Below are 570341 nucleotides of genomic sequence, written 5' to 3'. Positions count from 1 at the left end.
CACTGAAACCAAGTGTTTTTTATATAGCCCATTGTGCAGCTCTAGTGCGACGTAAAGTAACAACAACAACAACAACAACAACGTAAGGGTGATTTATTTACTTTATTTATTTACTTACTTACCCATAAAAATGCAGGCTTGTGTGCTCATTACGAAGTATTACTTATAAGTCCTTTACTAATTGTAGAATAGATAGCGCAAATTCGAGAAGGATACACCCACGGTTGCAGTCTGATTCGAACCCGTTACCTCCACGCTTTCAATTTGCTTGCCTATGAATATATTTTAGGTTTTGGGTATTAAAATCAACTAGGTTTTCCGAGATCCGCATTTGGTATATGACTTAAATCCTTATCATCTACGTTTCGACGAGAATGCGTTTAAGTATTTATCTATAAGTTTTTGACCGACAGCGATGGCCAAGTGACGAAAGTGTTAGTCTGCAAATAGAAAATATCACAGGTTTTTGAGCCAGAATACTTGTTTGTTTCATTTAAACTTGCGCAATGTTATTAAACAAGTTCTTGTGAAACTTAGTCAAACAAAAAGACAACCTGGAATGAAATAAAGAGATCATAATAAGATTATCAAACATACCATGGTCTAGCACCTAGCTGCCTTTTTTTTTTGTCAGGGTTCTGACTTTTGACCATCCATCTAGGATAACCTGGCTCGTAGGTTTATTGCTTTATTGAAATTACATGCATTTGCAGGCTTGTATGCTCAATTTGGGCTTATAAATCTTTGCCAAGTAGAAAGACGGACAGGAACAATTCAGAAAAGGACATCACGAAGAATACATCCAGGGTTGCGGTGGGACTCGAACCCGCTGCCTCCACACTTTGCACAGCGTTTGGCGGGTGATACCGATCGGTCAGGGAAGCCTCCTGGCTCGTAGAGCGTTGAGTACCTGTCCAAGAGGTCGTGAGTTCGATCCACGTTGTTTCCCCGTGTACAAAATGTGACTGGTTCGCACTAAATCTATCGGGATTACAAAACCCTAAATGTTTTCATAACAAATCAATACCTCTAGGGGAACTGGATCGGAAATCGATAGTGTTCTGGACCTTGTTAGAATTACGATCTGTGGATGGGTGAATGCTGTGTCCATCCTGAAAAATGGGTTGTGATAAATGTATGTTGTCTCCGGATTATTCTCAAGGATGCGTCCTAGATCATCGCCAATAGTCTGTCGTGCAGCTCTAAAATGACGTAAATGAAAGTACCGTACCTTTTGACCACCACACAATTTTGATCCCGGTCAGATGACGTGGGCAGTGTCAGAGCTGGTACCCCTCTCTCCAAACTTCCACACCACAACCAACGAGAGGATTTTCAGGCACGGCAGATATAACGTGCTCCTTTGAGATTATAATGGAAATCAAATAAGTTTATTTCGCACACTAGCCCGAAATTAACACGGAGACGGCCTCTTTTTCAAAAAATCTTCAGCGTGTCTTTGTTGTTGTTGTTGTCGTGTCTAAGCATACAGTGCTAGTGCGAAGATTAGAGTCTACCAAAAGTCTTGATAACAAGATTTGCAAGTTCTGAAGCCCGATGGCCATGGAGAATTTCGATGGAGGGGGGGGGGCTCCAAGTTGAAAGAGGGAGCCGATAATGGCCTGGCAGTCAAAAACATGGTCTGGAGTTAGTTGCAAATGAGGACAGTACTTGCAGAGGGGATAGGATTTTATATTATCAGCGTGACTTTGACTGAATATATTTCTAACCTCATTTCAATCTTATATTTTTGTTTATACATAATTGTATATAAATCTTAATGCTTGTGGTTTCAATCACAAATCTTTGTCGAATTGAAAAGCAGATAGTGACATAAAATATACAGAGTTATCGCGGGAATAAAACTCGGTGATACCCTCTCACTTAACCATTTGAAGCAGAAAGGTATCGAGTTCATAACCCCAGATTTATATTTTATTCACTCTTTTAGATGTGTCCGTCTGTAATTTCTGTGGGGCCAGGATAGCCTGGGTGGTTGGACGGTGGTCCCATGTCTGAAAGATCGTGAATTCGATACACCCTATCCGAAGACTCCACTTGTACAAAATGGTGACTGGTGCACGGTAAATCCATTGGAATCATAAAGTCTCCCAAGTTCCTATAACAAATCAGTAACTCTGAGGGTACAGAATCGGAGCTTGATTGCGCTGTGGTTCAAGTCAAAATTACGATCTGAGGATGGATTGATGGTGCGTGAATGTGTTCTCCTGCATAACGGGATGTGACGTATGTATGCCGTCCCCAGATCATCCTCAAGGCTATATCCCAAACCATCACGTATAGCCCATTGTGCAGCTCAAGTGTGACGTAAATAAAAGTATCATACCCTAATTTCTGCTATTTGACCTTCCATTTAATGGCTGTTTGTATTGAACAAATAGCACTGTAAATTTATTCATGGATGAATCTTGTATAAATTAGTTGTTGTTGCTGTTGTTGTTACTTTACGTCGCACTGGAGCTGCACAATGGGCTATTGGCGACGGTCTGGGAAACATCCCGGAGGATGATCCGAAGACATGCCATCACAATTTTGATCCTCTGCGGAAGGGATGGCACTCGCGCTTCAGTAGCCCGACGACCTGCGCGCGAAGTCGAGCACTTTACGGTAGCACAGTTTAACGAGGACCAATACCGCACACCCTTGGTCCCTACGCAGACTGATCCAAGTGGTCACCCACCCGCACACTGACCGTAGCCAGTGATGCTTGACTTCGGTGATCTGCTGGGAACCGTGTCTTAACGATCAGTCCACTGCGGGACGTATAAATTAGTACACAACTGATTTTAAACTGAAGTATTTCGTTGCGAAAGCTCAGAGATTCTTCATTAGGATTGAACTAGCAAACTGACAAAATTAATTTTTAAAAAAAAAATATTTGAAGGTTACTATAGTCTAAAATTTTTTTAACTGTACTTGTACTCTCACTTCGATTAATTTTGAAGCAGTGGAGGTATAAAAGTAACAACTTGTGTGGTAGCAGTTAGTCAAGGGGGATAAAAGCGAGTAGCAGAGATCCCCCCCACATCATCATCAACAGTCAACAGTAGCAGTTAGTCTTCCTCTTGCTAGAAAGTTCAGAGATTAGCTTTTTTTTTAGACAGGTTTTAAAGGCAATTTTCTTGCACGCTTTTTTAAAATGGAATTATTGTTGATTTTATCCCTTGCCTTATCTGTTTTCCAGTTTGGATTATGCCACAGGTCTCCAACTGCTTATAAACGTCGTTCTAACAAATCGGCAATATTGACTTCAACGTCTTTGGCACAGGAGCTCGGTCACATTCAACACCACTTGGAAGATGTTGTTGGCCAACTAGACGTCAACCAGATGGCTGAAGATGAACTGAGGTTCCTATATTTCAAGATGCATGACAGTGATGACAACAATAAGTTGGATGGATGTGAACTTGTGAATTCTCTGCTACACTGGCATGTGGAAGAACACAAACATTTGTCTCCAGATTCTTCCCTTGACGGAAAGACAAAAATCTTCAGCAACGACGAACTTGCAATGTTTATCGATCCGATTCTTCTAACGGATGATAGAAATTTTGATGGCTTCATAGACTATCCAGAGTTTGTTGCTGCTCAGGATTCTAGAGTGTTTTGATTCTATATGACTATGCTTATTAGGAAGACGAACCCGAATCTTTCGGTGGGAGCTTATTGAATTGTATTTTGTGTGAATGACCACAAACTGGATGTTTAGGTGAGATGAATTGATTTTAATCCTTCAGTTTTACCATTAACTTGGTTTGTCTACAAAGTGGACTCTAAATTTTACCTATTGTAAACAAATGTGAATCTGAGTTTTATCGGATTTTATAATCGGAGATGTAACGAATTTTTAATAAAATTTTTGTTTCTTGAAATAGTGTTTTGTTAATTAATAGTTCTTGTATTTAAATTTAAATACGAAAATGAGAAAGTTTGACAAATGAATGTTCATTGCAAATGTTTTTAATGTATTTTTCTCCAGCAACATACGTTTTAGAAATAAGAAAAATTAAAGGTTTTTCAAATTTAAAATTCAGTTTTTTTTTTCTAAATGGTATTAACAAAAACCTTGACTATAGTTCAATGGTTGTTAGTTTGCATAGTTTTTAAACTCTTCTGGTAATTAAATTTTATATTAAAGATCACATATGTTAGATTTTGCTATTCAGATCACTTACAAATTTTATTTTTAAGGACAAAAGATTATTATGCTTAGGCCTTAGTTTGATTCTGTATATACATTTAAGTTTTTTGTTATGGAAGAATACGTTCTATTTTTCTTTAAGTATTGATACGTGAGATTTTTCTTAATTATTCTTATACGAATGTCTACTTTATTGTATGGTTTGCTCAAATATCTAAATATTTGAGCAAATCAGATTGCAATTAATACTTTTTCTACCTCAACCGAAGTGGTAATGCATCACTTGAGAATATTAACTTTAGTCTTATTGTTTTCATTACATTTGACCCATAAATGATAAGTTAAACATTTCACCAAACATTTTAGTTTTGAACTCTATTTACTTGTAACATAAAAAAAACCCTAAAGGAATCTGACAAAAAATAAAGCCTAATCTTTGAATAACATAGATTACATATTATCATATCTTAAGTGCATTATTTCACTGATATTTTGTGTTAGAAAATCCAATCCAAATTTAACTTTTGTACACTGAATATACTTAAAAGTTTTAATTCTAGTTTAAATTTTTCAACGAGTTGAATTCACTTAGAAAATCAGCATATTTTATTCTAAATATGAGTTTTTAGTTTGGATATTTAGGTTTATCGATAGAGGTTTAGCAAGCTCTCTTTTCCCACATTTCTCAATGTTTGTTAAATGAGAATAGATCTGTAGGAAATATCCAGACTGTCCAATCATTTTCGTTGTTAAACTAATTTTTTCTAAAAAATTTTGATTGTATATATACAGAAGCTATAGGAGTTGTTCATCTTTCTGCAGCAATATTTAGTTTCAAATTAAAATTTTTAAATCTAAATTTTAATTGGACTTCATTTTGAATAAAGGAATGATCACTGGAGTTTTATGAAACATTATGCTTTTTTTTAAACTTTTCGTTAATTTCAGTAAAAAGAGAATAGTATCATGAAATTTTACACGAGTTTTTTGCATTAGAATCTTCCTTAATGCTTAGAATGCTTTAGTAGTTTCCAAACGCTTATGTATTTTTGCATATTGCTAAATTTTTGTAAAACGTTATTACTTACATCAAACTCGACGCATAAGTAATTATAAAAAAGTTAAAGCAATAAAATTTGCCTTGTTTAAGTATCGTAGAATTTGATCGGGATTTAGAAAGAATAGTAGTTCAGGCGTTGACCATACCTTCTCGGGTTTCAAAAATAGTAAATTTATAAGAATACTCAACTGCAAAACAAAAGTTTAGTGTCATTTTTAAAACTTAGTTTGTGGAAATTTTACGTTTAATAGAAATGAACTCATTTTTGTAATTTTTTTTCTTTTTGTAGTAAACTGAGTTTAAAATATTTATTCTAAGACTTTAAATAAAGCAATCTTCAATGAAAGTTTTGTAACTTTCACGATGTTCTAATGAATTTGAAAATTACCTTTTCGATCATAATATGAAATGTAACATCTACGCTCTTCATTCAAATGGTAATTTAAAATAGCTTTGAGAACGGAATAATGTTTGACATTACAAAAATTATCTATTCCCCGCATTCCAAATAATTTTAAACATTAATTTAAAAAAAAAACTATCAAACGTTTGAGTTTGTCGAACAATCTATGGAGCAAGAGTCTCTAAAGTGTGTGCTGTAGCACACACTTTTGAAAATTTCACGCTAAATCCCCATGGGCTTTAAATCTAATATTTTTATGATAAGTTGTGTTCCAACTTACATGAGGGAGACATATTGTGTTTACATAATTGCACTGCAGATAAATTTTAAATTTATTTGGCTAGGTTCAGCCATAGAAGCCCAGAGAAAATTTTAATGTCTTAAGGATGCAAAAAAGTTGGTAACTCTTGCTTTAAAAGTAAATTCGATCGAACTTAGAGTTATAATATATAAAACATAGTTTAAAATATTTAAGTCAATTGTTTCTTTTAATGATTTTTTGGTGTTGAGTAGCTGAAAAGATTTTTTTTTGTCTTAATTAAAATTGTATAAAACGCAAATTGACTCGCATCAATTATTTTGGAAGGAAAAGTTTGTTTTAGAAACTTACCGTCAATTCAAAAATAAAGGAAAATTAAATTGTCCGTTGTTTATATCAGTTCTGATCATTTAAATTATTTTGTTATTCTATAGTAAAATCTTAAAGACAGAACAAAATTTTTGATAACCTCAATTTTGAAATGTAGTTTAAACTGCAGGAAATATAATGCTCATTTAGCTATGAAGTATTAGTTTCAAAACTTAGAATGTTCGTGTGCAGGTAGTGTAAAATTCTTAAATTCTTGGTGAAATGAAAAAAAAAAAAAATACAAGCTTTGATGTTAAGTTACTTGAAACAAGTAAGATTTTGCTTAATAGAAATGTTTACGAAAGCAATAACTTAAAATCTTGTAAATTTGTAAACAAAATGTTCTTACATGACGTATCTATAATTTTTGTTTTCTCTTTATATACTTTTTTTTAATGTCTAAAGCAGTTCGAATAAAACTAACGTAATTATGAAGAACTTCATGAATGAAATACCTTAGTTCGCCTTTACTTCCCTAGATGGCGGTAGTGCTGTTGCAAAATATAAATAAGTACTAATTCAAAATCTCACAATAGTGAACATTTTTTACCCCAATTCTCTCCTTCATAATTTTACTTATCGCTATTTCTGTTGTAGTTTAATGTTGAAATACTTATAAAATTATTTAGTTACATTTATTTGTTCATTTTATTAGATTTTTCAGAAATAGGAAAAAAGGGGAAAAGAAAGCTTTTTGAGCTTAAAATGTTAAAATTCAAATCATTTCGGATTCTTAAGTAAAACATTTTAGGTATTCAGGTAAAAAAAACGATGGAAAATAAAAATTTTCTCTGTAAAAATTATTTTTTAAGTTTTGTGAGAAAACAATTAGCATATTTTTTTTAGATAACTGCAGAAGATTTAAAATATATTTGTTACGTGATTTTCTGCAGGCAACCGGGTGAATTAAAATGCATTGGATAAATTTTGTTAGAAGCAAAATTTAGTATATATGTCTAGTTTGTTCCTTCTTTTTTTTCTAAGTTACGAAATTTTAAGAATTCTTTCTATTTACTTTCTAGACATGCGGTTAATAATTTGAAATATACTATAAAGATAAGTTGGAACACGTAAGTTTTTTTTAACTTTTGAAGTGTGTAAAATTTTATTTAAAATGCTCTATTCTCAAAACTAGAATTTTTATAGCTTTATTAAGAGTTAGTTTTTGAAAGAATAGCAAGACGTGTGTGTATGTGATATTGTAAATCAAAGCTTTTATGAATTTAATCAGTCATTGGAATCCGTAAAACATCACACAGATTCACGGAGACTATTACAGAAAAGAAATCTAAAGTTCTATTGATTAAAAGATTCTAATAAAAATAGTGATTTTATTTTCAAAAAAATATTTATTAGTATTTATATTGTATATTTCAATAAGCTGTTAAAAATTTTAAAATTGTAAGGGAAATCTATCTTTATCCAGTTGTATATAATATAAAAAGGAAATTTCACTACCGTTAGAACACAATTTTCTGAAATAATTAAGACGCAATTCACATTCTGAAATATTTGACAGAAATTCTCTTTACTATAAAGAACATCTTACTGTGCCTTTTTTTAAATATCTTTTTAAAATGTGATTTAATACTACGAGGAAATATTTTAATATAAAAATGCAAAGAAAAAAATTTAAAAGCATTTGAATTGCTCACAAAAATAAATTGAAACTTATTTTTAATGGGAAATTAACTGATAAGGAATAAAAAAAGTTTTCAATCCCCATAACGGTGCATTTAACTCTGAGTAGAAATTCCATATTTTTTTTCATTTATTCTATTTTTGTAATCCTTGTCCAAAATTGATTAATAATAATAGTCAGCAAGTATATCGAGAGCAAAACTAGTTACTAGCTTAATTTGCTTACGGAATCCTCTAAGTGCTTTTGGAGAATAAAAACTTAAACCTCAAGCATACCTCTCCATTGACAAAAAAACCTATCTTGGAAAAAAAAAAACCTTGCTTCTCTAAACTAGATAATACAAAAAGCTTAAATTTATCCAAAATCATGTGTTGAAATGTCAAGGTCTCCCTCTTGCTCTTTTTTCCGTCAGAACCCTATGTAAGAGTAACAAATGTTAACTGGATTTATCATGCTTTACTGAATTACTGAAGCTTACTGACTTGTTAATGCTCCCAGAAACTAATTTTTAATGCAGTTTGACTATATTAATGACAAGACTCCTGTCAAGATTTTAATGTTATGGAAAATTTAAATATCTCTGGAATACCTTAGAAATAGCATGACTCAGTTTATTTCTTCATTATTAGCTATCTCAATGAACAAAATTTTGAGAGATATTTTTTGACGTTTTATATATTGCGCGATAGGTTTCGAATATTAATAAATACTTGTCTGCGAAAATATATTAGTCTTCGTCAAAATGTATACATTTTACAATTTTTTAATTTTTTTTATTTTTTAAGTCTTTGGAAAAAGCTAATAAGAAATGCATGCAGAACATAGGATTCTAAAATTACCTCACTTATAATATATTTGTAATATATAATGTAATTTGTATTGTATCAAAATTTAAAACCCTTAATTCTGCTAGTCTGGTGAAATCTAAAGATTAGTAATTTTGTAAATTTCTTTTTGTTGAAATAAGATTGTTGGGGCAACGAGTATTGAGTATTGGCATGGGTATTTTATTCTTTCAACTCAAATTGACGTTTCATAATTCTACAAATTTCAAATTATCTTTTAAAAATTTAGTTATGTTCTTCTGCTATTGCGATACAGAATTTGAGATAAGAAAAATGTTGCAAATATAGTATGTTGAATTTGCCCCAGTTTTTTTATTTTATAAAATGCTAAGTATTTCAAGTCTTGTATTTCATTTCATATAAGTTTTCATGTATCACACTTGCTTTCACATATTTACGATATAGTTATAAAAACGCGTTGATGATATATATTTAGGTTATAGGCTAAAAGTTTAATTTTTAATGCCAGTGAAAATATATATTTTTAAATGAATTGTAAGAAAATTTTTCCGCTTTCATTAGTTTCCTAAGTTTTTAACGATTTTTTTAAAATTTCTTAAGCGAATGTATTAAGTTTAGAAATAAAATGCATAAGTAAAATAATTGCATAGAAATAAAATTCAGATAAAATAATTTTTTAACGCAAATAAATAAATAATGGTTACATAAAAATAATACTTCAAACCTATATTTCATAAAGAAATGGAAAAATTTCTCCATTAGATTTAAAGGAAAATTCATTCCGTTTTTAGCTGATTTTATCATTAAAGAAACTGAAATGCTATGAAGGAAAAAAAATTGTAGCTAAATTTTGAGAAAATTGAAAAGAAAACTTTATTGAAGAAATTAGAAATTCTGGCACCTTAGCTGTGCGAATTCTCGTTTTTACACTGTCAATTATTATAATTATTCTTACACTTCGTGTTGAAAATAGTTTGATACACCATAATATTCTATAAGAACTTTTAAATTTAAAACCCTTGGCTCCTATTCAAAGCTGTGTTGTAGGTATCCTTTCTCCATAGTTTCATTTTCTGGAATTCTCAGCAGGTATCTAACGTTCGAAACTGTGCTCTTTTTCAAATATATTCTCTAGGGTTCATAACTCAAACATTGGACGTAGAAGCCCACCACGACAATGATCGACCCCCCTTTTTTGCAACCCTTATTTCCATAGCCTTTTACAGAATATGATCGTTCTGAAATTTAATTTTTTCTACCCTTTAAATGAAGGGAAGAGGAGTTGAGAGAATATCTAACTTTTTGAATATATAATAAATATCCTGGTGCAAGGTTCTGGAAAAGTGGTGACTGGCCAGATAAGATTCATGTAAAATATGGCGGCACCGACAATGGCATAAATCATGTCTTTTATTGGCCACAAAATCAATGACATGCGCATTTATCACCTTACGCAGCGTGCAGGAAACTCACCGATAGGCCTAACCCATATAAATGAAGCCCATAAACCATTTTGTATTGTATAGGGGTTCTTGGGACTCAGTAGAATACTGCTTCGGGTTACTTTTGATTTTTATTTTATATTCTCCGTTTTTAAATTTCTCTCTTCGTTTTATTTATTCAAAAAATGTTCTTAAAATAGATGGCGTGCTTTTCAACCCCCTCCCAATACCCTTTCCTTTTATTATGAGAAATATACCGCTTTCAACACCTAAAGTTACAATTTAACGTTATGTCATAGCAGTAAATATTTCTCATTACCCTATGCATTATGAGAAAAAAAATTTGAATCCCCCAATTTTTTTTCTGGGGGGGGATGGTATTTAATAAAATGTTTTAAAGGGAAAAGAAGTCTGCCATTCTTCAAAGGAATAACTTTGAAACTGAGAAGAGATAAAAGAAAATTTTAAAATCTCCGAATTTTGAGCCAGTTATTGCTTTTTCGAAAAATTGTCCGCGTTTTGTCTAGTTCTTGAAATTAGAAATAATCCTTAACTTCATTGCAAAAATAAATAAATTATGAGGTTTGTCAAACTATTAAATTGCTGATTTTTGATGACTTTAAATTTTATTCTATTAATATTTTTTTATAACCGTTGTTGAACAGCCGACCCAATTTTGGGTTTACCAATGTTCAACTCCGTATCCTTGATCCCAATCCAGAAGACGAGAGCTTCTGGATCAGTACCCCCAGAGGTATTGATTTGTTATGGGAACTTGGAAGACTTTGTGACCCCGACAGATTTAACGTGCATCAGTCACTATATACTTCACGGGGAGTCTTCGGCCGGCGGGGATTGAACCCAGCTACCTCTTGGACATGGGCCCAGTGACATATCAAACAGGCTATCCCGGCCCTCTCTATTAATGTTTAAACAATATGTACTCTCCAGGCCGGGATAGAGTGGTTGGTAGGGTACTGGACCCATGTCTAAGAGTTCGTGGGTTCGATCCCCGCCGGCCGAAGACTCCCCGTGTAGTAAATGGTGACTGGTGCACGTTAAATCGGTTGAATCACGAAGTCCTCCATGTTCCCATAACAAATCAATACCTCTGGGGGCACAGATCCAGGAGTTTCCTTGTCTTCTGAACTGGTTCAAAATTACAAGCCAACGGAGTTGAACATTAGTAGTCGTAAACCCGAAATCGGGTCGGCTGTTCAACGACGGAAATAAAACATGTACTCTCTGATTCTCTGAGTTCAGGTTATTTTCGAACCATTTGTTCTGTTTAGGCTGCTCAAAAATTTTTTTAAGCAATCTGTTTAATTCTTTTTAAGTTTTAGTGAATTTTAAATTTTTTAATGTCTATAATAATGTTTCAAAGCTTTTATCAAGCTTTTCCATTTTTGTTGAAATTATCGTACCAAAATATGATGCTTTTGTAACTCGTAATATTAGCGAGTTTTGCAAACTATGGAAAAGTGTTCAAAACCTCTTTCCCACATTTTTATGAAATTTCAAACTGATGTAGTCCGCGACAAAACAGTACTGCTTTCTGTCTAACATAAATAAATTGCACAATATTTAGGAGGCAGAAAGTTATAAGTTTAGACTAAAGCATCATTAATTTAACAGATTTTTTAACTTAAAAAAAATATTCATATTAAGTCAGAAAAAGTTGAATTCTTCTGCATTGCATTTCTGATGAAACGTTTTCCCTCCTAACTAATTAGACAAAACTTATAAAATCAGGTAATGCAAGTTTTACAAGAAAATAGTGCAAAAATTTTTTTAAAAATATTTTGAAATGTCACGAGGAAAGTTGTTAGAAATTTGAATGCAAAACTTGCACCGAATGTATTTTGCGAAGACAATAGCGTTCCTGATTCCTATTTGAGAGACAGAAAAGTTTAAAAATGTCGAACCTTTGTAATACACATGTATTTGATAGTGCATAAACTCTTTTTTTTGTCTCGTGTAAAAAAAAATCATATTTAAATGACCTATTAAAAAGAGAATATTTTTTCTAAATGCATTCCTTCAAAAATTGTAACTATTTCGCCAAGTTGTAGCCTCTACAAATTTTATATTAATACGTTGGAAAGATTTCTGAAAGTTTTGATCAAAACAACTTAACAATTTAAAGAAAAATTTTTTTGTGTGTAATTATAGTTTTTTTTAAGACGCACCATAACGATGCAAACTAACTTTAGCGAGTGCATATCATGCAAATTAAATAAATAATGCGTTTAAATACCTTCAAATAATAAGTTAAATACCTTCTTAAAATAATAAGTTAAATACCTTCTTAAAATAATAAGTTAAATACCTTTTTAAAATAATGGGTTAAATACCTTTTTAAAATAATAAGTCAAATACCTTCTAAAAATAATAAGTATATTATTATCTTATTATTTTAAGAAGGTATTTAACTTATTATTTTAAGAAGGTATTTAACTTATTATTTTAAGAAGGTATTTAACTTATTATTTTAAGAAGGTATTTAACTTATTATTTTAAGAAGGTATTTAACTTATTANAGTTGAGTACCTTAAAATAATGAGTTGAGTACCTTAAAATAATGAGTTGAGTACCTTAAAATAATGAGTTTTAAAATTATACGGTTGCTGAAAGCTTTGATCGTGGCCTTTCAAAACTGCCGACTATAGAAAGTGAAAATGCCATGTGTTTTTTAATACAATGTGGGTGCAGTGTGACTTAAGCGAATCAATGTAAATTATGCAACGAAACAAAGCTTTTTGAAAGAAAAGCTCGATTTTTTGTTTTCATTTCGCTTTGGAAAAAGGGGAGTAATTGCCGATCGCAAACATCCATTGGTAAACACCGCAAAATGGATTACATGGAGAGAAAAAAAAAAGTATCTAAGTACATAAATGCCGGTTTTAAGAGAGTGCTAAACAGACAAATAATTGTTTTGTTTCTGTGTTTCCCCGAAGGTAGGTCTTATGGTGGGGAAAAATGTTATTTGAGGTTGGAAGAAAGGTGATTGGAATTGACCGAAGGTTAAACGTGTTGACCTTTATCAGGTAAGAACCATAATTGAAGATAAGAGGAATTATTCTTTTTTACAAATCGTACAGAAAATTATAGGTGAGTTCTTATTTGTCCGTAAATCGCAAAGAAGATATGTCTGTTCTGTTTATTGGTCTGAAAAGCTAGTTTCCAAACGATCTTTGTTTTCAAGATTTAGTTTTAACCAGGAATTAAACTAAAGAACAGTTTTTAGTCGTAGTTTTTAATTGTTTCAGATACAGCTTTTTTCTATTAAGAATTTTATATATTGTCTTTTATTTGTAGACTTATTTCTTTCTTTTAATGTTCAAATTTAGAATAGTTTTAATTACAGAATGCAAAATTTTTTCCATTTTTAGAATGTTGGTAGAAGTTTTTTTCTTTCTTTCTAAATACTATGAAATTAATATTCACACTATTCGTTGGGAAGACGTTGGACTAAGGAGACAACATGAAGTAAATAAAAAAATATGATAAGTGCAATACTTTTTCAATAAATATTGCAGCTCAGAATTCAATATAAGTTAATAAAAAAATATATTAAGTGGAATACTTTTTAAATAAATATTGCAGCTCAGAATTCAATATAATAAGTTAAGAAAAAAATATGATAAGTGGAATACTTTTTAAATAAATATTGCAGCTCAGAATTCAATATAATAAGTTAATAAAAAAATATGATAGTTGGAATACTTTTTAAATAAATATTGCAGCTCAGAATTCAATATAATAAGTTAAGAAAAAAATATGATAAGTGGAATACTTTTTAAATAAATATTGCAGCTCAGAATTCAATATAATAAGTTAATAAAAAATATGATAAGTGGAATACTTTTTAAATAAATATTGCAGCTCAGAATTCAAACACATCATTTTAAGACTTCTTGAATGAATTCTATGTAACATCTCAAACCAAGTTAATATAAACAAGTAAATATAAAATATGCAAAGCGGAATATTTTTTTAATTAAATAATGGAGCTCTAAATTCAAATATATCATTTTAAAGCCTCTTGAATAAATTCTACGTAATATCTCAAACTAAATTAATATAAAACAAGTTATTATAAAATATACAACCAAGTTACACAAAGTTAATATAAAATATGTAAAGCGGAATATTTTTTAAATATTGGAACTCTGAATACAAATATATCATTTTAAGACTTCTTGAATAAATTCTACGTAATATCTCAAACTAAATTATTGTAAAACAAGTTAATATAAAATATACAACCAAGTTACACAAAGTTAATTTAAAATATGTAAAACAGAATATTTTTTAAATATTGGAACTCTGAATTCAAATATATCATTTTAAGACTTCTTGAATGAATTCTATGTAATATCTTTTTTTTTTAAATTGATTTTCTTTCCTTGCATTTATTAAAAGCTGATATAGTATGCAATATAATACGAGTTAAAAAAAAAGATTTTCGAAAATTCAAATTTTGGAGTTATTTTGGCGATTATCATAAGAGTTTCGTAGCATGCAGCAAGTTGAATATAATCTTCGAATCAATTCTTTATATTACCAGCAGAAATTGAAGGAAGCATCATGTTGAAAATATCACTTGCCAATAAGGATTAATCAACCCAATCAGTTGCATTGGCCACTTCAGCGAAATCAGGCATTTTTCCTTAAGCAAAAGCGTCCTTATATTTCAATATATAAATTATGTTTTTGATTAAACTTAATTTACACGTCGTGAAAAATTTCTTACTGCCAACTGTCACGAAGTTCGTTGTGAAATTTCTCTGGAAACATTTAAGACTAAACAATTCTTGATTATTCTTTTATTTTTTGAAATTTCAAATTTAAAGCACCATGAATCAAAAAAAGATAGCTATACTTTTCATTTTTAAAATTGTTCCTGATAGTGTAATTTACGTTCATGTAAAATAGTATACGCAGCATGTAATACTCTTGGTGGTATACTGTGAATGAAATTTTCTCTACTGATTCCTAGTTTTCCGATTTGATATCTCTTTTTAAATCGATCATGTTTTTCTATTTTGTCAATAATTAAGATTCAATTTTGTCAATAATTTTGATAAAATTTCTCCAGGTAAATGAAAAACATTTAAGACTAAACAATTCCGGATTATTATTTTATTTTTTCAAAATTTCAAATTTTAAGAACCATAAATCAAAAAACAAGATAGCTATACTTTTCGTTTTTAAAATTGTTCTTGATACTGTAATTTACGTTCATGTAAAATAGTATACGCTGCATGTAATATTCTTGGTGGTATACTGTGAGGAAAATTTTCTTTAAAGATTCCTAGTTTTACGATTCGATATCTCTTTTCAAATAGATCGTATTTTTCAATTTTGTCTATAATTAGGAAACTTATTATTTATAATGCTATGAATATTATTAAGGATTATTTTTTATTGTTTATATTTCTGATTAATTTATAATGCATATTACTCAACGTAATTCCATAATAAGGTTTTTAAACAATTTAATTTTGAAAACGTATTTTAAAGTTCCTAAATTCCGTATCTTTTAATCCTAGAAAGTGTACAAAATAGGTGGAAAATGTTTTTATGATATAGAATTTTTAAATTTTTTTTAAAAAACCGTGATTTTTCTTGCATTATTCTAACGTATATTTCATTCATCACTGATGAATGGAAAATAAATGTATCATAATTAAAAAGCCGTATTATTCTAAAGGCTTGAAGAATTAAAGAATATTTTCAACTATTTTTCTTTCTTAGCTATCTGTACAGACAACTAAAAGAAAAACAAAAGCATAAATTGATAATAAATTTTTGAAGATAATTACAAAAACTAAGGGGATAAAATTTGAATATCATAATTTATATCTGAAATCTCCTCAGATTTCAGATATAAATTATGATATTCAAAATTTTTCCCTGTTTTATGATCGGTCCCCAAAATTATGATCTGTTTTTATTTTTAAATATGTAAATGCTGTAAATTGGAATTTGAAATAAATTAAAAATTATTTAGAATACTATAGGATCAATTTCTAAGGTTATTTTATAAACACGCTATAATTGTGAATTATAACGAAGGAAAAAATAATTATCTTTTTTTTTTCAAAATTCTGAGTATATACCCAATTTAACAGTTAAAATGGGAAAAAGCACTTAATTATCATTAAAAATAATAAATTAAAATTGACACTTATTAAAATGAATGATTTACTTTCTTAATCAAATGTTTTTTGTGTCATATCATGTGAAGCACACTTTTTTTAAAGGCTTTTAGAAAATTAATATACTTTTTTATAGCACATTTGATGTTTTAGATTACAATAGATATTAGTTTAAAAATGTGCTTGTTTACTATTCATATTTACTTATTTAAAGAGTAAATTTTTGTTTCGTTTTAGTTGTTGAATTATATTTCTCTGCAGTTAGTTGTTGGTAAGATTAAATGAGATAAACGGCTCTGAAAATTTCAAAATTTTCAATCTCTTAATTATTAATCAGTTTAATAACTGAAGATTTTGCCCAAGCCACTTTACAAAACTAAAAGAAATGCAACGGAAGGAATGATAAGGCAAAGATGTAAAACCGCAATTAGCTCACTATTCTAAAGCTGCAAACAAAGGCGAAATCTTTAAATAAGCAACCAATGCAAAACACGCAGTTTCGGAAAATCATTACAAACAAAGTAATCTACGTTCGAAAGAAAAGTAAAGAAATTTGATACGCGGCTACACAGAAGAGTTTAGAGAACTACACAGCTGCTGTGTCTATATTAATGAAACATTTCCATTCCATAAGTACCAACATACCACCCCTGTTTTCCCACACCTAATTCACGATCTCGTTTCATTTCCCTTTTTCCCTCACCCACCGCCTTTTCCTGAATTTACGAAACCAAAAGCTAAGATTATTTTTCAGTTCGAACGCAATAAAGTTGCGGAAAAATTGAAAACTTCGATTACGTTAAATGAAATGCAAAACGTTTTCTTCTAGTTAAAAGAGCTTCGTCGGTTTCCGGATGTAATGGAAAATTTTCCGTCTCACCAGCTGCTTGGTCGACTTATTCATTTCGTTTTCAGCCGTGCGTCGCGACTGTTTGTTTATTATTAGAAATTGAAAACCTTCTTTTTAAGAAGATCAGTGACGTAGTGTTTTTAAATTTGAAATCGTTTTCATTCGCTTAATTTACATTGAAAAAAATCGTTTGGAAATAATGGTTTGAAAAATGTGCATTTATGATTATTAATTCGCAATTATTATGTTATCGTCTGAAATTTTAAAATGAATTCTAGCAATTTTTTTTAAGAAAGATCTTTGTTTTAAATGCTAATTTATTTTGATATAATTAAATTGTTTGATCATAAATATTCGAAAGTAACAAATTAAATTAATACTTGGCATTTTTAATTTGCATTCTTCTTAGAGAGTATTATTAAACGTGTAAAAGAATGAATTCAAAAGATTTTTTTAAAAAATATGGTTGCTCTAATTTGAATAGTTCTATTAAATATTAGAATAACTAGCATTGTTTCTCAAACGTTATTCTACTTCTTTCTGTATGTAATGGAAGTTTTCCAGCTGCTTGATTGATTTATTCTTTTCGTTTTCAGCCGAACATGGTCATATTCTGCTTTTCATTAAAAATTTAAATTCTCTTTCTTTGGCTAACTGCAACATAGTTTTCTTTATTTTTAATTTTGGATAATTTTCAATTGATTGATTTCAGAAAATTATTTGGTAACAATTGTCTTAAATGTGCGCTAAGACAGAATTAACTCGCAATTATTAAATTATCGTCATAAAGAGAAAGAGTTTTTAAGGAAATATCTTTATTTTAAGTTCTAAATCAATTAATTCATCGAAACTTTATTGTTTCCTTTCAAATATTTTAATATTTAACCTTAATTGCTCTGAATTTGGAATTTCAAATGCATTGTTTATTGATTTTTAAAGACATCTTTGTTCCAGATACAATAGTTTTAGAAACTTTATTTTTCGATTTGAAAATGTCTTAAAATATCCTTTTTTATTTTCCGGCTATCGATTATAAGAATCAACAATTTATAATACAAAAATAATGAAACGAAAATATTCATTAAGAGGGGTGATCCTGTTTAGTTATCTACAGAAGAATGACGTAAATTACCAAACTGAAATTCATATTAAAAAGTTGTAATAATAAATTTATCAAAAACTAAATTTCTATGAAATTACAATTCATTAGAAGTGCATGAAAAAAATTTAATTATAAATAATTTTTTATTATATATTTTTAGAAAAGATATATAATGCCAATCCATAATCCTTTTACTAAAATCCCTTAATTTTCATGTTTATAAGCTGACATAAGTCGTTATTCTCCAAAGAAGAAATCAAAAGTTTTGATTCTGCAAATTTAGTTTATTGAATCTGAATCTCTAATCGCAGTTTGGAATTCGAAAACCACATTTTCCGCGCAATTAAACTTCCCCCTCCCCCAATTCATTCGCTTTTCAATATTCTGCATCATTCGCATTCTCGACATTTAAAATTAATTCTTCGAATGTATTCTCGATATTTCACATTATCCGGAAAAAATTGGGTCGAAAATGTTCGTATTTGAAATAAGCAATTCCAGAACATTTAATGAAAGGGAATTTATTTTTCAAATTACATTCTTTAATTTCGAATATTTTAATATTTATGGCATTTAAGGTCGAAATATAAGGATTTCCAATATTTAACAAATGTCTTAGCTGTCTTATTTAGTTTATATTTATGTTATACATTGCATGGTGTTGATTTTTTTAATATTGGTTTTCCGTAATTACCACTCTTAAAACGTATTTCTAGAATGAAAGTGTACTTCGTAAGTGTATAATATTGAAGCAAAGAACAACAAAAATACCATGCATAAACTATATCGTTAAAGGGAAAAGAATGATTAAAACTGTCTAAAGAATGCTAGAGAAAACTGAGAGGAAGTTTAATGTAACTATTAAAAACACCTTTAAGTTTTATTTGGAAAACTTTGATGTTCTAAATCCTGCATTCAGCATTTATCATATTTTGACGATGCTTATAATACTGGTACTGTTCAAATACTGATTTCCATGTCTCTCTTTTTTCAATATTTTTGTAAGGATTCTAAAATTTAAATGCGGTGATTATGGAACACCCTGTATTTATTAATTAGACCTAAAAAGGACATCTTTTTTGAACTGTAAAATACAATCAGATTTCTCTTCGCCTTATACAAATTGTACATACCTAAAAACTTTTTAAAATATCCGAAAATATATAGTCAACTTATATAGTAAATTATAAAAAAAAAAAAAAAAAAAATTTATGTATTGGATATTTTTATTATGATGAAATAAGCGATCAGACACGTTTTGACTAAACTACTGTTTGATTCGCTTTACTCATTTTTAACATCTTTGGCAATTCCAACGAAAAGAAAAAAGAAAAATTCACACAAGCAACAGTTCCGGTGTTGGCGGAACAGATCCTGCCAGAAGAAATAAAATTAAGAATGAATTTAATGACTGAATTTAATTAATGGACTTAAAAAATGGATTTAATAAATGGACTTAAATAATGAATTTAAAGAATGGACTTAAATAATGGATTTAAAGAATGGACTTAAATAATGGATTTGAGGAATGGATTTGAGGAGTGGATTTGTGGAAAGGATTTGAGGAATGGATTTATTGAATGGATTTGAATAATGTATTTAATCATTTAACAGATTTTTTATTATTGTTCATACTTTCAAATTATTCGTAATTATATATTTCATTCTTTTTTCTGTTGGCTTAGATCCAATTTAAATAGATCTAGCCTTCAGATTTAGATTTAATTATTTAGTTTACAATGTAAACAAGTTGTGAAGCGTTATTACTATTAAGAAAATAACTTAGACTTTAATTACATAAAAGGTCTGAACTACTTTATGGTATTTTTATTTATCAGAAATAAGATATTATTTAAGTGAGCACTGTTCAAAAATACACCAGGAATTTATCTTTTCAAGGAGCTGCTTTTTTTTGTTGTTGAAAAATCATTAACCTTGTGAACTTCGGAGTAAGTTTTATAAAGTTGAAATGGTAGTTACAGTTAGTTTCGAAGCTCGATCAAAATATATGTCATAAATCAACATTAATTGCTACTAGCTTTAAAGATCTTTTTCATCTAAATCGAAAATCGTGCTTGTCATCACATTTTAAGGGAGAAGTAAAAAAGGAGTTATTCATGGCTTTAAAAGAAAGCGAAAATGCATTTAAAACATCAAAAGGAAGCAAAAATATAAAAAAACAACTGCAATGCAATAAATGACAGAACGAGAAAACTCATTAAAAGAAAGTTCGTCAGGTCCGGGTTCGATTCAAGAATCGTGACCAGGCGTGGTAATACAGTGACAAACGAAAAACGAAGATGGCGAGAAACAAAAATTTATTTCTTAGTAGGCGTTACTTACATCAACTTTTTCCTTTTTTTGTCCCCTTCTTCCTCGCTTATTTATTTACTATTCATACATCATCTTTTAATTTTTACATCTGTCAAAGCCTTTTCACTGCCAAATAGAGTCGGAAATGTAGAATTGAAGCGCATTAGTTTGATTGAATCCTTTGAAGATTTGGCGACGAAATGAGAACATGTTTTATTTTTTATTCGCCAGATGCTTTTAATGCAGGAAAAAATTATTAGTGCCTGTTTATTTAGTTTACAATTAATTTTAAAGGTCAATAAATGTTTACTTTTATAATTTATTAATGTTTAATATGTTGGATAAAGTATTTGTGGGTTTACTATTTAATAAGTTATTTTTCAGACTAAAAAAAGAAAAAAAACTGTTCAGTTTTTTCAGCTTGAAGCTTTATTTTTAAAAACATAATTTCTTTTTTTTTTAACGCTAAGTAAGTTAATTGATTAAAAACTTAATAATTAGCTTCAAAAATATACAAATTGGAAATAACAGTCGACTTGTTTCAATGTTAAAAAAACAGGTGCCCATTTTCAAGACTTGACGTAAATGAAAAGAAACAAAAGTGATTTGAAATATAAAACGTAAAGTTGCTATCGAAAAATGGATTAATAAAGGCGGGAAACAAAATTAGAAAAACCGCAGTAGCCGAGAAAAAAAAAACAGATCAAGAAAAACCACAGTGGCTGGGAGAGGCAAATCGAGGTAAAATGCATTTCCACGCGTTTTGGAAAAGTGGCAAGGATGACCTTAAAATGCACTAACGCTCTCTAATTTGTTTTTCACTAATAAATGCAGCATTAAGAAATACTGTGCGTACAAATATGTAAGTTAATTCTTTGTGTAGAAATTATTCGAAATAAGTATCAAATATAATTTTTTTTTTTTGGATTGAAATGTATTTTTCTTTTTTTTTGTAAAAAATATAGATGTTTTTTCATGAAAATAGGAATTTTTAAAAGCTTTTTTTGGAATTAAATCTAATTATCTTTTTGATACAAACAACTATGTGGTAAAAGAAAATAGAAGTCAAGGTTTCAGTAAGTTCTGAAAGGAACAAATTTAACTTTTTTTAAAAATCAAGTAATTATAATCGACAAACATATATTATAATTTTGATTATTTAGTACACTTATTTTCTCTCGCATTTTCTATAAAATATTAAATTCCTGCTCATGCATTTCAGTATTTAATGAAACTTATGACAGTTACAAAGTAATGGAAACAAATATATAATAACAGTTACGTTAATCAATGAAACAATTGCAAAAACTGATGGTAGTGACCAATCCAAATTATACTTAAGTACAAGATATTTAATCAATCAAACGTATTGAATGGGTACTTTATATAAATTTTAATGCATGTTCTTTAAATATTTGCTCCAATTTTATTACAGTGTAAATATATTTCCTCAATATATACTTTCTGAAAATCTCTATCTAAAGATCTTTCAAAAATTAATTGCTAGCTCAATTTTTGATTCAAATATATTTTACATTTTTTAAAGGTATTTTTAAAATTAAATTTTTAGTTGAATTATCTTAATATTACAAATTTTTTTCATATATTTATTAAGAGTAGCCTGAAATAATCTGTTGAGATTTTGTAAATTACATTCAAGTGACGGTAAATTTTTTTCTCCAAATACTTTTATTTCATTAGACATAACATTTCACCTTACTAATTTATGCATCAATATTAAGAGAAGCTAATATCAGTAATGAAGAAAATTCCCAAAATTACTCGATGATTAATAGCAAAATTTTTCTTTCTAATACCATTTTTTTAACCTCCTCTTCCAAACAAAACAAATTTTTGCGGTTGATTCAGCTCAATATTATTTCTCAAAACAAAGAAAAGAAATTATACTCGAAACTTCCTCCCGAAATTTCTTTCTTTTTTTCCCCACTTTCTTTTATTTTCTTTCACTTCCACAACAACGCAAACGCAGTCTTAATTTAAGGCGCGTCTAAACAACGCTCCGAACTCATCACTGGATTAAAATGTCATATAAGAAATTTTTCGGAAAAATCGTCTGAAGAAAACGGGGGAGGGTAGGAAGCGACGTTAGTGGATAACACGTACTATACCGTCATTTCGTAATTTGCATAAATTATCGCCCTATAGCTTAATTACACCACCCCAGTATTCAAAGAAGACTGCATAGGAATAAAAATAATTGCCTGATGATAATATAACACCAAAACGAGTGGGAAAAGAGAAAGTTAAAAAAACATTTTTCCAATGAACTTTACAGAAAAGTTCGCCAAAAGACGCCAGATTTTTTTTTTCTGGGCCCCTTTTTTTTTCTTTATTTCTAGTACGCTCCGCATGAAAATTATTCCTTGAAGCCGAAGTAAGTGAAACCAGTATATTCTTTTAATATCTGTGCGGTCATTAGACGGCCTGGTTTTAATGCTTTTCTTGGCTTCTTCAATAATTTGTTCATTAATGTGAGTTTTAATTAATATGCATACCAAACCCTCCACCGTATTTAATATCTTAAATTATTTTTTCCGCGAATACATCTATATGTATGTATATCATAGAACTATGTATATTTTTTTTTCTCCCTTCGTTGAAAAGATATTTTTTTTCGAGGGGGGTCTAAATTTTATTATATCTTAATTCATTAAGTTAACCTAGCAAAATGACTAATTTTCTACCTTCATTGAAGCTATTATGCGAAAAGGGGGGTGGGGGTATTACCCCCTTTTAAAAATAAGAGGGGGATTCACAACGAGAATTAAGAGCATGCAACGTTATCATTCATAAGCTCATCTTCCGTGGAAAGTTATTGTGTTTTTCTCAAACGCCTCACGAAAGAAACGAAAGAATCTTTGTTCGTAAACTTAAACGGAATAAACGAAATCTCTTTGTTTCGAAGCGAAAGCAATCAACTGAAGAAAAGGGAAGATATTCGCATTAACACACATTGCAAGAAAACTCCTTCTTAACCACTAACTTGAGATTCCGCGTGATTGATAATTAAGGTGTTACAACACATAACACACCGTGTTAATTTCTTAATTACTCGTTTGTAATGTTTTAAAGAATAACCTGAGGCATTGTTAAAAGAAGAAAGAATTAAACATAAATCATTTTCTTCGTTGGTAAATTGCCTAGTCGGGAAGGTTTTGTATAAGGTAAAAGATTTTAAATGCGTATTTAAATTGTTCTTCCACAAATAGCGAGACAAAGAGAGCAATAATTACTCATAAAATTAAACTCATTAAGAAGCATGAATTGTTAGGGAAACAACTAACAACTTTTTGAAACTAAAGAAAAGCATTTCTTTTCGAAGATTTCTAAGGAAAGTAACTTATAATGACTGCCTTTTACTAATTATTGCGTAGAATTTTAAATGTTACGACCAACACAAATTTATTGCCTTTCATTAGAAGTTTATTATATGAAGTAAAATTTTCCGACATATTTCTCCGGTTTTGGCGTAAATATGAGTTAATTTAAAGATTATTAGTTATTTTATTATAACAATAATTTGTTATTATTTTTTTGTTTGAAACAAATTTTATTCAATTAGCTTTTTTTTTAAAAAATGACTTTAAATGGTTAGATGCGAGTAAATAATAAGCATTTTTACATAGATGGGTCAATCTTCAAATTACCCACAGTTAATAAACTAATACTGTAGAGTAATTTGTAACTTAGAAAGTGACTTTGTATGCCTTATTTGATTCAGTTATACGAGTAATTTAGCAACGTAAATGGATTACCAACCTTCCGCTTTCATATATACACGAAGATTAGATAAGTATGGAATCAGTAAAGGCGAAAGAACACAGTGCTATCTTCACTTAAGGTTTTATTCAACTGAACTGAATGTTGCACGAGTTCATATACAATTACATTTCATAATCCGAGCATTCAAGAATCCAAACAGAGCATTCCAGAATCCTAAAATTCTTAAATTGGATGAAGTTTCTAGCGTCATACTATACCATTAAAAGTCAAAAAAGTTTCATTATGATTTTTTTTTTAAAATCTGATGTTTAAAATTAAAGGAATTTCTTGTAGGAATACTTTAAAACTAGTTTTTATACCAATAAACAAATACTGTAAAATAGTTAGTTTTTTTTAGTAGTATTTTTATATACCTTGTTGTGCTATGGAATTCGTAGATGAATATTGGAAAGCTTAGACAACAACATAACACTTATTTTAAATACGTTAAGGAATAAGCATAGAAAACGTATTACAAAATGGAGTAAGTGTAGTATCTCAAAAAATCAAACTGGTAACTTTCTTAGTTAAAGTATAGGTCAGTCTCATGTTCGCCTGTAAAAAACGTTATCCGATGCCAATCCGTGCTTATGCGATCCTTAATTTCTGGTTTCTCAACATACCTTATTTGATTCAGAAATCGCTGGACGTCTAGAACGATTACATCCGAAAATTACAATTCAGTTTTTCAGCACTATATCAACCACCATATAAGCCAATGAAAAATTTCTTCCCTTATAGTTTTATTTGGGGAATTATGAGGAAAATTAGTATTCATATTTTTTGGTAGAAATATGTAAAAATTAGTTTTCAAATTTTACTCAACTTTGCTAACTAATACGGGTTTTTAGTGATATCCATTATCTTTACTTCTGACTTTTTGTATCAACTCAACCAGTTATAAACCAAATGACTCCAGTTATAAACCAATGACTATGTCCGAAGTTTTATTTCTTTAAGCAAATTAGGTTTCCTAAATAGAGCAATTTTTGTTTACTATACTTCGTCAATATTACTGACTGAGCACCAGAAAAAATTTATGAAAATTAAAGCTGCAAAATTTTAAATGACGCATCGCTGGAAAATTTTTAATTATAAATTTTTGTGTGAAAAATAACTAAACCATATTAAGGCGTTTCTTGTGTTAAAAATTGAAAAATTTTATATCATTATATATATATTTTAAATTAAAATAATTGATTAAAAAAAGCTTCTTAATTTTTTAAATCAGTTATAAATTATTATAATTAAAAAAAGCGTTATGCTTTTATCGAACCAGAATATTTTAGCATCTTTTCGAAGTAAAATATTGAGACTATAATCCCTTCATTTTTGATTTTCCTAAAATTTTCTGGATTAAAAATCTGAATCCATCAAGATATTATATATAATTTCTTGATATATATTATATATTATTGATAGATATATATTATTACCTTATATCTGGTATGTTTTAAAAATATTAAGATTGCTTTTTGATACACTGACATCCAATCATTAGTTTAAAAGTAATTTAGGGGAATACCTGTTTCTTGTATTACCATACCACAAATTTCTTTAACGTCTTATTTTTCCCCTTCCTTATAATGGCGTCCCCCTAAACAGTACAAAAAAATTGTATGAAATTGAAAAACTCAATAATTCTTAGTAGAAAAACTAAAACTCTAAATTTTATTATGTTTCACTCTGGCAGATGAAAGAGTTTACGAACAACACCCGCTCATTTCGTTCTGAAAATAGATAATAAGCGTCTGTAATATTCATGCCATAATAGGAGCCCTGCATAATAAGCATTACAGGCAATTGTGCAAAATAATGATCATCAGATATTTCTCTTCTCGAGATAACAAAGCAACTCGTAAAAATCCTCTTTTAATATTCCTTCTCCAAATCAGATGGTGGATGGAGCTCACATTACGCGAAGGGCGTTCTTTTTACAGTATTTTGTCCTAAAAGTGGTTACCGGTGCGTGCAAAACGAAAATAATTCATGGCCAAGTATGGAGAATAGACCCACCCACATTTTTGGCATCATTAAAATGCAGAATGGCGCTCTAATGGGCGAAACTTCCAACGATATCGTGACGCCGAGTCCGAGTCATTTGAAATCTATTAAGCAAAGAGTGGACCAGCAGGCCCAATGGGCCTTACAACTCCAGATAGGAAAGGAACCCTGTGATGTGGTGCATGATTCAGATTCGTTCGGCGGCAGTTGTTAGATCAAGTAACGATTGAGAATGATGATTAAAATTAATGTGTGAAAGAAAAGATTGTTCTTTTTTTTTTCTTCCTACACCCGGAATTGAAGCAGATTAAAATACACAATAAGTCGTTTTTCAATGTAAGTCTTCTAAAAAGAATGAATATTTCTGTGTAATCGTTTGATTTAAAGTAATTTACATTAATATATCTTAGAAGAGATGATTTATTGTAGTTGTAAAAATATTAATCGTTTGAAAATACAATGTCTTGGAATTATATTAATCGTTTGCTAGTTTATATATTTGGAATAAGAGTTTATTTGCATGTCTTTCTTATAATTCCAGAACAGTTAGAGCTAGCGCTATGAAATCTGGACAGTGGGTAAAAGGGATAATTTTAGCCCGCAATCATAAAAATTGTTCACAAATTTCAGTTTGTTCTAGAGAGACCTTTGAAAAAGGAAATTTTTTTTTTCATTGGTTTAGAAGTCGCCATTGGTAAAAATCAAACTGCTGCAGACGATTCTGTAAATTTATTTCTTCCAAAAAGTTTTTTAAAATAACATCAGCGATGTTTATTAGCTTATAGCTCTCATGCTCTTATTTCATGTTCTTTAATATTTAATTATTTTATATTCTTCGGTACAGATAAACTCAATGATCAGCATGGACGGGGTAACATAAATGGACTACTTTTACAAGTTAGTATTTGTAAAGCTATCCACAGGTTCTATTAAAATGTGTTTCTATGAAAAGAAATAATATTATATCAAGCGTAATTGAAATTAAAACAATCATGTATAGAAAAGCAAAAATGGAGAAATAGCTACTAATTCGCTTAGAAGAAGCGTAAAAAATCATTATATTATTATTGGCGCTTATTATCCCTAATTAATTTTATTAATAGATACTAATTGAAATATAAAACAAACTACTGTACCAGTAGCCAAATTAATGATAAAAGGCACTAATTCACTGAGAAAAGACATTCTCACCACTAACTCTTTTGCTTTTGGTCTCCACGCTCTCCGGTTATATGTATATGTCGGTATTAGCGAATTCTTTCATTCCTGTTACCACATTAGTCTTAGATCAGTGGGAAAATTAAAGATATCATCCTATGATGGATTTTCACATGCTAAAAACCAAAATAAATGTTTCGATTTGTTTAAAATATTCTAGTTAATTAGTTCCAACTTTAAGTTACGAAACTAGACACAAAAACTAACTTTCTCTGAACAACACTCCTTTTTTCTGACTGATTTGAATTTTTGACCATCGAAATAGGGAGATAGCTTCAATCTGTAAAATATGGTCTCAATAGCTTCGGCAGAAGAGCTGTCAAACGTTTAGGCCCCTTAATGTTAATTTTACATTCTGTACATTTAGACATACCTAAAAAAAAATTCAGTGAATTTAATAAACTTTTACTCTCTCCAACAAAAATTTTACTCACTCCAACAAAAATTGTTTATCCCAAGATTAGTTCTGCAGATTTTGCCTCGAATTAAACTGATGCAAAAATGACAGGAAGGAAATGTTACAAGTGACAAAATGAAAGAACGACAAAACATATGAACGAATTTTAATTTTAAAAACAACTTAATTATAAAAACACTCGTTTTCTTAAATACGTATTTCACATAAACTATTCGACTGATTACATTCAAACTTTGCATTTTTTAACTTAAAATTACATAATGCCATAACTTTTGAATAGCTTAGATTATGCAATAAGGGAAAAGAGAAATAGTTATTAAAAATAGCTTTTTGCAAGCAATTGACTTTGGTTAAACGAGTTATATAACTGAGTGCAAAAATTTTTGCGATTCTTTTAAAAACTTTCCGTAATATTATGAAATACGCAGAATGTAAAAGGAATCTTTCTTAGGATTTCTTAACTACATTATCAACATTATAGTTTCCTGATAGAGTTTACGCAAAATATTTTAATAATTAATAAAATATTTTAATAATAACAAAATATTTTAATAATTTTTCGTCAATAAAATGAATCCAACTAAAATATTATGTTTATTTTCAGAAAGTGCGTTGTTGTGTCTAATTAATTGCTGGCACTACTGTTAATTTATTGAGGACATTTTTTTTAATCATAAAAGTTGGCACTTTGTAAATACACATATGTTTCTTAGAAGAAGAAAGATATTCAAGCTTTGTTATTTTATTTTTGTATGGTATATTTTGAAATTGTTTAGAATAATTAGGAAAGAATTATGTCTTCTTTATACGTTTTAAATTCATTTTTGGCAATATATACATATATATGTTGTTGATTGATCTAGATATTTGTAAAAGTTTTGCAAAAGCAACAAGGTAAAGTGAAGTTTAGTAATTTTCTCAATTACTGCAGTCTTTGTATATTTTTAATATACCTTATGAAAATATTTTCCAATTAACAATCTTTCAACAAATGCATAATTGGGTGTCAATTTCTTAAAAGCCACGCTATTACCAATCAATCAGATTGTTCATTCAAATTTAAACATGGGTGGTCTATTAAATGACGGTGTAGCATTTGTTGACTGATTTATAATTATCCTCGAATTTTAATAAGGATGCACTTGTTAATTCGATTAATTCCTGAACTGGAAACTTCGATTCACTTCATTCTCATTTCGAACATTTTGACGCACTTATTATAACACATCAAGTTTTTTTAAAAAAATATTCGCCAAAGAAAAAAACAAGGAGACAAAAAAGTAGCCAAATAGAGACGAGAAGCACAACTAAAGAATCGGGTCAGTTAGTCCGAAACGTCAGTTTCGAACAATAATCGAGCTCTCAGACATCAAACAGATCATGAAACGTTGCCCAGAAGATCAGTCATCCGGAGCACCCTGTATCTATGTTGCCAAATCGCAGAATAATAATCATAATAGTTATGGGTGAAAAAAAAATTCGAAAAAAAAAAATTCTTTCTACAGATGAATTTAAGGAGGTCTCCAAGATCGTTTTAGAAAAGCAATTGACACCTGATGTAAGGATATCATCCAGACCCCCAAGGTCGGAAATATTGGGGTGGTTTAGTGATAGGGATCATAAGGGAGTGGAGGGATCTTTCAGGGATTGTCCTTCAACTGCCAATGTTTGTGACAGGTATAGAAGTACGATTTTGAAATCTGACAATCATCGTTTTTACAACTGAGGAGTTTGTAGCTTTAGATTATTGGTCACATTGATAGCGTGGAAAATGTGGAAGGAAAAAAAACATATCTGAAATAGAAAAAATGCAAAAAAATATGCAGATTTTTTTTAAACGTTATTCATAACGAAGCTTTAGATTTTTGAATACAATATATTGTCGATTTATTCTATGATTCAAATTTTATGTGTATTATGCTTTTAAAATGGTCTAGGCAACAATAAAATAAGGTTGTTTGAAATAAAGTTTAGCAAAGGGCCAAAATTCTTTTTAAATTGAAGCTCGTCTCAGGTTTACTTAGTTCTACCAGCTGCATTTAAACATTATTCCCAAATATGTTTAGAAGTTTTTCTTAAAATTTAAATCAGTGCTTAAGTTTATTAGAAGACTTAGCAAAAAGACTAAAATATTAATTTTTCGTTTTATTGATTCAAGTTTAATGTTTGCACAGTTTTTCCAACTATCGTTAGTAATTTTTCCATATTTAGAGGTTTTTAATTTTTGTAAAAAAATCAGGTTTGTTAGAATGCTTAGTAAAAGGATAAAATAAAATTTTAAATTATAGTTAGATTAAAATTTACCTGCTTTTCCCACTACCCTTCATTAATTTCTTCCAAATATCTTTAGAAGTTTCGAATGCTTTTTTTAAATCTATAATTATAATTAAAAATACAAAAAGACTTAGCAAAGAGTCGGAATAATTTTTTTTGAAAGTAGGGCTAATTTAATGTTTACATAGTTCTTCCAGCTAACTTTAGTCATCTTTTATTAATATATTTAAAAAATTAAATTTTTCAAAAAAAAAATATATTTAAACTTAGCAAAAGGTTAAATTATGCTTTTAAATTGTAGCCAGATTAAAATTTATCAAGTTTAATCAACTGTACTTTAGACACTATATTCAAAGATCTTTAGCAGTTTCTTTATCGATAAAAGTTTCAAAATTTTACAATAATAGTTGAGTTTATCTTTAAAATACTATTTAATTTGCACTCAAAATTGATTGAATTATTTTTAAGGATACTAACAAATATTTATAAAAAGTATTCAGAAAATGAATATTTAGTTGAATATATACAAATGAATTTCTAAATGTATAGAGCGACAAATGAATACGTAGAAAATGGATGTGCAGTTGAATTATATTTAGGACATCTATGAATATAAGTTTTATGTGCCTAAATATGAATTAATGAAACATGTAAATATGAAAGAAAGAAATATTCGAAAGCTTATGAATATAATTTAAATATATTTAGAAATTTTTTTTCTCAAGATTACAAAAAAGAAGTCATTTTCAAAATGTTTACGTTTTATGTAAAGTCAGTTTTAGTAACATGCTCACTAAGAACGTGTTACTAAAACTGAATCGTAACTATATAGCAGAAAAAAATTATAAATGCTTCGTTTTAAGTTACTCTTACTAAGTAGTTTTCAAATTATAAACCTGATTATAAAAAGATATGTAGATCGAGTGCATGATTTTTACTTGATTCACGATTTTAATTTCGATCGATTCTGATAACATCAGCAATCTAGAATATTAGTTCTCATAATATGTCAGTAACATTAATCGTGAGAAAAATAAATGCACGCAAAGAATTATTATTAGAATTCTTTCTCTCTCAGGTTATAGTATTATTATAGGTGTTATTATTTTATCAGGTTATATTACAATAATTTTTATTATTATACTATTATTCAATATGTTTAGTCTTTATAAGTATGTGAGATTATAAATAGTACTGTTTTCTCCCTTTTTTTAACACTAGAAATACTGAAATACCCATATTGCTCAAAAGCAGTCAAAATGACTGCATTGTGAAAGAATAACTAATGTCTAAAGAAATTTGTTTAAAATTAATTTTAAATGTTTTTGATATTATTTTCAGTTATGTAATAAGTTATTAGTAAATATCAACAATTAAAATAGCTATGAAAGTCATGAAATTCTAAGAAATTGTGTCATTATATACATCATTGTTTTTCTAACTGAAATTAAAAAGCAGTCAAAATGACTTCCTTGTACAATCTAGTGTTAATGAAACTAATTTAATATTGCAAACAAATATTATTGACAATTCGCATTAGGAATCTTTAAAAATCTATTATTATCACCAGTATTTACTATTTATTTTTTTTACTAATTTTTTCTTACTTTTTATGCACAAGGAGTATTTTGTAATATTTAATGTGTGAAATATATATCATTAGCATTCGTATTCTAATGAGGATTTTCATTTGTACACAGTCTTAATTATGCATATTCTTTATATAAAGGAATATAAGTTTTTTCAAGTATGTCCTTAATCATACACGATTTTTATTTTAAATATACATGTTATTTTATTGACATCCTTGTTAAGTTTATTAAACTTTCAAACCTAATGTGGGTCGTTTATTTCCAAATATATGTCACTGTTTCAAAGATTACGTACAACTTATAATTAAATAAATTGGGAAGTAAGTAAAATGAGCCTGTCTTATTTGGTACTGTAATTCGTACTATCATCAAACACTTCTGTACTTGAAGTATTCAAGACACTAAATTGGCTTGAAGAGATTGAGAAAACTGAAGAATACTTCAGTCATATTTGTTTTGTTTTTGATAATGATGTTGTCTAAGTAAGTTTTAACGGAATGAAAGAAGTAACCAATAATTTATGAAAAATCCGTATTTAGTTCGAACTTGAAAAGACTTTCAGAGAAGACAACTAATGTTTAATGCTTAGTCCAAGAAAAAGGAAATCGAAACCAATGGAGTAAGAAGAGAAGTGCAGAATCAAGTTTACTTCTTACAAGAATTTAACAATGGATATCAGCATCACGCATAAAGAATAACAGATAATAAAAAACACGTATGAGAATAAAAATATTTGGATTTCTTCAGTATCATATATTAAAGAGCAATACGGTACTCTGTTTAAAAAAGAATGCGTTCAATCTTGTGTCACCCTTACTTTTGAATTTTGATATTCTAACATGATTTCTTCTAACTGAATTATTCTTCTTTTACACAAAAACTTAAATGTAACGATCTATTAAAAGATGCTTATCCGACATTAAAAGACAGAACCTAAAGTTTGACATTGATAAGATAGATAAAAGTTCTAGATAGCTATAACAATATATTCGATAGATTTATAGAATAGAAAAGTTTTCGATGCTATGTGTTGTTGACGTATGCCTGTTTAGGCAGAGTGCGATTGTTCTTGTTTTCCAGTGGCGCCATCTATGACCAAGAATTTGACTTCTGTCACACCATACGTCACACCCGTTTATAGGGCGAACCCATTCATACATCCAATCATTCATCCACAGATCGTAATTTTGACCGGAATCAGAGAACGATCCTTCTCCAGTACCCCCAGATGTATTGATTTGTTATGGGAACATTGAGGACTTTTGCGACTCAACAGATTTAACCTGCATCAGTCACTTTACTACTCTTCGGCCGGCGGGGTTCGAACCCACGAACTCTCAGGCATGGGCCCAGTGCCCTACCGGCCAGGTTATCCCGGCCTTTCGATGCTATGAACTGGTCAAATGACTCCGAAGAAATATATTTGAAAATTTTGAGGAAAAGAAGATTGGTCTTGATTCATCAAGCAATGTATTGATCAAGGTTGAAGTACAAAAGTTCTAGGCAGCAGAACCAATTGCAAAACTTTGCGTGGAAGTACCCGTATAATTTATAGATATTCTTATTTCTGTTCGTAAGTAAAAGATCGAAACGAGCACAGGTCGAAAAAATGAATCTAGTGAATGCGAGGACTTCATTTGAGTCTATAAGAAAATCAGATTTAATGATTTTACTTGCTGAATTTTATTGATTTGCTGCCCTTCTTTAATCTTATTAGGAGCCATCTACTATTGCTTAGGTGCCACACCTGCTGGATAACCTTAACTTTAAAAGATTTGGCTTAAGTTCCAGTGATCTGTGTGATTGCAATATTAGAAGAACACAAGACGTTGAGCATTTTATTGTAAAATGCTCACATTTTGAGAAAAGTAGGAAAAACTGAATAATTGCTTTGAATTCGCTCAATATTAACTTTTCTCCCCCTCTTCGCACTTTTTTGGGAAACAAAACCATCGTCAAACTTTTCTGCAAATTCATTGATTCAGTTTTTAAAGCAAATTTGTATATCACAATATATATAAATCACAATATATCATATACAATATATATAAATCACAATTTATAAATCACAATATTTCATAATTTGTTTTGTGTACTATTTTAATTTTTCTTTTTTTTCATCCTTTTTGTATATGTTTTTTTATTTTTATTATTTTTTCTATTCTTATTATTTTTCTTTTCTAAATTTTACATGCCCTCTTAGTATGTACTTCTGTTTAAATATCCTACATTGTCTGCAACCATACTTACGCCTGTAAGCCTCGTGTTGTACTTTTTCAGTGGTGCACGAGGAATCATTTTGTTCATGAATAAAAAAAATAATAAAATACTAGCTCTATCGAAACTATTTTAATTTACGCACAAAAAAAATATATTTTATGATAATAACCAACCAATGATCTTTTTTTCGCCCTAAAAACATCAATTCAAATTCGATTCTTTGAAAAATGATGACAAGGCTTAAACATATGTGTAGTAGCTATGTTTTGTCAAAAAGAAAAAAAAAAAAAGAAGAAGAANTTGCTGATCTGATATTACAAGAAAGAACCGAAAGTGTGACATGGATAAGATAGATAAAAGTTTCAGATAGCTGTAACTATATATTCGATAGATATATAGGAGAGAAAAGTTTTCGATACTACTGTTGTTGATGTATGCCTGTTTAGGCAGAGGGGGTGCTATTGTTCGTGTTTTCCTGTGGCGCCATATATGGCCAAGAATTCGACTTCTGCCACACCATACGTCACACCCGTTTATAGGGTGGACCCATTCATACATACATTCATTCATCCACAAATCGTAATTTTGACCTGAATCAGAGAACGATCGTTCTCCAATCCAGTACCCCCAGAGGTATTGATTTGTTATGGGAACATTGAGGACTTTTGCGACTCAACAGATTTAACCTGCATCAGTCACTTCACTACACGGGGAGTCTTCGGCCGGCGGGGTTCGAACCCACGAACTCTCAGGCATGGGCCCAGCGCCATACCGGCCAGGTTATCCCGGCCTTTCCATGCTATGAACTGGTCAAATGACTCCGAAGAAATATACTTGAAAATTTTGAAGAAGATTGTTCTTGATTCATCAAGCAATGTATTGATCAAGGTTGAAGTACAAAAGTTCTAGGCAACAGAACCAATTGCAAAACTTTGCTGCCCTACCCGTATAATTTATAGAATTGCAAAACTACCCGTATAATTTATAGAAATTCTTATTTCTGATTGTAAATAAAAGATCGAAACGAGCACAGGTCGAAAAAATGAATCTAGTGAATGCGAGGACCTCATTTGAGTCTATAAGAAAATCAGATTTAATGATTGTACTTGCTGAATTTTATAGATTTGCTGCCCTTCTTTAATCTTATTAGGAGCCATCTACTATTGCTTAGGTGCCACATCTGCTGGATAACCTTAACTTTAAAAGATTTGGCTTCCGTTCCAGTGATCTGCATGATTGCAATATTGGAGGAACACAAGACGTTGAGCAATTTATTGCAAAATGCTCACATTTTGAGAAAAATAGAAAAAAACTTAATAATTGCTTTAAATTCGCTCAATATTAACTTTCCTCCCCCTCTTCGCACTTTTGTGAGAAACAAAACCATCTTCTAACTTTTCTGCAAATTCATTGATTCAGTTTTTAATGCAAATTTATAAATCGCTTTGTTTTGAGTACTATTTAATTTTTCTGTTTTCTCATCCTTTTTGTATATGTTTTTTATTTTTGTATTTTTATTATTTTTTCTATTCTTATTATTTTTCTTTTCTAAATTTTACATGCCCTTTTAGTATGTATTTTTGTTTATAAATCCTGCATTGTTTGCAACCATACTTACGTCTGCAAGCCTCGTGTAGTACGTTTTCAGTGGTGTACGAGGAAACATTTTGTTCTTGAAATAATAAAAACACAAAAACTGTATGTTTATACGCGCTTTCCGCTATTACGACAAAAATATTATTCGAGGTGTACATTTTCCCATTGTTTAAAATAAGCAATATTAAACGAAAAAGGTTTAAATTACGACATTTTTATTTATTTCTTGTATTAAAGCAGGAAAGCAAATTTTGTTTCCATCTTAAAGCAATGTGCTTTATATATATATATATATATACATAAATTATTGTGTTCTTACTAATTATATCCTTATTTCAATAACTGCAGCATAATATAGAAGAACATCGGGCCTCAAATCATCTCATTTCATACTGAGCTACTTTTTTCAGAACTGCAAGTCTGAGAGAACATGAATTTGAGTGACACAAGAAGGCCTTCTGCTTCTACAACGTGCTCTTTAAGATGAGGTCAGAAGGTCTTCCTACTTCACACTAGATGCCTGTCGTCGGCTCATTTATATATTCCAACCTGTCAACCTCTCTACTATGGATCTCTTGTTTGTACATCTTTTCAGCAGTACGCGTGCTCGGATTAGCCCTCCAGCTAATCATAATTCATACAATTTTACTTCATGGAAGAGTATAAATATCAGGAAACGAGAGATGTCATTATAAAATGTATTGTTTATGTCCTTTTGTCCAAATGATATCATTTATATTGGTTATGAGAAAATTGATGTCTGTATATTTTTGGATAACATGACAATTTAATGGAAGGAAGTGAATAAATGGGGAATTCAATTGAAAACTTGGACGTAAATTTTTACCTAATTTATTAAACTAGAAAATTTTTCGGAAGAACTTATTATTTTTCTGTTTTGTTATATATTATAGAAATTCTTCGGACTCAACTATTTTTTTTATGCAATGTGTAAAATATTAATCGATATACTCTAAAAGTATTTTTTTTTCAAACACGGAATACATTTTCGATATATTTTGGTTCGTCACTGTCGATGATATAAGTTGCGCTACATTATTCATATAAAATTCATGTTATTTTAGAGCCAAGGAACACTTACAGTTTTACGAGATTAAAGTTTATTCACGTTTGTTTTTATGTTGCACAATAAATAAAAATTAACACTTTGCGTTGAAAGTCCACAGAATGCATACGGTTTTTAGAAATCGCAGCTAGACATCGATGCAAAATTAAAATGTGTATGTTTTTTACAATGCATAATCAATTAGAACTCGTGCTCCTTAATTACAGTTTATGTACTCCTTAATTCGAAAGTTGGTAATAATAATTAAGTGGAATTTTTTAGAATTAAATAATTCCATATTGGTGACATATTTTTCTAGGTTTATATTTTAAGTTGTTTCTCAGAATAAATTTTTAAAACGATTAACTTCCAAAATCTCATATAATTATTTCTATTTTCAAATGCTTCTTTCAAATACATTATATATTTAAATATCTAACTATTTATAAAAAAGTGAATAAAAGAAACTCTGATATACTAAACGTAAGTACATTTTAATGACTTGTTTTTCTAGATACCTTTTACATTTAAATACCTAACAATATACAAAAGAAGTGAACAAAAACAATTCTGATATTTTAAACGAAATTACATTTTAATGACTTTTTTTTCTAATACATCATTAGAATATCCTTTATATTTAAATAAGTAACTATATAAAAAATTGAATAAAAAAATTCTGATATTATAAACGAAATTACATTTTAATGACTCCTTTTCTATGGTTAAATTTTTAACGTTTTATATTAGTGTAAATTTGTAGAACTTCGAATTAAGCGTATCAAATATATTTATTTTTTGTTTTAAAATGCCTCTTTCGTATGCCCTGTATATTTAAATAACTATATATAAAATAGAGAACAAACGAAATTCTATAATGACTTGTTTTCCTATGTAAGTGTTTAAGGTTGTTTCTCAAAGTAAATTTTTAGAACGAAAAATAAACAGAATCACATATATTTACTTTTATTTTTAAATGCCTCTTTTAAATACCTTTTACATTTAATTACTTAACTAGAATTAAAATAGCGAGTAAAAGGAATTCTGATATCCAAAACATTATCACATTTTAATGACTTGTTTTTCTAGGTAAATTTTTAGAACGAATAATTAACAGAAGCGCATTTTTATTTTCAAATACGTTATATACTTAAATATCTAACTATATATAAAATAGTGAATAAAAAAACTTTATTTTAATGACTGGTTTTTCCAGATGAATTTTTAAAATGATTTATTAACAGAATCATATATATTTGGTTTAATTTTCAATTGTCCCTTTCAAATATTTTGAATATTTAAATACCTAACTTTACATTAAGTAGTGAATAAAAGAAACTATATTTCAAACTTAATCACATTTTAATTACACGTTTTTCTATTTAAACTTTTAAGGTTATTTCTCAAAGTGAATTTTTAGAACGAATAATTAACAGAATCATACAGAAATTGAACAAAACAGTGGAAATATTTCTGTACTAACTTATTTATTCCTATTTCTCAGAAAATACTTAGACAATTGTTTTAAAATTATAAACTCTGTTTAAGTGTTTAATGCATGTGATTTCTCATACATGTTAATAAGGAGTCAAACTTTAAGAAGTTTGAGGGACCATCAATAAATTACGAAGGACACATAATATATTTGAACACCCTATTCCAAAAAACGCAGCGATAAGCTTGTCAATTACATTGAATATCAAATGAAATAACAGCACAAAATTTCGCAAACCTAGGTTAAATATTCACGCATATATGGACATTTTTATAAAAAAAAAATTATTTTTTTTACTTACATTTTCGCACTATGATAGCAGAAATATTGAATAAAATTAAAAACAAAAATTTGAGTAGTTTTTAATTAATAACAAAAATGCAATTTTTAGATTTGAAAACAATTTGTTAAAATTTGCCTAATGTATGAGTATTTTAGGTAATCTTTTTCTACTGCACATGCGCGGAAAAAATTCTGTTTTTTTTTTCATTTCAATCAACCTAATTTGCATGAGTTACAAGTTTATCATTGTATTTCTTTGAATTGGGAGTTCGAAAACATTATCATTCGTTATTTATTGCCAGTCCCTCAAACCCCTAAAAGCTTTAAACTTTATTGATATTTTCTAAAATTGCATGTCTTAAACATTTCGAAAGTTTTAAAATAATTCTCTAAGTATTTCTTGAGAAATATGAAAATTAAATTACTCTGTTATAAAAATTTTTATTTTCATTTTCCCTCTTTCAAATATATTTCATATTTTAAATATCTTATCATATGTAAAATAGTGAATAAAAGATACTTTGATATCCTTAACGTATGTACAGTTAAAGAAATAAGATTTTTGTTTGAATTGAAAATTTGTACAAAATCCCTTAATGTGTATTTTAAAGAAAACATTTTAAACTCTTTCATATTCGATCGAATCAGGTGTGAAATTCTCAGATGGTGTCTTTTCGTATGATAATAAATGATTTTACGAACGCGAAACATTTGAATTACGTGGAATGTCAGATATTATATAAGATGATCAAATATAACGCAAAAATGTTTATTCCCCCTTGCATTACAGCAAGTCACGCAACGTAAGACAGCTTTAAGGCAATAATTTATTTATACATTTCCTCAAATTTTTCTTTTGATGTCCGATGCGTTTAAAACACTTTAAAAAAAAAACAAGAGTGAATAATTATATCTGTTTTCACTCACAGTTTTTAGGAAATATAGTTCCTTTGTTACTTAGAATAATTAGCGAAAGCATATTAGAAACTATTTGAAGTGTAAATTTGTTCAGCCGAGTATTTGATTTATATGTGAGAAAAATGTTTTTTGTTGTAGCAATTGTTACAAAAAAGTGAAGACTGAAGTTAATTTCAAAATTTGCTTGTATATTTTTGAGACTTACCCATTTTTCCTTTTTTTCAAAAAAAAAAGTTTAATGTAGCTTCTATTTACGTATTTATTCATTATTGTTTATCACGCACTTAATATTTGTTTTCTTTAAATAATTTTAGATAGAAACATGTTGTGCGTTTGTGTAAAAAACGAAATTAATTATCAGTAGAAATTATTAAATACTTGTAAAATAATGTGATGATGTGAACACTTATGAAATATGATGATGCATGAATTGCGTAAATTAATATTTAGAATGGAGCTATCAAACGGTAAGAGGAAACAATCTAATATATATAATTCTCTTACGTGGCTCCCAAATTTTGGCTTTATTTCTTTTCCGCCGGTGGCAACGTTTGCTTTGTTTTGTTTACGTTACTATTTCTCTTAAACGGCGAATCGACCATTGATTGCCGCTAAAAATGCCACATGCCAAATCTAGTTGAGGTGGCTCAACATATAGCGCTTTTAAAAACGGAAACTGAAATAACCAGAGAGCATCAGCTGCGGCAATCTCATACTATTAAGCTNATATGAAAGTGTTTACAACTTTTAAACTTACCGTTTAATTAACTTGTATATAGTCTCATTTGATTCAAAGTAAAAAATATATAGGAAACAATGTCGCACTTGTTTTTGTTGTAATTTTTTGATTTATATCACGAATTATACTATAGCACATTTCTAATAGGTTTAACGAATTGCATGTCATTTATTTGAATTCAAATTATTTTAACGACTTAGTATTTACTGAAAAGATGTAATTTTTTTAAAAAAAATTTTTTTATATGGATTTGAATGATTGTTTTGACTTCTTAGAATTTTGTGCATTTTGCACCTAAGTTAGTAGCGAGCGAAGCGAGCTTGGTTTGCGAAGCAAACCATATAAGATTGCGTAGCAATTTTCGGGGGTTGGGAGCAATTTTCGGGCGTTAGGTTAGCGAGCAGGGGGCGCAGTCCACTAGTTTAAATGAATTCGCTAGGAATTCGACATTATATTTCTTAAATGAAAAGTATTTTTCAAAGTAAGAATGATATTTCGCGGTATTTATAAATAAAATTAATTAAAATTAATATGTTAGTAAATAAAGGAAAAAATCTATATTTTTGATTTCATTTTTATCATTTTTCATTTTTAAAAACATCTTGCAGGCGGTCTAAATAGAATAGTTAGCAAAACAAAACATAAATTTTTCTTAGCCTTACAGTATTTCCATAGCAAAGCCAAAAGATATTTTAAAGCGTAATTTCCAAAGATTACTCTATTTAAAGAGAGGAACAACTTAGGAAATAATCAATCCTACAGCTAAGTTTTGTAACTTCAAGAGTGTTTCGCTTTATTTTTCTTATTTTGTTCGAACAACGGAATAATTTCTAAAAACGATTGGAATTTCCATATTAAAGAGTAATTTTAATGGTTCATTCATGGAGAAGAAATTTTTTTAAAAATAACCGTACTGTATAGACATTTCTGGTTAAAAAAACAAGCATAATTCTAGTCGATAAAACAAATACGGTATTTAAATTCTTCATTTGATAATTTTTCTTTCATATGGTAAAGGTTATCATGAAAATTCTAGTTTTCAAAATTATTGTTCCTTTTTTTTATTTATTTACTTTTTTTTTATAATGCCAGGCACTTGGGGTTTGTCCCATTGGCCACAGAAATGCCAGAACTGCTACTCAATTCTCGTTACCCAGTGGGCACCTGTGGCGAAACCAAGACGGTGGAGCAGCGTCGCCCACGTCACACAACCACAAACCCGTTTATAGGGCGGGTCACATTTACACAAAGAGGAAAGGGCAAAGAACACAGAGAGAGAAAGAAACATCCATGCCCTGAGCAGGATTCGAACCCGCGGCCAATGGCTCCGCAATCAGACACGCTAACCACTCGGCCACCAGGTCAGCAAATTATTGTTCTTATTACCACGCGTTTAGCAAAAACACAAAACTAAAAAGTAAATTTTACCGAATAAACAGTTTTTATGCCATATTCTAAAGTATCATGAGAAAATTACCAAATTTTACCATATTTACCAAATTTCAGTAAATATTATGAAATAATATGTTATTGTTAATTTATCAAAATCTGTGCCAATGCGTTTTGGTAAAAATTAAGCTTTTTGATGTTCCTATAGAGCCAGAAATAGGGGGAAGTTTTACTATATTCTGGTAGTTTTGGAAATGCTTTTTTTCTCAATATGGGGAAAACCGTAAATATACTTATTCTTTAAAGAAAAAAATTTTTTTTTATTCTCTAAATATACATACCCTTTTTTGAAAGATTCGGATATTTAACTCTGCAGTCATGGATCGGAAACGAGTCGCAATCCACAAATTTTGGTTTAAACTGTTTAATTCGGTGATATTGAAAGCTGACTCCTCCTAATATTAATTTCACATTTTCGTATTTGGTGGTTTTTCTGGAATTAAGAAAGCGAATAAAAATGTTTTACAATTAATTTAAAACATCACGTCAATAATGATATTATAAATTTCTGAACTAATAAATAAATTAAAATTCATCAATTAATTATAAAGTTTAAAAACACTAACAAATATTAAATTTTTATTATAATGACAGTCAGTAAAATCAAATGCTAATAGAAATGTAAATTTCCTAATTATGGTTAAATTTCCATTAATAAATTATTAAAAAATATCAACAAATTAATATCAAATTTTATTATGTTAATTAATAAAGAAATTCGAATGCATTATTGCAGAAATTTGAAAACCTCAAAATAATGCAATTTTAATGAAACAAATTACAATGTAAATAAAAAATTTGCAACGAAATTTTCATGCATCAGTTAATAAAAATTTTGAATTCATCAGTTAACATGGACATGAAATTAACAATGAAATTTTAATTCATCAAAATAATGTTTTTTGAACGCCTGCATTTAATTTGACTTTAAGAAATTTTATGTATCAATTTATGAAGAATTTTAAATAAAGAATTTTGAATAAATAAACCAATTATGAAGTTTGAGAGCATCAACAAGTACATAATATCTTTTAGAAGCGTTAAGGAAACTGGATTGTTCAAAGTTGTTGCCTGTTAGTAATAATGACAATACTTGAGAAAAAAAAATTATGAATGAAATTGTAATGCAATAAATTTAGAAAACATAAATATGTAAAACTATTTAATTAACAATAAAATTCAAAGCATCAATATAACAATGAATTCGAATACATCACACTGTTAAAATTTTCTTTCTAAAACTATGGTAAAAAAACCTGAAGCAGTCTGTGCATTTAATTGGCTGAAGAGTTTACAGTAAAGAACACTTTTTTTAAGAACACCTAAACGCACCGTAAAGAACACCTTTACGGTTTTAAAACCGCTTAAAACTAGTATGGTTATAAAATCATAAATGCAAAACTACACGTTTTTTTTTTTTTTTTTTTTTTTTTTTTTTTTTTTTTTTTTTTTTTTTTACAGCTAGCGTGATTTCAAAACCGTAAAAAAGAAAGGTAACTGGACATTCATTAGATAATGTGCATTGAAGAGCCTAGGTCACTGGAAATTCTACGTGAGTTGTAAAGAATTTGGGAATATTGTGATGTCAACGTTGGGATTTGAACCCCGTTCTATCACTTGTGAGACTGATTAGCCCTCGCGGAAACAATATGCATTCAGCCGAAAGAACTAAGTTGCTTTATTAGGTGGGCCGTAAAATGTTGGTTATTTAACCGTATTAGGCGGAAGCCGTTAGTAAACGGTTTTTCTCACAGTTAACTGTTTAAATACCATCTTATTTACGGTTATTTGACTGTTTTGTTCGAATATGGTAAAACAACAATTAAATAAATTGTTATTAAACCAATTTTTCCCAGAAATTTCTAACGTGCAAATGCAAAGGAACTTTTATGCATAAAATATTTTGAATAAATAAATTAGTAAGGAAATTTAAGTGTATCAACTGTTACATAGTATCTTCTTGAAGTGTGAAAGGTGCTGAAATATGCAGAGTCGTTGCTGGTAATTATAACAACACTTGAGAAGAACATCTGTCACATTTTTACGACCAAGGGCTGAAATAGGGTAAAAATGATTGGTAATGACTGAATCGAAATGGATTCTTGAATGCTTAATGGTGGTGAAACGTATTGGATCTTCACACCTCATTACTTTGAGAGGTAATGGAGTCGTCAATGGTAATGAGGTAGTCCATCTCGCTGGATTCTCGTTCAAACTGTATTTAGCACAGTTTTTTTTTTTTTAAAGTATCNGTGCTGAGATAAGGGGATGTTTATTCACTGGATCACCAAACGATGAAAAACCAGTAAAGGAACAAGTGCTCCTTTACTGGTTTTTTTTTCTAAGTTAATGAAAATAAAAGATAAACTTTCATTTTCTTGTACCTTCAGTGATGTTCCGCATCAAAAGTATGTTAAAAATGCTAAAAACAACTTCTAACCAGTGAGGGAACAGGCATGTTCCTTTACTGGGCATAAATTTCCCTGTGAATGAACAGTTTGTGTTAATATGTTGACACTTTAATTTTAAATTCATGATTACAAAAAAAAAAAAAATAACGTTTTCCGAGTATTTATATGTTATAATTTCAAGAATAGGCTTGTTTCTTTTGTTTACATTTTTAAACTTATTTGTCTTAAAATAGTTTTTTTGGCCCTTGAAAAATAACATTTGACTATTTGCATACCTTTTATAACCATAGTTGAATAACCGACCCAATTTTTTGGATTTACGACTACTAATGTCAAATTCTGTAGCCTTGTAATTCTGAACCCATTCCAGAAGACAAGGGAACTCCTGGATCAAGTATTGGGAGAAATTTGTTTCGTGGAGGACTTTTTCATGGACTCAACCCGCATTTGCGTTACATGGAGGGGAACGCCACGAGAAACTCCCACTGTTTGCCTAACGGCAAAGGGAGCTTTGTAGAAGAGTCTTAAAATGTCATAGAAAAAGTCAATATTGATTCAACTTTTTCTTCTACATTACTTCTGACTACAGTGTTAAAACTATTTATAGCTGAGTCAACTTAGAATTGTAAGTTTTTGAAAAATCTCTCTGTATAATTAAACCATTGCAAAATTTAACTAAAAATCAATACCCTTATATGATATTAAATGATTAAAATATATCATTCAAAATTTCCCCATAAATTTCAGTTTTTTTTCTCAGTTTATAAATTGAGTCATAGAAAATAATCTATAGTCAACCCGTTTTTCAATTATTAACTTATAATTTTTGAAAGAGAAGCATTTAAATTATTTTTTTCCTCACCCAATTGTGTAGTAACTCGCCTCATTCCTTTATCTCCTTAATTTGTGAGAAATTTCCGCAGTGATTACGATTGGAAAAAATTTATTAATTTTTGTCTTAAACTAGCAAATAAAATGAATCTTTTGTTGCGAGTAAGATGCTGTTTTTGTTTCTAATGACACTTAGACAGGCCAAGCTCGCCAGTTCTTCAATTAAGACATAGATCGGAGGAAATTTTTTTCCACATCCCTGTACTTATGGTACTGCTTACAGACCGACTACAGGACTTTTGATTCCTCAGATTTTACGAGCACGTATATCTCATATACTCTGTCGGTCTTCAAGGAGTTGAGGAGCGAACCCGGGCATTCTGGATCGAAGACCGATAAGCCATTGGGCTTACAAGGCGGTGAACGAGTTATAACAATTTCGAGTAATTCAGTTTTCTTAAGGAAGTCTTGGCCTTTTTTTACTACAGAGTAAAGAAATACTACAATAAATGACCGGGGATAGAGCGTTCGCCTTTCAATGAGGTGAACCGGGTTCGATGCGAATCCGCATACGAATTCGAACCTGGTCGATACGAATCCGCATTCGTCTTGCACCGACCACAGTGATGACGTGAAATATCCTCAGTGGTAGACGGATCATGGGTTAGAGTCCCTTTGCCGTCTGGCTACCCTTGGGAGTTTCTCGTGTTCTTCCTCTCCATGCAACGCAAATGCGGTTTAGTTCCATCAAAAAGTCCTCCACGAAGGCAAAGTTTCTCCCAATACTTGATCCAGGAGTTTCCTTATGCTCTGGATTGGGTTCAAAATTACAAGGTTACGGAGTTAAGCATCAGTAGTCGTAAACCCAAAAATTGGGTCGGCTGTTCAACGACGGTTATGAAATAAAATAAGATAAATGTCAGGCTATAAGGCTAAGCTTGGAGATTGGTAATTTTACAGCTATTTAATGAATTTATCTTTAGTTAAAAATAAAAGAAAAATACTCTTCTTAATCTTAGATATATTAAACAAATAAAGCATCTGCAAAAACCTTGAAGTAAAAGAAACAGACATTTCATGGAATCCTCCACGAAAAACCCACAATTCGCGGAAAATGCTCAAATTAAGACAAGTACAGAAACAAGACACATTAATCATTGCCAAGAAGTAAAAACAAAATATACAGGTTATTTTTCTAGCTTTCATCAGTTCTGGTTTATAATGAGTACCAAATAAAGGAACCGACTGTTTCCGTTAATTCAGAATTCCAAGACTATTGATAATTCTTCTGTTTTTTAGTGAGAATTCTAGCGTTTTACTTTACAAGTGAGGCAGAGAGAAAAGGGCGTTAGGAAGAGATTCTCTGTATCTTATGTGACAAGGTGAAGAGGTTAGCAACCACTATATCAGGTTTAAGCGAGTAGTGAGAACAGGAGACTTTTATGTCTAATTTGTAACTGTGTCTTTATTTGTAGAATGACTTCTTATTATCTCTTAAAAAGTTGCCTGGAATTTCTAAAAAGATGTAGTTAAATGTTTGGTTTCCCAATTATGACTGGATTTGCTGTAATCTTCCTCATCTTGTTAAAGACCGAATGTTTGAAATTAAATGGGAGCATTTTTCAGCATTATTATCTTATTATTGTTTTCTGTTTGTTGAAATATAGCGTTAAATAGGAGAATGAACTTTTTTTTTTAAATATTTACTTTTTCTATTTTTTCATGTAATACAACTTCCAAGTTGGAATTATTTCAAAGCTTATAATGTTGTCTTATTATATGATACATGCTCATTTTTATTACAATTATAAACTATTCTTCTATTAATGAATTTTAAGGAATATTTAAAGCGAAGTCCAACTTCAAGTTTATTGCGCCCTCTATGAGACAAATTTCATGAACGGGGATTAAGTTCAAGATAAAACCAAGTTCAAAAATTGTTAAATGTCTAAAGAAATGTTACAGGTATTAATTTGGTCTAAGTAAAGACTATTATAATACTCGTGTTTTCGTATCTTGGTCATCTTCGTACGAATTTGTGATGCTTTATTTATTTATTTAGTTATTTTTTTAGCTTATTCATGTTGTGCCTCTTGCCGATTTTAGCGAGAATTTCTATAAAAAAAATCCTCTTTCTTTCTCGAAATCTTTTGATAAGTTAAAAATATCAACAAAAATTATAGTTTTCTATATTTAACATATGTTTTCAACAAAAAAAACTAATTGAAGGAATATTATTTGTATATTATTTATCATATACAATACAATTTTCTATATTTAACATATATTTTCAAACAAAAACTAGTTGAAAGAATATTATTTGTATATTATTTATCATATACAATAAGTATAATTATTGAGTTTGAAATTGTTTTAGAGCAGCTTAAAAGTCCTAATAATTTTGTTCCTTGTCATAAATTGTAAATTAATTCTTTAAAATGTATCTAACTTATTCGAATAAAGATTTAATTACATTAAATTCGGCATTTAAACTCATATAATTATTAACGAGGTGCTTTTTTCGATGCTTTTTTTGGCTGTACTTTTTTCAGACCTTTTTTGTGCTATGTTCTTTCCGGTTCATCTTATTATTTTTTTTCGTGATTCGATAGTAATATGTAATTTTTTTAAATATATTTTGTTCATGTTCGTTTCCATTCAAACATTGCGATTATTTTTATCATGCCACATTTGAATGTTAGAATAAACTATTGATTAAAAAAGCATGCTTTGGAAATATTTTCATGGGAACAGTGGAAAATATTAAAACTCTGGAAAATTATTTTTACTTTGCAATTGGTGAACAGTAAAATTTTATTTTTTTAAAAGTGATTCGAAAAATGTCAGTTGAACTGCTTTATTCGGTGAAGCATTTTGAATTTTTAGAACTGAGTAAACTTTTTGAAGTGAGTGGTCAAATCAGCAGCATACTTAAATTTTAGGTTAGGGAAAAAAACAATTTACTTTTTAATTCTTTAATAGCCACAGTAGAACGAATTTTTTTATTTTTATGTGTTTTGCAAAAAAGAAAAGTACGTTGAAAATTTAAAATAAAAAAATGGTCACAATAAGTTTTTATAGCAAAAAAAAGGAGAAAGAAAACTATGCAATACGATGAGAAAATCTTACCCCGAGAAACAAAAGTATGGTTAAAACTACCAGAATATAGTTAAATTTGCATAGTTGCCAGCTTTCCACAAAAAAAAAACCACGTGGCTTTGGTATTGATTTTAGAAAATTTACAATAAAATTTGGATGTGTAATATTTGATGAAATTTGGCAATTTTGTCATGATACCTTAGATCACGGCAAAAAACCCCTTTGTCCAAAAAAATTTACTTTTCAGGTTTCAATTTTTACTAAATGTGTGGAAATAAGGACTATAATTTTGAAAAACAAAATTTCCGTAAACCATACCATGTGAACGAAAAAATTACTAAATGTGTGATTTAAATTCCTCATATTTTAGTTTTATTGAAAAGAATTAGGTTTTTACTGTTGCCAAAAATGTCATCACTGTACAGTACGATAATTTTAACAGAATTTTTTTGCTGTGTATGTTAAATATACTTTTTGAATTTTTCTAAATATACACTGTGTAGTGACAATTTAGACGCACTCATTTAAAATTCCAGTATTTAAATATTTTTCCAACTTTTAAATTGTTGAGTATATAGTTTTAAAAGACCTTCAAAAAAATTTTTTCTGAACACTCAGATCTCTAAATACACGAGTTTTAAATTTGCATTATATATTGCAATAAACTTCTCTGAAGTACGGTATACTTGTACTAAATCAGGTCTAAAATATATTACTAAATTAGCAAAAAAAACTTGAAAATCTCAATTAAATTTGAATTAATATTTTAATTAATTGAATTAAATTTAATTCATCTTTAATTTTAATTTTTAGAACAATTAATAAAAATTTCAGTTCTGGAATGAAACAGTATTTTTCTCCTTTTTGAACATTTTAAGTTAAAAATTCTGAATGTAAAATCTATCCTAATTTGAAAGGGAAACTTTAAGAACAAAAAAAAAGTTTTAATTAATCTGAAAAGATTTTCTGTTTATATAAATAGCAATTTTTGTTTAAATTTGACCATGCCTTTTCTATATTTTTTGATAAACCTGATATTTTAAACCTCTAAAAATGGAAAATTTTATCCCTCTTCTGAGTAGACTCAGAATGATCTCAATTTTTACAGGTTAATGAATTTGCAAAAAAATAAAAAATTTTTAAAATTCAGTACTATTTTAGAAACTGCAAAGAAAAAGCTCTCCTTAACGTAATTAAAGTAGGAAAAAATATCTAAATTTTAATACATCCTAGAAAATTATTGTTCGGAAAAAAACTTTGCTTAGTTACACTTATTTTCTGGCACGCTAGAAGCTAAGTGGCTAAGCTAAGAAGTTTTGGTAGCTAGAAGCTAAGAAGACTTAAGAAAAATGCGTTTTAAACTAAATTACACAAATTTCGTAACTGATCCATAAGAAGAAAAAAAATTAAAGGTTCATTATGAAAGTTTTCGAATTATTTATTCTTCAAATACTATTGCTTCCCGTGCAGTAAAATTTTTTCTTTATTTATAGAAAATAAACAAAACAAAATTTAATATTTTTTATTTTATTTTATAATTGGCGTTGAACAGCCGACCCAATTCTGAGTTTACCATTAGGGATAAATTTTGAAGCCTTGTAATTTTGACCCAATCCAGAAGACAACGTTACTCCTGGATCAAGCGTTGGGTCGAACTAGCCATAGTGTAGGACTTTTTGATGGTACTAATCCGCATTTGCGTTACATGGATGGAAAAAAGGCGAGGGAAAATACGAAAACCTCCCATGGTTGGCCCGATGGAAATTAGATTCTAACTATGATCCGACTACCACTGAGCATGTTCTCCGCCATCACTATGGTCGATGCGAGCCGGGTGGATTCTCATTTTCTTAAATAAAACTAAAACATGATTCTCGATTTTTTTTTTCTTTTTAGTTCAGTTAACAAATTTTAGAAGAAATAAAAAGCTTTCATTATTATTGGGACCAGCTACAGTCAAGAAGAAAATTTCAAAAAAAAAAAAAAAAAAGAACGTTTTAGTCGTTAAATGCCGCTGGTTTGCAAATTAGCAGCCTTGAGTAGAATTCGTAAAGCTTTAATATCATTCAAAAATGCATTTTCAATTATTGAGTTGCGCAGTTTCTTCTTTTAAAAAATATTTTTTGAAATTAAAGTTTTACTATCCACGCCTTACACATGCTCGGCACGTACTTCCATCAAAAAGCATCAACCATAAAAAAAAACTCTCAAAATTTAGTGTTTACATTTATGGATGTAATATCAAAAAAGCATTGGACTGTAACACCTCTATCACTGGTGTCCATTACAAAAGAAATGATTCTAAATCTTATCGGTGTAAACGAGACAGAATGTTGAAGCTGGGGGGGTGTTCTAATGACGTTTTGTCTTCAATTCTTTTTGCACGCCCACGTGAGCACCTTTTTCGAGATGTTATATCTCAGTTAAGGTTATCTAAAAACGTTATTTCTTCTGCTACGTAATCCGCCTGCTCCCGGTACTTCTTACAGGTTAAGAGTTCTTTTTATGACTGTATAAGATGTCGGATCGATATTTATTTCGAATATTTTTTTTCCACCTCTGACTAGTGATATGAACTTGTTAGGAGTGCTTTTTATTTAAGTGTAATGATACTGAATAGTAGGATTTTTTTCTTCTTTAAATGTAATTTTATGCTTTTTTGGCAGCCAGAATAATCTACTCGTAAATGTTTATCAGGGAAGTTGTATATCTTATTTTTGCTCTTATCTCTATTTCACATTTATTTTTATTTTCTATTTTCTAAGCAAAATTTTCTTTTATCTAATTAAAGTTTTAATTAACAAAATATTAAAGCATCTAAGGCACATACTAAGTTGTAGTGAGGAATATAATGTTTGTATTTAATATGCGTTTTTAAAACATTTTTTTAACTCTAAGTAACATATTTAAATTTGACTCCCTAAGTAACTTATTTATATTTAGCTCTCTAAATGACTAATTTTACAATTGACAATCAAGATATCTTATTTACATTTGACAATCTAAGTACTATATTTAAATTTGACTCCCTAAGTAACTTATTTACATTTAGCTCTCTAAATGACTAATTTTACAATTGACAATCAAGATATCTTATTTATATTTGACATTCTAAGTAACTTATTTAAGTTTGACTCCCAAAATAACTTATTTATATTTGATACTCCATAAGGAATTTATTTATATTTGACGCTCTAATTAACATGTTTATAAAACAAAGAAAAAGCACCTAGAAAAAAAAACACCGAGAAAAAACGCAAAAAAAAAACCCGGAAAAAGTAAATTTAATACCACAAAAATAACAAACATTAAGTTTTGATGTGAAAAGTTTAAAACATTTACAACTGTTTAATGACTGATTAATGATCATGACAATATCTTACGATAGATATAAGTGTATTTTTAGATTTTTGATCTAAAGTAAGTAATGGGGTAAGTGTAAACAAGTAATAAAATTGGTTATTTAAAATATGGTTGTTGTATATAAAAAGAGCAAGTATAATTAAAATGGATACGATTTTAACCTAAAAATATTAACAGTTTAAAGTAAATAATCTCAATATTTTTATTTTAATTAATATTAAGGTCTGATAAGTATTAATTTATAATTAACAAGTGAACTTAATTCGGACGAAGTAAAAAAACAGTGTTTCAATTAAAAGTGTATTTTAGATACTTTTTTGAAAATAATTATTTTTCTATTATTTAATTCAAATTTGACTTTGTTTTATGAACTACACTTTGGGAATTAATTTTAAACGTCAGCTGAGAATCAATAACATCCCGGAAATATCCTTTTTATTAATACAATGAAAGAAATAAAATAATTTTGAATTATTGATATTAAAATGTGTTAAAAGATTAGTTTCTTATACATTTTCCATGTAAATTACTTATGAAAGTATGGAAAAAAATTATACAAAGAAGGACTAAACTTAAACAAAATTAATACAATTAATCTAATTTAGTAATTATATATCATAAGAAATGATTTTCTGCTACTCTTCTTTCTGGTGCTTTTTTCTGGGTGCTATGTTTCATGGTGCTTTTTTCGGTGCTCTTTTTTCCCGGAGTTTTTTTTCCGCCTTTCGATTTGTCAACTGTGTTAAGGAAGAACCAGAAACAATGAAACGAGAGTATCTTACCCCATTTTTTTTGTTAAAAGTAGTTTGCCTACTATTCAAATAAAGCCTTCATATAATGAAAAAGAAACATTCATTGATTTAAAATGTTGAGAAATCGCCAGTAACAACAAAACAAGAATCTTTCAATTCATTTTTTTAATGACTAGACTTATCCCACTTTTCAACTGAAAACAATATACAATAAATCGTAAACAATCGCTAATTTCTTAACATGAAAGCACAATAAGCTAGAACAACTAAATGAGAATCTCTAACTCCATTTTTTTTAATAAGCTACAACATTATTCAAACAAGGCCTTCATATAATGAATTGAAAACAAGCATTGATTAAGCACCAGAGGAAACGAAACGAGAATCTCAGATTAAGGGATGAGAAATGTAATCCAATTTTTCATGTCCTGACATGTTCGCTGATTAGTCGAGTCGTAACAGAAAGAATGTACCACAACGCTTAAATCTATTAATACCATAAATTCAGTACCATCTAAAAGGTAGTGATGTCTTTGATTACCGTTTCTTTTTCTTCCAAAATCTTAAGAGACATGCTTACCAGGAATTTATGGCTGTTCGGCAATGACCGGATGAAGACGCTCCTTGCATTGACAAGATCGAACAAATTTACTATGGAATATTTCCTTCATAAATCGCGGTATGGAACAAATGTATTAAGGATGGGCGTTGACAAGGTCAAAGTGGGGATTTTTCGGGTTCCTATTTAGTTGGATGGAGAGGTTTTATGTTTCCGCGATCCCTAAATTTCCTTCGAACTTCTTTTTGGCACTGTTCTCTCTTACATTTCCTTTTTTTATATTTAGGGGTGCAGTACTACTTTTATGGTTAAAATCAATGTTAATGAGGCTGATAAATGGTTGGAATTGGGTTGTTACGATTCAAGATATATACTTTATTTTTGATTTTTAAGGATTTTATAGATCTCGTGAAATTATATATTTCTGTCTATAAAATGTTAAACCTGAAAAGAACGCGGGACATAACAGCTTTGAAAAGGTACCTTTACGTTGGAATAAATAAAAAAGAATCCAAGAAAAAGTAATGGGAAAAAAGTACTCGAAACGATGAAAAAGGTACTTTTAGAATTAAACATTATAATATGAAGTAACCATTCAGAACATTCTAGTGCTAGTAATCAATAATCAATAATTGAGTAAATAAGTCGTGGTGGCCCAGGGGACAGAGAGCTTGCCTCCTGATGAGGTGACCCAGGTTTGAATCTCAGAGATGGTCGATATGAACTGACTATAGATGAGCTATGAGAGGCTGGTCAATGTGAATTTTGAACACGGCACTCAACAATCACAGTACTGACGTAGAATACCCCCCCGGGTTAGGTTCTTTTGCTGTTGTGCTAATCATGAGTGTTTTTCGTGGTTTTCATCTCTAAAGCAAAATAGTTCCATCAAAAAGTCCTCCATGAAAGGCTAGTTTCTCCCAATGCTTGATAAAGGAATTCCCTTGTCGTCTGGGTTTGCTTCAAAATTACAAGGATACAGAGTTGAACATTGATAGTTGTAAACTCAAAAATCAGGTCAACTGCTCAACGCTGGCTATATAATAAAGTAAAATTAAGTAGATAAGAAATAAATCAACCTTTTTTAAATTCAAAATTTAGGTGCACTTTTTTAACAATTAGGTTACTATCTAGTGAGAGGTTTATTTTTAATGATTATAATGGTAAATAAAAAAGATATTCAAAATCATTTGAATAATATTTTAAATTATAAACTAATAAATAATTTTGGTAATGCTTCATTTAATAAAAATACTTAGTCTTACCGTTCGACAAATTTGTAAAGATGATCTAGACCAGCTGCTCCCAAAAGGTATTCCTCGGAACCCTAAGGTTCCGTGGAAGAGTTCCAAGAGTTCCGAGAATTCGGTATTTTTTATAACCAGATATGAATTACGAAATTTGTAATTAAAGTTACATCTAATGAATCATCCATTATTTATTAAATAATATGGTTGTTTTTGTAATTCGTATTAATTATATTTGGTATTAAATTATTTCAGTAAAATGCTAGTGATTAAAAAATATCAAATTTTTAAATACAGGCAAAATCTGATAATTTATGGAATGAAATATGTAAGAAAAATAAATGCATTTATTAAAAATTTCGTTAGTACTTCGCATCGAACCTTTCATTTAGAATTAAGCAACCAAATTCATCAATTAAGTAGTATATATGTTTTGCTGATAGCAATTTTCAATGTTTATTTTCGTCTTTTTCCGGTTTTTATTTTATCAGGTTATTCAGCTATTCTTTTTCGGCTCTTGCAAGCACCAAAATTAAATTCAGGATTAGAAAAAATGCTATTTTAGACTTGTGAATTGAACTACATGATACAAAACCGAATTTTAAGACTACTTTTGATAAAATGATGATTTTCTTTTATTTTTCACATTATTTTTCTAATAATTGTAGTCTTTTGTTGATTAATATATCGATAATTGCTAATGAAGTCTCAACAAATCTTTAATTTGGGGTTTCATATCAAAACAAAAACTGGGAAATGCTGATCTAGACTATAATAGAACAAGGTGTTAAAAACCAAATTTTGTCTGTTACATGGGGCTCTTTGTTAATACGTAACAACATCAAAAGGTGTCGTTTAAAGCGAGTAACGAGTCAAATAAAATTTAGTAATATTTTTACATTATATTTTTTCTAATAACTTTTGTTCCAAAATTAAAATTTGAAACAGATTAATTTAATACTCAAAATACAGCAATTTTGAAAATAAGACATTTTGTTATTACAAACTCATTCTATTTAAGTAATATTTAAATTATTATTTATTGAAAACAATTCAACGTATATATTTTTCAAGTCATTGATAACATGAAACTTTTTTTTAACAAAAGCAGTTTCCAGTTTTAGCTACTGTAGAACAAAGGTTATTACGCATTTTGAATAACTGTGGTTGCATCACGGCCAATGGCTTGAATCTCACTCAGTTTCAGTTCTATTGGTATTTTGGGAAGTAAAGACAGTCGGTGCGTAATGCTGATCACATTATCATGACATTTGTAACGTACAACATATTATAGAGTTAAAATATATGAATTATAAAAAATATATTTCTTCAAATTTAATCTTAATTAAATAATTAAAAATATCTCGAATAATTTTTTAATTTCACTATTTTCAGATGCAGGAATGGAATCGTGTGTTAAATTTATGTTATAGTAAATGATGTTAATGTGCATTGCTCTATTTAAAAATGGAAAATAAATTTTAATAAATTGAAAATTAATTGGGAAAATTTAAATAGACAGGTTCACGGTCTCCTGGCATTCTGGAGTATTTCTATATCATTTCATAGGTCTCCTTACATTTCGTAAAAATAAATCATAGTAACTGCTTTAAGATAACGTGTTAGGAATGATACAGTACGAATATTTTATCTGTTACAGCTGGTATGATGCGAAACCTTATCTGTTACAAACATCTGTTATAAAGTAACAGTGATTGGTATATTTTATCAGTCGTTTGCCATAGTTTTGTTTGATTTCGTGTAACAGGAAATATATTTGGAACAGCTGCAACAAATATGTTTTTGGGCCAAACTGTAACAAAGAAATAGATTCTCCATTAGCTCTGATTGACTGGAATGTTAAAAAGAACCCACCATTAGTGCTGATTGTTTGAAAGTAAATATATATAAAAAAAATTAAGTTTAACAGGCTCTAAAAGTCATCAACATCTGAAATAAGAAGTCCTGAATACTAATTGGATAATTGGATTAATCATGGGCGTCATTGGTGGGGAAGGGTGACTGTGGTAATATGTAGGCTTAATTAGAAGTCTCCAAAAGTCCCCTACAATATCTTAGAAAAATAAAAAAAGTTTTATGAAACATTATAGATTTGAATTCATTAAAGTTAAAAGCAAGAAAGACATAAAAATAAATTAATCTTTTTGCAAATAAAATAGTTTTTTTTTTCATGTGATAAGGAACTTTAATGATAGTAGAATTCCATTTTGTCCCCCTCAAAGTTTGGACCCCTGCGAGCAACACCCATGGCACTAATTGGCACTGACCTTCCATGCTTTCGTTAAATCTTCCTTTATCCTGTTTTTTTATTGATTTAAGATTGGTCAAAATTAATTAAAGACAAAAAAAAATGAAGAACTATGCCTTTAAAAACTCAATTTAAATTTTCAACCATTATTCCAAATGAGACATTATGAAATTACGTGTTACATCTAGATTAGGTACGTTTCGTTAATATATCCAAAATACCCGTTTCTTACCTCTTTGCCTGCAATTATTAAAAACGCTTTGTCCATGATTGTAGATTCTTCTTTGTAATTTTACTTTTATCTTTGACTGCTCAATTTCTAAAATCAGCCCCTGCCTGCTCAAATTTTTACAGTCAGTGGATTAGAGTAAAACGTGAGTCACATTATGGCTATTATTGCCTCCTATTATTTCCTCATCGCTCTTCTCTTGTGACATTTACTAACCTGCTGTTCCATATCAACTCCAAAGCATCCCCCATATTCGCCAAAAAAGATAGGACAATGGCTCGCCAAGACACAATCCAGAATCCTCTTGGCTGCATCTTCTCTATTCTGTATCTGGAAAAAGGACAGAAGGGCAAAAAAAGAAGACCTAATTAGGAATTGAGTTTTCATCTCCAAGAAGAGAAGTAAGAGAAGGTTTGGGATAAATAAAAAATAAATAATAATAATATTAAGCCAGCTTGTACGAGGAAGATGCCTTTCTGATGTTTAGAAAAACTAAGTTTGCTGGAATAAAATATTCTGCTTGACATTTTATGAGCTTTCAGAATAAAAGTGAGGATTGCCAGTAGGCTGAATTTCATCAGGAGAAAAAGAAAATGGTTTTTAGAATATTAGAGAATTTATTCCGTGAAAGGGATGGTTAGAATAACAATTAGAGAAAGGGATTCTGATAGTTATCGTGGGGAGGGGGAGGAATTAAATTTTCGCACTTATTGTTTTAAATTTTTATTTTTACTTAATATTTTGAGTCATTAATAAGCTGAATATCATCGAATTAAAATAGATTTCAGAATATCAGCGGATTAATTCCGAGAAAGAGGTTAGAATAGAGTTTAGAGAAAAGGATTCTGATAGTTATTGTGGGAGGGGAAATTAAATTTTCGAACACATTGTTTTTAATTTTAATTTTTACTTTATATTTTTTCATTCCTAAGCTGAATATTATCGAATTAAAATATATTTCAGAATATCAGCGGATTTATTCGGAGAAAGGGGTTAGAATAACAATTAGAGAAAGGGATTCTGATGGTTATCGTGGGGAGAAATTAAATTTTCTTACTCATTGTTTTTAATTCTTATTTTTACTTAAAATTTTGAGTCATTCCTAACCTAAATATCATTGAATTAAAACGGATTTAGAATATCAGAGGATTGATTCTTGAAAAGAGATTAGAATAGAGTTTATCGAAAGCAATTCGGATAGTTATTGTGGAAAAATATAAAATTTTCGAAGTCATTGTTTTTATTTTATTTATTTTTTATTTAATATCTTGAGTCATTTCTAAAATGAAATATCATCGAATTAAAATTGGAGTACTTTTCGCTGAAAAAAATCTAAATTCATTACTTGTTGCTTAATAAATTTTCCACTATTTTTGTTACTTATTCATGATGAATATTTTATTAAAATAATTTAAACATTAGATATCAATAGATGATATCATTAGATGAAAACAATGGAAATAATGTATTCTCTGGTTAAAAAACTGTCAATTTTTAATTAGAGTTTAAGTTAATGTTCAAAATGTAAAAATTAAAATTTTATTAAATTCATTAAATAACTTTATTTCTGAGATAAAAAGATTGAAAACAAAAAACAACGATAATAAAGTATTTTTTTTTTAAATTCAACAATAAATTTTATTTTTTTAAGTGTATATATTTTCCTAATTGTTAGTTTCAATTTATGTTTTATAGTGCTTTTACTTGTTTATTGAAATTGTAAATTTTATTTAAATGCTTTCACATACCCACACATTTTCAGATTCCGATATTTGTATATCTGTTTTCATTTTCTCCTTGTCTTATTTTCTACTTAGTTGTATTAAAAAAAAAAAAAAAAAAAAAAAAAAAAAAAAAAAAAAAAAAAAAAAAAGAATTGAAAGAAATAGCACATTTTCTCTTTGTCTGAATCATATGTATTTTAACCCTTAGGAAAATTTGCCATAGGTTTGCCATAAAAAAATGCCATATGATATTCCTATGGCATTTTTTATATGGGAAATTTTTGCCATACCTGTATGGCAAAATTTTGCCATACGTATATGGCAAAAGTGTATGGCAAAATTTTACCATAGGCAAAATCCCATAGGAATATCCTATGGCATTTTTTTATATGGCAAATTTTTGCCATAAAACTAAGATGTGCTACAGCTCATGAAGAAATATCTTTCCATAGTCTATGGTACACCTTTGCCATACAGCTATGGCAACATTTCTCGTTGATATTTTACCATACTTAAAAAAATAATTACTTACAAGAATCTTTCACAATGGTTATTAAAAATCCAAAACTTAATAATTAAGTTTGCTTTAACTGTATTCACTAGTTCACAGCAAAAGTCAAAATTCCCTTTTTTTAAAGTTTTTTTTAAAGTTTTTTAAATTGGCATCTATTCGATAATGATTTCATTTGACCTCTGTTTTTTTTCCATGCATTTTCTTTAGTAGAATTTAAATTTTTTAAAAAGTGTTTATAATTCTAAGTTCTCTCTCATAAGAGAGTACTTCATAGGGAAAACATTACTTTTAAGTCTTTATTTTTGTGTTAAAATAATATTAAAAAAAATTGCTGACACAAACATCTCAGAAAATTTTGAATGTAGTTTTTTTTTTTACCTTTTGATGTTTTTATTTCTTATTTAATAATGACTTGAAAAGTCTTCTAATAATTAAATTTTTAAAGAGATTAAGTATAAGGAACCATTCTGATAATTTTAGAGCAAATTTTTACAATAATTCTACTCTTCACAATGACGTTTTAATGAATTTTTTGCCATTGCTAGGGAATATTAATAAACCTCTTTTATTTTTATTGTCTGTGGCAGATTTGCCTTTTACACCATACTAAGTTTAACCATATTAGAATCAAATATTAAAAGCTAGTGCACTAAAATATTGTATTCCCGTTCTTCTATGATATTAAATATTCGTTAAAGAATATCGTGCATTTTTCACAAACCCATAACATTAATATATAAATAGAAGAATCTGTATACTTCTGGGTATAGAACTATTCCATTAGAATATATGTAGAAAGATTCATGCGTGGATCGTGGTTATAATCCTGATCCCAGATCCATGTGTGAAAGCCTGGTTTATCATTATATAGCTCCCGGATTATACCCACCACAGTTTTGACTTAAAATAACTCATATGGTAGAAAGATTCTGAATTGATTCAAAATTGCCAAAACGTTAACCACAATTCTCAATGCGATGTTAAAGTTCATGGTAGAAAATTCTAGTCTGAGGGTACGTTTCTCCCAAAACTAGACTCAGAAGCTTCTTTGTCTTCTGAGTTTGGTTTTATTAAGATATGCATGGGAATTCGTATGAGCTAACTTACTTGGAAATGTATTTAAATTGATAAAGATTGATAAAACGAAGCTCGGAAGCATGGATTCTTTTTAAAGCCGTGATGGCTCAGGGGATAGAGCTTTTTCCAATGAGATGAATCGGGTTCGAATACCAGCGATGGCTGGTCGATGCTAATTCCACTTTCGGCTTGCACCGACCCCAGTGTTGACGTAAAATATCGTCAGTGGTTGACGGATTATGGGTTAGAGACCTATTGCCGTCTGGCTAACCGTGGAAGGTTTTCGTGGTTTCTCTCTCCATTGAAGGCAAATACTGGTTAGTTCCATGAAAAAGTCCTTCACAAAGGCGAATTTCTCCTAATACATGATCCAGGAGCTTCCTTATCTTCTGGATTGGGCTTAAAATTACAAGGCTACAGTGTTGAACATTAGAGGTCGTAAACACAAAACATTGGGTCGGCTGTTCACCGACGGTAATAAGAAAACAAAAACAAAAAACTCGTTAATTTATTAATCAGTGAAGTTGGTTACTCTTGTGTAAATTTATCTCAGAAATCTAATTTTACGCATAAATCATTCACAAAAGATTTCTTAGGTTGTTTTTCATTGCTGTCATATTATTTTTTTTTTTTTCATATTGTAATTGAAAAATATTTCCCCCCTCCCTTCAATTGACGCTGTAAAATAGTTCTTAGAAAAAAATAAATAAAATAATAAGTGAAAAATAAAACTAAGAAAGCTTTTAGGAAAAGGAATTTATTCTATGAATGAATTAATATAAATTTCTAAAATCTCTTTATTATTAAAAAAAAATATCAAGCAACATTGAACCCAGTAAACATTAAATACTTCATGGTAACACAACTCTAGCGTTCAAATATTTTCTCTAACGGTACAAAAAAAAGAAGATCGATAAACAACAATTTTTTTTCATCTTCTTTTTCTTCCTAATTGTTTAGTGCAACAGCAGCAAAGCAGTGAAATCCGAATCCGCAATTTATTGTGTCGTAGCAACAACAAATGCAATAATTGAAGTTGTCTCTCACCACACCAAAAAATACAGAGATTCTAGCAAAAGATAACGGAAAAAGAAGAAAAAAAACAAGAAAAGAAAACCAAAAAAGAAAAAAAAAGGAGAGAAAGAGAGAGACCGGGTTTCTATTACCTAGAGACAAGACTTTCCTCAAAACAAAACATAGATACCAATAATTTAACGAAGCAGAAACGGAGTAATTTGACTCTAATTCTTCCTTAAAAATTCGTTGTTGACTTGGAAACGTTGACGGAGTCTTTTCATTGTAAGGAAATGGATTTTGTCATTTGTGTTTTGTTAGGATGCGATGTCGATGTCTTTGTAATTTTTGTTCTTTTTGTGCCCAAAATTAAAGGTAAAATGGAAAAGAAAACAATAGATTTCAGATAAATTAGCCGCGTGGAATTGGTTTTATTTAATGAAAACGATAAAAAAGAAAAATTCTAAGGGTTAATTAAGGTACAAATTACACGTATGATGTTCGACTTTACTTCCTGATTTTATTCACTAAGTCATTAAAAATGTTTGTTTTTTTTCAAACGCAAGAATATTTTTTAAATAAATAAATAAGTTCTATTATTCGTTTTATTCACTTTCTTTTATTCATACTATACAACAAAAATAAATTTGCCTCTGAAGGAAGATTTTTAAAAGATTTCCAACTCGATTATCTGTACCCATTTAACCGAAAATCTTCTTTAAATTTTCTTTTGTTTCTCGTAACGCAATGGCCAGTTTCTCTCAATATGTCTTCTGAAGGCACGAATGAAGAGTTTGTCTTCTATGTTTAAAAAAAAAGAAGTTCAGAATTGTAAAAAAAAAAGTGATTTTACTTAAATTACAAAGCATCCAAGCAGTTAAATTTTACAGTAAAATGTAATACCTACTGTTTCATTGAACAAAAATAAATGTTGACATTTTGTATTTACCTACTACCAAGTCTCAGCTCTTGGGAATGATTTTCTGATTACAGAACAGGAAAAAAAACTCACAGTCAAAAAGTTTGAAAGCATTTAAGATACAGTGTTTTCAACAGTACATCATTGCACTTTGTAAGTGTAAAACGGTAAAGATCCAGAAAATAAAATTGAAGACAACAAAAATTGAAGCCACTATATTCCGGATGTAGAATGAAGTTTGTTTGATAAAGAATAGTGTTGACAAGAACTTAACATATTTATAATAAGACAACAAGAATCAAATATACAAACCAATTAGAATGTTTTTAAACTTTGAAGACATAAAAAAATAGTATTTTAAAAATTATTTAGCTTGAAATAAAAAATAGAAACCTTGACTGAATATGAATTAACATTATCAGCAAGTCAAACTTCAAAGGATTTAAAAATTCAACCGAAAAATCATTTTCTCAGGCATGGCAATTTGAAATACAATACTAAAGTAATAATAATAAAATATGCATATGAGTTTTTCTGTTTTTGCGCTCTGAAAATTGAAAACATGCATGAAAGAAACTGGCACTTATAATAAAAACTTTAAATTTATTCATGTAACTTGCTATTTTGATCAAAAGGCCAACCACTTTTTCAATTGAAAGCAGAATGGGTATTGATGTGAATGGATATTTAATAAGATAAATCGGGGGGTATTTCTTCACTTGGAACAAAACGCAGAGGCGAACGAATGAGCGGACAAAAGAAAAGATCATATGTCAAAGTAATTGTTCGTTTTGTGGTAAATTATTCCTGCTGCATTATGGAATAAAATAGCTCTGAAATTCTAACTCAGCAAGAGTGGGCATGTATCATGAATCAAATTCATCCTATCAAAATAAGTGGTGAGAAAAACAAAAAGAATCGAGAACCCAATGAGAAATGTGGCTTTATAAAAGAACGTAACTAGTAATTTCTGTGATGATGAATGTTTTCCACGAGACATACCCCGAAGGTAAAGATCGCTAACCTTGTCATTAGATCGCGCAAATGACCCGCCTCACTATTGGCCCATTTCCATCGTGACGTCACGAATTGCCTGCCTTCGAGAATGGAAATGGTGATGCCACCGCTAGAGGAGAAATGGTGTAAGGTAAATCTCTTTGCATCGGACACAGAACTGACAGAAAACGAGTTTAAAATATTCGGTTGTAAAAGTAATGCCGACTATTGGTGATAAATTTATGTAATTGCGCTGTAAATCATAGTAATTAATAGTAATACCTCAGCTGCTGTCTGATTCGCAGCAAATAGCTTTTCTTTTAATGAGCACATCGTATATTTTGACTTTAATTGTTACTTATGTTTTAAATTCCGTGCCAGATGTAATAATTCTCTACGAGTATGAGATGAAAATATTAAATTAGAATTAGATGCTATCTTTCTTTTCGATCTGATACAAAATGATATTTTTTATAATATTTGTATATAAAAAGTACCGATATTTAAGCATTACTTATTAATGACATAAATGGTTCGAACATAAGATATATTTTTTTTAATAATTTGAAGTCGCAGACATTTAAATTATGCAAATTACATTACTTAACACGTTATTAATATGATAAGAATAATCTGAACATGCTAGACTCATGTATTTGGAGTTGCATTAACTCAAGTATCTGAGCAATTTTACGCGACTTCGGATTAGCATTTCCCATTATAGAAGAATCTGAGCAATTTTATCCGGTTTTAGAATTACAGACGTTTAAATTGTATTAGTAACTGCGTATAACTTAATTTTGGATTTGCATATGTTTGCATAATATAAGTATTTTAGCAGTTTTATCTCTTTGAAATTACAAATGGTTAAATTGTACAAGAATCAGCAATTTTATCTGATTTTGGATAAAATTGCTAAAAAATAAGATGAAAATATTAAATTAGATTCTAGATGCTATCTTTCTTTTTAATTAGATACAAAATGATGTTTTTTAAAATATTTGTATAAAAACGTGGATATTTAAGCATTACTTATTAATGCCATAAATGGTTCTAACATTAGATGCAGCAGATTAATTTGATGCAGCAGACATTTAAATTATGCAAATTACATTACATAACATGTTGGTTGGTTGGTGTATCCTCTATTGAATGATATCTCATGGTGTGCTTGATTTTTTTGTTATAATATGTTAACATAACATGTTTTTAATATGATAAGAATAATCTGAGCATTCTAGACTCATGTATTTGGAGTTACGTAAGTTTACATTAACACATGAATCTGAGCAATTTTACCTGATTTTGGATTTGCATACGCTACCATTGTACAAGAATTTGAGCAATTTTACCTGATTATGAAATTAAACTGTATTAGCAACTGCGAATAACTTGATTTTGGATTTGCATAAGTGTGCATAATGTAAGAATTTGAGCAATTTTAATCTTTGAAATTACAAATGATTATATTTTACAAGAATCTGAGCAATTTTATCTGATTTTAAGATTTTAGCAAAGTTTTTTTATATTATCTGAAAATTTTCACATGGTTATTTAGTTACATATGCTTAACTGTTTCAAATATCAAAGCATTTTTGTGTGATTTTGAAGTTAAAGACATTCAAATTAATAAAATTGATTCATATAAAGCAATATTTATGTTATAATAGTATTTGAAATAGAACGATTCTATCTGATTTAACTTATGTATTTTATGACAAAGAGATAAAATTATGTCAGTGATAAGTAGAATTTAAATAACGTAATATTTATACAGAACTTTAGCTGTGTGACGTCACTAACATGCAAAATATCACTGAAAATATTTATCACTAAACAGGAGAATAGAGTTTTGAAAGTTAAAAACGCTTAAGGGTGAGCAATTAATGACATGAAGGAAATGATAACCGGGAATTTGTACATGGGCTCTGAAAATAATGATATTTAAATCACACGTATTGATGACATAAACATAAATGATAATTACATTACTGAGGTGCTTTACATGATTTTAAAGTCAGTGGCATTTAAATTTATACTTTCATGATGTGGATCATTGTTATAGCGTCATATATGACATCATTAAATGGTTTTGAATTTACGAACATTTGAGTTATAAACGTTATTAAAGTCGATATATGAGCTCCTTTAAATGATTTCGAATTTACGGATTTCAAATAAACCGGTATAGTCGTGTGAGCATTTTTAAATGATTTTAAATTTACTGATTCTTAAATAATATAAATTAATGACATGGATATTTGGGCACATTTCAATCGTTTTTGAATTTACTTTTACGAACTTTGAATGATATGCATTTATGATTGGGGAAATGAGGGCATCTTTAAATTATTTTGAAATAATATGTATTTAAATGTTGGATTAAAGTTCAAATGATATTTGATCTCTAAATGATGTGTGTGTGTGTGCATTTCTTTTTACTGTTTTAAAGTTTTATTATTCAATTAAGCGATACAAATAAATTAAAGCTTCCTGATAATTAAGTTATAAGAGTAATTGGGTATTTTTACGTTAACTACAGCGTGATTCTGAAGCTTTACGTTTTCAATTTTATCAAGTAATGACCAAGTTGCCAATATTAAGAATAGCTTAAAGGTAACGATAACAGCAACAATTAAAGATACAGTTAAATATTATTTTACATGCATTATCTTAAATATATAGAGGCATGTAATTCTGAAACACTTTATTTTTATCATAAATTAGTTAATTAAAAATATTAGCAATTTCCATAACTAGTATTTTTTATTAATTAAAAAATAATTAATATGCTTGATGCAAATGACATTCATATGGGATCAAATGACATTCACACATTGCCTAAAATGTCAATAACGAGGATAATGTATTTGGAAAAAAAAACAATAGAATTTATAAATGGAGTTTTAAAATGATTTTCATTTGACCATTTGATTTCCATCATAAACTAATTAAAGTCAAAGTAATATTTTATTATTTCAACTATATTAATTTAAAGAATAATTATATATATATANTATTAAAGAAAAAAAAGGAATTAAGTGACGTAATTTATGAAAAAAGAGAAAAAAAATTGACACCATTAAAAAAAATATTTGTAAATGAAAAATTACTAAATTAGATAGTTTCTAAAATAAATAAAGCATTTAATGTCATTAAAAATCAAAACTTTTCGAGGTAATAATTTTTTAAATGACTTAAGCCATTTTTTATATTAGTACATAAGTACTTAAATTGGTGGGGATATGAAGCTATAGAAAGTTTATTTAAATAGGACGAAGTTGATATTTTAGATTTAATTAATGTTTCCAATGAAAAATGATATAATTCATAAAAATATATTAAAAAAAATAAAAAAAATAACAAATTGATAATGATGATTACCCGAATTGCATTGATACATGGTGATATAATCCAAAAGAAATCGGTGACATCAAAAAATAATGACATTCGATAAATAATTAGTAACTGAAAAATGTAGAATGCCAACTAATTATACATTTAATAAAATCTATTCCCAAAAAATAGATAACTTTTCTCCAATCTTACGTTTTTGGAAATCTCAATATTTAATGAATTTAGAGGTGATAGCTTATTCAATGACTTAAACCATTTCCCATGAGAGTAAATTTGTGAATCGGTGAGGATATGACGGAAATTTCTTATTTTTTTTAATCTATATGCTGATCCCAATGTTAAATATTTCTATGCTAATTCAGAAATCAAACAACAAAAAAATATATTACAATTTTCGAATAAATGAATCATCGCAAATAAATGGTGATGTAATTTAAAAGTAAGAATCAATTTGGAAAGGTGATGTAATTTAAAAGAAAAAATAAATTTAAAAAGGTGATGTATATTTAAAAGAAAAAATAAATTTAAAAAGGTGATCTGATTTAAAAGAAAAAATAAATTTAAAGAGGTGATGTAATTTAAAAGAAAAAATAAATTTAAAATGCTGATGTAATTTAAAAGAAAAAGATACATTTAAAATGGTGGTGTAATTTAAAAGAAAAAAAAGAAAAATCGGTAACATCAGAAATTGACAGTTAACAGATAAATAATTAATAACTTAAAAATTATTAAGAATGGCAATTAAATATATTTAAAAATATAAATATATCCCTCAAAAATAGAAAATGTTTTTCGTATTTAAATAACCAAAGAGTTTCGGGTGATAATTTATTCCATGACTTAAACCATTTTGCTTGAGAATAAATACCGTGAATCGATGAGGACATAAAGGAAAAAAATTTATATGTTGATCCCGATGTTAAATATCTCTATATTAATTCAAAATTCAATAAAAAAAAGATATGTTAAATTTTTTAAAGGAATAAATCGTCAAAGATAATAATTTAAAATGGGGATATAATTAATTCAAAAGAAAAAAAAAACAGAAAAATCGGTAACATCAAAAAGTAATGACAATTAACTGATATAAATTAAGAACTGAAAAATAATTAACAATGTCAAATGTATTTAATCAAATCTATCCCTAAAAAATAGATAACTTTTTTCCAGCTAAAGTTTTTCCAATCTAAATAATCAAAGAATTTCGAGGCGATAATTTATTCCATGACTTAAACCATTTTGCTGGATGATAAATACGTGAATCGGTGAGGATATGAAGGAGAAAAAAAAAGTTTGTTCCAAAAAGGAATAAAAAGGCTCGTGTGGGAGTGAAGGTGGCTATAGGAATGTATGGGAAATATAATAGGAATGGCTTTGCCCATAATGGTCCATTCCGATTATGATTATGAAGATGGTTTGGTGAGCTATTATGGAAACGCGTTTAACCACAACGTATGATTAGTGTCTATGATGGACGGATGAACCAACTGACTCGACCAGGGGAATGATTTCTTTTCCAGTTTATAATACTCGGGCGTTGCTGGTGTAAATTCACCTTTTCTTTTTTCATTCGCAATCAAATAAAGCGGCTATTAAAAGACGAATAAGAAATAAGGCTTGGTGGTTGATGGTATCTTTTATTTTATGTACTTATCTTCAGTTGGATATAATTAGAAAAGAATGTCGAATATGAATAATTAGGTGAAATATCTCTATTGTAATTCAAAAATGAAAAATAAAAATACGTTTTAATATTTTCAAATGAATAAATCACCACAAATAACATAATTCGCAATAAATAACGGAGCTATTGTAAGACGAATAATAAATAAAGTTTGGTGGTTGATGGAATTTTTTGTTTTATATCTTTGTTTAGATAATCTTTGTTTAGATATTATTAGAAAGTAATGTCGAATAGGAATAATTAGATGAAATATCTCGATTTTGATTCAAACAAAAAATATATTTTAAAATTTTCGAATGAATAAATCACCACAAATAATATAATTCGCAATAAATAAAGAAGCTGTTATAAAACTAATAATACATAAGATTTGGTGGTTAATGGTATCTTTTATTTTATATATTTGTCTTTGTTTAGATATAATTAGAAAAGAATGTCGAATATGAATAATTAGATGAATTATCTCTATTGTAATTCAAAAATGAAGAAAAAAAATTACGTCTTAATATTTTCGAATGAATAAATCACCACAAATAACATAATCACCACAAATAATATAATTCGAGATAAATAAAGGAGCTGTAATGAGACTAATAATAAATAAGGTTTGGTGGTTGATGGCATCTTTTATTTTATATATTTGTCTTTGTTTAGATATAATTAGAAAAGAATGTCGAATATGAATAATTAGAAGAAATATTTCTATTGTAATTCAAAATTGAAGAAAAACAAATTGCGTTTTAATATTTTCGAATGAATAAATCACCACAAATAACATAATTCGCAATAAATAAAGGAGTTATTTTAAGACGAATTATAAATAAGGCTTGGTGGTTAATGGTATCTTTTATTTTATATATTTATCTTTGTTTAGATACAATTAGAAAATAATGTCGAATAGGAATAATTAGATGAAATATTTATAAATGAAATTATGTATGATACATTATTAGATTAAAGGAAACCACTGGTTTTGAATTGACACAAATACTTTAAAATAAGTGCAAATGAATGAAAATGATAAATGTTTTGTAATTAATGATTAAAAACCAAATGAAAACGATCAATCTCTAATTCAGTACACCCCCCCTCCCCAGTGGTGAATTTCAAATTCGAAGGTTTTATAAGCAATATAAAATTAAGCCCATTTAAGTAGAATATCTTAGAATAATTTTATTGGCTCCAAACATTTGAAATAAAATGTAAGTATATGGGGCTTGTGCGAGCAGTAGGAATAAATCATATTTTTACCCCTTAAATAGGACATTTTTACCTTAAATTAATCCTTAGTATTCTTCGAATATTTTCACTTAAATTGCATGATAAAATTCCCTTAAATTGCATTATCTATAATAACATTAAAGCTAAATTTTTCCCCTTTTTTTAAGTGCTTTTTCTCTTTCTGCAGAATAAATGCATAAAATCAAAATTGGTGATTCTCTGACGAGATATAAATCTTCACAATAGGTAGTTTAAATTTATAAACCTTATTAAAATAAATGGAAAAACTCATAAGCATTTATCTGATAGCAAATCGCATAAAAATAATTGGAATACAAATTTTTATTTGTTTTCAAAACAAAAAATATCAAGCTATAATACGTAATTTGTTTCTTTAATATACTTGACTCCCATTGGTTGAAAAGAATCCTTATTAGAAAACAGATTGCATGTTATTGTAGGTTTGGCATTATTATAACCACACGAATCACGATTCAAAACGGATAGTATTATTTGTAATTTGAGAGTCATTAAATAAAAATAAACAGGGGGAGACAGTGGTGGTGCATAATTGTCTGAGAAATAGTGGTTTCAACTGAGGATTCAGAACCCGGATGAGAAATTTGTGCATTGTTGTTTTTCTTTTATCTTTTTGAAAGAAGTATTTTGTTTATGTCACCATCGTGTTGAATATTTTTATTTTATCTGGCACATTTGGCAAGATACTTTTTTAATGAATATGCCAATAATAATAACAATAATAATAATAAAAATTTAGTTGCGTACAGTGAAATTAAAGTTAAAGATAATAAGTAAATGATTTTTTCTTTCTATTGATCGTATTTTCACGTATGCAAATTGAAAAATGTAGGGATAACAATGGTCAACAGTTTCCCTTAATTTAATGCAAATTATATCTTTTTCATTCTTATTGCTTATTATAATTGATTAAAACAAATTTCAGAATAATTGCATTTTTAATTCTTAAAAATATAAATGCATATTTACTTCTTTAAAAAAACGTAATTTCAATCTGCAAACTCCGAAATTAGGACTGAATTGATTTAATATTCACGTAAAATAAGTACCGAAATCATGCGTGATGATTTAATTTATTCAAAAAGCCTTTTACATACTTTTTTTTAGCTGATAACAGGATTACATACAATACCTCGTAAAGTGCCCTAATTCAAAAAATCAATTAAAAAGAAAACGGAATAAGATAAAAAAATTTATGTTTCAATGCAATTTGCCTACGAAACCATTTAATTCATTCTCACCATGCTTACAAATTTGTTAATAAGTTTATCAATGGATGGCGCTGCTGACAGGAAAGTTCATTACTATGTGACAGACGCAATTCCAATAGAAAAATTTGCACGAGTATCGGTTATTTTTACGCATTGTTGATGCAAATAGTTATTTTGAAAACTTCGTTTTATAGTTTTTATCGATGAGAAGCGCCATCTTTTGAACTTTCGAACTAATTCTGAGACTTGGTAGAAACAATATTTAGTTTCCTAAGTAGAGAGCAGCAAATTTTGCATATCTATCTCTATCTGATTTTCCTTAATTGATTTTTCATATCGTCTGCCATTTGTGCCGTAACCGGTATCTACACGTTAGCAACGTATGGAACACTCTTTATCTTATCGTAAGCAAAATTTTTACTCAGGAGAACTAAAAAATTATTAACGTTATCTAATGAAATAAAGTTCTTTTAAGAACTTCATTAGGAACATGCATTCCAAAAAATTCCCTATACTGTTTTTTATTCTCAGTAACAAGATTAAACAAATAATTATTTTCTATGGCCTTCTCAAAAAGAAATTTTAATTCTGTCATTGGCAAAGAATAATCAAATTTTTTTTTTTAAATTACAAAAGAATGGTTTTATTCGATTTTACATCTCCCTTATAATTCTTCTTTCCGGCAAAGTTAGTGGTCCAATGGAAACAAAGAGAGTAATTTGAACGCTACAAAACAGCGTTATTTCCGAAAACCTAGCGTCTAAAACGTGCTTAACAAACGCCCTCTAATTGCGGTCCTTTTTTTAAAAGGTGCATTCCGAATTTACATCCCAATTTCATTTCTTTATCTTTATTTTTTCTCCCTTCTTACCGCATATGTTTCTCTTCATGATCTTATGGTTTTCTCTTCCTTTGTGTTCTCAGTGATGATAAAAGAAAAGGATATGCGGAATAGTGTAGGGTTTAATGCACGTTCTGCCTTTTACTGCTCAATGTTTTATTTGTTCGGTTACTACATTTGGCTCTTTTTTCGCTTGATTTGGCGAAAATAATGCTTAAATAAAAATCGGTGATTTTTTTCAATGCAAATATTTTTTTGGTTAAAATCTTTATTTACTTAATTTATACGAATTATATTTTAAATAAAATTTTTAATAAGAAAAATACTGTGGATTTTTTTTTGTTGATAATTTTATTACCGTCGTTGAACAGCCGACCCAATTTTTCGGGTTTAGGATTACTAATGCTCAACTCCGTAGCCTTAAAATTTTGAACCCAATCCAGAAGAGAAGGGATCAAGAATTGGGAGGAATTTGTCTTCGTGGAGGACTTTTTGATGAAACGAACCTGCATTTGCGTTACATGTTGAGGAAAACCACGAGAACCTCCCACGATTAGTCTGACGGCAAGGGGACTCTAACCCATGATCCATCGACCACTGAGGATATTTCACGTCAGCACTGTGATCGGTGCAAGCCGGATGCGGAATTCAAATGAACCAGCCATCGCTGGGATTCGAACCCGGTTCACCTCTTTGGAAGGCGAACACTCTATCCCCTGTGATACCGCCGCAGTGGAATATTTTGTTGTTTTTAAAATCTTTTATTGGAAAAATCAGTGAACGCTACTAGTAGCGAAACTACTGTAGAAGCTACTTCTTTTGTAGTTGGTAGTGCACTGAGCTACTTTTAAAAAACAAGTATTAGTAATGTAAATCTATAGCTAGTAGATATTCCTATCAACTACTTTTTATGTTAGTTTAGTGAAGAAATAAGGTTAAAACGCAACTAATTTTTCGAATCCTTTAAAAAAATTTTCGAGGGTCCGCCTATGAACGAAATGCGAATGCCACTGTGGCCAAGCGTTAATAAGAATTACTTATTACTAATATTTAAACTAGCCATTCTAAATGATAGATAATTCATAATTTTGCCCACACCTTCAAATGCGAATGTACACTCATAAAACATGTTATTCCAATGGAAGGGAATGCAATTCCTTCGTAATAAATTCATCAAACTTATTTTATCGGTTGTTCTTGCAGAGAGTTGTAAATTTATTTAAGCGTACACCATAAAAGTAATTTTAGACTATTCAGGTTAAATTAACTAGGATAAAGTTGATGCTGTTCTGTTACAAGATATTTCAGTTTCACAAGATATTCAGTTTAATAAGAACAAAAGTTAACGTTAGCAATAAGTTGAGGCTTTGAAAAATTTGTGAAGTTTCGTCTTTTTTACACATACTTGCTATTTGAGGTGAACTTCTCGATTTCCTGAAAGAGGAGCGTAACAATGCAATCAGTGTAGGCAGAAAAGAAACAATATTTTAAAAAAAATAGATAATAAGAACCGAATAAAACTGCATCGAAGAATATATTCAAAGCAACCGAATAATGGATTAACCGAATAAGATCGGAATGGTATATATTCAATAAGAACCGAACCAAATATAACGAAAATAATACATGTTCAAGAATATATTGATTCAAATTTTAAATTTCTTTTTATGTAAATGTACACATAAATTATTATAAGAAAAAAATTTTTTCCCATAAAATACAACACGTAAAAAGTACTCCAACTTTAATAACCTAAAAATTCATTATTCTTTATTCCTGGAAAAATATTTTATTCTTCACGGAATACTTCGTTTTAAACATTCATTTACATATTAAAAAATTAATTCAATACTAAAATTAAAGCTATTAGATTTAAAATTTTAGTGTCTGAAATCGTCGACATTGTGTCCCGATCGATGATGAATCGATCCCATATCAAAAAAAAAAAAAGAGGCAAATTTATTACGTAATAAATAAGAATTAAACTTAATGATCTAAAAATCCTTTATTTATTATGTTTGGAAAACATATTTTATTTTTCACGGAATACTTTAAGACATTTCATAGTTTAAGACAGATATTTACTTCATAAAACAATTAATTTTACCGTAAAATTAATGTTATTAGATTTCAAATTTTAGTGTTTTTAGTCGTCAAAAGAATGCCCCATTTGGCTAGATTCTATGGGCTGTCCTCTCTGCACGCTATTGCAAACACATAACGCATTATTGTACAATATTTCTTGACCACGAAAGTAGAACTAAAAATGTAAACGTCATCTACAATAATCTGATTAATTCGGATAAACATGATTCAACTTACAAATTTTAACGAAGGTGGATGACTCATGTTTCAGCTTATATTATCAGCAAGAAACCCAACTTATTATCGTGTAAGTGTCGTTTTTTTTAAACATATTTGTATTATTACTTGGTTCAGCTTGATAAAACATGGTTCAACTCAAAGTAAAATTTTATGGGAGATTGAGGAAACATGGTTCAGTGTAATTCAATATTGCACAACACTACTTAAACCACGGAAGAAGATAACATATTTTCATGTTGGTTTCGTCCCTTTGCAACATAATTGCATTAAAATATGGTACAACTTGAAGTAAACATGGTTCCGTCTGAAACTTTTAACTGTTTCAAATTTGAAAGATGATACGAAAAAGTATTTTTTTCAGTACTTTGCTTTTAAAACAATTACGAATGGTAATTAATTGAAATCAAAATATCATTCTAAAATATCTAATCGAGTGTTTCATATTTTTTTCGAGAAAATCTATAATATATTGTTGGTGCAATTAGTCAAAATAGTATAAGCAACTATAATTTAATTTGAATTCCTTTTATCGGAAAAAATTTCCCATTTTTTTTATAACTCTCTTTTTGGCGATGAGTATTTGTTTGGCTGCAGTTTCAAATAAAAACACATGCAGCAACCCTGTTTAGGTGGTATTTTCCATTCTTAAAGCACTCATATAAAAAAGTTATTTTTGTTTCTTCGCGGTTTCAATGGTCGGCCATAAAGAATTGTATGGGCCGCTAAACAAAGAGGAGATCTTTTCTACTTAGAACGTTTTACCAATTCATTTTTCAAAACAGCGCTACGTTTATATATGTATATACACACACATCTCCACGGTATTAACATTTACAAAGTTAAACAGAACCTTTTTCCAAAATAGGATTCAGGTTTGTATGTACTTTTTATGAATACAGGCTCCCAGATGAATAGTACTTCTGCTTCTTCATCTTCTTTTGGAATGTGGCGCTTTTTAGTGGCATCAGCAAACTTTATTGTTTAGCTTTTTTACAGCTAACAAAAAATGTAATCGAATGCATTTTCTCCTTTTAGCCTTCTTTTTTTACATGTTTGGATCCATCAACCCTATTCGTTGTTCGATTAAGTTTTATTGGTGGTTAGCGTTTGTGGATATAGTCTTGAACCCGGTTTTGATGACTGTGTTCTGTCATAATTCGATAAGGAGGAAAAGGAAAGGAAAAAACGGTTGTTCAGCATTCATTGTTAGAACGTATTTGGAGTAATTTTATGATATCTAAACGGATATAAAATGCAAAAGAATTTTAAATTCCGTTTCTGTTCTGGAGAAATGAAATTGTTATGTGAAATTGAGGAACGTTCCATGATCTATATAAAGAAACAGCACCACACAAATCATAAAAAATTTTCTTGTATAAAGTAATAAGATTAGTTTTTTTTATTAAAACTATGAGATTTTATGTTTTATCAAACTTGTTTTAATAATTTATTTTTAAAATTGGCCAGGCAGGTATGATAACAATAATGAAAAACAATGTAAAACTAACATAATTTTCGGTTGAACACAATTTTGCAAGTTATACAGTTTTGAGTTATTTATTTTGTTCACATATAATTGTAAATATGTGCACACATTTGTAACTTTTTTTTACGTGTAAATAGCTATTAAACTGATGAACTATATGGGTTTCATAATTAAGTGTTTAAGGTTGTTATAAGAGTCCTAATATCGTTGAATCGTGTGTAAATGAGTGTTATCCTGCACTGGGTATCTGCTGAATCTTTTACAGAGATGCCAACTTCTCCGGACAAGCCAAAATTAAAAAGAAAACAGTAACTATCTACAACTGAAATTTACAATATCTGACTAATTTTGTTTACTTTTTAAAGGGCAACGCATGACTAACTTAAAACAAAGTAGCGAATTATATAAGCCTTTAAATTGTTTGGAAATAGTGGTGGCCAAAAACCTAATAAATTGAATTTATTAAACCAAGAATCACAATTAATGACCTACCAATCGAAAATATTTATTCGCTGTCCGGAGCAAGTTGGCATCTATGCTTTTACTCGATTCCGGGTAATGAGAATTGGTAATCTGATCCGGCACTGAATTTTGTTAGTGAATTCCGGGTATAAATCGGGGTATGAAAATCAAACCAGGACGACCGATGTATCCCTTAAAATGACATGAAATTAATTTTCATGCATTTAAAATGAAGAAAAAATAATGTTTTTTGAATTTAGTGATATTTTGATAAATTGTATAGTACAAGATTAAAAAAAAGCAAAAGTATTAACGAAGATTGTGTTAGATATTACGCTGATAAAATGGCTAAATAACTATTTAATTGTAACTTTACCATATTCTAGCAAACCAGTCAAATAACCATAAATAAGATTATAATCAAACTGCTAGGTTTGAGAAAAAAATGTTCATTAACTGTTTTCACCTAATACCTTAAAACAACCTGAATTTTATCGCACCAACTAAGCCCATCCAATGAAGCCATTTAGTTACGTGCAACTGAGTACATGTTGTAGCCGTGAGGGCTAAGCTGTCAGTCATATGACCGTCAAGACTGGGGTTCGAGTCTCAGCGTCGACACCACACTATTCAAACCATTCCCTTCAACACATGAAGACTTTCCAGTGTCCCGCACTCTTCAATTTGTGTTCTGAACTCTTCAATTTGTGTTCTGAACTCTTCAAAGGCCATTACTTAACAAAAACTTAGCTCCTACGTCCAGTTAAATTTTTTTTAACAAAGTTTCTTCATTCCGTTAAAAATTATTCATGAAAGGTGTTCGCAGTTGACCAAACTCTTCACCATTGGTCCAGAAATCCTTGCAGACTCACTGTAAGACCGTCCTGGTAATTCATAATATACTTTAGTGATAACTTATTTGAGCGAAACTCTCTCACCAACAGCAGATCTTTTTCGAACTCTTTTTAAGAGAACAAATAACACCGAATATTTTAACACATTTAGCATAGTTCCGTCGAAACCATCTACAATAAGTTGAGAAGCATCACTTGCATCAGTATTCAGAAAATTCAAAATAAATTCCTTTATACCTCCCACTGAAGGAGTTGATGGAACGATGTGCAATTTACATAGTTTCTAGTTCGTGAATAATCGATATATATATTGTTCTATTTTAGATCTGCTATGGGAACGACCGTCTTTTGCCTCCTATATTACCAACTCTATGACCAACATTTTGTTTTTTCTTACATCAAAAAGTAAATATCTTCAAGTTTGATTTCCTATTCTGTTACTTAATTCTGAAGATTTTGTTTCAATTTTCTTCGTTTTCATTTGTACGCTACATCTGTCTACAATGATCGAAGTACCTTAGTATTTCGTAACTTCTTCTTTCATTTTTCTTCTTCATATTTTCTTCATTTTTTCTCGCTGCAAATCATACAGTAATGCTACCACGAAAGCAGAACCATGGCCATCATGAATTTCACAGTTGGCACATGTTCTAGCAAATATTCCATAGTTTAATTCTGGTTTAGAAAGTAACTGAATTTAAAGACGGTGGAGATCCCGAGACTTCTGGCACTTCTTCAACATCGAATTCGAAGTTTTCAGAAGGCGCTCGTTTGCCTTCTTTTGTAACAAAATTGTTTTGATTTGTGGGGATTCAATTTATCGACTATGTCAACCTCCATCTATCAAAAGGTTCCTCGAGATTGAATCAAGTTAGCATGTCTTATATACCAGTGAATTGATGTTGAATAATGGTAGCCCAATGTCGAATACCAATTCACTAGTATATAAGAGATGTTAACTCGATTCTATCTAGAGGTACCTTTTGATAGATGAAGGTTGACATAGTCGATAGTTCTATCTCCACAGATTTAACTTCCTTTCTCAAAATTTGGAAACCTGTGCTTCGCCTAAATCTAGATTCGTTTTACATCTATCCATCATTTTAATTAACTGTTCACGGGCTTACAAATCAATAGAACCTATTCCCATTCATATTACTGTTTGCAAGGCATGAAAAATTTTTAGAGGAACTTTCCTTACTTTTTTACAGCTACGATACTCGTGGTAAACGCTCTTACAAGCAGCGATTTTAAAAAGTTGACTCGATTCTTTTGTGAAAACGTCAACTTTAGTCATAAGTTTGGATATTCCTTTTTGATGATTGTATAATTTTAAAAGTATCTGCATCTTTTAATGTTCTCATTTTATCAGAGCAGTGATTCTTTTTCAATGCAGAAATGAAAAGGAAGTTTTACATAGAATTTCCTTGATTTCGACAACAACTTCTACTCTAACTTCACTTTCTTTTCCTTTTTGCTGTCCGTTGTTATTCTCCGCTATGGTGCCGTTGATATTCAGCCGAATCCAATTGTAAAATCGTAACACATCGTATCTTTTGGCAGTAAACTACTGATAAATTTACACTGACAACCATTAAAAGGCGACTTTATCTCGAGTTAAAGATATTGTTAACCTATTCACGCGTCAGGAAGTAAACTGCGCAACAGTGAATGGCGTAATGGTGGTCACTTACATAAAGAGAAGACCATTGGTGTCTTAAAAATCCATGTTTACAATACTTTCCAAAATGCTTTGCTGATTTTGATCTGACGCTAAAAAAAATTTGTGTGAGAAAAATCCGTAACGTATCGCTATAACGCTGAAAACTAGTGCAAAAATTGCAAAATTCAAGAACATTGCAAGAATCATAGAAAAATTTTGAAGAAAAAAATTTCTAGCAATCTGAAATTTAATACAGATTTTTTTTTAAAAAAAATGTCAAAATTTTAAGGTTTTTGCGGAAAATGCAGATGATGTAAAAAAAATCTGAAAAAATCACCTGTAATATTCTAGTTCATATACAATTTTTGGAAGGTAGTGTTTTTCAATTATGGAAAACTTTATTTTTGTTCACCGCACCAATACATATTACTTACATTTTCTTCAGTATTAAATCTATTTTAACAGAAAATCAAACTAATAATCTAATTATTAATATTATTTTATCTTTCCAAACATGCATATTACCTCTCCTTCCTATACGATGAAATGAATTAGGCAAAAAATCCACAATTGAACTAATAATTTAACTAATAATATAATTTTATCTTCCATACATGCATATTACTTCCATTTTTCTTTAATATTAAATCTTTCTTACAAGAAAATCAAGTGTGATTTTTACTTCCTCATGCTAAAGTATTAAAATTATTTAAGAAAAAACTCCGACTATTAATTTAATGTTATTTACAGCGTCTTTAATTATACTTTTTTACTATAAAAAGTTGTTTTACATATTTAAGTAATTATAAAATTAAAAAAATGGAATTCTGTGGTGTCATTTTGTATTTTATTAACTCTAAAACTTGAAATACTAAACTGCAAAATTTTTGCTTTTAATCTTATTGTTTTTGACAGTTAAAATTACAGCTTATCACACATAAAAAGTTTAGCTAAAAAAATTAAATAGTTAAATACAAGTGAGGCTTAAATTTTATGATTACACAAAAATTAGTTTTTCTTTCATCGATAATAATGAATTAGGTAAAATAAACTGTTTAATCTGCTTATAGTTTTTAATACTATTAAGTTTCCCTTTAAAAAAACTTATTGTTTACAAAAAAAAACTTAAAATTTTAATCTCTTCATATAATTTTTAAATCACTTCTTAAAAGGCTTTGATTTTATAAGATGATAATTACTTTAATTACTAAAAGGCTCCAAAATCAGAAGAAAAAAAAATTCCTAAAAACAATTGCTATTGAAACTTCTGTTTTTTTGTGGATATTTTTCGCAAAGATTAGCTGCATTATTTTTAAGACAGAAAAACAAAAAAAAGTATATTTTCGAAAGCATAAAAGCATAAATTATTTTGTTATGTTGTGAAGAAAGGAAGGATTAGAAAAACTCAATACAAACAGGAACTTCGAACTTCTTGCTGTTCGGTGGGAATTTACATCTGGTACTACTTCGACAGAAACTGATTTTTATCCCTTTCCTAACATCTGAATGAGTTTTTTTTGCCCTGTTGCCATTTTCAACAACTAAATCTGAAGAATAAATTGGAAAGGAGAATCTGAAGAAGGTATTAAATTGAAATATCAGTAGCAAATTCTCTTTCGGGTTTTATCTTCTTCAATTCGTTTTCTAGCGAAAAGCTTGTTTAAATATTTAAACATATCAGGAAGTTTTTATTACCATTTCGACTAAATAAGCAAAGTTACATGCCAGTTATGTTAAAAAAAATTTCAGACTCTCGAATCCGAATTTGTTTTCTAAAGTTGATTAATCTTGAAACATGTTATGTCAACAGGAATGTTCATTTTGTGCTTAGTTTATTATTTTTGCAATAAACTTGCAAGAAATGTAATGGAAATACAAAAAAATTGTTAGTTCTTATGAGGGATACGTATAAAATGTATGTTTTTAAAAATAGGTTATTAGTGAAAAATACACATTTTTTATAATGTTAACAAGAGTGTTTATTATTTTATGACTGTATAGAAGATTTTTCACCTTTATTGATAATTTTTTTCGGTACATTAAAGATAAAAAATTTTTTATACGATTTCTGGTTTTACTTTTTGTATTTTATGCCTATACATGGCTATTTATTATTTTTTCTTTTATTTATATTTAAGCACTCTTGGAGGTTTTTATTATTATTTCTGAAAAATATGTAAATTTAGATGCAGTCGTCGTTAAAAAATATTCATATTTTTGTATGTGGAATTGTTTCCTAAAGTTGATTAATGTTGAAACATTTTATGTCTATTGATGCTTTTACTTTGTGCAAATATGTAAGAATTGCATTGAAAAATTAGCTCTTGTAAGTAACATTGGTTTAATTTGCTAAACACAAAAAAAAATTATATACAAGATTTCTCCAGTTTAAAATTCAAATCAAAACATTTCAGTTCATTAATAAGTAATTAATTATACTTAAACATTTGTTACGAATGGTGCTGCTATTACTCATTATAAAAGTACTAATTATTCCAAGAAAAAGACAATTTTCGGTTTTAAATTTTTTACAACATATTAAAAAACAGATTGTTTTTTTTAAAATCTCATATGTCAAATTTTGCAACATGTTTTTTAAAAGGTGTCTTTCTTCTTGAATTTCAATGTTTTAATCCATCACATTTTAGATGAGAAATAGCACTTTAAAATACTTATTTTCAAATACTTATATACAAATACTTCATAATTTGTTTCGCTTTTAACTGAGTTAACTAATGCTTTTTCTAAATTTTTGACAACGTGCTTAAAAAAAAAATAGTTTTTTCAAGATCGAATGCCAAATTTTTGCAACATATTTCTAAAACGCATTTATCTGTTTAAATGTCAATGTCTTGAATTCATCATGTATTTTTAGAAGAAACCTTTGTAATTTTGTTTCACTTGTAATTGAAGAATTAATATTTTATTCTAATGCTCTTAAAACATGCTAAAAATGGTATTTTTTCAATCCGCAAATGTTTTATCATTACATATATATATATATATANAAATGCGGAAAAAACATGAAAAAAATTACAGATCAATGAAAGTAATAAAAATCCGGAATATAAACGATATAATATTTTCATCAGCTCACACTGCTATATCCGTAAAAAGGAGTGTTTTCTAATATTGTATCAATATTGCCTAAGCAAAATATATCAATACAATACTGTGAGGAGCACTCAAAAAAATTTACAAAAATTTACAGCAAATAAAATAGAACACATCAAGTAAAAATATCAAGTAAAAACAGAAAATAAAATGTAAAGATAAACCAGAAAAAACATAAAACAAAATCTATAAGGCGAGTAGCAAATTCAAATAAACTTACACGAACGGGAAATTTTTCAAGAGGGATTTAAAATATTTTTGTAACAAGATTGCCAGATTGCAAAATATAAAAACAGAAGCGCAAATTGAGGTAAAAGCGTAAATAGAGGAGTTTTGTTTTATAGTGCGTTCTTACTGCAGTACTGAAGTGCGTTTGATTTGTTAGTTACCTAGGATGGGCCTGAAAATGGATGTGAGCAAGGTTATATTATACTGGATAATTTAAAGAAGTGGACTGCATACTCCATTTATTCTAAACTTTACACAACTTAAGTAGACACCTTGTTAATAGTGCCAACTAACCCTCTAAGCATTATTCATCTGGGTAAAATCATATATAAGGCCGGGATAGCCTGGTTGGTAGAGCACTGGGCCCATGTTCAAGAGTTCGTGGGTTCGATCCCTACCAACCGAAGACTCCCCATGTAGTAAATGGTGACTGATGCACGTAAAATTTGTCGAGTCGCAGAGTCCTCCATGGTCCCATAACAAATCAATACCTCTGGGGGTACTGATCCAGGAGTTTCCTTGTCTTCCGGATTGGTTCAAAATTACAAGGCGACGGAGTTGAATATTAGTAGTCGTAAACCCAAAATTGGGTCGGCTGTCAACGACGGATAAAAGAAAATAAAATGAATAATTTTGGAAAATTAACTTTGCTTACGAAAAAAAAAATAGAAAAGGGACAGAAACACGAATTATCTGTTTTGCACATAATTTTAGCCATGAATTTGCCCGAAATGGATTTGCACCAACCGAATGAAACGAAATGGATTGTTAAAAATTATATAAATTAACAAAGAAGTTTTTTAGTAAATTTATTTACAATAACATGCAATTAACTCAATGATTTCGCATAGAATTTAATTACTTTAGTAGGGTATCCATTGTTTTTTTTATCAAATTTTGAAAGAGTTTGTCTATTTTTTCATTGGATAAATATACATTACTACATACTCTTTTAATTCTATTCATTTGTTTAAAAAGAGTATTTAAATAGATGTTCTTAGAAAGATTGGAATTCTAAGTAATTAGTTTATTTATATTAAAATTAAAATAATTTCTTTTATCGTATAAATCAACAAAGCAGATATTTTCTTTTATGATTCCCTAATCCAGAAAATAGAAATTAATGCTATCATCATGATTATGAAGCAAGATTAATTCCTCGGTTTAAATACTATTTAACAAATTAGTATCATCCAGAAAATTAAAGATAATTAAATCATCAATAAATCTAGAAACAAATTTAATATTAAGAGTATAAATTTTTTCATAATAGTGCAAAAATAAGTTAGCTAAGAGAGATGAATGTTTTCAAAAAAAACATTTAAATTTTTTTTTACTGCTTCTCACACTATTGTATCGATATATTTTGCCTTGGCTATATTTATACAATATTAGAAAGCACTCTTTTCTGTAGATATAATCGTGTGAGCTGATGAAGAGGTTATATCTTTTTTTCTTTATTTTGTTTTCTGGAATTTGAATGTTTTTTTTCCTTCTTTACGATGCAGTTGATAAAACTTATTAATTTTCTTCTTTTTTCTCTTTTTTTTTAATTATGCTTTCTCTCTCTATATATATATACTTTTAATTCACTTCTAAATTCAAGAGGGACACCGGTGTCGCATCAAAGCCAAAGGGTTAATAATGTTTTACAGTAATTAATTTCCGGCAACTATAACTATACAATATATTTTAACTTAATGTTAAATATTTATAACTGAACTTTTGAAAATATAAATAAATTTAGAGAAAACAGGTTTCAGTTATAATAAAAAAAACAATTTTTAATTTTAGGATTACCCCTTAAAAAATATAGTAGCAATTTCAAATTTTTTTTATCTTCTTTTGTTAATAAGAACACAGTTGCAGTTATAATATATATTTCAGAAAGGAAAGAAAGCTTTCGTTTAATATTTTTCGATTTTTTTTTTTTATAAGAAGAGTCAAAAGATGATAAAAAGATTAACTTCGAAATGGATGGAAGTTTATTTGAAGAACAAATTGAAATTCAAATGCATCGTCAACATGGGTTTAGTAGTTTAATTTTCTGTATCAAATGAAAAAGATAATATTTTAAATAAAGGCAACGGAATTATCTTTTTGTATTTTATTAGATTTGAAATAAAATTCGAAGGAATTCGTGAAAAGTCTTACGAGTTTTTTTTTCTGTTATTATATCAATGATTGATATTTGCTTAACTGATGTGACGAATAAGAATTATTTTACTTTGTTTGCTTATCACTTATTTCTGACTTAAGTTGATTTCAATTTTTCATCAGATTATATTGCAAAAAATATTATTTTTCTTTGTTTTATTTAAGTTGCGAATGGTGACAATTTTAATTTCGGAATGATACATTAAATAAAAAAATTAATTGAATTATTTTAATTTGAAAAATAATTAAAAGAAAATATTATATTAAATCTAATTAAAAATTTCATGTTTTTGATGGTTGAAATGAAATTTTTTCTTCAAAAATATTTTCTTTCAAATTGTTTCAAATTATTATTAAAAATAGATAATTATTTTAGGTTTTGTGAACTTGTAACAAATTATTATTTTATTTGGTTTAGAAGCTATAATTATTAATTTAGAAAGTAAATAATATTGTATTCTAGTAATAATGTTCTAAATAATTTACTAAATTCGTAATAATTGATTCTATACCATTTTGTTACTATTTTAATAGTCTAATTTTGAAAGTTCATTTCCACGTTGAGTTTTTGAAATATTATTAAAATTTTTATAGAAAGAAATAAATAAAAATTTCAAAAGTAATATTTCTTTCTATAACTTTCATTGTGATATGTTAATTTAGAATGCTAACAAGATGTACTACTAAGAAATATAAAGTATAATGCACAAAAAATGTGGACTACTATGAATAGTTTTGATTTAATGATTGGATCTTCACGTTCTATTGGACAATCAATGGTTCAAGGAAGTGATCTCAAATATGCCAATTAATTAGTGCAGACAATATTTTAAGTTGCGAACTCAGAACTAAAAACGTACTTTCTCTGAATAAACGTACCTTCTTTTTTTATTTTATTGATTCAGGCTATATTTTGCATATTTCGCCATATCTCGGGAACTTTTCCAGCGAATTGAAAAACTTTTGCACACAATTATAAAATTCGTTTATCCTAAAAAACAATGGATAAGCAGATAATTCCAATCAAAAACTAGTTTTTAGGAAATATTTCTTATTTCTTATAATTTTATTTGAGAATATTCGAAAAATATTGAATTGTAAGGTGTAAAAATTTTTTTTAAACATTATTTTAAAGAATTCAATTTAATTTACTAGGTAAAATGAGTGAAATCGGTTGAGCTGTACCTGATCAATCGGAATTTAAATATACGACTTTTTTATAATTCGATTTCTCAGGAAATATTCAAATAATTTCGCTCAAATTTTGCCTAAAATTACATTATTTTAAATGATGAAAAAAGTTATATACCATAAAAGTTATATTAAAAGTTATATAAAATAATAAATGAAATAAATTATATGAATAATAAATGTTATATAAAATAATAAATAAAATAAATTATATAAATAATAAATGTTATATAAAATAATAAAAAATAATTAATAAAAAATAATAAAAAATGATAGTAAATATTTATTATTTATTATTTTTTAAGTTTTTACTTTAGTTATTTTTTTGCATGGGATTATTCTTAAATAAACGAATTTTTCAATTGAGTGTAAAAAGTTTTCGATTCGCTTAAAATGTTTTCGAAATGCAACGACCATTAAGGGGTCTAGACTTTGGAACTCTCACTTGATCAAACTATGGGGACCATATTTATCAGATTGCGGCTAGCCCCCAGCATTTTGAGGGGGGGGGGGCGGAAATTTGAGCCCGTCAAAAAAAANAAAAAAATTGTCTATTCAGAGAATGTACGCTTTTGTGTCTGATTTCGTAACTTAAAATATCGTTTGCCCTAATTAATTATCATATTTGAGATCACGACCTTTAACCTTTTAAGATTGAGTCCTAAAACGTAAAATCCGATCTTTAGATCAAAAGTTATTTAAGGTGGTCTATTTATTTTTTTGCGAACTGTGCATCATTTACTGGTTGTTTTTTCGCATTTTTTTAAAATAATTTATTTCATAAAATCTTGTGTTTTAATGCCTAATGAAGGGATTTTAACTTTTTCTCCATTTCCAATGATTTTATTCGTAATCAATTACAATATTTTTTACAAAATGTTTCGAATCTATATCTCGAAAACTTATTTGAATTTCTAACTAACTCCTGTTCTGTTTCTAATCCTTCAAAACATAACATTATATAAATTTCTTAACAGCTTGAGATGTTTGTTTTTTAAGTTACATGCACTTTATTTTTATCTACTTCTAATGTTTATATAGGAAATGAATTTATTTATAAATACGCATTTCATATTAACAAATATGCGTTACGAATTTTTAAACCCATAATTATTTTCTGTGCCTTTATTTAAGGACGCTATGTATTTATAAAAAACATGACGATGTATAAAATAGGAAAGTTTTATGAAATTCAACCAACTGTAATAATTGCGTCGCTTTCATCATTGTTTTTTTAAATGATATTTTAATTACAAAATAAAAATTGATATTCTGATGTTGTTTCTATTGCCACTTGCCAATATCAGCAAGCCTGCTTGGTGAAACAAAGCGAATTTTAAGGCAGAGGGTGCGTTTCTTGTTTTTCAGTGGCGCTATCTATGGCTAAGAATGTGACTTAAGTCACACACACGTCACAGCCTCATTCATCCACAGATCGTAATTCTGATTTGAACTTCCAATTCAGTACCCCCAGAGGTATTTATATGTTATGGGAATATGGAGGACTTTGTGACCAGAGTGTTTTAACGTGCACCAAACTCCACTTATTACACGGGGAGTTTTCGGTCCAGGGGGATCGGACTCACTATCACTTGGAAATGAGCCGAACACCTTACTGACCAGGCTATCCCAACCAGATAATATTCTTAATATTTTAATCGTAACGAAGTGACTAATAACCTCAATTTGAAAAATAATCAACTATATTGGAATCAAAAAATTATCAACTGTAAAAATTTAAACGCAGGAACCCAGAAAGTGTGACTTCATAAGAAAAAGAAGCAGAAAAAATTTTAATCGTTGATGAGAGATATATATTATTACGGTATTTCAAAAAGGAGATCATTTTCATCTCTCTTGAATTTATTTTTTATTTATAATTTTAAATTTTCAATATAAATGTTAAGATTTATATCTGATTACATCCAATCCCTCTCTTTTAATACAAGCAAGAGCTAATAAATTAGAGATCTCGAGAGAGATAAATGACACTAATAGCCATTATTTAAAGCAGAAGAAGTGAGAAAGAGTCCCAAAAATGCACAGTACTTAGAACTGCATTTACTTTCGAGCAAATTGGAATTTTGAAAATAACTCGTGCTAAGTTCATTAATAAAAATAGCCTACCAGCACATGAAATTTCAAATCTGTAGTTAAATTTCTGTCGTTTACAAAACATCCAGCATGCATGTAAGTTAAACAATTAATAATTTTTAAACTAATCATCGATTGTCAAATTTTTCTTAATTTCATCATACTCTCGAAAAATTTTTCATGCAACTTCGTATTATTGTCGTTAACTATTACAGTTTTGGTGCACTAAAACAAAATGTAACATTAACTTCAACACCAAATTACGATATTTTAATACAGATAAATATTAGTTTCGGTTTTGGAAAATTTCAAACTTTTTATTCAATATGAAACTCTTTATTCAATATATTTTGAACATAGAATAGCACAATTTATACAAAATTATGCAATCGTTATTAATTTATATAAATCTTTAGCAGAGCATAATGCTAATGAAGTGAGTTAAGCAGCTTGATGACTCACTGGTTCTTGACTTAATTCCCGAACTCATTGATATTTTATGGGATTGTTCATTTATATGTGGAAAAAATGTAAAAACAAAATAATATTTTAGTATAAATATTTTGAAATTTGAAATTTTCTAAACGGAAATTCTAAAGAAAAAATAATAAATTTCCTTGAAATTTATTATCCTTGCTTTTCAAATATGTTCCAGATTTTGCGGAATAAGTTTAACAGAAAAACTATTTAGACTCATTTGTGTTTAATTACTACACGCCATCAAATGTAAAAACTTTTGATTCCGTTCTGAATAACACTGAAATTCATTCATTTTTTTTTAAGAAAAAAGCTCACATGTCAAAAAAAAATCTTTAAAAAAAAATAATATTTCAGTATAAATATTTTCAAATTTGAAATTTTCTAAAAAGATATTCCAAAGAAAAAAAATTTACTTGAAATTCATTATCCTTTCTTTTCAAATATGTTCTAGATTTTGCGGAATAAGTTTAACAGAAAAATTACGAAATATTTAGACTCATTTGTGTTTAATTACTACATGTCATCAAGCGTAAAAACTATTGATTCCTTTCTGAATAGCACTGAAATTTGTTCATAATTTAAAAAAAGCTCATTTGCCAAAAATATTATTTCAGTATAAATGTTTTCAAATTTGAAATTTTCTAACCGGAAATTCTAGAGAAAAAAATTATAAATTTCCTTGAAATTCATCATCCTTGCTTTTCAAATATGTACCAGATTTTGCGGAATAAGTTTAACAGAAAAAACTACGAAACATTTCTACTTATTTGTCATTAACAACTACATGCCATCAAATGTAAAAACTTTTGATTCCGTTCTGAATAACACCAAAATTTATTCATTTAAAAAAAAAAGCTCATTTGCATATATATTTCCACTTGATACGAAAGCAATGCATAAAACAGAGTAAATACGGAACGGAAAATCTGAATATAAGGAGAGAGAAAAAAGTGTATTTCCGTTAGATAAACAAATAAAGCCAAAAAAGAACACTATCAAAAGGACTAAATTAAAAGTCAGTAGTCTGTTTTCTAGATTCATTTTTCGTCTTATCTTTATAATATGCTAGTTAAAAACAAGGGAGAAAAAACTCTCTCAACTATAGAAACATTCTCTTTAGCGTAGAAAGAAAAACTTCATTTATATGAAAATTGTCAATTCATGGTCGGTTTTGTTTCGTTTGTGTCGCCTCGTTCGACGGGAAACATTGAAAACAAATTTGAAATTTAGAACAAGTATTTATAGGTCAGATTCTTTTGAGCGGGAAAAATGTCTCTTTTTTTTTATATTGTTGGGTTTTTATTAACTTTACAGTATAATGGAATGGTTTCCAATTATTTAAACGATGGAAAACATCCCTACATATTAAAATTCTAATTAAAAGCTAAACTTAATTAATAACCAAAAAAGGAGATTGAAATGTAAAGTTTGATAAGTTCTTCATAGGAGACTAAATATCTAATCTAATCAAGTTTTAAAATTAGTTTCAAAATTTGTCGACAGATAGCGCTGCTATATATATGTGATAAAAAACTACTAAGCAATGTTTTCGCAATAACAATAGTCCCGCAGTGGACTGATCGTTAAGACACGGTTCCTAGCAGATCACCGAAGTCAAGCATCACTGGCTGATGTCAGTATGCGGGTGGGTGACCACTTGGATCAGCCTGCGTAGGGACCGAGGGTGTGCCGTATTGGTCCTCGTTAAACTGTTCTATCGTAAAGTGCTCGACTTCGCGTGCAGGTCGTCGGGCTACCAAAGAAGGAGAGCAATCCCCTCTGCAGAGGATCAAAATTGTGATGGCATGTCTTCGGATCATCCTCAGGGATGTTTCCCAGACAGTTGCCAATAGCCCATTGTGCAGCTCTAATGCGACGTAAATTAACAACAACAACACAATAACAATAGTTGGTGTCAAAAGTTAGGTGCAACCTGAGAACAAATTAACACGCCCTTTCAAATTATTGGACTTTACAGTAAAACAGTCAGGAGAGTTGGTCATGAGTTGACAAACTTATATTTTGGCTGATTTGGAAATTTTGAGAGAAATGCTATTTCTCTATGCAGAAAGAACATAGCAAACTGCATATTTCATTTTCCTTCCTTTTTTCTATAATTTATTTTTCAAACTGTCACATTTTGGGGAAATCTGGTTGTAAACAATTGAGGTTTTTTCTTGAGTTCAACTAACAGGGCAACACTGCTTATCTGTAAACAATATTTTTAGTGGGTTCTTTTTTCTAGTTCTTTTTTCCTAAACAAAACATAAATCTTTTATTTATTTTACGGTCATCCAGGTTGTAATATTTAAAAAAAAATATCAAACATAATTTTAAAGTATACTTTTATTTCATTTGAAAAAAAGTTCGAAAATAGCCTTTTTAAAACTTTAATAAATTTAAAAACATTCTTTTTTTTCTTCTTTGTCTCCATTAATCCCAAAATACACTTTTTTAAAAGTTAATATTCTCAAAAAACTATTTTATTTCGATTGTAATGATAGATTTTACTAAAGGCTTCAATAATCCTAAATATCATTTTTCTTGGATTTCAAAATCTCAAGTACATGTTTTTAAATTTCAATGACATTAAAACATCTTTTTTCTTAGATTTCTGAACCCTTTGAAACACCTTTGTTTTATTGAAATTTAATAGCTTCAAACTTTTTTTTTTAAATGAGACTTCAGCATTTTTAAAATATCCTTTAATTTATAGTATAGACAAAAATAATATTTTTACTCTTATTTCATTTATAATTTATTACTTAAAATTTTAAATTAATAAATAACTTCAAGAAAGATTTAGTGTAAGACATATCTTAATTTTTAAAAAAATCTTATTGGCTTCAAGAATATGCGGATGGAAATTAAAGACAACATGTTTCAAGCTATCAAAAATAAGCTCCCATTCTCAAGACTTGCCAAACGTGAATGAGAAGAAGGGAAAGTGATTTAAAATCTAAAATCTTAAGACGCCAAATATGCCGAGAGTGAAACAAAAATAAAAATGAAAAAGCAAAACGAGAAAACCACTGCTGCCAAAAGAATCGAATCAGGGTAAAATGCATTTCCATGCGCTATGAAGAGTTAGGGAGGAACTACTTTTATTCCACTTTTCTCTCGAGTATAATCTTCTCTTTTCAATAGTTTGTTTTTTAGACATCGCAATCTAATTTTTTTTTTAAATAGAAATTTTACACAATCAATGTTAATGTTTACAAAAAATACTTGTTTCTAAGCTTCAAAAAAAGTCATAAAAGCATGTTCTCGAATTGATAACAGGCCTCACGGAACTTCTATAAAAACATTTCTGTACTTTAAAAATCATCAATAGTTTTGATAAGCACATAAAAAAGTGAAAAGTATATTTTTAATTTGTATTCGGCCCCCTCGTTCTTTCATTGTCGCAAAGGGCATGAAAACGATCGAGTAGGAAAAACTCAATCTGCATTTGTTCGCCCCCCTCCTCACCCCTTTCCTCCATATGCAAATGGATGTAAACAAAACTGCTTGTTTTCAATGAGATTTGATGAAAGGGAATGTGGAATTTTTAATTTGAAACACTCGTAACGGCCTTCAACTGTGGTTTCGTTTTTCTCTGTGTGATATGCAAATGAAGAGCCTCGCCAAGCGTTGAAAAAAAATAATAATAAATATTTAAAAATTTTCTGTTGACACAAAAACAGTATATTGGTCTCATTGCACATATGTATTGAGACTTGTATATATGTACACATGTGTTTCCATGCATATTTTAACAATGGTGATGAGCATCGAAATCATAAATTTCGAAATTGAAAAGATAAGTAAACAGTGAAGGATATTATTTTAAAATCTGTATTTTTATGCAAGAACGATCCAACACGTTGAAAAGAAAATTTTATTGATTCGTTTTTTCAAACTTTTTGAATATTGCTATGTGCTTTTTTTATAAAAGATTTCGTAAAATAAATCGAAACTTTTTCAAAAGGGGAAAATTTTAAGTCTAAGACTCTCTTTTTAAAAATTAAGTATTATAATAATTTTTATGATCATAATTATTATTTTGATGTTCATAATAATTATTATGATCATAATTAGTATTTTGATGTTCATAATAATTATTATGATGTTCATAAATATTATATGTAATGTGCATGTGATTGGTGTAAACTTTAAGGGTCCAGTGAATTCAAAAGTGCTTCAGTGTTATTTTAATGAATAAATAAATGTTAGCAAAACTACAAAATCTAGAAAAAATGTACTAATATAGGATTATATAAGATTTAAAAAACATATTAAGCACGTAAGCCATAACAAACAAAACTGTAACAAAACATTTTAAATACGTAAGCTCTATTAGGTTATAATCTCTGACTATTCTTCTTTATAAAAAAATTTTAGGAAAAAAAAAAGGTAAAAGATTATATACACTGTAGAAAGTTCCGGATCAATCTACGGTGTAAAGTACCTTGCACTTTGGATGCATCATCCATAACATCAATTTCACTGTAAAATATTGTACCGTAATTTTTTCAGTAATAATTATGTGATTAGAGTGATTCATTCATTTTACGGCAATTATTACCGTAAAAATTACGTTAAATCATAATTTTGTTCCGTACTATATTCCTTTAAAAACGGATTTAACGGAAAAAAGTACAGGCACCATATGTGCTGGTACTTTTTACAATAATTTTTGATCCTGAATTTTTTACACGGCCTAGTGTTTTTTTTTTTTTTTCACTACAAGTATTTACTCAATATACAGATGAGTTCGGGTTTCCCTTTCTCTGAGGTCCAAGAACTTTAATCCCATCATTCCCGACGCCAAGATACATAGAATTATTTAGAACTTGAATCCATCAAAATTCAAAATATTTTTAGAATAAATGCCTAATTTCGCTGTTTGTCCATTCGGCCATTGATGTCTAAGCAAAGAAATTGGAAAATAAAACCTTTTTATCACTAACACGTTAAACAAAAAGCAAGGAAAAAAATTTAAACTGAACGTGAAATATAAAAAACTTTCAACAACAGAAAACATTCTTTTTTTTTTAATCGTCAGTGAGATTACCTATTAGAAACCCTCTTTATAAACCGTTGAAATAAATCATTTTATTTCGCCCTGGTTCCTTTACTTCATTATGATGGAATATCTTAGAGAAGTTGTTGTTGCTGTTTCTAATGGCACTTGCAAATAACAGCAAGCCTGCTTGGTGAAACCAAGCGATTTAAAACAAAGGATGCGTTGTTTATTTTTCAGTGGCTCCATCTGTGGCCAAGAATACGACTTCTGCTACACACACGTCACTTCCCGTTTATAGGGTGGACCCATTCATTCTTCCTCAGATCGTTATTTTGACCAGAACCAGAGAACGATCAATCTCCAATTCATAACCCCCCCCCGAGGTATTCATTTGTTATGGGAACTAGGAGGGCTTTGTGATCCAACAGATTTAATGTGCACCAGTCACCATTTATGACACGGGAAGTCTTCCCCCGGCGGGGATCGAACTCACGACCTCTTGGACATGGACCCAATGCCCTAAGTAAAGTAGTAAATAGTAGTAGTTGTAGTGCTTTATTTAGGTCACACTAGAGCTGCAAAATGTTCTATTGGTGACGGTTAGGGAAAATTAAGTAGTAAGGAAAAGTAGTGTGAAAGTTCAGAAAAGAAAAGTATGTAAAAGTTTTACCCTGAGTTCAAACGCGCCTGAACTCGATATCTTTTTACAGTAAACGAGCCGGAGATGCATCGGACTCCAGGCTTAGGCTGGGCCTGTTTCAACTTGAATAAAGACAGCAGATTTTTGCAATTTTGTTCTGTATGTAGATCAGGAAAGCAACTTGGACAAGGTTGAGTAACTTTAGGATGTTCGATACAACGTTTTTATATAATTCCCAAAGCCAAAATATCCATTTTTTTATGCAAATGTTTCATGCAAAGAAAGATACATTAATTTTTCTAAAAAATCTGAATAGTTCATAACACACTAACTTAACTGTAACTTATTAGTCAAATGCTTGTAATGTAAAGTTGCTTAGTATTTATCTTTCATAACAGAAAAAATAATCTACTAGAATAAAGAAAAATTTTAATTTTTTACATTTTAAGAACTCGCTTATTTATCTCTTTGTTTTCTTTATTAAAAAAAGCACTTTAACTGAATTTATAAATTGCATAATAAATGAAAACATCTACATTTATTTTTTAATTATTCTACATGTTTTGGATTAAATTTAAAATGTTTCCTACGATTTTAATGAAAATATCAAAGAAACTTATTTTGCTAATTTGTTTAACTTCATTTTTATTTTAACTTCATTAAAACAAAATGAAAAAAACAAGCGTTTTTATTAAAAATAATTACGCTTTAAAAATGTTAAAAGTAAAAAGAATTGAAACAAAAAACGTAGCAAAACAGTCTCAGTTGGCGACCCATATTAAAAATATTATTTTATTTAACAAACTTAAAATAAAAATTGCTAGTAATGAAAGAAAGAAATATTTGTTAAGCGTCGGACTTCATTATTTGAAACAATTTCGAAATGAAAAACAAATCTGAGAGAATGAAACGCAGGAAATCAAACTTTAAACAAAGAGGAAATTACTGAACAAAACACTAAGCATTAAAAAAAAATCGGAAGTGTTGGAAGATATGTTTAGAAGGGGGGAGAAAAAGCAATCGAATAATCCTTCCTTGTAAAGTTTCTGGTCAAATCAAATAAAACAGAATTTGCGATGAAGTCAATGATTATTCTGAGTAAGATTATTCTATTCTATGTCTTTTGGCGAAAGTTTATGGAGGGAGGGAGATTTTCTCTTTTTAAGGGGTCGAATCTAAAGGAAAAAATTCATTTACGTATTCTTTCTTATTACTTTTTTATATATTATTTCCAAATTATTTGGAAAATATTATACCCTAACTCCAAAATGTAATAAAATCCCAATCTAGCTTTATTTTGCAAATTTTACGGAGAACTCAAAAACGATACCCAAGTCAAAATTCTTGATGGCCCAATCAAAACATTTTGATGGTTCATGTTGATTTCAATGCAATTCATGATGGTCCAACATCAATTGATGGTCACCATCATCCAACATTTTTCATTATGCGTTCATGGTGTTTGATATGCCAACAAACTTCCATCATTCCATGATGGAAAATGCTGCTTTAATACTATGATGGTTAACCATCAAGAAAAGTTTGTTTTTCATGAACCAACAATACATGGTGATCCGTGATGGTTTATGATGGTTCCAACTATACATTTCCATGATGATTTAATTGGGATGGTTCTCATTGGGATGGTTAATTGATGGTTCTCATGAATATACCATCAAAACAATTTGATTTTTTTATGCTTGAATATCTTAAATCAGTCCGAATTCCTGCATTGGGATGATGGTTGTTCACCATCGTTCCAATATTTAATTTCTAAGATACTAGGATGGAAATTCGTGAGGGTTCATAATGGTACAACAATGCATTTCTTTGATGTGTTGGTTCAGCAGGAATAACCATCAAAAAAAAATTTTTTTTTGCTTTTTTACGTTGGACCATCAAAAATCAGTGAGATCAGACTGTCAAATCAGTCAGATCAAAAATCAGAATTCCTACATTAGGTTGATGGTGGTTCAGGATCGTTCCAATAACTGATTTCTAAGAAAATATGATGGAAATTTCTGATCGTTCAACATGAACAAGCCATCACAACAAGTTGCTATTCTTATGTTAGGCCATCATAAATCAATCCAAATTATTACTTTGGGTTGATGGTTACTTCTGTTGGTTACCATCAATGATCATTATGTTGGCAACTAACATGTTCATGATGGAATTATTGATGGTTACCATCAATGGGAAACCATCAAAAATTTTGACTTGGGGAATAACACATCATCCGGTTTGTAGACAACCATGAATGGAATAAAAATATCTCATATTGGTATTAGCTTTATCAATTATTGGTGTTAAGATTTAAGTACACTCTTTGTGAGTATGAATGCTCTATTTGGTATTAACTTGAAATACAACACAATTGTTAGAGTTTTTTTTAACACCAAATTAGGAATGTATGAAAGTTATAGATAAATAGGCATAACGATTAAACTTTTGCATTAAAAAAGAAAAACGAGATTTAAAAATATACGTAAACAATATACAAGAATTTCTGAATAATTTCTTTAAGGAAAAATTAAAAGTTTGAGATTTTAAATAAACTGAAAATTTTTTTTCTTAACACGTAAAGCACTTTTCTTTAAACTAGTAAAGAAAAAACAAACAAAAGATTAAACTTTCAAAAGTAACTAAGTCAACTTACAAATGTGAAGAAACAAAAGTAATAATTTTCAAAAGAAGAAACAGCAATTGATTTCAAATGTAATTTCAAAAACTAACAGAGTAAAAATTCCGACTTTCAAAAGTATCGAAGTAAAAATGTTAACTTTCAAACAAAAAAAAAAAATAAATAAGTAAATAAAAAGGTTAAAATTTCGAAAATTTGAAATGCAAGTATACTTACATAATTTTTACCTTTGACCGTGAGAATAATTCTACGTGTTTGGAATTATATTTAAAAGGGATAAAAACGTTTAACGTTTTCTAACCATTAACGCAAGGCCTGTCATTGAAAACGTTTGATAGATAAATTCGATCTGTCATATTTTCTCATTAAATCCTCTCAATCAAACCCTAGAAACTTTTTCGAACAAACTTGTTATAAATGTTAGAAATTGGCTGTAATTAACGTCCTAAGGCAATACAGATAATTGTGGTTGTATTATAGTTTTGATATCAAGGTAAATTAACATTTTGAAATACGGAACATATCTTTACTCATCTTTCAAACAATAATTAATTACTTTTAGAAAGTTTTAAGGTCAATTTGATATTTTTTGTTGTTGATAGTTTCTTCTTTTCAGAATTTAAGGTTATGAAATAAAAAAAAGGAGTATTTTTTTCAGGTTGATTTAGTATAGGAACAGTATAAGAGGTGTTAGATATTTATTTCAGTTCAATCTAAAATAAACATTTTTCGTGTATCTTTTACTAGGAAAAAAAAATTACATCTTCCGCTACTATTTTTTGTTCCTCTTGTTACGGTAAAAGTTTTAAAACAGAAATATTTTTAAAATTTTCTTTGGTTGATTTTTATTTACTTTCAAAATTTCTAATTTTAAATTCGCAAGTAAATTTTTTTTCAAACCTTTCCGTAAAATATTGTAGAAAAATTATGAGTTCAAAAAAAGTAAACATTTTTTGAAAAATCAATCCGTGTTTACCAATAAAACTACATCAATAATTTAAATCTGATACAAACGTGAGGGAATTTTTTTGTTGCTATATTCGTTTTAAAAAAAACTCTTAAAGAACATAAGACAACAACAACAAAATAGACGCTTGAAGATCAATTTTTGTCTTTAGATTTCGTCAAACCAATTGAATGATTCTAACCAATTAAGCCTAATTTTTCACTTGTATTTCACATCAGTTATCCTTTTAAAACTTCGTTTCTTCCCCTTTTGTTGACTTTTTTTCTCTCTTAAACAACATAAGCTCTTAAATAGCATAAAACAACAATAGAATAGACAAAATGGACTCTTCATGATACTGTCTATGTTTGTGCGTCAATTTTTATCTTTAGATTTCGTCAAACCAATTGAATGATTCGAACGAATAAAGCCTAATTTTTCTTTTGTATTTGATATGAGTTATCTTTTTAAATCTTCGTCTTTTCCCTTTTTGTTGACCTTTTTTCCCTCTTAAACAACATAAACTCTTAAATAACATAAAACAACAATAGAACAGACAAAATAGACACTTCAAGAAACTGTTTATCTTTGTGCTTCAATTTTTTCTTTAGATTCCTTAAAACAATTGAATGATTCTGACGAATAAAGTCTAATTTTTCATTTGTATTTCCTGTCAGTTATCTTTTTAAAACTTCCTTTCTTTCCTTTTTGTTGACTTTTTCTCTCTCTTAAACAACAACAACAGAACAGACAAAATAAACACTTCAAGGAAATGTCTGTCTGTGTGGGTCAATTTTTGTCTTTAGATTTCGTCAAACCAATTGAATGATTCTAACCAATTAAGCCTAATTTTTCATTTGTATTTCCCATCAGTTATCTTTTTAAAACTTCGTTTCTTCCCTTTTTGTTGACTTTTTTTCTCTTTTGAACAACATAAACTCTTAAATAAAATAAAACAACAATAGAACAGACAAAATAGACGCTTCAAGAAACTGTTTATCTTTGTGGTTCAATTTTTGCTTTTAGATTTCGTCAAACCAATTGAATTATTCTGACCAATTAAGCCTAATTTTTCAATTGTATTTCCTATCAGTTATCTTTTTAAAACTTCGTTTCTTCTCTTTTCATTCACTTTTTTTAAAATTTATTCTACATTATAACATGAATTAGAATGTCCTATTGTTGCACAGTATATGTTTTTGCAATATCTATACTTTCCCTTTATCTAAGTTTGACCCGAACATCCTTCGTTGAATAAGATCCTCCAAACGACGTAATACATATCCGAATCCAAGGAATACTAACTTTGAATCGGGAGTGATTATTCGCACCCTAAAGGAAGTGATCGGCGCTAGACAAATTAATTCGCTTTGTATCTTGATGAGTCGTTTAGTGCTACGGGATCGCTATCTTCACAGAACAACTAGTTCCATCGTAAAACACAACGGATTCGGATTCCGTGGTGCAGAACTCTCAATTTCCCCCTACTGTCTCACTTCCCCCACTAAGGATTGTTATTCGGTTTAATTTTACGAGTAGCAGTGGTAGGGAGCAGTAAAACCGAGAAATTTTATCGTCTATACAATTTCCATTCCAGGTAGAGGCGAAAACGTAATGACCTTGTTTGGTGAGGGTGATAAGAAGAGTTGTTACTCTTTTCGGTGTGTATACGGCGTTATACGGCGTGGGATGGAATTATTATGAATTTTAAAAGTTGGTTGTTTCTGCAGAAAGGAGTGTTTCGAATACTGCAGATGAGTCTTATGCGATGAAATAAAACCAGGAAGGATCTTTTGTATTGGTGAATTATGGTCTCTCATAAGCCGTGAAGTCACGTGATTAAAATGTATAGGCTGAGTCATTCGTTCAAATATATGATTCTCTTTGTTCAGAGAGAGTGATAATCAAAAACTATTGGCATTTTTCACTGCTGGAAAGTTATCGCGGTTGAGCAAGTTTACAGCTATGTTAATTAGTTCTGGTTTGGATTTTATAGTCTCTAACTATATTATCTCTTTCATTGGCAATTTCCAATATAAATATCTGGAATATTCACCATTTATGTTGAATGTTGAATATCTTAAATACTATTCTAGATTGCTGAATATCTTAAATATTCAACATTTTGAAGAGTTTTTGGGTTTATTGTGCTTGAAATATTTAAAACAAACTTTATTAATTGTGTTCAGCGAGAAAAAACTTAAGGATAATTATGACTGAAAGGTAGATTTTAAACGTAGAGGGATGTAGTAGAAACTTTGCACCAAAATTATCTGATCAACTTTATTCCATATTTATTAAAAATGCTGGTATATCAGCTGAATGCTCTCAATTCACAACGCTGTCAGAAAATTTGGAACTCGTTGAAAACTCATGTAGTTCCAATTTAGTACAATCTCAATGCATGAGAATTTAACAATCATTGTGGTAATTAATGCTTATTGAACACGATTACACACTAACGGAATTGTAGCTTGTTGAAATATTATATCGTTCCAATTTAGTGCAATCTTAATGAATGAAAATTTTACAATTATTGTGGTAATTAATGCTTATTGAACGCGATTACACACTAATGCAATGGCAGCTGGTTGAAAAATTATATCATTCCAATTTAGTGCAATCTTAATGCATGAAAATTTAACAACTATTGGGCAAATTAATGCTTATTGAGCATAATTACAGTCTAATATAATTTAGTTTGAACTAAAACATGTTTCAAATTTACACCTTAAAGTTGTTGCAACTTGTCTATAGCATTATTGTTTAACTTAAAGCTAATTTTTGTGAGAGTGAAATTTTTTTTAAGCGTTGATTAAAAATGCGGTATCAGCTAAATTCTTTCAATTCAATACATTGACAAAAATTTTGGAATTCGTTGAATAATAATATCATTTAACTGCAACCTTATTGTGGTAAAACGTCATATCTTATTATCCTACAAATTTATGCTTGTTTAGAATGGTTACTGTGGGGAGAGTAGTTACAGACCATGTCAACCTTCATCTATGAAAAGGTACCCCAACATAGAGTCGAGTTAACATGTCTTATATACTAGTGAATTGTAGTTGTAATTTTGTAGTGGTAGATACGCTACAGTTACACTTTAATATTTTAATTTGAATGGAAACATTGTTGTAGTGTAAAGTACTGCATAACATTAGTTTATTAAAAACTTCATTCGCTTGTAAAATATACAAATTGGAAATAATCGCTTACATGTTTCAAGCGCTGGAAAACAGGCGCCTATTTTCAAGATATTCGCCAGACGTAAATGAGAAGAAACAAAAGGAATTTGAAGAAGAAAACGTCAAGTTGCCAACGAAAAAGCTAAAAAGAAGGAAAGGAGGTAAGAAACAAAACTATAAAAAAAGAACCCATAGTATCCGAGAAACGCAAATTAGGGCAGAAAACATTTCTACGCTCTACGGAGAGGTGGTGAGGAACTTAATGCCGTTAGCCAAAGAATTACCTTTCATATGAACAAAATAAGATTCCAGGTCATCAATATGAGCTGATGTGTTTGTGATGGAAATAAATTCTATATTGTCGAAATTGAATTTATGCCTAAGACAGCAGCAATCTGCAGCAATTGATGATTTCTCATATTCTTGATAACATATCTTTCCTGTTCCGTAAGTCTTAATTTTAAAGCACGTCTGACTTGTTCAATCCTTTGGTCGCTTTGGCAGTCGATCAAAGGTCACTTGGACTAGAAAATTTCGTTACAACTTTTCTATTTTTCATTGGCTACATTTTATACTTCAATACTTCAAATCACTTCTATTTCTTCTCATTCATGTCTAACAAGTCTTGAAAATAGGCACCTATTTTTTATCGCTTGAAACCTGCATACTGTTATTTTCAATTTCTGCATTTTTGAAGTTATTGAAATTTTTAATGAAGTAATATCTTACTGCTTCAAGTTATTTGGGATTATCTATTTAATGCATAGCATATTTCCTATCATTTAAAAACTAAATTTCAAAATACTTAAGCTATTAAAAGTAACGTCCATTAAAACTGTTTACGAGCTTGAATCTATATATATGTAATTATAGCGAGAAGGATATAGACAATTATATATAGCGAGGAAGATAATGAACAATTTGGATAGCAATTTTCTTCATTGATTATTTAACTTCATCAGCATAGTTTTTTAAATACTGTTTCGACGAACAACCAATTCTTCAACAGTAGATAATTATCATCTTCAATAAAAATAATCTTATTCTGCCTTTCTCCATCAGCAAAATTTTTTTCTCTCCTTTACCATGGTTTCATTTAACACCTTATTGAAGTTGCTGCAACTTTGCTCGATGTTAGGGTTCAACTTTAAGCTGATTTTTATGAGATAGTAGCTATATTTACCCGCTTTGTTTTCACATGGCTATACGACATCATTTAAGCTATAATCTAAACTGACTGCTCCAGTAAAAAGTCCCAATATCTGAAATCATCACTTTATGTGTATCATTTAAGTCCTAATTAAAATGAGACTGCTAAGATGTTAATTTTATTATTAATATTTAATTGATTTCCTTATTGACATCGATCGATATAATCACTCAAATCTAAAAGTTTGAACTAAAGTGCTCTTACCATCAAGCTCATACCAAGCGCAATCAATGCTCATACCAAGTTTCATAAAAGTCATTTGTTAAGTTATTTAATGTTTTTTTTTAGTTGACTATTTTCCCTTTCATCATTTTTATCGCCCACCAGACCTCACAAATCAAAACTCACAAAACTTCAATTATTCGCAGTTCNTTAACACTTTATTGAAGTTACTGCAACTTTGCTCGATATTTTGGTTCAACTTTAAGCTGATTTTTATGAGATAGTAGCTATATTTACCAGCTTTGTTTTCACATGGCTATATTCCATCATTTAAGCTGTGATCTAAACTGACTGCTCCAGTAAAAAGTCCCAATATCTGAAATAATCACTTTATGTGTATCATTTTAGTCCTAATTAAAATGAGGCTGATTAGATGTTAATTTTATTATTAATATTTAATTGATTTCCTTATTGACATCGATCGATATAATCACTCAAATCTAAAAGTTTGAACTAAAGTGCTCTTACCATCAAGCTCATACCAAGCGCAATCAATGCTCATACCAAGTTTCATAAAAGTCATTTGTTAAGTTATTTAATGTTTTTTTTTAGTTGACTATTTTCCCTTTCATCATTTTTATCGCCCACCAGACCTCACAAATCAAAACTCACAAAACTTCAATTATTCGCAGTTCAAATGAAGCATTATTTTCAGCATTTTAGCATTAATAAAGCAATATTATTTTTAACATGCAATGGATTAAAAACTTGCATTAGAATTACTGATTTGTAATAAAAGACAACAAAAACTACTTTTTTTTGTTAACTTTTTGAGGAGCATTGTGAGTAATTGTGCTAAAAAATATTCTAATGTAGTCAATACCTGGTCACATTGTGAAGGAGCTTGTGTTCTTGGGCTTAATAAATGCTTTTTTTATAACAAACTTCGACACTGTTGCTTTTAATTTTAAGGATTAAAATCGATGAAATAAAAGTTGATGTATAGTACTGTGTTTAACTGCACAAGTACTTTTCAAAGTTACAAAATTAATACATAGTTTCACAGATTAAATGTTTAGGTATACAAAAATTAATTATTGTTTATCTCAAGATCTGTTGTCATATAAAATAACGAAATGTGAATGATATGAAATTTTTGTAACTGGGGTTAAATTGTAGGTTATTCACGACTGTTGGGTTAAGTTTAACACAGCTTTAGGCAGAGCTCTTAATGGTAATTTTAAAAATTGTGAAAAACAAGAAATAAAAAGAAACGCCATACTTCAGAGAAATGAAAAGCGATTTTTGATTTAATTTTTTTTTCGTATTTAAAAAAATGCTACAATGCTGGGCTCATATAAATTTGCAAAAATTAAAATTCTTTTTTCTATATTTTGTAAATGAATGACGCAAATAATAATTCAAAAGTCTAAATTTATCTAAAATCAAAAATTAAAAAAAAAACATAAAAAAAATCAAAAATATCCTTTAGATCACTTATTTTTAAAAATATATAAAGACTGAACCAAAATGTTTACTCATTTTAAGAAAACAAGAAACGCGTAAGAATACCACGATGCATAACAATAAACATTGAAAAAAAATATTTTCTTTCTCGAATCCACTCTTATTCTTCATGTATATATTTCATCCTAAGCAATGAGAAATTCTTATTCCTAATTTTCAATTAAATGACACATATATTCATCTAAAATTCTACTGTATTTTAAAATCGAAAATTGATAAATAAATTTAAAAAAAAGGTAAAGAAATCTTTTGATTACTTATTTTAAAAAAATATATGAAAACTGAATCAAAATATTTAAGCTTTTAAAGAAAACAAGAAACGCATAAAAATGCCTCGATGCATAACAATAAACAATGAAAAAGAAAACAATGTTTTCTTTCTCGAATTCATTCTTATTCTTCGTGTATATATTTCACCCTAAGCAGCGAGAAATTCTTGTTCAGAATTTTCTATTAAATGACACATATATTCATCTAAAAGTCTACAGTATTCTGAAATCAAAAATTGATAAATAAATAAATTTTAAAAAAAAGGTAAAGAAATTTTTTGTTTACTTATTTTAAAAAGTATATGAAAAATGAACCAAAATGTTTAAGCTTTTAAGGAAAACAAGAAACGCATAAGAATATCACAATGCATAACAATAAACAATGAAAAAAAAACAATGTTTTCCTTCTCGCATTCATTCTTTTTCTTTGTGTAAATATTTCACCCAAAGCGGCGAGAAATTCTTATTCGGAATTTTCAATTTACTGACACATATTCATCTAAATGTCTACAGTATTCTAAAATCAAAAAATCAAAAATAAATTTAAAAAAGATAAAGAAATCTTTTGATTACTTATTTTAAAAAATACATAAAAACTGAACCGAAATGTTTAAGCTTTTAAAGAAAACAAGAAACGCATAAAAATACCACGATGCATAACAATAAACAATGAAAAAAACAAAACAAAAAAAAACAATGTTTTCTTTCTCGAATTCATTCTTATTCTTCGTGTAAATATTTCACCCAAAGCGGCGAGAAATTAGTGGGAGTGCCCGGGACTTGAAGATCTCCGCGAAAAAAGGGAAACACCTGCATTCTCTTAATACCTTTCACCAAAATTACAGTTCAAGGTTTTCTCTAATGGTGGGCTTTTAAACAAAAGTTTATCTCAAAAGAGATGATGATGATTAATTGAAAGAATATTGATGCTGTATTTAGATGCTCCCAGCATATTTGTATATTGTTGAAATATTTTAAAGACTCTTCTCTTTTGAATTAGTTATGCTTTTGGTTTGGAAAAAGTTTCATTTCAGTTATTGATAATCATGGGATTGAAACTGTTATGCTTCTTTAAAGAATGGTTTAGAAAAAGAATGTCTTTTTTTTTTAGATTTTAATATATATATTTTTTTATTCAACTCACGCTTTGATGAAAGCATATATGATGAATTACTTTCCATAAAAGTGAAATTTTTACTGTCGAAAAAAATATATTTTACATATGCTTCTTTTTTTATGTATATAATATTACGTATTTAAGCAAAGTGATTATAAGTACAATGAAAATGACTTTTTTTGTCTGAAAAAGAAATACCTATCTCTAAGTATAGGCATATTTTTTTCTTCATCATTCAATAAGATGCACCTTTGTTAGATTAAATTGGTAGCATCATTTGGTACATAAGGCATCGAGTCTCTTTTTTAAGGAACCCCTGTTTTGAGCCAGCTCTTTTGTCGCCTTCCATCTATTTTGTACAGATCTTGGTGCATGTATCTTTGCCAAGTAAGTCTCGACCTCCCTCTTTTACATTTTCCATCGGGTGACCAAGTAAGTACGATGATAGCAGGGCTATCACATTTTAGACGAAGGATATGTCCAGTCCACTTCAATCTTCTCTTCAAAATTTCCTCATGAATGGGTTATAATTTTGCCTTTATTATTAGATCTTTATTTGAAGTAGTGTTAGGCTAGAAAATATAATATGTAATTTTTCCCGTTCTGAGAAGGACCGGCCCCTGACAGTTTCCAAAGATCCACACAAAGGTGGAGTTTTTGTTAAATTATGTCATGTTAATATTTTAAAAATTTAAAGAAAAACGTGTTATTAAAATATAACTTAAACTTTTTGGTACTCAAAGATGCTGGGATTTTTTTGTGAACTAAAAAATGGATGAAATTCATTCTCTTTCAAAATGTGAAAAGTTATATTCATTTTTTCTTCATTTAGAAAGCTAGATTAAGAATTGGTTTATAAAATTAAAAACTGAAATTCGAATTTGAAATTCTTAAAAAAATTTTTTTTAGATAATATTTTTTTTCAACTTTAAGGTGATATATCTCAAAACTTAACAAAATAAGTGAATGAAATTTGGGACATATTTATGGTATCTAATTTTCTTTAAACTATTTTCAAGGAATTTCTTAAGACATTTCAAGTAAAAAGTAAAAAGAAGTGATAGTTTAGTTTTGAATGTTTTTTAAGCTATAGTAGCAAATAAATAAAAATAACAGGTCAACTTAACCAAAGCGACTTTTTTTCAAATTAGAATGAAAAGGAAAATTTTTAATATAAAAGCATAATACTTTTAATTAAACCAAAATTTAGAAACATTTTTTAAAAAAAAATACAGGAAGCTTAAAAATGATTTAAAATGTTTCACGAAAAATTCGAAAATCTTTTTTCCTAAGCATGTATTAAGCAGCCTCTCGAAATAATGAAATTAACCTTAAAAAAGCTTCCGAAACATGCCATATCCTCGTAATTACGCACTTTTGTTAATAAAAGCATAAAATTTAAACATTATTATTTTAAATGCATTTAAATAATGTATTATAAATCAAATAATGTTAAATAGAAAATTTAAAAAAAAATAATAAATACTTTGTAAAATTATATACTTGCTGAAAAAAGGTTAATTTTATGTAGGACCTCCCAATTTTTTTTATCTATATTAAAGGTTCAATATGTAATAAGGAATGTTATTAAAATGAATTAAAATATAATAATTGCACTGCTCTAAAATCAAAGAATGGGTTTAGCAATTTCAGTTATACAATTGATAGTATAATACAATTTATAGAATACTATTTTCAATTTTACTCATTCGAGTTTGTGAATCTTGCTGTATTGAATCTCATGTTGATAATTTCATATTTAATTTGTAATTTTTTTCGGACAAATTATACGCTACCTGAAAACGCGTTCTTCGTTCGGGGTGAATAAAAAAAGAAAATAATCAATAAATCTATACTGATAAACAACATGAAATCATGCACATAACTCAGAGGCGTACACCAACTCAATTAATAAAGTTAAAGTAATTCCATTTATTATTATTTGTTGCCCTTTTCCGTGGATTTATCTAATAAAATTAAGCAAAACATGTGTGTTTTAGTTCATCCTATCAAGATAGAGATTTACTGTATTCCGCATTATTTGGCATGATGATATTGCTCGAGGCCAACTCATGATGGTCAAAATTTTCACCATCAAGTAATTTTATTAGGTACATATCCCTTTCGAGGGGTCGTTAAAACACATTTCCTCAGTATCTGTATTTCCTCAGTAAAATTGGTCAACATTGATGCAGTTTTAATAATTACCAACTATATTACAATATTACTTTGTAACTATATTAGCATATTTGGTACATATTACATACTCTGCACCATTTGAATTTCATGCGAAATATATTTATCAGTGGTACAAAACTAAAGCTGACATTTTAAAAACAAAGATACTTTTTTCAGACCTTAATAAGCAATTTATATCGTGACCATTTCTCTATGTGATCTTTAATATACTTCTTAAGATACATATACACCGAAGAGCCATTATATTATGGCCACCCTGCTAATAACATGTGGGACCACCTTTAGCCCTCAAAACTGCTAGCACCCGCCGTGGCATTGATTCCGGAAGGTGCTGATAGGTATTCTGAGGTATGTGATACCAAGCGTTCACCAACTGGTCCTGCAATTCCCTCACATTGCGAGGGGGTAGTGTGGCAGCACGAATTTCGTTTTCCAAGTAGGACCACAAATGCTCTATTGAATTATGGTCAGGTGAATTTGGGGGCCAAGACATGACTTGAAAGTCACTGGAATGTTCTTCAAACCAATCCATGACGATTCGACCCTTATGACATGGTGCATTATCCTGTTGGTAAACACCATCCCCTGCAGGAAAAACTGTTGCCATNCTCAAAGATGCTGGGATTTTTTTGTGAACTAAAAAAGGGATGAAATTCATTCTCTCTCAAAATGTGAAAAGTTACATTCATTTTTTTTCTCATTTAGAAAGCTAGATTAAGAATTTAAATTTGAAATTTTTAAAGTTTTTTTTTAGATAATATTTTTTTTCAACTTTAAGGTGATATATCTCAAAACTTAACAAAATAAGTGAATGAAATTTGGGACTTATTTATGGTATCTAATTTTCTTTAAACTATTTTCAAGGAATTTCTTAAAACATTTTAAGTAAAAAGTAAAAAAAGTGGTAGTTTAGTTTTGAGCGTTTTATAAGCTATAATAGCAAATAAATAAAAATAACAAGTAAACATAACCAAAGCAACTTTTTTTCAAATTAGAATGAAAAGGAAAATTTTTAATATAAAAGCATAATACTTTTAATTAAACCAAATTTTAGAAACATTTTTTTCAAAAAATATGCAGGAAGCTTAAAAATGATTTAAAATGCTTCATTAAAAATTCGAAAATCTTTTTTCCTAAACATGTATTAAACATCCTCTCAAAATAATGAAATGAACTTTAAAAAAGCTTCCAAAACGTGCCATATCCTCATTATTGCGCACTTTTGTTCATAAAAGCATAAAATTCAAACATTATTATTTTAATTGCATTTAAATAATTTATTATAAATCAAATAATGTTAAATAAAAAATTAAAAAAAAGAATAAATACTTTGTGAAATTAAATGCTTGTTGAAAAACGGTTAGTTTTATGTAGTAACTGCCAAATTTTTTATCTATATTAAAGCTTTCATATAAAATAAAGAATCTTATTAAAATGAATTAAAATATAATAAATGTACTGTTCTAAAATCAAGGAATGGGTTTAGTAATTTCAGTTAAAAAAATTGATAGTACAATACAATTTATAGAATACCATTTTCAGTTTTACTCGTTCGAGTTTGTGATTCTTGCTGCATTGAATCTCGTGATGATAATTTAATTTGTAATTTCTTTCGAACAAATTATTGTACACTACCTGACTAACCATTTTTAGTTAGGGATGGTAAAAAAAAGAAAATAATCAAATCTTTACTGATAAATAACACCGCGAAATCATGCACATAACTCAGAGGCATACACCAACTCAATAAATAACGTTAAAGTAATTCTTTTTATTTATTTATTATTATTTGTTGCCCTTTTCGGTGGGTTTATCTAGTAAAATTAAGCAAAACATGTGTTTTTTAGTTCATCCCATCAAGATAGAGATTAACTGTATTCAGCATCATTTGACATGATGCTATTGCTCGAGGCCAACTCATGATGGACAAAATTTATCACTATCAAGTAATTTTATTCGATACATATCCCTTTCGAGGTGTTGTAAAAACATATTTCCTCAGTATCTGTATTAAAATTACTCAGTATTGGTGCAGTTTTAATAATTACCAACTATATCACATTAATACTATGCAACTATATTAGCATATTTGATACTTATTACATACTCTGCAACATTTGAATTTCGCGGGAATATATATTTATCAGTGGTGGAAAACCAAAGCTGAAATTTTAAAAGCAAATAGAATTCTTTTCAATAAACACAGTAGTTGTGAACTTTAATTCACAACTACTTATAAGTAGTTGTGAAATAAAGTCCTTTTAATTCTAATTTTTTTGTTTGTCAATTAATACTTCTTACAAAAATTAATTAAGCGTTGGCGTCAATAGTACTATGGAAATTTTTTACGATTCCACAAAATGAATAAGTATCTTTTCTCCATGAATTTTGCTTTTTAGCACATAGCTAATTTTCTTATTTCAATTAATACATATTACCAACATTAATTATGAATTATTGGCGTCAATTATAGTATGGCGAGTTTTTACGACGAATGAGTGAGTACAATTTCTCCTATAATTTCGCTATTTTGTACGCTATTTTGCGAGTTTATTTTTCGTTCCAATTACTACCTATTACCAAATTTAATTAATCGTCAATGACGTCAATGATATTTTGGTTATTCGTTACTTTTCTTTTAAACAAATAAGTACCACTTTTTCATTAATTATGCTATTCTGTACATAACTTTTTTTCGCTTCAATTACCATTAATTTTAAATTCTTATGTTTAATTGAAACACATTTTAAAATCATAACCATAAACAAAATAACCGCATGGTTTCAGATAACGTATTATCATGAACTATAATACTTATAAAAACGATCTACTCTGACGTCACCACGACGATTTCTTGACGTTTCGCCAAGCCCAATTGCATATAGCGCCCTCTAGCAAGATTTAACGGAACCAATAGTTGATTCAGTAGATGTAAAGAGTATCTAATGAGGCTTAGCGATTAAGGGTTAAAAACAAAAAAATAATCTTTTTTCTAAACTTTATTCTTAGTTTTTTTTTTTTTTCTAAATTAAAAAAAAAATAGTTCACTTGGATTCATTGAAGAAAAGCTGAGATTTGATTGTTTAAGTTTGCAAGATGCGTTTTAGTGTTAAATAACACACCAAATGAGAAAAATGAAATTAATATTTGCTGTTTTAGAATCAATAATGATATTTACTCTCGAAACAGCTATTGTCGTTTAATTCCTTAATATACACTCAGATAGTACCGTTACCAGATTGTAACCAAAGTACGACAGCCATGGGTACTCTTTTGTGAAGTCAATCTTGATACGTCGATGGTTAGTTCTCAAAAGGTTATTATATCCGCCTTTGGTGACGTCACATTTTGACGTCACCCAGACATGAACATGAGACCACAATAAGATATTTAGTTGTTGCGGTGATGTCAACGCGGTGACGAAGATGTGACCTATTCAAGTCTGTCTGTTATTTGAAATTCCAGGTGACTTATATGTGATATCATAAGATGATTATGATATCACACGATTATTGATTACGAATCTTACTTCTTGACTTTTTCAAAATTCAAAGAATTCAGAATAATTTCATTATCTAATTTGGTTACATATTTTATTTTTACTTTAAGATAATGTCTTGTGATTTAAGAATACAGTGAGTAAATTTAAAAAGCAGTGACAACAAAGAGATGATATTTGGGTAAAACCCAGCTATCGCTTATTGCCACAACTTCTATTATTTAGGCACTCTAGTTGTATACGGAACCACGAAACAACGTAAGAAGGACAAATTAAAAATTCAGTTGCATGCAACTTTTTTACTACTTTCGATACCCGCAATAATTAGTGTCAAAACTAAGGGGAATAAGTTCTCGACAGTGTCAACCTACATCTATCAAAAGGTACCACGTGATAGAATCAAGTTAACATGTCTTATATACTTGTGAATTGGTATTTAATATTTATAGTGGTAGTTACANGTTGCGGTGATGTCAACGCGGTGACGAAGATGTGACCTATTCAAGTCTGTCTGTTATTTGAAATTCCAGGAGACTTATATGTGATATCATAAGATGATTATGATATCACGTGATTATTGATTACGAATCTTACTTTTTGACTTTTTCAAAATTCAAAGAATTCAGAATAATTTCATTATCTAATTTGGTTTCATATTTTATTTTTAATTTAAGATAATGTCTTGTGATTTAAGAATACAGTGAGTAAATTTAAAAAGCAGTGACAGCAAAGCGATGATATTTGTTTAAAACCCAGCCATCGCTTATTGCCACAACTTCTATTATTTAGGCACTCTAGTTGTATATGGAAAAACGAAACAACGTACGAAGGACAAATTAAAAATTCAGTTGCACACAACTTTTTTACTACTTTCTATACCCACAATAATTAGTATCAAAACTAAGGGGTATTAGTTTTCGACAATGCCAACATTCATCTCTCAAAAGGTACCACGTGACACAACTTAACATGTCTTACAGTAAGGTACAACTTAACATGTCTTATATACTAGCGATTTGGTATTTAATATTTGTAGTGGTAGTTAGTTATGCCACATTACTCTCCTTCCAGAATTTTATCTGTGATAGAATTCGATGAACGGATACCACTAGTTGATTCATGCTTTTTTTTCTTTTTTGTGTGTCATATTTTTACTTCATAGCATTTCGCTCATTATTTTTTCCTTCATTTTTGTGATAACATCATTTCTGTTGTTGTTATTATTCTTAATTTTTGTTTGTTTATTTACTTCACCGTTTTTGTGAGCAGTTTATTTTTAAGCAAATCAACTGTTTAATGTGGATCATCCATCAATGTTGGCAAGTTCATATCACGTCCGGGTCACCAATGAGGAAGATTTAATTATCGACTATGTAATATTCATAGTGGTAGTTACGCCCCAAAACTAATTTTAAAAAAACACATCTTTTATGATGCTTATTGAAGATTGTATCAGCACTTAACTTTTTAACTTGTTCGTCGAAAATTCCCTCTTGGCTACATGAATCACAAGGATAAAAAAATTATCATACTCGTAGACAAAATACACAACACAAAAATCACAGCTGCAAATAACTTTAATGAGATACATTGTTGATATGGGGTGGTAAGCATAACAATACTGTTATTTTTAACACTACAGGATAAAAGAAGTGACAAAAACATTTGAGCATTAACTACAAATATGAACATAAAATGATAACATAAAAACACACGAGGCAGTTGGGTTCTGTGCGGAGCTGTTCACTTTTTCTTGATTTTTTTTTCATTATTTAATTTATGGTTCAAACATATTTTATTCATCTAACAAGTTTAGTGATCCCTTTGTAAAGAGTTAGTGAGATAGTTATTTACAATAATATAATTGCTGCATAATCTTGATACTTATTTACAATAATATAGTAAATGATTATTGTATTCATGTAATGAAATATTGCTGATGAAACAAGAGTAAATGTAGTCTGCTTCAATTTTAGACATAGGTTCTCAATTTAGTTTTAAAGTCATTAGAAATATTACCAACCTATCAGGCTGAACTAGATCATTTAAACTTTGGCAATTCATCAATTGATTGAATCTTCGGTTGCTAATAGTAATAATGTATTATCGACTTTTACTCGGCAACAAATTGATTAATATTGATCAATTGATGAATGATGATTATGTACATTCAAGTGATGCCATCTCAGATATTTATAGATAATTTTTCAGTTGTTATCTTTCATAAGATAAAAATAATTAGATGTATTTTGACAATTTTGGCAATTTAGTGAGTCGTTTACTATCTAATCCAGATTTTACACAAAAATATCTCAGCCAGGTACTTTAACTATCGTAAAAGTTTTTAATATTTAGTAAAAGATTGAAAGGAGCTGGGTTTTTTTTATCAGTATCGTTCAAAAAAATTTAAAAACATTTATTTTCGGAATTTAGGTTTCGAATCAAACTGGGTTTCAAGTTCAAAGCGTAGCTCGAAGTTTTGAAAGAAGTGTACAGAAATATTATCTATAATCTCATCAACGATCTGCTTTTATACATACATAATTTGATAATTGAGTACTAAAGGGGGTAGTAAATAATATTAAATTTTCTCATCGAGATTTTGGAACAGTGATTCTAGGAATCTTGATTCCTATTAATAGTTAGCTTATCATGTGATTGAGTAAGGCTTTTGCATGGCTACTCATAGCAACCATTAAATTAGTTAAGACAAAGAGCAATAATAATTCATTTTTTAACGAACTGATTTTTAATCTGTTTTGTATGAAGAATTCTACAATGAGAATTTTTATTCTGATTTTAATTAAACCATTACAATTTTTAAAAAAAAATATATAGCAAACTAAAAAGTAGATTTTAAAATTATTTTTCTATTTCACACTTTTTAATGGTATTAAATTAGTGCAATTTAAAATATGTATCAAACTGTTTGTCGTCAACAAAATTCTCCATACCATCTCTTCCATCTGGGATCACTAATGCATTGCTACAACAACGGTTGAAATGTGATTACGTCAAACTGGATAGTGATCAAGCAATAATAATAATAATAATAATGATAATAATAATAATAATAACAGTTTCTTTTCACACTAATAATGAGAGGGTAGTCCGGTGAGCAGAATGTTTAACTCCCTAAAAGTGATCTGTCTATCATTGAGAAGCACAACGCAATTAACTTTCCAACAAACGGTAAGTGACCAATCATGGAGTCGTATGTTACAGAATTATTGTGACTCAGTAGATGTCATATTCAGTCAGTGAAGAATAATCATCAATATTATGAAAGCACAAACAGTTTTTTTCGTTACTTTAGTTTATTTTGATTTGGTTCACTACCGTTCTTAATATTTAATCTTTCTCATCCAGAAAGAGTGCTAAGCAGTCCATGTTTTGCACTCATTTCTGTTAACGATATGCACATAATTTTGTTTTTTTATTTTGGAGATGAAAATACAGTTGTTGCGTAGATCATGTTGAGACATTTTTCTACGAACTTAAAGTTTTCTGACATTCTCCATTTTTTTCCTTCTTTAACTTAGTCTGTGGTAACAGATTCCACTGAATGGCACAGTACCGGCACCGGCCACAAGATGATTATGATGATGCTTGCACACGTTTTTTTTTTGTATCTACACAGACATCGGGCAATCTAAAAAGAAAAAGAAAACATTTTTACTTTTTTGGAGCAAATACACGAATATAATTCACTGAAACAATACATTATAGGACAGAAACATTAAAAAAAATTTTAACTTAAGAACGTTTGACGTTTTTTTTTTTTTTTTTTTNAGAACGTTTGACGTTGTTTTTTTTTTTTTAAGTTTCAAACTTTGCCAACTTTTTAATTTAAGTTTTGAATGTAACTGAAATAGAAGTCAATAGTAAATATGGCAAGTGAAGAAAGATTCGAACTCAGTTTTGATGGATTGAGCCAGCATACGATCATACTGATTGCAATGTCGTATTTGCAATTAGAGATATCCCGAACTCAAGATTTGTCACGTTTAATGTGGAATTTTTTTAATGTATTTAATGGGGAGCTGTGGTGGCTCAGGGGATAGAGCATTCACCTTCCATTGAGGTGACCCGGGTTCGAATCCCAGCGATAGCAGGTAGATACGAATTCCGCATACGGCTTACACCGACAACAGTGCTGACGTAGAAATATCCTCAGTGGTAGAAGGATCATGGGTTAGAGTCCCCTTGTCGTCAGACAAAGTGTGGAAGTTTTTCATGGTTTCCCTTTCCATGTAATGCAAATGCGGGTTTGTTCCATCAAAAAGTCCTACACGAAGGCAAATTTCTCCCAATAGTTAACCTAGTACTTCCCTTGTGTTCTGGATCGGTTTAAAAATTACAAGGCTACGAAGTAAAACACCAGTAGTTGTAAGCCCAAAATTTGGTCTATTGTTCAATGACTGTTATAAAATAAAATAAAATATATATTTGTAAGATAGTCAAAATACCTTTGGTAGCTAAATAAAAAAAAATCAAAGTTTAAAATAAAAATAAATAAATACATTGCTAAATTAAGTTTGATAGTACTTCGGAAACTTAATAAGGAGTTTAAACTGGAAATACACTATGAAACAATCGAGACTGTCTCATCTTAATTTGTAAAATAGCTAGTCATGAGAGTTGGAAGAAACTTCATCGTAGTTTGCTTTTGAAACATGGTTCAACAATAAGTCTTACGTTTGTTTCAATATAATTTATAATAAAAGGGATAAAACGTTTGTCGTCAGCTTGATAATATTTCGAAAGCTGAAAGTACAATACTTAAAAGTATATGTTGTGGTCATCTACGTGAAATACTTACCAAAGCATAGTTATTAAAATATCATACTTAAAAGTCAGTGATAGGTTATCTGCTTGGTATTTACCCCAAATATTAGTTGGTAAAGTAAACAATTATCTGCTAATAATCTGAATCCAGTATAGTATCCAGTATAATCTGAAAACAATTATCTGCTGCTGTACTTAGAAAATTTAAATTATTCATCAAAAAATTGCGTGCAGCTAAATATTATTAATTTAAAATAATTATAAAAAAAAGAAGTTTTTTTTCTTTGAGAGAGACAGAGAGTGAGAGCTCGTTTATTTGATGGTATTTTTTTTATCGTAGAAAATTCCAAACCCGCTTATTGCTGTATCAAAAAAAAAAAAATCCTTATACCCATGTTTGGAGAGAATAGCTTATGAGCATGCTTATAAAGAGATCTCTTATGAGCATGCAGCGATGCCAACTTGCTCTGGACAGCGAAAAAATATTTTCGAGTGGTAGTTTATTAATTGTGATTCTTGGTTTAATAAGTTCAATTTATCAGATTTTTATCCACCACTATTTCTAAATAATTTGTAGACTTATATATTCACTACTTTATTATAGCAATGTCATTTTAAACCTTTTAAAAAGTAAGCAAAATTAGTCAAATACTTGCAAATTTTAGTTTATAGTTATTTACCGTTTTCTAAATTATTTTGGCGTGTCCGGAGCAGTTGGCATCTCTGAGCATGCGTAGAAAGAAATCGCTTATGAGTAGTATGTTTCGAAAAAAAAATCGCTTTTTAGCATGCTTTAGAAAGAAGTCACTAATGAGCATGTTAAGAAAGAAATTGCTCATGAGGTTCAAAAAGAAATCTTTTATGAGCATATTTAGAAAGAAATATCTTATGAGCATGTTTAGAAAGAAATCAACGTTGGATGATCTACAGAAAATAATACCTATTATATTTAATCACTATAAATTAAAAAGAAATAGTCATTTTAAAAATATACAGAAAACTATCCAATATATTATAATATCTTTATATTTAATTTATTCTAATACATATCTCATGAATAATCTATCTGAATTAATTTCATAAATATCTTGTAATATTTTTTTATGCTATTGAAATTTTAAAAATTAATGTACCAAAAAGAAACTCCAAATAAATATATTGTGTCCCCACTTTTTTATTCCTCTTCAACCCCCCTTTTCCAGCCTAATTTTAGTACAACACAAACAGAATAATTTGCATTTCATTTTCATCCAATAAAAGCCAAGTCAAGTAGAAATATAATTAAATTATTTTTAAAAGGTCCACTGCTTCGTTAAGAAATAAACTTTCGAGCTTCCCTTAACGATGCTTTTAAACATATGCATCCAATTACAAGTCTGCAAAATTCGATTAAATTAGATGACTTATCCGAAGATACGATTCCATTAAATTATAATCATATATCAGAAATTGTCAATCAACATAGGGTTCTTCAAGAAGATATATTTTTACCTCATTCCTTTTCTTGAAATATGTGAGTTGAAGGGGAGAAGGAACTTTTTAGTTTTCCGGATTCCTTTGGGAAAATTGTTTTCCCGGAAAGGCAAGGATGTTATTAGGAAAATGCCTGAACTAGTCATCTAGTTTCTGTTAATATTATTTAATTTTGAAGAGAAGGCTGCGGTATGGCGCTATGAAAGGATATTTTCGTCAAGAGAGGGAAAATTTTTAAGACTTAAGAGTTTTAGAAAGAGTAAGTCATAAGACTTATGAATTTGATTGCCGATGAATAATGTATGAAAATTTAAAGCTTAACTGGATTCTAGAAAAATTCAAGTCATTAATTCGGCGGAGTTTAAAGAATTTCGGTAAAGCCCAGTTCTATATTTGTAAGTTAATATATTTTTGGAGGAATAATTTTAAAGCAAAATTTTATTTTTATAGAAATTTTTGTTTTAACTATTACTTAATCATTTTCGCTTGTTGAATATTAGAAATATAATTTTCTAAAAGAGGAAAATCATTTTTTTTAAAGAAAATAAAACGAAGTTTAGAACGTAAAGTAATAATTAGAAATATTCAGCTGCTCTGAATCAATCAACAATCCTTATTATCAGTTGAGAGACGACTAGTAATTTCGAAAAGAGAAATTCTAGGTTAAAAACATCGTTACGAGTTTATTTTTGCGGAGAATGACAGAAAAGTAGAGTAATTTTTTTAACATTTAAAAAAAATTAGATTATAAAAGATTTTCATTTTCAAAAAACGGTGACTTTTCTTAATTTTGTCATTTTGACATTCATAATCAGCAAAAGAGAGCTGATTAAAAATGAAAAATAAACTAATAGTTATGAATAACAGTTAAAAACATTCAACTGCTACAAACTTATTTCGTATGACAATGGAACATTTTCGCGAGAAATATTTTCAACGCAAGAAATATTTTCGAACTTGATTATTTATTTTAAATTCCTACTAGTACCAGTACTAAAAGTGCCGGTACTATTTACCGTAAATTCCATTTTTTTCCGAAAATTGAATTTTTTCCATGTTACGGAAAAAATCTGATATACCGTAATTTAAACAGTAATAATTATCATAAAATCACTGAAACACTCTAATTAAATAATTATTGCGATAAAAATTACAGTATAATATTTTACGGTAAAAATGGATTTTACAGATGATGCACCCAAATCGCCTGTACTTTATACCGTAATTTGATCCAAAATTTGTTATTGTGTCAAAACTATTTACAGTGTAAAAACTATCCGAAAATTTTACAGTGTATTAAGTTAGAATGGTTTATACTAATCAAAGTTGTCATATTTAATATTGCCATCATAAATTAAATTACTCTGATGAATCATAATGCATTGTTGTTTAAAGATCAGTAAAGACATAATTATTAAATCAATGATTTTTTCTTTATTGGATCACGAAAAGTGTGATCATTAATAAAAGTGTTTACATCAAGTTTTATTACTTATTAAGCGTCAGGACATAGCGTTGGAACAAGATTACATTTTTAACAGCTACAATTCTATTTCAATCAATTTTCAAATATAGCCATGTCTTTAAAATATATGTCAGGATATGATATGAGCTATAAAAGAGCTATTTCAAAAACGTTAGCTTTTAAACATAGAAAAGTATCCATAGAAAAAGCCTGTAAATCAAGTAAATGCGATGCACATAGAATAGCCCGTGAATCGCTTTCAACAAGAAGGCATGCATGAATAATAGCCTTTTCCGAAAGAGGCGGTATACCTCATTCCCCTAGTGTGTTTTTTTATACATTTTTTTTTCAAAAAAAAGGGGCATACATAAATCGAACGAAACAGGCAAAAACCTTATGTAAACATGAAACATCAAACTTTTCCTGTGTGCCCAAAACTGACATCAACTTCTTTGACATCTCTTTTTTCTGTTGCCATTCACGAAAAGGAAGAACATATATTTTTTATTTAGTCCTTAGATAGGGAAGCACCTCGTACATGTTTGCGCCTATAGCAAGAAAGAATAATAAAAACTGAAAAAACTCACACCGTTTTTGACTCTGATCGCGGCATATATTTATATTGCGTAAAATTGTATGGTGTGATACTGGCTATGGATGTCCATGGTTTTATGTATCCGATAGGAACGGAGAAAAATAGCTTTACATGTATTAAAAAAAGGGGGGGATGAATCAAAACGCTACCTTGCATGTCTTAAAGAGATTTCCTTAAACTTTTTTTTTAGATTCCCTTTGCTCCTTACTGCCCAAAGCAAAGTTTTGAAGAAAAAAAACTAAATAAAAGGTAAAGGTTCGCCTTTTTCAAACGGTGTACCATTGTGGTCCGCCGGAAGTACCCAAAGGGTTCACAGGAAGTAAGAACTTATTACATTCATCACTTGGTGGGGTAATTTGAATATAGGATCTTTTGACTCAAAGCTTGTCACTGGTGAAAAAGTGGACTCCCTCCCTTTTGTATGGGTTCTTTTTTTGTGATAGATTAAAAGCCCCGAGCGACAAGTGATGTAAGGGAGGAATATGCAGTTTCGAATCTTTTCTTTCATTTTATTTTTAAAGTTATTCAATAAAACGCGCTAAATTCTTGGCTAAGTATTTTTTTATTAGAAGATCTAACTTTTCAACGGAAATAAACGAATATTCTTCCATTTTTCATGTACAATAGAAACGCAAACTCAGTTTTTGAAGTATATCAAGATATCAGTTAATTGTAAATTACTTACTATATTAAGTCAAAATTTTGAGTGTGTATATGAAGTTTTAGATATATTTTACAGTATCAAAACATATAGGCAGTGGTTTGTGCAGGTTAATTATGTGAATTTCAATATAACTGACAAAAAATATACCTATTTAAATACAAAAATTCTTTCGAACTTTTAGTTCAAAAATATCACTGAATACTTGGTAAATAATTTAACTTTGAAAAGTTAAAATTCATAATAATATTAGTCAAGTTATTTTAAATCCATTATATTTTAGAGTTATTATTGTAACTATAGATTGTAGTTTGGAATTTTCTTTATGTTATTTCAATAAAAATGAAATATGTTCTTGATCCAGTATTTTCTTATTGGAGAAGTAACTTTGCAGTAAACTATTTTAGAAAAACTTCCGTAAATGACTTAGTACACTTTGTCAGCACTTAGTACGCTATCTTAACAATGTGCATGCTTTGGAATACTTATAGTACAGCAATTGCACAATGGTTAAGTATGTTCAACTCCTCTAAAACTCTAATGTTTAGAAATATTAAGAAATTTTATAGTTCTTAAAATGTATTTACTTTTTAAGCTTTTTTTTTTGTAAATGATAAAAATATCTTGATAAAAGCTAAATATTTGGCTTCTGATATTTTTAGTTCGGGCAAATATTATATATTTATAAATAATATATAAAAAATAATGTATCAAAATTATTTTAAAGAGTAATAATATGTAACAAAGAATTATAATTATTTAAATGTATTATAGGTAACAAATAAAACCTAAAAAGCTTTTGTCAATAAGTGCTTAATAAAGAAAATTAATACAATTTTATTTTTTTAATAAAATATTATAAGAGTTCGATAAAAAACTTTTTTACCAACGAATACATTACTTTTCAAAGATAGAAAGAAATGCATTATTTTTCATTTAAATAAATGAAAAATAAAGCACAGGAACTTAAAAATTTTTGTAGATTTTGTTATCTTATAAATCAATATTTTTATTTTTCTCTTCAGATTATTTTATGAAATTGAAAAAATTATTATTTGTATTCGAAATTAAACATAAGTAGGGTAAGTGTGAAAATCAATCATAAAGTTAAAAAAAAAATGTAGTCTCGCAGTGGACTGATTATAAGGACACCAAGCCAACAACAGTGTGTCTGAGAGCGGGTAGGTAAATACTTTGATCAGACTGCGTAGAAACTGAGAGTGTGCTGTATCGGTTCTCTCTAAACTAATTTCGACCTGTGTGTTCGACTTTGCACTCAGGTCGACTGGCTAGTAAAGCTGGGGAGTCACCCCCTTCATTGAGGATCAAAATTGTGACGACATGTCTTCGAATCCTCCTCTGCGCACTGACTACAGGGCTGACGTAAACTATCCTCAATGGTAGACAGATCATGTGTTAGAGTTCCTTAGCCATCAGGCTAACCATGTGAGATTTTTGTAGTTTAGCTTGCCATTTAACGCAAAAGCCGGTCAGTTTCATCAAAAAAAATTTCTACAAAGGGAAATTTCTCCGAATACTTGATCCAGGAGTTCCCTTGTCTTCTGGATTGGGTTCAAAATTACAAGGTAACGGACTTTAACATTGGTAATCGTAAACTCAAAATTGGGTCGGCTGTTCAACGATGATCATAGATTATAAAATTGAAGCAGTCAATGTTAAAATAGGGTATGTAACATTTTTACGAAAAAAAGTTTTTTTGTTGTTTTGGAAAGTCAATCACCGATTATCTAATACCGAGTAATTTTCTAAACTGCCTAAAGAAGAGATCCCAACAATTTGGAAGCAATTAAAACAATCTTTCTACCTTTTGCACAGTTTTTTTTCTGGTTTTTCTCGAAAGTGCAAAAGTGTAACATTCCCCCTTTTAACATTGACTGCTCCAATTATGAAATAGCTCATTGTGCAGCTCTAGTGCGACGTAAATAAAGTACTACTTCGATAATAAAAAATGTGTATTTTTTTAATAATTTCTAAAATTTCTCAAAATCATCACAGTAATTGAAACGTTTAAAAATTTTAATTCAAAACAAGGATTTCATTTATTTAATTTGTATTAATTTCCACAATCTGAAATAGTCGTGTTTTTATGTAACTTATAGGAGGAGCCCTAATTTTCACGAATTGTATTCATCATCAATCACTTTATATTAGAAAAAAAAAACGAATGTTCAATTTAAAAAACCGACACACCTTTCTCTCCATTCTATTTAACACCTTTTTCATCTTCTAATCCGGCGTCCATCCTTCACAACTAGGGACGCGAATTTCCTTTCCCTCAAACTCGACCACCCCGCACCTATCTCCGCACCCTCACAAAGTCAATAGACTGGGTCATTAAACTTTTTTTTTTATCTCATCTATACCAAACCTTAAAATATGGAAGGTGCCCCGCCCTTTGCAGCATGAAAAGACCCGGAGTCCGGTAAAAAGGAAAAGTATAATTCTTAGGCCCCGGAAAAGATTCGACAATTAGCAATTATTCCTGTCCCTCAGCACTTCAGATCGGGGCAATCCTTCATTTACTTCCCTTTCCCTCAACCTTTTCCGGATCAAAAGGGCTTTTTCCCGAATAACCCGCCCTTTCAAACTGAAAATAGATGTCTAGAAACAATGGGCTGCGACGGAGAATTTGGGCAACAGGAGTTGAAAATGATTCTTTGCTTACTTTTGAGGGGTCAGAACCCAACTGAGAATAGGTTTAATTTGAATGTGGGATTTGAACATTACGCCCTCATTTTATGAAATTTGGATATTTTCTTGCGTAATTTCAGCAGAACAAAATTGAACATTGCTTTATCATCTAATGAAATTTACAATTTTTTTCAAAATTTAAACAGAAGAAAATTAAAGACTGGTTAATCTTATGAAATTTAATTATTTCACTAAATAAGCTACTTAGTTCGTTTTATAATTCACACAGAAAAAGTTTGAAAATTGCTATTGCTTGTTAATCTTATGAAATGTAGTTATTTTGTTTTATAACTCAAGATAATTTTGTTTTATAATGGCAAGAATGAGAATTGCTAACATAACTGATTTTCCACACAAAATGTAGTTATTTCGTTTTATAATTTAAACAGAACATGAAAGAGAATTGCTAATTGCTGGTTAATCTTACGAAATGTAGTTATTTTGTTTTATAATTTAAACAGAACATGAATGAGAATAGCTGAAATTACTGGTAAATCATACAAAATGAAGTTATTTTGTTTTATGATTTAAACGGAGCATGAATGAGAGTTGCGAACATTAATGGTTGATCTTACAAAATGAAATTACTTGGTTTTATAATTAAAAAAAAAAAAACAAGAATGAAAATAGCTAATATTGCTGGTTTCTCTTCCAAAGTGTTTTTTTATTTACTTATTTATTTTATTATAATTTAAACGGAATAAAATTGAAAATTGTTAATATTTCTCGTTTATCTAATGAAGCTTAATTATTTTATAATTGAAACTTACTATAATTAGAAAATTGCGAAAATTATTTCTTTATTTCATGAAATTCAGCTATTTTATTTCATTACGTAAACATTAAACAAAATTAAATATTCTTAATATTGATCATTTATTTTATGATATTTAGTCACGCTGCTTTAATTTAAACGCATCACAAATTGTGAAGTGCTAAATTTTACTTGTTTATCTTAGGCAGTTTAAACATTTTATGGTTTAAACAGAACAAAATTGAAATTTGCTAAAATTACTATTCTGGAATATTTCAAATGTTGACGGGTATCTCAGATTCAGCAATTTAATAAATACTAATACTTATTAGAACCTCAAATAACAAAATAAAAACGTGTAACACATTTTTTTTGCTATTTTAATTATAATTTAATTTTAGGTTAATTGCGATCCAAGAAAATGTTACGTAATTCAATTACTTTTTAAACCTCATATTTTTTTAGGATTTAATTTTAGAAAATTATGTCAGGAGATATCGCAAAACCTAGTGCACAAACTTGTGCATAATCAAGCCGTGCGCTTTTAATTACAACCTAGTTTGAATGGTAGAGAACTATTATAATAAAAATAGGTCTAAAATTATTCAATTTTATCAAAAATACATTCCCTAAAAATATTTCTCCAAAGGACGTTTAATTAAGCGTCGATATTAATATTCCAAAGGGTCGACTTTGCTTTTCCATAGTATTTTAACGCAGAACGGTGTGTGATAGATTACATTGACAAGTAACATACTGAATTAGCAGCCGGCATCATTCGCCGCACATTTGGAAGATAAAACGAGCACCTAGATTACTAAAAGCAACTTTAACGTCCCCCTATATATCAGATAGAGAACAGCGAAAAATAGTTCCCATTTCTCAGCTCGTTTTATAGCCTTTTTCCTTCTCCATAAATTTCCGCTTTGTTTCCGGACAAGCGCTTGTCTTTTCTAAAATATAAAGCGGAATTAAAAATAGTCATTTTCTTTTGTTCCCTAGGTTAAGGTTGTTTTTGACTTTCGGACTTTCAATTAAATGGAAATAGTGTGTAATAAAATGATTTTTTTAAATAATGCTATTTAAATTATTGATTTTTTTTAATTGTTTAAAATAAAAAATAACGATTAAAACAAAAATATTAGTGGAGACTACTTCATTTTTCTATGTTTAATCAAGATCTTTGTTCCCGGACAAGCGCTTGTCTTTTCTAAAATATAAAGTTGAATTAAAAATAGTCATTTTCTTTTGTTCCCTAGGTTGAGGTTGTTTTTGACATTCGGACTTTCAATTAAATGAAAATAGTATGTAATTAAATGATTTTTTTTTAAAAAAAGTTATGTTTTTATATGGTTAATTGTTTTTCTAAAGAATAAGCAATTAAACGAGCGTGCTATCACGAACTAGTTCATTTTTCAATGCTTAATCAACCTTTTGAAATGTAATAAAAGAATTTCCTTTCTTATGTAAAATTTATTTTAAAAGAAAAAATATCAGCAATTTAAGCAATAAACAGGCTTCTACCAATACTTTATTACAAAAAAAAACAAACAAAAAGAAAACAGATTTAATTTTATTAAAATTAGAAGTTTTAACAGAATCCAAATAGTTGTCCTCTAAGCAATTAAGGTATTGAACTCGATGACTTAATAACTTAAACTTTTAAAATATAAGCTACATTTAGCTTTCGAAAATATGTCTTCTTAAAAAAAAGTCCAACAACGTAGCTCAGTTTACCACTAAATCAATCCCTCCTTTCGAAATCTTAAATTTTTCCTTAAAAAATATATTTTTTTTAAAAAAAAGGAATAAACTTTTCCTAGCAATATAGCAGCTTTTGAACTAAAGCATTTAACATGTTCAAACCAGTTTTTTAATTAGCAATCACCAATAATTTAGCATAATAAGTTAATAAGTGAAAATCATTTCATAAAAAATGCGCATTCTACAATGAGAAACTCCCAGCAATCATTTTATATAGATATCTAACGCGTCAATATTTTGGCCTTTTACAATTTTTATTTATTTAACAATCAACAATGCAACCAGATTTACTATATACCATTCCTTATAAAATTATTTAAAATATTTATTTATTCTTCAATAAATACATCATACTCTCAAGCTTCAAACAAATATTTTAAATTGATATCCAGCACCGCAATTTTTTGACATTTTATGCCTGTCTATTTTTAATTTAACATTCAACAATGCAACCAGGTTTACCAAATCCCAATCTTCATAAAACCAAACGAAATGTTTAATTATTCTTCAATAAATACATCACATTCTGAAACTTTCCAACGAATACTTTAAACTGATATCTAACACGACAAGGTTTTGGCATTTTAGGCTTGTTCTTTTAAAAACTACAATGCAACCAGGTTTACCACCGATTTTAATATCACCGAAAGAATCACAATAGCAAACGATTCGAATTTTTTTCTTCTTCCAGGAATAAGACGAGATGGTGGAAAAGGAATAAATGGGATAAGGGGGAAGAAAAAATTAAAGCGTAATTCTGGAAAAGGGAGGGTTGAACGTATCAGGAATAGAACAGCCGCTGCGTCTGAATTGTCGACCTACCTCGTTATAAAGAAGAAACTGTCATTAGTATTAGTAAGTCGGAGCTTGCGTTTTCCTAACGGAACATTAAGCAATTTTTCTTTTGATGAAATTTCGCAAACTCATTGACGATTCTTAATGCGAATCGATGCAGATAGAACTTCACGCAGAATTTCCAGCTGGAGGCGCATTTTGCAAATGCGAAGTTCTTTTTATCATTGAAGAACTGACATTTGGCGGGGAAGGGAAAACTTGGCGTTAAATTAAAAGAGATTGCTATTGATATTAGCTTTTTGATGGCTTTGAATGAAGAAAATGTTTGATTTCGTTTCACTGATGTAAAGTTGATGAGCCTTATTTCAATATTCATTACCGCCTTTTTTGAGAAAATAAATGTTTGTTGTAGTTATGGAATGATAGCAAACTCAACATTAATGATATTTCATATTTCCGTTAAAAATAAATAGATAAAAGAAAATTAAATTTGACTTATACTCAGTCGTTCTTTTATAAAGCAATTTTTTTAAAACAAAACGATGTAGCTTAACGTGATATATATTCAGACACTTCAGTACTATATAGTATTTACTATATTATGGACCATCTTTAATTAACTGTAACCCTTTAAAAGTTTTATTTGAGTAAACATTTTTATTATCTGTTTTTATATATGCTTTGAATATAATTATTCTCAAAGATAAATTTAATTTTAATTTTGTTGTTATGGCTGTAGTGTTGAATTCCTTGGTAACCAATTCCTTCTTCTCCAATTCCCAATTCTTCAATCTCCAATTCCTATTGGGTATCTTAATATACGACCGCAAAGGGTTAAAAAATGCAAACCATGGCTTTATGCATAAAAAAAGATAATCATTTTACAACTAGATCAGCAGTAAAGTTAGTTGAGTTAAAATGCAATAAGAGCATTTTTTTATTATTATTAATAGTATTGATTTAACACTATCCTATTTTTAAGTTCCATTTAGACAAAATGACGTAGTATTTCTTAATTTCATTTAATAAAAAGTCGAAGATCGAAAAGTCTTAAATATATTGTAAGCATTCTTAATACAGTGAGCTTAGAAAGTAATACCTAAACATCGCCATGAGCTATACGTTTTTACTTTTTACATCCAAAACAAATGAGCTATATATTTTCTTAAATGCAATTTTTGGTATAATATAAAAGTGAAACGTTTTACTTAAAAAACAATCTTAAATATATATATTAAGTATTCTTAATCAATCAGCTTCTAAAGCAATATCCAAAAATCATCACAAGTTTCAAGTTTTTACAACTTAAAACATAAAATAGCTTCTTTAAAACGCAATTTTAAGCCATCGCGGCATCTATGAAGGAGAGGTTTAAAATCAGCTATTGTTTTATTCATTTTCAAGAATCAACTGATCTGTCACCTACCCCCCAAAACAAAAGCCCATCGTTCCCCTTCCAGTTGTTCACTAATCCACCCACACAACAATCACCTGACATGAAGGGGGGGGAGAGGACGAAAAGCAGATCGGTCGTATGATTAATGAGCTTTTGTACTGAGTTTTCGGGTGTCGTCAGAATTATGGGGAACACTCAGTGATCCTTGCCATAACTGTTTGGTTGCGCAACTGTCATGTCAATGAGAGCTGCAAGCATCCGTCGATGTCAAGACATCTTTTGTCGAAACCGGATGGACCTTTCATCGAATTTACTGCTCTGTAGCTTTCCTGATTAGTATGGACATTGTCGCCAAACTTTGGCATAAAATATTATTTGTTTTGGAAGATACAATGTTTTAGAAGTATTAAAATGGCAACCTAAATCATTCTTCAAAATAATCAAGGCAAGCTTTAAAATGTAAAATAAAATCCTTGTAAAAATATTTCGAATTTAATACGAATTTTTAAATTGAGATTTATATCAGTATAAAACAAATTCATAGAAATTCTTCCTGAAAATCGTCGCCAAACTTTGGCATAAAATTTTATTTGTTTTGGAAGATACAATGTTTCAGAAATATTAAAATGGCAACCTAAATCATTCTTTAAAATAATCAAAGCAAGCTTTAAAATGCTAAATAAAATCCTTGCAAAAATATTTTGAATTTGGTACGAATTTGTAAATTGAGATTTATAGTAATATAAAGCAAACTTATATAAAAATTATCCTTGAAAATCAAGTGAACTATGTATTGTTTGACTTGTTTTTTTAAAGAAAAAATGTGTTTAAATAAGATATTTATTACGATTTTTCTAAGTGGAAACATTATTTTAAAACCCCCATTATATTTTTCTTATCATATTTAATAATAAATTAAATGCATTTGATAATATTTTGGATTTGTTTTATATTTAGAAATTGGGATTTCATTCAATTAATATTTCAGATTCATTTATAGTTTTAATTACTTTTTCTTAATTTTCTGTTGGACTTTAGCAGGGTTGCCAAAAAATGCCAAAAGTGGTGACTACTGAAATTTAAAATCCTATTAAAAGATATCACATCTAGCAACGTCTTATAGCATTTTTTCCCCCAGTTTAATATTACTAGTGAATGCAACGAATGTTTTTGCCTTAAATGTACATAATAGTAAATGTAGGTCCTAGTGGTAATTACGATTGACTAATTAAAGATAAACAAATAAAATAGAACTGAGTTTCCACCACTGTTTATAGTTTTAGCAGTCTGTGGCATTCCTGCTTTAGGACCGTTTAAATCAAACTAGCTACGAATTATTTAGATATTTTCCTTTAATTGAAGGAAAACATTCCGAAAATTGAAACTTATATTATTTTCGTTAATTTAAGTTTTTTCTTTTTTTGCCTTGATATCCCCTCTTAAAATACATGTTAAAAATCAAATAAATAACAATAGTGCAGAAAAAGAAATACGAATTAATTTAAAAGGAATTAATCATTTTTATTTAGGAATATAAGTAACAAAACGAATATACTCCCATATTTATTTTAGTCAAAATTATATAGCTATTAATTCTAAATTAATAAAATTGAACAAAAGATCGAAGTCTTAGTAGCATTAAGGCAAAGCAATAATAAATTAAACTCCAGTCGTAATTTTGTTTTTGTTTTAACAATCGAACCTTTCACGTACTCATAATTTCCCCCTTCATTAAATAAAATACCAACTCATAAGTACCTCCAATATTTCCCCAAAAATCATTCTCCATTTCCAGAAGCCATCATTTCCACCCATCAACTCAAATAGTCACTTACAAACAAAGAAGTTTTTGAAAAATCAAACATTACTTCACTTCAATTCGGAATCCAGTTTTCTGCTAATCGTTTCGCGTAAGGCCATCTCTCTAGCAGCAAGGCAACTCAATTCTTCTGGCAAACACATCAAGAAAATATTTCTCTCTCTCGTTTTCCCTAATTAATGCTTGGTAAAGAGCGTTCCTACTGGAATCTTTGATAAATAGCGGGGGTGTTATTAGAAAAGGAAGCCCGAGAAATTCCAGAAATGGAGCAACAGACTGGATGATAACTTAAGACCAGAGCGAATTCTCTTAATAGTCGGACGTGGTGATTAGTCAGTGCTTAAATGGGAGGGAGGGGGCACAAGGGGGGGCTCACAGTTGAAATGAGCAATGCGACAAGTGCCTAGTACACATGGCTAACCCCATTTGTCATCTAAGTGTGAGACTCGAAATCTTTATTAATAATGAGAGAAAGTGCTTTTCAAATTAGATAAAGAGTGGTACTTGAAATAAAATGGACATTGACAATTTAACGAAGGTGGAAATGGTTTGTTAAACTGCTTGGGAAGTTTAGCTGTCAGTTTGCTTGTTTTACTTTATTGGTTTGACAGCTTCGAGATTTCCTTTTTACGTTTCTATTTGCATTCTAAATGCGCATCTCAAATTATTATTTTCACTTTTTATTTCAAAGATTTTTATTTAAGTAGGAAATTGTCTTATGGTATTTTGTATTATTGTTTGACGTTTTATGTTCTTATAACGTTGTGTGCTTCTTGTAACGATCTATAGCTGTGTTTGATGGTCTATAATGTTGCGTTGACGAATCATCGTATGATGTTCTAATATTGTGTGATGAATTTAGTATTGTATTGTTCTAGTATTGTGTGATCATGAGGCTCTATAACATTGTGTGATGTATCATACCATGATCCTTTATAATATTACGTGATGAATCATCTCATTCTCTATTACAGTGTAAGATGAATTATCTCATGTTCTAGTATTGTGTGATGAATCTAGTATTGCATTGTTCTAGTATTGTGTGATCATGAGGCTCTATAACATTGCGTGATGTATCATACCACGATATATCATACCATGATGCTTTATAATATTACGTGAAGAATCATCTCATCATTTTCTATTACATTGTACGAGGAATTGTTTCATGATTTTCTAGTATTGTGTGATGAATCATCTCATAATGTTCTAAAATATTGCCAGTATGAGTGAGTTTGATATTGCGCAGAGTAAAGTACGATAGTTGCGATAGAATTTTTAATTTAGTTAGTTACAAGCACAGAAGTTCAAATTCACGAAGGTAAAATTTTGAAAATCCTTCTAATCTTCCTACCAAAACAAATTTTCTTGAAAATCAAATTAATTTCGGGTAATAAGATAAATAAATCTCTTTTTCATGAATCAATCTCAAAACCAAAAATATTTCAATGTAGCATTACTGGAAAAACATGACCTATAAAGTGTTAACTTATATGCCTTCAAAGCAAGTCAGGAAGTAAAGTTAAAGACAAAATGCTTTTAGTTACTTTGTATCTAGTAAAATCTTAATTATATATTAAGCGAGTTTATTTTCAATATTTTGAATCTGCGTCATTTAAATAAAAACGCAAATTCTTATAACATTGAGATGTTAAAAAATTATAATTGCGCTCTCAAACTCTATAAAATAATATATTATTCTATGAAATACAATATTTTTGAATAAATAGAAAATATTTCTCCAGCATCAAATCATGTGATAACTACATGTAAGAGTCTTGTTGCGAGCTGGATGTCCTAATGCGCACCAACATTACGAACGTCCAATAACAAGCCAATCACGCCACTGCATCAGAATAAAGAATCATTTTTCACTGAATTTGATCGAAGATTCTCTCTTTTTTTATTTTAAATGAAAAAAAGTCCAAAGAGTATGTTTGCGCAAAGAAGACAGGCCGAATGATGGATGCTTCTTTTTGTTAGGGGGGAGTTCGGGGGGTTCCAAAGAGATAGAAAAGGATGGATAAAAAGAAAGGTATATACAAACCTTGCATTTTGTGTTCTGCTTCCGCTCTGGCGTTCCGTTCCAGCTCCTGAGCAAGGGATTCTAAAACAGATGAAGATGACGGTCAGTTCTCGCACGCTCTTGCAAACAAGCAGTGCATCAAGTTTCAAACAGTGCTGCCATTGTTAAAAGCAGGCAAAAAAATGGAAAACTTAATTAAGAAATCAATGGGATACTTTTAGATGAAACACGCAAAAGATCCCAATGTCAGCATTTAGAGCTTACAAGACTCAAATTTAGAAGGGAAAAAAAATGTGATGTATGTTAATATAGCTTCCATATCAAGATTTTAGACCGCTTTTGTTCCATAACAATAATTCTTAAATTGTTCCTCTAAAAATTAAGTTTTAATTTACCTGCTTAGATGTGTGTGCAAAGGTTTTGATTCTATGGGAAAATACGATGGTAATATTTGAGAATGTTTGATGGTTAAAAAATCATAAACAATATAATAAAAATAGAGAAATATTGTGCTTATGCAAATTTGAAAACACTTGGCTTGCTGGATACCAAGATTGCATTAGACTTTTACTATGGAGACTTGTTACGAACATAATTTTATCTTGTCTTAAAAATTTCTGGAGACTTTATCTGTCGAAATATTTAAGAAGTTCTTGAAAAATCGCAAATAAGGCTTTTGGAATTTAAGTTTTTATCGTCCAAGGAAACTTCCAATAATAATAATAATAAAATTAGGCATGTTACCATATAACAAGAATGATTTTAAAATTTAGTTTTTTTAAGAATCCATCAGTATAAACGAAGCATTTTCATATTAATAGTGAAATTACTGAGATAATATCAATGTATATAATCAATTTTAAAAGAATTTCCTTTAAAAATTTATCATTTTGTAAAAATTAACCAGGGTTTTCAATTTCAATACATGTTAGGACAAAACTTGTATTAATAATAAAAATAAAAAAATCTTTAATTCTAAAATCTGTCATAATAATCTTTCAAACTTATATAAAAGCTTTGTTCCTTAACTTTAAGAACTAATAACCACTTTTATAAATTCAAATTTTTGAAATCCTTTAAAAATCCAATTGAAACATTAATTTCCAAAAATTAAAGATACTAATAAAAATATTTAAATAGCTATAATATTTAAATTTGTAAAATAATATTTATTATAATATTTAAATTAGTTTAATTAGTAAAATATCGGGTTTTATAAATGTTAAAACACGCCTTGGAAAAGGCTGTATTTGTAAGCAAAAATGCTTCAAACATTTTTAAAATTATTTAAAAATTAAAATTATTATTCGTATTGTTACTAATTTAAATAAGCAAGTTACATATGACTTTAAAAACAACATCTCAGGATTTTAAAATCTCAAATTCTCTCAAAAAGAAATCCCTACCAGCGATAGTTTACAAGTCACATAAATCAAACAATAATTCCTAAAAAAGGAAGAAGAAAAAAAAACAGCAAATAAAACATCTTCAAGAGTTATATTCCCAAATTAAATTTCCCTTTGAATGCAGCCAAATGATAATTGATGCTTTTCTAATACTCGCCAAGCTCACAAAATATTTCTCCCACATTTATTTACCCAGAGTTGTGCATTCGAGTGTAAAAATTAAATAAAAGAGATTTTCATACACTTACGCACTACACACACAAAAAAACAAATAAATAAAACAACATTCTTGCAGAAATAAAAGATTAATGTTGCAAATTTCTAGCCCCATTATTTAACGATTTCGAAGTTAAAAGGGTGAGGATTTTTCCATTTTTTTATGTCTTTGTAGTTTTATTTCTGCTTCTTTTTATTTATTTTTTTGCCTTCATAGTTGCCAAAAGAGGAAAGCCATTAGCAGAGGCCTTATAAGAAAATTAAATTTTCCAATTAGGTATGAAGAATTGATTTGGTATGCAGATCTTAACTTTAAGGTCCCTGTTCCCCACATAAACCACTTCTTCATGGTTATGCGGAATGCCATCGTCCTTTTAAGACATCCAGCAAACGGCGACTAAATTAAAGAGTCCGTGGCGACCACTTTGGCTTTGGGGCGCAATAATCAAATGCGATTTGGCAAATACTTGATCTCTTTAGGAATATTTATTGTCAATAAACTTTTTTTATGCATTTGGCTCGAATGTATTTTTTATGCATTTGGCTCGAATGCATTTTTTATGCATATAGTCTATATTGGAAGGAAATTATAAAGTATATTTTTTGTAGTCTATTTTAAGTATCATTAAGTAGTTTATTTAATTAAAAGATATTTTTCTAAATTGCAACATAATCATTATATTCATCTATTAATAGTTCTGATTATTTTTATAACTTGCATATTACATACCTTCACTTATCTTGATTATTTCATTTCTTATCCATTTTAATAAATTAATGTTATCATATTGAAAATGTTTATGGACTTTAACTAATAGTTTTTACATGAGATAAAATCCATTTTGCATTTTTCTTTACACTTTATATTATTTATTTCCAGTAAAATGAAATGCAATATATGAAAAATGCTCGATGAGTAAATAGTTTTTGGATTGTTAAATTACATATTAAATTACATTCAACACTAAGTTTTCGGCATATTTTCTCTTAAAAGAGGCTATCAAAATTCGCATTTAGTTGTTTCGAAATATTTCATTTAATATCTTTTGTTTCATTTACCAATTGGATTTATTTCAATTTTATATTGCTATTATTTTTATTTAATTTCACATTAGATTTGTTTTAATTTTATCCATATTTTAAATTTAGTTTTCCTTTTCTTATATTTATTCTAAGTCATAATTGGATCTTATTAGTTTCATTAATAAGTTAATTTTTTTAGTTAATGAAACAGTGAAAAGTATTATTAGTTAAAGTATTAATTGTTTTCTGGTCAAAATATTTGATATTTTTTATTGGCATACTGTTTTAAAATGTATATTTATTGTGAATGTTTGTCTATATATAATTAATGTATGTAATATTTAATTAATGATTACTAATTGCTTTATTTATAAACTTAATGAATTGTAATTTATTACTTTTTTTTATCAACTTCATAATTTCAGTAGCCTTAGCAAGTATACTCTGTCCTTTTAAATTTATACCCTGATAATAAGTGTATCATTGTTCTTTATTTAAATGTAATAGCTTCATTTTATGTTTAACTATCATTGTTTTAGATTTAAAAATACATTTTTTTATATTTTTTCTAATTGTTTTATTATTTTTATATTTATTTAGTTTTCTCGGTACTTTTCGGTTAGCCGGGCAAAAGGAAATGCAACAATTTTTTTAAAATTATTTTATTATTTTTTTATTCAATTTTTTTTTAATTTTTCGTTGTTTAAAAACAAATAAAATAAAACTAAATTTACAAAAAAGATTCCAGAGGACTACATTTTTGGCGACTTTTCGCTTGTTGCCCAGCTACCCGAAAATCACAGAATTCTTTTATTATTTTGATCCTTTTTTAGAATTCTTTTATTATTTTTATATTAATTCAGAATTCTTTAGCTACTTTTATATTTATTTAGAATTCTCACATTATTTTTAGATTTATTTAGAATTTTTTTATATTTTTTTGATATGTATTTAGAATCGTTTTATTGTTTGCAAATTTATTTAGAAATGTTTCACTGTTTACATATCATTCGCAATTGATATAGTATTTATTTTTTTACATTAAGACTTGTTTTATTGTTTACATATTTTTTAAACTAAATTATATAATCGTTTCTAAATTCTGTATGAATCGATTAATTTATAAACGCAAACTATTTTAATTTATTTATAAATTTTCATCATTTGTAGCCAGCAAATCAGTAGCAAAATATTCAGCACTTTAACAACAATCCCTTTCTCTTAGTATCGGGGGCCATTTCAAGTGAGTGGGGAATTCTCAGACGAAATCTAGAAGCATTAATAAACACGAATTCGTAAACGAGAGCGACTCTCAATATAGGGGGGAGAACGAGATTTGTGGAGGGTGGAAAAGTCTTATGGAATAATGAGATCAACTTCACAGAATGCAGAAACAATGGCTTCCAAATCTCCCAATTCGCTCCGAAAACTGAAATAACTCCCTGGAGACAAGTGGTGGAGGACAGGTTGCTGACGATTAATATCATTTATTTGGAACTTCATCGTCAATTCGTAAAAGCAGTGAATCTTCCGCATTTGAATTAAGATTGTAACTCAATATTCTTTCTTTGAGTGGATTATTTATGAACTTGGTTATTAAATTGCCATTCTAATGCGTTCGTAAAGCCGTTAAGACGTTGAGAAAATTTTTTTCGTTATGTTTTATGCATTTTTATTTGTTTCGATTAATGCAGTGTTCCTCAACTGATTTGCTCTTCTTTTGCATAAGTGTGTATTCCTGGGAGTCATAATTCATTTTTTATGTAAAAGACAGCATTGAGAATGTGAAAATGTGTAATAAATCATGGGTCGGAAAAACTTTATTTTGCTTGCTTTCTATTAAATTACTCTTTTAGCTGAGTTTCTTTCTGTAATGCCTCGTGCTGTATTAAGATTTTACTAAATATTTTTAAATTCCGGTTTTAAGCTTTTGGCACTTTAACGTTATTAATTTTAGTCTTTGTTTCAAAAATGACTTACAGCTATTTAATACTTGCATACTTGCAGAGTTTATTGAAAATGTCAAAACTTAAAATGAAAAACTTAAAATTGTCACTATCTAGTTTAGTACAAGAAGATCACTTTTGAAGAAGATAACTTTTTTTTTTTTAATAATAGTTCATAATGTTTGAAAAAGTGCATTGAAGGAAGATAATTTCTAATTGTACAATTAAAATTTTTACAATAATAACTTAGTTATTAAAGTTTGTAACAAAAAATATTTTTTACAGAATTCTGTAATATTGGCAACGCTTATTGGCAACGTAGCCTAAATTTTTAATAAAGTTTTAATTATTCTAGTGCAAGAGTTAATATTATTCTTATACGATCATTTTTTATGACAATGACGTTTAAATATTTCTTAAGCTTGCATTTTACCTTATGACTAATGTTATAATATATTCTGAATTTAATTTTTTTATAAAAAATTATGATATTGGCAAAGCTTATTGACAATGTAGCCTAAAATTCAAATGCTGTTTTAACTAATTTATTGTAAGACGTTAATTTTCTTTTTATACAATAAATTTCTTATGATAATAACAAATGAGTTATTTTTAAGACTGAATTTTAATTTATGGCTAATATTAATTCATTTTGATATAACCTATTCAATTAATGTTATTATTATACGATATATATTTAATTTTACTTGTATTGAGTTGGTTAATAAAATAAGAAATTTTAGAATACGCTATATTCAAATAACATATTTGTTTGAAGTTAATTTATAATTATAACAACAAATTTTTATATACTTAACACAAATTATTGTGATAATTATTTATTTAAATAGTATAGATTAGAATAATATTTTAAAGTATTTCATTGTTTCATCAAAAATAAACTTATTGGTATATTATACTATAACTATCTAAAGAATTAAATTTTTAACTTATATATTCTTTCACAAAATTACAAAATGATTTTAAAGTCTTATTCAAAAATTAATTTTAAACTTCTGAAATGATGATGTTGTTATAAGTGATAAATAATAGAGGCTTTTACTCAATCGAAGCAATTAAATATTTATTAGACAAGATTAAATATTTAATTTTGTTTAATATTCCATTTTTAAATATTTCGGAGAGAAAAAAAGTGAAAGATTATTTTGCAAAAAAATTTTGCAAAAAAATTTGTAAGAAATAACATTTTATCGACAATAACTCTACAATAATTTAGCAGAAATTCGACTGAATAAAATTTCTTTTTAAAACGCAGACAGTTGCCAAAAAAATTAAAGCTAATCAAAATCAAGAAAGTATCCCATATGAAAAAATTTTCCCCAGAATATCATATGATCAATTTTCGCAAAATATATTTGCAAATATTATTTTGCAATAATATATATGTATAAAAATGCAGTAAAAAAAATATTTTTTGAATGTCAGAACCGTTAAAGCTTTTAGTAAAATAAAAATTGGAATAAAGTAAAACCATAAAAAAACCAAACGATGCAATAAATTTTTATGAATAATAAAAGCAACTTTAACCATATTCAGAAGTATGAAAGACTAAAATTTTATATGCGTTTGTCTTGTATAGTGACTTAACATTAGTTATACAAACGAAATTCGATTTGTTTGAGTGGTTGCTATTAGCTATTCAACTTTCGAGACAACGCATCAAGCAAACAAAAAATGGCTAAGATCTGCATCTGAGGGAATAAATCTAATTTCAAAGTTGCTATCAATCTTCATTTAGAAAGACGAAATAGTTATCGCAAGAGACGGCAGAAAAGAAACTTTAAAAACCGTTTTCAGATGCATATGCATTATCTATAGGTTCGTAAATGAAAAATATAAAACGCTTGTTAAAGGTTCACGATTTTTTTCGATCCACCTGAAAATGGAGAGAATGTATTTTTTTGTTCGAAATCGGAGTTCTAATGGCTAAAACGAAGACAACGAGATATTATGGAAATCGTTTTCCTGGAAATTCATGCATTTGTAAAATGTTTCGAACAAAATAGGGTGGGTGGGATGAAGATCAGGTGGGGCTTTGAGTAAAGCACTCGCAAATTTTTTCAAAAAGTGGTCCATTTGTAAACGAAGAATAGCTTGGCTCATAACGTTGAAATTGAATTGGTCTACTTTGGCGACTTATCGCCAGGAAAAACTAAAACAGAAGATTTATTTCATGAATTACAAAATAGGATTATAAATTAAATAAAATTGTATTAGGAAAAGGATAAAATTAAAAATTAATTCGTATTATTTTATTCTAAATAAATTAAACTCAGGTAAATAAAAAAAAAGAATTTCTTTTTGTTGCTAAATGTAATTTATTTAAAATTTATTTTTTTAATTAAGATATATTTTAATTTACACATTAATTAATAATTGTTCCTCATTTATTTGTTTATTGAATCTTTAATACTTGAAAAAATATTGTTTTTAAAAATATTGTTAAAGTAAAATAAATTTAAATATATTTTATTCAAATATATTTTATTTAAATATATTTTATTCAAATATATATTTTTTTAAATACATTTAACTTAAATATTTTTGTCGGCATAATTCGGTCAAATATTTTAATTTTTTTTAATATATAACAGAAAAACAATTATGTATTGTGTAGAATACATTGTATTCTGTTGAAGTTTTCAGAATTTGCTTTTCTTGAAGAATTCTCTTCTTAAATATTGAAACCAAATTAATTGAACAAAATGCAAAATTTTTAGATGGGATAATTTTAAAATTTGATAAATAAGGTCTGTTTTAAATATGAATTTAGAGTTGGAAAATATTATTTATTTTTTGCTTCTGATAATATTTATTTTTTAAATCTAAAGCCATCTGAATAAAAACTCCTGAAAAGTTTCAAGAATACGTTTTTTTTAATAGATTATTAATTATTTCATTTTATCTATTCAATTATTATTTTTCTATTCAATATATTTAAACTAAATTTTTATTTTTAAATTAAAAAAAAAAGGAACGTTATATTTTTACCCATGAGAAAATTTTTTAAACATTCTAAAGGAAATTGAATTTTATCTTTCTTTTGGTCATTGGTAATCAAATATATTTGGCGCTTTGGCGACATCGAATTTTTCGCTCTATAGCAACCCAACACTTCATCTGCATCTTTTTCAGTTTGTACTGACGTATTTTGAGCCTTGTTTTCCGTAGCAATAACTATGCTATCATTACTTTATATCTCTCCGTTGTGCCACTTTCTAAAAGCTTCTATGGGAGGAAAGACTGCTTACCTTCGAATTTTTTTTTCGAACGTTACTCAGCAGCACTTCCCCTCTTTCCATGTCCACATTAACAATTTAATGCCTGTAAGACTCGCGCCAACTGCGGTGTAACTCTTTAATGCAAAAAGCAGACGAGGAAAAAAAGATACTCTATAACCCCTTCCTACTGATCTATAATACGAAGTGTATATTTCATCTTGCTCTCAATTTCGATTGGATACGTAACAGGTTTTGAGAACATTTTTACGGCATCCATGAAATTTTAAATACGTGCATTGGCGCCCATTCGATTACTCGCCAATGTGCATGTCAGTTGGTGAAATATCACATGTATATTTTGCAAGACTTGCAAATTGACTGTGCATTGCTATTTTCCCCCAGCGGTATTAAGGAAGTATAATTCATGCTTTCTGTGTTTAGTAGGGACAATAAATCTGAATTGATGCCAATGCATCAAATACTGAATACTTCGGCAAATAAATGTTTTAGAATTTTATTATCTATTTTTGCACATAAAAGCATACTGGAATGATATGTGTGTAGAAAAATATTTCTTAACTTGGTCATTTTTGCTGTCTGAATTTGGTAAGGTTTTGAAAAAAAATCAAATGATTTTTTCCCCCTCATTTGTAAAAACAATTACTATTCGAGAAGAAGTGAAGTCAATATGTTCAATCACGTGATTTAATTCGGATTTAATTAGATACTTATAAACGACGTCATGCGTGCTTGTCAAACCTGATTGGCATCTGAATTGACAAATTCTATGATTTAACATGTAGATATCAAACTGTATCTAACTTTTCTATATTTTTATAAAAGCATTTGAGAAATGAGATTAAAAATATTATGGGCATAGATTTTTTTCCTCTTCAGACAAGGTCATTTTTCAAACTTGCAGCTTTAACTTTTCACCTGTTTTGATTTTAAAAACATTTACCAGTGCTCAAAACTTTCTCTCTACTTACTCAAATATTTACCTTGTTGTCGTAGGCCATTAAGGCAAGGATTGCGATTGTTCTTGTTTTCCAGTGGCTCCATCTACGGCTCCAAGAGCTCGACTTCTGCCACACCCATGCGTCACACCCTTTCATAGGGAAGACCCATTCATACATCCACTCATTAATCCACAGATCGTAATTTTGACCTGAACCAGAGAACGAACAATCTCCAATTGAGTAGCCCCATAGATATGATTTGTTATAGGAACATGGATGAGTTTGTGACGCGACAGATTTAACATGCACTAGTCACCTTTTATTACACGGAGAATCTTCGGTCGGCTGGATTCGAACCCCCGTTCTCACGAACTTGAGTCCAGCACCCTGCCAACCAGGCTATCCTGCCTCTAATATTTACAATAACGTGTTGGAGAAGAGCCAACCGGCCTGTGTATAGGGGCAGGGAACTGTCCTTGCAACAGAAAGGTCCTGGGTTCTAATCCCGGGCAAGGCATGGATGTTTCTTTCTCTCTGTGTGTGTTCTATGTCCTTTCTTATTTGTGTGTGAATGTGACCCGCCCTATAAACGGGTTGTGGTTGTGTGAATGGCGTGACAGAGGTCAAATTCCTGGCCATAGATGGCGCCACCACTGCCTAAACAGGCATACAACAAACAAAACAAAACAAACAAAAAAACTTTTGGAGTAAAAATATCAGTAGAATTTAAAATTTAATAAAATTTTATTATTTATTAAAATTTATAATTTAATAAATCTGTAAAATTTAATAAAATGTTATTATAGTAACATTTTGACAGTTGAAAAGTAATGTTTCAATGTGTCTGGTAACCGAGCACATAATGTAGGTGCAGATGTTATTTTATAATAGTACATAAATAAAACTAAATAGTACCGTTCAGTAGACGAAGCGTTTCCGCAGAGTTACTTCTTAGTGCTTCTTCGTATTGTGCTCGCTTTTTGACTTCTGCTTCAAGTTGCTCTTGAACCCTCCTTCGAGTTCGTTTTTCCTTTTTCAATCGTTTTTGATATAAAACTGGAAAGAAAAAAAGAAAAAGAAATGGTTAGTAAAATAACTCCACACTGGACTTATAATCTGTAAAAAATGCTACCAAATGAAAACGTAATAAAATGTATGAACTATTTAAAAACAAGTAGACAGCGTGTAACCACTTGAAAAATATTAATAATACTTATGATTTTAATGCTGATATTATTGTGATTTGAAATAGTCAAATATTTCTTACAAAAAGAGTGTATATAATAAATATCCATATTTATTTATTGCAAAGAATAAATAGGACAATATATGAGCAAATCAAAGAATACGAATAATAGTTTGGAAAAATTAAAAAGCTTATATATCTTCAATTCGCATCATGGTAGATGACGTCATACACAAATTCCACAAATTATTTGAAATTGTTGCTAACATAGAATGCGCACTGGTCAGTAATCAAAAACTGGTACGTATATATTTCATACGTACCGTACAGATGACGACCACATCTGTCTATATTTTTCAACACAAATGATATCTATATACAAGTTGTAAATGTTATGAACCTGAAGATAGCATTAGCCTTCAATTAATTACTAGTGAGGTGTTGATATTATAAAGTCGTGAAATCATGTAAGACTTAAGAAACGTATCAGGCTTTTTTCAAAGATTTTTATAGACTGCGATGAGCAATTAAGTCAACCCTATATTATCAGTTTTACGAAGATCTCCAAAATGAAGAAAAATGTCTCCAAAAAATCACGAAGCTAGGTTAGATATTTTCGGATTGATACTTCAGAATTTTACTGTGGATCAAACAGCACTCTTTATTCGACTGTCTTACAACTATACATCTTCTCAAAATTTAATGAAATAATTGGTTAAAATTAATTATCTCTTCACAAAAAGGAAAATTTTTAAACTTAAATATTTTGTTGAAATACCCCAAAAACATTGTTCCATTTGAGAATCTGTTAAACTTTGAAGAAAAACGAACAATTTTAGCTAAAAATTATGCAACATTGATTATTCAAAATTCTGATTTCGCTTTCTACCTGATTTCAACCAAAACAGACGATTCTCCAAAAATTTTCTCGTTAATAATATAAATAAAAATTAATCTTAAAATCAGACGATAATAAAAAAAGATGTCTTCAAATCGAAATCTTTCAAACGACTTAAAAACGAACAATTTTAACTTAAAAAGTATGCTATACCAAGCATTGATTATTCAAAATTCTGATTTCGCTTTCTACCTAATTTCAACCAAAACTGACGATTCTCCAAAAATTTTCCCATTAATAACATAAATAAAAATTAATCTTAAAATCAGACGATAAAAAAAAAATGTCTTCAAATCGAAATCTTTCAAACGACTTCTTCTATTTTACATTTTTATTCATATCTTAGAATACAATGCTCGCTTTTGACTGCTATATCACTTTTATTTCCGCATTGTCCCATTCCTGTTTCATGCACCATCAGAAAACTCAGCCTATTTTACTTCACTTCAATAATATTGCATTCAATTTTTTTATTCGTTGGCAGGTCCGATGATATAACGGGCTTCTCTCTTGCTTTTCTATGAAACTAGTAGAAGAAAACCAAACACACCAAGAGAGCGACCCCCCATTCATCAATGTCACATTGAGTCAGGGGGCCACCTACACCCCCCACGATGACATCTGCCAGCTCCCCCCCCCCGCCTCTCCTGTCCAATGCGCTTTTTTTTTTCCAACACTCCTACGCCATGTGCCAGTTTCTCATAAGCTTTACATGGTATGAATTCTGCTGCTTTACCTTTATCTGGTCTAAAGGAAAAAATATAAGATATAACTTCCAAAAAATAAAAGTTTTAGCAGATAGAACTTTGGGGTAGGAGGTATGTGGTCCATATCAGGTAGTTCCAGAAGCTTCTATTCGAATTTTTCTTTTATCGTTCCCTTTTTTTCAGGTTTATCCGTTTGTGTAAGCATTGAGATTTTTTTTTCTTCCGTTTACTAAATGAATGATTCAAATATGGATCAAAGAAGAAATATAAAGCCTTTTTTTTATCTTTAAAAATTTTTTTTCTGCGTCCTTTCCTTTAAGGGAAAAACAGGTGCTTTTGAAATATTTTTTTTAAGAGTGAACTTTAAAAAATACTGTAATATTAAATCATATTTGAATGTTGTTGTACTTAAATAGATTATTGCATTTTTCATTTTTTTTTTTTCAGTTTTGCTGTATTATTTATGAAGTGTGTATTAAAAGTCTTCTTGATGCAGTTCGAAATATTTTTTAAAACTATAAAAATAGGTGCTTCTAATTTTTAGTGCTTCTAATTTTTAACGTAGCGAAAAATATTGTGTTTTTAATTTCAATTTTTATTTATTTTGAATGAAAATATTATTCAAAAAAAATTCTACCATATTTTTCTTCATTGGCATTTAGAAAATTCATAAAAATTTCGAAAATGAAAACTGTATGTCCTTTTTGCTTATTTTTTTAGGCAGATAAGTTCCCAAAATCTATATTTTTTAAAATGTTTTGAAAGGAAATTGAAGAAAAATATCTTATATATATATACTACAAATATCATATAACTTTCTTTTATACTAATTAAGCTACAAAATTTTATAAACTTGATTAAAAAAATATGGTAAAACTGATGCCGGAGGGAAAAATAATCGTTTAATGCACAAATTAAAATTTAAAAAGATCATTTTTTTAAGTAATAAACTTTTCAGGATATTATGTTTCTAAACCTTATTAATCAATTTATGGGACATGGAAAATTTCAAAAATCAGCGAAAAAAATGGTGAAAAAACTCGAAAAATAGTATTAAAATATAATAGAATACTGAAATGGATTGCTATTTTAATTAAAATTCTACAAACTGAAACTCCAAATTAATCAAATATTGAATATTAAAATACAATAAAAGGCAAAATGATATAAATTCATTTCATAAACTATACAACATTTATGCACGTATAGTATTGAAAGAATATATTCTGCTAATAATTTGAATGTTAAAGCATTCAATTTCCTTTAATTAGTTAGTAAATAGTAAGAGAAATCGTTTGAACGACTTCGATTTGAAGATATCTTTCTTTATTATCGTCTGATTATAACATTAATTTTTTTAATTATTTTTATTAATGGGAACATTTTAGAGAACCTTCATTTCTGGTAGAAATATAAAAACGTTTTTGAAACTTATTAGTAACATTACGACGAAAATAGAAGAAAATAATAATTTTAGATCTCACATATTAAAGAGAATTATTGTTAACAATATAAAGAAGCTGAGGGTAATATATGGCTTTATCGATTTCCACATTTCAGAATAGCATTTTTATTATTATTAAAATAATAATAATAATAATAAATGGTATTTTTTAAAGAAAATAAGATGTTTCTGACTATTCTACAGTAATCGGGCCAAATCTTTCGCAACATATAAAGTACCTATCTAGAAATTACTAAGCTACAGTTTGATACAAAACGTAACCTTTGGAAAAGTGTGGCTTACCACTATATCTCCCTAAGCTCTTTTTATAAATATGCATATAAATCCTTGTCTTAATGTAGCCAAACATAATAAAATTCAAACTGGAAAGANAGTAAATTTTATAAATATTTGACTATTTTTGCTTGTTTTTTAAACGATATAGCATGACATAACTGCTATAAAGTGGTAAATTATATAACCCTACGAATTATTTAGAAATAGTGGTGGAAAAAATCTACTAAATTGAATTTATTAAGCCAAGAATCATAATTGATAAACTACCACTTTAAAATATTTATTTGCTGTCAGGAGCAAGTTGGCATCTCTGTAATAAATGGTATTTTTAAAGAAAATAAGATGTTTCTGACTATTCTACAGTTATCGAGCCAAATCTTTCGCAACATATAAAGTACCTATCCAGAAATTAATAACGTACAGTTTGATATAAAACGTAAACTTTGAAAAAGTGTGGCTTACCACTATATCGTCCTAAGCGCTTTTTATAAATATGGATAGAAATATTTCTCTTAATGTAGCCAAACATAATAAAATTCACTCACAAATCATATGTCACTAATTGTGTTTAAAAAAATTAATAATTGCATTATATGCGTAAACAAATCTACTATAATAATTTTTAGCTATGACAAGAACATGGCACGAATGTGACTGTCACTTGAACAGGAGGCACAAGGGTTGATTGATTAATTTTTAGACAAATTTAAAAATTCATTTTTAACTCTTTTTCACGTGGAAAAGGCACCTCTAATGATTCTTTTGTGGTTGTAAATTTTTCCACCCAACGCCAAAACAACCCGACCTAGAATAGAATTATAACTCCATTCTTCATGTCTGACGATTTTTTCTTCAATTTTTTTCTAAACGCAATACGTGCATGGAACATTTTTTTCTACATATTCTATCCTTTCTCTTGCGGGTGAAAATGATGAATTAAATAAATAAAAACGTTCCACGTACACCCCTTTGCAGCCCTTGCACACCCCTTTGGTGCCTCTCTACATTCATTCGAAAGGGGTGGGTAATTTTGTTAAATTTCTTCTACAATAGATTTTACTTTTTTTTTTTCCAGGACTAAATCTTTTTGCCAAGTGAATTTTGGGGCTGACTGGGTCAACCCTGACTAAGCAAATAACTCAATACCCCGAGGAATGGGAGGAGATTTCTTTCAGTTTGGAGAACTGATGCACACGGTGCTTCATTTGGACATCTGTGGGATTTTAACATCTATAATCTTTCATATTCGTGGTACAAATTCAACATAAAGGGGGAAAAAAAGACATTCTCGTTTGCATTTGACAAGTTTTGAAAAATGAGATTTTTAAATGAAATAAACTCTGATTAGCAAATATCAATTTGCACGATTCGAATTTTCTTGTTCGTATCTTGGACATAAAATTTTGAAGTACAGTTAATAAGATTTGCAGTTAGTAAATGCATATTCACGATATAAATTCAAGATAGGAAGAAAAAAAAGATATTCGCGAATTAAAATGCTGTTCGTAAATACTTATTCGTAGTATAAGAACGTAGGATTCAAAATGAATTTTCATGAAACAACGTTCGTTTCGTTTTTAAAATATTCTACATAGGAAAAAAGATCGCTCGCATCTGACATAAAAATAAGTTTTTTTAAGGAATATACAAATCCAACATAGGAACAAAGAATTTTTTCGTAAAACAACGTTTGTTTTATTTTGAACATAGTAATAGAGATCGTTTGCATTCGACAAGTTTTGAAAAATGAGTTTTTCAAATGAAATAAACTCTGCTTAGTAAATTTCAATTTGCACGATTCGAATTTTCCTGTTTGGACATAAAATTGTAAAGCGCAGTTAATAAGATTTGCAGTTAGTAAATGCATATTCGTGGTATAAATTCAAGGTAGGAAGAAAAAAAAGAAATTCTCGTGTAAAAATGCTGTTTGTAAATACTTATTCGTAGTACAAAAACATAGGAACAAAAATAAATTTTCGTAAAACAACGAGTTTTTTTAAGGAATATACAAATCCAACACGGGAATAAAGACGATTTTTCGTAAAACAACGTTCGTTTCATTTTCAACATAGTAACAGAGATCGTTTGAATTCGACAAGTTTTGAAAAATAAGTTCTTTTAAATGAAATAAACTCTGCTTAGCAGAGATCAATTTACGCGATTTGAATTTTTCTGCTAGTACTTCAGACATCAAATGTTGAAATGCTAAACAGTAAGAAAGAAAATCGCTAGTTTGAAGTTATTGGCGTAATGTATTTAACTTATTGTAAGGAGGTTTTCAATTTAGGTCCACTTTTGAATGTGCGCTGGTCAAAAGAATGTTTCTTACATACTCATGTAAAGATTTTAGTTGTAAAAATAATTTTAAAGAATGTATAAATCAAACATCAATTGTTTTAGCTGTGAGTTTACCCTCACGTAACAAATCAAACCAAAATCTATGGCTAAGTGAATTGTTTTATCGAATTATTAGTAAAAAGGGAACCTATTTCTACTGAACCGCTTTGGGGATTCGGTAATTGATGATAGTAATTAAACTAAGTACTAGCATAGAATTCATCATCATATTTCGCTAGACAGGCAGAGTAAGCCAGTGCCGGTTTTTAAATTCTGCTCCACTGTATTCTATTTTTGACACTTAAGCGCCAGTTTCTTTTTCTGATTAGCAAGGAAGTCAGTTTCCACTAGCTTTATCCATCTCAAACCAGGGTCTACTCCTTTTTCTGCTTGTTAGCCGTTTATGGAAACGATTTTTTTTCCTTTTTTTTTAATGTGGAATCATCATCTATTCTAAATATATGAGCTGCCCAGTTCATCCGGTTTATTTTTATAAACTTCGATTTTTATTTTTTTTAAATTTTTATTTTATAACCGTTGTTGAAAAGCCGACCCAATTCTCAGCTTACGACTACTAATGTTCAACTTGTAATTTTGAACCAATCCAGAAGACAAGAAAACTCCTGGATCCCAGAAGTATGATTTCTAATGGAAACATGGGGGACTTTGCGATTCGACAGATTTAACGCGCATCAGTCACCATTTACTGATCGGAGAGTCTTCGACCAGCGGGGATCAAACCCACGGTCTCTTAAACATGGGCCCAGTGCCATACCAACCAGGCTATCCCGGCCCTTTTTTGTGAAATTTACACTATCTGGCTCCTTATAGATTTCAAACTGCACTTTTTTCTCCCTTCTAATATGGTCGATTTCTATCCCACTAACTATGGCTCACAAAACTCCATAAAAAATTAGCTAAGAAATTAACATAACTGTAGTATAGAATTAATTAACTGTTTGATGCAATTGATGCTATTTACCATTCGAAGAAGTAATTATTAAAAACATTCTAAAATGCCTTCAGTGATTTTCAACAGATCAAGAAATAAATCGTCTGCATCTTTTTTTCCACTTCACTTCTCCGTACATTATCCATTGCCATCCTGTTTTGTTTCAAGTAATTGTATCTGCAGTTCCAGATAAAGCTTCTTCTCTGGGTAGAGTACCAACACCAACTTTATATTTAAAAAAAAAATCTGGTGTTAGGTAAGATATCTTACCTACACCATCCAGCCAACAATGCCTTATTGGATGGCAGAGGCATAACATAGAAGCTCAGTTGTCAGGGCAGTTACTCTCTCCTGTTTCCTAAATGATTGAAAGGGAGCCAAAGACGCCAAAGCCTTATCTTATTCCGGGACGTAGTAGAAGCCTCTATGGGTGAAAAAAAAAAGGATATCGCATATATGGGAGTGTTTTGGGATGTAGGGGGATATATATGGTTATCCATCATGTTTCACCACTAAACAGCTAAAGAGTTCTGTCTTTTTCATGCATGAGGAAAGAGGGTGGTTTTCTAATCTCACGCCTTCTCTCTTTTTATTGCGAATCTAAAAGTCATGGAATGATTCTTCTGTTTATTAGATTCATTGTTTATTCTCACGTCATGAAAAGCAAGAATGGGTCTTAGCTCTTAACTGAATGTATTAAATTCCGTAAAATTGCTTTTTATTTTTTACTGACTTCACATTATTTTAGTGGAAGGGAAAATTATTGATTTTAGATTTAATTTTGACAAAAATAAATAAATAAATTCATACATAAACAAATAAAAATAATCTCGTAACAAATAAAATAAGGCATGAGGTTTTCTAATCTCACGCTTTCTCTCTTTTCATTGTGAATCTAAAAGTCATGGAATGATTCTTCTGTTTATTAGATTCATTGTTTATTCTCACGTCATGAAAAACAAGAATGGGTCTTAACTTTTAACTGAATACATTAAATTCCGTAAAATTGCATTTTATTTTTTACTGACTTCACAATATTTTAGTAGTAGGGGAAAATATTGATTTTAGATTTAATAAAAACAAAAAGAAATAAATAAATGCATAAATAAAAATAAAATTGTTTTAGTTACATTTTGTATGTCTTTTGTCTTCTAACAATTTGAATAGAATTAGCTGCAAATAATTATTTTTTTTACTAAGATTCTAAAAGTCGTGGAATGATTCTCCTGTTTATTGGATTCATTTTATAATCTCCCGTCAGGAAAAACAAGGATGGTTTTTAACTCTTAAATGAGAACATTAAATTCAGTAAAATTGCATCTGATACAATTTGATTTTATACTGACTTCAGCTTAGTAGTAGAGGAAAATATTGATTTTAGGTTTATTATTACAAAAAAAAAAAGAAAAAAAATCGATAAAATAAAATGCCTTTAAATATATTTTGTGTAGTATGTCCTTTGTCTTCTAATAATTTGAACATAATTTGCTGACAAAAATTCTTTTTTTACAGAGAATCTGAAAGTCATGGAATGAATCTCCTGTTTATTAGATTCATTTAATATTCTCTCGTCAATGAAAAATGTCTCGTCATAAAAAAACAAGAATATATTTAAACTGAATACATTTAATTTAGTAGAATTGCCTTGATTTACAGCCTTAATTGCCTTCACAACACTAAGTTGAGATGAATTGGGTTCTTTGTCTTCTAATAGTTAGAATAGAATTCGATACATAAACCTTTTTTTTTTAGTTGTAATTTAAAAGGCATAAAATGATCCTTCTGTTTATTAACTTCGTTTTTTATTTCTCGCCAAGAAAAGAAATTTAAAAAAAAATTAAAACTAAAACATACTTATTTAGAATAAGTTTTCCTTCATTAAACTTTTTTCAAAAAATAGCATATTTCATTTTATTTTAAAAAGTATATCACATGTTAGTGAAACAATCATTATTTTTTTTTTAATCAAAAACAAATTTTCTTTTATTATTGAAAAAATTCTTTCATTATTGCCAATATAAAATTTCCTTTTGTCTAAAAACAATTTGAATAGAATCTATAAATCATAACTCATTTTACTGTAAAAACAATCGAATTTCCATCAATCATAAGTTAAAGATATTTTTTTAATATCTAAGAGCTAAAATAATAACTTTTAACAAGTTATTCTTTTCTTCATATTTTTATCAATGTTTTTAAATGAGTAATTCTCAAGAATTTTTCTGAAGTATGGAACAGTTCTCTTTAATTCTATTCTAAATTCCCCACATCAAAATCAACGCCCAAGTGAGTTGATAAGGTTGACTTATACCAGACAAACGACACAGTTTTCGTACGCACTAGAATAAAAAGTTATCATGGGACAGTTCGAGATGTTACTATAAATAAGTAAAATTTATCTAAAACACGTAGGTTCGCCAAACGGTTTCTTTGAAGCAGCATTAACTTCTTCAAACCTCTTATGACAACTCAACATTTTTGTAATCATTCCAACAATCTATAAATACATACAACTGCACCCTCCCAAAGATATTTATCCTGTTTAATCTTAGCACTTTAATCAGTTTGGAGGGTTAGTTAATGTTTTAATTTGATGAAAATAATGTTCAGGGCCCAACACACGGAACCCATACATGCCAACGTACAGAACTATTTTTAAATTGATAGAAATTTAGGAGTGTGTTAAACTAGATTTGTTTCATGGTGCTAAGTCAAACCACATTATGATGATTCTTATACTAGATTACACTACATTATGATTCAAATTGAACAGGAATATGGTTTAATTAAATAGCTTATTAAGATTGCACCAAATTTGCACCGTATTCTTGGTTCAAGATACCATTATTATGGTTCTTCAACATATCATGGTTTTCTGATAATAAGTAGTATAAATAAATTAAAAAATAAAGAAAAGCACAAAAATCATAAAAACTATTTTAATCTTTTATCTAACATTAAAACGGCAGTAGCTAACAGTGAAACCCTAAATTAAAATTTTTAAAAAAATATTACATATTTTTTTTTAACAAGTTTTTTTCTAAGCGTGAAATAATGCAATTTATTAACAATATGTAACCTTTTTAATACGTAATAAGAATTTTATAAATTCAACAAACATTTACCGAAATTCGCAACTAAAAAAAAGAAGCCACAAATCAACTTTTAAGATTATGTTTTTTATTTTTAATCTAAACCGCCTAAAACTCAATTTAATTTGCAGGTTTTAGAGCCTTCGACATCTTTGATTTTGGTAAAGGTGGCTTAACAGTAAAATGAAAGAAAAAAAAAATAGAAGGGGAAAAAAAATGTTGGAATTTTTAATCTTCTAACCCGAGTGGCGCGCCGCGTTCCCCCCTGTTTTAAGTTGTTTGCGTTAATCGTAAGACAGACATCCAGTACTTTAGATCTTCTCGGAAATTTTCGCTCATTTTAAGAAGAAAATCAAATTATGAAGAACGTTGGAACACATTTAAAACTCTTTCCTTCGTGCAATTCGTCTTTATGATTATAAAATACCGAAATTTTTTTTCTTCTTAACTTCCCGCCAATATTTTACGCCAAGAAAACTCATTTCTTCAACAAACTTAACATTATTTACTCAATTTCTCAAAACATGCTAAGCGAAACAAAATGGGATTTGTTTGAGGTAGAATTTTATTTTGATTGAATTTGTCATTGAAATAATGTTAGAAATGATTATGCTTTAGAAAATAATGCATAATTGGAGGGTGTTTAACAATTAATTAGCAAAAAATCTGAAATTATTAGCAATTTTTGAAGTGAAAACATACGAAATATCCTATTGCAAAATTTATGTATTTTAAAAATATTTCATTTAGCATAGGACGATAATGTTTTAAATTATATACTTCAAAATGACTTTTAGAATTGAGTGAAATTAAAGTATAAGTTATTATCTCTTTCATCTAATCTATTTCATTTATATAATCAGAACAAAAAGTGTTTTAACGAGGTAAAATTTCGTTTGAATAATTCGGTTGGTAACTTTCAAATATAAGTTATATCTTGCTTTCTAGTCATTTGAAAGATTTCTTATTAAAACAAATATTAACAAAATAAACAAAATGAAATTAATCTTATTGTTATTATTTCCCAATACACAGTAAATAGTAACCAATTATTTAAAAAATTAGCCTATATTACAACTATTAGTATTAAAATGTTCTATTCTGATACGAGCTTTATTGAAAAAATATAAACAACAGTATCAACTTAACACAAGTTTATTATGTTTTTCGAAAAAACATTGATACTTGGTTATAATAAATTAAGAATGTATATTTTATAATACTTTATCATTGATAGACAATCTAAATGTATGGAAATGACGATTAAATAATATAGAACTAAGAAAAAGTAAATATTCAGATGTATATTTTCTGATAGTTATTATTTATGGGCATAAAAAATGTTCATTAACTCATGTAAGTTAAAAATAAAAAGTTCCAATTGTTTGTGCATCCTGTAACGATAAACTATGCATCCTGTAACGATAAACTTCGATTTGGATTTATAAAAAAAACCAAGCTGAAGTTTCATGTTTTTAAAATAAAGAAAGGATATGCAGAGAGATATAAAAATGTTATGTTCAAACAACAAAAAAAAAGTGCAAATGCTAAGTGAGGAAAAAAAAAAAAAAACTAAATCCTACTTTTCAATCCCATTTTCAGTTTTAGCTGGTTTTCAAGATTATCTGAAATAAAAAAAAGGCCAAATTTAACTATTTTAAAAAACAATTTAACAATTTATTATAATATAAAACAATATTCAAACTATTTAAAAAAGCTTAATTAAAAAAAAAAATTTTGGAATAATAAAAAAACAAGTATTAAGTTAATGGATTTTAGAAAATTTTATTTTAAATAAGGCTACATATTTTTTTGTGTATGAACATACATTTAAAGTTAATAAAAATCGTAAACATTGAGCTCTTTTTCATTTTTTTTTTTTCAGAACGTTGGGATATATCAAAACAGTAACCTTAGGGAAAAGAAAGGGAAATAATTCCCTAACCAAATCGGATTTAAGACAGCAAATAGTTCCCGCCAAAAGTTTCCAAGGTTGCTCCAAGGAACAAAAACAAATGAAAAAGCGGATGATGTCACAATTGATAAAAGCATCATCTTTCTAACTTTACACCAATTGAAAATATATTTGGTTTTAAATGTAATCAATTTTTTGTTTTAAACAGGTGTTTATATGAAATGACGAAATTGCATTACGATATATCTCGAAAATTCCTCCAAAATTTATTTGAGTAAAAATATGCGCCAATTTATTTCATCGTTTATTTGCGAACTATTTTTGCGAGTGAAACTAATAAACGAACGTTTTTTTTTCATTAGAAGGTTCAAGACTATTATACAAAATAACAATAATAATAATGAAAGTATCTTTTCATTAATAAATGATGTATTTATATAATTTTTGATATTGTTCAAAAGTTTTGTTTATAATCTGTTTATTATTGTTTGAAAAATCATTTTTAATATAAAAGAAAAGAGAATGAAAAAATATTCTAAAGCAGGTCTTGTCTTGCAAAGGGCTGCCTTGTCATTAAATAAAAAAGTTACATTTAATGTGAATATTCATTTTAAAAAAATAACTAATTTTTATGAAATTGTATAATTTTAGTAATTATTATTGCAATAATAAATATTAATGTATTATATAATTTTATATTAAATGTGAAACATTATTCATCATAAATATCGGTCTTGTAAGTTTATTTATTATATTCATATATATTTATTATATAAGTTTATATATTATTGTAAATTATTCACAGTTCCTTATTTTATATTTTAAACTTAAAAAACTCAAAAAATCAATTCAAAAACTGAATTCAAAATTCAAAAAAGAGAAATAAAAAAGGTAACGACAAAAGTGCCAAAAAATAGAAAAAATTTCAAGTAATATAAAATACATTTACTTTTGATAAAACTTATCAGATTCAGCCATGCGAAATATTTCGCTATAAAATCGAATGCTTTTAAATTTAAATGCAGTAAACAATACTCTTTATTGAAGAAAAAAAAAGTTGAAAAAACGTTTAGTTTGTCGAAACAAAACTCTTATGTATGATGCATAGCGTAAAAATACGCTAGCAAAACGACAACACAACCCTGAATAAGTAAAAGTCTACAGAGTGAGTCAAATAAAAACAGATATTCTATTTCAAAGAAACAGAAAAAAATAGATGCAAAAAGAAATAAAGAAAAAGAAAGGGCTTTAAAATGCATAAAGTGGAATTTACTTTTTCGTGTATCGCACTTCAACAAGTCGTTTCGAACACGGAATTTAAATAAATACTTGACAAGCGGAAAAAAATATCGTCTGCAAAGCGGTTTTTTATTTTGGTATCTGGCAATGCAATTGCACTCGAATAAACTGAAGTGAGTTACTAAGCTACAATTTTAGCCACCTGCCGAAGAATACATTTTCTTTTTTATCAGAAACGAGCTTAAATTTAAAGAAAGGAAAATCTATTGGCATAAAATAATGTTTATGGAATATTTCTTTTCTTTTTTTTCTATTTGAGTTTTTCTTTTTATGCAAGTCTACAATCGTCAAATCATTTTTACTTTTCTCCAATACAAGCTGTATGACGTGGAAATATGAAAAAAGATAAATGGATTTTTCGAACATTTTTTTAAAGAAAATGTTGTTTTCAAAGGGGAAAAATATATGACAAATGATCGACAATGAAAATATTAATAAAATGGGAGGAGTTGAGGGGGAAAAGAAAAAATATGATCACAGTCAAAAAATAGTCATTTTGACGTAAGAAAGCCGCCGAAAAGCTACATAAATATCTTTGACATCTTCATATTTCCTCTTTTATTTCCGTTGGTCAGTGAAATTTAAACTTTTTCATTTATCTTCTCCAACATTTGCTGAGTTTTCAATTTTTGACTCGAATCATATATCATCTTGTTGATAATGTGTAAGAAGCGGAAAAAACGGTGTGTCAAAATAAACTGATTTAAAAATTTCAAAATATCGTTTTTGAAATGTCAAAATAAAGAACATTATTTATTTTCGAAGATATTTGCTTCTGAACAATATAAGAAAAAATTTCTCCTTATAACAAAAGAAAAAAATGTATCATATAATTTTATTTCTAAAGCTTATCTGCTTTAAAAATGCTTATAGACCTGGCAGTAACGGCTATTGGTTTGCTTTTTTATAAATTAAAGAATAATATAAATTATGTTTGGAATAAAATGGCGTCTCTATGTTTTTCATGTCTACGATTTTTTATATTTTGTTTAAAGCAACTGTAGATTTGTTTTAAAATATGCATTATAAAAATACATTATATCGTAATCCAAATTTGATAACATATAACTCAAATTTTAAAGAGATTAGACATTTGAGATCGTTAAATTTTTTGATATTTAATTTTTTACATCTTAATGTCACAAAAAAGGAAGTTTCTCTTAATGAAAAAGAAAGGAAGTTCATTCTTCTTACAGTTTTAATCGGAAATTGTGTATTGTTCTTTCTTATAAACTTTAAAGAAACTGAAGATATGTTTTAAAGGATTATGTAAGTACCTTATCTCATACAACTTCGATTGTGAAATTGAAATTTTATTTTAATTTATATACTTTCATTAGGAATTGTCTCAGAAATTATGCCAGACATATCAATAAAATTTTTATTCACTTTTATTAATTTTTATAAACAAAATTTTATCAATGAAAGTTTTACACGTGTTTATCAAATAAACACACGTTTAACACTGCTAATTTTATCAATAAAATCTTATCACGTGTTTTTTTATCAAATAAACACAGGTTTAAAGCTGCAATTTCAAAAACTATTATTCATAATAAATTTTATTTATTTCATTTTTTAAAAAATAATAGAAAGCAGTAAAAATTAAGTGTAACTTAAGCTTATATTGAAAGTATTTCATAGTAATCGATGTTAATGAAATAGTATACGAGCATTAAAACTTTGGTTCAATTTTCACAGGATTGTTGAATCGTTAAATTTGATGACGTCAAAACATCAAATTTTACAGAGAAAGTGTTCGTGAATGTTTTGTGTGTGAACGAATTTGTTTAAATAATGCTGAAAGAAGGATCTTTAAAGCACACTTTCTCTTATATTTTTCTTTCTCTAATATTTTCCTTTTCTTATATTTTCTTTCTTCTCTTTTATTTAAAATGAACGAGAAATTTGAAGTAAAAGCTTTACTTTTTAATATTTTACAGCTAATTACATTTTGCTCAAACCAAAGCCTGAAATACTTTAGATTGAAAAAAACCTAATTTTTTCGTTTTATATGCTCTAAAAACTTTTTTTCCTGAAAAATACGTTAGTAATTTGTTAAAAAGAAAAATTATATAGAGAATCAAAAAATTCAATATCATTATTATCAAAAAATATTAAAATATTTCAGTGTAAAATATTATTAAAATATTTCAGTGAAAAATATTATTAAAATTTCACAGTGAAAAATATTATTAAAATATTTCAGTGGAAAATATTTTTAAAATATTTCAGTGAAAAAATTTAACCAAAGTTTTAATCTAATGCTTGTCAGATTTGTTAGATTTAGAACCAAGAAGAAACAAATATCAATCACTCAAAACTTAATTGAGCTACGTGTATTAATAATTTTGAATGTTCGTTTTTTAAAATTAAAAACGATATTTCCTCATCCGATATTTATTTTAAATTAAAAAAAATCACGATTCTGAAATTTCAACACTAATAAAATAATACCTAAAGTTATTTTTCATTCACAAAATGTTTTTTAATGTTTATAAATATTTAATGTTAAATAGTGAATTTTCAGTCAAAATCAGTTATAAATGAGGACCATAAAAGCATAGGAAAATCAAGTTAGAATATTTTCTTTCTTCAAATAACTCTGATTTTCACTAATGAAAATCATACTCATACTACAAAAGAAAATGAAAGCAAAAGATTTTAATTTTTCTCACTGATTAATTTCAGAGCTAACGAATACAGTACCCAAACAATGCTTAAAAATGGGAAGTTCAACTTGAAAAATAATAATTCTGATCTTTAAAAAATTCAGAATAAAAATTTTAATGTTGATAAAACACTGTTATAATAGTTTTATTAAATTGAGGAACATAAAAGCACTAGCAAATCGGCCTAAAAAAATTTTTCTTCTTCAAAAACCATTCATTTTTTCTCCTGAAAAAATACTCTCCTCTCCTCCAGTAGATGAAAACTCCAGCTCAATCAATTAAAAAAAATTTAACATTATATAGCTATAAACTTTAAAGCTTTTTTTTTTCATTAACTTGTATCAAATTTTAATCGCTATAGTAATTAAACTTGCTGAAATAAATGGGAAATATGATCAATAAAAAATAATTCCGATTCAATTGAAAAAAAATATAATTTTGATCTCAAACTGATTTTAATTCGATAATCAAAAATTTCAATAACAATAAAATATTGTTATACTAGTTTTTTTTAAAATTAAAAATTGTGCTATCATTAAGTTTTCATAAATTATTTGAAAAAATAATTTGAGTAATAATTTGAATAAATAACATAAGAACACTAAAAAAATCCAGTTAAAATAATTCCTTTTCTTTAAACACTCATTTTTATAAGGAAAGTTATCCTCAAACGATTATCACAAAAAGAAACAGCAAAAGATAGATACTGCCCCTCCCCCCACCGATATCAAATTTAACAGGTACAGTACACAAGTATTGCTTAAAAAATGCAGGACGATCCTGATGAAGAAAAAAAATTAAGTCAGATTTTAAAAAAGACTAATTCGTAGATCAAAAATTTCAGTACTTATAAAATACTATAAAAATAGTTATTTGAATTGAGAATTTTAAATAAATAATTTCAAATTACACATCAGTTATAAATGAGAAACATTAAAACACTAGTAAATCTACCTAAAATATTTTTTTTTCTCCTTAAAAACCATTCATTTTCTCTAACGAAACTCATCCTCAAATGATTACCACAGAAAGAAAGAAACAGCAAAAGATTGATGATATATTTTTTTTTTCTTCCACCGGCCGATATCAGAACTAACGGGTACGTTACCCAAACACTGTGTAAAAAAAATGGAGGATTCTATTTAAAAAAAATAATCCCGATCCGCAAAAAGCACGGAGAAAAAGTATTCGAAAAGGGAAAAAGATTTTGCCAAAAAAAGATCCCCCCCCCTCTTTCCTACTTCTTCCAAACGCCTTCTTCTCTTTTCTAATATGGGCTGCGTACCTTTATAAAAGATAGATCGGCGTTTAAGCGATTTGCAAATATCTATGGCGCAAATGCGACCGTCAGTGCAGAAAAGTGTCGACCTAGCTTTTTCTGATAAATTGACGGAGAGTACTAGCTCATCGGGTCGATGTCGAAGAATCTGGGAGAAGGTATTTTTTATATATATTTTTTCTTTCATTTGGGATATATCTCTGCCTTCAGTTCGCTCCGGTACAGAGCGCCACCTAGCCACGGAAGATGAAAGTCGAAGACGTTGTTATTCTCTCTACATTTTTTACGGCTTTTCGAACTCTACTTGAATAATAATACAGTCAATGCTGATGAGTAATTTCATTAAATCTCATATTACTTTTCAGAAGTATATGGATTAAGCCTGATTAAATGCCTTATTTTAGCAAAAATGACTTCCAAATTTCTAAAATTTATTTCGTCACTTCTAGAATGAATAGAAAATTAGGAATCTAGAATGGGTAGAATTAGATTTAATTAGAAAGGAAATTATGAAATCTAGAATGAGTAGAATTAATTACAAAGGCTTTTTTCGAAACGTTTTGGAAAATCGTTGCGTATTCATAAAAAAATTTCCGATAAATTTCGAATATTTTTGCACTATTTTCAACTTCAAAAAAATTAAAAACCAATTTATTCAAAACTAATTTATTAAAATTCAAAACCAACTAATTTTAGCAAAATAAAAAATAAAAACACATTTTTTTAGTTGCAATCATCTTTATTGTAATCCATTTACTTTTTGCTTAATTTTATTGCTTAAATTTATTAGCGATATCTGTTAAATTTTACGCATTTGAATTAATAACATAGGCACATTGAAATTATAATCATTTACGCTGTAAATTTCAATTGGATTAAAAAAAAACTATTTAATTAAAACCTCATATTAGTGAAACTATCTTTTTGTTGTTTTTGTTTTAAAAACTCCTGTTAAGTGCTTGTTTGCTTTTAAAACCTATTTAAATTGCTTTATTACAATAAACACTCCCATTAGATGCTTTTTCCCTCTGAATGTTCATGTAAATAGCATGTCTGCTTTAAAAAGTTCTCTTAGTAGCTTGTTAACTTTAAAAATCTGCTATTGGTTTCTGATTTGCTTTAAAAACTTATATTAGTTGCTTGCGTGATTTAAAAATTCATATTACTTGCTTTTTGGCTTTGAAAACTCGAATTTGCTGCTTAGTCGCTCAAAAAACTCACATTAGTTGCTGGATTACATTTAAAACACCTATTAGCTTAAAACACCCATATAAGTTGCGTGTTTGTTTTCTTAGCTTGCTTTTTAATTTTAAAAAACACGTTTGTTTGTGCTTATGAACAGGAATAAAATTTTGAATATGAAAGAAGCTGTGTGCAAACTTAACATAAGTTGAAATTTAAAATCATTTTAAAAACAGAAATCGAGTGTAAAGTATTTTCAAACAGACATAAAAACACGGTTTCATAGTGAAAATATTCCGTAATTCTGCGTTATTTCCGAATTATTGCGATAAGTTCTTTAAAACTAAAACTAGGTTTCGGTTCTTGCGATTGTTTCATTCTAAAGTGGGTGGTGCAGAAACAGAAACTGTTCTAGATTCTCTGACTGGTTTGATTCCAATTCCATTCCTCCAATTCCAATTGCATTCCGAAATGGAGCCTGCGCTCAAAAGATTTTTCTCCACTTCTCCAATAGCAGATGCGGAGAAAACTAAACGAAATCCGCCCCTGCGATTTGGCTGTCTTATTCCATGTCCAATCGCTATTCCTACATTCGAAATGGAAACGTCATTTATTCGAATGCGCACGCGCCCCGCAATTTACCAGGGCGTCGGCTGCCTCTGAAGCTTGCGGCTGCGTGCTTTTTTGTACCACTCAAATTTCAGGGAGGGGCCTTTAACTTTTCGGTTTCATTCGTCTCAGTTTAGTGTGTTATTAGAATTGTAGTAGATCATAGAATTTCGCTTACATCCCCCCGACCACAATTTATCGTGGGCGCACGATTAGATTGGTCAAGAGATAAACGGTGCAATTTTTTTTCTCTTGATTTAGAAAGTAAGTCACGTAGAAAACATCTGTAATATTGGGGATTCTTTCCATATTAACTAATGTGTGATTCTCAATAATTTGAAGACCCGTTATTTTAACACTTGCGTTTTTAGATTATTCATCACTAATGAAAAAGAAAAGAAAAACTGAAATTTTTTTGTAATATACAATGATAAACCACATTTTGAAAATTTTTAAGGGGAACATTTGAGTAAACTACAATTTCCATAAAAACAATAAGACGTTTTTGAAAATTGTGCTGTTATATAACTTATTTTATAGCCGTTGTTAAACAGCTGACCCAATTTTGAGTTTATTATTAGATGTTCAACTCCGTAGCCTTGTAATTTAGAACCCGATCCAGAAGATATGGGAACTCTTCTTTGTGGTGGACTTTTTGATGGAACTAACCTACATTTGCGTTACATTGAGAGGAAAACCACGAAAATATCACACTGTTAGCCTTTTACGAACTATGCTACAATTATAGATTGAAAGTTTTGCTTTATGTTTTGATTTAAAATTTTGTTTTTGAATGACATGTGACTAAGATGATTATTGGGTTACAAATTGTTGTAAAATAATATATTTTAATTGCGCGCAGTTTGAAAACCATTTTTAATCTATTTCTCATAAAACGTATGATTTTCATTGTTATTTTCGCATTAAAGCTACACTAATGGACTATGTGAAACATGACTAATAATAGTTTTGACAAGTATTATTAAAAACAAACAATTTAACTATATATTTTAAGAGGGGTATATTCAAGTAAAGTATAAGGATATAAATTAGATGGATTTTAAAGGAAGATTTTTTATCATATACATTATAATAACTAGAAACTGTGCATTTCATTTGCTTAAGTTTAAATAAAATGAAATAAAAGTTAAAATCAATTTCTTTTATGGTAGTAAAAAAACTGGCTTAAGTTTTTCTTTAAAAAAAATTTTTTATAGTATTTTATAACACTAAATCCCATCAATTTTCAATCCATACAAAAATATAATTATTTGAAAATTTGATACTGTAATAATGGCAAGTTGAAAAGATATAATAATTTTGTAACTCATTCCTTAAAAAAAAATATTAATAAATGTTAATCCTCTTATTGCATGAAACATACGTTATTATATTTTGTTAAATTAAGATTCTATTTCCTAATTTTCGAGAGCTATTCATTTCCCTTTTCCAAAATAATACAAAAAATCTATATTTTATTTTAGTTTATAATGTTTAAGGTGTTCTGGTCGCTTGCATTTTCTCTTAAATTATCTCTTAAGATTAAGCGAAAAACAAAACAGTTTCATTAAGTTCTATCAATTGTTAAAAATATATATACATCTCCCAATTTATAATCTTCCCCATATAAGAAGTAGAAATAGAAAAATAAACAGATCATTACAATCTACATTATAAAACAGACATGAATAAAAAAAAATCCACTTCGTCATAGCCGAACCCAAAAATCACCAACGATTCGTCAAAAAATACCAATTCAAACCAGGATTCGAATTATTACATGATAAGCGACAACACAGGTGCGGCCGCTATAACCAATTATCCGAAAAAGCTTCGTTATTTCAGTTAAAATGGCGGTAAACTGTCAAGAATATAAAGCATTGTTGCCAAACAGTAAAAAAGAAAATATTACTTACTTCTCGTCCTCTGTTCGTCCATCAGTTGCTTTTCTATACCTTCTCGAACTTCTCTCTCCCTTAAAAGTTCCATCTTCAGTTCAGCTAAAAAAAAGAACAAAATAATAAGAAAGAATGAAAATTAAGAATAAAAAAGGGAGTGGGTATCTAAATACTTTTTTCTGAGTAATTTCTCCGATTGTAATTTGGTTAGAGGGAGTCATTATACGAGTGTATGGGTATAAGTAATGAATATGGGTTTTATGGGTACGCCTAGTTATTATGATGTAAGGATTTGAGTATCTCAAAGTGTGTTTTTGCAAGGGATTGGCTCTTTAGTTCGTAAACGTTTGCTTTGATATTGTTACAGTTTCTGGAGGAAAAAATACATTACCCAGTTATACTTTTGGAACTTTTTGAGTTTATTTTGTTCTTTTATTTATTTCAGACAAGCGACAACAAGCTTTATATATCTTATTCTGTACAGTTAGGACATTTAGGCTCGTTAAACCATAATATGGTTTAAACCTGTTACAACCTTATTATATCGTTTAGTTGAATCATATTTTCATAGCTCTTAAGCTTGATTGTACGATTTCATAGTTCAAGTCAAGTGAAAACATGATTCAAATTAACATCTTATTGAGTCTGGCTACTCTGAATAGAAACCAACAAATCTCTAATTTCTATGCAAAAAGGCATTCAAAAACCTATAAATCATTCAGAGATAATTGTAAAACATTATTGCTGTTTTTTTTTTTTTTAACTTGATATGTAATTTCCTAAAAACAAAAAAAATTATAGTTGTTAATATTTGAAACAATCATTATTGCTTTAAATTCTACGTTAAAAAAAGTTACTTCAATTAAATTTTCAAATATAGACCAAGTACAGCCATAACTTAAGTTACTGGTTAAAAATTCCTTTATATCTATAATTATTCTTTATCTTATAATTATATTTTTATCTTCTATTATTATTCGTTATATAATTATGTCTTTATCTTATCTTAATAATAATTTTATTTTTAATATGAAATCCATCGCCTTAGATAAATTAATAATCTTGAATTAAAAAAATTCTGAAAATTGTTCACAAATTGTTATGAACAATTTTTCCTCTTTTGTTATCAGGTTTTGCAAATATTGCAAATTTTGATCATATCGAAGTTTTTTTTGATTATATCGCAAAAAATCTAATTATATTATCATAAAATGTTTGTTTTAAACATTCTTAATGTTATGAATTAATTTGCTTTTTGATAAAATTTAACAATAAAATTTTCCATTGCACAAGATTTATATCAATAGTTTTATAATAATAATAAAAGTGATGAATTTCATTGATTTATATTTTGTTTAAGTAGGAAATAAATCATCATTCCATTCTCTACATAAGAAAGTTCCCTTTCTTTAATTTTGTTTTCAAAGCCTAAAAAAACTAAAGAAAAAAGCATAAAAAAATTTACTATCAAAGTCATGGAATAAGCAAATCAGAAGCTGTTATAATCAAGCACTTTTAAGAAAGAACATAAGATATTTGAATAATATGTAATTTTTACTCGTTCCCCTATGAGATAGGTAAAATATAATACCAGATGACTCGTATCAATTTTATTTTGTTTTGATAACAATAATAACATAACGATACCGATTATGGGTATTGAAATCTATCAAGTTCTGTGTGCAGCATCTTATCTTTTCAAACGTTTCAAAATCATTTACTTAACTGTGTTTTTGTTCTTTTTCGCCAAAGGAAGAGCACTCCTTCAGATTCTTGTTGTAGAACAACCATCACTTAACGAGATAGTGCGAGAGTGTGTTTTCTTTATACTTCAAATAAATGCCTAACATGGTTAACAACTTCTTTCATGTGATTCGCTTTTAACCATCAATCTTTTAGATTCATTTTACTAGGTCTTTTTTATAAATTCAATTTTAGAGATTTTTGTTATCGATTGACGACTAGACCCATTATACCTGTATTTTTTATTTCATATATTTTACTTATCCTATTTTTTTTAGAAAAACTATAAATAGAACGATACAGTTTTTGAGAGTATAACGTACGTATATTAGCTGCTACTATATATGAAAATTTGTTGATTTTTGTAGTAGTTTTCCTTAAAAATTCTATTGCTAAAAAGCTACAAATACTCTACATTTTAAGTGTTAGAAAACTAGCTACTCCCTCTTTTACTTATTTGAGTACTAACTACTCCCGTTTTACGCGTTTGACAATTAATTACTCGCCTTTTTAAGTGTTTGAGTTTATCACTTGACTTATTACGCTTTTGACTACTAAATGCACCCTTTTTTATTTATTTGACAGCTAGATACTTCCTTTTTTTTTACGTATTTGAATACTAACTACTCCTATTTTATGTGTTTGGCAACTAATTTATTCCTTTTTTCCATGTTTGAGTATTAACAACCTTGATTTTTTTACGCGTTTAACGACTAACTACTTTTTTTTTACCCACTTGGCAACTAGTTACTCCTTCTTTTTACACATTCGAGTACTAACTACTTCCGTTTTACGCGTTTGACATCTAATTACTCCTTTTTCTACGTTTTTAAGTGTTTACCACTTGACTTATCACGTGTTTGATAACTAACTACTCCCTTTTTACTCACTTGACAACTAGCTACTCTCTTTTTTTTTTTACACATTTAAGTACAACTACTCCCGTTTTACATGTTTGACAAGGAATTACTAGGTTTTTGCATGTTTGACTACTAACCATTCCCTTCTTTAGGCATTGACTAGTAACTAATTATTCTCATTTTATTTATTTAACTACTAACTATACTACATAATAAAAATATTTGACTACTACATCATAGCTTTTATAACCTCATTATAGCTTTTTATAACCTGAAAAATTGTTTTTAGATAAAAACAGAATCAAGTTTGAAAACTCAAGACTATTGCGTATTACATCAACTTTATTTCATAAAGAGTTCAACTATTGTTTTTACTACATTTATTATATAATAATAAGTTAAAAATAAAAGAATATCAACGATATTTGTAAAGAGATTACTGAATAAATTCTAAATTTTTTTTTCAGACTACAATGATGCTCACGCGATCTTCACTTAGATTAAAAATAAGATTAAATCTGGTATAAATAATGATGAATATTTAAAACCATTATATCAAAGTAATTTATCAGATTTGTCTATTTATTAAGTACATAATTTCATTGTGTGGTTTTGTCATATTAGGCAAATTTAAATTAAACGCTATCATTGGTTATCATACCGTCTTATCTCATTTGCATATAATATGTGATATTTTCTTTAAAATGATGTCTCATGTCTTATTAATTTGATCTAGATAATATTAAAATATAGTCAAAACAGGGACTTTTAACTTTAAATTCATGCTGGAATATTATTTTCAATTATTATAACTTAAATTAAATTAATGTAAGTTAAAAATGGACATTAAGGAAACTTAATTTTTAAGGTTTTTCAGCTTATTATTATTTTTGGAATGAATTTATCATGAACAATTATATCAATTAGCAATTATTACAATTTAAATTAAAAGTTAAGATTATTTTACGTCTAATTGTCTCTTAAGCACAAAAAAAAACACAAAAAAGAAACATTAAAAAAAATTTCTTATTAGATAATACGCATATGAAATTTAAATACAAACACTTTTAAAATTGAATACAAACCAAAATTGTTCTGCTTTTAAATAAGCTGGCAAAATTCACCCTATTAATACTTAAAACTCCAATTATTAAATTTGAATTTAAAGCTTGTTTTAAAATTACACATTTTGTCTTGAAATGTTTGCCTTTTAAGGGTAAAAAAAGTTGCTATATGATAAATTCATTCCAAAAAATAAGATACTGAAAAACCTTAAGAATTAAGTTTCATTAATGCTCTTTTTTTAACTCGAAATAAAAGATAGCGAAAGTTATTACAGATCTACCAAATCTAAAATGTTGAAGATAAGGTAAATATGACATAATTCATGGTCATTAAACTTATTTTAAATAAAAAAAGAATATATTAGCTACTTACATCGATTTATTTAAAAAAAAATAATAACGTATCCCTTCTGGTTAAAATGATACCATGTATAAAATTTTAGCGTGAAATATCTTTTTGCTTTCATCTATTTTATCCCACTCAAACGTTCCAAAGAAAATAGAAAAAAATTATTGAAACTTTATCAAAATTGCTTCCCCAATTTAACATTAAAATAAAGTTTATGCTCTATCAGTTTTAAAACATTTTTTTCTTTTCAATTCCTTTACTCGGTTTTCCAAATTCATTTCCTTTAAAAGGAACAAGTTTCAAAAGACCCGAACTAGGAAAAAAAAAAAAGTAAACTGAAATAATAAAATCGTTCATAAATACCCTATTTCCTATTGAAAAATGAAAACACTATCAACTTCTGGAGCGTGTTCCCTAAGGCCAAGGTACTTAACGAGTCAGCGTAGAACTTACGAAACAGAGTTTTAAAATATTGTGAGGAAAGGGGTGAGCGAAGTGAAGTGAAGAAGAGAATTAGCAGAAATGACGCCCGGCGTTTCTTTGGAGGCAAGAAAATATGCGAAACCAGCTGGTAGTTACGACTGAAAAAGCATGGATATAAAAAGGAACACAACAAAAGGCAGAAAAGATTCTAAGATGCTCTTCAATTTCTTCGCACCTTTACCTTTTCTGACTTAAGTACGGGAATTTTGGCGATGGAAACTAATAAAAACGTCACTGTTGAAATATGTCTCCCACTATATAGATAAAAGGGTAGAGTACAAAGCACGCGACTACTTAATTAAGAATGGACGTTTTGTAGCTAGAATGTCGCCAACCGCAAATCAGTGCTCAAGTGAAACTAGTCGAAATCAGTACTGGTAAAATAAAGGTTTCTTTCAGAACAGCGCATTGAGATGTTTTTAATAACGCTCTTACATTTTTTCGTACTAAATTTGAGGTTTATTTATTTTTAAAAAGTATTTTACTTCAAACGTAATATTGTTTTTGTAATATAATGTAAAGCAGCAGCCAGTTGCTGTATTGTGAATGTAAAGCAGCAGCCAGTTGTTGTATTGTGATTATAAAGCAGCAGCCAGTTGTTGTATTGTGATTATAAAGCAACAGTTAGTTGTTGTATCGTGAATGTAAAGCAGCAGCCAGTTGTTGTATTGTGAATGTAAAGCAGCAGCTAGTTATGGTATTGTATCTAAAGCAGCAGCCAATTATCGGCTAAAGTTGAAGTTAACAGCATCATGTTTGTAATGACGTCAGCAAGGCGCACCAGCCAGCTTTACTTATCATGCAAATTTTTACCAAACGATTTGAAACCGTGTAGGATTTAAGCCACCACGGTGCTGAACACCAGTCTTTTCAACAGTGGCAGTTCAGTGGCTTAACCGCTATGCCATCTCGCCTTGTTCTAAGTATTGAAATAAAAATATTAGTACTCTTTTTTTATGAAGCCAGTGAAACGGTTTTTTAACGTATATGTAATAATGAAAAAATGCTAACATTTTAACATTTTTTTTTAAAATTCTGCACACAAGATTTAAATGGTAGAACAACGCAACTGTCGTTCGTATACGGATTTGATTGCAGCGTGTTCCGGTGCTAAAACTTAATTTTATTAAACTCATTTCAACTAGTGTATGTCAAACCTACTTAATTTTATTTATTCAAATTATTTGTGAATCTTCTCTGAAGGAGAGAGGAAGTCGTTGATTTCAAATCTGCCATAGGTTCCTCTTTCCAATTTTTTTAATGATATTTTTTTTGTCCAAATGTACAAGTTTAAAAACGGTTATAACAGGGGATCATATATAAATGTTGCGACCAACTTTTTTTTGGAGTTAGGATACATTATCAGGATTACAATAGCATAGGAACAGATATCCCATTTTCCAATCCAGTGGCGTTTAACAAAACCCTCCTCTGTTCAACATTTTTTTTAAATTGATTCTTGACATTGTCTTAGTTCAGTTAACAAATTTTAAAAGAAACAAAAGCTTGTACTATAACTTGGACTAATTACAGTCAAGATTAAAATCTTCAAAAGAGAGAGCGAATCGTCAAAAGTCGCTGGATTGTAAATTAGTTGCCTGGAAATGTCATCTGGCACACGGAAATGTAACTTCCCTATTACGACCTGTTTAAAAGCACACGAAGAAATCGCAGCATCCCAAATGGCGTATGACGACATTTCGACACATGGTTCCTTCGCAATTTTAATCCTGCTTTAACTCTCCTACAAGCTTATTGCAACATTTATGCGACCCCTTGTTATAAATACCGATTTTAAGCTTGGGCATTTCGATTAAAAAAATAGAATAAAAATTAATAGAAAAAAATAGAGCAAAACTCATTTCAGTTTCGAACTCCCCATACCCGAAATGAGCAAGATCAAGAATTTGTACAAATACAACAAAAACTTAGTTCCCGAGTGTAATTCATAAGATTCGAAACTTCCAACAGTTCATGAATTAAACAGAAAATACTTTTCTCTATGTAGATAAATAATAAGTAACTCTTTAACAATGGGTAACCTATCCTTAAAGATTAAGTCCTTGGTGCTATTTTCGGCACTCAGGTAAGGACTTACTTCACTTTGTCACAAAATAATACCTCCAGGGAGAGGAACCACTCTCCCAAGATACCCCTTTCCTCACCATCAGAAAAGGAGGTTTTCAGATGATTAAATTACGAGATCTTTTGGGTTTTACGAGGAGACACGAAACTCATAAGTTCCCCACACCCCTATTTCATGCGAACACCCCCTGTTAAGAAAACCTTCCAGCCACGCAATGTTATCTGACCATTATAGAAAGGGGGTTCCCGTTCCGAAGATATAATAGTCTATGGTGAACAAAGGAGAGAAAGCAGGAATCTCTCTTTCGCTCTCCATCCTCCCAATCTCTCTCCTCTTCCTCATCCCTGAGTTCTTGCAGAATCATGCTCGGTAAATCATTAACAAGCGAATCCTGAAAGAAACAGATAAGACGTCTAATCACCATGTCGCGTGGATTCGTAAACACCGGAGTAGCAAGATGACTTCGGGATGGGGGGGATGGGGTGTCACCCACATACCTATGCACCTCCCCAAGGGTTAAAGAAACCAAGAAGCTGTTTCTTTTTCCCTTTGGGTATTTATCGTCACCCCCTCCCTTTGTCGGCAAAAGGATGCGAGCACTCATGCGAAACAGATCGCCTCTTCTTCGCCTTTTCTACATCCCAGTTGCTCTTGAGCTTCTTCTACCTCCTGCATAGCACTGTACGTGTAGTGTTTTTTCCTGCTTTATTTTTAAACTGTTAGGGCAAAAATCTGAAGTTTTTTTTTACTCACTTTATTTTGAAGGTACTTAGCGGTTTTATTTTTAACACATGAGAATGTGTCTGTTTTTGATCCAATGGGAAAAGTTATAGTATTTATATTTTCATCAGGGATTAGGAGTTTTGAAAATATTTAGAAATTTATATATTTTTTTTCTCAACGTTTGAAAATATGTTTCTTTAAGCATTATGATTCTGAGCAAAACCACACTAGATTTTCTGATATGCCCTACTTTGTTATAAACAAATCAGAGAAACTTTTAAGAAAGGAGTAAAATAGAGTGAGAGTTAAATTGAATTAGTAGTTTTACAATTCTAATCAATTTAAAATTAGTCTTCTTGCACGTTTTTATGGCTTATTTATCTTTTATTAAACAAGTTACAACACGTTATAACAAGTAAAGTTATAGTTGTAACATTTTATAACAAGTAAAGTAATAGTTGTAACATTGTTACAACAAGTAAAGTTATAGTTGCAACATGTTATAACAAGTAAAGTTATAGTTGTAACATGTTGTAACAAGTAAAGTTATAGTTGTAACGTGTTCCAACAAGTAAAATAAACGCTAATAATTTCGTCATGCATAATAATGACATCACTGAATTCATATTTTAAAAGTTATATGAAAACACGTGAATCTTAAATTAATATTTATGCGTTAATTAAAACTAGTTTTTATAGCAATAAATAATAAAAACTCAACAAGAACTATTAAAATAAATTTGTAAATATATATATTAAGCCATGGAAAAATTATGCCAATTTCTAAATATAACATTTTAAATGATACTATATAGTCAATCTTTCCTTTGGTGAGTAAACTTCTAAATTATATTATGGTAAATCTAATTGTATGAAGTAGTACAGAAAAATACAAAAAATAATATAAGCATAAAGGTTGTGTATTAGCATGTGTGTGAATGTGTAGTATAGTTATCCGTTTCGGAGCTTGGTAAAAACCTAATTACCACAGTATATTCAGCTATATTGGTATAATAGGTTTTCAGTCTAGTACTTATGAAGACTATACCAGTAGTATTTGATACTACGTTTAATTAAGCATCACTGTCGTCAATAATAGTTCGACCATTTTTTACCGCCTTAAGAATAAGTACCGCTATTAGTTCTTTCACCAAAAATGATCAGAAAAGTATTAGTGGAGTTAATAATTAGTTTTGAGAATTACAACTAATATATTTTGCTAATCGATACAAACGGAAATAAAAATAAACTTTTTATTAAAAAACTAAAATAATAGAAAAAGGTTACTTATTCGTATATGAGAACCGTAAAAAATTGTCATATTGTTTTTGATATAAAGGATGAATGATTAATTTGGCATTAAATACAAATTGATGTAAAAAAATAAGTTTTACACTCCGAAGTTAAATTAATAGGCATTATTTATCTAAGAAAACCATAAGAAATCACTTTTTTATGATTGGCACTAATGAAGCTAAATTAATTTTATGATTTTTACTAATGATATCATGTTAATTGGTGTTTTTAATAGCTACTAAATATACTAATATTGGTACATAGGTACCTACTACAGGTGTTGTGGGCATAGGTTTTGAAGGCCCACCGAAAGGGATAACTACCGGAGACAATTGTTGATTATGATAATTTTTGATTATCATGAGTTGACCTTGTACCTGTATTATGCCAAATGATATAGAATACAATTGATTTTATTTGGATGGGATCAACTTATAAGAGCATGTTTTGCCTAATTTGATAACATAAAGCTGCCGGAAAGGGCAATAGATAGCAATTAATAATAAAATAAAAAATAACTTGAAATTGTTTTAGGTTGAATAATTTTGTTGGTTTATATCTCTCAGTTTTGTGCATGGTTTCGCAGTATTGATTAATAGTGATTAATTGATTATTTACTTTTTTTTTTACTCTGTACGAAGAACGAGTATTCAGCTAATAAAAACAATAAAAAGGAACAATATATGTAGAGTTCTTATGTTTCTCAATTAGTAAAACGATAATAGGTATAGGTGATATAGGTATATTATGGGTATAGGCCTATTGGTATTGGTAAATTTAAAATTTAGACAAAATGCAAAAATTAATTGAATCATTTTAAAATTTTCAGAATTTGTTCAATTTATAGTTATAGTAGTTTTAACTGTAAAGTTTAATGATAAATCATGCTTTTAATTATCTCGATTTAGAGCCTTTTCTCTAATAACTAAAAGAATTTTTAGTGGGTGTTTATTTTAACGTATTCAGATCAAAATCATAAATTAAATTTTTTATCCCTTAAAACGTAGCATTTACAAAAAATATTTAAAAAAAAAAAATACTCGAAGAAAAATTTTACTCCTCCTCCTTCAATTACCAAGTATCAGTAATATTTATTGACGTCGCATTCTTTATTCTGACAATTTTGAATGCGTTAAGCGAGTTGAAAGAGTTAAACTCAATATTGCATTTCTCGTAGGGATCATCCTTTCTCTAATGAGTATTCGAACGAGTCAGCCCAATCAAAAGTGAATTTGTAATACTGAAAAATGATGAACGGAGAAGAAGGCAGGGCCAAATTTTCTTTTCGAATATTCCTTTTCCCGAATTCCATTGGGAAAGGGTGAAATGGAAAAAGAAAAAAAAAAAGTCTTATAGGATGGAAGCTTTTCCGATAAGACATATTGAAACGAAGAAGATTTAGTGGAAAAACCATTTCGAGAATATTCAAGAAGAGAGAAAAGTTATCGAGTTAGAGCCACTTGGGTGGGGGGTTGGCGGACAGGGCGGCGATCTGCTTTTAAGTACCATTAAAACAGCTTCTGGAAGGGAAAAATAAAAACATAAAAAGCGATTGGTGAGTAAAGTTTTGTTTGGAAAAAGACTGGAGCTGAGCGCTTATCAGTTGAGACTGGCTTCTTCTTCCTCTCTCAGCACAGTGTGCTAAAGGCCCTGTTTATCACGATTGTGTAAGCACTAAAAGAATATTTATGCTGTTCTGGAAAGATGTCGGCTCCATGTTCCGCTCATAAGCACCGACTTAAGAATAATCCCAAAAGGATGAGTTGTTTTTTCGGCCTGATGAATCTAATGCCGATTTTTATTCTACAACGGGGAATAAGAATAAATTGCTTTTCTGTAATCAGAATATTGACGTGTTGTCAATTCAATTTTTTTTTCTCACGTCTCCCAGTCAACGATATTAAGGTTATTTTTCGAAGGCTTCGTCGTCTTATGAAAATATGCTTTTTTGCGAATAATATGCTATTTCCATAACTGCTGTGAGTTTGCAACAGTTACTCGTGGCTAGGACTGAGCGATGTTAAGATTTTGGCATCGCGATGTATCGTCACGTTGCATTTTTTTACAATTATTTCTCAGTATTTAAAGACGTGGATGTCAGCATCGCGATATTTTGATGCATCACGATGTTTTGGTACATTAATGTTTTAAAATTAGCACAGCGTTAATTCGCAATTAGCCAGCTGCCTTTTTCAAAAAAAAATTTTAAAAAAAAATAAACGTTTCATTAAAAAAGACATTGCATCTTTTAAAAGAAAATAAATGCTGCATTTTTTTATAATTATTTCTCAATATATAAAGACGTGAATGTCTGCAAAATAGTGGTTAAAAAACGTTTAACGGAGAGATTGATTGTTAAAAAAAAATCAACAATATTTGCGCACACGCAATTTAACGAAAACCCTTCCATAATAAAGAGATTCAACAACACTTCGGTTCTCAATCACATTCGTATTCATCATGTCAGCAAAACGATGAATCACGATGTAAAAAAGACGGGGAAAGATAACGATCAACGCCACAGCTATCACTGCAGACGAAAATGTTCTTCGCTCGAGCTTGTAGACATCGATGTACTATCGGGAACAATGCTCAACATCGCATATATAGACATCGCTATCAATGATACATCGAGAAATATCGTACACATCTCAGTAAATCGCAATTTCCGATGTTTCGAAAAATTGCCAATTGGCGGTGATTGCATAGAATCGATATTTTCCGATGCATCAATTTACCGCCCTGTCCTACACATGGCTATTAGAACAAGATATATGAGAATGAGACATTAGGAAGAAATACCAACTCATATATCAATAAAACAATCTTAACAGTTTAAGATTTACAACGAGCTACGATCTTCAAATCTAGATTTCTACCATATAGACTATGTTTTTAAGCCAGGCTGACCATAGCAAAAAATTATCTTATGGTCTTTAATTGGATTTCAGATTACTAAATGATAGCTGAAACGGTACGATCAAACAGCGTGTAAACTAGCTTAATTCTCACCAAACTTAAGAAAATCGATTAATGATTAATTCTTTTTACTTTGTAAAATGCAGTCAGCGCAAACTAATCTAATTATATCATTTATATTTCAACAACAATTGAAATAATTATATAAATTCATCCTTTTTAAAAAATGGGTCGCTGCGAAGCAATATTAAATATGTAAATAAATTCAGAAAGAGCAAGGCAGATATGCATGAATAAAACAAAACGTATCAAAGGCACTTTTAAAATGCTATCAAAAACTCAACATTTTTATTAATGTTTACTGATAACTGTGGTGATCCAACATATGTTTCCAGCATATCTGACCGATCACTTTCTTCAACGATCATTTGGGGGGAGTTAAGGGGAGTAAATTGATCTTCCAATAATCCATTATTCTTCAATAATTTTCCAAACCCGACTCCTCCTCTCCCCTCAGGGAATGGAGTTCATTTCAAAGCTTTTGTTGAACTCCTCTTGGACAACTCATAAGTCCACGGTGAGGACATAATCCCGATCATACAGATGACCAAAAGCTGTTTCTTTGTCCAACGTGTCGATGAAGACACTTTGACGAGCTTCATAGATGTCGAGTTGTCGAATCTAAGGATCCCCGCAGGCCGTTTTAACGTACGACGCCAGGGTCTAGGTGCCTACTTAAGCTCAATTCATCATTTAGAGCCGGTATTTAATCGATAACTCTGTGACAGATTGTTAGATAGAGAAGTAGTGGACTCTATCGAGTCAAAAGGTAGTGTTTTCTGTTAATTTTTATGGGACAGTTTTCTCATTGAGTGTCATTGATCATCCTTGTTCTTATCGCATCGATCTACGGATGACTGAGAGGCATTATATAGCAGAGAAAAGTCCTATTTAAATTTTACTCAGCAGCTTTGAGTGATCTGTTTTGAGAAAATTTGCATGTTTTATTTGTGGTTGGAATATACAAAAAGTACTGGAGAATAAAATCAGGAAATAAATATCTACAAACTTTTGGTTTGTCAGCTTGACTGTTTTAATTGAATAATGTCAAAACCTCGAGTGGAGATAATTCTGTATCGAACAGTATTTAATTTATAGAATTACTGCAGAAATAAAATTCAGTCAGGGTCAAAGATGAACAAATACTTTTCACACTAGTAATAGCTGCATCAGAAACAGACAATAATGTAAAATAGGCGAGATGGAAAAAAGTAAAAAGAGTACCTTTTTCTAAACTGATCTGTCTTTCTTGTTGCTTTGCATTGTCTGCGGCAACTTTTAGAAGGCCTTGTATGTACCTGAGGAGAGTTTCCATTGAGGAGGCAGCCTGGGCTTGTAGGAGGCTTAGGTCTCCACCCATGGCAGGGTAACCTAGTTGCTGTTGACTCGATGTAAGTCTGTCTGTATTTGCTGTACTACTTACATCAGGATTGTCACTAACATCTGCAAAAATAAATCTCTTACATATCGTAACATACGTGAACTATCAGGTTAATCCCATAAAAAAATACGGTACTTTTTCTTTATAAAATTAATACCAGAATGGACATTTGAAATTATCTTAAAAGTTCTAAATATGTATAGCTCTTGGCTGAGAATCATGTCAAAAAGGTGTGTTCAAATGAACCTATGCTTTTCTAGAGAATGGTCTTTTAACTTTGGATTGAATCAGAGCACAAACAGCATGAAAAAGTAAAATGAAGGATGGCTGAGAACCTATTAGGTTGCAGATATAACAATGGTAAGATAATTGTATTTTGAAGATCAAATGCTGTTATCTTAAGTCTCATAATACTTTTTAAATATAACGCGATTTTCAGAGTATGGTACTTTTGTATTGTAGTAACCTCGATGTTTAAAATCACGACGTAAACACACATTTTAAAGTTTTTATGTGAATGTTTATTTAATTGCGGGGCTTAATCTATTCTTTTTTTAACTTTGTTTGACCATTGTTTTTTATAGGCTGTTGGGAACTGCAGTCGTATAAATAGGGTAGGAATTTACATTTCTAAATGTATGCAAACAAGTGTGGTAATATCTCACTGTATAATTTATAATGAAATAGTACCAGGTGCAGTACAAAATTAGTAAATTTTTGTACAGTTTCTGTCTTAGAATAAATCATCTCGTACCTCTCTCACTGTCATCGTCGTCACAGTCAACGCTGTCATTGTCATCATCTGGTCCATCGTTTTCACTTCCACTATGTTCGCCACCAGTGCCACCACCTCCACTGCCTGGACCATTTGTGATGGGGTTATTGTTGCTACTATTAGATGGTCTGCTCGAATGTTGACTCAGGTTGAGGACGGGACTGTGGCCATTAGCCTGTGCCCCTGCAAGAAGCCAGAAGTAGCCTAAATGCACAAAAGGGGAAGAAGAAAATAAAATCGAAAGGTTAGATTACGTCTCTGCTCACCTAACGACTGCTGATTGGCAGAGAGGCTTGACAGAACCAGAAGACTGGTATATTTTTCGAAAATGTGGACAGTAATTCGACTCGATTTATTGCTTATTTATTTCAATCATATTTGAAGCAGACTCATCCGATTTGTTTATTAAACTTTGCAGTTTGATTTAATGCAAAAAAATCTTTAAAATAATAATTTTAGTAAATAAACAAATGCTTTTATTCAACTTAATTTATTAACCCTTTGTGGTCAAGTGTCAAGTCTTAGCGACTGAAGATTTTTGAAGGATTCAGTCATACATTTGTCCTCAGCTAACTGTGCTTTTTTACTGTTTCATTCGTACATCTGTCCTCAGCCACCTAAGTTTTTTTACTGTTACAATCGCTCATCTGTCCTCAGCTAAATAAGCTTTTTTACTGTTCCAGTCGCTCATCTGTCCTCAGCAAAATAGGCTTTTTTCTGTTCCAGTCGCCCATCTGTCCTCAGCTAAATAAGCTTTTTTTCTGTTCCAGTCGCCCATCTGTCCTCAGCTAAATAAGCTTTTTTACTGCTCCAGTCGCTCATCTGTCCTCAGCTAAATAAGCTTTTTTACTGTTCCGGTAGAATATCTACTTTAAATCACCACATCAAATAGTCCTACTGATTATCTTTTAATGAACAATTTTATGCAATTAAGTCGATAGGTTTTTGCCCTTATAAAATTTAATATAATAATTTACAAGTTGGATGTAAGTGTAATAGGTAGTGTCCTTAAAAACATTTTTTCCTCGTCATTATAAAGCATATAATGTTCGCCCCACAAAAATTAATGCCTATAAGTATGACGACTATGTATGAATTTAATAGGACCATAAAGGGTTAAAATTCGGTACTCTGAAATAAAAATATTTCATTTTTTGGAAATGTATTTTGAAATCTGTAATTTACAATAATCAGCAAAATTTCACAAACGTTAAGTCGAAATTTTTTAAGCAGTAATTCAAAAATCTTAAACAATACTGCTATTTCGCTCAATATTTATAAATGAAAAAGTACATTAATAATTTTGATGATAAGCGATTGAAAAAGTTTTAGCATAAAAGCAAAGGTAGAGATTCGAGTTTTCATCATAAAAAAAAAGGAGTTTTAGTGTAATTTATTTGATTTAAGTAATTATTTTGAATAAAATAAATTTAAAATCTACTCCTTCTTTGAGAATAATCATGCCTTCTATCTGTTAAGCCTCTCGTTTCATGCTTTTTTACAAAAATGTTTGCCACATGTTGAAATGTTGTAAATAAATATCGCTTCATAGAGTACGCATTAGACTTGTGATAAAAGCGTAAAATAATTTATTCACAGCCTTTATTATTTGACTCTCATCTTGAATATAATTTTTGCCTAAGTAGTAAATTAATTTTGCATTTTCAGATTGATAGTTTTTTTTGTACCAAATACTTTCATGCTTAAAAGTCATTTCGGTTTTAAAGACTAAAAAAGAAAAAAAAAGCAGTAGTTATGAAGAAGTTTTTTGTTGCTGAAATTAAGGAAAGCTCAGCAAGGAAGAAAGCTCAGCAGTCGAAGGTGCACAGAGAAGCAAAATAAAAAAGAACTAATGAAAACTGCGTGTTTTTAAGATAAAACTGGCTCTTTATGTAATTCTTCTTTATAACCACAGTTTTGTATGCATTTAGGAAAAAGCTAAAAGCATTTTAGGCAAATAAAAAGCAATAATAATAGTCTTAACTATTTAATTTGTCTTATGAAAGGAAGAAAAGAAACAATAATTTCTTTCGCCGAGTGACGTCTACAGTGAAAAGTGACCTTAAAATGACGAAACTTTCCGTCAAACGATATTTTATTCGCTTGATCATAAGCTTCATTAGTAACCTGAAAATGTAAGAGCACTAACAACAGATTTGATACAAGGTAATTTTTTTCCTTCAGCATCTCTAGCAACAATTTTACCTTGGTCCCAGTTGGGTTCAAAATTGACTCGATATGGGCCCGCAAAGAGGGACCAATATTGGGACATCTAGATTTTTTAATATTGATCTTAGAATGGTCTATATGGGGCCTACATTGGCAAATATAGAACCTATATTGGCTAAATAATGGATATAAAATATCGGGTGAATCTAACATTTCTATATAGGACAGGTATTGGTTGTAAAGTGGGTGTTAAGTATCAAGGTAATCGGAAAATTCTATACAGGGCCAATATCGAAAAAATAAAGGCCTTTTAAACTCTTACTGAGCCTAGATTTATGAATATTAGCCCAATGAGGGCCCAAGTTATTTTACTGCTAGGGATACAATGCCATTTTAACATAATTTTCATGGGTTAAACTTATTGCATGCCTCGAATACGTCACTTGTTCTTCTGGAATTTTCTCACTTGCCCATTGAATTTGACTCATATAGAGTTGGCTGTAAAAATGTCCAATTTTTTTCTTTTTTTTTTTTTAATTTTTTTTTTAACAAAAACCGCTGCTCAGTATTCCGCATCAACAACATTAAATTTACAATTTTAAAATTACAACTTAAGTCCCGTGGTATTTGAGCAAATTTTACTATGAAAATTGCACACAGATTTAAAATTGAGTTTTAATTAGATATCCGATATTATGTTTGTGCAACTGAAAACGATTTATGTGATATTATGAACAGTGGTTGAAAGTATTTCTCTCTATATGGAAAGTGAATGATTTATTTGATTTGATGAAATTGATAATTTCACTAAATCAAATTATATGGTTTAAAATTTTGTTTACCGTTTAGAAATGCTTGATCTTTCATTCTATGGTTGTCATAACCATAGAGTCTATCTTTGGAATCAACAATATCTCCCCTGTCGTCTCGTAACCTGAAATGTAGAAGAAATCTATGTAAACAAATAAAATATATTCATCACACTAAAAATGAATTTTATCACCTAATTTTTAGTATTCTTTAGTTATTGTTTATTTACTCAGTAATAAACTACTAAAAAAAAATGCTTCTGGTGCTTGGAATTTTTGAATTTTTGTTTATCATTGCTTATAAAAATTTTCATAGACAACACCATGAATTAAAAAGTGTTGTTTTTAAGGCTATAACATAGCAAAACTTTTTTTAAAGATTCTGTAGCTTTACATCGAATACTTTAAAAACGTAAACTTGTTTTTATAAAACTTCAATGGTTTTACAAAAAGTTGAGAACTTTTTTTTTAATGAAAATAGCTGTTTAAGAATTAAATGAAACGCAAGAACTTTTTTTCTAATAGTAAAACACATTTGTTTAGGAAAAATATAATAATTCATTGATGTATTAATATTATAATACGTCATGAATTGTTACAAAATAGTACCATTTTTATATCAACAAAAAAAAATAATAATGCATCTGGAATTGTTAAAGAAAAATATTAATATTTTAAAATGGTAAGTAAAACATTTGGAATACATTTGGAATTGTTGTAAAGAATTATCAATATTTTCAAATGGTAAGGAAGAACAACACATTACATCAGGTATCGCTATAAAGAAATAATAACATTTTCTTCAAAAGATTTAATAATACAAATGGGAAGGAAAAACTAAAACAATGCATCTTGCATTGTTGCAAAGAAGCATTAATATTTTCAAATAGTAAGGAAAAATAATACAGTACATCGGAAACTGTTGTTAAATACTCTCAGTTAAATAAATTGTAAGAAAAGAAAAAGGGAGCAGTCAAATACAGAAAACAAATTATTAGGGTTTCGAATTCCCTACAATTGGAAGACAAGTGTTTTAATTCCCTATTCTCCCCTCCCGATTCTTCCAAGACAATTACAAGAAAAAGCGAATCGGATATTTGAAATCCGACTTTTAATGTGAGTTTACCCTCACCCCTTTTACTTCTGCGGCTGACACGGGGGTTGAGACAAATGAGGGCAAATTAACGGCAAAGTAATGGCTACAGACGGAGGGTCCATTTATTTATGCTGTTTCCATGCAGTAATTTGCATGCGAAACTAATGAAATGGCATTAGCCTCGCCAAGCCGATCTTGGTTTTCTTAAACGATTTTGAATTTTGTTGCGCATAAGATGGTTTGGCGAAGAAATTTGGCGAATAGAAGAAAAAAAAGTAGTCTGAGTTGGGATGTAAAAAAAATTTGGGTGGTTATATATATTTTAATAAAAGTAAATTAGATAAGAATACAATCAAAGAAAAGAGAATTTAATCATGTGTGATGATAATTTTAGGTTTGTTTAGTTTAAAAATCACTCCTTGGTCTTCTCAGAAAAGAATGCGAATGGTAATTTTCTCATTTTAGCTTTCACTTTATAATTATGAAAAATGTAACTTTCTCTTTATTTAGCTTATTTTTCTTCTTATTTTTCTTTAACATCAAAAATATTTTACAACTATAAATATTTTTTTTTTTAAATTAAAAAAAAATTGTCGTGGTTCGAATTTGTGAAAACATTTTTATGGCCCATATTTTATCACGGAAATTTTCAAGATAACAAATGTTATTTCACACACAGTGTGTAACTGGTTTAATACCAGTTTCTAGATTAGGGTTGAGATTTGTTCAGTGTATATTTCTACTAAACCAGTATATATCTAGATCAGAAATGTATTGGACATGATAAAAATATAATGTACAATTATTCAAAAATTTTGAGGAAAGAAAAATCCGAAAAGAACTTATTAGCTTCAAATACTAAACTATAAAGAAACAAAAAACATAGCTTTGATTTAATTACAAACGTAAGCTAAAAGAATGATTTTATTAATCTTGCTCTTTTTTAGATCACACAAAAAAATATTATGAAAAAAGCAGAAAATACAACGAAAAGAAACTTTTCATCAACACATGCCTTGACTATTGTATACGAAATCATTTCAATGGTGGAAATTCTGCTTAAAGAAAACAAAGCAGTACATGTAGTACGTACACAAAATAATGATAAAATATTAAACTATATTTAGTCCAAATTATCTATTTATTCCTAATTTAGCCTACAAATCACGTAAAGCACTGTATTTTGTTTGTATAATATTACAATACCAATTTTACATGTAATCAGAATAAAAAATAATTTTGCTTAAATTCAAGAATTGCATTATTTATTGTAATAAATATTTTTTCTAACTTCATTTAATCATTTGAGTCAGATTTATTGAAATTGATAAATTAACTTTTTAATTAAACTACCACTGTTAATTTTATTAGGAAAAGTCATTAATTATGCATGCTAACTCCATCAATATATTAGAATAGACAGCTATTAACCATAACAATCAAGTTCCTAATATAAATAAAACACGAAATATCTCAATTTCTTTTTTCTGCTAAGCCAATCAAAACTCAATTCATTTTTAAAATGTAAGTATTTTGAAACTTTCAAATTTGAAAGTGAATCCATAAATAGCTATTACATTTACTTGCTATAATTGATATAATGTGATATTACCAATAATGTTCAGTTGTTTCGATGTGTTAAAATCTCGCAAAATTACAATTACAGTAGGGAACCGATTATCCGGAATGGTCGGGACCATCGCTATTCCGGATAACATCGCTACAAAAAGCCGTTTTTTTTTATTGCTAAACCCAACTAAAAACAAAAAAAAATTTGGAAATAATCTTAAAAATAAGAAAAAACGATGAAGTAATACACTAATGATTATTTCCAAAATGATGGTAAGGTAAACATCTTTAAAAAAAGAAAGAAAAATCGTAAAATCTTACGAGGAAAAAATTTTTTTTCTTTTAAAAATGGCGAGAAAATTTATCGAATTTTGTTCCGGTTTTTTGGTTTTCCGGTTTTCTGATTTCCGGATAACGGGTTCTGTACTGTACTTTCAAATTTTAATAAAGATTTAGTGATACACGACAAGGTTTGAGGAACTAGTAAGTTCCCAATAATTATAAGATTAGATCAAATAAATGAACCTTAAACCTCCAAAAAAGAAAAAGTTCTGGATAAAGGTCGTTCAGGGTCAAATTTTTAAACTAAGAAGTTAGTTTTATCAAAAATTGAAACAATGAAAATTAATTTCTGAAAGCGATGTGCATCGCCAAATGGCAACCCTATTTTTGAATAGAAGTCAGTGGCATGCGGGCCTTCTTCTTTCAGTCGCGATGATTAATGAAATTGGGAGAAATGTAATTTTAAGCATTCTTTAAACTGGTTTTCGCTTTTAATTTATACCGTTGCAGCTGATTCTTTTCGAAGTTACTGCGATTTGCAGCTTGATGAGTTTCTACGTAGAGAAAGAGACGGATTTTCCTAATTCATTTAAGGAGGGTTGTTGCTGCTTCTTTTCATTCTTGCTTTTCATTCCATGGATTAACCCTCCATTAAAATACTTTTTCCGGTTAAAAGTTACAGTTAGAAATACGGGAAACTTTTCAATCTTAGGTGTGGGAGGCGAGGTCTTTCGAAGTTAATAAATCAAATGGCCCGAACCTGCCTCTCCAGCCCCCAAATCTCTTTTAGACAGATCGATTAAGGAAATAGGAATTGATAGTTCTTTTTTAGAATAATCGAAATTTCACTTTGTATTGCGAATAACGGTGTTAGACGGTATAGTTCATACGCTACTGCTTTCTGTTGAATTGTTTAGTAATTTTAATTAGCTGGTTTATCCAGTTCTTCGTTAGTTATTTTAAAAGATTTATTTGTATAAGAATTTGAAAGTGGCGGGTATTCTTATAAATGAGAATATTACATTTCCATAGAATGTTTGTTTTTTACTTCAGTTTTTGAATACATAATTTCACAAAAACAATTACGGTGTTAGAAGGTATCACAAACGCCAGATTGTCTGATATGATGTTCGTAATAATGTACAGATTATATAATATTCGTAACGTAATGACAGATTGTCTTATGTAATGCTCGTATTTTCTTCTTTTTAAGTTTTTAGATTACATTTTTATAGAGCGTTCCTACAGATTCAGATCTAGAATTTTTTTTTTGTAACACAAGTCTTTTAATTTATTTCTACTCCTAAAAATTAAAAAAAAAAATTAATTAAAAATTAATAATAAAAATTTAATTAATTAAAAAAATAAAATACTTAATTAAATAATAATTTATAAAAAGCAATTTCGCAGTTGCTAAAATACTAATTTAAGTTTTATGTACCATGCAAAAATTTCCTTTTCTATTTGTACCAAAACAGGAAATTTTTTATTTTGTTATAAACAGTATAGGAGCTGTAAAACACTAAAATGTATTTAAGATGCTTTCTGTTAGCATTCAGGATGGTGAACCCTACTTAGAAGACAAGGAGTGTTACGATGGATTAAACAATGTTCGGATCAAATTTACTTACAATGAGTACTGCCTATCGCTGTGAACATTTGTAAATCAGGGCTTATTGTTGTTTGAAACAATCGAAAGCAGAAAAAGAATCAAAGATAGAATTTGATCTGGATTTAATCGGAAAATAGCATTTTGTTTTAAAATACTACAGTTTCAATAATAATAAGGTGCGATAGTATTACGATTCAAATTACAAAATAATTTTTAAACGTTTTATATTTTTGATTTAAGTGTTTATTTATAAATTTATTTTCAGCTTAAGTAAATTCCAAAATAGACTATGCAGTTTGAAAATTTTTTACATTAAAAATTTTACATGAGAATTTAAGAAATAGGTAAAAATTAATTGCACCACCAAGTTATATACTATAGCTTATTTTTCTAAAAGGAAGAAACATTTGAAGTTAATGGGTTTAACTTAATAATTTTCCATTTAAAAAAAAATGTAAAAAAAAAAAAAATTCAATTTTAAAAAATATTTTTTTCTTCCAAATCGAAATTCACAATACACGCAATCAAATTGACAAATAAAATTAAAATAGAGCATAAATCGCCAAATAGCATTCTGAAGCAGCATTCAAATAACAACAATGTTTACTTGGCGAGCACCAAATCTTTTGAAAAGGCGAAAAACTTCTAAAAATCCAGCGAAAAGAAAAAAAAAGAAGAAAAAAAAAATATGAAGGGGCATCCTGAAAAGAAAATTTCAAGGATGTTCTTGGGAGAGAGAAGAGTATAGGCTGGCTCTCAAACCGAAAAGAAGGGGGTGAGACGATGGGGATGGGCAAGAGCGGGGTGAGGAAGCTCAAGTGATAGTCGAAACGGGAAAGCGAGAGGAAAAGGGAGAAAAAGAGACACCTCTACTAGTCCGTCTGTAAATGAGAAATGCAAACCCCGGGATAAGACCAGCGCCAAGGTGTTTTTACCCGGGCATCTTTCGAAAAATTTTATCTTTCTGCAAGTTAATTTAAGCCGACAGGATGATGGATTGCGGAGGTGTTCGAAAACGAGTCCCGGATTTTTTTTTTCTTCCTCCACACCATCCTTATTCCATCTCCTACGATTCTCTCTCTTGTGTGTATATGTGTGTGTACATATATGTATATATATTCTCTTTTTTTATTTATTTTTTTTCCTCCTTTCCCAGCGCGATCCGGCTCTTCTTCTACCGAGAGGAGGTGGGGAGCGGGTAGGACAACGAAGACCGGAACGAACATCAATCATTTGGCTGCCAAGTAGTCCGGGCAAACTCGCGGTGCGCGCGTCTAGGAGCGAGCTTAATCTTTGGAAAACGAACTAGACAGTTCGGGGCATATTGCTCGATGACCAGCCCACGAAAAACATGATAAATTATTTCGAAGAATTTATTTCATAGAGCTTTAATTTCCTTGCGATGCGACAGAATTCTATCTCATCCCCCCTTTTTTCATACACCCCCGATTTCAATGATTCCCCCTTCTTTTATTTCATACCCCCTCACTAAAGCGAGTCGGTTTATAGAAGTATTTTTCTTACACTTTTTTCTAAAAAAATTTTAGAATGGATAAAGGCAGTTGATTTGCATGTCTGGCGTGGGACACACTTGGGACGGGCACTGATTACGTCGGGATGGGTAAACGTTTTCTACCCCCTTTTCCCGACGCAAAGCGTCGGTAATTACATTGTTGGAAGGGGGTGTGGATGGTGTGATTTGGAGAAGGGGGCTGCTGTGTTCCCTTTAAATGTAGGAGTGACGGAGTTTTTATTGAGGCACGCTTTCAATTGAAAATTCTGATAGCTGATTCAGAGAGAGAATTTTATTTTTATTCCATTGAATTCGAGTAGGTTTTTATCTAGACGGGTTTCCGATTTCATACTCAGTAGTGACAAGCGTCACGTGACAATTCTGACAGTGAAAGGAACAACAGAGTGACAGTGCCTCTTGGATGATAAAGGAAATGATGAATTATACTGACTAGAATTAAAATAAGTGTGGGAAACTATAAAAAAAAATAGTGAATTAAAATTCAGGATTACTTAATTTTGGAGCAGAGACAATCATTTTAATTTTTTTTTTTTGCCAACTTTATTGGAATATTGTATTATTTGTTTGCTATATGTTATACATGCTACAGTTAGGTATAAGTTAAAAAAAATCAGTAAACCTTTAAGTTGCATTATATGTCACTAAGTTTCATCATAATTTCGTAGCTGATTTTAAGCAAATATTCAATTTAGGGGCAGAGACAGTGGTTTCATGTTTTTTTTTTTGCCTACTTTATTGGAATATTATAGTATTTGTTTGCTACATGTTATATATGCTACGGTTAGGTATAAGTTAAAAATTTCAATAAACCTTTAAGTTGCATAATATGTCAATTTTCATCATTATTTCATCATTACTATTTCAAGTTTCATCATCATTTCGGGGCTGGTTTCTTAAAAAAATATTTAATGAAAATATTTTTAAATTAATTTTTGTTTTCTTGATAAATTAATTTAAAAATTCTCATTCATTTACTACCTCATTCATTATAAAATCTTCCCAGAATTATCAAACAAATACGGAAATATTTTCATAGATTTTTATTTTTTGCTTATGATTTATAAATAAACTATCAAAACAAATCTGCACCATTTTTCTTTCACAAAATGAATGCAAAATTTCTATAACTGAAAAAGTTTTCTAGTTTGCAATATTTTTTAACTTTACTGCTTAAAGTTAAGTAAATTAATTAAATTTAACAGCTTTGATGTTATAAGCGAAATGTTTATTTAGTTCAAAGACGGTTCAAAAAAAAAAGTTAAAATTTAGAACAAAAACGTAAAAAAAAGTATATCCACGAAAAAATATAAATTTGTGAAAATTAGAAAACGTCATGTAAAAATTAAATTGAAACTTTTTTTCTTCTTCTTTTGATAAATCCCTTTTTTACTTTTTGTTTCTCGAAAATTCAAACATCTTTTCTTGCGACTAACGATCAAATTGTTCAACACGTCTAAATGATAGACGCTTCCACGAAGTCTTTTAAATGAAAGCAAGATATATTATTTTTCTAAAAAAAAAAAAAGTAAAACGTTTACATCAACTTAATAAGAAAACGCTGAAAACATTTAAAATCAACAAAACTTTTAAGCATTTTCTCAAAAGAATTTTTCACCAAACCGGTTTATTAATGAATAAGCATAGGTAAGAACGGTAACGAGATGGTAAAAAATAAATTAAAACCGTAACTCATCTAAGCATGTACAAAATAATGAAAAAGAAACCGTAAACGTGTGCTGGTGTATAAAAAAATTATTTACTTTTCGCAAGCGTCAGCCTTTCATTTTGAGAGCAGTACTGAAGTTGGAGCTTCAAAAAGCAAGATGTCCGTTTAATTAGGGTACACTCTAGCTTTCAGCTTTCTAATATATATATCTTAACACTTCTTTTTCTTGCTTTCTCTTTATTCATTTCCAAGCTTTCTTTGCTAATGAAAAAGTTTTTCCGCCAAAAATCATCGAGTTAAAATATCACGTTTAATTAAATCTTTTCATAATTAAATATGTAAATGAACCGGCTGTCAGAAGGCAAAAAAGTACTCCAAAGAAATTTGTTTTGAAAGGGAAATGAAATTGTGTCTAAAGTTCCGACCCCCCTCTCCCCTTTACTACACCCTCAACACCTTAGAACAAGGTTAGAATGTACGAAAAAGAAGTTTTCACCCCTTTCGATTATTCCAATATTTTTTTTTCTTTTATTTTATTTTTCTTTCTTAACTCTTACTTCTTCATTTGATAAAATCCAAAAATATATCGCTTCTTAAAAGAAGGTACAGGTAAAAAAAAAAAAGGTACACGTAAAAATTAATTTTCAGACGTTGTTTCATTTTTGATGTGTAGTAATATTTTTTTCCCAATGCCTTCTTTTCTTTCCTGTCGTTTCTGAAAGGTTCGGAAAATATGTGTTTACAATCTTGATCATTAGAAAAAACAAATTATTGATAATTTATCAATTATAAAAATAATTTATAATCTAATTTGGTATATTGACTTGATTATTTATTAATATAATAAACTGTTAATTTATATACCTAACTTGTTTTTCTTTTAATTTTATTTAGAATCTTCCTTTTATAGAATTCAACAATTTTCCAATTCTTAGAAGAAGGTACAAGACAAAAGAATATGTGCATGAAATTGTGACTGAAAGTAAAAATTAAACTTTTGAATGTATTTCAGTTTTGTTAAATAGTATAATATATTTGTTTTAACGTCTTCTTTTCTCATGTCGGTTCTTTAAAATTCAAAAAATGGATGTTTACAATCTTCATAATTTGCAAATCAAAGATAATTAAACCAATATGTTGATAATTTATATGTTTGTTTATAGAAATGTTTATTAAGAAATTAACAAACAAAACTATGTTAATTTATTTACTCCATAATTAATTTTTAAAAAACAAGCACATTTAATGTTATTCTAGGAAAAAAAGTTAGCTGAGATCTTACGGGATCTCGAAAAATTTAAAGTTCCAGGTACTAATTTTGCTAATTTTAGCTTTGAAAGGCTAATAATGGTGTCTAATTTATAAATTGCTTCGAATGATGAAGTATATACTGATGATTAAACGTGTGAAACTATATGATTAATTTAAACATGACTATACACATTTTAATAGCAGCATACCAATTAATATAGTACGTCAGTATCAACAATCATCTTGCAACATATCTTTATATAGCATCAAAACATAACTGCATAAAACCGTTAACTGTAATTTTCATCATGCTCTTATTGGTATGATATGATGCAGTTTTCTCAGTTAAAGATCCATATTTCCTTGGTTGTCATCAACATAAAATGGAACTAAATCTGTGAAACCAAATCTCAGTCACTGCAATGATATATTTTGAGGACTTGCAATTGAATATTTTTTGATTTAAATAAAAAGAAAATCTGTTTATAGTAAACAAGCGAAGAAACAATAGTGGGGGTTAATGGAGTAAAGCCAGAAAGTGGCAAAGCCCCCTAATTTGAATTTCTAAACACTTAATTCTGCTTCTGAATTTAATAGAAATTATTATTTTTTCGCATGCAACACGCATATTTTACGGTAATGAATTTATTTCAATAGCAATAAATTTTTAAAAAAAGTAGTTGATTGTTAAAATTGTAGCATCGCGCAACCTTTATAAGGTGCCAGATTACTAAGTGTTATCCTTATAGTCGATTACATGTTTTTAAAATTTTCCTTCAATGAGCAATTAGTACAATTAATTGAATTTTAGTATCAATTCAGTAATTTTCTTTTAAAAAAAATTGAAAATAAGGGATCCGAATTTTTTTTTTTTTTGAATTTTTAAACAATATTGAAGATAATAAATTTCTAAAAAAGGGAAAAATAAGAAAAAACACAAATCATTTTTATTTGGGGGAGTAAGCAAAGGTTTAGAGAAGAAATGAAGTTGTAAAGGGGTGGTGAGAACTTCTTCCTAACTTTCAGCTAAACCCAATAATACTCATTTTAAATTCATATGAAAGATTTTTCATAAAATTTTTTTTTCGACGTTTTAAAACTCTTTCTAATGATCAATTGAAATGGGAGGTTTTGCATCCATCTTTCGCAGTTGAAGGACGGTTTTGATTGCAGGAGAAGCCCCTTCAACTTCGTTAAGAAATAAAAGAACTCAGTTTTGGTAAGTTTAGCACGTGTGTATATTTCTAAACTAATTTGCATATATTTTTATTGGAGAAAAGTAGGTATATGTAAAACAAGTAAGGCGCCCTTTATTCATTTTTGGGTTATCTTTGCATCATGATTTCATTTTTATTGGCTTCATTATTTATATGATAGTGAGTCTTCAAAAAGTTTTTTGTTAAATTAGAATATTGAAGTTTAAAAATATTTGTTAATAAATAAGAGCTCTTTTTATGGATGTCTGGTTTGTCTTATTTCACAAATTATGTATTTTCATCGAAATTGAATGCTATAATAATCTTTTTATAAATCACGTGATTCGAAGGCTCAAAAGTAGCGTGAAATGATGCTTTTTTGAGAATAATATGGAATTTTCAAAACTGATGTGAGTGTGCAGCAGTTACTCGTGACCGTTAAGTCAAGTGTTGACCATCTTAGCCAGAGCCCTCTATACTTATTCTGAAAATGGCGCAAAACGTCAATATGGAGAAAAGCCACTTTTTGAGAAAATGAAAAGCGTTTATGGTCAATTTTTTGATATTTAGAAACTGACATCAATGCATCAATTATCTGGGCTCATAAAAACTTTTTTTTTAAAAAAAGGAATAATGCACTGATTTTGATAATTTTCATCTAGATGGAAAAATATCGCCAAATTGACGATTTTTACAAAAAAGTTTAATAACTTTTAAAATATTTTAGTATAGGGAACAGATTATCCGGAACGATCGGGACCATCGCTATTCCGGATAACTGATTTTTCCGGTTTTCTGAATCGCTACAAAATGCCGTTTTTTTTATTGTTAAACCCAACTAAAAAAAAGAAATTATTTGGAAATAATCTTAAAAAGAAGAAAAAACGATGAAGTAATACTCTAATGATTATTTCCAAAATGATGGTAAGGTAAACATCTTTCAAAAAAGAAAGAAAAATCCTAAAATCTTATGAGGAAAAAAAAAATTTTTTTTTAAAAATGGCGGGAAAATTTATCGAATTTCGTTCCGGTTTTTCGGTTTTCCGGTTTTCTGATTTCCGGATAACGGGTTCTGTACTGTAATTTATCCGCTCTAAAGCTCAGATAATTCTTTGAAGCAAGATGGCATGCACAGTTCAACACTACAGTTTGGCTTCAAGAGCATTTAAACTGTGTGAAAAGCATTTAAACTGTGACTGTTTTTTATTATTTATTTTCTTTGGCGAAAGAGCTTCGATAAACACTGCTAAGCAAAATTATTGCTGCCCAAGAAATAAGAACATATTGATGGTTTATGCGGTGTATTGAAAATACAAAAGAATATATAACCGCTTTTTACATAGCTTACAAGAAAAATACTTTTCTCTTGAGGACATATTTGCCTAAAAAATTATACGAATTTACATAAATTGGCAAATGCATACCACATCTTTCTATGGGGTAAATAGAATGGCATTGAAAAATGTTCTAAGGCGGTGGGTGTAAAGAACTTTTTTTACGGAATCCAAACGTAAATATTCTTTTTACCGACACAAGACTCTGTCATTAGCAGAAGTGTTAAAAGGAAGAAGAAAACTTCAACATCTACAATCGTATGGAATCTTTTCTTGCCGAAGGGCACCGTAGGGGGTTCTAAATCTGCAAATCAACCCCCAAAGCGCCAGGGAATCACATGTCTTCTACTTTAAATGCATGTTTCTTCTCCCCCCTTCTCCCAAACTCTGTTCTCATACATTTATCTATTTCCATACAGTTGAATGTCATGAGATATGATGGAATTATGGCGCGGCAAGCTTAGGGGACGGGCTGACATTTTGATCGGAAATTAGTTCCCGAGTTTTGACATTGATTCGATCATGACAGATCGTTTGCAAGCTATATGTCTAAGTTCTGTAAATAATTTTTTTAAGCCTACTTCTAAAAAAAATGCTGTTGCTTCTGTTTAGAATGAAATTCGATTTCGATGCACTTAATTGTAATCATATTGAGCAAGGATATTGCTGTTAAGTAAAGATTGTGCATGGAATGGGTTGGAATTATAATAGTTTTGAATGTTTAGAAACATCGATTTTAGAATAAACCATCGATTGTTAAAAAGTAATTTTTGGACGCACATCTAAATACAAGGTTTTTTTTAATTTCAAACTGCAAATTTTTTGAGAAAAGTTTAACTATTCAAAAAAATTAAATTTGCAATTGAATTTTTTTAATATTCAATTAATTGTTTCATGACTATAATAGTCTCCAAAAGAATAAATGTTAATTTAGCGTAATTAGAACCCACCTTATGGACATTTATGTATTGGATAATTTTCAAAATCAGTTTAAACCATTAATATTCAATGCATGGGATGAAACCTAAGGTTTGACAGACAAGGGACAAAGTAATTTTTTTAAAAATTAAGTTGTGAGAAAATAGGTACACATTTGAGATAAACGAAATGGAAAAACCGTAGATTATTGTAAAATAACAGTCACGTCCAAACCCAGGTTGTTATAAATGCAAACATGTTCGTTGTGGAGATAAGTTTTGGATTCACACTCTATTGTAAAATTTTCAACTCACAATTGATTGAATTGCCAATGAAACCAAAACTGTGATCATGCAAAAACTAAATTTTTTCTTCATTTTTAAAGAGACCATTAAAAAGAACAGAATTGATAACCAAACGAAAATTGAGATCCTTCAACAACGTAACTCATAAAAGTCATATTTACCTCCATATTTCAAATCTTCGGTCTTTATTTTTCAAAAAAAAAGACCAACTTGGAAATGCCTGAATTGACAACCAAACCAAAATTATAATCATCCAACAACTCAAATAATATTTAATAGGTTATCTAAACTTATTTCAAAACTCAATTTTTTTTAGAGAATTAACACATTTCATTTACATATTTTCAAAAAAGTGAAAAGTAAATTGTTTCCCATAAAAAAAACACCTAGATGGTTTGCTAACAATCAAAGGAAAGATTAATTTCATTGATCAATTCAACACAACTTAAATAGATGTTATCTGAGCCATCGAATATACATTAGATTCATAGAAAAGCCACTCCACTATTTAATTACGAGTCTCAACTATCTCCAACAACACACTATGAAGCAAATCATTCTAATCTATTCATTCTGGAATGTCCGCATATTGTTAACTGGAGTTATCTTTAATGCTGTTGGACAGACATTGTCAGTGGACGATTTCAACAGCAACGTACTCTCTGGAAGCATGTAACATCGCATAATTTGGCTCTCTCTCTCACTTGGCCACTAACAATCCATCTCTGGGCCAGAAGCGGCATTGATTGTATTTGACATTCATTAGAGTTGGTGTGAGTGCCATTTATCACAGAAAGTGGGGAGATTTCTGTCAGAACGTTCTAGAATCGCTACTGAACATAAACTTTTTATCGACTGTTCTTTAAACGCGCATGTAATGCGTAACTTTTACAAAAAATTGTAGAATATGACTAAAAAAAATGAAATAAACAGTTTATATCTATGTTATTGTTTGGTATTGTAAATGTATTTAAATACTAACTGTAAAGTACACTGTAAAAAATCTAGATCAAATTATGGTAAAAAATATTGGCACTCAGGGTGCGGTACTTTTTCAGTAAAACTCATTTTTACCGGGACATGTTACGGAATAAAAAAAAATTGCTGTACTGCAATTTTTACAGTAACAATTACCGAAAGATCACTAAATCATTCGAATAAAATAAATATTACTGTAAAAATAATGGTATAATATTTTACAGTAAAAAATAGATTCTATGGTTAACGGGATTTTACAGATCATGTATTCAAAAAGCCTGTATTTTATACCGTAATTTATTTCGAAATTTCTTAGAATGTAGTTGAACGATTTTTTCCGAGGATTAACTAGTACGTTAAGTTTACAATTGTAGCATAGTTTATCAGCATGAGGGTATCAAGTTTATAAAACGTGGCATACCAGATCTACAGCTCAGAAAGCTTTTGCATGTTCCAACACACATTAGGGAACAACACCTTCTTCGGTTAAATTATCTTTATCTAATTTTGAATGTCCTTTAGAACAATAACCAAAATATAATTATTACACTATTAGAAGGTTTATAATGGGTTAATTTCTTATATATATGGCTAAAACTTGCTACAACCATGTACCAAATTCAGCCATATTTTAGTGAAAATTAGTTCTTCTTGATGTTTGATTACATGATAATAAGACTGAAAGCAAACGGGCAATTTAACAACTTAATTAGGAGGCTGACACACAACATAAAAGCTCAAGGTATCGATGTGTCTATTCTTTGGTTTTCCCTAAATTCAATTTTTTTCAGGATGTATAAATTAAAGTGAAAATGACTCTACAGTTAGCTCAAATTACGTTTCCACGGAGTTGCAAGTTTTGCCATTTAATGTTCCTACAACTCTCTTATGGATTTTATACAATTTCTGAGGATTTAAAATGTTTTAGTTATATATGAATACTTTTATTCGCTTTTTATTTTATTTTAATTTTTTTTAAAATAAAGTTCAAGTTTTTTATTAGAGGGTAAATAAATGTTTTTTAATATTGCCTGACGGAATAAGTTATTGAAAAATCAGCTGACAAGTCTGAAATATCAAACACGCGTGTGACCTATTGTGATTCAGAAAAACGTTACTACTAATCCAATTTCCGGCATCCTAACAACAAGAAAACATTTAATATGTCCCCCTCAACAAACCAATACTACTCTTCTATAACACTTCAGTTTCTATTCCAGGCTTCTTCTTTACAGGCTTCTACTTGAAAAATCCTCCTACAGCGTTTGATGTAGTGTGACACATATCCCCATCTACCTCTTATCAAGTACGAAAAAAAATCACATAGTTTTTTTTATCAGTATTTGGCGATTAATATGGGTGCCAAAGGACAGATGCATGCAGGACAATATTGCTTTCTCTAAGCAAAAAGGCCTTCTGGTGTTCCATTTAGGTACTTCTACATCTCCAAAGCTAGCAGACCTGTCAATCCCGATTGCTTTTACCAATCATTAATCTTCATTTTGTAGACAAGCGGGGCTTGTGGACTTGCTGTTGCCAACACATGTCACGAGGGTTGTTGTAGAAGAAGGGGGATTTGGATGGGTTGTATTTGTGGGGGGTAGTTGTATTAAAAAGGTTAAATTGGAATTTGTATGTGAATTCCGAATTTAGATGCATTCATTAATTTGAGCTTAAATTAGGTATTAATATTTAATAATTAACAAGTGATATCGTAAAGTAGCTAAAAGGGGATAAAACAAGTTAAGAAAATATGAAGCTATAGTAAAAACTTCAAATATAACTAACATTTTCTTTAACATAACCAATTTAAAAAAAACACGTTAGAATATATGGTATTATAATATAATCATCAAATATAACTAACGTTTTATGAAGGTAACATATGCAAACAAAGCAAGGTTCGAATATATAGATCTATAGAATAATCATCAAATGTAACAACCTTTTCTTAAAGGTAACTAATTAAAACAAAACAAGGTTGGAATATATATATAGATCTGTAGAATAATCATCAAATATAAGTAAACTTTTTTAAACAAGATAAATTTAAAGTAAGTGGTACTCATAAAAAGTTTATATAGGAATTTTAGATTATGATATCTTAACTTTTTTGAAACAAATATTAGTTGAAACTTAAACTAAGTATTTATCATTTAACCAGCATAGTATTTCCCAATTTTTAAATAAATTTCTTCTTAATTCTAAATTTTCTCATTAAACTACGAGGGGAAAACTAGTGTTCGGCAGGAAAAGCAACATATGAAAGTGTGTCTTCAGGCTGTGCAAAAACTCAGTTAATTTTAATTAGCGAAATGTTTAAAATTATTATTTTTTAAAATAAAAAAATAAAAGTAAAAAAGTTTATCTTTTTCCGATTTTTTTTCTTAATAAGATATTTCTTATGAAAAATGGTTTATATTAAAGTTCGATATATTTAAGTTCATTTATACTTAAATTTTCAATGTAAGTAATTTTTGAATTTTAATTTCTTTTTCATGTATATTGTGAAAAAATTTAATAATATAATCGTCAATGAATGTAATAATATAAGATGACTGTTTTATAAAGCCAAAAATAGTTCACCTAGCAATTACCATCGAATTAAAAATTAACATGCTTGTAATTAAATATTTAATTAAATTAAACTATCGCATTTATAATGATCTCTCTCATTGATTTTTTTTTAATATTTTCATTTTAAAACTTGCGAAGAAATCGTTGAATTAAGAGTAGATAAACATCCCCACAACGATTGAAAGTATGGATTTTCATCGAATCAAACAGCCACAACGGAACGAAAATAAATTTCTATCTGAAATATGCAAAATTACTTATTTTATGCTTTTAAATAAGTCGGTGAGAAATTTTTTTTTAAAGAATCCAAGAACTAAGCCATGAAAGACAAACATTCCATAAAAAAAAACGAAAGATCCAAAATACATCAAATCAAACAAAACACTTTGACTCCAAGATATGACTTCATCATTGAAATAGAATTCAGCATAAATTTAAACTCACTCCTTACAATTTACATATTCTCTAAAGAAAAGAAAAGAAATATATATTTTTTCGATCAACAAAAACAAAATACCTTATTCTCTGAAATTCCCGCGGCGGTATTGGAAATGAAATGAAAATTCCCTACTCATAGGGATAAACTGCAAATCTTCAAAGCAAAAATTGATTTGTATAGCATACATGACTATTGCTGCCTGCTTTGTATTGGGACATGTTAATGAAAGAACTTTTTTAAAAGAGTGGGGGAATGAAAAATCTTTTGAAATTCCATATATGAATAATTCAAATCATCTATGTTTCTGGTGATCTATTATATTTCCTTTTTGCTTTACGTTGAAAATCAGCGTTTCCAAACAAGAATTTTTTTTAAGTTTAAAGCATAAAAATAAAAAAAATCTTATTTTTTTCTAAATGTTAGAAAAATGCATGAAAAACGTTTGGTAATTAGCTGGAAAAATAATTTCGATATTAAACACAACTAGCTAGCTCCACCCCCCTGCTCGCTGACTAATGGGATATAATTTCGATATTTCCATTAATTAATAAATTCTGAATCTCCCCGATCCTAAAAATTAATATGCATATTACATGGTTAGCTTTGCGAATCATGCCCGTTTCGCTCTGTACTAAGTAAAACCAATTTAAAATGTGTCCTAGAGTATGATTTGAAAAATTTTAATAAATTTTTAACAGCTTAATATCTAATTCCTCTTAAAAAATTACATTTTTGTCAATAATAAACATGCTACTTTTGTTATACTTAAGCATAGCAGCACGACTCATTCTAATTTTTTAAAGAATAGTGAATAAAATTATTTTTGAAAAGTTAAGTGTAATTAAAACATAATATAGAAATTTGCAAAAAATTTTGGTTTAAAGAAAGTTTAAGTTGGATCCTTGTTGATGAAAATTAAAGGGGTAAGAAAAGAATAAGTTTATAAATATATATATATAAAAAAAATATTCCAAATTCTATATTTTAAAGGAAACAAGTAAATATGCTTCGAACTAAGAAAATATTAATTTCAATTTAATGTAGTAGTGCATCTAGCTTTTTTAAAAAAACAATTTTGTATACGTTGAAGCGATTGCAAGCAATAAAAACTGCTATTTTTAGGGATATCAAAATAAAAATGCAGTTATTTTTGGCTACAAATAATAAACAGCACCACAGCAATAACACCATTATATACACCAGCAAAGTTTTTCTAAGTTAATGATAAAAAAAAAATCTCACACTAAATAAGAAATATTCTTTTCAAAAGTTGAGGGATTTTTTTCCCCTAATTTCCCCAGAACGCATTAATCACGATGGGGAAAATGAGGAAACATCAACAAGCTCTTCCCGGATTAAAAGTCCAGCAAAAGAAGAAAACGAAGAAGAAAAAAAAAATGAAAAAATGGCAAGATGTTCATTTTAATTAGAATTCGAGTTTGTCTTAAATCCCTCCCCCCTCCTCTGTGGAATTTCTTTTATATCCCCTGAAGAACTCTTTCCGTGTGAAAATAATAGAGCAGCTCCCAAAAAGCACTCAGCGATGGCAATGCGGTCAGTGAATGGTATTTTTTATGTTTTTTATTTACTCGCCCCCTTTTAAACGAACTTTTCTACGACCACACTAACAATTTAGGCCCGCGCGTTTTTATGCTAAATCTGTTTTGATTACGGCTTTATTAATTCAAAAGGCGGCAATTACAATAGACTGTTGAAGAAAGAGTAGGAAAAAAAAATGGCGAGGGTGTAAGAGAGGGGGTGAGGAGGTAGACAGCAGAACCAAAGCTCCCTAGTGTGTCATTATTATCGACATAGTAAAGCAAAAGGCAGTTAATAAAAACATTTTACTTTTCAAAAATTCCAGCTTCCCTTAGAACTTTTCCCTCTTTTAAAAGATACTTTCGCCAAGCCTGATGAAATTAATTAAAACTTGGTGACAGACAGTGTTTTTTCGGGTTCGAAAATTTTGATGAGGAATATTTTTTTCACTATCTTCTTTCTTCGTTGTGGTTTTCTTTTAAAAACCAAAACCCCTTCCCCGTTTGTGTTTTCAGAATGCTTTTATATAGAAATCCACTCCCACCCACCCCCTAACGAACTTGGGATATAAGTTGATTAGTGAAAGACGAGCTAAAACAAAAGCCCATCTTTCAAAAGCGAGAAAACAAAAGTTTTGGAGTGTTTTACCCGCGCTTTCTATGAAAAGGATTCTGACACGCGGATATGAACACTCACCCCCTCCCCATCTCCTGTTTTCATTCGAGCCCCACCCCTTTTAAAAATCTATTGCCACGTCCAAAAGCATCCCTCCGATTAAAGATGAATAGATAAGTTGCCACTAAAAGCAGTATAAAGTAAGGTAGGATAAGGGAGAAAAAAAAAATTCTGAATTATTTGCCACTCTTCTTCCTTTTTACTATCGTCTGCTTTTATTTTTGAAACCAAGCGATTTTTAACGACGAAATAGTTCTAACTGGTCACATGGGGTGTCAGGTATCGCATTCAAACTATTTGTTTTCTTTTTTATAAAGAAGTAAGATAAAATGCCATGTCTTTATGTTGGAGCTTTCTAGTTTTGTCGCATATCGCAAATCCCCCCTACCTTATCGAATGATCTTCCTGACCCCCCTAAAAGATTTGTGGGGGTCGCAGTTTATGAAAAGAATAAAAAGAATTGTCTTCATTTTATTATGATATATTTTTTTGCCGTAATCGTTCTCTTCTTTTGAAGGGGTGTGAAAAGGGGGGTTCGAAACAATTTCTGTTCATTTTAATTATCGCTTTGAAGTTAAAGGGGTGCTTTATGGTAAAAAGATGTGGGAGGGGTGGCTAAGAGGGGTTGGACTTTTGTTCTAGGCGCATCTGCCTCTGACACCTGTTTCTTATAAAACAATAGGCTGACGCCGACGCTTAATTTTGAAGCTTTCTTCATCTCTTTGTTTCTCTCAACCAAACCTGTTAATTTAAGTGACGCCAAAACAATAGGCTGCGAACAAAAATACTATTGATTTTGCCATCGGTTGAGAAAGAAGAACAATTAGAATATGTCTCTTTAAAAGAAAGAAAACTAGGCTATAAAGATACGGTGGTGGGAGTTTTCGCGCCAATGGCCTGAGCATCTATTGATACTGATTTTTTTCTGTCTCTTTTTCCCTATTTTTTCCCTTCCTGTTTATTTTCTTCCATTTTTTTACTCATTGTACTCTTGGGTCCCTATTGTTTTTCTTAATTCCTTTATTACTTTGATAAGAGAACAGAAAGAGAGCTTTTGGCAGGGGTTGGCGAGAGGACGGAAAAAAATTGGCTTCCTTTTAGAACAACTCAGCGGGCGTGAATATATATCTTTTATTCTTCTTTTGAAAAGAAAAGGGTTTTTCCCTCTCTTTTTCCCCTTTTCCACTTGATACAACACGTTTAGCTTTTATACTTTCCTATATGGTTAGAAGTGAAATTTGTAGATTTTTATTTAAGTATTTTTTGCACTTCGTTCTTTTCATGATAATCAGAGAACTCTCCGAGTAATGTATTGTTGCTTGGTACAAAAAAATTTTAAAAAAAATTCTTATGGAAGAAAATGCTAAAAAAAATATTGTGAAACAATGAAGCTAAATGCAACATAAAAAATAATGTTTTTGATAAGAAACATCAGCTGATGCTTTTTGTTTTAGAAAATAATGGTCTTATTAAAATTAAATATTTACTTAAATAAGTTTTTAAGAAAAATTAAAAACATTTTACTGATATTATTAACGAACCCAGATTCATTAGTTTTAGTTTATTCCTAATAATTTTATTTATTAAATATGAAAAGTAAATTTGTATAACTTATGTATAACTTTAATATTTCAGTTTTATTGATTCTTGCAATTTATTCGTTCTTGTTTCATTAGTTCCTGTCATTCATGTGAATTTCAAAGTATGTGTTAGTATATGTTTTAAATATCCCAATAATTTTTATGAAATTACGGAGCAAATGCATAATGATTCTGATACACTAATATTTATTAGTTGATTTATCTAAACTTTTATGAATTAACAAACAAGTTAAAAAAAAAAAGAAGGGTTCGTTGTGCTTTTTTAAACGTTGCCAAAGTATGTTGAATGCCTGCGTTTACCTCTGGTACAACAAGTGAACCAGAATGGCTTCATCATGCCTAGGGCCGTAAGCAAATGGTTAAACAGAAAATATGATTAAATTGTACGTTTTAGTTAATGTCGAATCCAATTTTATTAAGCTGAGAATTCAATTCCAAAGAAGTTAAATTTTTAATATTTCATTATTAAAAACTATTTGAATAATTTCGCATGAGTTCTGCATTTTAAAATGACATAGTTTAAAATGATGTCAAAATTAGTAAATCTTACATTTCAAAAGATTTTCTGCCATTTCAATTTAAAAATTGATAAATAATTATGAGAAAATGTCTGCATAAAATTATTTTTATTTAATCAGTTTCATAATTGTGTGCAGAAAATTTTTGGTCCTTTTTTATAGTTCCATATGCATGATTAAATTATCGTGATCATATTTTCTAGATTTTGGCTACTTCCGTAGTTCGAGAGTCAAAAATTCGAATCCGCCGTTATATTAATTCAAAGGAATTATGTTTATGCATCTGGTTTCGTAAAATATCGTCTGCGCAAAATTAACCCTAAAACCATTAAGATTTCATCGTAGCTTATGAAAATCCATTCACTGGATCAATAGTTATTAAGGTTTTTCTGAACACTGTACATAATAACTCTAAATTCAATTGAACCTGAAACTATTTGCTTATTATAAATAATTTTATTGTGATTTCATTAATGGAATAGTTAGAGTAAGAACTTGAATTACTCAGAGAAAGAAATGGAGTAGGAAGAAAAATATCGTTTGAACGTTATTTATGAACGCTCGTACATCCAAATCTCCTCCTTTATTAGCTTAGATCGTGTAAACAAAAGCGAAAAATACTTCCTGGTTGAAAGGGTTAAATAGAAGTTATCGAAAGATAAACAACTTAAAGACTTTCAGTTTCTTCGTTTAAACTATTTCTGAAGCTAACGAAGTGTTGATTGGTAGGAAAAACCTAACAATGTAAACTGAATGTCAGAGAAAGAAATAATAACAAATAGATTGAAAGTCAGCCATTTTTTTTTCCACCAGCTTATTTGAAAGAAGATATTTAAAAAAAAATATCTTGTTTGAGTTGTTCTTGTCTGGCTGTCAGGCGGCAAAAGATCCTTCAAACTCTTAAATACGATTGCGTAACAAAGCCGGTGGACAGCAACATTCTGATTTAGAATCTTTCATGCGTTTTATCTAAATTTTAAAGATTTCGTGATTTGATTGTGACCAATGAAAATTGCTTTTGTGGAAGCAATTCCAGATGTTTTGCTGATGGATGAAATAAAGTAAACAAAACTCAATACTAAATACGGATCTTTGTATTTAATTCTAATTTTAAAGCGTAGAGTTAAAACATTTTAAAAGGAAAGTTTTTTCAAGTATTTTTATAATGTAGCACAACAGTACCTTTTAAAATACTTAACCTTTACTCATACTACTATATATATATTTTAGACATAAACAGAAAAGAAGGTAAATGTTAAATTATTAAACTTAAACCTGAATGTAAGCTTTCTTTTATGAAAAAAAGGTACTGGAACTACAAATAAATTATCTCTTCTAAGTAAATTAAAGTGTTTGAAACAAATGTTTATTTTTATTTGCAAACGCATACATGACTTTTCGCAAATTAAAACTTTTATCACAGCTCGTTTGTCATTCACTTCTCAGCGGTAGAAACGTTTCTAAAGACGCAGAAAAATAAGCGTAAAACTCTACAAACAAAAGGAAGGGAAATAGGAAGTAGCGAGAACAATTTTTCAGGAGTGATTCTCGGTTCAAATGTTCGCTTTGGAACATTTTTGTTCTTTTGAACGAAGTAGCACGAAGAAAGGAAAAGGTAAAAACAATCAGGAATTACAGTTTATCAGATATCTGACGCCAATCACTGTTGTTAATTAAGCTGTCATTCTAAAGATTATCCTGACTGTAACATACTGAAGTCAAGGTGAAGTGAAGAAAAAGAGAGGGGAAAAAAAGAGAGAATTAAAACTATCTTTCCGCGTTTACTGATAACACAAGCAAGCGTGAGATGGGAGTTAATCAAAAACCTTTAACCGTTTTCTAAATTCTGTTAAAAATCTGTTCTTGGGGATTATACTTTAAACTAGAATATATTATTTTTAGAATCGTATTTTGGCGAATGATTTTCCTACATTTTCTTCTTTTAAAATCTGATCGAAGGGAATGTGCTTTCCACTAGAAAATTTTATTTTCAGAATTGTATTTTGTCGAATGATTTTACTACATTTTCTTCTTTAAAAATCTGTTCTTGGGGAATGTACTTTCAACTAGAAAATATTATTTTTAGAATCAAACTTTGCCAAATGATTTTCCTACATTCTCTTTTCTTAAAATTCTTTCTTGTGGAATATAGTTCCCACTGTAAATATTGTTTTTAGAATTGTATTTTATTAAATAATGGTCGAAAATTTTTTTAACTTTAAGGCATGCAATTTTTTACACCATTTTAAAGTATGTAATTTTACATCGAAAAGTACAAAATTAGAGCGAAATTGGTTGAATAGTTCCTAAGAAATTGAATTTCAAAAAAGTCAAACATCTAAAATTCGATATCTCAGTTTCAATGTTTTTTCTTAAAAGCTGCTGTTCTAACTTTTATGCAAATTTCAAACAAACCAACAAAAAAATTCATAATCACAAAAAAGGAATTTACGTCATAATTCAACCATGTTGACAAGTCTAGCAATAATTATAACGCATTACTTCAGTTTTTAATTAAAAACTTGCAATATCTCTAACAGTATGATTTTATGATAATAAGCCACCTGCATTTCAAATGATAATTTCCGTTACAGCTGCAGTTAAGTGTCACACTAACCAAAAGATTTGCTGATGTGTATATACCTGGTGGCAGAAATACAAAGCTTGCATGTTCAGTGGACAGACGATAATTATCACCTCTTTTTTTATTTTCTAAAAAAGTGCGAATAGAATTAGTTATCTCAATTACATTCATTTTATCTCGCTTTTGAATCGATTATTGTGGAAATCACCGTAATTTTTCAAATTTTGTTCATTGTGTGTTCGTGCTGCTACTTTCGACATTTGCAGCGATGCTAGGAAAAGATAAGCTTTACTGGCGTTACGTGCTTAAGTAAAAGAATTAGATAATTTCTTCTAAGAATGGAATATAATTGTTCGATTTCTAGTGGAATGTTTTTCTGTAGGGGTGTTTATTATCACGAAATTTTGATGCCTTAATCGAACATTTAGCATAAAGGGAATGAACTGTTTTCTTAAATGAAACTCTTTGTGGATTGTTTTTAACTTATAAGGAATAATAGAGTGAACGAAATTCTTATCTTAAATGTGATGTTAAAAAAAAGGTGCAACAGTTGAATTAACTTTCATAATTAGATTTTTATAGGACGCTGAGATAAAAGAATTGGGAAAAAAATTCTTTTTTTTTTTTGGAATAGCATTTAGTTCTTAAGTATATGTTGAGATTCGCTTAAAATTGAATATATACATACATAAATGCAATTTTTAATGTTAGCATTTAATTTACAATAATATGTTACATTTTATGAAAGTTTCAAATTTGAAAAAAAAATTAATGAATTTTAAAATAAATATTTGTTTTGGTATTAGTGTTTAATCATTGATTCTATGAATTAAAAATTTTCAATGTGGGAGAGGGTGCTAAACTATACAATATAATATATTTAATAATTTAATATTGTATAATTTAATATATATTGCGTAAAATTATTTGAAGTATTAACATTTAATTTTTAACAATATCTCTGTTCCACTTTGAAGGAAACCTAAAGTGAGAAGCTATTGTTTTTCCACATAAATAGCTCTTACTGTCGAAGTTAATTGAAATAAAATCGATAAGGACTGTGTTCGATTCTAATTACTTTATACTGTTCTCATTTTTGATTGGTTTATAGTATTTGGTATCATAGATATTAATTAGTTTGGAACCTAAAATATCATTCATAGGTTATATGCTACAAATACATAAACAAGAAATAAATGCATAATCCCGGAAAATTGAGGAGGAATGATGTATTTAAGTATATAAAACGTCATGCTTCAAAAATTATGGTAGGTTTTGAGAATGGGTGCCTAATTTTGAGAGCTAGAAACATGTTACTACAATCCTCATATTTTTTGAAGCAAGTAAAGTTTTGTATCGTCAACTATGCACACGCAATCGTCGAAATTATTTATTTATTAATACAATAGTTAGATTACTGATGTAAATTTACCTCGTTGAGTTGATGACGTCATTGTTATGTGAAGTTCTTTCTTTGATGACTGATGAGGACTCTGGTCCTCTTCCTGAGGATGAAGATGAGTTAAGGTGACCATGTGATGAAGAGTTTAGACCCTGGGCGGAACTCGGGTGCGCCCCTGTAGCCGCCAGAGGCAGTGTACCGGATAACATAGAGTTGTGATGAGCCGCAGCAGCCGCGGCATGATTTAGAGCCATAAAAGGAAGGGGGTTGAGGTGAGGTGGGGCGCCGCCCGTGGCTGCAGCTACAGCGGCCTGCGCCGCAGCTACATGATGACTGTAACCATTGGCTAATAGATGCGACTTGTCAACTCTATCACCTAAATATGCATAAAAAATACACATTTTGTTAATAAAATTTGCTCAAAAATATTATTTATTTTAATAGCATATTTATTTTAGTATATTATTAGCAAAATTAAAATGTAAATTAAAAAACAATCATAATTTTATTCAGAAATAGAAACTTACAAAAAATAACATTTGAAAATGATATGAATTACAACTTATTAATGTTTCGCTTAACAATTTCCCTATACTATTTGATGATATAGCAGAACAGAAGTAAATAAATCGATGATTAAATAACTTTTAAAATATAATAAAGCATTGAAAATAATTTCTTTTTCACATATTGATTTTGATGCATTCGACTATAAATACTAACTATATATACTAACTATATATACATAAATGTATGTTAAATATCTTTTAAATTATAATAAAACATTGAAATTTAATTATTTTCCGAAAAGTGATTTTATTGCGCTTTAAGCGTGTTTTAGTTGCTTCTTAAAGCAAAATGCTAAATTTGAAATACACCAGAGCCAATCTTGCAAGTTATGTATGCAAAATTTAAAACATATAGTTGTTTAAAGCTGATTTTCATTTGTATTTTTCTTATCTTTTTTACCTGAGTTATTGAAACTAATATGTTAGGTCCAGTATTTGTATGATAGACGTCGAATTGTTATATTTTGTTATAATTATGAATTATGATCACAACTATGCATTTAGAGTGAATGTGTGCAACGTAAGTATAGTTATTAACTAATCTTATATTATTTTTATAATTTTAAATATTAGTAACACTTTCTATAGAAATTTTAAATGTTTAAAAAATAAGCTGACTTTGAAGAGAAAAAAAAAACGCTGAAAAATGATCCAGCATTATTTTTTTATAACTCTCTTACAATTTCATGTATTTTTTTCTTATTAAAAACTATTATTAAGATTTAAAGCATTAAATGTATTTTTTTCATGTCAAAATGTAACACATAGAAAACTAGGTTACATATTTTGTGTTAGAAAAAAAGAAAATAATGCCTAACAAAATATTGCAAAACTTATAACTTTAACAAAAAATAAATAACTGATTAAAGTTGTTACAGCTAATTACTATCAATTATCACACTTTAATTACAATCATTTATGATTGGTTGAAATACTTAGCTACAAAACCTTGAGACACACATAATTTGAAATAAGTATATGTAAATGACAAATAATAAGCCGTTTCAATCACTCTTATGATTGTCGGATCATTTAATAAGTCATAAGTAATTAAAATAATATTTTATCATTAAGTTAAGTGATTTATTAATTTCTCTTAATTGTTTTCAAACGGTACTATTAAGGAAAAATAAATTTTATTACATTACAAACCACATCTGCAATAAATATGAAATAATTCAAATTACTGACATGCTGAAGGAATCAAGATTTTCATTAATCAATATCATAGCTTAAAGTAAATAATTGAAAAATGAAGTTAAATATAATGATGTAAGGCCAAAAACGGAAGTAATTGCACCCTTTGGCGATGTATTATTTAATTATTTCAAACACATGGCGAGAATTTTTATTTTGCACTAATGAAGAAAACGCAAGCTGATTTCAAAATCAGGTGTATTAAAAATAAAACGTGCTGGATTCTAAAGGAAGCAAGTTAGATCGAAATAACCCCTCGAGGAATTTAATTTCCTTTTGTTTTGTTGAAGTAAATGATTTTTGTAAAAATTGCTGGCTATAAAATAAGATAAAATATAATTGTTTCATTATTCGAAACATAAATCGAATAATTGAAATTTAACTTTATAATGACGGTGAATATCTATGCAACGTCTTTCAGGAGTTTTAAAAACAAACCTAATGAAAATGACAGGAGTTGAATTGTGGGATTGGAATTAAAAGAAAGAGTTGATTACCGTTTTAATTTCTTAATTATGGACACAAAAGCTTTGTCAAATTAGAGAAAAGGCGGCTTTTGTTTGGGATTCGCTTAAAAAGTTAACATTGCGAATATATTAACAAGGATCTATTTTAAAACTTGATTTGAATCTACTTTACTTTTCCTTTATGTTTTTGTTAACTTTTGGAAAGTTAAAAGGATTTTTTTTTCTTAAAAATAATGTGTTTCAAACGGTAAAATTGACTTATATTTTCGTCCTTAAATTTTTTATATTAAATTTGATGTTATTTTAAATTGTTATAATTGAAAATAAGAATTAATTTAAGAAATATTTTGGAATTTTAGTTATTCGCACTATTCACGAACTGACTGTATTAGAAACTATTAAATTGATAAAATTGTGCAGCAAAATTATTAAATTTAAAAAGGAAATTTTTTCTTTGCCTGTATTTTTTTACATAATATAGGTTAGTTGTGTATTGTGTTGTATTGTAATTGTATATTGTGTTGTGTAGTACTGTGTATATTGTATTGTAGGGGTATATTGTGTTACAATAAATAAAAAAAACATGGTTTAACTTAACATAACATAGCTTTGTTGCTTAACCTAACTTATCTAACCCACTATATTTACGTAAATGTAATGCCACTGTGTTTGTATTGTTTGTATTTCATATTTAAAAGGAGCAATTCAAAACTATAGTAACCTTTTATATTAAATTGTATAGTTAAATCGTTTATAATTTTGAGTAAATTTATACAAAATACTTTAACATTCGGAATCCAAAATCGGAAAAACTATAATAATTCTGTTATTTTAAAAGAGGCAGATGATCTTTCTGATTGTTTTTCTTCTTAATTTGACTCGAAAAGGAGCTAGTTAACATTTCGTGACTCCTAAGTCACGTGATCTAGGTATACTTCTAATGGCATTGGAGTTATGCATCAAAGTTGGAAGTTCGTTCCAAAATCAAGCTCATTTGTCACTCAGATTCATTAACATTTGTTCTATTTTTTTCCTTCCGATTTCTGTTCTTGATTAGGTAGAATAACAAAGGAAGAAGAAAAACAGGGGTCGTTCAAACCCAACTCCCAAATCAACTGAGAATATGCATCTTTACCTACACCACGACACGAAAGGTTTGTCTAATTGGAATATTTCTGGCCATTCACAAATTGCAAACAGCAATTTCGTATTTTGTTTCAGAGTGAAAAACATTTCTTCTTTGATGTGCTTATTAGGTTTAATACCTAAACTATAGTTGCTAATTAGGTTAAAACCAAAACCCTAATTGATGTTGCATGTTACCTAATTTAACGTTACTTATTAGGTTTAAACCAAAACTAAAATTAAAGCAGCGTTATTAGGTTTAACAATAATCCAGCTGAAAATTATTAGCTTAAGTACATACTTTGAGATTTTGAATAAATGATGAACATAAAGTAATATTAATCATAAAGTACTAACTAAACATAAAGTACTAATTATACATACATTTTTTAGAATATAATATATAATGTAGCTGAATAGAGTGTAGAATATAGAATATAATATAGCTGAAAGAACTGGACAAATCACGTAAAAAAAAACGTAAGCATAACTTCATCTTAACTAATAATATACATGAAATACGTTATATGCTGAAATAGTCGCTTTAATAGGTTTTTAAAGATTTTTATTTTTTTATTTTTAGGTTTGGGAGATATTTTTAGATTTTGGTGATTTGTTTAGATTTTAAATCAGCTTTTAATTTATTGTTCTTATACATCATTTGCAAAAAATTTTTTTCATTTATTTTTAGAATTAATAATTCTGTACTATTTGTTCATTTCTATTCTTTTTTTCTCCAAGAGTCAGAGAAAGTTACAAACTATCTAGCATTTAGAACAGAAATTTAGATTTTAAATTTTCATATTTAAATGTCAATTTCATGTTAATTCGTAATTATCCCCTTTGCATTAGTTGTTTAGTTGCACTATTTTATTTTTTTTTCAATATATTTCGTTTTATTAAAAACGCAATATTAATTTAAATTGAAAATTAAGTCATTTTTTTTAATTATATTGTCCAATATACTTTCAGTTTTTCAAAAGTTTTCTTCATAATTAAATATATTCTCGAACAGAAATATTCTAAAAATTTAAAAAAAGTAAGTATAATATTAGAAAAAAATAATTAATTCTAAAATTGGTTTTACTTTTAAAACTAGTGAACTTAAATACTACAAATGAAGTGCACTTCACTGTTTCACACTCCAATTTTTATATGCGGAGAGTCCCAAAAAAACGAAATTAACAAAAATAACCGAGACCATTTAAACCAGATGTCGCGTTTTCAGAAAAACCTTAACTTTGCATTAACACACGCATACAAAATGCATGATTGCGAACCCATCTAAGAAACCCTGCAGTTATCAGGCAGTCATTCGTCATATAAAACGACTTCCTGTTGACTTTGGCAATAAAACTCTTTTACTAATTGAATTTTTTTTCGCCACTCTTGGCTAAAAACTCGACGTATGACAACTCATAATTCAAGCCTCTGTCTCGCTTCTAAGATCTGAGAAAACAAGTCGATTGTTTCACTAATTCGTGTTTTTGAGAAATTAATTCTAAGACTGCTTTGGGCGATTGAATGAATGTGTAGAAACTAGCATGTGTTCTGAATTTATTATGCAGTTGATTTGTGTGCGCATTTGCATCTGCGTTGATCGCATTGATAAATACATTTTTCAAATTGATTTTTTGTAACAGATAACCTTTTATAGTTGTTGGGCAACTTTGGATTACATTAGTATTGATTTATTCTATTGTTTTGAATGTATGGCGTAGTTGGAAGTTTAACCCTTTGTGTGCGTGTCACCACTGAATTATTGTTGAAGAATTGTATTCTCCTTATTATATATATTTTTTTAATTAAATGGATTTTGGAATAGTTGTACGTGGTGTTTTATAAATAGAAACTGGTCAAGTAGGCTTAATGTGAAGCAAAATTTCGTTTCGTTTTTTTGTCGTCTAAATTCTACACGAAAGTTAAGATACAATTACGCAATGATATGAAGCGATTTTGGGATAGTTGTACGCGATTTTTTATAAATGGAAACTGGTCAACTACGCACAATGTGAAGCTAAATTTCGGCTCGTTTTCTTGTTGTCTAAATTCACGTAAGTTAAGTTAAATTACACAATGATACGAAATGTGAAGCTAAATTTCGGCTCGTATGGATTTTTTTTTATAAACCGAGACTAGTCAACAACGCTTAAGGTGAAGCTAAATTTCGGCTTGCTTTCTTGTTGTATAAATTCTACACGTAAATTAAGTTACAATTATGTTATGATGCGAAATGATTTTGGAATAGTTGTACGTGGTTTTTAATACATGGAAACTGGTAAACTACACTTAATGTGAAGCTAAATCTCGGCTTGTTTACTTGTTGTCCAAATTCTACACGTAAGTTAAGTTACAATTACGCAACGATACGAAGTGATTTTAAAGTAAGCAATACGACAGATATGATGCAGATTAATATAAATGAAAAAAAAAAACATTCTAATATTGAATGGTTTAAAATTATGTCATTGAGTACATGTATCGATACTTAGTGTAAAAGGAACAGATAGCATGCACATTAAGTAACTGATATACTATGACAGTTACAACATAAGTAGAAATACATATTAAGATTCTAGTTGCCCGTACATGTACTATGCGTATATAATATTAAAACGCATACAATATTCAGTCAAATCCACAGAGACTTATCACCACGGCTCCTAAAAATCGTTGCTGTTGCCACTCATTTAAGTAAAATTTATCATAAAATCAAAAGCTGTTACATTTTTTTCCATTTCATACCATGTAGGTGCCTATAAACTAAATACCCGTTAATGGATATAAATGTGAGAAATGATACTTACTTATACTGCGTAATTGCGATACAAAATTGTGCAATAACTATATAAATTGTGCATTTACTGAAGTATGTCGTTTTTATATATTTACTATAAAATTTAAACATTATCTATAGAATTTGCATATCATGAAAGAATTCCAAATTTATAGTTTGCATATTACAGCAACCTCCAGAGCGATTGCATATTGACTATATAATTTGCATATGGTTAATATAATTTGTACATTAACTATAGTGATTACGATCTGTTACATCGTTAATTTAAAATTTGCTCAGTTGTAATATAGTTTGCGCATTGACTGTACTGACCATACAATTTACTTATTAACTGCATTGGTTATATGGTTTGCAACTTAACTATAAAAATTGTATATTGCGCATAATATTATATTCTCTAGGCTGTGGATAAATTATCCGAAAATAGTTAATTAATTACAATGTTTAATTCCTAAATATTCTGATTTACGTAACAATAAGTTTCCTTTCCAAATGATGAAAAAAGAAAGTATGTCTCGTGACCCAGCTGTTTGGTGGTAATGATTTTGTGCACTCGCTCAGAGAAAGTTAATTATAGATATTCTGATAATAATAATACACATTTGTGCGGAATCAGGTCTGGGGAAATAAGTTGATCCGATGTCAAATAGTCATTGTTTTGGAACTGTCATTTCAGCGGTCAATATTGATGTATTAAATATTGTGTGGTTAGAACTTGTACGCCTAAAGCAGGTGTGTTTTTTTAAGTGGTGGGATATTAAATGAGTAAAATTTCCTTTTTATGATTTGGGTTTTTGGAAATTGATTATTAAGGTTGAATATTTTTCTTTACAAAACTTACGAAATTTCAGATTTATTGAATAATATAATTGTATGGATACTTATCTGTTGTAAGCATGGTTATTTATTTAAAATAAATGTTCTCTTAAAAAGTTTCAAAATATTATGTTGAAATTAATGTTTGTAAATATATTCCAATACAATCCAACCACGGTATTTAAAAATTCATTTAAGTGAAAATTAGTGCTTGAAAATATATTTTGAATTAAAATCAATATTTAAAAAAGTCTTTTCAATAAAAAATAAACAGTTACAAATCAGTTTTACTTAAAATTGATATTTAAAACTAACTCCAAGAGAAGAAGTTTAAAAAAATCTTGATTCTAAAATAAAATTGATTCAGAAACTTTTCACGAAAGTATTTGACAAAAATTTTTCATAATGGTAGAATCTATGATAAGTACCTACAAACATATTTCAGAATTCAAAAGTACAGAATTATTGTTTTATGCACGATTGTTAGTTTTATTGTGATTACGATATTTGTTAGCAAAGGATATCATGTGAAAGTAACAGCATATATCATTTTGTTTCAAAAATTTAACCAAAGTTTGGAGGCTTAATTTCTCTTAATTCTTGAGTATTTTAACAAATGAAGAATAATTAGCTCAAACACGCTGAGTAACTATTACTTCTAAACCTGTGCACAAAATATTGACGACATTAGCATTAAATTCAGTATTTAATGAATAAGTAACAACGTTTTCATCAAAAACATGATTGAGTACATTTACGGAGTTGTATTCAATTGTGTAACAACGCAATTTTAACATTATTGCTCTGTAAAATCAATTTCAGTTAATGTCTTTGCAAATGGCATTAAACAAAAGTTAACTCAACTATCAAATATTAATTATAGATTGCATTAAGCATTTAATAACTATAATTGACTAAATACACGCAGTTAGTGAATTAGTTTCTGAAAAGAAAATAATCTCTTTCAACTATGAAATACTTTATTTTGATATACATATATTTTCTTTGAAACAATCTCTTTAAGCATTAACAGCAGTTGTAATTGTAAAAACTAATTTAAGAATAGTTTTCATAATTCATTTAAGAATGATAACTATTTGAACTTGATAATCTCTTTATAGGTGAATATTTGTACTTTGTTTGGAATATTTTTAACATTACTCATAAAAAAATCACCAATGAAAGAACATTTTTTTACATACTATTATTAAATACTTAGTTTTGAACTCACTTACTTATTTTTTTTTGTCCAATTATTGGCATTATAAGGCATAAAAAGGCAATTATTTGTTTGAATACCGCAATTCTTATAATTTGTGAATATTTTTAGCAGCTTTGTCATTAAAAAAAGGAAATTAATGTTAAAAATATTTTTTTTCGTTCAGAAGTATAAAAATTATAAATTATTGAAAGTAATTTTATGCAGTAATTAATAGTTATTTTTCCTTAATAAAGAAATCGAACAATTGCGCAAAAAGATTTTGGGGGAATTAGCTTTCAAAAATATAACATAATGCGCACAATATTGATTAAAATAACTCAAAATAAATAAAAAAAATATTTCCATAAATAAATTTTGAAACAAACAAATCAGAATTCTACAACTAGTTTTTTTAATTATTTAAGATTAATTGCTTAAATATTTCTTGTAGTTTATTTATTTTTTTGAGGAACTTCATTTGCACAATTTTGCATTAATGACACTATGGCACTGAAAATTTAACCCCCTTTTTAATTAAAAATTTTATATTTAAATATTATATATTTTTTTTTACTTAAATCAGCAGACATATTCATAACAAAATTTTGTAACTTTCGCTTTGAATTTTATTATTTCTTTTCCCTTTTTTCATTTTTTATTTCCAAAAAATTAAATATTAAAAAAATATTACCCCAAATCATTTTCACTTAAACAAACAATAAATAAATTACCGCCGTTTGGCGTCATTTAAAGGAAATGAAACGTTTTAGATGAAATAATATTATGATCGACCAGACAACCGCAAACAATACCAAATATACTACACCTTCTACGCCACGCGAGTAAAAAAATAAAAGCATTAATTACCCAACCTTTTATAAGCCAGCTGGCAACAAAACGGCGATGCATGAAGACGCATTACCTGACAATGCCTACATCCTGCGGCGAGTGGTGAAAATTATAATAAATGTGTTTTTTGTATAATTGCTTCACTTAGTTTTCAAAAAAAGGTGCAAAATGTATCTTTACTTCAATAAATGTATGTCGTTTGCCGAGCTAGCCGCGTGCGACAACTTCGATTGATTTGAAGTGAAGAGATTGAGGGGTGTTGGGGGCAGACAATGTTGGTAATGGGTCTTTGTAAAATACAATCGGAAGTTGTAATGAAAAACGTTTTTGGCGTAATTTTTCTTTCGCAGATATAAGCGTTTATAACTGGTGGTTTAATTCAGGCGTTAATGCACTTTTTATTGTAGAACTTCAATCGGAAATTGCTACCACGAGTTTCTTTTGTTAGCCTTTGCGTGATAAAGGGTAATTAAAAAACAATCCAGATTTTTGTCGATAAGATTTTTACTTTCGATTTGCTAAACCCTTACATATGAACATACAAAATGTGGTTTGCAATAATATTTGAAAATATATTATTAAAATTTATAGTGCTTTGGTAATTAACACATTGTTCACAAATTGCCGAGTTTACTTTGTAGAAAATATGCGTACTAGTTTAAATCAAATTTATGATTTGTAAGTTAATTCATATTTCAAAATCCAAGTGCTCTAATGGGAATAATTAAGTCTTCTGGATGATTCTTTCGTAGTAAAATTATTTTCGTACAAAAAGTGTTTATAATTTGTTTAATATCACATAAAATGCTCTGTATTCTTAAGAACCAAAATGGATAATAAACGAAAAGAAATTAAAAATACAAACTTTTAAAGGTTAAACTGCACTTTTTATGGGAAAGTAACTGCTGCGTTAAGAAAATAAAATTATTTTGCAATAGACATAAAATACTTTTCACAATAGTTTATTTTTTTTCTATAAATTATTCATGTTAATAAAAAGCAAATTGCTATCTAGTATTGCAACTAGATTTAAAAACTACTTGGATTACTTGAACTTGATTATAGAATTTTTAATTGAATTTCTTTAAATCGTTTTTAAGTAACCGCTTTAACTTGAGTCCATTAAAAAATTAATTTTCAATTTTTCTTAAATTTTCAACAGCTTAATTCTTTATTCAAATTAATATCATTAAATACTTCATTTCCTTTCGCTCAATTAATCGAAAAACGTTGAATAAAGCTTTTTTTTTTCTATTTATGAAAAAGCGAAAAACAAAGAGCTGAATCAAACGATAAGAAAAAGTTTGGAAATAAAAAAAAATAATAAATATATACCACAGTTTGGAGAAATAACACACCGCGGAGCAATTTTATAAAAGCTTGCTCCATAACACTTAGAGAGTCAATAATACCCAATGTTGACATTGGTACCCCTACCCCTGAAAAGCTCATTAAGCGGACTTAAGCAAAGCAAATTTCCAATCCGCTCCTTTCCTGAAAAGGGCTCATTCCTCTTTCAATGTCTCATTCATCTTTGTCACCACTTTAAACAAGAGACACAGTTCTCTAATAGCTATTGGTTCAGCTGGCCCACCACTTTCTCAGAAATGAGAACAGATTGGTCACCAATGTCTATTTCTAGATTTCCGTCTTGCTCTATCGATCATTTATGTTGGACTGTTGGCAATAAACCATGAAACTTTCAAAATCAATGGTGGATTCAATGATGTGATTGCATAATATAAATTGAACTTATGTCTGTCAGCAGTATTGGTCTTTTTAAGAAAATATGTTTTGTCTGCAAAATACATTGTTAGCAATAGCTCATGAAATTTTTTAAAGAATTAGAGGATTTGAATCTGACGTGATGATAAAATAATATAAATTTACTATGGATTGTATGTAGTAATGGTCATTTTAAACCATGAAACGTTCAAAAAAATTGGTTGATTCAATGATGTGATTGCATAGCATAAATTGGACTTATGTCTGTCAGTAGTACTGGGCTTTTTAAGAAAATATTTTTTGTCTGCAAAATATATTGTCAGCAATAGCTCATGAAATTTTTTGAATAATTAGAGGATTTGAATCTGACGTGATGATAAAATAAAATAAATTTACTGCGGATTGTATGTAGTAATGGTCTTTTTAAACCATGAAACGTTCAAAAAATTTGGTTGATTCAATGGTGTGATTGCATAGTATAAATTGGACTTATGTCTGTCAGTAGTATTGGGCTTTTTAAGAAAATATTTTTTGTCTGCAAAATATATTGTCAGCAATAGCTCATGAAATTTTTTGAATAATTAGAGGATTTGAATCTGACGTGATGATAAAATAAAATAAATTTACTGCGGATTGTGTGTAGTAATGGTCTTTTTAAACCATGAAACGTTCAAAAAATTGGTTGATTCAATGATGTGATAGGACTTGAGTTGGAATTGGTTATAGTAGTTTAATCTTAGTAGTTGGAATTGGACTTAAGTTTGCGTGTAGTAATGGTCTTTTTAAACCATGAAACGCTCAAATAATTGGTTGATTCAATGATGTGATAGGACTTGAGTTGGAATTGGTTATAGTAGTTTAATCTTAGTAGTTGGAATTGGTCTTAAGTTTGCGTGTAGTAATGGTCTTTTTAAACCATGAAACGTTCAAATAATTGGTTGATTCAATGATGTGATAGGACTTGAGTTGGAATTGGTTATAGTAGTTTAATCTTAGTAGTTGGAATTGGACTTAAGTTTGCGTGTAGTATTGGTCTTTCTAAGGAATATTGTTCGTCTGTTAGTTGCATAGTTAGCTACAGCTTATGAAATTTTCAAAATAACAAGACGATTTGAAACTTACGTGATAATACGAAACAAATTTGACTTCGGATTTGCATAGGATTGGTCTTTTTAAAAAATATTTATATGCTGGATTTTTAGCAGTAGACCATGCCTCATAAAACTCTCAAAGTAAAGGTTGATTTGAGTTGAGGTAATTGCATGAAACAACTTTGACTTCAGAGCAGTGTTTTGAATTTTTCGGAAATGTTTTTAAATTTGATGGATGGTAAAAACTCATGAAAATTCTGAAATAGTTAGGGGATCTTGAAATTTATAGGCCGTGGAATTTACAGCCATGGTAATTAGGAATTTTAAACATTAAAACACAATTAATACCTTATGAAGCTTTGTTTTATACTACATAAAAATCTTCATGAGGTAGACTATTGTTTATCAGGACAAGGAATTTGAAAAAAAAGAAAAAAAATATTAGATATCCGATCCCTTCTGTGAGAACTAAATAATGTAGAAAATCCAGAGTGGAGGGACAAAATAAAAGGTTCTTTATTTCTTGAGGGAGAAACGAGTGTTTGTATTTAATCGAGGGATTTGCTCAGTGGGTTTGTCATCTTACATTTCCACCACAGTCATCAAAAGGGAGGCAAAAGGGTGCCGAAAAGGGACTGGCAACATATTTCATTTAGAAATATTTTAGGTCATTACTCTTACGTTAAGAATCAGTTCAAAACTCTTTGAAAAAAATTCTGCAAATAAAAATTTTCAAAAAATTCACGTTCGATTTTGTTTAAAGGAAAAATATATATATAAATAAAATGGCTGTCTATAATACATTTTTTCGTTAATTTGTAAACTTTTTTTTTGTATATAAAATTTATTTCGTAATGACTGTTTTTATAATTTAAATTATTGATTTTTAAAATAAAGAGAATAAAATGTTCAGATAAACAAAGAAAGTAATATTAAATGCTTTTTTCTTAAAAGTTATGCAGAATATGAAGTAAATTTAAGTAAAAATTATTATTTTCCAATCTGTACTACACATAATTTCTTATGTAAATAAACTTCACTGATATACCTTGTGAAAGTAAAAAACTATTTACTTTGTAAGATTATAGAGTAATCTAGTTAACAGCAATTCAAAATCTTTTCTAACAATCCCTAGGAAATTAAAATAAACTTATGTTCTTATATGTTTATAAGAATATTTATTCTACAGGTAGGAAAAATGACATAAATTTATCGTATAAGACTACACCAAAATTATCAATTTTGTAAAATTGCAGAACTACTCATCTTTCAAATTAGCTTCAAATCTTGACTATGTCTTAATTTTTTTGCAATGAAATTATCTATTTTTAAATATTTCTAAAAGATTATCCACGTTTCTGTATTACTTCAAGACTTGCTATATACCTCTACAAGATTATTCGTTTTTTCAAATAAGCTACTCCAAAACGATCCATTCTGCAAGACAAGCCTAAAACTATCAAACTTACAAGGTTACTAAATGATTAACCATATTGTAAAGCACAGCATGACCGTACAATTTAGTAACAATTATAAGTTTATCATTATTTTTACAAATGTATAACTAATCTGAGATAAATACTATTGCAGTTCAATCCAATTTAAGCAGACTACAAGACTCAATCATTCTAGAAATAACTATAATCGTCATGTTAGATTATAAAAAAATTATACTGAGAACAAACAAAACTATCTGCAAATAGCAAGTAATAGGCCAATAATAAGCACAATTTTAAAGTTAATAAAGGTTTAAGACTTATCATAAACATTAGCTTTCAGAGTTACATGTATATAAATACATTCTTTATAAATCTATCCATTTGTTTTCATTAATTTGTTCATTGGACATAAAGAATGCGTGAATTTAACAAATGAAGAGAAGTTTCTATATGCATCTGTATAAATAAACGCCTCCATAAAAGTTGTGTTCGTAAAACCAGATTTAAACACCCCTGTTTTTCCCGTTCGTCTCATCTTTCATCTATTTAGCAAAAAAAAAGGATGAGTCAGCGGCCATTTTACGAATCTGAAAACGAATTTACCATTTATAACTCCCCCCAACATACGTAGAAATAAAACGGATCCTTTTTTTACTGTCAGCATATTAGGAACTTCCCCAAGTGACGTCATTTATGGGTGTTTGACACATTGCAGAGCAAAAGGAATGAAAATAAAAATAAAATAAAGAAAAAAAAACTGCCATCCATATAAATTCAAATGGCAAATAAAATATGGAAGTTGAAAGGGATTTCCGGATAAAAATGATTTTAGTCCGGAATTCAAGATTTCGGCTTTGAAATTTCCCTTATATTCTTTACATATTTTTTGACTCTTAATTTAAATAAATATGTTTTTACAAAGTTTCCCTGAAAATAAATATTTCCTTATAAAATGTAAATGGTTTCTTAATGATTTTTATTGTTTTGAAACATTCATTTATTTTATTTGATAATTTTAAAAACAAATTAAAATATAAAATATTTTCCTTTATTTTTAAAATATTTTCTTTATTTTTAAAATCATATAATGCGCTGAAATCAAATAATGTGATAATAAATTATAGAAATTAACAGTGTAATTATACAGGAAAAATTACGATTTAAGTCATTTTTGAAATACAAAACTAATGCAGGGATTTTATAGAAATAAGCATGTTTCAATTATAAGATTCGCGTATCATCCAATATTATATGACTTTGAAATTTATGTCTCAAGTAATAAAAAAAGAGATTTTTTAAGTAATCATATAAAAACACCATTTAAAAACCACACGTATTTGCATATATGCAATTCTCTGAAAACAAAAACTTAAAAAATGATTCCCCAAATAATTCTAACGACTAAAAACGCTAAAATCTTATCTTATTAATACAAATTTTTCGGTTATAGTTTTGCTTTATTTTTAAATAAAATATTAATAAATTAAAATTAGTGGTGATGAAATGATGTATAATTTTCAAATGATTCAAACATTTGTAGATTATTCAACACTTAAATATAATGTCAGTAGTAAGCTAACTTTCATGAAATGTTTCTGAGCTTAAGACAATTTCTTAAGGGAAGAAAAATAAATTTGATCTTAAATCTATGAAATTAAAATTGATTAAAATTTTCGGTTGAACCTTTCCGTTTTCTTTGCGTTACTATTTAAAGCTCAGAGGCATTTTTAAATTTAGATGTAATGATTAATCTTGCAAACAATATAGCAAAACTACACAAACTCAGATTTTTAATTAAAAAAGAATTTTTTTTCAAATCTTATTTGTGTGATATTACGTAAAATTTATGTGCTGTTTGTATAGATTATTAACTTTGCTAATGTTACAGAAAAAATTTAAATCAAACCAAACTTTTTTAAATGAAAAAAATGCATATTTATAAGTCCCTTATCTATATATGTCTGTTACTAAAGAAAATTTTATATGGTGCTGCAAATTAAAATATATTTAAACGCTATTAATATTGTACGTAGTTTTTCACATTCCATTTTTTAAAATGGAAAAAGAAAAAACATGAATTTATTCAAAAATCTTTCATCGCGTCTTTGTGTTATTGTTTAAAATTTAAATTTTGTTTGAAATTTGCATGAAACGTTTAAATGCAATACAGCAAACTTTCTTCATATATTCAAAACCCAGATATATTCGTTTAAAATTCTTAAATTCCTCCATCTCTAAATTTGTTAATTACTATTTAAAATTTATACTTACATAAACGTTTAAAAATTTCTAATAATATTATAGTAGTGATATAAATTTTTCAAATAATAACGGATTGTACATTTATTTGAACTTTCTTATCATGAATTCCGGGTGGCAATATTACTAATGCATTTGAATGCTTTACGTGCAACTTATGCATGTCATACTTTTACTGAATATGCATGAACTAGGCGTACTAATATTAGTACTCCATATGCATGAATATCAGTAAATATTTATTTACCTACCACTTTATAACTGCGCATTTTAGGAGAATTTATCCCAAACATTGAACCAGCTTTCATTCGACATACACCACTTTCAGTCGTGGTCTAACAACATTACAGGCTCACACATGTTTCTAAAAGTTTTTTTTCCACTTATTTTAGTGATGCAGTATTCATAGACAACTCTCAAATGGGGAAAAAGCGTAGGGGGAAATAGAGCAGTAGCTGTGGGAGAGGGAAAATTTGTTCTATCACATATACTTTTGATATAAAGATTCTCGTATGCTTTTAAGATATAAAATTTACGCATGTGACAGTAAAGGCGTGTTTGAAGCCTGGAATATGTAAAATACGTATCGCTTTTTACTTTGTAAACCTACATATGTTCATAGATATATGCGTTTAGTATGTATAAACATAGCTTTTGCCTATATAAGGTATAAGTCATAAAACATGAATTGAGATATATCAAAAAGACTCAAACGATTATAAAATATGAAATAGAAGAATATGTAAAGACTTTCTATTTGGCGATCAGGTTAAATATGTTTATGCAAATGCAAACTCAAAATAAATGCATAAATAGATATTTTAAAAACATTCACGGAGGGAAAAAATATGGTCAAAACAATCAGAATATGGTAACATTTATCGTGTTTCTGGCATAATTAGGACACCAAAATTTCTGTCATTTTTAGAGAACCATGACTTTTGGTAAAATTAAGAATAAAATATGGTTTTATTACTACGCTATTTGATAGTAAATGTGGTAAAATTTGGTAATATTTTCATGATAATTTAAATCATGCCATAAAAACCATTTATTTGATTAAATTGACTTTTCAGTTTTGTATTTTTACCAAATTTGTGGTAATATGAACTATAATTTTGGAAACCAGAATGTTCGGTAAAATGTTACCTTATGAATGGAAAAAATTACCAAATGAATAGTTTTAATATTGTGTATTTTGGTTTTATTACCAAAATTATGTTTTTTTTGTAATTTTTATTTTTTTAACTAAAAATTTTACAAGTACCATAATTTTGCCAAAATTTTTTTTCGTTGTGTATATTGTGTATGTTGCATTATGATTTTAATTAGCTCTTATCGCTGAGAAACGTAAATGATGAATTTTGATTTGCAAACAAAAATTTTCATATTTAAAATAAACTTTGAATTATTTGAATTTAAGACATTAAACTTATTATTTAACCTAATATTTTTTTTCTTTTTGAATATTGTATATTAATATTATATTTGATTAATTATTGTTAATTTTTGACCATAAACTCTATACTTTTTGGAACTTATCACCTTATTAATATTTTGTTTTTGCATTTTATTTAAGGAAACGATCTTTAGATCTATAATTAAAAGTTACATTTGAACAGTTTGACTTAGCATTAATAGTAGCTTCATTTTGCAAGTCAAACTAGAAAGATGATCAATATTTCAAATTTTATTGGTTATTTCTTACATATTTTTAATTATTAATACAATAATATAACGCCTGATATATTTAAATAATTTATGTATTTCAATAAAGGTTGATATATTTAAACAGTACTTAACATATTTGAGCAAAACGTAACGAATTTAACAAAAAAGGTACTTCAGTGAAATAAATTACTTATTTAAATATTTGAAAAATTTTCTGTGTCGAAATTTTTAAAAGAAGCTTAAAATTTTCGACATCTCTGCTTCAAAATTCTTTTGTTTTACACCGATTGCAATTTTTACAATTTTTTTTTACTTAAATTAATCTTAGCAACTCTGAATCTCTAAGTTTATTTTTATAAGCACATTTCAGCATTTAGCTTAATTAGAAATAAATTTCAATTATCGATTGAAAGTTTGCTTTTTTTTTCATTCACCAATTAACCTTATTCAATACTAACAAGTCATTAGCTTTCTGTTTCTAATCAGTTCTTTTCAGTGAATAAAATCATACGTTAACGCGTTCCCAAAACGTTAACGAGTTCGTAAAACGGTAACGCATAGCTGTATTTATCAATAAAAAACATTTTTATGAATAGACTTTTTGTCAGAAAAAAAACTAAAAAAAACTGAGCGATAAAAAATGAAGTTTTTGGTGGAAAAAATTAATGACTTATTGAAAACTTAATTGCTATGCAGAAGTCAGGGGTAAAATTCATTGATCTGCGTGAATTAAGTAAAAAAAAGTCTACATTCCTGCTTTTGTAAGCTCGAATGATTAATCGCAAAATAATTTAGCTTTTTTCTCAGTAAGAATCTATCGTTAACAAATAAATTCTTAACGCATTTAAGGATTAATTCTGAAATTGATGTTACTAACGAAGCATACGATTTTGATGGTTGCTGGAAATACATAATTTATGCATTTTAGCTAAGAATTGTCTCATAATTATAATGAGTAGATTTGATCATGGGGATTTTTGTTCGTTGTTAGGGAAAATAATTAATATGACGGAAATATGGACTTTCTATTGTAAAAAAAAAAACTGCGTTGTACAGATGGCAATGATGTATTGTTTCTGGTGTTTTGGTTAGGCGAAAAGTTGTAAAAAATTTGTCCTCTAAAATCGAGATTAAGAAATTAGTTTGATAAATTATTTATAAAATGCTGTTTGATTAACGATACAGCTAAAAATAAATCTAGCAACTATTAATAATTAAAAGTAATATCGATTTTCTTCTAAAATGTCATTCTGAACTATTACTTGTCTAACTAAATTTATAAAATTTGGAAATATTAATTCACTTAAACATTCATAAAAGTACGTAAATTTTGACTTAACATGATTTTATTAATTGCAAATAAAATTTTCAGTCTAAAATTTTATTGACTAAAAAGTTATGTATATGAAAGTAACATAGATGGTTTTTGATCAGTCATTAAGTTGCAAACCAATAAAATATATTGATTCAGGATGGATTTTTTGCATGACCATCAAACAAATCCATCAAACCATGATGGTTTTGCTCATATTTGTCCAACATAAATTTGTTCCAATTCCTAACAAGGGTTGATGGCCCGTCTTGGTGATACTATTAAGAATTAGGATGGGATTTAATGGACTCTTTTATAACGATAACCATCTTGTTTATGATGGTTCATCATTAAAAAATATTCAAAACGTTTGTCTTAAGCGTGTAGAGCTTGATTCCTAAATTTATTATCAGGAACCAAGTGTTAGGAACCCTATTTATTGTTAGGAACCCTATTAGTGCTAAAGTAGCAAAATCAAAACAGCTGAAGTATTTTCTTTGTTAAGTTCGTAAGTTTAGAAAACACGTTGCAAAAATAGTAAAATTGATGAAAAATTTAAAATTAGTAATTATTTGTAGCAATATTTAAAAGGTTTTAATGAAAAAATTCTCTTACAATTAATGAAAAAATCAGAGACAAATCGAAAGAAATTTTCAGAGGAAGTCATAGATCCACATTGGGCTGTCAGGCCAACTATGATTTAAAAGAAGAGATTAAAATTTCAAATTTGTGCTCATTGAAGTTTGCATTAAAATCTGTATTCAAGCTTGCACAAAAATTTGTATTCATTAAACTAGCAACCAAACTTTTTCTATCCAGAGCCAATTAAGTTATTAAACTCTTATTTTTTTTTATCTTTATTTATATTTATTAGCTAAGGGATAAAATGTATATTCAGTGAAGTAATTTTTGATAAAATGATTAAATGTAAGAGTGCAAAATATCTTACCTATGTGCCCATTTTCGTACCCAGGGTATTCACCGTCCATTCTTGATTTTTTCAGAAGCATACTGGGATTGGTTCCATTATGATTTATGCCAACCATCGTTGCTCGCTTCGGTGGCCTCCCGGGCCTACAAGAATAACAAATGATACCTCTAAATAAAGTCAAAAATATAATGTATTCTATGAATTATTTCTTATCAAGAAACTATGAATATATTTCTAGATTATTACAGATAAAAATTTATGCTATTAAACAATCTTATAAACTGAAAATATTAATTAATTACTAATGACACTTCACTAAAGATACCTCTAAATCTCAATATCAGTAATGATATTTCTATTATATTCCCTAATCTATAATATTTCTATTATAAAATGCGATCTATGAACTAATTGTACCAAAAATATATGAGTACGAGTTGAATTCTATGTATTATATCTTTAAAATATTTTTTAAAAAAATCTATATATTCTATGAGTATTGGCGATAAACAATTTAAATACAATTAGAGAATATTATATATTAGCAAGTAATTGTGATAAATATATATAAATTCAAAAATACAATCTCTATGAACTGTACAAAATGTATAGTTGTTTTATTGTTACCATTTATATATTACAATATTGCATGTAAAACAGTTAAAAGATCTTTCTTTAAATGTAATATTTTATCCTATAAGTGGTGATAAAATGGTTTATAGATACGAAAAATACAGCTCAAGAGTCAAACAAATAGTCATAATAGTTGTCCTAATGAAATTGAGTTAATTGGTTTGATAAAATATTTATTTAAACAATGCAAATGCTGAATGATTGTACGATCGGTTATTAAACTGGCATATTCGATTTATAAAGTAAGTCTTACAAATTTAATTGCTAATTTTTGTGATTTTGTTTTGCATGAAGTTTTGTCAACCGTAAGGGATTAAACAGATGGGATTAAGAAGGGGCTAAAAATGATGGTCGTTAATTTGAATGCATAAAATCATATAACAAGTTAATATCACAAAAATTGCAAGAGGTAAGAAAACTCACTTTTATTTACAATATCGTTTCCCTAAGAAAATAACACTTATTTAACAATTTATTAAATAGCGAAATACACAGATAAAATATTAAATAAAACAGGTTTATTTTTCTTTTAAGAGAAACCTTTAAAAGAATTAAAACTCTTTTACTACCTAAATTTAACGCAAACTTTGAGTTCTAAATCTGAATCATTTTTCTTCAATTTACAAGTCTTAAGCTTAATTTTCCTTCAGAAAGCAGTTAACGAAATAAACGAAGAAAACGAAAAAGACGAGATAAACTTTCAGCACGACATACACTTAAAAGTTCGAAATAGGATATGTATCGCTAGTTCCAAGATCCGACAACAAGTGTCTGATGCATTTCCATAACAACCCCTACTATTTATTTTAGTAATTATTCCAGGCGAGGATAAATAGCTTACCAACTGATTAACTCGCCAAATCTGACAGCCGATTTTTAACGACCCGCCTCTGAGTAACGCTATATCGCAGGTATTGCAGGGGCGAAAATTGCCTAACTTGCCATCATTCATCAAGTACGAGAACTCTTCGCCATTTAATTTTTTTTTTCACCCTATCCTCTTTCTAGGTTCTCCTCGAATCTTCTAACTGTCCCATAACTTTGTAAACGGAACCAACAAGTGCTTCCGACGTGATATAATGAGCCAGACAACAACGAGCTTTAATCGCCGTGCGTGATTTAAGATGGGCGACTTGTAAGATCTTCCAGTTGGAACATAAGGACTTCTTCTCATCCGCCTATTTCCGTAACTGGAGACATGGCAAGATGCATCTTTTGTCTCTCTTTTAGCTCATTACCAGCCAAACAAACTTTTGACGAATGATGGAACATACAGATAATAAGCCTCAACTACGAGCTTCAGAACTTAATAGCTTAACAAAGAAGACACGCTCTTTTCGATACACATCCAGTTCAACATTATTAACTTAATTTCGCTGTCAGGCATGGCCTTTTTGAAAGAAAGCCTATCTTCGCTCTTCGCCTGATTGCAGGCAACGAAAGAATACTGCTACGTGGAACTAGGAGAGAGAAAAAAAAAATGGCAAATTTTATTGGTAAGCAGACGTGCGCGATTGGGTTTATGCGAAGGACATCGTGTAAGGATGTAGTTCTTTTCGTTTTGAACCCTCTACCACCACCATCGGAAGGCATAAATCTTTCATGGAAGAATACAAATTGCGTTTCAGAATTTGAGAACTTGTTGCTCTGAAAAGCGTGCAAGCGAGTTTAGCACAAGGCAGGACTTTTCAGTAATTGGCAATATCTTTGTCGGCATAAAAGGGTTTGCGCCTCAATTTTGTTTTTTTGTTTAGATATTTTTTTTTTCGCCGAGTATCCTTTTTCGTGCAAGTCATCTCATCTGCATAGTGGTAATTTCGTTTTCTCGCCGAATCGATTTCTTTCTATGAAATTGGCGAATAAACTAGACTCGCCAATGCAAGCTCGCAGGTATACAATTTACCCTTTCGTAACTTTTTCTGCCGATACAATTTCAAGACCCTTTTTTCTTCTCAATCTAAAGATATGATGAAGAAAAGGGGGGTGCTCGAAGAAAAAAAAATGAAAATGTAGTCTTGATATGTGTACATTTTTATTTATTTTTTCTTGTTTATGACGTCGGTTAAGGGATGGGAGTAAATTGAAATCGCTCCACCCCTTTTCCCGTTTTTCTGTTAGATTGCATTGAAAACAATAGGCTTAACGTTTTTCCGTATTATCTTCTTGTTTTAGCATTTCATATTCTTTTATCCTGCTGGTTTGCTTGGTATAAGTTACCTTTTTCTTATATAATATTACTTTTTTTTTTATTCTGGAATTTTTTTCTCTTCCTTTCTTCACTTTTCGATTTTATGGATCGACTACTTCCTCAAAAGAAAAGCTGAGGATTTTCTCAGATTTTCTTGACGGTTTAGCAAGCGCGTGGAAAGAAAGAATAGGATATTTTTTTCTCCCACTTCACTTAGTTTTATCGATATTCTTGCACAAGATTGATTTTTCTTTATGCATATATTTTCTCTAAAAATTTACAACAATACGTAATGTTCGATGAGTCAAAACAAATTTCTTAAAAATGTATAAAATGCATATGCAAATAGTTTTTTTTTTTCTTTTATGATAATTAAGATATATTTAACGTTTTACATTGTGAATATTTTATCTGTTACTTTGTGAATACTTTCGTTTTAAAACCAAGTTGCATTTACTAGTTATAAGTTATACAACACATAAATATAAGGTATTTTAGTTAAGTAAGATGTGAGTTGTTACTTGAACTAAGTACTTTTATAACCATATTTTAATTGTTTAGCTTTTATTTAACTTTATAGAAATCCTCAAATTAAATATATTCCACTTTATTATAAATTATATTCCGCAGATGAAAAGTTATATGACAAATATAAAATAAGTATTTTAGCATAGTCTGTTTACATGTAATAAGAGTTATCCAACCTGGCTCCTGACCTGGGCCCCTAGGAGCCGGGGAGGGGGTTAGAACAATAATGATAGCGAACTATAACTCAGTTAAAACAATTGCTTATCTAAGCATTTAAATACGTACCACAAAATTAATAATAACCTGTTTAGATGCCGTGTGACCAACCTTGTAAAAAAATGTATTAAAACGCATATACGAAAAAAACAGTAATAAAATGTAAACGGATATCACAAAATAGGTTTGAAAGCAACAGAAGGTGAAAATGCATAAAAGTGTGACTAAATCTGAAATACAATTGCTTGCAGATCCATAAAAACACAGTTACAAGCTGTTTTGTTTCCTTCGTCTTTTACAAAACCGTTAGGCATCCAACAATGAAAACTTGAAAGGGATTAAAGGAAGTTTTAGTATCATCCTTGCTGGAGGTCTGGCTTTATTGGCGACATTTTACGTCTGGTTTTATTTGTCTTAACGATAACTGGGGCATTGTTTTATTTATTTCAGCACCTGCACTTTCAGTTTTATAATAAAAATTTAAATTTTTTTTCTGAATTTTGTTGGAGTTTTGAGATGGTTTTAGCAATTGCGAATTTTCTTGCAGGACAAAAGTGACATATACTAATTTGATGACAATTATTTGCTTATATTCTACAAAAAAAAAACCTCTAGAAACTTATGAGGTAAATATTTGTGAAAAATTAAAATTCTACAGCATACTTCAATTCTTACAATAAATAATGCAGGGAAGTAGTTTAGATTCTTGTCTATAGAGGGCCAAGATAACTTTCAACCACTATGATGTCACTACTGGTTTTCAAACTTATTTTTTCCTTTTATAAAACAATCCACATTACGTTATGGAATCATCATCATCATCATAAATGGTCAGACTGCCCAATGTAGGCCAATGCCTTCCTCTGAAGATTTCTCCATAACGGCGTCCTATTTATCTTTAATCTGCAATTATTTTCATTAATTGCAAGAAAATCAGACTCCACCGAATCAACCCATCTCAAAAACGGCCTTCCCCGCCTTCTTGTTCCAGTGGGTCAAGACAAAATCTTTTTATTAAATTGTCATCACTCATTCGAATCACGTGGACCATCCAATTCATTCTCTTTATTCTTATGTATTTAATAATATCAACTTGTTTATAAATTACTGTTCAAAATTGAATCTCTTTCTCCAGTTATTATTTTCATCTACATCACCGAGTATACTCAGCAAAATCTTTCTCTGAAATAATGAGATACAATTTTCCTCCAGTTTTGTCACTGTCCAAGCTTCAGAAGCATATGTCAAAACAGGCCTGGCAAGAGTTATGTAAATTAAGAACTTCGATTTTATGAAATCATATAGGGATTATTTCGTGAATTGTTACAGTAAGTATTAAATTTACAGTAAATATGATTGTCACCCGCCATGAGTGCTGATACTATTTTTGTGTTATAATGTAAATGTTCAGCAATATTTTTTAAAGTGAGGAACATAATCTAAAAACTATAGTCATAATTATTCAAATGATGTATATAAAAACGTTAATTATTTTATGACCATTGTACAGATCTTATTAAAAGAGAACTATAATTGTATCCTATTTAGACTTCTGTTACTTAAAAGTAAGAATAAAGCTTGAAAATTGGAAATAATGTATTTAAACATATTGCTAAAGGTTAAGCCTGAATTTAAGGTCATTATTATAAGTATTTAATAATTATACACGTGCATTAAACCATCTTAAAATAAAATATAAGAAATTAAGTAGTTTTTATTTCAAATTTCATATGTTTTAGGATTTAGGTCAAACGAAGTGTTGTTTTCTTTAGGTCTGTCAAATTGATTAAAGCTCTCATGGGGGGATATTAGATTTGGAAAATGTATTTTTCGGATGAAAAACAATCTTTTATCGCAGCTGGAAATCCCCATATTGTGTTCTATTCCAATACTCAAATGGACATTTGACATCGAAAATCCATTTGTTTCACCATGACTCAGTATTTTGAACATAAAAATACTAGTTCGTTTATTTATATGTCGTCGTTTAAAAGAACGAAAAGGAAATATGAAAAAAAAAACCCAGTTTAAACGGAATATTTTTTTTAAAATTCTGTCAGTTGTATATTACATCAGAATACTGTACTAGTCTTCATTCTCTCAGATTTAAATATTTTGGAACTACTGAATTAAAAATAATTAATTTATTCAAAAATAGATACGAATGCCAATTTCAAATTGTAAAAAATCGTTCATTATATTAAATATTTTAATTAATGATTGAAGTTTAAAAAAAGAAAAGCAATTTCTTAAAATAACGTAAATTTATTGGATTTTTGTTAGAGATAAAAAGTAATTAAAGTAAACTCTTTAGTTTTGTTTTGAAAGAATGCAACTAATTTCTTTTAACTAAACAATTAGTTGTTAAATAAAAGTTTGAATACTTATAAGGAAATATTTCTCATCGATTTATTTTAAATCTTTATATATAATATACTTCATTTATTTACATGTATAAATGAATAGTATTTTCGCGAAGTTAATGTGTAAAAATTCAAAAACGTAGCTTTGCTAGAAATTTTTGAAACAATCTACTCTTTCTTTGCATTCCTATGATTAAGAAATAAATGAACTTCATCTTTTATGTGTAGTCAATAGAATAATGCAATGATTAAATTCCAAGTATGTTAATTTTCTACGATTATTAGAAAGTAAAAGATATTTTGGTACAGTTATACTATTTTTGGTGACAAAACTTTTAAAAACTGAGAAATATTAACAGAATTAAAAACAATATAAGGTGTATTAATTAGATTTCTTAAAAAAAATTTACTTATACAGCCCAATGTTTTGCTAACGTTAAAAGCAAAAGATTTCAAACATATTGAAATTGTTGCTTTGTTTCTATACATATTTTCTATTTCTTCAAGCAATTTTCAAAAGAAAAAACTTTGAAATAAATGTTTCAAAAAGACAAATGTATGTCTTAACACAAAATTTTCAAAAAGCTGATGAATATTAACATAATTAAAAATTAACGTATTAAAGGTGAGTTGCTTTCAGGATTTTAAAGAATTTTAATTTTGGGGGGGGAATATTTCGATAACGTTTAGAGCGAAAAATTAAAAATGCAATTAATTTCTTTGTTTTAAAATTTATTGTCTCCCATATGATTATATTATATCTAATGAGCGAATTTACGTAAGTAACCCGTAAAATTAAAAAAAATATATAATTAATCCACAAAGCATCCCATTGAAATCCTCAGCATCACACTCAGAAGCTCAAGATGAAAAACGGGGAGAAAAATTCGAATCTTCGCTCTTTCTTCTTTCGACGACTTCTTCGTCTCCCCGATGCCGAATCCGTTTCGACTCCATTCCCGTCGAGAGGATCCCATTCGTCGTCGAACCGTCGGCACAGACGAAGAAATTCTGTTTCCGATTACGATTGCTGGATGACATTTGGATGTGAACATTCCAACTGTGTGTGGCGCCATCTGCAGGGATGATGTTTCGGATGACTGGAATGGGATGCGGAAGAGGAGAGAGATCTTCACAAATGGAGCATCATTTTACTCCCTCCCTTTCTCCTCCTTCATCATTCATTCTTCTCCATTTCTACTCTTAATTCAATAGTCTCGATTCAACAGGTCCTCGTCGGGCAACTTGTGGATCTTTTCTTGATTTTGTTGTTTTGGACGATTTAGATTTAAAGAGAGGGGTTTTCTCCTTATTGCAGCGTTGTGTTTGGACTTCAAAGAAAAGATTTCTAAATGTGTGAGATAATTGGTTTTCGGAGTTTGTTCTTATTATGTTATTTTAAAAAAAATATATAAAATTGCGTACTTCAATATTCTGTAGTATTTGGTCCAACAGTGACTATCAGCAATATTAGATTTAAATTATCAATTATCAAATTGATAATTATTAAACAATTATCAAATGCATACAATTAATATAGATTGCTTCTAGGGACTTAATTTACCAGTTACTTTTTTCATTCTTTAGTTGTTTATTTTTTTAAAAGAAATTTATTTTTAGATTTATAGATTAGGTCTAAAGGGGCAAGTCGATACGAATTTTGCACCTCGCTCGCACCGACCACTGTGCTGACATAAAATGGTGGTGGGTTAAGGGTTAAAATCCCCTTCCTGTTAGACTAACTATGGTTAGTTTTTATGGTTTTCCTCTCCATGTAACGTAAATATGAGTTGGTTCCATCAAAAAGTTCTCTACGAGAGCTAGCTTGTTCTAATGATTGATCAAGGAGTCTAGTCTTCTGAGTTGAATTCAAAATTACAAGGCTACAGAATTGAACATGGATAGTCATCTGAGCTTTTAGTTAACTTTTTAACACCGGATATGAAATAAAATTAAAAATACAGTGATATTAAATTATGATAACGATTTAAATTTCCTCTATAGTGAATATTTTTATTCTTATTTAAGAACAAAAAAATATATTTTCATAAATTAAAAAAAAAAAAAGCTCTATAACCATAACTGCGCTATTAAGTAGTTACTATGTTATGTTATTAACTATATCAAGAGAATAAGTGTATTAGTCTAAGTCTATAGTCTATTAATCTAAGTTTCTACGTTACAAGTTACAAAGGAAAATCTATGAAGTTATAAATAAATTACTCAGCGATAAACAACAATCCATGCCTCTTTTGTTAAAACATGCCCCCAAAAAACATGCTTAAACATGCTTTAAATTAATATAAAATAACAAAAGAAAACATAGAATTTTTTATTAATTCTTTTCGACGAAATGTTTATATAAACTAAAAAGTCTTAAAGGAATTGTTAAATAATTTTCTTATCCATTTAGAAGAAATAATAAATGCAAACCCCAAATAATTATCGCCATTTTTAATAAATTACATTCAAAACAACAAATAGTTTCGCCTGATCTATAAAACATTTTTCCAACGTAAGGAAGATTTTCAGTGTCAATAAAACATTCTTCAAACGGGTCATCTGGATTTCGAATGAATTTTACAACCATCATAAAACACATTCGTGGGTTCTTATAATAAAAAACATCGTTGCACATGCTCATGGGGATAGTATTATGATAAAATAGTGCCACTTATTTAAAAGAATGCCACTAAAATGTGGTGAATGTGTTCACGAAATAAAAACTAATTAAACTGAAGAGTTTATAAGTAAGAAAAACTGGCGCACTTGGATAGAATTATATGAAGTGATTTCAATAATTCTTTAAATATTAATAAAAATTTAATGTTTGTAAAACTACTGTTTTTAATCCTGAAATATTCAAAACAAATTTTTAGTATTTTAAAGCATTTAAAAACAAATAGTGTTTTTCGTTAATTCTTTTTTGAAAATATTGTCATCGTTTTTCACTGTTAAAAAATAATAACTAATTAACAGAACTGTAAAATAAGTAAAAATTTAAATGCTTTTTTAACTTTTGCTATTTTTTAAACTCTAATTTTTTTTAATTATGTATTTTACTTTTGACTTAATTTATGCTATTTTTACAAACAAAAGCAGGTTAAAAATTAAGATAGGAAAATAGAACTAATTTGTTTTATAAAGAGTGAACTATTTAATCAAAATCAGCTGTTTAACAAATAATGTTTTTTATAATTATTCGCAATGCTTTAATATAAACCCTTTAGTTATACATATACATTCAAATCATAAAACAAGACAAATCAATTTTTTGAAATTCCCCTGTTTTTTCTTTTATATAGTATATCTAAAGCATTTAAGCTACGTTTTGCAACTTAACAGTTTCAAGCACAACTTGGAAGCCAAATTAACTTGTGTGTCAAATAGTAGTACTAACAACTAATGTATCGTTTTTTAAATAAAGTTAGATGAAAAAGGAAAATATGAAAACCTGCCATTAACTCAACAACAATCTGACTACATTTACACATTGATGGAACTTTATTGCAGTTTTATTGCAAACTTGGACTAATATTCAGGCTGGCACTGAATATTGGCATTTCATAGTTGATATTTGAACTGATGAATAATTTTTATCATTTAAAACTCAAAATAATAATTTTATCATTTCAAAAAATAATCTTCAAAATAATTTTAATAATTTTGAAAATAAAATAATTTTTCATTTTATTTTTCAAATCAAAAAAATTTTTTATTATTTCAATTTATTATACTCTGAAGTTCAATGTATTTGAAAATAAGTTATTTTTGAAGCGTCCTTTGTCTATGCGTCAGCTTGGTGCTATATTATAACACAAAATTGGAGAAAAATTAAATCTTTAATATGATACCAATGGAACAATACTGTCTGTATTGAGCTATCCCTCCCTAAACCCCTCCCAAGAAGATTGATTTCGAAATTTTTAATTGTTGTCCTCAGTTTGATTAAAAGCAGGAAATCCAGCCAAAGGTGACGCTTTAAATATTTCGACGGAAAGTGGTTTTGTTTCGAAAATTCCTTCCACCCAGAACGATTCTTAAATCCGAGGCAGAATAACAAAGGAGGATTTAAATGTCGTTGGAAAATTGAGAACTAAAAGCAGTCATTTATCATTTCAAAAGAGTTCGGAACTTGGCGAGATTTCGAAAGGGAGAAAAGGAATGAGATTTAAAAAAGGACTCCACTTTGAATGCATAGTCGTCGTTGGCACACATTTTTCAAATTTATATTTCCGACCATTAAAATTCCGTTTTAGAGGCTGTTTCAAATTTTATAGTGAGAAAATTTTTATTATTTTTAAATTGAATTTCAGTTTTGAAAGTTATGCATTTGTATTTCTGTAAAAATGTCTCTTCAATACACTTATTTAAAAATAAGGAGAAACGAGAATATTTCTGAAACTATTCTTCTCGTAAATGAATAAGATAGGAATGTCAATTTTATTCTGATATCATAAATATGAACTTAATATTTCAAATATGTAGCTAATAAAATTACAATTCAGTTTATAATCACAATTTACAGAAAAGTGAAATGTGTATTAAGCATATTTACACATATGGCCTCACTCTTGGAAATTTCTTGGAAAAAATTGTTAAAAATACAGTTTTTTAAAGTCCCTGTGATTAATATTACAATTTTTTTAGAAAAACTTTTAACACAAAATTCCAATCAAGTTTCACTACAAAAAAAAATTAAATTCCCACCTCTCTAATTAACATTAAAAAAAAATAATTGCTGAACCAAATTTTGATTTGAAAATGTATTTAAAATGATCTATTAAAAATAATTAATATCTAAGCAGGTCATTTTTACGTATATAATTCGAAATAAATAAAAACTAAAATTTTAAATGATTTCTTCAATTAAAAATAAACCTTTACTAAAAATAAATTTTCAATTATGACTGATTTGTGCATTGTAAAAGATTTAATCAAAAAGAAAAAAATTATTCCAAATGTCTCGAACTAATCGCGCCATAAACAAAACAATAGGAAGCACTAGACTGTATGATTTGACAAAAGACAATATGATTTTACAAAAACCAAATTTTTATTTACAAATGTATTTAAAATGACCTATTAAAAAATAATTTATATCTAAGCAAGACATTTTCACGTATATAATTCGGAATAAATAAAAAACTAAAATTTTAAATGATTGCTTTAATTAAAAATAAACCTTTACTAAAAAAAAATTTTTAATTATGACTGACTTCACATTATAAAAGATTTGATCACTAAAGAAAAAAATATTGTTCCAAATGTCTCGAACTAATCGCGCCATAAACAAAACAATAGGAAGCACTAGACAGTATGATTTGCACCTTACTCCTTCCAACTCTTTTACCAGAAAATTGAAATCGAATTAATCATAAGCTTTTCGAATCTTCGAACCCTTTTCCATACTCAAACCCCCCTCTTCATAGCAACTCTTTCTATCTCTGTCTAAAGCTTAACGACAGAGTAGAACCCGATCTGCAAAACTTGTTAATTAATTTGTCTTTTCGATGAAACGTTCTGCTTCTATTGTCTTGGTTTCGGGGTGGTAGGAAGGAATTCCTCAATGTTTGCGCAGATATCGTTCGAGTATTATTCCGCCGAGTCCTTTTAAGCCGTTTGCAATTTCATAAAAGGAATGAACAGGCGAGAAAGTTTCCACTTCACACAGACACTTTTCTGTCAAGCAAATAAAACTTTCCGTCGTTATCTTTCATTCAGCGAATATAAATATTGAGCAGAACATTCTTACAGTTCCTGGTATTGCTGAAGGATTTCGAACGTTTGGCGATGGATGTGTAGTTCGAAATGGAAGAGGAATAACCAAAGAAGATTAAAATAAATTTCGAGTTCATCGAACTTAGAAATTTCAATCCCAATAGCATTTTACCATTTTAAAGAAGTAAAATGATAACATAAATGTGCGCTTTTAAAGATGTTTTTTCTTAAATACCATTTTTTAAAATAATTAAAGAACTGCAATGTTTATAACAGTCATGGAACAGCCGACTCAAAGTAGATTTCGCGACTACCAGTGCTCTACTCTGTAGCTTTGTAATTTTTGAGCCCAATCTAAAAGACAAGGGAACTCCTAAATAAAGTATTGTGAGAAATTCGCCTTCGGGAAGGACTTTTTAATGGATCTAACCCGCATTAACGTTACATGGAGAGAAAAAACACGAAAACCTCACATGGTTAGCCTGACGGTCAGGGGACTAACCCATAATCCGTTTACAACTATGGATATTTTACGTCAGCTCTGTAGTAGGTGTGATCGGGGCGCGGAATTCGTATCGACCAGCCATTGATTATTGGGAGGCCAGCGAACTGCAAAGTCGATCCGATTTTCTAACCATAATCTTCGTTTTGAAAATAATAATTAACTTAAATATTAAACATGTTTCAAACTGAAATAGCCAAATTATTCCATTCTAGTAGCCCACAATCAGGCTTTGGTGTAGGGTACCTGAACAAAATTCACTTTTAAGGATGCAAAAATTTCGCAAGCAAAGAAAGCAATTAAGTAAAAATTTCTACCATTTTACAAATCGTATTAATTTTTGAAAAATAACTGTTCTTACAAATGAAACTCAGAATTATTAAATGCTTTCGAATTGAAAATTAGAACATTTTTTTAAACGCAATCTACATCAAAGATCAATTACGAAACTTTTTTTTAATGTGTGCTTTAATTAAGTGAATATGTTACTTTATTCAAAAACTAATACACTTTCCTTAAGTCATTAATCGCTAGTAAAATATAAACGGCCTTAAAAAATTTTTCTAAACATAAAATGTTTGTCAATAATTAATATTATTAGAGTTAATCTGATATTTTTTAACACCGAATATCTAAGTGAGAGTCTGAGAATCTAAAAATGTCTTCAAGTAAGAGTCTAAAAATGTAAAATATCTGCAAGTAAGAATATAAGAACCTAAAAATATCTTCAAGTAAGAGTCTAAGAATCTAAAAATATCTTCAAGTAAGAATATAAAATCTAGAAATATTTCAAGTACGAGTCTAAAAATCTTAACATATCCAAGTGAAAAGATAAAAATTCTCAAAATACCAAAGTAATAATCTGAGTATCCTTAAAATATCTAATTGCAAATGAAAAAAAAATCTGAAAAGATATTAGAAGAATATGAAAAGCTTTAAAAGTATCTTAGTAAGAATAAAAAATATCTTCAATACAAAGTAAGTATTGAAAATTCCTTAAAATATCCAAGTAAAGATAAAGGGGTCTTTGAGATGTAAAATAATAAAAGTATCATTAAAATATCTAAATGAGACAAAAAGAAACGTCAAAATATCTAAATACCAATAAAAAAAATCGCTAAAATATTATAGAATATAACATTCTTAAAAATACACGTAAAAAACAAGAAGTCATAAAGTATTTAACAAAGAATTTCTGGAATGATTATATATAAATAAATGGATCAATACCTTGTATTTCTAAGAAAATTGTATTTAAGAACTTTATAAAGGATTTTAAATAAAAAGAAACTTAAATTTAAGATCATGAATACAAGTAAAATGTAACGAATCTTTAAAACACCTTATAAAGAATTTCTGAAATGTATTCCCCTCATTCGCATTATACAGATAAAAATAGAAATGCTACGAACAGGTTATTTTTAAAGCCAAGTATATTTTAAACTTTAACAAACATCTCTAAAAAAATACCTAAGCCCGTAATAAAAAATTGCTATATCTTTAATTCCCTCAAAGTTGTATTATACAGCTGTATTTCCTACTAAAAATCAGTACCGGGAGTATATTCCTAACTCACGTTTACGAGACAGGCTTTGTTCAGGATAGCAGGGTGGTAAACATTTGGTCTTAAAAAAAAAAACGAAGAACATTGAAATAAAACAGTGAAAGTCCTAACAAAGAAACAGAATAGAAATTAAAGCTCACGACAGTGCCAATAAAGAAAGGTCTTGCACTTGGTAATCTTCAGGGGCAAGAAAAAGATCATCAGTAAAGACCACATAAAATTTTTACAACTCCAACGAAAGTAGTTTTTATTCCTTGAACGAGTAAAAAACTTCTGGGTGAAATACAGACATCAGGAGAAGCTTTAGAAACTAAATGCCTCAAATACGGATGGTCTTTTAGAGGTCTTAAAAGCTATAAAAACAGCACAGAGACAAAAAGGAGACAGCATGAGGATGTGTTTTAGTGCTGTTTTAGACCACACTCCGGGAGGAAGCATAAACGCTGGTTCTTAGAAGTTACCAGAACAATTGTAACGGAATCGTTTTTCGAATAAATGAGCATCGTAATTTTGTAGTTAACATTTTATGTTAAATTTAACATCTGTATGTTTCTTAGAAAAAAACGTTTGTTGCTTTAGATTTTATTCTGAAGGGGGATTTTTTACATCATAAATGTTTAATATTTTCGTTGGCAATTGTTCCAGCTATAAATTTTAAACATTTAGTTAATACATTGTTCGATAAAAATACGGAGACAATAAAATAAATACGTTATATATACATATTTCAATCGATTGAAGACCCTAAGATAGAAAATCATATAATAAAATAAAGTAATTTTTTAGAGTTTAAGATTTTTTTTTTATTTTTGATTAAAATAATTGAATACTTTAATATATTTTTAATTAGTTATCGAATAAAGTAATTATGCGAATAAATTTTAAATGATATTAAACAAACATTTAAAATCTACTGATGAAAAAAATTGAGTTTTTTATTATCTTACTACCTATTACAATATTGACGTATTGCTATTATTATAAAGTGATACAAGATTTTAAGTCCTATACATTAGGTGTTAGTAATTAATTAGTTATTTTTAGTATAAAGTATTTTCAATAATCATCGGTATTGCTTATGTTGTATTCTAACCAACTAAGTTTTTACTACAAAATCAACTAACTTTTGTTGAAAGCAGAAAATGAAAGAAAACGGCTGTCGAAATATTTATAATTATTTGTTGTACGAAAAATTTTAGTTAATATTTATTTTCGCAATGTGGACTAGTATCTAACGATAAAATTAATATTAAAGAATACCAATTACGTGAAAAATTAGAGGAATTAATAAATTTTAATTATAAATGGTTGAAGCAATAAATTAAACTACAATTAACATAAAAAATAACTTTAATTTTATAATTTATTGTCATTAATCTGTATGAAATAATTAACTAAATCTGTGGAAATACATTTTCTGTCCCTTACAACGATTTGGACAATTTAATTTTTCAATGCATATCAAAATCTATAATTTCGAAAATATTGAAACCATTTGAAAAATTGGCTTTTCTTTAATAAATTAATGAAATAATTAACTATTCACAAAAATTTAATAAAATAAACTATAAATAAAGTAAAAATGAAAAACAGCATACAATAAAAAGTAAATTAATATTCTTGACAAAACATATTAAAAACGAAAGTACAAGATAAGTTTTCTAATTTAATAATTTTATATGTGTATTGTTTATCAATAAGAAAACACTTTCAGCTTTCATTGCCTTTTCCAATTATAGAGAACTGCAGGACACAATATCGAATATAAATACTGTCACTACAAACTAATAATATTCAGTATTAAAAACAAATATTTTCGTTTCATCATACCCATCGAAGAAATATGATCAAATAAAACAAAACCTCCCTTTATGATGTTCTTAAAGACATTTATGCGTAATTTCCTTTTTAACCTCAATAATGTATTGTCCACACAGCCCACCTACTTAGACAAAAAAGACCACATACGGACCGCAATTCGAATAGAATGAATTGATCTCACGACATTCTAATTTTTACTGATTGCTTTGGGTGGTATGGGACAGGCGAAAACGATTGTAAAGTCAATGACTAAATCATTACACACACGTCAATACAAAAAACGCGAGAATATTATGCGATGTTGAATGTATATTTGGCGATCAAAAACGCAATATGCTTATTCGCGTGATCTCTGAATATTGGATCGCCGTTTGCTTATTTGGTTAACAGTTGGGTTAGATATGTTTTTGATGATCTTTAGGGCACGGTTGTTGTTTGTTCAATCATTGGACAAACATCCAATTTTCAAATTAGGCATTGATAGTAGGAAGAAAGAACATTGATAGATATTGGTTTTCGTTTTTTTTTTTTTTTTCTACGTCAGTTAAGGTTTTTAGCTGTTTTATGTTAGTGGGAAGGAAAATAAAGTAATGAATTTATAACGTGGTTGTTTAATTATATTTATGATAATGAATGTTAAGTAAGAAAATTATTACTTATATTTATTATGAAATATTTGTTAATTATTATATAATAAGAAATCATACAATTTGCAAGGAAAATTATGTATTAGATAGTAATAAATATTTAGTAGTGAGTTTTAGTTTAGAAGTAATTAAAATTAAGTAAGAAATGCATCAAGATGGAATTAACTTATAGTAGTAGCACTGAAAATTATGAAATATTTATTCTTTATAATAATATTTATTATTAGGAATGGTTTATATTAGTAAAGGGAAGGAAAATCATCAGAACAAGTTGTTTTTCTCATGTTAAGCTATCATAAATAGTCCAAATTCTTAATATTTATATTGGTAGGTTTCCAAAACAAAATGATGAAAAAGATTCCTGCCCATCAGGAACAAATCATCAAAACAAGTTGCCTTTTTTATGTTTGAATATCATAAACTAATCCAAATTTTTACATTAGGGTGAGGGTCACTTATGTTAGTTATGTTTCTTATGTTGGATTATTATAAATCAGAACAATAGATACATTGGGGTGATGGATATACATAATTGGTCCAGAAATGTATTCCCAACATAATATGTCGAAAATTCCTGATGGTCCAACATATACAAGAGATCAAAAGTTGTTATTTTTATGCGAGATCATCATAAAGTAATAATGGTCTAAAGTAATAATGGTAATGCTAGTTGCTATCGAAAAATATTATGGTTTGTGATAAAACTAGATGGTTAGCATTATGATTATGTTTTTCCATCAAAGGAATACCATCAAAAAATTTTGATTGGATAATAATTAGATACAGAGATAAAAAATAGATTATATTAAAAGTGATTTATTTAAAAGCAATTTTTTTATATTTTACCTATTTTTATTTATTTTCTCATTCATATTCATGTTTTGAATCAGCAATAAATTACTCAATCAGCCTTTATGATGCATGTAAACTATATTAATTGTATGAATTGTATTGATATTTTACATACAATACGTAACCTCCTAACTATTTTTAACGCGTGTTTTAATTAAATTCAGTTCACGAGTTATTTTTTTAAATAAATTATATTTATTTATAAGCAATAGAGATAAATCTAATTCCAATATTTGCCATTTGTATTCTTATCATTAACTGATATTTTATTAGGCCATAAAAAATTACATATACATAAAATAAATAACTTTCTCATTAGGTATTCTAATACAGAGAATACCAATTGAGAATAGAATCAGCAATAAAAAACAGCTGTTCCATCTACATTATATTAGAGTTCTCTTTCATCTACCAGGTTACTCTGACTTCCACATTAAGAAGAATCCCCTGTGATCCAAACCCTTCATGAGGTCAAATCAGATGACCAGTGTCCAGTGAGACATATAATGAGATCCTGCAGCTGACAGATTGACAAACGGACCCAAAGGAAGGATGAGGTGAGAAAGTTGAGGTGAATAATATCCCGCAACACCCCCTCCCATAGGGGAATAAACTGCCCCCTATTTAATGGACAGCACGCTTGGGATGGTTTATGGAAGTTTGAGGGTGCACATTACATAGAAAGCTCATTTATCTTAAGGAACAATTGATTTCGGTTAATTTCAAGGCGTTATTCAAGATAGTGTTAAATTAACCTCCAAATGAACTGGTTTTATTACCTTATTTTGAAATATCTAGAAATGAAGACTTTCTGAATTTTAAAATTAATAGTGATAGAAAAAACAACACATTACAGTAGACCTGAAAATAACCACTCGCAAAAAAAAGGGGTGACTTAAATTAAATAAACAATTAGTCACTTTTTCCCATTGTTTTTTTTTTAAAAAATTTATTTATTAATTTTATTGGTTAAGTGAATGCGTGAGATATCTAACAAGAACCAATTTTAACATTTCTTTAAATTATTTTAAAATAAAATTTTTTACAGATATTGAATATCAAAAAGGTAATAGAAAAATATATTAAAAATTAAATAATGAATTCGTTGAATATTAAATTAGAAAAATAATTTTAAAATATCAATTTGTGATACAGTACTGAACAGCAAAATACTGCCCAGATATTAAAGCAATAGTTTCTCATTTTTAAATAAAATAGTAGTTAAAAGAATATAATTTAAAAACAATTTTTCTATTTTTTTTAAATGTATATTTCATTAAAACTTATTTCTTTCTTATCTTGGGAATATACTGTTTTTTAATACTATACTATTTTTAATACTGTACTATTTTTAATGCTATGCTATTTCTAATACTATGTTATTCTAATTTTGGGAACGTATTTTTCTAATTTTTATAAACTACAGAACTTGTAATTGATTTAAAAACTGTTCTATTCTATTCTAAAAATTACTATTACTAATTCATTTTATGATAAGATGTTTTACGATAACAAATATTATTTATTGATTATTATAAGTTATTTTATGCTAACGAAAAACAAATTCTAAATCCTAAATTTTCTTTTCTAGCATAACTTATTGCAATTGCTTTTTAAACAAACATTTAACTTCTAAACATTTCAAAGAGATCGAAAAGCGACCGATACAATTTAAATATTTACTATACTGTATAAAATCATTTTTTTATTTTTTATCTAACACATTGTTGCAAAAATTTTACCTACAAGAACAAACAATTCTTGAGTAAAAAAAAATTCCCAGAAGTCCTCACTATCACATATTAGGAGTAGAAAATTTTTTTTACGCATTTTCTAAATTTCTATTCAAACATGCCTGGTATAAGTTGAACCCAAAAAACCCTGGTAGTAAGCCAGGAGATTTAAGTACTTGGAGAAAAACTTTTTTCCTTGCCCTGGTGTTGTCCAATGTCACATCGCGTGATTTATGTTCTAGTAGGTGGTGGAGTATTCTTCTCGGATCGTTTTCAGCCTTAATATTTTATTCAATTACATTCATGTTACAGACGTATACATGTCGATATATTGGAAAAATAGGAAAGGAAATGCCTACAAGCAAGGATAAACAACGAAATGAATTCCATTACTTGGATGAAAGTATTATCTTTACTTTGTACAGAACAGGGAATTTTCTGTATTCTATAAGATTTGGTAAATAAAGATTTTATAGACTGAATTTGATCTCTTGATTTGATAAATTCATCGAATAATCTATAAAATTTGATAAATATATTCTGTAAGATTTGACGGATTGAATTTGATGAATTGAATTTGATTGATTGAATTGATATATCGATTTCTATAAAGATTTGATAAATATTTTCCAAAAAATTTCATAGATGATATTTAAAGTTTGATTTAACATATACATTGGTAGATTGAATTTTCTAAATTTGGTAAATGAATAAAATTTAAATAATTCAATTAAATTCGTGTTACAAACGAATACTTGCCGATGTATTGGAAAAATGGGAAAGGAAATATCTACAAGGTTAAACATCAAAATTAATTCCATAGCTAGGAGGGAAGTATTCTCTTTACTTTGTACACAACAGGATATTTTCTGTATTCTATTAAAGTTGGTAAATATACTCCATAAGATTTGATAGACTGAATTTGATCTCTTGATTTGATTAATATATTGAATATTCTATAAGATTCGATAAATATATTCAATAAGATTTGATGGATTGAATTTTATTGATTTATTTGTTAGATTGATTTTGACGACTGATTTGATATATCGATTGGATATTCTAGAAAATTTGATAAATATTTTTAAGACATTTCGTAGATGGAATTTATAATTTGATTCAACAGATAGATTGAATTTTATTTATAAAATTTGATAGTTGAATCAAATTTAAATATACAAAAAGGAATAATCAATCATGATTCACACTCCTCTGTTAAAATTTAAAAATTGATATCAATTCAATTTTGTAATAAAGCCTTCTAACCTTCTGTAATAAAGCTATTCTTAACCTTAACTTTCACTTCAGAATTAAAAATACAAATCCTCCACCTTCGTATCAAGATATATTTACTTAGAGTAATTAAAATATTCTGGTAGTCTGCTAAAAATTCTGGATCAAAATATGGTAAAAAGTACCGGACGGTAATTTTTACCGCGATCCATTTTTCCCGGAATTTGTTACGAAACAAAATCTGATCAACTATAATTTTCAAAGTAATAATCACCGTAAAATCCCTCAATCACTATAATTAAATAAATATTACTGTAATAATATGGATTTTATTGTTAAAATTGCATTTTACTGTGAAAAATGGATTTTACGGTTAAAAATGGATTTTATGGAAAAATGGATTTTACGGATGATGCACCCAAAGTGCCAATACATTATAAGAAAATTTGATCCTAAATTTTTAAACTGTAATTACTGACATAATAAAATACAATTTTTCATTAATAATATTACAATCACCAATTATTTCTTTTAGGTAATTATTATTTATTTTAAACAATTTTCAACAATAATGCTGTCTAATGTAAGCTTTTTCATTTTATATGAATAAAATTATATTGCTAACACAAATTCAATTTTTTATTCTTTTTTAAACTAAAGATCACAATTTCTGGCACTTCAATTTTCACACTTGTCTTTCAAAAAAGGCGTTTAAGAAGGAATTTTTAAAAGTAGGGCAAATACAGTTTGAAGTCTAACCATAAACTCGTATCACTTTTTCGACAGCCCGCATAGACCATCTGTTTGAAAACAGACGTTTAAGGCAACTTTGAATGCTATGGGTAACAGGAGAAAGAAAAAGCGTTTGTATTGTTTTCCAATCAATGTCTGACCTTTAGTTATTCAACTTGTATTCCAATATCCCCATTTTAGTTGTTTCTTTTGAAGAGATAAGAATCATTGTTTGTCAAAAGTAATCGTTTTTGACTTCAATTATTTTAACTTGTGAGAAAATATGATTTTAGAAAATTATATTATTTGCCAACCAATTACTTTATCGTGAGGTTGTTATTACTCAATAAATAAATTGGTAATTCTACAGTAATGCGTATGAGTTTTTGTTTCCTTACATCATTTTTTTTTCTTCATTTATTTAAAGAAATTGATTAAAAATATGTGAAATTTTTAAAAAAAAAGAATATTTTGTTATGTTCGGAATAGCATTATTTTGTTCGAAAATTAGTCATTTTAGTAAATTTATTGCTATGAAGTTTAGATACATACCTGACAAATTTTTATTAATTTCTGGATATTCTAATAACAGATAATTCTCTTTTATTAACTTCTTGGCCAAAGAATACCTAAGTATAATTCATTGTTCGCCAAGATTAACTTAATTTCTGGTTAAAACTATCTCAAACGGATGGAAATCAAATATAATTGTTGTGTTTGAAAATTATTATTATTTTTTTTAGAACTTTTTTTTTGTAAAATGAAAGTGTAAATTGAAATTAATTATTATAATTTAAATTGAAAATAATAAAATAAGTAAATTTATTTCTGAATAAAATTTTTTTAATTGCTTAAAGTGTTCACTTGCAATAAATTGTACAATTCATAATTAACTACTACAAATCCAAAAACATGAGAAAATTCAATACCTCTGAATATCTATCAAAAATTCATAAATTGTCAATAATTAACAATAATGTAAAGTTTATTGGATTTATTTTCAAACTTATATTAAATTTTAATAAGGTAAATATATTTTAATTTGTATGCATGCATTATGTCATGTATTTTTGTACAATTGATTTTTATTTATATATATATTTCGTTTTATACATTTATTTCATTTCAATTAGTTTATTCATTTCATTTAAATAATTTTGCTTCATTTATAATCAGCATTCATGAACATGAATGTAGGCTGTAATTTTACCTTATTTCTTTACCTTAATTTAAGTTTTCCTCAAATCATTGTTGGAATTAAAGAACATTTCGATTTAAAAAAAAAAATATTTAATAGAATAAAAGACGTATGAAAAAAATTCACTATTTTTATATTTTAAACTTGAAGTATTCATAAAATATACTGAAATTACTTCACTCATATAGTTAAGTTTTTTCACTCATATAGTTAATTAGTTTAAGTAAAATTATCAATTATTTAAGGCGTTGTTTATATAATGGGATGACTAAATTTGACGTCATATGATTCATTAGAGCTTAATGAATCATGATGTGACAGTTGAAATGTTTATCTCAGTTTCATTAGCTATAGTTTAAAACATGAGATTGATAAATGATTTCATCTCTTCGTAATCATATTCCAGACAGAAGTTAAGCAGAACTAAATACCAGTAGAGTTCTTGAAACTGGTTTAAAACGTTGATTAAGTTATCAGTGTGACCTTAAAATGTTAATAAGATGTAATAAAAGTCAACCTCAACAAACGTTCCTTCAGAATTTCCGAAATTCATTGCCATTTATATATTTTTTTGGTCATTTCTATGAAAATAAAAAGGAAATTTGATTGGATAACCAGAATTCAAATTTTACAATAGAAAAATGTCAAATGTTTAAAATGCAATGAAATGTTAAAAATTAGTTTTGCATTTTCAAATTATTTAATATATACTGTGAAATATCACCCGATATATTAAATCAAATGCCATCCATGCAATTAATATTAATTTTTTAAGGAATATTAGTTGTTCTTGTCCTCCAGGACAGTATCGTTTGCGCTGCAAATTTCATACAAGTTCAATTATGTAAGACCAAGTCATCAATTTATTAATATTCAATAGAATTCTTTATGCTTAGTTTCGTTTTTCATATTTTTTTCTGTTTGATTTAATAGTTTGTTTTCAAATAAATTTTATTTTAATTTTTTTAAATACCCAACTGTTGAATGTCCCACACAAAATATATAAAAATAACTAAAATTTTCTGGTTTTCTAAGAGCTTTGAAAACCAGAAATAGTGAGTTAAGAATTAGGAAAATATTTAGGCTTCAAATATTAATCAAATGACCAGATGGTGATTAATTTTCTAAAATACAGTCAAAGAATTTTAATTTCATGACTTAAAAATTTCATCCCACTTTTAATTAAAGCGGCTATTTGATAAATTTTCCCTCAAGAATAGCTGACTTACGCCAAAATATTCTTTGAAATTGGCGAGTAATTCCGTGAAAGTATGAATCGGATTATAAAATAAATCCTCCTACAATTGAAAGAGTGAAAAGGACATAGAATTGAACGCTTTGTGTTTCTGTTGTCCTTTTAGCCCCAAGTGGTGTGGGACAAAACTTTAATCCTCCCTTGGCGCCTGATTAGCACACGCCAAAAGCGCCAATAATCCTTTTATCTGATTGAGTTTGTACTGCTACAAAGTAAAGGGAAATGAAATTATTATTTAATTCATTAAGAAGGAATAAAATTATTTACATTCTCAAGAAGACTTTATTCAATAAAATTATTTTAATTCCTAAAAGTTTATGAATTACAATTGTAATGCAATTATGTGCCGGGTATTTTTTACTCAAGTGTTTGTTCTAATTGTAGAAAAATTTCATTCTTAAATGCGTTTCTAACAGATTAAAGTTTTTTGTGGCTTAAAAGAGAAAAAAAAAGAAACTTCAAGAAACAAAGTAGTAAGAACATAGTTAAGTTTAATTTTTTTAAGTTACTTTCTCTTAGTATGAAATCTTTATGTCTCAGTTTGTTTACGCAAACATTAAAAATGGTGAATTAGCAAAGCAATTTTTTAAAAATTAAATCTTAAAATTTGGCAAAAAAATTTGTGCCAATCTTACAGACTTCTATGTAAAACTCAGTTTTTCGAACTGTGTACTTCCCAGCAAGCGTACAAATTCATTTATATTTTTGTACGCATATTTTTCTATAATAAAATAGTATGAACTATTACTTAACACTTTTATTTTTAGAACTATTTTTCCATGGTTGATTTGTGAGGCAATTTTTTTTTCGTTCAAAATTTTTACTAAATTATATCCGTTAAAACAGGCTTTGTTTTACTGTTTTAAAAATGGTATCAAATAATCTTTATAGTTTATTACCTTTCTTTAAGTACCAGTGATGTAGATATATTATTTTTAATAATGATTGAAAAGTATTAAAATCGCCGAACGATCTAAAACCTTTAAAAATCTTCTACGCAAAACTCTATTTTCTGAACTATGTGCTTTTCAGTGAACATATATAATTATTTATAGTATTTATAATCTTTGCAATTAAAATCAAACAATAAAAACAACTGTTTTTTATTTTTATTTTTTTTATTTTAGTGTCATTTAAACTTTCCTAATCTGAGTGTCTTGAAGGAAGGACGAAGCACTGCGACAATAAAAATCAAGAAACTTCTTCTGAATTTTTTCCCCCCAACTCTTCCTGGAATATTAACTAGGAAATGCGATTTGCTAAATTAACTTCTAGTCGCAAGTCCCAGGTGTAATTAAAACTATAATGACGGTTTTTGGTACTATGGTAAGCTGCAGCTTACCCTGGTAGAAGGCATGCGAAATGTTTTCAAAGGGTAATGAATTGTAGGCAATTACCTGCGGATTAATTATAATTATCTACATTGGGTGTAAGCGAAATTAGAAGGAGCCATCTTGGTTATTACATTAAATTCGTACGCGTAATTTAGTAAATCTATGTTTGATTATCAGAAGTTTCTGATTATGGTTGAATCTTCATTTGCAGCTAATTGACGCATTTTTTTATTTTGTTTTTTATATTTTTTTACGAAGCTAATTTAGGAGAAGGAAAAAAAATTCTAAGGAAAAAAAAATGTTAAAACTCAGTTATTAGGGTGTTTAAACTCGGAAGTAAATGAAGTTCTGGCGATTAAAGTGAATTTTGATGTTTTTATTTCGTTGAAAAAACATGAAAATATCAATGATTACTTTTTTTTTTAAACATGACATCCTAATTTATAAACAAGATGGAAAAAAAAACAATACAGATATAAGGATTGATTATCCTACTTTAATTTTTTAATTTCAGTTTTTTAACTGTAAAGATATGAGTTTACAAAACAGTCAAATTTGCAGAAATATAAACTATCATACTTCTAATTTGATATCTTTTAATAAACAAGCATGCTAAAAATAAAATTAAAAAAATTTTTAAATCTGCTATTTAAATTTTATTAGATATGTTTTAAATTTAAATTGATGTTTTAAAATGAAAATTACGCTAACAAATTAATAATATATGCGATTCAAAATAAATATTTTTTTTAATAAAATCTAAATCAAACAACTACTTTCAGCACTTTGTATTTGAAAAAAAAATACTAATATAAAAAATGGTTTAAATACATTTTAACTAGCATAAATAAATTCTTAACTTTAAAAGTAAATCTAAGAGAATATAAAAATAACTGCAATTAAAATTATTTTAAAAATAATATTAATATAAAAATAATTGTAAAAAAAATTACTAAACTGGAATGATATTCGAAAGATGAATTTAAGAATATAAAAATAATAGTAAGTGCAATTGCAAAACTTAAGGTAAATTCAAGCAACGAAAACACAGCAAGCAATAAAATTTAAGGACGCATTTCTAATATGAAAAAGTTTGGCCTAAAGTATCAAGCAAAAGCCTACTCAAACCCTTATTTTCAGCAACCTATTTGATTCAACCATTAAAACTCTTCAATGCAATTTAATCTATAATGTAAACTAAAATGTAAATCTAAAAGAATATAAAAATAATTGTAATTAAAATTATTATAAAAATAATAATAATATAAAAATAATTGAAATTAAAGCAAATATCAAACTAGAAAGTTATCCGAATTTAAGAATATAAAAATCAGAACAAATGTAAAACTGAAGGTAAATTCAAGTAACGAAAGCATAGTAAGCAATAAAATTTAAGGACGCATTTCTAACATGAGAAACTTCGGCCCAAAGTATCAAGCAAAAGCCTACTCAAACCCATATTTTCAACAACCTATTTGATTAAAAACCATTAAAACTCTACAATGCAAACATAAAATTTTGAATAGCTAGAAATGCGAGTTGTGATCAAACAGCCCTACAGAATTATCGAGAAATATTTCCCATTTGGCGTTTTATGACAAACAGATGGCCACTGTCTTATCACCGCCTGCCTGTCATTACACTCAAACATTTACAAAGTTGGCGAGGTTATGGAGTGATAAAAGGCAAACCATTTCGAGTCCAATTCATTAGGAAGTTGTTACAAATGAATAGAAGATCCATTCCCGAATGACGTACATTGGCGAGGATCTAATTTAATCAGAGGTATATACCTATGGGGAGCTCCTCTCGAATTATTGTTATGCGACTGTCTCTGTTATGACAAAGGTATTGGGAGTTATTCATCGGGTGTGGATGCTCCCTCATGAGACATAAAGTGATCGGGGGCTATATACGTGTATTTATATGTGATTGGGAAAAACGGTAAAATTTAAGAGATATCAATGCGATAATTGTAGCGATAGATATCCAAGGCGATAATAGTGAGGAATGATATGATTTAATTCTGGTTTAACAGCGATATTAGAGGTAAAGCGTCGCTGAACAATCAACCTAATTTTGAGTTCACGACTACCAATGATCAACTCCGGAGCTTTGCAATTTTGAACCCTATCTAGAAGACAAGGGAACTTCTGGATCAAGTATAGGGAGAAATTTGCTTTCGGGGAGGACTTTTTGATGGAACTAACCCGCATTTGCGCAGCATGCAGAGGAAAACCACTAAAACCTCCCACGGTTAGCCTGATGGAAAGGGGACTCTAACCCATGATTCGTCTACCAATGAAGATATTTATGAGAGCACCGTGGTCCGTGCGAGCCAGTTGCAGAATTCGAATCCTAGCCATCGTTGGGATTCGAACCTCGGTCATCTCGTTGGGAGGCGAGTGCTCTATCCCCTTAGCCATCATGGCTCTGACGATCGTTATTAAGACAAATGACGATTGCCTATCATATATATTTCAACACTCTTAGAAATAAAACTTTCTCTTCTGACGATTCAGCAGCCACTTGAGTTGTATTTCGTTAATTTTGAGAATCATTTCGTCGCGTGATTTGTGACGAAACGCGAACTCTGAAATATAAGACGAAAATGTTTCCTAACTCGGAACCTCATTTCAGTGCATTTTGGAAGATTGTTAACTAGAATGATGAAACTAGAATGAAGACTAAACGATCGAAACTAGAATGCTCAAATAAGCCGACCAGCTTGCAATGTGGTCAGAGAGTTAACCTCATTCTAGGAAGATCCCGGGTTCAAATCCCGCTTCGGAAATGGATGCAATTTATCTCACTGTTCCATCTATCCTTCTTGTGTTGTTTGAACAATGTTAAACCACTTGTGTGTTGCCCAACTAAAACTGATTAGCAATATCACCATTAGACACCACGAGTCTCTGAAAAGAATTATTTCGCAAAAGTATATAGGTAATGAAAAATATAGTTTTGTAATGTCTTATGAATATACCTTAAATGCTTCATCGATTTAAAAACCGAAACACAAATTCCCACACCCAAAAATGAAGCATGATTATTGATTACTATGAAAAATAAAATATTTTTTTCCTATTTATCTTGTTTAAGGGTATATACATGCAAACAAAGCATTTGGAGCTACAACTATGTTTACCAAGAAATAATATTGAATTCTAAATTAATACTGAAAGTATTATTCCTAATATTTCATTAAAGTTTTTTCCGCTCAATAGCCCCCAGTATTCATAAATTATAACTCACAATATTATTACGATTGACTACGATCGCGTGACGATCTAAAACTTAGTATCTACTGAAGAATCCGATCTAAATGTAGCTGTTTCCAGATCTAATCCATGATCTTGTCCCTCTTTTTCATTAGTATATTGAACAGAATGCAGGGAGGGGACAAGAACTTTAACGAGTATTCTGAATGTAGAATGAACACACAGACAGACATAAACGAAGGAACACAATGGCCACCAGGGTGTGGTCCATACGAAAGTCATTCGATTCATATTCGAATCTCTTTCCTTTTCGAGAAAAACAGATAACTCTTCATCTGCTGTATGCATTTCAACAGTGATATAGATAAGACGAGTTGAGTTGATTTTGTTCTGCTCAAGAACTCCGGAAATTATTCATAATTCATTTAGAAAAGAAAACCCCGTGGATCTTCCTGAGAACAATGGAAAGCAGACGATTTTCATTGTCGCTTCGGTGAGAATGGAATGTTCCATGGATTCCATTTATGATTGATTGATGAGGATTTTTCTGCTGAGAACCGTAAAGATGTGATGACGAGGGAGAGGGACTTTTTAATTATTTATTCAATTTTTGGGGAAAATGCTGATTTGAATCTTTCGTGCGTTGCACAAATTTGAGGAGTGTTGCTTGCCACGCTAAGTAATAGATGATAATTTGAAGATTCAAGATCGGAACACCCTTTCATATGCGTAATACATACTTTCCCTTTTTTGCAGTTTTCTAAAGCGAAAAAAAAAGCTAATAAAAGTAAAATTAAATATTAATGACTGGCAACGGTTTGAAAAGGACAGCTAGAAAAGCCATTTCAGTGAATTAAAAATAAAAAAATATCCATTCCAGTGAACTTATTAATTAAAACCAAGTTTACGTTTACTTATTTATTTTAAATTATTTATTTTATTATACGCTTCTTAAGGATTATTTTTTACCCTTTAAAAACTAAAACTCTGAAAACAGTGTTATGTTCAGTGCTTCAGGAAAAAAAATCAATGTTTGCTAAATTACTTAATATTATCTGATCTGAAACATGAAATTTTACTCTTTAGGTTAGTTCTATAAGTTAGTTAACTTGATTCAATTTATTTGAAATGTAAATAACATTTGAATGATGTTAATGTTAGATTTTCTTTAAAATATAAAAATACACAAGAAATAAATGTATTCTAAATCATAAAATTAATTAGCAGAGTAATTTTGTAAATTTTACTAATAATTGTAGGTTTTTTTTTAAAAGAGTTTTTCGTCAAACTAAAATTATTGTAGTTACATCAATTGTTTGTTTATTCATCTATTCAATTTAAACAAATAATTTGTTTTGTAATTAAAAATTTAAAAAAAATAATAATAATAATTGCTGAAATTAAATGTGAGCAAACAATATGCTATTTTAAATTTATAATTAAAAAATATAATATTTTATTAATATAAAAATACGGATTTCGTGCCTGTTATGAAACATATATTTATATTTTAAAAAATTTATCTTCCTTAACAATAAATAATGACAACAAAAAACAACATTAAGTGCAAAAAATTAATATATGTTTTTATTTTTTATTGATCTTTCCACAACACGTGAAGTGTAAATCCTAATCAAAATAAGATTATATCATATTTGTATCAAAATAAAAAATATAAGTCGCAAAATCCTTTCATATGTAAATCATACGTACTTGGAATAAATTCCTAGAATTCATTTATCTTAAAAATGAAAGAATCTTTCTTCAATAACTGAAAAGAAATCTGAAAAAAGCTGAATAAGATAAAGTGTTGAAGAAAAAAAATCTATCGTCACCTCAGTGCAATAATTTTTTTTTTTTTTTTATCTTATATAAATGCAGGAATTTTCGACGGCGGCAAGCAAAAATTGGGGGAATACGTCACTCGAAAAAGTTTTATAATAAACTTGACTGGAAAAAAAAAAAAAAAAAAAAAAAAAAAAAAAAAAAAAAANAAAAAAAAAAAAAAAAAAACGAAGCCCCTTAATTTTTTCCCCTGTCTGATTTCTCAAAGCTATTCACAATCCTCCTTTGGGTGGTACTTTATTGGCAAGAGTAAGTCGAAAATAGGGGGTGTTCGGCCTTCACAGAACATATTATACCCAAACGAAACCAAAAAATAAATAACAAAAAATTACATTGTGGGACGAGAAGGTGAATATGAAAATATATGCCTTCAGTGTTTGTGAAATCGGCTGAAAATAGGGCCTACCTGGCGTTTGATGTAGACAGAAGCAAATAAGGTGTAAAAAAATAGACCTATGGGGGGGATCGACAAAAGATTCGGTTTGAAAAATAAGAGGGGGTATTTTTTCGTTTCGTTAAAACATGTCTGAATCTCACATTCTCTCGATCAAAGTGGAATTTGACTAACTTGACATTTTATTATTTTTTTTCCTTCAATGCTCGGTGTGTCATTTCTTTTGGCGACAAAGCTTACAGCTGCAGTTAGTTCCATATTCCGCCCCCTCTTTGGCACTCTTCATGTTGTTCTTCAGCCCCCCTCCCCTGCTCTTTTGGAATTTTTTTTTCTATTCATATAGTGCGAAAGAATAACTTTATAGCGAGAAACAGACGAACAGTAAAGAATATATTTTGGAATCTATTGGCGAAAAAAAGAGAAATTTTTTTTTTATCCCACTGACAAATAGGCGACATTTTGTTGCGCAGTTACCGCCTTTGTGAAGAATGTTTTCTTTTCAAATATATATTTTTAAAGAATAAATATAGAGGTGTTGAAATTATTTAGGAATATTTCTTTTTTCTTATCACCAAGAAAGAATTTCGATATTAACTTTAAAATAAAAGTACGCATAGTAATTCTTCATTTTTTTTATTATTTTTTTTATTTCATTTTTATTTTATTTTTCATTTTAAAAACAAGACACACACTACAGAAAAAAAAACCAGGTGCAGTGGTGCATACATTAAAAATGAAAACGAAAGTTATTGCAACATTTAAACATAATTATTTAAAAATAGTAAAAGACATATTAAAAATATGTTCGTTAAAAACGATGTAAGAGCTATTTAAAGTAAACTTTTTTTAATGGAATTAAATTTGCAAAACCAGCTTAAAAATTACTTTTCCTTACGTACTGCAAACTGGACCATGATTAAAACATCAGAGCAATAAATCATATTATTAAGAATTTAAAGTGCCAGTACTTTTTACTTGAAAAAATTTGTTAACCATAAAGTTCTACGATACAAAAAATCTGATCAGTAATTTTTACAGTAATGTGTACGGTTAAATCACTGCAATTTAATAAATATTACTGTAAAATTAATGGAATGAAATTTTACGGTAAAAATATATTTTACTGGTGCTGCACTCAGGGTGCCAGTACTTTTTACTGTAATTTGATCCAAAATATTTTAAAATATATGAGCTATCTATATCTTCTTTTAATTTAAAGTAGCTTTTCTTATTATCCTCGTCCGATTAAATAAATGCGAATGGAATTATAATGAAAATAAGCTAGAATATCTCGATGATGAAATAAATTAATACAAAATTTAGTTGCTTCTCATTAATAAAAAAAAATATTTATGTTTTTAATTCAGGTTGTAAAAAGACACCTAAACTTCAAAAACAAAATATATTTCAATAGTTATCTCTATACACAATGAAATAAATTCTGCCAGTTTTAAATTGCAAAATGCTAATTTAGCTATGAAGAAAGTAATACGAACTAAGACACAAATCTTACTGTATGAAACTCACATTTTACTGAAGTATGCATTTATTTATATGTATATTTTAGTTTGTAAACCGATAAATACAAACAAATTCGAGATCTTACCCTTGTTCTTTTCTCAATAGATTCACAACTTTTATCCATTTTCATTCCCCGCTTCTAGATTCCTGAATAACCCCCCCCCCTCTCGCCAATATGTATCTATACAACTTCCCCCTCTTATTCCCCCTTGGCGATACTATTGCTCGCCAACTACTCTAGAGGTCAGTTTAGTTTGGAATATAGACCGCTAATATCGGGTCAGGGGAGATCACAGACATTACCACTTGACTAGTCATTGTGTAAGGTGGAAAAATCGGATTCTTTGAGCAATTTTATTCCCCCCTTCCGCCAATATTATTCAATTCTCACCCCCCGGGATCTCCCCCATTTCTTCGGCTTCTTTAAGAAAGAAGAAAAGCTGGAAGTGTTTTCTCCAGCATTTAGAAATCATTCTAAGTTTGTATTTGTATTGCTTACACCATTTTCTAATATTGTCCAGCATCACTTTCGTTTTTCCCATCAGTTTGTACCATTTTGTAGCTATTGTTGCCATTTCCTGTACAACAAAACTAGTGACTAATATTCTTTAAGTTATTATTTCCTTCTCTTTTTTTACACTCAAAGATTTTTATGCAATGATAAATGATCTAGTAAAATAAGGATTAAATGCGTGTTTGGACATAAATATCAAATATATTTTTGAGCCGATTCAATCAATGATTATGCTATATCAAAACATAAAAAGAGCGCCAAAAGAACAAATTTTTATTTATTCATTCTTTTAAGATTACAAATTCTACTTAAAATTGATATATGCAAGAAAAATGGAATTTAGGTGTAATAAAAGCTATTTATTTAATGTTTTTTTTTTCATATAAGATAAATGAAGGGGAAAAAAACAAAGAATTCGCCTAAAATTTACATTAATAACAAATGCAAGGTTTGTATTTTCTTTCTTATTTTTTTATTTTATACTTTTTGATTAAATTATATTTAGTAAAAAAGGGTTTTAAATATAACATGAACTATTTGCTTGTTTTTAAATGACTTTTAGTAATTAATTAAAAAAAGACATTTATCATTTGTCAGATATTTTTTTAAAAAATGTCATAGTTTAAAATAAAAAGGTAAAATTCTGAGCCAAAAAAAAAATTCTTTATTAAATGTTACAAATATAATTTATATTATCATTTTTAGTCTACTTTTGAACAAACAAAAAAAATGTTAAACGAATAATTTATTAGCAATTTAATTTATTTTTCAATAATTATTCTCTATTCTATTGCTGTAAATACTCCAAGATATCTGCATATATTCTTCAAGGGAAATGTAAAATTATAAAAGAAAATGATTTGAGATATTATTTTTCAATATAAGCATCTAAATATTGTGTTTTCATAAACAAATCATTGGCCAAAAATATGCAACGATTTATGAAAGGTTCATTGATTTTTTTTTTAAAAAAATAATGACAATCTTGTTATAAAAACAAAAACAATGTTTGGAATAATATCCATAAAAAAAAGTACGGAGAATAATTTAATATTGAAGTTAACTATTGGCATATTCTTCTTCAAGCGAAATTAATGTTTAGAAAAAGCATACTTAAGATACCATCCGATAAAAACCAAAGACCATGTTTAACTCAGAATTAATATGCAGACATAGAAACAAGTCAATAATTTGGAAAGACAAAGTGCGTGCGAAATATTCCTAAAAAATCCCCGCTAATGGGAGTTTTCAATATTTTATCCCTTTTAAGTTGCTTTCCATTAGTCACGAGCGTCCTTTACACATGAAATAAATATGAAAAATAACGACTTTCTTCACACCCAGTTCACTGCGTCTGTAACTCCACCTAATCACAATATGCCAACAGAACAAAGGAACGAATAAAAAACGTTCCAAAACGGTCCATTTTCGATAAAATTAATGAATAACGAATCCTCTTACAAGAACACAGTTAGAAAAAGTCGCCTCTGCTGTCGCATTAGCCACCAGTTTAATTTTTCAATTTTTACTTTGGCAACAGACGGAAAAGTAACACGTTCTGCGCGTTGCCAAAAACAAAAACGCAATAAACGAGAAAAAGTCGTTAGCGTTTTCCGAAGAATAATTTTAAAAGCTGAGAAAATTTGTCATTTTTCAAAAGGACTATTTAAATGGCACAGAGGGTCTCTTGAAAGCTTTTTATGAAACGACCCTGTTAATTACAAGTTTCGAAACAAAACCGACCGCCATTTTGAAAATCCTCTCGGAGAATCTTCCGATAAATTATATACTAAGCTTCTGCAAAAGCGTTCGTTTTCCGCTAGTGAAAAATCATTTATCACACAAGAAATGCATTTATTTATGTACATTATTTCTTTTTAGTGCTTTCTGCATTTAAAATCGATATAAATTTTCAGTTTTGCAGGGGAACTAAATAAGAAATGGGCCGAGGCTCTTAAATGGACATATTATTCTCCTCTTCGAAGTCAGATTCCGTAGCCGGAAATTAATAATTTTGTACAAAACACGGAACATTTAATTTCATCGTTAGTGATGAATGTTTCCCGATATTCCGATAAGTTTCGTGTTCTTTAACTCTCCGTAAATCGTCTGCAAGACATAGTAAACGTAAGAAGGGAGAAAACACAAACATACAGGTGGCACGATTACGGTTGTGATTCGGGGTTCGTCTGAAAAATAATTTTTAATAGCTGTTCTTTCGAATTAGAATTTTAGAAACTTTTTTTATGTGTATAGATGTAGTTGAGTAATAAATTAACTACAAAATTTATTACTTTTTTAAATATCATTATAAAAATGTATTTTTTGAAAATGTCATTCTTATTTTAATTTTAATGAAATATTGTTTGAAACTGATGTTAAATTTGATGATTTTATGAAATGACTTATTTATAAATTGTGCGTGTGCAAAAATTGCTGGTGATAATAAAATGGTAGACATAATTGAATGAATTTAAATCCCACAAAGAAATTTTTTTTCTCCATTTGTCCGAAACAAAAGTTTTCTTAATTATCAATATATATTACAGAATTAAGAAAAAAGTTTCAGAAATTTCCTATTTAAATAAATTACTAAGTTTCACTTTTAATAATAATTTAAAAGTCAGAAAAAATTTGCGATTTAATATTTAGTTAATATTTTCCTACCTAATATATACATATTGAGCAAAAAAAGTATGATCAATACTTTCTTTTCTTTATAAACTTCTTTAATTTTTAGCATTTAGCATTTATTTTTTAACTTTTATCATTCTTAACTTTAGCACAATTTAAACTTATACGTAACTTTTTTGCCACAAAGGTAAAACTTTTTCAGAAAAACATACTTTAACATAGTAAAATCTTAGATTATTAACCTTCTGTTTTGTATTTTTAATTATTTTTTCTCAATAAATATCAAACAAATTTTTAACACCAGATACAAAGTCTTAATAATTTTAAATTTAAGATAATTTAGAAGAAATATAATAACAATAAAATAAAAATATGCATGCATGACAGAACGAAATAAAGAAGAAGAAATAAAAAAAAACGTCCATTACAGAAAGAAACCAAAACTTAATTTGTAAATTCCAATGGAATATTATAGTAAGCAGCAATTTTGTTGAATTCGAATATCACGTTTGTAATAAAAAGGCGACATACTGAAGGCAATTAAAAAGATACGTTTCCAAGATTTGATTTTCCAAATGTTTCGGAAATCTAATTTACATACAAGTAAACTAACTCCCTCCGGAAATCAAGAAAACATCACAGTTTCAAAGAGAAAAATAATTCATTCATTAATTGCAAATAATTTTCTACGTGCCCCCTTAAGAAATTGTACAAAACACCAAGTTAAAATACGAACTTTTCCCCGAAATCGGTCAGCTATTAACAAATGCAGTGGTTTTAAGCAGAGGGAATTATTTTCCCGATGCTTATTTGAAGGAGGGAGAACTCCCCCTACCCCTGCCAGTTTTACTTTTCTTTCATTTATTTGTTTTCAGAGAGGGAATATCTCTTCAGCTTAAAGCGATTGTAATCAGCAGTGGGCTTTTCCCTAATAGTCATCATTGCGAAGCCTTAAATAATTAAATGTCATTTTTCCCTTTCGTTTCGTTAGTAGGGAAGAGATGTATGAGAGTGGGGAATATGTAAAGGAAATTACTGCCAAAGCAGAAAATTGAAAAGTTGCTCTCCGTCTGGCTTCTCATTTTCTTTCATATTTCCCCATTATCGCTGATATTTTCTCTTTTCTCCCAATATGCACGGTTGATGCATTGTTTTTAAATAGTGTATCGACATATTTTAACTGCAACCGGAACCGCGGCGGAGCTTTGAAGAACAAAGAAAATTTGAACCTATTTCCGATATTAGCAAAAAAATGCATTACGTTTTCGAATGTACGCGAAAAAATAAATTTGCAAATTCGAAATTTAGTGTTGGCTTCAGCTATTTAAAAATAAAGAATGACAGTTTTGCGTTATTTAAACAACTGAAGCTTTAATTTTATTGCGTGAGAGAAAAATTATAAATGTTTCCAAATTTTGAAATAACTGAATTGGTTTTTACATATGTGTGGTTATTTTAAACATTTAAAGCTCTATTGTTTCTATTTCACGCATTTCGGTTTGGCAAACCTTATTTGCCCTCTCGGCCACTGTGGTTTTTCTACCTTTGTTTCTAACCTTTATTTTACCAATTTTTCGTTGGCAACTTTTCGTATAATGTTTTTAATCACTTTTGTTTTCCTTCATTTACGTCTGGCAAGACATGAAAATTGGCGCCTGTGTTTGAGAGCTTGAAACATGTCGACTGTTATTTAATATTTACATATTTTTGAAGCGAAAGAAATTTTTAATCAGATAATTTAATATACAATTTTTGTTTTCAAAGAATTTTTTAAAAAAAATTTAATTATGATTTAGAATAAACAAAGATTTAAGGCAACATCGGTAGAAAAAGTATTAAATAATTAAAAAAGCTATATTTGATTTTATCATAATTATTAAAAATTTTTTAGCGTTTTCAAACATTAAAAAAACATCACAAAGTAAAATATCTTAGTGCATTAAAAAAATATCGTTACGATATCGCAAAGCATAATAACTAAATGTATTAAATGAAGCCAATCTATAAATTTAAAAGCCATCAGAAAAGATGCAACGTAAAATAAAATTTAATAGATAAAAACTTTCCAAATAGACCTAAATTATCAATAGAAATTCGAGAATAGCAGGTGTGCAAGAAAAACCTGGCCTAATGGAACAAAAGCATCCATAGAATTTCGAATAAAAAAATTCATATATACCTCCCATAAAACGTTATGTATTCATATTTGACGTTCCCACGCGACTAATCTGATTGAGATAACAGTAAAACGTGAGTGCTATGAGGACAAATCGTCTGCTAATGCAATCGGCAAGATCTATGCCAGTATTTTGTAATTTAAGACCCCCCAAAATACGCCAGAACTGGTACGTATCAATATATACATATATATCTCGATATTCCCCTTTTTAAAAAGCTTTTTTCAATCTGGAATAGTCCAAAAACTTTGACAACCGAACAAAGCATGGCAAGATGGGAATGCTTATGCCCAATCGTTCCATTCCCCCCCTAGCAACTCCCTGTATTCGAATTCGTAACACTATACTCTCTCCCCAGTGTCCCATTCTGGAGCAATACGCAATATTAAATTGCATTCAGTATTTGAATCTTTTTTTTATTTTTTATTCCTTATTTTTATTTTTCATTAGATTCATAGGATGTAAAAGTTCCGTTTTTCGAGCTTCATTATTCTCTTTTTTTTCCTTCTTTCTTTCATTCTTTTATTCGTTTCTTATTGAATAGTGCTGCGGTTCTAAACTTGGAGAAAAGGAAAGATAGGTATCGACAAATTTCAAGCATGGACGGACAGACAGGGTGAAAAAGTAGTGGAAAAGTTCGGGGTGGACGTTCGATTTGATAGAATAAAATCCACCTGCTGTTTCAATTTCAGTTTTCACCATAAAAAATTTCAATGCATAATAACTGAATCAGATGCACTGTATGAAAACAGTTCATTTATTTCAACCAAAAATATCTTATTTTTAGATGGTTGTTTTCAAGCATTACGTGCAAAATTACTCGCATGTTGCCTTTGAAGAGCTAAATTTGGTATGTGGTGCGCAATTACTATATTTAGTTAACAGAGACAAATCATTCTATTTTTATGAATGTAATGATTGGAAATTCAACTGAATATTCTCAGTATAGTATGTATATGACTATTCCTCTACATGGTTACATTAACTTAACACAAGTGATAAAAGAGTTAGAATAACATATCTAATATATAATAATATATTAGATACATTAGATATATTAGATAATATAAAATTCTATACTTAATATTAATTGGAAATTTTACCGATTACCATAAATAAAGCTTTATATGATCAAGAGGGCTCCTTATACAACCATGCTCTTAACATTTTTTTGTATAGGGTAATTCAGTACAGCGGATCATAAGGATTAAGAATTGCTGTAACCCATTGCTGTAAAGGTCATTGTACGCTACTACTGGGCACTTTCCTCATATGAACTGGCTGTTCGTGCGTATTTGACTTCATACTATTATTTGTGTAAAAAATTTTTTGATTTATTTTTTTAATAATAGTTAAAAACTGAATTCAAATAGGCCTAAAATAAGTTGTTTTATCATAGTTTATTTATGTGGCGACTAGCTTGCAGAGCTCACAAAATATGTAGATTACGATTAACCATCTATTTCTGGGTCTATTTAAATGCAATTTTACACTATATTGAAAATCATGAGATTAAAATAACTGAAATGAATAGCTTATAAATAACTAAAGATTGGCTCAAATGCACGCGAACATTCAATCCAATATAGGGAAGGGCCCCTAATGGCGTACGATGACATTTCCAATCGTGGGCTACTACGCAGTTCTCAATCCATATAATGTGACCTACCTCTCCGCCAAGTTTGTAACTACTATGGTGGATCCTCCCATATACAATATATAGTCAATATGGTTATTATTATACATTATATACTACTCAATAGGGCTATTATTATACACCGTACGCTCAATATGGTCATATATAATCAAGATATGCTCACACCAAATATCTCAATGTATCTTAATATCAAAGATACTTGACATGCGTATATTTTCCCGTCATAAATTACTCATTTAAATGAAATAGTTTCTTTTCAGATTGCTAAAAAATAAATTAAAGGGATTAATAAATTTATCATTTTATTCACAAATCCTGTTCAGTAAAAATGCATCTTAGTAATCTATACTTATTTCTCAGGAGCCAACATTCAGTTTTAAAACCCATTTCAAATAATAAACTAATATTCCGGTGTCGATATCCATTAAATGGTACCCTTTCTTTTTGAAAATATTCTGTTAAACACTTCTAATGTTATTGGAATAAACAAATGACATTTTCCATTAAAACAGCGACTCTAGTTGAAACAAAAACAGAAGAAAGCTGACTAGAAATTGAGAACCATTAACGAAGATTCAAATGGCTTGTCATCTGCCGCCGTAAAGATAAGAATCGCACACACACACATGGCACATATGTACGTATGTATTTCCATGCTCCTTAATACAAAAGAAAAATCCGGAAAAAAGAAGAAAGAATGTTCTTTTGGCATGCTAGCAGTCCTGGCAATCTGTCTCAAGCCGTAGCCCCAAAGAAAATAAATTACCTTCTCAGCAAAGGACGTTATTATAAATCGGCGATTGGCAACAAAGGACGAACCTTTTAATATGGCGGATACATTCGGTAAAACATTAGACAAATATGTCCCACTACACCCTACCCACTGGAAAAGAACTTTCGAAGAAAAATTGAATAAAAGGGAAGGATCAATATGCTGTCTGCGAAACATAGCATACGTTCGAAAATATTAATTTGACTCTCTTGTCTTTGGAAAATCGTTTTGAAATGATCGATAATTTTATTTTGATGGTTGTGTCTCGCAAAAGATATTCTTCTGATGGAAATATGAAGCATGGAATTCAGTTCCAGTAAAGGGACATCTATAGTGTGCGCGCCATTTAAGTTATGAAAAGATTCATTTTAAAGTCATCGCTCTCTTTTAGAATGTAGAATGGTAACTTGGGAGGACTGATGCCTCCCTTCAAATGTCTTTCGTTTTCTTTTAAAATTAATTTGGAAGATATGGCTTAGCCGAAGAAGAAAATATGTCACCTCATTCGTCGTTGCTTTTATCTTTAAGAACACTAATGTCGTTTGGACCGTATTGGAATTTCAATATTCAATTTTTAAAGTTGTGGTTGTAAGAATGAGTTGAGTTCGATATGTCAAAGTTAGAACTATAATAAGCCATTAATTTATGACATTTAAGGTGAATAAAAGAATATGTAATCATTCAGGGATAAAGTAAAATGTGGAACACAATTTCCACGTTTGGTATGCTCTAATTACCGTATAATAGATTATTGATTTAGATTAATTTTAAGAATAATTATGAAAAGAATATGCGATTTGTCGAGAATGAAATACATTGATCAGAGTTTTTGAAATGACCTATATAACCTCTGGTTTTCAAAATTACAGTTTTTATTACCAAACATTTAGAACAACTGCAAAACTGAAAAGTAAATTTCACCGCGTGAATGGTTTTTATGCCATGTTTTAAGGTACCAAATTTTAGCACATTAGCTGAATTCAATCATATATTATAAAACCAAATTTTATTGTTAATTTTACCAATTACCAAGGCGCTTCGGTAAAAAAATTACTTAGTTTTTTGCAGTTCCATTTGAACTAGAAACGCGGTAAATTTTACCATATTTTAATACTTTTGACCATACAATTTTTTTTCAGTGCAGTTAAAAGTTTTATTTACTGTGACTCTGATGTAATTACCAATGTACACTTGTATTACATTTCTGCGTTTAATATATTTAATATTCGTTCCTATAGTATTCTAAAACTACAAAATTCAGAAGATCTAGTTTTTTTAATTTAATTTTTTTAAAAAAGGAAATAACAGAAATTTAATATATTCTTTAAAAACGCGTAAAGTAAAACAGAAGAATCAAACTTCTTGAGCATAATATTTTTTAAATAAAATAATTTAAAATTCTATTTCAGCCACTTCAAAACATTTTTTTTTCAATTAAGCATTCTTTGTAGGGCTACTATTATCAATTCTATTCAAATTCAATGAACTTTGCGATGAAGAAAAAAATCAGATGGATTGTAAAAAGATCTTTTGAATAATTGATGAGTTAAAGAACTCTCCAAAATTTTCTATACTACCCTGATGCCGAACCCTTGGGGTAGACGAAACCTGCGAAGGATTCCTTTTTTTCCCTTCTCTCGCATTCTATTCCATTTGAATCATTTCAGTTTGAAAGAGCCAAGATGGCCATTGTGAAATCTTTTAAACGAATCTTTGGCATCTTCAGGTGTTTTGTCGCGTAAGTGAGAATAAGAGATTTTTTTTTCAGAAAGGAAAAAACGCTTACATATTAATGACAATGAAGAGCTAGCTTTATTGAAATTCAAAGACATCATTACCAGTTGCAGTTTTAAATGTACGTATCAAAGGCGAAATGAAAAATTTGAACAACATAATATTCAAGCTGGAACAGTCTTATACCATTACGCTTGCTGATTATAATTTATATTCACGTCGCAGCAGCACCTTATCAGACGTTCATCGCAACCATGTAAACTGCCCCATGTAGAGTGACTATACAATTACAACATTATTAACCACACACCGCTTTATTATTACTACATATTAACTATTAACTGCAGCTCTCGATCATTAAATGTTATTCGTAAATTATAGGAAAATTACTTTAAAACTAAAATTCTTTTGGCAAAATTTTTAAAAATTTTTTTTAAGGATGAATGTTTTCTTTGTGATCTAACAACTAGCTTTTAGCTTCTCTGTTGCGTGTCATACCTGTTCAACATCATGTCACAGTCGTTATTTGTTTAACATACATATCGTAGCTACAATTAGTTTAACATACTTGCCACAACTGTTACTTGGCCACCAAAAGTTTCAGCAAACTATTAATTGCGAATGAATTTATAAGAGAACATCTTATAGGGAATTGATACATATATAGAGAGAATAGATAATAATTAGAGAATATCTTTTAGATAATATCATATATAGTGAGAGAATATCTCATAAGAGTTTATAAGAATGTTTAAAATAATGTTTTTCCTTAGTCAGGCGCAACTTGATGCTTATACACAGGTTAAATTCATTGGTGTTCATCGACAAACAGAACTTCATTTTTTGCAATGCATTGGTGAACAGCTAAACAGATGCGACCATTAAATTTTGAAATACAAGACTAAGCATAATTTCCCACTGAAATTCAGAGCTATTTATTTAGAAATTGTATTTAAATCTACTTTAAAACAAAAAAGATTGAATGATTTTACCACAGTGAAACACATTTCTAAGCTTAATCCAGTTTAAAATCTATTATTTAAACCAAATGAATGCAATTACGAAAATTATACTCATTAAAAAATGGCCTCTTACTTTTCTAATTCGTTTTTAGTCAAGTTTAGCGCCAAAAGTTTTAATTGTTTCCATAAAAAATAACTCTTTCCGGAATCTACACCAGACGACTCCCAAAAGAAGGAAGCAGAAACGAATGTTCGAATCAAGAGCTACGATAGAAACTCTTTTAAGATTCATAGAATAGATTCTGACTCATTAATCATAGAGTGAGATAAAATAGCATCATGAATCCTCGTGAAAATGGAAAATCCCACCCATTGTACGGTTTGATGGGTACCACTGATATTGACTGATCTAACCCACGACATTCGAAATAATTTTGATTTATGTTGTAGCAAATGGAGTCCTCAGAAAAAGAAGAAGTACGAAGGGGATGGCGATAAAAACATTGGATTTCTGCATTTGTTCCAATTCATGTCAGATTCGAATCCAAGATTTAGCTTTAAATATAATTTTTATAGATGCTTTCCGCATGAAAATTTAATTAAAAATATATAATGAAAATTGTGTTTGCAGAATATGGGGCATTGAGTTAGAGTAAATATGCAACGTAAAATGGTGTAATATGGTATTCCATTAAGTGTAAGTGCCACAGTGATATAGGATAAGTGTAAATATGGGATATGAAGTGCCACATTCAAATTGGATGAATGTAAGACATAAAATGTCATAGTCATATAGAATTAGGGTCAATATATGATATAAAGTGTCATAGTCGTATGGGATAAGTTAAAATATTGGACATAAAATAACATATACAACTTCTGTTTTAATCACATCACATGTTAGAATAATTTTAGTTAAAAAATATGTTTTATTATACATTTTAGTGTTTAGTATGTCCGACAATTTACCAAAATTGAATGATGTTAACATTACAATTTTGGAATCCTTAATTGAATATAAATTACGAGCTCATTTTCTTTCAATATTTTTTGTTACTTTAAGTACGTATTAAGTACTAAGTATTAAGACCTTAAGTACGTATTTGTATCTTTTGACAATAGCTGGATCTTTTACAGAGCTATATTTCCTCTATTGGGTGCCATGCATAACGTCAATGCAAAAATAACAAAATGTTTTATTATTTCCGCATGAACTAAAAATAACCATTAGGTATTGTATAAAAATGTGTATTATAATAAAAAAAATATAATGTAAAATATATCAGGACATTTTTCATTTGCCAAAAATAAGTGTTTCGTATTTTGCAAAGTTGTTTATTAAATTGAGCATACACAAATTTACACAATTGTATTTTATTGTACAAACTTCACAATAAAAGGTATAATTTTTGCTCGATTCCAAATAATATCAACAGCTTATAAAGGCACTTTGATTCAAAGATATCTTTTTTAATCTTCGTCCTCCAGCCTGCTGTAAGCAGTTTCAAATCAATATTTTTCGAAAATTTATAATCAAAATGGGGAGAAATTGGGGAGTCAATTTTAATATGATATTACAGATGACCTCCACTTAAAACTGTTCGCTTCTGCATTTTATTGTGCAAGGGAGAAAACTTTTCAAAGGCAAAAGATTTGGTGGGGGCTGGGGCAAAATTAATTTGCGCTAAGCTGGAATTAATGCGGAGGACAGGTGAAAACTGTAGATCAATGGGCTACTGTAAGTTCCTACTTTAGCTCTCTCACTACTTTGGCCTCTTGAACACTCCGTGAAAATCGTCGAGTAATACAACCACTGTTTCAACAGTTAAACTGTCAAGTTTCGCTCTGGTCTTGTGATTACGTCGCCTGGTAAAAGGAACGGAGAAGGGGTGGCCCTGCTGTAAAAGTTCTCGCTCTATTTTCTCTGTAAATTAATTATTCAGCTTTTAATTAGAGACACCAGCAATGAAAACACTTGGCGAAGAAAAGGGGAGAAAGACTTTTCTGTATCCACTGTTTACACGAATCTCTTGTTTAACTTTGGAAGACGGTTTGCTATGCCTTAGCAGATGGGCATTCGACTAAACCTTTTCGGGGAGAGAAGATGGAAGGTGAGGTTTCAAGCGTCGACTTGGAACCTTTTCTTCGTTCTATCTCCTCGTTAATCCGTAGAGACTGTTCTCTAAAGCGACAATTATCGCCGTGTGTGGGAAAATCCAGGCATTAGATATGGGTTGAAAAGATGCTAGTTCGTTCGAAATTTAGCACACACGCACAAAATAAGCTGAAGAGTTGATGGATTTTTAGTTTCTGTCCTTGGGAGTAAGTTAAAGGAAGCTTGAGATTAAGAGACGGCGGAAGATGCTTCCTAGTGTGCTCAGCTATTAAAATTCAGATGCTTTAGGATCAAAGAGAGTTGGTTGGAATTTTCTATCCAATCAGATAAGATTTGCAGTATTCAAACGGAAAGAAGTTCTTCCTCACAAAGTATTAATATTTTATAAAATTTTAAACTTACTAAATTACGGGATACGATATTTTGTTAAATAAATCTAACTAAAGTTTATAAATGCTGATTTCTTGATTACACACTCTTTCATTTGATTTTATGAAAAAGAAAGTCAAAATGAATTACGCGTTTATAGTGATTGCAATTTTTCATTTAAAAAAAGAACTTTTTTTGTTTAATAAAATATTTTAGAGTTTATTATCCGATTTGATTCAAGAGGGAAATAAAAGAAGATGAAGAACTAGAAGAAATAGAGTTTTAACCTAAAACAAGACAGAGTTTCTAAATTAAGACCTGTCTAGGCATGAAAACCTTCATAACATGCCTCCATAACACAAGGCCATAACCTAAAAGATTTATATCTGGACAGCATAGAGTCCACTTAATAAACATGTCTCAGACAGGAAAAGAAAAGGATTAAGAAATGAATATCGATTATGCTAGCCAACACCAAGATAAGTTCTCATATGAAACTAGCACCAAAGTAAACCTGGTTATAATATTCGAGTGGTCCGTGGTAGCACAGTGATTAGAGCATCGGACGCTTTCCAGAAGGGCTGGGTTTCGATCCTCAAAGCCACAAGGACTCACCAAATACAGGTGTAATATATGCTCGTAATATCTGTGGGATCGAAAGTTCTGTGGACTGTCGCTGAGCAGCACCATGGGTGCAGGGAATTTTCCTTCCTTTTTAGATCTATGTCTAAATTGTGGTAGTAGCCTTACAAACTAGTGGCTAAATCGTACTTTCACCCTAGCGATGTGATCCTATCAAACGAAAGATGTTCCTTCCCAACTTAATTCACAAAGCCAATGGCTGGCGAACTTAACCTGTCTTAGTGTAATTCAAAACAACCATATTTGACTACAGTTTGCATTGACAGCTTGGGACGAAATTTATTCTACGAAGCTTATTTTTTAAAGAAAATACTTGAGAATATTGAAAATAATAATTTAAACTGACTTGGAACAGGAATGTCAGATTTTTCTAAATTTAATATGCCTCTGGACTATAGGCGATATTAGAAACCAGGGTCACTGCTGCATCCAAATAAAGCTCGTGCCTTCGAATTCCAGCTTTTCTTCTAAAAGGGGCAAGTTCGAATTTTCATTCGCAGTGCCTGGAATTTGTCATTCATAGCGACGCAGTTCCTAATTGACTTTATAATTTATTGTTTTGGAAAAGATTAATGGGCATTTGAAACTATTCGTGGAAAAGGAGAGGAAGAATGAATTCGAGATTATTCTTCAGGTCTAGGGAATGATCAATAATTCATTAGTGCCATTATTCACTTTCTCTAGGGGATTGATCTCCTAGTGAGCGACAGCCATCAAAACACAAAGCTCACCCACACAGGGTCTTTAAAGAAAGTCCTGCCACTAGTCGATATAAATCCCCCTTTGCTTTTGGAAAATTAATTTCGAGCATCCTTCAGACGGATTGGAAAGACAGGATTAATTGTCCGAAGAAGACACTTTTTCCACGATCCAAGCCAAGGACCCATAACGAACTTAATTCGTAAAAGGGTCAGTCTAATTAATCGTTCAAAGGTATGCTTCTTGATCTGGTAAGAAGCAAAATTAATTGATTTTTCTCAAGCCGAATGAGGACTTCTTACTAAGCAAAATTGCTCTTAGTTTTTTTTTATTTGGAATCATGTTTCATTTATATAAACCTCGAAATAAATTTTTCTCTAATAAAAATAGCACAAGAACTAAATTGCTGTACTAAGATTACACTTCTTTTATCCTGTTCAAAAGTTTTGAGCTAGTTTATCCATTGCATTTTATTTTTTGCAACCTTAACACGGCAGTTGAACTTTATTATCGTACTTTTCAAATTTAATTACACGATATATAGTTTACATTAAACGGAAACAGGACTCAATTTAACAACTTATTAAAATTGTAGCAAATTTGTACCATTTTATGGTTTAAAACACTAATATTACGGTTCAAAATTGAATCGATTTTTTTCAAGAATGCACAATGACAACTCTTTTATTTTAAAATGTTTACGAATTACTTTTTCTTCCATTATTTAATATCATAAGTTCGCTGTACATATTGTTCATGCATCTTTCAAACTTAAGTAAATTTTATAAATGAAAATTTTTTATTTTAATATTTATATTTAAAAGATATATTGAACAAACCCACTTTATTATACTCTCAGAAAAATTTTTCCTAGTAGAACCATCGTGTGGATACCTTAAACCACAATATAGTGCAAAGTATTTGAAAGTTTTGAGTTGATTCTTTCATACAATTTAAACCATAGTATCGTGTCATTTTGGTTTAATTTAGCACCACATAAAAAGTTGCAGCAAAATTAAACGGTATGATTCACCATGCTCTAAACTTTTTAACAGTTAAGAAATTACTTTAAAAAAGTAGTATTTCCAATTATTTTAAAAATGAGGGGTTTTTTTTCAGTTTAATATATTTTAAAGCACTTGACTTTGAAAGTATGCTTTAAACATAGCATAATAGATTTATGTAACTCAACTAGAGACATTTTCTTTACTCTTGGTACCTAAATATATTTAATCGTATTTTTTTGTTGATATCTTTATATACTGCAAAAACCAACCGTCACAAATAGGTGCGACCACCTACCATACTCAGTAGTCCTATTTAACAAAAGTAACTCTAAAAGCGCGTGTGAACGTCTATACCAATATATTACACGCGACTAACGAACCATGGCTCGTCCAATTGTTAACTATCTCTAAATATCTCATACAATAACCAATATAACGATTATTTTTTCACTCCATCTCGAGTATGTGAAGGTTACCTGCTTTTTTTTCTCTCTTTTTTTGTGTCCCTCCTCTTTAGAGGAAGATGCTACGAATCATTAATTTATGACCTGTACTTCATCGCTGGTGGTATAAATGCTACGTTTTTGAAAGCGATTCTCAAGAATAGAAATCCCTCTAAGAATGGGATTCTTGCAAAAGAGACACGCTGGAAAAGGAGATAGAAAGGGACATAATTTAGAGATTCCCTATCCTTTTATAGAGATTGTCCTTGCCTTTTGCTAAAGCCATCTGCTCTTGATATACTTCAAGGAGAGGAGTAAAAATTAAACAGATTTCATTTGGTTTGTTGACAATTTTTTTCACGTTAAGATTCTCAGTTGGGTTTGGAGCGAGCTGGCTTCCTTTATTTTTTAACCACTAATGTCTTACTAGTAGAAATAAATAAACCAATTTTTTACCCTTTTCATGTTTAATAAGTCATTGTGTCAAGTGTTTCATTTTTTATATTTAAAATTAATGGCTTAATATAAATATTTACTCGTAGGCAGCTTTCATTTAGTATCGTGAAAATTTTTTTCCAATTATTTTTCTTTCTTCTTAAGTAACCTCATTCGTTGGAAATTATTTACTTAACTCTATAGTTATTACAAATTGTGTTCGATTATTAATTTTAAACAATATTTTTTATAAGTAGTAAATATTAGGCAATTTTAACTTGGTTTATTTTATTTTATTCAATTTTATTTTATTTTTTTACTATGTAGTATTAAAACTTTATTTTATTTTTATTCTTAATTGGTATTATATAACTGATTTTGGTGCTTTAATTTAGGACAAATTTTTTAAATATAATCAACACTTCAAAATAATTCACTGTAATCGAAACTTATTCATTTAGTACTTTTTTTAGTCATTTCTAATTAGTTACATATTTTCGGAATTAAAAATTCAATNTATATATATACACAGATAGATAGATATAGATATATATCCCATTACAATCAATTTTCCACTAAATTTCTATAAAGTATTTCTTAAAAATTGACGACACTGCCTGTGAAAAATATAATTACTATAAATAACTATCCTATCATGCCTAAGAAAATAGAAATATATATCCTCTATAATCAATTATTTTAAATATAGCTCTAAAAATCATTTCTTTTCTTTTAAAATTGCCGGGTTAAACTAGAAAAATTTTGCTTAGATATATAAAATAATATAATACTGTAAAAAATTCATGATCAAATTACGGTAAAAGTACCGGTACTTTTTATCATAAAATTCATTTTCACTGGAAAATCTTTTGGGACAAAAATCTGATCAACCATAATTTTTGCATTAATAATTACCATGAAATCACTGTACACTGTAATTAAATAAATATTAGTGTAGTAATAATTATCGTAAAATCAACGAATCACCCTTATTAAAATAAATATTACTGTAAAAATAGAGGTAAAGCATTTAACGGTAAAAATGGGTTTTTACGGATGATGATGGTACTTTATACCTTAATTTGATTCGGACTTTTTGTACAGTGTAGTTTGAAGGACAAGAAATAGAAGATAGTTATTTTGTAGACAGTCCCTTTAATAACTCCTTAGTAGGGGGTTCCGATCATAACAAATACGATGATCTCCACATAGTGGGATTCCTAAAGTGTTGCGTAAGAATACAATGGGACAAATGGACAAAGATGCTGTCCCATTCGTAATAATTTATTGCTGTACTATTTGTAGAATTCTTCACAAATGTGTTCGTAAACGCTGTGGGAAAGTAGGAGAACACGCTTTTTTCCAATAAATCGAAGAATTCATTCAACGGAAGAAAAGATGTTTTCGAAAAGTTTGGTCTTTAAATATATAGTATCATTAATAGGAGAAACTTCAACAAAGTTTTACAGAAAAAAATTTTTTTTTAAGTATTTTAAATAATTATGATTTTATAAAATGGGGAAAATTTTAGCTTCAAAAATACATAACATACTTATAACAAACTCAATTCAACTAAAGAAACTTTTTATGACGTTTTGGAATTAACTTAAAAATATAATTTATTTCTATGCAAAGCTATAGAAATAAATAATAATGTCTTTAAACTCCCATAATAATGTCTTTAAGTTCCTTTTTTTTAATATAAATTGCATAATCAGCGAATTTCAACTTAATATAAAAATTTGTGTAAAATTAATTTTATAAAGACTATTTTATTTCACAGTCTTAAAATATTTTTTTTTGTCTCAAATAATTCATTATTCTTCAAAATCTAGATAAGATATACACATTAATAAATTCACGACATTACACTGAGATGAAAAGTATGGTTAAAACTACCAGAATATGGTAAAATTTACCTTGTTTCTGGGTCTATGGGAACACCAAAAATTCAGTAATTTTTACCTAAGTACTTTGGCAATGATTTTGATAAAATTAAAAATTAAATATAATGTTTTAATATGCGATAGAATTTGGTAAGCGTGGTAAAATTTCCCCCTTCTTAATTTTGTAAAATTTTGTACTTACCAAAAGATGCATTAATTAACTTGATTAATTACACATGGTTATAATTAATTAACTAAAATAAATTTTTGAAACATGTAATAAATGTGTAAACTGTTGTTTAAAATCATTGAAATTGTTTAAAAAGTTATCACATTAGTCATCTATTATATATTTAGACAATATTGCATTAGATATTATCACATTCCAATGTGAATCGACTCCATTTATTGCTTATCTTATAAAACGATAATGATGAAAGATCTCTTCCAATTTTGGTAACCGAAAAGAAATCCGAATATCCTTTTTATTTTCTTTCAGCTCCCGCTTTTATTAACAGATTTATCGTTATATTCAAGAAAAATAGAAATAATGCCGTTTTCTTGTTTACTGAAAATAAATGTTTATTTCTTATCATTCCGAATATCAAAAAATCTTGCTAAACGGGGTCGTTACTCCGCACTTTTTATGAGAAGTATAATTATCCAGCTTCTACACACATTCTTTATTTTCAAGACGAGTTTCCAAATTATTACTAGTTGTGTAATGAATGTCTATTACTTCTTTTTTATTTTTAATGTTTACATTTAAGAGTAGTTTAAGTGATAGCGCGATTTTATGGCGGCTTTTATGCGGTCACTGTATTCTTGTTCACACTCCCGCGCCGCTACATAAACAAATACATCTTCGCTCGTCAGTTTGCTAAATGTTGAGAATGACGAGTTTGAAAAGTTAACCGTTCGTAAAAGTTGATTTTAACTTATCGCCTTTATTTAAACGAAAGCATCTTTAACCGTAATAAATACATTTTGTTTTATTATTATTTTCAATACACATTTTCGCATGAAATCTTTCTTCTTTCTCATTCATATATGTTGAAAACAAATAATTTAAACAGGTTTATAAATTTAAGTTTTATCTTTATTTATATTTTTATTTATTCATTTATTATTTTTACGATTATTATCTTTTTATTTTTTATTCATTTATTTATTTATTATTATTATTATTTTATTTTTTTTTTAAATTTTTTTGAGAGAGAGAGAGACAGATTCTGATAAGATCTTTTACGTTATTCAATTTTATCATTACTTTGAAAAAATTGTAAAAGTCTTAGCTTTTAACTCTCCATTCTTTAAAAATTAAAATGATCTTTAATTTTTTTTAATGTTAAATTTTTTATTGTAATTTTTTAAGTTGCTATTTTTTAAATCTTCTAATTGTCAAGTATATATTTTTTTTGTGACAGAGAGACAGATTCTGATAAGATATTCTACGTTATTCAATTTTATCATTGCTTTAAAAAAAATGTAAAAGCTTCAGCTTTTAACTTTCCATTCTTTAAAAATTAAAATAATCTTTAATTTTTTTTTAATGTTACATTTCTAATTGTAATTTTTTAATTTGTTATTTTTTAAATCTTCCCACTGTCAAGTACATTTTTTTCTCACTTTAATACATTCTATTTAATTCTAAAAATAAAAATTCTACTACACCTGATAATTTTCCACCATAAAATTTTAAATAGAATTCGTGGAATATAAGTAATTTTTTTGTTAAACATTTTAGAATTGTTAAGTTACATAACTTTTTTAAAACTAACTCTTTTTGTTGACTTTCAAATTCTCATTAAGTCCTTCATTGAAATATTTAAAATCGTTCGAGTAACAAGATTCCTAAAAAGACATTGTTGTAAGAAATGTGCTATACCGTCGTCTAAGTTTGATTTTATTGTTAATTAGCCAATTGGCGAAACTGTGTTCTTTCAAGCCCATAAAAATGTTTACGACGCAATAAAAACCATCCTTGAGATTATCCCCTCTTCAAGGCAATTTCTTGCATCTATCTTTTAAAAAAACTTATATTAATTTGCTTCAAAACAATGTGGTGCAACAATTTAAAGCATTCAAAGAATTGTGTGCGTGTAAATATACCGATACATAATAAACTCATTCATAAGCTTCAAATGTTTAAACGATTACAGTAGTTAAGACAGAATTGATACACACGTTTATGAAGATAAGCTCTCCTTTACGTTTTGAGATGCAAAATAAATAAATAAATAAAATAAAATAAATAAACGTGTTTATTTAAATATGTTATGTAAACATGTTTTATGTAAGAAATGTATCACTTATTTAGCAAAGGAGGAAATTCTCAAGTACTTTTAATTGAAAAACTAAAAATATTGCCGATTCTTAAAAATCAGCAAATATAAAACAATGAATAGGTAATAAATATAAATTCGAGTTGATGATTTAAACTATACATTAGCATTATCTCATTTAATTGCCAATTAGAATATTACAATTCAATTTATATCTCTTTCCTTTTGCATTAAATTTATGTGTTAAATTGATAAATTCATATAATACAATAGATTAACTCTGTCCAAATCTAACTAACAATAATCTAACAAACGTTCGAAACTTCCGAAATTATTCGATGAATCAAATGTAAAGTACCATTGACTTCATAAAACCATAATGCAATTAACTAACACTTCTCAAATCTAAATACATTAAGCACCTGCAATTTACCTGGTCTCTCAATTCATTATTACGACGCGAGCAATGGAACATTTATTCTCCAATTATTAAGCCTAGTGCCAGATCTGAAACCACACAAATCCCCTAAATTTGATTACGTGTGCTTGCAAATAATCAAACCAGTTGCAACAGGTGTTCAACTGTTGATTAGAAATGGATTGTAATGGGTTGTATTTGCTAAGCCTTCCAATTCGAATCACATTTACATGTTTTAAAAGTTTAATTACCATTCGCGACAATGCACTGCGGAGATTATTATGGTAAAGCAAACAGACTAATGTTTGTTTTGTGCTTGCTTGAAGAGGGCGATAAGAAAACTCCTTTTCCCCATTTCAGGGATTTTTTTCCCTTTTCTTGATTTATCATTCATGCTTATTCTCCATTAAGGATGGGAATTAGAAGTGGACTTGTGATTTATTACAAAGCATGTTTTTCCTAGGTTTCGTGAATTTAAAGTGAGAGAGATTCACTAAGCAAGTGTAATTAAAGTAGCGTGTATTTTTTTTCTTCTTCAAGGGGATTAAAAAATGTGATGAATTGCAATGTGAAATTATTTGCTTTAGCAATTTCAATGAACAGGAAATTGAATTAAAAGAGCCTTAAGGAAATATTCGCAAATTTTTAAACAAATATTTGAAATTAAAGAAACATTATTATCTTGCTAAGCTCGCATTTTTTAATAAAAAAAAAATCTACGCAATAATTTTTTTTCCGTTTAAATTGAACTTTTTTTTTAATTCTAAACTAATGATCTAACACTTGTACGCAATGCGATATATTATTTTAATCAAAATATGTAAATTAAAATATTTCAGAAAGGTAAGTTTTCATTTTATATTTATTTCATTTTTTTTTCATTTGCTCTTTAATTTTGTTTTTGAAAATGGTAGTATTCTTCCTAAACTTCATTCGAAGACAAGTTTCTTATGAAAAATATTTATGTTTCTAATACTTTTATAGATTCATTGATTAAAAGGCAAAAAGACTTCTGATTTATAGAGTTAAAAATCTGATTTATAAATAAATTAATCAATAAACAAAATATCTCAAGTTATTCATGTTAAAAATTATACTGCAAGTATCTTTATTGTAACTTAAGCTAAGAAAAATTAGTATCAGATAGACTTTAGTACTTTATGTTTCTTTATTTATTAAAATTGACGTAAGAAAATATTGACGAAAAGTATACTTTTCGTCAATAACTAATTTCGTAAATTTTTTATTTTTAAGTTAAAAGTCAAACTTTTTGGTGCCTAAAATGCTGCTAGCTTACTTGATTAATTTTATTTTTTCAACAGTGTAAAATATTTATCATTGTGAAACCATTATAATAATAGAAATTAATCTAGCTTTTTTAAACAGTACAAAATATATATCATTGTAAAGCCGTCATTAAAAAAAAAAAACGTTTGTAAGTCATTTTACGCTATGAATGCAAAATTATCCAATTCATTGTCCAATGTTGTCCATTGTACGCAAACAAATCAAAAGTGCTTTTTTGGATACAATTACGAGTTGAAGTTCGAAACCCCTCCACCATTGCCTAATTTAATTTCCATTGCTGAGTGCACTGGGATATAAAAAATCATATAAGATAAGATTCAAAGATACGGATTCAATAGTTTCAGAATGGAATCAAGCACCCCTGGGGTGGGCCCCGTTCCGGCTGTCCATCCCTAGTTTCTGTCGAACACGGAGATCAATTCATTCAGTACTTCTGCCTTAGGGTTGTCATTAATGGTCGACCAAGCATCATGTTCTACTATTCTGTACAGGGTGGTGCACTGTCACCTGAGTTGCCCAAGGGAATATTACCCCCTGTAGATAAAGGATGCCAAATATGAAAAATAAAAAAAAAACTGGTTGCTAGAATTCAAAATCAAATAATAAATAGACATAACGGCAGATGGCGGGAAAAAAACTTTATCTGATGATCTCTTCCTCATTTCTGAACAATAAGATTCGTATTAGCAAACTCATGGTGGTAAAAGCAAACGATTTTCCGGCAGAAAAACATTCGAAACGTAAAATGTCAGATTAAAAAAAATGGTATAAAATTTTGTGTTTCGTTATAACTTTTTCATTATTATTATTTCAATGTAAAGTAATATTAGATTAATTTTAAAATTCATAAAAAGTACTATTCACTGTAACTGCATACCTCTCGAGAAAGATCAAATATTCAATTTTCTCTATGGAATCAATATTTTTTCGAGCAATATTTCTTACCTTTCAAAATTTTGCGAAAATTCCACTCTGAACAAACAACAATTGTCATTTTTTTTAAATTTTATTTACCTTGCTCAGTATTTTTAACTGTGTGTAAAAGAGCGTGTAAAATAAAAAGGACGTTAAGCAAATGTCAACAAAAAAAAAATTAAACAAAAATTTCCTTTTTAACAACTTTGAAAAATTAGAAGAAAAAAATAATAATAGTTTCACCACGCTAAAATCACGACTGTAAATTAATATCTTTCACTTTAGTGTATTTCTTTATTCGTGTCTCAGTCCACTACACCATAACAATGACTCGAATGTAAATGTCGCACCTATGTTATCTATTTTATACATTATATGCATTTATTTCCTATAAAATAATCCTATAGACTATTACATAGAAGAATAAACTTTTAAATGCTTTTTTGCTTGATTTTGACGTGATGCTGGCCATATAATGTTAAAACATTGGACTATGACTAACAAAACCGTGAAAAGACATAAAACAACACAACTATTTATTGAAAGATGTAAACATCTCCTATTGCAGTATCATACTCTTATTGCATCGTATCATACTCGTATTGCAGATGTTTACTGCAATACGAGAAAAAATAAAAGGAGAGTAACGCGTATAAGACAATAAACAAAAATCTTTTGATATCATTAAAAGAGTTAAATGCTTAGAATATGAATGAGCTAGCCATATGGCTCGTATAGCTTACAGTCGATGGACGCGCATCATCTTGGTCGGTTACCTTCATGATATAGAACAAAACAGGTGGTATAATGAAAGTAGAAAATCAACATTGGAAGGTATGATCAGGAAAAAAAGTTTTCGAAAGAAGTTGGAGAAGACATTCATCCTGGTGGATTGATAATAGTTGAGGAAGATGATAATTCATCAGCCTTATATTTAATATATTTTGAAAAATTAATAGTAGACTGTTTTATAGATTTAGAATAGTTGGCATAAAACAAAATTACTAATAATTCTTTAAATACATCAATACAATTAGATTAACTCAATCTTTTCTACTTGAAATAAGAACTCAAAACTCGTTTTGGTTCAAATGAAAATATTAAAGCAATAAAAATCAAACTGCTTCAATTTTGATTTATAAGATATAGGAATACAGGCAGATAATATAATCTGCCTACATTCCTATATGTAAGATATAGGAATATAGGCAGATAATGATTTAAAAAATTACAATAACACATTGTAAAAATAAAAAAAATTCTTATCAGATAACATAAAGATATATTTATTTCTATTACCAAAATAATATCGAAAATTTCATAATATTATTAAATATTACGAGCACTGAATTGTAGCGAATTGGAATGAAAAAAAAAAATCTGCTTAAAAGATATTTTAGCTGAAACTTGAAAACCTAACCTTAAAAAAAAAAATACCAGCTACAATTGAAGACAGGAAAAAATATACAAAATATTCGAGCAGCCTCATAGTCAAATGAAACATAACTCACGAATATTATAAAAAATCTCCTTGAAGAAAGCATAGAGTTTTTTCTANTTGGTCCAAACAAAAATATTAAAGCAATAAAAATCAAAATGCTTCAATTTTGATATGTAAGATATGGGAATATAGGCAGATAATGATTTAAAAAATTACAATAACACAGTGTAAAAAAAAAAAATTTCTTATCAGATAACATAAAGATATATTTCTATTACCAAAATAATATCGAAAATTTCATAATATTATTAAATATTACGAGCACTGAATTGTAGCGAATTGGAATGAAAAAAGAAAATTCTGCTTAAAGCATATTTTAGCTGAAACTTGAAAACCTAACCTTAAAAAAAAAAACACCAGCTACAATTGAAGACAGGAAAAAATATACAAAATATTCGAGCAGCCTCATAGTCAAATGAAACATAACTCACGAATATTATAAAAAATCTCCTTGAAGAAAGCATTGAGCTTTTTCTTAAATAGCCAATAAAGAGGACATCCAAAATCTTTAAATTACCCGAAATATCCGCAATTGCCTTTAAAAGATTACCCAAAAGTTACTAGGAGTTGTAATAGAATAAAAGGGAGCCGGCACAAAACGAAGAATGGATCAGTGTAAGTGAACTGTAGCTAATCGACCAGAACTGTACTAGGAAGGGACTATTCAGAATAATGAAAAAGAAGAAAAAAATATTATATTTATGTGTATATGTGCTTTTGGATGTATATAGAGAAAATTCTGCACCTGGTTGCTGTTACAAATTGCCACCCCAGTGTATTATGAGAACCCGAAATTTGTAACAATTTTGGTTTTTCATTGCCACTAAGGTTTCGATCGTTTTCTCCCTCTCCCATTCATTGCGAGTGCAAATCATTTTTTATAACTTCGAAGTATTCTACTCAACTTCCTACAATCATTTCGCCAAATTCGCCAATCTTCGAACTAATATTTAGCAGACGATATTTTTTTTTAGAGAAGCTTATAGCTTTGTATTGTCAAGCTACATTTTAAAAAAGAATAATGCTACAAAACAAAGGAGTGAAAAAAGTATGTATTTATCTTTTTATAATAATGCAAACAAGCTAGTTTAATCAGTGATTATTAGTTAAAGAAGTTCTTTTTTTTTCAATGCAACCACAAAATAAAAGAGCTTCTTATAAAAACTAAGAAAATAGAAAATCCGAAAATAAACTAGGTTAATAATTAATGTTGCCATATAAATCTTTTTATTTATAATGAAAAAAATGAAAATTTTTTGCTTAGATATTAATTTAAATCGAGCAAACGAAATTGAGATGAAGTTGATACTAAAAAAAAATTGAGCAGTGCTCCTAAAATTGTACAATGAAATAAACTGTATAGAGAGTTAAGGAAGTGTGTTTTCCCACAAATCAACTTTCACAAAAAAAAAACTCAAATAAGAATCTTTGCTATAGAATGAAGTAATCAAAAGATATGCTATAAGTAATGTTATTGTAAACTTTAAATTATTCATTTTAAGTTTATAAAAATAATCACAATTTTCTTACAATGAGGAATAACTAAAAAATAAAGAAATGCGACAGCTATGAACAATAAATCAAGATATATTTAACTTCATGACAAAATAATTTTCAGATAAAGTGATTTGAAAAGCATTTGAAAGTAACAAATTATCGAGATTTAGTAAATTCTTGACAATATTTCGTTGACAAAACAATTCCCTGTTCATTAAGCATGACTATCTGTTAACAACAGTGTAAAAAGCGGAAAAATTTTCCCATAAAATGAAAAATGATTCATGCTGCGTTTGTTGAAATGTCAGTTTAATACAGAAATTGAATAAATGTGAGATTTCGAATTCATGGGAACTATCTCATAGTTATATGAAACAATACGAAGTCAGTGTCTATGATATCGAAAATAATTGAAAATTCTTCTAGTCTTTCATACACGAATTCTTGTCTGTTGAATCTACAATTTTTTATGCTTGTATTTAATTGTCTGTTGTATAGATTACATGCTTTTGATGTATGTTATGGATTTCCAAATATTTTAAGGAACATTCAAATTATAATATTAATAATTCTTTTAGTTTATTATATTATCATAATTGAAATAAAAATGTTTTAATATATTTCGTATTTATATACATAAAAAGTAAATTGTATGTAAGTTGTAGTTGAGATATATAATAATAATTGCGAAATAATTAGATTGAGTAGTGAATGATATAAACTATTATATTGTGATTATTTTTTTTTAATAATTGAATTATTTTTAGTATTATTACATAATGAATCTTTTTTAAGGAGATTCTCCGCCAAATCTGGCAGAAAATTTTCCCGTGAAACCAGATTACTAACGATTCTACTTTTCTAAATATTACAGAAAGAAGAAGGGGACACCAGTCCACTATTATAATAATGTTCCCTCCATCTTTTCTACTAAATGACATTTAAAAAAAAAACGCTTTTGTGATTCTTTGGGCCCACCCCTGCCCTCGCAGTTTCAGGAGAGGTCAGAGCGCATGCGCGAGAAACCGAAAAAAAAAAAAATAGAATGCTATATTTATTCTTACATTTAAAAAATATCCTACCCAGAATATATGAAAGTATAAAAAAATGTAATAATAGATGAAAAAAATATGATATCTATAGCTATATGGCGAGTATAAAAAAACTTCTATATAAAGCGCTTAAGGCGGAAGCTAAACGCCGTGAATAGAAATCCTAAACACTAGCGTTAGGGGATTGGTAACGTTATGTCAACGTAGAGAACGATTTACATCGCGCTATTATTACTGGTATTGTGCAAGTTCACAAATAATATACGCTTTGCCGCTTTTAGCCTCAGTGGAGCACGTGTATATGTGTACATATATATGGGTACTGATCGGCACAAGGTCCGGCTTTTCTCTATCCAGCACCCATTCGGAAGAAAAAAAGTACCTATATGGGTAAGTGAAAAAAAAAGATAAAGGATGATTGGTTAAAAAGTGGGCAAGCAAAATCTCATCACTTTCGTTATGAATAGTATTAAAATCATGGTTTTGTAATCTGTCATTGGCTAATCTGTAGAATCATTTCTCATGGTGCGACAGATAAAGAATGGATAAGGAACAGATAAAGAATGGGGAAAAGGTTAGACGCTGAAGGTGTGATCAGGTCTTAAGCCCCGGATGTTCGTGCCTTATTTCGAAATACAACGGTAAACAGCACTTGAGTCTTTGTAAAATGATAATGGATATTATACATTCATAGGGTTTGGTTCGTACGGGGAAGAAACGTCCTCTTTTTTTTCATATTCATCAGTGATCTTCTATAAGCTATGAATCGAAAATTGAGTTTTTATATATTAACAAATATCGAGACACCTTAAACGTTTTTTTTTTTAAATAATGATATTCGACCTTGTTATACAATCACATAGTAGCTGCTTCCTTCTTTAAGTAAAATCAATCATTCGATCTTGATGTTTTTTTCAAAAATAAAAAGTATGTCATTTAGATCTATCTTTTTAAAAGCCATATCATGAAAAAAGGGAGGGAAAAAACTTAAATATGGGCTAGTTGTTCTGCATAGAGAGTATAATTTTTCTCATAAAAACTGTGCTATTTTTTTCGATTTAGTTATAGATATTATTCTTTTATAAAGAAGAAAGCAATCTTTTGCTGTTTTGTAGTGTAGAGAAAAAAATTATCTTAATGTATTGTATAGTAGGTAGCAAGAAATGTATCTTTAATACTGGGAAATATTGAAATCTATTAATTTGTTATTTTGAAAAACATATAAATATCCCTAAGCATTGCGCTAAATTTAGCTACGAATATTATTCTTTCAGAACATGGTGGCAGCATTTTGTAATTCTGAAAAAAAAATCAAGAATAATAATTCTGAAAGTGTTTAAATTATAGAATGCAGAATACAATGTTTTCTTTCATAATAAAAAAGACAATGTTCTCTTAATATACTGTGCAGTACGTGTAAAAATACGCTTACTGTACTGTTCAGTACATTGCAAAAAATATACCTTTAATGCTAGAAATTATTGAAATCTATTCATTTGCTTATTTGAAAAAGATATCATAATACCTAAACTATGTGTTAAATTTAGCTACGAATATTATTCTTTTAGAGCATAGTAGCAGCATTTTGTAATTCTAAAAAAGGAGAAAGAATAATAATTCTGAAAATTTTTAAATTATAGAATATAGAATGCAATATTTTATTTTATAATGAAAAAGAAAGCAATGTCCCGCAATTCTGTAGTTTAGGAAAAAGTATACACATAATGTATACTTTTAAGGAATATATAAATAGATCTAAAAATTTTGCTAATTTTAGCTATGAATAATATTCTTTTCGAATATATGAGCAAGGTTTGAGCGATTCTGATAACTAGAACAAGAATAATGGTTATGAACATTTCCCCATTTTTAGAAATGCATTCTGAAAAATTATATAACTGAATTTTGGGTATTTTGCAAATTTTATTCTATTCCTTATTCTTCAAAAAAATTTCAAAATTTTGAAGAATATAGAATGGAATCAATTATTCAACAACAAAGAATATAAAATGAAATAAACTTCCAATTCATAAAAATTAAAAATATATCTGTTTGCAATTTCAAAGAAAATATCAAGGATCAGTCTTAAATTAATTAGAAAGAAACAACTTCGCTTCAAATTTTCAAAGTATTCCAGAATCATAGAAAAAATCACATTCTGATAAATTTGCTAAGATCTCTTAAACTCAACATATTCAATCCTAAATAAAATTAGTCAATGGCATATTGCCCAATTTTCAACTCAAAGTACCTGTAATAATTTCTAATAAAAATGACATTCATATTGCACTCAAAAAATAATTAGTTATGTATGCATAAACATTTTTGATTCATGCGCAATACGCTTCGACCAAAGGAAATGGATATTAGCTAGATAGTAATATCAAATAACTGGAAATGAATCGATATTAATATTCTCAATCGTTTTATCAATCCACACCTACAATCTACCGAACAGAATATTAATCTTTCAGCTCTCAAGGTCGAATTGGCATAATTTATTGCTAAATTTGCGTTTAATACTGTTCTCTAATACTAGGATGTATGCCAAGATCATCTTTCTTATCACGTTCAGCTTTTCCGCACCAAAATCATCGCCAAAACTCCGGTTTTACGTTAACATAAAGCTCTATTTAAGCAAACATATAAGAGCGCTAATAACAGGACTTATTCCCAGGTAACATATTTTGATGATGGCGCTCACGCAACCAACCGACGATGCAACGCTAAAATTGCATCTAAAGAATCCACCAAATCCACACTCATATTTTGCGAACGCTAAACCCATTCCAGTTCCTGCTTCAAGGCATTGTAATTTAAAAATGTTGAGTTATAAATGGTTTTTCGGATTTGAATTTATTAGGTTGTATATATTTTAATGCTCTCTTTAAAGAATGTGTTAAAACTAAATTATAGAGATGCATTCTAGATTTCTGTTTGAATACCACCAGTTCAAAGTTTGCTTCAAGATTTAGGTTTGTTTTAGAATATACTTAAGATAACAATTAAAAAGTTTTAACCCTACAGAATGCTAGTTTTGAGTTCAGAATTGCAAGGTTGTTATTTTGCAAATGGGGTTAAATTTATGATAGGTTATATGTAAATAGAACGACCAGCCAGTTTAATGCCACGATTTTCGTTTGCCTGTATGCATTGGCTAAATTTCAGGCACAGTTTGTGAAAACAAAGCGTTTTTTTTCCTCATATCGCATGGCTATTAATTTTTCAGCGCTAGAAAGCATCATTCTTTAGATAAATTTATGCTTTGTTATGCAAATATGAGACAAATTTAAAGAAAATCAAGTAACCTGCTTTTTTCAAAAAGATATAGAATACAAATGTAAACAGCATTCTGTTTGGGGAAGGAAATTTCGTTTTATTTTTAGTGTAAATGTTACTTTTGAAATCTCTTAAATCAAATGAAAAAATTTATTGCATTTTGAAAAATTGTATATCTTCACGATACCTCTAAAAGAAAACGTGTAGCACTTAAAAAAGAAATTTTTTTTTAAAGTTAGAAAACATAAATTGTTTATTTACAAATTGTAGGTCACATTATGTTCGGAAAATAAAATAATAAATAAAATTTTTATTGCAAGAAATTTAATACAAACAAAGAAAGAAAATGAACATTTTAAAAATTTAAATGGTAACATATACATTTTGAAATTTATTTGCTATGAGTTGTAGGTGTCAAAATTGGATGTTAATGTATGTTTAATCGTTTTATAATCACTTAAAAAAAACAGATTGTACAACACGTATATTCATATTTATTACAATGTTTCCTTTCATATTAACTTACATTTTGTAATTCAAAAACATGAATCTTTCATCCACCGGAAAAGTAGCTCTTCTATTTTTCATTTTAATTCCCTTTTAAGATTACAAGAGCATACCAGCCCTCTTTCACGTGGTACTTTCTCGCATAGCGTGCCTCAATTTGTATGCAGGCGTACAAGTGCAATTGCTCTTTTCAAGAACTTTTGCTTATTACTTGCGCTACTGAGCTGAGAGCAGGAAGGGGAAAAACAGGCAGACAATAACTACTTAAACTTCGTTTTCACAGAAAAGAAGGAGAGGGTTAATAAAAAGGGTGCCAAAGGAGTGAGATTCGAAGAAAAGAACGTATAGCTCATTTGAATAGCTTGCAGCATCCCAAACGAAAAACTTTTGTATCCCACACCGGAGTGGGGGTGGATTTCCATTTCGGAGATGAAGAGGAGAGAGACATGCAGAGACACAAGTCATAAAATGCATTAAAGCGTATTTTTATTCAGTGCTAGCATTCTCGCTTAAATATGAATTCTTTGTTATGAAGCCAGGTACATCTTGGCGAATTTGGCGGAGAATGGAGATGAATTTTCGGGTGCTACATTATTGTTATTTTTATATTACTGTTTTCGGTAGAAAAAAGGGCGGTTCTGTTGTTGAAATCTGTGCCAAGAATGAGAAATGAAACTAATGGGAAACCGTGCTGGGAATATTTGAGGGAAAGAAAATTTCGATTTAGAATTGAAATTGCCGTTATTGCGGATAAAAAATATTATTACTCTTTTAGAAAATGATATGGCTCGTTTTTTGATTTTTTTTTCTCCTCTAAAGAATGTCTAACAGTAAATTTTTCGAAATTTTTTTTTAGTGGGAGTTCAAGGTTTTTCTTCAAAATTATACTGAAATTTCCCTTCTGCTTAAAATATTTTGAGTCACTAAAAGTAGTATTTTAAAAATAGTTTAAAAAATGCAATATTATTTACATAATTTTTGCAAAATTAATATTTTGGTATGTTGGTATTACTAAATTTTAATTATGAAGAGATAGTTAACTTCAAAAATAATTTCATGTTCTTTTTAATTTATAGAAATATGAAAGTTTTACATATTATATATATGTATTGAAACTATTCTTCGTATTAAAACTTAAGAAATAAAATTATTTTAATAACATGTAAAAATTATTAAAATAATTTTATTTCTCAATTAAAACTATACTTTTTGGATAATTAACTTATACGTTTGTAAAAACTGTTTCTGAAGCTTTTTAATATCTAAAGTTTGAGCATATTTTTCAAAATCATTATAATAAACATTTTGAATTTGTTGATACATTAAATTTTTTCCACATTAATTTAGAAATGTTTACAAACTATAAATATTATCCGTTAAACTTACTTTAATTTATAATGAAAAAAATTAAATATTTTTGCAAAACATTTTTATTTAAATTAATTTTATTACTTTTCAGAGAATGACTCAGTTAATATTTTGTAAATGCAGTTTATGGAATTAAAGTTTTAGTATTTTTTTTTAAATCATTAAAAAATAGCAAAGAAAGATTTTAAGCAAATTTTGCAAAATTTATACGACCGTAGACATATTGATTACTTAAAGCTTTGCTCGATAAAATTAATCAATTCAATAATTCTGAAAGCACTTATTATTACATAAAAATTTAGTTCTGCGAATCAACATTAAATATAACATTTATGAAAAATTTTTAATATTGAAACGGGTAATAAAATTTTAAATTAAAATTTTGTGTATCCCCTCCTTTTCTTTTTACTTAAAATTCATATTAAAATGGAAATATATAATAAATCACTAAAATTCATAATAAATCATATCTTTAGCAACATAAAAAAAATTAGATTTGTTTTCATTAACACAGGAATCAAGCTTATCTTCATACACTTATACGATACTTATATCTTTAAAAACTAATAAAATGTTCGTTAGTTATTATTATGGAAGAAAATAAGTCAATATACTCATATATTTCTATATGTTATAATAATTGCAGAAATCTTGTGCTATAACTGTCGTTGAACAGTCAACCTAATTTTTAGATTTACGACTACTAATGTTACGACTATTAGTTTTGAGAACAATCCAGAAGACAAGGGAACTCCTGGATCGAGTATTGGGAGAAATTTCCGGAGGACTTTTTTGATAGAACTTATCCGCATTTGCGTTACAGGAATAAGGAAATCACGAAAACCTCCCGCAGTTAGCACGACGACAGGGGGACCCATGATCAGTCTGCCACTGAGGATATTTTACGTCAGAACTGTGTGGCCGGATGCGGAATTCGTATCAATCAGCCATCGCTGGGATCGAACCCGATTAACCTCATTGGAAGGCAAACGCTCTATTCCCTGAGCCACCACGGCTTCGAAATTTTGTTTACATAACACCTTTTGTTTTTTAGCGAAAAAAACAAAGAAAAAAAGATTAAAGTATTTGAAATTCTTTTCAGATTTTGTCTTTTAAATTTTCATAGCTAAATTTTTAAGGAAATCTTGTTTACATAAAAATGTAACTATAAATCTTAGTTTCTTTGTTTTCCTCGCCGAAAAACAAAACGCGTCCTTGGTTCCATTCTGCTTACCCACCCGCAATTAGGAATTGAAGCTGGGGTGGACGTTTTTTTAAAACGTCTAGAAATTGAATTTGTGGGAAGAAGACTCAAAATTAATGGCAGTTATGGTTGTTAATGTAAAATTCCTCCAACCACCACTGGAAAAGACTTTAAGGTTGTAAGAAAAATAAGAAAGGAAAAAAAAATACCAGAAAAGTAAAAACGTATATCAGGAAAATCAACTTCTTTCACATTTTTTTTTAAACTTCCTCGAAGGATATACAGTATATATATATTTTTTTTAAAAAAATTTATGAAATCCAAGTTTCATTTCTTTTTTCACCGATGGGTAATTCAATTATTTTCTAGGGAATTTAACGTTTTTATTTCTTTTTTATAAACTTTTTTTTTATCATTGCTGGAGGGAGAAAAAATGAAAAGATGTTAATAACAATACATTAGGTTCAGTCCACGCGAGTATTAAATCAGCCCGGAAAGTAATAATATTTACACGACTCTTGCGGTATTATTAAGTACATTCAAGCGTTCCTAATGTTTTAAAAAATTTCTCCCAACGAAGACGGATGAAAAGAAATGTATTTTTTGTTCTTAAATATTCATTTTTTGTTCACAAAGTCAAGAGTCTGAAATATACTAAAGGAATTATAATTGTGAAAATCGTTTAGCTAGAAACAACCGCAAAGTTTTTCGAATTATTCCAATTATATGCATCATTTATATTCTGTTTTGTGTTATAAATCTTAATTGAAATAACAAATCAAAATTGTAATTAATGTGATCGGTTTTTTTAGGCGCTATTTTTCTTCATATATGTAATTGCATAATTAATGTATGATTTTATTTGATTTATTCAATTCAATTTTAAGTATTAGCAAACCTAGAATTTCATTAACTTTTACTGTTATATTTAAAAAAATTTTCAAGGAGAAAACAATTCTGATAAAATTACCGTACGGTATGGTAAGGATAAAATAATAAAAAAATAATAGTCAGAACATAATTCTGATTAAGAAACTGTATTTAAACCATGTACTGTATTTAAACCATTCATTTGGAACTTTTTCCGTTCATATTCTAACGGTTTACTGGAAATTCTGGTTTTGAAAATTATAGTTCTTATTACCTTTCATTTAGTAAAAAATACAAAACTGAAAAGTAAATTTAGCCGAATAAAAGGTTTTTATGCCATGCTCTAAGATATCATGATAACCAAATTTTTATAACATATTTAAATAAATCATATTTTATTTTTTATCGAAATCATTACCAAAACGCATCAGTAAAAATTATCAAGATTTTTGGTTTTCCCATAAGTCAGAAACACTAAATTTTACCATATTCTGCTAGTTTTGACCATATTTTTTGTCAGTGAGTAATTCAAAATTTTTAAGAAATAATAATTATGAAATAATCTACCTATGATGTAAATTTCGTTAATTTGTGTGGCAAATTTTAGACTGAGTATAAAAAACGAACTCCCTTATTTCATTTAATGAATACAGATATTTTTAAATTAAAAACAAAAACGCATTACTCAATTAATAAAATGAATTAATTTTAATATTATTTTAAAAACTAAAAAAATCCGTTTTAGAGTATTTTATTTTTGTGCCTTGAAACTAGACTTATTAATATATCAGTTACTCTAATTAAAAGTAATAAAATCAATGTTCGTAAAATAATAAAACAAATACAAATTTAAATATATCAAAAACAGAACAACGATTGCTATCAAATCTTTTTAATTTCAAGTTAGAAAAGCTAGATTTTATTTCCTATTTCTTCGAGCTTAATATGCATTTAAAATGCATAGAATATAAATTAATTATCTACTTTTGAATAACACAAAGTTTTGATTTATGTAAACTAATTAGGAAAACAAGTTCCGCCGTCCGTTAATGCATTTTACTTAAAACAACATTAATGCATTAAAACCCTCCAGACTTCAGAAAAAAAATATTATCACAAAATTTATCAAATCATAACAACTGATAAACAAGTTCTTTAACAGTATTAGCCATAGATCACTCACCACCATTTCTCTGTATATAATATTTTAACTCAGATTCAATTCCGATGCTTATCATGGCTAAATTGATCTTAACCGCAAACAGACATTAAAAAAAATCAAAAAAATCTCCACCTTTTTTACAAATCGCTACAGACATATGGCAAAGACAACCTCTTATGTAACATGCTTTCGAATAAATTAATCTCAAATCAAAGTTTACACTATAAATATGGCAAAGTTTACCATTCGATATCAGTACTTTTGCTGTAACCCGAGACTTCGCTATCTTTTTCATGGGGTTTTCCTTCCTGTTTGTCTGTCTTTTCCAATGGAGTTGTGTGATCAAATTGCTTCTTTATCCCCGCCTAGCAGTTCGAATGGAACGTTTTTATAAATGCTCATATACGTTTCCACCGTTGTGAGAGATATTTCAAAGTGTTCTGTGGTTCTTCTTTCAAGTAGAAGATCTATTTGTTTGGACCGTTATTTCCGAATTTGACTGTTATTATCTTACAGTGATTACAGTCTCAAGTATTTTAAAGGTTGCGATACATTATGGGTCGGGGTGGGAGGATTGTTTTTTAAAAGCGGTAAAAGCACCATGAATTTTATTCTCTTCCCGCCTTTTTTTCACTTCTGTTGTTTATTCGTCATTAAAAGTTACTTTTTTTGTGTTTTGGCGAGTAAAAGCGTTTTGGCGAGTTGAGAAGCACAGATAATTTTGAAAAATTTAAAGATTAGATAAAAAAATTTGAGAAAATTTATAGAAAAAAAGTCTAATACTTTTTCGAAATTAATTTAGGTATTTTGTTAAATGAAAACATATTTATTTTTGGAAGTGATTTGAAAAATGTATTGATTTATTTTTGATTTAATGTTTAACTGGGGTTTTTATTTATTGTCGCCGGGTGTATTAAACATAATTTAATGACAATTTAAACGGAAAAAAAATTGCAGAGGAGTTTACTAAAATCACATTTTAATTTTGGGCTTCCGCTATTGGGAAATCGAAACTACTTTGCATTAGAATTTTTCTTATCATTATTAATAATCTAGCTAACAAGTACGAACTACAAAGAGTGAAAAATAATGTTAATGACTCTGTTCACTTAACAACTACGGGTGAAAAAGTTCATTAGAACTCTTTACATGTTTATGTATAATAATAAAATGGCCGACAGTTTCTGCTTGTCACGCAATGTTTCATTTCATTGGGAATCAAAGTGGCTTAAGTCAGTATAATTTTGAACTAAAGGTGTATATTGTTTGAATATTTATAGAAAGAATTTGTCCAAAAGATTTTTTTTCTTAATATTCATACACGTTGTAGAAAATGTCTTTTACTATTTTACTTGTTTTCGTGTTTTCATCAGTTGGTGCGTTTAATTCCAAACGTTTGAAAAGTTTGGCTAAAATTGTAGGGAATTATCTTGAAATGAATTCCAGTGTATTGAATTGCATTATTTTTTAGAGCGGTTGGGCAAAAAATCATTAAAAAATATCATAAAAAGGTGTTTTTATACTTCTATACATATCGCGCAATAAAATTAACAAGAAAACCGCCGATAAACCATAAATTTCAAGGCTAAAAACATTTTTTTACCTTTACGGTTTTGATACCGTTTACACCTGGTACGGATAAAAAAAACTGTGAATAGAAAATTTCACGGTTTTGTAACCATTTACAACTAGCATAGTTTTTAAATCATAGAAATGAAACTTGGACGGACATTATAGCTCTGTGGGTGATGCGCCATTTATACATGATAAAATAGTTTCTTATTCTAATAGTTCAGGATCACCGCTTGGAGTCCAAGACACTCTTCAAGTATTGAAGGAATGGTACTGGAAGAAATATTGTATTGCTGGAATTCGAACCCCTGTTCTGTTGGTCTTGAGATTGACTGATTAGCCTTCTCTGTTACAGTATGCACCCAGTTCACAGAACAAAATGGCTTCACAAGGTGGCCTAGTTGGCGCAGATAGAATTTTGCTGTTTAACCGTATTACGAAAAAAACAAAAAAAATAGTGATTAGACGCTTTTTTTACACTGATCAGTATGAAATATAATCTTTTTTTATGGTTTTTTGCAGCTTTATTGAATATGGTAAATAAATTGCTATTTAACCATTTTTACTCATAAATTTCTAACAGTGCAGATATTACATTATCTAATATCCATGTTTAATTGTTTTATTCGAATTTTTAGCGTTTCACAAAATAAAACAAGGATACATTCAGGGCCTGATCTAGAAATGCAGGGGCCCTAGGCGCAGAACAGCCAGGGACCCCTTTTTGTTATTTTAAACAAAATTTAATAATAAAGCGTTTTTAATTTGTCCATAACATAAGTAAATTTCGATATAATAGTAAAATTGAGCTTATATCTATTTCAATCTTTGTTAAGTCATTATTCTAAGAGACAATTCTCTAAAAGCAAACACACAAAAAATATTTGTAAAATTTAGAGTGTCCTCTGAAATGAGTGGACCCTGGTTCTCTTAGGTCTTATGATAAATCCGGCGCTGGACATATTAATAGAGAACTATATACAAATTGAAAAAAAGCTGTATTACTGACACACACCACTGTAGCTCCAAGTGTCTGAATTCAAATGACAAAAGGAGAATTAAGGAAAAATCTGAGTGCAGAGATCACGTAAGTGGCCGTCTTTTTGTTCCCGTTTCTCTTTAGACACTTAGGAATGAGGGAGGTTACACTTCGCAAAAGTGAGAGAAATACATCTCTCCCAATTCCAATGTCACGCCAACTTAAATGTTTTTTTCTCCTCCCCCTAACATTTATCTCTTTCGCCAAACAAAAGAACATATACTTTGTGACTCTATGTTTTCTCTTCGTATGATGTTTTGTTACTGAAGAATAAAAGGGTTAAAATGTTTCCGGAGGTTTTTATTAAGTAGTTGATAAGCACTTAAATATCTTTTTTTCTCTTTTCAGATTTAAGACGTATAATAATATGACGGCAAAATATTATTTTTATACGTCATTTGCAATGCATATTTCAAACCATACGTAAATGAAATATATTTAAATTTATTTGTAATATTTTAAGAAGTATGTTGAAAGCTTATATTGTATTTAAACAATATAAATTTTTTTTATACTCATTTACTAAAATATATTGCATACTATTGAATTTATCGTTATAATGTGAGTAGTTTTGTAATGTTCATATAAATCAGTATATAATTAAGGTGAAAATAAATGTGTATTTTAAAAGAAAAATATATTAATGTAATCAGGTTAAATTTGGATCATTATATTAAAATATATACAGAATATTTAAGTATATATATTCAAACTAATATAATTTAATGTATTTAATATATTTAGTGGATTATAATCCATTTAAAAATATTTATTGAGACGTGCATGTTTGTAACACATATTTTATGTTATGAAAATATTTAAAAAAAAATTTTTATATGAGTATTTAAGTAAGCAAAAAAATATTATTTAAATGAAACATAAATATTATATTCAAAAACGAATGTAATTAAAAAAACCCTTTTATTTATTAGAATAAATATTCTAATCTATGTATTCAAATTTATCTAATCAAATTTATATGTTTAAATATGTATATATTGTTTAATCAATCACACGCTTAATTTAAACTTTAAATTTGGTTATTAGTAAAACAATAAAATAAAAATGGATTTGTTTTTTTAACAAAATAATGAATAATTGTACATATAAATATAAGGCTTCACAGATGTTAAAATAATGCAAATATAAAAGCAGTTATTAAAAAATATATGTAACGTCTAAGATGTTTTTTTAGAATATATTGAAAAATATGTACCAAGGAAATAAACTACACGTACAAAAATATTGTACTCTACATATTTTTTCTAACTCTGATTCACAATTAAAAAGATCCAGATAATTTAATCCTCATTTTTTTTATTAAAAAAATTGTATTTTTATATTGTAACGAAAATTATTTACAAAATGAAATTTTATATCACTAAGTAATCTTTATATTTTGTTTACGTTTCACTTCAATGCTTCCAACTAAAGAATAAAAAAGTTATTTTTCCCAGGAAAAAAGAAAAAAAAAATACTAAACTCTGTTTTACGTTTGAAATGTATTTTCTTCAGTGATTCAAACTCTATCTTTTAAACGAAATAAAAGCAAACTAAGGCATGTATAATTCAAGATCTTTTTTAAAAAACTAGAGGCTTACTTTAAGTATACTTTGCGAGAAAAAAAAAGTGCAGTTGTAAGTAGAAGTAGAAGTGGTTTATCATCAGCGAGCATGAATATATTTGTAGAGAAGGGAAGAAAAAAAAATAACAGATAAAGTTCTAGAACCTTTAGGTACCGGCTTTGCTAACTCTAAAAAAACAGTTCTTACTTTTGTCTTGGCTTAATATGCTACTTTATACAAAACTTTTTCCAGTCCCTGTTTACTATTCACAAGAAAAAGTAGTCCACGATAATAGAAAAGCAAGCTAAAAATGCATTAAGTGAAGACTGTTTTTTCCCTTTTTTTCCCTGCATGGGGGAAAGTAAAAAAAAAAAATCATAAGGATGTTAGGCAAGGTGTTGACTTTCAAATTTATTAAAGCATTAACATTTTCTATGCCTACCTTAAACACATGCTGAAATGTGTGCTTAATTCAAAGCAGATGTTGTTTTTTCTCTTTGTTTTCTTTTTTTTTCTTTCGAATATAAGCTTTTGAGAAGAACTGAGATACAGTTTTTTTTCCCCTTCTAAAAAAAAAAGTAAATTCTTGGGTTAAAATATTCAGTATAAGTTGTTTTCTAAAACATTTTCTCAGTGTAGAGGGGGGAGTATATATTGAAACAAAGAAAATCGCGTTTATAAATAGATAGCTGTTGCCATCTTTATAAGAGAATTCTTAACTTCCGTTTAAAAGAATTTCTTATTCAGAGGATCGGGGTGCATGAAGTTCTGACGAAAATGAATTCATTTTAGTGCAGGAAACTTAAGGTAGTAAAGACGTTTTCTATCGTCTTGGCTCTTTAGAGCAGGAAAAAAAAATTGCCAATTTATTTGCTGATATTTTAATCAAATAACATTAAACTGGATACAAACTTTTATGAATTTATTACGCAAAATTTTCTTGCATCGGTCTTTTGTTTTTAATGCTTCAAGTTTCAAGATGACGCTAAACAGCGGGAAAAACTTTTCATCACAAATTCTATTTCACCTCCATAATTAATTTAAAATAAAGTGAGTTTAGTCAAATCTAGAGTAAGCAAGTTCAAATCTAGTCAATGGCATACCTGCAAGTGACGCAGTGTGAGTGTCTCGATCCTGATTGGTTGTTGAAACGTAGCGTTTGTTTACGTTGGCAACTATTCTTTCCATTCTATTTCGAGTAAGCCAAGCCTGTCAAGTATCAAATCTCTAAAGTACTAATATTTAAAAAAAACTGCATGGTTGAGTAATTAAAATATTTTTTAAATATATAACGCTAAGGATTATTTGTACTATCATGTTAAAACTATGAAACATGTTAGCAAAATTAACATTTTAGCTGCTTATATCCCACATATTTACAAATCTAATTTTATAAAGGGCTACATTTTAAAATCAAGATTAATGCATTTTTGGATTTTACCAAGAGTACAAAATATATTAATTATTTAATTAGTTAAATCTACAATATATATATAAAGAGTACAAATATGCGTACAAAAATATTGATTTAAAGTATCAAAATTTTAATGTTTTGGATAATCTAAAAGGAGCTATAAAATAAAACTTCATTACATGATTCAATATCAAAGGTAATAGTGAAATTATGGTATTTAGAGAACTATATAAAAAACCATTCAACATAGACATGCGATAAGAAAAGCGGAATAAAAAATAAAAAAAACCTTCTTATTTTGTACAAATTGTATATTTGTTAATAATATAATCTGAGCAATATTTATTAATTATTTCAAATCATGAAGCATATAAGCATAAGCACCAAAAAAATTTATCTACAAATTTCATTAGTTTATTTTGCGTGATCGATGTTTGTAAATGCCTACATTTGCAAGTCACCAATAATCCATTTGCGTGTTCTACAAGATGTATATGCGTACAAAATATTGGCAAAACGAATTATCATATTAATGTTTTGGATAATCTAAATGAAGCTATAAAATAAATATTCATTACATAACTCAATATTAAAGACAGGCATAAAATAACAGTTTTTAGAGAACTTAAAATTAAAAACCATTTAAAAAATACATCTGATAATAAAAAACCAGATAAGAAATATGAAAGTCTTTAAAACAGTTTGCTCATCCGCTTCAAAAATTATGCTTAAAGTGCACTAAAAATGTATTTAAACCACCCAATTAATCTACACAGGTAATTCTAGACTTGTTATACACAGCTTAAAAGCCATTTACAAAATTTCGAACACCCTAGGAGATTTTTTTTTCCTTCCGCCCTACTCCACGGTCACAGTTGAGGAAAAAAAAATTAAACGCTGGAGTTCTGAAACGCTAATCACCACTTGGGGGTAGTGAAGGCAATTGTGACAATATTCCCCACACCCACAGGATTTTTTTTTTGTCTTTATGAACTAAGAGAGAGAAAAAAAAAACTTTTTGGTTTTGCAAGTCGATATTTTTTTTTTTTATAGTATCATAATTCGAGTTGCTCTAAGGTGTGGGGGAATACGATGTTAATGGAAAGACATAGTGTTAAAAAATGTCTCCGACACTGTGGGGATTTTTTTTCCCTTAGAAAAAAAATTTTTTTTTTTTAGTCCCTACCCACAACAGATTTTTCTACCGTTTTTTTTATGCAGTACAGTCTTATTTGAATATTGATTCTGTTGCAGCGAATTAAGCCATCAGGTAAGAGAAGCTGTAATAAAGAGGTTCAACCCCTCTTAAAAGAAATTTTTTTTAATTCATTTATTGCCATTTTTTTTCTTCTTAGTTTTAGTAAATGGTTGAGAAAATGGATAGACGGTGTTTGATTTTAAGGAGTAAATATATAATTTTGCAATAAACTTAGATTGTTTTCTAAATAAATGTTCATTCCACTAACTATAGTAAACTATAGATATTTGAGTCTTAGTTTACTATCGTTACGAAATATTTTTAAACACTGTGTCTTTCCATTAACATCGTATTCCTCGCACCTTTCAAATTATGATGCGATAAAAAAATATCAACATATATCGCTTCGTAAAATACTTAAAATGTATTCTGAATAATCCTTTAAAATTAAATTAAAGTTAATTGCATAAGTCGACTTTGAATAAATCTTTAATAAAAAATAAATAATCGATGTAAAAATAAACTTTTTAATTTTCATTTGCTCAGAACATTAATTATTTTGGTGCTTTAAAGTACGATTGTTATTTAAAAATTAAATATCGTTTTATAGAAATTTTAACGTTAAGAAAGGATTCTAGCAAACGATGTTCATCACTTAAGAATAAATTTTTTTCTTTCTTTTTTTGTATAATATTAGTAGTAATGTTAGTAGTAGTATGTAAAGCAGTCATTTAAAAAAATTAAATTACCTGCTGAAATATTTTCTTTTCCTAAAATTTAAGTAAATACAGCTTATATATTCACAAGCATGAATTAACTTTCTTCAAAATATCAAAATATTCTCAAACCGATATTCTTGTTGAATAGTTGAACGTAAAAGAAAATAATACAAAGCGAGCTAATTCTTCGGCAAGAAGTTAACAGAATACGTAAAACACAAAATTTTTCTATATTTTTTTCTGAACTTTAAAATATTTTGTAATTTCTCGTGCAATAGTAACTTGGAAAAAAAATCGTTTTCTGAATTGTCTAACTTGTTTTCGAAATAGTTTGCCAAGCGATATTTTTTGCTAAAGAACTAATCACAAAGCATGATCGAATGGAAAGACAATAATTTCTCAGCAGTAAGTAAATATTATTTGAAAATGTATTCTCTCAAACGATATTTATTTTTTAATATTTAAGATTTTTCGTAGAATCTATGTTGATTATGCTATATAGTTAAATTATATTTACATGGTATGACAAAAAATATATATTTTTTTTTTATAAATTGGCAATATTTTTTTAAATATTTATGTTTTTCAGAATAGAATATTTTCCATATCTTTTCAGATATAGTTTTTTTGTAAAATACTTTATGCTTGATTTTAATAAAATGTCTAAAACTTTTTCCTGTGTTTATATTTTAATTCATTTGCTAAAAGTTTTTTTTTTTCGTCACGCATTTTATGAATGTCATTAAAACATGTATCCTCGATTATTTAGGATAACAAAATTAAGTATATGGCGCTTGAAAATAAAAGAAAAATAACTTAGTTAAGGTAAAATATTAAAGAAAAATTCGATTATGCTTTCATTTAACATCGATGAAATTAAAAATCAATAAGAAAAATTTTTTGATCTAGCTACAAATTCTGTTCATAATTTGCAAATTAATCTTGTAAAGTAATAATAAATTTTTAATGAATAAAAAAGGTCCGTGCAATTCACGTGATATAATCTTGAAATAAATTGTTTGCACTTAAAACATGAGAACTACTAAAAAACAGATAATGAATTTTTAAAAGTGATGAGCGCGATTAGTCGTTGGGATAAAAAATAAAAAAACTACCTGATAAGAAGATGAAAAGATGAAAAAAAATTTAAAAGAGCGTAGTTTTGTAAGAATAAGACAGCAAATGGTCTCATTAAAAACGGTAGATTATTATGAGTCGAACATTTCATTATTTATCGTTTGAAAATTAAATGGATTAAACCGGGAAAGCAGATGCAATTCGCTTAAAAACATTAAAATATACTTGCAGTTTTAATTAATGGTGAATACCTACCTGTTAGAACGAAGGGTATTCGAGGGGTAAATGAATTACCGTTTTATTTCTGCCCCTGAAAAATTCCTTAAGTTCAGGGTTGTAGTTTTTACGCATTTCTCATTAAAGAACGGAATATATGTGGAGGCATCGGAACAATTTTGTGATTTAATTACTCCCTTGAAGCACTTCAGTTTTAACAAAAATGCTGCAGCAGACGTGATTTTATCTTCTAAAACAAGATTAATATATGTATATTGAGTAACACTAGGCACCTTTCTAGGTGAGTTTTCTCTGTTAAAGCAGTTTTTTCAGTAAATTTATTTTGCCCTCATTTAATTAAGATAAATGGTTCGAAATTGTTTTTAAGAAAAAAGACCCTGCGATTGAATGAAATGTTTTTAAAATGTCCATTATATTTATAAATATGGGATGATTTTAATACGTGTTGTTCAGGAACTATGTTGATTTGTATTTTTTTTAAGTCGTATTAAAATTTTACATATTAATTTGCATCAAGAGAACGAGACCGGTTTCAGGGACAATCAACTACTTCATAAACAACTTAATTAAGTTGAATTGTTATATAAAAACACGTAATTCATATAACCGTACAGCATATCTATAAAATACATGATTACTTTCGATTATAATGAATAATAGTTTTAGTTATGAGTCTTGTTATAGAAATCGAATCTTAGCAAACAGTCACACGTATTTAAAAACTAATATTAATTTTATTTTTACAACTAATTATTTCATTTGAATAACTAGTACTTTTTACTTGAAAAAAAAATATTTATATTAACTAGTAATAAACTTCATTTTAGATTTTTTTTAAAAAATAATTAGCTACCATCTAAAAAAAACTTTAATTTTTTCAGTAATTATACAGAAGTAAATATTTTTTTTCAACCCCACAGTTATATTGAAGATGTTTCGATACATTTAATATGGTTTTATATAGATACATTTATCAAGACGATACTTTATGAGATACGCATAGTGGGCAATGCAACTATGTTGGGGTTTCCTATATTAATTTTCATAGTTAAAGGCATAGTTCAACTTGTCTTACTGTAAGTTAAAGTAGTAATAGCGTAAATGTTTTTGACTTATTATTCTGTGAGGAATGAAATCGGTAAAAAGTTAAATTTTTTTAATACCATATAAATTAAATTATAGCAATAAATCAATCATTAAATGTAATAAAAACTATTTTATACTGTTTTCCTAAGTTCAAAACTTATAATTTTTTTGATTGACTTACAAGCATCTGAACTGAATTTCATTTAAACAAGGCAATTAATAAAACATATTCTAATATTTTTTTTATTATTTTTGATAGCATAAAGATGGTTAACTATTTTTAATAATATTGTGACCAGAAAATCGAGCAGAAATAGGCAACCAGAAGCGTATTGTAAATATACACGAATTCCTGAATACATAAAGAAACAAACGAATTACGAATAACTTCTTAGAAATTCATAACCATTCTATCAATAAATAAATTTTGCGCAACCTCACATAATTCTTGCAAGTTTGAAGAAGTAACTATAAATCTCAATTCGAATGATTAGTATATATAAAGCTAGCCAAAAGAACAAAAACTCATTCTCTTTCCATGTATTTAATACCACTTCTCGCCAAGGAACATCCATTAGGGATAATTATTTATCGCCTCTTTCAGAGCAAAACCAATACTACGCCAAACAGTCAAGCCAACTTCTCAAGATTTTCGATTCCACATTACAGCTTCATTTGTAAAAGATAAATACGAGACTGCTTCGTTCAATTCGCTAAATGAATGATGCAACAGAAACAGCTCGGCAAAGAAAAGGCTAAAACGAAGTACTTTGCCTTTTACGTACCTTAATTGATGCCGAGATTGTTATTTTGGGGGGTGCGGGTGGAATTCTGGGAAGAAAAGTTACTCCCACCTGCTAGGAATGTCTAGGTTACCGGCGTTTTTAGCCGGTAAAACGCTAATTGAAAATTGAACACCCCTTAGATTTCTCTTCTTCTTGATATTCTTCCACCCTCCACCTTCGTCCTCACCAGCGGATGAATACGTTGTATTAATTAGATGGGGACTGCGTAAGAAAAGAGTTCCGCATGGAAACAATCAAGTTTACGAAAAATTCCTGAAATTCGATATTTTGGGAGGTTATTTTATTCTATTTGCTTTTATCTCCGTTTGTTCTTTGACATGGGATACTTGGTGGAAATGAGACGACTTGTCTAGCAAAAGCGATCACTTTAGAAAAGTTGATATCGTTTGAATTTGACTCTGAGTTTCTTTTATGTTTATAATTTGAAGTTATAAATTCGAAGGAAAATAGCGCAATGGAATTCGAGCAAATAATTATTTCAATTTAAAAAAAAGTGAATATATCTTGAATAGATAAATTTTCGAAACATCTGTATTTTACACATAACAGCAAAATTATATACTAATTACAAACCATTTCAATATGAATGCTTTGTTAGTGTATCCCACATGTTTTATACTTAAATTAGTTTCTAAAATTTAAATTACAATTCAAATATAAACTGTAATTTTAGGAAAATATGAATAAATCTAAAATTGAACATTTTATTCAAAAAATTCTTTTTTGAAAAGAAATGTTGTTTTAGGAGAATATCGCTTTACCTTTAATACATTATTATTGGATTTCAATCATGAAAAAAATAGTTTCTTAAATCTACCAATCTTTAATAAAATGTGAAGCAAGGAAAATCTAAAATAACGTATGCATAAATTGTTTATCTACAGTCAAATTTTGCTTTCTAAATTACAATAGAATATAATTTTAGATAAAACTGCAATATTTCACAGTATAATTTAAATATGTGCTTAATTTTGTTAGTTTTACTACGCTATTGCTATTCAATAGCAATTTCATAATATCATAGTTGATAGTATAGAATATAATATTTTGCAGTAATTTGAAAGGGATATCCTCTCTTAATAAACCATACATTATCTCTTACAATTACTCATTTAATATAAAGACTAATATTTTAAATTCTAAGAAAAACAGTTTTGTATTTAAAGTCGCCATTTAGAAGACTTTTTCAAAAATAAATAAATTATTAAAATCAACAATTAAAATTAGTAAAGTTTTTGCATATTTTTTTAGTTAAAATATTTTAGTTTTTGAATATTGAAAATAAATTTTGTCACAAGTACTTTTTGAATTAAAATGAACTATAGATTTTATTTTTATTGCAATTCCATGCCATTTTTTATAATCAGCATAGAGGGCGCTGGCTAGATACAGACTAACCAAACTTTACAAAATAATAGGGAACAACTCTTACAAACTTTGACCAGTCATAAAAATTGCATATTTATTGCCAAAAGACGTGATTTTTAATGCGAAAAGAATTCAAAAAGACAACTTTAAATGAACAATTTAAGTTTGTATACAGCCCCCAACAATGAATCTAAACCTGCTGCTTTAAACAAAATGATTAAACTTATTGCCATGCATATTTCTTTAAGGAGCTATTATAGTACTCGAAAAATAACAGCTTTCTTTAACACTCCACATTTATGCATAATTACAGGTTTCCGCGAAAATCTTTTCCACTTTTTAAAAGATTTTTCCCACAAAACACGGCCGTATCTTCATTTATAACAGCAAACCCACCGTCACTCAAAACACCAACGTAAAAATCCCTACATCTTCGACAGAAGTAAAAATGTTTCTTCCTTTTAGGCTGTTCGAGTTTATCAATTAAGACACCCTCTGCCTTAAGTCACCTGAGAAAAATCTCTTTTTTTCCCCCGTCGTTTCCCCTTTATGAATTAACAAGTTTATAAAATTCTGTTAACTGTTCTACTAGAGTAAGCGATTGGTTGTGCGTAGGATAAGATTAATTTGCGCAAGGAATTGCGCATATTATAAGAGAGAAAATGTTGCTTTTTTACACTTATGTTAGATTCTTTGATTAATGTTTCCTTTCAATGTATATATGAACATTTGGTTGTACGTTGCTGCACTAAATTATATTCTTTTATTTTGCCTTAATTTTCTTCCGAATTTAACTTCATAGGTAATTGTTTATATAGCAGAGAAAGTAGAATGTAAAAATTTTAATGTGAAGTATGGAATTTATTTTTTGACAAAGCGTTATTTGAAGAAGTATTTGTACGTTAAAATATGCCTTGATCTAACTGAGAAAAGCTTTATCTATAAAAGACTGCACTATATTATGTTGAAAACTTTGAACTTTTATTTATTACGTAATTTTATTTAATAAATAAATTAATAAAATAAACAATTATTGCATTTTATATATTTTTTCAAGCTAAATTTCTTAAAAGTTACTCGATTTTTTTAATAAAAATTTTTTAATTTGAATTTGAAACATAGAATGAAAAAGAATATATTGAGGGTTCTACCTGCATAATAATAAATAAAAAGGTAATACGTAAATAAAGGGTAATGTTTTTGATATGGTAAAAGAAATTTCTCCCCAGAAAACACTGAAGCATTGTAAAATATTATAGCAATTAAGATAATTAACATATATTTATTTTTCAATATCTAAATAGTCAAGTTGATAAATACAATCAAACGCACTGTAGAAAATTCCGGATTAGATTACGGTAAAAAATACGGACAACCGTTTACCGTCAAATCCATTTTTATTTTAGCATGTTACGAAACAAAAAATCTGATGCACCGTAATTTTTAAAATAATAATTATCAATTAAAATTATTGTAAAATCATTGAATCATTCTAATTAAATAAATATTTCTGTAAAAATTACTGTGCAATATTTTACGGTAAAATAGATTTTATGGATGATGCCTGTCTTTTTACCGTAATTTTTACAGTGCATTCAACAAATTGATTGATCGAATGATAGAAACTTTGAACTTTAACGATACAGAAATCCTTAATGTGCAAAATCCTTGATTTTGCACCCTCACTAATCTACAGATAACGTTTATAATTGAATGGATGGTTATAGGCAATACAATTTGTTTACCAACAAAGCACATAGCAATTGGAAAAACATTAGAAATCAACTTTGTATAATTTTATGATGGGTCAGTCTTTAAACTGTGTTTTTTTTTCACTGAATATTACAAAAGGTCACTGTACTTTACAAGCAAACAGTTTACCTCACCGAATGGAGTATGCAAAAAAAAAAAAAATTCTCGGGGATGAAGAGATTTCTCATAACACACGTTTGTGAACGGGGTCATCATTTCCTGAAACCCGAATTCTGTAAATAATCGAGAATGGATGAAATTTAAAAATGTACTGCATTATTATTCTATTTCCTCTTTTCTTTCATCTTATTTTTGTTGAATGAATCGGCGTTATATTGGAAGATTCAGATCAATCTTTCAACATTTCAATGGTTACAACACAGAAAATGACTACCAGTAGCTGCCTTTATAGAAAAAAGTACTTTTCAGAGGGGTGCGGAAAAGTGCAAAACAATAGATCGGGGGTTGACGACGAGACTCTAATTCGTCATCATCAATCTCCAGATTGTCGTGCGTCCCACCTTGAGCTAGGCGTGACGTTTGGGCTCGATGACGAACACTGAAAACACACGCATTATCAAAGATCACAAACAGTTCCGCTTGGAACGTTTTTTATATAAATATTCCATCTTTCACTACAAAGGGAATATTGTAGTGAATTTTTACTTCTTTTGGTAAAAATACTGACCCACAACTGTATCGATCGATGACGTATTAAAAAAATGATCATTTTTGCAAAAAAAGTGCAATAAAAAATTGGTCAGAACTAGAGGTCATGCACATAGAGCATCCTTATTTGTACTTTACTTGCCTCGTCAACGTCGACATTTTCGAAGAGGTGGAGTCAGAAAATGATGGATTGGCCCTCCCTTGGAAGATTTTCTGCAGAAATGATTGTTTACTATCAACAATATCCGAACTTTTTGGAAGATCAAAGCAAGAAAACGTTCGATTATCAACAGTCTATTTAATAGTCGAAACTGGCACGTTTTTTCTGGTATCTCACGCTAAAAGATTCTCAAACTATTGAGTATTTTTTTTTCTTTTTTGAAAAACTTCCATTCCGTTTCCGCATTTTAGAATAAAAAAGGGTTTTAGTTGTTGCCAGTAGAGGATTTTTTTTCTCTCTTTGTAATGCTAAAAATATTTTACTCATTCAAATGCTCGAAATGAAAAAAAAAAAAAAGGAAAATTATATAGTAACTCGGTATTTTAAGCAGCAAGAGTTTATAAAATTGATTAAGAAGAATTATTGTATCATATAACACAATTAGCCCTAAAACTTGGAAATTCATGCCTTCGAACAACTCATGTTATTTGATATATAGTTACCTTTTTCTGTTTCAAACCGAAATAGCATGTTTTTAATTTTGTTCCAGTTTTTAATGATCAATTTCCTAGTTTATTTTCATTATGAAAAATTGTGCTTAAATATGCATGTTTGTAAGCTCATTCCGTCTGCTAAATCTGCATTTACCATATGAAGAAGAACGTTTTATGATCGTCTGCTGACGGATAGGATAAATCGTCTGCTCGTTTTGAGTCGAGTGAAAGATAATTAAGAGTCGTTAACATTCACTCGAACTTTGAAACGAATTCAAACTGCACAAACGAGGATGGAAAGTGAGGCAAAGCGCAACATACTTTCAATTTCGAATTCAAGAGAGTTTTGGCGATTGTTGAACGAGTTAGATAGTAACAAAGGTGGGGTTCCAGTGGGATAATTCCGGAGTTGGGTGTTAAAACCATTACCATAATTCTGCACCAAGGAAAGATTCGAGAACTATCCATCAGAAGATCTCTTATCCGCAAGCGTGCTTTGAGAACCTAACGCTTTAATTATGCTGACAAATTAGTGCTTAAGCACTATATTCCACGTGGTTCTGTTCCTCAACAACAACTCCCCTTCTAGAAACGGAGATTCCGGTTGAATTTCGAAAACTTTTGCTTCGATTCTCTCCTTTTGTGAACTGCAGGGGTTGAAAGATTCAAATTTGAAATTAGAATTCACGCGTTTCCCACAGTGATTCGAATATTTGAATAATTGTAAGCATGGGCTTCAGTGAATGATCAATTGATGTCCGTTGAAACGCACACCTGGATTTTGTTAATATTAAATAGAAAGATAATCTTTTAGACTTAAATTGAAAAATTGGAAATGTCACATATTTATTACCCACAACTATGTTCTAATTTATTGTTTGGGAAATAGCTCCTCTGTAAAGAAATGCCGGATCAAATTACGTAAAAAGTTCGAGTCCGACAATTGAGGTGCATCATCCGTATAATCTATTTTTACCGTAAAATTTCAAAGCGTCATGTTTATAGCAATATTTATTTACTTGCAGTAATTCAGTGATGTTGCAGTTAATATTACTATAAATATTACGGTATATCAGATTTTTATGTCGTAAAATTTTACTGTGGAAAGTACGGGCACCCAGAGTGCCCGTAATTTTACTGTGCTGCCGGTACATTATCCGGGTTTTTTTTTCTGTGTAGTTTTGAGATACTATACTACATAACAAGCAATTAACAAATAATGTATGCTTATTTCGCATGCTGTGCATTTACTGTACCAAACAACACCATTACGTAATTTTATTTAATAAATAAATTAATAAAATAAACAATTATTGCATTTTATATATATTTTTTAAGCTAAATTTCTTAAAAGTTACTCAATTTAAAAAAATAATATTTAATTTGAAACATAGAATGAAAAAGAATATATTGAAGGTTCTACCTGCATACTGATCTAGGATATATGAAAGAAATTTACATTTTAGATTAAGATTTTAATTTAAGATTTTTTCATGAAGAAAAAACAAATTGAAATACGTTTTCTAAAAAATAAGCAAAATATTGTAGGTAGCTTTTAAACTTGTTTTAGCTTACTTCTGATTGCTTTTGTCATTTATAATTTTTTGAAGCATTAATACTTTCTACTTTTCCATCTTACATCTTTAGCGCTAAAAACTTGCACTACAAAAGATACACTAATTATTGTAGTTAAAAATATTATTGAGATAGTGTAACAGACACAAATATCTTAAAGGACTAAAATATTAGAAAAAAACTTGAAACTATATAAACTCTATATAATACAGTTTGTTAAAATTAAACGCAAGAAGGTAATGTAATGGTAAGCCACATTTTAAAATTATTCAGTAGGAAGTTTTTTAAGAACTTTTCTGGTGAAAGCAGCAAGTTTTCTATGTAGCTATAAAGGCATTTATAGCAATCAAAAATTACAAAAAAAATTAAGTACTTATCTAGAAACAATAGTAAAGAAATCATCAGCATAAAAATTTTAATTTTGTCAAAAATATAGCTTATCACTATATTTCTCCAAGCTCTTCAAGTATTGAAGCAAGATCAATAGAATCTATGAATAAAATTAAAAAAATAATTTATTTTGCCAATAGCATACTGCAGTCATCAAAAGAAGTAATTAAAATATATTTAGCGGCATCAAATATTGACATTTCTCTTGTTCTTTCCCTTCAAAACAAAGAAAGAGAATAACGATTACAAATGGCGCATATTTATGATTCCCTCAATTACTTATCTAACTTATTCTACAGAGCAAACTGTAAACATCAAATGACCGTGTTAAGGCGAAGTGAAAAATATACTTGGCGTGACAATTGGCGGTTACTAACATTTTACGTTCGTTACTGACAAGGTGACTCTGACAAAGCTTCAGGTGAAATTTGCATAACAATGACCAAAGCTTGTTCCACGGTATAAGCTTTTTGTTGGCGACACCCATCAGAACTCCAAACAATGTTCTAACAATATTGGCGAACATAAGTGAAAAATTAAGCTGTTACTGTATTTTAATATTTTTTTGAACGTATTTTTAACACTCTACGCTTAATTTTATATAATCAGAAAGGAAATATGAATAACCTATAGTGAATTTTTTTCTTCTTTTTTTTGATATTTCTTTATTTTTTTTTCTTCCTAAATACTTAGTCATAATATAAAAAGAATAAATTTCGGTGTTTAATTCAAACTGGAACATTCAATGAATATTTTATTATTATACATTTCTTACACTTAATTCGGTGAAACCTTAAATAAAAATCCACGTGTTTTATTTTGTAAAAAAAAAAATAATAAATAAAAAGCTATTATTTCATTTAGCAGATAATTTTTACTTGTTATGTTTTAGATTTGTACCGAAAGTAATATGTTATACAGCGGAGGTTTACTATATAACAGTCAAAAGTCTCATTAGCTTTGTAACATATATTTATGATCTGTTACGCTATTGAACTTGTTTGTCCAATAGCGTAACAGCATGTTTTGTTGCGAAGATTTCCCACTTAGTGTTGAAAGGGTGATTTCAATGTCAGCAACAACCTTTCTTACAAAGCCCAAAAAGGTTTATAAATGATTAGCAAATTAATCATGCAAGCTTGAAGCAACGTTAAATTCAATTATACTAGTTTAGGTGCTATGAGGTTCTGCTTAAGCTTGAACAAACAACCTTTTTACATCAAGATTGAATCTGCTTTCACAAAACAATAATAGAAAAACCTTCCGAAATCGTTAATAAATCATCATCATTCGCAAATCAAGATTAGAAAGCTTTTTCAAACAGAGGATCAATTAATACACCTTCTCAAGGTTTAATTTAGATTTCATGACCATCACTGAAACAAGGTTTATTTGCGCAGGCTTTTGCATGCTTTTTGTAACACTTTAAAAGTGAAGGGTGAAGGGGTTTCAACACAAACAAAATGTTGCATTTGAGATACTAAACAAAGCTAGAATGGAAGAAAAAAGTTTATTTCAACTTGTGACAGATGAATGTTGGTAGAGAATCTGCTGCTCTGTTATATTTCAGCCAATGAGAAATTTTCGTTCATCTAAACTATTTTAAACTGAGCTTAAACTACTTCGATGTTGCTCTGAGCTCATTTTAATATTATAACAGAACCAATTAAATTTAATTAAATAAAGCAAAATTATGTTATTTTGTAACAGGTATTTTCAAACATCATAACTTTGTTCTTCTTCTGAAAAAACCACCAATCTTAATTGTTTTGGGTGTGTTATCAATACTCAATTTCAAAGCACTCCGCTTTAATCTCAGCTGAAATGCTTGATGAATCAAAAGTATCCTTTTATACAATAATTAAGTAAAATAAATATTTTTTTTTTTATGTTTTCAACAAAATTTCATAGCTTTATTCAAAATTTTCCTGATTTATTAAACCGTGAGTTGAAGCTTCTAATCTCTCAGTCATAAACATTGAACCAAGGTGACAACAGTAGTTGAGAAAAACAATAAATTTTCTTGAAATTAAAGATGCACATATTATTCATCACGTGTTGGCGATAACGATTTTGCTCACAACTATACGCTTGGCTTCCTCTCTATGACCAAACATTGGCTCCTGTTTCTATTCAAGCAGTTTTAAAATGCAAATCATTGTTTGATAACAGTCAGGAAAGCTCGCTAAATTGCATATAAAACATTTACGAATTGTCTATTACTTTGAATTGTAGGATGTGATTTAAAGAAAAGTTGTCACTTTTTATAGATAAGATTCAGTTTTTTCTCTCACATTACTTTATTCGTATGTGTTTTTTCTTATCGTTTTTTTTTTAGAAAAAATAACCTTTCTTTGTTGTTGCATATTTTGTTTTGATTAAGGATAAAGTACTTTCGAATGCCTGCATCGTTTGTCATGATAAGTGTATTATATGAATGGCAATGTTCAGAATTTTTTTAATTTAATTAGTGCCTTGTTTTAAAAGGAACTTCGTATATTTTTTAAGGTAAAAATTACTTAAAACTAAAAGCATTTCCATGTTTTTCCGCGACCCTTAAACTAAAATGATATACATTTATATTTTACGAAAATAAAATAAAAAAGTGAGTAATGACTTAATTGGAATATAATTTGAATATTTTTTTAAATAATATAAAATGTTGAACCAGTATACAGTATTTTAACTTATGTTGAGCTATAAAATATTCAAATGTAAAGCTCCAGTAAAGCTGAAACAATAAACACATTTTATTTAAAATTGTAAATATTGATTTACTTTTTAATACATATAGAAAAGCATTTTAATTTTGAATTTCTGAAACAATAATGTATTCTTCTATTTTAGTTCATTGCGAAATTTGATGAATAATGATGAATTATTAAACGCTTTAAAACAATGTTTTTAAGTTTTTCAACTCATTTGAAAATTTGAATTATAAACATCCTAAATTTGATTTGAATTATAAACTAAGTTTGAAATCTCTGATTGCTAAGGAAAGATAAACTTATAAACTTTATAAGCCATAAACATATTGAAGAAAATGTAATAATTTATGTCAAATACTTCTTTGAGACTTTTATCTCAATTGATAATTCATTATTTATATTGTTATATTTGACCAATGGTTTTAAAAAATACAAAGAAAAGTCATAAAAAAATGAAAATTTTCACAATTGTGATATACATTTAGTATATACTGCATTAATATATTAATTTAATGTGTGTAACTATTCAAATACTAGGTTTACCTAATAAGTATTTCAGTCTACAATAATGTAGAAATATCTGTAGGAGACATATTTATCTTGCCTCAAATTTGCTTACAAAATAAAAAATTACTTTTTCTTTGCAAATGGCTAAATTTTTATTTTTATACAGTTAATATGTTTTTATTGTAAAATATATTTCTTCTGCGCACTTAATTTAAATATTTACTTGTGAATATGCGCCTGGATGAAAATAAAATTCTAACTCCTTTAATCGGTGGCATAAAATAAAATAATTGATTTATTTTAGCGTTTAAGAATTTTGCTGATAAAAATAAGGTGATAAAAATTACTTTACAGTTAAGTGATTTAATACAATTGAGTACTCGTTGTTTTAAACCAGTAAAAAAAAAACAAAAACAATTTGTTTTGTTGGAAAATTACAAAGTCAGATCGGTTTCAGGTAACTTTTATCAAGTGCTTCTTCTAAATCTCGATTATTAAAATATTTTAAAAGGTCTAAGAACTCGAAGGGGAAAACTACTTTAAAATTGAAATAAACGAATTAAACTCGAAGCGTTTATTGAATTATTTTTGTTTTAAACTAAGTCATATAGAGTAATCCCATGAGAGTAGTGATGTTTCTGAAGTTGCAGAAAACAAATTTCTCAGTTTAAATAAAAGAATTACGTTCCTTAAGTGCTGCTTTAAAAAGTTTCCCCATCGACGCATTGGGAATAAATCAAAGTTCTAGTTATTTTCGTTCATCTTAAGAAACATAATTCCTCTTGGAAATTGTTTGTTTAGTAATTTTGATGCTTAGGAACCAATTTGCAAAATTATTTTAACTTCTTTTGATAAAAGAGTATAATAGGGATTTTCTTTATTGTTTTAAAATGGATAGAAATACAAAACATTGTTTTTTTTAAAAAAAAATATGTATACTTCTGTGCTTAGGTTTTTGGATTTTTTTTTCATAATTAAGCAATTATAAAAGTAGAAAGTTTAAAAATATGCAATGAGCAATTTTTATCAAATTTATACTTTGTACGAAATACTTTTTTTTCCTTAAAATATTACAACAAATCAGGGCATATGGTTTTTTTCTTGTACCTGGTACTGCAGGTACATAGTACATATACGGAGAAAAAAATTCTGGTACAATTATCGTACTGTATGGTAAGGGAATTTGTAGTAAAAATAAATAAATAAAACTATTCCTAACTATTGAAATCACGGTAAAATATACGATATTGATATTTAAACCATTTATTTGGTAATTTTTCCGTTCATATGACAACAGCTTACTGGTTAAAATTCAGGCTTAATTTTCAAAATTATAGTTCTTATAAACACACATTTAGTAAAAATACAAAACTGAAAAGTAAATTTAACCGAATAAATAGCTTTTTTACCATGCTCTATGATATAATGATAATGATTTCATCGCATATTATAAAACAATATTTTATTATTTATTTTATCAAAATTATTACCAAAGCGCCTCGATTAAAATTGTCGAGCATCTTGATGTTCTCATAGAGCCAGAAACACGGATAATAATATAAAATAAAATGTACTTTGCCATAAATATGCAGATAAATTTAAATATTATAATACCTATATTTAATGTCACATTTCTGTCACATTTTACGAACAGGTTTAACCCACAAAACCTCATACAACTGTCAATCTCATGTAACGGTTACTCAATAAGTTTCTTAAGCAGTTCGAATAACAGATTAAAACACTAGTTTGAAAAGGAGGCTATAATCGGCGATGACAGTTGGTCAATTTTTTTTTCTTCTTCTTTTTCGCACATCAACTGAAAAAACGCAGGTGAGAATAAAGACTAACTCTCAAAAGAAGAAACTTTACTGAAACGAGAAGAAAAAAGAAAGAATAAAAGAAATAAGCATGAAGTGAAAGAAGTGTAACAAGAAGAAGAAGAAAAAAATACTTCTCAAAGTGGGAAAAAATAGAAGAAAAAGAATAAGTAACGGAGTGTCAACATTTTTCACCTGGCAAATTCGATGTTTGTTTAAGGATTTGTGAATATGGGTCCGATACCTCTGCAGATAGTCTTTTTAAGAAGTAGATTCAAAAAGAAAAAAGAAACAGCCGAATCAATTTGCACATCCCGAAATAGAATCGAACAATCAAAAGAGCGTCTTTGAAATATTTTGTTAACCTTGGCCATTTGCCGGAAAAGAATTTTTAGCAGGTTGTTCAACTTTTTTTAACAGCAGTAATAAGATAAAAGTTAGTTTAGAGGAGCTGTAGTTTAAATTTCAGTTATTCATGTAATAATAAAATAATTTTGATTAACTGCTAATTTAATACTTTTTTTGTTGATACTATTGATAATTAAGTTACTATTGCACAATCATTAAATTTTTCAGAGTGAACTTGAATTAATCAAATCATCTGTAAATTTCAAATAATTATTGAAAAAAGAAGAGTTGCTTTTGACTATTTGCTAATTTTATAATTCATTTGCTGATACTTTAATTTGTAGAGTAATATTTTAAACTTCAAATTGTTCCTGCAATAGAGGAGTTACTTTCGACTAGTTACTAATTTCATCATTCATTATTTTATTAGAGTAATTGAGAGTAATATAGGCAATAGTTTAGTCATATTTGTATAGATTGAACCATAAGGCACTTTAACCGTTTTAGCAATATGTTAAATTTAAATTATTCCTGTAACAATAAAGTTATTTTTGACTTCTAATTCATAGAATGGCATTGTTAGTTTGAGATATAATTTATGTTTTAAATGACTAATGTAATAATGAAATTACTTTTGGCAAATTACTAACTTTTGTAATTAAAACTATTTTTATCATATTTATCTGCTATTTTAAAACAGGTTAATTTTTATCCGTTGTTTTGCTATAAAAAATAACTTATAGCAGGAAAAAATTAAACTTGCTTGAGATGTTGAAATCGATTTCTTAATATTTAGCTTTACTTTTTTTGCATAAATTACTTGTAGTTACAAACATTTTATGAGCATTTGGATAACTAATATCTGCAAGTTGAAAGCTTCAAAATTTTGTTATGAATTACAAATATTAAATATTTCGTTGGCGACGAAATATATAAAAAAGACAAATTACAAGAAAATATTACTAAAATGAAAATAAATGTGGAAGAAATTTCTTAAAAAAACATAAATGTTATTTAGACAAAACTAAATAGATAAATGTAATTCTTATGGGACAGTGACAAAACCTAAATGTCATAAAATGTACAGTAATTTTGTTGCGCAAAAAACAAATAAATCGCGTATATGAAACTATCGTTTTAATTCAGTTTTATATTCAGATTTTAAGACATTATATTTTAAGTTAATATAACAATTCAACACTGAAAGATCTTAAGAAGTCATTTTTATTAATAATTTAGTCTGTTTTAAAAAATTCTAAAGACTTTTTTTTGTTCAAAATCTATTTCTATCCATAATAGTTAGTAATTAATACTCTTTACATAAAAATATGACAATACAGAATATCGTTAAACATCATTTATTAATTTTAATGACTAATATTTTTTCTCCGTACTTAATAATACAGTTTTACATTAACAAACTATACAGTAAATCATAACAGTAACGAAAAAAAAGCGCAAAACAAAAAAAAGTTTTATTGTTCTAAATAGAATAATAAACACATCAGAAATAGCTACAAGATTTTGAAATATGATGGCTTTCCGCAAGTGCATCAAAAGTTTCGAAAATTTTAACAAATTTCGAAAAGAATTGAATAATTCTGAGAGTATTTTAAGGCATTGCGTGCATTTATTTTAAACCCGGCACGCAACCTCATCGGTCAGTTGGCCTATTTTTTTTTTCGCCACTTGAATTAATGTCTTCATATTTTAGTGATGCAGAAGCAAGATACTGAATAGAGAGGAACAAAGGCTAGTCCATAAATTCGATTTCATCGTAATTCAAAACGTGTACCCCCACACGCTTGTAATTTTTTTTTATTTTTTAAAAATAGTGTGTTATCACGTCACAAAAATAATAAGGCAGATGAAGATACGAAAAACGTATGTACGCTGTGTACACGTTGAAACTTAAGGGTCTGTATGCATAATGCAGTATAGAGGGCGCTTTGAACATTTCCAAGTTTCCCGTCACGCTATATGACAATCTGCACACAATTGATAACTTTAAAATGTTGGAAGGAAATGTGATTGAAAAGTTTACTATCTACAAGAACGATTTGAATTGATAATTTTTAAGATTGTAAAGTGATGGAAGATTTTCTTTTCTTCTGTAAGGAATGTTTTATTTATTTTTATTTTATTAGAAAACAAGCCAAAAACAAATGACGGATTATTTTTTATTCGTAGCGATATGAAAATATCGGTGACAGCTGTTTTGTTAATATGTACATAAATTGTACATTTGATCAATGCTAACTAAATGAAAGTTTAAAAAAGTACATTTTGTTCTATATCTTCTGTAGTATAGTATCTTGTCTGTATAGTATCTGTATAGTATATATAGTTCTGTATACTTATCTGTATAGTATCTTTTGTTTTTCCTTTTCTTTATTTGGATGTGTATTTTATTAAGAGACTATTATGCTTACCTGACTATCAGTATTTATCAATACATTTGAAATGCTTATTTAGTTTTTTTTTTCTTTTTAAGATGACTGTGCTTTTTGGAACAGTCGTTACAAAATCTCAATTTTTCCCTAAAATATCCGAATTTCCCTCCATTTATTGTACGGGAATAAATCTGGTAAAATTACCGTACTGTATGGTAATAACTAAGGCCCGGATTTTGATGACATTTGCATTTTTTGCATTTTTGGACATTTTTTGTCTTTTAGAGCATTTTTTTAGATTTATAGGGCATTTTTCTTTAAATTATGGGGCGTATTTTGCATTTTAATGCATTTTTTAAAGTTTTCTGTTAATTTTTTCCAATTTTTATTATTTTTTATCAATTTTCATTATTAGACTGGTTTCAAACAATGAAGAAAATCTATAGGATATTAACAGGTGAAGCAAAATTTTTTCAAATTGAAGAAGAATTGTCAATAAGTGAGACCGTCTTTTTCAAGTACACACCTATAACATCAGTAGACGTTGAAAGATGCTTCTGCAGGAATAAAAATTTACTTTCAGACAAGAGACGCTCGTTTACATTTCAAATTATCAAAAAACATTTAATAATCCAATGCAATTCTGATATTTAGTAATATTATATTACTAATATTTTGGTGTTATATCCATCAAAGTTTCTATACAAAAGAAAAATATTTTGGTGTCAATATATTTTTCTTTTTTTGTTATTTTAGGATATAAAACATATTTTTCAAACTTTAGTGAACGTAGAACAAGTATTGCATTGCTTTATATTTTTTAAATTACTCATACTAATTTTAAAGAGCAAAACATTTTTTTAATTCAATATTTTTACTTTATTTAAGGCATTTTTTGCGCAATTTTTGCATTTTTAAGGACATTTTTTACCCTTTTTAAGGGCATTTTTTGCACTTTTTAAGGGCATTAGTTGAGATTTTTTAGGTCATCAAAATCCGGGCTCTAGTAATAACCTTTCTGGTAAAGAGGACTACAATTCCGGTTAATTACATCAAAATATGCGGTATTTAAACCATTCATTTTATAATTTTCCGATCATGTGGAAACAGATTACCTAAAATTCTAGTTTTCAAAATTATAGTTCGTAACAAATTTCGCCACAAATACAAAACTAAAAAGTAAATTTAACCGTGACAACTGATTTTTATGCCATGCTCTAAGGTATCATGATACAATAACCTAATTTTATCGCATTTACCAAACTTTAACGCATATTATAAAACAATATTTTATTGATAATTTTACCAAAATCATTACCAAACCGCGTCGGTAAAAGTTACTATCCTTTATGGTGTTGCATCGAGCCAAAAACACAGTAAATTTTACCATATTCTGGTAATTTTAATCTTACATTTTTTTTTTTCATTGTGATAATTTAGTTGAATTGCTATATCACAAAGATCAACAAAATGCAACCAGATTAAAAGATTTAAAAAAAAGGTTAATCAATTTTTACTGTGACAAATAGGAATAACATTTTAGAATTTCGTTAAAACAAACTAAATATAAGGGGGGGAGGGAGTGAAATCCCTCATTTTAGGGATAAAATCGCGTCGTATAGCTCACACCAAGTGCTTAGTGATTTGTTGCACATGACATGGAAAAATGCAATTCGTTTTGCTTTTATGCTTTACCTACAACCTAAGTATGCCATGCGTCACCCAATAATTGGCGACTAAAGATATAAAACGATCGCCGCAAGGTATGTCTTATTGCTACAGGGATACATGGGAAAAAGTCGGAATCCTTATTTGTAGGTCAGATGTCAAATGGCATGAAAGCGAGGGTCAGCCAAGTTCAGAAGATCTTATGTCTGCGTTCTCGTCACTTGATCGCTGCTCCTACTAGAAAAAAAATGTAATTGGCATCGACAAGTCAAGCAATTCACGTTGAAGGGATTTTATCCATTAATGATTAGGACCTTTGATAAAGTATACTTCTTAAAAACAAATCATTTGCTATGGTTAGAAATACTCTTTTTTATTGGAATTGAGAAAATATTACAGCAGTTGTAATTTGTTGGGACATTTTTTTTTTCTTCTTCTTTGAACGACTTGATGCGTTGCCCTTAATTAAAGGTGAACTATTCTGATTTAGGAGATAAAATAGTCGGAAACGTATAATGAATATTTATTTATTTTTAATTCAATATTTATATGTTAATATCCTACAAAAAAAAAAATAAAACGTTCTATTATGATGGACTTAATTTTAATGTTTTTTTGTGAGATACTTAATTTCGGGTCATGTCGGATAATACAGATGCACATTTAAAAAAGGTAAAGCTATCTAACTACAGCTATTATTTTGTAATTTTTGTAAAGAGGGAAAGAAAAAGGTTGTTTTCATATGCCCTTTAATTTGGAAACAAAAAAGAAAATTAAAACAGTCTTCCTTTCTTAAATTAAAATTTGTTTTAATTTAAGAAAAACTTTAGATGCTAAACTTCAGATAAAATCTGTGCGCGTCAAAATGATTTTTTTACAGGGCAAGCATTTAAGATACTTAAACAAACTTTTATAAAATAGATTACACCACAATAGATTACATTGTAGATTACATCACAGATTGCCTTGCTTACACACTATAAAAAAAATGATGTATAGTTCCTTTTCCTTTTTCTTGAATTACTTTTTTAAGTAGAGAACTGCAACTACAGTGCAAAATATTAGATAAAATTGAGAAAATAACAGTTATTTGAAAGAATTAGTGCAAATATATTACTAAACATATGCTTGTTTTTAAAACGAAAGGTTTTTGCAATAATGTCATTAAATTAATTTGATATAAAATTGTAATTAAACTAATTAATTCTAATAAAATTAAATAATGCGCATAAAAATATGTATTGTTAGTATATAAACAAAACAAAAGGAAAAAAAACTGTAACAGTGAAAAAAATAAATACAAATTTTCACTACATGCACTGTAAAAAGTTTTAGTACTGTTCATATTCTGGGTGTTTTATTAGGCTCTTTTTATTTATAAATTTTAATTATTTATTTTATTTTTTTGTCGTTTACATGTTTAAAAAAACTGTTGTAATATGAGTAAACATGTTTAAAAAACATGTTTACTCATTTGCGCATTAAAACTCAAACACTAGTATGCACCTAGTATGGTTCAAAGTTTCTTGTTGTCAATAATACAATAAAGTGGGCACTTTTGGGTAACTCTTATGTTAAACCCTCGCTGGTTGAAGTCCTGAAATGATAGAATTTTAAAGAGCGGAGAAAGTTTTCAGAAAATGTATTAATTCAAAGGAAATTATTATCTTCTTAGCAATTTCAGAGAAATTGTGATACATGCTTGGGTATCAAAACTTAAACCTGATACAACTAAATGTAAGTACTATCAGGTAATTTGTAAGTCACTCTTTCTCCTACTGTAATCTTAAAATGACAGAAACACCCTATTTCAAGGGGTGGAGAAAATTTACCAAAATATAAATTCAAAAGAAATTATACTCTTTGTGTAAGTTTAAAAAAAATTGTATTACATGTTTGTGTATGAAAACTTATAAATGAGAAAACTAAATTTAAATATCAGATCACTTTCCCGTCGTATTTTCACCGACTATAGTCTTGAAAAAGCCGAAACATCCAATCTTAAGGGGTCGGGGTCTAGCATATCGAAAGTCCATGCAGGCCTCAAAGTAGGCACCATACCTCGACGCAGTTCATAATGTTCAGTAGACTTGTCAGCAAACCGCCGAGTTATGACCGAAGCTACGGACGTGATTCGAATTTTATGTCCAGAAAGGAAATAGAAAAGAATGATTCGCTGCCATTACCGTTCTCAAGGTAAGTTGAGAGTCTTTATTTCCTTCACCCCTCCCCCCTCATTCATTCATAAATGAATTGAATGTCCAAATCAAAAATAATTGTACATCGAGGAAAAAAAAATATGAAAGGTACCTAATCATGTTGTTTATGTCTAGCATTTTATTCTTATTTCATTTCATATTTCATTATTCTTCGGACATGGATGTCCTTTTTTTTTTTCCTTCTGAGGTTTTGTCGATAGTATTGTATACGATACAAAGTTAGAGACAAATTAATGTGTCAAATGAAATAAAGGAAAATAAATATGATTTGTTGTTTGATTTCATCATATCCGTATAGATATGATACGGAGTTTAAATAAATGACTATTTTACGTGAGAGAAACGCATTGAATAAATTTTATTTTCAAGGCGATGAAGACAAAAATATACATTAGATATAGATAATAATCATTACACGTCTATATTTTTTTAAATTCTCAGAGAAACCATGTTCATGTACCAAATACATGCTTATTATGACATAATCTGACATTTGACGAATAATAATAATAATAAACATGTTTTCGGAAAAGGATCTATTTATACATCTGTACGCTATCTGCAAACAACAATCATCGACAATATATGTTACAAACATATATTTTTAAAACTTTTAGATGAGTAAGCATATACATCAAACATATTAATTAATAATAAAAATATAGTTTTGTAACTTTCAAAAAGTCTTGATTAAAAAAAAATGATACGGGGAGTTTGCTGAAAATAAAATTCAGTAACAAAAACAACTTTATAAAACTTTCAATAAATTGATTTAATTGTATCAGAAACAGGATTTTTATATGTTTGTTTTCGAATTAATTTATCCTTAAAGAAAGAAATAGAAATAGAAATAGAATAAAAAAGAAGAAATATTTGGTCATATTTGAAAACTCATTATTTGGGTTAATTTTTAATAGTTTTCATCCCTAGGAAAGACATGTTTTTAACCATATATCTGAATATTATTGATTAAAGCTACAAGCTTAAGTGATTTGAAAAGATTCCGACAGAATTCGGACAGAGATTCGAACAGAAAATCCATTTTATATTGCTATTCATAAGATATTTCTTACTCTTCTGCTACTTCCATCTCGAGCTCTTCAAATCGTCTGCTGTAATAGATTTTTCCAAAACGTCGAACAAATGACAAATGGCAGGTTTCCACTTCGCCCAATGAAACAACGGATTTCTAGGCATTTTAATGCAATAGCAGACGATTCTGATGATCGAGAAAGGATGGAAAATCAACAGCAATGTTCGGCGGGAAAGTGACATTCCAAGAGGGAATTGCTTTCCAGGGACGAAGAGAGCGGTAAGTTAGCTCCCACGTGCTGTATTAAAAGCCCTAATTTGCAAAGTCCCGATTTGCTGCCACCTGCACGGGGTCATTAACGTAAGAGAATGTGAGCGCAATCGTTTTCCAAAAGGATTCGACGCAGAGGAAGAGAATTGGTTTGACAACTATTTGCTTGATCCCCCTTGATTTGCTGCTATACTTGATGGAGAAAAGCGACACTGACCACTACGATTCATCATCTGAGACGGTCAATAGCGTCGAGAGGAGAGCTTTTAGAATGTCACACGGAATGAATAAGTCTTATTGACAATGGAGAAGTAGTATTCTCTTTGGGAAAGTCATTTTCATCAATGGCTGCTAGTCCAGGGATCATCATGATAGAGTCTCTTGAATTTGGAGTATCAATAATTATTTCCCAAACCAGTGCTTGTTGCTTTTATTGCTTGCAAAATTATGTAGACACTTTATTTATGGTTCAAATTCAAATTTGGTTACTATGTAAACAAACATTTCATACATAATTTTTCTGTGCAAGTACAAACCAAACTAACTTCTAACCAAATTTAATGACAATATCATTATTAGAATCTGTTCCTTTATTTAATGTTTACTTGTTCAATGAATGATATCATATAATTTATTATTGCAGATTTATGAGAATCAATTTAAGAATTAAAATGGCAATAATCTATATTGGCATCTTGCTTCAATTATTAGTTGCAAAATTATGCATAAAATTTGCTTATAGTTCAAAATTAATTTTAATAGGGCATATAATCAAACTTTTTATAAATATATATTGCTTCTGCAAGTTCAAACAAAACTAATATCTAGCCAAATATCATAACTAGAATCTGTTAATTTATTTAGCATTTGCTTTTTCAATGCATGACATAATGTAATTTATTATTTCATATTAATGAGGAGCAATTTAAGAATTACAGTGGCAACAATCTACAATAGCTTGTTGCTTTAATTACTGACTGGGAAAGTTATGCATGCACTTTGTTTATAGTTCAAAGTTAATTTTGATGGTATGTATACAAATATTTTAAAGTTATTGTTCCAGGAAGTACAAACAAAACTAACTTCTAGCCAAATTTAATCTCAATATTGATTGATGACTGCAGATTAATTATGTACAAATTATAAATGTTGTACTATTAAATTATGTATACTTTCAAGAAAAAGAAATTTAATCAAAATCATATAAATTTTGCTTTTAAATAAGATAATTATTATTACCTTCAACTTGTTAAATTACATATAATATTAAAAAAAGTAACTATATTTCTTTATCAATACAATATATTGACAGTAGTATATATATATAAAAAAAATAGCAGTTCTGCTATCTCAAGGTTTAGGCTTAAAAATATATATAAAAGAACCTTTTACAATGCAGCACAACACCCATACATTAACAATATGTTACAACCCACAAATCCTTCCCCTATAAGGATTGCAACATTCAAATAATGCAAAAGTACAAAACATTTCAACAAAATAAAACTAATAAAATGAAGAAACTATTTGAAAGAGCGATGTAGAAGAAAAAAAACTGCATTGTAGAAATAGTAAGAGAACATATGCTTCCCTGACTTTTAAGTCTATAGAAGTCGGGCCGATACTATCTACATGTGCAACATGCCGTGTAAACCAATGTAACTAATCTCAAGTACGTTTGCCCTGTTAAAGAGAGTGCTTTTCAGACACATTTAAAACGAGAAGGTTTTTTACGAAAAAAACGATTGTAAGAAAAAAACTGTGGTTTCCTCTCTACTTTTTACACAATAGAATCCAGTATTTGAAATTGCGTTCGTAAATCGGTAGCTGATTACGTGGGTCAGTAGTCATAAGCCTGTTTTACGCTGTTTGAGCACCATCAGATGGAGTGGAACTGGTTTAAAGAAATGATTCAGTTTGTAGATCTATTCTAATTTTTTTCAGTGATCTGAATATGAAACGCGTTTCTTTTTTTTCTTCTTTTTTTTTTAACTACTCACATTTTGATTTAATATAAAAGTAAATTTGAAAACTTAGGGTAATAATAAGTAGTAAAAATTTAAAGAAAGTTATAAAAAGTATATGTATTTTATAACTCTAAAAAATTCCTATTAAGTGAAAGTTTATTCAACAATATCTGTTACAAAAAATTAATACTGCATGTGCGTATGATCTCCAATTTTTTTCTTAATGTATTCCAAACTTTCAACGAAAAAAATTAAAACCAAGGAACTAAAAACACTCTTAAAAATGAAAATAAAGAAAACGCAATTCCATAAATACCCAGAATTTTTTAAACATTCCAGAATTGCACTAAATTCTCAACAATCTTTTTGTAACACTTTCTAAGAAAAACTTAGCGAATCCGATTAAATTTGTTCAAATTTCTATCCTATTTTCAAGTAAATATTACCACTAAGTGCGATTTCCACACGAAAACTTATTTACTAATTGTTGAAAAGAATAATTTTTAAAAAGAATAACTAAAATTATTCTTAGTTTGGTTATAAATTAAATAAATCTAACGTGTATTTCTGGAATAATCTTCAAATGCTTCTCAGTACAACTAATCTCTAAAATAATCCATCCAGCAAACTTTCTATTTTTTCACATACAGAAAAATTTTGCTCTTTCTGAATGGCAGATAACCTATTGAAATAGTAATCTACTGATCTGCTAATAGTAACCTACTGATATACTGTAGAACCAAATCTACTGATAGCTCCTATATTTTTATTTATTGATACTGTTGAATTATCTACTGATAAATTGCGAATACACTGAAAGATGACTGATTGCAAACAAACTTACCAGTAAAAAAAAAATATTAAATATGTGAGAAAGAACGTCTTGAGTAAAATGTTTCTAAAACTATCTCGAATCATACCTATTACACTCAATGTAAATGAAATTTCATTTGTCTACGGCCCCTCAAACTTCAGCCGAGTAAAAACTTACCAACAATCGTACATCCAAATATAGTTGAACCGACTGCAGAAGATTGTGTCCTACCAAGTTGATGGAAACCAAAAGATTAGTCCCCAGACAGAATAGGTCCTTGTATCAGGCACTTAATGACGCCAGGGATTACTTGAAAATCCCGGTACCTTGGGGTTTCTGGAAACAAAATTAGACTGCGTGTAATGGACTTTACCACAAGGACGCATTGCTTCCTCGGGGAGCACGCTACTTGTGTTTTCATGAATAGGTGAAAGCTATCACAGCATCTGTCACATACTTAAAAGTTTCAAATAGTTTCAATACTTATGAACAACTAAGCAGCCAATCTTATGGTCTAATTTTTATCAAAAGTCTAATGCTAATACGGTTCCTAACTAAACATTTAGCTATCAACTTTGTTACTTAAAAATTGTTCAGTAAAAAGTCTTAGGACCAGACTGAAAAAATTCCGGATCAAATTACAGTATAAAGTACTGACATTTTAGGTAAAACCGGAAAAATGATTCATTCAAAAAAAAAAATTTCGATTTTGTTTCATTGGATTTCATATGAAATCATGCATTGTTTTAATTGTGACTATAGGTTTAAAATACACTGGAAAAAAAAAATTCTAGATCAAATCACGGTATTTACAACCTGCACTTAATGTGCAGCCTCAGTAAAATCCATTTTCAGTGTAAAATATTATGTCGTTATTGGTGCAAATATATTTATTTAGTTAGACTGATTTTAACGTAATTATTACAGTAAAAATTATACTATAATTATAGTTTTTTTGTACCTTAGCATATGTCGGTAAAAATTGATTTTACTTTAAAAATTATCAGCATTCTGAGAGCCCATAATTTTGACCGTAATGTGAATTTCAATCCTCCCTCCTTAAAAATTTTTTTGGTGTTGCTACTTAATGATATTTAAAATCAAAAAATAATAGTAATATAATAATACTAAGATCTAGTTTTTATTTTTTACTTATTTTTTTTTTCAAGTAGAAGAAACATTTTTCAAACGAAACTTGACTATAAGAAACTCACATTTTTCAAACGGTTCTTAAGCCATCAAAACTAAATGAATTTTGCACTAAAAGCAGGAATTATACCAAAAAGACTACAATCAGACATAATTCGGAGGAGGTACAAAAAACACCAATCCATTCTTTTACGCGTGAAAGGTGGCAATTTGGAGAAATATAAACATTTCACCCAGCACCCTCCCGGATTCTAATAACCCCTTTTTCTTTCATCTGTTTTAGAAACCCCTCAACTCTGCTCCCTGGTATTCTACCCTTAGTTCATCTAGTCAACCTTTTTACCATTACTCACTGAGCAAAGTAGTACATGAACAAGTGGCACGCTCAAACCACAAGGAATGTTTTTTCCATCATTAAAGCTTTTACAAAAAGTGCTCCAAGATAATCAATTGATTCTCGAAATGAATTTTCGGTAAGTTCTATACTCCATAAAGCTTATAGGTTATTGACATGGAGTTTACAATGGGTATTTTTTTTTTCTTTTACTTTTGTACGTTAGTTGTTTTCCTTTAAGGAAAATATTTCACTAATTAGTATTTAGATAAAATAGCTTACTAGAATATTAAGCCTTTTCAAAGATTTGACCTTCACATAATATATATTAGCACGTTTTACCATCACGCTTAAAATTAATTACCAGCTTCAACATTAAATTGTTTTTTTTTTTCTAAATTATTACGTTCTGACTTTTAATTACAGTAGAAAAATATATATCCATTTGCGTTTATAAAAATATACCTGGGTCTCTAAGTACTTAAAAACGATTTATCGAATACAGATCCAACAAATACGGTAAAGACTATTAGCATTGAAAAACGTGTTAAAAAATAGTTTCAGCGATTTTAAAAATTCAACTTATTAACAGTTTGAAAAATATTTTCTTTTTTTTTCTTAAAACTGTTTTATTTAAGCATTATCTTATTTAAACACAAGTATTGAGTCTTAATCAAAGACAAAATAAAATGAATATTATTTAAAAACGACAAAAATAAATCTTATTTAAAAGACAAGACATTGTGAATATTATTTAAAGATGAATTATTTTATTTAAAGGAAAGATATAAGGAATCTTATTTAATAACAGGAAAAATAAATCTTCTTTAAAGGCAAAACAGAATGAATCTTATTTTAAATTAAATTAAAACACATTACCAGACACATTTTACTTTCGGTTTAATCTGTGTGGCAACTTAATGACAATTATACATAAGAGTAAATTTTAAAATTTTGTACAAGTTACCTATTCTGCTTCTTAAAAACTTCATATGATTCAGAGTATTTTAACTTCAGAAACAACAAAATTGTGTCGAACAAAAAAAAATCGACAAATAATGACAATTAGAAAACACATACGTGAAAAATACAACTCCATCAACAGTTAGCAGAAAATTGCTACTTGTTTTAATAATTGGATTATAATAATAATACATCGAGTTATAATTAATAGTTTGCAACCTCTAACACTCATTACGTATATAAAATGATTTATTCATACTATTTCTTTTTTTATCCTTAACAAACATACAAAAGGTATTAAATGAAGAAATCATTATTGGATGAACAGCTTTTAAAATTACAAAGAAAATTGATTCGCTCTTTAACCACGCACAATTATCTTACATTTAAAACTTCCAATTTAGATATACGCAGTGTTCACCATTGTCTTTTTCTAATTTCCAAACAACAGAAACACAACGAGTTATTTCTTTTCCCTCGCCAATTCTCTCCATTTGGCGGTCCGATGAATCTTTATTAAGTTCTTTTGTTCAAATCAGCACCATTAACTATTCAAGTGATCAAATATCCTCATTCGAATATGAAAGAAACTTTGCTTTTGTAGGTTTGAAATTTAATTGAGTAGCAAAAGATGGTTACAGACCATACGGACGCTTGACTACAAACAAAAAGTAGACAAAACACGTTCAAACATGTAAGAGCCGAAATAAAACAAATGTTGAAATAAATACCGCCTTAATACGTGCTCGGATTGTGAGATGCAGACAGCGGAAGGGCCTATTATGATTCGAATGACAGGTGATAGAACTGGAACTTTATTAAAAATCATACACAAGAACGAATGCCTTTTTAGGCCATTCTTAATTTTTTGATGAGAAAAATGAATCTAGTCCTAAATACCGATTTTTCTTCTTCTTTTTGTTCAAATACTTTAGCTTTATTTTTCAAAAAATTATATTTTGTGCAATAATCTAATTATAAAATTTTAAATTTGGAAATGGTATTGAAAATAAATTAAATGAATTTATAGTATATAGTAATAAATGATGTAGATATATACTAAATTAAAAAATTAAAATTATATTCAGTTAATTAATTTTAATGACAGTAAAAATCAATGTATACTTAAATTATTTATAAAGGATCGGGAAAAAAGTACAAACTAATTTGTTATTTTTGTAGTAGGAGTAATAGCAAAATATCGTATAATTGATAGTGTTAGTAAAGAAAGAAAGGTAAAGTACAGTAGTTAAAACAGTAAGTGTTTCAAAATAGTTTAGATTCTATTCATTTTAAAAGTAAATTATGGATTTATAAGAAAAATATATTTTTAACTCAGAAGTTTTTTAAGTTTAACTCAATTGTTATTTCAATAATGAAATAAATCGGTAATTATAGAATTAATAAAAAAATTATACATCATTATTAAATGTAAAAATAAAATTGAATATGCTATGTACTGCTTTGAAAAAATAAAGATTACTTTTAAGTTGCAAATAACTGTACTTGTAGTGAAGACGATTTTTACAAATAAAATATAACAGAAGATATTACTTTAAATTTGTATGAACTCATAAATGCATTAAATTAACTTATTAGGTGAACATTAATGGTAAAAAAGCTAATTTTTAAAAAAAAACAAAGAGAAATCATAAATAATTGAATTAATTTTATGTCAAAATAGTTGGAATAGTTCCTAATAAATCATTAAAATAAGTTAAGCAATCATCGCATTGCATTCTAAAATAAAAATTTGTGTATTTTGGGCTATTTTAAAGGTCAAAATTAGTATAGCATAACTTAATAATTGTGTGAATAGTTGAGATTTCAAGTATATTAGTTTTTTTTTGTAAAATAATAACATTCAATGTAAGGGAACTTGAAACTATTATTGAAAAAGTTCTGACCAATTTTATTTCATTTTTCACTGACAATTTGGTTTGAAATATTACGACCAATGGCACTGTATTCAGTTTTCCTTTTCTTTTTTAAATCTAATTACTTAAAATTCGAAACAATATAAAAAAATATAATAACATTTGATGTAAGGTTCTGTTACAGAAAAAGCTCTAATCAATTCATTTTTTTCTTCACCGCTAGGTTAGTTCGAAATATTACCACTAAAATCAGTGTGGTCTATCTTATTTTCCACCTTTAATCATTTTAAACTAAAAGCAATGTTTTAAAATAATAACACTTAATATAAGACTCCGTTAGAAAAAAAAGCTGAAATTAAATTTTTTTCACCCATAAATTGGTTTAAAATATAACCACTAGAGGCACTGCAGTCCACCTTACTTTTTAAATCTAATTACTTAAAACTAGAAGCAATTAGACGTCCTCAACACCTATTCTTCTATGTCTTGCAACTGGACACTTACTTTATCTCTTTAAACGATAAGAGAATAAAAGCCAACAAGGTTCTTGACTTACGCCATTGATCATCTGCCTATACGATTTATCGTATTGACTACTGATAGAGGTTTTGAACTACGATACAGCAATTACGAAAAGTGTATACGGAACAACCATTAATTAAAATTAATCACTCGAAACAAACAGCAAAACACATCCAAATGAATAAAGAACTCGTTTAAAATGCTGTATAGAACAACTGTTGGGCATCACGTACGGCAAGAACTCCTGTTGCTCAATTGTTCACAAAGCATTTGCAGTCCATTGTATCTGTGAAGAGACAGCATTGTGTCCTGTTGCCAACGTCATAATTAAATACACTTCCTGGGAATTCGTTTTTATTGTTTGTTTGTTCTTTTATTATCATCTGCCTTCTATTAACATCTAGTCTAAATGGATATTTGATGTATATCCGACTGGTTTCGGAAGTGAATTGGATATGAAATTAGGAAAACGTGAAAGAACGATTTTTATTAATATTTTGGGAAGTTTCGTTTCTAAAGTTTATTAACTATTTCTTAATAATCAAATTTACTATATGAAATTTGAGCACACTATTTTATAAAACAAAGAAATGATTAGTTCCATTAATTAGTAACCTAAATTTCCTATTAAGTTAAGTTTCAAGAGTTGGTCACCAATTTTCTAAGTAAATTGTCTTTTAGGGTAATTTAGAAATGGCTTAAAGAGTCCATTTTAAGCTACACTAAAACTAACGTTCTTGTAAAATAATCTAAAGTATTTTTTTAAATTGCTCTAAAGTTCTTGTAAACTGCTCTGAAGTTCTTACAAATTACTCTAAAGTTCTAGCAAATTACTAAGGAGTTTCATAGTATCATTCCTTAGCTTAAATCTAAATTTAGATTTAGCTAATGGAAAAGATTCTGAAGTAGATGCAAATTACTTTAAGAAAGTTTGAGTTACTTTAAAAAGGTATTTTACACAATTATCCCTAAATTACAATTACCCAAACGTACTAATTATAGTTACACTATCCTAATTGTAGTTACACTATAAACACTACTCACCGTTTTTAATTATCACACACCGTCATAACATGCCCTTTAAATAAATCTTTTAACCTTCAATATATTTAACTATTATTCAACAATTATGTATCGATTAATATTAACAGCTATCTGAGACCATTAGTCGATTAATAAGGCCTCAAATCTAGGAATCTTTCAACTGATTACTCATTTGAAATCAACAAATCATGCTTTTAAGCAGAAGTAAACGAAATTGTAAGTTCCATAAACTAAAGATATCAATACTCCAATTACCACCAGATACTTGTTTCTAAATATGCTGTTTAGAGATTTAAGAATAAGCAAATAAAAGCATGCGTAATCTCTTTCTGACAACCAAAACTACCAATTTTGCCTTCAAATCGTAAATACGACTTTATACGACAGTTCTCAGAGGGGTGTCTGAAACACTCCCCAAAATTAAGCGATACTGTGTGTACGTGGAAAAAACAACACACAGAAGAATCTCTAAAATAATAATACGAAGAAAAAAATACATTCGAAGCGCATTACAAAAAGAAATAAAAAGCTTTTAATGCTTGTCGAATATGTACATATTTCCCTCTTGTATAAATTGCGTGCAGGACTAACTACCTTGTCAGGATGTTCTTATAAATCAAGGTAAAAAAAGAGAAGGGGGCACATAAAAGGGGGCACGTGTCCTGATCCGTGACTATTCTAAATGGATTTGGTAATTAGTAACTCGTGGCTGTCAATAGCAAACTGTGAAAGTAGGTGGATAAATTCATTTCTTTCCTTTTTTTTTCTTTTTTTTTTCATTTCTTCTCCGGGGTTGTTTCGAACAAATATAATCTTTTGGGTTTTTTTTCTTCCCCGAAACGATATTTGTTGAGTTAGTAACAAACAAATGAAAGTTTATTGTTGTTTAAGTTTTCAGCAAAGAGTTTTTAGTTAAATTTATGATTTTTCAGAAACAAATTATTAATGGGTAATACAGTACGTGCCTTTTTGCAATTGTAAACAGTAAATCTGAACCAGGTTATACACAACATATTAAAAAAGGTAAAGTTTTGTGAAATTGAGTAAAATCCAAATTGATTTCGAGAAGAAATAACAACACAAAAACCATGTTTTTCAAAAAGTTGTAGTTTTAAAATTATGAATTAAAGGCGTCATCGAAATTTTTTTTAAAAGTTTATTCTTAAAATAAAAGTATTGTAAATTATCAAAACTTAATCAAAAACTTGTTTTTAATTACAATTTTAGTCCAATAAATTTTGTAAGATTAGTATTAAAATTTTTCCCCTTTATTTGTTAAAAGCCGTTTAATTTGAAACGATACCGAGCGTTTTAAAAAATAATTGTAGGTTTCATTTTTTTTTTTTTTGGTAAGTTTATTTCAAACTAACATTAACTTAAGTATTTAAAAACAGGGACTTAAAATTAAGACACATAACTGAAAGATAGTTTTAAAAATAATTTCAGTTTTAAATTTTTAGGTCTGTTTGTTACATACTGAAATTAAATAAACTATTGAAAAAGATGGACTTAAAACTGAAATGTATAACTGAAAGATAATTCACTGTATGGGGTAGAAAAAAATCTATTTATTATAAAGTCTGACTTTAAAAAGAGTTAAATGGGGTTGGCAGTGAAATCAACCTAGACCTGTTGCACAGCGGGCAGTCTAAGTAAGTGGTTCTAGTAGCCCCGTTTTGAACCCTTCAAGTGGGCTATTTCAATGCAAAAGGCCTCGCCAACTTGGCGTAAATATGGCGTGGTAATCTTCTTTTGACAAGAACAGAGACGATTAAGCGGATAGTGTCTCTGTAAGAGTAAAACTTAAAGGCAAAAAATATTGAAAATAAAATAAAAAGTTGAAAAAACCTTCCCATAAAGCTGCTCAAAGAAGAAAAAAGATATATTTTCCTTAATTCTTTTTTTTTCTTTCTTTTTTGAAAGAAGTATTATCCAACGGATGGTTTTCAAAAGATTATCTCTTGACGTGAAATGTAGTGCGAGAAAGTGTGGCACTTAATTGCAATATTACGAATTCCGAGCGTGAGGTCGCCATATTGGCGATTTATAAGAGGTAGTTTGACGGGAACATCCACCTATCGGCGCGTTTGTGTTGAAATATTGGCGACATTAATCGAAATTAAATACATAAAGGAAAGTTGAAGGTTCACTTGTCTTTTTATCTACTTTATAGACTTTCGAACGAAGTAGAGTACCATGTAACGAGATATAAAAGTGCAAATAATTTTAAAATATATTTGGCCTTATCTGTATAAAATTACTTTTTTTGTGACTGAATTTGAATATGCTGTATCATTTCATTAACATTCCTTGCTACAAAACATTATTTTTAAAATAGCAGGCATGATAGTATGATCTTTCCATGAATAAATTTCAAAATTGCTTTTAATTAAGTAAGTATTCTATGTTATGTTATCCACAAATTACGTGATTTTAAGCAACCATTTTAAATCACTGTTTTTAGGTAAATTAATATTTTATGCTAGGTGCAATATTATTTCGCTATGAAGAGTATTAATTACATAGAATAAAGGTATTTAACTGCAACAATTGATTTGCTTTTTTGTGTATGAATATTTAATCTATTGCGATTGAAATTTAAAAAAAAAGTTAGGTCCTAATACCAATAGTTAAAAAAATTTGAAAATAAAACCTTTTTAAAATTAATTTTTTCATAGAAAAACTCTGTAAGTAATTTAACTAGACTTTCCATCAAAAAAAATCTGGCAGTGAAAAAATATATCTCATTTTTATCGATAAAAGTAAAAAAGAAAATAATAACAAAAACTATGCATGATCTTATTACAAAATCCTAAATTTACAGCAGCAAACGCAAAAAGTAAAAAAAAGTTTAAATTAATGAATCATTTTAGTAAAGTTATGATCACTAACAAAAACTATGCATGATCTTATTACGAAATCCTAAATTTAAAGCAACAAATGCAAAAAGTTGAAAAAAGTATGAATGAACCATTTGACCATAGTAAAGTTATGATCAAGAACAAAAACTATTCATGATCTTAATACGAAATCCTAAATTTAGAGCAACAAACGGAAAAAGTTGAAAAAAGTATGAATGAATGAACCATTTGACCATAGTAAAGTTATGATTAAGAACAAAAACTATTCATGATCTTATTTCGAAATCCTAAATTTAGAGCAACAAACGCAAAAAGTTGAAAAAAGTGTGAATGAATGAATGAATGAAAATGAATGAATTATTTGACCATAGTAAAGTTATGATCACTAACAAAAACTATACATGATCTTATTACGAAATCCAAAATTTACAGCAGCAAACGGAAAAAGTTGAAAAAAGTATGAATGAACCATTTGACCATAGTAAAGTTATGATCATTAACGAAAACTATGCATGATCTTATTACGAAATCCTAAATTTAGAGCAACATACGTAAAAAGTAGAAAAAAAGTATGAATGAATTTCACCATAGAAAAGTTATGATCATTAACAAAAACTATGCATGATCTTATTACGAAATCCTAAATTCTGAGCAACAAGCGCAAAAAGTAGAAAAAAAGTATGAATGAATGAATCATTTGACCATAGAAAAGTTATGACCACTAACAAAAACTATGCATGATCTTATTACGAAATCCTAAATTTAGATAAATGTAACAAAAGAGAACGAAACCGTAACGAACCATTTGAAGCAAGTTTACCTATGGTCAAAATTAAATCAATGCTTTATTTTATATGAAATTCAACCACTAGAGCAATAAAACAAGATAAAAAAAAATCTGAATGAATCATTCTTCGCAAAGCTACGAACTAGAAGAGCATTAGTCTTCCTTCAATAAGAAGATATATTTGATAGTGACAAAGAACAGAATGACCTCTTAATATTGTGGGAGTGTTTATAGTGGGGGAGCCGGAAGAATATTGATCCCTAGGGATTACTGTCCAAGACAGGGGTTTGTAAATGAATGACCACCCCCTGATATGTTCTTGACTTACTACTAGAGATGCTCGTATTGACAAGTCTGTTTTCGGCTTTGTTTTGCGGGATATGGTCTATCGTGGTTGAAATTTTAGCAATAAAAGCGTGTATTTTTGTCCTAGAGTTTAGAATTAACTCTTCGCTTTAAGGGATTTATTTAATCTTCCATACACCGAGAAAAAAAAGTACGGTCAAAACTATAAGAATATAGTAAGATTTATCGTATTTCCGGGTTTGTGGGAGCACCAAAAAGATTGGTAGTTTTTACCAAAACGCTTTGGTAATGATTTTGGTAAAATTAAATAAAATATAGTTTTATGATGTCTGATACAGTTTGGAAAATGTAAAATTAGCTAGTTTTCGTATTTTATTTCTGAGTATGACACAAAAAAAGAATTTATTTATTTGGTTAAACTCACTTTTCAGTTTTGCATTTTTAACTTAATGTGTGGTGATAAGAACTATAATTTTGAAAATCAAAATTTTTGGTAAACCGCTACCATGCGATCAGAAAAATTACAAAATGAATGGATTAAATGCTGTATATTTTGGCTTCCATTATCAGAATTATGTTTTTATTCATTTATTTATTTATTTTTAGAAATAATATAACAGCACAGTATGGTAATTTTATCACAATTTATTTTTAAAATTTCATATAAATAAGTTTAGATTTTTCCTATTGCTTTTGTTTCATTAAATCAATTAGATTTTGGAATTTGATATAGTTTAATGCAATTAACTAAACTTTACATTTTATAAAGTACTTTTAATAAAGTTAATAATTTACGAAAAAAAATATAGCAAACAATCTTGTCTTTACAGATATTAGTCAATGTTTTGTAGCAATATTAGAATGTTCCTAAAAGATAACACTTTTGTGAAAATTTTAAAAAAGAGAAGTCTAAACCAAAGTTTTGGCATTTCTTAATTTAAGATTTGTTCTTTCCTGAAAATACTGAGACGAATTCTCATGAAAAAAGAGCAACAAAATTTATCATAAATCATGCAATCAACGTACCAGCAATAATTATTAATTACGTACAGAATCTTGTGTGCAAAAAAGGGATATAATTTGAAAGAGTACCATACAATTTTTTTTAAAAGATAGTCTTACATGCTTTACAATGTGCTTTGTTTAAATGTTTTACTATTAATGATTGAATAGAAATTCTGTATACGAAAGTTTTTTTTATTCAAGTGCGATTTTTCTGCCTTATTCTTTCTGACTAAATCAGTTAAAAAAAATATTAAGTATAATTAAAAATCTGGACAAGACTTTGCTAAATTAAATGTTATGCAAAAAGTTGTGTAAATTAGACTTTCATTACAAAAAAAAACAATTCAAATAAAAAGCAACAATTTAAAAAAATCGAGAATGTTCAAAGGATTTATTTACATTCACTCTGTCCGTTACAGGATTTATTATTTTAAACGTCAAATAACGTCAAAAAAAGGAGATATTTAGAATTTAATCTACTTTCACTAAATATTAGTGGAAAAACTTCAACGGATAGATAAATTTCTTAAAATTAAATATTTAAATGCATTATATAATTAACATTCCCCCAAAAGTAGCTTGGTAACAATCTCTTAAGTTGAAGAACATAAGTTTTAATAGCATCTACAAAACTCTTCCATGAACGAATATGAGATTATATATAAAGAAAAGAAAATTGGCAACAGCATTTTCTGACCATCAAGCAAAAAATAAATCGAATAACCCATCCCTTAACTTGAGTGATAGTATGATATAAATCTGATAGGAATAATATTACAGATTACAATCTGCAACAAGAAGCGTATAACATTTCTTATCATATACCCATTCTCCCTATCTCCAATCCAATTTGGAACAAAGTACAATCCCTGTCACATTGGCTCAAAAAACGATGGAGTTTGGCAAGTAATCTGAATGTTTAAGTGTACTTGCTGGAAGATAATTCCACGCCAAAGTTTTAGCCAAAACGTGATATAATTTGCTAAATCACTGCTGAATAAAACCACTAATCAAACACGAAAACCATTTTCTCTGCAATCAGTGCTAATTTTGGTGGACATTTATGAATATAAATTCAATCAGTTGAAGACGCATTTGGAAGATTTCCTATATAGTCTGCGGTTCGCTGACCATTTCGGGGTCATGTCTAAGAGTCGGTGTCGTAGGGCTTCCGAAGTTTTAGGGTGGACGTGCCTGGCAGCAGAAATTGAAGGGAAGTCGTGATTCGTAAGGGAAATTGGTCTTTCGGTTTATGAATTTTAAATTTCGAATCTATTGCTACATCTTAAGAATAATGTCAATATTGATTTCGTAATGATAGCTATTTTCTTGCACATGATAGTTATTTTCTACGCATGCACACTTCGTGCAAATTAGAAAATATAATTAAGCAAATTTGAACAAAAATGTGGCATGTCATTTATGAACCTGTTCATCTTTGTTGTTTTGGCTATTATTTTTATTAACATTTATTTTACTTAACATTATTATACTTAACATTTATTTTTATTTGAATAACGAGAAAAAAAAAGAAACGTAAACTAGTCAAGTAAAACAGGTATCTAACATAAAGATTAATCATCAAAAATATACATGTACAATTGAATAAAGATAAAAAAAATATACATTTTGATAATTGTGATGCCATATTTTTTAAATTATTACTTTTATTCTTATTTAAAATAAATAATTCTGGGGGATGAGAGAAATATATAGCTTACTCCAGAACATTATTTCCAAATATTTGAACTCGTACACATTCCCAGCATTATCAACATTAATTAATAAAACCGGTACTTGAAACTTCATTGAAAAGCACGTCTTAGTTTTACTATGTATATGTATTGTTTTATATATATACGTTTAAAAAAATTTCTGATATTTATGTTTAAAAATTTTTTACTGACTACAAAAAAACTAATTAGTTTCGAGAAACAGCGACAAAGTCCCAACCCAAACTTGTTAATGTGTTTTAATAAAAATTATTTCTCAAAACAGAAGAAACATTAATTCAAGTAAAATTATCATTCGCAACAAAAATAAATAAAGAAGAGTGTAAAAGAGTAAATTATAAATAAAAAGATAAAATAAAATTTGTAATTTAATATAATTGATAATATGTTATTTAATATAAATAATCATAATTATAAATAAAAGTTATTTTTATTTCTTTCAGTTTTTTCCCCTTTTATTAATTTCTTTGAGATCATATATAATTTTTCCTTTGGATTAAAATTAATTAATTATAGTTATCATATAATTATGATCTTTCAAAATTAAACAGTTTACCATATTATAAATTCTTCAATAAATTTATTTTTTATGTTAAGAAAATTTAATGTTAACGTACAAAACATTTTTCAAAAGGATATTTACTAGAATTCATTAAATTTATTAGCATTATATCAGACATTTTTCAAAAATTGCGACTTGATTATTAAATATTTATTATTTAGAACAACAATTCGCAAAATTTATCAATACCATTCCAAATATTTAATAAAATTTGCGACCTGAGTATTGTTGGGTTAATGTCTTATTGTGATTAACATCATAGTTTAAATTTCTTCATAATCAATGTCTTAAAGATTACGCAAAATACAAAAATGCCAGAAAGAAAAAAAAAAACATTGTCTAGACTATCTTAAAGATTACAACAACTACCAAAAGGTGCTGTTCTGAGAGAACATCAAACTCAAGGTGGTGAAAAAATTAAACGAAAAATATTTCTGAATGATATCGGCAAATATTGACATACAAAGAAAGAAAGACAAGCTCTTAATAGCAATGACCCCGACAATCTAACGTAAGAAAAACAAAGGGCAGGGCCCAGCGTAAACGTCATGTTTACCTATCAGCTTTAAGTTGAGAACCCAAGAATATCTGATGTCTTGTATATAAAAAACAAATATAGAAACACAAGCTGCATTAAACTGGAAGGGAGGAAAAAAAAGAATCACCGAAAAAGGTTCTGTACCAGAGATGTTGATGACAGCTGCGAAAAGAACATTTCGCAAACTTTGACTGCCTTTCCACAACCACCCCTCAGTCAGATATCATCGAAGATTGGGGGTGAGGGGTGGAGATGTCTCCCTCCCCCTCACCCATGCTTTTTCACATCATGTCACAGATCTATGAGCATCTGCAGTGTTTTTTGATGTGACGTCAATATCACAATGGATGTTCCACGCATTATGCAGATTCTGCGTTTGCGATGTACAGATCAGTCAGGAGAAATGTCAATCACAATGGCAAGTGCTAAATGCAAACTTTAGTTGTATTTGGCTGATGGCAAACAAAGTTTTAAGCCTTGTTTTGAAATGAAGAATCATTATTGTTAAAAAAAAAAATGGTTTATTTGTTGTTTTAAAGTGCACAGAAAAACGATGTTTTTTTTTTCTTTTTAACTTCACCTGTTTGAAATAGTATAATATGTTTAACACAAAAATTAAACTAAGTCAATCATTATAGAACTATAAGGGAATAGAGAAATATGAATTATAATAGTAAGTGCTAAATGCTTTTCATATTTTTAATTAGTAAACTAATGATAAGACTAATATAAAATTTGTTTGTATTGTGATGATTCAACTTTTGAGATTTACAAATTAGTTCTGGAGCAGTGGTCAATCACCGTGGCAAGTGCTAATGCAAACTTAGCTTTGTTTAGCAGTGGTAAAGATGGCAAACATTGTTCAACAAAATAAGGATAAAATTATGAGAAAACTTGTTTGCATTGCGATGATTCAACTTTTGCGATTCACAAATTAGTTCTGGAGCAATGGTCAGTAACCATGGCAAGTGCTAATGCGAACTTAGTTTTGTTTAGCAGTGGAAAAGATGGCAATCATTGCTCAACAAAATAAGGATGAAACTAATAGAAAACTTGTTTGCATAGTGATAATTCAACTTTTGCGATTTACAAAGTTGTCAGGAGCAATGTTCTATCATCATGGTTAATGCTAATGCTAACTTAGTTTTGTTTAGTGATTGAAAAAATGGCAAGCATTGTTTTAAACTTTGTTTGATACTAAAATATCTTTGCCAATACAATACTACGCAAAGTTTTAAACTAAATATTAGAGAGGTAGATAACAAGGTATAAATAAGGTATGTAGCATAAAAGATTCTATTTCATTACTAGTACTATCAATTGAAAAACCAAATTGATAACGATAGAAATAGTATATAGTAGTTTTTAAAACTAACTGCATGTACTGATGCACATGACTGGTAAATATTCGCTGCAGAAACCAAAATTTAACCATCTACTGGATAAGGTGAATGGGTTTTTTCCTACAATCATCAGACATTGATGCAGCAAATGGTTTTAACTGCAAAAATGACACCCAAACCTTACTAACCCATGGAAAATGTGTATAATTGTATTTATTAGAGTAGCTAATTCTATGCAAACATAAAGTCTCAATAACAATGTCATTTCATAGACATTTATAACAACACATTAGCATATAAAATCCCTTGTCATTATATTTTTCTTAACTTCCTTCAGCTTTTGACTACTTATATGTTGTCTTTTGGATGCATGCAATTATTTATTTATTGGATCATTATCAATGTTATTATTTGGATGCATGTTATGTTTGTTATTATTTGGATGTTTTTATCTTTTAAAAACTGAGCTGTATTGAAGACATAAGATTGCTTTGGAAGAAAAGCAATTTTTCTTACATTTTTTTTTTATTATAATCAATTAAAATAACATTAAACTGACCAAAGATTTTTGAACGCTGGTGTTGTTCGATTATTACATTGCTAAAAAGGATGATTATTTTTTGTAAAATGGATTTCAATTTATTTTATTCTAGATTCTGAAAATTTTCGGAGAATTTGAGAAAGATAGTGACGTTTTCGAGACATCAACAGCAAATGAATCAAACTCCCGACCACCCCTGAAAGGAACAAAATACTTAAAGAAAAGAAAAAAATCCGGCAACCTCAACAAAACAACCGTTTACAAATAAACTGCGGAACAAACTTCCTGGATTCGAACCCAGCATTTCTTCCTCTCCCACGCTTTCAGGAACTGACGGAAGCATTTGGACTTTCATTGACAAACACACGAGGGGGTCAGTGGCTAGGGGTCAAAAAGTACCTGACCCAAGAAGCATTCAATACCCCTAGATTTTAGGAAGAAAAAAAAAGAAGAAAAAAATGGCACACTTCGTCAAAGCTAGATACCCAGTTGCTTTAGCCAAAACACTGTGCCAGTTTTTTAGAACTTCAAGTGGGGAGGATTTTGGTGGATTGCGAGTATTGTTGGGGGTGTTTGTTGGAACGAATGAGGGGCTTAGAAAGTGGTTGGATTCAGAAAAAATATCCGCCCACAGTACAAATGGATTTTTGCTTTCAGTATGAATCAATGAATGAAAAAGTCGAGTACAAATATTAGCAGTGTTATATGTAATAAATGGTAAAGTGTTTGTAGTAAAGATTCGAAGAGTTGAGTGGGAGATTCGAATGTTTGTTGCGCTTTTTTTGATTCCCACGAAGATAAATGGAGTTGCTTTCATATTAAAAAAAATTTAGTCTGCAACGAACAGGGCCTGTGTGTATATGTGTGAATTCGTGTTGCCTTTCTGTATAACTGAATATCCTTAAATGGCTAATTACACTTTTAGAAAAATAAGCCCAGTTTTGATCCACATTGCCGATGCCTTGAAACATAATAATGTACAAAATCGCCAGTTAACTTAATAAGGTGTTAAATTGAACCATGTTTAAGTTGTTAAGTATTGTGCAATGTAATAATGTGGTTAAACTCTGCATTATATAATTGGATTGATGTTATGGTTCATTAGAGATCTAAAATTTCAAACATTGTATAAATTTTTCATGAAGAATTTTTACTTCAAAAGCATGAGATCAGTTCTTTCTACCCTAATTTAAAGTTTGAATGCAAATATTTAGCATACCTTGTAATTATATGCTTAGACCTTCTTTATGCCAATTAAATTTGTTAATGTAAATGTTTATCTAGTCTATAAAATATAGTTTACTTTTTTTTACTGATATTTAACATTTAAGGCACAAGTTTAGGTATGTTATAAACGGATTCCCAATTTCTAAAATGTAAATTTTGGAAAAAAACTTTTTGAATCAAATAATTAATAAACAATTATCCTGCTCTATTATTTTTACCTCGTTTACCTTCTCTTAATTAAGATATGTTACTTGGATTAATAGTTTTAAGGGTTAAAGTAGTGTGCCAATTCATAACCTATCCAAAAGATACACCGCTTACGAATCAGGCAATGAAATAAATGTTTGGACTTACTGGCAAAAAAATAAAATTCAAGCGAGAATCGTCGTTAGACGTTTGCAAATACGGTTACGGTTAAGTGCCTAATTTCGGCTGTCAGAAAGTGACAGAAAAGCATCATTCTGATAGCTACGCCCGGAAGATAAACTCAACCGTGTCAACTAAAGCAATCAAACAGCTGCTTAGACAGATGTAACAAGTATAATTTCCGAAACGAAATGAAATAATTTTTTTTCGGTCTTCCTTTTCCCTTGCATATAATTCATTTACAAGTGTAACAAACTTATTAGAACGTAAGACTGAAAACAATTTAATCTTTTTTCAACATCACCGACAAAAATTTTCTGGCTCCGTCTGATTATTCTTCATTTAACAAAAAAGAACTTACGTTTTAAAAGTTAATATAGTACAGTGTCAAATTAACTGAAGACCAAGAAACTTAATAGTTTCTTGCAGCAATTCCCAGATGGTATTTTGCGGGACCTAAGGACTCCGTAGAAAGGTAAAAGGAATTTCATGAGTTGGGGTCAGCTATTAATTTTTGGTTCAATATTAAGGATATTTTTATAAAATTATTTGGGTAAAAATACGATAAAAAATAAATAGCAAATTGTAAAAAAAGATTTTTTTTTCAGTAAAAATTTATTGAATAAATTTCTAAAAGGATATGCATTTACAAATGATTGCATCAATATTTCTCATCAAACTTCCAAATTTTAAATAAAATAAACAATTTTAAGAATGAAAATGATTTTCGTCTGATTGCCATTCTTACAATTTATAACAGTTCTTTTTCATAAACCTTAATTTAGATCTTTTTCTTCAATTTCAACTTATACAGCAAAAGCTACTAGTCTCAAAATGTTGGACTATTATACTCATAGAGAGGGGATAGAATGCTCGCCTCCCAATTAGGTGATCCAGGTTTGAACCCCAGCTGTGGCGGATCGAAACGAATTCCGCACCCGGCTTTCACCGACCACAGTGCTGACGAAGATTACCCTCAGTGGTAGGCAGATCGTAGGTTAGAGTCCTTTTGCCGTCGGGCTAACCGTGAGACGTTATTATGATTTTTCTCTCCATTTAACGTAAAAATGCGGGTTATTTCTATCAAAAAGTCCTCCACGAAGGCAAACTTCTCCCAATATTTGATCCAGAAGTTCCCTTTTCTTCTGGATTGGTTTCAAAACTACGAGGCCACGTAGTTCAACATTGGTAGTCACAAACTCGAAATTGGGTCGGCTGTTCAACGACGGATATACATATTATACTCCTGACATTAAATGAACAAGAAAGTGAACACAGACTACCTTGAAGGACTATTTAAACTAGAAAAGCATCTGGCATTTTGAGAAAGTTCGGAGATCATCAGTATACAAATGCGGTGGAACATTTGTAAATTGATTCAACCAACAATTTGATGATCTGGTTCTAGACCATCCAAGATCTGGAGCAATTGCAAGTTTCAGACTTTTGACCGAGGATGATTGTTTGCCTGCCTACTTGTTTTGTTTTAAATTTATAAATTCTTTCTAGTGTTGTTTATTTGACTCTGGACAAGTTTTTAATCCTGATCACCTAGACAAGTGCAAAGTACTCAGAAGTTTTAATGATCTGCCTCAAACGCATTGGAGATCTAATGGCATAATAAACAAAGCTTGGCATTCGCCAACAACAACACACTAGTTCAATAAGAGTAAGGACGATTGTTTTTACCGGCTTAGTACTTGATAATGAAAATTCACGTAGATGGTTTTGATGAGTTACAGAACGGTACAGGTAACACTGCAGGCTGTAAAATGTTGCTTAATTAAAGTTTTTTTCTTCTTTCTTTTTAAATAGAACATTGCTATTGCACATAACTAATCAAGCTAAGTATAATTCAAAGCGTTTACTGGATCATTTTTAATGAATTTTCTTTCAAAATTTAAAATAGATTTGAACTTCAGCGTTGAATAATGAATAATAACTCCTATAATGAGTAACCATTCACCATTTTAACGCACCAATGACTTGCGACATTGAAAGCTAATGAAAATGGTAACGAAACTCTCAACTCGATAATTTACTTTTTTTCAGTTTGTTTTGTGAAATTACAGAAGAGTTATTAAATAAGCGAGATTTCTGACGAAATGTTGACATTTCCTCGTCACACCTAAACGCTTCAGCAAATAGATGGGCAATTAGCAATCACAACTATAGAAAAAACAAAAGTATTTTCTCTTTCTGCACCCTGTCGGAAGTCAAGAAAACTGAATTGTGATTTCTAGTACCAGGATATAAAGTTCATCTTTGTTTTGAAAAGTTGCCGACAAATGAATAGGGTGAATAATCAGTCGGTGAACTTCAGACAAGTCTCTCATCAACTTCATTTAAAATGAGTTCATCAGTTGATGTCAATTTCAGGTTTTTAATAAGCCTGTTGTTATCAGGTTTCGCTAGAGAAAAAGCATCCCTTGCTTATCGTCTTTACTTATTGTTTATGCTTTTTGCTTATCGTCTATGTTTTATATATGCTAATTTAATTCAATTACGTATCGTATGCAAAATTTTTTGTATCGAATAGGGCACACATAGGAAGGAGTGTTATAAGAGTCAGTGTAATCTTTTTTTCTTTCTAATTTATGTTTAAATTTTTAGAAAAAAGAACTATTTTTCTTTAATGTTAATTAGTTCAACCAAAATGTTCAATATCTGATATACGATTTAAAGTAGTTAGTATCATGTTGTGTTAAATTTTACTTGTAATAAATTCAAACTAATATAAGAGAAGAAAAAAAATTTGGCTTTGAACTGTTGCTCCACAAATTAAAAATTAACATTTTTTTTTAAAAAAAAAGCTCAAATTCATTTATTTGTTCCCTGACTAATATTCATTGCTTTTCTCATTAATTCTCGCTTATTTTCTTCCCTATTTAAATTTTTTCATTCAATTATTCCATTATTCACTCGCTATATTAAAGTTTTTAAGTAAATATTTAAAAGTTTCAGTTATTTTACAGTTATTTTAATGATGGTTGCCAAATATTAAATAAAATTCGAAAAAGTGCGTATCCTATATTCCCAAACTAACATAGACTAAATGAGCCTAATATAATTATGTCATAAATTAAATAAAACACATATCTGCTATTAAAAAAATTTTTTTAAACTTTATATCATTAAAATTACTAATCTTGAAATATCCTTCCTTCAATAAGTTCAAGTTGAAATATTTACACTTCTTAAGACTGAATAAATAAAGATTGAAACAAATTCCGAGAATGAATAAATATATTGTTAATTACATTAAAAAAAATTTAAAATCTTTTTAATATATTTTCGATATTTAATATTACACAAAATATTTTCGTGCCNCCTTCAATGAGTTCAAGTTGAAATATTTAAACTTCTTAAGACTGAATAAATAAAGATTGAAACAAATTCCGAGAATGAATAAATATATTGTTAATTACATAAAAAAAATTTTAAAATCTTTTTAATATATTCTCGATATTTAATACTACACAAAATATTTTCGTGCCATTCACTTATTTTTAATTAAGATAAAAAAAAAAAAATGCAAACATACACATATAAATATTTATACCAAAAAAAAGCAATTAGAACTTGCTCTACCAAAAACATATAGATTTATTTAATATGTTTTATTCTAAAAATAAAAAAACAATAAAATTATAATCTTAAATTAAAATTTTTTATCAGGAGATAATTATTGATCGGACATTAAACAAACGATCCCTCCAACAATCGGGCAAATGCTATATCTAAGTGAATAATCATAACCCCGTCAATAACATTTCTCTGCCCCGATTCACCGTTTGTCCGGGAATTCTCCCACATTTACCCCTTCCAACATATCTGGGATTGGAAAGGGGGGAGGACACCCATCGTTCTCTTCCAAGGATAAGGGTATGAGTCCGGTGACTCAGTCAATTCGTTCAACCGTAGAAATAGATTACTGGCGTTCGATTGTTCTTTCTGTCTCTTTGATTTCGTTACGTCATTTGGTTATTATTCCCGATGAAACAGGCTATTTATTATTATATTTTTTTTTTTAGAAACTCGTACGATTGCTTACTGCTACCGGAATATTATTTTAATTCTCGTTTGAAAATATCGTTTTACTTTTAATTGCAGTAGTTTATCGTTTTCTGTTACTGATATCGTCTGAAAATTGGCAGTTTAAAAATAAATTAAGTTAATTAGGAGGATAGGGAATTAGAAAATAAGGAATTTATCAAAAATTAATTAGGTAAATATTAAAAAAATAAATTAGGAAAATATTAAAAATGCTCTTAAACTAATTTACAACAGGGAGAAAATTATTCTTCTTATATGGGAGAAAAAATTACAGAAATATCATAACATAATAAAACTCTCTGACTTGATGATAATAAAACATAACAAATTGCAAATTATTTTCAAATGTCCAAAATGATGCTAAAATATTTCAAAAAGATTTTATGTATAAATAATGTGGTTTATTAAATGATTGTATCATAGAAACATCTTTAAGATTATGAATATGTTTAGTTACGTTTTTGCAAGCTCAAACAAAAATTTTTTGAAACAGAAAAGAATTGTTTTGCGCTTTGTTTGTATACTTAAGAAGGTATGTGTAACCATATAATAAGTTAAATGACATAAGTTAGGTAAACATGAGATAAATTAAGCAAATTAAAAAGGTTTAAGTATACCGAAGAAATCATGTGAAATGTATACATAAGATGAAAGGTAAGGATATTAAAAGGAAAAAGTAAAGAAGACATTATGTTTACTAATTTAAATAAAAATTATGAACAGAGAAAAAATAAATTCGGTTAAATAAAAATAAATTCTGTGAAATAAAATAATATGAATAGATGTAAAATTATTTTGGATAAATTACAAATTATAAGTGGATGTAAATTGGGAGAAATATCAATGTAAATGTATGCATAAGAGATATCAGGTGAAATAAAAAGAAAAAAAATTGGGATTAAAAAGGATAAATAAAACAACAAAAATAATTTCAGCTACCTTTCTTATAAAAATAATTTCAGTTGCCATTCAGTACATTGGCTGCATGTTGGTGAAATGGTTGAAACATTACCAAACAATAAAAAATGAACAACAATAAGTAATTAATTCGATTTTTTTTACCACTTTGGAAAAATCGAAGTGAAATACTATTAATAAATAAAGACAAGTTAATGTTGCCATAAAATAAAATACTATGCTTTACCGAAATAATGAAAATTATGCTTCAACTTGGCACCGTATTAAAAATGGCAGCAAATTTGCACGATTTTATGAATTATCAAGCTCTAAAATGTAATCAAATTAAAGAAGAAATCGCAGGATACTATGCTTCAACTTGGTACATTCAAGGTGCAGTAAATTTGACCGATATTACAACTGCTCTGCAAATTAGAATCAAATTTAAGAAGGATTAATTTCCAGGATAGTTTATTTCAACTTGGCACTGTATTAAAGTTGCAGCAAATTCAAACGATATCAGAACTTTTTTCAAAATGTAATCAAATTTAAGAAGGATTAATTTCCAGGATAGTTTATTTCAACTTGGCACTGCATTAAAGTTGCAGCAAATTCAAACAATATCAGGATTTTTTCAAAATGTAATCAAATTTAAGAAGGATTGATTTTCAGGATAGTATGCTTAAACTTTGCACTGTATTAAAGTTGATGCAAATCCAAACGATATCAGGACATTTTTAAAAATACAATCAAATTTACGAAGGATTAATTTGCAGGGTAGTATGCCTCAACTTGGCATTGCATTAAAGTTGCAACAAATTCAAACGATATCAGATTGATTTAACACGCTCTAAAATTTCCAACACTGTAACATTCAACAATACTTCATATGATACCTTAGTCAGAAAAAAAAAAATAATTCTTCTTAAAATGGTTCGCCTTTTTATACTCAACATGAAGAACAATATTCCTGCACCCTTTCTCACTTCTTTAAACGATTTAACAGATCAAAGCCCACATTTAGGCGCTAGCTCACCCCTTTCTCTACAAAATCCTTTCCCCATTTCTCCAAATGCAAAGGAGGGGATATTTTTGAAAAACTGGATTAGGTGTACTTTCATAGAGGAGTAAAACGGGGAGTATGAGGGTCTTGTCCTCCCCTTTTTACCCCATTCCACCCCTTTTCTCTCATTTTTCTAAAGAAACTGCCCCGAAACACAATGCAGAGGTTAAACTAACCGACTGTCAAGAGTTGTAGAAAAAGCTAAAAGACTTTTCTGAAATACATTTCTTCAAGGTGGTTGAACTAAAAACGTATTTTTTATTCTTTCCTTATTTTTATTCGGAAGAAATATAGTTTTTTTTCTGGAAAGTTTATTTTAATATTTTTTTTTTGAATTTTAAAATGTGTCGCTTTGTTGGGTATGAACTGTTGATTTGTGGGTTTTTAAAAAGTCGCGGGTCAGTTCTCACCGTATGAAGGTTAAAATGATTGACTTTTCAAAAAAAAATTTTACTTCATTTTTTTATTTGATATTTTTTATTGCTGTCATTTTTTTCATTTTTTTTTTCGAATCCTTAGAGAAACACTTTTATCTATTATTTTCATACCTGGAATCTGTGGGGGTACCGTCAAAATTTGGGGATACCTTCCTTCTCTTGTTTAAGTACATCGTTTAAATAGGTCTCTTATTTTCCGTTAAAAAATGTTTTTAGTATGGAAAACAAATATTTATCCTTGTTAGATATTACTTTTTTCTGTCTAAAAAACTAATATCTAAGACTCAATATTTTTATAAAAAATATTTTAGTAAGTAAATTTTATTTTTTGTAAAAAATAAATGCAAAAATAATGATATTTAGATCTCCAGATTTGTAAAAAATGTTATCTTTTCCATAAAAAGACATATTTTTGGAATAAAAGCCTGATTCTTTTTATAAAACTAATTATTGGGGGTAGGAAGATCTATTTTGTATAAAATAGTATTTTTAAATGAAAAAAAAACTATTATTACATATTAATGCTATTTTAATGCATGTTCATAATTACATGCTATCTTAAAAAACTTGGAAATTTTCTGTAAAAATATACCTATGTATTTTCCGAAAGAATAAGTTATTAAACTTGTATTTTCAATAAATACTTTTCTTAACATAATAATATTCAGCTCTTTTGCCTTACAAACATTTTTACATACTATTTTAGTTAAAAAATACAAATGTATTTAAGACACTTAATTTTTCTTCCATGATAAATACACAAACATACCAAAGTATATTTTTGAAAGTGTATTTTAAACAAATATGTCAACTTTCTTTTGCATTGAATGCTATTTAATATAGCATGCTATATTTATTATAGTAAAATCACTGAATAATCATGATGTTAGTATGTGATTATCACATACTAACATGATGATTATCGGACTATATTTACTAAAGTGTATGATAGAATTAAAAAGCGTAATAAAATCTAGATAGGATATATTAGGTCTCTGGTATCACATTTGGATTTTACCTTATTTTAAAAAATTCAAAATCAAAATACGGTAAAAAGTACCGGCACTCATGGTGGGAGTGTTTACTGTGAAATCCATTTTTAACGGAACATATTATGGAACAAAAAATATGTTATACCGTAAATTTTAGCGTAATAATTACAGTAAAATCACTGAATCATTTTAATGAAATAAATATTACTGTAAAAGTTACGATATAATATTTTACAGTGAAAATGGATGATCACTTTACATCGTAATTCAATCGGAGATTTTTTAAAGTGCATGTATTTCATGCAATCTAAACCGTGTAATAAGCATAATAGATTCATAAAATATGATAAAAACTATATATGATACATTAGTTTTGTAGTATCACAATTAAATTCTATCATATTTTATTATTTAACATACTTGGATAAAATAATAACTATTAATAGTTGTCTTATATCAAGTATCACATTTAAATTCTATCATATTTTATTATTTATCATACTTAGATAAAATAATTAGTATTAATATTTGTCTAATATCTAGTATCACATTTAAATTCTATCATATTTTATAATTTTTCATACTTGGATAAACTAATAAGTATTAATATTTGTCTTATATCTAACATCACATTTAAATTCTATCATATTTTATTATTTATCATACTTAGATAAACTAATAAGTATTAATATTTGTCTTATATCTAGCATCACATTTAAATTCTATCATATTTTATTATTTATCATACTTGGATTAAATAATAAGTATTAGTATTTGTCTCATATCTCAATCTATTTACAGTTCATGAAGGTTAGCGATAATGCAATGTGCAGCACCAACAAAAATTCAAATAAAAAAAATTAGCATAAACCAAAATAAAAAAACTAAATTTGAAGTACATAATACATCATACACTAAAAATGTAATCTAATTTTTTAAAAATTTCAAAATCATATTAGAACAGAACAGTACCGTTGCATATTGTACAATGCAAAAAGGCAATTAGCAAAAATGAAACAACAAAAAACGTCTCTACAAAAAAACTCTCCTTTTTTTCTGAGGAAACAAAAATGGTATATTTTTTTTGGAATCTTCCATAAATATTGTTTATGACGAGCAACAGTAAATGTCGTTGCAAAGAGCGGGGCTTAGTAAATTTATTGGGGTAATTAAATTGCATTCCCTTCGATAGATGAAACAAACTGCACCATATTTAATGTTTTTCTAACCCCATATCTCCGACCCAATGAAGTCCCCCTGATTTGATTTCATCTTTCATTTAATTACGTTTCCTCACTTAAGTTCAATAAGAAGTAAATCTAATCCAAGACGATAATGCGTAGAAAGGAACAAAAAAAAAAGTAGTTTTTTTTTTTCCTGTGGATTTTTCCTTTTTCGATTTACTTGTTTGTTTATGAACCCCAACGAAAGAGAAAGGATCTAAATTTGAATATGGAATTATGTTTGATAATCTTTCTAAATAATTACAGATTATTTCAAATTATTCCAAACTTTATTTTCAAATAATTGCAGATTATTTTCTATAATTGTTTTTCTAGAAAATATGCCAGACTAGTTCGCTATTTTATCCATATTTTATGAAATTTGAAAATGGAATTATGTTCGATAATATTTTCTAAATAATTACAGATTATTTCAAATTATTCGAAATTTTGTTTTTAAATTATTGCTGATTATTTTCTATAATTGTTTTTCTAATAATGATGCCGGACTTTTATTTTGCTATTTAATCCATATTTCATAAAATTTGAATATGGAATTATGCTTGATAATCGTTCTAAATAAAATTACAAAATATTTCAAATTATTCGAAATTTTGTTTTTAAATAAATGCAGATTATTTTCTATAATTGTTTTTCTAAACAAGATGCCAGACTATTGTTTTGATATTTAATCCGTATTTTATTAAACCCGATGAAAAAGAAATATTAAACTTAAAGGTGTTGTTAAATTTAACATTGTATTACAAATTATTAGTTAATTACAGATTATGGATTAGGATATAAAATTAATTTTAACTAACTATAGAATATAGATATCACATCAAAGACTTAAGACGCATAAAACTTAATTTATAAAGACCTAAAAAATGAATTTATAGCCAGATCGATTGTATGTCTATTATTATTATTATTTTTTTTTTTTTTATCAAACCTGATAAATGAAAGAACTGAACTTAAATGAAGAATTAACGTTAACAATGTATCAAAAACCAATAATTAATTGTAGATTAAGGCATATATCATAATGTACAATTATAGAATATAAATATCAAATTAAAAGTTGATGTTTATCTTGGGTAATTGATGTTTATCTTGGGTAATTGATGTTTATCTTTTTAAATAATTTAAAATTTATTCCATTCAAGTATTTTAAAATTTTTCAAAAAGGATTATCTAAAGAGAGTATTTAATAAGTAATTGATTATATTTAGGTACATCATAAGTAAATAAAAATAAAAAAAAATAATATAATAAATAAGTTAATCAAATGCAAATCAAAATTAAAAAGGAGTCGTACTTATAACTTACTTAATAAAACTAACTGCACAATTTTCAATCGGAAGCTAAATTTTTTAACAAAAATATGTACACCAAGCATATTTAAAAATTTTAATTGATAAAATTTGTTTAACTGAATTCTTATTTCTTACTTGTATAAAATTTGAAAAATTTCTTATACTGTAATGAACTTCTTATAAGTGTATTCTTTTTTTATCAATCTTTTTTTATCAATCATTTACTTAGTCACTGTCCCATTGAAAATTATCTCTATTAAAAAATTACATTAATTTAAGTTATATTAATTGAATTCTGTCACTAAAGTTATATTAACTCATCTTTATGAGCGACAATGTTAACTCAGTTCCTTACTGCAGCAATGTTATGTAATTTCAAACCGACGAACGTTAAAAATCTTTAGTAAACAAGTTAATTTAATTTCTTAAAATTGACTGTAGCAATTCTTTTTCTTCAAATTATGTAATAATTTCTCAATAATTCAATTTAAAAAAACATTTCAAATTTTTATAGTTACGTTTGTGAGAAATTTTTTTTTTTTAATAATCTAGCTCTCCAAAAAAATCAGACTCATTTCCAGACCGAATTAAACAGTTAAAAAAATTTTTTTTTCGAAATATGCTTTTTTATTTTTTGTTTAAACGCATTTCCTATTTTCAAATTCAGTTCCTTATGTAAGACTCTTTTTTTAAATAAAACATTTAAACACTTCATGAATAAATTCATTAAGCATTTATGTTTGCAATGGCTGGAACAATTATGAACAAAATCAATACTAATAATTTTTGTAAAGATGTAATAGAAATACGATATTCAATAACTAATTATAAATTTGTTTTGTTTCAATATTTTCACAAATCAAACTTTTTTTATTAAAAAAAATTTTGAAGGAAAAGCTATATAGTATATAATACCGGTAAATTCAATTATTGAGAAAGACTAGTAATCGTAAAATGGGAATACATTAAAAATTTGTAAAAGTTTTCAAACGGAAAATAAATGCCTGCATTATCCGTTACGAAATCGTTTTTCCAAAAGGGAAGCTCCAAGTGACGGGATGCCTGATTTCATTTGCCTTAACGAAAAGCGACAATTTTCCGGGACGCCAGATACATTTTCCCGATACCGCACACTGCATATAATTCCGATTTCGAATGTTGATTTCTCATCAAAAGATGGCGGATTTGCGGTTTTACAAATATTTTAAACAAGTTTTAGAACTCTATTAACTATATATTATGAATTAGCTACCCTTAAACTCTTAACATACTTACAACAAATATGTATTTTTTCTTAATTAAATAATTCCTAGAAATTCTAAGAACGTTTTAAAAAACTTGTATGTATGATTATTTAATGCGTTGATTTATATTTAAAGCTTTCAAAATTCATGGATTTTATAATTCATGAAATTGTTAACATCGTTACAGCGATAAAAATCGCGGAGGCAAGGAAAATAAACATTTAAAAGTTTTTTTTTTTTCAGCTAATAATACATTATAAAAAAACAGTCGCATTATTTTAGATATCTTCTTATTCAAATTAAAAATAGCTGTATACTCTAAATATTACACATGTTCTTTTCCTAAAAATGTGAAGGTAAAAAAATTACACAGAAAACATTATTATTTCATCAAAAAGTAACTAAAATGAAAAAGTAGTATTATCTACCTTTTTTTTAAAAACAAAACCAAGCGTTAAAATTTTTCTTCAGTATTAAAATTTCATAAAAAAATTTCGATAATACTTTCTATTATGGTTTAATTTAGAATTTGTGAAGGAAAAAGTTTCGCAAAAGTAGCATTTTATATCTTTAATGCATCTATTGTTGGTAGATACAGGTTGCTAAATCTTTATAGTCGAAAGAAAAGTTTATTAATATACCAAGATGCAGAACTAACTTAATTCGATACGTATGAATTAAAATAAAATATAATGGTATAATACTATATTATTTTATATATAATCTATACACGTCTTGCTAAATTTTTAAGACCTTTGAAAAATTCCCATGCTGTAAATTTTTAGCATTAAATAGAAATAATGTTGTTAATCACATTTTTTTTAATATACCTAATAAGAGTATTATATTGTTGTTATGTATAATATATTACTGATATATAATTTATTACGATGGAGCAACATTTGTAGTTTTAAGATTTTCTGTATACAGCTCATGTATCTCATGCCGCATGTAACGCATTGAAATTTATAAGAAAAAATTTAACACACTACACAACTAATACCAAAAGGTAAACATATGTTTACATTTAACACTTTAATTTTAAAAAATTGGGATAGTAAGATTTAAATACTGAAGTCGAGCAAATTTAATTACTAAGTATAAAAAAAATTAACTAAACATTAAGCTTAATTTTCCAATGCTTCAATAATACATGCGAAATTTTAACGATTTCAGGATTAGCATGCAACATAGGATGGAAATGAAAGCTGTTTCTTTGTAATATTGAAAGCACATTAAATTTTTATTTATTTATTTATTTTACTAAATCAACACAATAGCTAACAAACGCTTGAATTAGATTGCAGTAATGTTTTTATTTCTAAAACTATCAGTCGCTCCCTTTATTATTTACTAAACATATTTTAAATCGAATCCTTTCAAAGCAATACCTGATTTATGATAATCAAATTATATAGTGCAAATACTTTTGTTTACCAACAATACTTTCGATTGTTGCGGGAATGATTTTAAACAACGCCCTTTCCGTATTTATTGTGCAACACATTTGTAATGTAAAATACCTTATAAAAACTAAAAAAGATTTTTGTAACCTATTATTTATCATCTATAAATCAAATCTTCATAAAATAAATTCATTTCTGATACTATGTATAAAACGTGTAGTTTGCAGATTAATATTTCAAATATATTAAGCTTTACTAAATTTAAGAAAAAAAGAAAACATAATATTTCTTGTTAATCACTTGTTTAAAACGATTAAATATATTTTATAATGGCATGCTTTGTGAAAGCTTGAATATATTAAAATTGCAACAAAAATATTTCATAGTTTCGAATATTTAAAATAATTTCTGTTTTAGCTGTAACTATAACCATTGTTAGTAAATAATGATTTTAAATGTGTAAACAAAGCACGTTTCATCTGATGCTTTTGAAGATTACACGATTTTATCTGACTTTCTAAAAAACAATCCAAAGACTGATGCAATCTAACATTGTTTAATTTACTAATGTAATATCTAATGTTAACATTATAATGATAGTGAAGTATCTAAATCAAATCATAAAGAAACAGATTAAGTATTCTAAGATCCAAAAATGGATTAAAAGTGTAATTGGAGTCATGAATATAACTTAAATGAAGAATTAATATAAATATTATAAAAAAAACGAAACAGAAAGAGATAATTTACCTATTTTTCTGTAACTATGGATTTCGAAAATAATCACAAGTTAATTTTATTTACATATTTATAATAAAAAGTAATCAATGCAAATAACTTGCATATATTTTTAGGTAAAATAATATTATATCGGTTTTTCAAACACATACAATAAAACTGACTCAAGCGCTTTTAATAACGGAGAAACGAGAGAAAGTTTATCATTAATTGATTAAATTATCAAATTATAAAATTTTCATATTATTAAAAGGTATTTATAAAACTTAAAACGAAAGATGTAACTACAATTTTTGAGTGGTACTTCAGATCTACTTTAATACGTAATCAATATTTTTTAATTGTAAACAAACTGTTTTCAACAATTGCAATTAACACAACTTTAAATAAAATACTGTTAAGTTTTGTTAGCCTATTCAATGAAACTCAAAACTTTTTTGAGAATATCTACAAATGTAGTAAATTTGTCGCAGTGGAGAAATTAAGGCATAATTGTACCAACATCTCAATTTAATTACCTTTTATTTTTATTTTATTTGAATATAAGCAAAGTTATTTTTTCCACCGCCAAATATTTAAAACGCCATGTTTATCGAAACTCTCGTTAGCAAATATTATTTTTTTCAACTGTTATATAAATTCAACTTTATTTACAAGATCTACAAAAAAAAAATTTCACGGGGCAGGTAACGCATTTAATAACTGATTTTAAACAACAGAAAGAAAAAAAAATTTAATAGAAATCTAAGTTGTGAGTAGCATAGGTGATAGTAGCTAAATAGTTTAAAAATACCAAAATTATTGCCAAATAAGTTACGTTCGACGCAACTTTAAAAAGTTTTTTCACTAAACATTGAAGTAGACGAAACGGAATTGATTGAACTGAACCTAAACGAAACGAAAAATGCTAAAAATAAATAAATAAATAAATAAAAAATAGAACAGAACTAACTATAAGTATAATAGATATATAAATGTAAGTATATAAATGTAATTATATCAAACTTCATTTGCACAAATAAAGATCTAACATCAATTTTATTTGTAAGATCTAATGCAAAAACTTTTGTAGTGGGAGGAATGTTTTATATTTGGGCTAATTCAACAAAGAAAACAAAAAATAAACTCAATCGGAACTCTAAGTTCTTGATAGTATTAATGCTGGTACTTAAGTTTAAAATTATAATTAAATAACATAACTAATAAGCAGGACTAGAGAGTTTCTGTTCTAAAAATTATGGTAGGTTATTCGCAAAAGACTAAAAAAGAAGTAAAGAAATAGAAATAAGTATATTAGAGATTTACCTCGCTGTCGTGCAGTCTTTATAAAGTGTGTCAAAGTCTTTACAAGAGAGTAATTTGCATCTGTTGACACCTGGTTGAATGGCACCCAGACCCCTCAAAATGCGCACCTGTTCCACATTGCAGACGATAGGGGTAATGTCCAGTCGCTTCAGCTTGGTGTAGACGGTGTGCAGACCCCCCACTAAATGCTTTAGGAACAGTTCGAATGCTTGAGGTAAACAGAGAAGGTAGTCCCCATTGACTAAAAAGGCAGCCACTTTAGCGCCCCGGTAGTCTATAAGTCTACAATCATTTGCGGTAGCGTCCGTCGTGATACCGGGGGGTGAAATGGGGTGCATGGGACGCTCAAGCCGGGGCGGAGCGCCTAGGTAGCCATGGTGGTGCACTCCACCGTTCCTCATGGCCAACATTCCCATGTGGGCCGGCATGTGTTCCAATTGAGGTTGCTTTACCACAAGAGCATTCATAGCACCTGCGGTCGACATGGGTGGTGTGTAGGGCTTGGACACCATCTGAGGTGGAGATGCTGAAGAAGTCCTTTGTTGATAACTGGGGCTTGAAACCCCCATACCGTGCATGCTGACCACGGGATTGTTGATGGTCTTGGGACTCAAGCTGACCATCGGCGGCCCGCACATGAGTCCGCCCCCGTTGGAGACCGATGTGATGCAATCGCTGACCATCACGCTAGAATCAGGGTTGGGGGAGTTTTGAGGGGAGGAAGGGGAGGGCATGTCCGCCGAAGGTGAGGTGCTTCCTTCGCCACTGCTACCCTCCATGGAGCCAAGAAAAACAATACACTCTTGTCCGCTACCTCTTTCCGAATTCGAAAAGGGCCGCTTTGCCACCACGAGGGGGGAGATATGTGCGGCGGCAAGAACGCAGAGTAAGTCGCAGATCCGACTGGTTCGAACGAAGAGCGAGCGATTATGTTCTAAGCCACTGCCCCTACTTTCTGCTCCGGCTTCGCAGTTTGCTCCCGCCCAATGCGATTGCACCGCACCACAGACGTCACGCGCCAATACAAAGCGTATATGCCGAATCGCTTCTCTCTTTCTGCCCCCCTGCCATTATTTCTTTACCCCCTCCCCTCAGTTAATCCCTGCTTTTTCATTTATTTGTTTTCAGTTTTTTTTTAATTTTTGAGCCATGGTTTCGTGTTACATTCAGCCGGAACTTATTCTCTTTTCCTCTGCAGAGTTTCTCGCCAAGAGATGGGCATGGCTTCAATCGGACTGCCCACTTTTTCCGTTTGTTTATTTATTGTTTTTGCAGTTCCTTTGTGTTTGTTTTCATTTCTTTGTTTTTAAATTTTTATTTGAGACTTTTGGAGTGGACCTCTTACTGTTTGACTGCTGATTAACTGTTTGTTTCTGAGTCTAATTTTTCCTCCTGATGGGGAGAGATGATCTTAGCTGATGATCGGAAAAAGCCGGTTTTTCGGTTTCGGGTTTCCTTTCGTCTACCGCTCTGTCCGTTTCCTTTTCATTTCGTTCGCCCTTTTATAGTTTCATCTTACTATTGGCATTATCTAATTTTGTTTAACTGTTAATGTTATTCCGTATGTTTCGAAATGATTCTATTAATTGCTTTTGTTAATTTGCATTAAAATAAATGCTTTTATATTCATTTCATTCTATTTATTAAGTATTTTATTACTCAAAAATATTCCTGAATAAATTTTTTTTTAAAAAATAGCTCCTTTTTTATTGTGTGTGTATTCGTGTTTTTCTTTATTTTGTTGGATGCAATTCACTATTTGATTATCAATTCCGTGGGTGCTTCTTAGTTTAATTCTCTACTTCTAGCCTGAACAATCTTTACTGATTATCAGTAAATTCGATTCTTAGTTTTCTTTCTGCCGACCTATTCGTCTGTCATTCCATTTAGTTTTCACTTTGATGGCTATTTATTACTAGAGGCATGAACTAGTTTTATTTTACTGTTTATTTTGGTCAGTAAAAATATGAACTCCGTTTTAAAGTGTTATTTTCATGAGTTAATTTGTACTGTTAAATATACATTTATATCAATTTTATAATTTATATTAAATATTTTATTGCTTAAACAAAAAAAGAAATGCTCTAGCAATAAATTTTTAAAACCTATTATTTTGTGGATTCAAATTTAATTTTTTTAGGATTAAATCGAATTCAAATCGCAGTTTGACTTTTAATCTACTCTATGTTTATTAGTAAAATCGCCACCTCATGGTATTTAGTATTTAAACCATTTACTTGGTAATTTTTTCATTCATATCGTAACGATTTACCAGAAATTCTGGTTTTTAAAATTATAATCCTTATTATGTACATTTTACTATTCTTTTACATTTTACAATTCCTTTTTTTTTTGTGTACAATTCTTTTAAGCACATTTAATTCGAAATAGAAAATTAAAAAGAAAATTTAGCCGAATAAATGGTTTTTAGGACATGCTCTAATGTATCATGATAAAACGACGTTTACCAAATTTTATTACAAATTGTAAAACCATATTTAAATGTAAACTTTGCCAAAAGTATAACCAAAGCGCTTCGGTAAAAATTTCTAAGCTTTTTGATATTCCCATAGCCAGGAACGCATTTAATTTTTCCATATTAAGGAAATTTTGACCATACTTTTTTCTCCATACATTTCTGTCGATTAACCAAATCTCTTTTATCTTCGTCTTTGAGATTATGGATGTTAAGTCCTAAATAAAAATACTATATCAGAAGATAATAATTGATTTGAAGATGCTTTTATTTATTTATTTATTTTTTAAGAAAATATCCCGAACTATTAAACAGGGAATTATATATACTATAAAACAGCGTTTAGTAAAATATAAGCAATGTAAATAAGTTTCTCTGTTCATTATTTCGAAACAAATTAGTAATAATAATAAAATCTGGTCATCGAACTGCATTGCTTGAAATTTATATTTCAAGCTTAGTTTAGAGAAAATAGAGTCAGTCAGTCAACTTATCGCTCAACGTTGTTTGATTGTTATTTTTTTCTTTCGTAACTTGCATTTACTTAATTTTCTTCTAATAAGTGTTTTTTTATAAGCTGAAAAATATATTGATTTTCAATAGATCAAAATATCGTCAAATGAGTTTGTCGTCAAATGATAACACCTAAATGATAATCAACACCAAATGATAACACCTAAACGTCAAATGATAACACCTAAATGATAATAAACATCAAATGATAACACCTAAATGATAATAAACATCAAACGATAACACCTAAACGTCAAATGATGACACCTAAATGATAATCAACACCAAATGATAACACCTAAACGTCAAATGATAACACCTAAACGATAATCAGCACCAAATGATTGCACCTAAACGTCAAATGATAGTACCAAAATATCGTCAAATGATAACAACTAAAATGGTTATGAAAGCTCATAAGAATTTTCAGATTACTACATTTATCATTTAATGTAAATTTTCCTATAATTAGGCCACAAAACCAACCAGATATTCTAAATTTTATTTTTTTCTTACTTACGGATTTCTTTTTATTTTAACTCTTTTACTTTTGCAGCCATCAGGTAACTTTTACAAGTGAGAAAGAAATACAATATTATGATTATAATACAACGTGAAACGTGCATCACGATCTAACAACGTTTTATTTTAAGTACTGTTGCGGGTGTTAAATGATGTTACGAGTAAACGATATCTTGAATTAGCACACGATTTCGAAAAGGATACTATATTGAACCACGAGAAATTTAAGCTTAGCAATTCGTCAACAAAATACTTAGTCTCCTGAAAATTCATATAATACAACTGGGTGGTCTAGGGAAATGGGAAATTTTAAAATTGCACAAACAAACGCAGGAAAAACACATTTTAATTACGAAAGTGCATTCATACCATATGACATTTATGTTTTCGTAACAAAATATTACAAATAGCATGAAGATATGACGTAGGAAAAAATTGCATCATAAAGATTTACACTTCAATAGATTTTCACTTAACTTGTTATTGAAATGATGTGATTGAAGTGTTGATCTTTCAGATGTCATCTTTAAAAAGTAGACAGTTTGCGACACTTTGTTAGGAAACATGAATGTCGTACTGTACACATTGTACTTGCGGCAAAAATCGCGTTTATTTGTGAAAATTGTGTTACTTCAAAATGTCCCGTTTCCCTCTTGCTCTCTGTAGATACAGAATAAGTTGCAGAAATAAAATAAAATTTTAATATTTATTAAATTCCAGTAATAATACCTGCTGTACATATCCATTGAACCGGTGGTATCCATGGTTTGGTTAAAGAACTAAGATGTTAGGGAGAAGATCGGAGTTCTATCCCTGGCGCTGACTTGAAGCTCTACCAAATTCAGATCGAGGGTACCCTCTCACTAAAAAGAAAATGCAGTCAGTGCACAATACTGACCACATCATCACAATCTGCTTTTGACTTTAAAAAGTGGATCTTAAATCTCCGTGACCCTTTGACCGACAAAATTGTCTGCTGTTTGAGTTTTTTTTTACTTTAAGCACCTATTAAACTGCTCTTTAAAAATCTGATGGCATACAGTTAATCTTTCTTTCTTTAAATCTTCAGCGCAGGGGGCTTAAAATTATTATCTACACATCGGAAAATTCAAAACTACCATCAATATAAATTATTTAATGATTTTGCAAGCAATTAAAAATTTTTAAACAAGGTCGAAACAATTTCAGGGCTCAAGGAGAGGATATTATTGGCGCTAAGTTGAACCAAATTACCATACTTAAAATAAAAATGGCTCAATGAAACACTTTAGTAAGGTTGAAACAATTTCATAATAAATTACACGGTTCAAGGAGAAGATATTATTGGTGCTAAGTTGAACCATATTACCATACTTAAAATAAAAATCGCTCAATTGAAAACTTTAATATGGTTAAAAAAAATTTTTAATATATGGTTTAAAGAGAATTCATTATATGATTTAATAGAAGATATTATTAGTGCTGAGTTAAACCAAATTACCATTCTTTACTTAAAAATAACTCCATTAAATACTTTAATAGGTTTGCCACGAAACCTTCTCTTCTGACAGTGAACTGAAGAAGCAATTTTTTTTCTATTGGTTCAAGCATATTTTTGAAACATTACAATTTTTGTTAATTCAGTCAAATTTGTACATAAAGGATAATTTACCATACAATTCTTGATTACAAGATTTTGTGGTTCGAAGTACCCAAAACTGAAATGCGGATACAGAAAACCCAAATAAAACCATTTTTGTAATGAACTTGAAAATGCAAAGCGAAACTGTAGCAGATTTCTCTCATACTCTTTCTCTCTTTTCTTAATAAAAAAAATACATCGAATATCTAGAAACAAAGAACATCAAATTACAGCTGTGTTACACTTAATTTTGTAATCGTGTTAACGTAAGTTATTTTCTAATGATGAAATACACACAAAAAATCGATTGTATAGTTATCGATAAATAACTATTTGAAAATAAATAATTAAAAAAGATTTAATATAAATCAGTTTTTGTAGAATACAATTCAATTTTATAATTGTGTTATCATATAAGAAAGTACTAAGGTTACGAAAGTACTAAGACTCTAACTGCTGAATTGCAAGCTCCACTAGCACTTTTTGCCCCTTTATTTTAGCTGGATCACCACTAGTCTAAATAACACTTTTTAAAATTTAATTTATTTAGTGCTAAGACTTCCACTAGAATGCCTTTGTATATTAACAATATTTTTTTCGTCTCATTCACGGAATGTATTAGAATAATTGTAAATTCAATTAAATTTTTAGTCAATAAAATTTACAGGTTTCCTAATTTAATTGTTTTACAACAGAAGTTAAAATTAAATTAATATCTTATAAGATTATCCTCTTCTTAATCACGGATAAAGGAGAAACTTTTTAAAATTTCTTTTATTGTTTGTTCTTTTTTAAAAGAAATAAACTGGTTTTTATAGTATAAGACCATGTGGGCTAAATGCTTCAAACAGACTTTAAATTTGGATTCAATGATAATGCATTTTCATAATTCTTTTTATAAATAGTGAAGATAAGATACATTTATATTCAACAAATTGAACACATTTTTTACTCAATTTTAGTCTTTTCATCAAAAATTTTTTTTTTCATGTTTAAACATGTAAGTATTAACTTTTGCGCCTCATTTATAATTTTTCCAAAGAATTATATTTAAAGTGTTGCTAGTATTTTAATTTATTTTATTTTTATTATTCAATATTTTTCATTAAATTTAATTTTGGTCTTCTTATCATGAAACAAAATTTGGTAATAGGATTTTAAAGAAGGGACTTCGATTCAAATAACATATAAAGTAAATCACAACCGTAACAGCCAAAAGTCTTGGATGTAAGGCTCCACAATTTCATGAGCATTGGTATGATTGTGACAATATTGTGTACCGGCCGCCTTAACTTTCGAGACAAGCTGGTGCCTACCAATTTGAAGATGAATTAATGCTACATAATCTGAGGATAATTTAAGCTAACACCGGAGATTGAACCCTGATTCTAAGCAATCACAGCTCAGTGCCTTAACCACTATGTCATGTATAATTTGACTTTATTAACTTATTTCTATATCAAAATTACATTAAACTAAAACAATCCTTTCTTAATTAATGGTTTAATTCACGAAAAACTATCATTAAATAAAAAGAATTCTTATCTAAATTCATTCAATCATATTTTGTCTTATTTTAGTAATTTTTCAGTAATTTTTTTAAAAAAAAAAAAAAAAAAGCGTAATTTACGTGTAAATACGTAAAATATATTATTTCAGTTAAAAACAGACGTAAATGCTTAAGAATAAAGATAATGTTTGTTAAGAAAGTGTAAAATATGATTTTCAACAATTTATTTTAAAATAAATTTGTTCAACTGTTTTCAGTATCACATCTTATTCATTAAGAGTAAAAATAGCTTTAAAATCTGCAACATATTACTTTAAGAAAGTTGAGAAACTGTAAAAGGAATTAAAAGTTAAAATATACGAACAACATGATGTTCTCTGGAAAGAGGAAATAGTGAAGAACTTCTTCCTATTACGATTGACTCCGCAGCCCCACACTTGCTCGATGAGAACTTGAAGAGTAATTATGAAATCATGTTACCCTAACGCCATCTTTCGGCATAATTTTAAATTTTTTAGTGGGGATAAAATTTAATTATGCAGTAACGAGGAAAAGTACCAAAAAAGGAGAAAAAAATATTTTTTAAGATGGAAGGAAATTTGTATTTTATGATATAAATTTACGAATTTAAGACTTTTTTCAATAAAGAAGAAATAACTAAAAAAAAGCCGATTTTTTAAGGAGTGTGAGTTCATTTTATAGGACACTGTAAAATTAGTGCTAAATACCTTACTTTATTATGACATATATTACTTTGTTAGTTTCGCGTAAAACTATTTCCGTATTCTTTTTTTAAGTGATTATTACTTTTTCAAGCTAACTTTAAAAATTACTTTTTCATGTTAACTTTAAAAATTACTTCTGCTAAAAAAAATTACTTAACTAACTGTTTCGTATTTTTTGTAACTTTTAGAAAAAAATTTGAGAATTAAATGTAAAATAACAAAATAATTTCTTAAGCATTTTTAAGAAGAAAACAAAATCAACATTTAGCTTAATTTTAGTACAAATTTCTTTCGTTATTTTTTTTATCCCTAATGCCAACATTATATTTTTATAGCTGTCTTCATAAATTTTTGTTTTCATTCTTGTATATTTTAAAATTTGTTTGAGAATAAAGTGTAAAATGTAAACCAAATTAGTTTTAAACATTTTTTAACCTATAAAAACCAGTGAACAGTGTTTTCGATCAAAATTCAATTTTTTTTTTAAATATTTGCTATTCGTAATTAATATCGCCACATTACAGATATTTAAAAATAATGAAACTTAATAAGAACTTACGCAACAATAAAAAGTAAACGTATATTTTTCTTAGTTCATGGAAATTTAAATTTTTAAAACCATAAGTGCACTGCACACGTTTTTGAAATAAAATCGAAACGAGACACGAGAACGTGAAACGATGTATATATATCATATTATTCATAATTCCCTCCGCCTGTAACAGCCATTTTTTTTTACTACAACTGGCTTCAGTGGTACATGTTACCGCCATCTACCGGCAACTGCTTAAATTAAAACAAGAACACTTTAGGAATAATTTCACATGTTCTTTTTTGCCATATCCGTCTTCGTTTTTTTACTATAACGCTTCGAAACCCTGGAGGGAATTATGAATAACCCTGTATATTTGTTGTCGTTTCGACCAGCCATTACTGAGATTCGAACCCGCGTTCTGTGGTTTGGGTTCAAAATTAAAGTTATCGAGTTGAACATAGTTAGTCACAAATTCGATATGGCCAGATAAACGGACGGAAGATGTACTTATCTCAAATGAAACTTATTTGGTTTTTGCATCACAATACCATTCAACTTAAAAATTTACATTCATTTGTGTCTGTAATGAGATGAAACTAAATTTGAACGATTTTTTTCCCCTCCTTCTTTACAGGGTACGGCAAAAAAANAAAAAAAAAAAAAAAAAAAAAAAAAAAAAAAAAAAAAAGCAGAATTAGCTATTGCATCATAGAATAGAAGTTGAACAATTTCTTTTCAATTTGTGTATTCACTTTTTTTCTGTGGATCACTTAAATTTATATTACATTAAAAGCTTGCACATACTTTGTTATCAAATCAATAAAATTCCTTTCAACTCTTGAGAAGAGAAGTTTTTAACTCCTCTAATTTCAAGCATAAAGCAAGTCAGTTAAACAGTGTTTCATTGTTCCGTATTTAAGGTTAAATTTTGTTGTACTTGAAGTTTAATACAAAACAGTTAAATGCTTTTTTATTATTCCATATTTCAAATTAAATTTTGTCTTAATATAAAGAATTTTCTACAGAGAAGAGATTTAAGAAACAATTAGCAGGAAAAGTATACAAATCTCGACGGAAGCAACTTATCCGACAAGCGAGTAATGCAACATTTGATTGTGAAGCAATCCAAAGTGGACTGCGAAGGCAAATCCGAGGGTTCGCGACCGTTAGCAAGCAGAGAGCTTAGCCTGTTATATAATAATTTACATTACATTTCTTATCTTATGTATTATTTTTGTCGTACATTTTTTTTTCATTGTCAAGCAAGGAATCTGGAGCTGTAGTGGCTTTGGGAATAGAGCATTCGCCTTCCAATGAGGTGAGCCAGTTCGAACCCCAGCGATGGCTGGTTGATATAAATTTGCATCGATCACAGTGCTGACGTAAAATAATTCAGTGGTAGATGGATCATGGGTGAAAGTCCCCTTGCCATCAGGCTAACCGTGGGAGGTTTCTATCCATGTAACGCAAATGATGGTTAGTTCCATCAAAGAGTCCTCCATGAAGGCAAATTTCTGCCACTACTTGATACAGGAGTTCCTTTGTCTTCCGTATTGGGTTCGAAATTACAAGGCTACGGAGTAGAACATTAGTAGTCGCACAGCCAAAAAAATGGGTCGGCTGTTCAACAACGGTTATTAAAAAGCAAAGGATTAGATTTTTTAGAATCGTTTAAGCAAGGAAAATGACAGTATTAAATCTCTCTAAAGCAATCACTTCAGCGAAAATGGGACAGATTAACGAACTTGTGGTTTACTGAAAATTTCAAAAAGCGTTTCCAGTCATCCATCGCTGCAAAATGCATCCACTTTGATACCTATTAAATTTACTTATTAGAAAGAATATACTCCTATTATTATTTGTTATATCCTGTTAATTTTTTCGTTTTTAATAAAGTTATATTAAAAATTGTTTGTCTTGTTTCTCTTGCCTCACCCTATAATCATCACAGTTCAAAGTTAAGTTGATTTTTTTAATGAACAAGACTTTTACTGGCGTTTTTTTTTTTTTTTTTTTTTTTTTTTTTTTTTTGTCTTTATAAAAATTAGAGATTTATAATCATAAAGATATTCTGGTTAGAAAATAACTCTTCTTCTCTTAATGTTTAGTGTATTTATCAGAGAGCTTTTATTTATGACTCACCGCCCTTGGTGACTACCTGGTCCGTCTTCTTCAATAACTGTTTCAACTATTTCAAGATTTAAAATCACACAGTCGAAAATCAAGACTATGTGTAAGTATAATAAACTCATAAACTCATAACTTAAGTGAGAGCAGATTTAACTTTTGTCTCGTACGAGTTCGCATAGTATCGTGGTGAATTTGTTATTAAAATGTTTTGCCCAACATAAGCTAACATTAAAAATAATGCTAATTATCTCAATGGCACCTTTGATAGATAATAAACCGAATTAGCAAAATCAAACTGTGCACTTATATGCTATTGTGCGATTCAAGAAATTTAATTTTTAAGGGTTTTCAGCCAAAATCAAATGAACTTTAACTATCATAAATTTCGTTATGTTAAAAAAAAATCATAGATTTAAAACTATAAACAATAAATTTTAAAGCGAAAAATAAACTTTAAAAATATAATTTTCAAGAACTAAAAATATTCGAGACTACGAAATATCCATAGTAGTTGGAGTCTCTGAGTATAATACGCGTGGTCAACATTGAGTATAGACCACCTTTACATCCCAATTAAGTCGCTGCTCATCCATTTGAAATTGGGTGGGTTTCAAGCTACTGGCAAGGATAGGTCCATTCGATGGTCTCTTACCATGACAGTTTGGTATCTTATCCACTGTGTCATCGTTGTATAGTTTATGCATTTTAAAGATATGCAATAATGATATTCATTTTATTTTATAACTGTCGTTGAATAGCAGACCCAAATTTAGGTTTACGACTACTAATGTTCAACTCCATAGCCTTGTACTTTTGAACCAATCCAGAAGACAAGGAAACTCCTGAATCACTAACCCCAGAGGTATGATTTGTTATGGGAACATGGAGGTCTTTGTGACTCGACAGATTTAACGTGCATCAGTCACCATTTACCTCACGGGGAATCTTCAGCCGACGGGGATCGAACCCACGCCCTCTTGGACATAGGCCCAGTACCCTACCAACCAGGGTATCCCGGCCCCTTAATGCTATTTGTTGTCTTGTTCTTTCTTATTAGATGAAGTTGACAGTTAACTTTATATATGAAGCCGGATGTATTTTTTTGAAAATGAATCACCTTTTCGTCCTTTAAAACAGAAATTAATTTTACCAACAAATTATTTTTAGCTGTATAAGTTCAAACCGAAAAAAATATTTTAATCTTAATAATTCCAAAACTTTAGGAAATCCTATTGATTTTATCAGATTATTGCTCTTATACACGAATGAACTAGTATCATGTATTCAAGATATTTCTTCAACCCTGTAAAAAAGGGTTATCTCATTTAAGAAATCCGCACAGTGCCATTAACTTCTGAAATATTTCTTATTGTATTTTCTTACTTCGGAATCATTAACCTCTTACAGATTATTGCCTTCTTTTAAAGATTATTGCCTTTTCCGTTGCCGGTGTCATTTACTTCAAACACATTTATTTATCGATATCCTTTTATTTAAATTATTTCCTGCAAAAATTTAAAATTCCATTTTTCTCACATCCAATTCCATATCCAGCGTCAAAACATATGAATCATTTCTTAAAGTCCCTCCTCGCCTATAAGAAAAAAAATATTTCCGCTCTGATTATTCAAGAAAAATTCGAGAACACTCGAAAATCAAAATTTTTATAAGCATTTATATAGTAAGTAGCTTCCTTTTGTGATAGCAGCGCTCTCAGTGACGGTTGCTTGAACTACTATAAGACGGAAATTGGGTAAAATCTTTGGAGTGTCCTCTCTTCTTGAAAGGGTGGAAAAGCGTGTTGAGCATCTGTTCGCGCTTCACACTTTATGTTGTTGCCATTGTAAACTAGCTAATTTTTATGCACCGGTACTCAACCGTACAATATAGCACCTTCTCTTTTGCGGTGAAATAACCTTTATCTTCTTATAACAGTTTTTTTAATGTAAAGTAATATTGGAGAAAAATTTTCAAGGGTATTTCAACTTCTGTAAAAATGAACTGAAAAAAAAAATATTTTAAATGGATACTCTTCCATGCTAAGTTGGACATATAGGAGGCAACAAGTTTACCGTAAACTATCGTTTAGGGAATAGATAAGAATATCATTTTTGGAGAACTTTTTTTCCTTTTTTGATTATGTGCTATGCTAATAAAATTTGTTTAGTCTTCAATTATTTTCTTTTCTTCAAAATTTCTTTCTGTTTTTGATTGAGGGAAAATTCATTATATTTTAATGATAAAAGAATCCTTTAATGTTTCAATTGTGTTATTATAAATGTTAAATTATTATTATTATTATTATTTTCAAATTCAAAGCACGAAATAAAGCTTGACCCCCCCCCCCNAAGCTTGCCCCCCCCCCCCCATCATTAAACATCATTTTGAACGTCAAATGTTTTTGCATTGTGTTTATTGATTTGTTTCCTAATTTTAAAACGATATCTTGCAAAAAATTGAGCTATTTTACTTTAATTCGTCTTTAGTACGTTTTAAAATTGTTCTTATTGTTAGTATATTTATAAAATAAAAAAAGGACATTATGCTATTTTAACTTTAAAAAAATTAGAAATTATTCAAAACTCTAATCTAAAACATTTTGTGGTAATTGTTTTAGCAAAATAAATCCGAAAAATTTTAATATTTATGAACAATATTTTCAATTGGATCAAAATCATAGTTTCTTTAACATTATTTCATCTTTTTTAAAAAGATTTAAAGACTAATCTAACTAATTGGATATAATTCAATTAAACTAATTAGTTATAGATAAATTAAATTAATTAGTTATAGACTAATTAAACTAATTGAAATTTTAAACAAAAGTTCGTACTCAGAATATAAGGAAACATGGTCCTTGCAGCATGTCAAATTTCAACTCTGTAGTTGCATTTCTAGGACTTGTAAGCCTGGTGTTTAACAATCAGTACAAGTTTAGCAATCTACAATCTACATTAATAATCGACAAGTTTAACAATTTACATTAATTAACCTACAAGTATAACAATCAATAATTCTCGAATTAATTACCGAATTTAATTTTTTTTTATTTCATTGTATTCCGTAAACATTTTTCTACACACATTTATAAATTAATTTTTCTAAGTCGTGCTTTTTGTGCAGCAGAACAAAATATAACGTTAAGTTGATCACCCAAAACAGCGTCAGCGGTCCTTACGACTTTTTAATATAGAGAAGCATACTAAGCAATTTGATGTTAAAATATCACCTTTAAAAAATAAAATAAAATGTAACTTATCACTATATAGTTTCAAGTCCTTTATATGTCATAAGCTAACTGAAAAATCCAGCCTCTTGTTGCCGACATATTGCAGTACACCTATCTAATCAGAAAAATCTTTAGTATTTTCTAAATTGTTTATGCTTTTTAAGTTTTTTATAATCAGCAAATATGCCTTTAGGCTAATTGAGAAAAGTGTGAAAAATCACTCGGTCAAAATGAATTTGATTAGGTTTATTGGAATAAACCTTTGCGAAGGCTATTTATAATAAGCATTTAATGATCTAGGCTTCTTGCTAATTGCCTTTATTAAATTAGGCAAAGAAAAGGCAATGAATTTTATGTTTACTAATTGTTCTAAAAACAGGGTTGGTAGGGCATTGGACCCACGTCGAAGAGATTGTGTGTTCGTAGTAAATGGTGACTGATGCACATTAAATCTGTTGGGTCACAATGTCCTCCACGCTCCCATAACGAATCAATATCTTTGGGGGTACTGATCCAGGAGCTCCCCTGTCTTCTAAATTGGGATTAAAATTACAAGGATGCGGAGTTGACCATTGGTAGTCGGAAACCCAGAATTGAGTCGGCTGTTCAACGACGGTTATAAAATAAAATAAAAACATATGGGATTGTTGCAATAAGCTTAAAAATTGCGAGACCGAGTAGAAAAAGCGGCTGTATGCAAATAGAACTAACGACTTATGTTCGTTTTTGCTTTTTGACAATGGATATAGTGTTTTTTTTGTATAATGTTTGTTTTATATTATGTTTGATCTATTTAGAAAGTAACAATAATTACTTGTCTTTGGCGATATATCAACTAATTTTCGACGTTTTATAATTTTGAATTAGAACAACTTCTTCAACTGAATTTTTTTTATTTTATTTATTTATTTTATTGTAACGCTATTGAAAAATTAAAAGAGACCAAATATTTCCTCACCTGAAGAGGAAGTAAAATTAAATATTAGAAACTACGAATCACATATTTCTACTGAAATACTTTTCGCAGTCCCACTCAAGGGGGCAACTACGGAACAATCTACTAATAGATTTCCTTTTATACATATACGCCCCCTTTTCCAATGGAAGCAAAGAACCGAGCGAAACATTCGGACGGGGTGAGGATAGATTCTTAGAAGAGACACTGGGACGGGGGGATATTCGGAATCGAAATCATACTCACAGATCCATCCCAACTCAACTTTTCTCTCTGTCCCAGGTAACCTCCGCCCCCTGGCCAATCAGAGTGCTCGGTTCGGCCTCTTCATTCGTTCGTCTGCGCCTCGGCCCGCCGACCAATACTTTCTTCAGACCTAAAGTTCTTTTTTGATATCTCTTCCCGTCTCCTTCGCCCCCCTCTCCTTTAACTCCTTCCTTTTGACTTTACTTTCTTTTCGTTCTGTCTTAAGAATTCTTTCTTTCTATCTTGGTTTATATTCTGGTCACGTGGGATGGAGAAATGGAGAAAAAACAAGAATTTGAGCTGCTCGGCGAAAAGTTTTTTTCTCTCTTCCTTTCTGCAGGTATCAAAAAAAATGTTAGGCTTAAAAAATTACAAAAAAATGGATATATTTTTGTTGATTTCATACTTTTTTTTGTTTCATGTCACATCAAAAAATTTAACTGAATTGAACTAAAAAAAGAATTCTTTCTGCTTAAAGTTTTATTTTTATAGTTTTTTTCTTATAGAATTAGCTTTTTTCTTTTTTTTTGCTCCTTAGATTACCAAAAGACAAAACAAAATAATACTAGTTAAAGAAATAAGTATCGTAAATGATTATACTTCTAATTTAAGGATAACGTTTAACATAATCGTATTTGTTAAATAAATTTATGAATCTGGCAACATCAGGTGAAGAGACTTGCGGAGGACTCTGGGTTTGAGACTATCTTTTGTGATTCTGTAATGTTCTGAGCTCCATGGTGGATGTTAAGATCGCGCTCGTGTGTTCGTCTTGTAAACAAGTTTCATTACAATGTGGGAGCGTTCGTTAGAGCGGTATGGGTAGTATTTTTTTATTTTGTTATTTTTTTAAGTTAAATGATTTAAGTAAAAAAGGAATTAAAAAAAAATAAAATAAATAAAGATATTTTGCCGATTGGGAATTTTAAATAGATATTTATATTATCATTTAAATGAGAAAAGGGGACGATTAATTTTCTTTGTACCGAAAATTAAGACCATCAATAATAATAATTGTTTCTAAACTGTATGAGCTCTATTTTAACATTTTACCACCTGTATTTGACGCAATATTAGGCGATATAGTATTTTGTACCCCCAGTTTTTGACGTTTAAGTTCCAGTTTAGTTCTATCATTTCCTTTTGCTTTTGACGAATCATTTTTTTCTTTACGCCTTGCCAGAATATTAGTAAATAGCAAAGATTAATTTCATGCAAAGAGCAAGATTAAATTGTTTGCAGGATTAAATGCAAAGAGAGATAGATTGTATGTTAACAAAGAGAGATAAAAAAGCAAGTAGCATTTAAATAGGCAAGAGGACAATCTAAAGCTTATGAAGGTAATAATAAAATAATTTTAAAAAGATAATGAAAACGTAATAAATTGTTAATTTAAATGACAAAATTAAAAAAAAAAACTGTTACACAATGCCAAAAAAGTTATTGAATTTTTGCGTACTAAGACGTTTAAAAATAGACTTATTTATAATTATTATTGAAAATAAACTTAAAAATGTAAAAACAGGTACTTTTTATTTCTTTGAAATAGCCCAACTGTAAATGAGATTTTTTATTTGACGATTTACATCTTCCAATTCAATTTCCAATTTACATCTTCCAATCAATATTAAATAAAATAAAGAAAAAGGGTCATTCAAATGTCGGCAAGCATGTTTTTGTGAATTTTGCATGAAACGAAATTAACGTTTTTAATTCATCTTATAAAATTTTGAAACTCACTGAAGAAATCATTTTTCTCATTTTCTTCCCCCAACTTTTTCTTAACAATTTTCCAATAGTTTTCCTTTTCCCCATTTGAAAAATAAGGGAATTTTCTTAAAGGGATTAAAATGAATATAAGGGGATCTTACTTAATCAGTGTTCATACCCTCCTTTCCATTGTCAGCAAAAAAATAAGCAAATAACAACCTCTCCTACACGTGCGTTCGTAATGTTTGATCGGCCTAAAGTAATAACTTATTATTAACATTACATTTTCACATGAGTTCAACTGATTGCAGAGTTTAATTAGTCAGAATCTGGAATCAGCTGAATTGCGCTAAAATTAAACGATATTGCGTAATGATAAAATGGTGCAACAAACAAAGTCTGATGTGAAATAAAAAAGGATGAAAAGGAAAAAATACTGGTCTATCTCGGAGTCTTAGGATCCGTGTTCAATTTTATATTTTCTGATGTCAATTTTTGTATAAATTACCTTTGGGCAGACAAATTTCTTCAATAAATGCAAACATTTTTGAGTCCTTTTAATAGCAATGGAAATGCGATCAAATTAAATAGTAATAGATACCAATAAAAGATTTAAAAAAATTTCACTGTTCTCCCGATTAACGAATTTAGAACCCCTTGCTCCCCAATGGAAAATTTTAATTCCAACGAATAAAAAAGGTCATTCGGAGAAATAAAGTTTTTTCATTCGACTTTGTAATTAATTTAGTTGTGACCGCCAAATCTTGAATATTCATTACAGTCTTGAATATTAATTACATAAAAATCCGATCAATTAGTCAGAAGTTATTCTTTTTTGATTGAACACTTTAACATATTTTCTATTCATGTAATCAACTTTAATAAAGTATTTGAAATCTTATTTTATAATCGCTGTTGAAAAGTCGACCCGATCCTGAGTTTACGATAATGTTCAACTCCGTAGCCATGTGATTTTGAACACAACCTTAAAGACAAGGGAACTCCTGGATCAGGCACATAAATTATTGTTATTAATTTCATTATTATTATTATATTGTTATCTTAATAGTTATCTTAATGACGAAGAAATTTCTGAAGATACTTTGAATTAGTATTTAAATTAGAAAAGTGAAATTTTTACTACAGATTGGAGATAATAAGCAGGTAAAACAATTAATTAAATATAAAAACTAAAGAAATTGTAAACAATGCTTTGAATTACATAAGTGTGGATGCAATTTTTTTAAACATTATTTAAAACCAAATTTTAATACAATTTTCTCTTTAATCTTTTACGTAATAATCCTTTAATAATTAAAATTTTAATGAATCCCTATAATCCTCCTCCCTCCTCCACTGCAAACCAAATCAATTCCTGTTGTAAATTGTTTTTTATTTATTTACTGCTTATTAATTGTATCAGTTTCTTTTACATTAATTCCTTATAAACAAAACTAATTAGTGAAACGATTTTTCTTAAAAGAGAAATAATATTTATTTATAATTAGCATTAAAATAATTCTACTCGTAGTTCTTCCTATGCTATGTTGAAGAGAAGGTGGCTTAGATTGTATTCTAAATAAGTATGGCGCCATCTATTGGTTATAACGTTTTTCAAAGAGTTGTCAAGAAATTGTATTATTGTAATTATTTTACAATTTAGTCGTTCACAATCAACTAACTTTTTTGAGCGCGATTTTGTGATTTTTATGCAGCCTTAGTTTTAAAATGTAAGAACAATGATGTCCCGTTACTTAAATATAAATTTAATCAGAAAAAAAAAAAACTTTCAACTCAAATTTTTATTTATTTAAACCAATAAATCCAATTTGAAAGCAATGTGTATTTAATTTTTTAAAAATGTTTTTAATTTAATTTTCTACAATTTAAAAGCTTTTTTTTGGAAAAAAATTGAACTTTACGTTTTTAAGGAATGGCAAGTTAAGCAGAAATTAAACGAATACGTACAAATTTTCATTTCACAATTTTTCACAATTACACAGAAAAAAAGTCTTAAAATGGAAAAAATACTTATTGTGAAAAGGAAAATTTAATTTTAAAATTTATTTCGAAATTTTTTCTTGAAATGGTTCAAAATTTGAAAATTCTGAAAAACATGGTGTTAGATGTTTTTTACTTTTCCGAAGAAGAAAATTAACCAACCTATTATTTCCATAAAGTTTTATGGTTTTGAAAAAAAATTACTCAAAATACTTTCGTTTCTCTAGTTGTAAACATTTTAACAGCGATTCGTCATACTACTAAGCATATTTACGAACTTTTTATATATTTTTTTATGTAGAAGTTAAATGATTTGTTAAAAAAAAAAACTTAATTAAAAAATTGTTAAAGAAACATTATTTATAAGTTTTTAATTAATTTTTCATTAATTTTAATTTTTTATACCTATTTTTATATAGAAAGAAGTTAAATGATTTGTTAAATTAAGAACTTAGTAAAAAATTGCAATTAAAACATTATTTGTAGATTTTTAATTAATTTATTATTAATATTTATATATTTTTATATCTACTGTAATTTATTGAAATTAAATACTTATTTCGGAGAAAGTCTTTCAGTATATAACAGGACTGTTACTTGATGGCGTCTGGAGTATTTTCCTTTTTCCTCCATTCAAAACTTTCATTCATTTATTTGAAATAAAATGAATACATTAAAGCTGTGTTTTTCAGAAGTAGAAATAAATTGTTATTTTTTGTTTAACAGCCCCTAACCCCAATTCAAGAAATTATTTTAAAAATTGCATTAATAATTATTAATTCTAAAGGAACATGTACTTCCTTATATGTGGCAGGACCGTTTATTTGTTCGATTAAAAAATGGCAAATTTGTTCCCATATTTGAATCCGAAGTTAGCTTCTCTTTTGAATTGAGTTTAAATTTACAACAATACCGTGCTGAATGTTTTAATGTAGTTTAAATTCCGCTACACGAATGGGTTATGTTATTCAAAGGTGCTAAAAGGCTAACGTACTGAGTAGACATTATTATTCGGAATATTTATTTTGATTTAAAATTCTTAATGAATATTTAAGTTAATATTGATACAGTAGTCTATAGCACGTTTACACAGCACATATTAAGTTTACAGTACTTAGTACTATGTATTGCATTTGCAAAGTACTCTACAATACGTTTACCTAGTCCCTATTTTACGTTTACTTATTTTTCAACATCTTGTTTTTTTTCTCTCAGCACATTTTACCATATCTTCGTATTGATAATTAATAAGAGATATGACGTTAAAGTTTTGGTGAAATATTTTTAAATCTCAGTTTTAAAAATAATAAAGTTTCACCAAAAATATATTGACAGTCTTTTTATAATTTTAAAGTTCATAAATATGGTTCAAATATTAAATAAACATAATTATTGACTGATACTAATTCAATACTATATTTAATTATGTAAATTTTATAACTTAATCAGAAAAAAAAACAAAATGTATTAATTTGTTATTAAATTATGGTACGAAATTTTAATGTACTATTTATGAAAATATTAACGATAATGGCAAAATTTTTGTCACTCTAATTAATTAATAACATAAACTTATTTCAAATAAACCTTCACTAATTAAAAAAAATGCTTACAATTTACTTACAATTTACAAGTACTTACTTGCAACTTACTTACAATTTTCAATTAAAAAAAAGGTGAATATTTTTTTAAAAATATCCATCCCTGTTTTACGTTTACTTATTTTTCTACGACTAGTTTTTTTTCTCAGCGCATTTTATCATATCTTTGTATTGATAATTAATGAGAAATATGCTGTTCAAGTTTTTGTAAAATATTTTTAAATATCAGCTTCAAAAATAATAAAATTTTAACAGTCTTTTTATTGTAATAATAAAGTTCATAACTATGATTCTGGTTCAAATATTAAGGGAAAATAATTTTTAGTTGCGATGAATTCAATAGTATATTTAACGATTTAAATTTAATAATTTAGTTTAAAAAAAAAAAACAAAATTTATGAATTCGTTATTAAATTATGATATGAAATTTCAATGTACGATTTAGGAAAATATTTGATAAAATATTAACTATAATCTCACTATTTTTGTAACTTTAATTAATTAATAACCTAAACTTATTTCAAGTAAACATTTAACTAATTAAAAAACTGCTTACAATTTATCAAAGAGAAAAAAATACGAATAATTTTATTTAATAATTGATCTTATCTTTGATTAAAATTGCTAAGAATTATGCGTAAACTCTTTTTAGAAACAAAACAGTCATCAAAATTTGAATGACGCCATTTTTCCAAAAAAGATAATGAAATTTCAATTGTGATATAAAATTTCAATGTACGATTTATGAAAATTTTTGATAAAATATTAACGATAATGGCAAAATTTTTGTCCCTCTAAGTAATTAATAACCTAAACTCATTTCAAATAAACATTTAACTAATTAAAAAAAAATCTTCAAATTTATCGAAGAGGAAAAAAAATTTGAATAATTTTACTTAATATTTGATCTTATCTTTAATTAAAAGTGCTTAGAATTATGAATAAAATCTTCTTGGAAACAAAACAGTCATCAAAATTTGAATAACGCCATTTTCCCAAAAACGATAACAACAAAATTCGCTGACGTACTTTGACGCATTTGCAGTCCAGCACCAAAAATGATTCAACATTAGGATTCAAACCAGGGGGGGAACCTCTTTCAGAAAACTGTAGTTTTTCAACCTCAAAGAGTCCATCTGAGGGATATAAAGACAGTTATCTGTTTTGCATGATTCCCAATTCTCAACTCTCTTTTTCTGGAAAACGTTGTCTCCATGCAAATATATCGTTTGATCCTTGACGTAATCCCGTCCTTCAAGTCCTTCGAGTTAAGGGATCGTCGATTCCGAGAGATATTTCTTTTACGCGTCTTTTCGTTCTGAAGGTTGCTACTTTCCATCTTTTCGGAAAAGGCTTTGCCCATCCAGAATACGCTTTAGGATTCCCAGATTTTTATGCAAATGTTGCTCATCCGCGAAAACGCATTTAAAATCGAATTTCGAGACGAGGATATGAAACCATCGTTTTATGCATCTTTTTTACCCAAGCAGACTTAAATGGCAAGAAGAAAGCCTTTTACATAGTCTCGTGTTAAAAGTTGTTTTGAAAAAGAACATTATTCCTCAGTTGGTACACTGGAAAAAAAAATCTGGATTATTACGGAAAAGTTTTGTCAGCAGAGATAATCTGTATGCAGAGAAGAAAAAATCACGTTGACAAAAATTTCCTTCAACCTACGGAAAATATCTGCTCACACCAAATATTTTCCGTTTGTCGGGGTACGGCATAATGTTTTGTATGATGGAAGCTGTATACCCTCTGGTTTGCACATTTCTAAAACTTCAAAAATTTTGATTTTTTTAAATTATTCCATTTTTTACGTGATTTTTTTATAAATTTCCCATACTCAAGTTCCGAAGTACGATTCGAACCAGGGACCTTCTTGGTAAGAAGCAAACTCCTTGACCATCATCCAAACTAACCTCAATAAAATTTTAATCAAATGGTTTAGATTTTTTCCCGAATTGGAATTTTATTCATGAATTTTTTAATCCATACAAGGTACAGCAACAAACAAAAATTGAGCAATTTAATTTCTCTAGATAGGGGATGCATCTATTGGATGACAGTAACAAAATAGAGGAAACATATATGGTATAGACCAGTGATTCCCAATGTGGTCTATATCGACCCCCAGAGGTCAAAGACAAGTGGTCCATGTCAAGTGAAAAAAAATTGGGGGTTCATGAATGAAAATGGGGGTCAATGATAGTGGATCTCATATAAGCAGGTGGCGACTTTAATTTTTGCATTTCATGAATGGAATAATCAACGTACACAGATAGTACCCATTTCCTTGCATTATACTATCTTATAATATAAAGAAATATATCTATCCACATTCTACATAATTTATAAAAGAAGCTATGAAGTAAAAATTGTACTAAAATTTAAGTTATTAGGATTATTTCTGATATATGAAACCGAATTATAATGAACTAACAGTTGCCTGCAGCTTCGCACGCGTACGATTTTATTTTCTCTGCGTGTAAGGATTTACTTTGTAACAAAACAGTATTTTTCCGGAGTAAATTGTAGCCTAGCCTGTGTCAACTCTTTTGCTAGCTAGACCTCCAATTTTATCAGCGCACAAGATCTCGAAGATTTGTTGCTTAGTTTTTACGTGAAAACGTAATAAACTGACCGACAATACATTACTACGGTTTTGTGTGCAAACTTATTTCCGCAATTATAATATTAGTAGCGGAGTAGGGGTTTTATAGAGCACTATTTTATTCCATTTACACATTATTTAAATTAAATTAGCATGCTTCATTTTATGATAACAATAAAATAAATTAGTAGGAATCTAAATTTTGCAGCATTAAAGCAAGTTAATATTTTTAAGAACTTATTCTTAGCCAATTTGAAACCTATTACTTGATTGAAAACATCATTCGCTTCAAAAATAAGCAAATATAAAATAACAGTCGACATGTTTCAAGTGCTTCAAAAAATAGGCACCCATTTTCAAGAGTTGCCAAACGCGAATGTAAAGAAACAAAAATGATTATAAAAAAAAAATGTCTCAAAAATGGCTACCAATTTTTGAAACGCTTAAACAAATATGAAATAACAATCAACATGTTTCAAGCACTTCAAACAATAGGACCCCATTTTCAAGAGTTGCTAAACGTGAATGTACAGAAACAAAAATGATTTTAAAAAAAAAGAAAGTCTCGAAAATGACTGACCATTTTTGAAACGCTTGAAACATGTCGACTGTTATTTCACATTTGTTTATTTCTGAAACGATTGAAGTTTTTAATCAGGTAGCATTTTTCCGCTTCAGTCTTCTGGGTTTATTTATTTAAAATTAGAAATCTATTTTATTTGTCCACAAAATAATCAACCGCTTGCGTGGGGTGTTAGGAAATTTTCTAAAGCATTTTCACTTCCCTTCCGAACAAATACACTTCCTTGATGACAAGTGCAAAAATCTACTCTTATCTCAAGAGATGAGAAACGCAGTTATTAACTTAAAGGTGAATTGAACAAAAGCCTCGAGGTGGAATGCGATCTCAAATTTAAATCCCTTTTCAAAAATGAAATTTTCTTAAACCCGACCTGTCATTACATGCTCTGCCTTGTTATTATATTTATAGAAGGGGGGAAGGAGGAACCAAAAAGATTGAAAATGGTAGAATTTTCACTCAGTCTCAGACGATTCTTTAAGATGGATAGAATCTTGAAATTGCTCCCATCACCAAAACACAAGATTTGATTCAATTACTTCTATGTCACTTGACAAGCGCAACTCGTCTTCAGGAAAAAGGAAAAGCCTTCTAGAATATTCGAATAAATCGGAGAACATACCAGCGCGTTCTGTCTTTATATTAGTATTAGCTTTAATTTTCTAATATGGGGTGGGGTGGGGGGCAGAAACAACTCGCAATACTTTCGTTTTAATTCGGCAGGAGACTTCTCTTGAGCCATTTCTTTGCGTTTAAACTCATTTGCGAAATTCCCGTCCCCCCATTCGAACTACGTGTTGTTCGAAAGGTTTTCCGATAATTACGTCAAATTCGCAACCGTCACGTTTTACCGTTGAAGCAAACCTGTAACCGAGGCGCAGTTCATAAAATTTGCAGAGTCAACTCGAAAGGATGATTCGATCCTGTTCCAGTGTCCCATCACCCCCCCCCCTTCTCTTCGAACGTTCTATACAGGGATGTAATCACTCCCAGTTTGCTGTACGAAATGCTTAATAGTCCGCCAATAAAAGCATCCAGGATCTTTTACTCGAAGTTTTACGTGCAAAAAGCGAACGTGCATTATATGGGGGTTGAAATACGTGCACGCGCATGGTTGATGAAGGGGATACATTCGATGCAAAGGGAAGGAAGAAATGTTCTTTCTGCATCGAATTAGAACCAAGTTGGTCATCTCGAATGCATAGCATCAGTGTTCGTAGCTTGTAAAATAAACTTTTACGATATATTCTATTGCCAACCAATATAAGAAGCAGGATAGCAATGGATCAAAATAAAGACCCAACACAGACTATCGCTGGAGCAGTAAAGAATATATTAATCTTTATTTGCATGCAAGCACCTTATGGCAATTCCATGGCTGTGAATATTTGAGAATCTAAAGCTGAATTGATACCAATATTCAGTTTTGAAATATTTTTCAAAATGCCCCAAGTCATTTCGGGAGAATTTAAAGCAGAATTGATACTAATAATCAATTCTGAAATAATTTTCGTAGCTGTTATGATATTTTATAATTTATTTTTAAATTAAAATGGTGCCTGGTGTTAATTATTGTGCTCCCATTGAAATGAAGATTGACTGTTAAGTTGTATTTAAGATTCAGTGTTGTTTTGGCAATAATCACTTTTAAAAATAGGTTTCACAATTCGAGTTGTTATGTTTAAAGTAACTTATTTAGTTTTATGATGTTTAAGCATAAAGTTTTCGGTTAATTGACTAAATAGTTTATATTATTAAGAATGAAACGTGATTTTTTATAGTTTTTCAATTCATTTTGTGCAGAGGATACGAAATCGGACTCAAAAACATTTGAATAAGCCAAATTTTTTTTGTTGTCAGATTTAGATTTTTTACCCTCAAAATATCGGTAGTAGCCGCAATTATTTTCGGTTTTTTAACGTATTTTGTCATATCTCAAGATGTTTTTAAGCGATTTAAAAAGTTCCTGCATACAATTATAAAATTCGCAAGATAATTAATTTTTTATTTTTTTTTTTTGCTTACGATTTCCCTTTTCTTTTAAATAACGCTCGAAAAATCTTTGATCCGTAATGTATACAAATTTTTGCATCATTTTAAAAAATGTAATTTTGTAAGTCAAAATACAAAATTTCAACGAATGGATCTAATAGTTCTTGAGAAATCAAATTTTAAACATACGACATTTTAATTTAAAATTCAATTTATCGGGAGCTATTTAAACAATATACAAAATTTGTTTAGCTTACAATTCAAAAATTTTCGATTATTATTAAATAAAATATTAATAAATAATGAATATGCATTGAAAATTATTACTTTTTCTGTATGATAATCTATAGATTAACGCATTTAATAGCTTAAAACAAAATTTTTTCAGTTTGTTTAAAAAGTTCTCGAGATATGGCGAAATACGCAAAAATTAAAATTAACATTAAGGGGTCCAAAATTTGGAGTGCTCTCATGGCAAAACTATTGGGATCATATTTCCCAGATTGCGCTACTCCCTACCTTTTAGGGATCAAGAAACCAAATCCGTCAAAGAAAAAAATGTTTTTTTAGAGAAAGTATGTTTTTGTATCTGATTTCATAACTTAAAATATTGTCTGCACATATTAATTTGCATATTTGAGGTCACCCCCTCGAACCATTGGAATTGAGTCCTAGAACGTGAAGAGATCCGATCATTAGATCAAAAATTATTCTAAGTAGTCCATTTTTTCTTACTGTTTACAGCTTTTGAATATTTTTTTTGGTTTTAAGGGAATTTGTTTACAATTAGAGGCAATTAAATTTTTCATAAATTGCAGGAACGACTAGATCCATAGATTGTAGGAACAAATAATTCTACAAATAATTTTTTTTTATTCTTTTACTATTTCCACACACTTGAATGCTTCTTTTTTCTTTTTTCAATTCACCTGTTGAACTTTGGATGGAAAAAAAGAACTTTTTTTGCGAGATTGACTAATCAGTTTTAGAATTTTTAAAAAGTTTAAAAAGTCTATTCCGTCAAATCTTGTGTCATTCTTATTCTATACTTTGCGAACCAACAATCCAAGAAGACAAGTGGCACGCGGACGGTTAGACAAAATCCGTCCTTGTTTCTCCTACAACAGATAAGTACGCAACAGATGTCGCGCTATGATTAATTATTCTCAGCAAAGGAAAATTTTTGTAAAAATTCACCGACTCCGTTATTAATCGATTTATAATTCGGTTCCCAAATTAATCTTGTCCCTATGATATATGGGTCCTCTTCCTTAATCCTTGTGAAACGCGAGTCAACTTTTATTTTTGTGGGTGGAGGCTGTGTTAAGGTTGGGGGGTGGTGTTATCTACCAGGGCCTATCGAACGGTTAAAGTGAAATTAAGCGTGGGACTCGGAGAAATATGTTTGAGAATAGGCCGTGCGGAAAACTGACAATAGGTTAATGAATGATACCGATCGTTGTGGAAGCACCCGAGAAAAATTACTCCAAATACCATGGAAGAGCAATTTCAGATTTAGAAGGTAGAATAAGTGGGTTTTGGACAGTATTGCTTAGTCAGTTGTTAAAATGTTCGAAATTTTTTGAAACATAGTTTAATACAGTGTTTCCTTTCCGAAGCGTGCTTCATTCTGTAGCAAACGATATAAAATATCATCACTGTTTAAACTTATCGAGGGAGGTTATACCACTGGGGTCAGACGAACTGTTAGGAATAAAAAATAAAGGTCACGAGAATCTAGATAAGCTTATGGACCGTTTACTTATTATATTTAATTTTATATCAATCTATTTTTGTACTCTGTTTTAAGGTTGTGCGAGCTAAATGGGCATGGTTAATGGGTATATGTAAGAATTCTTCTAGGAGAAAATTGAATTTTGTATGTAATTTAACAGATTTTATACAATTAACGTTGAAATTAAACATTTATCAACTTGTATATCAGTGATATATGTCTTTTTTTCGTTGCGGGAGGGGTTTTTATTCTGAAGTATTGAGAATAAACTACCGAATAAATGCACAAAACGATCAGATACAATATTGAATTAATCTAAAATTAATATTTATTCTATGAACTTTTTAAGTAAATTGGATCAAAATTAAGAGCGGTCATATGAAAAGAAAAGTATGAGAAAAAGAAAAAGAAATTTAATAAGTCTATGAGTCAATCAAAAAGTAGTTAAGGGTAAATAGAGTGTTCGCCTTCAAATGAGGTGAACACTGTTCGAATTCTAGCGATGACTGGCTGATAGGAATTCCACACCCGGCTCGCACTGACCACAGTGCTGACGTAAAATATCCTCAATAATGGACGGATCATGGGTTAGAGTTCCTTGCCGTCAGGCTAATCATGGGAGGTTTTTGTGGATTTCCTTTCCATGTAACGCAAATGCGGGTTAGTTCCATCAAAAAGTTCTCCACGAAAGTTAGTTTGTCCAAATGCTCGATCCAGAGTTCCCTTATCTTTTGGTTTGGGTACGAAATTACAAGGCTACGGTGCTCATACTTGACCAGCTCCCTTGTTTTCTGGATCGGTTTTAAAATTGCAAGGCTACGGAGTTGAGCTCTGGTAGTCGTAAACCCATATAGGGTCTGAGTTTCAACGACGGTTTTAAAATGAATATAAAATGCTGGATCTCGAATTTCATTCGTCTTCCGGGTTGGGGTGAAAATCACAAGGCTCTGAAGTTGAACACTGATATAACAACAAATTCAATCCATATGGGTTTCTTCACGCCATTGATAAAAAATAAAATGCATCAAAAGCAAAAGCTCAGAAAATTACCCTCCAAAAAATCATTGCCACAAATATCAAAAATACGCTTAAATCTGCGCATATAAAGAGGCCTCATTTTTAAAAGGCATTATTTCAGGCGCAATGTTTTTTTCTTCCTTCCCTTACCTCAACCCCTTTATACAATCTGAGATATATAAAAAAGAAAAAGTGTGCAAAATCCAACAAACGACGCAGAACATCAACAATAATGACGTATCAAAATGCGATCTCCGTGATCAGCTCACAAGAAGTCATCCTTTCTTCTATTACACGCATATCTCGCAAGAGCAAAAAGCAGATATATGAACGTAGAAAGCAGATATATGCATGCAAATAGCCCTATTCCAACCCTTTTCTTTCCCTTGAATTACGACTGAGCCAAAACGATTCAGGGATGTGCAATAAACCGCGAATAATAACCTCTTCATCCCTTTTTTCTCTGCTCTCCGCCCTTGAAAATATTTCGGCACCCCTCCATTTTCGTCTTATTTTACCCCTTTCCCCTTCAATTTTTTTTTCTTCATCTGCTTTTCTAAATCATTGCAATTCTCAGATTCTTAAGTTGGGTAGGATTTCAAAAAAACCCGAGAAAGAAAAAAAAAAAGTTTTCTTTTTTATGCTTTAAAGAAATAAATCGGCTTTTTAAAGGATATTTGTCGAGTGTTATGTAGGGTGAGAGCTTGAAAGCTTCAAACTTTGGCTTTCCACCAATTGCTCATTCCACCTCGTCTAACTCATAAATATATAGGTGCGAAAGATTTGTCGAATGAAAATTACATTTGAGATAAATTATTAATTAAAAAATGATTTTTGTACTCGCTTTTTTTCATATACTATTATTTAATTTGTTATATCAGGTAAGCGCAATAACGAACTTGGATAGCCTTCAAATCAGTGTCTGTAACTACATTTTCATTTTGTTTATAATTACGCTTTTAAAACAAGCTTTTGTAAAATTCAGCAATTTAAAATTCAACAGAAATAGAAAATGAAAAATATTTATCTACTAAAAAGCATAGTTGAAAGTCACCAGTCAGTAAAAATTCAACAGTGATAGAAATAAAACAGATTTAAGTTAAATACTACATGTTTTATCTTATTCCTTCGTCGGCATTTTTATTATTCATTTTTACCATGCTATCTAAACTACTTATCTGTTTTACAGTTAAAGCCTCCTGGATCACTTAAGTTGTGATGTTTCATAAGAATAAATTTAAATAATGAGCAGGCATGTTTAGAAACGGTTACGATTACGATTAGAACGGTTTTCAACCACATTGTAAGTTCAGTCATGACTATACAATGTGGTTGAAAAAGCAAAGAGCGACCACAAGAGAGGTTATCTGCTTTGTTAAACTATCTTGGACACAAACGGATGGATTGGATGCAGTGAGGTCCTCGCTTGGTCCTCCAAATCTTCTGAATTGTTGCCCCTAGAAATTTTTTTTCTTCAGATTTTTAGAATTAAATCATTGACGAGACTCCCATCGAATCACCAAAAAAGTGTAGAAGCACCCGAATCCCGTCGCAGCTGCAGACGCTAATTACAAGGCAGGAATCTTCAAACATTTGTCCTCACTCCATCACTAATGCAAAACCTGAATTACAGATCATGGTCGAGCATTAGAACAGTTTCAATAATAAAATTTTTAGTTTTCTATTATGTCTTGAAGTTATACTTCTTACGCGACTTCCAACAAGGTTGCGTTAAACGTTTAACGCTGCATTTTTATTGGGCGGGAAATCACGTGGTAGGATCCAGTTTTCCCTCATTCATTTCCATATTGTTTTGGTTCTAACTAGCATAAAAATAATAAAAGTCATAAAAGTATTGTTTTTCTATAAATATTTTTTTAGTTTGTTTTGATACACATATAATTTAATAGGGTAGTATTTTTTATTTTCAAATTTAGTGGATAACAATTGTAAAAAATGAGTGAAAACAATCCCACGGACAATGCGACGGATTTAAGGTTATGTCAAGGTACGTCTCTTGTGAATATCAATTGATTGTTAGGTTTTCTCTTCTGAAATTACATTATGACGCATTCACATACATTATTAATACAAATACATTTTCCAGGGCGAGACGATGAGGCAACCACAAGCACTTCCACTGGTTCAAGAGGTCCACGAGGGAAAAATGCACAATATTACCGTGATTACAGAGCACTGAAGCGAGCGGCGCAGGAAAAAGAGTCGTTGAATAGAACTAGTGATCCTTCTACGACTGCTGATTCTTCTACAATTAACGTCGCAGGTTGCGAAGTTTAACTTCTTCAGCGCGGAGGGACTCCCCGCACTATTTATTTTTATGTATTCTCCAGTTTCACAAAGCAGGTACCCAGAGCTGCGATGACTCAGGGGATAGAGCGTTCGCCTTCCAATGAGGTGACTCGGATTCGAATCCCAGCAATGGCTGGTTGATATGAATACGCACCCGGCTTGCGTCAACCACAGCGCTGACGTGAAATAGCCTCAGTGGTCGTCTGATCATAGGTTAGAGTCCCTTTGACGTCAGGCTAACAGTGGGAGGTTCTTGTGGTCTTCCTCTCCATGTAACGCAAATGTGGGTTAGCTGCATCAAAAAGCCTTCCACGAAGGCAAACTTCTCCCAATACTCGATCCAGGAGTTCCCTTGTCTTCTGGATTGTGTTCAAAATTACAAGACTACTGAGTTGAACATTAGTAGTCGTAAACCCATAAAATTGGGTCAGCTGTTCAACGACAGTTTAAAAAAAAGCAGATGCCCACTCGCTGCTCTCTCTTTGCTTACCAACTACATTTTGAGGAGAAAGTTGTTGCCTTTGGCATGCTCTATCAATCTTATTCTACCTTAGAGTTGTGATTATTAGTGTTAGGCTCCATCATATGAAATGAAAAACTATTTGCGATAATAATATTAGTTCCAATGATGATTTCTAAACAAATAGTAGCTTTGAATAAATGAATAGTTCCAAGAAACTGAAGTAGAAAAATATACTTGATTCGATAAAACTTCATTTGCTTCAAAAAATATGGAGATGAAAAAGTCTACATATTTCGAGCTCTCAAAATTAGGCGACCGTTCTCAAGACTCACCAAACGAGTATGAGGAAAACAAAAGTGATTTGAAACAGAAAATGTAACGTTGTCAATGCTTCAAATCACTTTTGATTTCCTTCTTCACGTTTGGCGAGTCCTAAAAAAGAGCGCCTAGTTATGAGCGCTCGAAACATGTCGACTTTTATTACCATCTTCATATTTTTTAAAACAAGTAAAGGTTTATAATACTAATTAAATAAGAGTTTATTTATTTCATTAACAATAATGCAATAAACAGTTTGTATTCCGAGCTGATATAATGCGTATTAACAATAATGGTTCGCATGAATCCAAAAACTTAGATAAAATAAAGTACTGATACGTGAGCCAAAAGGTTAATGTTACTTGCGGTACTCAAATTCGCTATGCGCCTACAATAACTATATATCATGAATTTTAAATATAGAATATATTAAATTTCTAAATAAATACCGCGTTATACAAATAATTCTTTAAACTATTAAATACCTATTCCTGCACTTGAAAAAAATTCTCATGCCTCGGACAAAACACAATTATTTCATTAAATATCCTATAAATATAAAAGATCAACAACCATGAGCAAAATTTCAGATAACTTTCGAAACTAATACAGACAAGAAATAAAAACCATTATAATATCAGTGCAGCAAACATAAAGGCAAAAAGGTTGACAATACCAAATCCCTCGGTCGAGTATTAGAAAACGACCCCTACGACCTTCTGTCTGTCCTTCTGTACAAGATAAGTCTCCAATTTCGAAGGAATTAAGGGTGGACCGCTTGTAGAAAGGGTTTGGTGGAAAAAGCCTGGGCAATCAATTTTTTCCTTCTTTTCGCTTCCGTATAGTTGGCATGGTATTAGGCTAAATTATGATCTATTTCTCGCCACGTTGACGGGGTTTTATCGTCGCAGTAAAACAATGCCGCCCTTAAATCTCCCCCGATGGCACGAAATGGTTTATTGCCTGCCCAGATGATCGGTCAGTTCCATATGCCTAGTGTTTGTGAGATGGACATTGGACGGCGTGGTCTAATGGGTTTCAGAGTCCGATAAGGGAATGGTTTGATGTATTTTAGGGAAGTCTTTGATATGTAGTGTTCTATTATATTCAATATATAAAGCTTAATGTCGTAATGGAACATATATATAACTATAGACTTTCATTTCCATTGTCAGGATGGACTAGAAAATAACAGTGTATTTGAGATATATTATACTTAGTTTCATCAGTGGACTGATTATTGAATTTCCTTAAACTCGAGAGCCTACTGATGCCCGAAAATTCTGAGAAATGTTATAAAGAAGTCATCGGTGTAAATAAAATTGATTTATTTTTAATTAATATTTGTTTATAATTAACTAATTTAGCGTCTTGAATACGAATGACCGCTCACTATAACTTTGATTGATCTAATCAAACAAATCTGTTATAAAGTGAATGGAATTTTTTTTCTTCTTTTTGGTTCTTTGTCTGCTCCATTAATCGGGCTTCCTGACTACAAAAAAAACTGATTTTATATTCCTGTTTGGTAACGTTGAGAAGCATGAAGTTCAATTTAATAAAATGCCGTAAGCAAAACTTTATTGCATGCCTTTAAAACCCTTGAAAAAGAAGCAAAGCAACAAGACTGCTGCGATTTTATTTATGTTTATTTTATCCCCAGTGTAAACATCTGCCATTTTTGTATACTCGTAGAAGGCTCTTTCAAAAAAAAAAAATAATCAGCACTTGTTTCGAGAAAAAGAAATTTTAAAACCATGATGAGTACCGTTTATATCGTGGTTCAACATAATGCTTTTTCAAATCATTGCATCTAAGCTTCCAGAATGGCCGGATAATGCAGGACAGGAAGTGAATCTTTTGTTCATATTTTCATATAGAGCAAAAATTCTAATGACTCAGTCCTCCAATGACTGAAGCTATTATGGCAGAGAATGTTTGATGGCATGGACAGACATCAGGTTGGATGACAGCATACTCCACGTCTTTGGCAGTCTACTGATGCCATTCTTCTAATGTCTAATGAGGTGCTAAGCACAGTGTCTAATGAGAGGTATAGAACCAGTCACATTTTCAAATTTGGAGTCATATATTTCCTTTTTTAGATGTATAATTGGTTGTGATTCTATTTAAATGGACGACAATTCTATCGAAAGTTAAGGATTTCTTCAAAGGGATTAGCCACTAGAGTTTTAGATTTGAACTTTAAAGGGCATGCTTGGAATGTTCTAGAGAGGATGAAGGCGATTTGCAATTTTTCTTTGACAATTACCTAGGGTTTGAAAACTGTGTTGCTAAAAGAACAGGAAAATCTACCATAATATCCACCAAACGAATAGGAATCGGAAATACCACAGGAACTCCTAAACTCTCTTATTTCCAGCAGGAAATCACGGTTTGAAACTTATATATCTGTGAGTTTGGGCTAAATCTGAATTAGCCCTTAGTTTTTCATGTCTTTACTTATTTTTTTAAATAAATTTTACAAAATAACAGATTCAAATTTGGTGTGGTATCAACAAGATAATGTTCATAATAAACAACGAGAATATATTTTTTTGACCTCCAATAAACCATAAAAAAGAAGTCAAGAATTGAAAACAACTTATAGGCAATATTTGCGAATAAACATGGTTCTTATTTTATATCTTTATTTCTTTTATAAGTATCTGAATTTCATTATTAATAATTGCGCTTCAGTTTATAAAAAACTTCGCCTCCATTGATAAAACGTGATTTAAATAGGTTTCGGAGATCCTTATAGGTCTGCAAAACTTGTTTTTTATCAGGTTTCTCTCAAGTGAAGAAGCTTGAAAACAACGTTCAGATCTGGTACAGTCTGGGGACCAATTATTCCAGACCAATGAAGAGTCTCGAAGACCAATCTAACCCACCCTCCTGTCACATGGCTAGTATGGGTTCTTCAAGTTTATTTACTTATTGGAGAAATGTTTAGATCTTCAGGACTATTATGTTTAAAAGTAACTATGTTGGTATGTAGCATTTGGTGAAACGTTCGTTATCTTTTTGAATGTTTATGAGAGGTTTGAATTTTTCCAAATGCACGAAGTTACATTGTTAATGTCATTTGTTACATTCTGAATTCTTTGTAAAAAAATTGAACGATTCTCAAGGGAGTATTTCTTAAACTTCAAATACTTTGTATTTGCTGTAAAAGATGACTTTTAAATTAGCAAATTTAAATAGTTTTTTCTTCCAAAGAGCTTCAGAAGGTAAAAATTTTATGTGGGGTAAAAATGTTAGATAATAAGAGGCAAGGTATGCTTATATCACTTTTAATCTCTTGGCAGATTGCGGATGGGGCACATGAGAGGTATGGAGATCTTGCTCGACGGCTCTAGAACCTACGCAGATTGCAGGCACTGCCCAAGTACTCAGCTGGATCCGAGGCATCTCTTCAACTGTATCTCTGCTGCCTCGACTCTCTTCAACATCGACCTCAACTGCTGCTATGACACCCTTTATACCGAAAAAGTCGGAGATGTGGCCAGGGCTGTGCTCCATGCCTTCGGTCCCATTTGACTTGTACTTTAACTTTTCTGCACTTGTCAAACGACAACAACAACAATTTCTTGGCTCACAAACAATATGCGATGATCCAACCCAATATTTCTTTTTCTTTTTGCCTGATAAAGTATTTTGTTCTAGACATTTTAAGAACAAATTTATGGCAGTTTACTTTCTTCCATTAATAAATTTCTACTGGGTTAGTGTAGATCACAACTAGAGCACTCGACAAGGGCAGAGCATCTGATACGGGTGCCGGAGGTTCGAATATCAGAAATGGTTGGCTGAATTATGTATTTTCGGCCTGTACTGTCCCAATCACTTTACTGGCATATGCCACTAATAGCAATTAACGAATCATAGTAGTTAATTTGTCGCCAGAACCTTAGGGGAGTTTCCTCTCATCTAAAGCGTATGTGAGTTAGAGTTTCTGGAAAAGAATTGCATTTGGCAATACTTTAATCAATCTGAATATCCAGTATGGATCGGCTGCCTTTTCGTCTTGTGAGTTAAGTTCGCAATTACAAGAATACGATATCATTAAAGTCTACTTCTTGGGTTGGTAGTAATAAAGTAAAAATAAGAAATAAATTTGCAAATAGATCTCAAGGCAGTGTCTGTAGAAAACAAAAGTTGAAAGGCAAATCAACTAAGAGGTTGGAAGTTACAAAATATTTGTAAGGAGGCCATGTGATTATCCTTATTTTTATCTGTCCTATTTCATGAAATGAACTAAAAACTTCGTTCTTTTGGAATCTTTTGTCCACGTGATGCATCTTTACTGTTCGTATAAGCTTCATACACTAATTATCTTCAACCTTGTCTTCCAAATTATTTTCTTGTAGTTTGCACGAATCCTTCTCGGTTGAATTTACTTAGAATGAGCTTATTTATTTATTTATTTAAAATGAAATGTTTCTTCGGTTTTCTTTTTTTTTAATTCTCGCTTGTTTACAAAAATACAGGGTGCTCCAAAATTATCTTTACAACTTACCTTACAAATTATCTTACAGACTGGAAGTGCTTCGGGCCACCAATGGTGCGCATGTTGAAGTGTACTAAACAAAACTTTATTAGTTGCAGTAATACATGCAAAAGACAGAATATAAATATCTTGTTTATTTTCGAAGTTATGAATTTTTGAAGTTGTAAAGAGAATTTTGGAACACCCTGCATTATTCACAAAAAAAAAAAAAAAAAAAAAAAAAAAAAAAAAAAAAAGCTTTTAGTTATCAAAGTGCGGTATTACTTTATTCTTATGTTCTTTATTCTTATGTTTAAAAAATAATGAGCAAATTGGAGGGGAATTTATGTTATTTTTTCAACCTATGTCAGTTGTGATTAAAATTACACAAATCAAAAGTAAAAATTTTAAATTTCAACTTCGATTTAAATAAAAAAGACAAGGAAGAAAGAAGGAGAAGAGAACAAAGACTGAATTTTACAGATGATAAAATTACCAACACTTTATAAAAACACAAAACCAGCAAACTACAAAAATTTCACTTGATCAAAGTTAATCAAAACAGGATCAAATCAACTCCCTAATGACTTATTTCCAGTCCCTAAAATTTCCGGTTTAAATCTGTTACCAAAACATCAAATGAAATAAAGAAAGATTAACCCACAGCACACTTTTAATCCAATTCCGATTCCATGTTGTTGAGGATGGAAAAAAAAAAAGAAAGAGTTCGAAAATCCCGATGTCTTAGAAACATTCTAGAACAGCAAAAGCTGTGCAAACACGGATGCCCCATTTGACGGTGAAATGTTTCAAAGGTGATAAGAACAAAACACGGTGACAATGGTTATGGCTCAAATTCCAATGATCTACCGATGGTTCTTAAATGGTGGACACATAATACTAAGAATTATACCCGGATAGTACGCTTGCCTGCAAAACGCAAGATAAGAACAGGAGGGCATTCTAGTGGGGTGGTTTTATTTCTGGTTCGCAATGACATGGTTTCGTTTCTCTTCTCCCCCCTTTTCTATTCTGAAGATGTTCGTGTTATGTTTTTTTTTTCTTCCTCCAAACCCCTTTCTGTTTCTGCTTTTCTGTTCTTCTTCTTTCTTTTTTAATTAGGCGTGAACACGGAATGTTTGTTCGTAGGAACCCATTAAGTCTGGCGTAATTTTAAACTCGTCCAGACACGATTCTTAGGTGGTATGTTAAAAAACCTAAAAATGAAAAAAGCACGCGAAAAGCGTTTGCAGTTATCATAATGATTTAGAATAAATGTGGTTTTAAATGTGATTGTATAATAATAATATATAATAATTAGTTATGTAATTTGTTAATTTCTCTAAACTATAGAATAAAAAAACTTTTATAAATAAATGTAAATGGTGTAACTAAAAGTAAATCATGTAATTTTTTGTTGACAAAACGCAACATTTAAAGGGAATTCAATCGTTTTGTACGATTTTGTATAAATTTAAATACTATTTTAAATTTTATTTCATCTTCTAAATTTTCATAAACTTAAGTAAACAGTTCAATATAACATTTCTTAAGTTCAGTACTTAAAGATTAATATGGTTTTATTCTGGCGTGACAGAACATAGTTACGACAGGAACGGATTGGAGGCCGAGGACAGATATAAGGCCTTAAAGGGTTAAACTTTCTTGATGACAATCGCCATGCCTCTTTCTCAACTTGCATAATAATTTGTCAAAACTTTATGATTAAAAATTTCTTTTAAATAAATGCAAATTATGTAACTAAAAGCAAATAATGTAATTCTTTGATGCTAAAACACAAGATTTAAAGGCGGGAATTCAACCATTTTATACGATTTTGTCCAAGTTTTTTTTTTTTAGATTTTGAATTTCATGTAATCCCCAAATTTCCATAAACTTAAGTAAACAGTTCAATATAGCAGTTAAGTTCAGTACTTAAAGATCAATACCGTTCTATTTATTCTGTTGTGACTGAGAGCTTAGTTAAAACTGGAACGGATCGGTGGCTGGGGACAGATATAAGGCCGCAAAGGGTTAAATTTAATTGACGACAATCGCTACCCATATTTCTCAGCTTGTTTCATAATATTATTATTAATTAATAATTTGTTCAAACTTAACAATTAACAATTTTTTATAAATGAATGTAAATGAAGTAAACTAAAAGTAAATTATGTCATTTTTCCCAATGTACCGTACTGTTCCAAAGGTACAGAGATATCTTCAAAAGAACTGTTAGTAACATGATATATAAAGCTGTGGGACATATAATGAGATATTTGCCTCAAAAATTAAGAAAAAAAGATGCTTTCTTAATTTACTTTTATTAAGATTATTTTGGTAGCTGTTTTTCGCACTCCGATTACTGTATTATTATTATTAAAAACGAAAAATAAATTGAATATCGAGAACTACAGAACATTGTTTGCATTGTTATTTTCCCCCACTTTGGCGGTAGAAACGGATTTTAAAAATGGGGAAAATAAAAGGAACATTTGTATATTGTATGTAAGTTGTACCGTAATATAATAAACAGTACTATATATATTATTAGTATTTTAGTCAAGAAGTAAGTAAAAAAAGTACACATTATAGACAGCAAAATAATATTTAAGGTAGGAGAAAAAAAATCATCATTATAGACGGTCGAATTATTGACAAAGAAGACGAGATTTAAAGCATCAAAACCTGTTTGATTTCTGGATAGGAGGTGAAAGGTGATAATTAGGAGCATTCCTAAGTTTTTTTGCGGAATCAAACTGCTTCTGATGTTTTTAATCCCGGCTTTTAATATTAGACATATTTTAATAACGTTTTTGTTTCTCTTCACTTGAATATTAATGCGAATGTGTATATACTTCATTTCTAATAATGACTAAAAAATAATAGCTAAAATGTGGTGATTATGAAAAATCCTGTGAATTTTTAAGTAATATTTAAAAGAGAAGTGTATTTTGTGTTTGCTAGAGGTATTTAAAGAGAAGACATAGTCTAAGTTGAGCTAAAAGTAAAGGTTATGTTCTCCAAAACATGCAGCTAGGGAATTTTTAGATAATTTATGCTTACAAATATAAAATATGTGTTTATAGATAGCTAATTATTATGTACAGTGGGCAAAAAAAGGAATACACTGAGTATCTTTTGATCTAATGATCAGATTTTTCACGAACTAGGACTGAATCTTAGTGTTACGAGGGAGTGATCTCAAATGCGCTAATTTATTAGTACAGGCGATATTTTAAGTTTCCCAATAAGAAATAAAAATGTACTTACTCTGAATGAACACCTTTTTTCAATGGATTCGAATTTCTGAATGTCAAAATATTGGAGTTGCCGCAATCTGGGAAATATGGTCTCAATAGTCAGGAGAATGGTCGTAAGTTTGGATCCCTTAATGTTAATTTAACTTTTTACGTATTTCTACATGCCTCTTGAAATTTAAAAAAAAAATTTTTTTTTTAAAAATTGCTCCTAATTCTAAAATTCATTTATCGAAAGTTAATTTCCTGCAGAAATTTTTTTTAAACAATTATTTATTATTTTTTATTATTTTATTTAATAGTAGTAAAAATTGAGTAATAAGGTACACAATTTTTACTTTTTATATCATTACTACATCTTATTTTTATGTCATTCTTTCAACTTTTTTTATATCACTTAAAAGAATGTAATTTTATATGACAAATTATAAAATTGGTCGAGAATTATGGAATTGGTCGAATAGTTCCTGAAAAATTGAATTTAATTAATTACATTCTGAGATTATTTATGTTTCTTCAAAGCTTCGTACTTCTAAGAAAGTATCTTTTATTGCAATAATTTAAAGCTCTACATTACATTGAGTGTTACATTATATGTAATAAAAAAACGGGTATTTTGTATAAAAAACTTTATTTGCACAAATCATTAATAGCAGAGTTTTTAATGCCTTCCTTATACAACTTAATAAAAGAGGTGAAAATTGATAAAAAATATAAACAGTTTAAATGAAATTATTGATGTTATACATTCTTTATTCAAAAGCAAACATTATCCTTTAAAGTTTTTTGTGTTCGAGTCTAAAATTATAAAATGACTCATATATGATAGCGCTTCTCCATTCGCCAAGTTGGCGAATGAGTTATTGTTCTGTGCGTGTTTTGTGTTATTTGGAGGGATTATCTTTGTTTTCCGGGCTTTTCTTATCAGTCAAATATGTTCTTTTAACACACCAGATGGAAAAAGAGCCAAACTTCAAAAAATTATGTTGCTTTTTATAAATAACGCACGTGGAGATAATGATGCATTATTTTTGGCTCAATGGTTCGGTCGCTGCTTTGTTCTGTTTCTGCAAAGCTTAAGCGTTAGATAACATAAACTTTATCGTAAACATGTTTTAAAAAAAGGCGATGATGAACGAATGATTGAGAAATTAGCTTGCGAAATTTATTATTTTTGAGACAAGGCTTTTCTACTAAAAGTGATGAAATTGTATTTGACAAATCTAATTATTAATAATTACGAAAACATTCATTTAATTTGTCATGTCATGCTCTAATAGACTNGTTTAATAATATTATTATTAGTTAATAATTTGTCTAAACTTCACAATTAAAAATTTCTCATAAATGTAAATGATGCAACTAAAAGCAAATAATGTAATTCTTTGTTGCTAAAACACAAGATTTAAAGGTGTGGTAGGGAATTCAACCATTTTATACGATTTTGTCTAGGTTTAAATACTCTTTTGAATTTTATGTAATCCCCAAATTTCCATAGACTTAAGTAAGCAGTTCAATATAACAGTTCTTAAGTTCAGTAATTAGAGATTAATATGGTTCTATTCTGTTGTGACTGAGAGCATATTTACGACGGGAATGGATTGGTGGCTGAGGATAGACATAAGACCGCAAAGGGTTAAATTTAATTGACGACAATCGCCACGCATATTTCTCAACTTGTTTAATAATGTTATATTGGTTAATAATTTGTCCAAACCTAACAATTAACAATTTCTTATAATTAAATGCAAATGAAGTAAACTAAAAGTAAATTATGCCATTTTTCCAAATGTACTGTACTATTCCAAAGGTGCAAAGGTATCTTCAAAAGTACTATTTGTAACATGCAATAAAAAGCTGTGGGACATATGATGAGACATTTGCCACAAAAATTGAGAAAAAAATATGCTTTCTTAATTTACTTTTATTAAGATTATTTTAGTAACTGTTTTTCAGACTCTGATTACGGTATTATTATTATTAAAAACGAAAAATAAATTGAATACCGAGAACTACAGAACATTGTTTGCATTGTTATTTTTTCCCACCTTGGCGGTAGAAACGGATTTCAAAAATGGGGAAAATAAAAAGAATATTTGTATACTGTATACAAGGTGTACCGTAATATATATAACCAGCAATATATATATTATTAATATTTTAGTCAAAAAGTATATAAAAAAGGGCACATAGACGGCAAAATAATATTTAAGGTAGGAGAAAAAAAAATCATCATTATAGACTGTCGAATTATTGACACAGAAGACGAGATTTAAAGCATCAAAACCTGTTTGGTTTCTGGATAGCAGGAGAAAGGTAATATAGTTAGGAGCACTCCTAAGTTTTTTAGCGAAAAACTGCTTCTGATATTTTTAATCCCGCCTTTCAATATTAGACATATTTTAATAACGTTTTTGCGTCTCTTCACTTAAATATTAATACGAATGTGTATACTTTTTTTACTTCATTTCTAATAATGACTCAGAAATAATAGCTTAAATGCGGTGATTACGAAAAATCATTTAAATTTTTAAGTATTATTTAAAAGAGAAGTGTATATTGTGTTAGTTAAAGGTGTTTAAGTTGAGCTGAAGGTAAAGGGTATGTTCTCCAAAACATGCAGATGATTAAAACCAAACGTTTCTAATAACCATTTACGAATTTTTAGTTAATTTATGTTTAAAAATATAAAATATGTGTTTATAGATCGATAATAATGTACAGTGTTCAAAAAAATGGAATATACTGAATATCTTCTGATCTAATTATCAGATTTTCATTAACTAGGACGGAATCTTAATGGTACCAGGGGGTGATCTCAAATGTGCTAATTAATTAGTACAGACGATATTTCAAGTTACCCAATCAGAAATAAAAATGTACTGCCTCTGAATAAGCAGCTATTTTCAATGGATTCAAATTTCTGAACCTCAAAATATGGGCCTTAGTCGCAATTTGGGAAATATGGTCTCAATAGTTTTGTCAGGAGGGCTATCGAAAGTTTGGATCCCTTAATGTTAATTTAATTTTTTGCCTATATCTGCATGTCTCTAGAAATTCAAAAAATTTTTTTCTAAAAAAAAATTGCACATAATTCTAAAATTCGTTTATGTAAAGGTAATTTACTGCAATTTTTTTTTAGCAATTATTTATTATTTTTTATTATTTTACTTTATAGTGGTAAAAAATTTAGTTATAATTGAGTTTACTTTTTATATCATTATTACAACTTATTTTTATATCATTATTTCAACTTATTTTTATATCATTATTTCAACTTATTTTTATATCATTATTACAACTTTCTTATATCACTTTAAAGAATGTAATTTTATTTGACAAATTATAAAACTTAAATGGAATCGGTCAATTAGTTCCTGAAAAATCAAATTTAATTAATTAAATTCTGAGTTTACTTTTTTCAAAGCTTCATATTTCTTAAAAAATAACTTTTTCTGCAATAATTTAAAGCTCTACATTCTATTGCGTGTTACACTATATAAAACAACGGGTATTTTGTATAAAAAACTTTAAAGGCACAAACCATTAACATCAGAGTTTTTAATGCCTTCCTAATATAGCTAATAAAAGAAGTGAAAATTGATAGAAATATAAAGCATTTTAAATGAAATTATTGATGTTGTACACACTCTATTTAAAAGCAAACATTATCCTTTAAAATTTCTCGTGTTCGGGTCTAAAATTATAAAATGACTCATATATGATAGTGCTTCTCCATTCGCCAAGTTGGCGAATGAGTTATTGTTCTGTGCGTGTTTTGTGTTATTTGGAGGGATTATCTTTGTTTTCCGGGCTTTTCTTATCAGTCAAATATGTTCTTTTAACACACCAGATGGAAAAAGAGCCAAACTTCAAAAAATTATGTTGCTTTTTATAAATAACGCACGTGGAGATAATGATGCATTATTTTTGGCTCAATGGTTCGGTCGCTGCTTTGTTCTGTTTCTGCAAAGCTTAAGCGTTAGATAACATAAACTTTATCGTAAACATGTTAAAAAAAAAGGCGATGATGAACGAATGATTGAGAAATTAGCTTGCGAAATTTATTATTTTTGAGACAAGGCTTTTCTACTAAAAGTGATGAAATTGTATTTGACAAATCTAATTATTAATAATTACGAAAACATTCATTTAATTTGTCATGTCATGCTCTAATAGACTAAATTTTATAAGAAATATGACTCGTATATTAGGCTTAGTATTCTTAAGATCTCTTAGACTAAACGTCTTAAGTGAAAATCCTTACGTAAAGCCATAATTTCACTTGCAGACCACACAATCACATACAGACCAAATCCCACAATTACAATTACGAATACAACGAATAGCAATTATTATTTTCATGATGTTTTATCAGCAGCAGAGGAAAATTTAGTTTCATTATTATTTAATCCATTAGAAAAACATTAATTTGCATCAGGAGAGTGAATTGTAATTCTTATTTTCGTGATATTTTATCAACAGGTAATGAGAATTTAGTTACATCATTATTTATACCATTAGAAAAAGCATTAATTTGCATCAGGAGAGTGAATTGTATATTTTTTTTTGCTATATTTTATCAACAGGAGATGAGAACTGAGTTACATGATTATTTAATTGATTACAGAAGCTTCAATTTACATCGGGAGAGTGAATTGCAATTCTTATTTTTGTGATATTTTATTAATAAGAGATGAAATTTTTATCAATCTTTATTTAATCCACTAGAAAAGCATTAATTTACATTAGGAGAATAAATTCTTCTTATATTTGTGATATTTTATCATCAGAAGATGAGAATTTAGTTATATCATTATTTAATCCGTTAGAAAAGCATTAATTTACATCAGGAGAGTGAATAGTATTTCATATTTTTGCGATATTTAATTCACAGCAGACGAGGAATTAATTTACATATGAGCAGATGAGCATTAATTTATATCAAGAGAGTGAATTGTAATTCTTTTATTTACGATACCTTATCAACAAGAGATAAGGTTTTAGTTGCAGCATTATGTTATCATTTGAAAAAGCATGAATTTACAGCAAAACATCTTAGAGGAAATACATCTTTAAATATTTCCTGGTCAATGATAGCGGAGAAAAACCTCTATTTAACAATATTTAATAACAAGTAGACAATATTTCTAAGGCACATGCGGCCAAAACCTCATAAGACAAAATATTACGTGGATTGATAATATTTAGGGATTTTTACTGGAATATCAATACGCTTAAAATAATTTGTAACATCGATGTTACATTTATAAACTATTGTTAATTAATCAATATTCTGTAAGCTCAGAAATCACCGGCTCTTTGCCAACGACTGATGTCAATTTGTAATGGGCCAGATTAATTGGAAATGTCACCAGCATTTTCTAATCAGCATAACACTTTTAAGGCTTATTGCAGTTTGCCAAGATACATTTTAGCCAATTAGAAAATACATTATATACTGCTCAAAAAGGCAGATTTACTTCAGGCAGTTTACAATAATCCCAGAGTAGTGAAAGCTGATTGCAAATAGTCTCATTTAATATTTATTGCATTGAGTCCAAGCAGATCTCGGATAAAACTGTATAATTCTTTGCATATTTTCTAAACAGCCTAAAGGCATGTGGAACTATTTAATAAGACTAAAAAATCAAACATCAAGTAGATAAGAAAATATTGAAGAGTATTGTAATTAGCCTGGTGTATTATAAAATTCTGGTGATATTTGTAAAGAGCCAAATTTTTTATTCAGCTTGCAACATATTTATTGTATTATATGCTTCTATATATACTTTATAATCTGTTAATGCTTGTTTAATGTTTTTTTTTACATAATTTATGATAAATTTGAGAAATAAATGTCAGATTTAATGTTATTACAGAATGATTTTTTTCTAAATTATTAGATTAAATTTTATTACATTGATAAGTAGTTTTTCAACCGTTTTCTTTTTTCTTATTTAAGTTTCCATTTCCTTATCTTAAAATATCCTCACCAAGGAATACTTTTCAGGACTCCTCCCTCGTTCCAGAATCAAGTCGTTTGCAAAAGTACTCCTCTGGTACTTCAATATCAGTTCTTCAAACTTGTCCACTAGCTGACATATTTATTTCTATCCTTTTTACTCTAAAAGCTAAAACCCATTCCTTTTTACTTCCGTCACCTCTCTCACAAACACTCCTGGCAATTCGAGAAGTTGAGTTGAGATGTTTTATCTGGTTGGAAAGCGATAACGAAACACGGACTTCGGAAAATATACGAAAGAGTGGCTAATATAAGTAATACACCAACACCAAAGTGACTTCAATTCGAAGGACAGGGCAATATATACTTTTTTTTTTCTTTTTCGTTTGCTTCCATTTCGATATAGACAACAGAACAGCTCCCATAAAATATCCTCAGTGTTGCATCTGGACACACGAAGTCAGGTTCCAGGGGTCGTATAGTAACTGTGTGGCGAAAGGATTTGCAACTCAATATTTCAGGCGTTGGGCACATATGTTCTTAATAAACACAAAAAATAAATTGGAGTAAAAAAAATCTTTTTTTTTCTTTTGTAAAATTTAAGCATACGTTTTTAATTTGTATAATGAATTTTTTAAAAACGACCAAATACACAGAAAAAAAAATTCTAGTTTAATTTTTGGTAAAAAACCCCCACTGATAATATTTATTTAGGGTTAAAACTTGCAACAACAAATCGGTTAGCTTTCTTAATAGCACACACAATCTACTCTTAGGAGTGATAATATATCTATCTAAATACTTTTAGATGTTTGCTTACTTTTTTAGAGGTTAAAAAGTACAATAACCAATCGATTATCTTTCTCAATAGTACACACATCTGTACTCTCAGGAGTGAGGATAAATGTATCTAAATACATTTAGATGTTAGTATACTTTTTTCAGGGTTAATTAAAGCTTACTACATTCAATCGGTTATCTTTCTCAATAGTACACACACTCTACTCTCTTAGGAGTAACAAGATATCTATCTAAATACTTTTAGACGTCAGCATACTTTTTTCAGGGTTAAAACGTACGACAGCCAATCTGTTATCTTTCTCAATAGTACACATACTTTACTCTCTTAGGAGTGAGAATATATTTATCTAATTAAGTTTAGATGTTAATTTACTTTTTTGGAGGTTAAAAGATACAACAACTAATCGGTTATCTTTCTCAATAGTACACACACTCTACTCTTGGGAGTAAGAATATATCCAAATACTTTTAGATGCTAGTATACCTTTTTTAGGATTAAAACTAATCGGTTAGCCATCTCAATGGTATAAATACTTTTAGATGTCAGCATACTTTTTCAGGATTGCAATGTACGACAGCCAATCTGTTATCTTTCTCAATAGTACTCATACTTTATTCTCTTAGGAGTGAGAATACATTTATCTAAATAAGTTTAGATGTCAATTTACTTTTTTAGAGGTTAAAAGGTACAACAACTAATCGGTTATCTTTCTCAATAGTACACACACTCTACTCTTAGGAGTCAGAATATATCTAAATACTTTTAGATGTTAGTATACCTATTTTAGGGTTAAAACGTACAACTAATCGGTTAGCCATCTCAATAGTATAAATACTTTTAGATGTCAACATACTTTTCTCAGGGTTAAAACGTACGACAGCCAATCTGTGATCTTTCTCAATAGTACACATACTCTCTTAGGAGTGAGAATATATTTATCTAAATAAGTTTAGATGTTAATTTACTTTTTTAGAGGTTAAAAGGTACAACAACTAATCGGTTATTTTTCTTTATACTACACACACTCTACTCTTAGGAGTAAGAATATATCTAAATACTTTTAGATGTTAGTATACATATTTTAGGGTTAAAACTTACAACTAATCGGTTAGCCATCTCAATAGTAAAAATAATTTTTTCTTAGAAGAAAGAATATATGTATCTATGTGCATTTAGATGTTAATACACTTTTTTAAAGGTTAAAAATGTACAACAACCAATCGGTTATCTTTTTCAATAGTACGCATATTTTACTCTTAGGAGTAAGAATGCATATGTGTTTATTTATCTAGATCTTAGCATACTTTCTTAGGATTATTCCTACAACAACTAATTTTTTTTTTAAAAATTTTTCTCAATTATTTACATAATCTATTCTAAGGAGTTTACTAAGATCTCACTTTGTAGTTAAAAAGAAAATTACAAAGAGGAAAGCAAGTTTCTCGCAGTTCAGGTAAGGAAGCTTTTCGGAATTGAATGGTTAAATTTTTACCTGTAACATTCAGGTATTCGTTAAAAACTCTTTCATTCACAAGGACTTAGTTGAAACATTAAGTTCCATTTTACCGAGGAAAAAAAATATCAAAATAAAGTTGTGCATTTAAAGGAGAAAAAAAAACAGAGCAAAAATGAAGTAGCGAATATTCCAGATCCAGTATATTCTTTTTATCCGAAAAACACTTAAATAAAGAAAAGCGTCGTAAATTTGTGAACGATGCCTTCAAAACCGAAAAGGAAAGCTAGATAGAAAAGAGCTTTGCCAAGAGATAGCTTTATTCTACTTCTGCTATCTATTCTCAGCTTCCATTCCCATACATTGGTATTCTTATTTTTGATAGGAACGCTTCCAAAATGAACTTATATCTCTTGAGTGCTCGATGGTATTTCAACGGTATATTGTATAAGGGTATAAAACGTTTTTTTTTTTTTTGCTTATGGTGGAGTTTGGATTTGTTGACGAATTTTTTCTGTTACTTTAACATGTTCCATTTACATAGTAAGCTTAATGTATAGTATTTGTGATTTTAAAAAAAAAAAAAAAGAAAATATGCATTATTTGGAAAATTTAAACTGCTTCATAATAACAAGTATACTAAACAAGCTTGAAGGATAAGAATTGGACACTTAACGTAAAAATTTTTTGATTTCTTTCGAATAAAAATAAAAATATCTTAATTTATTTCTAGACTTTATTGCTGATAGTATTTAATATTTTGCTTGCAAAATAATCTTAAGGTAAAATCAAATATTTTTTATTCTATTTTAAAATTTTTACATGTAAATCAAAAACATATTTCTTTCTTATTCATTAAAATTATTTCACTAGAAATATGTTCTATTTACATAGTAAGCAAAGCATATAGTATTGGTGATTTTTTAAAAAAAGAATGCATTATTTGGAAAATTTTAAGCTGCTTCAAAAAACTATAGTAAAAAAGTTTATACTAATTATACTAAAAAAGTTTGAAGAAAAGGAATTTGACATTTAATGTTAAGAATTTCTGATTTCCTTCGAATAAAAATAAAAATATCTTAATTTATTTCTAGATTTTATTGCTGATAGTATTTAATCTTTTGCTTATAAAATATTCTTAAGGTAAAATGAAGCATTTCTTATTCTATTTTAAAATTTTTACATGTAAATCAAAGACATATTTCTTTTTTATTCATTAAAATTATTTCACTAGAAATATGTTCTATTTACATAGTAAGCTAAACATATAGTATTGGTGATTTTTTAAAGAAAAAAATACGTTATTTGGAAAGTTTCAAGCTGCTTCAAAAAACTATAGTAAAAAAGTTTCTACTAAATATACTAAAAAAGTTTGAAGAATAAGGATTTGACGTTTAATGTTAAGAATTTTTGATTTCTTACTAATAAAATTATCTTTAGATTTTATTGCTGCTATCATTTAAAATTTTTTAAGGTAAAATCAAGTATTTCGTATTTTATTTGAAAATTTTTACACATAAATTAAAGATATATTTCTTTTTTTTTTCATTAAACATATTTCACGAGAAATATTTATATAGATTCTATTTCAAATTTAATGTAAATCTCCTATAGTTTTTGTGGTATTTTAAAATTGTAAAAGAAAAATGGAAAAAAAAATTATCACATCAATTTTAATACCTTTAAAAAAGCGAAATCATATCACGTTTTAATTGCTATTCAATGCATTCTATTTATTTTACTTTGAAGAAAATTAAAAATAAAATATTTTTGGTTTGATTCATTTGATAGTGTATTCACTCTGAATGAAAAAGACGAAACATTTAACCGTAATATCGGTAGTTAGAATCATGCATGAACCATGGTTTAATTTTTTTTAATAGAGGTGGATTAACATCCATTTTTCCGTTGAAATTGAACAAGAGTATCTTATATTCTAGTTTAAGGATTAACTTATGCGATAATGTGACTGAACTTGGTACCTTATGGTGGTTTTAGAAAATGTGCACGATGTATGGTTTACAGTGTTACAATAAGTTTAGCATAGTGGGAAAATTGTTAGTTACATTATCCCAAATCCAAAGTGGAGAAAACCATAGCAAATGTAGAATTATCCGTGCGTGTCATAAATTACTTGCAGGGTAACATTGAGCAACCTAGCTTCTTATCTGTTTAATTTGATTTGATAGTTGACGTTCCATTAGTGAGCTGCTTGTAATAGTCAGACATTCACAGTTGAAAGAGACGTTGTCCTTAAAACAATAGAAATTTTGTTTGAGACGGTAACAACTCCGTTTTCGTACCATGCTCCCTAACCGCATGAGAACCTAACAGACTTCAAAACCATCAAGAAAATTACATTAGAGTAAATTCTAAACCACTGAGATCTGATCGGAGAAAAGAAAACCGGATTAAACACCATAAACTAGGAAAATTGAACTTTGGTCCCGAAATCTCTACCTGACATTTAGGCGAGAAGCTCATTATTAAGGCAGGAAAAATTAGTAAGAAATTATGGGGTAAAAATGCTCCAATAATTTTCCGCGCAGCAGTTTCACTGTTTCTCTATGTCTATGCGATAGCAACAATATTTTCTCGTAGATATGATTTAACGTTGCAAACAATTATTCAAAATAAATAGATTTTCATCTTTTATTAATTATGAATCTTCAGTGAAATTTTTTTCAAATAATCTTTTGAGTAAATTTGTTTCAAATAATCTTTTGCGTAAATTTTTTTTAATAATCTTATTAAGTTATTTTTTAAACATGTATCAGAGATAGAAGTAAACACAAACAAGCAAAACGCTTCGAAAATCGGATGTTATAACTTCCGCAAATATAAAAGGGTAGGAGAGAAGAGTATTAAAAGTCTTCTAGTTTGGAAAATAATAATAATAATTACAATTAAGAAAAATTCAGATCATTTTCTGTCCGTCTACTTAATAGTATTATCCCCATCTTAATAGATTTGTTAATGAACGATTTCTAAGGACAAACTCAAAAAGAAATTTTTTGTAACTATAAGGCGTTACAATTAATTTTCTTAACAAATGATCCTACGGAATGTGGAAGCCCTAGGCCTGGGCCTCTCAGGCCTTATGATAATTTAAATTTAATAATGATTTAGCAATAAAAAAGGTGTATTAATGATTGAATAACGATTACGAAAAAAAATTATTTTAATTTGTTGAGTCAAAACAATGTGTAGATATATCAGAGATAATAGCGAACACGTGGAACGAATTATTTGTAACAATATTGGGACCCTAGGGGCCCTGGGCCTAGGTCATTTAGTCCTTATGATAATTTAAATTTAATAATGATTTAGCATTGAAATTTTTTTTTATAATAATGAGTGAATAATGATTACAAAAAAATTATTTTAATCTGTTGAGTCAAAACAAGGTGCGGATATATCAGAGACAAAAGTGAAAAAAGAGAAAAACAATAGATTAGCAAAAGCGAAAAACCACTCTGAAAATCATACTAGATATCTTCCGCAAATACCTTAAGGGTGTATAAAAAAATAAAAGAAGGGTGGGAGAGAAAAAGAGAATTAAGAGCCTTCTAGAGTGGAAAAGAATTAAAAAAAAAATTATCTCAGATTATCTCTTAACGCCATCTGTCCCTTCCACTCTATAGTATTTCTTCCATCTTCATAGGAAATACGAAACCAAAAGAATAACATTTAATCATAACAATAACTATTAAAAAAATACAAGTGCCAAGGCCAACTTTCATATAAAAAAAAGGAGATAATGGAAAAACAAAAAAGAAAGCCAAATTTCTGGTGTTTTAAGAAAACGCTGAAAAGCCAAACGCAATGCTATTTAACTTAGCCGTAGATCTGTCATGAACTAAGAGGCTAGTCAATATTTGTCTATTTTATTCCTAGCTGCCCACTTCTCTGATATCGTTGAGTCAACAGGCGTTTGGGCCTTTTTGCATAGGCTTCTGTTGTTGGTTTTGCTTTTTACACTTCGCTTTCGATTTTGGACCCTCCCCTATTCCATTTTCCAAAAGTTTATTCTTTATTTTTATCTATTTTCTTTCCTTCCGGCTTTCGTTATACAGCATTTCGCTCGAAATGGAATGACATGTTTTCATTTTATTCCGTTTGTCTTTGCGGGAGGATTTTTTCTTCGTGGGCGACACCCGTGTTTAATCATAATTCGAAGATCCATCTGTCAGGGCTCGCGTCTTGCGTCATTCGGTCTGATGAAAATAAAATTGGAATAGATAATATTTAAGTGAATTTTTTTATCAGTCAGACGAAAACATGCGATGAGGAAATCGAGTGTTTTTGTATGAAAGAGATCATTTCAACAAAGAAAATAAACATTGCTTTTCATGTTTTTAAATATATGATTTTTTTTTTGCGTATTATGTTCCTTAATGTTAAGCATAACGTTTTGTTGCTTGATAATAAATTGTTTTTTAAGGTTTTCATGTCAAAAGATTTGTTTCCTTTTTTTCACCTGTATTAAAATTATCAGATTGTTAGTGGTTCAGACGGATTTTTAATAAGCAATAATTTTTCGAGAATAGCCAAAAAATTTGCAATCATTTTAGCACCTTTAAAGCAACAATTTTAATATTTTAACTGAAATTATTTAAAGATCATTTAAATTTTGCAATTTATTGTTGAACAAAGACAGTTTAATCAGTTCTTTAATAACCTTCGGTAAACAATCGACCCAATTTTTGGGAACTAGACTTCTGACGTTCAACCTCGTAACCTTGTAATTTTGGACACAATCCAAAAGACCAGGGAACTCCTGGATCTACTATTGGGAGAAATTTGGCGTCCTGAAGGGCTTTTTGATAGAAGTAACCCACATTTGCTTTACATGGAGAGGAAATCCACGAAAACCTCCACGGTTAGCCAGGCGGTAAGGAACTCTAACATATGATTCGTCTATTATTGAGGATATTTTACATTTAGAACTGTGGTTGGTGCGAGCCTAGTGCAAAATTCGTATCTCTCAGCTATCGCTTAGTAGTCGAACCTGGTTCACCTCATTGGAAGGCGAGCGCTCTGTCCCTTAATCCACCAAGGCTCTAATCAGTTTTTCACATTAATTCTTAATCACACGAAGCCATCAACTTTTGACGGTAAAAAAAGTATTGGTTAAATTGTAAAATGGCAAATCATTATTTTTTTTTCTTCGAATAAATTTCGATCGTTTTTCTTGATCAGCATTTTCTAAAAGCAATTCAGATGAAGGCTTGTTCATTTGCCCGTATTCCCCTAAACTGTGCTGACATGAAATATCCTTAATAGTTATCGGGTGAAAGTTTAACATTTACCCTTAACAGAATTTACCGAGAGTGGTTTTGTAGATATTTTTTCAATGTAACAAAATAGGAGTAAGTTTACTTAAAATAATAAGAAGTAAGTTTAACTTAGTTCCCTCTGTTTTCTGGGTTTTGTACAAAACCACTAGGATAACTCGTCGCATATTCGCTGTATGGAATACTTCTTGATCACCAATAAATAAACAATCTCAATTTAATGTGGTCTATTGTGAAGCAATATTTATATTCCTGTCTGAAATACTTGCTTAACATTACATAAGATTGTAAGTAAGTTATTTTTTTTTACAAAAGCGTTCTCTAAAATTTGAATAAAACGTGAATGAAAATACGAAAAAACAAATTTCCTTTTTTGTTACAAAAATTTTAAATAAGAAATTGCAGAAGTTATAAGTTACAACTTTTAAAAGTAAATTGAAGACCATTATAAATTAGCTTTGAGACTATTATGGATTAGTATAATTACGGAAATTTTATTAATTACTCATTATGGAAAGCATAATTTCGAATCAAAAGTTATTCGAAATCATTAACGATCTTTTTGTTATTTTGAAAGAACTAATGAAAGAAGACTAAGATACGATGATACTAAAAAGAAAAATAATGAATATCCAAAACATTCTTAAAACTTCTGTATTTATTTTTGGCCTTTAAAAACTAATCATAATGTTATGTTATTTCAAATATCGTTTTAAAACAAAAAAATATTTACAACATATACGTGATACTTTTTATGTTCATTTATATTCCTGAAAATAAATAATTAGGACATCACTTCAAACAAAAATAATCTAGAAAACGCAAATAATAATTCCAAAAAAAAAAAAAAACTTTGTTTAAACTCCGCAATTGCTCTTAAATTACTAGTTCCTTTTCATTCTTCAAAACAGCAGTCATAATGCCCTTCAAAATAATTTTATTTTTAAAAAATTTTTAGTGATATGAATTATACTGAAAAAAGAATATTGCTTTGAGCTTCAAAATTGTCATAATTTTTTTCTTATTATTATTTTTATTTAAAAGTACGGAGAAAAATGCCGTTCAAAATTATTTTATTTTAAATCAAAAGTTATTTACTTATAAGATGCACATTATACTAAATTTTTTTCAAGTTTCTTTTTTTTTACCTTTAAAATAACGAATCATGGTCATTTGGTCATTTTATTTTTTAAAAAAAATTGCTTGTAAGGTATGGATCATACTGAAAACAGAACACTGTTTAAGATGAGATATTGTTCTTCATTTTTTTCTTCTGTTTCCTATTATTCCTTTAAACAAATTGCCATAAGGCCATTTTAAATAATTTTATCTTAAAACAAAAATTATTTATAAGACATAAGTTATACTGAAAACAGAACACTGTTTAAGAGATATTTTTCTCAATTTTTTTTCCTTTGTTTCCTATTATTATTTTAAACAAATTGTCAAAATGGCCATTTTAAACAATTTATTTTTAAACAAAATTTATTTATAAAACATGGATCACACTCAAAACAGAACACTGCTTAAGATGAGATAATATTTTGATTTTTTTTTCTTTTCTTACCTATTATTCTTGTAAACAAATTGTCATAATGTTATTTCAAATAATTTATTTTAAAACGAAAATTATTTATAAGACAATCATAATAGTGAAGAGGAAATATTGTTTAAGCTTAAGCAATTTTTTCGTTTTTTTGTTTCCTTTATTCTTTAAAAAATGTGATCATTGTGCTATCATTTCATTTATAAACAAAATGCTTTTTCGAAGACACGAGAGATAGTGAAGTTAAAGCTCAGAAAATTTTTCTTTCGATTCGCTTTTTAAAACAACTGATCGTAAACCCAGAATGAAAAACTGCGAACCAATAGCTTTTCAACAAAAACATGACGCTAAAAGTAAATGCAGGATTAAGGATACCAAAAAAAACTTTTCCGAAAAGGGACATTTATATAAATCGAAATTTTGTCACTCCTCTCTCAGAACTTTCTCCAGAACACATTGTACTGTTCTAAGCAGCAAAAAATTGACTTCCTTTATTGGGAGCTATTGGTCAATGCAACATAGAACAATAAGCTGTCGTTAAAATGAAGAAAAAAAAAGTTAAATAAAGAAAGAAAGATTTACGGATACTTTGAAATAGATTGGTTTCTGCAGCTTTGGGACGGCCCATTACGAAAGACGTAAACAAACGGTTAGATAGTTTAAAAACGCCTTTTTGAATCGTTGGCATGATTTTTGGCAGGAAATTACTTTTTCCTTCAAAAAGTCTTCCGCCTTAAAAATATAATTTCACATGATACAGTCTGCTGGTTATTATTTGATTACATCAAAATAATGTGAATAAACAGTATTTAATTTAGATGGTCGCTATTAACGATTTTGCTTCTCTTAACCGGTTGAAGATTGCTAAAAACTTATCTTTCTTTTTTTAAAAAAAAGGATAAATAAAAAAAAGAAAGATTTACGGATACTTTGAAATTGATTGGTTTCTGCAGCTTAGAGACGGCCCATTACAAAAGACGTAAACAAACGGTTAGATAGTTTAAAAACGCCTTTTTGAATCGTTGGCATGATTTTTGGCAGGAAATTACTTTTTCCAGCAAGAAGTCTTTCGCCTTAAAAATATCATTTTACATGTGGCAAATGCTGGATATTATTTGATTGCATCAAAATAATGTAAATAAACAGGGTTTAATTTAGTTAGTCGCAATCAACGATTTCACTACTCTTAACCGATTGAAGATTGCTGAAAACTTATCTTTTTTTTTTTTTTTTTTTTAAAAAAAGGGTAAATTAAAAAAAGAAAGATTTACGGATACTTTGAAATTAATTGGTTTCTGCAGTTTAACGCTGGCCCATTACAAAAGAATCGATCTGTTATAGTTTAAAAACGTTTTTTTTTAAATGGTTAGCGTGATTTTTGCAGGAATTTACTTTCTTCCAGCAAATAGTCTTTTGCCTTAAAAATATACTTTTATGTTATACAGTTTGCTGATTACTATAGTGATTACGTCAAAATGAAACGAATCGACAATTAATTTAAATAAACGAATCAACAAGCTAACTTCTTTTAACCAATAGAGGATTGCTTAAATAATTTAGTTTTTTGAAATTAAAATAAAAAACTAATAAGATATGCGCCGTGTTCGCGTCGCTCATCAACCCCCGCTATAGTTTCTCAGTTGGCATTGAAATTCCCGGGAGAATAACGATTAAGGCATTTTTAAAAAGAAAATTATATTTGAATTGCAATTTGAGGATGACTAAATTTTGGCAGATCAATAACATGCAAAATTGGACCCCCTCCCCGAGAGTTATTACTCAGTGAAGTTGAATCGAGAAAAAATAGTCTGAGGTAGTAGATTAACCAACATAGCTTACCAATTCTCAAAATTAATAATTCTTAAAATTAATAATCGAATTATTTTTTTATTCCATCATGTGCATTTTACTACAGACTTTCGTAATTTCAAGTTTTTAAGTCTTAGAGATTTTGGCCCGCAAAGCAAAATGAAACGTAAAGTATAAATAATTATTGAGAAAAGATTCGCAAAACAGAACTTAAAATCGCAATAACTTTCGAACAAATTAGAGTCTAGAAAAAAACTCTGTGATAATTTCATAAACAAATATAGCCCTTTCAGGATTTAAAATTTTTACACTGTAGTTGCCTTCCTGCGGCTTGCTTAGTATTTTTTCTAACAATGATTGTATAAAAAAATTATAGTCTTTTTCTAATTATGAGATATGCAGTTGAACCTGTTTGTGCCGAGAACGTAGAGACCGTAACAACTCACTCGTTAAATTCCAGTTTCACTGGGAGTAACCACGATAATGATTCGGTGTTTTTTAATATTTTAACTATCTTAACAATTGATTTCTGAGACTAATATACATTCTAATAGCCTCATTATTGACGAAAATTGAAATATATATTAATTAAATATAAATATGATTTGTTTAATAAAGCTTCTTTCTTGACTGAACTCTAAATTAAGTTTTGATCTAGTGAGGTCAGTTATTACTTTTTTTTTTATAAATATAAAAACTTATGATATTGGATTGTATAGAAGATGTGGACTTTTTTAAATGTTATTCAGCAATGAATAGCTCTCTACTATTGAAAACCATGAATGTGAAGACCACCTAGTTTTTATTCAGTTTAAAATATGATATTTTCTTTTACAAATACTTCCAATATAGCGAGCGAATGAGTTAGTGAATGAATGATGAAATGTGTGAACGAATGAATGGGACAAGAGAAAAAGGCAGTAAATCTAAGAGTTTATTTATTGAATTGGAAAAATCAGAAAATGGGCACATTATTGAGTTGGATAATAAGAGTGAGAGTTTAACAATTTTGTATAAGCGTATCACTGCTGTTTAAGTAAATCAAAGCTATATTAGTAAATCAATGCTGTGCTAGCAAAAAATGGTTTGCAAAAAAATTAGTACTTTGTCAGTGAATGTCAGTTAACAAATAAATGATGTGTAAGTATATCAGTAATATACCAGTTTAATTATTGTCAGAAATCAAATAAAAACGCAGAACACAAAAACTGCATTATCAATTAAGTCTCTTGGAATGAGATTGATACCTGTTTCAACAAATGAATACTCTGTCAATAAATCAATTACATTTTTAAAAATAAATGATGTGTCAGTTAATTAGTTCTGTGCCAGTTTAATTAATGCCGTATTGGAACCAGCCATGAACTAAATCAAAGCTAAAAATATAAAAATTGTATTGACAATTAGAATGAGATGAATAGATCTAATTTTCGTAGAATGAGTTGAATAGATCAAAATTAATTCAGTGCTCTACATGCTTAGAATTGAATAGAAACAGAAAAGATATAAAATTTGATGGAACCAAGAAGTTTCTTTGAATGATTTGGAAGTCGGTAACTTTTTCCAAGATTAAAAGTGTTGAACGGAAAATATAAAGAATATAATGTCCATTGAAGAGTTTCTGAAGGAAATGGATAGATAAAATATAGTTCGGTGCTGTGCTATTAAACCAAAGCTATGTAAGTACATGCTTGGAACTGAATCGGAACAAAAAATATCTAAAATTTGATGAAACTCTGACTTGATGGAACCATGATTTAGAACCATGAGGGAACTCTGATTTAACGGAATCATGATTTAGAACTATGATGGAACTCTGATTTGATGGAACCATGATTTAGAATAATGATGGAACTCTGATTTGATGGAACGATGATGGAACTCTTTGAATGAGTTGGAAGGTGGTAACTTTTTCTAAGATTAAAAGGTTGAACGGAAAATATAAAGAACATAATGTCTGTTGAAGAGTCTCAGAAGGAAATGGATAGATAAAATATAGTTTGCTGCTGTACTATAAAGCCAAAGCTATGTAAGCACATGCTTGGAATTGAATAGGAACAAAAAATATCTAAAATTTGATGGAACCATTATTTAGAATAATGATGGAACTCTGATTTGTTACGAACGATGATGGAACTCTGTGAATGATTTAGAAAGCGGAAACTTCTAAGCTTCCATGATTAAACAGAAAAAATAAATAATGCAATGTCCGGTGAAGTCTCTTAGAATGAGATGGATAGAAAAAAAATTAATTCGGTGCTGTACCATTAAACCAAAGCTATTTAAGTAAATACCTGGAACTGAATAGGAAAAGAAAATATTTAAAATTAGAACGAACCATGAAGTCTCCTTGAATGATTTAGAAGCGAGAACTTCTTCTTTGTTACCATAGACAAAAATATAAATTAAGTAAAAACTTTAATAACAATTCTGTAAGACTTTAAGAGCTGATTTAGTAAATAAATGATGTCTAAGTTTAAATCAATCTTATCTCAGTACACTCTCTAAGTGGAACAGTAAAATATCTAAAATAAGATTGTGATTTCGAACTCTTGGAATGAGGGAGAAAATAGAGTTAAGTTACCATAGCTCAAACTCGAAATTTCAAACGAAAGAATTTAAATTTCGGTTTTAAGTTTTCCACTTTAGTTATATCGCAACCTATTAAACTTCCGCTTGAGAAAAAAAGTCATCGCTATCAAAATATTCGGAATTTTTTCACGAAATAATGACACTTGAAGAAATCTTTCACGTTGTATGAAATGGAAAAGGTCAGTGAAGTCAAAAATGAATTTGCATACCATTCCAGGAATCGAAGTTTGACAAATATCATGCCTTTTAAGTTGAACGAAAATCCACTTTATATAAAATGACGGGCCCCGAAAATCGTGAAAACCGCTGAGTATAAGTATTTCAAAAGCCAAACTGTACTATCTCCATTTTGGGCCATCTTCAATCATCAAAATCACCACCAACAAAAAAATTTCCACATGTTTTTGTTATAAATTTGATGATTGAGACTTACTCGAAGTTTATGTTTTTATTCGAGAAATTTTTTTTTATTTAGCAATGTTTTATTTTAGAAATAAATTTTTTCTATATTAATTGAACTTTAGTTTTATATTTGCATACGAACGAAAAAATTAATTTCATTTTTAATCAAAACTTATTTTTTACACGTCTTCTTTAATTGAAATTATTTATAGGTTTGCTTATGAAATAATTTTACTTTTGCATTTAGTAAAAGTAATATTATTTCGTAATATTTTAATATTATTTTATTGATATTTTAATTTGATTTGTTTGAATTTCATTAATATTTAAGTTTTATTATGTTATGCAATATTTTTAATTCAAGGTTTTATCGATAAAGTTTTTATAACACATTAAATATTTTTTTTATTAATTTTTGTGCTGTAATTAATTTACTAATTTTGCATGTTAAAAGTTTCTCGGTGCGTTTTATTCATGGTATTATAAATTTTTCTTGCTATTATAATTATTTTATATCTAATATTTAATTTTTTGCTTTAGTTATAGTTCAAACTTCTTTACAGAAAAAAGTACGATAAGTGCATAGAGGTAAATTATTAAAAAATGTTTACAAAATTATTAAAAAAAGAAAAGAAATTTATGGAAGGAATGCCTTGAATCATCAAAACAGCATTGTTGTTTTATAAAAATAATAACAACAACTATATTTAGTTCAATGACCGCAACCGATGGCATTTTTTCCACAAACCGATTTGACCAAAATTTCAAGAACTTTCATCGTGGACAAAGATGTCTTCCGTGCCATGACTCTCCAAAACTAGCTGTTATCTTCCCACCCTTTTTATAAATGGAAGACAAGATAGAATGGTTTGGGGGAAAAGGGAAAAATCTACATGTCCAGCATCAGAAATGAGGGAATTTTCGCTCCTTTCGGGATAAATGGAGGTTAAAGCTGTCGTAAATGATGGAAGTTACAATTACCCATTGTAGTGTGGTTGCAGAGCTCCATGCATCACTTTAAGGAACGCAATGCCACTCATCTGTGAAACCCATCCAGATGATAGGGAAGATGGGTTGTTGTGATTTGATATCGTATGAAACCCCCTCTTGATAGCTGAAGATGTAATATGGAAGATAATGTATTCACCTCGTATTTCAGTGGATCACCTTCGATTGATGGAACAGAATTTCTGTGCATTCATTCAGATTGAAAAGTAGAAGAAAAAAAATCTAAAGATAACTTGAATTTCGATTGCTTTTGAGGGAGTTCTTATTGTCCCCCACTATTATGAAAAATTTTCCCGAGTTCGAAATCGGTGAGATATTAAGCACTTTTTTAAGATTTCTTTTTTCCTATTTAAAAATTGCGACCGACCGTCAAGCTTTTACTGTAACTATCATGCTGATCAATTTTCTTCTAACTAAACATATCAGCCCAAAAATCTGGAATCTTTATATATAATTCCTAGTTGAACACTTTTATCGAGCAAATTAATCTATCTCGAACTTGAGTAATTGGCCCTATTTCCAGATTTATTGGATTCTATGAAGTTCCTATTGTAGAGTGCTGAATTCAACGCATCATTTAAAAGAATGCATACCAATTAAGTTAAAAACCCATTTAGATATCAGAAAATTTATGTTTTGCTATCATTTGAAATCATCAATAATTGCTGCTTCCTCAGTGGTACACGGATCATAAGGTAGAACCCCCTTGTCATTGGGCTAAGCGTGGAAGGTTTTCGTGGTTTTCCTCTACACGAGAAGCAAAAGTGGGTTCGTTTCATCCAAAAGTCCTCCACAAAGGCTAGTTCGTCCCAATGTTTGATTCAAGAGTTCTCTTGTTTTCTGGATTGGGTTCAAAATACAAGGCTACGGAGTTGATCACTGTAGTTTCATCTGGTGAACGCTCTGGAACTATCCTGTGTTCCGGAAATAAGACTTGAGACTAATAAACAACTAAAGAAAACATTTATTAGATTAAACAAGCATTTCACACACCCAGCTTGCTCTCGTTCGATACAGCTAGCAGTTGAAGAAAATACGTGGAAAAAAGCAATTATCGCATCCGTGTCGTCACTTTTATACTCTGAAGATCTGCACAACTTCAGTTCGCTTCACCTATAGTAATCGCTACCGCAGCGACGCCACAATCACCTTCGACTGACGGTAAAGAAAGCTCTGCATTCATTTAGATAAAGGAAAAAATTAAGGCAAAATAAGAAAGACAGCGTGATTTCTTAACGATTTATTATCGCAAATGAGAGTTCGTTTTATCAGAAAGTCCTCCACTAAGGCTGATTTGTCCCAATGCTTGTTCCATGAGTTCTCTTGCTTTTTGGATAGGGTTCAAAATTACAAATCGACGGAGTTTATCATCTTCGATTAACGGTTAAGAATGCTCTGCAGTCATTTAGATCGAAGAAAAAGTTAAGGTAAGCGAAGAAAGACAATGCGATTTCTTTATGATTTATTATTGATTCGAGCTTCGAATCAATAATTCGAATGAATTATTGAAATCGTTTATTATCGACGAAAAGAATTTACCCGAGTTTGAAATTAGAGACTTATTTAAAAATTTTTTTATAGAAATTTTCTTTTTATTCCGAAATTGTGAGTGAGAGTTGAAATGGTGCGAAAATGATTCGAAGAAATAAATTCAATTCGAACAGAGAAATAAATTCAACTCCATTCGAGAACGATCGCTTGGTTCAACTTGAAAAGTTGATTTTACTTTGAAATATTATTAAGATAGTATTGAATTTTCTTGATATATTGTGGTTCAAAGTATGGATATTAAGGTTCAATGTTAAACCGATTTTTTATTTAATATAACATAAAAAATTCGTTCAAATAAATCCAACTTGAATAACTTAAATGATAACCAGGAACGGTGCTCAATTTGTCGGATCAAGGTAACAATATTATGGTTCAATAATGAACCAATTTTTCAGTAAATGAAACAAAAATGATTCCTAGTGAATCATTAACTCGAATAATTACTATACGATAAGCTGGAACTGTGCTTAAATATTTAATTTCTTGGTTCAAGTTACCGATATTATCGATCAATATCGGACCGATTTTTCTATAAATATAACAAAAATGATTCGTGGAAATAAATCCAATTCGAATGATAAGCTGGAATACTATTCCAGATTATAATATTCTAGAATACTCGAATGATTAACTGGATTATCATTTTACTTAAAATTTTTACAAATTTGGTATGTGTTCCTTTTGATAAAATGGTAGTGTTTGTCGATTTACTTACTATTTTTTGCAGTTAAAACTATTTATGCAACAAATATATTATTTCTGCCCTTTTTTTAGTTAGTTATATGTATGGTTACTAGAACTCTATCAAGCAAAACTCAGAAATGTTTGACCAATTTTTGACACAATGGTAGACTTATTAAAGTTTGCATTGGATCATAAACTTAAAGGACTTATACTTAAAAAAAAAGGAAATTGAGGTAATTTCTTTTGCACCATTTTGAAGAAGAATTACTTTTACTTTATTTTTCACTTTCATTAACAAAGTACAAGACTTAATTTTTTTTAAGCAAAACTGTTATCAGTTTAAATTTTTAATGATTTAGTAAATAATAATAATTAATTTTCTCCTAACAAGAGACGATATGCTTTCAGATCTAAATGAAATTGGTTTAAAAAAGTATTTCACGTATTCCGTATTATTCATTTTTAACAACAAAAGTTTAATATACACATTCATAATTATTCACCAGCTTTGTTTGAAAATGAGACTAGTGATTTTAGTTAAAAATAATTTGAAAAACTATTAAACGTACGTTATAAATATTTTACGTAAAATTTTTGCCTGAAAAAAATTTTTCTTTTTTTAAAATAAATTAGAAAAAATTAGTGTCTTTTTCTAAGAAATAAAACTAGTCGAATAGCAGTAATTTTTGGTCAGTAATTGCGATGATTTAATCAACGATAAAAATTAGTTTTCTCCTAATACGAGGCGATATGTTTTAAAATGTATATGACGTCACATAAAAAAAGTACTTTACAAAATTCCCTATTATAAATTTTTAACACGGAAAGAATAAAAATTTGAGACTATTCGCCAACTTTGTTTAAAAGTTAACTTTTGCAAGCGAGACTATCTTTCGCTACAAAAATAACTTAAAAAACCATTTCCTTTCAAAGATTTAATTAAAAAATATTTTCTAATAAAAAAAAATTCGTGAAAAAAAAAACAAGGAACTCGCTTTTTTCTTAAATGTACGCGAGTCGAATATTTGCTTTTTTTTTAAAATAGTAATTGCAATAATTTAGGCAATAATAGCAGTAAGTTCCTTCCTAATACGTGACGATATGCTTTAAAATCTTTATGACGTCATATTAAAAAAAAGCATTTTACGAATTTCCTATTATTAATTTTTAACACCAAAAGACTAATATATAATTCGAGATCATTCGCTAGCTTTGTTGAAAGTAAATTTTAAAAAACTGAACCAGTTTTTTCTGTTACATAAAAACCTAAATATTCCGCTGAACAATAAAAGCCACGTAAAGCTATAACCTGACTTTCTTCTCTTAAAACAATTCTGATTATTTTCCGTGTTTATGAGCTATAGTTAACTCATATTTATGAAACTCTTCTATCTACGGGGCGCATTGAGGGTCCCCAAAGTATCGTTGACTAGGGGCACGTACCCTCATATGTGGGCCGTAAAGACGCCTTTGATTGTATCCATTTAGTTGAGGTTTTGAGGAAGGAGAAAAAAAAGGAAAAATATGAAAGAATTCGATACTGTTGCATATCCAGTCCATCCAAGGAACACAAGCACACGTTCTTCAAATAATGTTCCATTATTTTTTGTCCCCCGGGCCGAGTTTATGCTGATAGAGATGCGGTTAAAAGGAGAAAAAGTATTTGAACGATGATATAGAATTTTATGGATTTTATTTTTTGAAAAATCATAAAAAGTTTTTGTTTTGGTCTATTGTTTTTTTTCTGCGTAATTTCATTGGACATTTTTAAGTGATTTGAGCTTCTATTGTAAACAACGTTATAATTTAAAATTAAATTACTTTATGCATAATAAATACAGAAGGAATAAATATCAGCTATAACTTTGCAAAAAGGAGGTTAAAATTAAAAACTTTATTAAATTAATATTTTGACACTTAAAAAAATTACGTTTCATTGCATTTTGTATTTTAACTTTTAGAGTAAATAATAGTTTTTATGGAACTGTGAAAACTAAAATATAAATATATAATTAAACTAAGAATCAATTCTATGATATAATGTGTGGATCATCGGGAATTTTTCGACTGAAATTGTTACCACAATTAGAACATAAAGATAATAAAATAAAGTTATTAAATTGAATTTTGTTTCGGTTTAAATCGCTCACAGAGAAAAAAGTATGGTCTAGGCTACGAGAATATATTCAAATTTATAAAGTTTCTGGCTGTGCGGAAACACCAAAAAGGTCGTTATTTTTTTTCCAAATCCCTTTGGTAATAATTTTAGTAAAATTAACAATAAATATGGTTTTGTAACAAGAGATAAAATTTTTTAAAATGTGGGAAAATTTCATAATTTTGTTATAATATCTAAGAGCATGGTTAGCAGAGTTACAACTATAGCTGAGTTAGAGCAGAGTTACAACTATAAACATTTTAACTACCTAAAAGAGATTTGTAATATAATAAGACTCTGATTAGCATTAATGGTCTAAGATATTCAATTTAATACCAGAATACCATGTTAAAATACTACTGACATTTAGGCGAAAGGAATTAGTTTCAAATGTTTTTTTTTTGAAAGAAAAAACGTTCTGTAATATTTTTAATAGTAATTAACCTTCTTCCTAAATGTAACTTATTATTCCATATTTGCTTTATAAAGCTTTTGCTTTATAAAGCTTGCGCTTTATTGCATCAGACTTTAACTGATAAAGTAATATTAGAAGTACCGAAATGGGATATAGAATACAATATATTAAAATTGTAAGCACAAAACGTTTTCTCTTTTTTCTCTAATTTTTAAACATAAAATCTCGTGAAAATGTAATTAATTGAATCGAACAGCCTCTTAGTGAAAACGCTTCCAACCACTTGATTACTCACTCAGCCAATATCAATTTATGCATAGTCAGTCACCTACGAGTCGCAGCTAGTGGTTAATCCAGCATTTTAATATCTTGATTTTCGGATACATTAGAAACTTAAGGACAAAACGTCATTTTAGATACATAAAAACCATTAACAAAAAACCTTTTTCTCCATTCAAATATTTTTAATTGTATGATTTTCGAGAATACACAATTGATTCGAGCATTCCTTGGAGAAAATATTTCGAAGTTAATAGCTCGGCCGATATCAATTTATGCATATTCAGTCATCTACGAGTCGCAACTTGTAGTTGTTCCAGTTTTCCTGTTGCTTAATTTGAAGGACAATGGGAAAGAAACGGAGGAGAAAATGATGTCATTTTGGGTGAAATGATTCGATTCGATTTTACAATTTGCTTCTATTCCGAATGAGCGTTAGAATTTCAGGGTACCTTTCCAAAATAAATAAATGTTTCTGATATAAATACATTAATTTGTTTATTAAATTTGTTTATTTATAATTAAATCTGAGCATGTTAATAAACAGAAAACTGCTATTCAACGTTCCTTCTATGCTTGGGTCGCGCAAAGCCATGCTCACGAATTTTTAAGGTAGTTCACAATCCAAGCATAATTTTTTGTTTAACGATAACTTAAAAAACCCAATGTAGTTCCTAATTTTTAAAACAAAATAATCGAGGGCATTATTATTTATAATTTTTTTACAAACATATTGTTCTGCTAATAAAAATAATTCCATAAGGTAATATTTTGTATTGTGGACAAATTTACTTGGTTTGCACTCTTCGTCTTGAATAGATGATCAAGATGAAGATAGTCAAGACTGGTCAAAAAAGAACGAAACCCTTTTCTTTTAAATTATTAAGAAAGGTAAGGTATTTAATATATTTGGGTAAGGCTTCCGAATGTTTGGTGCATGGACAAAAGCTTCAATACCAATAAGGAGTTTAGGGTTCATTGTGACCATTTAATGTTATTAGTGGAAGAGTTTTTGTAAAAGATTTAAGAAGTGTTTTATGGTTGTTAAATGCCTGGGTATTCATTACAATTAGGACATAAAGTAAACATTTTTGCACTTCGTCCAAGTAAAGAAAAAAAATTTTGTTCTGCATTTCTGATATTTTTCAAGATTAAACAGTAAACAGAAACTGAAAGAAAATGACATAATTATTATTTAGGCTATAACTACTAAAGAAAATCAGTTTAAGTATGATACACATTAAACAAGACTGCATCATGTCTATCTTACGAATCTGGGAATCTTTATTATTATCTATATCGTTCCTGAAATTTACAGCAGTAACTATGCAACATTAACTATACCATTCCTAAAATCTACATCTGAGCGTACATAATTCCTAGAATCTTAACATGAAACTAAATGTCTCATGAGTATAATCATTCCAGAAGTCTAAGCCAGAACCAATGCATTTCTATAATTTAATTAAATTTATACCATACTTGGAACCTCTGCGCGAGAACAATGAACAGGCTGATTATAAGACATCTTTGCAAACATAGGACCCTTTAGAGAGCATCCGATTTCAGTGAACGGAATAAAATATCGTATATGGGTATAATGATCTATGCGCCCAGGAATGAGGTCAAAAATGATCGCGTGGCTCTCACAATTACGGTGAGACAAAATTTCGAAGTTTTCAAATGGCAACATTCACATTTTATGATTGAAACGTGATCCTTACATTAAAAAAACCTAAAATGGAGTTGCAACGATATTTTTAGAACGAAAATTGTGGACACTAGAATTTAGCCAAGCAACTCCCTTTTTCGTTAAGCGCCGTATTTTCGCATCACTCACAAGAAGAGTGTATTGGAGATTTTTAAAAACAGAGAAGAAATAATGGATACGTCGAACTTGAGAGGACGGACATGAAAAAAAATAATTATAAAACATAAATTGCTTTCCTTGTTATTTTTTCTCTCTTTTTCACATTCTCTTCTATTCAGTGGTTACGAAAAATGGCGATGCTTGGCAAAAGCCTAGTGTCGCAATTTCTTGTGCTAAAAATATAGTTCAAACTCCATAAGTTGGTTCTTAACAAAGAAGAAACTATGGATGCGTCGAACATGAGAAAACGGACAGAAATGTTTTTTTGAAACACAGAAGGCTATCTTTGTATTTTTCTCTCTCTCTATTTAAAGGTCTTAACTACACTCTCTTCTAGTTAGTGATCACGAAAAATGGCGAAGCCTAGTGTTGAAATTTCTTGTTCTAAAAATATAGTTCCAACTCCATAAGGAGGTTTTTAACAGAGAATGCGTCGAACATGAGAAAATGGACAGAAATGTTTTTTTGAAACATAAAAGGCTTTCTTTGTATTTCTCTCTCTCTCTTTTTAAAGGTCTTAACCACACTCTCTTCTAGTTAGTGATCACGAAAAATGGCGAAGCCTAGTGTTGAAATTTCTTGTTCTAAAAATATCGTTTTAACTATTATTTTAGGTTCTTTACTGTAAGGATTGTGTTTTTTAAATCATGAAAAGTGGGTGTTGCCATTTGAAGAATTCGAAATTTAGTCACTGTAACTGCAACCGCAAGAGTTGCGCGATCTTCTTTAACATCATTCTTGAGAGCATTGTCCATAATACCTATGTGCAGCATTTTATCCCGTTTATTCAAACAGAATGCTCTCCACAAAGACATATCTCAGTAAAGTTATTTTATAATCATAAGTATAATGTTTTTATTTAGAAAATGTGATCAGCAGCATTTGAAATTATTGTATGACCCCTATTTTACAACAATAGAAATTTTAAGTCAATCCTTCTCAGCAATTTGAACACAATACCTCAATAAGAAGAGACGACGTGAAACAGACACGGTTATGTACCGGCAACACAATTGGACGCGGAAAGAATCCGTCATTAGTGGAAAAGAGGGGTTATTTTTTGAAAATCGGGGGTGGAACAGAAGTGCGTTAATCGAACGTTTCCGCATCCTTCATAATTGCAAAGGAATGGAGGCAGAGCTCTGAATAAGAGGTAGTAAGTTCTTTGTCAAAAGCTTATTCATAGAAACAGATGCAAAAGTCTGATAGCCATTCCCTTTTCGATCAAGCTCTTTCACTGAATGGGCAAACAGGCGATAAAATAGAAAACCAGTGTTCGAAGTTTGTTTTACCGTGCCCCTCTTTTTTTTCTTGAATGATCTGAACTGAAATCGAACAATAAAAAAGCAGAATATCGGATTTACGACCCCCACCCTTCTCTAAAGATTGCAAGCTGTTTCCAATGGAATATCTGTTCTTTACAAGATGATACTTTATTATCCAGTTGAAGATGCTGATTCTTTTGTTTTGGCGGGAAAAAAAATCGTCTGCGTTAATCGTGGAAAAGCAAGATATGAGTTTTATGAGCTTAAAGAGCTTTAAAATATTTGTCTTAAAATTTTCCTTTTTTTCTTTATTTGGAGCCTTTCAAACGTATGATGATTTTAAAATAAATATTCAAAAGTAATATTTAAGAAGAAAAAAAAGCTTTTGTTGTGATAAATTGACTATTTGAGCAATTAGTCAGAAATTCTCATCTTATATTAATTGTGAAGTCAAAGAAAGAGTTGGATTTTCCAATTTCATAATTATTACTACATCTTGGAACTAACGAAAGACTGCACACATTCAACTTAATTACAGATAAGCATTTTAATATTTAATTTAGTTTCGTACAAGGTGTTAGTTATGTGAAAAAGAAATACCGTAATTGACTTTAAAACTTTAAAAAAAAACTATTTGCTTTAATCGTGGCAACAAAATTTTAATCTTAAAATTCTTAGTTATGCATATCTTCAATGTGCATTTTCTTTATTTTAAAACTAAATTAGTTTTACGCAAGTTGCAAAAACTATTGCTGATAATTATTTTTGTTCGAAACAATTTTCGTTTTTGATAATTTAATGGAAAACCGTTTAATTTTTCTTCCCACTATACTGTATATGTATGTATACTTCAAACTTGGACTTTTATGTATATTATTCACTAATCCTCAAATTTAAAACTACTGTTCTAAAGTCATTTTTTTCCACGATAGCTCTAATGATGCACTTTTTTATTCCACAACAAATTTTACACTTTTATCCAGAACTTTTGTTTCTTTCTTTGAAATTTAATTTCCACGCCACTGGACAAAATTAATTAAATTTTTTAAATGTTTTTTTAAAAATGCTCTAACTAAATTACTTAAGTGATTTAGTTAGAGCAATTTATTAGAGTAATTTAGTTAATTACTTAGTAACTAAATTACTTCTTTCAGAAAATAAGAATGGTATAATCTTATTTTCTTTATAAACAGCTCTCTTGTTTATATAAGCTTTTTTCGAATTTGAATCTCCATGACTTGGAACTCAGGTTTGATTTTTTTTATAGATCCTAGTATCATTTCCTTAAAAAAATAGATAGCTATGGTATTTGGTTTATAAACAGGAATTTAAAACTAATGTTACAAAACGTAATAGTATCACATACAGTAGCTTACTCAAACTGCGTTTCCTTACTTTTTTTTAAGCAAAATAAATATGTTTTTGATTAAAATAAATAATATGAAGACAGCACTTGGGCTATCATAAATATTTTGTACGAAATTAATTATAACATTCAAGAAAAATCAAAATGAATTAGAATTTAAAGAAAATTTTGAGTAAAGGAAATTTAACTCCAATGTGGTTATGGTTGCACGGTTTGAATCTTTGCTTAAATTATGAAGAAAAAACGTATTAAAAATTTTGTGTGGTGAACCACAATCATAAAACTAATGTAGATTTTTTTTTTAACAAAATCAATATGTTTTTGAGTAAAATAAATAATGTGAAGACAGCACTTGGGTTATCATAAATATTTTGTACGAAATTAATTAGAACATTCAAGAAAAATCAAAATTAATTAGAATTCAAGGAAAATTTTGAATAAAAGAAATTTAAGTCCAATGTGGTTATGGTTGTACGGTTTGTATCTTTGGTCAAATTATGAAGGAAAAAAACGTATTAAAAATTTTATGTGGTGAACCACAATCATAAAACTAATGTGGATTAATCCATTCAACTCTCCGAATTTCAACAAACACTTAAAAAAGAAAACTGCATTTGTCAAATAGTGTAACATTATGAAATTTCGGGTAAACTATTATAAATGTTTTAATGACTAATTATCAAAATCGATTGAAAAAAAAAGGAAAAATTGAAAATTTTCCTTTTTGAAGGAAAGACTGGGAAAATTGAGAAAACCAAGTTTATTTGAGTATGAAGCTTAAATGCGTTTCTCAACATATATGGGAAAGGGATTTCAGACACACTGAACAGTCATTCGACCTTGATAATAATTCGCTAGATTTTGATAAACTTTTTCCCGCTTGAAATAGTATTTTACGACTTCTAATGTGCATATCACTCTGACATTTTCTTTGCATTAACTTAAGTCATTTCAGTCAATATTAAATTGACATTCTTACAGATATATTGATAACGCTTTTTCTCCTTTAAATAGCATTAAATGACCTCATCATTTGTGTACATCATTTTGACATCATTTTTACAAACTGCAAATCTGTTGATTACAATTAATATTATAATGGTATTATGAAAAGTACATAAACGCTTTTTCTCTTTTGAATAGTATTATATAACTTTAAATATTATATTTCATATGCATAAATGTGCATATCAAATTGATACAATTGCATGAAATTGATGCAATTTATTTCGAAGTTTAACTTCGATCATGACAAGTATTATTATGATAATTTTTCAGATATATTTCGATAGATAAAACTATCTATAAATATTAGAAGAGAAATTTAGAGGGACAAGAGTTATTATTATTTCGTTAAACAATTTTGATAAAAAGAGGAAGCGTGTGTGTGGAGGGGAGAAACGATTTTCAAAAAATTAAAATTTTCCTTCATAATTTCTTTAAAAATAATGGTAATTTTTTTCTTAATGTAGTAAGTGAAGCTAATAAACCTCAAAAATAATGGGACTGATAATTATGCATACTATTTTTTTAATTTGTACTTTTTATATGCATATGAGTAAAAATTTAACATTATAAGTAAAAATTCACTTTTTTTCAAAGTTGTATTCCACTAGAATAATGTATTTTATTTATTCCTTTTTTTTATTACTTTTAACATCACGTAAAGCGCGAGAGATCTTGCGTAAAAGAGAGATTTCTTTCACAACAATGGATAAGAAATCGTTGATTCATGTAAAAAAAGTGAAAATATTAATGAAAAGAGCACTTCACTACAATAACTTTCAAACAAATTAGAATTTAAAAAATATCGCTTTAAGTTTGTAATTTAAAAAGGGCTTCAGCACTTCAAATTTCAACTTTCTAGCTGAATTTGAAATCAAGACAGATCGACCAAAATTTTACCAATTTAGCAATTTTATTTAGCGACCATATTTAGCAATTGATAATTCTCGAGCAAAGGATAGAATCTTTCTTTTTATTTCTTCGAATTCCTTTTACATTTTTCTACACTGATTCATAACTTTACGTTTTTAGTTTAGTTTTAAGTATTTAGCTAGAAAAAATTAGTGAATACGTAAAAATTCACTTAAAATTACAAAACTTTCAAAGAAAGCGAAATTCAGAAAGAAGTTCATAAACAAAAAGGGCCCTTTCAGCAGAGGACCGAATTTCAACTCTGTAATTGCATTCCTGCGACTTGTAGAGGGTATGGTTATCTTTTTCACAATTTAAACAGCTAATAATTCTCGAACTAACACTGCGACTTGTAGAGCGTATGGTTATCTTTCTCACAATTTAAACAGCTAATAATTCTCGAACTAACACTGGAATTGTAAAGTGTATGGTTATCCTTCTAACAATTTAAACAGCTAATAATTCTCGAACTAACACTGCGATTTGTAAAGCGTACGGTTATCTTTCTAACAAGTTAAACAGCTAATAATTCTCGAACTAACACTGAGACTTGTAAAGCGTATGGTTATCTTTCTAACAGTTTAAACAGTTGATAATTCTCGAATTAACACTGCGACTTCCTTAGAAGAACTCAAAGAAGAATTCTTCTACGTATTATTTGGGGATATAGAACTGTTAGTTATGATGCAGTCTTTGTTATCGCTGGTCTTCCGCCTATTGATTTAATTATCTTAAATAATCTGGAATTAAAGGAGAAGATAAAAGACAACAATTGTCAAACCCTGGACGGGAATCTTCCTATTTCATGTTTGCCCCATCCAGCATGCAGGAAACCTGTTATAATTATTCCTTATGTAAATAATGTTTTTCAGGAATATAAAACTATCTGCTTTACGGATGGTAGTAAGCTTGATGGAAGGGTTGGTCTTGCTTTTGTAATTTATGAAAATGGAACAGAGAAGGTTACTGCCAAGCACCGACTACATAATGAATGTACTGTTTTCCAGGCTGAACTTTTGTGTATAAACCTGGTTGTTAAGTGGATACAAAATTCTTTTAGTGAAAATCAAATTTTTAAATATCTCATTTGTACAGATTCTCTTTCTTCACTTTTTCTTTTGCGTGACACGACTTCTACTGAGAAGCTTGTGGTGGAAATTCACTCGATTTTGAACGCTCTTGAAAACGTAACTATTCATTTTTCTTACGTTCGTGGCCATAGCGGTATTTTGGGCAATGAAAGAGCAGACCAATTGGCTAGGGAAGCTACGTGTGGTGAAATAGACTTAAGGGTGTCTGTTCCAGCTTCTCACTGGAAGCGCATCGCTAGAGATAAAATCATTGCGGACTGGAATGCTGAATTTCTTGCTTCGCCTCGGTCGCTTTGGACGAAAAGGTTCTTTCCATCCATTTTTCACCGTTTGCAATGTAAATTCTTTGCAACTGATTTTAAATTGACCCAAATTTTAACAAACCATGGAAATTTTAAGAGATATTTATTTCGTTTCCATCTGCAGACCAGTGGAATTTGTGCTTGCGGTGATGCTGATGAAGATGCTGAACATATTCTTCTTCACTGTAGTCTCTATGCGAGTGCCCGAATGAATTTAAAGACTGATTTGAGACGTCTTTCAATTTGTTGGCCACCTGTCTTATCAGAACTGGTCAAAAGTATTGAAAGTCTTGCGGCCTTGCGGAATTTTGTTTTTAATGTAAATTTGTAAATTTTTCTCCTTTTGTTTTCTACTTACAACTGTAAGCCTCATGCTATACTTTGTGGTGCATGAGGAGTTTTAAGTCGTTTAAATAAATAAATAAAAGAAACACTGCGACTTGTAGAGCGTATGGTTATCTTTCTAACAATTTAAACAGCTAATAATTCTCGAACTAACACTGAGACTTGTAAAGCGTATGGTTATCTTTCTAGCAATTTAAGCAGTTGATAATTCTCGAATTAACATTGCGACTTGTAGAGCGTATGGTTATCTTTCTAACAATTTAAACAGCTAATGATTCTCAAACTAACAATCATACGTTAAAGTTTTTAATTCCATCATACTACCTCTACATTTTTTCTACACATTTTCCGAAAATCAAATTCTTAATTCTTATAGTTTCTGCTCAGCAAAACAAAATGTAACGTGTGTAACAAATGTAAATGTAACGTAACAAAATGTAATGCTTAAATGTAAATGAGCATGAAAAAAAAAGATTTTTTAATAAGGAGAGAAATAAACTTGAATGTCCAACAGAGTGATGTTTGGTTAACTTATTGTCTGAAAAATAAATCATTAAGCTCCAGTTTGAATGTAACGAAATTTTTATCGGTAGATTTCCAAAATTTATTAAAATTTTATTTAATAATACACCTTTTCTTGCGCAATATTAATTCCAATGTTAAATTTTTCTTAGTAATGCAGAACTAAAATTGCTCCTACAATTTTCTTAGAAATTTCTTAAATATATTTTATTAAAGTTAAAAATGAAACAACAAAAGGGATCAGAAAATAAGTACAAAATGATAGTAAGAAAAAAAAACAGAAACAAAATTAATATAGAAAACTTCTTATAATTCCTTTAAAACATCATTTCATTGTGAAGTTCATATAATAAAAAACCCAAGAATCTTGGAAGAATTTATATTTACACAACGGATTATAATTGATACAAAGCATCGGGAAATGAAACTAAGCAGGAGCAAAACAACTAAACTCCTTAAATCTTGAAACGCCATTGTCACATACAGAAGGGGAATTAAAATAATGGTGTTAATCTCTACACTCTATCCTTAAAAAGCATATTTACTATTTTATAAAGTTAAGCAAGTCCTCAAACAATTAAGCCAAGATTTATTGATAAAAAGAGAAGAAAAAATTACGATGCAGTATCGAATAAAATTTCTGTGAACGCTTAGTATTAAAAAAAAGTTACATGCATATAAAAGATACCAAAACTGTTCATTTTTGCTAGAATAAACACTTTCTTTTCAAACCAGGATTAAGTACTGCAAGAAGTTCTTTTTTTCGTTTGTTTTTAGAATTTTTTATCGTCTGCTTTTAAGTTCTTCTTTAAGTATCTGGCAAGATATTTTCGTAAAGTCATTAATTGTATAAAAGGCGCTATTTAATTAAATGCAGGAACAAAAAAGATATTTGGTCAAAAGAAATATAAAAGCTTAAGCGTTAAAAGCAGCACTTATGAAAGCTGTAATACATAAAATGAAAAGAAAAGCTTTGAAAAATTTCGCCAAAAGATGGCAGGAAGAAAAAAAAAAGCTTATTGAACACCAAGACTAACGAAGTAATATTTCAACATTAGAAACAACAACACGCGGAAAAAAAGAATGTTAGTTGTTCTTTTCAAGACTTCGTTTCAATTTAACTGCGTGATGAGCGATGCTTTTACCGCCTGAGATATCTGCAGGAGAAATAGAGTTGAAAGCCGACCGCCGCGTGGATTGCTGCAGTAAGAAACCGCCTTGGGCAAATAAACACTCGAATTTTCTATCTTTTGTTTTCTTTAATTAAAACGATACGAAAACAAAGGAAAAAACTGACTTCTTAGAGAAGAGGAAGAGAGTGGGCTAATTAGTAAAATGTCAGATTTAATAGAAGAAGATGCAAGAAGGGGTTTTCGAAAGGGGCAGGGTGTCATGGACAGGCGCCTCACGAAATATGCGGACTGAATCTTCTATCCAAGTTTTTACGGTTTTACAGCTTATTAAATAATTGCACCCATTGATTTTCTATTAACTTTTTGTGTCCGAATCTTAATTCTTTTAATTTGTTAATTGGTAATCAAACGCGCTGTCAAGAAAACTTTCTCACTCGAGGAGCCTCTGCTGGTAATTTTTGTTGCCTTAATTTTGTTCGAAAGTAATTAAAGCGTTCTAAATAAGAATCTTGAGGATGCTCGCATGAAGGTGCCAGTGAAGTAGATGCATTTCTGTTTTTTTTCTCCTGCCTAACGTGTTTCACTGAAAATAAATTAACACTTAATTTGTTTCAAATTTTTTTTTTGTGAAGTTTTTAAAAATCACTTACGTTGCAAAGGGAAGAAAAAGTAACAATGCTATGATGAAGTTAAAAAGCTACTTAATTTACATGGAAACAAAATATAAAATCTGTAAAGTATTACTTTGCGAAATTTTTCTTTTAAAAAAAAATGTTACATAAATTCATAATTTTGGTTGAAGGAATACGTAATTGGTTAAAAATGTTTTAAATGTTATGAATTTCAAAAAAAAAGTTAGGCCAGTTGTACTTGGTTCTGTTAAGTGCAATTATTACATTCTAATAATTTTATTTTTGGAACAGTTCCGGAAATCACACACGTTTTTTAAATGTCTCTACGAATTTAAAATCTGAATGTGAAAACATCGATCAATGCATGAATATTATCTATGAAGGTAAAATTGAAAGAAACACTTATGCTTTTTTAACTTACGGATAATTTTTGTAAATACGGAAGTATTTCAGTAAAAAAAAAATTTTTAAACTTTTTTGATTAGATTTAAAAGTTATTAAATTTGTAAAGTAAATTTACGATGCCACAATAAACTGTTACTCTAAAAGTAAAAAAGTCACAATTTGTGGCAAGAGATGGCTGTTATTTAGCATAACAAATATTATGTTATTAACCTTTACTTCATTATTTTTACTATTTCATTATTTTTACTATAATGCTTTTAATGAATTTTTGTGTAACAATAAATATGAGAAAATTATCTATAAAGGTAAAATTGAAGTAGACTGTATTTTTCACTTTCCCATATATTTCAGTAAGATTAACGAAATATTAATTTTTCTCCTATTTTGTTAATAATTAAAAGAGAATTAATTTACAAAGAAAAGAAACAGTACATTTGCATTTTCTACTAACTTGCGTATTACAGTAAAAATTAAACAATATTTAAACAAATTTTTCTCCTTTATTAAAAGATTTAAAACTCACTTATAAAGTAGCAAAGTAACGATGATAAGACAAATTGTTACTTGTAAAAAAAAAGTTAAAGTCATTCGCTCTTCAGATGACTGTAATTTAGAATAACAATTAGAATTCCGTCAGCTTTTATTCGATTAAATTCACTATTAGCTCCATAATCTACATAATGCATTTGAGTTCTAAGTTTGTGTTTCAATTGTCAGTGAATATGTGATTACATAATCTATGAAGGTAAGATTGAAGTAGCTGAATCAGTATTTTTATACTGACCCAAGTACTTCTGTAAGAACCACTAAAAAAATTTTTTTTTCTCCTTTCTTGTAAGGATTTAAAAGTCAATTAAGTTATGAATTAAAGAAAAAGTTACAATGCCACAATAAACTGTTATTTAAAATAATCAAAATGTCTCTAACTTGCAGCTACAAATAGCTATTTTTCACTGTTATGTTATCAATTTATATCAGTGAACTTATCTTATTTTATTAGATTATTTTTTATTGACTTCATAATGTGCATAAAAACTAACAAATCGTATAAAAAATTTAAATATACTTTCCTCACATCAGAAATTCATAAAAGGAAACCATGTCACAGGACGTGCGTCCTATACTGAAGCATTTCTCAAAGTATTTGATAAGTTTAAAATAATGTTAAGAAACTTATAACATTTGTTTTAAAATTAGATTTACAAAACCATTAGCTATTCCATAGATTAATTGAAATATTATTACTATATATCATCAATAATTATTTGTTATGAAATGTTGACCACTTGTCGTGAATAATTTCTTTTAATTCACAAGCAAACAGGAACTTTTCATGAAATATTTTCCGAACACATAGTTGTCAAAGAAAAAGATAGATAAACTGTTACATTCCGAAAGAGTTGATAAAACATCCCAAATAGCACAACTATCACAGTGACGCCATTAAAAAGTAAAAAATGGTCACAGTCACTGTCGTGACAGTTTTAAACTGCCCCATGAGGTCATAATGTGAGTTTGATGCTACTTTATTTTGTGATATCACATGAAAATTTTTCTGACTATTTATTGTGACTTTTTTCAGTTAGTAGTCCCATCTATACTTTACTGGGACTTAAGTCACTTTGATGCCTTGAACGTCACATGAGAACATTTCACGACCTGTCTTGTCATTCTAAAGTTACAGAAGTACTATTTGCGAGTAGTCTCGCTCAAGCTAGACCACTCACTTGAGAGTCTTGTGAGCAGTTTTTTGTCATCTCTTAAAATTAAATATGGGTAATACAAAAAAGTTACGAATGGTCACAATTACATTCACACACTTATTTAAATGGCTATAAAGGCCTCTCAATATGAATTTGAAAAAAAATTAAATTATTTCCGTAAACCTGTTTGTTAAAATTTTTTTTAAATACAATATTGCTCTATTCTCTAATTAAAAAAAAAAGATTTTAAATTTAAAAATGCCCCCTTGTCCAAATTACCGATTAATATTTAAATAAATCTATTTTAATATTATTTTTTTAAACAAAGAAATTGGATGTATCTTTTTCTCAGTTTTTTAAATAGTTGTATACACTTACTTTTAATTTAAGATTCATGTTAAAAATTATAAATTTTACACAACTGTTATAGCCACAAACCATCTTGATAAGATTTAATTTATTAAAATATATTATTGCACAGGTCGAAAAATGAAGTTTTTGAGCGAACAATCCCATGAACTTAGCATTTTTGTAATGCTTTAATTTTGAATAAAATGCTTCGTTTTGCGCACATTTGGACTAATATTGATTGTGTTTGCAAAGTTTGTTTAGCTTTCTTAAATAATCCGCAATCTAAAATGCACATAATAATTTGTGTTAAATTTTAAATTTAATCTTACAACTTATAAAAATATAAATGGTGAGATTGTTGATAGGAAAATAAACATTCAAAAGAATAAACTTCTAATTAACATTTGTTCTCAAAAAGCATACGATTTTAAATGAAACGTGAACTACAGCTATCGTCATTTTTTAATCGTCAGCACATTTTTTTTTCAAGGAGTGGCTCAAAGTCAGAAAAGTCCATGCTTAGATGCTATCACTTAAAGTTGAGATTTTAGTAGTCCGTAAAAGATATGTTACAAGATTAAAATTCCTTGATTTGTGTTGAATTCGTCCAAAACGATTATTCATGCTTTTGCTTGATACAAAAGCTTTGTTCTATTTCCATTAAATGTTATTTGTTTGCTGTTGCTTTTTGATTATGTTTATTTGCATAGTTGTAATTTATTATTTGGTAAAAAAGAACGAAAAACTGAATACCCTAAGCCAGATCTTGAAAAATATTACCCCATTCTGACATAGTTCATTTGATTATTTAAACAAAGAACTCATATGATAACTGTAGCAACGATGATGCTACCAAATATAGAATATTTCAAAAAAGTGAAAACTTTTGAGGAATGTTGTATTTTAACTCGAAAAAACTTTGATTCTTTTTTTATGGTTTGGTTAATAGCCATTACAATTGTTTATATTTCGAAAAAGGTTTGTATTCCAAACCTGTGATTTTAAGAAGTTTTAAGCTAGTGGTTATTTCATAAGCTGAATGAAAGGGGTGAGCCCTACTTATATTGTTTTCTTGCTTATAAGCTCTAATATTAGAGAATAAATTAATATTTAAGGTTAATTGGAATAAGTTTTTTATTGATGATTAAAGAAAATTGATATAATTAAAATTTTCTTAAGTCTATTTAATTTCTTTGTTTAAAGGTTCTTTCGTTTTCAAATACTTATCGGATGTTTATTTTGATGGACAAGTCAATGTTATTTCATTTTAATCACATTTTTTTTCAATTTTCCCTTCATTTTTATGATAATGCACCCCAATCAACAATATTTTTTTATGGTTTTTTATTTTATGATTTTTTATTTTCTAATTTATATTGATTTATTCGTAAAATTATTAATGTTTTTCTTTATTTTTTAAGACTTTTTTTTTTACTAAATATAAAAATTTTTGGATAGAGTTAAAAATTTAAAATGTTTGAATAATTACTTTGATTCAAACTCAAAAGCAAATGTGTACTTTATCCTTCCAAATTTATTTTAATGATTAAATTTATAATTCTAATTGTACACATTTATTTACATTATAATAAATAAATAAATTATTAGCATGATCATCACTGATTTTTCAAAATAAATTATCCTCATTAGTATGTAGTTATTGAAATTCACTCCTTATAGACATAATTTCTAAATATTGTAAGCCTATTTTTCCATGTAAACACAAATAACTGTTTGGAATTTGTAACTTTTTACAAATGGTCTTTAGATAGTAAAATATGGTAGAGTTAAATAAATACTAAGTTCTTGCTAAAATTTATTAGTATTTTTTATTTCTATTTTGAATCATGCTTATTTTGAATGCTTATTGATGTTCTAGCTTATTTGATGATTGATAATGTAAAATGTTAGGAAATTTAAGTGGTAAAAAATTTGAATTGAAAATCATGAAAATCGCTAATGAACGTTCGTAATAAATCAAAACATGATATCGCAAATGAATATTTTAAAATGTATTTATAATTATAGAGTATTAACTTTTAAACTTGCAAGTTTTAAATTTAAATGCAATAGTAAAGTTTTTTGTAGCAAGCATTTCGGTAGCTTTACAGTATTCTGCTTATGATTTACTAATATTAAAATTTTATTGTGAAAAATTAGTACTTAATATTTAATAATTAAATTACATCATTTTGTTTTAATAAGAAGAAGATTAATGAAAACAGAATTACTGTTTATAATTTTTAAAAAGTAGTCTCAAAATTAACAAAATAATTATTTTCAAAATAAATTTTTTTTAACTATCCATTAATTATAATTGTAAAACAAATATATTTGGTCATTTTTAGTTTCTTCCCTCTCTTCAAGTTTCGGTTTTTTTCCATTTTCATCTAGTGTCCTGGGAATCTTCCTGGCAAAATGTCAAATCTGATTACAACAGATAACTCACCAACTAAAACTTATAAGTTAATGACAATGAACAATAAGAAATCATTCAAACCTTCACCCGATAAAATATTTTAATACTTAAAATCTGGATATTTTTGTTAAGCTAAGGAAAAATAAAAAAAAAATACGTCTACTAAATCAAGGTTGAAATTGATGTCTGAATATTCGGTAATCGATCGAAATATTGTCCCATAAATAACATTGTTACTAGGTTGCAACAAGAAGGTGACAGTCACAGAAACTCGGTTGTGAAGTCACATGTGACTTCTGCGACGTCGATCTGTGGGTCTAAAAACGTTACTATGTCCGTCTTTGGAGACGTCACATTTTGACGTCATCATGAGACCAAAATCAGGTATTTATTCATCGCAAAAAAGTCACATTGTAATGGAGATGTGACATGTTCACGTCTCAACAGGGTCACGGAATGACGAAGCCGTGTCATATTTACATCTCTTCAAGATCACCGAGTGGCGAAGATGTGACATAATCACGTCTCAACAGGGTCACCATGTGACAAAAATAGGACTTATTCCCGTTTTAACAGAGTCACGATGTGATGAAAGCATGATATTTATGTCTCAATAGGGTCACCGTGTGACTGAGCTGAGACTTGAATGTGCCACATTCTTGTCACGCGGTGAGGTTACTTCGACTTGTGGTCTCATGTTGATGTTCTCCGTTATCATAATTGAACCCTCTACAAATGTTATTATTTATCCTTAAGCAATGATCACAGAACACAAGAAACTATGCTAAAGCTACAAAAATATAGCTTATTGAAATATTTTATTAAAAGCCAGTTTAATTAAAATTATGTTCGTAAATGCATAAAAATTAAATCACTTAATGTTACGGATAGAAAAAACCCCGCTTGTTCACCACTACATCTGCTTTATCAGCGAGATAGGTTAAGAAAGAAGAAAAAAAAACGTTTAACCTCCAATAACCATGAATACAAAAGCCTCTAATAAACTCATTGATCTGTATAGCAAAGCACTTCAAACAGAATAAAATCCATGAGGGAGAAGAAGGTTGGGTTTCTTCATTCAGTCATTGGAGCAGATCTTGTGTCGATAAACATGTCCCAGCTTGCACAGCCCGTATTTTATAAGGATATATCGTGTGTGCTTATCTGTGATACATCTTAAACTGATCTGTCCTTTGCAAAAGACTCCATCCTGTAAAATCGCAATCTTCGATGCTTTTATTTGAAAGTTCTTTCATTCAGTCACGGTCACAGTTAGAAAATGAGGCTATATCTTAGAATCAATCAAATTCCCCTTTGACTCCTAAAAAAGTAACGTCAATGTTGCTAAAAAAATGCTTCCTTCATTAAGTTTGTATCTTTAAGCGATATGTATTGTATTTTGACAACGTATAAGTTCTGTATATAAAGCTATAAATAAATTATAAATGTGTGCTTTGAAAAATTTATAGCACTGTTCAAGTTTAGTTTTTCTTTGAATTTTTATAAATATTGTTTTTCAAATATATTACGCATATTATTAATTCAGATAGATTCTTTTTCTGAATTTATTCTGTGCATTTCGATGTAGCTTTTCCGGTGAAAATATTAGAAAACCCTGCCTTTAGTTTAATCAAGATCGAATATTCAAAATTTATGCAATGGAATCATTTTAAAAATATCCCATTCATAAAATTATTTAAATAATGTATTCTTATTTCTTTTTCATTAATTTATTACTAGATATAAGAATACTTTAAATATTTTATTTTCGAAAAGTAAATAATTGATAATTTAATATTGCAATATATTTAATTTGTAATTGATTTACAATACATTTAGACCATAGTCTTTCTATTGGTATTGTATTTAAATACATTTTCTCAATAATGATACAATATTTATAGCTATCATTTGTGCCTTAACTTGACTTTAATTAATGACATTTAGTAACAACATTATAACGTTACGGACATTTTTATTTTGTGAAGAGCGTATTTTCTTGGTGTTTCTATGTGGTTTGGGAAAGTATTTAAAAAAAACCCAACAAGAAATGAAACAAAATAGTATTTAAGTTGAATTAACGTCCCAATATAATACATATTAATACGCCATTTGATAAGCGTATTTTTCCGATTCTTAAGTTATAAATGTATATATGTTACCATTAAAGTGTATAATTCAGTTATTTCATAGAATAACTTCAAAGAATAATTTCATGAAATATAATTAGACAAGTCAGTTAAAGTATATAATCGATGAGCAATTATTTCAAACTTTACTTAACTATTTTATGAAATAACTAATGATAGATTGTCAGCAAGTGATTGTCAGCTTGTCAGCTTAACTAATGATAGAGATATCAGCAAGTGAAAAATAAACAATTTAAAAGCTATTTTACAAATCGGTGAATAGGTGATCATAAATAGGTGAAATCTCTCGAGAAATGCATTTTATCCCTATTGTGGACGATTAATTGATAAATAATAAGGAAATCCAATGTTAATAATCCTTGTTAATAATCCAAAATGTAAAACGCTAACAAAACGCACCGTCTAAATGCTACGTCTAAAAGCAACGGAATGATGTGTACACACACACGTCATTGCAAAGCAGCTATAAGCGGTTCAAAACTGACTAAAAGCAGCTAGAACCGATTCAAGGAACTTCCGTTTGCCATATTTCATACTTTAACGATCAAGTAATCGTTATTCTGTAGAATGTACTTTTAACTGATTTGTCTAGTTATTTCATGAAATAACTACACAAATTCATGTTATTTATTTTATGAGTTATTTTATGAAATAACGGATTTTACACTTTAACGGTAACACATACATAAAAAATTCCTTTTTTTCCTATATAGTTTAGAAAATTTAAAACGTTGTAAAAGTTTATGTAAAGACTTAAACCAATAGGAACAACGATATTTTTTTGAATGAACAGAACTTAAATTTAAAAACAAACGTCACTGGAAAGCAGACGATAATTTTTCAAATTCACGACGGATATTCAACAAGATCCTTAAACTCAAAACGACAACCACTAATATCCTTTTTGGGATCAACCAAGACACGAAATGTCCATCGCAAAACCAATTAGGTGAGATGGAGCAAAAGTAACCGCAAAATCTTCCATTTGCTTTCTCACCAGTCCGATCAGGCTTACATTTAATTGAAAAGAATCGTCTGTGGTTCTTTTTAGGCTTAATCTGGTCTCGTCTGCGAACAGTCTTAAGACAAACGACAAGAAAATCGTTTGGACGGAGTTCTCGGCTTAGGCTTAACGCGTCCATATTGTCCCATTTCAACCATCTTTAAGCTGATGTTGGGGGAAGGGGGTGCTTGCTCACTCTCGATGATGGGACGTGATAAATAAAAGAGCACCTCTGCTTGACAGAGATATCAGCTGAGATGACCCGTGAGAAGTAATTCGAAAGTGGGACATCTTCAACTGCTGACAATCGCCATTTTTGCCCAATAATAGAAATGATAGTTGGTAGAATTGCTAGATAGTTGAATAAATAAATTAAGTCAGATGAACGCTTTTATGTTTTCTCATAATTATGCATCATCTCTTCATTTATATAACTATTTATCATTCATTATAACTATTTATCATTTATTATACTATATTTGGTTCATTATATCAACTGTCATTTTTAATCGTTCAATGTACTTTATGTTTGTTGTATGACTTATGAATATTTTTTGAAAAAGAAAATGTTTTTTAGAATGTATTTGAAAAAATTATTTAAGAAAAATTTATATTTTTAAATTTTTATTTATTTTAGTAGAAAAATATTCTTGTATGATATTTTCTCCATAGTTTTTATTGAAAAGTAGGAAAATGTATATTTCTCGGAAAATAAGCAATATATTTAGAAAATTTTAATTTCAGAATATTAAACGTCAATGAGTACAAAAAAATTAATTTAAATTCAATTTCTGATTCAAAAATATTTCTGCAGAATTACTTTAAAGTTTGTCTTTTGTATCATTTCCTCACAACAATATATTAACATTAAACCTTCTCAGGATGGAATATTTTAATAGGAAATTTTATGATTTACAACTAGCAGCATAAACTCCCGGGAGGCAATTTTCCAATCTTGTGGCGTTTGGCCTTTAATTAAATTAAAATAAAAAACTAGATTCTTGATTTTTTTTCAGTTCAGGTAATTTTAAAAGAAATAAAAATTTACATTATAATTGCCACCAACTCGATTAAGAAAAAATCTCTCTCTAAAAAAAAGTACGAGTCGTTAAAGGTTGTTGGATTGTAAATTAGCACCCGGGAGAATAGAAATATAATTTTAGATCACTGGAATTTAAACGAGTAGAAGCATGTTTTCATTATGAAGCTTGACCTGTGATACATCAAATTAGGTAACTTTTTTTTTTAAGCATTTACGTAATTGTTTCCCTAATGTCTTCAGTTAATGTTAAAGAAAACAAAATATCACAAAGAAGTGAATCAGTATGAGTTGCTTTCGTATTAAATATAAATGTTTATGACTTATTAAGAAAATCAATTAAGCCTCACTTCTATTTCCTCACTAATAAATAAAATTAGGGAATGATGCTTAAGTGAGGGTTGAGTGAATAATTCCAGAAATCTAAACTTATTGTTCAAAAGATAGCCCTAAATTGCTTGAAATATGTATTTTTTTGTTTGCGTCTTTTAATATAATTGAAATTAAAATAATATTAGAAATTGCATTTTACTGTAAATTTCTTATTTCATGAACCTAAACTGACTGTTTTATCATGATGATACAAATATCTATCCATTATATGAGTTCTGGTTGCTATGCATGACTATCTGATAAAAAATTAAGTGAAAATAATTAAGAGAATTCCAAACGTTAAAAAAAAAGAAAAGAAAAGTATGAAAAGTGTATTTTTGGAGCACATACAGAACTTGTTCTGATTTTTATTTATTCAGGTTTGAACTACCATCTGACTCCAAAATAATAATACAAAAATTATAAAAAGATCTTTACTAATTCTCTAAATCAAGTCAACTCCAGAAATTATGAATCCAGAAAAATAGGTATTCTCATAACGTAGTTATACTACGATATTAAATAAATAATCCCTTGTAGCTGAAGTGGTAAGATACTGCCTGATTTTAATCTTCATTCGCTTCAAAAATATATTAATCGGAAATAACAGTCGACGTGCTTCAAGCGCTCAAAAATGAAATACCACATCTGGCAAGTCTTGAAAATAAGCTCCTATTTTTGAGCGCTCGAAACATGTCGACTGTTACGATTTATATATTTTTACCCGATTTATATATTTTTGAAGCGAATGAAAGTCTTAATCAGGTAAAATAATACGATATGTTTGAAACCGAAACTGTAAGAGTCTTAAATTTTAAAAACTATAATTCTTAATAATAAGAATTATAAATAAAAAGTTCGTATTATAAATTCATATAATAACAAATCAAGACAATAGAATAAATTTGCATAATAAATATTAAATTCGAATTTTATCATAGTTATATTTTATTTTATTTATAGGAATTTGTCAAAATTATAAAAAATGTAATATGAAATATCTCAGAATCATAGTTTTATATATTAGTTACGAATAATATGCTATGCTCATAGCTGCTGCGAATTTGCAACACTTATTCATGATTGTTAGATCACGTTTAGCCTATATTTAGATACAGGCTTCTATGCCAATTCTAAAAAGAAAATTAAAAGAGAATGTGATCTAATATTTTAATATTTAAAGAGTTATTCCCATGTCACATTATCTATGCTCATAAACATTTGCGTAACATTTGCATAATTTGCTCATAAAAATTTGCATAAACTAAAAATTATTTATTAATTTTGATAATTTTTTTCTTGGTTGAAAGTGGCGAGTTATAAAAAAGTTTAATTTACTTTTGAAATATTTAAGCCATTTGTTCGTATTAAAGCTCAGATAGTTATCCAAGGTAAAATGTTATATATAGTATAAAATTATAGCTTTGTCTTAAAGTGTAAGGCACTGCAGTGGCTGTTTTATGTTCCTTGGAAAAAAAAATCCGAAAAACACTGTTTATTAGCAGAGGTGGCGAAAATTGTTTTTATATTTTTTTTTCACTTACACTAGAAATACGACATGCAAACAACAACACTTGAGATTAATTATTTTTTAGCGGTATTTTTGTAAAAATATTTGATTACAACAACATCGGATTTTTTGCATGCTATATGGAAATAAATGTTACCAAACATGGCGGAACATCCACCACTCTCCCATCATCGAAAAGCTCCGAAAGTGAAATATGACGTCATAAGTTCCCTAGGGTGAGTGAATTAAATTCCAGGCGACCGCATCCATGATGGTAGCTGCCAATGATTGGATTGGGCCCATGATGACTTAGGTCAAGATATTGCCCCCCACTCTCCCATCCCCACCAATTCTCCTAATAAGAACAAATGGAACCGAATAAGCGTTGTCTTCAAATATCTTAAGATATTTTTGGTTCTTAAGTTTTCTGGTACATTTATCCATCTTTAACGCCGAAAAATTTTAGTTTTGAGAGATTGACTTCGAAAACAAGTTTTAAAAGATAGACATGTAAATGTTAGGGTGAATAGTATAATAAGTATAATTATAACTTCTGAAAAAAAAAAAAGATTTTTCCCTGGCTTAATTTGGATTGTATAAAGACCTGAAAAATAGCGAGGTCAAAAATTGTCTTTTTTTTTCGACTTTAATTAGTAATAAATTAAGCATTATTGAATTGCTAGGAGAATTTGAAATTATTAAAAAAGTTAAATAGTCATTCAAATTTTTTAAATTATTTTTATAAACGCTATTTCTTTAACACAATTGTTAATAAATTATTGTGATTAACATAATTAAAAACAATAATATAATATTGTTGTATGTTGTAATCTTGTTGTGATAAATCATAAATATTATTGTATTATTACTATTAAAATTTAAAAAAAAAAAGAATTTCTTCAGTATTTTATTTTGTTTGTTATAGAGTTGGAAATCATGCTTATTTTCTCGATTTTTGTTCAGTTAGCAATAAATAAGTTAAAAAAGATGGCATAATTACTAATTACGTCCGCAATTCACACAAAGCTAATCATTTAATGAAACTTTTTGGTTTATTTGTAATTTGATTCCTTTTTGGAAAGGGAGTTAATCTGGTAAAATTATAAAAATGGAAAAAAAAATCTGGGCTTGTTGAAATTATAAAAATTAGGAAACAACAACGATTATTTAAGAAAAGGGCGAGACATTTTAGAAGAGTGAGTAGTTATGCTTTTTAAAAAGTGTAATCACTGAAAAAATTTTTCTTTAATGCATAAAAACTCATTTATTTCCTTCTCTGCATATTAAAATATTCATATACAAAGCTACTCGTCTCGAAAGAAGTATACCATCCGTATAGTAAAAATCCTCAAGAATACTGCCTTTTTTACTGATTGGTGATGTTCTGCTTAAATTAGTTCTGCCAACACTAAGTATATTTGAATAGAGAATTTCGGGCATGTAAGTCCGATGGTTTTAGAGCAATAGCATATGGGTATAATGAACTCATAAAATTGAGAAGACTCACTTGAAACATAACATTTCAAGTGAGTAATGTCCTTCATTCACACTTACGCAATGTAGAATCCATCAAAAATATCGCCGAATAAAATTTTTTCGCATCAATTGTAAATGATTTATTTGTATGCGTAGGAGAAAAAGTAATAAAATGTACTATTACTTAATTCAATTTTTGTACTATGAAATAAAATAACAAATAAAATGCACCATTTCAATTGTGGAATCGTACAGTTACGATTAAGAAGGAATTACGGTTTAAAAAGACTTAAGATTCCGAACCTAGCAGCACTTTATCAGTCGTTACATTTAAAAGACGAACCGAAGAAAATGGCTTGTTTTCATTGTGAATATAATATAATGTCTTTACAAAATACTGATTCTGTTAAAATGTTTATAAAAATTTTTAATTCTGGGGTATTGAGAATTTATTGAAAAAAAATCAATTTATTGTAGTTTATCTCATAACAATGGATAGTAACAAATAACTTAGATTTTAAATTTCACCTGGAACAAAGTAATATTATTACTCATAGTTACAATATTGCACCCTTAATAATGAGCAAATCAAAATCAAAACCTCATTGTTTCAAAGAAATAATACTCGATAAAAATTTTCTTCTGACAACATTCAACCATTTACAATACAAACACATTAATTTTAAAAAATTCAAACGAAATTATGTCAAACATTCCTACTACCAAACAGTACGAATTAAAATATATCACATACAAAGCGTTTTCTGTTTTTGATGTACGTCGCTGGGGCACAGTTTCGTCTCGAGTAGCCAGATACGGAAAGCAAACCTCGAGTCGTCTCGTCACGTACGGAAAGCAAACTTCAGGTCGTCTTGTCACCTATGGAAAAGAAACTTCTGGTCGTCTTATCACGTATGGTGGTCATTTGTATAGACAAACTTTGGATTCATTGGGCTCCACAGTGTATCAAAGAGTAAAAGGATTCTGGGTATCCGACAATGACGAACCATGCTCGAGGACTGGCGTTGAAGAAACTTCGACTGGCTGTCGCTGTCTTCTCTGTCGAGCACAGCAATCTGGTCATCAATTAACTGTTGTGCGTGATGTTCATGGAAGATATGAAACAAATTCTGGACCTTCTGGATCTTGGATTTTTGTACCGAATTTGGCAGAATCTGGTGTTGAAACAAGCCACCAAACTGACAGCATGGATAATGTAAGCATTCTTTATTGTTACAAAAACTTTCAAAGCGATTGAGGCAGTATAAATTTAGAAAACACTTATTTTGATTTTTACTAGCATTTTATAAGTTTTTTCTAAAAACTATGCCTTATGTTTAAAAATAAATAGTTAGAACTGGTTATTATGGATTAAACAATTAATTTAGGAATTTCATTTGGTTTGATTCTACAGTTCATGTTATCATTTTATTTTTAACTCGTCTGGTAATATTTTGTCTGTTTCTTCTAGTTCATTAGCGTAATAATTATGCTTAAGTAAAATAAATTTTTTGTTGCAAAACTATTTTGCTATTATGATGAAAAAATTGCAACGCCGGATGTGTTGGAAAATATTGCCAATATTAATATTTATTTTTCAAATATAAGAAATATAAAGAATATATAAGAAAGAGGTTATTTTGTGAGTTTAAATTATTCATTCATTTTGAAAGTTAGTTATCATGCGTACAATTAAAGATTTAAACAATACTATTAGTTATATATTAAAGTTATATACTATATTAATTATAAATACACTAAAAAAGTTTCTTACAAATTTTCCATAACTGGCAAAAATTATTTTATTTCATAACACAATTAAACCTTATTAATGCTTCTTTTTCAATTTAGTTGTCAATTTCGAAAACTGTTATAAGATGTCAGTGAAAAATGCATCGAACAATTATTATAGATTACAGATGAGGCAGTAATAATTTTAGAGATACTAAATGTTAAGATTTACATATCTTATAATTGGGAGAAAAAGTATCTTGAATGTTATAGATTCAAATAACCAAGTCACGAGATAAAAATTCTGAGGAACGCGATTTTGAATTACTGTGTTACTCCAAAAAACGACGCGTAAAAGGTAAATAATTTTACTCGTCGAAAGAAATAAAAATTAATTAATCTTTTCAAGTCAATCCGTATTGCAGAAATTAGGATAAGGCGGAACTTGATTGAATCGCTTCAAATATAGTATTTTTTTAAGGAGAACGGTGTTAAGTTTAAAGAGAAATCTTGACCATCTTATTATTAAATCCAAATTTAAAAAGTTATCAGAAAATGTTAGTTATAGCACGCAGATTTAGAAAAAAGTAATTTCAAAAAATTAAACCAAAAAATGAAGCTTAAATAGAATTTTAATTAATTATGTTTTTTTTTTAAATTTCAGACAGTTGTTTTGAATTCTGAAAGCAGTAACATATATCCTAAAACCATAGAAGGAGCAGGTATAAATGAACAGCTAGCAGTATGTAGCTTGAGTTGCCCTCAATCTGCAGCAAAATGTTCTTCCCCTTCAGCAGCAGAAAGCTTTTCTAGATCAGAAACAGAAAACTTTATTCCAGAGAACACTCTTCGATCAGCGCCAGAAAACTTTTCTAGATCAGGAAGAGAAATCTTTATTCCTGACGGCACTCTTCAGTCAATCCTAAAAAGCTCTTCTAGATCAGAAGCAGAGAAAAATCTTCCAAAGAGCACTCTTCGATCAGAACTAGAAAGCTCTTTTAGATCAGAAGCAGAAAGCTTTCTGCCAGAGGGAACTCTTAGATCAGTACCAGAAACCACAGCTCAGTTAGAAGTGAAAAGCAACATTCAATCCGCAGCTAAATCTCTCAAATCGAAAACGGAGAGCATTCAACAAGCGTCAGCAAAAAATACTCGTAAATCAGAATCAGTAAGAAATCAGGAATCTCAAACGAAAAGAATCAAATCAGAAACGGGAAGTAGTCAACAGACTTCAACCAAAAGAACTTTCCAACAAGAAGTAGGAAGTTGTCCGTTATGTTCAGCAAAAAGAACTCTTGGATCAGACGAAGGAAGCAGTCTGCAATCAGCATCGAAAAGACCTTTCATAGTAGAAGGGGGAGGAAGTCAGCAATCGATCGCAAGGCAGATCACTCGATCAGCAGCGATAGAAACTCTTCAATTCGAAGCAAAAAGCCCATCGAAACGATCGCCTAAACCAACAAAAAGAGCGTCTAAATCTCCATTACTTAAGCCAAGACAAAAAAGAGCAAAATAATACCTTTTCCATGAGTTTTGAAAATAAATATTGTGTTGCCATGCATTGTTTTATGTATTTTTTTTTCAGTTAATGCATTTTAGCTCAGATTTTTCTTTGCCGATCAAAGGAGATTGAATGTAAAACTTTAAATCAATTCTAGTATAAATTAAACTTCAATCGAATTCCACTAACTATATTTCTTCACCCTTCCATTTGAGATTTCAGAAACGCTCATTGCTAAACTAAGTACCAAGACACTGAAGCCTGGTTGGAAACTTCATTTGCTTCAAAAATAATAAAAAAATAATTCAAAAACTCATTACTAATTATAATTGTAGAAACAATGATTTCTCTAAATTGTAGCGTAGAAATTTTTATACCTCTCTTTTCAAATATTTTCTTAAATTTAAAAGTTTATATTTTATACTTAAAAGACAGTTTTTTAAACGTTAGTTAATTTTGTAGTATTTCGAAATTAAAAAAAAATATGTATATGCTACCTTATATAATAGCTGCTTTATATACAAGTTTACTGTTTGATTCGTGGCTTTCAAAATGTGGAGGTGGCCGCAATCTGGGAATTGTGGTCATAATAGTTTAATCAAGAGAATAAAATTTTAACGAAAATCACAAGTGTGAATTCTCGTTTCTCATGAACAATTTCATTTTTTTTTTCATTTTAAAATGTGGAGTTTAATGTTATCTGAAAACTTGTATACCTTCCACTGGAAAAGGTTTTTGATTATTGTTAAGGGAAATGCTAAAAACAAAAAAGCAATTATTAAAAATAATTTTTTTGTGTGGAGTTATCTTTGAAAACAAGTTTTATAAGCATGGTCGAATACTTTTTTTAATTTATTTTTATAGCCCCTAGATAAATGCCGAATTACTCAAAAAGTAAAATAAACATTTTATTTTTATTTTATAACCGTCGTTGAACGGCAGACCCAATTTAAGGATTACCGCTACTAATGTTCAACTCCGTAGCCTTGTAATTTTGAATCCAATCCAGAAGACAAGGGAGCTCCTGGAACAAGTATTGGGAGAAATTTGCCTTCACGGAGGACTTTTTAAAAGAATTAGCCCGCATCTGCGTTACATGGAGAGGAAAACCACGAAACCCTTCCACAATTAGCCTGACGGCAAGGGGACTCTCACCCATGATCTATCTACCACTTGAGGATATTTTATCTCAGCACTTTGGTTGATGCGAGCCGGGTGCGGAATTCAAATCGACCAGTTATCACTGGGATCAAACCCGGGTCGCCTCATTGGGAGGCGAGCGCTCTATTCCCTGAGCCACCACGGCTCAAAATAAGCATTAAGTACTCTAAACTTCTAAAAACTCTTCTTAATAAACTATGGAAGATAAATTTTACGAATTGCAGTTATATTCCCTTCTATGAAGGCCAAGATAAATTAAATTTAACAAAAAAGTTTGTAATTTAGAGGAAGTATGTTACTATGTCTGATTTCATAACTTAAAATGTCGTTAACATAAATTGATTCGAATACTTAATATCAAATCCTTAAACCATTAAGATAGCGTCTTAGTACGTGACAATCCGATTATTAGATCAAAAGCTATTAAGATATTCCATAATTTTTTTTTTATATTTAGCTTAAACTTCCTCCTTTTAGTTGATCATTTGCATATTCGTTTTAAAACTCGATAATACGAGAACAATTGAAAAATAATACAAAATAAATGATGATCGCTTTATTTTAATTTTCCGAAGGAATAAGCAGTCACATATTTCGAAATTTAATGAGAAGACGACTCCAAATATAATGATCCAGTTCAAAATTAAGAGAAAGGAAGTTCTTTAGATATTATTGGTACCATTTTTTTCCTGGTTTCGAATGAAGATTATTTATTTTAATGGGATGACTCCAATTATGTTTCAAATGCAGTGTTTAATTTACATTTGTTTTTAAAGTATGCATTTGCGAACTTGAATAATTTAAAGTAATAAATGTTAGGTAAAGAAAGCGTTTTTTTTAATGAGCTAATTATGCTCTTCCAGTGCTTTCTTTCATTTAAAAAAAAAGACTTTTTTAATCTCATATAATTTATTTTTAATCAGACTAAGAATATTTAAATAACTTTCGAAAATAAATCTCACCGGTAATTTTAATTTGCATCGTACACACAATCAAAAAAAAAATTAAATATTTTGAATTTTTAATGAATTTATTAAATGCATTTTATAGTTAAACAACAAAAAATAAATAAAATATAAATATAAGTACTTGATAATGTAAAAACTTAATTTGTTTCAAAATTTATAACGGTGGAAAAAGTTAACCTGTTTTGAGCACTCAAAAATAGAGAGTCATTCTCAAGACTCAACAGACATGAATAAGGGAAACAAAACACCGGTAGCAGAGAGAGGAAAAATAGAGCAAGTTGCATTTCTAAGTGCTATTGAGGATTGGGAGAACAAAAGAGCTATTATCAAGCTCTATTGGGGATAACAAAATTCCAGAGCCTTGAAATGAGCTGAGGTCTCTGCGATGGAAATAATTTTGGTGTAATCAATATTAAAATTATGTCGAAGGTTTCAAAAATATGCGACAATAGATGATTTGTATAGATAACAAGCATATCTATCGTGTTTCCGTATTCTAAATTTTGCAACGCGTCTGATTTACCAGCTGCGACTAAAGCTGCATTGGCAAGGTATTGATTAGAATATGAAAGGCGCCCCTTTTTTTTCTAATATTTACTGTGAATTTATTTTAAATATTTTTTGATTTGCCCGCAGCGACCAAAGCTGCATTGGCAAGGTATTGCTTAGAATATGAAAGACGCCCCCTTTTTTTCTAATATTTACTGTGAATTTATTAAAATTTGTTCCCCTCCGTTTGCTATAAAAAAGGGCGACTTTTTAATGCCTTCAATGATAATATAACTACAATATAAATTTAATAACATAATTATTAAATCTATAATTGTATCACAGTTTCAAAAATAAACTTGACTAATATTTCTGATTTTTATTGATTAGGTTACATTTTAGTTTCGTTTCCCAAACAAAATATAATTCAAATGCAAAAAAGGCTGTTTATTTTTGTACGTATATAATTATTAAAGTGCACATCCATTTGATTTTGAAATGTTCCATTCTAATAAAGATCTATTCTTATTGTAATACCTACATCATAAGATTTTTTCTGAATTCAAGTGACCTGTTGGCGACTATTATATTCCTTCAATTGCAACAGGACACTAATATTTTATAAGTTCATTAACCTAATTATTAAATTATACCTGTATATAAATTATACCTGTATACATATATATCTCAACAAATATTTTTAATTTTACTTCAGAAGTTTATTTTCGTTTCTAAACCATACTGTAATAGCATGTATACATCTCTTTTATTCTTGCACAAATATAATTTAAAGTGCACATTCAGTCGATTTTGAAATATTACATCCCGTTGAAACTCTAACCTTATTACAATACCTCCATCATAAATTCTTAGCAACTTGATTTTTTTTTAAAAATTATAGTGGCCAATCGGCGACTATTTTATTCCTACAGTTACAACGGGACGTCAGCTATAAGTTTAATAACCTAATTAAATATCTAAATCACAACTATAAATACTAACATCAACATATATTTTAAATTTTAACTTAGAAAGTTATCCTTCAATTTCGTTTCTACCCCATAATTCAAATAAATGTATGCATCCCTCTTATTCTTACAGAAACATAATTTAAAGAACACATTTATTCGATTATGAAATAATCCATACCTTTGTAACTTAGCTCTTATTGTCTTACCTTTATCATAAGTTCTTAGCAACTTGGATTTTTCCGAGTTTAAGTGACCAGTTGGCGACTATTTTATTTCTATAGTATCAACGGGAAGTCAGCTATAAGTTTAATAACCTAATTAAATATCTAAATCACACCTATAAATACTAATATCAACATATATTTTAAATTTTAACTTAGAAAGTTATCCTTCAATTTCATTTCTAAACTTTAATTCAATTAAATGTATGCATCTCTCTTATTCTTGCACAGACACAAGTTAAAGTACACATTAACTCGATTATGAAATAATCCATACAATTGAAACTTAGCTCTTATTGTATTACCTTTATCATAAGTCCTCAGCAACTAGAATATTTCCTAGCTCAAGTGGCCGGTTGGCGACTATTTTATTCCTTCAATTTCAACATAAATACTTATATTAACATTAATTTTAATTTTTAATTTAGAAGGCTATCCTTCAATTTTGTTTCTAAACCATAAATCATTTAAATGTATGCATCTCTCTTATTCTTGCACAGACACAAGTTAAAGTACACATTAATTCGATCATGAAATAAACTATACCATTGAAACTTAGCTCTTATTGTATTACCTTTATCATAAGTCCTCAGCAACTAGAATTTTTCCTTGTTCAAGTGGCCGGTTGGCGACTATCTTATTCCATCCATTTTAACAGAAAACTAGCAAAGTTTATTAACCTAATTATTAAATTAAACCTGTATGACAGCTGTAAATACTCCTCTTAACATAAATTTTAAATTTTACTTTAGAAGGTTCGTTTCTAAACCATTAATGTAATCAAATGTATACATCTCCTTCATTCTTGCACAAACATAATTTAAAGTACACATTCATTTGATTTTGAAACATTGCATCTCTCATTGAAACTCTTACTGCCTTCATCATAAGTTCTTAATTTGGATTTTTCCGAGTTCAAGAGGCCAGTTGGCGACTATTTTATTCCTTCAATTGCAACAGGACGCCAACTATAAATTTAATAACCCAATTATAACTCTTTCCTATCCTTTTTGAAATATTTTTAAGAGGGGGAGGAAAGGATTCCATGTGGAATAAGTTGTTGAACTCGAGTAGTTTATTCATAATATCGAATTCGCGAGAGAATAGATCGGTGTAAGATTCTAGACGCATCTATCAGCTCAACGGGTCTTCCTACCCCGCATCAATCTCTCTAGCCCCTCTAGACCCCCCCTCCCAGTCCAATATATTTGAAATGCGACGCCTGGGCAGCTGCAAATCGTTAGTGCTCAGGCTCGCCAACGTGTCATTAAGTGTGTCCTTAATGAGTGGAAAAGCGTAGAACTAATTGGCTTAATTAATCCGCTATCAGATGCAAGCTCAATTATTATTCGCAATCTCGATTTGTTAGAGACCCCCCTCCTCCAGTCGCCGACCCCAATATTCTCCTCGACACCCCTCTGAACTCTTTGCCTGCTTCGAAACTTCTAATTACAACGCTTCTCCGGTCAAAAGATTTCGCGGTGTAGAAACTGTATTTGCTTTCCTTTTCGTTTGTGTCGTATCTCCAACTCCTCTGGTGTTGGGGATGGTTTGCTTGTTAAGGGTCGTGGTTCGGGATGGATGGATGGGGAGGATGAGGAGATGAGAAAAGGATGCTGAAGATGAAGTTTATGATTGGGAGAGATCAGGGATCGAATGCTGAAGAAGAGGCGATAAAATTACATTCTCAAAAGGAAAAGAATGGGAGAAAGACTCGGTAATTTGGATTCACATTACGGTGATTATTATTTCCGAATTTACTGTCGATTTTATAATTGATTGGGTAGTTTCTAATAAATATTGCGAAAATATGTTTGTTCGATCCAAGATCTATTTGCATCAATTTTCAAGAATGTAATTTATGTAGCGATAATAATTTGTGAGTGCTGTGAACCGAAACGAAAAAGGAAACATAGCTAGTTACATTAATATATTTCTTTTGGTTTAAAAAAATGTCCTTATTTGCACAGGTAAAATAGCACAACAAACTGTTGGCAGCACTATTATTACTATTTATTCTTAAAGATATAATGAAAAAATTAACTACCTGCGTCTGTTTAGCAACCTCTCCTTCTCGCTCCTATCAAAACGACGGATGGTGTTTTGCGCTGTATTTCTTGTACCCGTGATATTTCCGGACTGTTAAAAAGTAAGGTGCCTGTAAGATTAAAACAATACATTTCTTATGCCCGGAATTATGATTATTTCTTATTCTATACACAAGATGGCAGTATCAGACTATTTGTAGCATGTTTAGGGATAGTACATTTTAAACTAGATATAAGCATTCATCAAAAATGTATATTTGAGATTTACCCAAAAATTAAAAAAATGAATGCATAAATAGTACACACACTTAATTTTATGTTATTTTCTTGAATAAAAAATAGACACTTTTAAGTTTCCTTCAAAATTATGCGACCATTAAGTGGTTAGCTTTAGTACTACGGAAGCCAGTTAAAAGTACGCGTACCCTCATGTTTATAATGTAACGAGTGTGGAAAGCTTTTACATGTTTTTATAAAGAGAATTTAATCTAATATCACTTCATTAAAATCTAGGTTAAACAAAAGATTTTACTAGTTACGGATTCAAACTTAAATATTAGCTATTCATCGATTTAAAACGTTTTAAAAAATTCCATTAAAAACATTGATCTGTTTTTAATGGAGCTTTTTATGAATTTAAATTTCGGCAAATTAAGAAGAATTGTGCACGTAAGTTTTTATTGAATTTAATTTTTTGAATCTAAAAACTGAATGCAGGAAACAATCTAAAAAGTTCATTCACAAAATAAGTTTTATTTGCAATTGAACTAGGAGAAACATTGTTGTTGTTTTTGTGATAGTTCATACTTCCAAATGTTTTTAATTAAAATACTTAGAAGAAAGTAATTAACTCATTTTTTAAATATTTAAACTTATTATAAGGATATGCGACATTAAAAATAAAAACAAAATAAACTAATTATTTATGACATTTTGAAATGTTTTTAATTAAAACGCCACGAAAACCTTCTTAAATTTAGTACACCGTTCACCTGGTAACCGGGTTTTTAAATCTACATGATAATGTATAGCTTCTATAAAACTCAACCATGTTTTTTTATAAAAAAAAATATTAGTAAATATGTTTATTTGTAGTTCAGTTAATATGCTGAATTTCGAACATAGTATGTGTGTCAGATTATGTGTCAGATCACTAGAAAATACAGAATTTCTAATTAAATGTGAACCATTTTTGAAAAACAAATTGATACTTTTTTAAATTTCTTTACGTATTTTAGTAGCTTTTAGAATAAAAAGTTGTTTGGTAGTTTTAGTAGCAAATTAAATCTTAAATTGTTTCCGATTTTTCTCAAAAGATGTAAGAATGTCTTATGAAATGGAGAGCATACTTCGGTTAAATTTCTTTCAAGGTCGAATTCTAGACTTATTTTTGGTTAATTTACATACTGATACTAATTATCCTTATTATTTTATGGTTAATTTGCCATTTGGGAAATTATGGAGGTTTTTTTTTGCCTGTGTAAGACAAATACAAGTTAGATACATTGTGTTATTGATACATAAAAAATTGAATGATTTATGATTATTTGTAATATTTGTAACTGTTTTGTGGTTGTGATTAAGAGTTGCACTGAAGAGGGGAGGAAGGAACATTTAGAGTTCGATATCTTGGAAATTCGAAGGGAGGAGATTTGGTTTGTTTGTATACTTAAATGCAAACCCTTTTAATAAATCACTTTGAAAAAGAAACTTTTTGGAAATTTTAATGAAACTTTTCGCACTACAAAATTTTACCCATACTTATTTAAACCCTTATGAAATTTTTTAAAAAACTTTTAATTGGTAATTAATTTATGAAAAATCAAACAATTTTCATGGAAAGGAAAGAGCTTTCAATGTTTTCAAAGAAGAATATAAAGTTGGTCTTTAAGAAGTAGTCGACTCTAGAAACTTCCGGAAACTTTTACCTGAACAGAACTCAGCTTAATCCATAACTCTTTGCTTTTGTAGAGCATTCAGTGCTGTCATCCCACAAAGTCTTTATCATGAAATTTTCGTTATTAGTTTGAAAACATCCTCAAAACAAAACGCTTTCAAAACACCAAAATAAAAACTCTCAATTTTCCTTTCCTTTGGATAAAGCTTGAACTTTTCAACAGGTTTTAAGAGTGGATTTTTCCTCGTCTTAATTGAGAAAGATAGCGCAACTTTTATTAATTTTTACCCCATCTTTATCAGTTCCTCGCCAATTGCGAGAATTATTTTCTGTTTTCATCTTTTACTGTCAAAACGAAATACGCAGGAAAAAAATATCACGCCAAGGCTCAAATTGTTTATACTAATCACATTAAAATTAAGCACACACTCCCTGTCACAATCAAATAAACTGAATTAGCAGCAAGAGAACATTCTGGAATAAAGAAATCTTCAGAAAAGAAAACGTTTTGAGTGCGAGTGAGATTTGGACGAGTAATTAAAATCGCCTTTTAATTAGTGCGTGTCGGGTTGGGGCCCCACTCGAGCTGGAGTGTCCTTTTCTTGCTGGGGCCCCCCTTGCCGCGAATATGAGGGTGAGGAAGAAAAGGCCGTCGTCTGCACTTTTTGGCACGATCTTCATTAATAATAAAGCTTCCTAATTAATTCTTCTGGAAAAAGGGGCAAGTCCGGTACTTTTAATGAGGAGTGTAGGTGGGGTGTTAGGGGGAGAGAAAAGAAGGAGAAAGGGACTCAGTCTTTTCGGATCCGTCTGTTTGTGTCTGTCTGTCGCACCTGCATCTTCCGAGAAATATTGCAGTATAATTTGCGCATAATTGGTGTTTCAATTAGTCCGGTGATTTTAACGCAATTAGAGCAATTAATACTCTTTCCCTTTGCGACAATGTCCCTGCCGAGAGCAAAAACTCTCTTGTGTTTGAGGAGCACTGTCTTCCCCCTCACCCCAAATGGGGGGAGAGCCAAGGGGGGATTGTAAAGGAAAAAGAATACAATGCGATGCTTTGGAAGAAACACTTAGGTATTGTTTGTGTTTTGGTTGTAATGAATAAACTGAGCAACACTGAGAGTCAGTTCTGTATCTATTTCTTTTCATTCTACGTTGGCGACATGAAATTTCGTAATTTACATACCGTTTTGGGGGTGAAGTACTATTGTTTTTATTTCGTTGAGCTGAAAGTAATTATTTACACCCTCAACTCAACATATATTTTTCACAAACATTTATATTAAATTAGCCTTTATTGTTGGTCGGAAACGGAGAGTTATTTACACTCCTCTATAATAGGATATCTATTTTGTAATAGGATACTTTAATTTAGAAAGAAAAAAAAACGAATATAGCGAATGAAGTGCTTTTGAGTTTTGTATTTAAGATAATTTTAGGTTTTCTTTTTTCTTCTTATCTTCAATATTTTTAACTGAAAAATGCTGAAGCAAGCTAACATTGCCTTCTTAATTATGGTTACGTAAGTGATAATTATACGGCGTTATTTTAAAAGAAGATAAAACTAAAACTGAATTGCAATTTGTTCAAGTTTAATGAAATTTTAATTTTTACTTGTTCATTTTTTCTTGCTTTTAATTTTCATTTCGAAGTTTATTTTAGTACTGTGATTTGTGTATTTATTCTGAATAATAATTAGGGGGAGTTAATTAAATAAATTATTGCTTCGCTATTCAAGCAAAAATTGCTGTTGCTTGCATTCTAAATGCGAGAATTTGCTATATTTTTGTATTCTAAATTTTGCATTTTTCTTTCATGGGTTTGAACTAAGCATTTTTCGAATCCATCATGATCTATAAGAATTCATTACAATCCTTGGCATCCTTGGACTAAGAACGAAACAACAGATTCATTTGAAATTGATTTCCTAAGATAGATAAAAAAAAACTTGAAAGTCTCGAGAATAAAAATTTTCAGCGTTTTTCAGACTAAAACAAAATTGTCGCATCCATTGAAAGAGAATACAAACTTAAAGCATTGAGACTGAGATTAGAAGTTAGAAATCATCACATACATTGAATGAGAATACAAACTTAAAGCATTGAGACTGAGATTAGACGTTTAGAAAAAAATCTTAAGTTTTCTTTATACTAAAGTTTAAACGAAGCATTCATGAAAGTACTGAAGTATTTATTTAAGAATGCTGCATACAAATTAACAGCATTCTTGAAACAGAAACCAAATTGCAATATTTCAGAGACCGAAATTAAAATATTGAAGCAGTCCTGAAAGTGAGAATTTAAATTTTCAGAATTCTTGTTAATGTTTTTGAGAACTTAAATATTTAAATAAATAAGCATTCATGTAAGTGATACTGTAAATTTGTTCCTGTTTTTTTGGATTCAGAGAAAAAATTGAGCATTAGGTTAAGATAAAAATAAGTGAGAATATTGAAAGCGTCCTTGAGATCAAGATTATAAGTTTATAGAATTTTTGGAAATTGAGACATAAAAATTTTAAAATGTTTTCAACTTTACTTTGAAAATGACAACTTTGTAAAAGGTAAGAATTTTCTTTTAATAACAGACAAACTCCCTCAAAATTACGGTCTCATGAGTAAAAATACCCGCTACATGTTTCACAATAAGATTAAAGTCCTGCAATATTTTGAGAAAAAGAAAACGCATAGTTTTAGAGGTGGAAATCAAAGTTGATACCAAACCCTGGCAATACATAAAAACTTTGCAGTAACATTCTCGAAAGAGCTTTAAAATTCATTTTCTCCTGAGGGCAAAATTAAAAGATTTATGTTTTCTTCTAAAGGGTTTATGATAGTAAAAAATAAGAAAAAACTTGAAAGGGAAAACGTACTTGAAAGAAATGTTTTAGCACACTTGATAAAAAACTGAGCTGCAGATTTAGATATAAGAAAAGAATAAAAACTTAAGAGTTTCTTTCAGTTATTAATGTGAATCGGTTTCAATTTAAACTTGCAACTATGTTTGAGAAGTACAGTCCGAAAAAAAAAAAAAAAAAAAAAAAAAAAAAAAAAAAAAAAAAAANGATTTTCACGAACTAAGTGTCAATCTTAATGGTTCCTGGGGGTGACCTCAAATATGCTAATTAATTAGTGCTAACTATTAATTAAGTTACGAAATCAGACACAAAAACGTACTTTCTCTGAATACACATATTTTTTTTTTTTACATATTTGGAATCCAGACACTTAAATTAGGGGGGGCGGTAGACAAAATTTTAAAAAAATTGGGTCGACAATTGCGTTGCAATAAAGGTTTATATATTTGGCGATAGTCCAGAAATCAGCCAAGAAAAGTCGCCAGCTCAAATGAATATTTTAAGATAACCCATTGATTAATTCAAAAGAAGAATGCGTAATTTTACTAGGTTGCTAAGCAACCAAGCTCTGACTGTAAAAAAATTGAAATTATGTTTTGTGATTGGTTCAATTAATAGTTAATAGAAAATATCTCGAAGTTTCTAAGCAATAGACAATTTTTAAGCTGATTTCTGTCAAAAAAGCGAATACATAATATAGCATAATGCGCAAAAAAATAATTAAATACGGTGCAAGAAGTGTACAATGATTATTTTATTTTTATTTCACATTAAACAGCTGATTCATTGGTTATACTACTTTTAATGTTGAACTTATGCAAACTTGGATCTGATTCAGAAGACAGGGGAGCCCCCTGAATCAAGTTCTCAGTCAAATTTGCATTATTTAAAGTGTTTTTGGTATTCGTATACCATTGAAAAAGTACAAAAATCACCAATAAGATGTCTTGACGCAATGATATTCTAATTCTCTGAAGTTGTTTTTAATAATTGTGGTTTGTGTAAGATAGAAGGATAAGCCAGCCATGACCGGGATTCGAACTTGGGTCATTTTCAGTCTGTATCCATACTATTCTACTTAGCTTGTAAGAACTCAGCTTGTACTCTGTGAAACTGACCATAGCCATTTTTACTTCATTTCGTAAATCAAGTTGACATTGATAAAACATAGCTCTCCTGTTAACCCTAAAATAATTTCTAACCTAAATCATTTCATTTTTTATGGGATTTTAATATGAATGAGTTAAGAAAAAAATTGTATTACTAAATGTTTCTTTATTAAATTCTATTTCCATTTCTTTCAATTCCTTCTATTAGTTACACTCACTCTATATTTTGTTCAAGTTTTTAATCGTTAATAAAATCCTTTTTATCCATTGTAGTGGACGACACTTGATGTTAATACAGTTTTTCAAATATTAATTCATAAATTAAATAGGGATGAGCGAAAAACGAAGTGGAATTTTCTGATTGGTTAAGCGTTATTCATTGTTTTAAATTTTGTTATAAGAGATTCAATTTTTCACATAATTTAAAGATAACATCAGTAATTAATTTCTAACTTATAGCTTTATTTTAACGAGAAATAGTTTAGTGCGCACATTTAAATATTTAATTACTTTATATTCGTTGTGTCAGATAAATTCAATAAAGAACATTACGTGGTAGCACGTGTGACCGACGTCATCAAATCTATACTTTTATAGTCGTCTGATACCACGTGCTTTTTTTCTCCAATTCCTACTATTAGTTCACACTCTCCCTATATACACCGAAGAGCCATTGCACTATGACCACCCTGCTAATAACATGTAGGACCACCTTTAGCCCTCAAAACTGCTAGCACCCGCCGTGGCATTGATTCCACAAGGTGCTGATAGGTAGTCTGAGGTATCAAGCGCTCACCAACTGGTCCTGCAATTCCCTCACATTGCGAGGAGGTAGCGTGGCAGCATGAATTTGGTTTTCCAAGTAGGACCACAAATGCTCTATTGGATTAAGGTCAGGTGAATTTGGGGGCCAAGAGATGACTTGAAAGTCACCGGATTGTTCCTCGAACCAGTCCATGACGATTCGACCCTTATGACGTGGTGCATTATCCTGTGGGTAAACACCATCTCTCGCAGGAAAAACTGTTCCCATGAATGGGTGAACCTGGTCTGCAACTATGTTCAAGTAGCTTACAGACTTCAGGGATTGTTCTATGAGGATTATGGGTCCTAATGTGCCCCACGAAAACATTGTTCATGGGCGAGAAACCATGATAACCTGGGCGAGCCCATTGTTATAGATGGAGGGTGGTCATAATGTAATGGCTCTTCGGTGTATAATTATGTATCTTGCTCAAATTTTCAATCGTTAATAAAATACTTTTGATTCGTTCATTCAAGTTCAAAAACATTTTTTTTAAACTTATAGTAAATGACACTTGATGTTAATATAGTTTTTTCAAATATTAATTCATTAATTAAATTTAATTAATTTTAGTTTTATATGAGAGAAAAAATTGTAATTATTTAATAAAAAGTAACTAAAATAAAATTCTTCTTTGTAAACCTAACTAGGAATTGACCTTAATTTTAATCATATGTTAATCATATTACTACAATTTACGTGAAATTCCAAAAAAAAATCTAGCTATCAACAAAAGAAATATACAGTAAGTAACCTAAATGCGAAAATCTAGTCTCAGTTTTTCTTCTAACTCCTTTATAACTCTTATTTCGGACTAAAAAAAGAAATAGAAATCCTCCATAGAATCTAAAGCACCAAAAAAATGAGAAGTTATGCCATATTTGCTATCTTTCTTTTTCCACTATATATCCTAGAGATATCCATAAGACGATATAACTCGGTGTCGAAGATCAAAGAAATATTAAACTGCAACCATAACCATCTCAGTTCATATCCATCATTGTCTAAGAAACGACTTCGCCGTTCAGTCCATTTTCAGAAGAGCCAGCCCCGAGATTTTCCAAAGGAAAAAAAAAAAGGAATATATACCAAAATGCTTTCACAACAACCGGTTTAAATTCGCAATTTTATACCCTGAGAATCATTCATTCATATATACAGTATGGGATGGATATTGGGAATGATAAACGGTACAATTCTTTTCCATCTAAAAACAGGAAAAAACGTGGGCATTGCATCTACAAATTCCATGGTCTTCCCAATGTCGTATTTTCCTTTTTTTTCTTCCTTCCCTGTAGAAGTAAGAAGGCTTGTTGCTATAGTCTCTCGCTTTTTTATGATATCCGGACCGAGCAGAATTGGAATGTTTATGTCAAAGGGTCTGGCTTCGAAAATTGGCCTTAGTAAACTCCTCTCCAGTTCTTGCAGCGGAGACAGCGGCTATAAGAAACGTAGAAGTTATAAGCCAGATCCGGAAAAACCACAATCCGCAAATAGATGTTGAATATCGTGAACGCCGCCATGTTTGGTCAGATATTTCTAGCTTTAAGAAAACGGAAGCATTGAAAAACTGAAGTTCACATGCGATTAACTACATAAGCATTTTACATATTCACAAGAAGAAGAAAATAAGCAGTAAGTTATTATATTAGTAAGTTTCTATTCATAATGCTCATATGGATATTAAATTTAAAGAAAAAATAGTTATTTGCAAAGCTAATTTTTCTTAATTTGTACTTAAATATATTAATAAAGCATTTCTGTCTTAAATAATTAGAAAAAATTCGACCGTTTCAGATTCCGATCAACGTTTCAAACTTACGAATTAAAATGTTTCAAATAAATTAAGAAATTATTCGTAATTGGTCATAAGTGTTTTTAAAATAATTATTGGAATAAAAAGATTTAAAGCATTGATTGATAAATCAGAGCCCTTTAAACTATCGTTTAACGCCCTACTAACCCTATTAGCTCCTACAGATTGAATTTAAACTATCGTTTAACTTTAATCTGTTTAATCTGATTAAATTTAAACTATCGTTTAAATTTAATTTGTAGGAGGAAAAAAACTTATATTTCCGAAAACTTAGTTTCTAAAATTTCCCTATTTCATCGCAATATCAATCTTTATAAATATTGTCTAAAATGGAGCCTTCTGCTTCTTCAAAGTTTTACAGATGAAAACTGTAAAAAAATTACTTCAAAGCACCTCAAGAATTAATTGTTTTTTGTAATTTTACGGATGACTTCTGTGTCAAAAGAAATGGTTTCCTTCTTACACGTTATCTTTGTTTTTTAGTGATGATATTCGCTTGAATCGAAATGGCTTAGGCAGTTCAGTTGCTAACAAATTTTAATTTTCTTTCAACTTATGAAATTTGTATTAAACGGTGTTGGTTTGGGGTAATCCATCAGCTTAACTTTCTCTGATTCTTTAAGAAATTTAACTTCGAAATTTTTTTCTTAATCGACATTCAATCATTTCTAGAATATTTATTTATTTATTATTTATGATAAATCTGTGAGCGAACAAGTTCAGAATGAACTTGTAAAATTTGACAAATTCTAGAAAAAAGATGGAAACAGAAATTTTTTTTTAATGCATCAAGTTTACTGAAACGTAGTCTGGATGAATTAAGATCAAAATAAAAAAAGAGTTTACGAATTCTTTGTGTGTAGATAATGAGCGATAGTTTCTGACGTTAGCAACTTAAAATTTGAGTCCATACGACAGCATGATGAACAAATCCCAAAAGAATCTTTGTCAAACTGACCGAGGATTTATTTTAGAATTTTCAATTGTCCTTTCAACCTAACGCAAATAAGTATTAGCACTTCATAAGGATTAATTTGTAGCAATATCTTACTCAGGAGCTAAATCTTTTATAATATTAGAACAAAATTGTAAGTTTACCGAAGTAAACAATATTTCCTGAATTCCTCAAATTCGAATTGGTTATTTATCAAATAGACACAAAATGAAATTAAAAAAAAGAATATTATCTTAATAAAAATATGATCTTAATAGATCTAAAAGAATATGAATAAATTCAGACTAAAACAAAAAAAAAAACATTTTTTGGGTACTACTCATCTTAGATTTATTCCACAGTTAGAAATATCGTCGAAAATTGGCGATTTATTTTTCCACTAATTCAAACGCTTTTTATAAACATTATAAAATTTATTTCGAACGAATTGCCTCTTTTTTCAAGTATCAAAGTTTGGTATGAGAAGATTTTAAAATCCAAAATGTTGAGAACTGGTGGACCATTGTTATCCGGAAGGTTGCTTAGAAATCTCTTTAGAACAAAGACTTGGTCCATCTTGGGCAGTTGAACTACTCGTGACATTGATGATTTTACAGATACTAAGATTCAAATTGCATGTCAATTAGTAGTATTTTGATCCAAATAACTTAGTCTTTAATCTATTTTGAATCTTTTTATCGAATTTTTTCTCTTTGATACTTGTATGTGAATACTAATTGGCATTTTATTCACAAACACCTATTCTGCAGTGCAATAGAAAAATTAACGTTAGCGACAAAAAAAAAAAAAAATTCAAAATTGAGATTTTTATATAGTTGGCATTTTTGTATGATAGGCTATCCCTCTGTTCTCCATAAAAAAAAACAAATTTGCTTTATCTGTTTCTTAAAAATTCGATTTTAGCTTTCGTAACATTAACAATAGAAAGAAAATGGTTGCCGGGACACTTTTCTCGAAATCTACTGTGAAGCACTTTACGTTGTTTTTTCTATTGCACTGCAATAATACTAGTCAATATTTTCATTTAAATGTATCATATTTTGGAAATTATAAACAAATACACATACTTTTTTTTCTGTAGAAAACTTAATGAAACTCAATAATAATTACATCTTGTTAGTTTCACAACCATATAAAATTAATATAAGTATAATTAAAAAAACACACATAAATATACTTACCTTATTATTATTATTATTACATAATTATTATTATTACATAATTATTATTATTACATACATAATTATTACTATTACATACATAATTATTACTATTACATAAATAATTATTATATTATTACATTATTATTATTAATACTTAATTATNATATTTTGGAAATTATAAACAAATACAGATACTTTTTTTCTGTAGAAAACTTAATGAAACTCAATAATAATGACATCTTGTTAATTTCGCAACCATATAAAATTAATATAAGTATAATTGAAAAAAAAACCACACATAAATATGTTTACCTTAATTATATTATTATATTACTTAAATATATTTACCTTAATAAAACAGGTTATGAATATAGAAAGAAGTATTTAAATACCAATGTGGGTAAAGATGTCTGCTGGACTCAGTATTTCCAAATTCTTTTGTAGGAGCAATATAGAAAGAGGGAAAACGTATTAGTACTGGGTCGGCCCACCATTCATATCAATAAACTGTACTATATAAACGGTGGTACTAGACACAATATCTGTATGTGAGGCAAGCATACTAAATAAACCCTAGCTCTATAGACATCATTAGACCAGTTCTATGTACTGCTGGCCGAGACTTTGAAATGTAATATCTAAACCTCTGCAGCTTTCTCTTCTTCCAATTATTGCTTTGTTCTGGTTTTTTCTAACATTTGTTAGGGGAGATGGAATGACGTAAATGGTTCATATGACTCCAACAAAAAATATTTTACTATGTATTTCAGGTAGAGTTTTAGTTTTTGTTTTGGTAAAGTATTGCTGCTATGTTTAGGATTGCACCCAATTATAAATAGTATTAAAATATCAAGTTTGTTTTACTCAAATTTCTGCAGGAAAATTAATTAGAAAATCTAATTGTTGTAAAAAAAAGATGAAGTTCTTATTAAAAAAATGTGAGTTTCCTTAAAAAAGATAACATAGAATATAATTGAAGTAATTAAAAGCAAAATTTAATTGGTAAAGATGCAAATTATAATGATGTGCCTACGTTGGGAATTTTACTAAATGTAGCAATTCATTAAAACAAGTAACAGTTGGATACGTAATGAAGCATACAACTGTTTGAATTATATTGCATTTTACTTTAAATTTATTAAAAGCGATGCATTTTTTTCCGTCAGTTTTTGCTTTAAATATTTACTATTTATCCATTGCTGTAAAAAAAATTATTCATAACGTTCGAGATAATGTTAATAGATATAAATCAAATAAAAAATGTAAATAGCCTTAATATAACAGAGATTGAAGCCAATTTTTATTTGAACTGTTTTAATGGTCTCGTTAATGATTGTTTTTGCTTGAGACCCGCAATGTTCTTTCTTCGGTTGAGTTATTTTTTCACCCATATTTGAATATTTTTCAAATACAGACAATCGTTCATTTTATTTCAACTAACATATTGTCACAAAACTACAATAATTATATATTTCATCAACAAAATAATCTTTGTTTTTTGTGGAAAAATAGACTTAAGAAAAATAAATTAAACAACGATGAATCAGAAGCAATTACGGGGGCTGGTGAGCGGACTCTCCACATTTGACAAAATACCACTGGACAAAAATTTAAATTTACTTAAAATAAATAAAATATACAGCAATACGAAAATATTCGAAAAATATTTAACAAGTATTTTAAATGAATCGGCATTAAATTTTTAAAAAAATCAATTTTAATAAATACATTTTTAGGTTAAATAAATAACTTTATTTCTTTAATTTCGTAAAACTGAGTTTTTGAAAATTTATATAGAATTTGTAGTGTTCGTAAGGTGTCGTTAAGAATACTATAAAACAAATACTACTAATTTCTCATTAGTTTATTTTTTAGTTTTAATTTTAATTTATTTTAAATTAATTTCCTTTTCAGTGTCATCTGCTATTGCTTTATTTTTAAATTGAATTGAAATTAAACTTTAATTAAATTATTTTAATTAATATATTTTATTTATTTATTTATTTATTTAATTGCAGAAGTAATAAAGAAATAAAGCGGTTTTGCTCCAGTGGGAAGTGCAGGATAATGTATTAAGAGAGAAAAACACCACTAAAGAGCTTCTCAGTTTTATAAACTTTAATTTCTTTATTTTGTTTATTTATTTCATTATTTTATTAATTTATTTTTTTATTTCTTTATTCATATATTTTCTTTAATTATTCATTTTATTTATTTGTGTAAGTAATAAGGTATAGAGCGGCTTTTGATTTAGATGAAAATACAATTAGTGTGTCATTTTCGACTGAAAAAACAAACTCTATGCGTACCAGCTGAAGGTGACCTTATCATTAGCATAAATTTCCGAATATAAGAAAACATTAGCTTTATCGGAGAAAAAAAATCAGAAAAAATAGCTTTAATTTTCTATGCGTATCTTAGCCATTTGTAAAATTAAAAGAAACGTTACAATTGAAGAAAATAATATATTAATGACTTATTAGTTTATTTCCTAGTTTTAGTTTTAATTTATTTCATTTTCAAATGTTCTGGTTTAATTTTAAATTAAATTAAAATTAAATTATAATTAAATTATTTTTATTAATATATTTTATGTATTTTTTATTTGTTTATTTAACTACAGAAGTAGTAAAAGGTATACTGCGGATTTTGCTTAAGAAACAAATACAAAATAAGGTATTAAGAGAGAGGAACAATACTAAAGAACTTCTCAGTTTCATAAAATTCATTTCATAAATCGAATCAGTTTCATAAATAAAATTATTACCATTTCCGTTTTTGAAAATATAGTTTCCAATAAAATTAATATGAAAATTTAAAACAAAGTTACACCAATAAAATTATCATTCATTTTAAATTATTAGTTTAACGTTCATAAAATTAAGTTTAGGATTCACTTTAGGATTTAAAAAGTTTAGGATTCTCAAAAATAGAAAATTTAAAATGTAAATCTAAATTTTTTTAAACCACGAAACTTTTATTCTTCGTTGAAGAAAATGCAAAATGAAGTAAAAATAACTTATTGTATTTTAACAAATAAAAAACACTATCAAATTAAGAAATAAATTATTCGGTAGTTTGTTATTTGACTTATCGTGGTTTCTCCTCAGAAGCTTCGTTTTAGATTTCAAAACCATAATTTCGAATAAAACATATTGAAAAGTAAACAGCATTAAAACAAATCTAATATATTTTAAGCTGCAAGTGTACCATTTATAAAAGCAAGAATTTTTAAGCAGTTTTGAATTATCATAAATTTTTAAAAGATTCAAGATATAATTTTTTTTTTAATCCATAAACTTTTATACATTCCAAAACTGAAAACACTTAATAGATGTAAAATTACCTATTTAATTAAACAAACAAAAAAACAGTAAAATCAAAAACGAAATATTCCATAATTGTTGATTTGGCCCATGGAAATTTTTTTTCGGTGGTACAATTTCCGTTTTTAAAGGCGCAGTTTCAGACAAAAATAATTGAACAAATTTGAAAAATAGCTATCCTGAAACAAACATGTTTCTTTTTTAACTATTAGAATATAATTTATTGCATTAATCCTAATAGTTAAAAAAGAAACAGTTATAATTTATACTATTTGAATCCTCATTATTAGTCATAAAAATTTTAAAAAAAAACGGATTTTTTTTAAAAAATATTCTTATTATTCATGAACTGAAGACACCAAATGAAACTAACTTTATTTATTGTATTGTATAGAGCAAATAAAAAGATAATTGAATTAAGAAACTAATTATTCCTGTAGTTTTTCATTCGACCTATCGTCTGTAACCAGAAGCACCCAAATGCGAACAGTTGAAGGAAAAAGAAACTTGTTTCTTCAACAAAAACAAGCCGGTTTCTTTTTTAAATATTAGGATATAGTTTATTAAATTTAAAACATTTAAACTCTTTTGAATCTTCATTATTAGACATAAAATTAAGAAAAAAAATCTTGATTTTTTTCTAATCTCCTTATTTTCCTTGAACTGAAAACACCTAATAAAACTAACTTTACCTATTGTATAGAGCAAATAAAAAATTATTGAATCAAAAAACGAATTATTCCTGTAGTTTTTCATACGGCCTATCGCAAAAACCAGAAGCACCCGAATGCGAACGAATGAAAAAGAAACCTATTCCTTTAACAAAAGCAAACCTGTTTCTTTTTTAACTATTAGGATATACACCGAAGAGCCATTACATTATAACCACCCTGCTAATAACATGTAGAACCACCTTTAGCCCTCAAAACTGCTAGCACCCGCCGTGGCATTGATTCCACAATAAGGTGCTGATAGTTAGTCTGAGGTATCTGGTATCAAGCGCTCACCAACTGGTCCTACAATTCCCTCACATTGCGAGGGGGTAGCGTGGCAGCACGAATTTGGTTTTCCAAGTANCATTATTAGATATAAAATTAAGAAAAAAATATATTTAATTTTTTAATTTCCTTATTTTTCATGAACTGAAAACACCAAAGGAAACTAACTTTACCTATTGTATAGAGCAAATAAAAAATTATCGAATCAAGAAACGAATTATTCCTGTAGTTTTTCATTCGGTCTATCGCAAAAACCAGAAGCACCCAAATGCGAACAAATGTAAAAGAAACCTATTCCTTTAACAAAAAAAAACCTGTTTCTTTTTTTAGCTGTTAGGATATAATTTATTAAATTAAAAATATTTAAACTCTTATGAATCCTCATTATTAGATATAAAATTAAGAAAAAAATATATTTAATTTTTTAATTTCCTTATTTTTCATGAACTGAAAACACCAAAGGAAACTAACTTTACCTATTGTATAGAGCAAATAAAAAATTATCGAATCAAGAAACGAATTATTCCTGTAGTTTTTCATTCGGTCTATCGCAAAAACCAGAAGCACCCAAATGCGAACAAATGTAAAAGAAACCTATTCCTTTAACAAAAAAAAACCTGTTTCTTTTTTTAGCTGTTAGGATACAATTTATTAAATTAAAAATATTTAAACTCTTATGAATCCTCATTATTAGATATAAAATTAAGAAAAAAATATATTTAATTTTTTAATTTCCTTATTTTTCATGAACTGAAAACACCAAAGGAAACTAACTTTACCTATTGTATAGAGCAAATAAAAAATTATCGAATCAAGATATGAATTATTCCTGTAATTTTTCATTCGGCCTATCGCAAAAACCAGAAGCACCCGAATGCGAACAAATGAAAATGAAAAAGAAACCTATTTCTTTAACAAAAACAAATCTGTTTCTTTTTTAACTGTTAGGATACAATTTATTAAATTAAAAATATTTAAACTCTTATGAATCCTCATTATTAGATATAAAAAAAATTCTTTTTAATCTCCTTATTTTCCATGAACTAAAAACACCAAATGAAACTAACTTTACCTATTGTTTAGAGCAAATAAAAAATTATCGAATCAAGAAACGAATTATTCCTGTAGTTTTTCATTCGGCCTATCGCAAAAACCAGAAGCACCCGAATGCGAACAGATGAAAGAGAAAGAGCAATTTTGGTATTTTCGGAGTGTAAAGCTAATTTTCTAGGGGGGCAGACCCGTTCCCATAACCACATAAATCTCCCAGAACGGAATGCAAGGGCGCGCTCCTTCTCTCTTATACCCCCTCTTCTCACGTGCGCCCCCTCAAACTTTTCCGGGATTTCTCCCGTTTTCCTCTTTACAAACAGACTCCTTCCAGTGGATTCTCTCCCAATACTTTATTTTGAATTGTCGTCTCCCCCACTGTTAAGTGATGTGAAAACAAATGCCGCTCCTTTTCTGGGGACTAAGGGGGGCAAAGGGGGCAGAGAAGATGGCGTGGGAAGGAATGGAACATACACACACACTCTTAAATGCTTATCGTGCTACGGGCAGAGGGATTAAATTAAGCATTCAGATGCAACAGATGCCTTCTTCCCTTCGACTTTTAAGAAGGGGTGGTCGACAAAATGGAATGGAAAAGGAATAAAGGTAGGATTCGAATTCAAATGATTTTTTTTAAAAACAGTGTTTAAATTAACTATTAAAAATATAGCCTTATCAATGCCTTGTTTTTTTTTACAGTTCGGTTTTTTTTTTGGTTCAATTCCCCATATAATTAAGTAATGTTAATGTAATGCTCTAATTTTGTTTAGACATTTATGAATAACACAATTAATTTTTTTCATACATGCATTGTACAAATTGTCCTTAGAACTGGACTAGACTTTCTTTAATTCTGTGTCTTAGTAGCGATGATATATGTCATGATATGTTGTGAACTTAGAAATAATAGTATGGTCAAATCCACCAGAATACGATGAAATTTACCGTGTGTCTTACTTCATGTAATTTTTCTCGAATCGCTTTGGTAATGATTTTGCTAAAATTAACAGTAAAATAAGCTCTATAATATGTGTTAAAATTTGGTATATGCAATAAAATTTGGTTATTTTATCACGATACCATGGAGCAGAGCTGCCCAACCTTTTCATCACCGTGGAGCGGCCAATGCTTCATAATTTTACCGTGGCCTTCTGAGAGGTAAACGGACGTTAATTGTTTATATTTTAAATGGTTTTGATTTAGTAATTATAATTTAATTGTATTTGCACGTGCCTTCAAAACAAAATATAGTTGCATGCACGGTATTAGTGCGGCCTTAGGCGACGTCTCTCAGCTTCCGATCAGCATCTGGTCCATAGGGAAATTCGAACAAATCCGAAAAAAATACACCACAGCAAATAAAATAGAATACAGATACACAGTAAATAAATGGATGTTCCTTTGGCGGTCCAGTAATATACATTTCACAGATCTGTACCGGTCCACTGCCCCTCGATTGCGGAAAACTGCTTTAGAGCATTGCATAAAAATTCCTTATTCAATTAAATTTACTTTTATTTTTAATTTTTAACTAATTTTGTAGTAGAGCCGTGGTGGCTTAGAGGGTAGAGCACTCGCCTCCCTATAGGCTTAACCGGGTTCGATGCCAGCAAAGACTGGTCGATACGAATTCCGCACCTGGCCCCACCAACCATAGTGCTGACGTAAATTAACCTCAGTGGTAGACGTGGTAGTGGTAGACGATTCATGGGTAAAAGTCTCCTTGCCGTCAGGCTAATTGTAGGAGATTTTCATGCTGTTCTACTCCATGTAACGCAAATCTGGATTAGTTCCATCGAAAAGTCCTCCACGAACACAAATTTCTCCCAATTCTTGATCCGTAAGTTCCCTTATCTTTCGGATTGGGTTTAAAATTACAAGGCTACGGGGTTGTTGCAGAATGGTTCAGTGGTGTATAGGTGCATTAATGAAGAAACCATATTTAATAACAAACAAATTTAATAATAAAAACAATAAAAATTATGATACGAAATGGGGCTCTCCAATGAACCTTCCAATTTAATCCATTGCCTGTCACATAAGTGATTACAGAATTATAGTGAGTGAGTGATTTCAACGCCCTCTTCTGGTCAGGCAAAAATTTGTAACAAGGGTTGAACATTGGTTATAGTAAACCCTAAATTGGGTCTGCTGTTTAGCGACGGGTATAAAATAAAATATGTAGTAATGCGAACTATAATTTTAGTAACCAGAATTTCCAGTAAATCTTTACAATATGAATGGAAAAAAATAATAAATTAGTGGTTTAAATTAGTGGTTATATTAGTGGTTGAATTAGTGGTTTTGGTTTTATTGACCAGAATTATGTTGTTGTTTTTTTTTACTAGAAATGTTATTACTACATAGTTCGGTTATTTTATCAGAATTTTTTTTCTCCTGGAAAGCGTTTGGAAAATATATCATATTACGAGTATGCTTCCAATGTAACCAAGTCAAAATTTGACAAAAACGAATCAGTGTATTTAGGCCATTTTTATGAGTAAAAAAAACCAAAATCACTATACATAAATACTACCAAATGCAAAGTATACTGTTTTTTGTTTTTTTTTCTGGAAAAAGTTGACAAAATTTGAACGACTCAGGTTATTTTATCTAATTTTTGTCATTCTATGACTTGGTAATTTTTGACGGCACAACCACGGTGTATATATATGTATGTGTTTATATAAAATATTTGGTTTCAAACTTTAAGACGAGTCCACTCTCTTTCTTTCCCGCATTTCGGGCATTGTAAATGGGTTTTGAATAAAAAGTTTTTTTCCTAAACAAAACCTAAAAACTTTATTCTGATTTTTAATTTTAATATCATGCGCATTTATAAAAACATCGGAGCAAAATGTTTGATTTCATAGATGCTTCAGGATCTTAACTTGAATTCTCTAGTGCGTACTATCAGTAGTTTTCTCTCTGTTTGCCACTTGGATGCAAGAAGGACATCTCACATTGAAAGTGCAAACTTAATTTACAATACTCGTTAATTAAATAAAATGTTCAATAGATTTGAAACGAAACTATAAGGCCAGGATAGCCTGGTTAGTAGGACGTTGGGCCCATGCCCAGGAGCAAGAGTGGTCGATTCCTACCGGCCGAAGATTCCCCGTGCGCAAAATGGTGACTGGTGCATACCAAATCTGTCAAGGTCACAAAGTCCTTCAAGTTCCCATAACAAATCGATACATCTGGGAGTACTAGATCAGAAATTGATCGTGCTTTGGCTCAGGTTAAAATTATGATATGATTTTTTAAGTATGAAATGGACTTAATGACTAGTATAAAACATAAAGGAATGTATAATTTGTAAATAATAACGGAATTCGATTATAACAAATTCATTTTTATTACAAATTCATTTTAAAAGGTATTTGATTTAATAAAATTTCCTTATTGTGTTCTAGAAGAAATTTGAGCTTGTAAAATTTTCAATTATAACATAGTTATTTTTTACTTGATATTAAACAAAATGTTTTAAGCTTAAATTTTTTGAAATTAAAAAATTTATTCACGAGTGCCTAGTTTCGATTAACTACTTCTTTTGCTTGTTTTTTTCTTTAAAAATTATTTCATTCACTCAACTCAGTAGTTTATTAATTTCTTCACGCATTCATTACTCTATAAACTTAACCCTTTTATACCTCCAGTAAATAGATTCCTTCATTTATCCGTTTCTTCAATTCCCAAATATTTATATATTTAATAAATGATTCCTTTCATTCGTTCATTTCCCCGATTCACAATTTTTTTCCATTTAATAAATAAATTAATTCCTAATTTTATTTTTCAAATTAATAGTTGTTTTCATTCAGTAAATATTTTTTTCTTTATTCGTATCTCAAATCGACAAATTTTTTAATAAAATAAATAATTTTTTTTTATTTATTCTTATCTCCAATCCGAAACTTTCTTCCTTTAGTAAATATTTTATTTCATAAGCTCGTTAAACAAATTGACAGGTATCTTCATACAGTTAATGAATTCCTTCCCTTGATTGTATCGTTTCCCCTATTAGTAAATTGTGAAATGAATCCATTGTCATTTAGTAAATAAATTCGTTTTTTCGTTTGTTTCTGAAATTAACAAGCTACTTTGTAAATAAGGTCTTACATTCATTCGTTCGTTTCTCGAATAAACAAATATGTTCATTCAGTATATAAATTTTTCCTTTCGTTTCTACTAACTAACAAATTAGTATTTCATTCCTTTCTGTAGTTAAAAAATCCTCAATTTATTTATCACTTTAGAAACAAAATCTCTTCATTCAATAAAAAGTTCCACCAATAATAAATTCCTTTTGATAACCATTCCTTTAATTAATTCAGTTGCAGGTTTATGCTTAAAAATGATGTTAACACCAAAAACAGATGGTAACAAAGAAATGAAAAATACGTGAGAATTTTATTACCATAATAACCACGAATGTATGGTATGATAATCAAACAACATCACCATTTTTAAATTTTCAGCTATTCGAATAATAACAGCCATAAAAACAGCATTATATTATTATAAAAAAAACTTTGCTGCAATTTTTATTTTGTGGATGGTCCATCATTGTCCAAGGAAATCAGGAAAAATCTGTGAGAGTGAGAGAAAAGGACTATACTGATCCAAGCTGGCGGTACATAACGCATTGCGATGACTCCAAACATTCCATCTCCAGCCGTGCCGAAGACAGATATTTCAACAGCCATGACTCAATCTGCATGACTGCCTTCTCCTGAGAAACTCCCGAGAATCATGACTGACTCCGGAAAAGGAATTGCAACCAACAGCCATCAAGTCATCGCTGCACCCATGCGATTTTTGGATCTCCCACTTCCCATCAGACGATCATTCGTTGTCGTAATAAAACCAAAAGTAATGAGAGGAGTCGAGTTGTATGAGTGCTGCTTTGGAAAAGGAATGTGAATTGTAACCGACGTTTATTTTGTTTTGGTGCGCGTTGTAAGTCATTGCTCTTTTGCGCTCCAGAACACTTTGGCCAGGATGGCGGAAAGCAATCCGTCTCCTCAATGCCACTGTATGATAGGAAAGCTGTTCACCCATGTTCTTCGCCAATTTATTTTAGCTGCAATACGAATGCCTCGGATCGAACGCTAAAAGAATGCTGACGGTTAGAATTTTCTTTTTTAAATGGGAATTCTTTTCTGTATGTGATTTTTACCCTCTGGATCAACATTCTACGGGGAAATATATCTCAAAACTCAAAGTTTGTTTTAATACTTTACGTTAAATGATTTATATTTTCAGAAAAAGTATATTCTTAAAATTACCATTGATGGTTCACATCGTTTCTTGGTGTTTAAGTTCAGATTTGTATATTGTAACTTAGAAACAACTTCAAAACAAGGGAACTACAGAATGAAGAAATGAAATAAACATAGATGACATTTAATACAAAACTAAACATGGGAGATTTTTAAAACCAAACTACAGACTTTTTAATCAAAGCTAAGCTCGGAAGATATTACAAACAAAGCTAATCTAGGGAAGGAATATATCTGTAACAAAACTAAACATAAAAGACGTCATAAGTAAAACTAAACAAGAAAGTGAATTTGTGTGTTTATTCTTCATATAACTTAAGGCAGCGGTTAACATTTTTATTTATTTATTGTTATTATTATTGTTATTTTCATATATAAAACTCTAAATGATCTATATTTTTTGTGGAATCCCGAGGTTCAATGACAATACTGAGCATATTAGCCAACGAAGGTTTTTTAAAGATTTTTTTTTGTTTGTTTTTAAAATATGTAATGTGAAGAAGGAAATTTTTTCGTACCTAAATTAGTAATATTCTTAAATTTAGGCTATTAAGTTTCACCTCAATCAGTTATGTCAGTTTTTCTCGAAACCATACTCACAGAACCTGCCTTAGTGTTATTGAGATTCGTGTTCAACGGAAACTGTTGATTTCAGACTATTTCAAAATAGAAACTTTTTTACTGCTGTCAAAAAGGTTTGATTGTTGAATTGTGCTCTGGAATATCTGGGATGGCTTAAAGCAATGATTTTTAAACTTTTTCTAACTTTCTTAGGAAAAAATATGCAATTCTTACGTATACACATATGCCGTTGTGTAAGTAAGAACTTGCTGTACAGCAAACGGATTTTAGAGTTTTGTATATGATATCATTGTAATTATGCAAATATCCGTTGATTTTCATAACTGCATTTATCGGTCTTCATTTAAACTAATTTCATGGCCTTCGAGTCCATGTTGAACCTGACTTTTCCAAAAATTCATCTTCCAAGTAATTTGTCTCATGCCTTAGTTTTCAAATTCGTTATTTTTAGGCTCTTGCGGGGTTAATTTTTCATCTTTTAATGCAAACGTTACTGTATTTAATTAAATCATAACAAATAGACTCTCTTCTTACACTTCCGCTATTAATTCCATATTTGTTCAGATACAGAACATCCTGTGCAAATTTTTATTAAGAAAAGAAAATATGAAGAAACAGAAGGTACTCGAGCAATTACTAACGGATTTGGAGCTAAATAAAGCGAAGAAAAGTTTGCAGTTAGCTGTCATTTCCTTTCTTCCCTTTTATGTAAAAAAAAGGGAAAACATTTATGTTCCAAATACAAACCTGGTTATTGTATTTCGTCATTCATGTATCAGAAGGGGAGATTTGTTGACCACTCTATAAAGGGCATCATATTAGATGGGACAACATTGCTCCCACAGTAAGAAAGACAAATTCTATTGAGTAGAGAAGGAAAGAACATCCTGGCATCATCCGAGATTCGAATCCGTGACCTTTCTGACTTGATGTCAGCTACCTGATAACAGTAAAGAAGGATCAGCAGAGGAAACGTCATCGAAAGCTGGAGTTCAGAAGCCCAAGGCGTTACGAAAATTTTAAGACGTTGCGAAGATTATAAGATGTTAAGAAACTTTTACGTTAGATAATTTTACTTTTAAAGGATGTTCTTTGTTTGCTGAATAAGCATCTGTTGTCGTTTTTAGATCAATATTTTCTGTCAAAATATATTTCTAACGAAAAACTGAATTAAATTAAATTTAGAATGATCGAACATATTTCGAGACTTTTCAGTTCTACTCTTACGAGTGGCTTTTGTAAATAGTAACTTTAAATCAAACTCAAATCACTTAATTAACTACCACCCCTCATAATTTGAATCAGTTCTTAATTGAAGAGACTTACGTGATATAGCGTGTCTTTAGAAAAAAAAATTCCAGGGTATAGATGATGTAAAATACCGTCACCACACACCACCTAACCATAGCTATGAATCTATCTCAATTTATTTGGACTTTCTTTTAACGACCCTGGAAAGAATGACACGGAATTTTGACCACGGTAAAATAACGTGGAAAAAGCCTGAACTGGTATCTCTCCCTTCAAACCTCTACGCCCTTATCTAAAGAGAAAACTTTCAGCCATGACAGATTTTGCGTGCTTTTTGCTGCGTACATATACATATGTTAAGTCGGTTGTTTTATTTTATTTTACAACCGGGCTTGAATTTCCATTTTTGGGTTCACGACTATAAATGTTCAACTATGTAGAATTGTAAGTTTGAAACCAGCTTAGTAGATAAGGGAACGCCTAGATCAAGCATTCGGACATACTAGCCCTCGTGGAGGACTTTTTTTGAGGAAACTCATCTACCTTTGCGTTACACGGAGAGGAAAACCGCTTAAATCTCCCAAATTATCTCGGCGGCAAGGTGATTCTAACCCATAATTCGTTTATCAATAAAAATATATGTCTGCACTAAGGTCAGCAAGAGCCTGGAGCAGAATTCGCATCAACAAATCATCCAACTGTCAATATATAATTCACTTTCTGTTTAATTGTTAATGATTTTAGAAAACATTGAACAGTCCTAAGATTTTGTGCAAAAAAAAAAAAAAAACGAGACACATATTGATTAAATTTTAATGATATTTAATTCGTGTTTAAAAATAAGGTTTGCAAAGTTTTGACATCCAATAGTTACTTAGTCAAAATCCAAAGTATTAAAAATTGCATTCATTATTCACCAAACATTCTTTCAAACCCTAAGAACAATTTTGATTTACATCTTTATTTCAATATAATTCTAAATTTAATTCCATTTCCACTTCAAACCATCAAACGTCACTATAATCTACTTTTAAATTAATTGCAAATGATTTTATAAAACGTCACACAATCCAAAGATTTTCATACAAGAATAAAGACAAATACGGTTCTGTTTAAACAAATGATTTGACAATTATTCCGACATTTGGCCCTCACAATAACACTTATTGTCAAATTCAATATTTAATTTCTGATTCAGGAACGTAATTTCACCCTTAACGAAAATCATTGTACTCGTTGCTTTTGCGATGTTTTAATTTGTCTCCGAACTCCTAACTTGAATCTGACATTTATTGACACAGTAGAGTGGATAAATATAATTTTCAGAGTCTAAACGTTTGGGATTGGAAATTTTCCGAACATACAATAGAATGATTATAACTTTAATAGGAATTGGATTAAATGGTCATTTTACTAAATAGTGGTTCATCTAATCTCAAAATATTACCTTCCGTCGGGAATAAATTAAAGTTTCAGCTTTAAGATGAATCGAGGAAAAAGTAATTTGATTTTAAAATGAAAATTAATAATTTTTAATTAACAAAAAAATTTTATTTATCAAATAAAAAATACATGTAATAATGTTCATTTATTTATTTATTTATTTTTTACAAGTTAGGAGTCTTATTATATTTTGGTGAACTAAATTATTACACAATTATAATTGTAAAATACAACCATTTGTAGAGCAGATTAAAACTGCATTCTTAGAAAATTTTCAAACATAATTTTTGTTAAACCAAAATTTTGTCGAAAATATTTTGTAACTTAAACCAAATTTAAGCCAATTATATTTTCATTAAAATTCAAACAGATTATTATGCAAGTCACAAATTATATTTTACAAAGATCGGCAATAATTACATTAATTGATTTAAATATCTTCTGTCATTCTAAGTAAGAACGCATGTTAGTTATTAAAATTACACTAAAATGAAACGGTTAAATAGCATTGAAAGCTAACTTAAACTCGTTTTGAGTTGAACACGTGGGAAAATCAGTAAGGGCTATTGAAACAAATTAGTTTGTTAGAATAATAAAATAAACTTTATTGTTGATATGAATATAATTTAAAATTTCCTAAGTGCGTATATGTTCTTGTGTTCAAGTAATGCTTAAGGTTAAAGACATTTTGTATGAAATTTTTTATTATTAATATCTGGTATGAGTCACTAGTTTTTAACATAGTAAAAGTTTATGAATAAAAATATAGTATATGCGAATAACATGATATAAGAGATAAAATATAATGACTCAACCATCTAGATGACACCTGTCCAAGTTGACCACTAAAGTAATGCGGTGCTAGTCGTCCACTTACGCAAGTTTCAATGTACTCTATTATGAAATTAGTTTGAAATTTATATAAAACTCCACAAATCTTACTTCATTTTCAAATCTCTGAAATAATGACAATGAACCAATCAAAAATTACAGTCTCATCCCTCTTAATAACTTGACCACCTGTCTGAATTGACAACAAGAGCAATGCAACGCTAGCGGTCAATACAGGTTTCCCTATATTCTATTATGAAATGAATTTGAAGTTTATATACAAACCCACAAAATCTTCTCGATTTCAAATCTCCGGAACACTGCTTAAGACAATGACTCATCAACAAAATATTGACTTTTCCTTCTCTATGAGTTGACCACGTGTCTAATTTAACTTCTAAAAGGGTGCACAGATAGTGGTCAACATACGTACTCTGTTATGAAATGAAAGTTTGAAGTTCAAATACATTACCTAACGAAATCATCTCTATTTCAAATCTCTGAAACACTGTCTAGAACATCGGCTCATCCTTAATTACATAAGTTGCCCATCTGTCTAAATTGCCTACCGAAGTAATGCACCACCAATAATTAACGTATACAGATTCAATGTTTTCTGTAATGAAATGAAATGTTTGAAATTCATATACAACACCATGAACCCTAACTTGCTTTCAAATCCCTGAAACATTAATTAAAGCAATGACATCAACAAAATAATCACTCATTCTCCCCTATAAGTTGACCACCTGTCTAAACTAATTTCTAAAAGAGTGCGAAGATAGTGGCCAACATAGGTTTCACTCTATTAGGAAATAAATTTTGAAGTTCATATACAACTCCACAAAATCATCTAGATTTCAAATCTCTGAAACACTGATTAAAAAAATGACTCATCCGTAATCCATAAATTGACCACGCCTCAAATTTGACTACAATGCACCATTAGTGACCAACATACGCAGGTTCGCTGTTCTCCGTCCATAATTCGCATACAACACCACAAACTATTTTGCTTTCAAATCTCAGACACAATAATTGAACAATAAAATAATGACTCACCCCTTTCTATAAGTTGACCACTCGTCTAAATTGACTACTAAAGTAATGCACCGCTAGTTGTCAACATAGGTTTCATTATACTCTATTATGAGATGGAGTTTGAAATTTATGCATAACTCCACGAAATCATTTCGATTTCAAATTCCTGAGACGCAAATAACCACTCATCCTTAATCTATACGTTGATTACTAAGTTGAGTACTATCCACCTTTAGTGATCAATGTACTTGGGTTCATTGTCCTCCATAATGAAATGAAAAAGTTTGAAATTCACATACAAACCCACAAAATCACATAAATTTCAAATCTCTGAAACACTAAAACAACGACTCATTCTTAATCTATAAGTTGACCACCAGTCTAAGTTGACTACTGAAGCAATGCGTCAATAGTGATCAACGTACTCAGGTTCAATGCTCTCTATAATGAAATGAAAAGAATTAAATTCGTATACAACCCCACAAAATCTATCTCGCTTTCAAATCTCTTCAGCAAAAAATTATCGATAGAAAACGACTGTCATTCTTTGGCGAAGAGGGGTGGGTTTTAACCAATGACTTTTAAGGACAATAAAAAAAAGTTCTTCTCAATAGAAGCAATCGCTCGTTTTATGACTTTCGCCTTACTCACATTAATCTTTAAATATTGGATGATCGGAAACGTTTTATGAGATATTACACGAAAAATCGAGAATCTGAGATTTTTTTTTCCTTTTTATTTTTGTTTGTGCTTTGTTGAAAGCTTCAACCTCGCTATCAAACCTGGAATTGAAGATACGTCGCGAAATGTTATAAATGTCTCTTTTTGGCGATGCAATAATATGAAAATATTTATTGCTAACAATGGTAAATGTGCCTGAGACCCTGTCTTTGGCGAAGAAAAATTATAAACTTTTATAAAACAGTTTTATTAAATTTTTTTACTGATGATGTCGGAATTGGATGATTTTTTTCAGTTCATTTTTTTATTGAAATATGAGAGATGTCTTATTTTTTCTTATTAGATCAAATTAATCTGCGGAAAATACTGATTTCATGCGTTATTTTGTTTCTATTCTTGAGATTTTACTTATTTTTAAAACGGGGGTATTTGTAAAGATTAAATTTTTTAAAAAATATCAAAATTAACGTACCTTTTTAATGTAAAAAGCATTCCCTAAATATGTTTTATTACGTTGTATGTGTTTGATCTGAGCGAATATGAATGTAAAGTTTCTACGCGGATGATTTTTTTAAAACTTTCTAATGCTAGTTTTTTTAAAATTAAGTATGAAAAGTACCGCATGCATTTTACAATAGCAAATTTATACTTAAAAATACTCAAAAGATGAAATAGACCTTAACAGCTACCTTCAAATAGATAAAAACAACCTGTAAATGAAAACATATATACACTTATTGTAACTTTTTAACAAAACTTAGTGCTTTTCGGAGAAAACAAGTTCAACATAGAATCATAGAAACGATTGTTTGAACCATTTTAAGGTGCAATTTTGATGTAACTTTAAAAAAAACAAAAATTTTAATTGAACTTTATTTCTGAAGTTGAACCAGAGTCAAGAAGATATCCGATGTTATGTTTCAAGTTTGCACCATATCAAGGATGTGCCTAAATGTGAACGGCATCATTATCAACTTTCCCAAAAATTTTTACCATAGTTTTATTCTAAATTCTGAAGCAATAAGCTATAACTAGTCAAAAAGAAAAACAGCTTTAAAGAAAAACATCTTAAACTTCTTCTAGTTTTGGAAGTGGACACGAAATACATTCCTTAAAATTTCGCATTTTGTCACAAGCATGATAAAAATGTTACATTAATTTACATTTTAAATCATGCAAATCATACATTATGGACATATAGTGCCTATCAAGCAAACACAATTTTTACTTTCTATGGGCTCAAGTTTGATAGTTAATAAACGATAATTGAATTGATAGTTTGAGGTTAAAAAAAAATGAATAAAATACTGTTACTACAAGCATAATTTGGAATCAACGTGTAATTTTCGTCTTGAAATTATTTTGCTAAGAGTGACAAAAAAAAAAAAAAAAAAAAAAAAAAAAAAAAACTAATTGCTTTTAAAAGTTTTCATTCGAAAGAGTTTGAAAATACTCATTTATTTAAATTTGGTCAAAAATTGTATGCTGATAAGAAAAAAATATAGCGAAACAATGTTAAATTCATTTTATGCTTTACTATGAAAATTTAATAATTTCAACAGATGTTGCAAAGCAAACCTTTGAATAGATTCTCTAACTACAGTTGCTCATGTTTCTGGCTACATGTTCCTGCCTAACTAAATGTTTGTGGAACACAGAATTTAAATGCGATGAGAAAAAACAAATCACTGTAATTTAAATCCAAACACTTGGAGTTTCCAAGAAATGACTTACTTTTCTGAACTCGATAGCTTTTAGTGATAATATGTTTTGTGTCACATGTTTATTGTATGTTAAACATTAGCCAATTAGAAAAAAGAAGGGAAAAAAAACTAACCATATCCTAGTCAGTGGAAATAAAATAGGATTTAATTCAAGTAATTTTTATTAACTTTTAGTTTATTTTGTTCATTATAGTTTTTATTTTTTCGTAATTTCGAATTATAACTTGAGTTAATCGAAATCGCTTATGTAACGAGCAATTTGTTTCGATCACTACGCGCTTCTTACGATTTCGATTGTTCGTAATTATATGTGTGTTCCGCATTTTATTACTCATATTAACAGTTTTTAAGTGTATATTTATTTATGTTGTAGGAATATTTAAATAAAAATAGATTTATTTAAAGCTCGGGCCCACTTAACCCGATCTAATTTTAAATCAAAAATTAACAACTGACAAACCTATCATTTGACTCAAGCCAAAATTACATCACAATTCTAATACAAATCGTATCGAATTCAAGATTAACTATTTTAACGGAGAATAAGATTTGAGTTCATTCTGTCAAAAGAAAAGTGATCACTTTTTGAACAATCCGACCTAATTCAATTACAGAAATTCTCCGGTTTTCTTCCTGAAAATGTGTTTTCCTGTTTCTTTATAAACATGTCAACTTGTTATATGGCCCGGAAAAGTATCGCCATCTATATTCAAAGTACAAAAGCGGAAGATATAAAAAGTTATCTTTTCCGTTTCCGAATAAGTTTCAAATGAGTAGTAATAGAAATAACCCTCTTCCAAAAATAACCTTCAATCGCCAAAGCGTGAAAATACTTTTCCGCTAGAAAGAGAGAAAAAAAAGGGGAGAAATTACTCTTCCCTTTCCTTTTCTAGTCTTTTTCTCCCTTTTCCTCAACAGCTTTTGAAATTAATTTCCCTTTCAAGAGTGAGAGAGTTTTCAAAAATGTTTATTTAATTGCTCCTCATTCATACACGGCCGGGAGTCAATTTCCAGTTTTCCCACTTCTGGATTTAAAAGAAAAGAGGAAGAAAAAAAACCAACAGTAAAAGCTCACAAATTGTAATTTTTTTATTTTATTCTTTTTCTTTTTTCCCTTTCTCATTTTAACAGAAATATATATAAAAAAAAGAAATAGGATTGAAAAGAAAATAGCAAATGAAACCCTCCGGCGCCAAATGAAATTATGACTAATTTTACGGAATTGTTTTGGCGAGAAAAGTCTTTCGTGAGCCTTTTAATTATAAAGAGAAGTGAACTCGGAGTTTCAGCCACTTGTAGAAGGAAATTAAACTTGTTGAATTTACTCTATTTGTTTAAGAGGTGTAATTACGTTTATTTTGACGCCTTTATTAGATTTCTCGCTTTACTGCTTTATTGAATGTGAATATAAGGCTTAAATGGATAATCAAAATATTTAAAGAACAAAAATCTTTTATTGTTCTAAGAAGCTTTTGAATTATTTCTCAAATAATACGTAATTATTAAATGGAGAAGTAACTCTTCAAGCGGAAAAATTTATTTTGCGTGAAATTGATTTAACTTTTTTTTTTTCGAAAGAGAAATTTATTTTCCTGTTATTCAATGTTTTACAGTTACAGATGTAATTAATTATTTTCTTTTTGTTAGGAAGTTATAATTTATTGAATGTAATTTAGATTAAAAAATTAGATCATTAATACCCTTTCATAATTTAATTACAGAACTTTCAGAAAACGGTGTTCTTCTTTATCGAAGGGGGGGGGGGGGGNGGGGAGGCGTAAAAAACACATTACCACAGTACCTAGATGAGAAATATATTGCTACAATATTTGTTACCATAATGGCAGAATCTCTATTACCACCACAAAAGTAAGTAACACTGGCGTCAATAATAGCTTGGCATTTTAACGGGACCCTAAACGAATACGTACCCAAACAATTGACGTAAAAAATTATATTCAATACTACATATGCACTTAACAAAATTATTGCTTTTTCGTGTACTTTTAAAACTTTTCTATAGCATATTGAGAAACATTTATATAATAATTATTTACCATTAGTAACTTCTAATACTGTTACTAACATAAATAATCCTGATGTTTCCCTTGAAAATTAAGATGTTCCTCACAACGGACCGACGTTAAATAAGCTGAATTTAAAAGAGTTAACCGAATCAACATTTTTAACAATGTTAACTCTGTAAAATCTGTCTTGATCTACACAAGCTTTTATAGAGAATAGGAAATTATGAAATAATTGCACTCTGTTGCAAGGTAAGAAAAGACCATTGCGGTATAGGATTTAAGGAAAACATTATGTCTTAAAAACGAAACAATTATATGACGTGGCAAGAGAATTGGATTTGATTGGACCACTAAAAATGGTGCGTCTTATGATGACATGCTCTTAACAAATCAAATGAGAGATAAAGAATTCTTTTGCTTTTGTTTCGCTGTGAAAGAAAATCGCTTGCAGGAAACAATATTTATTATTCATTCATCTGTTTCTTTAAGTACGAACAGAAAAAAGTATATTTGTTGAGATTTTTGGATATCATTTTTATTAATTCGAATTAGCAAAACCTTAATTTATTTAATAAGTTTTATTTTCCTTATTCACACTATTTAAGAAAGAAAGCAGAAAGAAAGCTGAGTAACGCTGTTTCAAGAGTTAGCGATGTTGATGTACGTTCGCGCTGGGAGCTTAGCATCCATTTGGTGTGCATTTAGATGCAAACAGGCCCTTCAAAAGGATAATGTTTTCTTCATAGCTTGCAACAGAGTAAAGAGTGCAGTAAATTTAAAATTTAAAATTCATTACTTTTAAGTGAATAAAATTGAAATGAAATAAAACGCAATGATTGAAATAAATAAATAAATGATTAAAATAAAAATGTTGCAAGCTTTTTTTTAAAAATATATTTTCTTTTAATTAAAAGTAGATTTTACTTTGCTTAAAAACGTTGCTTTTTTATATTCTAATTGCATGAGATCCAATCCCTTTATAAAAACAAACAAATCTTGGAATTGATCTAGAGTTTTCTTATTAACTAAAAATTATTTAGAAATTTTAGATTAGACATTTTTAAGCATATATTTTCTTTAATTGAAATTTTTTTGCTTCAAAATGCATTTGAAATTTTTTAATCACATGCAGCGTTTTAAAGCTTAGTAATTACTTTATAGGATCCGGTTTTTATTTCTAACAAAATCTTGTTGAGAAATTTAGAAGTATTAAATTGATTAAAATGTAAAATTAATTAAAAGAGATATTTACAAGCAATCACTTTCAATAAAAGTTTATCGATTTAAAAACGCATTTTTCCTTTGCTTCAAAAAATTACATTTTTGTAAATTATATCCCATAGTATACTATATCACTTTTTGAAAAATAATTAGTTTTAATATAGGGATTGGTTTAGAAAAGCATTTTTAGTTAGCGTAGATTTAATTCCGAAAATTACAAACTTAATTAAATTAAGTAACAGAAAAACATTCTCAATCAAATGCTTCTCTAGAAATAAATTTTTTAATTGAAATTTCCCTTTTCTTTAGTTTAAAAAAAACTACATATTAATTCTTTCCTTTTATCAATAAAAATCACCAAGAAAAAATAAAGCTAACGTTACATAAAATGCTACACCTAAATGCGATGTCATTTCTAGTAACCAAAATGATTTAAGAAACGGGAAATTAATTACTTTCAATGCGTCAAATAGCTGCTTCAAGAATAGAAAGTAACATAAATATATCCCATAAATGCAAAAAAAAAAATATTTTTAAAAAATGTATTTTATAGTGCTGAAATAGGAAAATTAAGATTCTGATTCAATTAGAACAATTTTCTCTCTTTTTATACATATGTGATTCCATTTTTATAAAAAATTCTAAACAAGTGCAACAGAAAATGGCATTTTCCACCCTTTCAACGTATTTGTTATTTTAAATAATCAGTCTTCTTCAAAAAGACAAAAAAAGAAAAAGAAAAAGAAAAAAAGGAAGCGAACAGAGAATTTTTTTCCCTCAGTAACTCCAATCTTATTAAATGCTATTAGAATGATAGGAAAAAAAGTTTTTTGAAAAAAAAAAAATCATTTTTACTAGGTTGATCTTCGAATTCTTTAATAATCCAGGAAACCACGCTGTCGTGGTGAAACCTGTCAACACCAATATCTAACTCTTTTACAATTTCGATTGCTTGAAGACACGGTTCTGAAAAAAATGTAAGTAATATTAAAACATTTTTTTTTCAAAGGTAAGTAAAGAGCCGTCATGTTTAGTTATGGTATCTTTAAAAAAATAAATTTTGAATATCAGTAACGTATTACTTGTCTTCAGTAAAAATTTACTTGTTATGTACCTAAAATGCTGCTCGTCAACCAGACTGATTTTATTTCGAATAGTACTTGAATTTTGTAAATAATATATAAAATTTATTTTATCTTCACTCAAGTACTCATTCAATTATAATTTATCATTGTTATTAGTTATAATTTATCAAAAAGTGCAATTTTTACACTGAATACTTCACCGAACTCTAAGCGTCCAACTTGCAAAAAGCAAACTTGGCTGTAAAAGTTTGTTTTGATTTTATATCCTTAATCGTAAACTTAAATAATTGAGTTTTAAAAGTCTGATACTAAATTATTAATTTAAAAAATTAGGAATTTCTAATGCAAAAACCAAAATTGTTTATTCTAAGTATCTGCCTAACTTTGCCTTTACTGGTATTTCTTAAAGTGAACAACTTATTAGCGAAATTAGAATTCTAAAGAGAAATCAATCGTAATTATCATAGCCAATTTTATGACATTTTTGAAATTCTCGACAAATTTTTCAGCACAATCTAATATTTGCAGTGTCTGTCCTTTACATCTCCGTACCCAAATCGAAATAGACAAATGATTTTATATGTAAGTTCCTAACCAAAAAACTAACAGTATAGGAGCCCCTGACCGGAAATGTCATCTTACGCAGCTAGGGACACCTCCCTATTATGAACTGTTTCCACATATGCCTTTGAAATGGTACTTTCATTTATCTAAATGATTTTAATGTTTTCTATTAATTTTGTCGAAAATTACGTGCAATTGGGCTTAGAAGTAGCTGTTTTGTCGTAATTTTTACAATTTGGGGACTAAGTGGTCAAGCTCATTTTCCTCCCTTCTAAGTTTGCCCCATAATTTTTGAATCACCCTATATTTGAAGAAATTCCAAGGCTTTTTCAGAGTTGTCTGATTACAGCATTTTTAAGCTTTGAGGTACTCCATAAAAAACCTAGCATAGAATCTACATACAAATACACTATATTTAACATTTTTTGCAGAATGGCTATTAACAATTGTCGCGCGACAATCTTTTTCTTATTGAATCCCTTAAGTTTTGAAACGTGTATAAATATTGATCTGTTCTGATAAGTATCAAAGCTGGTTTCTAATTAATTCCCGACTTTACATAGACACTTAAAAAAAAAAACAGAAGATTGAAATTTAAAAGAAGGAAACAGTTCCGAAAAAGCAGCATGTTTTCAGAAATAATTTCTTTAAAAAAAATCATAAGTATATTTTCTATTTTCTTAACAAAAATTCTCATTGATAAGCAAAACTCAGAACTCTGAAAATATTTTATTTATTCTACGCAAAAGCTAATTTTCAAAAATTACTCTAATTTTTAGTAACATGTCCTTTTTTTATTTAACATTTTACTTGCTTGAATTTTTACTTAAAGTGTTCTTTTTTATCTTACATGTAATTTATAACTTAACATGTTCTTTCATTAGGTTTTTTCATACACAAAAGATCTGCATTAATGCTTTCTAAGCCATATAGATGCTGTTCCTTAATGTTAAACTATAACTGAAATTATAGGTGTGCGTGGGGTCATTCTCAATAAAGAGAAAATTTTGGCTTTAGATAAAAGAAAATATCAATTAAGCAACTTTACATCTTCGAGACGGGTGAGTCATATATGCGCTATGAAAATGTAAAACTGGTAGCCAAATTATTTCCTTGTAGTTCAATTGTGGAGCTACAGCAAATTATTTTTTCATTCTGATTTTGTGCGAATGCATTTATGACTTTCCCATACCGAAGAGGTTGACTATAAATAAATAATATTTTTGTCAACCGGTTCCACTTGGAACTGCTCTCTGCACTAGTTTAAACACTAAAAACTAAATGATATTCCAATGTTTAAAATATTACAAGTTGTATATGTCAGCGCCAAGTCTTGTCCCAAACTCCAAAAATTTACTCCGAGGCGTAACTACCACTACAATTATTAAATGCCAATTCACTAGAGATATAAGACATGTTAACTCGATTTTATCCTGAGGTACCTTTTGATAAATGAAGGTTGACATTGTCGATAACTACTTTCCCCCACATTGGTGATCCGGACGTGATATGAACTTGCCTACCTCAACAGTAATGCCCACTTTGATTAGAACGCCTACTTCGATGGATGGTTCGCATTAAAGCAGTTGACTTGTTACTTGTGACTGCGTCATTGTTCTCCTCAAGCTGTTGCTACTCAGTCCCTATCACACACAACGAGATCCTGCACACACTTGACTGATAATAGCAACACAGGAGCGACCACGCATACAACCGGGAACTTAATACATCTCTCTTAGCTAACTCTCAAAACCCGGTGAACTTAATACAGCTCTCCGGACTTTCGCAAAAATGGCAATGAATCAACTAGTGGCATCCGTTCATCGAATTCTATACCTGATAAAATTCTGACGGGATATTATTGTGGCGTAACTACCACTACAATTATTAAATAACTATTCAGTAGTATATAGGACATGTTAACTCAATTCTATCTTCGGGTGACTTTTGAGAGATGAAGGTTGACATTGCCAATAACTACTTTCCCCACAAATCTTTAAAAATTGATTTTAAAAAGCTGAAATATTTCGGAAAAAAAGTAAAAATTATCTACTTATGTTTAATTTTTTTATTTATTTAGAAAAAATTATATTCATTATTCTTAGTCAAAAATTTTAGTTAGGGTAACAGTCATACTCAAGGTGTGTAAGTTTTTGTTCAAGGTCGGCAGAGTCTAGAGCAATGTTTCTCGACCTTTTTTGTTTTGTAAACCTCTAATAAATAATAAAAAAAAGAATACTTCATGACCCCCTGCCTAAAACTTTAGAAAAGGAACGACAAATAGAAAGACACTTTTTAAGAGAAAGTAAGGACTGTCATTTATTAAAAGTTTATATATTATTTTTTATAACAGCTTTAGCTTGCCTGTCAAAATAAACACGGTTTGGTCATAAGAGCCTTTAAAATATTAACAATTTGTTGAAAAAATAAAACAGTTTGCTTATATCTATTTCTAATGTTGAGAAACATATGGACAAATTTTTGATTAAAAAAAATCAAACACAACAATACCGATAATATATAATAACACGACAAAAAGAAATCAATAATACAATATTAACTTGTGCTGTAATATCTTTAAAATACATAATTCTGCTTTGTGTCTATGTTACTTTTGCTTTAAATGTCTATGTTTGTTATGTTAAATTTTTTTTGTTTCGTTAAATGTCTTTGTTACTTTTAATATCACGAGCTAATAATGAAGAACACTGCTCTAAAGTATACAGAGAACTCAGAATAGCGGGGAAAAAACAAGCCGTCATAGAAACTGTAAAGAACAAATGACCTTGAATGAGTGTGGGGCACATTGCGAGTGTATGTTCGGTTGTACGCCAGGATATATGCAGCAAGTGTAGCCAAACATTGGCTTAATTGGCAGTCATCTGAACCTGTAAACAAATCATGCAACTTTCATTTTACTGTATGGGTTCAACACTTCTTAAAAGTGAGAAGTTCTCTGCACAGATCAATTTAGTAGCCTGACAAAATGAACATAAACAGCGCAGTGGAGGTGAAATTAGAGAGATGTCATTACGTTCTGAATTCTAAGCTGCGCAGTAGGGGAAATGAGAAAGGGATCTTTTCAATATAGTTTTGAAGAAAAGAACAAATCTTTCGAAACTTTCGGCGAGTAGAAAATCAAAATTTTTTTTACTTCCCAAAGGAAAAATCTTTCTGCTGGAACTCTATATCGGTATGCGACAATGTCGCAATGTGACCACGTTTCTGCGATGGGGCAAAAGGTAAAAGTAAGAAAATTCGTCAACAAATTTCTGTATTTTGATTACGGTTATTCAACAAAACATAACTCTCAAATCATCTGATTTTCCAAATTTCTAAAATTTAACCTGTTTGAAAAATGTGACAAGAGAGTTTTATTAAAAAGAAGGATAATTGTACTTTTATTAAAAAGAGGGTTAAGGTAGTGTTTTTCTTTCACGCAGTTATTATAAAATGCAGTTGTAAGTATAGCAATGATTAATAAAAAACAAACTTAATTTTAGAAACATAACTTGTTTTTTTGTTTTTGTTATAAAACAAATATCCACTTTTCAGTGGAGTATTTTAAAAATACTAATTGAAAGCACAAAATTAGTTTAAAACTGAAACAAGAAAGTAAAAGAATCACTAGCGGTTTCATGACTACGGTATTCAACAAAATGTAACTGTAACTAATGCCAAACTAAAATACTCAATATATATATAATTTTTTTTCAGAGTAATTATTCGTAAAGTGCTTCGATAAAAATAATACATTTCATTTCATAGATAGTTAAAAAAAAATTCTAACATAAATGTAACACTTCGCTTCTAATTTTTTATTTTTAAAGCCATAAGTCATTTTTTTTTATCAATTGAGATTTTAAAAAAGCTAATTTAAAGAGCAAAATCAATTTACATCTCAAAATCTGCTGTTTTTTTGAAGAAGAATCGTGATTAGTAAAAACAAAACTTTCATAACTTAGCGAAATGCATCTCCGCCATTTTTCCGTCTATACCACTTAAAACATTGAGCATAGTTACTGAGATGTCTTTTGCAAAGGCAATTTTTTCCTTCCATTTTCCTTCTTCATTTACCATAACCGTAACTGAAATGTCAAACATAATTTGCATCATGTTTAATTTTATTCCCCCCCCCCTCTCAACGCAGAAAACACTTAGCAACTGCACACAATCTGTGTGCAATGTCGCTTACTTCTTTCTCAGTAATCTCGAACATTTGCTAATTGTTTTCAACTTGCTCCAAGAAACGAGAGTCGTCCCATAATTTTTGTTGACATCTTTAATGAATTTGTAGTAATCAAATTGTTCTTTCAGTGAAAGACATGGAATAGAAAAGAGGGGGAAGGGGTTGACTTGACAGTCACCAACCCCTTATCCCTACACGACAACCCCACCAACAAATGCATGCTGTCGATAGAAAATAGTCAACCTATTCCTTTTCTACGCAATTATGAGTTGGGGAAAAAAAATGGTCGATTACATGAAGTTTCACGTTAGCTTACAGCTCAGAAGATCCTTGAGATGAGGCAATTGAGGGGAGAGAGGTGGGTGATAAAATAAGAATATCGGGAAATAAAAGAGTGGGGGCGATGGGAAAGATTGTACTAGCCGAAGCGCCCTCTATGGTTGAGCTTTTGAAAATTTCTGCTAATGGCTCTGGTTTGGTAATTAAGGCTAAAGCGTGTTTGTTCTTCTTCTTATATCTCTAGCTGAAACGTTCTTTGGATTTTTGATTTTTAGAAATAGCTTTTCTATTTTCTAGTGGTGCCTTCATAAATTCAATTTTTTTTCTTTTCTTCTTTTATTAGCACTAAGGGAGAGATGGAGTGTCTAGAATAAAAAGATTTCGGATATAGTTGAGTGTACTAAATAAAAAATGAATGGTAGTCGATTTTTGCTTCTTTTTTTTAGTACTTAATGCATGTTTTTTTTTATTTTAGTTTTTCTGAGAATCTATTTTAAATATCGGGGACTTTTTAAGCTATTTATTTTTTTATTTCTCTTCTCATAAGAGAATCGCTCATTTCTAGATTTATAGAGTCTGTAAATTTTTTTCTAGCAACATCTTAAATTTTCATTAGATATAGCTGCTCATTTATTATGCTGTTTTTATTGTTTTTTTCTTTGGCCAATACCTATGAAAATCCTTACTCCTCATTCGAATTGATTATAATAAACCAAAAATTTGAAAGTTCGCCTTGGGTATTCGTGCAATAATGGATTTTTGCGATTAATTTTGAGAAGTTAGATAACCAATCCTTTTGAGAAATAATTAAATGAGTTTTTTTCGTTTCATTACTACTGCTTATCGAGTTTACTGTGAAAAAAAATAGATCAACAGTACTTTCAGTTTTTTCAGGTTTTGTTTTTTGGGCACGAAACTTTAGATAGAGATTTTTAAACTAAATAATCGTTTCTTTTTATAGATAGATCCAAGATATTTGCTTTTGTGTTCGGCCATTGGAAAAACGACTTATATGTTGTTAATTAAAGATTCTTTCTAAATATTCTTTCTTAAATGTAATTTAAATGTTCTTCGTACATCGAAAATATTTTGCGAAATAAAGTAATGATTGATGAATGGTGCTTGATGAAAATATATATTCAAATTTTTTAATTAATAGTTTTTTCCTTAACAAAAATAAACTTGCAGAATCTTTTCCATGATCTAAAGATTTTTTTTGTGAAGAAAATATGGTTACAAAGTTATGATCATTTCGCTTAAAGTTTTAGATTTTTAAAGAGTATTTAACTACAACTAAAACGTTATTATTCTTCCACACAAAACAAATCTAATTACAACAAAATCTGTAAGAACTTGTATAACACTCTCACATTTGAGGGAACCAAAGACAGCATGATTAAAATCAGAGGATAAAAATAAAAGATTTATTTTCCGGAAAAAGGTTCAGTCGCAAAACTGAGTAACTAACTTAAAATAAATTAAAATACAAAAGTGTATAACACGCTGAGTAGTAGTAAATACTTTGTGATTTCACAGAGTTATATATGCTGGGAAAAGTGCGAGATAACAAAACTGACATTTGTATTTTGCAGTCGGTTACATCTAAGATGTGCTCGATGACAGGTTGCAGGTTCGGTATTAAATTCAATCTAGCGAAGTGGAACTCTACAAATCCAAGGAAGCAACTAGTACAGAGAGTTAGGAGAAGGAAATTCATTTTTAAAATTATAAGAAATGTGAAAGATTTAGCTACAAAAGATTGAAATGAACAGTATAAAATATGTAGTGAAATTTCACTGACTTTCGCACATAATTTTATTACGGAAAAATTAAGCATTTGTCAACAGGTAGGGACTAAAATAAATATTAAATCAGGTTTGAAAGCTACTCTAGGGAACAGTTTAAATTGATTGTGTTAACGTAGTATCAGTGTTATCGGTGAATTTCTGGGGTTTGTCCTTAATGATGATCCAAAGAAAATAATGCTAACACATAAGCACACTACGTTACCATAATTAAGATTGCAGGGAGATGGCCATGATAGACACCCGGCCTCCATATCATGCTTCAAAACCGTGTGTGAACTTTTCCTGCTCTAAAACTCTTAGCGATATTACATTTCAATGGATTCCTATCTACTTATAAACATGCTCAGGGAAAATGTTGTCTGAACAAACATTTAACAAGGCTACTATAGGATACAGATCTACTATAAGATGCAGATCCAACTACTATACGATACAGATCTAACTTGTGATATCCCAGAATCAAAAACAAGCTTTTGGGGAAATATGTGATGGCTTCTTTCAAAATATAATTTTTTTTCTCTTATCAATGTTGTAACTCATTGCCCTGACCTTAGAATACACTTATAAAGGATTTTGCATTGCATATACAGCATTTCTTGTAAAGAGCCATGGTAATTTAATATAAAACTCACTAGACCAAGTGAGAGGCTACTGTAGGGCAGAAATATAACTTGTGATATTCTAGAGCAAAAAACAAACTTTGTTCCATAATGGAATACATGAGAGTGTGTTACCTCCTTTTACGTTTCAATCTCGGAACTCTGATCTTGAAGAACTCTTTGTTAGAATTCCGTATTGCGCATACAGCATTTCTTTTTATAAGGAACCGTGGTAGGCAAAGACTATCTTCACCACATTAAGAAGGTAGCTATAGAAGGACTAACTTGTGATGTTCCAGAACCAAAAACAAGCGTTGTTCCATGGTGGAATATATGACAGAATGTTACCTATGTTTACGTTTCAACGTCGGAACTCTTCGCTCTGAACTTGGAGCACTTTTTATAAGGATTCTGGATTGCGAATACAGCAAGTATCCGTGGTAGGCACTGATCCCACAGCACTGACAAGGCAGTTACTGTAGGATATAAATCTTAGAACCAAAGGTTGTTCGATGGTGAAACGAGTGATAACTTCTCTTAGGGTGTAATTTTTTTATTGAATTAAAAAAAAACTTTTTATAATTGTTTTATTTTAAATATTATTTATAACTTTATAAGTTAATCATTAATTTAAGTGTTTCGGAAGAAAAGAGAGTAAATAAATAACTAAACAGGGTGTTCCATATTCCTCGTCCTTTCGGCATGTACTTAGAATCTCTATGCCTGAATTCTTGCAGTCTTAAGAAAGATCTGAACTGGAAGGGGATGTGTATTGCGCATTTTATTCACGTCTTAAACCCATATGTCAGTGGAATTCTTGAATAGTTGTATTAGTTCAAATATTTATCCACAGTTTTAGTAGTTCAGAAATACTAGAATATCAGTGAAAAAGCAGCAGAAATTTATAAAAAGATTTTATAAAAAAATTATAATAAGACGATTTACGAAAATTATGCTTGTAATTTTCATGTGATGTAGTCAACGTCAAACTCAAGGGAGAGGGGTGAGGAGAGAGAGGGCAAATTTTCTCGGGATCCAGAACTGCTAAGGGTCCAGCCAAAATTCCTTACAAAGATATATTTATTAATGCTTTTTTTAAAGCGACTAGTTAAGAATTTAGTTATAAAGTACTATAATTTTACATAAAGGGTCATCAAAAATTTTATAGGCCGGGATGCGACTTTACACATTGTCGACTCCCGGGCACTTCTTTGGCACCGTATTTTGAAATTCGCCAATGTTACATTCGCCAAATCGGGTTTCAAGTTTTCTCGCGAAAATCTTCGAATATTAATTCGCGCATGTTTCACTTGCGACATACGATTTAAAAAACGCATGAGTGAACATGAGGTGTGAANATGAATGGATGTATGAACGGGTCCGTCCTATAAACGGGTGTGACGAATGGTGTGGCAGAAGTCGAATTCTTGGCCATAGATGGCGCCACTGGAAAACAAGAACAATCGCACCCCCTCTGCCTAAACAGGCATACGTCAACAACAACAAATTTTTTTTCATAAAACATTAAAAACTTTTTGTGCTTTGGAAAGGGGTCTGCGATACATTATAAATTGTGTCTTGGACCCCATAGCATCCTTGTTCTGCCTTAGAAGTTGATATCTTCTTCCTCTGCTGCACTGCAGCTTTCGTCAGCCCAGCATAAGCACAGATCATGGGGGGTAGCCCCCGGTCTTACCCCGCGAGCAGAGGTTATGGAAATGAAATATAACAGCACTACTATTGGACTTAATCCATATTGTTTATTTGGGTACGAATCTTTAATAAACATATAATAAGCTGGACTAAAATTAATTTTCATAACTGTAATAATCAATAATAAGGATAGCTTAAAAATAAGAGATCGTTAGAGAGTTGACATAGTAAAACAAACGTATCTACGCAGGCGCCGTGAATTAATCAACAACAATGAGCCAATATGATAGGTCCTTCGACTGAAAATGAAATTCTGAAGGTTTTCTTCCCCTCGAGTTTTAAAATGTAAACTGTTGGTTCATTTGTTTGCTAGAAAACAGAACAAATTTTGCTAAATTCTAAGTACCCGGTTTTCCCCCGCTACCCAGTTTCACCCCTCTCTCCGTTATGTTTGTTGACTCAAAACTTATGACTCAACAAAAACCACAAATTACTCTAAAACTGGAGCTATAAAGTTACTTTAAATGTGTAGCATTAGCTCGTACAATTATCTCGAATTAAGCGAGGCAATAATTTCCGAATTGCATTTTCGCGGTCCATTTCATACAAACGATGGAAGTTTGAGCGTATTAAAATACTGAAGCCTATTACCCTTAAATGCTATAAAATCTCAAAAGTTGCAGAAAAATAAAGCGCAGGAAGAAAAAAAAACAGTAAAATAAAATATAAAAAAAATCAGGAAATCAAGTTGCAATTCCCGATTTTTATTGTTGCTGAAGTAAAGTGAAGGAAAAGGAATGCATAACCATAAAACGATGCGACTGTGAGGAGACTTTAGAGACTCGTTTCACTGTAACTTTAAAGGAGTGATGCGTGGGAGGGGCAGAAGGAAATCCTGCTTTCGAAATTGAAGGCAATAGAACAAAACCACATGGGGGGAAGTGAAACCACAGGAAAACAATCGTAAAAAACATAGGGGTAGGGGATAGCCTAACTCTACTTTTATATAATGTATCAGTGGGTGCTAAGATTGGGTAAAAGACTGTTTCAGGAAAAAGAGGAAAAAAAGGGAGTTAAGGGGTCTTTTATTGAGCGACAATAAGCACCCTTCTGAAGCTTGGACCCCGCTTAAGAACTGTTTTTTGCTGCTATTTCGATGTTTGGGTTTTGTAGCTATTTTTTTCTGCTGTTTTTTATTAAACAAGAAAGGTTTTTTTCCCTTCGAGATTTTAAAATGTAAACGGTTGGTTCATTTTTTAAGCATCCTTATAAAAGACCATTGAATAAAGTAAATGTGAAATGCTGCATTTATTTTTGTACGCACTATTTTTAGGAAAAAATTATTTCTATTATTAAAATGTAATAAATATATTATTTTTTAGAATTACAAAACTTGATTTAGTTTTAAAGTTTCGGCGGAAAATTTATTTGGTAGCCAGATTTAATAGTTTTTATCACACGCACTATGTAGAAGCACAACTAGTTTAGCTTAAGTTTGGCCACGTTTAGGAACTGTTCTTTGCTGCTATTTCGATCCATCGCCTGAGTCACCACGGTTCAGTTTGCATCGTTTACTCATTCAAAATATTTTTAACAATTTAACTTTCATAATGAATGTATAACAAAATTTCAAATTTCTAAGAAAGAAAGTGGTCTATTTTAAGTGAGCTAGATTATCAACGTATTCTTAAGCATCATGATAATACTCAGATGAGAATGAAATATTTTATCAGGAGTTCTATTTGCATTGAATCACAATATTGGAGCTGCTAGTTAATAATATATTTCTTTGGTTTTCATCCGCGTGATTGATTATTTGCCATTTCTATTCAGATTCAGTTTTGAGTATGACTTGTTTTAATAGTTAAGTTTATGCAAATATTTGTAGATAGTGCAATCCGCATAGTTCTACCAAACATTTTGGTATAAGTTCCAGCATCTTTGCCTATACATGCCTTCGATTAATTGAAATATATATTTTTTCTTCTACTTCGCAAGCATAACAGAGATCTGCAGGTTTTGACTGCTTCATTCATGTGTTACTTCCATGGTTTACTGTTTGCTGTCATATCTCTTCCTTTTTTAATTTTTAAAGTTAAGTTTTATTTATGTCTTCCAACCATCTAGTCGATGGTCTCGAGATTACTCAGGATGTTTTGCATCTCAAGATTTCAGCGAAATTATCCTTCAAATCCTTCCAAACACGGACTAACCATCTGCAACTGTAGATCAGTGGCCCCCAACCCCTGGGTCGTAGACTGTGGATCAAATGGTGCCGGACCGCCCAAGGAACATTAAATTCATTTTAATTTTATTTACTGTGTATTTCTTTCGGGTTTCTGCGACTTTCCGTGGACTAGAAATTAATAACATAATATAACTCTTAAATTAATAACATAACACTTAAATCTCGATTGCCATTTCCGGCAACCTATCTGTGTGAAGCGGGGTTTTCTGCAGTTACAGCAACCAAAACAAAAAAGAATAAACATAGTAGTAGTGTTTGGTACCTCTAGTGTCATTGTCTCCTATTACCCCCAAATAGAACCGTCTCGTTGCAAAGAAACAATTCCTTGGTTTCCATTGACTTAGCATTCTAGTGAGTTAAAATGTTAACTCACTTTATATTCATTTTTCGGTACAACTCAGTATTATTTTAAAGGCATGTTTGTGCCCAATCGAATTAAAATCATTAAATGAAAACAATCTAAATTATAAACGATCAACGTCATTACTATAGATGTTAATTCTGTTAATTGTCGCTTCCTATAAAGTCTGTACAATTTAAAAATATAGAAACAATTTGTAATCACTCTGAATAATGTGAGAAAGTCACATATTCAGAGTGATTACAAATGTCATAATGTCACTATGACAAGGCAAAATGTACAGTCGAAAAGCTAACAAAATATAAATCTCTCAATCACCGTTATTCAAGTGTACACTGATCTTAAATATTTCTTGATCTTTCAACTTCAAGGAATTACAAGTATCGAGAGTTCAGAAACAAGTGTTAAGTTTCAATTTCTTTGTTTATACATTACCTACGGGGGAAAGAAACGGCGATCAATATCTTTAAATATAATTTTTGTAAAACGAAAAAAAAATTCTTTAAATCCAAACAATGCATAAATCTTTCAATCGCTATTATTTAAGATGATTCTTTACCGAAATAGTATGTCAAACTTCGCATTAAATCAATTCAAACTCCTGTTCTCTGAATTCCGAGGAGCCACAGCTAGTAACAAGCAGCAGTCATCATTTTCCAAATGAGACAAAAACAAATTGCCCCAGGAAATGGAACCATGCAAATTTGATGAATCTTTGTGAGGAGTCGAAGGAGGACACCTATCCCTCCCTACCTTCCCCTACAGTTCCAAGTCATCACAGAGAAGTCCTCATAACAATTTGAAGATCAGAAAAGAGATGAGCGAAGATAGCGTCTGTCAGGAGCTATTTCCTCCTTCTCGCAATTCTCCAAAGTTATGGAATCCATTTTCATGATGACTCTCTTTTACTAATGGGAAGAATCGGGAGAAAAATAATCGGATAAGGGGTGGTGCTGTGACAAATGGGAACGTAGTTATGCTGTTCTCTTGTACGACGACACTCCAACCACGTGATTAACTCGTGGGAGCCAATGTCTTCTTTTGATTCAATTACAAAAGACTCCTTTTCTTTTGGCAAGGATGGAAATTGATGGCATTTCCCAAACCAAGCGATGAATAAATGCGAGGATCCTGTAATTTTGTGATTAATTCCCGACCACAAGGCGTTCTGTCTGTCAAATGGCATAATGGAAAATTGGGTACATTCGGAAAAGCAAGTGGGAGCTCTCTGAATGCAACGGTCACGATTGTCAAGACGTTTTGGATTGTGTTATCAACGTGCTAATCGATTTTTTGATAAGATAGTGAAAGAAAGAAAGCTTTGTGTTGGAGTTGGAGCCTAATTCTCATTGTGGCTAGTAAAAAAGCGAAAATTTAAAGCAGCACTCTGAATACAAGAGTGATTTGTTCCACTTGCTTTGTTGATAGTGCCAAGAAATAATTGATTTTTGAATAATTTCATTTCTCGGCGAAGTAATGACAAAGTAAGAGAAACATAATTATAGGATGAATTTTTGACCACTAGATTTTCCGTTTATCACTAGATCACTAGGCGTGATGATAAAAAGAATATGGGAGCCACGATGGCTCAGGGGATAGAACATTCGCCTTCCAATGAGGTGAACCGGGTTGGAATCCCAGCGATGGCTGGTTGATACGAATTCTGCATCCGGCTTGCACCGACCACAGTGCTGACGTGAAATATCCCCAATGGTAGACGGATCATGAGTTAGGATCATGAGTCCCCTTGCAGTTAGGTTAACCGTGGGAGGTTCTCGTGGTCTTCCTCTCTATGTAGCGAAAACGAGGGTTAGTTCCATCAAAAAGTTCAAATTTCCCCCAATACCTGGTCCAGGAGTGCCCTTGTTTTCTGGATTGAGATTAAAATTACAAGGTTGCGTAGTTAAACATCAGTCGTAAACCCGAAATTGGGTCAGCTGTTCAACGACGGTTATAAAATGAATTAGGATGTGAAAATTTATTTGTTCTGGATAAAAATCAGAACTAAATTTCGATTGCACTAGTTTCTAACAAGATGGCGAGGAATTTGTAAAATTAGAATAAATTTTAGACAGTGAAACATAATGGAAAATCTTATGTCATAAACATAATGGAACATACATAACATAATGAAAATCCATCAATGAAACATAATGGAAATCCAAAACGTAATGGAAATCGTTATAAGTTGTGATCAGAATTAAATATCAAGGAAAAAGAATTGTTTATCCTCATGAAAACAACAGATTCGGACAGTAGCCATTTTTTCCAGCTTGGCTCATCTTCTTTGTTTGATAACTTTAGGAAGAATTGACTTTCCATGTTATTGATTTGTCAAAACTTATTTATCATCGAATTGCAACAGATGGACGATACAATCGTCATTTTTATTAAAAATTGACATTAACCGTTCTTTCGTAATGATCTTCAATTGATAAGTTCTGACTACGTTGCCACTACCATGCTGTTGGTCACGAAATAATGGAGCTGTAATCTCCATGAGCCCCCTGGCCAACAGCGAACTGGTGCGGGAATGCTTTATTTAAATTAATGAGTGGTAGAGTGTAGTATAGCATCTATAACGGCAGATTACTTTTGTGGTTTGAATACGTTCAATAAGCAATGTGCACAATACTAGTTTATTCATTTTTACGGTCTGCATGCATGCATAACTCTTTTATACTTTTTCATATACTATTATTTCCACTTGAAGCTGGTGTATAGTTAACAAAGCTCTGCATACAAGTTATTAAAAAAAATTATAATAAATTTTACCCCGTCACGTACGTGCTTATGCTTTATAACATACTTATAATAATTATTTCCTAAGTTAAAATTATCTTGTTGATACCGAGCAATGCATAATAGAAGTTCACTGATTTATACGCTCTGAATACTTTATCTTTTAACTTGCCGACTTAATAACTACTATATTTAACTGAAGCACATATGCAGGATTTTCTGTAATGAGCATCTTTAATACATACTTGAAAACTTGTCGAAAATCCTTGTCTCTTCAATTCCTCCAGCAATCAAAGAGGTCCTGATGCAGATTTGATAATTAAAAGATTTAGATTCTTTATAAGTGCATTTTGATTACTTTATTTTTTAAAAGGGTTCAAAAAATATGTATTAAAGGGGTAAATTTTGAAACACTGTATATTCACCAAAATTGCATATGTGTCCTGTATGTATAAATGCGTGCGTGTGTTTTCACAACTATGTATTTTTTCGTCATTCTCAGCAAAGCTGTGTATAATAACGTTGTACAATACTTAATTTTACGACATGTATAAATACTTTTATGCTTTGTAATAATTCTACAGCTATTCCCCAAACTCAGTTTTTCCATCAAGCTCAGAAAAGCTTTGCATAATAGAAGTGTACTTAACTTCACGAAAGACATAGATACGTTTATGATTTGTAATAAGCCTACTATATAACTATTGTCAAAACAATATTTTTCTTCATCATGCTTAGCAAAGCAATGTATACAAACCTTTATGCTTCGTAATACACCTTTAATGCAACTATTCCTATAACTATATCTTTTATTCATTGTGCGCAGCACAGAAACAGCAGTGTATTTAATTTAATGACGTGTATAGATAAGTTTATGGTTTGTTATAAACTTTTCACATAATGACTCCCAAAACTGTATTTTTCTCATCATGCTTATCAAAGCAATGAACTTAATTTTACAACATACATACATACCTTCATACTTCCTATATACCTTTCATATAGCTATTCCCAAAACCATATATTTTTCCCCCAACTATTTATAACAGCAGTGTACTTAATTTAAGGACATGAATATATACATTTATGGTTAGAAATATATAGTTTTGGATAAACCCATGATATAACTATCCCTAAAACTAGATTTATTTCGTCATGCTTAGCACAGGTATGAACATTTAATTTTACGACATGTATAGATTCGTTTATGCTTTGTTATAAATCTAGTTCCCAAAACTATATTTTCTTCACCCTGTTCAACAAATCAATGTATAATAGCATTGTACTTAATTTTACGGCATACATACGTTTATACTTTACAATATACCTTTTATATAGCTATTCCTAAAACTTTTATTCATCATGCTCAGCCCAGCTATATGAAATATCAGGATACTTTTATGTGGAGACAAGTGCAGATAAAAAAAAGCACTTTATTTTAATCCTGCTTTGCAAGTTCGACAATTTTTACATCTCTATCACTCGTTTTCTCATTTGTACTCCTTTATCGATTCCAAAAATTTCCCTATCAGTTAAACGATCCGGAAGATACATTACTTACCCGAAAAATTACCCACCGAACAACACTTAACGAAACAAAACTTTTTTTCTTCTTTACCCGGACTCTTTCTTTGTTGTTAACTTTCACACCCAATATCCTTCTACACACAATCGACAAAATAATTGAATTCATTTCCTCGCATTTTTCTTTTATCTTCTTTTTTTTCCAACCAACCCTATACTTTTATATCCTATACTTCTTAAAAACCAAATGCGATTAACTCATTTCCCTGCAAAGGCGCGAGACAACATAAAAAATGAAACGGGAAAAAGAAGAAGTAAAGGCTTTTACAAACTCAAATTCCCGTAAAATACAGTCATCGAAGCTGGAAAGGCGGGCTGAAAAATGGAGTGTGAAACTTTTCTTCTGCGTTTGTTTCCACAATTACGGCTGTCACTCCGCGTGATTTACTTGATTTCAATTAACGCTGGAGAGCTATAAAATAACATTTATCTGAATTAATGACGCTTCTGGTCGGGAGTTTCCCCTAATCAAGAAAAACATCCCGAATCCATTAAATATTCAAGATCTTTGAAAAATAAGTTCCATTTTTTTTTCTTCTCACTCCCTTCGTCGTATTTAACTTTTCTTATTATTTTGGTGGAAGAAAACCTCCTTTTCCTTTTGTTTTGAGCTTTTACCCAAATGAGCTGATTTACTTAGAATAAGGGAGTCGGAGGAGGGGGTGAAATTGAACTGAAAATGGTATTTTATACGCTTCGAAAACTTTGGCGGAGTTTTCATTTGTTTATTAAAGCTATTTTTCTTCTCTTCTCTCATTGACTTTTCTTTCTTACTTTTTTTCTTTTCTTTTCGTTACAGCTATTCCAACACTTGGAATCCCAGTTTCGGTTACATAAAAAGAAACATTATTCAATGCAATTATTTTGCTTTATTTTCTTGGATCTTTCTCATAAATAAAACAATATTTAATCATAAAAAATAAATGTTTTTGAAATACACGATTTTTTAATATTTGTGCTTTGTGTTAAATAGTAAATTGGGAACATATCAGGTGATTTGTAATGGCTATCCTTAATACTTTTCTATTGCTGTATTTATATAAAATATACAGCTATTCTAACAATTGGAATCCCAGTTTCGGTTACATAAAAAGAAACATTATTCAATGCAATTATTTTGCTTTAGTTTTGGATCTTTCTCATAAATAAAACAATTTTTAATCATAAATAAAACAATATTTAATCATAAAAAATAAATGTTTCATGTTTTTGAAACACACGTTTTTTTAATATTTGTGCTTTGTGTTAAATAGTAAATTTGGGAAAATGGTTTGTAATGACTATCCTTAATACTTTTCTTTTGCTGTATTTATATAAAATATATTCGCAGTATTTATATAAAATTATATAAAATCTACAGCTATTCTAACACTTGGAATCCCAGTTTTGGTTACATAAAAAGAATCATTATTCAATGCAATTATTTTGCTTTATATTCTTGAATCTTTCTCTTAAATTAAACAATATTTAATCATAAAAAAATAAATGTTACATGTTTTAGAAATACACGCTTTTTTTTTAATATTTGTGATTTGTGTTAAACATTAATTTTGGAATCACATCAGGTGGTTTGTAATGACTATCCTTAATACTTTTCTTTTGTTGTATTTATAAAAAATCATGGTGCGTAGCGTTGTTAAAAGGTGCTTATTTTTGATTTTCATATTTTAAAAGTCCTTAAAGGTGCTTTTTCCATTGAGTGTTTTTGAAAAGTGCCTAATTTTCCCTTTTCGAAAATGAGCTTATGATTCTTTACCATGTCGATTTTCGCCATGTATTATGCAAAAGCATGCTCTTCACATTGTTCTATTCAACGTTTTCACAATTCATTCAACCGCAATCCATTTCGGCGTACCATCGATGAAAGAGCCAATAGTTTTACATGTTTTACATTATTTTATCATGTTCATGTCAAGTCTTTGAAAATTATTTTACAATTTTTTAATGTATATAGTGCTTAAAAATATTTTTTGAGTGCTTAAAAAGTACTTAAAAAGTGCTTATTTTTTGTTGAAAGATTTGGCTACGCATCCTGAAAATATAAAGTCAGAACAGGAATCAAAGTAGAAGGATTATGCTTGGCGTTACTTGGCGTTCGTTACCTAGTGTTCGGTATACCGGGCATCAAATTTATTCTATATAAACTTAACTAAAAATCATCAAAATCGCAGGATTTTTGTTTTATTTTATGTATCTTGAAGTTATCTTGAAGGGGATACCTTAATGTTAAAGACATAAACCAACTGAAGGGAATATCTGGAATCTACAAAAATATTTCGACTGAAGGGGTTAAACGTGAACCTTATTTTATACCCCTGATTATAATTTTGTAATTGGCATTAAGCATTCGACTCAATTATTAGTTAAAGACTACCGATTTTCAAATCTGTAACCATGTAATTTTGAACCCAATCCAGAAGACAAGGAAGCTTTTGGATCTATTATTGGAAGAAATTTGCCTTTATGGAGAACATTTTGATGGGACTAGCTGTCAATTGCGTTGCATTGAGAGGAAAACCATGAAAACCTCCCATGATTAAGGTACTCTAACCCATGATCCGTCTACCAATGAAAATATTTTAAGCAGACACTGTGTTTGGGGCGAGCCGGAAGTGCTGTAATGATATTTAAGAAAGGTTAATATGCATGATAATAGCGTTAAAACTTTGAGTGCAGAAAGTTTAACTCATCGCACTTCAAAATTGCACATAAAAGTTATTTGATACATGCGCTGCTTTGTAACTGGTTTTAGTTTTGATGTCCAGATAGTAAATTCAATTTTTTTTTCTAACGTGGTAGGAATAACACTTTTCTTAACTAATCTGTTTACTAAAATAATTAGAAAGTGGTAACGAAATATTTTCAATATAAAATAATTATATTTCGATGTTAGATCATTATACTCAGATTAGATGTTAAATGTATAGATGCTGTATTCAGAATCGTTATATTTAGATTGCAATGATATAAAATTAACGCTTATCACATAATTGATCGAATACTATAAACACGAAAAAACAGAATCATGTATATAAAGCAAGCGTTAAAAATTTTTTAAAGCAAAATTTAAAAAATTATGAAGTTATCGAGTTAAGCTGTTTTGAATAACACCATTTAGCCCTTAAATGCAGATCTGCATCTCTCTATGCGTCAACCATTTCAAAATGTTTTCTTATTTTATTTTATTTCATTTTATTTATTTATTTTTTAATTTTTTTAAATTTTTTTTTATGGTTACCGAACCGAACTATACCAGAATATTGAGCAGTTTCTTTATTTGTGACAATTTTCATTGTTGACGCATTGTCTAAGTAGAATTTAATTTCGGCGAATGTTACAAATTACGATAATTTATATAAAAAGTAATAATATTTGAAAATGATTATTCATATAAAACGTAATTACCCCTGAAAACGATCTCTTATATAAAAATTCTGTGTTAAAACGATTATTTATATAAAACGAAATTACGCTTGAAAACGATCTCTTATATAAAAATTCTGTGTTAAAACGATTATTTATATAAAATGTAATTATCATGTTGAAATGTAGTAATCATGTTTGAAAACGATTCTATATATAAAAATTTATGCTAGAAATATTAAATTAATGAATGCAGTTTATTTGTAGAACTAAAAAAGTTATTGTTCATTTGGCAGTTTATTTCCTTACCATTTCTTTACCATTACCCTTATTTCTCTACCAGTGACCATTTTCATTGTTGGCGCTATTACAGTAAATTGCAGCAGGTGTTATTAATCACTATAGTCTTTTTATATTTAAAAATCACACGGACTACCACTGCTGTTCAACTTAACGTTCGTTCTATTGTTTTGCGCAAAAATTATAAAACTTAGAAACTAGAAATTACAAAACCAGTAGAAAAATGTACAGGAATACAATGGATTAAAAAAAATAACATTCTATAATTAGTTCGAGGTTTATTAACTGTTAAATGTGTAGGCTAAAACACCATGCAGGTCACAGGAAAGCAACTTCAGAGTTGAAATTTGGTATGGTGAAACGACAATATTTGCTTATATTTGCATCGAGCTTTCGAAATTTCGAATTTACTGCAATTTTAATTGCTTTTTTTTAGCAAATATTTATAATATAGTATATATATTGTTTTCTTTGCTTTACGATACATTTTGCTTCGCTGCGCTATATCTATAGCACTTAAAAACTTTGAATTACGAAGATATGTAGAAAAAAGTACAGGGAGTAAAAACTTTGAATTACGAAGATAAGTAGAAAAAAGTACAGGGAGTACGACTGAATAAAGAAAATAAGATGCAACAATTAGTTTGATAATTATTAACAGTTAAACTAGTAGGGAAAAAATACCATGTTTTGTAGATCTGCAGTCCAATTTTAAGCAATTGCAATTTTAATTTTAGGAGCTTATTTTTCCTTTTTTATTTACTTATTTATTTATTTTGCTTTAAGTTACATTTTGCTGGGCTGCACTCTATCTGCAACACTTAGAAACTTTAAACTACAAATCTATGCTGAAAAAAGTACAGGGAGTACGGTTGAATAAAAAAATAATAAGATTTGACAATTAATTCAAGAATTATTAACTGCTAATTTTGACTCCTAATGATAATTAATTCTTTAGTTTAATAGGCAAACTGTATGTCTCTATCTTCTCCCATTCTTTCTTTAATTTCTTTCAAAATATCTGTCATTTTTGTCAAAACTTGTTTGTTAGTTTTTGCCTCTTTAGATACAGAAAGTATTGTTTAAGATCTTTGTTTGTCTACACATAAAAATATTATAAAACCCTACATGGGCGAAAAAAAGAGAAAATTATCTTTTCTTGCAAAAAAAGTCCATTTCAGCAGCTATTGCAAGCAATTGTATTTTATTAATTACAGTTTATACAGCGCATATTTTATTAATTACTTCAAAATTTCAATAATCTGATAATTATTTAATTTGCATCAATCCTAGAAGGCACAGAAGATGGCATTTTAATCAAATGGACGGCAAAATACTCTTCTTAAGCAGTGAAAAAAAAGAGTTAATGAGAAGACAATTAATTAAATCTCATCTTCATTCATTCTAAATTCTTTTCACAGTTCGAAATCGGATAAGTAGAAACAGATCAAACTTTAAAATAAATTAAAGAAAGAAAGCAAACATCCCATCAATGAATAGACAATACTAATTATCTGATGGAGTTTTAATTTCCATGGATTTTGTTTAATTAAGTCCGAAAGGGTGTTTCAGAATAAAAAAAGTTACCAAACCTTACCTACCCCACGTTTCTCTCAGCCATCTTGTAAATAAAAATTTAAAAAATGGGGCAAAGAACTCCCCGGTGGAGCAAATGATTAATGACTATAAGCGGAACAGGCGGAGAAAAGTAGTTCCAATGCCTGATAACTCCGCTATTGATTGCTCTTCCAGTGAAGAATTTCTTGTGAGGGATTTGTTAAAACCTGAAAGCATTACCCTCAGCCCTAGCCTGTCCTTTTCCAGATTAACTGACAAATTTTTGTGTTCTAAGAATGAATAACGTACGGTTTTGCACGATATTCAAAGCCATTCTTCTTAAAATATCTCCTTTCTCTATGCAGATGGAATATTCGAAACGATACTGCAAAGTAGAGTAGGAAAAAAAATCACTTGAATGGTTGAAGGTAGATAAAGCTTTAAAACTCCACCTGAACCAACAGATCGAAGAAATACGAACGAGTAAAAGTTCTGAATGGGGTTGAAAAAATAGAGATTGAATGGGATGTTGTAAGTCATTTATCGATAAATGTAGAGAAAAAAAACTGACTGCACTCGAATAGTTTTTTTTTAATTCGTTTAATTTATAGGATTTTTTTTTCTTTTAGTGATTACGGTTTGTGCGAATTAGCCAGATGTTTTTCATTGGACGTTCATTAAAATAAAGAACGTCGGGGTTAGTTTAGTCTTTTTTTTTTCGTCGATAAGTTGTACAAGTATCGATGAATGATTTCTACTAAGGTTTGAAGTCGAATTATTTGGAAATTTTTTAAAAGTTGTTTTCAATCCATATATTACATGGGAGAAGGATTAGCGTGGGCAGTTTATATAAATTTGACAAAAAAGCAAACTAATAATCCTTTCAAACTTTTTTGGTATTTTTTTTTGTTGAAATTTGTGTGCATATATTTATTTTGATTGATACATAAACTAATTTGGATGCAATTAATTATTTAATTCCTTAATCTATTTAACATAAAATCAAAATGGTATCTTACATATCTGTGAAGTCTCGCGTACAATTATTTTACATACGTAATAACTGTTGAAAAATTATTTTACCTATATTATATCAGCCTATGTCCAAGCAAAATTTCTTTAAAATATGTTGAGAAGTTCTGGATGCAATCTACTAAATATGAAAATTTTATAAGTTTTGAACAACAGTATTGTGTGTTGTTCATCACACATTCTCTCACTATGTCTTTCTCATTTAACCCTTTACTCAAGTAAGTAATTTAACTTTTTTAAAGTTGGTTTCCGTTTTATACCTTTAAATTTGTCCCTCCATTCAAGCTATAAGCTAATCTTCTCATCCTGATATTATCCATTATGTTTTAAACAATCCCGGAATTTTCGAGATTTAAACAATTAGACATGGCGGTTAAATAAATTTCCAGTAAATTCTTTTTTAGAATTATAAAAAGTTCATCTATAAATTGTAGTAATTTGTTGATTAAACGATATTAGAAGATAATCTAAACCAATCAGAGTCACGATTGGGTTTCAACATCGCCCATCTTGGCGATCAACCGCGATCACAATTTGGCGAGAATCAAGGGGCACCCTCAAATATAGTCTACCCCCCATATCAGTTAATTTCTTCTGTGCTCATTCTAGTGGCTTAAATAAAAGAAGATAAAATAAAATGCCTTGGAAATCACTGCTAAAATAGATAACGCATTTCTGTTTTTTTTTCTTTCTAAACTGAATTTGAGATGAAAGCATAACTGCAAGTGTGGTGTTAATAATACATTAGTTTGAAAAGTGTGACTTTTAATTTTTTTGCGAATGCAAACATTTTTGAATGTTTTTACCGCATGCAAAATTATAGAAATGGGTGAATAATAAAATTTTGTACCATCTAAATGAAGCATGACTCAATTAACAATTGACAAAAGGGCAATTATAAACAACAATTAACAAAACGGCCAATAACAATTAACATAAAGACAATTGTCAAAATACTCTTGCTAGATATTTAGAAAGCCCACTTATTAGCACTATCAGTGTAAGCAGTATTTTCAGCTTTAGAAACAATGTTTTTAGCGTATCTAAACATCGAAAATGGTGGCAATTACTTTATTTAAAAAAAATTAAGTGAAATATCAAGCCTAAATCTTGGTGTTATTAAATTCCAAGTATAGTTTTGGGTGTAATGACACAACAGAAATGTTCCATTGTACTTAATTTGTTAAAAAGCAGTTACCAACATTTTTGGTGTTCAGTAACACTGAAATTTGTAAAGACCATAAGACAGAAAAAAAAGTTAATTTAGAATTTTCTCAACAATTCTTTATATAAAATAAGTTTGCGAAAGAACCATACAATCAGCATAGAGAAAACATTGAAAAAGATTCGAAATACAAAATGGATGGATGAATTAAAATTTCTGGAAGTTTTACTCTTTAGACAAACAAGTGTTTTACTTTTATTTAGTAATGAACGACAAAACTAAATCTTAAACATTTTCATTTTTCAAACTAACTAACTGCATAATTTAATAGATAGTTTAATTATGCATTTATTGAATCAAAGCTAATAATAAAAAAGAATTACAAAAAACACGTCTTAAATTCCGATCTTGATATAATAGGAGATTTATAATTTCCATGCATTTTTAATAGTGATCAATAATTTCACTTTTTAAAGAAACTGAAGTATACTTTTAACATATTTAAGCTTCAGATTAGCAATCATATAGTACTAAAAGTCGTATCTTTATTTTATTGAAAGCCTGAACATCAAACCTAAGAAGAGAAATAGAATAACCACAATTATTTTTGCACTTTCTGAAATTATCTCTACTCTTTCAATTATTCCCTATAAAAATTATATTCTCTTTCTTATTGCCTATAACTGCTTAATTTTAAAAACAGGTTATAAATTCTGCCAGTATGAATCTTTCTGCGGCAATACGTTTGGTTTCTTAGCTAAAGGTGAACACTCGGCCTCAAAAGACTGACATTTGAATCTTCTTCTCACTTCCATCTATTTGGCATCTCTTTCAAAAACTTTTCACCAGCGAAAAGTACGAAAATTGTACTATAAATACAAACTCTACTTCAAAAAAGAATTTTTCCTTCTTTGTCTCAATCATCATTCTCTCAGATACGTCTCCAAAATAATTAGTCCCGACGTCCCAACTTTCTACTTCTTTAAAGAAGTACACTAAAACACTTACTTACAATTAAATTGAAAAAGCTCAACGCAAATATCATTAAGAAAGCTTTCAAAATGAATTTTTTTTCTTACACGGACGCGTATTTAAACAAACTTTTTTTTGAACCCTTCGTTTCAGGATATTATTTCCCACATCCATTAAGTCTAGACGAAGAACTGTCAGAGAAAATAAAATCCACCACCCCGCTTTACCCTTTTACCCTATTCTTCCTCCGTGGGACAATGTCCACTTCAATGAAGACCTTAATGAAGGAAGAAGTGCATCGAAATTAAAACAGGGGTTCTTCGAAAAGAAAGAGGAAATTAAATACATACAAAAAAAGAATTTGACCGATCACCCAAAACAAAGTAAAATGAAAATTAATGGCAGTTCTACCCTAATGTGTTGCTTTCTTGCGAATCGAACAGAACAACCGTGTTCGGTTCTGGATACGGCTTTCTCCTGCGAACACACTTGCCTTTTAAAAGGGGTCTCAAATACTCATCAATCATTCGCCCAGAAAGGGGGGGATAGGGACTGTCGGATAGGGGGGAGGGATGACATAACACATAGGCATAGAATTAACACCTTTAACTTTACTACAGTTCTCCTCTTTTGGTCCCATCGGTTCATCTCTCGTCTTTAAAGCAAGCTGTCATTCTATTCCTTAATAACGGTTGCATCAGGTTCTGGATCTGGTTCGTGATTAAATCCGGTTTTCGCCAAAGGTTAAAGCATCTCCCGCAATTCCTTCTTTTGACAGCTATCTCCGGAGTTTTAAGCCCCCCTTTCCTGGCGGATTTCAGTTTTAAAACGTATAATTTTCGAGAGAAGACCGCGTCAGGAGATTCGGAAGACTTATTTCAAAGAGACAGTCTTAGGGTTTACTCTTGAAGGAAGAATAAAAACAAGTTTTTAAGGAAGGTTTTATTGTTTTAAAAACAAATGATGGTTGATCTTGCTTGTTTTTTTGGAATGCACAAATCTCTTCGCGTGTCGAAAGAAGGGGATTTCGAGGGATTTAATTTTTTAAAAAGTAGAGTTTATGTTAAATTTGACTTTGAATTTTGTTATTTCAGTCTCTTTGTTTCCAAAGAAAATCTGTGCAGGAAAAATAATTTTAAATTCAGTTAAAGTTTTAGTTATAGAAAGCTTCCAAAGATAAATCAACAAAGTTATTTCAATATTTTAAGATTTTAATCTTCATTAGTAGTAAGACAACTCTACGGTGATAGCTCCCATTAGAATTCTGTTTTGTTGTTCCTAATAAGCCAATTCGATAAGCATTTGAAAAATTGCTTTTTACAAGCAAAAATCTGAGATAAATAATCATATTTATACGAACAAGTTGTACTGGCATAGTTCCGATGTGATCAATTGCTTACCTTTAAATTTTAATCCCGAAAATGAAATATGAAATTCGTTTGTTCCTAGCTTAAACTGCACTGATATAAATATCCCCAGAGATAAATGCCATGATCTTTCATGTTATGTTGTCTATAGGCTAAATTCTAACCTCCACTGGAGAGTCCCAACTGTGGCATGAAATCAGATTGTTCACAGCTTCCGATGACAACATTACTGATATAAAATATTCCTACTGGTGGTGGTCCTGACAGGACTCTTAACCTGGATTCGAGCCAAATTTCTATTGTGTTGTATAGACCATAGGCTAACCTCTAACATCCACTTGTGAGTCCCAACTGCGACATGAAATCAGATTGTTCACAGCTTCCGATGACAACATTACTGATAGGAAAGATTCCCTATGTTGGTGGTCCTGACAGGACTCTTAACCTGGATTCGAGCCAAATTTCTATTGTGTTGTATAGACCATAGGCTAACCTCTAACATCCACTTGTGAGTCCCAACTGCGACATGAAATCAGATTGTTCACAGTTTCCGATGACAATAATACTGATATGAAATATTCGCACTGGCGATGGTACTGACAGAACTCTAACCTGGATTCGAGCCAAATTTCTATTGTGTTGTATAGTCCATAGGATAACCTATTGCGAATCCCGATTTGGACTACTGAAAACAAGCTATTTCCAGCTTATGCACCAATAGACGCGCTGATGAAAAATATCGCCAGACGGGTTATCTCTGACCATGGGTTAAATTCCTGGTCATTTCAAGGTTGGAATCATGTGTTTGTCCATGGGCTAACCATGTGGGAAAGTCTTCTAAAAAATATCTGTATTATTGTCATTTTAGTTTCATATTCATGCAGTGCAATTTCAGATTACTTTCCATCAAAAACCTTTAATAAAAGTGAGGTGTTCCAATTATAAATTAAGATTTCCCTCTTCTTTTTTAGTTCAATTTTAAATGACAAGTTTACACAGTTGAACTTTTAATGCTGTACATCTAGTATGTGGATTAATTGCTTATTAACAAAGAAAAATTAAATACTAAGGAATAGTTCTATATTACCATTATAAATTTATGTAAAAAAAGTTATGATAGATTATACTTCATTAAAATTTAACGACCTTATTGGCAAGTTAATCTCCGAATCATTAAATTATAAAATAGCTATTTCTGCGTCAATTTTAATGCAATTTTGGCTATGGTTATTAGAAAACGTAAAATGAAAGTATAATTAGATAATTTAAAGTACCATTTCTGATGCGCCCAATCAAATAATTCCGGACGGGAGAGACTCCTAGCTGCGTTCGATGACATTTGCGGACATGAATTGCAATGCAGTTTGCTTTCTTATGATCTAATTCAAAATTTGTAACCTCAATACTTATTAAATCATTCAGTATTTATGAATGCTATCTGAAAAATATTTTTTCTTTAAGCAACGCTTGTGGAAAATTTCGTCATAAATATTTCTTTTTTTTAATTTTTTATATGAAATTTTCCTAAAAAATTATATTTTATAAATTTTGTTTTACTGATTGATAATTTTATTTTTAAAAAAAATTGATAAGAAAAATCAACATATGTAAAATTTGCTTTTTAGTCATTAATTCGAATCCAAAAACATAAAAAAAGCGAGAAAATAATGCATTTTTTCCCCTTCAGAAAAAAAAGACAATTCAAAATTAATCAATCGTAAAATTTAGCCGAAGTTCTCTTTCAAAGCTTGATAAGTGCAGTTCTCGCACGCAAGAAATGAAATGAAAAATGAATTTTCGATGAATTAAGGATTAAAAGTAGTTTTTTTACACCAATATCATTTCCCCCCCTCCCACATACTGCATCCCCTCTTCGATATTAATCTCTCGAATCGATATCGAAGCATTCTCTTCCGTGCCTAAGCATTATTAATAAACTTAAAGTGAAGAGAAAAGCGTATAATAGAATGAAACATTCATCCCTACAGAAGAAACTGAATAAAAGGCATTCTCTTATACTTCTGTATATATGTTTCTGCACCTTTTCATCCATATATATACACTTCTTACCCTATTCAATATGCCAAGGGGAAAAAAACGGGGAAAAGAATAGATGAGAAGGGAAAAGTGTGAAGAAAGACGCGTCTCTATTTAATTCTCGATTTAATTAAGGGAGAGGGAAATCGAGATAGTGAGAAAAGGGAAAAAATAAGAATATAATATAAAACAAATACTTTCCATTGCATAATGAAAAATACTTTTGGTGTGGTTTTAATGAAATTTGGAATCGTTCTTGGATATATCTTTTCCCCCCACCCCCCTTCAACCGAACAGCAATATCCAATGCTTAAATGGACTTTCATTGATATTAAGTAAGGAGTTTTTCGAAATGAGCGAAGAATATAGATTCAATAAATTTGATGTTGTGGAGGGAAAAAAAATTGGAAATGTTTAATAAAAGCTGCAGCTATTAAGTTTAAACGAAATTATTGTTTAAAAATTTATTTCAAATTTTAATTAAATTCGATCTGAAATAAAAAGTTATATTGTATTATTAAGTTAAATAATCATATATTAGGCCAAAGTTACTTTACTAATTTGACTATGAAGACTCAAAAGGTCTATACTTTTTATAGCGTTCTTATTAACTCAATTTCATATGTGTTCAATTTTAACTAATTTCAAGAGATGTTAGCGATTTTTGCAAAGTTTGTTATGTATTGAATTTTGGTAATTATTTTTTTGGAAAAAGTAATTGGTTAAATTTTGATAGTAATCAGCTATTGAATGCCACAAACTACAGTAAGTATCAGTTCCAGACATTTCATAATATAGGCGTCAGAGTTATTAAAATTATTTCCATCTCGGTCGTGAGTTAAAATAACATCTAATGCTCCATTTATTTGACACCAAGGTACCGTTTATGTTTTAAATTTCTACAGCTATTTTAAAAAGAATCAAAAATAAATCTAATTACTTCGTAAATATTCATTTCTATGAAAGTACTTAATTATTATAAATCAATACTTAAGTTATTACTAACTATTTGCCACTACTTAAATTATTGCTTAAGACAACATAATATTATGAATAATAACAATAGTGTTAATAGATAGTTTACAGTGCTACATAAGAGAAATGTGTAGAGATAATTAAAAATATCCGAAACTATAAGATACTAATGTAAAATAAAGGTAGCAAAATATGGATTGCTATAGAAAAACAAGACTCCAATGCATTCGTTTCAAACTGTGTTGTTGTTGTTTCTAATGCCGCTTGCCACACGGGCAAGCCTGCTTGGTGAAACCAAGCAAATTTAAGGCAGAGTGTGTGCTTCTTGTTTTTCAGTGGCGCCGTCTATGGCGCCATCAATTCGACTTCTGCCACACCATACGTCACACCCATTTATAGGGCGGACTCATTCATACATCTATACATTCATCCACAGATCGGAATTTTAACCTGAATCAGAGAAAGATTGATCTCCAATCCAGTACCCCCAGAGGTTTTGATTTGTTATGGGAACATGGAGGACTTTTGCGACTCGACAGATTTAACGTGCATCAGTCACTTTACTACACGAGGAGTCTTCAGTCGGCGGAGTTCGAACCTACGAGCTCTCGGACATGGGCCCAGTGCCCTACCGACCAGACTATCCCAGCCTGTGTTTCAAACCGTTAATTGGTGAAGCGAGTACTAAGTTATTAGTGGATTTGTAAGCACCTGTTTGGATATATCAGAATATATCGCATTACTTGAATCAAATATATTGAATTGCATTTGATTTTCAAAGCGAAGAATAAAAGTTAAGATAACTAACTGTAGAAATTTTAAGAAAATAATGAACCGATATCAAAAACAATAAAACTTTACATGAATTAAATATAAAAACTGCAAAACATTATCACAAAGCATTACAGACAATAAAAAGCATTACAAAACTAAAAAGAATGCTTATTTCTCTTTTTATTTTTCTCTCTTTAAAAGCATTTTCCTATTTTGCTTTTCACTTTATTTTAGACGTGAAAAGTAAACTTCAGTGCTTCCTCGATAATACTAAAACATATTTTATGAAGCATATTATCTTATTTCTCCAACAAAACAAATAACATACTTTTCTTTTCAAAGAGCAGTAGACTATAAAAATAAAATACAGCGTATCACAACTTATTTTCTTCGTCTGTTTTCCTAAATCGATGTCGAAAACGAATATACAATTTACTCGAAATCCGAGAACAAACACAAACATGCAAAACTAGAGAACGTTTTCCATTATTCCATAAGAACATTTCTCGATATTTCCCCATCATCAGCACCTCGTCTTTTTGTGTCGGAACCCTTTATGTGCTAAAAAAGGGTTATAGAATTGTCATTACATCTCCCTCCCCTTGCAAAGATAGAAGAGAATGAAAAATAACTTCGAACATTGAAGAAAAGAATGGAATTGGAAAAAAACAGACAAAATGCCGTGTATCTGTGTCTTTTGGAAGCATAACCAAATACAGAATGATAAATTACGACTTGGATGGCAGAAATGAGTAGGGTAGGATTTTGTAAAGAAAGCGTTTCTAACCCATAAAACTAACAACTCTTTGCTTACAGCCGAATCGAATTGTCTAAATAGCCCATAAATACAAAAGGGTTGGTGAGAAAAGAATCCCAACCCCCAACCAAATGGAAAAGAGATAGAGAATAGAGAATAAAAAGAGATATAAAAATGAAATAATACTGTGGAGAAAAGTTGATAAGATGAAAAAAAGCATTCAAAAAGTGGGTACTTGATACTTTGCTGTCGTTTCATTGCAAACAATAGATCAAAATTTTGAGGGGCAAAGCTAGGGAATGATGTGGGGGATGTTTACGGGGGAGGAAAGAGAACGGAATGGAAGATAGACAGAAGGAGTGTTTAGTTTAAAATCTTTAGTGACAGCTATTTTTATTCGACCGATTTAAAAAGAAACTACATAGCTTGATAGAAAAAGTTTCTTTTCTGAATATTAATATATACGAAGAATTTTTTTGATGTTTTTAAACAAAATAAAGTACAGAGAAATAATGTGGATGTGATTATCCCGTTATCTTTAAAAATCTTAATTTCAATTTATCAAAAAGCAATGATATTACTATGTTAGTTCAAATAACGGAAACAGCATTTATTTTTGCTGTTTGCTCTTTTTAGTTTAACACAATTAAACCTACGAAACATGGGTTGTTTTCCTAGTCAGAGTCATTTCGCCACAACTTTCTAAAATTAGAAAATGCACTGCTGCTCAAATTTAAGATAATTTGTATATTTTCTTAAAAACAAGTGAGCGAAATTTATAATTAATACTTGGTAATTAAAATGAGGTATATGGATTAGGTTTTGGAGCCCTACGCTTGCCCTTTCAGGGGTGCTGTGTGTTTTGATTTCATTAATGGTACATCACCCAGAGCACTTCTGGTCGACCATTGTCTGGAAAATAGAAACATTCATCGGATGGATTGGCTAGCCGGATCTCCAGATTTCAACCCTATCAAATATGTCTGGGACGCTCTGAAAAAGGCAATTGCAACTCGTATATCCTTCCAAAAACCATCCAGTATTTGAAAACAATCCTTCCAAAAACCATCCAGTATTTGAAAACAGTGTTACGAACTCATGAACTGCCTTATTTCTGGTAAGAAATCACCGTGTGTGACCCGTATATCCGCACTAGGATGCCATAACTTCGATTAAACCAATTTTTTTCCCCATTCTGTAATTACTATTTGGTACAACCCAACCCCAATGAGTGTTACGTACAATCCATGGCTATTTTGAATGGCTATTTCTGTATTATAGCTAATCATGTTCAAAACAAATTTTATTAAAATCTGTCGAGTAATTCTGGAAATAATTGACTAGATATAACGATTTTTCTTTTGTATGCAAAAAAATTACAAACTAATATTTACAGATTGCATTATCTTGAGCAATTTCTTGATAGCTGAGATTTTAGACATTGACAAGATTAAAAAGTTAGGTTTTTCATTTGGCAAAGTTTTAAAAACAAAAGTCAATCTGAGTCTTTTTTAACCAAATAAAAAATATATTCTTCAATTTCGATACCATAAGATTTCACAAACAGTGGAATTCGATATTTTTTTATCTAATTAGCTCAAAATATTGAAAAATAAATATTATCTGTTTATTTCCTCTATTACATTTTCAATTTTCGACTCATAAAATGATTATTCTTTTGCATGCATAAAATTCAAAGAAATCATTTAAATATCGCATTATCTTGAGCAACTTCTTTTATGCTGAGTTCTTAGAAATTAACAAACTTAAAAAATTTAATTCATAGTTCATAACTCTAAAAAAAGTAAATCTTCAATTTCAATCTTTTAAGTCAGAAAAAGAAATTTATTCCTCCATTTCACTGCCATAAGATTTCACAAATAGTGGAACTATCATTCGATATTTTGTTTACTAATTAGTTCAAAAAATTTAAAAAAACTAACGTTATCTGTATATTTACTTTATTATCTTTCCAATTTTTGACTCATAAAATGATTATTCTTTTGTGTGTATAAAATTCAAAGCAAGCATTTACATACTGAATTATCTTGAGCAACTTATTTTAAACTGAGTTTTTAAGAATTCAAGGACTTAAAAAATTAAGTTTCATAACTCTAAAAAAAGTAAATCTTCAATTTCAATCTTTTAAGTCAGAAAAAGAAATTTATACCTCAATTTAATTACCATACGATTTTCTAAAAAGTGAAACTATTATTCAATATTAGTATTTAATTTATAGTACTATAAAACAAATAACTAACACTATTTCTTAGTTTCCTTTGTTGCTTTTTCAATTTTTATCATNGCAGCTGATGCTCTCTGGTTATTTCAGTTTCCAGTTTTAAGGCGCTATATGTTGAGTCACCTCAGCTAGATTTGGCATGTGATATTTTTAGCGGCAATCATTGGACGATTCGCCGTGTAAGCGAAATAGTAACGTAAACAAAGCAAAGCAAACGTTGCCACGGCAGAAAAGAAATACAGCCAAAATTTGGGAGCCACGTAAGAGAATTATATATATTGGATTAGAAATCAAATATTTACACAGTGCATTATCTGAAACAATTTTTTAATACTAGAGTTTTTAGAAATTGATAAACTTAAACAAAATTTATCAATATAAAAAAGGCAAGACTGCCACCAATTTCAATCCATTCAAATCATAAATCGAAGTTTATTCTTTAATTTCAATACCATTTCTCATTACAATGGCTGTGGGTTTAAATTATACATCAGTTCAACTAAGGTATTCTTCTCCAGAACATGATTAACACCTGGGTTTGAAACTCCCATCTTCTTAAAATTTTGCTGCAAACTTTATACTTACTGCAACGTACAGAACCGGGATCTTTGGAAAGCCTCATCGCTTTTGTTTGGAGAGATCATTTAATTTCGAAAATTCTACCCTGGTATTATTCCTCTGATGATTATTTACAAGATATTGCCATGAAATGGAATAGAGAGAACCGATAGTGCACACTCAATAATTCCCCCGATGACAAAATCGGAGCCTATCATCATCGATATCATCATCCGTCATCGGTATCTTATCAGTAGAAAAGTGTGAGAAACTAACGCCATCTGTTAATTGTCTCTTTTGTGTTCTCGTTTTATTGATTCAATATGAGGGGCTCTTTTGAAAATGGGCCAAACTTGAAATGAGACAGAATATTTTTCAATGCATTATTACGTGTCGAATAATCGGCTGGCGGTATTATTGGCGATATTTAAAATTAATGATGTCATTTTGCATTGACTTTGGTATCGAGAGAATTTCACACCGACATTAGAAGCGGAATTTTGACAATTAAGGACTAAAATTAATTATTCAGCCGATAATCGGGTTAGATTTACATTAACCTTTCAGAAATATTTTGCTTCGAAATGTTTATCTCCTGTGTTCGAGTAGAAATTGATGAGTTTATTCACTTATGAATATTTTCGTTTGTGGTTTGAACACAATGAAGAGTTTATTCTAAACTGCTCGTAATGTATTTCAGAAGATATACTGTAACTAGTATAGGTGAATGATGAGTGCATAATACTATTAGAAAATAGTTTCATAAATAATTTTAACTTAAACAAATGTAAGTATTTTATGTAAGAACTAAAACAAGTGGTTTTTATGGTGGAAATAAACCTATTATACATTTGAAAACAGATAAAAAAAATTTACCCGTATATAATTATAAAAGAGACATATCTGAAAGCTCCTGTATTCCTAAATAATTGAAAACTTCCGCAAAATCTCATACTTCACTCTACACACAGCCCAATCTTTAGTCTGCCTCCAGAATCGAACCCACAACCAAATAAATGACGTGTTTTCTTTAACTGTACCATTGGGATCCAGATTAGTTTAAGCAGTGATTTATATCTTAAGATAAAATTAGCCAAATGGTAGTCCAATTCCAATCAGTTTTGATGTGCTCTACAAATTGTCATATACTGGTGTCACGTAGATTGATTAATTTAGAAAAACTGTTTTAAGCTGTTCGTAATGTATTTCAGAAGATATATATTATAATTTGCAAAATAATTTTTAAATTTAAAAGAAAATGTAAGCATAAAATTCACGACTTAAAATTGTTATTTTGGTAGGAATATCAAAGCTATATGCATTTAAAAACAGAAAACTTACCTCTTATCTCTCTAAATGATGAAGAACTTTCAACGAAATCTTGAGCCTCCGTTCACATACACTTCCTATCTGCAGCCCTCTTCCGGATTCGAACCCATTACTAACTTAAAAGCTGTATTAAGCTCCATTTGATTGCACCAACAGGATCTGCATTAGTTTAAATAGGGGTTAAAGTTTGAAAATAAAATGAGCAAAATGGTATAAAAAAGTCACTTCTAATGTGCTCTGCAAATTGTTATATACTTATATTGATTAAAAATAAGAATATTTTCTAAATTATAAGTTTCATATACCAACAAGCTCTCATACCTTCTAAAAACAGTTAAAAATTACAAGAAAAGTGTTTACTAGATGAAACTAAGTGGTTTTACTCTTAATGAAGTATCGGATAAAATTGAATTATTTTTGCCCAAAGAGTAATGCAATACAAATTGTAAAATAATTCATCATATAGTCATTTTTCAAGAGCTCGAAATTTAGAAAAAGACAAGACTCTAGTTTTGACTTTCTGCATTTTTTCTCATATTGATTTTGCATCAAATTATATTAATTGTGAGCAACCTTAAGACTTGTTTTTCTTAAATCCAAAATAAAATATAATTTAAAAGTAAAATAAAAAGTAATATGAAATCGTGTATTTTACAGTTTCAAAGAGTTAAAAAAAACGAAATTAAATAAATAAAAGAAACAACATAGTATGAAATCAATTAAGTAAAAAGTTCTGATTTAAAATTTGATACTCTTAAAATTAAAGAATGAAACTTTAGAAAAAAGTAATATGATAGAACTAAAATCAAAGTTTGTCAAATTTTCGCTTATATCATTATGTTTTAAGTTAATTTCTGAGAAAATTCCGAAATAAATTTGCTTTAAGTTTTAAATTTCAAAGTGAATGTTACTCTATCTGAAAAATGATTATCAAATCTCCAAAAGTATCTTGCTTTAACTATTTTCATTTTACTTTTCATTTTTTGTTTTCATCAAACAAACTTTAAGAAAATGAATTCACAAATAAATAAAAGTACCTTTATAATCTAATTCAGATAAAACAATAAACAAACAAATACCCCTAACCTTTCAAATATTTTCCTCAATATTTCCGCACAACTTTCTGCATTTGCTATCCAAAAACGTCGAAATACGGAATATAATGGGGATTTTTCTTAAAATAAGGATAAAAACATCAAAGAAAAATAATATCTACTGAATCATATAAACGAATGTGACTATAAATCAAAAGGAATGATGTGTTTTTCATCTTTAATCCACTTCTGTATTGTCACACTGATAAATGACACGACGTGATCTCTAATGCGAGACTCGTCGCTATAACAGTTATTTATCCCTATATTGAGTGTACACAAAGAGGACGAAATAGAATACAATGACCTCTGAAAGTGAAGATGAGGATGAAATGGTCACTCCTATGAAACCTATGATCTATGGACGTATGCGGAAGGGGGACTTGGTATTGGACAAATCTTGGAGTAAGACTTGGGAGATTTTAGGACAAGTATAACTTTAAGATTTGGCTGTCATTTATGAGAATAACAGCCAGCTTGGAACAAAAATGTATATTTCAGTCTTTTTTTCAGATTGTTAGTTGCTTTCTTTTATGGTAATGCTACATTTGGAACAAGCATATATAAAGCTCGTTGTCTTTGAATTTGGTAGTTGTTACTGTCTTGGCCAAATAATTAGCTGTCTTTCCAAATTATTAGGCACACTATAAGATTCTATGTAAAATCCTAATTATCAGGTGATACTTTGCAGTTTTATTGCTTTTACACGACTGAAACCGATTTGCACTTGCTTACGTTCGTGTATTTATTGGTTAAATTAGACGATGTATAATATAAGTTTGACGAATGGATTTTACGCGACTGAAACCGATTTGCACTTGCTTACGTTTGTGTATTTATTGGATAAATTAGACGATGTATAATATAAATTTGACGAATGGATTTTACGCGACTGAAACCGATTTGCACTTGCTTACGTTCGTGTATTTATTCGTTAAATTAGACGATGTATAATATAAATTTGACGAATGGATTTTACGCGACTGAAACCGATTTGCACTTGCTTACGTTCGTGTATTTATTGGTTAAATTAGACAATATATAATATTTCGACGATTGGATAAATTAGATGATATATTATACAAATATAGAATATTTATTATATTAGTATATTATAATAATTCAACCAAATTATTAACGCACTGTAGTTTAATAATAACATGTTTTACACGAGTTTATATGCAATACTATTATATTTTAATATCTATGTAATGGGTTTTTATTCAGGAGATTTTTTATATTCTTCCTACTTGTATTTATTTTTAACGTACTGCATTACAATCTAAACCAATTAATACACGAACATAAACAAGTTAGAACCGGTTTCAGTTGTGTAAAAACAATAAAGCTGCATAGTTTCACCTAATAATAAAGATTTTACATAGAATCTTTAGTGCGTCTAATAATTTAACAAGGGACTGTAGATCTTGGAACAAGTAACTCGACAATTTTTGTCAGATTGTTAATTGCTTTTATTCACTAGAATAGTAGATTCTGAAGCAAGTATGTAACTTGAATTATGTTTTCAGATATGGTGACTGTTTTTGTTATAATGAAAATGGGAGATCTTGGAACAAGCACATTTTTCTGAACTATTATTGTAAGACTATTGCTTTCATTTATGAAAATTATACATTTCGAAATAATGTTGTATACTGAACGATTTTTAAATGCTAGGTGGCTGTTACTTTCAATCATAAAAGTTTTATATCTTTGAACAGGTTGGTATGTACTCTAAAAGTTGTTTTAGGATTCAGTGACATTGAAGCCTAAAACAACGTTGTAAAATTTTGAATCCCAAAACAACGAAAAAATTTGCTTTCATTCATAAAGATGGTAGTAAACAAAGTGCAAAATATTTGTTAAAATTTGAATAAATGAAATTGTAATTTCAGGAGAAAAATTTATTCTACAAGTAGAAAGATGCACAGTGCAGCATCGAAATAAATACGAAGATTAACGTATAAATAAAGACATCTTTTTCTATTCATGGAAAGAGATAAAAAATTTTAATAATTTTTATTTCCTTTATTTTGAAAAACCTACTCGACACTATCTACTTAGAATAACATACTCTAATGATATAACTACATTTGTTTAATTGAAGCTGTACTTGTATCAAATTTCAAGCCGCCGGGTTTTAAATGAGGAAATTTTAACATTTTTTTTTCTAACTTCAGAAGAAAATAAGCAGTAAAATGAAAATATATAAGTAAATTTAAAAAAATGTCCTCTCCTTCCAATTAATAAGGTTTTAAATCTTTTTTTTTTTTCAAATAATTTTAAAATCATTTTAAACGATTTCTTGCATTTAAAATTGCAATGACTTGTACCAATTAATGTGCATGAAAAGTCTAATACCTCTTCAAAGAATTATTACTAAATACATTAGTAAAAGAAACAAATTATTTTCAAGAATTTTTTTTTGTTTTAATAGATATGGTAAAAAAGGAATGCAAGTATTCTTTAACCTTTATGTATCGATTTTAAAAAGTTTACCAAGCAATTTCAAGAAAGAAAGAAATCCAGTGTGAGAATCAAGAAAATTTGCAAGTGCAATTTTAACCTACTGAAAATTCGAACAATTAAAAAATATATTTTAATGTCAAATATATTTTAATTCTTTAATTTGAAATAACTACCAAAGATTTTATTTAAATTTTTACCAAAGCAAACTATAATATATTCCCGATGTGAGCCTAAGGGGTGAGTCAAGGTTGTTAAGACATCAATTTCGAGAGCAACGGCATAATTGTAGTAATGTGGTCAGCATTAGGTATGGACCACCATTACTTCCGAGACAAGGTGNTGGGAGATCTCATTTATCTGGACCATTTTTTAAAGATTATTGCCTTAATTCATGAAAATGATCGAATTTAAAACAAGTATATAACCTGAATGATGTTTTCAGATTTGGTGACTGTTTTTTGTTACATATGAAAATGGGAGATCTCATTTATCTGGACCATTTTTTAAAGATTATTGCCTTAATTCATGAAAATGATCGAATTTAAAACAAGTATATAACCTGAATGATGTTTTCAGATTTGGTGACTTTTTGTTACATGTGAAAATGGGAGATCTTGGAACAGGCACATTTATCTGGACTATTTTTGTAAGATTATTGCTTTCATCATGAAAATTATATATTTCGAAGCAAGATTGTATTCTGAACGATGTTTAAATATTTGGTAGCTGTTGCTTATATTCATAAAAATCGTAAATCTGAACAGGCACGTACTCTAAAAGTTGTTTTAGGATTCAGTGACTTAATCCTAAAACAACGTTATGAAATTTTGAATCTCAGAACATCGAAGAAATTTTGCTTTCATTCATAAAAATGGTATTAAACAAAATACAACGCATTTGTTAAAAATTGAAATTTCATTAGAAAAATTAATTCTACAAACAGAAAAATGTACAATGTAGCGTCGAAATAAATTGAAAAATTAATGTTTAAATGACGAGCTCTTTTTGTACTTATAGAAAGAGATAAAATTTGCAAATAATTTTTATTTCATTTACTCTCTAAACAATATAACTACATTTGTTTCATTTAAACTTATTTAAATTTGTACTTAAAATCTAAAATGTAAGCCATCTGGTTTTAAATGAGGAAATTTTAAAATTTTTTTCTTTTTGAACTTCAGTAGAAAATAAGCAGTAAAATAAAAATATATAAGTAAATTAAAAAAAAATTCCTCTCCTTTCAAATGATAAAGATTTAAATCCTTTTTTTAGCATCTTAAACGATTTCTTGCAATTAAAATTACAATGATTTGTGCAAGTTTATGTGCATAAAAGGTCGAATACCTCTTCAAAGAATTGTTACTAATTACATTGTTGAATGTAAAACTAATTTTCATGAAGTTTTCTTGTTTTAACAAATATGGTAAAAAATAAATGCAAATATTCTTTAATTTTTATATATCGATTTTAAAAAGTCTGCCTCACAGTTTTATGGAGGAAATAAATACAGCTGAAGAAAAAAGTGTGATAATCAAGAAAACTCGCTAGAAATGCAATTTTACCCTACTGAAAACTCAAACAATTAAAGTATATTTTGATGTCAAAATTTATTTTAATATCTTTTATTTTAAATAACTACCAAAGACTTTATTTTAAACTATTACCAAAGTAAAGTGTTATATATTTCCGATGGGAGCCTAAAAGGGGGTGGGTCAAGGTTGTTAAGCCTTCTCAATTTCGAGACCAACGGCATAATTCTGGAAGTGTGGTCAGAATTACGTCTTAACCGCCTTTACTTCCCAGGCAAGTTGTTACCCATCAATCTAACGTAGGCTGAGCTTCAAGCCGCCATTGAGAGTTGAACACCAGATATTAACCCCAGGACTTAAGTGTATATATATTTTTTAAATTCCATTTTTGATAATAATTCTAAAAATATGCATTAATGGTGTTTGTTTCGGAAATGCATTAGTAGACACCAAAAACAAAAAGAAATGAAACAAAAATTTGTTCCTTGTGTAGATTTTATTAATTTCCTTTTTGATAATTGTACTAAAACTGTAAATTAAAGTTGGTGGGTTCGGAAATATATTAGTAGACACCAAAAAAGAAATGAAACAAAAATTAGTTGCATGTGTAGATTTTATTAATTTCCTTTTTGATAAGAAAAAAATATACATTATTGGTGGTCGTTTCGGAAATACATTAGTAGACACCAAAAAAGAAATGAAACAAAAATTAGTTGCTTGTGTAGATTTTATTAATTTCCTTTTCGATAAGGATTCTAAAGATATAAATCAATGGTGGTTGTTTCGGAAATATATTAGTAGACGAGAAAAAGAAAAGAAATAAAATGAAAATTGTATTGAATCTCCCTGTGGAAAAAAAAACTAGAAATATAAGAATAGTATCTCACCCCCTACTGACTAAATAACTACAATCATCGTCTTGGCGAGTACTGTCAATCGTTCAGCCTTATGTCCAGAAGAAATGTAGTGTGCCATCTTTCAGCTGCAGCAGAAAACTGCTTTTCTCTTCTTATACCCATCACACTTGTTTCATCCAGACACTTAATCTCAACCACCCTCAGAGAGAAACACCCAGGGAGAGAAGGAATAAAAAATATCGCCAACTTATTGAGGAAGCGAAGCAAATAATTTAGAGTTATGGCGTGGAGTCGATGACTGGAAGTTATGAAGTCTACAGATATAAATAATAGCTTAAGATGGAAGTGTCGATACGTTCAAGACGGAAAAGATGACTGATTTGGTTTAAAAGTATCCGAGAATTCCATTGAAAGAGGAAAAACGAATGTTGGTAAAGAATGTTTGAGATACTATATGCATTGCTTTTTTACTACTATCTTTCCTTTCGGCTCCAAGACGTTTTTTCTGTTCTTTTCGATGGGAGTACAACTAAAGAAATTTGTGTATTACTTGAAGTAGACTTTCAGAAATATCTAGCTTGTTTTAGAGAAAAGTAAAATAATTTAGAGAAAAGTAAAGTAGTATAGTTCAGAGAAAAGTAAAATAGTATAGTCTAGAGAATGAAATAGTAAGCAAACAACCAAACCGTTTGATTCCAAAAAAACCGAATTACCAATGATGTATTTAAAAAGGAGATTTATTGCTGTCCTAAATGTAATGCATATATTTCTTTTAAAGTATCATACATTCCTTTAGTAAGCTGCACTTAAAATACTTCCAAAACAAATTTCATTCTACAAAATCAAAAGCCAGTCTCTTCTCGTTTTTATCTTATTTTATTCATTTGTTTATTTTTTTTTAATATTTGTTATTGGTGATGTACCTTGTACCTTGTTTTCTGCATTATTTGTGTGGTTTTTTCCAGCCTCGCTACATTTTATTCTTGTGAAGTCCTGACATAACTTATAACAAATTGATAAACCGTGGTGGTTCAGGGGATAGAGCGTTCGTCTCCCTATCAGGTAACCCAGGTTCGAATCCCAGATACGGATTCCGCACCCAGCTGGCACCCAGATACGGATTCTGCACCCATCTGGCACCAACCACAGTGCTGACGTAATATATGCGCAGTGGTAGTTAGATCATAGACTAAAGTCCCCTTGCAATCAGGCTAACCGTGGGTGGTTTCCCTCTCCCTGTAACGCAAATGTGGGTTAGTTCCATCAAGAAATCTCCCCGGAAATTCAAACTTCATCCAATATTTGACCCAGGAGTTCGCTTGCCTTCTGGATTGGATTAAAAAAAGTAACTTGAGCATCGGTATGGAGTTGCACGCTACGGAGTTGAATATCAGTAGTCGTAAACCCAAAATTGAGTCTGCTGTTCAACTATGGTTATAAAACAAATATAACTAATTGATAACCGATAAATAAATAAAATGGCATTAGAAAATAATATTTTATTTATTTATCAGCTATAAATTTGTTTTTGCTCTCACAAAACGAAAGATAAATTTTCTCAAAATAATTTATTAGCAAAAAATGCTGTATTCTATATTAAATCAAATTCTGCCAGGATGCTGCTTCCAGAAAAACAGTATATCACATGGAAGACACTTAAACGATACATACAATTCATAGAATATTTGATTAAAACAAACCTTGTTTTATTTCAAACGAAACAATTATTCGATATATTCCTTTTTATTCCTAAATCCTCCGTGGCGCAGTATTAAGGCCCTTTAAACCGCAATCAAATTACAAAATATAATAACAGATCAAAAATCGTCTCTCGTCTAGTACTTTTTAAAAAAGTAAATTCAGTATAAAACAATAAACAATGGTGTATTTCGCTTTAAATTGTAATTAAAAATTCGAAAGAAAACGAACAAAAATATCTTTATAAGTTCTAAGAGAAAATCACTTTTTATGCTATTTTCTAGGCTGGGATTAATTACAGAACAATACAGATTTCACTGTTTTATTCCCTGTTGCCAATCTTCAACGATTGAGCTTTGTTTAGCCAGACGGTGGTTTCCCCATAAAGGATTAAATCGCTGAACACACGCTTAATAAAGCTCGCTCAAGCCATTTAGACAGATTACAAGACAAAGCAACAACAAAAAAAAACTGTTTTAAAAAATTGATAAAAAAAAAGTTCTTTTATTAATATATTTTTTTATGTTTTACACCCTTTTCCGTTTTAAAAACTAAGAAATTCGATCCACGCTTCAAATCTTCACGAATGAACAAACCATCTGTACAAGCGTTTGAAAACGACATTAGAATCTTCGCTATCTTTCGTTCCCTACATATTAATTAATCACAACCTAGAAAACAATATAGATAAAGAAGAAATAACTAAAAGATAAAGAAGATGAAAAAAGAAGCATCTGAAAGAAGTAGATAGGGTGATGAAAAACTTCTCCGGAGGAAGGATGAAAAAAGATTCCGATTTACCCTCTTTTCAAGCGACGCTCACTCAATTAAAGATTGTCGCTAAAAACCTCGCATCTTCTGCCTCTTCGTTAGATCAATGACTCATAATTAATTAATGATATTTTTTCCAACGGTTTGGCAACATATTCCATTGCCGTTTTTTTTTACCAAACGTTTCTTATTCCTTCACAACCCTGCTGGTGTAATTTTAATTTTCTTCTGGCCTTACCGATAAGCATCCGTACCATGGCGTAAGAGATCAGGAAATTGTTGAGGGGGGAGGCTTCTGTGGGGGTAGGGTTGTGAAAAGCGATGAAACAAAAGCCGAAGTAACAGAAAACAAAGAACATTAAATGGAGTTGCCGAGCTGGGTTTGACACCCGCAATCTCAGATAATAAGGAAAGGGGAAGGAGTAAGGTGTCCCCCCTACCCAATACTTAAAAATAAAGAAAGGTTTGGCATGGTATAAAAAAATATAAATTCAGAAGACACATTAACTAGACGGTTTGATCACAAGTTAAATGGAAGCAGAGGTTTTTGGTTGAAGGAATTTTTTTTACCAGCTATCATGAAGGAAGATCAGTCATTAAAAATGTATGTTTCATTTCAGCGATATATACCTAGCAGATTTTTTTTTACACTGGTTTCTTTTATTTAAATTTTTTTCTTCATGTTTTCATAATAGAAATCCATTTCCTGAACGAGGCCTAAAACGTATTTTTTTCTAAGTTTAATTTAATGAAGGTTAAACGCGTTTTTAAAGTGGAAAAATGATTTGCTGTTAAAAAAAATTAATTATTTTTTTATAAGGTGAAGATTTATGGGAAATTCTAGGGAAAGTTTGTTATTTTAAATTAATTTGGAGGTTCGGCAAAAAAAAAAAAAATATTGCAAAAAGTGTTATTTTACGTTATTAAAAAGCGAATAAAAACTAAAATAATCAACAACCATTTTTATAAATTTTATTTGTTCATGTTTCAGAATTATGCGTTGATAAATCAAGAGAGTAAATTACACGTTGTACCTGCATTCCTAACTATGAAGTTTCGAAATAATTTTGGAAAAACTGTATCTTTAAAGCAAACCTGCATTTTTAAATATTGACAAGATTAAACTACATTAAATTTAATGTCTGTCCCTTTTAAGTCGCATATTTAAGTATTGATGAGACTTGATTTTATAACACTGAATGAGTAACTGTTTCTTATAGAACGCATACTTAAATGTTGATAAGGTTTAATTATGCAAACTTGATGACTATCTGTTTCCTATCAATCACTTACATATAAATCTTGGTAACACTTAATTGTGTTAAACTTTTTCTCACCGAGTACTTTAAAATGCTGTTTTAACTAAATCATTTAAATTACATAATACAGTATTTTCATATATTTCTTTTTAAATTCTTAAAATATTGTGGTTGTTAATTAGAAGATACATAAACTTTTAATGTTAGAGTGGTGACTGGCACTTTAAAGGCAACATCGAAGAGCAAAGGGTTAAACTTGATAACTATCAGTTTCTTTTAGATCACATATATAAATATTGATAAGACTTAATTATGTTAAACTTGTTGAACATCTGTTCCTTGTAGATCACATATATAAATATTGATGACTTAATTATGTTAAACCTGATGACTCTTTTTCTTATAGATTACATACCTAAATATTGATAAGACTTAATTATGTTAAACTTGATGACTCTCTGTTTCTTTAGATCACTTATGTAAATATTGATAAGACTTAATTATGTTAAACTTGATGATTCTCTGTTTATTATAATTCGCATATATAAATATTGATAAGACTGAATTAAGTTAAATTTGATGACTATCCCATTTCTAATAGATCACATATATAAATATTGAAAAGACTTAACTATGTTAAACTTGATGACTATATGTTTCTCATATATCACATATATAAATATTGATAAGAATTATGTTAAACTTGATAATTATCTGTTTTGTATAGATCACGCATAATACATATTGATAAAATTTGATTACATTAAATACAGTGGCTATGTGTTGCAGAAATCGTGAGTTTTTACTAAATTAGATTTGAACCACTTAATTCTGATAATTCTCAAATTAAATTCACTGAAACCAATGATTTTGGTTAAAAAATTCAAGAAATCTGCAAAATTATTTTTAATTCTGATTTAAAAAACTATTTTAAAATAAATTTTAGATGAAAAAAAAACGTAATAGATTAAAGTAGCTAATAATATTTCGAACATTTTCTAAAAGGTAATAAAATTGATTCCAAAAAATAAAACTTTTTTTTTGTTTCGGAAAAAGGGCAAAACAAATTTAAGAGTAGGAAAATAATGTACTTTTGTACGTCTAATATTTTGAGAGAAAACTTCCTCAACTTGAACTCGATTTACCAGGCACCTCAATTCAATGCAAGTTCCCGAAAAGCGCAAAAAGACTCTTCCTATTGTTCAGATGGTAGAGCGAAGCTTTTAACTTGAAGTTTATCCCTTTAAAATACCCATTCCTTTCGAAAAAAGAATTAAATTAGAATGAAGTTTTGAACGTGCGGTAAAGTAAAATCCTTTTTTCCGAGAAAGAGACAGGTTTAATTCTTTGAAAACTTTTACTCAATGTGTAAACATTGCATACAGCAGAAAGGGCAAAGCTACAATTGAGTAATTGTGCCTTTTTAAGCTAATAAAAATCGGAGCTTGTTTTCTTAGTGAATTGCATTGATCGATAAAAGTACAAAATTCGAATTTTGTTTTCTGAAATTCGTATTTAATGTTATTATTTACATATAAAGGCTAAATGCTGGTTCAACCACGCCATGTAGTTTTATACTTTTGTTGCTGATCTTTATCTGCGAAGCAATGGGATTAAAACAAATATATTTTTTAACAAGATTTTTATTATTATCATCATTTTCAAACGTTATCAGCGCCTACTGAATAAATTTCTTAATTTTTTTTTAAATATTTCAATCTGATGCATTTGGCTTACAATTCATACTTATAAAGAAACTTTATGAGAAATATTATAATATATAAGAGAAATATTATAAATATTATAAAATATATAAGGGTACGATGACGGGAACATTATCATTACATTTAAGGTAGACTTTTTTTGAATTTCGGTACAATTAAAAATTCAATTATAATGAAAATTCGCCTAAAAATTATTTTTTAACAATATTTTGCTTTTCATCATTATTAACTTCAATCGTAATCAATCTAATGCTGAATGAAATTTTTTCAAATATTTCGTTCTGTTGCCTTCCAATTCACACTTTAATAAACATTTTCTTAGAAATATTGTCCTATCATAAAATATAGTGTTTCATAATCCCTGCCCTTAAAGTGGATTTTTTTACTCATTTTTAAAAAAAGGGAAAAAAAAGCGAAGGGAGTATGTTTATTGGTCTTAATGTTTCAGTAAGAAAAAAATTAAATATTAATAAAATCCAAAGTATCGCTCTTAAGAAAAATAAGATTAAAAATATATAAACCTGTATGATTGCCAAACGAAACTGAAACAATCGTTTTTCACTTTCTCAGAATTTTCCCCGGTAATCAAACAGGTTTGATTTTCTTTCAATTTCACCTTTCTTAGATATTCATATTGTTGAGATTTTTTTCTATTTACTAGCCTACTTATTAATTTGCAACTTGTGAATATTTGTACACTTATTTTGACAAAAATTCTAAAAATTTGTAATAATAACGGTGATTGCAAAACACTCTGTTTGAAAGAAATTTTTGATTTCAATCTGTAAAGCCATTTACGAGCAAAAAGATACCATTTCACAATACATTCGCGTGAGTCGCGATGGATCAGGAGATGGAGCGCTCTCCTCTCAATGAATTGACCCAGATTCGAATCCCAGGGATGGCTGTTTGATTCAAAGTATGCTCAATTTCCAACTCGTACCGGCTGAGATATCCTTAGTGGTAGCTGGATCGCGTGTTAGAAACTCTTAGTCGTCGTGTAAGACAGGAAGATTTTCGTGGTTTTCCTTTCTATGTAGCGCAAATACGTTTCATTTAAAGTCCTACACGAAAGATAAGTTTTGTTGTTTGAAAATATTTTGTGGAGTTAAATAAATGTACAAGAAACATAATTGGAGAGGAATGAAACGTAATTGGAGAATACTTTTAGTACATGCATCTCATTTGAATAATTTCAGATTTAAATAAAATTTAAAAAAATATTCGAAGTGAAATTGCAAGGATTTGTGAAAGGTTACGAAAAAGATATCTTCTCCTATTATTAAACTTTTTTCTTCAAAAAAAGTGATAAAATAAATAAATAAATAGAGAATGTAACTTAAAAATATAAAATTTTAAAAAAGTACAGTTTAAGAAAATTTAAAACAAAAAAACTTTAGTATCAACTTAAATTTCAAATATAATTCTTTTTTTTAAATTTTCTGTAAAATGATTTTTTTTTAATAAATGTTTCATTCATTAGTGTTCTTAAAAATAAATTTCTGCCCGTTTTTAAAATAGTTCAATAAGCAAATGCAATTTATTTCTATAAAATATGCAAAGAACTTATTTTTGAAATTTAAATTAGCCATACTAGGAAACAAATATTGTATATTGTAATTAATGTATATATTATAATCTGACAAATGCAAATTTAACTAAAATGTTTGTAAAAACAAAAACACCATAGTTTTTTTTTCCTCCATATTTTATATCCTCATATCAAAAATTCAGATCATTATTTTGCTATGCCCCTCACTTTTCCAGTACCAAACAAAGAAACAAGTAAAACAGTTTAAAAAAAAAGAAAAAAAGAAGGAAACCAAAATCTAAATCTTTGAGCTCCATACCCTGAAAACAGTAGAAATCGCCCCGGGGCCTATTTAATTATTTGCACCTATGTACTCTTTTTCCAAAAAGACAAAAACTGGAAGAATTTTCTTAAGGGGGGATAAAGAAACAAAAACAGGAAAAGGACTTGGGAAGAGAGAGCTTAATGTAGACCGTCGAGACAAATTACGGACTGCGGTTTGACGAATAAAATCGAATTACGCCTTACTGTTATTAAATTTGAAGTAGCCTTGGTGGAAGGATCAGAGGAAAATGGGGAAAAGGAGTGAAGGACTGACACTACTTGTAACAAGAATGGATGCGGAAAGATGAAATTTTCCCTCGTTTTTCCCCTCAAAACTACTACAATTTGTTAACTTTTCATACGGACTCTAGGCTATGTAGTTTTTTTAAAGAACTTCTGTATGAAGGCTTTTTAAGACTTTATTTTTTTTAGTTCAAAAAAGGAAAATATCTACAGAAAAAGAATATAAAAGTAATGAAAGGAATGGAAGTTGCATTCCTCTATTAAAAATTAATTGTTTACATAGTAATTTAGGATTTTATGATTTACATAGGATTTTATTGCTCAAAAATATGCTATCAAGAATCAAACTGCTTTATATGAAAAGCTTTTATTCGCTTCAAAAATATATAAATAAGAAAAATCTTATTTTATGGTATCTTACCGCTTTACTTTATTGGTATTATTTATTTAATCAAACTGTATTGTATTGGAATCATATTTAATACATCTAGATTATGATAGTAGGCGGCTTACAGTAAAACAAATTAGTGAAGCGCAGTTTTTTTTAAAGCTTTGAAACTCCATTTAATATTGTCTTCGGGAAGTGTACAGTTTTAGTAATTTTTGTTTATTTTTCTTAAGATAACACACAAAATAAAACTTGAATAAATTCTTAATAGCAACTCAGACTTTGCTAAAATTACACAATGAGTAATAAATATGAAAAATTCATTTTAATTTGCTGAAAACTCATCACATAATGATTCGTCTGAAATTCAATCACTTTTAGAATACTTTAATTTGAGAAGAGCACAGAAATACTCACATCGAACTTTCTTGCATTTAAGTATTTCAGTTTATGTTCTTTAAATTAGCATTTGAATCAATTTTTAGTATATTTTGAATAAAATATGTGGTATAGATGTAAGCTTTCAATCAAACGACAATTGTAAAATTTATTTTAATGTAAAAGAAATAAACACTTTATAACACTTGCTGTTAGAAAACAAAACGTGTGCTACAGTGGGAAAATAGTTTTTAAAAGTTTTACAGCCTAAATCGAAACGGAAAACTTATCGCGCACGCATCAAATCTTTTCAATCTATTTTCAAACTTCATAATACTTCAGTATGTAAAAATGCTCCGTTTTCTTTTTATAACGTATCAAATAAAATTCCCAAACAAATGTCAAGATTTCTGAGTCAAAACGGAAAAAAAATAGAACCGTGAATTAAAATAAAATCGAAAAAATATTTCTCTCGGAGTCAATTTAATAAAGAGAAAAAAACGTTTCAGAACCCATAATTTAATAAACAAATAACACTTGGAACCTGGCGAACGACGAATCTACAGAACAAGTTGCAGACATAGACGAATCGAGAGTAAAAACTGAATAAATATAAACGGCCTCTTCTTCAGAAGACAATTTGTTCTTATTTATTCTCGCCAAAAAGGGATAAAATTGTTGGCGCACTGTACGATGTGTCAACACGAGTTTTAAAATATATTGCAGTTTTTTTTTAATGTTTTTTTCGTTAAGTGTCTGGATTTGTGCAAATAATTACGAACGGTGGGGATATATGAATAAATAGAAAAATAATCGAAAAGCGACTTTTTTGCAGCTTGTCAAAACAAGTCTTAACAAATGGTACAGAAGTCTTTTTGATTTTTATACTGTTTGTCTTGAATTCACGTGAGGAAAAAAAAATAGGGTTTTGAATAAGAAATATTATCCAGCATTTTTATTCTATTTAAGTAAAAAGCTTTGGAGGATTGAAATGTTAAAAAGCGGTATTAAAAATAAACCGATGGTGATTGATAAGATTAAGTGTGAGTATTTTAACAAAGGACTGTTTATTTTTGTTTTTGATTTGTTTTTATTTTTATTTTTATGACTTCTATTCTCTTACTAGTAATTGGTTCTTGAATAATGGGTTTTTGGAAAGAAAAAGACAGGACATTTTCAACTGGAATGTACGGTGACTTTTGGCAAAGATAATTGGCATTTAAAATTGTGTATTTGACATTTTTGCTGGTGATTTTGGGAAAAATGATTCTTAATTTTCAGACATATACCCATTATTTTTTTTGTGTGCTACCGCTTTATTTTTATTGATCTTTTTGCTGTCTAGCGAAAAACATCTGCTTTTTAAATGAATTAGAAAGGATAAATTTAACATGTACAGTTTCGCTAACATTTTCTGTTTAATTGTGTAATGTGGTATTGTACGTGTTGAAAATTTTAGGTACAATTCTAGCAATGTATGTAATATACTTTCTGTTCTCGTTATTTTTCACTTAGTCAAAAAAAATTAAAACTTTTTCATATATTATTTTTTTTTAAAAAGTTTTAACGTAGACGTTTAGTTGAACGAACATTGTATGTTCGTTCAACTATGTAATGCTAATTTATATTAAATTTATCTCATTTGAAATGGAATTGCATGCGTTGAAATCTATGAGAGTAAGTCCAGTTGCATACGTTTGGTATTTGAAATATTTTATTTTTTATTTTTTTTATTTTGCACTCCGAAAAAATTGCTCAGCCTCATGGTTTTTATAAGAGGGGAAATTTAAAAATATTGCCTCAACTTGCTTATATTAGCATACATTATATGTTTAATTGTGCAATTTTGATTTCAATTAAATGTATCTCATTTAAAATGGCATGTTATGCGTTGTAATATATGCTTCTAATTATAGACTTATGTGTTGTTATACATACTCTCTAAGATACACTGTTTTTCTTACTTTTCAATTCATCGGAAATATTTTATTAGCTTCAAGTTTTTCATAAACTTCTGAACGTAAAATTAAAAAAAAATTACTTTTGACATATTTATTATAATTAGCATATGTTTAATTGTGAAATATAAATTTTAATTAAATATTCCTGATTTCAAATGACACTGTTATACACGGTGAAACATTTCGGTTCGAATCATGTTACGGAACGAAAAATCGTAATCTAAAATACCTTTGTTTTTACAGTAATAATTATCGTGAAATTACTGAATCACTAATTAAATAGATTTACTGTACAAATACAAATTACTGTACTTTACAAATACAAATACTGTACAAATTACGGTATAATATTTCACAGTAAAATGGATTTTACGGATGATGCATCCATCGGCCGGTATTTTATACCGTAATTTTATCCAGAACTTTTTACAGTGTTGTATGTGATGCTATGTATTTAATAAAATTTCTGTCTTTATTAATTTTCTTTTTTTTTTCACTTTGTCAAAAACATTTTTTATCTTAATGAATTCTTTTAAACAAAAAATTTAAAAAATTCATTTAACAAATACATTTTAACTAACATTATATGTTTAACTATTCAATGTCAGTTTTAAATAAATGTTTTTTTAAACAGCATTGTGTCTGAAGTATGTATGTTTGCTTAACACAATATACTATCCGGGTATGTATTTGTAGTGAACTTATTTATTCAGTAATTGAATAGTTTGGGGAAGAAGGTATTAAAGGACATCCTAAAAAAACCCAAACTGACTGAGTAATAGTGTTGAATGATTTTATCAGAGGAACGTTTATAGAAAGTACAAAAATGTAGTGCAAAAGAAGGTTGGTTAGTATCAGGATTTTTAGAAATTTTTAGTAAATTATTTAAAATACCACAAGAGCTATCTGTTTTTTGAACGCGTAAATTCATAATTTATATATTTTTCAAAAGAAAATTAACAACTCATATGTTTGCTTAGACCGGCAGTTCAAAATTTTTGTTACGTGGAACCCATGGGTTCTATGGAAAGGTCACAGGAGTTGCGAGAGTTAGAACAATACGGCTACGAAACCCTGTTATAAAATGTATATCCAATAAATTTTCCATTAGTTACTTAACGTTGATCTGATAAATGTCATCAACGTTTATTTTTTGTCATTTTTTGTTTTTATTTTAACGCTGCATTTTAGATCATATTTTTAGTTTATTCAAACAAAAAATCCAATAATGAACTTTAAGCCTGTAAATTTTACGGCCTGACATTAAACCTAATTTTTAAGACCCGTATTGTTCAAATTCCACAATGAGAATATTTTCCATCTTCACTTATTCATTAAATATTTTAAAAATAATTAATAAAATATCAAGTTTTAAAAACACATAGGGGAGAGTCGGGTAGCTCCGCCCAGCGAGTACCCCCGCCCAACGACAATTTCATATGTATAGAATATTTTCTCAAGTCAATGTGCCATCGGACATTAATTGTTATATTAAAAAGAGATTATTTTCAAAGTTTCAAGTATTTATGCAGCTGTTAACATGGTAAACAATAGTTTTGAAAATATGTTGAATACAGTATTCATGAAGTTAAGAAAAATTGGTTGAATGTTTCGTTTAAACTTCATTTTAATACTTATAAAATAATTTTTTCTATACATACAGCATTAAAGTATGTACTCTTAGGTTTAATTTGCACGAAGAAAGAAGTTTATTTTTGAAAAATTGTTCGAGTAATTACAAATTTACAAAAAAATTGAATTTCGGGTAGCACCGCTCACATGAATGTCAGGTATCACCGCCCAATTTTATTTCGTTGATAAATGTATGGTTGCAAAGATTATTATTTTATTGCTTCAAATTTGAATGTTATATGCATTTTTAACAACAAATATTGTTGTTATTAAATGATTGTTATTAAATGATAGAATTCACTAAAAGTACATAAATATGTAATAAATAAAATAATTTTTTGATAAAAATGATAAATGAGGTTTATCTATTGTCAATACATTGGTCACTTTCATTTACTTTTGAAAAAACAGCCAAAAAACATAATTTTTGTAACTGGGAGGGGCTACCCGACGCATTTTGAAAAGAGCTGAAAAACATGTTTTTTTAAATTTCTATTTTTTTAAGTTAAACTATTCTTTTTTTGGTTTATTCTCTTTGCATTATTTAATTATATGGTCAAACAATAGAAACATACAAAAATATTGATTATTACTCAATATTATACAGAAATATAAGCAATACTCCTTAAGTGAGCGGGGCTACCCGACTCACCCCTAATTGGTTTCAGTTTTAATAATTTTTACAATTGCTAATGAAGTTTCGTAGTTCCGCTAAAAGAAGGTCAATAATTCAGGGTTCCATAACCGAACGAAATTTGGATCCGCTTATTTATGATATTAACTTTAATACTAATAATGAAATAATTTTTTTCAATGAACTTAAGTCTTTAGTTTTAAATTATTGTTTTAAATAAATATCTATTTCTCTTGAATAAAATTTTCTTTTAAAAAAGAAGCATTACATTATTTTTTGTGATTTTTTTAACCTTAGAATAACCAGTAAACATAATTCAAAATCAAATTTAAACTACCTTTATATGACAAATAAAATTGTCAAATACAAATTTCAACGTGATGTTTTTTTATTCAAAATTATTGTGTTCCAGTTTCTACAATATTGTAATAGATTCAAAATAGTATTAACAATTGTTTTTAGTTTATTAATATTTTTCAAAATTGCTAATGAAATTTATTCTAAGTTTCGCAGTTCCGCTAAAAAAAGGTCGATCATTTAGGGTTCCGTATCCTGAAGAATTTTGGATCCGTTGACTTAGACGATATTAACTTTAATACTAATAATGAAATAATTTTTTTTCAATGAACTTGATTTTTTAGTTTTATATTATTGTTTTCAATAAATATCTATTTCTCATAAATTATATTTAAAAGAAAACATTACATTAATTTTATGATTTTCAATAGCTTTATAATAACCAGTAAACATAATTCAAAATCAAGTTTTAACTAACTTTATATAACAAACAAAATGATCGAATACAAATTTTTACGCAGCGTTTTTTTTTATTCAAAATTATTTTTGTACTACCTTCTACAATAGTGCAATAGATTCAAAACAGTATTGAAAAAAATTATGGTTAAATTACACAATATTAAATATCATAGTTTAGAGCTGTTGATAATATAGTGAGTTTGTTGCTTAAACACATTAAATCAATAATGTAAAACATTACTTCTAAGAAATATTTTGCAATCAAATATGCTAAAAAAAATAATATTTAACCAACATTAATTTCACTTTACGACAAAAACATTTATTTTCGCAAATATTTTCTCAACTTTTAAACACACATTAAAAAAAAAATGAATAAAATAAACTACGCAATTAAAACTGTTAACCGTAAATGGTCATAAAAAAGTACAATCAATACAACACATTTCTAAAATAAATGCACACGGTAATAAAACCCCTTTTCCGACTCGTGAGCATAAAAATGTGCAGCGACACCTTATGTGTCGAGAGATAAGCTGAAACAGTTAAGTTTATATTATGGCGGTTAATTACTTTTCTCTTGCCCCTCGGACACCCCATGATCACTCGCAGTTCATCGTATTTATAGTCGTCCCTTTAATTTAGCCACAGATAGAATGGAAGATAAAGGAGATGGAGACAGTTCGATTGAGAAGAACTCGTAAAAACGTGTGTAATTGCATTCTCGGAGTTTGCTTTGTGTTTTATTACTGGAGTTTAATTTAATAGTCAAGCGAAATCAACAAGCCTTTTGGATAAGACCATTTCCTCTACTGGGACATGCTCTCTTAACGATGGGGACTAATTACAAAGTATATAATCATGTATTTGTAGGACATATAAGGCTGCAGGTTTGTCGCGACGCGAATTTCCGCGATGATTTCCGCGAAATTGTCATCTTTTTTCCTAAAATCCGCGAATTTCTCAATATGTCTTCACTTGCGCGAAAATTGCTTAAAATTTTATATTTTTTTCATTTTTTATTTATTATTTTTATTAAACAGAATTTTTTAATTTCTTGAACCTTAAATTGAAGATGTAAAATTGATTAAATATTTAGGGGAGTGAATCAATAGCAAAATGACATGAAAATAGTTCAGAGATAAGAGATAATCACAATCTTGTCAACTAAGGTGGTCTTTCTACGCTTAGGGAGGGTAATTACCTTCCTGAAGACAGTAAGAGTACAAAAAGAAATTGGAATCACAAAAGAAGGAAAATGTTATAAATCAAATCTTTGAATGAAAAATTGTTATACATGCTATTGCTCTGGGCAATGAAATTTCTACTGCCTTTCTACATATCCAGTTAATTTTTCCTAGGAGGCTTCTTGTGATTTCTTAAATATGGATCAGTTTCTTGGATGAAGGGGACGGGGGNCAGTTAATTTTTCCTAGGCGGTTTCTTGTGATTTCTTAAATATGGATCAGTTTCTTAGATGAAGGGGGGAGGGCTAGTAGGTAGTAGGGACTTGTAACTAGTAGTTTGAATGTAGAATGTTTGAGTTTTCACAGCAATTACTTCTTACAAAGCAGCGGTCAAGGAATTGCGCTTTGGTGAAGGAAAATTGATCGAGTTTTGGAAATCAAAGACCGAACGCTCCAAAATTGGCAATTCGAAGTTTGTCGGTGCCTAAAAACAGCGTTGACGCAGAAAGATAGTTTTCTAAGTATAAAAAAATATTAAGTGATGAAAGACGAAGGATAAATGAGAATAATCTGACAATGTATAATACTTTGTACTAAAATTCTGTTCATTTAAATAAAAATATTAATATTGCTTGAAATTCAAAGAAATACCTTTGTTGGGTATTTTTAAGCTTTCTTTATTATTTGCGCAATTTCTGTCTTTTGCATCATTTATATAATAAATTTTTTCATATTTAGAATTTGTGTAATTTTCAAAATTTCCCGCGATTTTTCCGCGAATTTGGGGTCTTTTTTCCTGCAACAAACTTGCAGCCCGAGACATAGCCTATTCTAAAGGGTAGAGAGATCTTTAATACGCCATAAAAAAACTCTTGCATTAAATCTAATTTTAAAAGATCTTTAAATGTTACATAGATTTCTATCCGTTTTCAAATTTTATGCACTTATACAGATTTTCAATTTTTTTAAATTGAAATATACCTAATTTACTGACATGCATGGTACCGTGTTTATCACGTTCGCTTTACACGCGAAATTCAGCACTTTTATAAAAATGAAAAGGGCCTTCAAAAAGGATCCGGAAAAAGGCTGCATAAAAGCAGGAAAAACATAACTTTATACATTTAACTTTATTAATTTAAATATTTTATTTTTTTAACTTATTTAACTTTCACTATCTGAGTTATTTCAAACTTCAATAAAATAAACGCAGTAATTGATAGAATCAACCATCAATCTCTTAAAAATTATAATACAAGGAATCAATCGGTTTAAATTATTATTATAATAAAGGTAATTAACATTAAGGTATAAGGGTAATTAACATTACTAATTAACATTAACAATGACATAATCAAGGTAATTAACATAAGGGTAATTACCATATATTTATTTTTCAATATCTAAAGAATCAAGTTAATGAGTAGAATCAAATACACCATAAGAAATTCTGGAACAAAATACAGTAGGCAGTACCCGCACCCAGGACACCGGTACTTTTTACTGTAAAATTAATTTTTACCGAAACTACACGGAGCAAAAAGATATGATATACCGTAAATATTGCAGTAATATTAATTAAGGTAATTAACATAAAGGTAATTACCATATATTTATTTTTCAATATCTAAAGAATCTAGTTAGTGAGTAGAATCAAATACACCGTAAGAAATTCTGAATCAAAATACAGTGGATAGTACCAGCATACCGGAACTTTTTACCGTAAAATTAATTTTTACCGTAACGACACGGAGCAAAAAAATATGATATGCTGTAAATAATGCAGTAATATTACCGTGTAATCACTGACCCACTCTAATTTATTAAATATTACTGTAAAGTTTACGGTATAATAACTTACGGCAAAAATGGATTTTACGAAAGATGCTTTCTAAGTTCTGGTACTTTAAACCGTAATTTGATCCGGAATTTTTTTACAGTGTACGGGAAAATGAAGCGCATGAAAAATATTTCATTCATATAAGAGTAACGACAGACTCGGAGTTTTTAGTTACGGAATCAGACACAAAAATATTCTTTCTCTGAATAAACATGCTTCTTTTTTCGACAAATATGGATTTCAGATCCCAAAAATATAGAGGGTAGCCGTAGTCTGGGAAATATGTTCCTCATAGTTTGGTCGGGAAAACGATCCAATGTTTAGAACCCTTAATGTTAATTTTACTCTTTACGTATTTTGCCATATCTCCCGAACTTTTTAAGCACATTGATAAATATTAGCACACAATTATAAAATTCGTTTATTCACAGGTAAATTCCATGCAATAATAAATTTTAGGAAATATTTATTATTTTTTAGTAAATAATAGTCGAAAAAAATTTGGAACTGTAAGGTATAAAATTTTTTTACTTAATTTTAAATTTTGTAATTTTGCATTTTAAAATACAAAATTTAAGCGAAATTGGTAGATTAGTTCCTACAAAAAGAGTTTTGAAGAGGTCAAATATTTAACTGAGTACGTTTTTGTGCATGATTTTGAAACTTAAAATATCGTCTGCCCTAATTAATCAACTTATTTGAGGTCACTCCCACAAAACATTGAGACCAATAAGAGTCCTAGAACGTGAAGATACGATCATTAAATCAAAAGTTATTCAGGATGGTCCGTATTTTTTTGACACTTTATACTTTTTGAAAATATATTTATTGTGCATGTTCGCTTAGAACTGAGATACAAATGTCATCTGGGTATTAAATTTTTATTAAATTCATTTTTATTTAAGACTGCTTTCCCATAATTCTTTCTCTAAAAAATAAAAACTTCTCTCTTTAGATTAAAGTTACGATTTCAATACTTTTTCAATACTTTGCCGTACTTTAAAATTAAACTTTTCAAGAAAGTTCCAATTTAAGGAAATTGTATCCGTTCTAAGAAAAAAATTTAATTTAATTATCAATAATTTAACATTTTAATAATTGCAAAAAAACAGTGAAAATAAGTCATATTAAATTACTATTCATATGAGGAAAAATTACAACAGGGACACGTTTTATTTTTAAAAAATAGCTATTTTTATATTATAATTTTGCGTCGTTAGAAAGCTCTAGATGAAAAAGACAAAAAATGAAACAGTCATTTATAAATAGCTGCTGTGAAGGCACAACAATGTTGAAAAAAACTTCTTTAATATGTGTAGATTGGATCCGTGGTAGCAAAGAGGATATAGGGCTCCCCTCCTAATAAGGTGACTTGAGTTCGAATCTCAGCGATGGCTGGTCGAAACGATATCCGCACTAGACTCGCACCGACCTCATTACTGACGTACAATATCCTCAGTAACAGGTGGATTATGGGTTAGAATTCCCTTGCCATCGGCTAACCATGATATTTACATGTAACACTAATGCGGTTAGTTCCATTAAAGAACCAAGGCAAATTTCTCCCGATACTTGATCCAGGAGTTCCCCTGTCTTCTGGAGTGGATTCAAAATTACAAGGCTACGGAGTTGAACATTAGAAGTCATGAACTCAAAATTGGGTCGGGTGTTCAACAACGGCTATAAAATAAAATATGTATAGATATGTCACTTATGTATATGTGGTTTGATGTTAATTATGACTAATGTATTATGTATGAAATTTAAGAATTTAAAGGTGAAAAGTACTAAAGCATAATTTATAGATTTATAGCATATTTATTATTCCCTACAAAAATTTAATTGTAGGAAGAAATTTTTCACACTCTGAAGCTTATACAGAATTTAATTATTTAGTATAATGAATTCTTTAAAAATAATGCACTTTATAATTTTTTTCGAACATATTATACCAGGGGTTTCCAACCTACATGAGGCCGGTGGCAGCAATTAAAAACACCAGTCAAATGGCGGGCTGAAAAAATTTTATATAGGACTCTTTTATGTTTGAAGGAACATTAAATATTACTGTCAGATTTTTATCAAGTTGTACAAAACAAAAGTATTGAATTACAAATAAAAATAAGAAGCAGATTTTAGAGAAATATTTAATTGCATATCAAAAAATTCTGGCTACAATAACTTTATTGCTCACCTATGTATTAAACAATTAATGTGGAACAGTTATCAAATTGTTAAGATATAAAGCTTAAAAGTATTTAAAATTCATATGGATTTTTTACAAAAATTGTCCGCCAAAAAATGACAACTAATATATTTTAGTTCGCGGGCCACAGAAAAAGGCTTCGCGGGCGGCCAGTTGGTAACCACTGTATTATACCATCCTTACTCCAAAATTTGTTCTTAAGTTTTTTTTCCAAAAATAAAGTTAAAGAAAATAAATTACACTTTGCCTATAAAAAAATTAATTTTTTAAGTAGACTTTAAACTAAGCAATACACTCTATATTAGTATGTAAACTCTTTTACTTAAATTCAGGAAAATCTGCATCGCAAAACTTTCTGTAGAATTGTCTTCTCTGCAATTTGACTTAAAAGGCAGGAAAATGTATTTACACGGGTTGACGAGACGAATAAGTTTAGTTGTATGATTAAAGCAATTACTTCAGACATTAACACTGTTTAAAAAACTAAGGAATACTAAACCGAAGTCTTTGCTAATAGACATGTCTATTAACCATTCCATTTGCAAAGACATGCTAATTAACATCTCTTTGCAAATGGAAAGAGATTTGTTTTATGCATAAGAAATATGTAATAAAGTTTTAAAAAATAGGAATTATGTAAAAATACTTTTTTTTGTAAGTTTATTTCAAGTTAAATAAAGTGTGTTATAGTTGGTATTTTTGGTGAAGTTAGTAATCTGTACATGAAACTTTAATTTACCAAAAAGCAAAAACGTTACAAAATTAGCTTGCTCGAATCTTTAAAATATTATATTTTATATCAACGATTAACTATTTTATTACGCAATAACATTATTTACATAATAGCAATAACATTATTTAGTGGTAAATTAACTTAAAATTAAAGGTGCTTTTATACAGAAATACTTTTCATAAAGATTTATTTGAAAATTGGAAATTTAAGCTTTGAAACTCGAAGTTTATTATGCAGACTGTCCTTAATGTGTATTTTTCGAATCTTTATAAAATATGAAATAAAAAGCATATACATTGGGGTAGCTAATTAATATATAAATAAGTAAAAATAGAAAGCGATATCGAAGTCTAACAAATAACAGTAAAGGAAGGCATGCGTAATAAACAACAAGGCAGGTTCAATTAGTAAATGAAGCTTGAAAGCGTTTTCAATAGTCTAGTTTCAACTCCTCTCAGTTTCCTCCTACAATAGAACCAGTTTTCTTAATTATTATATTAGCCGTCTTGTACTGTGACTTTTCAGATTTCAATGGGCTTTTGTTTGTTTTTTTTCTTCAAAATTTGGCTCTATAGAAAATTAAATTACAACAGCTCTTTGCGATATTTCACAAAAGTGTCTACATTCAAATAATTTCTCTACTAACGTTAAACAAATGAAAAAATAATTCAAAATCCCAAGTTAAATTTTAGATAAGCTGTAGAAAGTCAATAAAAACTTGTAAATTGATCCTTTCTTGATGAATCCAAAACCAACAAGACCCTTTATCATTTTATTCCCCTCTCTCTTTGCACCAGTTAAAAGATTATTTTTAGTTATAATGGCAAAACTATTCTCAAACAAACAGTAGAATAGTTAAAAATATATGGGATTGGTCCCTTTTTCCAATAAACACAAACAATTGGGTTGATTTAGAAGAAACAAAACCCATAAACGATCCCAATCGTATTCGCCCTCCTTCCACGTAATAAAGATTTGCCTTTCGTCATTAGAGCCTGTCTTGAGCTTCGTAAATCGTCGTCAAGGCCTTCCTCACCATGGCCAACAAAATAATTATCACCCACCATCCCTTTCATTCCCAATCCGGGATCCAGGACAGGACGATTTGGATACAGCTGTAAATGGCTGCCCAGCAGTTCTGAATCTGCAATAAAAGGGAGGAAATGGTTCTCTCTTGGGAGAAGCCACAAATTCAAATGAAGTCACAGTTTTGTCTTCTTTTCTAAGTCATTTCCCATGATTAAGGGTTAAATGAGTTGCAGTTGCTGATTCTAATGTCTTCTGGACCAAAGAGTTCAACAACTATCAGCCGAAACTGCAAGTTGAGACTCGCAATTTGTTTGGATTGTTTCTTAAATCCAGACTTAGTCGATATACATGTTAAAGGAATTTAAGGGAGAGAATGGATTTAAACAACTAAAAATGGTCTGCTAAGCATGCGTTGATTGTATTGTAATTAGTTTAATTTTTTTTTCTCGTGGTGAGTTTTTTCTTGGTATTAGCATAAAACGGATATTTTAGAATGTAAAATGCGTTTTTTTGGAGTCGACATCTTTATTTGAGCGGATTTAAGCAGAATAGAATGAAGAGCGAATTTAAATTAAGAAAGTTTGAAACTAACAAGAGTAAAAAAAAATTGACAATTACAAACTCGAGATTAATTTTCAAATGCGGTTATTTAGTTAAATATTAGTTCTAAAATAAATATTTAAAATTTATCAAAATTTAGCTTTTAACTCCCTAAATTAACCTTTTGCTTACCCAGCTGGTACAGCTGGTGATCCAAAACTGCATGTGCTCTTAGGCACCGTAGGCAAAAGGTTAAGGTAAAAGTTCAGTTTTTGATCAGTTTTGAAGAAAAAAGTTTTGACCATGAGAAATGCCCAATTTTTCACTTTTTCAAGTTCTTGTTTGGTATTATCATTAAATCGTACCTTTTGACGATTTCATGGCTATCTTTAACGTCTTCTATGTCGACTATGGATTAAAATATATATTTTATTTCTTGATATTCAGCATATAATGTTTCAAAAAATTAAACATACGTAATATAATCCCGCAATAAGCTCATGCTCTTTAACAATGTCTTGTTAATTCTTATGTTTATAACTTTTATTGAAAGTCAAATTTTTGTATCAGTATTTTTAAATCACGCATCTATTGCCGATTCACCATTTACACGAGTCATCATTTTTTTTCATCAATAAATTAGAGTGTATACCCATCGTATAAGCATCTGGAGGACATGAAAGAAAGCTTAAACTGGAACCGATCGGGAAAATAGACATTTGATTTGATTTGATTAAACATGCTTTTGAACAATGTCTTGCTAATTCTTATGTTTATAACTTTTATTGAAAGTTCGTATCAGTATTTTTAAATCATGCATCTATTGCCGATTCACCATTTTCACATGAGTCATCATTTTTTTTTCATCACTAAATTAGAGTGTATACCGATCGTATAAGCATCTGGAGGAGGACATGAAAGAAAACTTAAACTGGAACCGATCGGGAAATTAAACATTTGATGTCTTCAATCCATCCCTTTTCTTCCCATTCAAAAACCATCCATAAAATACATCCCTCTCTCTCTTTGCCCTTTCCATTAACATTGTCTCTTTACGATCTGGAATATTTCCCAATGCTTCTTTACATTCGTAACTGTCTCTTTTTCTTTTCTAGAGCAAAAGGGCCTCTGACGTCGTTAAAACGTTGTTTTAATGTCGAAACCCATTTCCGTCTAGCAGCATTCTGTATTTATAGCATTCGTCCTGCGTCCCTTGGAAGACACACTTACTCCCAACCCAAATAAAGACCGTTCCATTTTATTGTTTTCAATTATATATTAGCACATTTAAAAGGAGAGTGTAAATTTTAAAGGTGGTTAAGCAGCGGCGTTGGAGGTGATGATTTAAAAAGAGTTGGTTTGGGGTGTTGGCGTTCTTGATGGGCCATCTTTGGCATTGTTGTCAGCCACGTGAAAGCATTGATTGGATTGAGCATTTGGTGTTTAGAGTTCTGTTTTATGGATTGCTCACAGCGACTGTCGTTGATTTATAGCTGGAAGTTAATTTTAACGCGTGGCTTTTCTCGCCAAAGACGAACGCCGAGATTATCATTAAGGAATGTCTTACTTATGTAAATAAATTGTATTGGAATTTAGAGGGAAGGTAATTTTCTGTTTTGAATCAAAGCTTATATTTCGAACTCCACGACAGGACACTTCTATAGCAATGATTCTCAATCAGATATGGAACATTTTATGGTCCAGTTTCTTTTGGCGGAAACCTGACATCAGTTTAATAAAATAAAGTTCGTTTGAAATTGTGAATATTTACTTACTATAGAATTAATAATAATTTTGAAAATTTTTGATGACGAGAATAAGGATTTTTCGTTGGTTAAGCAATTATAAAAGTTTTAAAATTAGGTTTTACGTCAAGCAGCTAAATTCAGACGACATTTAGTCTAGTTTTGAATTTGTTTTTGATGTATGCATAAGCATAAAAATAAGGTTTAGTTTTCGAACAAATATTGCTTATCAGCGAAACATATTCCTAAATTTGGTTATTTTAAATGGAGAAGCTCGATGAAAAAATCTGATGGGATTGAAACACCTTTTTCGAAATTACGACTTTAGAGTATCAGATCAAGCGGTGGCAAAATTTATTGAGTTATAATTTTTGTTCTTCGTTTAAAAAGGAAATTTTAATGAGACTTTAAATAATTTATTTCATTGGGGAAAATAGAGCATTCATAGCAGTTGGTTTAAGTACTGTGTTCTTCCTACTTTGTAAACAGTTACAGTTTTTTCAGTAATTAGGATTTTCTTTCGGTATTGATTAGCAAATCATTCAGCTTTGACTTTTCCAGTTCAAATGGTTCATAGAAAACCACGCTACAAATGTGGTGCAATGGTTTTATTTTTATTTTATTCAGAACGAAAATTAATTGCTAATTGTTATAATATTAAGTATTAATCTTATAGTAAAATGTATAATGTCACCAGCCTCCTGATACTTTGAATTTGGTAGACGTCAAATTTATGTAGTTAATAGCAAGCGCATATTTCCACTTTTTCAATAAATTACTGACCTGCGTAATTTCATATGAATTCACTATGAATGTGAAAAACCTGCTGCATTTTCACATTCATTTATAAAAAATATATTATTAACAATCCGAAATAGGAAATTATATAGTTCTTAAGTTTAATATATGACAAACTTTTAATTTGGTAGGCAAAGCCAAATTATCCACAGCTATGTTACTCGTAAATATTTAAAAAAATATTAATTAAGAAATAACCACTGCTCGCTTGACATTAGTGGAACTTTAATGATCTCTTTTCCACATAGACGATTTTATGTATGATAGAGCTGCATAATGTTAATACCGCAGTATCAAGAAATACTTTGAAATAAAAGAAATAATCTTACAATAGACAAAAAATTATCTAACTTGATTTGTACGAAAGGTTTTATACATATAAAACCATCTGCAGGATTAAAATGTTATTATCTTAAAATCAAGCAGATGGTTTTACTGTTTTCTTGATTTTCTTTCTTTTTCCTTCTTTCCCTTCTTCCACCAGGGACTATCTTCCCCAAAAGCGGAGTATTTTGAAAAATTGTTTCGTTTTATACGTGTGCTGCCATCTAGAGATGGTCTTACAAAATAATGTTGGAATTGTACAAAATAATAAAACACGAAGGACAAAATTAAATGCTTGATAAGTTTAATTGTATAGCTGTAACTTTCTTACCAAAAGAATTCGAAGTTTTTTTAGTAATTTTATGATGGAAATTAATGAAATTCTAAGATTCTTATGAACATTTTATTTTGTTTTCGATACATAAATGTTATTTTCAAAATGTTCTATGGATCATCATAACATTTCATTTCATGAAGAATTGTGATAAAAAAAAATAAAGTTTCACTTATCGAATTTTTAAAAAGCTGGATAATGATAAAATTATTTTCACTTCAATAAAAAAAACAAATAATTTTTTGGTGCAAAATTTTAATTTTCGGTCAAAATTTTTTCAAATTGAGATAGAGTCTTTAAGATGCAATAATACACAAGGCAATGCTTTACATCTGCTTTCTAAGAAAACGTCTATAATCGGTTGCTGAATAACAATTCTAGGTAGTTGTTTTTTTTCTTCTACTCACTCACTTAAATGAATAATGAGTTTTCCTCTATATAGAGTATTTGGGATTCTTTAGAATTCAGAAAGGTCAAGTTGCGTGAAGAAAAAAAAAAGTAATTTATTCCAGCGAAAATTATAAGTGTTTGAATTTTTTTTACGAATGGATTTACTCTATATTGTAAGCAGAAAAGCTATTCTTTCATTTTTACTAGCAATTGAAGAAAGTTGACTTCAATTTATGTATCTCGTGCTTTATTAGCAATAAATTATAATTAAATATTTATATTGATTTGAATTACGATTTCCGATAGACAATTACAATACCAATTCCCGTAAATTTACTTAAAAATTTTTTTATCTCTCTTAGAAGAGATAAAATTACTTTCTTATTTCTAATACGAAGTAATTATTCTAGTAGTAGAATGAAAAACGATGTGATCCACATTTAAAACTCTGGATACGTAGATTAAGTAGTGACACGTCACCATCTTGATGACTGCAACTCACAATGTCGAAACACGGTGTTTCTATTCTGAAACACTATTTTATCTATAAGTTCAAACTTTCCCATTTCGTCTCTTATAACTTACTATAACTTTTTTTTCTTAACTCATGCAAATCTTTTGCAATCATTTTTTATGAGGTAAAAAGGGTTGCATGATTTGGGGATTCAAATCATTTTGGACATTATTTACAGGATTTAAAGAAAACGTTTTTTTTTCCCCAATTGTCTTTTTCTTCGTATTATACTTTAAAATTCTTATTTCTATTCTTATAAATCTTTTCCTTCTAAATCAATAACAATTGTTATTCGGTATTGGTTAATAAGATGAGCAACGCTATTTAATATTAACCCTTCAGGTTCAAGCCGCAATTTTTTTTTTTCAAAAATGTTTTGTATGCCAAGATTAAATGTGAAATCAACTGAATAGTAACTAAAGTTATATGGCAATTGTTTATTATTAAAACATTAAAAAAATTGTAAAATGTTAGACTGCCATGAAAATAATCAAAACAGGATCAAAATCTAAATTTATTAAAACAAGAAAAAATACATTCTAACAACTGTATTTAAACTGTTAGCTGAATGCAAAGTAATAAATAAATAATATAACTAAAACTTAGAATTATTCTTAGAAATTGCTAAACTACATTTGACTAATTTGAAATAAAAAGAAAGCTACCTAAGGAATAATAGAAAGCATTAAGTGTATCACCATGCATTGTTGAAATTTAAAAAGAAGAGAATGCTTACTAAATATTTGTAAAAAATAGTACTTGTGAGCTTACGATACATTACGATACATCCTCATTCCCAAATGAGGGGATATGGTTACCGATAATTTAGTTAGGGGGTGGCAAAAGACTGTTAGTGTAATTAATGACTAACGCGACTCTTCAATTAAGGGGATCAGATACTTTATTATGACCCATGTTTAAATGGCCAATTTGGATTAACCTCATTATTCAAAAAATCATACTTATTAACATTATTTCTATAAACCCTTTGTGGGTCCTGGTCTTCTTTAAAAGTTTTCCCCAGTCCACCTTTTTTCCAGGAATTGTTCTGATTCGAATGAACAGGGTCTATAATCAGTCTTTTCGTCTCTTTTTAGGTCTTAGCTGTTTCCACAGAAAAGGGTAAGTGTTCTGCACTCACGGAAAATGCTTTACAAATCTTATTCTATTCAGTTTAATAAATTAGTGAATTTGATAATATCCTTCCCTTTGCAGATTTTATTTCTTTTTCGCATCAGAGATAGTTCTCATAACTTCCTCAAACAAACTGACAAAAAGTTTTTGTTTCTTTGATTTTCAAGGTAATAAAAATTTATATTTCTGAGCCATAAATCAAGAAGAGTTTTACCAATACGTGGTATGGTAGTAATTTAGACTTTTTTTTTATAATTGGATTTTAGTTATACTAGCAAATATTAAAATATTTTTAAAAATTTTAGTTTTATTTAGTTCCTTATGTTTTAATACATATTCTATTAGGTTTTATTTATTTATTTATTTATTATTTTTTGCCTTTCTTTTGTTTTCAATTTGTTTCAGTTTTGTTGTCAGTTTTGAAAATTTGACATTTTTAAATTAAAGTTTTATAACTGTCATTAAACAACCAATCCAATTTTGGCTTTACGTCTGAAACTCAATTTCAGCCTAATCCAAAGGACAAGGGAACTCTTGGATCAGGTATTGGGAGAAATTTGCAACTTTTTGATTTAACTAACTCGCATTTTTGCTACATGGAGAGGAAAACTACAAAAAAACTCCCATGCTTAGCTTGATGGCAAAGGGACTCTAACCCATGATCCGTCCACTGAGAATATTTCACGTCAGCACTGTGGTCGGTGCAAGCTGGATGCGGATTCATATCTACCTGCCATCGCCGGGATTCTATCCCGGTTCACCTGATTCAATGGCGAACGCCTATCATCTCAGCCCTCACTGCTCTACATTCGTTTTCTTTTTCTTTCTTTTTTTCATGACCTTCGTTTAACAACCGACCCAATCTTTTGGGTTTACGACTCCGTAGCCTTTCAATTTTGAAAACAAACCAGAAGACAAGGGAACTCCCGTATCAAGTATTGGGAGAAATTTGCCTTCGTAGAGGACTTTTTGATGGAACTTACCCGCATTTGCGTTACATGGAGATCAAGACCACGAGAACCTCCCACGGTTAGCCTGACGGTAAAGAAACTCTAACCCATCATCTGTCTACCACTGAGAATATTTCACGTCAGCACTGTGGTCGGTGCAAGCCGGATGCGGATTCGTTTCGACAAGCCATAGCTAGGGATTCTAACCTCGTTCACCTCATTAGAAGGAAAATGCTCTATTTCCTGAGCCATCGCGGCTCAAACATGCAAGTTTGAAAAATTCGTTATACAATTAACTTTTGCCCTTTCTGGATTACGATCACAAACATATACGTAGTGATACGATCTTCCATTAACGACTCGTGGTATCATATATATGAGACTTTTATTTCTGACTACAATGGCCCATGATCATAAGAACGTGACCCTGATTCTGTACTCTCAATTCAAAACTAATTTCATTTCATAGAATTTAATTTCGTTCTTGAGTGAAGGTGTAAATTTAACTTCCACTTTATGCAATTTCATTTCTTCCTTGAGATGTACAGCAAAGCTCTTTACTAATTTTATCTTGATCACAGCAGTGGCATTTCTAAATGGATACTACTTCAAATGAGACGCTTTTGTAAGCGCTGAACTTCTTCAGTGACTTCGAAGCATGACCTTCATTGTCCCTGTCAATGACTTTAGTTTCTAAACTACGTAGTCCTTTACTGCTATAGTACATTGGTTACCAACTAACTAGCGGCCCCCGGGCCGCATCCAGCCCACGATGCCTTTTTTTGTGGCCTGCGAACTAAAATATATTATTCGTAATTTTTTGCGGACAATTTTCGTAACAACTCTATATGGGTTTAAAATACGTACTTTTCCTTCGTTAAACAAAACCTAATTTCCTCGTTTCTGCAAAATTTAACATATCAGCGGTGCAAAAAAAATTATCGCTCAGGTTTTGTATCCAAGATAATATTTATTCAAATACAAAAATAATCGTGAATATTACTCTTTTTAATATCATTTTTTTTGTATTTTGTAAATATAATTTAGCATGTGCGTATTAGAAATTTACTCGAAGAAATTCGCCGATTTAGCTTTTTGAAACCACTCGTTCTGGACGCAATTATTTACATCTGTAAATTTTGTGTCCAGAATTCTTTAATATGCAATAAAATATTTTCAGAAATCTAGTTCTTATTTTAATTTGTAATTTAATACTTTTGTTTTGCACAACTTGATAAAAATCTAACAATAATATTTAATGTTCCTTCAAACATAAAAGAGACCTGTATAAAATTTTGATAAAGTTGCGGTCCGCCATTTGATTGGCGTTTTTAATTGTGACTCCGGCTTCATGGGAGTTGGAAATCCCTGGTATAGTAGATTGAATAGGTTTATCTTTTTCATACGGTTTACGCCAGTTTATGACATGTTGATTTTTGGTTTCCTTTTAAAGTTTTAGATCAAAACAATACTATCTCAATTTCTATCTCTTTCAATACTAAACAATTTCTATCTCAATTAAACAAAAATTACGTCCTAAACTGTGTTATCCAAAACACTTTTTTGGGGAACAATATTTATATTCTAAGAAAGTATCAAAGTTAAATCATGAGGAAATATCCTCTAGGTTGTGTAGGTTGATTTCCTTTTTTTTATTATCATAAGTATATTGTGCAATTCTTAAGTATTACCTTTCTATTTCGTTAATATGTTAAGAGAGTTGGGTAATTTCGATTTCGTTGAAAACTCTATGTGACTCCCGTGTAAGAACTCAGGTTCTTTAGTTAATTCGAGGCCTGAACTTGCGACCCTCTACGTCACAGTCAAAGATCGCATATTGTTTATTAACCTCTTCGAGACTAGCGAGTCATATATGCATTCTCAGGGGGTGTCGATAATCAGGGCAAAAAAGATAAAATTGGTAGCCAAACTATTTTTGATAGCAGTTTATTTGTGGGCGGGGTAATAATTATTTGTTTTATTTAATTCACCACTCACCATTCGAATCAAAAATTGCATAGTTACACTTTTAACACGCAAGGATTAGATGTGTTTGATTTAAAGTGGAAGCAAAAACAAGTCTGTCAAATTAGCTATGCCCAAACTTAAGCTACCGCTTTTTATTTTTTACTATCCTGATTCTGATTGCGTTCGAATCTATTTATGACTAATCCGTCCCGAAACAGTTAATATAGAGTCCGAAACAGAAATATTTTTTCGTGCTGCAATATGACAATTTTCTGAATCAAAATTAGACAAATTTCTACTCAGTTGAAAGACAATTATTTCTTGTGTTTTTCAAGATATTGTTTGGCAACCAATATTTTATTTATTAAGAAAATGACTAAGTTACCTCATGCAGAAAAAAAACTGTTTGAAAGTCTTATCCTTTTCACCACTAGTATTTTGTGTAATTCTAAAAAAAACGTGTACATGATGAAGATGTGTGAATTAATACCTTTCTATTTCATTACCCTCTTATTTAAATACTATTATGAGCCATAGGTTTATATTGCTTTTACTTGTTTAAATATTCAACGTTGTAAAGAGATAACGCAAAAAGACTCGAATGCATTTTCCTTAAGCTTCTAAGAAATTTAAGTGTTTCAAAAGTTAGTAAAAATTACAACCACTTTAATCAAAAATACCTTTGGGTAGTTATGTCTTAATTGAAAAACATTCAGATCTTAAAGAATCCCTTAGTATAAACAGTGTTCCAACATTGATTTAGCAACTGTAATTACGGTATACCATATATGTAAAAGAAATAAAGATTTATGTATCTCGGCATCCAATCCAAGCGATTAGGCGACGAGTTCCAACGCAAAAATATTCGCGCTTAATGCTCGAGTGCACGTGCAGCAGGAGGTAGTGGCCGAGAAATTAACTTAAGGAAGGCTAATTCGTAAAGGAGGAAACAGGCTAATCCCTTTTTATCTGTCTTCCCCTTGCCAACGAGGGAAAGGAGCTTGTTTAGCTTCCAAAGAAGAAATTGATGGACACACATCCGGAACACAGCCAGGAAGAACTCGTAAAAAATGAATGGTATTCGCAGGAATTCCTCTCGATATCCATTTAAGCAAATTTCCAATTAAAAACTTGACTAATGAAAGGGAGTTTATTTCTAAGGGAAGGCGTGAGTCTTAGGGTTGTCTTTTAATCGTTCTTTCGAACGAGATTTGGAAGCTCGAAGAAAAGACCTAAATAATTTACGAGTTCGCCTAATTACAAGTGAAAACAAAATCTTAAGAGCGCATTCTCTAACGAAAGAGGGGGATAAAGTAAGCTTTTCTGTTTTAACCCCTTAAAGCAAAGAGAATATTTATAAAATGACGACACCTGAAACTTTGTTTCCTTGTTCTTAAGAAGTCACTAATCGATCGTTTTAGTTAGAAATTCCCAGCATTCCTCCGATCGTAACCGCCTGCTGAAAAGTCCTCTTGGATGATATCTCTTTAAATATTTTCATTCGATATTTTATAGTTTTAATTATACCTGGACGTTGATTATGTACATAAATATTCTCCGGCTAAAATGGAAAAGGAAAAGGGTTTGTTGGGGCCTTCATTACCGCAGCTCGTGGTCTTAAAAGAAAAGCGGGATTTTCTAGGCCTTTCCTTTTAACTCCGTTTTCCATTCACTTTTATTATCTGTTAGTCCCGTATGCTCTTCCTTTATAGCTGTGATAATATATTTAACAAGCGAAGATGCTGACGACGTTCTATTTTCCGAAGTCCCACGGTTTTAGGGTGAATAATTAGCCGCAGCAATTAACGAATGCAAAGTCAGACGCTGCAGCCCGGTGCGAGAAACATAAAACATTTAATTAATATCGTAAAATCACATTTATAGCTCTGTTCGCTTGGAACGGTCGAAACTCAGACCATCCGCCATCTATTGGTGAGGACATCGTAAATTTCCATCTACTTTTAGCACTTACCAACACCAAACATTACGATTGGGTTTTTGGAGTAGGGGGGGTGGAAGAAAGGGTTATTACTGGAAGGGGGGATTGACGATTTATTTGAGGGTGGCGATTATTCATGGTCTCGTTCAACAGCTTGCATAAATCAAGGAGAAGTTTGTGGGTGTCCACATAAAACAAAGGTAATGCCTGTCTTTTATTGGCGAAATGGCTGTAACCTGAGCCCCCAGCACTGCTGGATATTTTTAAACCTGATCATTTTGGTTACAACCCCACCCCCCGTTCTTCTCTCTTTACTGCAGAGTTTACTTTCAAGCAAAATCGAAAGAACAACATTCCCGATGAAGGGTTTTCTGCCAGTTTATGACCCTAATTTCAGCAGAAATTCTCGCTTAATTTAACAATACATTGCAAGCCATATAAAGATAGCACTCTATTTTAATTAGTTAGTTTTTCTTTGGTCACTCAAGCAAAAGAAAATACGATACCGAAACTTGAAATTTTTCTTCCTCTCTTAACTCATGTATTACGTATACATAAATATCTCTTTTCCAAAAAGAAAATTTTACTACCACAAATTGTTTATTGGTCTGTATCTATCGGTCACAGACTATTTTCTCTTTGTGAACTTTTTACTAAAATTTGAGAGGAATTTATGATTGTTATTGGTAGTAACGGGGTATGAAAATCTTAAAATTTGGTAAGACATTTGTTTTCATTCCATAAAAAAATACGAAGAAATGAGAATTTAATCATGAAATATGACAGTACCAGCATTCATAATATTTAAATGATAGCTTAGAATAAAATAAACACAAAATTAGTTTTGAAAAACTGGTTCTATTGCATACGATAAATTTTAAAGGGAATAAAAAACTTTTAATTATTAATTTGCGGTCACCTGATGAAACTAAGATCACCTGATCACTACATCAATATCTAACAGGTTCCAGTCTTCAGGTTCTGCTTTTATCCTTCAGATAAAAACAAAACCTGAGACTCTGGGAGAGCAGAGAAAAACCGAGAAGAAAAAATTTTTGTACAAAAAGTTTTTTTTTTTTAATTAGACAGTTAAATTCAATATATTTATTTGTGATACTAAACCAGGGGTTAATTAGAGTTAATAGAAATAGCTTTTTGCAAACTATCACGAGATATCTAGAATAAGCTTTCTCGTTTTTCGGAGAAAAGTTATAGAAAGTTAGCTGAGTTTTCTGAAGGAATTAAAACATTCGATTATACTTAACAGCAACGCACTAGATCTGAATCTTGAAATAATTTATCATGCTGCATTGAAATTGGTGGTACGCCTTGTACAGCAAAGTTATTAAATTTAATTTACAAAATATGGCAGCTAAATTTGCAATCTTTTTTATCCAAATATATAAGGGAGCAAACTAAATAAAATTAGCTGAATTTTTGAAGGAATCAAAACATTCGCACTCGCCTACCAGCAAGGCAGTAGATTCAAATCTTGAAATATTTTATCATTTGAAATGGGTGATACGCCTTATGTAGCAAAGTTAATAAATTCAACTAGTGGGCGCGCCCCCTGCTCGATAACGCTCGCCAACCCCCGAATATTGCTACGCAATCTTATATGGTTTGTTTCGCAAACCAAGCTCGCTACTAACTTCGGTACATTGCAAATGCACAAAATTTTAAGAATTCAAAACAATCATTCAAATCCACATAACAACTTTTTAAAAAAAGGAAAATTACATCTTTTTAGTAAATACTAAGCCATTAAAATAAATTTGAATTCAAATAAATGACATGTAATTCGTTAAACCTATTAGAAATGTGCTATAGTATAAAATCTTAAGATAAAATTTATAAAACTGATATCTCTTTAAAAAGGTTAAAATTTTGGCTATAATTAAGTCTATTAAAAATTGAAATAAGTGAATTGCAATGGAAAAACCTGCATAAACAAATAAATTCTAGTAAAACAAATAAATTCGTGATATAAATCAAAAATCGTCAAATAAATTCGCTTTCGACAAAATACTAAAATAGAGATCTATCGACAAAGACTATTCACTTCTGACTAGCTTATGCTCTCTCTGGTTATTTCAGTTTCCATTTTTAAAAGCGCTATATGTTGAACCATCTCATCTAGATTTGCATGTGACATTTTTAGCAGCAATTTCTAGCGTTGCCATTCGGGGAGTTGTAATGAGGCTTTTTTTTTGTCGCCGTGTAAGAGAAATATATATATATATATATAGATTTACAAAGTATGTTAACTAAACATGCAAACTTTTTCATCCAAATAATATAAAGGTGAACAAACTAAATACGAGATCACTGAAAAGGTGTAAATAAGGATTTTAACTTTTTTAGTTTAATAACAGCGCAGAGAATAATTGTAAATTTATTTCTAAGTTTCTTTCTTACGATATCTTCCACTATTTTGCGTTGAATTGCTCATGCACAATTCTGAGAAACGTATTTTTTCCTTATTTCTACTTAGCATTGATTCATCTTTGATATATATATATATTAAAAAAAACTTCGTAGGCAAATAATAATTATTTTTATCATTTCTTTAAACACTAATTTTTAATTTTATAACTACCATACTTCAAATAAAAGTATCACAAATCAAAATTTAATCAAAAATAATAAAAATTTTCCAGGTTGGGCACCAAAATCAGCTAAATCCATTAAATGTAAAATTACATTTTTGTGAACGCACATTTAAGGTCTAAATCAGCTATGTCGTAAATGTTGAGTTCAGATATTAATAAACGAACCAGTTTTAACAGGAAGAGGCTTAAAAAATTAAATAAAACTGATGGGTAATCAAAAGTTCATTTTAATTACCACTTAATGTAAAGACTGATGAATGTGAATGTAAAGACTGATGAATGTAAAGACTGGCATATGAATGTAAAGACTGATTTTAACTTTTTAACGTAAATACTCATTTGCTTCGTTATTCTATCTTTTAGTTCATGAACAGCGCAATGGGATACCTACAAGTGACGTATCTCGATCCTGATTGGTTGTTGAGACGTGACATTTGTTTACGTTAGCAACTGCTCTTTCCATTTTATTTCGAGTAAGTCAAGCGCAAATTTTCTTAATTGACACATTCTATATTCTTTCACAAACATTTCAATTCTTTCACTATTTCTTACTTAACACAGGCCAGAAACCACGCAGAGCATAAACAAACTAATTATGCATCAAAGTTGTCAGGCACACAAAACAGAAATATATCATAGTTACAACGAAATACGTGAACAAATAATACATCTAAGTAAATTAAACGACGTAGACGAGACAGAATTATATTTCAAGGAATTAGATGTGTGATACAGCACTGTATTTAATTAACTTGACGTTAATTAACATTCTAACTTATATGGAGAAACTCGAACTTTAACACGCCATTTTGCTTATAAACTATCAGCTGATGCTGACGTCATCGATCATATGTGTGTATATCTGATCTTCTTTGAGAAGTGTAAGTACCCAATTGGGTATAATATAGCCTACGTCACAGGTTGTGTTGTTCTTACTAAATTTAACCCATGAACGGCATTTTCTGCGAGCCTAACTTCAAGCCACAAATAAACAAACGAAGTGTTCGATCGTTTAAATAGCTGCTCACCAGATTTTATTGCATTATAAAGAAAAGTTATTGAAACTAAATACAACTAAATAAACAACAACAACTAAAACAAATAACAACAACAACTACTAATAACAATAACTAAATAAACAACAACTAAATTACATTCGTTTAGCATTGCGTCATATGTTGTTCCTACTAAATCGAAGTAGTTGTGTTTTTTTCATATTATACCCAATTAAACTAAATTATTTAAGAATTTAATTTTTGCTATAATATATTGTTTCCTTCTTAGATTGTGTATTCTTTTAATTTAAAGAAATTTATAACAGTTAATGTTCGTTGCCTTTTGGCGAAAAAAACATTAAAAATCAAATTCATTGGCTCGCATAACTAATAACAAATAAGTGCTCTGTTTAAGTTTAACAAAAATGGTACTTTGTTTTATTATCCATCAAAATTTCAGTTACAAAACTGATCGTCAGATTACTACGACTCAAAAATGCCGTTGAGATAATTAGAATATTTGTATTTTTTTTTTAATGTTAACATGTGTTGTGCTGATATTTCAATAAAAATTCCACCATACTACGCGAACATTAAGAGAACACGAACATACATGAACAGTAAATCCACTTTCACTTAATCATGAAAATTTATATTTTCATATTATCTAGATTTTTAACTAAGATTTTAATTTTCGAAATACTCGAAATTCTACTTAATTGAAAAGGTGAACATCTGATCGCCGAAAATGGTTAGAATAAAATAAATTTTTGTATTTTATTCCTTAAAATATATTTTGATTTTTTTATAACAGTCCTTTAACGATTGCCCCGTGTTAAACTCCGTATCCTTGTAATTTTGAACCAAATCCAGAAGACAAAGGAACTCCTGGATCAAGTATTCGCAAAAATTCGCCTTCATGGAGGACTTTGGACTTTTTGGTGAAACTAACCAGCATTTGCATTAGTTGAAGAGAAAAACCACAAAAACTTCTCATGGTTATTCTGAAGGCAAGTAGACTAACCTATGATCCGTCTACCATTTAGGGTTTTACGTCAGCATTATGGTCGTGCAAGCTGTGTGCGGAATTCGTATCGACTAGCCATCTCTGAGATTCAAACCTGGTTCACCTCATTAAGAGGAGACTGCTTTATCCCCTGAGCCACCGCGATTCCTCTTTAAATATATTAATTCAAACGTTGTTTTGAATTCAATCAAGTATTCGAAATGCTAAATGAATACGGGGCATCTTTACATAAGTTTTCTAACAAAAGCCAAAAATCATAGGGTGACCCGGAATTGAATCGAATCCTGGTGGTGGCTGGTTGATTCGTATACTGCTGTCGTCTCAGCGGTGAATCAAAGATTATGCTTCAGAATTCTTCAAGCCGTCAAGCTAACTGCAAGAGATTTTCGTTATTGTTGTTGTCTTGTCTATGACAGTGCTAAATATTTCCAAAAGGAGGTTTTAGTTCTTGTATAACGTAAATGCGAATTCCTTTTCCTGAAAAGATTTCCAAGAAAGCGAGTTTGCCTCAAGACTTGATCCATGAGGTGCTTAGTCTTATGCGCTGGAGTCAAAACTGATTTAAACAGTGGTAGCTGTAAATCTGACATTGGTCGATCGTTTAACGCTGGTGATAAAATAAAAACTGATGATTACCCATTGCCTTTAGGACAGATAGATTTAAGTATTTAGTCCTCCAAGTATTAAGTCCCTGATTAAAATTATGGGTAAATTTTCCTGCTGCGCACTACTCTTTCATTGAATAACAGCTAATAAAAGTTTGAATTATGTCAGGACTGACTCTGAGGGTTAATATTTTAATTTTAATTAATCATTTATAATAGAAATTGATTATTATGTTTATCATTAATATTTAACCTTTCTTTTATATGGGTAAGAAATCTTCCTTTTCCGTTCCAGACTATGTTGGCGTAAAGAGTAACGATACATTTCATGTCATAATGTATCTTAGGCTCTACTCTTTCTTTTGGGAGAGTAGATCCTAGATGGTATTTTACTGAATTCTTAAATGCGATGTTTAAAAACTTAAATCTGAGAAAAAAAGCTTCTTTAATCAGGCTGAAGGGTAGTATTGGACAATTGTAAAAACACTGAATGTTTTATAAATGACAGATCACTTGAAAACTCAATGAAAATGAAAGGATGCCGAAATAAAAGTTTGCTATTCTGTTTAGGAAATCTATCATAATTCATACCAAATTTCAAAATTAACGAAATCCCTCAGCAGATGGCGTAGTTAATTAAAAAAGACTATGAATGTATTATCATTCTTTATGAAACATTTACACGGGCGTTCTAATTTCGTCTTCTGGCTCCTCCATATTGATTCAGTATATGAACAGCTGAAATATATTGCTTATCGTTTTTCTTAAACAGTAGCTCCATCTGTTAGCAAATTTTGTAACTTAATTTGAAATATGGCGAGAAAAACAATTAGTGCCTAAGCAGAACGCAGATAACCGATTATTTCTGTCTACCTCTACGTTTCTTCAATTATTAATTACTATTTAATTCTTTATTTTTCAATTATTTCTTTCAAATGATTTGTAATTTTTACGACACTAGTTAGTAGAATACCAAAACAGCATTGGTGTTTAGATTTATGCAACTCAACTGAGATTTCCCCAACGGATTTTTCGAACATATACCCTATAGATAATGGGCGTGACACGATTAATAAATTTAATCAAACTACGAAATTATTTTAGTTTCTCCAGTTACTTGCGAAACCAATAAAAATTTTCTTGTTTCACCATCATTTTTTAAATACATGCTTTAGAGTTTCAATTTTTTGCACTTTAATTTAAATTTAGATTAAATTAGCGTACAAGGAATGTAATTTCAAGTAAGAAAATATTTTGATTTAAAAAATAGGAGTTATAGTTGATCAGAACTTCTACAAAGCTTTCCCCTCTAGTGACAAACTATTTTACTCTGACTTAAATAATTTGACCCTTTATATCACACTTATGTTACTTCAATAGGCTATTGAGAAAAAAGACAATATTGCCACTCTCGCAGTATTATATTATCCCCATTTATATCAAAGGGAAGGTGACGGTCACTCCTCCGCACCACGCTGTTCAACCTCCCAATCTTATGTGGACCTTTACAGATCTAAAACCACCAGGATCAAATACATCTCATTGGAATCACACGATTTAAGAAAGAGCAATTTGATTACCTAACTACCCTTCATCTTTCGTTTTATTTCAAAGTTTGAATGAAAATTCAATAGTAATTTAATTTAAAATTTAAATTATAAAGTAATTTTTATATCAATAATGAACTTTGTTACAACTTATCAGCTCAACAAATTCCACTCCCTTCACTGTTAAGAAATCAAATCTTCTCATTAAAGTAATTAATTTTTGCAATTTTCTGGTACTAGAATTCGAGCAATAAATTCTCCCTTAATACGACAGCTTCAAATATAAAAAAAATAATAAAATTACTTTCTAGTTTCCATGCTTCGTTGTTAGCGCTCAAACTCCAAAAACCCTTTTTAAACTCTCACTCTCTCTCTCTATGAAATACAACAGGTAAAGTGAAATATTTTACCGGTACGTTTTATTACCTCCCAAAAAAATACACCGATCATAAGTACTCCCTCTTCACCTTTCGGAATTTTTTTCAATGGACTTTGATGCTCTGTAATTGAAGTTTTCTTAGCCAATCCCAAGAGTCCTTACAACAAAACATAACTTATAACAATCTTATCTCTCGTTTCATTGGAGCATTTCTAACAAACATTTCTACCGCAGGGACCATGCTTTTAAAACCATCGTGTTCTTATCACGGAGAGGCATGCACATTACATAGCACATACGCAACCCATTACAAAACCTCGGAAAAGAAAAAGGTAGCGAGCGGAGAAAAAAAATTAAAGCGACCGGGAAAAAATCATCGTAAAACATCGCTCTGATAATCAAATGACTTTTGGAGCTGGTAGGGTCCTTGTGGTTGAATATTATCGTTGCGTTACCATCGTCCACTGGAAGGCACTGGAAAATGCAATCTACTAATAACTGAATCTCTAACTTTAAGGGGCTGTGCACTAAGTGACTGACTCAAACTTAATTCAGGTATTCTTTAGGAACAACAGCGAACGTATTAATTGAACTAAACGCAGATTTTAAAGAACAACAATTTCTGTGTGTGTTAATTCATTTTGTTCTAAATTAAAGTTTAAGATATCCTCCTTTCCAGTTTCACTCGTTTTAAAAATGGTACTACAAGATTTTTGATAATTTATTCATTCATATACCATACCATACTTGAAACGGTAATAAGGTTATTTTTTGTCCTGTATTCCACTTCTGCAAATCTTTGTTTGCAGATAGCTCATTGATTTTCTATAGGATTGATATCTGCAGAGCTTTCTGGTCACTTTAAAATAGCCACTTTGTTTTTCGCAGGAATATCCCTTTATGTTATTTATTTTATTCATATTTATTTTTGAAACAATGGCATGGACTCAAATCTTATTGGAAAATGCCATTTTCAGTTGGAAACCTCTTAATTAACTGAAGCCTCATTCTTACTTATTTTCCTGCATTGGTCACTGCTTCCTATTACTTTGACAGGACAGAGAGAACCTGCGCAGTCGTATGAAAAAATACCAGCAAAATATTTTCTTTTTATTGAAAAATCTAAAAAATTTTCTTGATTCAATTACTACGCTCGCTACTATTGCAAACTAAATAAAGAAAAAAAAATTTTAATTTGCCGCTGCAGCATTCATAACATTAATAAATTCTGCCACGAGTAAAACCAAGTTAAAATGCTAAGTATTTTTATCGAGCTTTAGATTACCTATTTATGTCCACTTTAAAACCTAGATGGCCTAAAAGGGTACATATTCGGAATCCTTGAGATCCTAAATCTAAAAAGTAACTTAGTTCTTCTAAATTCATTCTCACTTCTACTAAATGCTAGTTATTTTCATTTAGCTGTAAGAGCGCAGTTGTCTTTAGTATCGACTAAATTCTAAATGTTCTTTTTTTGGCACCTGTTTAGGAAATCGAAGTAGAAAGCAGGCTGCATTAAAATTTATTCCAGAAATAGACCACCGTTAGTGTTTTCCTATTAAATAACTCTTAACATGCAGCACACTGTTTTTGGTCAACAACGCTTGCCTTGGTGGCTCAGAGGATAGAGCATTCGCCTCCCAATTTGAACCAGGTTCAAATATCAGCGATGATTGTTTGATACGAATTCCGCACCCGGCTCGCACCAACCACACTACTGACGTAAAATATCCTCACTGATAGACAGATCATGGGTTAGAGGTTCCTTGACGTCAGACTAACCATGGGAGGTTTTCGTGGTTTTCCACATTCGTGTAACACAAATGCTGGTTAGTTCCACCGAAAAGTCATCCACGAAAGCAAAGTTTTCTCTTAATGCTTGATCCTGGAGTTCCCTTGTCTTCTGGTTTGGATTCAAAATTACAAGGCTACGGGTTTGAACATTGGTAGTCATAAACTCGAAATCGGATTGACTGTTCGTAGACTGTTATGAAATAATATAAAACAACGTCGTTAGTTTTCTCTCTCTTTTGTAGATATTGATTACAAACTAAACTGATTAATATCTCACTTTCGCGAATATCTGGGCATGTTTATCTTTCACTGAGCTCGAAAACAAACTCACTATCGCCACTATTAATTGTAAACTGGATTAGAACTGCACTCAGATCCTCCTCGAATAAAAATGTAAAACTTATTCATTTTTCTAACTTATTTGCTTAATTTGCAGTAGTTTAAGGTTCTTTAGTGATTTTTATTTGATTTGAATGTTAAAAGCTGTACTGGAGCCATATTAACGGGCTAGTAACAGTGTTTAGTGAGGATTTTGGGCTGGAGAAGAAAAGAGGAATAATAAATAACTGATCTTCGCACCATGCTTCCCAACAATATATAATCTTTTTCAGTTTGGACTGGAATTCCGAACCACAACGAAACAATTGGAACATGCCGGTCAGACACCAAGTTTTTAATATCGAAAATTGAAAATCGTAGAAGGTGATTTGGTCCGAATTTAGACTACTTATCATTCAGAGTAGATGTACCAATAATTTCCGAAATAGGAATAAGCGATTGGTCGTGTTGTAGCTCTTATTTTCATTAGCAACAGCTCTTATATTCTGAAAGTAACTCTAAAATAAGAATTCGAGATAAAGTACTTATGCTATACAATAAAAACTTAACTGATTAGTTACAAATGTCCTTGCTACTTTTAGCTCTTATTTATTCTACATGACCGCTATCACCACAGCATTACTTAATTACCTAATTCACAAATGTTAACACAATAAAAAGTGCATGAAAGAGCCAATTACTGAAATTTTTTTTTAAGAAAAGTAGTTATTCGTGCATTGTGTATTGTATAAAATTTTCTCGGTGATGATTTCCTTGGACGCCTTTAACGACAAAAATGCTAACTCTTTTTGTCTTTAATAAAGAACAATTTTCGTAAAGAAGAAATTTTTCTTAAATTCAATTTTTACATTATTCCTATTTCTGCAATTTTGAGTATTTCAATTAATTACAAATATACCCCAAAACAACGTATATCACCAAAAACCATTCAAATATTAAATTAGACCGCCAGAAATAATTTTTGAATGCAAATTTAAAATGCAGATATTTTTAATTGCGAGGGACCTATGAAAAGAAAGTGATTTATAAAGTTACCAATGTACCAAAAAGTAATTAAACCTTCTTCCGATACGAATCTATATGCATGTGATTCCTGAAAATTATCGCCATCAATTAGATTAGTTTCGAAGCCCATCAAGTTAATGTGATTTTTCTCCGAAACCTCGAAATAAGCTGGTGCATTTGTTCTAGAAGATCCCTCCGACGAAGACCGAGAAGGCAATAACGGTTTTTTGTTCAACTGCGCGAACAACATCGCTCCTTTAAATCATCAAGTGCAACGGCGTACCTTTTCCCAGTTAACTCACCGTTCCACAACAATGCCAATGAGGTGCTCTTCAGCATCCCCAACCCCTGCTGCACCCAATGCCCATGATCTCTATCCCACCCCTTCTAATAAATAGATCGCCAACTTTTGGCGAGCATGTAAATGAAGAAGGCAGCAGCCTGGAACTAATAAGCTCCAACGGGATAGTCTTTGTGACAATGCTGAAGCAACGGGTTTTCTACGTTATGATGGACGCCAGTCATTAAAAGGTGGTCCACTTCTTGGCGCTCATTAAGGAATCGATAAGCTAATGTTTATGACGGCTTGGGTGCTACGAAATATAAAATAATAAGCTCGTTTATAACTTCAGAGGTAAGTATATTCCAAGCGGTACTAATGCGTTTCAAACACTTCCCCCCACCCCTTTTAAAAAAGAACTGTAATCACACATTCGAGTGTGATTTATAACTAGGTTTGTAAAGAGCTTCTTCAACTTTTTTTTTGGCTTTAATTCTTTTTAATTCTTGGCGAGTATTATCGCATATCAGGTAAGGGTTCATCATAGAGATTTCTTTTTGGATGAATCTGGGGAGAAAAAAATGGCTGGAATTAGAACACCAGGGACAATCTTCTGTACGTGTGAACAATGGTAGATAAAGTCGCCAAATGTATTAGACCGATTCTTCTTCATTCTCAAGGGTCAATTTAAGCTATCTCCATGCGCGAAAGATTTTTCCATCCGAGTTTTATCCCAGTAGTTTTTGACAGGAGGAAATGGGAAAATGCCGCCATTTAACGAATGAGTTAATAGCCAAGCTCCCAACGATTAATGGCAATGGAAAGTTTTTGTTTTGTTCTCGACGCTCTGATATTTATTCATAAGTTTGGGGAAATAAAGTTTAAAGTCTTCCAATCAGTATGATGAAGATAAGGGTTTATATCTTGCTCTTTAATTGATGACTTCGGTGAGGAAACAGATCACTATGAAGTATAAAATAAAAAAGAAGGGTTTCGAAAGAAAGTAAAAAGAGAACAAATATCGGCAATAAAAATTTAGATTGATCTTATCAGATTCTATTGATTCAAACTACTAATGCCATTTCACAGTCATAAGAATCTCTCAGGTAAAACTATATAAAGCAGTCAAAGATAAAGTTGAAGGGTTCTTAAACATTATAAAATTTTATAATAGTCAAAAACAGAAGTGAAGCCAGTGAGAGGGAAAATAATCTGTTATACACTTGTGATTTTAAATAACGTAATTAACCTTAAAAAGGGTAACATATTGTTTCTTTATTTTTTACTCAAAATATTTCATATTATCTAGATAGAGTAATAAGAAACAGTGTGCAAACTGCCCTATTGTTTCTTTTTCTTATTTTTTTATTTATTTTTTTTTTTTTAATTTAGTCTTCTTTTTTAAATTTTAAATGGACTTTAAAAAATAATCTTTTTTGTTGCGCTAAATTTTTAAAAATCTATTTTTTTTTTCTATTTTTCGTAATATTTTCCATTTGTCAACTGGACTTATGTTTCCTATCTTATTTCCGATATTAATGAAGTTTAAGTAGGTAGGTACTTTATTTATGTCGCATTAGAGCTGCTCTTTTGGGCTATTGGCGACGGACTGGGAAACATCCCTGAGGAAGATTCGAAGACATGACATCGCAATTTTGATCCTCTGCAGAGAGGATGGCTTCCCTGCTTCGGTAGCACAACGACCTTCACGTGAAGTCAAGAACTTTACGGTTGAACAGTTAAATGAGGACCGATACCGCGTACCCACGGTTCCTAGACAGGCTGATCAAAGTGGTCCCCCACCCGCTTACTGACAGTAACCAGCGATGTCTGACTTCAGTGTTCTACTGGTAACCGTGTCCTTACAATAAGCCCACTACGGGACTAATGAAGTTTAGAAAAACCGGAGTTCCATACTTATTTCTGATTAATTCTAATTTTAAAAAATGTAACTATAGTAACTTAAAATAATTTAGGTAATTGAAACTAGTACAGATTAGATACAGTTTTCTGTAAAAAATATGAAAAGATTACATTGTGCAGTATTTGCAGCATTCCTATATGACAAACAAATCCTACTTAATTGCTAAAACAAATCCTCATACAGTTAACTATCATCATCAAAAAATTTATATAATTTTATCAAGATATTCATCGATAAATTATTTATTACCTTCTGTTATATTAATTCATTCATTGTTAATTTCTACTAAATTCCGTCAAACTAACGTTTTCAAATTTTTTTCATTACTCAAATTTAAAATTTTAAAATTGAAGTTTGTATTCTTTCATTATTTTGTTACGAATCTTGTATTTTTATAGCATAAATATTAGTACAAGAACAACTTTTCTTCAAGAAAACAATTTCAGTAAACACATCTTTTACAAGTAATTAACAGGCAGACATAATGCTTTCCGAAAATAAATAAATAACTAATGTATATTTGTATTTTTTAATGTTGAAACTTACCCAGTCTAAGAATTCCGTGAAAATGATGCTCATACTAAATATGTTATGAAAATAAAGCAATATTTTCCATTTTTATTTTATGATTACTTCGGCTTTAAAAGTGTTTCTAGAGTTACTGCAAAACAATCAAAATAGCTAAGCTAATAGCATCTGAAAAATAATACTTATCAATATATTTGGACTCATTTCATCGGGCATTGATAAACGATGTCACGTAAATAAAATATGACGGAGGTGAATTATGGATAAGCTAGCAAGCACATGAGAAAATCAGAGTTAACTTTTGATTCCTGTGCTCTAACTTGTGCTATCTGTTCTTTAACTTGACTTTCACTGACTTTGAAACGGCTTATAAGCCGCACTTTGTAATGAACACAGGTACATCTTTTACGTCGCATTAGAGCTGCACAATGGACTGTTGGCTATGGTCGTGGAAACTTCTTTGAGGAAGATCGACAGACAACATACATACGTCACAATCCGTTTTTCAAGGAGGACACATTCACACGCTGGCCATCCACTCGCATTTCGTAATTTTGACATGAAGCAGAGCAGTATCCCCAGAGGTACTGATTTGTTCTGCGAAATTGGAAGACTTAGTGACTCCGACAGATTTAGAGTGCACCAGTGATCATCTTGTGCACGGGGAGTCATTAACCGGAGGGGATCGAACTCGCGACCTCTAGGACATGAGCCCAACGCCATTCCAGCCGGGCTATCCTGGCCAAAAATCTTAAAGGAAAATGCACTTCCGACCAAATCTTAAAATAGTTTTGGTTTTATTTATTTATATTTCTCTTTTACGCGTTGTATGAGAGTGATTGTGAGTTTGAGTGCCGATCAAAAGATGATGAATTCGAGTATTTCTGTATAGCTTTCTTTTTGAGCTTGCTTGTTTACTTACGGAATGCTCTGCTTAATCTTTCTTCTCGGGCCTCCCTGGCCAAGTGGTATTACCCGCCTAACGTTGTGAGAAAGTGTAGAGGTAACGGGTTCGAATCTCACTGTTACCCTGGATGTATCTTCGTGCTGCCTTTCTGTGTATTGTGCTACCTGTCCTTCAATTTGACAAAGTTTACAAGCCTGAATTAAGCACACAAGCCTGACAATGTATGTAATTCCAATAAACCAATAAGGTTAAGACGGGACTCAAACCAGCTACCTCCACGCCGCTTCAGGGCGTTGGCAAGCGAAACCACGCAGTCAGGGAAGCCATTTTAGGGTTTTTTTCGTGTGCCCAGAGTCAAGGCTTGTTTAGACGCAGAAATACTGGTAGAAATCGGGTTTCAATCTCTCACTCTCTCTCTCTCTTTCTCACTCTCTTTCTCTCTCTCTCTCTCTCTTTCTCTCTCTCTTTCTTTCTTTCTTTCTTTCTCTTGATTTTTCTTTTTTTCTTGCAATGTTCTGGAGAATTCTACAAAACTATTTTTAAAGACAATACCAATAGTTTGTCTCAGTTTAAATTGCGTTTTTGCGAATATCTGTAATGTTAAGAGATCGATAAATGTTCTTTGTTTAATTTTAAAAAGTTTGTCTGTTTTCATCTGTACCTTCTTTCTAAAATTGGCTGTTGCAGACATTTGTTTTTGGAATTTTTATATTTACAGAAATTCCACGGTTACTTTGAAAACTGTATATTTAAGTCTAAAACGCCACAGCGACAGCACAATAGTATACTGCACGTTATAAAGCATTTAGTCAGATATGAGTAAGAAATCTGTGATTTGGTTAGTATTACCTAAAAATTATTGCCGAGATTATATTTCTCAATTCTTAGTTTTATAACTTAAAATGTGTTTGCGGTAGCAAGCTTATAGCGACAATTCAAAGCATTGAAACAACCGTCATGTTTTGACAAGTATGAAAGAATAGTGTTGTTGTATATGTCAGCCATTTTATTTTTATTTTATCCGTCGTTGAACAGCTGACCCAATTTTGGGTTTACGACTACTAATGTTCAACTCCGTAGCCTTGTAAATTTGAACCAATTCCGAAGACAAGGAAATCCCCCAGAGGTATTCATTAGGGTGCGAACATGGAGGGCTTTTCAACTTGACAGATTTAATGCGCATGAGTCACCATTTAATACACGGGGAGTCTTCGGCGGGCGGGAATCGAACCCACGAACTTGTGGACATCGGCCCAGTGCCCTACCAACCAGGCTATCACGGCCATGTCAGCCATTTGCCAATATCAGCAAGCCAGCTTGAAACCCAGTGAATTTTTAAGGAAGAGGGTAGTCTTCCTATTTTTCAGTGGCGCCATCTACGGTCAAGAACGCGAATGTTTCACAGGACGAATCATTTACACATCTTTCAGCCATCGCAGATCGTAATTTTGACCTGAACTAGAGAACGATCAATCCCCAATTCAGTACCCTCAGAGGTATTGATTTGTTATGAGAATTTGGAGGACTTTATGACTCCAAGAGATTTAATTTGCACTAGTCGCCATTTAATACATGGGGATTATGCAGCTTTTTGGGTTCGAACTCCGGTTCTCATGGTCACGAGTCCAACTTCCTACCAGCCAGACTATCCCGGCTTAAGAATAGCTTTTTGCGTACTGATGGCGTTACTATTTCCAAATAATCAAATAAAATAACAAGGTTTCACTTACCTTGCTGTTCTTAGTAATATTCGAAACGGTAACGCCAACCGAACCATAGATTCTTTTTCTGGGTTTGGCAGAAACAATATATTCAATAATGAATATCTAAGTACGAATGAAGACCAAGCTAATTGACATTTTAGTGTAATTTAATAAAATAAAAAAATAGTGCGTAGAGTCAATCCGCGCGGAAGAAGTTAAACTTCGCAACCTGCGACGTTAATTGTAGAAGAATCAGAATTTTGTAAACGATTTTAAACTAACTTCCCGACTAGCTACAGACTTCAAATTTGGCACATAGTTCAGAATTGGATGACAATGCATGAAAATAAAGAGAAAAAAGACATACAAAGTAAATTTAAATTAAAGAAAAATTAATATTTTCGCGATTGTTTTTTGTTGTCGATTCGATTATTTCAAATTAGTGTCACATGTTAGTAGAAAAGTTCTGTATACAGTGAGTGAAAAAAATTGAGATTTTGGAAGTGAGTACAAAAAAAAAATCAAAATAAAAATAATATTTTTAAAAACCACGTTTTTGTAGTGGAAAATAATAATTAAAAAACAAAAATTTGAAAAACGACCATATAATATTATTACATA

At 29.3% G+C, this 570341-nt stretch overlaps 2 protein-coding genes and 1 long non-coding RNA gene across 9 annotated transcripts; 2 read left to right on the top strand and 1 right to left on the bottom strand.

Moving 5' to 3' along the window:
- Positions 1-111005: 111005 nt before the first annotated feature.
- LOC107453438 (dachshund homolog 1-like) lies at positions 111006-354177 on the bottom strand. 7 transcript variants are annotated; one of them, XM_016070275.3, is made up of 11 exons: positions 353116-354177; positions 221517-221641; positions 202077-202422; positions 177004-177095; positions 173972-174196; positions 173061-173279; positions 160272-160355; positions 150983-151024; positions 139402-139542; positions 129716-129775; positions 112763-113098 (listed from the first exon to the last, which is right to left on the bottom strand). In XM_016070275.3, the coding sequence occupies exons 1-11, from the start codon at positions 353892-353894 to the stop codon at positions 113079-113081; spliced, it is 2133 nt and encodes a 710-aa protein (XP_015925761.1). In that variant the 5' UTR covers positions 353895-354177; the 3' UTR covers positions 112763-113078.
- Positions 354178-368298: 14121 nt separating this feature from the next.
- LOC139425487 (uncharacterized) lies at positions 368299-387590 on the top strand. The gene is made up of 2 exons (XR_011636686.1): positions 368299-368393; positions 387230-387590. It is a non-coding gene; the product is annotated as an uncharacterized lncRNA (long non-coding RNA).
- Positions 387591-441096: 53506 nt separating this feature from the next.
- On the top strand, positions 441097-443749 carry LOC139425343 (microtubule-associated protein futsch-like). Its single transcript, XM_071179461.1, has 2 exons — positions 441097-441718; positions 442898-443749. Exons 1-2 carry the CDS (start codon positions 441206-441208, stop codon positions 443747-443749), a joined length of 1365 nt encoding a protein of 454 aa, XP_071035562.1. The 5' UTR covers positions 441097-441205.
- The last annotated feature ends 126592 nt before the right edge of the window (positions 443750-570341 follow it).

This window comes from Parasteatoda tepidariorum, chromosome 4 (genome assembly GCF_043381705.1).
Source record: "Parasteatoda tepidariorum isolate YZ-2023 chromosome 4, CAS_Ptep_4.0, whole genome shotgun sequence".
Taxonomy (NCBI): Eukaryota; Metazoa; Arthropoda; class Arachnida; order Araneae; family Theridiidae; genus Parasteatoda; species Parasteatoda tepidariorum.
This window is presented reverse-complemented; position numbering and strand designations above follow the sequence as displayed.

Bases quoted from the DNA above. Each gene is read 5' to 3' on its own strand.
- LOC139425343 (XM_071179461.1), top strand. From the start codon at position 441,206: ATGTCAAACATTCCTACTACCAAACAGTACGAATTAAAATATATCACA. The intron at 441,719-442,897 runs GTAAGCATTCTT...TTTAAATTTCAG, and splicing joins AAACTGACAGCATGGATAAT to ACAGTTGTTTTGAATTCTGA.
- LOC107453438 (XM_016070275.3), bottom strand. From the start codon at position 353,894: ATGGAGGGTAGCAGTGGCGAAGGAAGCACCTCACCTTCGGCGGACATG. The intron at 160,356-173,060 runs GTACTCTTTTTA...TCTTTTTTTTAG, and splicing joins ACAGATCAGTTTAGAAAAAG to CTGAACTGAAGATGGAACTT. The intron at 113,099-129,715 runs GTTTGTATATAC...TTTTCTTTTTAG, and splicing joins AGCAGAACACAAAATGCAAG to ATTGCCCGATGTCTGTGTAG.